Raw genomic sequence first — 504,144 nt, 5'->3', positions numbered from 1 at the left:
GCTACTCTTTGCAAAACTTGATTTTTTCAGCATTTGTCGTATTTACGACTGTAATGTACGATTCGTGCTGAAAAAAAAAACTTCTTTTTGCACCTTGTTGGATAAACTACTATTATCAATCCAAAAGAATTCAAAATGCTTTTTTTTATTCTGACTGTTGCCTTCGATCTAAAAATATTATGGAAACATAACAGCTAAAACTGTTTCATTTTACTCCATGTATCCCATTTTCTTTTTTTTATCGAAAAACTTCAAAACTGTATTTAAAATAATCTTAAATGCATTTAAGTACCACAAAAAGTTAATCTTCTCGCAATTTTTTAATTTTTTGATTCTTAGATATTTTGAAAACTGTTAATTGCAGTGGCAACACGTGTTTGAATGGTTACGATGTCCACTTTGTAAGCGGATGATCATGGGTTCATTTCCCATCTGCTACAACCTTCCATCGGATATGGGAGTAAAACGTCGATCCCGGCCTTGGTTGTTGTTAGGCCGTTAGGTCATTTCAGGTGCGGGAGTCGTCTCCCTGCTATCAAGACAAACAATACACCAAACCAAGCCTGCTTCGGTGGAATCGCTTTGACTCGCACGCACGAGTAGAAACAGGTTTGGGTGACCTCCCCATTCAAGCCTTCGGACTCCAAGGTTCAAGCAGAAACTTGCAATAGAGACCACAAAAGACCTGGGGGTCGTTAAAGTGGATGGTTTGATTTTGAATTTTTTATTGCAAAACAACAGCATTTTCAAATCCTTTTTTTTTAATAGTCAACTCTTGAAACTATGGCCCGACCTCCAGCCCCATCAATTTACTTGTACTTTTTGTTAGATGTTAATAAGTGTTTATAAATGTGGCGAATTTATTGATTATATTCTAAACACGTGAGTTGTTACTGTGCGATATCCGGTATGGTTTTACGAATCCTCGGTGGACTCTGTGGAAGAATTAGCCACTTCTGTTCCTGGGAAACCGACTCCTCGTGCACTGGACTTGTACCTTCTCCCCACTTTCTGCCGCACCTACCGGTTAATGTTGTGGTCTGGTGAACGCTGCTCAGGTTCAACTAATTTTCCGGCCGACCTGCCAGCTAATGAGCGTAGCTTTTGATTTTTTTTAAATAATTTTTACGGCTATCGCTGTCACTAAGGTTTGAAATGCCCAACAGTAAATATTTTCCTAAAAAGGTACAATATTTGCACGTAGCAGAGCACGTGTCATGTCACAGTTCCGTAAGTTTGGTATGAAATATGACCAGCAACAAGAGCACCAAAACTGTGCTGGTTTAGTGTTGACCAAAATGATTCTGAAGGAACACCTTTTGAGCATTCGATTTCTGTCGCCAAGCTTCATCAGAGCTAGTTTATTGATCGCGATTCACCTGATTCAGTACTACATCGAAAGTTTGTGGCACAAGTACTGTCCCGTGTTTGCCCGCCCGGTGGTGAAGATTGATGCTGGGAAGCTCCGAGGGCTGAGTCAACGGCTTTCCAATGGGAAACCGTATCACTTTTTCAAAGGCATTCCGTACGCTGAGCCTCCGGTTGGAGAGTTACGGTTTAAGCCACCTGTTGCGTTGGAGCGATTTGGCGAACCAATTCTGGATTGTTCCGTCCATCGAAGTTGGTGCATGCAGTTGACATTTCCCATGAACATCGTTATAGGATCGGAGGATGGACTGTTTCTGAACGTTTATACGCCGGAGCTACCTGGTGATCAAGTTGAATCCATGAAGAGACTTCCAGTGATGATTTACGTACATGGGGAGCTTTCCAAGAAGGAGCTGGCGATAGTTTCGTGTACAATCCACTACCGTTGCTTGAGGAAGGCGTAGTTGTCGTTACGCTGAACTATCGTCTCGGTCCTTTAGGGTTCCTGTGTTTGCCTGAAGCCGGAATCTACGGTAACATGGGACTGAAGGATCAGCGAATGGCATTCAGATGGGTACAGCAGAACATTTCTAATTTCGGTGGAGATCCGAACAATGTTACAGTATTTGGCGCAAGTGCAGGAAGTACATCCGTTCAGATGCATTACCAGTCGGAACAGTCCAGGTGAGGCCACTTCTGGGTTAGTGCAGGATTTCTGATCTCAAAAGTAACGTTTTAACTTCAGACAATATTTCCATCGAGTAATTGGGCAAAGTATTAGCGGTTTCACACATCCATACTTTCAAGTTCAACCAGAGGAGAAGGCTAAAAAGCTGGCAAAATTATTGGGATGTAAAGAAAGCTCCACTCAGGATTGTTACGGTATGTTCAGATCCAAACTTTAAAACGTATAGTTACACAAAACTAAATCTTCCAGAAACGCTCATGAAGGCTTCTGCTCGACGAATCGTTCGACTGCAAAACTTTGTCCACAACGAGGCGGAGAAATCCCAACCGTACAAGTTTTACTTCCGACCAGTTGTAGAGGTAAAACATGCCTTAGACGCCATAATCACCGATCGTCCGGAAGATATCGTCAAGCGATACGACACCATGACGATGCCCATCATGACCGGTGGCAATACGGCCGAGGGTTCCCTGACGGCCTTCATGTTGCGGGGTCGCATGAAGGAATTTGATCGCCATCCAGAACGGCTTATTTCACTTCTCCTTGACGATGCCGAGATTCCGGACCGTGTTGGGCTCGGGAAGCTCATCAAGCAGTTCTACTTTGGAAGGCGTAAAATTGACAAAAGCTCAATTCAACAACTTTGTGATCTCAGCACAGATGCTGACTTCTTGATCCATCAGGCAGTTACAGCAGAGTGGATCGCTCGGAATCAACCCAGAGTTAAGCACTACTACTATCTGTTCTCCTTCAGTGGCAGGTGGAGCTTGATGAAACATTTGCTCGGAGTGCCTCAAATTGTTGGAGCCTGCCACATCGAGGATGTTTTCTACATGTTCAAGTACTCATCGACAATCAAAAAAAGAAATCGCAAATAAATTTCCCATCTCTTCCCAACAGCTCCTACTTCCTGCCGGCAATCTCCGAAAACAGCGACGAAATGAAAATTAAAAAATCGTTCATTAAACTGTTTTCCAACTTTGCCAAGTACGACGATCCAACGGCGCAAGGATTTGAACACAGTCAGCTGAAATGGCAGCCGGTAAAAAGTTGTGACCAGCGCTCCGATGGCTTCGACATGGACTGCTTGCTGATCGATAAGAATCTCAAAATGGTGCGGAATCTTAACCGGGAACGCGTTGAGCTATGGCGAGGACTGTTCAAAAAGTATAAAAATGGGTATTTGTACGAGCAGGGAAAATCACTGCTGAATTGTTGATGATCTTTTATAAAATCTTTTAATGAATAAATATAAGTCTGGGTCCTGATTATTTCAGATTGATCCTTCTGAATTTAAACATGAATTAATTTATATTTTAAAATCAGCTTGAGATCAGGTATATTAGCCGATTGAGAGGGGGAGCGATGAAAAATTCTGTTGCGCGTTACATGGGTGGTGGGAGGATAGCTCATCTGTTACAATTTATTACCAAAATTTTACGTAATAAAAGATCGTTCCCTTTGTGTTTTCGTATCGGTAGCCAAAACTCACCACTATTCAAAGAAATTCATGTTTTGGAAGATGCGTTGAAACATCCTCTACCATCTGGAGCAAAATCTCGATTTTCTCAAAAGTTGATAGTAGCCGTTTCTTTAATTATGGGCAGTTTGTGAAAAAAGATACCGTAGACTGGGGTGAGATTGATAGCCCAGGGTAACATTGATAGAAATTTGATTTGGCCACTAATTTTGATACATCCAATATAACAATAACATTATTGCATATATGTTCGATAATAAGGTAGCCTTTAGTGCTAATATACTCAAAACTCTCAAATATGTTGAGCTATGAGTTGACGGTATTTTCATGGATTTAACGTAAATTTTCAGTTTTTACAGAAGCAAAAGTGTCAAAATGTTTAAAACATTTTGTGATACTACCTGTTTATTTTATTTTACTTTTAAAAAAGTTCATTATTCGAGTGATTGCATAGTCTTTCCTCAGTAACCCAGTTAACTCAATCCGAATTCTGAAACGGAATTTGTGTACGATTCTAATTAGATTCCGTTTCTGAATTCGGATTGATTTGACTGGGAAGGTGAGCAAGGCAATCAATTTAAAAAGCTTTCTACTTGTATTAAGCTGCGCCTGAATGTATGCAAACAAAATGCTAAAAAAGCGTTACTTACGTTTCTGTCATAAAAGCCATATATGAAGAACGCTTGGACTAACGAGGCTGATTCCATAAAGCTGCCTCAGCTGGATCTGTAGCAATTTTTACCCTTTTTTGTTCCGTCAAAATTATGTTTTAGCAACATTGCTCATAACTTTTGATAGCGTTATCAGATCTTCAATCGTGTGCAATTATTTTGATCAAAATCCAAACACCCGCACATACATTTGCTCAGAATTTGATTCTGAGTCGATATGTAAACATGAAGCTAGAAGGTCAAAGTAAGAAATTCGTTTGTCGAGTAATTTTAGAACCTTTCCTCATTGAGGTGAGGAAGGCAAAAGTACATAAATATCACTTAAGTGGTCCTAACTTGAGACTGGGTTGCCAGTACTTCAATATTTTGGACTCATTGGAATGGTTGGAATTCAGCTATTATAATATGACGGTAGCGATCCTAAACCAAAGTTTTTGATTGGCGGGCAAAATTTGAAGCCCGTAAGAGTTGCGGGCCAAACCACCCATAACACTACAAAAAAAAACCTCTATCAGTTGAAGTTTTTTGAAATTTCGAGTATTTGTTGGACATTTTCGTCTTTCAAATATTAGAAAAAAGGAAAAGTACAATTTTCCAACAGTTTTATTCAGATGCTGATAAACTTCAACTAGGAATTTGGTAGAAATTCATTCAAACAAAAAAACTGTTTTTTTTATTTTTGTATGGAATTTGAATCCCTTGGTCAAGGAGTGATTTAACTTTTTGCGGTTTAAGACATTTTTTTTTTGAAATTAAATATATCTTTATTGAACTTTCTTATAATAATTACATTTCATTTACATTCTAAGTGGTATGGCTACATGCTCTTAATCTTTGTTATATTTTTCGTTATCTTATTAACTGTTCACATTCATTTATTTACTTCAAATTGTTTTACATTTTTGCATTGAATCGAATACATTTGACTGATTCTTAGCGAAGCTACACCAAAATGTCACATTTTTAAATTTTCAATATGATTTTTAATATGAAAAAAATCATTTTTATTATGATGCAATGATTGCAATGTGCTTTAAATGCGTTTTCTCATCTTTAATGCCAAGAACATTGACCAAAAGTGGTCTGCAAGCCATTGTACGGGAGAGGAGTTTTTTCATAAATCTGCTCCTTTCGTTGTCCCGTCACGAAAAGAAAAGGCTGGCAAAAACTCAAATTTCATCAAATTCTTTCAGTTCAAGGAGCAAAAGATTCGTTTTTTAATTTGTGATAATGTGTAGAAGAGCAAAAGTTTTTAAAAATCAAACTGGCAAAACTGAAGCGATTTTTGTAGTGCCTTTTAAAAGTCCAGTTTTACGATGTTGTCCCGTCACGCTACATTTTTATTTCAGGGGAAGCACAGGTACTATATGGTCAGGGTTGCGAATGAGCGAGCGCTCACGGAAAGCGTGCTCGCTCCAGCTGGAGCGTGAGTTTTTATCAGGTAGCTCGTGCTCGCTCACGCTCACCGGAGCGTTTTGCGCTCACGTGAGCTGGTGAGCCAAAGTAGGTAGTTGTTTTTCCCTGTTGAAGCATCTGCCTGTTTGAAACGAAGTTTCTAGAACTATCTCAGCACAGGCAGCAAAAACAAACAAGAAAGTGGTCAAACAAACAAAAGTAAGCAATAAAATGGATGTAGTCGGCGAACCCAAATATACGTTCTATTTAAATTCAGAATTAGCCAAGGGGCAGAATGATTTACTCTTGAGTGTGCTAACAAAGAGCTAACTCATTCTTAATGTGAAAATCATTGACGTGAAGAGATGCACTGATATGTATAAAAAAATTGAATTAATTGACAAATGTTTATTTTAAGTTGTTAGAATCCGGAGTTTTGACTCAAGGTGGTTTTAAAAACACCAAAAAAATAAAATTTGTTTTATTGAACCTTTATAAAAAACAGCAGTGAGCTTTATAAAAGTTATAATCATCCCTCATATTCGGATCATTTTAGAGAATGTCCAAATTCAAAAAATCATTAATTGAATCTGTAATTGAATATTTTCAGAGGCTTGGTAGCGGAAGTGTTAGATATAATTTACTTGACGGAAGAGGAACCACCCTTTATGTGCTAAAACGTAACAATGACAATTTATATTATTTCATTCAAATGGATTATTTCAAACACTAGCAATTTGGAGGCTTTTTGTAAAAAGATAAATGTTTCAACAATTTTACCCTATTTTCTAGAATGAGAAAGATTAACTTAATAAAAATGATCATCCGTTTCCAAGCACTGAATGATTTATTAAATGGAATGACTTTTGTTTAATGGTTGCTCATTCTGATCCGCACGCTGGAATAGCCAACAAACTGTTTAGGTACATAAAACAGTTTAATTTTATATTTTAATCAACCAAGCATATAACATAGAATCGAACTTACCCCAGCATAAATCTTCTTGAATTATTTCATTGTTTTTAAGTTTTTCTAAGGATTAAGGTCCTTTTTGTTCACGCGCTCATATCCTTCCTTTGTTTCAACTGACATGCTGCGCCTTAAGTACAAAATCTAACTAAGATTGAAAAACAAAAAACTGTCTCAAAAGTAAAACGATTCGCGACACTTCCAAAGTGAGCGCTCCGTGAGCGAAAAATGAGCGCGAGCGCGAGCGTGGGGCAAACGCGAGCTGAAAAAATCGGAGCAAACGTGAGCGCGGGCAAACGTGAGCTAGCTCGCGCAGCGCTCCTCCTCACGAATGAGCGAAAAGTGAGCGCTCACGAGCGCGTGAGCGCGTGAGGAACGCAACACTGTATATGGTTCATTCTGCATGATATTTCTTTGTAGGAAAATCAATTATCTTTCCAAATATGTAATAACATTGGGGGGTTTCTTCTTTTATTTTGCCACTACAGCCAAAACGCTGAAAAAAACTTGATTTTTTTTTGAAAAGGAGCCGAAGAATCGGTCATTTGGGTAAAAAAAGAAAAAAAATAACTTTAACAACTAATCCTAACTTAAAACTAAAAAAAAAAAGTAAATTAATTGAAATATTCAAAATCAATAGAACGAGTAAACTACGAACTGTATTTTAAAATAAATCCTCCAAGCGTTCTTACTTGTTCCGCACGAGTTTTGCAACCACGCAGTGTCGTTGTCATCTCGATGAAAATGTTCAGAAGTTCTTGTGGTGAAAACAGGTCACTACTGCCTTCATCCGTTGATACTGTTTGGTTTTCCCTCGGTTACTGACTGAAGCCTGGAGGTGTTGTATGCTCTGCAACTGCTGATTCAACGGTAATGGCTGCAGATTTGGAACCACTCGAGTAGTTTTCCCTCGGTTACTGACTGAAGCCTGGAGGTGTTGTATGCTCTGCAACTGCTGATTCAACGGTAATGGCTGCAGATTTGGAACCACTCGAGTAGATCCTGCTCCTGGTGACGCCAAAGCAGGAAAATCCACGTCCGTGAAAGTTGGTGGTGTTTTGTGACGATTTGGTTGGTGCCTCGTCGTCGCTTGCTGCCGAATTTTCACAAACTCAGCACGTTTTGGGCAGCTTCGATTCTTGGTCGAATGGTCGCCGCCGCAATTGATGCATTTCGCTTCGATGTTCTCGTTGATTGTTTCGCAAGCTTCAGTTTTGTGCTCACCTCCGTAGGTTGCACAACGACTCTTGATGAAACAGTTCCTTCCACCGTGTCCAAACTGCAAGCAGTTCGAACACTGTGTCACGTCACGGTGCACTGGACGATAACGTTCCCAAGTCACGATGATGTTGAAAATTGCCCGAACTGCTTTCAGCTCAGACGGCGTTGTCGATCCTTTCTCGAGATGAACCAGGTACAGTTGATCACGATACTTGATGTCCTTGTTGTGTCTCGTCATCTTGAAGACTTCGATCACGTTCAACTTAAGAGCAGAGACGCATCGAGCTCTACAGGCTCAATAAAAACTCTTTACCTGCTCTGTATGGTAGAACAGAGGTATTCTAAATATTTTTATTTTTCAAGCAGAGGAAAACAGTAAAGAGTTTTTAGCTCTAAATGCTCTCTATGGAAATTGGCCATTTGATTCCTATTTCTGTTTTCCTTGCTTGAAAATAATTTAAAGGAAATGTTTTTTTAATTTAATTTCGATTGCTTTAAAAAAGAGCTAAACACTCTTCACTGTTTTCCTCTGCTTGAAAAATTAAAAACATATTTAGAATACAGGTAATAAAATGGCCAATTTCCATAGAGAGCATTTAGAGCTAAAAACTCTTCACTGATTTCCTTGCTTGTGAAATAAAGAAAAAATGTGGTTTGCTATTTAATTGAAACTTTCTAATGGTTATCTTCCTTAAAAAAAAATAAATAGTTTTTTTTCTGTTGAGATGTTAATTGATTTTCTTTTTATAAAATTTAAATAATTGTAAGAAGCTGTAGTTTTTATTTTTTTAACTTGCATATTTAAAATAGTTTTTATCTTAATTTGTTGAACATTTGTTTTGCCAAGACAAACAAAAAAATAGCTGTAAAATAATTTTATTGTTTCCAATATTAATTACTTACCGGTACCATAAAAAGAATATAATTTTATAAATTTGTATAATTTTATTTGGAATTTCTTTCAACCATCCAGACGAGAGCATTTATCATAAAAACTCTCTATGGACACTCTGCTATACTAGTTTTCACTTCAGACGATCTCTACCAAACATGCTTCATATTACCTGTGCCTACGACGCGGTCGCTTTGTGTTTGTCGCAAGCAGTATTTATTATAAAAATAGTTTTTATTTTTATTTCAGTATCTATTGAAGATAGAGCTTTGGTTTCTTCGAGAGAGTTGTTCATTTTTGGTAGTTAAGCAACTTTGTCGAAAACAAAAATATTCTATATCTTGTATCTTAGAAAATATATAGTTTTAACTTGTTTTGCACAACTAAAATCAATCAAATTGTAATGACGTCTAAGAGAATAATATAGAACCTTTTGGTACCAGCAACATTTTAGAACATGTCAACTTTCTAAAACTTATCGTTTTTGAGATATATGCAATTCAATATTATTTTTTCTGTTCGCTGCATACAGAGCTTAGCTCTGTTCTACCATACAGAGCAGGTAAAGAGTTTTTATTGAGCCTGTAGAGCTCGATGCGTCTCTGCTTAAGAGTTTTGAGCTCTTCTTTCAATACATTCACATCCATGTCATACAGGCCTCGGAGGACCTGTTTCATGGGGCGTTTACCTGGATCGTCATGGCTGTAGTATTCAATCTTTGTGTTGTTCAGGAAATCCCGAACGTAGTTGTAATCCTTTCTGGTAGGTAGCAGAATTTTGAGTCCATCAGCACACAAGCGAATGGAAGCTCGTAAAGCACCAGATTTGATAAAACCGGTCAGCCACTTTCGCACCGAATCCGATGACGATGTTTTCACAAAAATGGGTGGCCACTTTTCCCGTCGTTCAAATTCTTCCTTCTCGCTCACGTCCACAGGAAGGGTAGCGAACTGGTTTCCAGACAATTTTTGAGCGTTCTTGCTCAAACTGCCTGGCTTTGCAGGTAGCGCTTCGGCATTCTTTAGCTTCTTCAAATCTGCCGATCCTGCTGGTGAGGACCGCCTCTTTTTCTTGCCGTAAGGCATTTTTTGCACTTTTTAGCACGTTTTTGGTTTATGAGGGACACACGTCTGACTCGCTTCTCTGCTGATCGCAGACTCGCCGCGGTTGAAGACAATCTTTTTTAAACAAGTATTATGTATGGAAAACGGCGTTTAGTTGATTGCACTTGTATTTGATAAAAGTTTGAAAGGAGTGGATTTATGTTATTTTTGAACACAGACAGAAATTTGTTAGGAGTCCGATATGCGATGCCTTTCCGTCGGGTCGCAAGATTTTTCATGTTCCTTGTCGGCGTGTTTTTGTTTTTTTTCGCGGTCGTGTGTATGTGAAGGTGCGGCTCTGGTTGTCTCGATGACAGTTGAGCCAGTCCAATTTGCGATGCCTATTCGTCGAGTCGCAGGATTTTTCGCGTTCGTCGTCGGTGTGCAACAGCAACAAAACCTTATCATACCATTTCAGCTCGAACATCAATCAATTAATTAATTAATTAATTAATAATTCATTTGAAACTCGTTATAACATCTTAACTCAAAAGGTACACTGTTTAATTCTTGATTCTTTAATAACAAATGATCTTGATTAAGATTAAACCATTTCATTTGAAATTTAACAACCAATAAACGGGAAACCAATAAACGGGAAATGTCTCATCCGCGGCATCCATTGCTTGCCTTGAGGATAATATATAATACCTTTCAACAGACACAATGATTTTGGGTCGCATCATCATCTTCTATGATGAATCAAGACCAAACACCCTATCCTACTAACAAATTTTCAGGTTCTTGGAGCTTGTAGGTATAAGCACAGGGTAAACCAGCTGCCCTAGTAGCAACCTGCGCTAACTAACATTCCCGTCCCTTAAAACCGAGATCTACAAACTGACATGGCGGGCACCGTTGGTGGCCAATGACTGTAACCTATTCGCAACTGATCTAGTTTTAGCAATCATGGTGTTTTATCTTTTCGGCGCATTCATACCTGCTGTTGATAAGGGAAACACCACTAGATCGTCGAAGCCTATGATCAGTACACAGCAAAAAATCCGATGGTAAAATCGCATGCAAAAGCATGCACATCACCTTCGTCAAAATAAACACTTAATATTACACACTGCATGTACAATTTTTGCAAACACAAAAAAAAGTTGCAACCGACGGGATTCAAACCCAGCACCAACAGTTAGGACTGGCGCCTTAGCCCACTCGGCCATTAGACCGATGAAAAGCCGTAAGGATAAACGCATATATGAGCTTGACATTTCGGTCAAGTAAGTTTGCCATAGGGACGTGGCGTTACATCGTGCTGCCACCTGGGTTTTTTAAGTGCAAGAGTGTAAAAGTGCTGAGTCATCGTCTAAAAATAGACGGCGTCCTATCTCGCCCAGTAAAATGAAGTCGATAAAGTAGTCGGTTTCGATGAGAAAAAGTGGAAAACGTGGTCTAAAAATAGCGACGCCATCCCCCTATACTGATGGGTGTAAAATTACATAAAATTGCATAAAATAATGCAATATTTATTTTACACCCAGGCCTTTTACACGCAGCTGGATTACTAATTTTTTAGCTGTGTAGTGCTGAAAGGATATTACGGTTCTGTTCAGCAACGGAGGGCCAACCATGAGTGGTCTCTCATGCTCATGCTCATGGTCATTCTCATGCTCAACACAGACAGAAATTTGTTAAGTTTTTGATTCTGAATCGATAGGTGCACATGAAGGTGGGTCTACACATTCCGTGAAAAGAGCTTATAAAGCAGGCAAAATGTCATCATAATTTTAGATCGAAAGTTGTTGTTTTATTGACAAATTACCAATGGTCGTAAATCGACCGTCTACCCTATTCCCTTATCATCAAACTTTCCCACACTACTAGAATCATTTACTGCAACACTTACACGCTGTTTAAGAGCTCGCTCGGTAATCACTCGTCGACTAAGTTAGTCTGTTGCCGGCACTCGCGCTGTATAAAGTGGCTTAATTATACCGCATCGTTCGCTCCGGCCGTTAATTCACGGCGCAACTGAGCGTGTGTCGTAAAACGACGCGCTGAGTTTTTTATTATATCATGTTTGATTTTATCAAAGCGCTTACCGCGTTTTTTGCGGCCCTAGTCAAGGGGCTGGTGACGACCAAGTTGCTGAAGTTGTTTCCCCGCGGTGCGTCCAGTTGTACGCGTGCGCCAGGGCAAACTCCGAGGCGTCACAACAACACTGCCGGACGGGACGACGCCGTATCACTACTTCAAGGGCATTCCGTACGCAAAGCCACCCGTTGGGGAGCTTCGCTTTCGTGCTCCGGTACCAATTGATTCGTTTTACCACCCTATCGTGGACTGTCTCGTTGATAGAAGTGCGTGTTTGCAACCGCTGGTTGGGCGCTTTACATTCGGGAAGGAAGCTGGGCTGTTTTTGAATGTTTACACGCCAAGACTGCCGAACGGCGACGAAAAAGATGTCACGAAACTCCCGGTTATGGTGTGGATTCACGGGGGAGGCTTCATCAGCGGATCGGCGGACAGCTTTATCTACGATCCGATCTACCTCATCCAGGATGGAGTGGTGGTAGTTACCATGAATTATCGGCTGGGCCTTTTCGGATTTCTCAGTTTGCCCGAAGCAGGGATTGAGGGCAACGCAGGGCTTAAAGATCAGGTGAGCCTCGCGGTTGGGGATTTGAGGATTTTTTAAAAGAAGTGTGTATTTTTTGCAGCAACTGGCTTTCAAATGGGTAAAGGAAAATATTTCTAATTTTGGTGGTGAACCTGAAAACATTACAATATTTGGTGAGAGTGCTGGAAGCATGAGTGCATATTTGCACTATCTCTCTCAAAATTCCAGGTAGGTTTCAGCAGTAATTTTCTTATTCATTTCAGAATCTTCCCTTGATTAACATATTCGGCTTTAGTCAATTTTATTTAATTTCTATAAAAATTTAATCAAGCTAAAATGAGGTAATTTTCTTCTTTAAATATTAACATTCTTTTTAAGAGTATTTAAGATTTTATTTAAGAGTATTTAAAATGTTTATTTTCTTTTTTTTCTAAGTATTGAGTAAAACTTTAAACTAACAGCTAACATTAGACAAACTTAACCAAATTTCCATTGTTCAAATCTTATATTTTATTTTTCTCAGACCCGAATGACTCTTGAAAAACATCGTTTAGAGTTGCTTTGTAAATGATTCAGTTTTCATGATATTTCTCTATTTTGTAGGAAATACTTTCATCGCGTCATTTGCCAAAGTGGAGTAGCTTGCTCGGAATCTTTCTTCCAATCGGATGCCGCTGATAAGACTCGAAAGCTGGCTAAGGTCCTTGGATACAACGGTGACGACGACAACAGGGTTTTAGGTACATTTTGGAATAATTTAATTTATTTCCTTCAACTTATGTTTTCAATTCGTCAAAATTTAGAAACACTAACAAAAGCGCCAGCAAGTCTATTAATGAAGCATCGTCATGACGTTATGAGTGACCACGAGAAAAGCCTCGCATTGCAAATGATCTACCGGCCGGTGATAGAGCAAGAAGTTACTGAAACCAGCATCATAACCGAGACACCGGAAAAGATTCTCAAAGCTTTCGACACCATTCAGATGCCTCTAATCAATGGATGTACTAACAGTGAGGGCATTTTGGGGTTGCGAATGATTCTGAAGCGATTGGATGGTTTTAATCAAAACGTGGAACGTCTTGTACCACAATTGATGGGAGAGCTCTCACCGGATGACAAACAAAAAATTGGAAAAGAAATTCGTCGGTTTTATTTCGGAGATAAGAAAATCGATAAGCACGCTCTTAATGAAATGTGCGATTTGATGTCGGACAATATCTTCATCACCAACACTATGATCAACGCTGAGTGGTTGGCAAAATATCAGCCAAATGTTGAACATTACCACTATCGGTTTACCTACGATGGACGGCTGAGCTTTTGCAAGCGAATGTTTAATTTAAGTCAAGTGCCCGGAGCGTGCCACAGCGACGACATTTTTTACTTATTCAAGTATGTGTAACAGTTTAGATTCTACGAAAAGCATCCTCAAACTTTTTTTTTCTTATTTCTAGTTCTAAAATGCTACCAAATCTACCGGCAGATAGTGAGGAATATCGTATCAGAAGCATAATGATTCGATTGTGGACCAATTTCGCAAAATACGGTGACCCCACTCCCGTACGAGACGCCCATGATGGACTTCTTTCTTTCAGGTGGAAACCAATGGGGGTTTTCGAAAGCACTTCGAAGGAGTTCAATCTAGATTGTTTGGAAATCGATGTGAATCCAAAAATGCTTCGAAATCCCTGCGTGAACCGCATCCAGCTATGGCGAAGATACCTACAAACATTCAGGAAAGACTATTTATAATTTAGTGAAATTAGGTAATCATGAAAAACAAAGGAAAAATGATTTGATTCAAACGTAGGAAATGAAGTCAAGATTATAAGCTTTAGATATAAAATAATATAATCAAAAGATGATTCATGTGACCATGTGAATATGAAGAAATTCAGCATCAAATGATCTACGTAATTTCTAAATTGCCCATAAACTCTTGTTAATCTGGCGGTGTTAGTTTTGCTCTTTTATAAAAAAATATTGGTGTGAGATGTAAAAACAAGTGACTTCTCGAAGGTTAAAATTAATTGCAAAATTTGCTCCCCTGTCACAGCCAACTTTAATAGCAATTTTTCGTTGAGGTGTTCCAAGATGCGCGTATTTTTGTCACTAGCGCAAAATTTACCTCCTCAATCCCGATACAGACTCTTAAAGACTGTGAATGAATACATTGTGATAAATGACTCTACAGAAAAATTATCGGGTTGGATTCAGAGTAAGAGAAAAAATTATAAATTTGCAGAATCATTCTACTGAGCAATGCATGTTACATTCGGTTCAATCCGAAGAAGAAGCATCTCTCTTTCAGTTCGATACCGGCAGCGGCGGTGAGAAGTCGACGCGTGTTCAACATGTTCGAATTCATCAAAGCAGTCTATCGATTACTGGTCGGTACTACGAAGTATGCTTACCTGCAGCGAACCAAGAAAGTAGGCCACCTTTCTGATCGACCTACTGTGATCCTAAGTGAAGGCAAAGTGCGCGGAATTTCTGTAAATTTACCCAATGGAAAGCAATACCAGAGCTTTCAGGGGATTCCGTACGCAAGAGCGCCCGTTGGAAAGCTTCGGTTTGCCCCGCCGGTCCCGGTGGATAAATTTGACCCTGAAGAAGTAGATTGTGCGCGGGAATGTGAGCCCTGTACTCAGGTAGATTTGTACTTCCGGTGGCGTATTATTGGAGTAGAGGGACAACTTTGTTTGAACGTGTACACTCCAACGCTGCCATCAGACAAGAACACTAACCCCCAGCTTCCGGTTATGGTTTACATTCACGGAGGTGGCTTTGAGAGTGGTTCCGGAAGTACCTTCCTGCATGACCCCATACACTTGTTGCAAGAAGATGTGATAGTGGTTCTGATGAACTATCGACTGGGTCCGTTGGGATTTCTGAGCTTTCCCGAGATGGGAATTGCAGGAAATGCTGGGTTGAAAGATCAAGTAACAATTAAAATTATTAAGTTAAACTAAACTTAACCTCAAATATTTGTTTCAGCTGTTGGCCTTTAAGTGGGTTAAGAGGAACATTATTCGATTCGGCGGTGATCCCAACAACGTAACTCTCTTTGGACAGAGCGCGGGAAGTTGGTCTGTTTATCTGCATTATCTTTCGCCAAATTCCAGATATGATGGGGTACTTGATGCTTATTGTATACCATTCTTAAAGTGTGTGTGAATGAATTTCAGACAGTACTTTAATCGCGCGATCTGCCAGAGTGGTGTCGTTTGCACAGAGTCGTTCTTTCAAGTGGAACCCTCCACCAAAGCTCGCAAGTTGGCTAAGGCTTTTGGATATAGAGGAGACTCGGATTTGGGTGTTTTAGGTAAGTGCGATTATGTGGGTCACTTTAAAAAGATGATAGAGTAAACTATCGTATGTTTGGCAAGTTAAGCACTCGCTCCTAACTCCATCCAATTTGCTGATTTTCACTACTTCAACAATTTATTTTGAAAACTGTTGATAAAAACTAGCATTCTCACTTCTTAATGAGCTATTTATCATTTGAAAACGCTTTTTGATGCGTCGTCAGCGTGCTGATATGCCAACAACGGAGGGACAAAGAAATTTCATAGTTTTTCCCTATGTTGGAATCATTTGTTTTTTTTTTCTTTTTAATCGCAATCTGTTTCAGATACTCTTATGACTGCTCCTGCTCACCTGATCATGAAGCACCAGCGTAAAATGGCCAGTGACCAGGAAAGGAAACTAGCAATGAACTACGTCTTCAGACCGGTAATCGAAAAAGTGAAAACAACGGATAGCATAATTACCAAAACCCTGGAGATATTCTCAAAGATTTCGACTCCATTTGAATGCCTCTTATCACGGGTTGCAACACCGGCGAAGGATGTCTTTCGTTGTACTTTATGGAGCACAACGGTCAAATAGGTGTTTTTGACGAAGAAGTTGAGCGACTTGTACCATGCTTTCTGAAGGAAAATCCTAAACTAGATTACCGGGCAGTTGGTGGGCAAATTAAGCGGTTTTACTTTGGCGAGCAGCGCTTCACTAAACGCACGAAGCAGCAAATGTGTGACCTCATGTCGGACTGCACCTTCATTACCCCGGCGATGATTAACGTTAAGCTGCTGGCCCGATATCAACCCAACGTACGGCACTATCATTATCGGTTCACGTTCAGTGGCCGGTTTAATTTGTTCAAAGGGCTGTTTAACCAGAGCGCCATGGAAGGACCTAGCCACGGAGATGATAGTTTCTACATATTTGAGTGAGTCTAGTTTAATGCACCTTCTTCATTAAATACTAAATCTGTTATAACTTTTTTTTCTAAAACAAGCTCTCCATTGCTGCCCTCGGTTTCACCAGGAAGCAAGGAATTCAAAGTGCGAAACAACTTTATTCGATTGTGGACCAATTTTGCCAAATATGGATACCCAACTCCATCGGAACCTGTAACTGCAGAAGTTTGGCCTGAAGTGCGATTTGTGGGACCTGATGCTGATAAAGTCAATCTGGATTGTCTCCAGATTGATACGGAAACATCAGTCATTAGGAATCCCTCTGAGCATCGGACAGTCTTTTGGAGGAATCTGTTGCAAAAGTATAAGGAAGAACTTTGTTGAGCATAAATTTGCAGTAACTTAAGAACATAAGAATCTTATCAATGATGTACCAACACTTTCAGTGAATGCAAAGATTCAATATCGAAATTGAAAATTATTGAAAAATAAAAACACGTTGTAGGGCTAGTTATTTATTTAAATCCTAAAAAAAACTAAATTTTGGTTCTCAGATAATTTCATTAGATCACAAAAACATAACATTAACAAAACCAAAAATACCTTTTTGCCTTCCTCACGTTACTGAGGAAAGGCTATAAAATCACTCGAAAAATGAACTTCTCAATTAGACCTCCTAGACCCACCTTCATGTATACCTATCGACTCAGAATCAAATTCTGAGCAAATGTATGTGTGTGTGGTGGGATGTTGATCAAAAAATTGTCACTCGATTATCTCGACATTGGCTGAACCGATTTTATCCGTTTTGGCGTCATTCGATCCGTCTTGGGGTCCCATAAGTCGCTATTAAAAATTATGCAGTTTAGTTAAGTACTTCAAAAGTTATGCTAAAAAAACGATTTTAACAAAAGTCCGGAAGATTGTAAAAAGGGTGGTTTTTGTAAGAAAACCCGTCATGCTATACATTTTTAGAAAGGTATTTAAAAGACCTTTCCAACGCGTTCAAGACATTGAAGATCTGACAAATCTATCAAAAGTTATAAGCACTTAAGTGTTATTTGCGCACTTTTTCGAGGCCGGATCTCAGTTATTTTGATGGAAACGTTGTCCGGATCTCTCGTACGACCTATCGCTGGCTGGGTATTGAAAAGACCTTTCTAACGCGTCCAAAACATTGAAGATCTGACTACCCTATCAAAAGTTATAAGCACTTAAGTGTTATTTATACGCTTTTTGGAGGCCGGATCTCAGATATGTTGATGAAAACGTTGTCCGGATCTCTCATGCGACATATCGTTGAATAGGTATTCAAAAGAGCTTTCCAATGCGTCTAAAACATTGAAGATCTGACAACCCTATCAAAAGTTATAAGCACTTAAGTGTTATTTGCGCACTTTTTCGAGGCCGGATCTCAGTTATTTTGATGGAAACGTTGTCCGGATCTCTCATACGACCTATCGCAGGCTGGGTATTGAAAAGACCTTTCTAACGCGTCCAAAACATTGAAGATCTGACAACCCTATCAAAAGTTATAAGCACTTAAGTGTTATTTACGCACATTTGGATTTTGGATAGCACCCTTTAAATGTGAGGAAGGCACCAACCACCTAAGGGTGGATTAAGTATCGTTTTAGATAAGACTCACAATACGCTTTTTTTGCAAAAAATCTCTAAAAAACTTTTACTTTTATTTCGCTAAGGCTACATTTATTGCCTATCTGATTTTTACAATGATGAAAATCCCAGTATCAAATTAAACCTATTTTTTTGAAGTTGCGCATCTGCTGGTTTGACGTTGTACTGTGGAATTGTAGAAATAAATGTTATACATGAATTTTGTTTCAGACTCCGATATAAGAAGTGAGGAGGCAGAGGGGAGGTTATGTATTGGAATTTTTTTTGTCAATCTAACTACACGGTGTCAAAAAAGTTGGAACCCTTGGAAATAAAAAGTTGAAAATGCCTTTTTTTTAATTGTAACTTGCATCCGTTTCGGATCTTCCTTGTTAGAGGTGATTCTTGGCATCCTTCCGGATCGAATGCAACAAGAATCTCCCAAAATGGTTGAGTTTTTGCCGAGATACAGCCGGTTGAAGTTGCATTTCCAACTTTTTTGACCCCCCTTGGTGCTTCGCGTAAGTTTTGGCCCCGTTGGTGCTACAAGTGTTACCATATTTCTATGATTCTTTCAATAACTCATTCGTGGATAGATTGCATTTCTCGGGGCTAACCTCTGAAATCAAAGATTGGCCCATCGCTGGCTGAATTTCAAAATTGAACTCATTCTGACCCTCTAATCTCTTGAAGTTTGTGTTGGAAAAATCGTAAAAATGTATGGAGAAAATCAACTGTTTTTCTTTTTTACTTGTGGGAGGCGCCATAATTATCCAATTCGTACCATTTCTCAGATATAGATGCTTTTTTTAAATTTAAAAAACCTTTTCCTAGTACACAATATTTTTAGGATTTTTCGCTTAAAAGTTATTATTTACTTTCAAATGCCTCCCAACATTATTTAGCCGTTTATGTTTGATATCGTGATTTATACTCATTTCCTATTTTTGTTATTTTTTCATTGGATCACCATCGTGTTTTCCGGAAAATTTTACATAAGAATCATTGAATATCTCAAGCTAAACCAAACATGGTAGTGAAGCAGCTCTCCAAAAATGAAAACTTATGATTTCCTATACACAAATAGGCACGTGGCCTACGCTTCCGTTCCAGACCTACTTTCAGGAGTTTGCAATTCAATGCACAGGCACATGGCTCATAGAAAATCGTAAGTTTTGGTCGAATTTATTTAGACTCGTTCATTCGAAGTCGCGATTATCTGAAGCTTCGCTTATCCGTTCGATGCAAAGCTTTTTTTGGAACTTTGGATAATTGAATCATGAGCAAATAAATGTTTACAAATCGAAGAGGGCCAATTTGCATTGTTTTATTGAAAGAAGAATTAAAGAACGGTACTCAATTGTTCTTTAAGAGCGTGTTTTTCACCAATGTGTAACAGGTCGTATCGAGGTGCTCCGATTTGGATGAAACTAACTACCACTCCAATACTTCTAACTAACGTGAAATTTACCGAGGTATCCGGATATGAAAAAATTGAGACAAAAAAGTACCGCTATAAAATGTTTGTTGTAGAAAAAACGAAAAACTATGAGAAAAACTGCGATTGGCCGAAAAGTTAATACCCTAGGCTTATAGTCCATGAAATTGCCTATCTTTCGACATATGGGAGTATGGGTGTTGGAGGCTGTTGCAAAAAGATATTAAGGTTTAAAAAAAATACATTTTGAACAGTAATTTGCAAAAGCTATGAGAAAAAGTCATGCCGATCCTGGATGTCTATGGCCCAATTTGAAGTGCTTCAAAAGACCTTTCAAATGCATCTACGAGAGTTGGAATTGATGAAGTTTTACGGAAATGCGAGCAATTTTAAGATTTTTTAGGTTTTTTGGACCTCAAACTTCGAAGCCCGTTTTACCCCACTTCCCTTTTTTATAGAGGGCTCATATTTGGCATGAGTTCATCTCATGTATAGACAAACAAACGCTGAAAGCTTCATCCAAATTGGAGCACATCGATACGACCTCTAGAAGAAACCGAGCAAAATTTACAAATATTGCCTCTTAAATAAACTTATTTCAGTTTATTGAGTAGCCGTTCTTTAATCTTTAATCTTTAATAAAGAAAGCAAGATTGTGTAGGTGCCCAACTTAAGATAAGATTATTAAGATGAAGTTTAAAAATAAGCATTTGAAACTATCCCACATTCATCCCATTACAAATAGGTACACATTTCGAGGTATAACCAAGTTTAACAACAATTGATTGATGTTTCCCATTAGAAACGAGATTACATTTTTCATGCGTTTACAGTTTAGTTTGCTTTATGATTATCCAATGTGCACATGCAATGTGAAAAATTTCGAGTTTGATCCTTTTCGAAATTTTTTTCTTCGAGTTCTAACGGTTAATCAATGTGCGCTGCCGTCGATTATTTCATACACTTAACCTTATCGGCAACTGTGCCGACTACTCTGGAGCACAAAGTTCACGCCGCACGCCGCGATGACGATTAAAAGTTAAAACAACAAAGTACATTATACTACTGTGATGCAAGTAATTAAGTGTACCGGAGGGAGTTTCCATAATCAGTTTGAATTTGATGTTCGAGGCGTAACGTGTACTCTGTCGAGAATTACGTGGCAATGTGGTGGACAACTAGGGAGTATCTTGTTATCATCTTGAAATTAGCCTTATCATTCGTATCGCACGGTATCGGGAATGTACTAATTCGATTTTGGCCCGGTTTTGAGCGCCCTGTCGTGGAAGTGCGTCAGGGAAAGGTGCGAGGGTCACCAGTGAGCTTCGAATGGCAGAAAGTATCACTACTTCAAAGGAATTCCGTACGCAAAGCCACCGGTGGGTGAGCTACGTTTCCGGCCACCGGTTCCACTGGAGAAGTTCAATCAACCCGAGCTCAACTGCAGTTCTGATAAGGGAGACTTTGTGCAGCCGCACATTGTACTCAACTGGCCAGTCGTGGGTTCTGAAGACGGACTGTACTTGAACGTCTACACGCCCGGTCTACCGACAGAAGAAAATGCGGCCAAATATCCCGTCATGGTTTACATCCACGGAGGTGGACTTCGTTTCGGAACAGCTAGTTCGTTCATCTACGATCCCAAGCATATTGTGCAACGAAACGTGATAGTGGTCACCATGTTCTATCGACTTGGTCCGCTGGGATTCCTGTGTCTACCCAGCGTTGGTATCAATGGTAACATGGGCCTCAAAGATCAAGTGAGAATTTGCATAAATTGAGGCAAAAAATACTTTTGAATTAATGATTATTTTTGATCAGCGCCTAGCTCTCCAGTGGGTACAAGAAAATATCGCTAAATTTGGAGGTGATGCAGATAACGTTACACTATTTGGAGAGAGTGCAGGAAGTTGGTCGACTTATTTGCACTACCTGTCACCCAATTCTAGGTACATTATAAAATTATTAAAACTTCATTCAATTTTATAACCTTTACAATCGCAGGAAATACTTCCACCGCGTGATTTGCCAGAGTGGAGATGCGTGCACGGAATCGTCCTTCCAAATTGATCCAGAAGGAAAGGCAAGAAAGCTTGCTCAATTGCTGGGATGTTGGGGAAGCTCCGATCAGGAAGTTTTAGGTAAGACCAATAGAAATATCAATGTATGCGTGCATTGCGCATTCATCAAATTTGAATGTAGGTACTAGTGTGCGTATGGTCAAGCATGGAAAACTTTATGGAGAGCTGGAATAATTAGTAACATTTTTCAAGCATATTTTTTAGAAACATAACACCTCGATTCAAAATGCAATAACAAATCAGTGACATAGATTTAATTTATTACAATTCCAAATTTTTCATTGAAACTTCTGTAACGTACCCATCAACACTACACTATGAGTTAAACTCACACTTCAAAATGATCCAGCCCAGTGCGATCTATTTTAATAAGATTCCTACCATCGTATTAAATTTATGGCTCATAAACAGCCACTAAGTAAGGAGACTCGAAACGCTATAAGTGCTCACCTGTACGAGACGTATGTACCCACACAAAAAAAAATCGAATGTTACATCATTTATGATTAGGGTTAGTGAATTTTCACGATTTCGCGGACAGCGTGAAAATCGCGAAATTTGAAGATTTCCGTGAAATCCCGTGAAATTTATCAATTTTCTCAAATCAATTCATAAAAATAACAACATAATAAATATTTCATTCTTAAAGATCTTTAAAGTTAATTTTATTAGATTTGAATTGAAAAGCGTATGAACCATTTGAAGAATTGTTAACAAACAAATATTAACATGAAATTGATACAACATTTACTGAGAAGTGATTTATTTATTTATTTATTTTAGTCACACCGTCTTTGATACAAAAAATATCCACAGACTGAATTTAATCTATACCCTTAATTCTACTTTTAAAGCTAAGTTTGGACATTCCGTTGGTAAATTTGACACAGACAGAATTAAAACATTTACAACATTCATAAAAGGGTTAAAATAACTTCTCCAGCCATCGTTCGGGATTCTAAAGAGAACATCACCTCTCCGATTTCTCTCTGGAGCTTGCGGCGGAAGCAAAGCTATTAGTGCCTGGCAGTCCGAGTTTCCGTTCACTACGTCGAATAAGAAAATAAAAACCTGCTGCGAATACTTAAATGATGTTAACAAAAATCAGTCAAAGAAGAAAAATTATTCTCGATTTTTTTTATAAATTTTTTCTCTTTCAACCAATACTTGTAAAAATTGAATCAACAAGTATGTTGTAATTTTTTTTTAAAGATTGTACAGATTTTTTGAGTTGTATAAATTTACTTTTAGAAATCAATTAAAAGCAAACATTCATTTAAAAGTAACATTTCGTGAAAAAAGTTGTCTTTCCCATTCCTTCCGGTCCAGGAGGAGCAAAAAAAAAGATTGAAAAATTGATTCCATCAGAGAAGGAGAAGAAAAATATTGAGAAAATAGATTGCAATTTTCGTGGTACTGTAAACAATAGTTTATCAGTTTTTCTTAGGAAACCAGCTGAATTTTACATTTTTTTCATTCGCCGTTATAACCATTTTACTTTAATTTAATTTGAATTTTGAAAGATATAATTTTGAAATATGCTGAAAGATTCAAGCTTGGTTTATTCAAGATTAAAAAAATAGTTTTTTTTTTTAATTTTAAAAATTTCGTTACAGATTAAATTATTTTTGACTAGTGATTTTTATTTTAGTTTTTGAAAAGTGAGATGAAAACCTTTAAATTATTTTTACTGGGCAAATGTCGCAAAAAAAGTTATTTTAATTGTTAGATTGTTTTGTTAAATTTGGTTTTTATATGAAATTCAATAAATTGTAAAATGTTAAATTAGTAGCAAATCAGCGAAAACTGTTTAGCTATATTATTCGAACATTAAAAAAGCTGGTCAATAAATGACAATACGCATTTTTTTTTTTTCAAAATATTTATAGAGCCCATCCATAAACCAAGTGGATTTTTTAATTAATCAAATTATTTTTTGTGTCACGTTCAAATTAAGTTAAGATTTTTTTTAAGTTTATTGAAAAATAATATGTAAAAAAGCATAAAAAGTACTTTCTGCAAGTCTAACATAAAATTTTCATAGTTATTTTAATATTTTTCACGTTCCGCGAAATTTCTGTGAAATTTGGTGTTTTGCAATTTAGGTCCCCGTGAAATTTGCAATTTTTGAGCGTGAAAAATCACTAAGCTTTTTATGATGTAACACTTTTGCACGTCATTAAACATTGAAATTTAAATGCAATTTGATGTAAATTTGCAACAAATTATACGTAAAAACACGATTTTACGAGTTATTCAACCGTTTGCGTCGAATTTCAAGTTTTCATCAACTGAGTTTACATGTGATTCATTTTTTCCGTGTCGAGGAAATTGACATATTTTTTTCTGTGTAGAGTGTAATATAGTTCGATATTTTCCGTTCCTTTTAGGGCCCGACTCCCCAAAGTTTGGGATATTAGGATGTAACAGAATGGGCAAATTTTGTGAGCATTTCAGGACAAGGATCCTGATCAATAGTGCTCCAATTCAACTCAAATTTGGCTTGGAAGATCCTTACCCAAAATTATTAGACATATTTTTGTTTTTAGTAGAATAATACTTGCCGAAAAGATACGTCTCGTGACGATTTTCGTAGAGAGCCACATGTTTTATACATCATATTTCCGAAACGGTTGAACCAATTCTAGCTCGCCGCGTTGCAAAGACAGGTAATAAGTTGGGCATTCAATGAAAAATACTAAGACATTTTAAAAAAAATCTGGTTCACTTAGATCATATGAAAACTTTTTTTTTTGCTGATTTGAAGGTGTCGGAATCAAATACCTTACAGCAGAAAATATTGTTTAATGATTTCTTCATCGAAACTCCCCCGCATATTTCGCTGGAGACGCATGGTGCTTTATGTTCGAATTGAGCAACTCTCTACGAAATCGGCCGATTTCGACCATTTTTATTTTTTGTATTTTTTTATTTGACTCAAACTTTGTGGGGGCCTTCCCTATGACCAAATAAGCTATTTTGTGTCATTGGTTCACCCATACAAGTCTCCATACAATTTTGGCTGCTGTAACAGCTGTAACTTTTGAGTGAATTTTCTGATCAATTTGGTGTCTTCGGCAAAGTTGTAGGTATTGTTGAGGACAATTGAGAAAAAAATAGGTACACGGAAAAAAAAATTGCAGATTTTTTTATCAACTTTTTTTTCACTAAAACTCAATTTCCCAAAATACGTATTTTTTATATGTTTTAGGGGACTAAAATCCGCAACTTTTGAGCTATCGAGAAACATGGTCAAAAAATCTGCCGCCAAGTTATGAATTTTTGAAAAATAGTGATTTTTGTAAAAACATCCAAATTTCATGCAAAAACAAATTTGAAGTTATTTTTAATGCAAAATTGAATTTGCAATCGAAAACTACTCTTCAATTTTTTTGATAAAGGGCTTCGTTTTCAAGATATAGCCACCGAAAGTTTGATTTTAGCAAAATATTTACAGTTTTTTGATTTTTAAAAATAGTGACCATGAGCGACCATTTCTAAAAATATTTTTTTGAAAAGTTCAAAAAATTTGCTATAAAATTGTCTAAGAGACATTGAAGATTGGACCTCGGGTTGCTGAGATACAGCCGCTTTAAGAAAAAGAAACACAAAAATTGAAGTTTTCTAAGTCTCACCAAAACAACCCACCATTTTCTAATGACGATATCTCAGCAACTAATGGTCCGATTTTCAATGTTAAAACATGAAACATTCGTGAAATTTTCCGATCTTTTCGAAAAAAATATTTTGAAAAAAAAAATAAATCAAGACTGACATTTTTAATGGGCGAAATATTCATTGTTTGGCCCTTTGACCAAATTGATCAGAAAATTCACTCAAAAGTTACAGCTGTTTGAATATTTACATACCATTTTTGTATGGGCAGCAGCCAAAATTGTATGGAGACTTGTATGGGTGAACCAATGACACAAAATAGCTTATTTGGTCACAGGGAATGCCCCCACAAAGTTTGAGCCAAATCAAAAAATACAAATAAAATCCATTTCCGGTTTTGGTAGAGAATTGCTTAATTATGCAACAATATCTATTTTTTTAATATATTATCTGTAAATAACTCTAAGTTGTAAGTTGAAGGAAATTTAATTTTCTAAATAATTCTTAAGCAATGTTTCTTCTTTTACATTTTTGCGATTTTTCCCAAACAAAGTTCAACGCTTGACAGCGACCCCTAAACTATAACAGATTTGACCCAAAATTAGCCCAGAAACTTTGTTTATCTTTGGAATCCATCCAAGAGGTGTCTCTTTTTTGTCACACTACTGTATGCTCTAAGCTATATTCTAAAATAATGCAAAATATATTAACTCTCTTTCCAGACACTTTAATGAAAGCTCCTGCAAGAACGCTCGCAAAGCTGCAAAACGATGTCATCACCCCGGAAGAGAAGAGCTGCGCGATGCGCTTTATCTTCCGACCAGTAATCGAACAAAAACTCACCGAGGACAGCATCATTACGCAAACGCCAGAACAGTTGCTGAAATCGTTCGATACACTCCAAATGCCAATGATGTCGGGCGTTACAAGCGCCGAGGGAGTTCTTGCACTTAATTTGAACAAGTACTGTTTGGAGAAGTTTAGCAAATATGCCGAAGACTGGCTGGTTCCACGTTTTATGAGTTCCCCGGAGGGATTGGATCGACGGGCTATTGTTGAGGAAGTGAAACGGTTTTACTTGGGAGATAAGGATGTTTGCTGGGCGACGATCAATGAATCATGTGCTCTCTTGTCGGATTTTACTTTCGTTGGGACGTCCAACCTGAGTGCCGAATGGATCGCCAAGTATCAACCAAATGTGCGGCATTACCACTATTTGTTCAACTTTGTTGGACGAATGAACATAATGAAGCCCCTGTTTAATGTTGGTGCAGTAGACGGAGCATCCCACGGTGATGATAACTTTTACTTGTTCAGGTTTGTAATTGATGCTTTTTTAAGTTACACAGTGTAACGACTCAAATTTCAGCCCAAAGGTTCTCCCCGAATTGTCGGATGCTAGCGATGAGGCCAAAATGCGAAACATTTTCATCGATGTTTTCACCAACTTTGCCAAATTCAACGATCCTACTCCAGACGAAAGCACGCTAGGGTTCAAGTGGACACCGATTGCATCGACGCAACGTGACTCGGAATCGTTTGACATAGATTGTTTGGAGCTGAATGTACCACCCCGAATGGTTCGAAATCCTAGCCAAGAGAGGAAAGAGTTTTGGAGAGCTATGCTGAAGAAACACACTAACTTGTTGTAATTGAACCAATGTTTAAAAGTGTTTTTGTTATTCTTGAAAATCGACAGATTTATTTATATCACAACACATTTTACGTTTATGCTTCTTATCACTTTGTGAAATCTAAGAAACAAAATTTACATAAACTAACAATGTATAACGATCATTATAAATAGCACCAATAACCCACCGACAAATCGATACCCCATTAACTATTTAACGCTAGACCAGCCACGCAAAAATATCGTTTGCTGCACCAAACTAATGACAACAACATACCTACTTACCGGCGAATCGTTCACCGAGCATAGCGCTCACACAACGAGTAAGAAAATGAACCCACTAGCGTACAAATGGCTTTTCCCGGCACTTTACCATCACAGTCTTACAATCACTCACTGTACCGTGCAGTATAGAAATTTTCGCGTGCAACAAAGTTGAGGCTTATAAATTAGAGATTGCTTCGCAGAAAATTTGACTTTTTCATAAATATTTTGTTTGGGTTCGTAAAATTCATTTAATACCTATTTATTAAAATTCAACAAGGCGTCCAAAAAGGGGTGGGGATGGGCGGTTCTTTTATATTCTATCCAGTTACCCCATATCCCACTATTATGTGAATCTTTCAGTGCATTTAAACTATTCTTGTTATGCCAAGTTTCCATGCTACCACAAGTTACCTTTACCAAAAAAAACAGTCCAGATTCTAACTGAGCCAACCGCCAACCGTTAGCAACAGAACAAATGTTTCTTTATATAACTACAAACTGTTCGTTTTGATCAGTTTAGTTTAGATTGTAAAACGTGTTTGATGTGTTCTTCGACAAGTGAGCGCGCCGACTTGAACGATGTGGAAATCAGTTGTTTTGATTTTCAAAGTTAGTTTTTCTTTTATTTGGTTCAGCATCGGAAATTTTCTAATTCGATTCTGGCCTGGCATTACACGACCCGTAGTTGAAGTTCGCCAAGGAAAGGTGCGTGGGATTACGAGTACGCTACCTGGGGACGTAAAGTATCACTATTTTAAAGGGATTCCTTATGGGAAACCTCCCGTTGGGAAGCTTCGCTTCCAGTCTCCTGTTCCTCTGGAGAGGTTCAGCCAGCCGGTGCTCGATTGTAGCTACGACAGGCCGGACCTTATACAACCTGACGTTGTCATCAACAGGATAGTTTTTGGCTCCGAAGACGGACTCTACTTGAACGTTTTCACACCCGGATTGCCCAACGAAAATGATACCAAATATCCGGTGATGGTGTTCATTCATGGGGGTGGCTACCGCTATGGATCCCCAACTTCATTTTTGTACGAGCCCAAGTCCCTTGTGCGAAGGGGTGTTGTAGTGGTCAGCATGTCATACCGTCTTGGTCCGTTGGGATTTCTGAGTCTGCCCAGCGCGGGAATTAGTGGCAACATGGGACTCAAAGATCAACGCCTCGCCCTGCAATGGGTTCACGAAAACATAGGTCAGTTCAACGGGGATGCTGAAAATGTTACCCTTTTCGGGCAAAGTGCTGGCAGCTGGTCAACTTATCTGCACTACTTGTCGCCAAAATCACGGTAGGACTCTTCTCCGAGTAATGACGAAAATTTGCACGATTTAAGCAATGAATCATTACTATTTAGGAAATATTTCCAACGGGTAATTTGCTTAAGTGGCGATTCTTGCTCGGAAGCAGCATTCCAAGTTGATCCAGAGGGAAAAGCAAGGAAACTAGCACAACTACTGGGATATAGAGGAAACACTGACCAGGAAGTTTTGGGTAAGTTTTTGGAAGGTATCGAATCGATATGGTTCGAAAAAGTCGAATGAAATTTTGATGGTTTTATGTTAACATTGTGTGTGAACCAATGTGAACGGAATGAACGATGGTAGAGAAGACAAAAATAAGTGGTGCTCAGAAGTAACCATAGGCGTTAGACAGTTAAAAATTTAGTTCCGTTTCCATTTATTACCACCGCCTGATGTAGTAAATCACATGTAACGTTACGAAACATGCGTCGAACTGGATATGGTAATTACTGCATTGCATTAATAACTGGTAACATCATGTAATTAAGTGATGGAATGAAAACTAGAAAATGCTCCACTACAAGGTTTTTTTGTGTTGGTGACATCCATTAAAATGTTTTACTGATACAATACGGTATTTTAAAGATGATTGTAAGCTACATTTATGCTTTATTAATGACTTCACTCTTCACACTGATCTTATCTGATTATATGAATGTTCGATTATCCGATGAATCACACACATTATATATTATTAAAATGATTTTGGAATATGTACGACTTCCAATATTACGGTGGTGAAACTTAAAATAATAGTTAGGTTATTTAAAAGGCATTTAGACACAAAAATTCGTCTTATTTGTGGGTCGTTTAATACGAATGTGGTCACTTGAATGTATCTTAAATGGTCAGATAACACTATAGTGATCAAAATCTAGTACAACCAAATATTTTTTCTCAATATTCATCCATCACCCTGTTGACAAAAAAAAAAATATTGAATTTTCTATCTTGACAAATATAAAAAAATACATGGTTTTTGTTCATTTTAAGCAAAGACGGAAAAAATCTCAATAAACAATGTTTCATTTCATGTTATTCATTGGAATGTTTTAGCATAATATCAATTGAGATATGAATTACCCGTCATCAGGGGTGACATTGGGTCTGGGGTGAGATTGGGTCTTATAAAAATGCTGAAATTTGTCATATTTTCAGAAACACTCATGAAAGCATCGGCCAAGTCTCTGGTCAGACTCCAGTCCCGCGTGCAGAACCCGCTGGAAGATGGCGACCCTTTGCGAGTGTTTTTGTTCAAACCTGTTATCGAACATGAATCCGTCGAGGACAGTTTCATAACGCAAATGCCTGAACAAATTTTAAAGTGCTACGACTCCTTAGAAATGCCCATAATGTCGGGAAATGTGAGCAGTGAAGGATTGCTCGCCTTGCTACTGAACAGAAATAATTTGGATGATTACAACAAACACGTCGATTGGTTGGTACCTCGATTTATGGGATATTCTGCGAAATTGGACCGCAAAGCCGTTGGTGAGCAGATAAAGCGATTTTTTGTGGGCGATAGCAAGATCGGATGGAATACTGCAGATGAGACGAGTGATTTGATGACAGATTCAACGTTTGTTGGGTCTTCCAACTTGAGCGCTGAATGGATTGCGAAATATCAACCGAATGTGACGCATTACAAATATTTCTTCACCTTTGAAGGGCGTTTAAACCTTTTCAAAATTCTTTTCAATATGAGTGAGGTGCACGGCGTTGACCATGGTGATGATGTTTTCTATTTGTTTTCGTAAGTTTTGAACAAATTTTCACATATTACATCATATTAATATTGTTTTTTTTTTCAGCCCAAACTTTCTGCCAAAACTAGCAAAGGATAGTGTCGAAAACAAGATGCGTGAAATTTATATTACACTGTTGACCAACTTTGCCAAATTCAACGATCCAACCCCGGATGAGAGCAACCTTGGGTTCAAGTGGAATCCAGTAGCGCCAGTGCGTCGAGATTCGGATTCATTTGACTTTGACTGCTTAGAGGTTAACGTACCGTCTCGAATGGTCCGGAATCCTAACGAAGAAAGAAACGATTTTTGGAGGAATTTATTGAAGGTCAATACGGAGTTGTTATAAAAGTATAGGAAAACAAAATGTCGTTCCAGTTGAAAAAAATCCTACTAGTCCAAATTCGTTGTTGAAAATTTAGTAATGATCTAAAGTTTAATTTAGAATTTTATATTCGTTAATTTTCATCATTGTACCACAAATCGGCTATGATTGAACCTTAAACATACCAGTTTACTTACTTTGTCTAACTTATTTATTCCAATTTTGTATCATCTATATGCAAATAAATATCAGATGGCTTCTGTTCTTGTTAATTTTTAAAGTAACGTCAGAGAAAATGATTGAGAAATTTTTATCAGTTTCCAGGATTTAAGGATAAAAGTAAACAAAGACAATTGATAGCTTAAACATAAAGGAAATCTTTTATTGCTTTTAAAAATGTGTGCATTTACAATGACTTCATCACAGTTACTAAGTAAGGCATTCCACTTTAGACAGTTTGTACTAAACTTTTTTTGCAACTACACATGAGCCTTTCGCATGCGATACAGCATCAGACTGAGCACTGATTCGTTGATAAAATTTCCAATTTTGGAATAACAGCTTTCGGATAATCTACATTTGAACTTGAAATATCCCAAATCCTTACTGGACAGCTGTTTCAGCTTCGAGTCGTTGAGGTAACTTTTCCATTCGGACTCATCTTCTACCGTAGTTATCACCAATTGTTCATTGTGCTTGAGCTGTAGCAAATCTTCCAAAGCTTCTTTCTTTTTGTTACCATCTTCGTTTAGCTCATTGTAAACCCCAGTAACGGTTCCGTTGGCAAGTGTGGCTTCGTTTACTGTAATATCCGATACTTGAACGACATTGTAGAGCATCACCTTTTCGTCAAAAATAGCATTTTCGATGTACTCGTAGCCTTCAACATCCGTAAATTGCTTTTTAAAATCGTTCAGCTCTCCCAAACTATAGATTCGACGACAGATAATTTCTTTCTCCATATCTACGTTGAACTGGTAACCTGGAATCCCTGCGACTCGCCGAACAAAGTACATCAAACTATCGTAAGAGTTGAATGGCGTAAACTCTCCTAAACCTTCGACAACAGCTGATGCCATTTGCTTGAACAGTGATGATTCGAATTGAAGCAGAGGTATGAAAAGATATCGAATGCACATTTGACAAATCATCTCCACCACTGCCAGCTTTGGTAGACAGATATTGTATTCATCCTTTACGCCCAGTAACGAACCAATCACGGCCCAAAAATGAACCAGCCCTTCTCGATCCTCCTCACTGTCGTACTTAATCCCAAGCAAATGCGGACGAACCAACGCATATCCCATGAATCCAAACGTGGTCAAGGCGATCTCCGTTTGCGAAATTATCCCCGTTTTGCTCTTCTCCGATCGATTTGAAGCGTTCTTGTGCATTTTACGAACCCGATTCAGCGAAGCCCACGATCTGTGAAAAGGAAAAAACAATCAAGGTTACCCATTCATCCCGCAACTGTAGCGCTTATGCCTACTTGGATCCCGGTGAAAGATCAATCTCATACCACGACAGCATGTGCAGCGTGGTGGAAATGTAACGCTTCCGAGCCGTTTCAGGAGTACTAGATCGCCCGGTATTGTGCAAAATCGTCAATCCCTTTGGTTCGGCGAGCAGTGTGATGAGTCCGACAAAGTTTGACTGCATCATGCCGAAACGGTTATCGAAGAAGTATTTCTGGCCCCTACAAATAGTTCAAATAGTAAGTGATCTGATGAAAACAATCTAAAAGTCTCACCTTTTAAACTTTGCTTCATCGTACCACTGTGGAAGTTTGAGCTCAATATCTGCCCCGCTGCCACTGTCGCAAGGTATCCGGTTGCCTTCCGTTATCAGTTTTGTAAAGAGTATTTTTGCCGCTGAAAATATAATATGATTAGAAATTTAATTAGTACTAAGTAAACCATGTGACTTTCAAATTTGAATTTGAACTAAAATTGAATGCAACCTTGCATACAAGTTGTTCACATAAATGAACCTTTACAATTGCAAAACTTGCACACAAGTAGATAAGTGGGAAATCACGCTACATCGACCAGTTCAATTGCATGTGCAATGCACTTTAAGCGGAAGCAAACGTGAAGTTCAAGGTATAGAATTTATTCTTGATTACGTAGATGCAACGTGTGGGAACCGGTTTAAGGAACTAGCCAGCTAGTTATATGTAGGTCAACGGGAGAATGTTGCACAGGAAGATCAGCATGGTAGAGCTGTCCTCGAAAAAAAATAACAAAAATAGAATGAGAAACAAACGTTGTAACCAGATCAATCATTCTCTGGAAGGTTTTCCAATAATATATTTTCAAACTTGTAAAAGCCCCGCGAACCCATGTTACCCTAGACATCTTGGACATTAGCATTAGAACGAATGCACTTCCTCGTGTGTTATCGACTTTATAGCATGTCTGTGTTTATAGTGAGTGGTGGTTGACCCCCTGCAACACATGATGGAGAGCTAGAGAGTCTGATAACTTCCTTCTTCACAAACTGATGAATCAGCATGACAAATGATATAAATTCAAAATGATTAAGCACTTTTGTCACAAACAGCAAGAGAAAATAATAACTCGCCAGATATAATTTTTTTCTCCAAAAAGTGGAATTAAGGATATTTATCCGCGCTTTAAATTTATTTGTTCCTTTCCCTTATTTGCCTTCTTATGCTTTTTTTTTGATAAAATTCGGTAAAATATTAGATGAAATTGCTAATGCAGGTACAATTTAATCGAGTCAAGACAAATTTATAAAAATCTTTCGGGTTACCAGGTTGAACGAGACAATTAGCCAAGTGGTAACACTTCCGCCTGGTAAGCGGTAGATCACAACTGGTGTTTTTGAGAGCTCTAAAAGTGCCCCGATTATCACATTTTTCTGCGACATGACCCTGAATTGCTACATTCAAAAAACTGATTTTCGAAGGTTAGCTCAGATGCTTTCTCTAAATTTGGTCGTAGAAGGCGTAGATTACGAGATAAAATTTTGGTGTCTTTCACAATGATGCTTGAGACAAAGAAAAACATATCAAATAGTTCGCTTTACAGCATTGCCTTGGCGATGTCGATTGCGAGATTCCTACCCCAAACTAGGTGTCCGAAGGCTTGATTGTTGAGGCAATTGCAAAACCTCTTTTTACGCCTAAGCTTCTATCCATCCCGGGATTCGAACTGACGACCTTTGGATTGTGAGTTCAATTGCATACCAGCGACTCCACCGAGACGACTCCTACACCTGAATTGAGCTAACGACCTAAACTCTAAGTTAGACTGGGGCCAACATTTACTTCCCCGTCCGACGGAAGGCGTGATCAGACAAATCTCGATCTCGAAGGAGACAAAAATATTGTTAAAAGGTAGATTTTAACAATCATCCCAATAGTGAACCACCCTAATTTTCTAACAAACCAAAAGTTGTCCCGTCTCATTTACAACAAATCTTCTAAAGCTACCAATGCTCGCAATTTTTAAAATTTTTCGGAAAATTCTTTATTTTAACTTGCCGGGACTCGTGGTGTAGGGGTAAGCGTGGTTGCCTCTCACCCAATCGGCCTGGGTTCGATCTCAGAAGGTCCCGGTGGAATTTTTCGAGACGAGATTTGTCTGATCACGCCTTCCGTCGGACGTGGAAGTCGTCATCCATAAAGTATGTCACGCTAAAATAGACAAAAATTGCAGCAATGCAATTTCTAGGACTATCTCAACGTGTCTACACAAAAATGGCATGTCCTTTTTTTTGTTTCGGGATCCCGGAGCACAAATTTTGAAAATTTGAATTTAATTTTTTTTAAGGATCTGCAATTGCAATTAGATACTTTGTTTTATTTTGAATTCATTGCTTGAAATTTCCATTTTTTACCCTGTATTTTTTGTCACGAATTCACAATTAAAGCGCTTTCAAAAAGGTTTAACTAATCTGAAAAATAAAATAAAAATCATTTCAAAAATCAAAAGAGGAGAAAATCAACTCGCGAAAAAAAATTGAGACTAGAAAATTCCTAGTCGGAATTTTGACAGGTTGATTTTCATAAAGTATTCGCCTCCTTTTCTCTCCCACAGAAAACTGGTAGCTGTCAAACTAAGCCACACTGTTATAGTCACTCACAAAATGAACTTTGTGTTATTTGAGTTCATTTCCGACGTCACGATTTTCTCCTCTATTGTATGGTGCCAATCTAGAGCCCAGTCAAACGTTCAAAATTTTAGGGTTGTTTGCACCCCATAATGTGTTCCTTAAATACCTCATTATGGCGTGGTTTTGCTTAAAAGTTAAATAAAAGAAATATTTTTTGCAACTCTTTTTAGTTAGTTTTTTAGTTTTTTAGTTTCTACCCCGTTTGTTGGTCAAGGTCAAACTAAAAGGTGACGAACTGTCACTTTTTACACGGCGCTTATGAACACTATCAAAACAAACGTTTGGTAGTGTGTGTGAACTCTGTGTAAAAGGGGTGTCAAAATTAAAAGTGACCCCGTTCGTTTGACAACAGTTGGTGTCAAAACATCGGGGTTTGAGTGTATTCTTTGAATTCGTAAAAAATTACCACCATTAGTGAAAGTTATTTTCGACTTCAAAACGAGTCATAACTCGTAAATTCATTCTATTTCATTTTTATTAATAAGTTGTTTTGAAAAAAACATTATTGTAGTCATTAACCTAGGCTGAGACTTAGGAAACATTTTAACAGTTAACTAATTTAAAAAGAATAAGAGTATACGAAGGAGAACGAATTCAGTTCAACAATTTTAAAGATTTGGGTAAACAGATATTTCAATCAGCGCTCCAAATGACGGTATGCAAAATAATAACTTAATAGATAAAAAATTGGATAACACATGTTTTCAAAACTTTGATTACAATATTCAATAATCGTTTGAGAAAAACTAATTTTGTAGTGATAAGTGCAAGATAAGAAATAAAACATGAATTAAAAATATTCAATATTCGTTTCCTTTGAATTCTAAAAAGGCAATCATTCACACACTTCAGGCGGCATATTGCATTTTTTACACCACTAACAGGTTCGTCCCCCGCTGTGAGTTTCATCTTTTTCTCAGGAGATTTGCATCTAACGATTATATTGATGCACTTGCTGGATGTAATTAAATATTATTTTGAATAATAACTGCTCCCAACTCGATGAGACTGTATGAAATTTTAAATTCCTAAAGTGCATATTGATGAACACAGAACTGGTTAATACAAAAACTTCATATTGAAAACTATTACTAGATAAAAATGGCGTCGTAATATATAAACAATCTTAGTTGTTTCTTATAAAATCTTAGATTTCGAAGAATATTTTTTCGCTGATTTGACCAGAATAAATTATTGTTCAACAATTACAGCAGTTTAACATCACACGACACCTTCCTTTGTTTCACATTGTCTTTCGAAGAAACTTTTCCTTACTGCGCAGAATCTAGCTTCATTCATTGTAGTGAGGAATATTTTTAGAACCAAATACATAACATGTCAAATGCACTTTTACAATTTTCCTCAATAGTAGCCAAACTTTTCCTTTCCATTACCTTTCTCCACCTCGGTTAACTGAATCGGCTCCATAATTTCAGCTATTTTACTAGATATACTTTGTAATTGCTTTCGATTCGACGAATTCCACTATCAACTCATTAAATGTTACTATCAGCTCTTCGCAAAAAAAATAAAAATAAAACTGCGATGCTTTCAAAACAAAAACATGCACTAAATTTCACTTGTTCTGTATTTGGATGCTTTCTTATCACTGCAGCTCCAAGCGTAGTAAACGTTCCAGTAAGAATACAACAAAAAACAACTCCCCAATTACTCAAGAACCACTCCAAGCACATCCGATTCACAAGATGAGTAGAATCGTTCTGAGTGTGAGCGAACTGTGCTGTTGTGTACTCGGTGAAAAACAACAGCCGGCTTAATCATCACGATTAAGAACGGAAAAGTGCTAGAGCGTTTGAAAACACACTGGTTCATGTCGTGTCGTGCAGTTTGATGCATTCATCAGCTACGTTAGTAGGTACAGAGAAATTATGCAGTTCAAATTTACGTTGTCTATGGACGACTCCCCGCGATGAACGTTCTAAAGTGTGAATCGGTAAAACGGTTCCAATTAAACACTTATACCTGCAAACTGAAACGACATCGTAAAAACGAGCTTGTTTTGGCTGAATGAACACAGCACAGACTCGTTTTTCATCTGAAATAAGAGCTATGAACAAAATCGTCACGCGGAAACAATGCACGTACGGGATTGCATGTCGGTATCAACGAGCAATTTCATCTTATCATTGAAGCATTTAAGAGCTATTTACATTTTTAAACGCCTTGTTTGAAAAAAAAATCCAAGCTACACCTACTAAATTTTTCTCCGTTACATTTGTCAGTAGGCTGAAATCAACCAAACTTTTAGTTACTTTTACTGTGTGTGTTTAATGATCATATATCATATAACGATTTGTTCAATAGTTTGAAATTTCAATACTTCAATATACCAAAAAAGTAAACATCTGAAACTAGAAAAAGCTTCTTCGAAAGTGAGTGATAAAAAATTTCTTAATCGTTTTTGAACAAAAAAATTAACGAGCACATTTAGTTGCTTTGACCTAGTTAATTTTCTTGATGCAACTGGCAATCTTATTGTACACCCAACTTAGTGCGTCTAGTTTGCACCAGAGTGGAAAGCAATCTTATCAATTGGAACATCCTTGAGCCTTGTTGGTTGTTGCAAATCATTTTCCAGTCCAGTTGAGGGTGTAGCAAGTTTCAGTTAGTAAGTAAGTCACAATATCTTTATAAAAAAAGTTTCATGATTTAAGAGCATGGTAGTTAAAACAGCATCAGTTGGTTTTATTACGTGCTGAGCTGGTGATGAAACCTTCGACCTTCATTTTATGAGACAAACCCTTAATCCATAAAAAAAACGTGGAAGTAACTTTTTTTTCTCTTTACTATTACATAAAGTTGCTTACACAGTGTGTGAAGATCCAGCGTTCAAGGTTAAGCGAGTTTTATATCTAACTTTAATTGTAAAACCTTGTATGTACCTAATTCTATCCGAGGTTCAAGTGGAAAAGATAAAAGTTGGTCAACCGTCTTAGGAAGCAAAAAATCGACTCATCTACGTCATTGTCTTAGTCAGAATAGGGAGTTTAAAAATCTAAGCAAAAAGTAAACTCTTAAACGACATTGTGCAATCCTGTATTTTAAGAGAGATTGCTGTGATTTAAGCTAACGTTTGCTAATTCCAGTGCAGATTCCAGTCTGATGATGTTTAACCGTGGATATTTAATTATTGCAAGTCATTTTGTTTGCAAAGCATTTTGTTTGAATGAAATTTAATTTATTTATTTATCAAAGATCGATCTGAAATCAAATGTTGATGTAGATTCTAGACATTGTAGAGGTCTACATATAACGTCGGTTGTGCTTTGGGTCAAAGTGATTTTTTTACGGATTTTACAATTTTTCAGGTTCTTGTGAATGAAACTAAATTCTGTTAAAAGGGTTGTATAGGGGACATCTTAAGATGACTTCGCTGAAAAAATCTCGTTCCTAGAACAAATCCTGTTATTTTGACAGCTGTCCAAAGTGCCGCTCTAATCGGGTTCGTCCCATATGTTTTTTGAATTTTCTTGTTTTTTTTTTAAATTAAATTTGACTTTATTGAACTTTTTTTATAATAATTACATTTCATTTACATTTTTAGTGGTATGGCTAAATGCTCTTCATCTTTGTTATATTTTTCGTTTTATTATTAACTGTTCACATTCATTTATTTACTTCAAATTGTTTTACATTTTTGCATTGAATCGAATACATTTGGGTAAAAAAAGAAAAAAAATAACTTTAACAACTAATCCTAACTTAAAACTAAAATAAAAAATCCTTTGAATTATTCAAAATCAATAGAACGAGTAAACTACGAATTTCAAGACAAATCCTCCAAGCGTTCTTACTTGTTCCGCACGAGTTTTGCAACCACGCAGTGTTGTTGTCATCTCGATGAAAATGTTCAGAAGTTCTTGTGGTGAAAACAGGTCACTACTGCCTTCACCCGTTGATGTTGGTTGGTTTTCCCTCGGTTGCTGACTGAAGCCTGGAGGTTTTGTATTCTCTGCAACTCTTTGCCGCTGATTCAACGGCAATGGCTGCAGATTTGGAACCACTCGAGTAGATCCCGCTCCTGGTGACGCCAAAGCAGGATAATCCACGTCCGTGAATGCTGGTGGTGTTTTGCGGCGATTTGGTTGGTGCCTCGTCGTCGCTTGCTGCCGAATTTTTACAAACTCAGCTCGTTTTGGGCAGCTTCGATTCTTGGTAGAATGGTCGCCGCCGCAATTGAAGCATTTCGCTTCGATGTTCTCATTGATTGTTTCGCAAGCTTGAGTTTTGTGCTCATTTCCGCAGGTTGCACAACGACTCTTGGTGAAACAGTTCCTTCCACCATGTCCAAACCGCAAGCAGTTCGAACATTGCGTCACGTCACGGTGCACTGGACGATAACGTTCCCAAGTCACGATGATGTTGAAAATTGTCCGAACTGCTTTCAGCTCAGACGGCGTTGTCGATCCTTTCTCGAGATGAACCAGGTACAGTTGATCACGATACTTGATGTCCTTGTTGTGTCTCGTTATCTTGAAGACTTCGATCACGTTCAACTTAAGAGATTTGAGCTCTTCTTTCAGCACATTCACATCCATGTCGTACAGGCCTCGGAGGACCTGTTTCATGGGGCGTTTACCTGGATAGTCATGGCTGTAGTATTCGATTTTTGTGTTGTTCAAGAAATCCCGAACGTAGTTGTAATCCTTTCTGGTAGGTAGCAGAATTTTGATTCCATCAGCACACAACCAAATGGATGCTCGTAAAGCACCAGATTTGATAAATCCGGTCAGCCACTTTCGCACCGAATCCGATGACGATGTTTTCACAAAAATGAGTGGCAACTTTTCCCGTCGTTCAAATTCTTCCTTCTCGCTCACGTCCACAGGGAGGATAGCGAACTGGTTTTCAGACGAATTTTGAGCGTCCTTGCTCAAATTGCCTGGCTTTGTAGGTAGCGCATCGGCATTCTTTAGCTTCTTCAAATCTGCCGATCCTGCTGGTGAGGACCGCCTCTTTTTTTTGCCGTAAGGCATTTTTTGCACTGTTTAGCACTTTTTTGGTGTGTGAGGGACGCACGTCTGACTAACTTCTCTGCAGATCGCAGACTACGTTGTTCCGTCCCAGATGTAAAAACAGCAAGCCGAGAAAAACTCATGTCAAATTTGTCCCGCCCATAAGACTACGTGTTAGAATTTCACGAAAAAGTGGATTTTATTAGTTTTTCTGACTACATGATTTTGAACCGAACTGCATCATTACCTTAAAAATTACGAAATTACATATGGGACGGACTAGCTTCGAGCGGCAGTAAAGTTGAGGTACGTTTTTGGCCAAAAATGACCTCTCGAAAAATCATTTTGCTAATATTTTTGTTGGAATTGCTCGAAAACTACCCAAATGTTTGAAAATATCTACTTCAAACATAGTAGCATGTCAATACGATTCCCTCGAACAAAAAACACTGTTGGATGACTTGTTTTTACCATATCGTTGTATTTGAGCATCATTTTAGTTTCATTTGACCCAATGTCACCCCCCTCTAAGGGGTGAGATTGCGTCAATTTTCAAATTATTGGCATTTAAGGTAGTCCACCATATTTTGGGAAAATGTTAGTAAACTATCTAAGAACAAATCTACGTTGAATGATTTTCGATGCTATTTAAATTGTTTTTGTTATTAAGAAATTACGAGAGGTGTATCGATTTTTGACCCATAGTCACCCCTACTGACGGTACATTTCAGTAATCGATTTTTAAAATTGGAAATAAATATTTTCAAATGAAAGATGGAGTCAAACTTTTTGGTCGCTGCCTGACTGACTAACCTAACACTGACCTACAAAAATTGACAAAAATGACTGCGCAGGCTCAACTCGAGGGGAAACATAAACTTTAGGGTTCCCAGAAACACGTGCACTTTGATTTTTCGAATGGGTCGAATGGGTTTTCTCCAAAGTTTGTATGGAGAATCTCAAAATCAAAAATTGTATACAATATGTGGGAGTAACGAACAGCACTAACTCTCCAAAGAAACTTTTGAGAAAAACCATTCGGCACTGTCTAAATATTTTTGAAAATATCAAGGTGCTCGTTTTTATAGGGTACCCAACATCATGCTTCCTCTCGTGTTGGGGTTAGGTTAGGTTTTCAGCTTTTTGGTCTTGGCGGGAAAATTCGAAACAACGCTTATTTTTTCGTATCCAACGTTTCAACTCTCTATGGGATCTTCTTCAGGGTATTAACAATAATGTCGCTACCAAGACAATGTTGGCTACAATCTTTCTTAGTACGTATTTTAACAGCTATTATTTAGTCATGGGCTAACAAAAGTAAATTTCAGATTCAGAGACCCCATAGAGGGTAAATCAAAGGCTCGAGAAGCACCGAAATATTTGTAAATCTCCACTATGATTGCAGCCCTAATTTAAAAAAACGTTACTTAATCCACCCTTAGGTGGTTGGTGCCTTCCTCACATTTAAAGGGTGCTATCCAAAATAGACACAAAAGGGCGGTGTTTTTCAATGTTTTATCAATTTGACTCATTATTAATACCACTAGATTGGGTAGTGAGATCTTCATATTGCAAGGCGATCCGGACAACGTTTTCATCAAAATATCTGAGATACGGCCTAGAAAAAGTGCATAAGTAACACTTAAGTGCTTATAACTTATCAATGTCTTGGACGCGTTGGAAAGATCTTTTAAATACCTTTCTAAAAATGTATATCATGACGGGGTTTCTTACAAAAACCACCCTTTTTACGATCTTCCGAACTTAAGTCAAAATCGTTTTTTTTTTTTGCATAACTTTTGAAGTACTTAACTAAACTGCATAATTTTTAATAGCGACTTATAGGACCCCAAGACGGATCGAATAAGGCCAAAACGGACAAAATCAGTTTAGCCACACACACAGACATTTGCTCAGAATTTGATTCTGAGTCGATAGGTATACATGAAGGTGGGTCTAGGAGGTCTAATTGATAAGTTCATTTTTTGAGTGATTTTATAGCCTTTCCTCAGTAAGGTGAGGAAGGCAAAAATAAGTAACATTGTTTAATGACTTGTTTTGATCCTTTCTTTGAATTCGAGTATCATTTTAGTTTTATATGGCTCAATATGCGCCATCGCACAAAACTTGTGCGTGAATACAGTTTCAATCAATACAATACACAGTACAGAGCGGATTCACTCATTCGAATGGAACTTACTGGAACCACGAGCTCAGAAATCGTCAAACAATGGGGTTAAAATGTCAACAACTTTTAAATAAGAATACGTTCGCCTCGTGGCGCGGTGGTTAGCGGCTTCGGCTGCCGATCCCTAAGTTGCCATGGAGTGCGGGTTCGATTCCTGCCTTATCCTCCTGGTCTTCTATCGGATGGGGAAGTAAAACGTCGGTCCATTTGAGTAAAAGAGATTTTGGGTGACTCACCACACATAACCTAGAAATGAGCAGAAACTTGCAACATAGCCCACAAAGACAGTCGAACGTACAAGTATCAGGGTTAAAATGGAATAAATAATCATGTTTGCATTTAATTGTTTATATAAGCATTTATTTTAACTATCTGTTATTAAATTTTATATAATATCTTCTTTTCTTATATCTGGCTTGCTTCCAGCATCGTTTCCTTATTAGCGTTTCTAAACTGAAAAAAAATCATTTAGGAATTTTACAAAATGTACAATATCGACACCGAAGAAACTCAAACAAGTTTCTTGTTTCATGTTTTTTTTTGTTTTTTTGTTTTCATTTCTCTTAATTTTTTCATGTTTTGACTGCTACCGACGACTGATTCCTCCCCCAGCTGCCACGCACACACAGTTCTACGACTTTTTCTGTATGCCTTCTGGTCACCAGTTTCAGTCACGTGAATAATGTACATATGACAATATGGGTTCGTTTTGTTATTTTTTCTTTCTAAAAAGCAACTTGACAAAAAAATGGAAGATTCGATACCGAGCCTAGTGCGTTCGAATGATGTTTAAAAATGAAAGCAGTACATTTGACTTGATTTTGTTTTTCGAAAATGTTTTCAGGTTGTTGTTGTTGTTTCGAACCAAGTTAGGGTTAACAAAAAATCTTCATGATATTTCGTTTTCTTATTACTCGGCTACATATTAAAGTTCGTCTAAGCTTTGAAATTCTTCCGCTTTCGTCCGATATCACCGATATAGTTTTCTCTGTGCAGTTTTTTGTTGTAGCAGTGATGTAACTATTTTTTTTTGTATTTTTGTTTTATTTATTTGCTTGCCTACTGATGAAAGTTTTTTTTTTGTTATTTCTCTTAAGCGATGTAACACTACGTCTGCTTATTTGTTCTCGTTCGAATGAACTTTTTTTAGCCGTGACTAGTACGAACCACGGTCGATTCGCGAAACTCAAAAATGCGTTAATTTTTTACTTGTTTGACTAGAAAGGTGATTTGGTTTTTGGTATTATACAAGCAATTGGTTTGGTATGTTTCTGCGCACCTACACTCATGTTAGTTACATTTCATTTCGCATGTTCTCCAGATTTTTGTTATCTCAATAAAAAGTTGATAATACGCATCGACATAAAACTGTTTTAGGGAGGATTCTTTTCCTACCATTTTCACAATTTTCCGATCATCAAGTTCGTTATGTATATTTTTGATAATAAATATATACTTTAATAAAGTATTTAATGTTATTTATTATATTTATTATATAGTTTCAGACTTTTTGTAACATTTTTCATATTTTCTTATTTTTCCTTTTTCTTGATTTTATCAGAATTTGGTTGAAACAAAGAGCAATCAAATTTCTTAAATTTGATGTCATTGCAGATGATCTTATTTCGCTATTGTGTGGGAGTTTGTGTGATTTGATTGGTTGAACTATCTTCTTCAATTTTCTACTTTTCTTGATTTCTGATTTTGTTGTGTTTCTTGAGAATGTTATGTAACATAACTGATATTTGCTTTGGTTGGGATTTATCTATTATTTTTTTCAACAAGTTCTGATATCTACTGATTTTGTGTAGGAAAAAAGGATGCCTTTTTTATTTCTAGTCATGACCCGCTACGATTTTGTTGCAAAACTATAAATAATGCTTATATGTTGTAAAACGTAGCATCATTTCTTATGTAAGTATTGGTTTTCATCGATATTAATGGCTTGCCTTTTTGTATTCGAGACTATTCTGTATTTATTAATGTAAAATGTGCGTTATTTCACTTATCATGGTTTGTTTTATTAATAATGTCTGTTCTTTTCTGTTTGTGTCCGTTATATGTTTGGTTAAACGCAGGTTTTGTCGCAGCGGTTGTGTACATGATCTCTATTGATTGATATTTTCTTCGGCTGCCAAATGTTTGAAACAATGTTGATGGTGAAATAACTTTTTACCACTTTCACTTGTTTTCATCTGACACATTTCTCTATTTCGTTAGAACGGAATCATTATCTTTTTAAATACATCGCTAGCTGAGCAAAACGAGATGTGCAAAGTATAAAGGGATAGTTTTTAAGGGACACAGTTAGAAAAAAGTCTATGAGACTAAAACAAGTAATCTTTGTGAAATTGGCCAGTGAATCAAAATGCGAATATTTTTCCCACTGTAAATCACCATTTTAAAAAGGTGACTTATGCTATTATTTATTATTTTATCTCAAAGGAAATTTAAAAAAATAACACAATAAACTCTTGTTGTGTTCTAGTAGTACAAACCGCAGGTAGAAAGCTAATTAATTCGAAATCGTTTTGTCGAATGTAACATGCCTACAAGTTTTAAACTCAGCGCAAATCATTTGTCTGGAGAACAACTCGTATTTCTCTCATATTTTTTGCAATGCTTCCGTTTATTCAGGAGAAGCGTAGAGAATAAAACAAGAGAGTTGCTTTATTGATACTATCTTTGCCTTCGATGAGGAAAATCATTTTGTTTTCACGTTCCTAAACATGCGTGACAAATTTAAAAAAAAAATCATATTTTCAAATCTACTTTTAGGGAAAATGCTTAGGAGAAGTTTGTTGGGAATTAAAAAAGGAAATTAACTTTGCAATGTCACTCATTTCGCTCAACTAGACGGTCTTGAAAATAAAACCCCACATTGTGTCGCGTTACCTCGATTGCAATGCTCACAGACTAGTGTTAGTTTATATGATCTAGAGTTTTGTCAATAGTCAATGAAACACACAGGGCAGTGATTTTTGAGTATTTTGTTATCATTTATTATATGACTCGACGTTTTACGTTTGTTGTATTCTAGAGCCAAGACAAGACTAAAGTAAAATTGGTCTCATAAAAAATATGGAAAGTGAACTGGCTTAATCATAACGCAAATCATGTATGTTTTTCTCAACTAATTGTGTTTGGGAGAGCTTGTACTTTAAAAATATCTTCATGTGCAATTAATAAGATTTATCTATTTACGATAAAATAGATATAAAAAGAGTCCGGAAAAAACATTAAGCAATACAGTCATCCCTCATATTCGGAACAGTTTACAGATCGGCCAATGTTCAACAAATCATGGAAAATCAATAATCGAACATAACGATTTGCTTTTACCTTCATGAGCAGTTCTCTAGGATTTCGGTCATTCGATTTTTTTTGTATTTTTTAATCCGACTGAAACTTTTTGGTGCCTTCGGTATGCCCAAAGCCATTTTGCATCATTAGTTTGTCCATATAATTTTCCATACAAATTCGGCAGCTGTCCATACAAAAATGATGAAAATTCAAAAATCTGTATCTTTTGAAGGAATTTTTGATCGATTTGGTGTCTTCGGCAAAGTTGTAGGTATGGATACGGACTACACTGGAAAAAATAATACACGGTAAAAAAATTTGGTGATTTTTTATTTAACTTTTATCACTAAAACTTGATTTACAAAAAAACACTATTTTTAATTTTTTTATTTTTGATATGTTTTAAAGGCATAAAATGCCAACTTTTCAGAAATTTCAGGTTGTGCAAAAATCACTGACCGAGTTATGAATTTTTAATCAATACTGATTTTTCAAAAATCGAAATTTTGGTCGTAAAATTTTCAACTTCATTTTTCGATGTAAAATCAAATTTGCAATCAAAAGTACTTTACTAAAATTTTGATAAAGTGCACCGTTTTCAAGTTATAGCCATATTTAAGTGACTTTTTGAAAATAGTCGCAGTTTTTCATTTTTTTAAATTAGTGCACATGTTTGCCCAGTTTTGAAAAAAATATTTTTGAAAAGCTGAGAAAATTCTCTATATTTTGCTTATTTGGACTTTGTTGATACGACCTTTAGTTGCTGAGATATTGCAATGCAAAGGTTTAAAAACAGGAAAATTGATGTTTTCTAAGTTTCACCCAAACAACCCACCATTTTCTATCGTCAATATCTCAGCAACTAATGGTCCGATTTTCAATGTTAATATATGAAACAATTGTGAAATTTTTCGATCTTTTCGAAAAAAATATTTTTGGAATTTTCAAATCAAGACAAACATTTTAAAAGGGCGTAATATTGAATGTTTGGCCTTTGTGAAATGTTAGTCTTGATTTGAAAATTCCAAAAATATTTTTTTCGAAGAGATCGGAAAATTTCACAAATGTTTCATATATTAACATTGAAAATCGGACCATTAGTTGCTGAGATTGACGATAGAAAATGGTGGGTTGTTTGGGTGAAACTTAGAAAACATCAATTTTCCTGTTTTTAAACCTTTGCATTGCAATATCTCAGCAACTAAAGGTCGTATCAACATAGTCCGAATAAGCAAAATATAGAGAATTTTCTCAGCTTTTCAAAAATATTTTTTCAAAACTGGGCAAACATGTGCACTAATTTAAAAATGAAAACTGCGACTATTTTCAAAAAGTCACTTAAATATGGCTATAACTTGAAAACGGTGCACTTTATCAAAATTTTAGTAAAGTACTTTTGATTGCAAATTTGATTTTACATCGAAAATGAAGTTGAAAAATTTTACGACCAAAATTTCGATTTTTGAAAAATCAGTATTGATTAAAAATTCATAACTCGGTCAGTGATTTTTGCACAACCTGAAATTTCTGAAAAGTTGGCATTTTATGTCTTCTAAAACATATCAAAAATAAAAAAATTAAAAATAGTGTTTTTTGTAAATCAAGTTTTAGTGATAAAAGTTAAATAAAAAATCACCAAATTTTTTTACCGTGTATTATTTTTCCAGTGTAGTCCGTATCCATACCTACAACTTTGCCCAAGACACCAAATCGATCAAAAATTCCTTCAAAAGATACAGATTTTTGAATTTTCATACATCATTTTTGTATGGACAGCTGCCGAATTTGTATGGAAAATTATATGGACAAACTAATGATGCAAAATGGCTTCTTTGGGCATACCGAAGGCACCAAAAAAGTTTCAGCCGGATTAAAAAATACAAAAATTAAAATTGAAGAAAAAAGACCGATTTCGTAGAGAATTGCTCTCATGTGAAAGCTTTTCTTGCGATCTTTCGATTGATGTATAAACCGGCTGTATATGTTTACGTTTTGGATCATGTTTTTTAAAGAAAAACATTGACCAATGAAATCCACAAATTCGGAACACTTTTTTCTTACGATGTAAACACACTTTTAATCTCTCCAGGAGTACTTATTTTTACAAAAAATGACTTCGCACTCTGAAACCAATAAAACTCATGCTTAGTAATGTTTTATGAATGGTCTGAAACTTTTTTGTGAAAATATCAGTTAAATTCAGGTGTTCCACTATTGCGGAGGCACAATAACATCCCGCAATCATGGAACAGGGAATTTGAAGAGAGTGTTTTGCTGCTCTGGAAAAATAGTCTTGAAAGGAAGGTTTTTGTTTAAAAGTACGACTTTTACTAGTGAAATAGCAAGAGAATGTGCAAATAAAGGTCCTAAAAATAGTAGGGTCGACAGAAAAGTACCATTTGCATCCTATTGACAATTTACCACGGTGTTCCGAATATGTGGAATGACTGTACTTAATGTTCAGTTATAAACATATTTTAAAAAGAACCTTATTCGAAAAAGAATTTGCAACTCCAATATCGTATTCATAAAAATGCGCCATCAAATAAGGGCGATAAAAAAACAGCCTGCGTTCCAACCCAAAACGTACAACCACCTTAACTCTTTACACCAGCACTGATTTGTCGGTTGATTTTTGTTGATGAATTGATCGTTCTGCTGTAAGATTCTTTTTTACACCTTTTCACACTACTGTTACGAGAAATTTTTATCTATGCAACATCAAAACTTTCACTTTTACCTCGATTTCTAGCGTCCACTGTTGTCCAGCACATAATTCGTAAGAAAAGCCTTACCTGTGAGACATTCTAACCAGGCTAGAGTGAAAGGTGATCCTTATTTTCACACTTTTGTTTACGTTCATTGGAGCAGGTTTTCTTTTCTACACGTTACTGGTTTTAATGAGAAAATTCAGATATCATATTTTGCTTGCATCTGTCGTCAACTGAAAGTGATAAACAAAGGGAAAACTGTATTCTAAATACTTCCATTTAAATACATTCTAATCTGTCGTTATCTGCTTTTAATTATGCTATTCATTATACCTTTTTAAATATATATAATTCCCTATCTATATCTGCTTCCACATAACCTTACAGCACTTCCTAAAAAATCTATATTTTGCTTTCCTTTGGTTTTTAGTATTTATTCACGCGAGAACCGGTTCTTTCAACGTGTATAATGCGTCTAAATGAATTTTCTATGTTTGTTCTTCCGTTTTTTATTCTAACTCACCATTCAATAGCCCAATCGTCCGTTTACTTAACTCTTTGCCTTGTTGTTGTTGTGGTTGTTGTTGGTATTTGTTGTTGTTGCTGCTCTTCGTTTTCCTCTAGCAAAAAAGTTCAATTTTCGAAAGTTAACAATTGAAAAGATTTTTTTTTTGTTATTTTTCTCGCTACGTTCTGTTCTATTTTCTTCTCTCCTTATTTGTTATTCTCTAATGAAGCGAAATAGCGGCAGTGATCACACGTTTATATTGTCCAAATATCGGCTGGGATTTTTTTTTTGCTGTAGTGGATTATTGCACTTGATCATTGTTTTTTTTTTCATTTTAATCTTTTGCAGAGTTATTTATAAGTACTGTGTATGTGTATGTGGTCTAGGCGTCTCTGTGTAGCAAGAAGTGTTCTATGACGTTAACTCTTATTTACGGTTTTCAATTACGCGTGTTGCACTAATTTAAAAATAATCAAAACAAATGATTTTGTCAGCTAAAAGTAGTTGAAACCGTTGGTGTTTGTAAAAAGATAATAAAAAAAAGAAATTTATAGATATGCCAGACGTGGTCGTGACCAAAATTATAGCTTCGAGACACGAGACACATGTATATTAAAATATAAAATGAAATGTAGATTTAAAGCGAAATATCAGCATCAATAATTGTTTAGGTTCCATGCTAAGAAATAATCTTATTTTATCCCGAGAAAAAAAAGTGTAAAAGCTGTATTTTTTATCATTTATTCAATATTCTTTTTAGATCTAACCTAGAAACCAAAGGTCGCATGAACAAAGTACAAACAAATAAATCAAATGATTACCATGGATGAAAATCAATCGAAGATGGCTGTAACTCGAAACGTTGCACTGCAATCAGCGATGGAATCTAGATTACCTACTTTTTCAAAACAATCAATGCGCCATGGGATTTCTATGCACATGGACCTGAACCTCCTATGGACCTTTTGAAAATAAGCGAGGAATAATCTTTATTAAACAGATTTTCACAAAGATTCTCTAAGAGAAATTCGCCAAAGATTGTAATATGATGCATTTGTGCTGTTCGCTCCTTATTCATACTGCATGCAATTTGTGGATTGTATGCAAGAGCGACGAATCGCCCTTATCATCCATGCAAACTTTGGAGAAAAATATTTTGACACATGTTACAGGGGTTGCATCTCACCCAGTCGGCCTGGGTTCGATCCCAGAAGGTCCCGGTGGTGTTTTTCGAGACGAGATTAGCCTGATCACACCTTCTATCGGATGGGGGAGTAAAACGTCGGTCTATTTGCGTAAAAAAGGTTTTAAGTAACTTACCACACATAACCTTCGGACGCCTAGAAATGAGCAGAATCTTGCAAAAGAGCCCCCAAAAGACACGGTGGTCGTTAAAGTGGATTGCTTTGCTTTGCTATGTTACTGGGGACCCCAAAATCGTGCTTCCCAACAACAGCATGTTATTCTTCTGGAAACCGAATGTTGGCATATCAGCACTTTGACTTTCAATTAAAGATTTAAGTTTTTAACTGAGTAGTAAATTGCTTTACGAGTAGTGAGCAAGCAGTTTTTTTTAGCATTTTTCAAAATAAGTCGTTTTAAAAGTGAATATCGGATAATTGGATGGAAATAGGACCAACACCTCAATCTGCCAAACAAGGAGTGGACCGTATGGAAGAAAATGATCGGCAGCCATTTGGCAGAAAAGCAAAGCAAATGAAAAAAGTAATAATTAAATCAGGTTGAATAAGATATGTCATAATTTCAAATGCTACCTAACCAATAAACTGCAGAAATCTATCATACTGATAATAATTTTAAGTGATTGAAACGCAGCCTAGAAAGAGAGTATAAAAATGTTAAAACCGTAGCCACAGTTCAATCTCGCTCTTTCAGTCTGCCTTACTATAGTTTGTGTATGTGTTTGTGTGTGTGAGTTTGTGTATAAGTAACAACAAGTAGCGTCAAAAGCTTTAAACGTACATAAAATAAATAGAAAAAGGTAACAGAGCATCCGCGCCAACTTATCTTTCCCCTCCACCGTTTTGATACAGCAGTACCGCATTGTTTGCTCCCTCCCACATGTCTCTCTCGGTCGGTCACTCTGCTCGTGCTATTGTTTTCGTTTTCATCTATTACGAGTGCACAAATCATGAAAGCGCTCTAGCGTTGCCTTAGTGTTATATCGTAAGTAGAAGTAGTGTGTAGATTAATAGTAATAGTATTGCAACTCGAGACAACATTTCATACGATCACCACCACCATCGGTCGCTTCATTATCGACACCATCGCGATCGGTTCGGTCGTTCTCCGATGACGAGAGAAAGGCATCGAGAATGTGACGCTGCTTTCCGACAAGCTGTTTCCGGGTTTGTTGTAGTTGTAATAATAGTAATAATAATAATAGCAGTAGTGCATCACTATCACTGGTTTGAGTCCCGGATGTTCCGTCGACGACGTTCTGGTCGGATGACCTCCTCCATCAATCGCCTTCCGGTCCCTCTACAAAGTGTCCTCTAACTTCTAACGCCGACGCCAGCTGTAAGATGATGTGCGCTAGGGACGGGTGTTCGAGCAGTTCTGCCGCGGGTAGAGGGGGTTCGCATCGAGGCCGTTGATGCCGGCCCCGGAAGCCACGGTGCAACCTCAAGGTTACGTCGCAAAACACGAACCGCAGAATTAGGGTGCGCAGGAAGTCATCCCCGAAAAACTGTACATACGAAGAATCTAAACAGAAAGACAAAACAAATCAAACGAATGTCCTAATAAAACGGGTCTTATTGTTGTCCTAAATATTTTACCTATGTAACCTATTCCCTGCTCGATCTCGTCCATCCTACATCGGGTTACCAGCCGTGACGCTTCAGTTACGAACCGATCGACGTAGTTCTGACACCGTTCCCAGTGGTGGATTGGAACGTCTCCAACATTGCAAATATAGCACAAAGCCGTCATCGGGGAGTGCAGAAACAGGGTGAACAGGGATCCATGATGTTGAATGTCTACCGAAAAACAAAAGAATAAACCATGAGAGATCTGATCATTTGCGACCCGATTGCTTGCCCTTTTGAAGTTGTACTTACTCATGCCCTGAAAGTTTGCTGGGACGTCCTGTGGCGACATCAGTATCACCAGGGGCTGACCAAAGTACCTGAACAACAGTAGAAACAAGATTAAGTTACGGTAAGCTTAACTCAACCAAGTGAACTCATACCTTGGTATGTGCTGGAACACAAACGAATTGTCCGAATCGATTATTATAAACAGAGGTCTACGCGTGTACGGGTACAGATCACCCGGGTAGAGACAGTGCGGTTCCTTGTATCCGGCGCTGGACTTGCCCCGCACCGCAAGCCCTCCTTCGGTAGCATCTCGCTTCACGCTCGTCGCCAGTCCTCCCAGTTCGTAACCGTCTGAGAAAGAAGAAAACATCCAGCTCCCGTTGATGACCCCTTCCAAGAAACCCAAACATTCAGACTACTCACAATCTTGCGGGTGCTTCGTAGTCGAGAAGCACCCGTCGGCAGACATGTACAGCAGCAACGCTCCCCCTGGCGGAAGTTCCTTGAAGCCACTCGACAAAAACACCATCAGTTGACTGAGCGAAGGTTTGTAGAGCAGATACTTGTGGGGGTTATCTCGCATTCCTCGGCGGTCGCCGTTTTCCACGTAACCTGTAGAGTTGCAAAATGTGTAAAGCGGGTATTCTCTTTAAGGCTAACCTCTGGAGTCCTGAGTTCTAAACCTTAATCATTACCAACCCAACAACGTTGGCATTTCAGCCGAAAAACTTAAACGAAAAGATACCTTTGGATCCGGGCACTCCATACGGGGGCATCCGACTCGCGGCTGGACTAGCATCGTGTGGACCACCGTGCGCGAGCGGAAGTCCTGCCATCGGGTGCATCGACTCGGTTGGTTCCCTTTCCAGCGTTTGCAGCATTCTATAGAAGGAAAGAAATATGAAGACATTGAGTATAAGTTCCATCCGTAAAGTATTGCCAACGTAGCAAGTCAGCATGAGAAATACGAATCATTTGTCACTCATACAGCAGAGAACTTGCACACTCATCAGCTGCGTCACTCACACACTCATCGCCACATCCACTCACCTGAACATGTCCATCGTGAGCTCGGAGAACTTGGCCTGCTCGCAGGCGGAACCCACGATCAGTATCTCCTGCAGGCTGAGCGTCATGTGGGGCGTCCTCTCGCAGGGCGGCGTCGTCAGGGGGCTTAACCTAGAACCAGAACCGCTTTGGGTCAACACGGGTGGAGTCACTCTGTCCCACAGTGAAAGACGAATGGCCCGTGCTTTCGAATTATCCATGAACTCTGGCATGGCAGTGTATGACTGTGTGTGTGTGTGTTTTTGGATTTGTTTGAGTTATTTTTTGTGTGTGTGACACTCGGTGTTAATGTTTATGTTCATGAGTTGCTGTGAATGAGTTCTGCGTTCAGAATAATGAGTGCATGAACAGTGTGCGACAGAGAACGGGTGAATACTATGACAGAGCGGAACAAAAAGAGCTTTCTTCTGTGACTTACTCCGATAAAAAGCCGAATTTCATCGATTCTTTTAATATTTTGGTTTGATTGGGGATATAGAACAATCGTTACGGCTGTGCTTTAAATGTATTTCAGGAAAAGAGCTCAAACTGAAGACAACAGTTTGTACAAATTTGATAAAGATCAAATTTGTGAAATAAATATTTGTAACGAAATGAAAAACTGCTAAGCAAGGGAGATCATCTAAAACAGCCATTCGACATATGGTCATGCATCATATTGATATCACTAGTAAAATCTCTAAAAAACATGGAATATGTGTAGTTTTGTAAATGGATATAATTTTATAAGCTACTTTTTGATTGGAAACTCTTGATGTCTTCCGAATAAATGGTCTAACTAGTCGGTTGAGGTACTTTTAAAACCAAATAATCTGTATATACGTCATTGAAACCAGAAAATGTGACAAAAGTTTTTGGTTTGTACCAAAAATATTCCAAAAATAGGCACGTGAATATTTGAAAATCTGTACAGTCCAGCCTTAACTATCCGAAGGCCTTGGCAAAATTTCGCTTCTGATAATCGATGGCGGCCAAAATGACGATGATGAAATATTGAAAAATGTTTTTTTTTATTATTTTACGGGCAATAAACCATTCATTTTTGACTTATATGGATTCGCAGAACTCGTATTTGCTGTTTAAAGTGGGTTCTCTACCGACTCACACGATATCCGGAAAAGTTGCCCAGACCGCTCATCGATTTGCGTGAAACTCTGTCTTAAGGAGTAACTTTTATCCTTGATCACGAATCCGAGGTTCGTTTATTGATATCTTGTGACGGAGGGGCAGTACGACCCCTTTCATTTTTTCCATAACCATGTATCAGAGATGTTTTTTTGAAAAAAAACATCATAATCATAACTAAGGCTACCAACTCTTGCTGAGCAAAAATCCGCACACTTTGCCGATATGACACCATGGTGTAACAAAAACTGTCAATGAATTATTTAGATAAATTAAATTTAATATATTTGAGAATTAAAAATATAATACTGTGTCGTTTTTACAGCTAACAAATTTCACAAAATGCTATCAGAGTGCTTATGACTTGCACGTGAGCAATTCTCTACCAAAACCGGAAATGGATTTTATTTGTATTTTTTTATTTGGCTCAAACTTTGTGGGGGCCTTCCCTATGACCAAAGAAGCCATTTTGCATCATTAGTTTGTCCATATAAATTTCCATACAAATTTGGCAGCTGTTCATACAAAAATGGTACGTATATATTCGAAAATCTGTAACTTTTGAAGGAATTTTTGATCAATTTGGTGTCTTCGGCAAAGTTGTAGGTATTGTTAAGGACTATTTAGAAAAAATAGGTACACGGAAAAAATTCCCGATTTTTTTATTAACTTTTTTTTCACAAAAACTCAAATTCCCAAAATACGTATTTTTTGATTTTCGAGATTTTTTGATATGTTTTAGGGGACAAAAATCCGCATCTTTTGAGCTATAGAGAAACATGGTCATGGTCTGCCGCCGAGCTATGATTTTTTGAAAAACTGGTGATTTTTGGAAAAAATCGAAATTTCATACATAACATTTTTTTGACCTCATTTTTTTAATGCAAAATTGAATTTGCAATCGAAAAGTACTTTACAGATTTTTTGATAAAGGGCTCCGTTTTCAAGATATAGCCACCGAAAGTTTGATTTCAGCGAAATATTTGCAGTTTTTCGATTTTTAAAAATAGTGACCATGAGTGACCATTTCTAAAAATATTTTTTTTTGAAAAGTTCAAAAAATTTGCTATAAAATTGTCTAAGAGACATTGAAGATTGGACCTCTGGTTGTTGAGATACAGCGGCTTAAAGAAAAAGAAACACGAAAATTGAAGTTTTCTAAGTCTCACCCAAACAGCCCACCATTTTCTAATGACGATATCTCAGCATATAATGGTCCGATTTTCAATGTTAATACATGAAACATTCGTGAAATTTTCCGATCTTTTCGAAAAAAATATTTTGAAAAAATTAAATCAATACTAGCATTTTTAATGGGCATAATATTCAAAGTTTGGCCCTTTTAAAATGTTAATTTGTGAAAATTTCACAAATAATTCATGTATTAACATTGAAAATCGGACCATTAATTGCTGCGATATCGTCATTAGAAAATGGTGGGCTGTTTGGGTGAAACTTAGAAAACTTCAATTTTCGTGTTTCTTTTTCTTTAAGTCGCTGTATCTCAGCAACCAGAGGTCCAATCTTCAATGTCTTTTTGACAATTTTATAGCAAATTTTCTGAACTTTCAAAAAAAATATTTTTAGAAATGGTCAATCATGGTCACTATTTTTAAAAATTGAAAAACTGCAAATATTTCGCTAAAATCAAACTTTCGGTGGCTATATCTTGAAAACGGAGCCCTTTATCAAAAAATCTGTAAAGTACTTTTCGATTGCAAATTCAATTTTGCATTAAAAAATGAGGTCAAAAAAATTTTATGTATGAAATTTCGATTTTTCCAAAAATCACCAGTTTTTCAAAAAATCATAGCTCGGCAGCAGATTTTTTGACCATGTTTCTCTATAGCTCAAAAGATGCGGATTTTTGTCCCCTAAAACATATCAAAAAATCTCGAAAATCAAAAAATACGTATTTTGGGAATTTGAGTTTTTGTGAAAAAAAAAGTTAATAAAAAAATCGGGAAATTTTTTTTTCCGTGTGCCTATTTTTTTCTAAATAGTCCTTAACAATACCTACAACTTTGCCGAAGACACCAAATTGATCAAAAAATTCCTTCAAAAGTTACAGATTTTCGAATATTTACGTACCATTTTTTTATGAACAGCTGCCAAATTTGTATGGAAATTTATATGGACAAACTAATGATGCAAAATGGCTTCTTTGGTCATAGGGAAGGCCCCCACAAAGTTTGAGCCAAATCAAAAAATACAAAAGTATTCATAAAATAAACCGTGATTTGAATCAAATCATTATGTTCTTCTTTTTTTGTTAAACGTTTAAAAGTTTACGAAGTGTCAAGTTTGCTTATCGTTCTTAGTGTTTTCAGGAAAATTTTTCCAGATTTTTTTTGTTGAAAAGGTCTTAAAACATGTAAAACACAACAGTTTATAGGACCTTTAAAAAAACTCTAGATTTGTTAATTCAAATGTTCAAATGTTTTCACATGTTTTAGAAAGCCTTTGGACATGGATAAATATATTTAGTGAGGAATTTCTGAAAGAACAAATCTAGAGTTATTTTTAAAGGTCCTATCAACATATGAAATATCAACATAGTTCAAAAACTCTATAATTATTGATAATCAAGTTTGAATTGAGGAAACCCCAGAAAACTCTCCCCTTTTTTAAATCAAACTCACAGAAAAATAAAAATTTCTAGTTTAAAAAAAGCTTCGACCAAATCAAAAAAGCAATTTAATGATTAAAAAGTTGTGAAAATTCCGTACAAATCCGTATTATGCGTAAAATTCCCTACAAAAATTCCGGCCTGTTAAAAATCCGCGAAGAGGTTCGAAAATCCGTATGGTAAGGAAAAAATCCGTACAGTTGGTAGCCTTAATCATAACAAAAACGCCACTTTTGACACCTAGAAGATAAAATTTAAAAAAAATATGTTTTTGGAAATTAAGTGGTTACATACATGTAGAAAATCACAAAATTTCATATTGCAGAAAATTTATTGAAACCATTAACAAGATGATTTTTAATCACTTCTGAAACATTCATGAAGATATTCCATGATTAAACTGAGTTAGAGACGATTTTAGGCTCAACATTTTGCCGTGCGCAAAGCGGACTGTCAAACTTTCTGAGTGTTTTTCTCGAAAACACCGAGTTGATTTACGGGTGCCATGATATCTCGAGATCAAAAATCAAACCATCCACATTAACGACCCCCGGGTCTTTTGTGGTCTCTATTGCAAGTTTCTGCTCGAACCTAGGAGTCCGAAGGCTTGAATGGGGAGAGCACCGAAACCTCTTTCTACTCCAAGGAACCTTCCACCCCAGTGTTTGAACTGACGACCTTTGGATTGCGAGTCCAACCGCCGCCAGCGATTCCACCGGAGTAGGCTTGGTTTGGTGTGTCGTTTGTACTTATGGCATGGATACGACTCCTACACCTGGAATGACTTAACGGCCTAACAACAACCAAGGCCGGGACCGACATTTTACTTCCTCATCCGATGGAAGGTTGCAGCAGATGGGAATCGAACCCAGAATCATCCGCTTACAAAGCGGACAGCGTAACCATTCGGCCACGCACTGCTCACGATATCTCGAGATGGGATCAACCAAATTGGCTGAAATTTGGGGTAAAGACTACTAAGACATATCTCGTGTGCATGACGAAGCCCGATTTTGAAATTTTACTTTTTAAAAAAATACAAAAATCAAAAAACTGACGATTTTTTATATGAAAAACAGAAAAATATTTTTATCTTTTTTTAAAAATAAGTTTTTTGAAAATCGGCCTTCGTCATGCACACAGGACTGGTTTAACGAGTCTTCACCGAAATTTTGAGCCGATTTGGTCAAGGCAGTGTTGAGATATCGTGGCACCCGTTTTTAGAAACTTCCCACTTCAAATAGCTATATCTCGGCAATGATACAACCTAATGTCTTCAAATTTGTTTTGATAATAGATAAAAATGTATATTTTAATACCCTGAAAACAGATTTTAAATTAAATTAAGTGTGTACTCACACAAACCTCTGACATTTTTGTCGATTTACATGTATGTAACCCCTTAACTATTAAGAGCGAGTTTTTCACCAATGTGTAACAGGTTGTATCGAGGTGCTCCGATTTGGATGAAACTTTCAGCGTTTGTTTGTCTATACATGAGATAAACTCATGCCAAATATGAGCCCTCTACGACAAAGGGAAGTGGGGTAAAACGGGCTTCGAAGTTTGAGGTTTAAAAACCTTAAAAATCATAAAATTGCTCGCATTTCCGTAAAACTTCATCAATTCCAACAGATGCATTTGAAAGGACTTTTGAAGCACTTCAAAATGGGCCATAGACATCCAGGATCGGCTTGACTTTTTCTCATAGCTTTTGCAAATTACTGTTCAAAATTGATTTTTTTAAAACCTTAATATCTTTTAGCAACAGCCTCCAACACCCATACTCCCATAGGTCAAAAGATAGGTAATTTCATGGACTATAAGCCTACGGTATTAACTTTATGGCCAATCGCAGTTTTTCTTATAGTTTTTCGATTTTTCTACAATAAACATTTTACAACGTAAGTTTTTGCCCTGTAGGCCTCCATAGCGGCACTTTTTTGTCTCAATTTTGTCATATTCGGAATCCTCGGAAAATTTCACGTTAGTTAGAAGTAAGCCTATCATGGATGTCTATGGCCCATTTGAAGTGCTTCAAAAGACCTTTGAAATACATCTACGAGGGTTGGAATTGATGAAGTTTTACGGAAATGAGAGCAATTTTAAGATTTTTAAGGTTTTTTGGACCTCAAACATCGAAGCCCGTTGTACCCCACTTCCCTTTGTCGTAGAGGGCTCATATTTGGCATGAGTTCATCTCATGTATAGACAAACAAACACTGAAAGTTTCATCCAAATCGGAGCACCTCGATACGACCTCTAGAACAAACCGAGCAGAATTTACAAATACTGCCTCTTAAGTGGCAAAGGGTCAAATAAAACATGTGAGCAATTCTCTACGAAATCGGTCTTTTTTCTTCAATTTTAATTTTTGTATTTTTTAATCCGGCTGAAACTTTTTTGGTGCCTTCGGTATGCCCAAAGAAGCCATTTTTCATCATTAGTTTGTCCATATAATTTTCCATACAAATTTGGCAGCTGTCCATACAAAAATGATATGTGAAAATTCTAAAATCTGTATCTTTTGAAGGAATTTTTTGATCGATTTGGTGTCTTCGGCAAAGTTGTAGGTATGGATATGGACAACACTGTGAAAAAATGGTACACGGTAAAAAAAATTTGGTGATTTTTTTTATTTAACTTTTTATCACTAAAACTTGATTTGCAAAAAAACACTATTTTTATTTTTTTTTATTTTTTGATATGTTTTAGAGGACATAAAATACCAACTTTTCAGAAATTTCCAGGTTGTGCAAAAAATCATTGAGCGAGTTATGAATTTTTGAATCAATACTGATTTTTTCAAAAAATCGAAATATTGGTCGCAAAAACTTTTCAACTTCATTTTTCGATGTAAAATTTGCAATCAAAAAGTACTTTAGTGAAATTTTGATAAAGTGCACCGTTTTCATGTTAAATCCATTTTTAGGTGACTTTTTTGAAAATAGTCGCAGTTTTTCATTTTTTTAAATTAGTGCACATGTTTAAGAAACTTTTTTTTCGTGACGGCTTTTGCGGCACGCTCACTTTAACTGTTCTAGACTTTTATTTGAACGTGGCGGAAGTGGAACAAGTTTTTAAAGAAAATGATTCCAGAAAGCTTATTTTGTCGTTTTAAACCAAAACAAGGCAAAAACTGTATTTGTTTAAACTATTCGCCATTTTCAAAAGTTTGGCTAGATAATATCGAAGGCCGCCATCTTAGGCCCACTGCGCCCACAAAACGGGGTACGCTCAGTTTGTATGGGAGCTGTCAACATGCTCCCGGGCTGGATTTAACAAATCTTTCTTTTGTTTCGATAATTGTTTATATCATTCACAGCAAAAAAAAATCTGTGTAAAATCGCATGTATGTGAGAAAAAGCATGTAATATTGTATGAGAAAACGTGTACACAAAAAGCATGTACCGAAGAAAAAAAAATCAGGTCTGCTCACCCCAAAAACAACATTAATCCGGCGAGAGCCATATTCAGATTACCTAGTCCGCGCCCCAACCCACTCGGCTATCTCGCCGCTATGAAATAATCGGATCAATGCCAACGTAACAGTAGGTTTTCCGTACGTCGTATACTGCGTTAACTGCATACGATGTATGGGGAACCACCTACAGCTACAACTGTGAAGATTCATTTATTTTCATAGCGGCGAAATAGCCAAGTGGGTTGGGTGCGGACTTGGTAATCTGAATATGACTCTCGCCGGATTGATGATATTTTTGGGGTGAGCAGACCTGATTTTTTTCTTCAGAACATGCTTTTTGTGTATACGTTTTCTCCTACAATATTACATGCTTTTTCTCACAAAGGTGATGTGCATGCCTTTGCATGCGATTTTACCATCGGATTTTTTGCTGTGTTATTGACAACCGATACATCTTTCCATTAAAAATCACCTATTCATGCACTCTATGACACATCCACCTATATCATACCTATATCATCATGTTCAATCGCCACTATATGTACACATGATGCAGAAGATAATATATTGATCCTATTGTAAACATTAACCGCAGTGTCAAAGAATTTGGCACAATCCAATACCGATGCAAGGGACATTCACGATGTTTAAACAAGTAACCGACATGATCTCAAGTTTCGTTCTTGACCAATAACTGAGCTGTAAAAATCACCAGTTAGATATGGCGTTCGAATACGGCTAGAGCGTATATTATATCTGATCTTATTGACGAAACAATTAATTCATCGCTCACCAACCGGTGAAAAACGAATTTTGAGAATGATGGTTATTTTGTGTTTTATTATTAAATAGAGAATGAAGGAAAATTTATTTTTGCTGGACAGTTATGTGAAATTCCGAAAAAAGTTTAATAGGGGAAATATACCCATTTTAATCACTCTAAGCCGTTCGACCAATTCTCATCACTTTTGCCGTTTTCCGCTATTAAATCAACATTTTCAGATGTATCAACAATAGGGAGTTGCTTGCTCACTTTAATTTTAGCTATTTGTAACTTTGGAACAGTCAAAAACACTTTATGAAAGCTGTAATTCATGATCAAAGTGATGATAGGCCGATAATAGAAATAGGCTGAGAAAGGGTATAGTTCCCCTAATATGAATGAAAAGTGAATTTAAAATTTATTTAAAGTGTTGTGATAGGATTTAAGCGCGAATGTGTTAGTGTAACGATTCTAATGACAGTCAATGGCTAATGAGACTAATGAGAAAATGAATGAACGGGCCAATTTTCCACGTCTTAATCTTAAATTATAATACCTTATGCATCTAAAGTTGCACAAACAAAAACTCGGATTGCCGCACTTACAGTGCACAGTTTCAGCAGTCGTTGTCCTTGCTTGTACAGTTCTTAAAACTAAAATCCTTATAACTAATTTGCTTTGGGAGTACACATACGGCAGAAAATTAAAATCTGTACAAACTACAATCAAAATCTGGGATTGCCAATTGGTAAATTGGATCGAAACAAAATAAACACACGAGCGAATAGTTTCGAATAAATTAACTAAACTGGGGTGCTAAATGGGAACAAAAGATAGATATCAAATGCAAGTAGAGTTTTTTTTTAAGTGAAGTGTTCTGTAGTATAGATTGGAAGACATGTGAGTTTAAAGATTTAGCGAAAGCAAAGAAACAACAACCGAAATTTTAATTCATCAAGTTTTGATGTCAAAACAATACATGTTGACAAATTGCTTTGATAGAATATAAAAATCATAAGCAAAACCAAATCAGCTAACTAACACAAACAAACGAACAAAAAATACAGAGTATTTACAACGCAGCACAGAAGTTGGTATGTGTAGATACTACAAAAGTAAAGCAATTATTCTTATAAAGTGTGGAGTGTGGTGGAGGGTTGAATTTTGTTCCAAATCAATCGAAGCTGCCAATTCACAATACCTTGAACAAAGCCGAATGTTTCTTTTATCTCTGGGAAGTCCAACAAATTTTGAGTTAACTACTTGATACAAATTGTGAAATTACAAGCTGCTTCGTAAAGAAATTTTGATTAAGCCAATATGGGTTTGATTGTGAACATAACGTTGGTATTATTATCCGACAATTTGCAAGCTTAGAACGTAAATTTTTTTAAGCCGGTTTTTAATTCAACTATACAAGTAAACACATTTGAGTCGAAGTTAATTGTCATTTAAGATTTTCAAACAGGGATGCATCCCGAATCAAAACTGCAACTTGTGTTGTGCAAAAAAAACATCTTTTGAAAAAAGTTTGCAAATTGTTCAGATACAAAAAGTTTTCAAATAAATATAAATCACCGGAAGATATATTCTTAATCTTATTAAACCATCGCCATTTTTCATTTAAATGACTGTCATATCCAAAGTCAACAATTATAAAAAATTGCATTACATACAAATAGGTACTTCGAACCGTAAGAGCTAATTCCAGTGATAATCAGAAATCCTCAAACATTTTTTTCGCTTTCATAAAGATTTTTTTCATAAATTTTGACACAGGACTGTAAATAGTCCAATTATAACTCCAGAAAATATCACAAGTTCATTTCTTAAATTGAGTCATCCACAAATGACGTAGCATTTAAGGGAAAGGAGAAAATCTGAGGATGTGTGACGATCCGTTTCTTTTCTGACTTTAGTATGGAAAAATGGAGGGGAATGAAGATCAAAATCCTTTTGAAAAAAAACTATGTCATTTTTGGATGGCATCAAACACGAGATACGCTAGATGAGCCTAAGTGGCAAAAAACGACGAAATGGTCTACTTTTTCTACTTTTCGATACAAAGCCTGAGAAGTTTTACTTTTCAACACTGAAATGGGAGCTGAAAAGTTGAATTTTTCAGCACTCGTATCTAAAAATAATAATTTTCAATGCTCTGAATTGAACGGTGGATTTTTTAAACACATGGACCTTTGAATTCGAATTCTATTCAAAGTGTGTTTTCGAAATACAGTGAAACCTCTTTTTATGCGGTGCGTTACGTTTTACTAATTTGTCGATTTCTCTGGAACGACGCAATCTTTTAAAAACAATTTGAAGGTTTTGTTCCGATCTACAAAACGCTTATTGAAGCTTGCAAAAATATTGTATGGTTTTAGAGAAATCGACGAAATAAAAAGCGTAACGCCACCGCGTAAAAAGAGGTTTCTCTGTAGCAAAACGCGCCGTGCAGAAACAAATTTACTTTGTGCGACTCGTTGCATGAACTAAAATTTCAATTTAAAAAAAAAATATATATTTTTACAATGATCAGTCTTTGTCATTTACATAAAACCTCCTAAAAAGTACTTCTTAGGTCAAACTTCTGCAGCAATAAGAATTTGGTAGAAAAGTTTTTCAGGAAGTTATATGTTAATATGATGTTCCACATAAATTATTCATTGCTTAGAATTAGGACCATACATTTAACATGGTTTCACAATTTAATAATTTTTAATGATATATGTCTTCCAGTGATTTCATATTTTCATACTAAATCAGAAAAAAAATCAACACAAAGAAACTAAAAGAAACAGAGAACAATAATAATCGGAAGCACGGGCCTAATCTATACTACAAACTGCTCACTGGCAAACAACTAACCTGTGCGACAGTACGATCGGATTCGTGTCCGCGTGGAGCACGGCAACGGCGGCCTCCGCCTTGATGAATCCCTTGATCTCGTCCAGTACGAGCGACCACTCGAGTTGATCCTCGGGTTCGTAACTAAAAGAGAGAGAGCAAAAATGCAGTTTTGTGAGGCAACGGGGGACTTTAAGCGCATGAAAACCACGTGGCTTACGTTGACGTGTATTCCTGTATTTGTCGCTCCAATTCGATAACTAATTCTCTCACTAGCTTCATCTTTTTCAACAGTAAACAAACAACAATAAATCTGGCATAGTAACGCAGTTTCTTCACCATCAGATCCGGTCGATCCTCCTTGATTGCCCTGGAGTAGTACGCACGGCCTCTGATCGCCGCGTAGAACGAATATGCCTCATTCAGATAATTAGTTTCACTCGTTCTAAGACTGCAATTAAATAAATGAAAGTGACTTAGTTGTTCCTGCAAATAACCCCCTCTCATCCCCCAGTACTTACTAGTAATGATAATAGAGCTGACCAATTTTACTAGCTATTTCTCCGATTTGCCATCTTTTCAAACCATACTTTGAGTCTAGGACTAGTCTATGCTGCTGCTGAAACTTCCACAGCTTCGTGTACACGTCGAAGGTGCGCCCAAAGTAAGCCTGCCACTGCCGGTGTCCGTACTGGGGAAGGTCGCGCAGCCCGTTGAACAGCTTTAGATAACGGTTAAAGGTGATCATTATTTCAAAAGAAAGCTTTCAAACAAATGACATGAGCAAGCTCAAATTACCTGCTTAGACTTCTCCAACAGGTGGCAGAACTCCAGTACTATTTTCCTATCCTGCTCTTCTGTTGAGGCCATCTTAACCATGCCGTCAGATGTTCATTGGAAAGCTATCTGCGGGCATAAAACACAATAAATTAATGGGTGCAAAATTTGATAAACATAATCTACTCAGAGTAATTCACGCCGAGCGATTCAGAGTAAAATGAGACATGGTCTTGAATAACTTGTACACAATGTTGGTATGATATGTATTTTAGGAACTATTTCTGTCTTTCTCATAACAATTGACAATCTATGCTCTTACACTGGTAAGAATGACGAGGTATAAGACCATATTTTGATAATTATATCATTGAATATTCAGCAAAGCTTGTTTCAAAAATGTTCTCAAAATTTTAAAAGGCAAAAAAACTATTTTCAGAAAACATTTTCTGAGTTGTTTATCTTTGTCCGATACCGATTTAACAAAAAGGCGTCTGTTATGTGCTACGATTCTTATCGAAACTTCAAACAATTCAATAGCGATGTATGCGACCCTTAACCAGGTCAATTGCGATTTTTTTTTCCGATTTAAAGAGGTTTTATTTAACATAGTTCCGGTAGTTTACAATTTGTTTTTTCTTCTAGTTTCGAGATCCTGTGCTTTTTCGATGTTTATAATCGTCTAGATGTACAATCATTGGATGATCTTTAATTTCTTTATGTGTGGGGTTTGTTCAAATTTTAAAAGATGTTCAAAACGTTTTTAAAGTACTTTGCAAAAACTGCTTTGTTATTCCATCGAGCGTCGCGTATTTCTTTTTTGAATTTCTCTAGGCAGCCCATGCCATCTAATCCGTAATTCATTAGGTTAAATCTAATTGCTTCACAGACCAGCCACAGACCCGCATTCTTTTTGTAGCTTTTTGAATTAAACTGTAATGCTATCAATTCTTCAGGATCCCTGGTGTTTATTCTAATCCGAACGATTACAAGGTTTTTTATCCAGTTCCAAATCACAGTAGATTTATCGCATGATTTAATTCGATGAGTTATTGTGTCAAGATTACCACATAATATACAGTTTGGAGAATCTATTCCAGCTATTCCATGACGAAACATTTTACTTCTGGTTGGAATAAGTTCATTTAAAAGTGAGAAAAGGTATGTTTTTGTATCAGATGATATAAATTTTTTATCAAGATTTTCAAAAATTAAGTCCCATTGAAGATTTTGCATTTCTGTTTGCATACGTGGCTTGATATTCATTTGATCAATAAAATAATTATAAAATAATTTACTCGTGTTCAGCACTGTTCGAGGTTTTAATTCAATAGCAAGATTAATCCATTCTCGCGCATTTCTCGTTACAGCACGGTTGTTACTTTGCGCAATCATAAACTCATCAACCGAGGAACCAGAATTCGTTTTGAAAAATAAGATATTTTTAATAAATAAACTTTTACATTTTGCTTCTACGTCTTCCAATGCAAGACCTCCTTTATAAATCGGAAGGTACAATTCATTCTTTGCAACGCTATAAAAGTAACCTTGCCAAAGAAACTTAAAACATATTCTTCTTATCTCAGCTATATGTTTGTTATTTGGAGGAAAAATTTGAGCGATGTACCATAGTTTAGAAAGGACGTATGTATTTAAAATAAATGCTTTTTGAAAAAGGTTTAATTTACGACGATGATGTAGTGAAATTGTATGTTTAAGTTTGTTGATTAGGTCTTTATAATTTTCTGAAATTGTTGTGTCAAAATTACGATGGAATATTATGCCTAGAATTTTCAAATTATCAACTTCTTTTATCTGGTGTGGCCCTGAACTACAGTTGTTAAATCTCAGAAACTGAGATTTAACGGTGTTGATTTTGATTTTAGCATAAATGCTAAAGTAGTTAATCAGTTCTAGGGCCTTATCAAACTCATGATCGTTTCTAATGAGTAAGCTAATGTCATCTGCGTAAGCTATTACTCTTACAAAGCAATCGCCTATCAAACAACCTTTAACCGACTCAAAAAAGCATACGAATCAAAGGTTCAATGTATAAACAGAAAAGAGCCATACTCAATGGGCATCCTTGCCGAACTGAGCATTCAATTTTGAAAGAATCTGTAAAAAAAACCGTTGAATAAAACTTTAGACGTTGCATTTTGGTAGAGACGACTAATGCAGCGAATAAAACTATCAGGAAGTCCAAACTTTTTCAATATTTTCCACAGAACTTCATGATCCACGCTGTCAAAAGCTTTTTCCAGATCGATACTAAGTAAAAGATTTTTAAAATGTTTGGTCTGTTTTGATTTGATCAATATATTTCGCAATGTTCTAAGAACGTTAACACAGGATGTCTCTGAGATACAAGCTGACTGTCCAGGGCCAATCAATTTCTTCATCATGGGTTGTAATCTATTCCAAAGAATTTTAGTAAAGATTTTATAGTCAGTATTAAGCATGCTTATGGGTCTCCTATTGTTAAGGTCATGAGGATCACCTTTTTAGGGATGAGTGAAATTATTCCGGCTGAGAAATGTCCTGGTGGGTATTCGTTATTTACAAGATAACCATTAAATAAGTTCAACAGGTCTGTATTTAAAACATCAAAGAAAGTCTTATAAAAATCATAGTTTAATCCATCGGGTCCTGGTGAAGAATTATTAGAAGCATTGAAAATAGCATCTTTAAGTTCTTGTAATTCTATTGGTTTGGAAAGGGCATCCCGTTCGGCATCGTTCAGCGTCTTTGTGATATGCTCCAAAATATCATCATTATCTGATCCACTTTCAGCTCGTTTACAAAAAATGTTCTTAAAATGGTCAAAGATCATTGATTTTAGTTCTGATGTTTTTGAAGTAACTTTGTTATTTATACGTAGACTGATAAGCTTTGATGGCGTTGAATTTTTTATTCTAGATGTTATTTGATAAATACTTAGTTTCTCATTTTCAATTAAATTACTAGTTTGAAAAGTATAGCGATAAAATTGTAATTTATTTTGCTCTATTTCCATTAATTTTGATTTAACAATTTTCATTTCAGAACAAACATTCTCTCCTTCTTTTTGTTTTTCAAAAAGTTCATTGAGACAACGATAGTAAAAGCTTTTCTCTCGAATTGTTTGTTGATTACTTTCAAAGCTAATTTTTTTGAAGAAACTTTTTGATTTTGTTTTCATTACTTCATTCCACCAATAGCATAAGTTTATAAAAGAATTCCGATTTCTTAGTCCATTGTACATTGCCGTGAATTGCGTCAAAATATCATTGTCATTGAGAAAAAAGGAATTTAGTTTCCAGAAACCACGACCTATAAAAATATTAGGAGCATTGTCTTTTAAATTGAGTTTAACAAGTACACCATGGTGATCAGAAAAACTTAATGGTAACGTTTTAATACAAGATATTTGATTAATAAATTCATTCGATGCATAAAATCTGTCTAAGCGTGATTTGGATGTACCTCTAAAAAATGTAAAGTTAACTCGTGATTTCAATATGGTTTGTTCAACGTCTTTCAATTCTAGTCCAGAGATTAAATTTTGCAGTCCTTTGCAATAATTCTTAACAGCTCCATTCATGTCTTCAGCCAAAAGTATACAATTAAAATCACCAACTATGACATTTTCCTTGCCATGCGCAAGATGAATCAAAATGTCTTCATTAAATAACGTGTCTCTTTCCTTTTTCTGGTTGCTTCCACTATGTGCATAAATATTTATAAAGTTAATAGAGTCAACGCAAACGGATGATATTCTTCCGTTTTCATTTAAAATTATATCAGAATATTGTAAGTTATTTCGTAAAAGAATTCCAGTTCCCTTATTATTAGCGCTAATATTTACAATTGCTGTATGCGAATTCAGGAATGCAAAATTTTCAAATGATAGTTCTTGAATAAAAATAATGTCTAAGTCGTTGTTCCATATAAAATCTTTAAGTAGTGATTTCTTCACATCGGAATTGATAGCATTTAGATTAGCGGTAGCAATATTACGAACTAGTGGCATAAGTGGCTATTGAAATTCGAAAAAGTTTGATAAAATTGAAAGCTAATCATCGGAACTGGATTGTACGCACAATATTTTGAACATCTTTACCTCCTCTTTGTTTTTTTTTGCGTTTTTTTACCCACACACACACACACATACATTCGTCTTCTCTTACACAGTTGCAGATCATACCAACTACCATTCTCCTCCTTTTTCGCACGAACTATCCTCCTTCTCCATCATCACTTAATCTACTTGCGTGGTCGACCCCTTCCCTTCCCCCCCTTTCCCCCTTTCCCCCTTCCCCTCTTTCCCATTCTTCCCCCCGTTTTCCCCAGTACCTTCAGGCCGGATCAGGCTGCGAGAGCGAGAACGGTTCTCCAACTGCTCGAGTACGTTGCGTGAACTACTTCGGGGCTTACGATGCTTGTCGCCGCCGAGATCGGGCGATTCGTCAGCGCCGGATTCCTCCTCTCGCTCATCTTCATCGTCGTCGTCCATCTCGCTGCCGTCGCCTGCTTCTTCCGGCGTCGGCGAAATTCCGCGATCGGGATCGCGCGGTTGTATTGGTGGCTTGTTTTGTGGTGTCAGCGTGGTCATGTCGGTTGGTAGTGTGAGATCAGTTGCGTTGGCTGCGATCGCCCCTGCGACGATGGCACTGAACGATCCGGCTGGTGCCGAAGACTTCAAGCTCGCTATCTTCGGGCAGTTGACCTTGATGTGTCCTTCCAGTTTGCAATAGAAACATCTATTCTTCAAACCTTCATAGTACAAGCGTGCTTTGAAGTGACCGATGTAGAGGTTAGGCGGTATCTCCTTGGCGATCTCCATGTGGACGCCACGCACACCACTGTATACCGTGTAGCCGTATTCCGTTGGGTAGCGTTCCCGGACATGTTGCCGAATGGTTCCAAATTGGGACAGAACGGCCGAAATGTCTTTCTCTTCGATTTCTGGCGGCAAGTTAAAAATCCTCACGTACCTGAACAGCCGGCTGGCCACTTCCAGTTTCACCACGGCCACTTGGCCATCGCTATGCACGAAACGGTACTGCTCCTCTATTCTTCCGGTAAATTCCACGAAGGTCGGCTCATCCAAGAACTTAACGTAAAAACAGCGATCATTCTCGTCGCGGTAGATCGAGTGTACATCCGTGGCCGGAATCTTCAAAACGTTCGCTGTGAACCGTAGCACATCCACGTGGGCTGGAACTTTCGCTGCGTTTCCGAAAACCATTTTCAGCGTATTCTTACGGGTTTTGTCCATCTTTACTTTTCAGTAAATTCCTTTAGTTGAGGTTAAGGACACACGGCGTGTGCCGAACACAAAAGACTATTGTGTTGAAGAGTGCTCGTAGAAACGTGTGTTGTCGTATCAACGTCCGAGCGATAACTGACGATTCGTTTGATAAAAACGTTACTTAATCCACCTTTAGGTGGTTGGTGCCTTCCTCACATTTATAGAGTCGATTGCGTGTACGTACCGGTTGTTGCGTTTGAAATGGAATACGTAAACGATTCGAATTGAATTTCGTTTCAGAATTCCGATTGAGTTGACTGGGTAAGAGGTCCTAATAAAAATAAGTAATGAGTAAAAAAAATTAGACCTCCTAAAGAATTTTAGTCAACATTGTACATACACCGCCGTGGGGTAATAGATTGAGGTTATGTAAAGTCTGAGCATTTTTAAAACTGCTTGTAGTTTTAAAAAGGTAAGTTAGGTCTTGATTTTTTTTAATCCACAAGAATGGTCATTTCAGAACCTTTTTAAAAATATATAATATGGCAGGTTTTCATGCAAAAACCAACCCTTTTTTGCAAATTGTGAAATATATATGCAGCAGTTTTTTACGCATAACTTTTGATGTGCTTTACTACATCTTATCAATTTCAATAGGGACTTATGGGACACCAAGACGAATCGAATGAGGCCAATGCGGTCAAAATCGGTTCAGCCAGTGACGAGATATTCTAGTGACATTGATTCGGGACACATATCTACATACAGCCAAGCACACAGACATTTGCTCAGCTGATGATTCTGAGACGATATGTATAAATGAAAATAGGTCTAGGAGGTCTAATTAAAATGTTCATTTTTCGAGTGATTTTATACCCTTTCCTCAGTAAGGTGAGAAAGGCAAAAACGGTTCAGCCAGTGCTGAAAAAACTCAGTGACATTATTGGTAACACACATACACACAGACAGACAGACATTTGTTCAGTTTTCGATTCTGAGTCGATAGGTATACATGAAGGTCTAAGGTCTAAGAGCTTTTTGTGAAAAGTTCATATTTAGAGCAGGATTACAGCCTTACCTCAGTAAGGAAAGCAAAAGAATAAAAATTTAAATTACTAGCCATGGTTTCATTATTTGGATGCAAAAGTGATTTTGAATGCATTATACTCATATGCATTTCATCGCTTTTGAGTTAATTATGCAGTTTGGTTCAAAATCGTGACCTCTTTCAGAAAATCCTACAACATCCAGTACTTTGTTCCAGAAATCAGGAGGAAATTCAGTTTTTTCGCGAAAACTTAACACGTAGCCTTATGTGTGGGACAAACTTTTTCTCAGCATGCTGTTTTTGGATATGGGACATTTATGCGAACATGGGCAGTATACAACTGTGAAATTTAGAATTGTTTTGAAACATTTCTTTGTCCCTGATTTTTCTGATCAATTTTGAAGGGGGAGGAGGGGTGACAAAAATTTCAAAAATATTTGCAACGGCCTTATAAAATTGCCAAATAACAAAAATGATAATAAATAGGTCACTGTCGACTTTTTAGAATAACCTCGTCTGCGTTTATTTTGTTTTCGCATATTTTGCTTTAAAAATTAGCCAAACAGTCCAATCCAACGAAAACAGTTTCACCAAACACGTTTTAAATATTCATGATTCTGCAGTGGCGTATTACGGCAAAACATGCTTAGCATACAAATATTCAGTACTTGATGCAGAAATTAATAATCAAGAATGCATCAAATTGTGTAAGAATGAAATTGCAAAAAACAATCGACCTTTTTACTAACAAAAGTAATTTTGAACGTTGACTCGTTAACGTTGAGAGCCAATCTGACCTCTTGTTGCTTCATAAAAAATAAAGTTGCTTTGCTTGTAACACATTGTAATCAATTTTTAAAGTTCAAAACAACGAATAACAAAAAATATTAACAAGACCAGCAATCAGCACTGAAACTATTTGCGAAACAAAAAAAGAAACTGAATTCATTCCACAGAGTTTACCACCATAATATTGATTTCTATTTATGAACTGATTTCCATGTGTCGCGACTGCTATAAGGCACATTATGAACGCCACACATCTGCACTCGATATGTGTTTGTATAAATATATGGATATATGTTTTCATAAAAAACACACACAAACCCACCACTAGCGAAGAGGTCCTGTTTTCACACACAAAGAAACCCTTGCGCTACGTTACTATCCTCGCGATGTGGTTGTACGGAGCCCTCGGGAACTGCCAGCGAAAATCCGTGTCCGTTTTCCTCCTGAATATGGAAATCTCTTTTTTTTTTAGTTTATTTTTTTCACAATTTTTTTTTTTGCAATCTAGCACTGATTTAAGCGTGGTCGTATCCAAGCAGGCCATCACATATTTTTCCCATTAATGACAATCGCCACGACTACTTAGATTACACTTAATACAGATAAGAAAAATAAGAAGGATCATTTTTCATTCATTTTCTTCCTTAATGGCAAACATTGATCGTCACTCATTTTCCTTTTTCATGTTTTTTCCACAAAAATCCATCGACAGTATGTTTAATCTTTAGGGTTAATCCATATTCTGCTGAAAATTCACCACCAGCACGTGAAAATTCCCGCTGACCCACAAGCGAAAATCATTCATCCCCTAAATCGAAGCAGCAGTCGCAGTCAATCCCCGTATTGGGAGGAAAATTTTCACCCGCTGCGCGAGCCACGAAATGAAAATGAGAATTTTCACCACCAAATCACACTTACAGCGAATTAATTTCTACGCAAACGCATCCACTCGAACGTACGCCTAGCTTTAAAGGTAGTTTTAATTCGGTTAAACTAGTTTAAATAGTGTTTTTTTAATATGTTTTAAGGCAAAATCTATATTACTAGATTTGAGTGAAAAAACTCGAAAACATTATGGCGAAAAGTTTCCCGGGTCTGCCACCAGGCGTCGCAGCAGTTTCCATTTCAACCCCTAAGAAAAACATACACACCCAAAGGATGTGCTAACTCACACCACCAAAAAGCCAACCCACCACCCCTCCTGGAAAGGATATTGCTCTTGAGTAGCTTTTCAAAAGGGGGTTAGTTGTGGGAAAATATAAAAACAAAATTAAACAATCATATGGGAAATGTATACCTGCTTAAATATGATCAAACTACAAAAATTCAAACTCGCCCTTGCGAAATGTTACGCTCGCTTTTAGCGCATCGGCTTCTCAGAAACTACCGCCAGCATGCCACGCTTTCAAAACGCACGCACACTACCACCTAGTCTACGTGCGTGTATGTGTGTGAGTGAATGTGACGCGTGTTCCACACGCGTCTTCCCCATCAAAGTCCATTCATGTTTTGTAACTACGTGGACAACGTGAAAGGAGGTGGAAAGTGGGGTGTTGGGGGTGAGTTCAAAATTTTACTACAGCTTTTCGAATGACCTGCTTGCTACGACTCACTCACGACCAGGGACAAACGACACTGGTCCAAGTTGAAAAGATTTTTTTCTCGTTTGTAACGCGCGCGCTGCTTTTCGTAACGCTCATAGAACAATGTGTTCTTTTGTGTTGTTCCTTTTTTAAAGAAATTCAGAAAAAACGGCTTTCCGCAGACTAATAGGGACGCATTAGTATTCCATAATTTGCAAAAAAAAAATCAAACAGGCTAATATGTAGCGTGCGCTTTTTTAAAAGTCTAATTTTAAGATGTATTCTTCACTTTACAGCTTCATTTCGTGGGAAGCTCAGTAACAATATTGGCCAATTCACTTTAAATTTCTATAAAGATAAACAATTATCTTTCTTCAATAAACCAAATTTCATTTTATTTTTTGCTTTTTGAGTGCTTTTGAATACCCTCGCACAACTAGAAAGATTGACGAGATTATTGGCTAGAAATCAAGTATCCCCAAAGATCAAGTCTCCCCACTTTCCCCTATTTTTATGTGGTTGTTCTGTTTCCAGCATGAGCATGAGCATGAGAGACCACCCATGGTTGTCCTTCTCCGTTGCTGAACAGAACCGTAAAATCCTTTCAACACTACTGACCGATTCTTAGCACTTGTTTACCAAGCAGTATTTTTTTCAAGTTGAACTTTGGATGGTTCTGATAATTTTCCATGTTTTCCCACTATTTGAACCACACAAAAAACATATTTCCACACCAAAGTTCCTATTCTAAACATATATGTGAGCAGATGTTGTAAAATGTATAAACGCTGGGAATTTTTAATTTTTCCAACTGTTTTAAATAATAGCTCAAATTAATGGAAGGAATGCAGATATTTAATCAATCTAAACGGTATTTTATAGTAAAATGACTCTTTTATAAGCCCTCTTATTGACAGAAGCAGATTCTGTAGGTACACGCAGAAAAATGTTTTGTAGAATCAGCCTGTACGAGGTTTGAATCAACAAAATTTTTGTTGAATATAATCAACGCCAATTTTGCGTTGAAACAAACCTTGATTTTCTCAATTCCACAAAAGTCTTTTGTTGTTTCGAAAAAGCTGCTTTGACGTTTATCGTTGATTCAACAAAAATAACGATTTTCAAATCAACAAAACGTTTTGTTGATTCAAATATGCCTTATTTTTCTGCGTGTATAAAATTATACAGGACATTTGAAAAGGGGGTATAAAGAAGCGTTGTCCCGTCACGAAAAATGACAATAGTTTAATTTGCAATAGTTCGTGAAATCGGTTTTGCATCATATTTTGGATTCTCTTCGTACTCAAAAAAACCCTTTAAAATGCTTATTAGAAATCGAAAATTGGCCAAAAGGATCCAGAGTTACGGCTGACGCAAGTTTGCGTTGTCCCGTCACGCCAATTTTTTGGTCAAGGCACGAATTCAAAAAAAGATGCTCATTTCTCGTGTCTAGAAGCAAATCGTGTAACAGGCCAGTTTTTGATCGATCTAGACTAAATCGACCCTCCAGAATCCAAATTTGCCTGTTCATTTTCCTGAGTCTCAAAGGGAAGCGAGATATTCAAGATGGCGTCTAATATGGCGGCAGAATGGAAAAAAAACACCATAAAAGGATTTTTAAGTTCAATCAACTAGTCAAATTTAACTAATCTGGGGTCGAATATGAGCCATATAATACTCCAAAGTACTCAGAGAATGTGCAATCCAAGATGGCGGCCAAGATGGCGAACCTAGAATATTGGAAATTTTTATACAGAAATGTAACAGGCAGTCAACAGGTCAAATTTAATTAATTTGGGGATGCTGAACTCGAATATAATCCTTAGAATATTCTAAAGTCCTTAGAACAGTCTGTGCGGCATAATGCCAAATACGGTGACAACTAAATAAATAAGTACTCAGGGAATGCAATTCAATTTTCTAGCTTCGCCATCTTGGATTGCACATTCCCTGAGTACTTTGGAGTATTATATGGCTCATATTCGAGTTCAGCGACTCCAAGTTAGTTAAATTTGACTCGTTGATTTCCTGTTACAACCCTGAACAAAAAAAATCAAATTTTCTAGCTTCACCATATTGGCCGCCATTTTGGATTGCACATTCCCTGAGTACTTTGGAGTATTATATGGCTCATATTCGAGTTCAGCGACTCCAAGTTAGTTAAATTTGACTCGTTGATTTCCTGTTACAACCCTGAACAAAAAAAAATCAAATTTTCTAGCTTCGCCATATTGGCCGCCATCTTGGATTGCACATCCCTGAGTATTTTGGAATATTCTAGCTCATTCGAGTTCAGCAACCCTTTGTTAAATTAGACCTGTTCATTGCCGTTTACATTTCTTTATAAAATATCGAATATTCTAGCTTCGCCATATTGGCCGCCATTTTGGATTGCACATGCCCTGAATACTTTGGAGTATTCTAGGAGTCATGTTCGAGCTCAGCGACCCCAAATTGATTAAAGTTGACTAGTCAGTAGAGATTTTCACAATTGCTTCATTTCGTGACGGGACAACGCGAGCAAAACCCTCTTTTGCAAAATATCTGCGTTGTCCCGTCACGAAAAGAAGTACCTGTCAAATCAACAAAATTTGACGAAATTGGGTGATCCAGTAAGCAAAATCTTCGTTTTTCATTTTAGAAACAACTGTAAAAAAGAGTTTTTCCAAAAACTTACTAGGAGAGCAGAATTCTTCACTTTTGTGTATGAAAATCAAAATGATCCAATTGTCACGCTACATTTGTAACTCTCTTGACTCAAACTTTGTGTTTTTAAATGTTTGCTGGAGTGAATCTTATTGGAAATTTAATGTACTTTCCAAATTTGTATAAATATTGGTACCTTTTCTCACAGATTTTGAAGTTATCAGCAAAAAACTGAAAACATATGCGTACAAACGTTGTCCCGTCACGAAAGAATCGGTCTACTGATCATAGGCTTCGACTATCAAGTGGTATTTCCCTTATCAACAGCATGTATGAATGCGCTGAAAAGATAAAACACCATGATTTTCAGAACAAGATCAGTTGCGAATAGGTAACAGTCATTGGCCACCAACGGCGCCCGCCATGTCAGTTTGTAGATCTCGATTTTAAGGGACGGGAATGTTAGTTAGCGCAGGTTGCTACTAGGGCAGCTGATTTACTCTGTGCTTACACCCCACAAGCGCCAGGAACCTGACAATTGGTTAGTAGGATAGGGTGTTTGGTCAGGATTCATCATAGAAGATGATGATGCGACCCAAAATCATAGTGTTTGTTGAAAGGTATTATATTTTATTCTCAAGGCAAACAATCGGTTGCTGCGGATGAGACATTTCCCGTTTAACTGTTGTTAAATTTTTAAAGAAATGGTTTAATCTTAGACAGCCGGCTGTGGAAAGATAAAACCAAATAATATTTATTTATAAAATGAGGTGTTAAACGCAATGCTGCAATGATAGCGTAGTCTGATTTTTAATTATATAATCATTTAGTTCATGAATTTGTTACGGAATAGACGCGACGAACTCAATCATCAAGTGCCTTCCGATCTTCTTTCTGTTAGCTAGATAAGGTATTGATTTTCGTTGCCTCTCGAGCTACGATGCTATGGAGAGGGCTTAACACACAAACAACCGACTTCGAGCCCTCCGAGCTACGGAGCTATGGGAAGGTCTTTCCGACACAAAAAAGATTCGCGCACCACAACACGTTCTTGATGAATCAAAATAATTTCGTTACGCGATAAACCTAATTAACTCGGATCGTTTTTATCGAAAACTATATCACAATTCACGACAAAAATGCGAAACAAAAGGCACACACAAAAAAAAATCACTTTTCACTCCGAATATATTTTTACGACCACGCGCTCCCTTTGCCAATTATGCACTGATGACGCTGCATTTTCGGAGGGTAATCTTCTCCTCGCAGCGCACAATTCACGACAAAAATGCGAAACAAAAGGCACACATAAAAAAATACTTTTCACTCCGAATATTTGTTTACGACCACGCGCTCCCTTTGCCAATTATGCACTGATGACGCTGCATTTTCGGAGGGTAATCTTCTCCTCGCAGCGCACAATTCACGACAAAAATGCGAAACAAAAGGCACACATAAAAAAATACTTTTCACTCCGAATATTTGTTTACGACCACGCGCTCCCTTTGCCAATTATGCACTGATGACGCTGCATTTTCAGAGGGTAATCTTCTCCTCGCAGCGCACGATTCACGACAAAAATGCGAAACAAAAGGCACACACAAAAAAAATCACTTTTCACTCCGAATATTTTTTGCCAATTATGCATTCTTTTTATGTGGTTGTTCTGTTTCCGTTCTAAAAGGAATCAAATAGGTAAAAAGCTGTCCCAGATACATGCACATTTTTACGGGATTTGAACCGGCAAAAAATCACTCCAATCAACATAATTTTAAGCTTCTTTGCTAGGATTATTACAACCTGGAAGACCTATGGTTTGTATCTCTGAATAAATCAAATATGTTTGGCTTCACCACCAAAACTGTCAGCAAAGCTAAAATGGACCTAGAGGTGAGCATGGGCAAACTTAATTTGCTAATCAGTGCTCTGCAAACTTGTCGGCGATCTCAAATGGATCCGAGTTTACTCGAGGTCTTAATGAAAGGTTAGGCAGTTGCTTGTATGTTTCAAAGTTTATGAAAGTAAAAAAAAAAATTCCAAGAAGATGTATCTGCCTGCCTTTTGTCGTTGTATGTAAAAATTAACATAGGCCTAAATGAGGACTGTTGGGGCTCAAAAAGGCTGCTGCACACTCCTACCCCGTGTGCTCTCTTGCCCAGCGTTACTAACAATTTGAAAAACATTAAACGAACACAGTTCAAAATCCAGATGACGCTGTAAACGTTTCTCCTACCCACAGCTTGTAACGGTTTGAAATGGTTTCAACATATTTTGTTTTGTGTACGGTTCTGACATTCCCTTGTTGACATTTACTAATAAACTGTGTACAATCGTATAGTTTGATTCCACCTCGCATCAATATTAAAAGTTTTACTTGAATACTGTTTTTGTCATATAAATAATCGATTATCTTGCTGATCGGTTTTAGAATGCCTAAAGTTGTGTCGAGAAGTATCGTTTGCTCTGATTCCAAAGATCAGGAAGAATACAATGACACTGGTCCATTAAACATCTACTATTGTCTGTGCGGGCAGATGAGTTTGATTCTCGGTAAGTACCGATACCAGCCTACTTGATTTACATAGTTATTGATGGTTTAATACATTATAACTTTTACATTTCCTAGATTGCATCGTGGAGAAACTTCCCCTGCGTCAGCTGGACGGAGCTCGCGTTATCGATACGGCTAAGCACGCCAACAAAATCACCGCTGAACCGGGTGAAACCATTTTCATTCGACGCCCGGCTGGAATCGAGAAGCAGCATCGATTCAAGTGCAAGAAATGCTCCCTTCCGCTGTACTATCGACACTCTGCCGATACCCAGGTCACGTTCATCATTCGGCGGGCGCTGGTAAAGTCTAAGAGTGACACCCGGATTACGGAGATGTTCAAACCGGCCCTGTCGACGACAGCGACGGCGGCTTCGTCCTCCTCCTCGAGTGAACCGAAGAAGGTCATGGTCACAAAGCACACCAAAAACATGGGCAAATTCAGTTCTGTCACAGTTAGTACAATCGACGAGGAAGAGGATGAAATCGAGGCCCGCGAGGTGGCTGATAGTTATGCCAACAACGCACGAATTATCGAGAAGCAGCTTGAACGCAAAGGCGGAAAGTCCAACGAAACAGTCATCAAGGAGAAGTGTGAACCTCCACCGGGCAAAAAAGCGAGAGGAACCCTGCTTGATGTGTAACACTTTATCTAACTTTATATGAAAAATTCAATAAACATGAACAAGTTCTTCATAAGTATTTGCTTTTCTTTTGAATATTTCAACAAAAACTACACTTAGCAAATCAAAAAAGGGTTTTCCGTACCACTGCTAAAAAAAAGTCATGCTGACATTCCAGACGGCATTCTCAGCTGCGCAAAAATTTCAAAATTCGTGGCGTAAAATGTGTCGGATCATAGTCAAGTGTGTACGACCGCAAAAAGATCCGAGTTAGCCCTGGCGAGTTACTAGTGATTTCAAGATGACGTTTTGGTATGAAAATATTTGTTTCACAATTTTTAACGATCTATAGCAACCATTTAACCTTAACTGATTTGGCTCAGAGTCAGAAGGTATCCCTGATGTCGATTTTTGTATTGTCACCAATGCTGTTAATCGTTGAAATCAATGGCGTTTATATCATCGATGTCGTTGATCGTTGATTTAAACGTAATCGTAATCGCAGCCATCGTTGATTTAATCGTCAACGTCAACGGAGTCGTTGATTTAAACGGCGTTGATCAACGCGTTGATTATCGATAATCAACGCGTTGATCAACGGCGTTCTTTATAGTTTCTAGAGTTTTATGAGGAAAGAACGATTTTTTCATAAATGTTTTGATAGGGAAACAGTCTCAAATTGATGTGGCATGGTTGTTCGGGGATCCATGTGTACCAAGAGGACCGAAGTGACCGGATTTTAAACGTAATTTAAGCCCTAGCTAATTGCTGGTAACTTCCATCTCCACTTTGGTTCCCAAGTCCAATCAGGATTTTCTTATGTAAATGACACCGAGGACGGACAATTGGGAACCGAGAAATGGTCGGATTTTCACCGGAATTATTGTTCCGACGGGTTCAGTAAGAGCCTCGCGTGGCTAAATATCGACATAATTTGTTTTTCTATGATACAATACTGAATTGAGCACATGACCCATGTTCCAGAACTCAGATTAAGATTGGCCAAGGTGTCAAACTTCGTGACAGACCGGATTAGCCTACTGAAAATCTGTAACTGTAACAAAGTATTGCAAAGTTGTACGTATTAATAATGACACAAACATGGCTTGTCGAAAGGTTATTTTTAACGAACTTGAATGAACCTCGCTATTCACCCCGGAGTTTGTTGGGGGAACCGTCTTGAGTCAGGTAAACTGTTTTTCATCTATCGGTGATTTTTTCTCATTTTGAGTTTCCAAGGGTCCAATAAACCAAATTTCCAGTTTTTGCTTTTTAGGCGTTATTGAAACCGCCTTGAGTCAGGGGTATTATAAAACACCCAAAAAGCAAAAAACTGAAAATTTGGTTTATTGGACCGTTTCAAAAAAACTCCAGATATTAAGATGTAACAAAATGAGTCAATTTTGCGGGCATTTCAGGGCATGATCCCTAGGTGTACGGAGCCCGAATCTCAAATATGAGCTTGATTGGTTGCGAAAAGACCTGGTGCTTTGACTTTGAAGTTTAAATGGGATTAAACCCGTTAAATAGGTGCGTTTTGTTTTTTTTTTTGCCAGTTTTGCGAAAAGATTCGTCCACTAATTAAAATGTTTCAGAATTTATAATAACACCGCTGAAAACTAAAACATTTTCATTAATATCTTTCATCCTTTTCCTATTTTATTATTTATCTGAAAATATACTGAACTATTTTTCTGTGTAAGCCAAACTCACATTTCTTTGGCGAAAATCGTAAAAAAAATAATTTTGGTCCATCCTGACATTGCATGAACCACCACCTTTTTTTAAATCAGTTTTAAGGGCATTAAAATAAATATTTTCAACTACCAAATCTACTGACCAAATCGGCTCAAAATTTTAGTGAAGCCTCGTTAAACCGGTCCTGTGTGCATGACAAAGCCCGATTTTCAAAAAAAATATTTGAAAAAATGATAAAAATATTTCTGTGTTTTTCATATAAAAAATCGTCAGTTTTTGATTTTTGTATTTTTAAAAAATGCAAAATTTCAAAATCGGGCTTCGTCATGCACACGAAATATGTCTTGCAAGTCTTCACCTCAAATTTCAGCAAGTTTGGTCCATCCCATCTCGAGATATCATGGCACCCGTAAATCAACTCGGCGTTTAGAGAAAAACGCTCACAAAGTTTGACAGTTCGCTTTGCGCATGGCAAAATTTTGAGCGTAAATCATCTCTTACTCAGTTTAGTCATGGAATATCTTCATGAAACTTTCAGGAGTGATTGAAAATCATATTTTAAGTGGATTGAATAAATTTTCTGAAACATGAAATTTTGTGATTTTCTACATGTAGGTAACCCCTTAAGGCCCATGTCATCATGTGAATTATTGAATCGGAACACTGTAAATATAACACCACATCACATCATTCAGTATAATTCTGTATTATGTACAACTATTCGTTATTGTGTTTTTTTCTTCAAATAAAATAAGTTTCTAATCTAACTCAGGACTTTTAATTCGTCGAACACGAAATGATCGAAGTAGAGGAAATATACCCATTTAAATCACTCTAAGCCGTTCGATCAATTCTCATCACCTTTGCCGTTTTCCGCTATTGAATCATCATTTTCAGATGTGTCAAAAATGGCGAGTTGCTTGCTCACTTTTTTTAGCTATTTATTACTTTGGAACAGTCAAAAACACTTTATGAAAGCTGTAATTCATGTTCAAAGTGCCGATAATAGAAATAGACTAAAAAAGGGTATAGTTCCCCTAGCTGTATATGACAAGAAAGGAATGAACATCATAGAATTTTGAAAGTAGTAGCCATGAATGAATATATGTCTTCTTTGGTCCCCACAAAGTATTAGCCAAATCAAAAAAATACAAATAAAATCCATTTCCGGTTTTAATGGAGAATTTAAATGAACAAAAGTTGAAGTTCCGCCCGTGTGGATCAATCGGACCGCACCCTGGACTCACAATCCAGTGGTTGCTGGTTTGAATCCCACGGCGGGCGCTCTCAAATTCTAAGTGTAAATATGGGTATCCGGCGCCGTACTCAAACACTTAAGAGCCCAGGGAGGCGAAGTCCTTGTAGTTTAAAAGAAGACACTAGTGGTTGGTACTAGCGATAGTGGCCGACAGCTATAAAATCAACTTCGTTTTTAAGAGTTGAAGTCTTTTATTATACATTAACATACACTGAAAGCCCAACAATGGTAATTGCTACCATATTGTAGGGTTAAATTGAGAACACGCACCGACGTAGACGTCTTTGCTAAACACGCCGCGTACCTGAATTGAATGAATTACGTTGTCAATTTTACGAATTTTTCGATTTTTCGACATGCGCATAGTAATTTTAACCCTACAAAATAGAAAGGATGATCATAATTTCGTAATTACTAACATGTTGTTTTGAGGAAGCATGGTACAATTTACTATCCAGATTTTAAAGCGAAGATGGCGTTACGAATAGTGCACGCCCGAAATGTCAAAATCGCGCAGTTGTAAAAACATTACAAGAAAAGCGTGGCTGTCATGCCATGGCCCGTTTTTGTGATGTTGCTACCACTGCTTGATTTTGACATTTCAAGCGTGCACCATTCGTAACGCCATCTTCGCTTAAAAATCTGGATTTTTGCATTTACTTTTACTGAAAAGCCAGTGTTATTTTAACTAGTAGCATTTTCAGCGAATGTTTATAAAATTACCATGGTCGGGATTTCACTGTACACCAAAACTGCGTTGAACACCGTGAAATTTTACAGTGTTATTTTGGATTTTATTTTTACAATGTTGATAATCAGGTTATTCCGTGTCAACCATTCAAATAGACAAAACGTGGATCAGGTTTTATAATGCAAACAGTTGTCCAAAGTAATCAGACAAATAACATTTTCAAAAAATCAAAAATCAAATTATTCGCTCTAGAGCATCACACCTGGATTGAGCTAACGACCTAACCACTAGCGTGCCCAGCTCTTTGAGGAAGGTGGGGCAATAATATGAACGTTTTGAAAAAATACGTTATTTGTGGACACCCCCTGACCAAATTTAGAACAAATTTCTGAGGATGGTCGGGCAGTTGCCCCATGTTGCCCCACCCATGCACGCTAGTGGACCTAACCCTTTAGGTTAGACCGGGGCCAACATTTACTTCCCGTCCGACGGAAGGCGTGATCACACAAATCTCGTCTCGAAAAATGCCACCGGGACCAAGGGGTAGGACAGTGAGTAACTGAGTGACTCAATTTCACAAAGTTACTCAATGTTACTCAAAGTTACTCATTTTTTCTTCTGAGATTTTGTATACGCTGGTTACGGAATGTTTGAATGCCTGTTTTGACAGTTGGCTGTTTACTGTGTTTACAAAACAAAAAGCTTAGGATGCAGAAGAGGTAAATTATTGTTTGTGCAAGGTTCCGGAGATTATTACCCTTGCGGACAATCTCGGAATATCAATTCCGGTGGTCGACTGAGAGGCAAATGGTATCTGGTGAATGGTGCTGCATAAAGAAACCGGTTTCCATGCTAGTGCCGAAATTCTTTTACATCTTCAGCAGATTCTTGAGCAAGTTGTCCTTGTTTCATCAATTGACTTTTCAGAAACGCCAGCACCTCCCGATCGGACACGGACTGCTTGACAACCTGTTGCCTCATCTTCAGCAGACCCCGCCTATGTCGTCGAGGCGATCCCTACTCTCAACACTCAACGGCGGTGAACTTCTCCGGAAACAGCTTCATTATGCCAGGCAGAGGATGTGTGACTCCTTGACAAAATTGGAGGATTAAGGTCGTGGTCACAATTAAAGGGTGCAGCAGCACCGTTAGCTGTCCCAGCATCTGCTGTACTCGTGGCTGTACAGGTGTTGGAAGAAGGCTTCGCTCTTACAAACTTTCCCCACAACAAAAAAGCAAGAAAGGGCCACCGGAAACAAGATTGAAAAAAAATCAGTTTAAGATGCTGCCAAGTTCCCCGATTCAAAGCCGATATTCCGGATCATTCCGGGCAGATAAACTGGCCTTCGACGCGGAAGTTATTGCAGGGATGCTTCCGTCGGTGCGATTAACATTGAGTGCGACAAGAGGCAGTTCTAGAATTGTAGGCCAAGCTGCCATCAGCAGGCCGAGTGTTGACCTTTTGCTTGTTCCGTGTGACCCTAGCGCAGGCCATACCCGCTGCGACATCCGTAAAATGGTATGTTTGAAAATGGCCACGCACATCCCGTCGGAGGATTGCCAGCTGTCGTACACCATCCACCAGGTGATCACGTTCAAATCTTGCAAGTTCCTGGAGACTGACAGCGCAGCGAATCGCGTCGCAACCCTGAAGACCAGCAAGATCAACCTGGGCTACGAACCTCAGAGAAGGCGATCCGCATGGGAATGCTGAGCAAGGTCACCTCCGGAGAGCGACTGAACCCTTGCGGCGATGCCAACTGTGGAGCGAATGCCGTCTGCGTGCCGAACGGAGACGATTCGTATGACTTAAGTTCCAACTTACACCAATGATTGATACCCCACTAACCAATTATGAATCCTTCCAGTGCAACTGCGTCGTAATCGACGAATGCTCCGGCGTGAACATCTGCGACGAGAACGCCCAGTGTATCAACGAGCCTTCGAAGGTAACGGGTACCAGTGCGAGCGGGCGAGATCGTCGACCAGCTCGGTGATCGTGCCGACGCCACCGAGCACGTACTACGAGGTGGACACGCCACGGGAACCGGAACACCGGGAAGCGCCGCAGGAAGACGATCGGTGCGAAGTAAGGAGATACATGATCGTGACTTGTTTCACGCTTGCGAGTTTGTGGACTGCATCAACGGACGCTGTGAGTGCAAAATTGGCTACTCTGGAGATGGATTCGTGTGCGAGAACCCGTGCGATGCGGATCACGTGTGGAACGGTGAGACCTGCGTTCGACAAGGCTCCACTGAAGAGTGTAAGTTTGTCGTGGATTCTACCTGCTAGCTGTTACTATGAATCTTCTGTTTCAGACGAGATCGCGCCCTTCTGCACAGTTCAGGGTTGTACCTGTCCTACCGGATACGCCTTAATCGAGTACGCGTTTGACCAGATCTGCCGGTTGTTGGAGGCTCATCCGGAAGATCCGGATCTACCGTCGTGTGACGTCGAGAACAACTTTAGTCCTTCGGCAAACTGCGAGTGGGACGAGCATCAGTACCGGTACCAGTGCGTGTGGCCCGGTGGGTGAATTCTACGGATTTTTGTTTAAACAGCACTTTCAATCAAATGTTTATTTCAAATATATTTTAAAAACGTTTGTTTATTGGGATCTCCTTCAAAAGATTTATGAATAGAGTAATTTAATTGTTAAAACACTTATTTAATCTGCGAGTGAGTAATGCTGATGAACCGTCTGTGGTGTTTCGGCAGTGCCTTTTCGGCTTTCCTGTTGCTTGGACACGCAAGTGAACAGCGGGACAGAGAACAAAAAAGGTAGTTGAGAATACACCTCTTCCAGACATCTCGTAGACTTTCGCTTCACACTATCATACACCCGGGCTTGTGTTCAGCGATGTAACCAAACGGAACATTGAACACTTTTTGACGATCACCGTACGGACGTCCTAACAACACCAGTGGTTTGTTGTTCTTGATTTTATTCATCGCAGCTTCCGTCGTCAGTGGGTACTTGATGATATTGTAGGCATCTTAACCTTGGCGGTGGCATTAGCAGCCTATTTTACCTAAAGCCACCGTCGGAGCCTCTTTGCCAACAGCACCGTTTCCGGTAGCAGCAGTAGTCGGTCCCTTTTTGGCCGGTTCGGTATTTGGGGCAGTGGCCGGAGCCTTCTAGACTCCCACAGCAGCCGAACGCTTTTTAGCTGACATCTTCTCGGTGGCGACCGGTTTCTTCTCATCCGGGCCGGAAGCAGCAGCTGGCTAATTCTCCTTCTATTCGACCGGTTGGCCCACGGACTTTTCAGACAGTTCGTTTTGACCGTATTCGCCATTGCCATCTGAAACAAATCAACTTTATTCAACATAGTTATATTTATGGTGGGTCTCGTGGCGCAGGGGTAGCGGCTTCGGCTGCCGATCCCGATGATGCTATGAGACGCGGGTTCGATTCCCGCCTTATCCACTGAGCTTCTATCGGATGGTGAAGTAAAACGTCGGTCCCGGTTTCTCCTGTCTCGTCAGAGGCGCTGGAGCAGAAATCCCACGTTAGAGGAAGGCCATGCCCCGGGGGGCGTAGTGCCAATAGTTTCGTTTCGTTTCGTTTATATTTATGGTTGCGCTTCTTCCGAAAGAACCTACCTCATGGCACGGAATAAGAACCGTCGATTTTGTGTGTCGCAGAGAAATTTACGCTTCCACCACCAAGACTTTCGCTGTTTTTGTTTTTTTTTTTTTGCGAAATGTCAGTGTCAGCGTTGAAATGTCAATGTCAAAATTAGTTACGTCGTTCGTGAAAATCAAGGTGACGATTGAGAAATTCTGAAAAAGATGCGTGGCTCAATGTTACTCAATTCTATTCAAATTTTCTCAAAATCACTCACTGTCCTACCCCTTGACCGGGACCGTCTGGGATCGAACCCAATCCGACTGGGTGAGAGGCAACCACGCTTACTCCTACAACACGGTTCCCATAACATTTTCAATCCCCTTTAAAATAAGGTTTTGGCCTATTTACACATTTAATTTGAAGGATAATTTAGGCGTCATCCATAAAGTATGTCACGCTCTAGGGGGGGAGGAGGGTCTGAGCAAGTGTGACATTGCGTGTCATAAGTGTAGGAAAAGAGTTACCAAGGGGGGGAGGGGTGGGGGTTAATTTTGGCTGATTTAAGCGTGACGTACTTTATGGATGAAGCCTTAGCAGTGCATATTATTTTAAATATGCACTCTGATGATAAATAATATAAAATAAGAAAACAATCAGACAAAACTTGAATTGTTTCCCCTAAAATCAAAATATGTTATACTTTTTTTAAGGACTATGTTAATTCAACCGAGTTTTAATGACGATGTTTTCAAAGAATTTTATTTTTTCTTATGTGCATGTGTTTTGTATTCTCTCAAAATTTGGGCCAAATACTAGAAGGTTAAGTCCATTATACCACCAAATGAAATAAATGACCCATATATATTTAACCAAATAAGAATCCCAAAAAGATTCACTCAGCCTAGACTAGGCATTAATTTCTATTCAAGAAAAATATGTCTCAGGTTATCACCAAGTGCATTGGACACATGTTATCAAAAGTGATGCACGCGCCGCAGCTGCAGAAGAATTTCAGGTTAAAAATGAAAAAAATAATTTGAAAAATATGTAAAGCAAACAGCAGGCATTTGTCATATTTGTATAAATGATGTCCTTATAAATTCATTGGTCTCACGTGAATTAAAACGTGAATAGTCCAGAAAATGCCAAAATACAAATGTAAGCAACACGCCGTCATATCCCCCCATTATCTCAGCCAGACGGAGTCCAAGAATTCCTCGCAGCAACTAAACATGCCCCCAAGGGTTATCACGGGATGCATTGAAACAATAACATAGTACTACCTGATATCGAATCCTCGAAGGCACGCGCCTCATTATCACCTCCGAGGACCACCGTCGTCCGGGGGTATAAAAGCATGTTGCAACGATGCAGCAAACCATCAGTGCAGCTTCCTCACTAGAAGGTGGAGTAGTGCAACAGGATGAAGTGGGCTATAGCAGCAATCGCGGTTTCCCTGGCCGTCGTGGTCAGCGGATCGTACACACCTTCCCTCAAGACCGACATAACCTATGGTAAGTTTGGATCTTTGCTTAAATTTGAAGTGTTTTATTGTTTTTGTTTTTCTTACAGCTGACAAAGATTTCCTATTGAAGCAAAAATTCTTCTTTGAAATCCTGAGAAACATTCATCTGCCGCTGCAGTATGAGGAATACTTGCCGTACACCAAAGTTTGGGTCGAGGACAAGTCCCTGTACCTTAACTATGACATCGTGTACAAGTTCTTCAACTTCTACAAGCTAGGATACCTGGAGAAGGGCGAGATCTTCACCATCTACAACAAATTCCATTTGAAGCAGACCTACCTGCTGTTCACGTTCCTGTACAACTGCAAGGATTGGGACACACTGTACAAGAACATCATCTGGGCCCGCGAGAATGTCAACGAGGGCATGTTCATCTATGCCGTCACGCTAACCGTTTTGCATCGCACGGACCTGAAGGGAATCATCTTGCCGGCGATTTATGAGATCTACCCGTACTACTTCTTCAACACTGACATGATTCGTTCGGTCAACTACCGTAAAATGTATGACCCCAAGTTTGGATTCTACGGCAACGGAAAGTATAACGTGGTTTACTCGAATTACACTCTGACCTATCCCACGGAGTATAAGGTGTACGGTGACTTTAATCTGAACTACTACTACGAGGATGTCGGTCTTAACTCGTTCTATTACTACTTCATGATGGACTATCCGTTTTTCCTGGGTGGTGATGAATTTGGACTGTTCAAGGACCGTCGTGGAGAGATGTACTTCTACATGCACCAGCAGCTGTTAGCAAGATACAATCTGGAACGTTTCTCGAACTTCCTGCCGAAAATTGGAACCCTGACTTGGCGATTCCCACTTAAGTTTGGATACTTCTCGCTGCTAAGCTACTGGAATGGTATTCCGTTCAAGAATCGCGATGTCAATTACATGCTGCGCGACTACGACTACGTTAAGCTGGACTGGATCAAGGACTGGGAATTCCGCGTGCGCAAGATCATCGACCAAGGCTACTTCCTGCTCGACGACGGAACCAAGATCGACCTGCGCAAATGGGAAAACATCGACTATCTGGGCAACATCATAGTTGGTAACGTTGAAACCATGAACTATGGATACTTTGGATTCATCGAGACTCTGTCCCGTTTCGTGCTCTCCGGAGTTGACTTTGAAACCTTCAAGACCTGGCCCACTCTGATGATGCACTTCGAGACGACCCTTCGTGACCCAGTGTTCTACTCGTTGTGGGATCGCCTTCTGGACTTCTACTATCTATTCAAGAGCTACCTGCCATACTACACCTTCGATGATCTGAGCTTCAAGGGCGTCGTTATCAAGGATGTTGTCATTGACAAACTGCTCACGTACTTTGACTTCTTCGATGCTGATATTTCCAATGTTATCCCGATGACAAACGTCAACAAGTTCTGGGACTTATCCGTTATTGGACGCACCAAGCGACTGAACCACAAGCCATTTACCTATACTCTGGATGTGATGTCAGAGTTCAAGGGCAAGGGTGTTGTTCGTGTCTTCCTGGGACCGAAGTTTGACAAGTTCTTGGATCTCGAGTACTACAGAAAGTTCTTCGTTGAGATTGACCAATACCTGGTGGATCTGATCGTTGGAAAGAACACTTTCGTGCGCAACTCTCGCGACTTCTTCTGGAGTGTGAAAGATCGCACCATGTACACCGATCTGTACAAGAAAATTATGACCTCATTCGAAGGCAAGGACAAGTTCATTCTGGACATGTCCGAGGCACACTGTGGCTTCCCCGATCGTCTTATCTTGCCGAAGGGCTGGCCAAGTGGTCTTGCGATGCAGTTCTACTTCATCATCACCCCGTACATCACCACCACCACCACCGAAGGCGTCAAGGATCTGTCTTTCTTCGATAAGTACATCTCGTGCGGTGTTGGAACCGGACTTCGATACTTCGACACCCTGCCCATGGGCTTCCCCTTCGATCGCGAGATAGACTTCACCTACTGGTACACCAAGAATATGTTGTTCAAGGATGTGTTCATCTACCATACCGACGACATCAAGTACTGAGCTGAATAAAACGGCAACGAAACGCTACCATAGATTGTTACTTGTTACCCATATTGACAATGATTACGAATAAAAAGCACTAAGCATGGCAAAGCTTCAACAATGCTGTGTAAACAATTCATGGTTTATTTTATCACATCTTATAAATTTAACTTTAATTTTAATAGTCAGGACCCGGTGCCTGCAATTCCCGTTACAGTTTATATAAAATTTTATTAAGAATGTAACAGAAAAATCAGGCATCGGATCCAGACTGTTAATATGAATGCATTGTTTATAAACATCACTTGAGTTTGAAATTTAAGTTAGGACCAATTTGTATAAGGGCCATATGTGGACGCCTCAAAATGCCTACTTTGATCAAAATTGTTCAATTTTTATATCCTTCTGAAGTGATGCTATTTATTTGAGCTGCGAAAAGTAAAACTTTTCCAAACGTCGTCAGAGCATTATAAATATTTCCATACATTTCGTCACAAGAATAAGGCATGAATAGAAAATAAGTTTTTTACGTTTTTCTTTCAAAAATCATTTATTTTATTCAAAAATGTTTCTACAAATCGCCAAAACAGTACTGCTACACAATTGAGCGATTGTAGCTCTTAGATTTCTCAATATTCCTTCCTATTTCTATGAATTCTTCAGTACCTTCATACAGCATCCTAAGTTCAGCAAGGATTTCTCAATCAATTATAGTTTACACTTCCGCTTCTTTTATTTCAGTATTCTTTGTTTATTATTGGATCAAATCTCTCCTGGTTGTGATCATAATATATTGCTTGGAAATAATTATTCCAAATATTTAATTACACAAATTTAGTAACAAAACTGGCAAATAAAAACCAATGTAAGTAACGATTAGAGAAAGTAGAGCAATTCCAAACATATCACAAACTAAATAGACGTACCGAATATAAAGAAAACTCTTACTAACATAAATCACATATTGCATTTTCTCTTTAGTACGCTAACTCATTCTCGTTTCTTTTCGACACTTCTTGTGATTGAAAAAAAAACGCCTTTCTTACAAAAAAACTGCGTTCAAACGCTTAACATACCTTTCCTTTTACGTTGCAGTGCAATTATATGGTTTTCGTTTTCCTTTTCTGCTTATTTGTACAAATGACTAGTGTTCAATTAACGAACAAAATAAATAGCGACCTTTGCTTATAAGTGTGTCTGTGTTTATTATCTCCATAGCACAATCAACAATGTCTAAACATCAGTAGAAGCTGAACAGCAGCGCTTAAGTCGACTCAAGAACTTTGGGTCTTCTCCGCACGCCTATGCGTTTTGCTTTCTATCATAAGTTTAGCTATACTTGCAGAACTTAAGCAGAGTGGGCGATTCTCTCTTTGGCACAATTGCGTTTCGGTACTCTCTGTATTTTCTCTTTACTCTTTTGTTGCAGCAGTCAGATGCGCTCTTTTTGCCAGCATAATGGAGAGAGGAAGGAAAAGCATTGAAATTAAATTGTACCGAAGTGAGATTCGTTTTTTCTCTTTTGAATAATGTTTGCAACAGCAATTGTTTTCTACGAGTTTGGAACCAGATCTGACATTTTGTTGATTGAAATTTGTTGTTGTTTACACTTGCCTGTTTGATTATTGTGTTTTTTTTTATATATTTAGTGGTATTTTGCTGTTTTAAAATTATGCTTGAGTAAACAACTATAATGAAGAAAAACAAGTGGATGTGTATATTTGGAGGGAATGTGCTTTTTGTGTATAATGCTACAAGATAAGCAATTATAGATAATATTTAGGATAAGTATCTCTGAGAGTTTCCGAATGTGCAGACGTACAAAAAAAAAATCTAAACGTAGTTAAGTATTTGCTTTTGCCGATAGATAAATTGCTCGGTTCAAATTATTACAACCTAACAAAACTTACTCAAATAAATTAATATCATTTTTTTTAATCAAACATATCATAAGAATGATTTGAAAAGCAGTTTTGTGTTTCTTATCATGCAGTTTTAAATTTTTAAACCCAAAAATAGATCGTATAGCTTTTGCCTATTCACCAGTGATAAAACCAGTGAAAAAATATTTTAAAGAGTTATCACATCAGAAACACAATCGTCAAAATCACACCAACTGTTATATAATTAACACACGATTAAAATGTAGCAAGCTCAACACATCTCGAAAATAGTACGCATGTAGTTTTAATAATACAGTTTCTACTTAGAAAAATGTAGAACAATTTGCTGCTCGTATATAGCAGGTGGGGTTTCCGGGCGACGTATTATGTTTATATGTTGGTCAAGTATCATGCAAAACCGTTAACAAAAGTAGTTTACAAATATCCAAATTGAGAAGCGCGGCTGCAGATTTTGTTAAATATTTATTCCTTCTCGAATATAGCACCGCGTGTGGAGAAGCAATAATCAGCAAACTGTTTCTTCTATTTCTACTTAGTATAAATACTATGTTGTGATTAGTGTCCAAGCCGCTGACTCCGGTACGCATCGTGCTGTTGCTATCGTGCAGTTTTTAAATGCCTCTCTAAATACTGCACCAGTTATTTCAGGTGGTCAATCCCAGCCGGCAATGGTTCTTCCGGAATAAACGACCATTTTTCTGCTTTCGTTCGAATTGAAAAACACAGTGTTTTTTTTTCTTTATCTGACGTACATAAATGACTAGACAAGTGTGATGAAGTGGAACATTCCATTTTTTTCCTGTGCACAGTTAAGTCTACATTCTATATCACTATTATTTCTATTTTGATTGATGAATAGCTTTTCAAGTAGTTATTTTCTGCCTTTCTTCATACACTTTCTTAAATATTTTCGGATGTAAGTAAACGGCATGTAAGTTTTTCGGCAGCACCTTTTCCGTTTAGATCAATCAGATTTCATGTGCTGTGCTGTAAAAAGGGATTATGGAACAATAGTGAATACCAACTCAAAAGTTAAAAAAAATAAACCTAATCTTCACCAGCATCAAACTGTAATGGAATCATGGCAAGGAAAATTTTAATAACACGCAATTATTGTTTGTAATCTTCTAATCATTTTTAAACAATTTCTTAAAAAACAAAACTAGCTGCTCCAGTTTCATTTCATTTTGAAACTGTAATGTACCACATCTGTTACCCCCAACAAAATAAGATCGTTGAATGTGTAGCCCAAACACCCGACCCATGCTCACAATCTTTTTCCAATAAAAATAATGACAGTTAGAGAAAGTATAGGAAGATTGCGTTAAATCTGATATGTATAGTTTGAAGTAACGCTAACGAACTGGCAACAATTTGTCTTGTTTTTTTTCTTTTTTACCAATGGAGTCTTAAAGTGCTATGTCAATTTTTAGGTGCAACGGCAAAAAAAGACTCCTAAAATAATTTCCGATCACTTTTTTTACATACAAATGGAAAAAATTGCAACACAACATTTTTCGATGGATCAACCAAGGATCAACTATGGTCCCTTGGAACGATCTGTTAAATAAGATTATTTCAAGAGGGGGGGTTGAAGTTAATTGTGTACTAAAGCCCTATGCCAATTTTTATGTACAACGGTAAAAAAACACGATTAAAAACCATTTCTGATCACTTTTTTTTCATTTTAATGCAATTTTTTTTTTTTGGCAAGACAACATTTTTTCGATGGATTAACTATGGTCCCCTTGGAACGATCTGTCAAGTAGGAGCTTTTCTGTCAAGAAGGACCGCGAGGTTAATTTTTCAAAATTGATTTAAAAATCCATTTTAAGCTCTTTATGGTCGTACAAAGGGTCATTGTACTCAGAAAAATAAGCTTTATCGCTGTGAACAATAATATCAGCAATCTAAGCTTCATTTTAGGACCCAATTCTTCAAAATTGATTTAAAAATAAAAAAAAGTGCTAAATCGTTGTAAATAATGTGGTAACACCCCAATATCATCGGCGTACCCCTCGCTAGTGCGATGTTATTTAATACGAATTCTAATACTTTGAAATACAGATCACTTCCAGAGTGACCGTACGAAGCACTGAACACGCGTCTTCTTTTCTCCTCCATCCGAACACTTTTCTAACCTCATGGGTTAGCTCAGAGGCGAAGAGGAAAACCCCTTGGGGGTTGAATTGACAAACCTAATTTCTTCTGGAATGTGTTCATCGGACCCTGCCCACCAACCTGTCTCTATTCCGGGTGAATTCATGTTATCCCCAGACCTATTGCTATTTTAACCCGCTTGAGGCAAGCCAGTTTTCAACCAAATGAGCTGATATTTAAAAATGAGAGTCCATTTTCGTACTCACCCACTCGCTCCTCCAAATGTGTAAATCCCTTCCACTCTACTCGATGATCTGCAACACCACCGGATTATCGGAAGTCTCCTTGCAGAACGTGTTTGAGCGCTCCAGCTTTGATTCCACACGTGGAGGTTTGCCACCGGCACTGCTGTTATCCGAAGAGGATGTCGATGACGATGTTGTGATGGCATGATCCCCGTGCTGAACGGCGTGCACATTTGGAGCCGGTACCACCGAAACCGGAATCATAACCGTGTTCTTCACGGCACGACCCGCACCATGGTTACTGCTGTTGCTGTTGGACCGGTTAACGGAAGAAGACTTGCGTAACGCACTCTGGTGGCTGCCACCGGCGACCGGAATCGAGCTGTGTCGCATCGGTTTGGGAACGTCAACGGGCTTTGGTGCCGCTTCCAGTTTTGCCGTCCTGCGCAGATGAAGCGTCGTGTTGAACACCTTCCGCGGTCCGGAATTGGTGCTGGCCAGTGACGCCGACGAGCCGGACTTGGTAATGTCGCTGGCGGTCGATTTGTCTCTGGAAATGAGACTGGGCGATGAGGCGGCCGATTTGTTGCTCGAGTTCGTTGAGTTGGACTTGGTCTCGTGCGATCGGCGGGCCAGAATTTCTCGGGAGCGCTGCGAGAGGAAGCTCTTCTTGATGAAAGAAGACGAGGAGTTCGAGCCAACGCTGGCCGTCGATGCCGTGCGGTTGATTGCGGAGAACGGTTTGGCAGGGCCCAGTTTGGAACTGCTTGGGCCGCTGGGCTTGAGATTGTTTCTGGTTACCGCTGATGACGAAGTCTTGTTGGCCGCTAGAGAGTCGATTGATTTCGGTGCGTTTGGTCGGTCCTTGTAGATGACTGGATTCGACTTGGAGTAGGCATTTTGGGGCTTTTCGAGATTCGTGTCCTTTAGTTTGAAGTACTCCTGATAAATAAGTGATTCATGGGATAGAGTTGTGTTGCTAGTGGTTTTGATTGAGCTGGATTTTAGAGAGTCGGCCAGGGAGTCAATCGAGACGTCCATCTCGTTTATGGTTGGGCGAGTTTTGAGATTTTTCGCATTCTTCGCTGGGGAGGATAAACTGTCCAGCGAGATGTTAGATTCATGACCATGCTTAACTGTATTAGCTGAAATTAACAGAAAAATAAGAAGACATTTAAGGAAAATGGTCATTTGTCTTACCTAGCACACCTTTCTTGCGACTCGTAGCAGGACTAGAAGTTCTGGTGGAGCTGCCGCTAGAGGAAATGTTCTGCGCCTGTATGTTGCTTCCCGTATTTTTGGGTTTCTTCGGTTCCAGATATCGTGGCTTGACGTTGCTCAGCTTTGTCTTAAGATTATTCAACGGTTCGGGTTTGGCCACCTTTGAGCCCATGTCTTCCGATTGAGAGCGCTTGTGACTGCCCAAGTTGTTCTTACTAAGTAGTCCAACTTTTACGTTGGCCTTCATGGGCCTGTTGTTTTCCACGACTTGTGTTTTGGAAGCTGTCTTAGAGAGACGACCATTTTCAGCGTATTGTTGCTCCATGCGGATGTTACTTCGCTCGCTATTTTCGTGTAATTTTACCACCTTATGAGTATTGAGGGCACTGTTGAGATCATTGTGGTGGACGACCGTTTGCGTGTGTTGCGTCTGGGTCTTATTGTTAAAGTTATGATTATTTTGATTCTCAAAGGACCGCTTCGTGTGTGCTTGAATGGCCAGCCTCACCTGGCGCAAATCGTTAGTTCTCGAGTGAATCGACGACGATGAGCTCGTCTGGGAGGAATAAGAGTATCTCGACCGGGACTTGCGCTCCTCCGTTGGTTCCATCAGACATGCTAGTTTTTGGATCTTGTTCCGTAGCTCAATGTCCATCCGCTGCCAGGAGTTGACGCGCATGGCTCTGGCACATTGCCTGATTAAACACTGTTCCACAGCCGAAAGAATCGCATTCACCATCCCAACAAACTCATCGCACCAGTCCATCTCTTCCTCCTCACGACCGTACTCAATGTCCAGCTTGGTCTTCTTCTCGTAGATATTCATTATGTTCAAGTTATCACTCGATGACAGCGGCGTTGCGGTCATTGTCAACACCTTAGCCTGCAGTAGCTTGTGAAGCCTGGTCGCTCGAGGATAACTCTTGCACGCTTGATCCGGGCTCAAACTGGTCGCAGCCCGGAGCAAAATCGGCTCCACGTGAGATATGGCCCAGCTGTAATTGTGCCCCAGCGAGAGGAAGCTATCGCTAGCCAGCAACGATGCAAAGTGGTCCTGAATGTAGTCGTATGCGGCGTCCAGTATATCCCGCACTACATTATCAACTTCAACGGACCACTTGTACGGATGCAAGACCGTAAGTAGCTGTTCACTGTCAAGTATAGTGTTGAGAACCGTTTCGGAAGTCTGCGGAAAACGACAATAGATAGATCAAAATCCTTGACCAAAATTTAGTTTATACTCACCAGATGAGCCACAATTTGCTGCTTGCATCGATTTATGACATCCGGCGGTAGCTGCGAAAACTGCTTGTTGGACCAAATCTTCACATAGTGTCTGCAGACCCACTTCAAACATTTGCGATACAGTTCGTCCAAGCCGTGGTTCAAGGTCACCGGAAGCACTTGCAGCACACCATCCGTACAACCGGAACAAGGCTAGAAAAGAATCCATCAATGGTTATTTCGTTCGTATGATACAGACGTCACCCGTACCTTGTGGAAGTTGTGGCAATAGTTGGTCTTCAACGCATACGCCGTCACCTCCTTCAGGCCCTCGAGTCCCAGCAGGTCGGACAGCGCCGCCAACTCCATCAAACTGATGCCCTCCGGTGGATGTGACGCCCCCGAGTAGATGTGGCACAGCGCAAAGTGGACCGCGGCGTACGAATAACCAGGCAAGCTTATAACATTCCCTGCGTTCTGAATCCACCCACCAGCCAGAATAGCTGCAAAGTACTGACAGCGAGACCGCAGAATGCACTTGTGCGCACGCATCTTCTTCGATTCGGCCTCGATGGCCACGTCCGTGGCGATTTCCTGCAGGAACATTTTCAGCAGGTCCTCTCCGAGCCGTCGCGGCTGACGGCTGGAGATTGACGACTCGTCGATTGATTCTATGGAACAGAAAATGCTCGATTAGAGGATATTGTTAGCTGAGTTTCACAAGCCTTACCAACTCCAGACCGGCTAGAAGTGATGCTGGATGTGCAGGAAAAGTCCGACGTCATGAGGTCGTGTAGTTCGCTCCCTTACTAACCGAATTCATGCCAACGTCGGATGGTAAGCTGTTGCTAAAAGCTGGCAAAAGAAAAAGGATAGTTACAAATCCACGTTACAACTTGATCTTCTATGAACCTTACCTTTAGATAGGTGTGGAAACAGACGACTGAGACTTCGCGAGTTCTCGACGGAAGAAACCAGATTCATGAAATTGTTCCCCGTCGATCGAGACATGTTCCATGAGTGTCGTTCCATCGAAGTGGTCCCATTGGAGCCGTAGTAACCATGTTGTTGCTGTTGCTGCTGCTGATGCTGAGTTTGTTGCGTTGATCCGATGGTGTTGTACTTGTGGCTATCACCGAACAATCGCGCCACCCTACTGGACCCAGCCGAGCTAGACATGGGTGCGACCGAACTGCCCGAGCCGCTTCCGGTGTAGGAGTGTAGCTCGAACTTGCTGCTCGGCGCTGGCGGTTTGTCCATGTCGGACAACTTCACAAACGAGGACAAGCATTGCGATTCCTGGTTTTCCGATACGGTTTCCAGCAATTGCTTTTGCTTCTCGATGGTTGCGTGTAACGTTTCCATCGTGTGCTGTGACTTACGGCTGGATCCGTTCAGCACGTGCTTTGGGGAGTTCTCAACTGCTTCTACAATAGTTTCCATCTGTTTTCCGTTGCTGGCTGAAGGTAATTTCACCTCCTGACTAGGAACGGCCGATTCAGCAACCAGGAGTATCTCGTTTGGTTCATCTGCTGGATTGTTCTGGAATGTAACATCGTCCGTGTCCGTTGTGGTTGAAACCGGAGATGTATCTTCGTTCGACGATAGGATTCCATCCGTTACCGATCCTTGGCTGCTCTTGTCGAATGTCTCGTTAATCTTTGCGTCGCGGCGTTTCTTCCTGGTGGAAGCACTCATGCCATCCGGAGCAACCGCAGCAGCAGCAGCATCCTTTGGTGAGACCTTAGACTCGTTGCTCGATTGGGCCGAGTTGGAAGAGGCAGAATGATTGGAATAAGTACTTAGTTCGGACTTTGAACAGGTAAAGTCTTCGTACGGCGACACAGAAGAATCAATCGACATGCTCGACGTTTTGGAGAGAAGGGGAATCTTGTCGAGGATGTTCATGATGCCTTTATCGCTGGTCACACTGGTCGACCGCTGATACTCTCGGTTCATAATACGACGCTCGTGGAAGGTACCTTCGGTGCTGCTCGGGTTCCAGGAGTGCCGTTTGGACTCATTCTTGCTAACCGAGGACACGTTACTTCTTCTCACTATTGGCGAAGATTCCGACTCAATGAACATGTAACAGTTTTTCTTCTCATCAGCGTTCAGATTAGCCGGACGAGTAGGAACAGTTTGAGGAGTGGCGTTTACGTCATCTTCCTTGCTTTGAACAACTTGTGCGGTAGCTTTCCGATGAACTGAGGAAGGTTTTGGAGCGGATTCATTTCCAAAGTCAATGAACATGGAGAACATATTCTTCTTAGCGTCCTTTTCGACTGATTCTGCTCTAGACGAGTCGTTGGAAATGTTCTTTACAGGAGGCGTGCTTGGTTTCGTAAGCTTAGGAGTATTACTTCTCGAACTTTCACCATCCGATAGGTCGATGTAGAACCCAGTAGATTTTTTCATCAAATCCTGGTGGGTACGATTCTGCGCCCTATTGTTGACCACGATTGATTTCTGCTCTTCAGGAGTTTTGATGCTTCCCAAATCCACAAAGAATCCAAGCCCACTTCTGTTGTGCTCAATGGAAGACATCGCTGCGGACTTTTCGTCATCTGGGCAGTTCTTTAACTCGACAACCCACGACTTTGACGAGCTGCTGTGCTTCCGGCTGCGCTCCTCCGGCTTGAAGTCTTCCTCGAAGCTCATCCCTCCGGAAACAATCGGGCAGGTGTCCGTTCGTCGACGCACCACAGGACTTTCACACTGCTTTGGAGTAAAGTCCTCAATGGACGCACCGCCGGATACGATCGGAGCTGATTCGTCGTGTTTCTGCACCCGCTTGGGAATCTTGATGGGCGTCGAGTGAGACTCGCGATCAACGGAACTCTCGCGACTGTCCCCCGGCAGAAACTGATGGGCGATCGGAATGTGAGCGGCGGAATTCACGTGTACAATCGAGTTGAACGGAGTGTCCGGATAGTGGGCCGATTCATTTTCCGTATGGTTAGACAGGCGAGCTGAATAATCGGCCGATCCGGAGTTGTATCCGCTGGTGTTGATACCGCCGGTTGTTATAAATCTAGGTGGATTTTCCAACGGGAACGAACTGTACTCGTAATTCGGTTCGCTACTAGACGAGTAGACACTCGGCAGAGACATGTCACTATAGTTTTCGTCCGGAAACTGAACGCTTGGATCGATCACATGACCCGAATACTGTTGAATTGAATTTTGGAACAGAAACGTACCCTGCTTCCGTTCCGACTCTTGCCTGGCCGTCGCTTCTTCGCTGGTGTCAATTTCCTTTTCCGTTATGTTCAACTTTGTTGCCAGGAAGTCGCTATTAGGCATGGACGAATACTGATCTTTGACCTCGCTCGACAATAGCTGTCCATTAGTGCTCTTTAACTTTTCATCGTCACTCAGAATGGCCGACAGCGAAATCGAAGTCTTTTCCTGTTGTTGTCGCTGCATGTTGGCATCAACAAACGATGGATAAGGAACCTCATCCTCGTCGAACAGTGAAGAAGCATCTATGAAGCACGCCTTCGAAGTTCCCGGTTTACTTTGCAGCATAGCAGGAACCTCGACAGGTTCATCCGTCACCGGTTTCGAAGGGGAAAACGTTTCCCACGAATTGTTCTCCGACGACACCGAATTGGACTTCATTACCAAAATCTCCTGATTCTGGCGTTGCTTTTCCTCCTTCGTCGACGCCGATCGGGCCAACTCGTACTTCCCACGATGGGACTCACCGCCACCGTCCTGTATTTCGTACTCCTCATCCGGCTGACCACCCTCCACCAACAGCACCGTCAACTAACGCGCTGATCATCGCGCTGTTATCCCGCGTAATCTTCACCACGTTGCTCCACATCTCGTCGGTCGATTCGGGCGAATGGCAGTCCACAATTTCGTACGTCGATGCGGAGTCCGTCGAGATACGGTTTGACTCGTTGCGTGGTCCGTCGGCTGCCGAAGGATAACGGAGCACCGGCACGACGCCCTCCGAGTCTGGGGAATGCTGAGGTGTATCCTGTCCGTCGCCGTCCTCGTGATCATTACCGCCATCATCCGCGCTCAGCATGGATGGTGAGTAAATGTGGGGATGTGTGCCTTCCATTCGGCTTAAATTTGATTTTTAAATGTGCATTTTAGAAAGGAAGATCTTCACCATTGTGACAGAACATAAATGCTTCAGTTCAATTTTTTTTCAAGAATCATTGGAGCGATTTCTGTAATGAAAAAGAAAAAAGATATTTTGTACCAAATTAAAAATTTTGTAAAATGTAAAAACATACGAACAAAAAGAGATTCAGTTGAGTTGATTTGAAAGATCACAGTAAAAAAATGAATCCAACTTTTACCCCATTTTACCGTATTTCGATTAACAGCTTGTTATGTCTTCAAAACATCAATACTCATTTGCTATACTGCCGTTCTCACAAGATCCTCTGTAATTATTAAGTCAAATGTAATTACAAAAGCCGACTCGGTCCTAACCAGGTCCCAGTACCGAAAAGGACCTAATAAAAATAATTTTATGAAAAAAAAATACTGCCGTTCTACGCATAATTGTCCCATGTCATTTTATGGACGATTTTGACTTTTTGACATTTTTAAGTTTGGTTTGTCGTGTGAACTCCGTGTAAAAAGGGTGTCAAACTAAAAAGTGACCACCAATAAGTGAAAACTTATTGAGGACTTTCCATTGTTATTGTATTGAAATATTAAATATACTGATTAATCGCAATACACAAAAAAGTCGAAATATTAACTAATTATGCTCTTCAAATCGGTTGTTTTAATTTTATTCCTATCTCCTACATTTAAAGAAAACAAATAAATAATTAATGTTCTCTCAGCATCGATGTAAGAGTTTAAAATCAAGATTCCAATTACGCGTTAAATCAGTTATAACCTCGAATTTCGCTTAAATACTCAATAATTTAAAGGAAAATATAAACTTCTCTTTACTCTTAGGGTGGATTTTCATGGATTTTTCGATGACCGACATCGAAAGCGTCTTTCGATGCTCGTGGTCATATTTTGCCGAAAACTCATTTTTATCAATCAGGTTAAATCGCAAAATGGTTTGGATTGATATTTTATGGTAGTATAAGCACAAACAAACACATACCCATCGCCGGAAAGTTGCGAAAATGCGATTTTCCGACTTTTCATTTTCGATGCACGAGCATCTTTAGACGACCGACATCGAAAGCATACTCACGACCATGCTTTGCTAAAATGTCCGTGCATTGAAACTCGATGCTCGTTCAGTGCCTTTTTGCTACCTCAGCGGCACCCTAGACACAAACCTAAATAACGCTTTGAAACGCTTGGTACGGGATGGGAATGAAACTTGACGAAACAAATTCTATCTGTCAAACCAGACCTTGTCAACAATCAAAACAGCTGATTTTGCATGGTGAAATGGTGGACATTGTTTTGCAGGAGGAATCCGTCTTCCGGTGGTTAGATTTCGGAGTATTGTTTTACCGGAGGAATCCGTCCACCAGTGGTCGGATTTCAGGGCATTGTTTTGCAGGAGGAATCCGTTCACCAGTGGACGGATCGCCTGGCCAAGTTGACAAGAGGAACTTGTCCACCGGTGGTTGGATTTCGGTGCATTGTTTTGCAGGAGGAATCCGTCCACCGGTGGACGGATTTCAGGGCATTGTTTTGCAGGAGGAATCCGTCCACCGGTGGACGGATTGCCTGGCCAAGTTGACAAGAGGAACTTGTCTACCGGTAGAAGGATTTCGGGGCATTGTTTTGCAGGAGAAATCGATCCACCGGTGGATGGATTTCTGGACATTGTTTTGCAGGAGGAATCCCTCCACCGGTGGTTGGATTTCGGTGCATTGTTTTGCAGGAGGAATCCGTTCACCGGTGGACGGATTTCAGGGTTTTGTTTTGCAGGAGGACGGATTTCTGGGCGTTGTTTTGCAGGAAGATTCTGTGCACCGATGGACGGATTGCCTGGCCAAGTTGACAAAAGGAACTGGTCCACCGGTGGTTGGATTTCGGGGCATTGTTTTGCAGGAGGAATCCGTCCACCGGTGGCCGGATTTCTGGGCATTGTTTTGCAGGAGGGTGCCGTGCACCGTTGGAAAAAAATTAGGAAATTTAAGAAATTTAAGAAATTTTAGAAATTTAAGACAATTAAGAAATTTAAGAAATTTAAGAAATTTTAGAAATTTTGGAATTTAAGAAATTTAAGCAAAATTTAGGCAAGCAATCGGTGGCCGGATTTCTGGGCATTGTTTTGGAGGAGGATGCCGTGCACCGTTGGACGGATTGCTTGCCTAAATTTTGCTTAAATTTCTTAAATTCCAAAATTTCTAAAATTTCTAAAATTTCTAAAATTTCTAAAATTTCTAAAATTTCTAAAATTTCTAAAATTTCTAAAATTTCTAAAATTTCTAAAATTTCTAAAATTTCTAAAATTTCTAAAATTTCTAAAATTTCTAAAATTTCTAAAATTTCTAAAATTTCTAAAATTTCTAAAATTTCTAAAATTTCTAAAATTTCTAAAATTTCTAAAATTTCTAAAATTTCTAAAATTTCTAAAATTTCTAAAATTTCTAAAATTTTTAAAATTTCTAAAATTTTTAAAATTTCTAAAATTTCTAAAATTTCTAAAATTTCTAAAATTTCTAAAATTTCTAAAATTTCTAAAATTTCTAAAATTTCTAAAATTTCTAAAATTTCTAAAATTTCTAAAATTTCTAAAATTTCTAAAATTTCTAAAATTTTCTAAAATTTCTAAAATTTCTAAAATTTCTAAAATTTCTAAAATTTCTAAAATTTCTAAAATTTCTAAAATTTCTAAAATTTCTAAAATATCTAAAATTTCTAAAATTTCTAAAATTTCTAAAATTTCTAAAATTTCTAAAATTTCTAAAATTTCTAAAATTTCTAAAATTTCTAAAATTTCTAAAATTTCTAAAATTTCTAAAATTTCTAAAATTTCTAAAATTTCTAAAATTTCTAAAATTTCTAAAATTTCTAAAATTTCTAAAATTTCTAAAATTTCTAAAATTTCTAAAATTACTAAAATTACTAAAATTTCTTAAATTTATTAAATTTCTTAAATTTCTTAAATTTCTTAAATTTCTTAAATTTCTAAAATTTCTAAAATTTTTAAAATTTTTAAAATTTTTAAAATTTTTAAAATTTTTAAAATTTTTAAAATTTTTAAAATTTTTAAGATTTTTATAATTTTTATAATTTCTATAATTTCTAAAATTTCTATAATTTCTAAATTTTCAAAAATTTCTAAAATTTTGATTTTTTTTAAAAATTTCTAAAATTTCTTGAATTCTTTTAATTCCTTAAATTTCTTAATTCTTTTATTTTCTTTAATTTCTTAAATTTCCTCAATTTTCTAAATCACTTAATTATTTCTTTAATTTCTCATATTACTTGAATTATTTATTTCTTAAAATTTCTAAAAAAATTTAAATTACTTAATTTTTTTGAAATTCCTGAAATTTTTCCAATTTTTAGTCCACTCTATAGAGAATTTGCAGCTAAGCTAAAAGACACGTGTCGCCACCTATTAACAAATAGCGTAAACCTATGATTTATTTTTTGAAAAATATGTGTTTTTTCCTTCATAATCAACATTTTTATTAAACTTATGTCGGATTCTGATGAGAAAAAATATTTCCAACAATTTGGTGTACAACTTTCCAATATTTGTTTGATTTTTCTATGAGAAAACTGTAAATTTAGAAAAAGATAGTAATTTGGACTATTTGGTAAGAAAGTCTGTCAAAAATCAATAAAAATTGTTGAATATACGTAAACACATCTGTTATCAATTATTAAACTGTTTATTTCATTGATATAAACGGGGAAACTCATTTTTAGTGTTCCAAAACATGTTTTTTTTTAGAAAAAGTCACATATTTCTGCGCGCCCAAAAAAAAGATGTTCATTATTTTAAAGCAAAAATATTTTCTCGTCTTTTGCAACCAGTTTCATTAAGATTGATGCAGGGAACCATGAGAAATAAGCAATTTTGTTCTTCAATCCAGCAGAAAGAAATACGATTTTTGGCAAGTAACCTCATTTTGGCGCCACCTACATTTGAAACACAGTCGCGCTGCAAAACCTCAATTATCTCTCATCTATTTTGCATGATTTTTCGCAACGAACATGAGGCAAGAGGTTTTATTTAATTAAATTATGCGCTAGTCTAATCATGCGCCTTTTTGAAAAAGATTTATTGAACAACATCAGCTTATTTCAAAAGTTGTTCTGGAGTTCCGATCGCCACGCAATGCTGCTTTGTTTAGTTAAATTATGCGCTAGTCTAATCATACGCCTTTTTGAAAAAGATTTATTGAACAACATCAGCTTATTTCAAAAGTTGTTCTGCCACGCAATGCTGCTTTGTTTACGTTTGAATCTGTCATTTTCCATCCTTCGTTAACTTGCATGCAAGTGTTCCTTATTCCGGAAAGTCGATTTTGGGGTTGTGTCTAAGCTAAATGAAGTAACGCAAGCCACGAGCATCGAGTTGGTTCGATGCTCGTGCTCTCGATGTCGTTGCACAATCCATGAAAATCCAGCCTTACAGTTGGTAACTTGAGTTTAACAGGAGACATGTTAAAATTGTGTTTAACCAGCATTGCTTTTACATGAGAGAAAGGTTAGTTTAGTAATACTACAGTTAATTTAATCATGCACGGCTTCGTCGCGGGATCCTTGCGCACTTTAGATAGGTGTTTACTAACATTCCTCCACTTCCCCAAAGGATAACTTAGACCCGACAAGGACCCCCTTATGCCCTGGGTAGTTTGTTTGTTTATTTCTCAACAGGCACTTATTGCCCTAATGAACTTATAACATTCGTCTTAACACTGATAAAAACTTGGACTTTAACACATCGCGGGACAAACTGACGTCGAAAACAGAGGACACTTTATTGAAGGCTCGCTTCAGTCCGACGATAGCTCCGTTGGCGCTGCAATTGGTACGGCGGAAAGGGATCTGCATGATTGGCGTGTGGCGTAGCTGGCGGGCAGGTGCAGTCAATGTGATCTTTTCTCGGAGAGAGGGGCAATCAATCCTGTCGGTCAGAACATCCGAGACTGTCAGCGCACGGGCCAGGTCACGACGCAGCTGAAGAGTGTCGAGATGCATGAGCTGGCAGCGGTCTTCGTATGGCGGCAACTGCTGGGATTTCTCCAGGGCAGCAGTGTCAGGGTGTATCGGACAAACCTGCGTTGAATACTCTCTAGCTGATAAACGGCGTTGTTGTAGTGCGGAGTCCAAACCTACGAGCAATATTCAAGCGAGGACCGGACCAACGAGCAGAACAGCGTTTTCAAGCAGTGGATGTCGGTGAAATGGCGTGTCATACGGATCACCAGTCCGAGCTGACGGGATGCTTTGGCAGTGATGAAAGACACGTGTTGCTTGAAGGTCTAAACTGCTAAATCTGGCATTTGCCGGGATTTAGGACCATGTGGTTCACCTCACACCAATCAGGGTTGCCTGGGTTCGATCCCAGCAGGTCCCGGTGGCAAATTTTGAGACGAGATTTGTCTGCTCACGCATTTCGTCGGACGGGGAAGTAAATGTTAGCCCCGATCTTCTAACCTAGAGGTTAGGTCATTAGCTCAGTCCAGGTGTAGGAGTAGTCTCCCTGGGTCCTGTCTCGGTGGACAACAATCAAGCCTTCGAACATCTAGTTTCGAGTAGGAATCTCGAGAACGACAAGGCAATGCTGTAGAGCGAATAATTTGATTTTTGAGTAAAGACGATACTTCCAGAAGTTCACATTAAAGGGACCAATACCATAACTCAATGCATTTAACACACCTTGTAGACTACACACACTCTGAGTCTATAAATGGTAAAAATCAGCGTAAGAATGCATCTGACTCATCTGAAGCCTCTTAATGCAGTTGCACTACACACACACACGCTGCCCACACGATTTAATTTTCAATGAACGATCATTTAGCTTCATATTTATCATACAAACACACGTGCCTACACACCCCCTGTTTTGAGATTCATTGGCGCACGGTGTACGAGCAAACAACAAACGTTGTTGGACCCAGCCCAAAAAGCTCTCTTCCAAAAAAAAAGCGAAAAAAACAACAAACCTAACGAGAGAAATTGATGCGCGACACCAATATTAAAAGCGTGTAATTATTATGGATTTACCGGCCATCGCCACACATTACACCACCACAAGATCATCATAATTAATCATTGGCCAGGCGCCTCGCGACCTCTGCTGGCAACCACAACCTGCTGGCGATGATAATAATGATGGTGGCGGATCGCCGCCGATTAGTGGCCAACCCCGCGGAAGGGTACTAATCGATGGACACTAAACAACACCCACTAAATGTGTCGGTTCCAAATCTACACCTCGTTACTCTCGCTGCACCATGGGTTTGGGAAAAATCAAAGGAAATAAAAAAAGTCACCTCCTCGATTCGGTTCGAGTGGACAACGTGCGTGCCTCCGGTTGGCCCCTGGGCGCAAACTGAACAAGTCGCTGTTCGTTGATCGTTGTTTGATGGTGTGCCAACCCAACCGCCACTTGGCGGAATGAGCGAAGGCTTTCTATTTGGAACCTCCCAAAAGACTCTCGATTTGTTGTGTTTCAAAACATTTAACGAATTCACGCGAATCATAATTGATCGGAATGGTTGTGCGTTTTGGAAAGTATGGTACAATTTATACGAGGGAAACCTCAGAATAGATGTGACACGAAGCGACTACTAAGAAATTCTTTGTGATGCTTTATCTCAGAAACTAATTGCTTGCTTGAGAATATAAATTGTCGTAAATTTTCTCAACCGTTGAAAAATATTTTGTATTTTGTTGTTTTTATGCAACATCACTCTATATCAACATTTACAAAAGTTTCTGTATATCAATTTGAACGTCGATACAAGAAGATATAGAGTTCTGTGACTATGAACAGTTTACTTTATATTTTGATATAGAGTAGATTTAGTGTTAATTTTTAGTGTCCCGCGGTTACTTGGGAAGGCATTTTTGTATGAAATTTTCTGTTTTACCAACTTCTGACTTGGGTATCAATGGGTTAATCACAACCTATTTAACTCAAAATTGGCACAGACGCTTAAAATAAGCCTAAAACCCATGACCCAATATCACCCCAAAGCCAATGTAACATTTGATGACGGTACTTCATTAAACTTTGGAAATTATCTTAAATCAAGAAAACTCCGATTTACGCCCCCTCCTCTGAGATGTTACATTTCTCTGAATCAGTCTAAAAAATATATAATAATAATATATTTTTTAAATAACACACAGAGCTCACTTCTTCAAACGTTTTATTTCTAGATTAAATTTTCAAAACAACCATCCGTCATGGGTTTTCTATGCAGATAGGACCTTTTGAAAATTTAATCTAGATTTGATAGTAAGTGTTGTGATGTTCCCTTGTAAGAAGTGACAGTTCGTCACTTTTTAGTTTGACATTGTGTCAAAAGAAAAGTGACCAACCAAATCGCTAATAACTCGACAGGGTTAACTCGGGTCGTTTTGCGGTCTTGCAAAAAGTTGTTTGTCATAAAATTTTACATAAGAACAGCGCCGTACCTAGGGGTTGGCGCAGTTGGCGACCGCCAAGGGCGCCAGCCCTTGGGGGCGCCGAAAACGATGATTGTACAAATATGTCATGTTATTATAAAATCCTAGAAAGGTATTCAGAACAAAAGGGGCGCCAAATTTTAAAGTAGGACTACAAAATAACTCGATAATCTTGGTCGGAATATTACAAATATTACTTATAACACTTGGGGCGCCAAAATCAACTATTTCAATAATTGTACCAGAATTAAATTTAAAATTAAATTCTCTCAATTCATTTATCAAAGGGGGCGCTCAAGTGGCAAAAATTTCAGGGTTTTATAACAATTCTTTGAAATAGCTAGAGATTTTATATTTCAACTACAGTATATAAAATTCAATTTAAATTTCACCATTTTTCCCAGCATCAGGAACCATCAAGCTTTTTTATGTTTTGAAGTATTTTTTTATATAATCAGCTATTTAATTGAAATTTACACATTTCTATTGAAAATCTGAAATAAAAAGGAATAAGATATTTCAAGTTTAAAGAAAATGGCATTTGAGATATTTTTCTCGTTTTAAATGCAAACTTGTGCGTTGAAATTGGCCTACGTTTTCGAAATACTGAAGTGTTTAAATTGAATATTTCTAACACAAAAAATGCTTTGACTTTTGTTAAATTTCTAGCAAATTTTTTTTTTTCAACATAAAAATGTTGGTTTTTTAAGAGCACATAAATTGCTCTAAATATATTATATTCTGCTGCTTGTATTCAATTGCTTGTAGCAAGAGTGAAAAAGTAAAATTTGGGTGTCTTCGACAAAGTTGCATAGATTGGCATGTCCACCAACTTTTTAGTCGTAAAAGTAAAATATTATACAATTTCTTGTATAATTTTGATTTGCAGAAACACCATTATCGAGGACCCATTAGAATTTAAACCAAAGCAAAATTCCAACTCCAAAAACAGCAATATTTTTTGGGAAAACACAAAGTTCCACTTAATTTTGCTTCTAGGGTCAATAATTTGAAGAATGTTAGTAACATTTTCCTTTAAAATTTTTGTTTTGTTATGTTTTAATGGAATGGATAAAGTTGCTTATCTTTCACATACATTTTTTTTATTTCATGGATTCCATGTGTTGGGCTATCCAGTGAAATTTCGCCTAAATTTTCACATTTACACAAACGGTTCTAAAAACTTTGTGTGGGTGACTAAATATTCTCGAGATTTTAAATTTCCCGGGAATCGAGAGTTGAATTTGGAAATTTCCCGGGAATTCCCGGGACCTGGTAGTGTTTATAACTATGCCAATAGTGCCAGTAATGTATAAAGAAAAGTTATAAATGTGTTTCTTTTCAATGAATTCAGTTACGATTTATTCATGCTTATTTAATGAAACGTTAATTAGTAGCCTCATTATTTTTGGGAACTATGATCTACTTCTTGATTTTTTTCTGAATCTGCAATACAACTTGTTGTATGAACTTGTTATTAGATTTTTGTGAAATAACAAAATAGCTAATATATAATTTCCCAGTATCGGGATTTTTACAATATAATAAATAGCGACTCAAAACAACAATTTTAATATTTTTTTTCTTTTTTAAAACTGTAAATATGCATTGAAGAAATAGTGATCCGGAAAACCCGAATGTTCACATTTGGCGGACTTTACAAAGATTTCCAGAGTTTTTTTTCTAAGATATAATTTAATATTGAGGTTTAAGCGAAACACAAAATTACTCCATGACATCAAAAAAGGAAATTACCTTGATACAGCGAAATTAAAATAATAAGAATAAAAAAAATGGATTATAAGAATTGCTATGCTTGAAAGAGGATATGAAAATTATACTCTTAGAAATAACAAAAAAAAAATAGACTTTCTTCTTTTGGCTACCTGCTAAGTATGCTTTAAGGTTAATTTTGGGGTCCACATTATTTTAAGTTTTCCCAATTATAGTTATTGGAATTTTTAATAAGTTAAAATTCACACTTTCTGAATTAGAAGATAAGAGAAGCATTGGTTCATTCGAACTTGAACATCTTACACTGAATGTTCTGAACAATTTCGAATTTTCATTTTTTTTTTATTTGTTTATATAATTTTGCTTCGACCAAATTTCCCGGGAATCGAGAGGTCCAAAAATGGTCGATTTCCCAGGAATTCCCGCTCGTCACCCTCTATTTGAGTGTAATGGTTTTTATACAAAAATTTAAGAAACTTTAGATGTCGAAAAATAAACACAAAAAATTTCAATGTGTTAAAAAGGTAAAAACTAATTGCCTTTGTTTGAAGCTATGAATTTTCAAAAAACAAATTTTAGGAATTTTATATCAATCAAAAAACACAGTCACAGAGAAAAGAAATATTGTTTTCAAAAATAAATTGAAAAAAAAAATAGTTTCAAAAGGAATCCATCCAAAAACAAGTTTGAAAAGGAGTCCATTTTCTAATCAGTTAAACTATTTTTTTCAGGAATGCAGGAAAATGCTGATACAATGAAATTTAAGCTAGGTCAGACAAATTCTGTTTAAAACGATAAAACAACACTCTGCTATTTTCAGTCAACATTAATCCTAAAGCACCTTTTCGTTACAACCTATCTGTATTGGAAAGATATAAATCGATTGAAATGGTTTAAAAATAATAAATCATTAATTTGAATATTCTTCAAAGAATTAAATTGTGGTTGGATTTTTTAGCTGTTATATTTATTCAATCAATTACCATTATATTATTAAAACTCTTTGAAGCAATCGCTGAAAATTTAAGTAAACATATCAAAATGATGAAAAATTTGAAGGGGCGCCAAATTTATGCTTCGCCAAGGGACCCTAGGTACGGCTCTGCATAAGAATAACTCACTTGAATCTGTCTCCAATACACTTAACGCCACTATCTGGTGGAATTTTGAAATATTTGCCTTTCCCCACATATTTTTGCGAATTTTTCCATACAAACTTCAACGATCAACAGGGACCAATAAGCTACTTGGCTCAAAATTGGCACAGTTACTTAACAGGGGGTATCTCTTATGATTTTGAAAAAAAACTCAAGTTTTCTTGTCACCCTAATGCCCTAATGAAGAGTTAGGCAAAACAACTTTTTTGGTCAAAATAAAGACCCCAAAAAGTTTTGGGCTGTTCAAAATGTATTTAAATTTCATAGTGCATTTATCAAAATCAAACAAAATTCTTATTATAGTAAAAACGTATTCACTACAAAATCCTTTCCCTCAAAATAGAAATATTTCGAGCATCAGCAACTTTATCGTCGTCGTCGTCGTGCCATCTTGTCGCAAATGTTGGATTAATTTTATTTGAACGGAGGTCAATATTCATCGATACCATCATCTCTGGTTTCGTCTAAACAAGCGGGTGATGAAGAAAGGTGACGATGATACCGCCAACTAGCCAGCTAGCCGACAATGAAGCTAAACGTCCGCCGTCCATCGACCATGTCTCGAGGTCTCACAGCAGTAGCAGCATCAGCAAGCAGCGTATGTCGTAGGCATGTGAGCGACTCGATAAATTTTCAACATCCACCAAAAATACCCACCGTCCAACCAACCAATCGACAAACATTCAAGGTAATTCCGAGGCGCGAACACGACCCGACGCGGGGGAGAGCTCAATCACTGGCTGACTAAAAACAGTCGACTCTCTCGAGAGGGAGAGAAAGATCCAACCATGCGTGCAAATAAAAACACGTTGCCGGTGGATAATTATTTTTACTATACTGTCGTCATTATCTTCCTTTTCGATTCACGGCGGATGGCCATATTGTGGGTGAAGGTTGCCGATTTCGACAGTCACTTGAGATAGGTGTTGCGAATTGTTTTGTCTGATCGACAACAATTATCGTTTGAAAACATATCGATTTATTAAAAAAATACTGAGTCCCAGACTGAGAGTTTTAAAATCTCTTTTTATCATATAAAAAAACTTTCGGCGACTTTGACAGAACCTCGGACAAGGGATCAGTAAATGACATAATTATTAATTTTGATGATAATTTTCTTATTACTTGTAAAAATGAGAAAATCATCACGTCAATGAATGCATCAAAAACTCCTTCAAGATATTCGAAAAGGTTACAACTAGCAAATGCTGATTAATTCAAATTCAAATAATGTTCTACAAAGTTGTTCGGCAATCACAAATACCTACATATAAAAGAAACATTTCCAGTATATTTCGACGATCAACCAATTCTATTTACTTTTCAAAACAACTTTTCCAAGAAATCAACATGAGATGTTGTCTATAAATTCTATGAATTGCATTGAGACAGTCAAAATCACAGTTAGAAGGTTGTAATCAAAAACTACCTGTGTGGATCAATCGAATCGCTCACTGAACTTACAATCCAGAGGTCAATGGTTAAAAAATCCCGCGGCGAACGCAAAAAAATCTATGTGTTCATAGACCTAGGGGTAACTCTCCACCAACTCACACGATATCGGAAAATGTTGCCTTCTTCGATTTCCATGAAACATTGCTCAAGGAGTAATTCTGATCCCTCATTACGAATCCAATTGATTATTACACTATCTTGATATCTTTTCTGAATTTTCACTAAGACACGTTTTCCAGTGATTTGTTGCTCGCTTCACGGTGATAGGAATTTGATATCAAAGGGACTTGTTACGCGTACTTAAAATTTAAAAAAAGTGTTTTCAATAATAAAAATGTAAAAAAGTCGTTTAAAAATCGCTGCCATTTCCCGTTACTTAACTGTCAAAAATCGAGAGACGTGTCAATTTATGGGAAATTTATTGTACTTTTCGAATCTGCAGTAGCCCACAGAGGCAATTTTTTCATTTAGTATATAATTTTAATTTAAAAATTACGTGATTTCGTTCATTTTAATTTAGGTTTTTTTCGATTTGGATCAAACTTTGACCAAAGGAGCCATTTTGTGTCATTGGTTCACCCGTACAAGTCTCCAAACAATTATGGCAGCTGTTCATACTTAAATGATCGATATCGATATCGTGTTTTCTTGAGAACTATTCGGAAAATAATAAGTACACGGAAAAAATACCGATTTTGAATTTAACTTTTTTTTACAAAAAATCCAATTGAAAACAGCGAATAAAGAAAACACAAGAAAATTGAAGTTTTTAAAGTTTCATCTGACACTTCTCATGTTTTCTGATATCAATATCTCAGTCCATTTTTCAATACAGAAAAAATAATCATTTGTGACATTTTATGATGTTTTCGAAAACAATATTTTTTTCCTGGTACCTATTTTTTTCGGAAAAGCCTTCAACTACAACTTTGGGGCCATCCGTAAACCACATGGACACATTCGGGGGGTCCACGCTCCATACAAAAAAGTTTATTTGTTGTATAGACAATTTCCACAAGGAGTGAGGGGGTGGCGTTGAGATTTCCAAAAAATGACCACATCGTTTATGGATGGTCCCTTCGCTAGAAGCACCAAATCAAACAGAAAATCCCTTCAAAATTTACATCGTGTGATCTTTCAGTAAAGCCTACAACAGTACTTTGTTCTAGAAGTCAGGAGATTTTTAGTTTTTCCGCGAAAACTTAACACGTAGTCTTATTTGTGGGACAAACTTCAAATGCGTGTGAATACAAAGAGACGAGTTGTTCCTTTTAATTCCGCTATATATTTTTAATATCTTGACAGATACGTATTTCGTCTACTACTTGCAGACTTCATCAGTGTTCTGTTCTCGACTGAAGGTTCATCGCTGGTGTATCCATATTTGTAGTTACTGTAGGTACTACCTCCTCGTTCTTCTTTTGTGCCTGTATAGGTAACAGCTTAAACAGCCACGTTGAGCCGTTACCTGAATCCTTGTTGAGTAAACGTTTGTTGCCTGCCTTGAAGATTTCCAAACTTTCAGCGACAGCCAGCTTCGATGGGTTAGTGATGTGTCTTAAGATGACCGCGTCGCTAGTTGTGATGTTATGTTTTTCCTCGATGATGTGTTCGGTTACTGCTGACTTGAAATGGGGGACAAATCCTTTCCGTTTTTCCTCCATGGCAATTTTGACATATGTGTGTATATGCTCATCCAACCTGGTTTGCAGCAATCTCTTAGTTTGTCCAATGTAGCTCATATCACAGTGGCCGCAGGATACCTCGTAGATGCCGGGTTTGCCTAAAGTCGGTATGGGGTCTTTCGTTGAACCTAAGATGGATTCCAACTGGCTGTTTCTACTGCTGAACACTAAATCGATGCCAAATTTAGCCAGTTTTTGTCGTAATGGGCGTGTTATCCTGTAGTCGAATTCTACTGCTGCTCTTCGCAGTGGCTCTACTGATGGCGTAAGGGTTGTGAGTGAAGTTCTGTGCAGTTTTCTTTCCTTCTTATCGATGATTGCTTGGATAGTTGTTCTGCTGTAACGAATACGACAAGGAACTTCTTGAGAAACTCGGAAACAGGGAAAAATATTCACTACAACGAGGATACACGCTAATCGATATGGTCAAAAAAGTAGAGAACACCATCAAAGAATGTGCAGGCCTTTTGAAATCGGTTGGGAAAACTGCAAAATCGTTGAGAGTACCGAACCCAACTCTACCAAGGATTAAAGCACTACCTAAAGTGCATAAACCAGGCAACGAGATGCTAGAAATCATTTCAGCAGTGGATGCCCCAACCAGTCGGATCGCAAAGTGGCTTGTCGAGGAATTCAAGAGTATGCCAAAACCCTTCCCGAGCCGTTCGATCATCAGTTCGCAGGTGTTCACAAAGGAGCTCTTAGAGTCGGGACCGATAGCTGAGGATGAAATAATGGTTTCCTTCGACGTAACAGCACTGTTCCCAAGCATACCAGTAAAAAACGCAATAGGAACTCTACGGGATTGGCTGCAATCACAATACGAGGGAGAACCTTGGAGACAAAAAACGATCCAGTATATAACATTCGTCAAATTATGCATGGAACAGAGCTACTTCCAGTTCAGGGATTGCATCTACCAACAGAGGATGGGAGCATCGATGGGTAACCCACTGTCACCGTTCATGAGCGATGTTTATATGGCAGCTTTGGAACACGAACTACAAACCAAAAACCTACTACCAGAACGTTGGTGGAGATACGTAGATGACATCTTCTGCATCATCAAAAGGGACTCACTAACAACGGTACTGGACACCATAAACAGTGCACGCAGGAGCATCAAGTTCACTTACGAAATGGAAGTCGAAGGAAAGTTACCTTTCTTAGACATCCTGATCCTAAGAGAACCAGGTTGCCCATCTTCGTTTTCTTTCGAGATATACAGGAAGCCAACAAACACCAGAAGAACAATCCCAGCCACGTCAAACCATTCATTCCAACATAAGATGGCAGCATATCATTATTTTATACATAGGATGACAACTTTACCCCTCAGCGAAGCAGGAAAACAGAAAGAATTGGAGTACATATTTGAAACAGCGGAAATCAACGGTTACAGCAGAACAACTATCCAAGCAATCATCGATAAGAAGGAAAGAAAACTGCACAGAACTTCACTCACAACCCTTACGCCATCAGTAGAGCCACTGCGAAGAGCAGCAGTAGAATTCGACTACAGGATAACACGCCCATTACGACAAAAACTGGCTAAATTTGGCATCGATTTAGTGTTCAGCAGTAGAAACAGCCAGTTGGAATCCATCTTAGGTTCAACGAAAGACCCCATACCGACTTTAGGCAAACCCGGCATCTACGAGGTATCCTGCGGCCACTGTGATATGAGCTACATTGGACAAACTAAGAGATTGCTGCAAACCAGGTTGGATGAGCATATACACACATATGTCAAAATTGCCATGGAGGAAAAACGGAAAGGATTTGTCCCCCATTTCAAGTCAGCAGTAACCGAACACATCATCGAGGAAAAACATAACATCACAACTAGCGACGCGGTCATCTTAAGACACATCACTAACCCATCGAAGCTGGCTGTCGCTGAAAGTTTGGAAATCTTCAAGGCAGGCAACAAACGTTTACTCAACAAGGATTCAGGTAACGGCTCAACGTGGCTGTTTAAGCTGTTACCTATACAGGCACAAAAGAAGAACGAGGAGGTAGTACCTACAGTAACTACAAATATGGATACACCAGCGATGAACCTTCAGTCGAGAACAGAACACTGATGAAGTCTGCAAGTAGTAGACGAAATACGTATCTGTCAAGATATTAAAAATATATAGCGGAATTAAAAGGAACAACTCGTCTCTTTGTATTCACAGTAATGCATTCTGCTAAAACGCTCAACCAAACCACAATTCAAATGCGTTTTCTTCAGCTTGTTGTTTTTGCATATGGGACATTTATGCGAACATGGGCGCTACAACTTTTTCAACTGTGCTTTTGATTTTTTTTCTTTTTGAGTGTTCAGCAAATTTTGCATATGGACTTTTTCGATGTATGATTAAGTTCAAGTGTTAATGGAGCACCGGATTCGAGTGGTAGAAATGTCAGTTCTCCCATAAGGAATACATTGTAGAAAAAAAACAAAAACTGCTCGAATGGAAGTGCTCCATTGATAATGATTTTGGATGAGTTCGGGTTCCTAAGATATCACTAAAAACCATCATTCTGATCGAATGTAACGTTGCGTTTTATGACTGCGGACAGAGAGTAGCGGTCCCACCCATGGATGCTTTGTCAGACTCGCGGATCTTACAAGGCAGATTTTGATGATGTTGCTATAATCCTCTGCTCTGTGTGTTGTACGGCGAAGATGATGTCATCAATGTTGTCCGTTCTCGTCGCAAGTCGCCGGTCGGTTATGTTTTTTTTTTCTTTTTTTGCCTTTTTGCTTCTCCATCCACGGTAGGAGGTATTTGGCAATCGAATAGAAGGTGAGAAAACATGAGAAGAAGACAGACGGGCCATAGTAAAACAGGTTCCATCGATTGATGTTACCTTTCACTGCCTTGACTGACGAACTAGGAAGGTGCGATTCCGTATAGACACTTAATGAGGCCGAAATTATATGGTTTCGAGCAAGGGGTTAACATTTTTGGAATTTTGGGCACCCTCTCATCCTTGTAGAGTTCAAATCGATATGCCTTCATGTGTGTATATTCAGGTGAGCGTTGGCCACCGGAACTCGACTGGATATTGTATTCCGAGAAGCGAACGTTGAAAGAATTGAAAAACTCAGAATGGGCATCAAACTTTTCCCCATTGTTGAGCCGACAGAGCTTTTTTGTGTTGTTTCCTAGCGGCACATTTGACCAACGGCGATCGCCTCGATATCCATATTAGTTCATCTGTTGCCGTTTCCAAAACCAAAAACAAACTACCAGTCGTCTGCTGTTTGCCGCAGTTGATTGTGAACATGTGCTCGAGGTCATGTTAGCAGAACCATCTCGGCGAGTGGCCGCGTGCGTTAATTTATTCGACACACATGCACTTGATCGCGCTGCAGTGCAAGCAGCTAGTCATAAATAGTCGATCGCGAAAATGACGATCGAAAAATTGAAGGTGGCGATCGACAAACACGATTACATTTTAGTTGAAGAACATCGGGATATCCAAACGTTCATTACTATTTTTTAAAGTTTTTTTTTGTTTTTTTTTTTCAAAAAATGTGGATACACATATTTTAATTGAAACATTTGTTAATAGAACTTACTATCCATAAACCACGTGAACACTTTTATTAAATCTAAGACCCGTGGACAATTTCCATACAAAACGAATCATTTCTGTATGGAGCGTAGACAATCGCTGAGCATTATTTTAGGATTTAGGATATCGTAAGAACAATATGAAAACTAAAACCCCGTTAATTATGCGAATTCCTCACCCCATCGTCCCTACCCCTTTTTAAGGTTCATATCAATTCTGGAAAATATTTTAATCTTTAGAAATTTATATGGAAATGCCTTTGACTTGTAATTTCTTGATTTCAACCTTAGTTGAACTGGTAATCGCAATTTCAGAGCGTGTATACGAGCAGGTAACATACCTTATATGACACATTCCGCCGTGACGTTGCAACGCTTTGACTTTTCTATTTTCAGTATTTCGGCTGTAACTCAAAAATTACATTGAAAAGGTACATATGTTATTACAGATTCGGAAAGTACATTAAATTTCCTATAAGAAACAATGTTGAAACATTATTTTAAGCGAATATTCTATTTTTGAGAGGGAGATATGTAGCGTGACGTTGCAACGCGTGACTTTTTCTCAATCCTGACCCAATTCATGTTTCGCCATTAACTCTGCTCTGTTAAACGGCAAATTTGGAGTTCTTCTTCCATTTTCAGTGTAAAATTGGCCAACAAATCGAATGCAATCATTGGTTTTGCGAAAAAATTAAAACTCGATTTTTGAAGACCGCTTACATTTCGTGACGTTGCAACGCTCTGTTTTTGAAAACAGGGTTTTTCGTTGCGTTGCAACGTCACGAAATTATAGTTTCAAAATAAATCATAGTTTTTGTTAGGCTGAACAACTGTAGGTTAAGATTTGATTATAAGACATTAATAGACAGTACAAGGACATGTGAATTGATTGGCCTGCCCATGTTAGACCCCCCCCCCCATCCTCCTATTCTGCTTTCACAGTTGCAGTACGATTTACGAAGTTTTCCAAAGGGTTTTCAAAATATTTTTTTTTTGTATTATTCCATTATCACGAAGGAAAGCCCTGTAATTTGACTTACATAAGGGTGTGGGATAAAAAAAATCATTGCGTTGTATTAGAATGAACCCTCACGTAAATCAGTTTATCATAAAGGGGCCATCCAGTAACCACGTGATTACTTTTTTGAAAGTTTTAGAATTTTTCCTCGTTGTGAACATCGGTCTATTTTGATTTGTTCAACAAGTTTCATAAAATAGTTGCATCAAACTTAAATGACGGAATTTGTGAATGACCCATGTACAATTCTTCTGTAAATATGCTCGGAAACATTATATAACAAATATATAATATTTAGTACCCTTTTATCTTCAACAACCAACTACGCATACACCTTTTTTGCCATGTGACCAATATGATTTAAAATTTCGTGACGTTGCAACGCAAACTTAAACCTGTTGTAACTTTGGATCTAGACAACCAATTAAGCCGCTCTAGATTGCATTTGAAAGCTCTTTCCAAGTACAAAGAGCATCCGAAATATCAAAATGATTGAATGTTTAGTTTTTTGTTGACATAAACAAATGTCCCCTTTTCGTGACGTTGCAACGCAATAAAATGGTAAACTTACACTAGTTTGAAAAAATACTTAACTTAAGATTACCTGCAAACCCATGACATTTCCGTTTAGTACAACTAAAAACCTACAAAATGCAATCAAAAGAATATTTTTTGGATTTTATTTCGCTGAAAACCAGGAGTTTTTATAAAAATGTTTTAAAACGATGATTTTATCACGAATTGATGCATAACCTAACCAACTTGTACAAAATGATATTCAAATGATCAATTAATGAAAACCATGATTTTTGAAGCTTCAAGTAGTCTAGAATCGAGGAAAAATATCCAAATAGCTCATACACGCTTTTCAAAATTTCATCCTAAGGTGTACATTGCCGGAGAATGTGTCATATGTATTTATATTTATCGTATCGAAGAGAAATAACACTCTTATGCATATTTCACAGATACAATCTTAGACCGAAACACGACATTGAACAAATAATAACTTAAAACACTGGACAGTGGACATTAAATGGAAATTGACACTTTCCAATGGGGGTAATGCCATTTTCAATCTCAAACCATATCACTGTTTTCAATGTCAGGGTGCACCTGATTTAAGCTCTGTTTTTATTGAATGCCGTTTCAAAATAATTCAACAATCACTCGCCACGATTGAAATTGCATTTACGAGTCAGATTGCTCTGGTGATGGTCATTGAATATTTACGATTCTATTGAAATGTGGCAGCAGCGCTGATTCTGCAAACACCGTTTTTTTCCTATGATGCAATGTTCCTTTGTTACAAATTGACATTATCCGAGCTTCATCTGGAACCGCCAACCGGATCAAGTATCGGAACGAAATCACATTCCACCACGGGGGTACCACGGAATCGAATAGCCCACGGGCCTCGGGCAGTTGATTTTGCCAAACCACTAAACCACTTCGGTGAGGTGCACAAACACACAAGAAGTGAATAAAAAAAGGTGCAGGTGGTTATGTTACACATGACCAGTATGACAAAGAACTTTGCAAGATGATTGTTGAAATTTTCGATTAGAATGTCCGGTCCAAATTCCCCCCTTATAATAACCGTCCTATCGAACTAAGGGGACGGAAATTGCAAGTGGAGCTGAAATAGAAATCGAAGTGAAATCAATTTACTTTCCTTCACCACTCGAAAGTTACCAAGATGCGGGAATGTTTTTGCAAAGCTGTTGCAAGCAATTGGCGGCAGTAAAGGACATTTGAACAGCAGACATTAAAAACTACCCTTTACAGGGCTCTTAATGATTACGAGATAGTTATTCTAAATTTCCAGAAACAGATTTTCACAGTGGCACAAAAAAATGTGCATCGCAGTAATCTATTTATTACTTCCTGCCTAATAAGCAATATATTTTAACTGCTTAATTTCAGATAATGACCAAATGCAACTTTTTATGTCCAGTTTCAAAAATCATTAAGTTTGATACCCATATTGCCCCAACTATTACGGTCCGGCAAATGTCCCCCCATCGGAACATCCACGGGGCCTCCGGCCATTCCGGATTGTGGCCACTACTGCCAAAATGTCAAATTTCATGTCCAGTATCAAAATCCCTAAAGTTTGATACCCATATTACCCCAACTCTTATGGTTCCGCAAATGTTCCCTTATCGGAACATCCCCGAGGCCTCCGGCCACTCCGGATTGTGGTCACTACTGCCGAAATGTCAAATTTCATGTCCGGTAGCAAAAACCATAAAGTTTGATACCCATATTGCCCCAACTCTTACGGTCCAGCAAATGTCCCCCCATCGGAACATCCGCGGGGCCTCCGGCCACTCCGGATTGTGGCCACTACTGCCGAAATGTCAAATTTCATGTCCAGTAGCAAAAACCATAAAGTTTGATACCCATATTGCCCCAACTCTTACGGTCCAGCAAATGTCCCCTTATCGGAACATCCGCGGGGCCTCCGGCCACTCCGGATTGTGGCCACTACTGCCGAAATGTCAAATTTCATATCCAGTATCAAAAACCATAAAGTTTGATACCCATATTTCCCCAACTCTTACGGTCCAGCAAATGTCCCCCCATCGGAACATCCGCGAGGCCTCCGGCCACTCCGGATTGTGGCCACTACTGCCGAAATGTCAAATTTCATGTTCAGTATCAAATACCATAAAGTTTGGTACCCATATTGCCCCAACTCTTACGGTCCGGCAAATGTCCCCCCATCGGAACATCCCCGGGACCTCCGGACACTCCAGGTGGTGGCCACTACTGCCAAAATGTCAAATTTCATGTCCAGTATCAAAATCCCTAAAGTTTGATACCCATATTGCCCGAACTCTTATGGTTCCGCAAATGTCCCCTTATCGGAACATCCCCGAGGCCTCCGGCCACTCCGGATTGTGGTCACTACTGCCGAAATGTCAAATTTCATGTCCGGTAGCAAAAACCATAAAGTTTGATACCCATATTGCCCCAACTCTTACGGTTCGGCAAATGTCCACCCATCGGAACATCCGCGGGGCCTCCGGACACTCCGGATTGTGGCCACTACTGCCAAAATGTCAAATTTCATGTCCAGTATCAAAATCCCTAAAGTTTGATACCCATATTGCCCGAACTCTTATGGTTCCGCAAATGTCCCCTTATCGGAACATCCCCGAGGCCTCCGGCCACTCCGGATTGTGGTCACTACTGCCGAAATGTCAAATTTCATGTCCGGTAGCAAAAACCATAAAGTTTGATACCCATATTGCCCCAACTCTTACGGTTCGGCAAATGTCCACCCATCGGAACATCCGCGGGGCCTCCGGACACTCCGGATTGTGGCCACTACTGCCAAAATGTCAAATTTCATGTCCAGTATCAAAATCCCTAAAGTTTGATACCCATATTGCCCGAACTCTTATGGTTCCGCAAATGTCCCCTTATCGGAACATCCCCGAGGCCTCCGGCCACTCCGGATTGTGGTCACTACTGCCGAAATGTCAAATTTCATGTCCGGTAGCAAAAACCATAAAGTTTGATACCCATATTGCCCTAACTCTTACGGTTCAGCAAATGTCCCCCCATCGGAACATCCGCGGGGCCTCCGGCCACTCCGGATTGTGGCCACTACTGCCGAAATGTCAAATTTCATGTCCAGTAGCAAAAACCATAAAGTTTGATACCCATATTGCCCCAACTCTTACGGTCCAGCAAATGTCCCCTCATCGGAACATCCGCGGGGCCTCCGGCCACTCCGGATTGTGGCCACTACTGCCGAAATGTCAAATTTCGAATTTCATGTCCGGTATCAAAAACCATAAAGTTTGGTACCCATATTGCCCCAACTCTTACGGTCCAGCAAATGTCCCCTTGTCGGAACATCCCCGGGGCCTCCGGCCACTCCAGGTGGTGGCCACTACTGCCAAAATGTCAAATTTCATATCCAGTATCAAAAACCATAAAGTTTGATACCCATATTGCCCCAACTCTTACGGTTCGGCAAATGTCCCCCCATCGGAACATCCCCGGGGCCTCCGGCCACTCCGGATTGTGGTCACTACTGCCGAAACGTCAAATTTCATGTCCAGTATCAAAATCCCTAAAGTTTGATACCCATATTGCCCCAACTCTTATGGTTCCGCAAATGTCCCCTTATCGGAACATCCCTGGGGCCTTTGGCCACTCCAGGTGGTGGCCACTACTGCCGAAATGTCAAATTTCATATCCAGTATCAAAAACCATAAAGTTTGATACCCATATTGCCCCAACTCTTACGGTCCGGCAAATGTCCCCCCATCGGAACATCCGTGGGGCCTCCGGCCACTCCGGATTGTGGCCACTACTGCCGAAATGTCAAATTTCATATCCAGTAGCAAAAACCATAAAGTTTGATACCCATATTGCCCCAACTCTTACGGTCCGGCAAATGTCCCCCCATCGGAACATCCGCGGGGCCTCCGGCCACTCCGGATTGTGGTCACTACTGCCGAAATGTCAAATTTCATATCCAGTATCAAAAACCATAAAGTTTGATACCCATATTGCCCCAACTCTTATGGTTCCGCAAATGTCCCCTTATCGGAACATCCCTGGGGCCTTTGGCCACTCCAGGTGGTGGCCACTACTGCCGAAATGTCAAATTTCATATCTAGTATCAAAAACCATAAAGTTTGATACCCATATTGCCCCAACTCTTACGGTCCGGCAAATGTCCCCCCATCGGAACATCCGTGGGGCCTCCGGCCACTCCGGATTGTGGCCACTACTGCCGAAATGTCAAATTTCATATCCAGTAGCAAAAACCATAAAGTTTGATACCCATATTGCCCCAACTCTTACGGTCCAGCAAATGTCCCCCCATCGGAACATCCGCGGGGCCTCCGGCCACTCCGGATTGTGGCCACTACTGCCGAAATGTCAAATTTCGAATTTCATGTCCGGTATCAAAAACCATAAAGTTTGGTACCCATATTGCCCCAACTCTTACGGTCCAGCAAATGTCCCCTTGTCGGAACATCCCCGGGGCCTCCGGCCACTCCAGGTGGTGGCCACTACTGCCAAAATGTCAAATTTCATATCCAGTATCAAAAACCATAAAGTTTGATACCCATATTGCCCCAACTCTTACGGTTCGGCAAATGTCCCCCCATCGGAACATCCCCGGGGCCTCCGGCCACTCCGGATTGTGGTCACTACTGCCGAAACGTCAAATTTCATGTCCAGTATCAAAATCCCTAAAGTTTGATACCCATATTGCCCCAACTCTTATGGTTCCGCAAATGTCCCCTTATCGGAACATCCCTGGGGCCTTTGGCCACTCCAGGTGGTGGCCACTACTGCCGAAATGTCAAATTTCATATCCAGTATCAAAAACCATAAAGTTTGATACCCATATTGCCCCAACTCTTACGGTCCGGCAAATGTCCCCCCATCGGAACATCCGTGGGGCCTCCGGCCACTCCGGATTGTGGCCACTACTGCCGAAATGTCAAATTTCATATCCAGTATCAAAAACCATAAAGTTTGATACCCATATTGCCCCAACTCTTACGGTTCGGCAAATGTCCCCCCATCGGAACATCCCCGGGGCCTCCGGCCACTCCGGATTGTGGTCACTACTGCCGAAACGTCAAATTTCATGTCCAGTATCAAAATCCCTAAAGTTTGATACCCATATTGCCCCAACTCTTATGGTTCCGCAAATGTCCCCTTATCGGAACATCCCTGGGGCCTTGGCCACTCCAGGTGGTGGCCACTACTGCCGAAATGTCAAATTTCATATCCAGTATCAAAAACCATAAAGTTTGATACCCATATTGCCCCAACTCTTACGGTCCGGCAAATGTCCCCCCATCGGAACATCCGTGGGGCCTCCGGCCACTCCGGATTGTGGCCACTACTGCCGAAATGTCAAATTTCATATCCAGTAGCAAAAACCATAAAGTTTGATACCCATATTGCCCCAACTCTTACGGTCCGGCAAATGTCCCCCCATCGGAACATCCGCGGGGCCTCCGGCCACTCCAGTCCAGGTGGTGGCCAGTTCCAATGATCGACTCACGCGACCGGCATGTCTTAGCTGGTCCTTGCCTCCAAGCCATCTGCTCCCGGACCTCCAGGCCGTCTGCTACCGGGCCACCAGGCCATCTGCTTCTGATGTGTCCTCGTCGTCGTCCAGCAATAGAATGAATTTTCGGGACCGACCGAGCCGAGTTTTGTTGGCTCGTCGACGATCCGAAAATTATGAGGTGGAGTGGGGGAGATTTTAGATACATCAATCTCACGTCTCTCGATCGACTGATTGGGAAACGTTCGTTCATCCAACCAGCGTGCACCAAAAAGAGGGGAAATTTGCCGAGAGGGGAATTCGTCACGTAACGTTTTCGCTTCGCGAAAATTTTGGATTGACACCACGTATAGAAACCTTAGGACAAAGTTCTTTGTCAAAACGGAACACGGACACGAAACACGGCAGATTATGCCAATAACAACGGGAAAGGGGGAAAATCACTTGTCGAGGAGAGCAGAAAAAGAGAAAGACCCCGTATGATCCGACCAAATTACCGGAATTACCTTCGAGGTCGATATGAAACAATAGCAAAATTAAGCACCTTCCTCTTAGGGATACTTTAATCTACATGAGAGCACCGATATCACACCGATTGTAGGCAATTTTCACGATAATTTGCACCGCACACACAATTTTCTCTTCGCACCACGAAAGCCAGAAATCGATTATTTGGAAACGAAAAACTGTGACAGATTGTACGACTCTTCTGCGCGCAAGACATCGCAGTGCTGAAGGTCAGGCCGAAAATGGTTTACACTGGTGTTGGTAAAGGTCTGGTGAAACTGAGCTTACCATTTGAAAATGGCTTAAATAAAGCTACACTTTGTATTTACTACGATAGCCACATCGGCGCCATCATGTCACATCGACGGACCACTTTGAAGCATTCTGGGGGTCATATACGTGCTCAGCTCAGCTGGCCTTCCTATTCATCGCCATATTGGCTGCCATCTTGGTTATATCAGTTCCTTTGACGTTCGTGCGTCAAGATAGCGCACTCACGATGTTTGCTAGAATATGTATTCCATGCTTAACACGTAGACACTTTTTCATCGAAATCATCAACCTTTATTCAAGGACAATTGTCCATACAAGAAGGTAAGGGATTCATCGGGCTTGGAAAGATATCGGGGAAGAACTTCGAAGTACGCAGTTTGAAGAGACTGAAGAAACTCCAAAGGAGCAATATTAAAACAGCAAAGATTGAACACAAGAACCGACTATAGGACCAACTCCTTAAATTGCAAACATACGAATATTCCTCTCTATTTAAACTTGAAGTTATAGTTATGATATTTTGGAGGCCCTAGGCTCCTGAGCTCAAAGTTCACATGCAAAAGGATATGCAATCGTTCTTTTAATCCGTTATTTATAATCAGAGTGCTTTAAATGGGACCATCCATAACCGTGGATGGCGAGTTGGATCAACTGTGGTCTTAGCCTTACCCCCCAAAGGATAAAAAAAAATAACCGTGGACAATTATTCACACCAAAACAAATCTGGGTTAGATCGCCCCAGCAGCTGGACACCGAGTTGCGGCTGAGGACAAAAACAAAGGCCAGCAAAGCCAACCAAGACCCCTACACAATCCCCCTTCCCTTCCCACGCCTTGTCTTTTAACATCAACCCCTTCCCTTCGAACCCCGAGTAGGCCACGGGTAATCGGCTCCCCTCCCACTAACATTTACACACAAGATCCTCTGTTTAAGTAAAATGTAATTATAAAAGCCAACTCGGTCCCTACCAGGTCCCAGCACCGAAAAGGACCTAATAAAAATAATTTTACGGGAAAAAAACAAATCTGGGCATTCGCCAATCATGTTATTTGTTTATTGAACACTCCGGTATTTGTAATTTCGTCGTACCCCACATTAATTCAGTGCGGACGTTACGCATCGGCGGCCGTTACTGATCGTGTGGTCCGCACTAGAACCGCCCTGGCGAACCGAGGGCGGGCCGCCTGGGCGGTTGAAATTTGACCTTTGAAATTTTTCAATTTCGTCCGCCCTCCATCCGCCTTGGCGTGCCATGAGCGCATCGCCTGGGCGGTTCAAACTGATCGCTGAAATGTTTCAATATCGTTCGCCTTTCAATCGCCGCGGCGAGCCAAAGGCTGATTGCCGTGGCGGTTTGCATCTGAAGGAATTTATTTCGAATTTGACATTTCAGTCAGTGTTCAACGAGCTTCGGTGGGTGTTGTTATTTAATCGGCGGCTACTGATTTTCGTTGTTAAGTTTGTGTTGGGAGAAGTGTTGTGTTGTTTAGATTGTTTACTTATGTAAACCAACAGTTGAAAGTGCGTTTGAAATAGTGATTGAAGGTTGTTTTGCAAGAATAATCGTTATTGTTGATGTAATTTATGTGACACCCCTTATAAATATTGTTGGCAGATGTGCAATCATGTGGAATACTTAGAATTTGATATGTTTCATTGTTGTTATGATTTGATTTATTCATTTTTGTATGTTTGTATGGAAATTTGGCGTACATTTTGGTAAAAAGTATATCTTTCCCAGGGAAACCTCTTGAAGAGTATCGAGGTGGCATTTACAAAGCGGATTTTGTGCCAATGTTTACTCAATTAATGTTAATGTTTTTTTGTGTGAATGTTAACACTCCAAAGGTTGCGGGTTCAGTGCCAGCAGTGGAGGCAACTAGTGGTGCAGAAGCGATTTTTGTCTTTGTTTTGTTTGACGTTTTTTAGGTGTGCATGATGCAGGACGTGGGTAGGAAGTAATTTCAATAATTTTCAATTATCAGTTCAGCGGCAACAATATCATTTAAAATGTGTTTAATTTTTACAGCTTCCTGGATCATTTATAAATGAACTGCTTATATGTATTTATCTATTCTTCATTTGATTTATTTGAATGTTTATATCATTCCTATTCCTTGTCCTTTTTTCTACCATTCCTCCATACCATATATGATTAAATTTCATGAACTAACGACAGTTACTGAAATAGCAATGGAACCATCTGAAATTTTTTTCTTTAAAATATAATTATCTTTCTTCCAGCTTCCGGGAATCTTCTTCAATTATAATGCCTACATTTATCTATTCACTAGATGATTTATTTAAATGTTTATATCCTTCCTTATCCTATTCCTTTTCTTTCAGCAATGGAACCATCTGAAGCATTTGTCTGTTTAATTATATTTTTTTTTTGCAGCTTCCCGGAATCATCTTTAAAATTACTGCTTATTTGTATTTATCTTTTCACTGTAAGATTTATTTTTATATTCATATCTACCATTCCCCCATACAATATATGATCAAATTGAATGACAAGAAAGGGCATGGGGTGTAATCTACTAGGATACTTTCTTCGGATTAGCTGCGCTTGTGTTTGATTAGATTAGAGTATGAATTGTTAACATTCAATACGTTGACTGTTTATATGTAAGTATTAATAATACATGAACATTTTAAATAATTTAGTTTTTAAGAATTAGTTAAAGAATTATTTTTATTTGCAGGAAATGGAAAATCTTCGCAACAAGTTTGCTTATCAATATATTATTTTGTTTCTTTATTTTTTTCATCATTTCACCTCAGTGAACTAACAACGCACGTAAGATGTATTGAGAACAATTTTTTTTTGAAAATTATGTTTTTTTTCATATTTTTGTTTTATTTCTAAATTTTAGCACACAAGAATCTACAAAGATCTGCATTTCTATATAAGGCACTTTATGTTTTTTTCAGTTTTAGATGAACTTGAAAAAACACTATCAGAATCCTGAAGGAACCTGAACGGGTATTCTGCGTTGGCGGATGAAATATGTATGAAAGGCGAATCGAGGGCGGGCCAAGGCGGTTGGGGCTTTTGGGCGGATGAACTTTATATAGGGGCGGATCGGGGCGACCCGCTAGCGGACCATCTTACAGGGGCGGTTGTACCGTATATGAAAGGCGCATCAAGGGCGAGCCAAGGCGGTTGGGGCTTTTAGGGCGGATGAATTGTATATGGGGCGTATCAAGGGCGACCCGCTGGCGAACCAACCTACAGGGGCGGCTGAACCGTATATGAGAGGCGCATCAAGGGCGAGCCAAAGCGGTTGGGGCTTTTGGGCGGATGAACTTTATATAGGGGCGGATCAGGGCGACCCGCTGGCGGACCAACCTACAGGGGCGGCTGAACCGTATATGAGAGGCGCATCAAGGGCGAGCCAAGGCGGTTGGGGCTTTTTGGGCGGATGAATTTTATATGGGGGGCGTATCAAGGGCGACTCGCTGGCGAACCAACCTACAGGGGCGGCTGAACCGTATATGAAAGGCGCATCAAGGGCGAGTCAAGGCGGTTGGGGCTTTTTGGGCGGATGAATTTTATATGGGGGGCGTATCAAGGGCGACCCGCTGGCGAACCAACCTACAGGGGCGGCTGAACCGTATATGAGAGGCGCATCAAGGGCGAGCCAAAGCGGTTGGGGCTTTTTGGGCGGATGAATTTTATATGGGAGGCGTATCGAGGGCGACCCGCTGGCGAACCAACCTACAAGGGCGGCTGAACCGTATATGAAAGGCGCATCAAGGGCGAGCCAAGGCGGTTGGGGCTTTTGGGCGGATGAACTTTATATAGGGGCGGATCGGGGCGAGCCACTGGCGGACCATCTTACAGGGGCGGACGAACCGTATATGAAAGGCGGGTCGAGGGCGAGCCACGGCGGTTGGGGCTTTTTAGGCGGATGAACTTTCTATGGAAGGCGTATCGAGGGCGACCCGCTGGCGGACCATCCTATAGGGGCGGTTGAACCATACAAAACGGCGTATGTAGGGCGGATGAACGGCGGGTGAAACATTTCAAGGCAAACCTGGGCGACCCCGGGCGAGTCGCTGGCGGACCAACGTCACGATAAAAAAACTGATCGTGCGCCAAATTGTTGCAAATTTTATCCGCCTGCGGGTCGCCCGTGGTCCGCCAAATCAAACGCTGGCGGATCGCCAGAGCGGTTTGGCGGTCCGCCAGCGAACCGCCGGCGGGCTGCCCAGTCAATGTGGGACCTTGTGCACGCTTGGTGTACACGTTGCTGAACATTCCCCTGACAAATTTCTGATGACGTTTGATGTTTTGATTGCATGTCAACGCGTATCTTTTCTGGGTGGTTCGTGTAATTTCATCTTAATCTAAATTCTTCAAATAATTCAATTCCTTCAGGAATTTCAACTCAAACGTGTAAGTATAAACTAGTGCATACAATTCTTCGTTAGGTTTATTAGTTGATAATGCAAAAATATAAGAGGGTAGATCATAAAAATCCAAATTTCTCGATGTCAAATGACGTGTACATTTTGGAATGGCTCAGGCAAAGCCGGCATCGACCGGCCAACAGAATAAAAAGTTATTTAACCCCGACTTTGGATTAATGCCCAATATTTGCTATTAGCTTAATAGCTTTTAATATATTACATATCAGGAATTGTCCTTGTCTCGAGGAGACTGTAATAACATTAGCAAATTTTGTTATTGAGACTGTCCGATTTTAAAAACAACAGAGCTCAATAACAAGTATTGTACCTTTAATAACAGGATAAAAGCAAGCTTTGATATTGTAATAAAAAAATCAGTAATATCTCGGATTAGTTTTCAATAAACCGTAAGAGCCAATGGTAAACAAAGCCTTTTTGCCTCGGTATTCAACATTCTTACGGAAAAACAAATTCAAAAATGCCTAAGATTGTTCATCTACACGTCTTTCAAGTGCCCCAAACTAAAAATAAATGAAATTTTGTTGCAATTTGGAGAAATACGTATATTAGTGTCGAGGGTTACGGTGGCTCTTACGGCTTTTTGAAAACTCACCTTGGATATCATCTACCTACTTGTAATTACGGTCGACTCTCTGGCTGTCTATCTGATCGATATTGCTATCTTATATTGCTCCAGCTGTCAATTAATTTTTCAGTCCCATCAAGTAACATGCTTTGAGTTTTTGACATAACTGCCCATGTTCGCATAAATGTCCCATAACGCATTTCTGGAATTGTTTTTGAAAAGGTCCAATAAACCAAATTTCCAGTTTTTGCTTTTTGGGTGTTTTTGAAACCGCCTTGAGTCAGGGCTATTCAAAAACAAACAAACTGAAAATTTGGTTTATTGGACCTTTTAAAAAAAAATCCAGATTTGAAGTTTGTCCTATACATAAGGATACGTGTAAAGTTTTCGCGAAAAACTAGATATCCTCCTGATTTCTAGAACAAAGTAGTGAATGTTATAGGCTCTTTAGAAAGAGAACACAATTTTGAACCAAACTGCAGCAATAACTCGAAATCGATGAAAATGCACATGGGACATTTATGCGATCAGGGGCAGTTAAGCTATTAAAAATGTTAGAATAATTTGCATTGAGCCCAGAACACTTTCCTGTTCTTTTTCTGTTATTGGCTTTTATTTAATTAACTTATTCGACTTGTTACTACATAATTCTTATAATTCTAATAGCATATAATTTTCAAATTTAGCTGCACAAAATGATTTCTGACGTTCAACTTGCCGTATTTTGCAATGTTTTGGGAGTTTTCCTATTTCTTTTGGTAGTTGGATTTCACTACATAAATGCCAATATGGGAAGGTAAGCATCTGACTTCATTATTATACAATACTGGAATAAATGTACATATTTTTTTTTCTTTACCACTATTTAATAGGAGTACGGGATCGCTAAAGCATAAATAAATATTACATATAAATCCCCTTACTAAGATGAGGTCAAATCGAAAATTTGATTCGGTCTCACCCCAACCCAGGGGACATGAACTGGTAAGCAACCCCGCACCCTTACAAGTGCTTTTCGTTTGAAAAGCTTTTATTATAAAATAAGTAACCACTGTGGCGTGAATAAAAATTAATTCCAATAAATTCAAAGGGTTAACAATTATTTGTGGAAATCATGATGACATCTACTTAATTAATGTCCGAAAATTGTGCAAAAAAGCAACAGAACATATCATATCTATTTTACGAATTATCAAATTCAAAAATGTTTTTTTTATAGTTAATCTGATTGCTATCAAATGTTCTGTACTGAAAGACTGAAAATTCAATATTTTAGATAAACAAAATTTTAATTGGTGTCATAACTTATGTGAGTTCCTTCCTTCTTTTCTTTTATTAATGTTATTACCGCCTCGTGTTCAGCAGAACAGATTAACTTTATTTTATAAAAAAAAAGTAAATCTTTCCCAGTTTCCCAATTACAATAATCAGAGCCGGCATTTACAAAGCGGGTTAAATTGCGTTTTATTCAACTAATCGATGCCTCTGTGCTCTCTTGTACTAAGCTTGGAGGTTTTCCTTCCTAGTTAGCATAAGAGAGCACAGAGGCATCGTAATGTTACAGTCATCCAACTTATTCGGAACAACAACAATCTCAACACTTTTGTCGTAGTTTGTCAATAGGACGACCCTACTGCTTAAAGGATCTCCATGTGACCATTCTCATTGTTACGCGCAAAATAACCTAAGAGTGTAAGAAACGTTGTAGCGTTCTAAATTTGACAGCTAGTCTCTAGAATTTTCTTGTCGTCACTGCACGCTTACCAGGGGAACTCAAATTTGAGTGGATCCAATCAAAACGGCGCAAACCGTAGTCATACAAATTTGACATCGAGTACCCGAACTTAATTTTAACATGGTGAAGCCGATGTCAAATTTGACATGCGCTGGGTACCGGAAAAATCCTCCAGGAAAGCAGAAAAACGGTTCCGGGGGACGGTTAGCGGTTCGGAATGATACGGAAAAGAAAATTGTCGTTCTGTACTAGTTTTTTGTTGAATTTATTTGAATTTTAATGTTGATAAATTATCATTTTTAGCATTTGAGCCGAGGATCTTGTTTGGCGGAATTCGACGGAATTGATTACGGGTGGAAGAGGACTAGCGAGTGACACTTGAAGATATCGTTGATGAGGTCACGCGGAGTGTCGGTTCGGGCGATTAGCTGCAGGAAGTCTCTAAGAGAGTTTCTTTGGGAGGTTGATCGAGCGGAAAAACCTTCCACGGCAACTTGAATGAAATCTTTGATGTTGTAGAGGGAGGAACCGGGGACGGGTGCGTCCTGGGTGACGTGGCTACGTCGCCGGGCGAGGACGGTGTAAACGAAGGAAACGCAATCGGCGGGGTCTTGCACTTATGGTTCCATTAGGCGGAGTAGGCGACTCTGCGGGAGGTTGGGACCACCTCCGCGGTGGAAGGGTTCCTGATGGGCGATGGTCCGGGATTTTGAACATGACGTTTAGAATAGGATTTCTCGTAGAGTGGTCTTTCGCGCGTGCTCCACTGGAATCCTTGCTCGATGGAGTCTTTGACGGCGCCGAGCACGGCTTTGTTAGAGCTGGTGTTGTCCGGACCTGGAAGAACTCGCCGAGCTTGTTCTCGTTTCAACCGTATGCAAACCGATTCGTTCTCAATGTCCTCGACAAGGCTCTTCTCCAGCAGTTCCGCAATCATCATAATCTTGTTGTTTTTGTTGGGAGTCTCGGCGAAACACATGAGCGAACTCGTCTCGACGACACTCTCGCAAAAGGTCACCACCGATCCGGCCATCGGCCAATCTCGGAGTACATCTTGCGCAGGTCGTGCATCGTGCAGTCTAGGTAGAGTAGAACCTCGATCGGTTCGCTCGGCTTGGCTAATGGCAAGTGACATGTCGTATGTTACCAAACTTCAGCAGCACGGGAAGCAGCTTCACTGTAGTGGAGCTGGTGGATGAGTTGACGTGCAGAATCTACGGCATTAGCTGGAGAAGACAGATCTTGAACTCGCAGCCGACCTACGAACGTCCTACAGGTACGCTTGACCAGCACGTTCCGCCGAACTGGCAAGAAGCCCTTCTGCACAAGCTTCTGCCTGACCTATCTTCATAAAAAGCACTCGGCCCGGAAGTCAACCTTGGGTTCCTGGTCCCCCTTCGTCTTCGCCCCACCCGGATGGTCTTCCGCGGCATTGTTGTTCTGCTTCTGGCGGTCGTATAAACGCCACTGTCCTGCCGGATCCTCCCGCTCACTCAAGCGGCTGCACCTGCAGGGCCTATTATTGCAAGCCTGTCCACTACTCCACTCCGATCGGGACCTCGATCGGTCCGAACATCTTGACCAAGGCCGGGATGATCAAGTGCAGGTAGTCTTTCAAATTGTCGCCGATTTTTTGCAGCGCGGAGAGCAGCTTCGCCGTAACGACGTTTCTATGTGGAGTTGTTGTGCAGGGGAACGCGCAGAATCTGCTGTAATAACTGGCAAATGTGTATTAGCCGGGGGCATCGTGGCATCATCCTCAAGCCCAAGCACGGAGCGGGCGTTCTCTTGATCTCTTGAATCTGGAGATAGGTAACTCCGAGGGTAACTCATCTGTGGCGAGCAACGCGATCCGCCAAATGGCGGTCTCGCTAGCCGATTCCGATGACTTGCGCGTCATTCTTTCGGAAATTTTCTTCGTTACCGAGATAATTGTCAAATGCGTAAAGTGTTTGTAGCAGCGGCAAAGGGTATCTATTCACCCCCAAAAAATCTTTAACCTTTTCGGAGTACTTGAGCAGTTCAACGGCCAGCGCTTTGTACTCTTGAAGGCGTGCTACTTCAGGATTCTCTTGCCACGGTCGTAGCTATCGTTGATGTCGGGCGCGAAAGTTTAGAAGACTTGATCTTGATCTTTCGCAGGCCAACCTGCTTGACCATGCCCCACACGGACCACGTGCGATGCGATCAGCGTATCCTGGCTCGGATCACTGCTTGTACCTAGAATCAAGAAAAAACAACATTAAAATTACCTAACAAATCATTGTACCACCTACAGGAAGTTATCTGGTCATCGTGTCCATTGTGACCAGCAGCAAGTGTTTGATAACAAGGTACCAAACCTGTTCCGGCATGTAGGCGGAGTGGCCGAAAGACGGCCTACGTGGATCCTGCTCAGAATGTGCAGATGCCTTCCACCCGAAAAGTCCGGCGTCGGATATCACCTCCACGTCAGTGCGTCTCTGTTTGTACAGTGCCTGGTCCTGATCGTCACACCGATTGCTGAAACCCATCCGTTCTGTCGAGCACTTGATTAATGGTTTGGTTGGCATACGAGAACGCTTCGTTCCGATCCGAGTCGATCTCGCACCCGCGTCGCCGCCGGCAAACCATGATAATCTAGATACAAAATACAGCGCATTCCTGGGGGGCGCGGTTCCGGGTTCCGGGTCGAAGGGTTTGCCGGCAGGAACCGGTCGTAGCAGCACCATCTTCATGCGGCCGGATTCGAAGGCCGTCTGCGCGTTCGGATCGCACGTGTGGATGTTGGCGGGGATGACCGGAAAGTGAATCCGGAAATGATGCGCCCGAGATAGTCGCGGTTGTTTGGAAGCAGGGTGGTAGCTAGGCGAGCGAGCTTGTTCAAGGCTTGGATCGTAAAGTTCCGAAGGCCAGTGGTGACCGTTACCATCAGTGGATTCGCTTGGAACACCGTAACCGTAAGAAATCAGCTTTTCCTCCAAGTAGCCGTTCAACTCTCCGATCGGGTCGCGACGAGCTTCCGTGTTGTGCAGAATTCTGAACAGCTCACGTCGGTCCAGGTTGCTGTAATCCAACTCGAACCGGTTCAGCTCTGCACCCTCGTTCGCCTCGGAGAACCGCTTCAGCTCGGCCAAATTGTCATCGAACAGAGAAAGGCCGTAGATAAACAGACGCGGAGTGCTCAGCAGATTAAAGTTGGAGCAATTGCGCAGCTTCGTGGTACCGGACATTCGAATTGAGCTCCTCGCCGCAGTACATGGAGAAGACGCAGACCGGGCAAGGAATCAAGCTGTTGCTGAACTTGACTCCGCAGTGGCTGCAGGTTTCGTAGCACAGGTTGAAGTGAATCGCCGTCAGCAGCGGTTCCGCACGTCCCCCGGATTTAAGTCCTTTTCGGCGACCAGGATTCGCCGGTGATCAACCTTTATTCCCTTGGCCAGGAAGGGAATCTTCAGGTTGGTGTCCACATTAATGTCCATCCGCGGACCTTGAACCGTGCCCTTCGAACGGCCAGGAGCAATCTGCTGCTTGCAGTTCAACTCCCTGACCCGCAACTTCGGCATCAACTTTTCGGGATAATCATGCTTCATGGCCAGATCGATATTGTACAGTGCAAACGCGTACTCGCCCTGCTCGAAGTAAACCGCCGACCTTAAAATTCAAAAACAAACATCAAAACCTAACCTCAATCAAACCACACACGCCTCCCGTCTTACCGATTCCCGTATCCCGTGGCCAGCTGGTCCGTCTCCTTCTACGCGAAGCACCATACCAAAGCTTCCCCATACTTCCCGTCCAGATAGAGCCGGTTGCCAGTGTTGCGAAAGCGGGCCGCGTCGGCGTCGCACTTGCCTTGTTCCGGAACCAGCAGCAGATCCCGACGCTGGTCCATAAAGTCCTGGTACAGCGTAAAGTCGGCCCGGATTACCCCACGCTCGAGGAGCATTTCCTGCAGCAGGTCGATGGCACTGGTGGGTGGGTGGCGGAAGCAGATTCGGACTCATGGTTCGGTCAAGATTACTCCCTCTCAATCACAATCCGGCACGATTATAAACGGATTGACAGCCGTGGACCTCCAGTCCCAACCTTTAAGTTTTCTTAATATTCTTCCGGAGCGGGTCTTCGAGCAACTGTTACTCGTCGCGACTGTCCCATCCGCGGAACGACGGCAGAATACTAGTGGTCGAGTCAAGCAATAGTAAAGTTTGTCCATCGTTCAGCACCTTTTCCGGCTGCGCCAAGTTGCGAGAATTTGCAGGGCGGCAGATTGCACCTAACCGGAATGGTCATCCGGGACGTGAACTAGTGGGTTGATGATCCTCATGGTCCATGTTTTCCGCAAGATAGTTGATCGTTCCAAGAGCGGCCAGCGATACCATGAACGGGACCTCGATCGGTTCTACAAGCTTGACCGTGGCCGGGATTATCGAGGGAGCAAGTAGTCGTCCAGATTGTTGCCGAACTTTTGTGGCGAGTAGCTACAGCATTACAAAGCTGGTCTGGAGCTGTCGTGTAGAAGAACGCGCTGAATCTGCGGCCTGAACCTTCCGTGCTTTCCTGTTAGCCTCCACCGGCGACGCCGTCAGCGGTCGCTTTCAACTGCTTCCGGCGGTCCTTTTACCGGCGGACATTTCGATGGGTGATGGTTCCGGCGGGACGGTCGTCTTCCAGGAGGGCCATCGACGGGTATCAAGAGCTGAATATGGAGAAATAAAAATATAAAGAGATGGTAAAACTGCGACAACTTTTATTGCTTGTTGGCTTCCGATTCCTCTCGAGTATTAATCAGCTCGGTGCGCCATGCATGATGCTGTAAAACATAAAAATTAAGATATTTTAAATAAAAGATTCATTTTTACAAACTTACCAGAACACCCACTTTGAAAACGCTAAGTCCCCAGAACTGTCACTTTTTAAATTTCAGCAAAGTCACCGAGCAAAATGAAGTTCGGTTCAGTGATCTCAAATTTGCGAAACAAAATCAAAACAAACCCATCTTAAAATTGACATCGCTGAACCGAACTTCATTTTGCTTGAACGAACTTAAAAATTGAGTTCCCCCAGTAAGCGTGTGGCGGAAATAGTTAACGAAGAGGAGGAGAAGAAGAAATACAAGTAAAAAGCTACTCGCGCGGTAAAGACGTGTTTTTTTATTCCGCAATAAATCTAGTTTTTAATACAGTCCACGCGTTCCCTTTTCCACTGACCAATCCGAAGAACATTTGGTCCACGTCGAGCCGGATGTGGGATCAGTGGAATTGAAGGACAGTTTCTCGGTTCGTGCGCGAGTCGGGAAAGAATCGACGTGTTCCGCGACGGTTGCGACGGTCGTGGCGCGAGATTCCGCTTGCACGCGCTGCAGCGGATAGTGGTTCCGGAGACTGCGGTTACCGGACGGGAGTTTCTGCGCGGTCGAGTCCGACCGAAAGAAGATTCCGGGTGCTTGCGAGTGCCGGGGAAGTGAAGGTCGGTGTGCAGAAACGTGAAAGAGGCTGGACGGGCGAAAAGTGAAAGTGGAGGTCTAACCTCAAAATAGGAAGAGCCGGAACTTGCGAGTTCCTGAAAAGTGGAAAGACCTCGCTGGAAGATTCCGATACGGATTGAAGCGAGAAAAAGTGAGAAAAAGAAGTGCGATTTCGGGTGATGTTTTACGCTCTGGGCGCGTAAAGAAAGTGCTGTTCCTTCACCATCGACGCCATTTTCGACGCCAACGGGTGTGCTGAGTGCGCCGCTTAGTATTTGTGAGCAGAAAGAAGCGGCGGAAAGAAGAAGGGAGCGAGAAATGGCCGAAAGCATCGATGCGTTGGACCAGTGCTGCCAGGCAGCCAAGGCAAAAGTGGGTCGTATTCGGAAGGCGATTTTGGATGCAAAACAGGACCACAAAAAGTTTGCGTACAATGCTCTCAAATTGTATGCGAAGCAAGTCGACGCGGCCTACGATGAGTACAACAGCTTCACGAATCGCATCTACCTCGTCGATCCAAAGAAGAAGCAAGAATTTGAGACGAAGTTCATCGACTTCGAGGAACTCTACGAGTTTGTCCGGATCGCTCTGAGCGAGATGATGCAGCAGTACGAGGACGCCGAAAAGGCTGCGGCCGAGGTGGCTGCCTTTGAGAGGGAGAAACAACTGCTCGCGCTGAAATTCCGCAACGATACTGTCGCTGTTACTAACGTCCCAGCGAACCCTGTTCCGTACCAAATTCCACCTTCGTTGCTGTTGCAGCAGACGCCTTTGCCGACCTTTGACGGTCGGTACGACCAGTGGCACAAGTTCAAAGCAAGGTTTTGCGACATTGTGGATCGGTGCACGACGGATTCTCCAGCGACAAAACTCCATTATCTGGACAAGGCGTTGGTCGGAGATGCACAGGGAGTGATTGACGAGCAAACCCTCAACGACAATAACTACGAGGGCGCCTGGAGAATTCTAATCGAGCGGTACGAGAACATCCCAATGGTGGTCCATGGTCACGTCACGAAGCTTCTGAACCTGAAGCCGATGGCTAGGGAGTCATCGTTGGAACTACGGAGGCTGCTCGACGACTGCACGAAGCGTGTGGAATCGCTAGAGTTCCACAAACTAAAGATGGACAAGATGGCTGAGGCCATCGTGATCACGCTGCTGACCTCGAAGCTGGACCCGAGTACCCGACGCAGCTGGGAGGCATCGTGTGACTACGGAAAGCTGCCGGTGTTCAAGGACACGGTGGCATTTTTGCGAAAGCACTCACACGTGTTGGAGCGGTGTGAGCAAAGCAGTACGGTGACAAAACCAAAAGTGGCGGCCCTGAGGACCCAGACTCCAACCGTCACAAGTAAGGCGCACTCGGTGACGGTCTCGAAGACGAATGAAGGTTGTGCCGTGTGCGGAGCTACTCACTCGGTCGAAGCTTGTGGCGCATTCAAAAAGCTGATCGTCGAAGAACGATACTCGAAGGCAAAGCAGTTTGGATTGTGCTTCCTATGCCTGAATCGTGGCCATCGCACAAACACTTGCAAGAAAACCGATCTGTGCACAGCTTGCAAGAAGAAGCACCACGCGCTGCTGCATCCTGACGAGAAGAAACTCGATACGCCCGAAGCAGGACGGCGATCGGCGGAGGAGCAGGAGACGAGTTCCAGTTGCCCGAAACCACCGCTGACGGCGGCGAAGTGTTCGATCCCGAACGAACGAACGAAGAGTCTGCAGACGAAGCAGGTGTTGCTGGCGACGGCAGTTGTGTTGGCGTACGACTCCAGTGGCGCCGCGCACAAGTGTCGAGTGCTACTCGACTCCGGAGCGATGGCGAACTTCATGTCAACACGGATGGCGGAACTGCTGCGACTGCGAAAGGAGAGTGCTAACGTCCCGATAGACGGTGTGAACGGGATGAAGACCGTAGTGAAGTACAAAGTGAGTGCTAAAGTGGTATCCAGAACAACCAGTTTCGAGACGACGTTGGAGTACTTGATTGTCCCCCGAGTGACCGGCGCTTTACCAGCGATGAAGATCGATCCGAAGGGCTGGCAAATTCCCGAGTCGATGCTGCTGGCCGACCCCAAGTTCTACGAGCCAGCGCGGGTCGATATGCTCGTCGGCGCCGAGCTATTTTTTGACGTGCTCCGAGAAGGTAAACTAAAACTGGCCCCCAATCTACCTCTGCTTCAAGAAAGCCAACTTGGTTGGCTTGTCTCTGGACCTGTGGCCGAAACTGCGGATATCGGCACTGTGAAGGTGTGTCACGTTGGGGCACTGGACGATCCTGAGGAGCAACTGACCGAACTGCTGCGGCGGTTCTGGACCATCGACGAGCTCGGAGGTGACGTGTCACCTAAGCCTGAAGACACGTGTGAGTTGAACTTCCTGGAAACTCACCGCAGAACGAACGATGGTCGCTACGTGGTGAAATTGCCGTTCCGCGAGAACGTTGGGGAGCTCGGGAATCTCGAGAGCAAGCGATGCGGCGGTTCGTGGCGCTAGAGCGCCGCTTGGAGAAATACCCGGTGATGAAACAAATGTACGTCGACTTCATCAACGAGTATCTGGCACTGGGTCACTGCCGAGTGGTGCCAAGTGCCGAGCCAACGAACGCAGACGCCTACTACCTTCCGCACCATTGCGTGATTAAGCCGGACAGCTCCACAACTAAATTGCGAGTGGTATTTGACGCCTCAGCGAAGAGCAGCACAGATTTGTCGTTGAACGATGTGATGGAGATCGGACCCACGGTGCAGGACTCGTTGTTCAACATTCTCTTGAGATTTCGCTTGCACAAGTTCGTGTTCACCGCCGATGTCCCGAAAATGTACCGGCAGGTAATAGTCGACGAAGCTCACCGGAAGTATCAACGGATCCTGTGGAGGGACAACGCTGGTCAGCCGATCAAGGAATTGGAGTTGAACACAGTCACTTACGGGACAGCAGCAGCACCGTTCTTGGCGACTCGAGCGATTGTACAGCTGGCACGAGATGAGCAGAAAGATTTCCCGGTTGCGAGCAAGGTCGTCGAGGAGTGCTTCTACGTTGATGATGTGCTAACTGGGGCTGACTCACTTCCAGAAGCAAAGGAGCTTCAAAGAGATTTGATCGCGCTGTTGGAGAGAGGAGGGTTTCAGCTCCATAAATGGTGTGCTAACGACGAATCGCTGCTTGAGGATATCCCAGTTGACGCTCAGGAGCAACAGTTCAATCTCGACGATTGCAACGCCAGCGGCGTTGTAAAAACGCTCGGAATCTTGTGGGATCCAGTCGGAGATGAATTTATGTACCACGTTCAACCCTTCAACGGCTGCTCTGAAGTTCCGACGAAGCAAATGGTTTTGTCTGAAATGTCAAAACTTTTCGATCCCCACGGCCTGCTTGCACCAACCATTCTGATAGCGAAACTCCTGATGCAGCAACTTTGGCAAGCGAATGTGGGATGGAAGGACCCGATTCCGCAGGAGCAGCTTCGAACCTGGAACCGATTTCGATCTGAGATAAGCTGCCTGAACTCGCTGCGGATCAATCGGCGAATCACTGTTGACGATGCGGTTGATGTGGAGATGCACGGGTACGCCGACGCGTCCAAGGTGGCGTACGGGTGCTCGATATACCTGAAAAGCTTCAAGCGAGACGGAACGACGGAGATGCAGCTGATCTGCGGGAAGTCGCGTGTCGCGCCAATGAAGGAGCTGCAGCGGAATGAGAAGCAGGATGCAACGCCTGACGAGCAGACGATTCCGCGGCTTGAGCTGTGTGCTGCGTTGTTGCTAGCCGAAATCCTTGAAAAAGTGCGCGAAACCTTAGCAATACCTATCGAAAAGGTTAAGCTCTGGTCCGACTCGAAGATAGTGCTGTGTTGGTTGAAACGAATGAAGCCTGGTACGCCAGTGTTCGTGCAAAATCGTGTGAAGAAGATCCTGAAGCTGTTTCCTGCTCACATGTGGCACTACATCTCGACGCTGCACAACCCTGCGGATTTGGTGTCGCGTGGGGTCTTTCCGGCAGAATTGATCCACTGCGATGGTTGGTGGTTCGGTCCCGTTGAGCACGCTGAACCGTGGCAGCAGAACTGCGAAGCGGAATTGGAACCGGAAGAACACGGGGAACCTCTCCAGGTTGTCGCTGCAGTTCTACCCAACGAGCCGAAGAAACAGCTGGACCCATACGACGTGATTTTGGAACAAAGCGACTATCGCAGACTGCAGCGTGTTTTTGCGCACTTGACTCGCTTCATCTTCAACTGCCGATCGAAGCAGAACAAGGTTGCGCGTAGAACGGGACGACTTGGCGGCCGAGACTTCGGTGAGGCGCAACGAGCAATGGTGAGTGTTGTGCAGCAATTTGTCTACAAGGATGAGATCGATTGCATTCAGAAGAACCGTGCCGTCAAGGGAAAGCTGCGAAACCTGAACCCGATATACGACAAAGACGACAAGCTGCTCCGTGTCGGCGGTCGTATAAGAAATTCGGATCTGCCCAAGGACCAGAAACACCCAATGATCCTGCCGGAAAACAATCACTTCACGGAGATCCTTATCAAAGCTCTGCATAAGGAACATCTCCACGTTGGACTCAACGGACTGCTTGCGGTCATCCGACGACGGTTCTGGCCAGTAAACGCTAAACGAACCATCCACCGGGTCCTGAAAGGGTGCGTAGACTGCTTCCGGGTGAACCCAACGGACGTCCAGCAGTACATGGGTGACCTGCCGAGCTGCCGAGTGACCGCTTCCCAACCGTTTGCCAGGACTGGAATGGATTATGCCGGGCCGTTCTACGTCAAAGTGGGACGTATGAGATCGAAGGTGAAGGTGTACGTGTGTCTTTTGTATGCATGGCAATCAAAGCCGTACACCTAGAGTTGGTGGGCTCCCTGACGACGGAAGGATTCCTGGCAGCTCTACAGCGATTTGTGAACCGACGAGGGACGCCGTCCGAACTATATTCTGATAACGGAACAAACTTTCGAGGAGGAAATCGAGAGCTGTCAGAATTAGTCGAGTTGCTGCGATCCCAGATTCTGCAGAAGAAGGTGGATGCATTTTGCCAGCCGAGGGGAATCACCTGGAACTTTAACCCCCCCAAGGCACCCCACCAAGGAGGCATTTGGGAAGCGAACGTGAAGTGCATGAAGTCGCACCTGTGCAAGACCTTGACTGAGAGCTACCTGACCTTTGAAGAACTGAACACCCTGCTCATCCAGGTAGAAGGAATCCTCAACTCAAGGCCCCTTGTGCAGCTGACGGACGACCCTTTGACTACGAAGCACTGAGTCCCGGCCATTTTTTGGTTGGACGAGAATTGACCGCAGTGGCGGAGCCACTGTACGATGATTGGAAGGAGTCGAGTCTGTCCCGATACCAACTGGTTCAGAAACGTATGCAGCACTTTTGGAAGCGATGGTCAAGCGAATACGTCACTGGACTGCAGAAGCGGGGCAAATGGTACAAGGAACCTGCGCTACTTCGGAAGGGAATGCTAGTGCTCTTGAAGGAAGACAACGTGCCACCGAAGACTTGGAAGCTAGGCCGCATCATCGAAACACATCCAGGGAAGGACGGGATCGTACGTGTGATCACGGTGCGAACAGGCAACGGAGTCTACAAGCGGCCGACGACGCAGGTTGCGGTTCTACCCATAGACGACAACAGAGTCCCAGGAGTAGTGAGGCCTTGCCCCACCGGGGGGAGGATGTTACGCGCAAAATAACCTAAGAGTGTAAGAAACGTTGTAGCGTTCTAAATTTGACAGCTAGTCTCTAGAATTTTCTTGTCGTCACTGGCGGAAATAGTTAACGAAGAGGAGGAGAAGAAGAAATACAAGTAAAAAGCTACTCGCGCGGTAAAGACGTGTTTTTTTTTTATTCCGCAATAAATCTAGTTTTTAATACAGTCCACGCGTTCCCTTTTCCACTGACCAATCCGAAGAACACTCATGCTACTTCACTAGTATAAGTAGTTCTTTTAACACAATAATTCATTCCAAGACTTTTTTATCAAGCGCAAGTCTAAAGATTACATAAATGCACTGAATATTTAGTGTTTATCTCTAAACGATGTTTTAAATCTATTGTACTGCCGTTCTACGCATATTTGTCCGATGTCATTTTTGGACGATTCTTACCTTTTATCATTTTCAAGCTTAGTTTTACGTATACTTTCAGAAAACTTTTAAAATTTAGTACTTTGTTAAGAATATCATTGAAAACAACAACAAGTCTGTTTGTCCCATCATTAAACTTCTACGCATAATTGTCTCACCAAGTATTTTCTATCACGAAATCATTAGTTTTACAAAGCATTTGTAAGAAAGCTACAAATAATGGTGATAAAATGTATACCGGGGTGATTCGGGACATATAGGGCGAATAGGGACTCACGGGACAATCATGCGTAGAAACACAGAAATCGATTGAAAAATTTCAATAGCGTTTTTCTCAGTTGCCATTTTTTGAACATGGGACAATTATGCGTAGAACGGCAGTGATATCTTAAGGAAATATTAAAACACGATACTTAGCATGTTTATTTTGTTATATTCTTCTCGTCAATACATAAAATGTAAACTCTTTTAAAAATAGTTACAATTGTTACAATATAAAATAAATACATTAACACACACTTTGCACCATGGTTTCTTCTGTTGGAAATTTGCATCACTAGTTCCAGTGACGCTAGCTAATTTCAACCGCAATCCGGTCATATCCTAATACTCCACAGGCCTCAGGTAAGAGCTATCATTCGATGTCAGTTTTGTACTGCAATGAAAGCAAAGTGCAGAAGATTAGTCGAACTGAAGTTTGACATTGAATGTACATTGCTAATTGCTAACTTTAATGCATCCTTAAACGAAACAGCGAACATCGTCGTACCTTTGTAAATCGATAATGGCATCCAGATTAATCACAGGCTTATTGCTTTGTTCATTCTGCTCTAACAGCTCCTGTAATCTCACTTGTAGGCAGGAAAATGTGGGCCGTTCGATGGGCATTGCACTCCAGCACGAGAGCATTAGGGCGTACCTGGGCAGAAGGAAAAAGGGATTAGCAGGTTTGATGTTCCTTGATCATAGCAAAACCTCCTAATGGCATAATGATGATAGTCCATTTGACAGTGTCCTTTAAGCTGGAAATGAATCATGCTACATAATCACACAAAAGATTTATCGACAATATTGATATTGGTTCTAGAGCCATTGTAGTTTATTTCACCATACTAGTTGAATCGTCTCTAATCTTTCTACCAACTTACAATTCATCTGCACAACTCGACGGTTGCTCCATTCGATATCCACTTTTCAGTTTCGTAATAAGATTGCTTGTGGAAAGAAGCGGATAAGGATTGCCTCCCAACGTGCAAATTTCGTACAGCAGCACTCCGAAGGACCACACGTCACTCTGTGAATAAACATAAACCAAAAAATATATGCATAAATTTCTTTATAATAATGATCCTTTGTTATGTTAAGACTAACAAATAAAACATTGCATAACTGAAGGTGAAACATTATTATACCTGCGATGTATAAACCTGATGCGTCAACGACTCCAGTGCGAGCCATTTGATGGGCAATTTCCCCGTACCCGTTTTACGGTAAAGATTTTCCTGGTAAATATCTCTACTCAGTCTGAAATCATAGAACAAATAAATTTATTTAAAACCCCTTCTCCTCAAAGTTATTTACATTTGAGTAAAAAATCTTCTAATTAACTCACCCAAAGTCAGATATTTTGACTATTCTGTTGCTACAAACAAGCACATTTCTTGCTGCCAGATCACGATGTACTACTCTGTTCTTAGCAAGGAATTCCTGGAATAAGTGTATAAAATTTATTTATTTTTTTATCTGAAGTAACCAAGCATTTTTGAATTTTTTATTTTCCCTCTAAAATGAAAATTTCAGGCAGATGCTTTGCTCGTGGACTCGCTCTTAAACACTTGTTTCATTGAAATGTTAATACAGTGGCTTGCCATTTCAACTTTAATATATTTTTTTTTGCAATTCCGTCGTGAAACTATTTACTTTTCCTGTCATTCTTGAACGACGAAATAGCCTACTTTTCTGTACCAAAAATAACAGAATCGAATAGCAACACTTTTCAAAATAAATGCTGAAAAGTTCTACTTTTCAGCACTCAAACGGGTGCTGAAAAGTTGAACTTTTCAGCACTTGTTTTGAAAAGTAACACTTTTCAACATTTTTTTGATTTAAACGATTTATTGACAAAATACATGAAAATTTGACTTAAAATTTCACTTAGTGTGTGTTTTTTGGAATTGCAAAAAATGTTGTATGGAACTCGTTGCAAAACTTGATTTTTGCAGCACTCTTCGTATTTATCCAACTCGGTGAACCTCGTTGGATAAATGTACGACTCGTGCTGAAAAAATCCTCTTTTTGCAACTTGTTGCATAAACTACTATTTTAATTTTCTTGCCTTTTCCTCGACTTTGGCTAAAGTTGATGGACATTAACTTCAAAATATTAAAAAATATTTGCAACGGCCTTATTGTAATTTTTATGAAAATTTACTGTTCATTTTTTTAAAACAAACTCGTCCGATAATCCTTACCATACCAACCGCAACCTGGCGGGCAAATTCCAGCAACTCGCAGCTGGTGATGATAGCGTCATCAAGTTGTCTTTGCTTTTCGTTGCAGTGGGTGCTGTAGTAGCACTGATTTTCCACCAAATTTGCTAGTGGCGGTAGCGGCGGCGGCGCCATCGATTGCTGCGATTCGTCGAGTGCGTTGACATCGTTGCATTCACAACCGGTTACTTTGATGTTGCAGTGCATGGCTTTGGTGCAAAGGGATTGCTTTGCGTCGCTGGATGTTCCAATTATTTCCACCCTACACTTGCAGGCATTCGTACAACCATTAGTCAAGCTTTCCTCTAAATTGTTTAAATTGGCGTCTAAATGTGGAACCATGCCATTGCTAATATTATTCACGAGTGGGTAAAGTTTGTTTTCGATGATTTTTAGCTTCACTGAATCGCTTTCCTGGTCGGATAAGTTTTTATACGCGAGCGATTTTTTCTCGTTGGCGAAGGATGTATCAAAGTTGAAAACGTTTTCCGGCTTTTTGTTGTTATTTACTCCCGGCGATTGACACTTTTGCGATGTGTCCGAAGATAACGATTTAAATTTATCAGTGGGACTTTTCCGATCTCTAACACGTAGTAATTTGTGCCATTCACATCTGAGAAAAAAAGGTAAATTTTCTTTGTTGAAAAAGGTGGATTACAAAATAATATATATCCTAATGAGAATGATAATCTTACCGGAGATAGTTGAGCAAATTTCCATTACCACAATATTCAGTCAACAGCATCATTTCATTGATGTTTTTAGTGTAATGTCCAACGAGGCAAACTACATTTGGATGCACTCCAACTGATTTCATAACTTCAATCTCTCGGCGAAATTCTTTGATATCCTCTAGGCTTGGGCATTCTGTGTACAATAAAATATTTTTATTAAATCATCAAAAAACAATAAACCAATTTACCCTTCAACATTTTCACCGCAACCTGCTGGTACGTCTCAAGGGGCCTAATAAGGATGCCTTTTCGTACCAGACCAAAGGCACCTTCGCCCAAAATGTCCAGCAGCTCAATCTGGTCCATGCTAATCTCCATATCGTCTTCTATCGGAGCAATCAAATCACCAGGGAATGTCATTGGCTGCAAGATTTCCTTGATGCTCTTAACCTTGATCTCGAAATCGGAACTTGGATCAACCGGGGCCTTCTGCTCCAATTCCTATGGTGATTATAATAAAAAAGTTAACATTTTACAATATTTTCATTGAACAATATATATACCTTGAAATATTCGCAACGTTGCTCATATCTTTTCAGTTTCGCCCTGCGACGGCAAACAAGAGAAATTGAAATTTTCATCAAACCAATCATCAGTATTGGAGTTAGGATGATAACGGCTAATCTGCCCCCATTCCAGTGATCTGCAACAAAACATAAATATATTGTGAACCTGCTTTATTTTCTCCTCCTCCTCTAGTTGGTTGGCACGGTCCAAACTATTGAATGCATGTAATCCAACTAAAACAATTCTAAACATATTAGATAAAGGTATTTGTTCCTTCGTTCAATCCTATGTCAAACACAGGTAGGGACCAGGGGCGCCGACTAGTCCAAAATGTTGGGGGGGGCACGGTTCTTTTCCGAAATCGATAGGTCAGAGTGGCGATTAGATGTTAAAGTTTTCTGTATATCACGAATTTTAATAATTTTATTACGATTTTTTTATTATCCAGAATCCATTTTTTTTAAAAAAGATAATTTATTAAAATGTGATTGAGAATGTTAATTGGGGGGAATTTTTTTATATGTTTGAAAGGCGAATTCCTTCTCATTGGCATATTCTCACTTATTTTCTAGAAGTAACAGTCAATAATATAAATAATCAGATATTTAAAAATTCAACAATAAAATTTTCTTAAAATACAAAACAAAAGTAAAAGCAAAATTTAAAACTCCAGAAATTTTAAAATACAAATACACATTTAAAAAACATCAATTTTCCAAATCTGCAATTAAGAAAAAAAACAAAATCCAATATTCCAAAATAAAAAAAGTTTACAGAAACTTCTCGGGTTAAAAAAAACTCATGGCTAAAAAATGTTTAGAAATAAAAAAAATAATAAAAAAACCAGAAATTTCGAAATATCAATAAAATTCAATGTTTAAAAAAATCGAAAATTTCAAAATAATGATACATCAATCAATTTTAATAATTTAAGAATTTTAGAAATTTAAGAATTTAAGAATTTAAAAATTTAAGAATTTAAGAATTTAAGAATTTAAGAATTTAAGAATTTAAGAATTTAAGAATTTAAGAATTTAAGAATTTAAAATTTAAGAATTTAAAATTTAAAATTTAAGAATTTAAGAATTTAAGAATTTAAGAATTTAAGAATTTAAGAATTTAAGAATTTAAGAATTTAAGAATTTAAGAATTTAAGAATTTAAGAATTTAAGAATTTAAGAATTTAAGAATTTAAGAATTTAAGAATTTAAGAATTTAAGAATTTAAGAATTTAAGAATTTAAAATTTAAGAATTTAAGAATTTAAGAATTTAAAATTTAAGAATTTAAGAATTTAAGAATTTAAGAATTTAAGAATTTAAGAATTTAAGAATTTAAGAATTTAAGAATTTAAGAATTTAAGAATTTAAGAATTTAAGAATTTAAGAATTTAAGAATTTAAAATTTAAGAATTTAAGAATTTAAGAATTTAAGAATTTAAGAATTTAAGAATTTAAATTTAAGAATTTAAGAATTTAAGAATTTAAGAATTTAAGAATTTAAGAATTTAAGAATTTAAGAATTTAAGAATTTAAGAATTTAAGAATTTAAATTTAAGAATTTAAGAATTTAAGAATTTAAGAATTTAAGAATTTAAATTTAAGAATTTAAGAATTTAAGAATTTAAGAATTTAAGAATTTAAGAATTTAAGAATTTAAGAATTTAAGAATTTAAGAATTTAAGAATTTAAGAATTTAAGAATTTAAGAATTTAAGAATTTAAGAATTTAAGAATTTAAGAATTTAAGAATTTAAGAATTTAAGAATTTAAGAATTTAAGAATTTAAGAATTTAAGAATTTAAGAATTTAAGAATTTAAGAATTTAAGAATTTAAGAATTTAAGAATTTAAGAATTTAAGAATTTAAGAATTTAAGAATTTAAGAATTTAAGAATTTAAATTTAAGAATTTAAGAATTTAAGAATTTAAGAATTTAAGAATTTAAGAATTTAAGAATTTAAGAATTTAAGAATTTAAGAATTTAAGAATTTAAGAATTTAAGAATTTAAGAATTTAAGAATTTAAGAATTTAAGAATTTAAGAATTTAAGAATTTAAGAATTTAAAATTTAAGAATTTAAGAATTTAAGAATTTAAGAATTTAAGAATTTAAGAATTTAAGAATTTAAGAATTTAAATTTAAGAATTTAAGAATTTAAGAATTTAAGAATTTAAGAATTTAAGAATTTAAGAATTTAAGAATTTAAGAATTTAAGAATTTAAGAATTTAAGAATTTAAGAATTTAAGAATTTAAGAATTTAAAATTTAAGAATTTAAGAATTTAAGAATTTAAGAATTAAATTTAAGAATTTAAGAATTTAAGAATTTAAGAATTTAAGAATTTAAGAATTTAAGAATTTAAGAATTTAAGAATTTAAGAATTTAAGAATTTAAGAATTTAAGAATTTAAGAATTTAAGAATTTAAGAATTTAAGAATTTAAGAATTTAAGAATTTAAGAATTTAAGAATTTAAGAATTTAAGAATTTAAGAATTTAAGAATTTAAGAATTTAAGAATTTAAGAATTTAAGAATTTAAGAATTTAAGAATTTAAGAATTTAAGAATTTAAGAATTTAAGAATTTAAGAATTTAAGAATTTAAGAATTTAAGAATTTAAGAATTTAAGAATTTAAGAATTTAAGAATTTAAGAATTTAAGAATTTAAGAATTTAAGAATTTAAGAATTTAAGAATTTAAGAATTTAAGAATTTAAGAATTTAAGAATTTAAGAATTTAAGAATTTAAGAATTTAAGAATTTAAGAATTTAAGATTTAAGAATTTAAGAATTTAAGAATTTAAGAATTTAAGAATTTAAGAATTTAAGAATTTAAGAATTTAAGAATTTAAGAATTAAGAATTTAAGAATTTAAGAATTTAAGAATTTAAGAATTTAAGAATTTAAGAATTTAAGAATTTAAGAATTTAAGAATTTAAGAATTTAAGAATTTAAGAATTTAAGAATTTAAGAATTTAAGAATTTAAGAATTTAAGAATTTAAGAATTTAAGAATTTAAGAATTTAAGAATTTAAGAATTTAAGAATTTAAGAATTTAAGAATTTAAGAATTTAAGAATTTAAGAATTTAAGAATTTAAGAATTTAAGAATTTAAGAATTTAAGAATTTAAGAATTTAAGAATTTAAGAATTTAAGAATTTAAGAATTTAAGAATTTAAATTTAAGAATTTAAGAATTTAAGAATTTAAGAATTTAAGAATTTAAGAATTTAAGAATTTAAGAATTTAAGAATTTAAGAATTTAAAATTTAAGAATTTAAGAATTTAAGAATTTAAGAATTTAAGAATTTAAGAATTTAAGAATTTAAGAATTTAAGAATTTAAGAATTTAAGAATTTAAAATTTAAGAATTTAAGAATTTAAGAATTTAAGAATTTAAGAATTTAAGAATTTAAGAATTTAAGAATTTAAGAATTTAAGAATTTAAGAATTTAAGAATTTAAGAATTTAAGAATTTAAGAATTTAAGAATTTAAGAATTTAAGAATTTAAGAATTTAAGAATTTAAGAATTTAAGAATTTAAGAATTTAAGAATTTAAGAATTTAAGAATTTAAGAATTTAAGAATTTAAGAATTTAAGAATTTAAGAATTTAAGAATTTAAGAATTTAAGAATTTAAGAATTTAAGAATTTAAGAATTTAAGAATTTAAGAATTTAAGAATTTAAGAATTTAAGAATTTAAGAATTTAAGAATTTAAGAATTTAAGAATTTAAGAATTAAGAATTTAAAATTTAAGAATTTAAGAATTTAAGAATTTAAGAATTTAAGAATTTAAATTTAAGAATTTAAGAATTTAAGAATTTAAGAATTTAAGAATTTAAGAATTTAAGAATTTAAGAATTTAAGAATTTAAGAATTTAAGAATTTAAGAATTTAAGAATTTAAGAATTTAAGAATTTAAGAATTTAAGAATTTAAGAATTTAAGAATTTAAGAATTTAAGAATTTAAGAATTTAAAATTTAAAATTTAAGAATTTAAGAATTTAAGAATTTAAGAATTTAAGAATTTAAGAATTTAAGAATTTAAGAATTTAAGAATTTAAGAATTTAAGAATTTAAGAATTTAAGAATTTAAGAATTTAAGAATTTAAGAATTTAAGAATTTAAGAATTTAAGAATTTAAGAATTTAAGAATTTAAGAATTTAAGAATTTAAGAATTTAAGAATTTAAGAATTTAAGAATTTAAGAATTTAAGAATTTAAGAATTTAAGAATTTAAGAATTTAAGAATTTAAGAATTTAAGAATTTAAGAATTTAAGAATTTAAGAATTTAAGAATTTAAGAATTTAAGAATTTAAGAATTTAAGAATTTAAGAATTTAAGAATTTAAGAATTTAAGAATTTAAGAATTTAAGAATTTAAGAATTTAAGAATTTAAGAATTTAAGAATTTAAGAATTTAAGAATTTAAGAATTTAAGAATTTAAGAATTTAAGAATTTAAGAATTTAAGAATTTAAAATTTAAGAATTTAAGAATTTAAGAATTTAAGAATTTAAGAATTTAAGAATTTAAGAATTTAAGAATTTAAGATTTAAGAATTTAAGAATTTAAGAATTTAAGAATTTAAGAATTTAAGAATTTAAGAATTTAAGAATTTAAGAATTTAAGAATTTAAGAATTTAAGAATTTAAGAATTTAAGAATTTAAGAATTTAAGAATTTAAGAATTTAAGAATTTAAGAATTTAAGAATTTAAGAATTTAAGAATTTAAGAATTTAAGAATTTAAGAATTTAAGAATTTAAGAATTTAAGAATTTAAGAATTTAAGAATTTAAGAATTTAAGAATTTAAGAATTTAAGAATTTAAGAATTTAAGAATTTAAGAATTTAAGAATTTAAGAATTTAAGAATTTAAGAATTTAAGAATTTAAGAATTTAAGAATTTAAGAATTTAAGAATTTAAGAATTTAAGAATTTAAGAATTTAAGAATTTAAGAATTAAGAATTTAAGAATTTAAGAATTTAAGAATTTAAGAATTTAAGAATTTAAGAATTTAAGAATTTAAGAATTTAAGAATTTAAGAATTTAAGAATTTAAGAATTTAAGAATTTAAATTTAAGAATTTAAGAATTTAAGAATTTAAGAATTTAAGAATTTAAGAATTTAAGAATTTAAGAATTTAAGAAAATTTAAGAATTTAAGAATTTAAGAATTTAAGAATTTAAGAATTTAAGAATTTAAGAATTTAAGAATTTAAGAATTTAAGAATTTAAGAATTTAAGAATTTAAGAATTTAAAATTTAAGAATTTAAGAATTTAAGAATTTAAGAATTTAAGAATTTAAGAATTTAAGAATTTAAGAATTTAAGAATTTAAGAATTTAAGAATTTAAGAATTTAAGAATTTAAGAATTTAAGAATTTAAGAATTTAAGAATTTAAGAATTTAAGAATTTAAGAATTTAAGAATTTAAGAATTTAAATTTAAGAATTTAAGAATTTAAGAATTTAAGAATTTAAGAATTTAAGAATTTAAGAATTTAAGAATTTAAGAATTTAAATTTAAGAATTAAGAATTTAAGAATTTAAGAATTTAAGAATTTAAGAATTTAAGAATTTAAGAATTTAAGAATTTAAGAATTTAAGAATTTAAGAATTTAAGAATTTAAGAATTTAAGAATTTAAGAATTTAAGAATTTAAGAATTTAAGAATTTAAGAATTTAAGAATTTAAGAATTTAAGAATTTAAGAATTTAAGAATTTAAGAATTTAAGAATTTAAGAATTTAAGAATTTAAGAATTTAAGAATTTAAGAATTTAAGAATTTAAGAATTTAAGAATTTAAGAATTTAAGAATTTAAGAATTTAAGAATTTAAGAATTTAAGAATTTAAGAATTTAAGAATTTAAGAATTTAAGAATTTAAAATTTAAGAATTTAAGAATTTAAGAATTTAAGAATTTAAGAATTTAAGAATTTAAGAATTTAAGAATTTAAGAATTTAAGAATTTAAGAATTTAAGAATTTAAGAATTTAAGAATTTAAGAATTTAAGAATTTAAGAATTTAAGAATTTAAGAATTTAAGAATTTAAGAATTTAAGAATTTAAGAATTTAAGAATTTAAGAATTTAAGAATTTAAGAATTTAAATTTAAGAATTTAAGAATTTAAGAATTTAAGAATTTAAGAATTTAAGAATTTAAGAATTTAAGAATTTAAGAATTTAAGAATTTAAGAATTTAAGAATTTAAGAATTTAAGAATTTAAGAATTTAAGAATTTAAGAATTTAAGAATTTAAGAATTTAAGAATTTAAGAATTTAAGAATTTAAGAATTTAAGAATTTAAGAATTTAAGAATTTAAGAATTTAAGAATTTAAGAATTTAAGAATTTAAGAATTTAAGAATTTAAGAATTTAAGAATTTAAGAATTTAAGAATTTAAGAATTTAAGAATTTAAGAATTTAAGAATTTAAGAATTTAAGAATTTAAGAATTTAAGAATTTAAGAATTTAAGAATTTAAGAATTTAAGAATTTAAGAATTTAAGAATTTAAGAATTTAAGAATTTAAGAATTTAAGAATTTAAGAATTTAAGAATTTAAGAATTTAAGAATTTAAGAATTTAAGAATTTAAGAATTTAAGAATTTAAGAATTTAAGAATTTAAGAATTTAAGAATTTAAGAATTTAAGAATTTAAGAATTTAAGAATTTAAGAATTTAAGAATTTAAGAATTTAAGAATTTAAGAATTTAAGAATTTAAGAATTTAAGAATTTAAGAATTTAAGAATTTAAGAATTTAAGAATTTAAGAATTTAAGAATTTAAGAATTTAAGAATTTAAGAATTTAAGAATTTAAGAATTTAAGAATTTAAGAATTTAAGAATTTAAGAATTTAAGAATTTAAGAATTTAAGAATTTAAGAATTTAAGAATTTAAGAATTTAAGAATTTAAGAATTTAAGAATTTAAGAATTTAAGAATTTAAGAATTTAAGAATTTAAGAATTTAAGAATTTAAGAATTTAAGAATTTAAGAATTTAAATTTAAGAATTTAAGAATTTAAGAATTTAAGAATTTAAGAATTTAAGAATTTAAGAATTTAAGAATTTAAGAATTTAAGAATTTAAGAATTTAAGAATTTAAGAATTTAAGAATTTAAGAATTTAAGAATTTAAGAATTTAAGAATTTAAGAATTTAAGAATTTAAGAATTTAAGAATTTAAGAATTTAAGAATTTAAGAATTTAAGAATTTAAGAATTTAAGAATTTAAGAATTTAAGAATTTAAGAATTTAAGAATTTAAGAATTTAAGAATTTAAATTTAAGAATTTAAGAATTTAAGAATTTAAGAATTTAAGAATTTAAGAATTTAAGAATTTAAGAATTTAAGAATTTAAGAATTTAAGAATTTAAGAATTTAAGAATTTAAGAATTTAAGAATTTAAGAATTTAAGAATTTAAGAATTTAAGAATTTAAGAATTTAAGAATTTAAGAATTTAAGAATTTAAGAATTTAAGAATTTAAGAATTTAAGAATTTAAGAATTTAAGAATTTAAGAATTTAAGAATTTAAGAATTTAAGAATTTAAGAATTTAAGAATTTAAGAATTTAAGAATTTAAGAATTTAAGAATTTAAGAATTTAAGAATTTAAGAATTTAAGAATTTAAGAATTTAAGAATTTAAGAATTTAAGAATTTAAGAATTTAAGAATTTAAGAATTTAAGAATTTAAGAATTTAAGAATTTAAGAATTTAAGAATTTAAGAATTTAAGAATTTAAGAATTTAAGAATTTAAGAATTTAAGAATTTAAGAATTTAAGAATTTAAGAATTTAAGAATTTAAGAATTTAAGAATTTAAGAATTTAAGAATTTAAGAATTTAAGAATTTAAGAATTTAAGAATTTAAGAATTTAAGAATTTAAGAATTTAAGAATTTAAGAATTTAAGAATTTAAGAATTTAAGAATTTAAGAATTTAAGAATTTAAGAATTTAAGAATTTAAGAATTTAAGAATTTAAGAATTTAAGAATTTAAGAATTTAAGAATTTAAGAATTTAAGAATTTAAGAATTTAAGAATTTATGTTTTTTATTTTTAGTATTATTCTCTACTCCTGATTTTTCGGCATTTTTTTGAGGGTGCAGTTAAAATTTCTATAGCCTTTTATTTTTTTAAATCGAACATAAATTGCACTTGTGTTTTTTAAGATTATAATGTGGAATTGTCTCAGATTTGTTCAATTTGTCTGTTTCTCAGTAATGTAAGGTATGCACTTCGGAAGAAACCGGTCAAGAAAAATTTCAAATGGGAAGCAGCGGCAGCGCAAGTAAGTCAGAGAGGGTGAAGAAAAGCCCCAAGAAATCGCTCCCTCTCCTTTGTTCTGCTGTTCGTAAAGCTGTTTCTTGACCCCTTTCCTTCCGATCTGCAGACTAGCCTTAAAGCGGTGCGCTAGTTTTCAAAAATTTACTTTTTTTGAAACAATTGTATTTTTCGGCTAAAACGGTTAGCGGTTAACAAATGTATTTGAAATCTTTTCAATTCGTTTCTAAAATTACCCAAAAAATTATCGAATTTATCAGCATTTTTGTAAATGTTAAGCAGTCAACAAATGACCATTTTGAAAAGTGTTTCAGTTTATATTCGCTAAATCCTGATCTACAATGGCAAATCGCAGAATGTTGCGTTTGAAAACATGATGATTGTTTTCGCAAGAGTTTGCGTAAGTTTGATTGTAGATGAAGTGCTATGGTAAAAGTACATTGGTTTTGTTTTTAAAACAACATGCACAGATAGAAAACTTATGAGCAAATCCGTTAAATCTATGTTGACGACATCTCTCAAATCATTTACCGATGACTCTGTGCTCTTGTACTAAGCTTACTGATTTTCCTAGAGAGCACAGTGGTATAGATAAAATGTTGTCGACTTAGAATAAAAATGCATCTAAATCCAGAAAATTGTAAACGATTTTGTTCAAAAAATTTCAGCGATTTCGAAAACAACACATGTTTTTGAACTATTTTACGGATTCGCTATTACAAGAATTCTATCCGAGTGTACATAAAATGTTCCATTTAAGTTTTAGATATTATTTTCAATTATTTCTGTGGTTTTTTTATATTTGATATAAGAATATTTTTCTTCCAAAATTTCTGGGGGCACAATGTATGGGCTGCCCCCCCAGCCAAATTTTAGGGGGGGCAAAAAGTACCGTGCCCCCCCAGAGTCGGCGCCCCTGGGTAGGGTAAAGTATTTTTTCCCATGACCCGTGAAGAGGATCGGGGCCGCATTTACAAAAACGATTCAGTGCCTATTACTGAATTTAATGTTAACATGTTAAGGTTAATGTTAACATTCCATAGGTCGCCTTCCCTCAGGTGTCGTGATAAGGTACAGCTTGTGATGATACACTACCTTCCCTTTACTAAGCAATCGAATCCAGAAGGGAAAAGAGCACCGGTTGTGTTGGTCCGAGTCGGGATTTGAACCCCAATCTACAGCTCTATCAGGTGGGGTAAAGAATCTCCAACTACAATTTTATTTTCAGTATTTCTTTTAAAACCAACAGACAAATAGGAACCAATTGAGTTCTTCACCCTACATACGCATTTTCGTTTGCAAATCTCACCAGTTGAAACACGCCTCACGAACAGTGGCTTCATTAGAATTGTTGGTTTTGATTCTCGATTGTTGGCATAAGCAATAACGGTCACTTCATACTGCAGTCCCCCCATCGGAAATGTGTCTATCAGAAGGTTGGTTGAATCCTGTAAAAAAAGAAAAACTATAGATTTACTTTAAATATAACGATGGCAACATTGATTGCCAATTAAAAATCGTGGAATAGTAACGGCTGACTTGTACAAAGCTATTTACTCAAATGCTCAAGTTTTACGGGCTGAAATTCCCATTTAACTTCTAGGTAAAATTTTGGCTAGAGGCCCCCTAGTGGATTTTAATTTAACACTTCCACCACCAAGCCTCTAAATGATTTGAAGGTTCCGTTGTTGTTTCTCTACCTTGGTAATAACATTTAGCAACATTATAATCATTGAACAAACTTTTTCGAACAATCCAACTTTTCAGAAAGCTTTTTTTAAATCCTCGAAAGAAACAGCATTTGCGAGGTTTTGTCAATGTCTAAATTCATTCAAAAGCCCAAAACCAAGGGTAGCCCATTCTGCACCCATGGTCCAGTCTGCCCCCTGCCCCTATTAGTTTTGCATAAAATTAAAATTAAGATTTTGTTGTGTAAGCGTTAGAGGAGAGTGGGGAGACTTGATCCCCGGAGACACTTGATCCCAAGCCTGTATCTCGTCAGAATGTGGGTAAAAAAATAGCTTTGTTCTAGAAAGTTGTGCGAAATTGACTAAAACTCATTGCAGAGAACAAAAAAAATGTTTGGATTGAGTCACATATTTTTCTACAAAGCGCTGCAAAACCCTTCAAGAGATCTTTTTTCTTTGTTTTGATATGTATAGAAAACACTCAAAATTCATTCAAAACAATTTGTTTTATACACGAACTGTTTGATAAACTTATCAACTCCTAAACCTTTACGCATTTGACGTAAAATTTATCGTCATACTATTTTTATAATCAATTGTTTAAAAAAGTGCGTTTAGGGAGACTTGATCTCTGCATTTTTACAGTCACTGGAATCAGCCTCAAGATTAATTAATTGGGATGGGTTTCCGTACATAGTTTCCTGTAGTATAGTTGTGCATAACTTATTGCAGTTTGAACTATTTTTCAAATGTTTTGTAAACAATAAATACCAACTTTTGTGAACATGCCAAATTTTGATCTTTAAAAGAATATTTTAAGTTTTTATATATTTTACATACTAAACTTGATATATTTTGAACACAAACGTACAGGTTTCAATAAAATTTCTGTAACTTGTAAAAAAATAAAATGTTGGATGAATAAGAATTAAAGGGGGATCAAGTTTCCCCTAACATTTGGAAATTGCCGGTTTAGAATTTTTTTTAACACTTGGCAAGATTTAAAGAGCTCATCTGATGAAAAACCTCTATCAGTCAAACATAGTTGAATGTTTAAGCTTTCAATTCATGCAAAAAGTTCATTGTTTTGTGAGAAATTGACAGAGTTATGTGCAACACAAAAAAGAGGATCAAGTCTCCCCACTTTCCCCTATGCCTTGGCAATTACGGATCTCATTTTCAATGGTACGAAAACAACAATACAGTCCAAACTCGATTACACGAAGTCTCGGTTTTCCGAAGTTTCGATTATCCGAAGGTTTGTATGGAACTTCGGATAATCGAATCACGTACAAAAAAAAATCCGTATTTTTTATTTTCTTACTTTTAAAATCAAATTCGTGTTTTGCGACCCCATTTAATTCAAATTTCAATGGTTGATTGTCTATGTAATTCAAAAATGCATTTTTCAATATTTCATCACCGCCATTTTGGCCGCCATCTCGGAGTCATACTTAAGCTCAACAATAAAAAATAATACAACAATTTTTTTTCGAGATTCGATTATCAGAAGTTTTTTTGATTATCCGAAGTGAAATTTTGCCGGATAATCGAGTCTGGACTGTACAGTGAATATTCCTCTAAATTTAATTCAATTTTCAATTCAATTGGTGTTTATTAGAATTTAACAGTTCTGCTCCAGGATGTTACATTTGCAATTCAGAGATTTGGAGAACCTTTCAACTGAGATCAATTCATAAGCCTTTACAGGGAGGGTACATGTTTCTATGTTTAGATGTTGCTAGCTGCGTGCTCTTTTAGGGAAAATAAATTTTGAGAAAAAACCCTAGTTCCTCTAAATTTAAAGATCAAGGCTTTTCCTTCAAATTATCACACTAAACACTCTTATAAAATATTTTTTGCAATTCCGTCGTGAAACTACTTACTTTTCCTGTCATTCTTGAACGACGAAATAGCCTACTTTTCTGTACCAAAAATAACAGAATCGAATAGCAACACTTTTCAAAATAAATGCTGAAAAGTTCTACTTTTCAGCACTAAAATGAGTGCTGAAAAGTTGAACTTTTCAGCACTTGTTTCGAAAAGTAACACTTTTCAACATTTTTTTGATTTAAACGATTTATTGACAAAATACATGACAATTCGACTTAAAATTTCACTCAATGGGTGTTTTTCGAAATTGCAAAAAATGTTGTATGGAACTCGTTGCAAAACTTGATTTTTTCAGCACTCGTCGTATTTATCCAACTCGGTGAACCTCGTTGGATAAATGTACGACTCGTGCTGAAAAAATCCTCTTTTTGCAACTTGTTGCATAAACTACTATTTCGTGGCCTGTATCTCAGCAACAAAAGAATGGATCAAAAATGTTCCTAAAAGAAAGCAGTAAAAAAAATTCTCAACCATTCGATTTTTGGGAAATAAAATAGAATTGATTTTTTTTTATTGAAAACAGCTTCAATTTGAATAAAGTACTGTTAAATTACTAGCATTTTTTAATCTGAAATCAAAACAGATTTTGAAAATCTTTTAAATGTATATGTTGGGCAGTTTAAAAAATCTCTGTTTCAAAAACAATTCGTCCGTCATAAGAAATTTACATTTTAATTCCCGAATAAAAATTTAAAAAATATATATGGATGATATGCTACGAAATATGTTTGTAGAAATGAAAATTTAATTTACAAAATTGGAATGTAAAAAAAACTTATGCAAACGAATAATATCATGTATGAACACGAAGGGGTACCAGCAGCTTAAGTAACAGAAAAGGGGTACCGTAATCTGGGGCGAATCGGGAATTCAGTCTGAATAGGGACAGCAGTTTTTAGAGCACTCAAAGCTTTTAAATTTGGAAATGGATGTACACATTTTGTTGGTCTGAGTCTGTTCTAACCGAAACCAACCAGAAAAATCAAAATGTTGTGCTCCAACATGGTTAAAACTGATGTCCCAACTCGCCCCACGTGTCCCATTTGACCCCAGTTTACGGTACCTAGCCTAGAAAAGGTTGAGAACCGCGGGTATAGACTCTATACTCTTCCCAAATCCGTTGTAACCTAGTAACAGTTCAAAAGGACAAATCTGCGATTGTAATAGAGCTGCGACTTCGGATATCCGGATAATTTACATTTTTTTCTATATTAAATCAGATATCATCTTTTTAATCAAACCAAACCAAAAGAGATACACGAAAATCGTATCAGAACTAAAAAATATTTGGATTAAAAGATTTGATGAACCCAAAATAGATTTAAAAATAAAAATGTAACGGATTGGATAGTTTTTCGGGTAATAGTATTCGGCCATAAATCATGTGGTACAAAATAAGAGGTCTTTTGAAAACCTGTAAAATTATTTTGTTTCATCTTTATGTCACCCCACAGTCGTTTGACAAAGCTGGCTTGTATAAGTTAGTTCATTTTCTAATAGAATTATTAATTCTGAAAATTATCCAGATATCCGAAGTCCCAGCTCTAGATTGTAAACAAGCAGTCTATCCCCCTCTTACATGACGTGAAATGTCACTTGAGCAAAAGGGATATGCTGCTTGTTTACAATCGCAGATTCGCCCTATTGAACTTTTACTAGGGAAATAGTACTTTCCTCTCGTTTCTTTTCGAAGGGACTATCCGCTTGATCTTTAACTTCGGGCTAAAATTGTCCATGGCAACTAAAATCGGTTGATATGGCGCTTGAGTGAAAAATGTGGTTTTGCAACAAAAAAATAGTACAAAATTTGGCATTTTTCGGACCACCCTAACACGATGTAGGTCACCCTAATGGCCAATCAAAAAAATACGAGTCTAATTATTTTGGGCAAGGAACCCCCAGAAAAGTTTTGAGCCCGATCGGAGAATTTGTTTTCTGTTTATGCTCTTTTCAAATCGAACTGCTGCGTAGTTATTAGGATGTAACATAAATGACTGTTTGGTGGGCATTCCGGGGTTTGTTCCGGTGGGCATACTGAACGCAAATCCCAAATATGAGCTTGATTGGTCGTAACAGGAGCTGGCGCTCCGCCCTTCAATTTTAAATGGGATTTAACCCGTAAAAAAAGATTTGTTTCAAAAATGTCACTTTTTGAGGCATTTTGGTAACCAAATCTTTTTTGCCGGGGACGATTTTTCGAAAAAATGCCAAACTTTGAAGGTCTGTACCGAGCTCTACATTTAAAAATCACATTTAAAATTGAAGGGCGGAGCGTCAGCTCCTGTTACGTCCAATCAAGCTCATATTTGGGATTTGGGCTCAGTATGCCCACCGGAACAAACCCCTGAATGCCCGCCAAAAGTCATTTTTGTTACACTCTAGTAGTAATAATTATTAAAAATTATTTATTTAGTAGTTATATTTATAAAAAAATTATGAAAGTTTATCCTTTTTTAAAATCTCTAAAATGTAAAATAATGAAAACAAAATGCTGGATGGTACAGAGTATTTCCACAAATGGCCAAGAAACGGCGCCATAACTGGCTTTATTCTAAATATAAGCTCGTTTTGCTCAAAACTATAGTGCAACCGATTTCACCCACATATTTTAAAACTAGATTATCAATTTGAGCCAAAGCAAACGTAACTCAAAAATTATAAAAATAGTTCAATTCTCGTTGGTCGCAGGACCTACCCCACTAACATTCCGCGTGTCCGAGCTAGCTTCCGCTTCCAAGTCGTCCAGGTGGGCCAGGTTCAAATCGTACAGTTTGACGACGTAATAATCCGGCACGAAACGGGGCTTATCCCAGCTGATGTTGAACTGATAATTGTCCCCGGCCAGGTGGACCGCTTCAGCACGCACATTGGCCACGTTTTCCGGCGCTACAGGAGGTGGGGTGAATGTGGGGTAGGGTTGATTCATAAAAGAGAATACAAAACATTAGTTGGACACGTAGGGACGATGATAACACGTGAGACCCGTTCGTTATGAAATGAAACTGATACGAATGTGGGACGATTCATTTTGTGTGTGTGTGTGTGTGTGTGTGCAACCAACCAAACGGGACCACGCGGTCGCTTCTTACAAATTGAGTTGTTTCCATGTATTTTTAGCTCTCATTCTATACATGCAAATAACTCGCATAGGCATTTGAAGGTGTTAGCTCTGCCGAGCTTCGGTGACCCATTTCTACGCTGGCTAGCCGAGCGCGAGGTACTTCAGCTTTGTCGACAAGCCCCGCCCTGAAGAACGTTTGGACCAATCGGATTCAAACGTTATTTAGAACTTCCGAACCCTTGTCAAATGGACAAGGACCCAGCGCGTATATAGTTGATGGTGGTAACAGTATTCCTAATTCCAGTCATAGCTCACCAAGTCGCGATGGCCTAGTGGTTAGCATTTTGCTTACCCATCCAAAGGACGGGGGATCGAACCCCGACTCGAGCGACTTTGATTTTTCGTACATGTTCAGAGTTTCAAGATTTATATTTCCTATACTTTCTCGTTGGGAGCAGATGGGAATCGAACCCAGGACCATTCGCTTACAAAGCGAACACCGTAACCAGTCAGCCACGGCCGCTCCTATACGAATGTGGGACGATTCATTTTTTACCGCAAATTGCGCTGCTGTTGTGCCAGTCGATGCAGCTGGGCGTGTGGAACGTGTGCCACTGCAGTTCACTTTCCCGGACCGGATTCTTGGTATTCTTCGCCCGGACCGCTATCACGTACTCCGAGCTAAGCTTCAACGAGTGGATCGTATACCGATATAGCTCCTGTGGCTGAAAATCACACAAACACGTGACCCTTTGTTGGTTGAGCTAAATAAGTGTACATCATTTGGTGCAAACTAAATCCATACTCTGATGAGGTTGAACTGATCTTCATGTACATACCTGTTGCACGTCTATTGGTTTCAACTGGTAGTCTGGGGCATCGCTGACATAATGTAGAATCTCGTAGTGGCATGTCATATCTGAAATGGTATGTAGTATAATGGAATATGGAATAAGTAAAATAAGTTGCTTCAGGATTAATCCCATGCTGCTTAAAGTATCCATTGATACTTTTTATTGATATTGGCAAAGCTCAAAAAAAAAATAATTTGATGTAGTTTTTCAGTGAAAAATGCAAGTTTAAGTCACTTGAAAGGGGTTGGGTTGTCATTTGCAGGCAGTTTTCAATGTAATAAACTGATTTGTAGTATTTAATTCTATCAATAAATTACTCTTTATCAAATTAATTAGCAATGTCTCTTTCAGTTATGCTGGTCACTTAATACTCTTTGATGACAAAAATTGCCTGATTTTATTCTAATTCAATACACGTGGTACCACAATTCGCCAGCCAGATTTCGTGCCAAAATAAACTATTTGCATAATAATTTAATCAATGAAATTTACTCACCCACGGCGGGCCTCCACGCAATCACGGCGTCCAACAGGGAATCATTTTCGCGGCTTGTTTGATAATTAAGCACGTCAATGTTTGAAATCATACCGGGGGTGTAATCGCGCGGTAAGGTCCGGAATTGCTGCTGCTTTTTTACGTAGATATATTCGCGGTTTGAATTCAGCACTGTGGCCGTAATGTTGTACCGTTTGTTAGGGAATAAATTCTCTATTTTCAGCACCGATGAGTTGCTCTGGAATGGAAATGAAATATGGTTTATTAGACAATGATTTCGTCTACCACGCGGCAAAATTTCAACAATGGATTTGACAAATAACTTGAAACCGCAGGATTCATGTCAGGTGCCGAGTTATGCAGCACAGAGTGGAAATGCTCATGACGATGGTTGAATTGTGATGGACCGCTAATTAACCTGCACGATTCCAAAAATGTGGTTTAGAAATCCCTTGGTTAAAATCCCACCCTCGTAGCTTTCTCAAAAGCATCCGAAAATAGGTCAATTTAGAGTATTATCCCCGTTGGTGTACTGAGTCCGAATCAAAATCTTTTAAGTCTAATTGGGATTAAACCGTTAAAATCCTTGCGTTTTGGCTCTTGGCTAATCAAACTTGTTGAGGTTGTTTAGGAGCATGATGTAGAACGTCGAATTTTGACTTAAAAAATCCATTTTGATTTGAAAAAAAAAACTAAAAATGCGAATCTTACAATTGAATTTTTTTTGGCGAAACAACGCCACTGCGAACGATACTCAGTCCCATTCATTTTTTATCAATTTCCCATACCTACACTCAACAACCTCATTCGATATGATTCAAAATTGGTACATATAGGGAATCATCTCATATTCATATATCTGGCAGGTTATGGATTCTGTCCTGTTTCTATCTATTTCTATCCAATTTGCTGTTTCTAACTATATATTTTAACAAATTATTTTGCAAAGCTATTGACAGAAACTTTCCTACTCACTTTACACTGGGCTATTGCTTACTCGATTCCAGTTTAAAACACCTTTTGCTGTTCCCTTGCTTATTTTTCCCGATTAATAAAAATGAATTGGACAAAGAGTTAATTTTGCTATTGTCATGAATAATCAAATAAAGATTATACAAAAATATATATGCTTTTCATCCCCAAGCGTAATGCAACCCTGCTGTACGGTAGTTAAAACATATATGTATCAGTGACCACGTGGAAGCATGCACGTGTGTGAGCAACACACAAACGTCTGCTTTGTATATTTACCGAGTGCAACACCTCCTTTGCCGTGGTTGTAGTGAGACAATTCATTCAGATGAGTCGCTGTGTTTGTGAATGAATTCATACTACCCTCGGATGAATGATTGCCTGGCGATCTTACCTTTTGACGTCTACAACAGCCAGCATAAAATGGAAGATGTAGACATGTACGGCAGAGCGTTTCGTTTGTGATTAATCTTTCAATTTTTAGTTAAATTTCTGGACAATGCTTGATATTTGTCGAGTTTGCAATATTTCTGAGATGTGATGTTATGAATAATTTCCACTTGCTTAGTGAATTCATTTGGTGAAGTGCAATCGTAGCTCAAACAGTGAACTGATCTTTCTTCATTCCAATCCGTCCAGTTGTTTCTTTTGTGAAGTGCAAAATTATGTCTTGATCGGAAAAAACCAGTTGTGTCGCGTCGCAAAACTTCAAGATCAGGTATCTGAACAACGCACTCTCGACCACGATCACCGAATCATCAACACTTTCGCCCAGTCATCCTCCATTCATCCTCATTTATGATCACATCTCGGAAGAATCTCTAACTATCTGCATCTGAACTTCGCAACCTGACGCAATGGCCAGAATGTCTTCTTCGTCCAAGGGTAAATCTTCGGGCGGTCTGCGGATTCTGTGGATTCCGGGCAGAAAGAAGCACAATCGCAAGGGCGTTTACAACCCGACCAAGAGTGGCATCCCGCAGTACCAGGCCAATCAGCAACGTAAAACGGAACCCTGGTCGCTGGGAGGAACCATGAACCACACCAAGATTATCAACGCGTAAGTAAGCAGCGCTGGTTGGGGCAGGATAAATCAGGTCCAATTACTACCGAGTCACTTGTTTTCAAAAGGGGGCTAATTGGGGTTTTGGGACGTTTGGCTAACAAAAATATAGAAAAGATAAAAATTGAGTGCAATTCTTTGCATATTAATAAAATTAATCATCCTCAAACTTCAAATTTGAGTTACCTTAGTTAACCCCTTCTCCGTTGAACCCCTGGTGACTAGTCTGTGGCACGTTTTTGGTTGTGAGGCCATGTGGCGGTTGATGAAAAGCAGTGTCCAAAATTGCCAGGGCCACCCAATGCCAAAACTGCTTTGTGGTTTGTTTTTGGTAGGGGGACTTTGGTCTACCGCGCGCTGTTGGCTATCAAATCAAACAGTTGGTACAATTTTTGAAATAAATGTAATTACCGATATCATTCAAAAAAAAATATATTCAAAAAAAACATTGTGAGTCAATGTAATTTTCAAGCAAAAACTTGTTTAATTTGCTAGAAAGTGATTTCAATCACTAAAATTTACTTTTGTGGGTGCAAAATTTTTCAATGGCATTGATTAACATAACGATCTACTCTACACAACATACACACAAAGAGATTTTTATTTTTGAAATTTATTTTCCCCTGTAAAATATGGTAAATGCATCAACTACGGATAAACCTTGTTGGAGATATTATCCAGGACAAATGCAACAAGATTCATCGACATCGGTTAGAAATAGGCCGGTTTACACAAAAGGATGTAGGAAAAACAACTTTGTGGCGGTCATTCAGAAGCTTGTTCCGGTGGGCGATTTTTTAGGCACTTTGGGCGCTAATGCGTTTGTTTTCAACATCACTGGTGTATAGGCCAGATCGTTGCGCAAGTTTTGGTATAAATTACATTGATGTTTTGGACACTCTGGAGCTCTTTACAGACCTTCAAAGTCTGAACATTTTCGAAACATTGGCCCCAGCATAGTTATTAGGGTGGTCCAAATCCGGGTTTATTTGGGGCTACCCCCTGAAATCAAAGATTGACCTATCACTAGGCTAAATTCCAAATTTGAGCTCATTCTGACCACGGGAACCCCTCCCTCCATTCGCTTGAAGTTTGTATGGGAAAAATCGTCAAAATGTGTGGAGAAAAGCAACTGTTTTACTTTTTTACCTGTGGACTATCCGATTCTTATAACATATACCTAAGGTATACCAAATGTAGAACCATCATTAAATTTTGAACAACTTTCCCGAAGACACCATATTTTTGTTTTTCCAAGATTGACCTATCACTAGGCTAAATTCCAAATTTGAGCTCATTCTGACCACGGGAACCCCTCCCTCCAATCGCTTAAAGTTCATTAAATTTTGAACAACTTTCCCGAATACACCATATTTTTAGGATTTTTTCCCGCTCAGTTATTAACGCCCAAAACTGACCATTTTTGCGCGGCCAGCTGTAAGCTATAAGCTGTGCCCCGACCCCTCTTCGATTTGCGTGAAACTTTGTCCTAAGGGGTAACTTTTGTACCTGATCACGAATCCGAGGTCCGTTTTTTGATATCTCGTGACGGAGGGGCGGTACGAACTTTTTTTCGTTAAATCGCGATAACTCGTCATGTTTATAAGCAAACCCCTTATGTCTATATATCAAAATTTTTGAAATTGTCTGCTCTACAACTTTGTAGAACATTGTTACACTCTAAAAAATAACCCTGCAAAGTTAGAAAAAACACGAAATTTTAAAATGAAAAATTTTGTTCTAAATGAAAAAATGACCCTTCTGGGTCAATGTAGATTCGAAAAGTTCAATAAATTTCCCATAAAATGACATGTTCCAAAAAATTTTACAGTCTAGTAACGGAAAATGGGAGAATTTTTAAAACTTTTTTAGTGTTTTTTGCGATGAAAAATACGTTTTTTCGGAATTCTGAGTACGCCATCAAATCGGGCGTCTAATTTTACATAAAAGTTCCTGTGACACCAAATTTCTATCTCATCACCGTTTCAGGCTGCAAATTATTGAAAAACACCTCTTTTTTCGCATGTTCAAAAATGGAAGGGGTCGTACCGCCCCTCCGTCACGAGATATCAAAAAACGGACCTTGGATTCGTGATCAGGGACAAAAGTTACCCCTTAGGACAAAGTTTCACGCAAATCGAAGAGGGGTCGGGGCAACTTTTCCCGATTTCGTGTGAGTTGGTAGAGAATTACCCTTTTATAATTATTTCTCAACTTTTGTGTCTTTGTTTGTTTTAGGAAATTGCTGTCTAAAAAATAATATTAAAGTTGCATAAGAGTTGGTTTATAATAACAATTGCGGTTTTGAGTTGAAATATGTTTTATTTTCATTTATTTTTTTTGTGTTGTGAAAAATAGAAGATAGCTTTAAAAGCATACCTTTGTAACGTAACATTTGAACAAACCCTTATGATTAGCATCCCAAATTTTTACATGGACAAACAAACTGAAACCAATGATAAAACAGTGATATTTCGTAGGCAGATAAGATTTAATTATCGCTGCCCCAGAGCTAAACAGTTCAGATACCGAAACAGTTCCCAGTCAGTGGTCAGTTCGGCATAACAGTTCACTAAAGAAAACGAAATGTGAATTTCTTTGTAAAAGCAAGCGAATATTTTCCGACGTAGTCATGCATCGAAAGAACACAGGAAAAATTTAGCAAAGTTTTGTTATAAAATTTAAACCAAAGCTTATTTATTGAATCAAAATCATTTCGATGCGTTCCTGTTGTAAAGGTAACTTAAATCAAAGTTATCACAAATTTATAAATTCAATAAATTTGTATAAATGTGCTTTTTAAAGACAACCTATCATTATTTTGAAATGGAAAACAACGGAAGCAGTACAAAATAACAATAAAAGCTAAGTTTTGGTTCTCATTTGCGTGCCGCGAGACACAGTGGAATTTTAACCTTGAACCGCGCGGTCACACAGCTAGTCCAGCGATCGCAATTAATTCACTTTGTCGAATGATTCAAACGCATTGTCGACGACTAATTCCAAGCTCAAAGCTGGGTTGATTGACAGTGTGTGTGTGTGTGTGTGTGTGTGTGTGTGTGTGTGTGTGTGTGTGTGTGTGTGTGTGTGTGTGTGTGTGTGAGGTTGGCCGGTGGGAGAACTTGATTATGTTTTCGCACTTATTAGAGTGATCCAAAATTATTGTCAATCATGCATGCTTAAATTTCGATTATAAAATTAACTGAATAAGGGAGGATCTGGAATCACAATGAAAATTTGTTTTTAACCTCTCATTTTTGAATGTCGAGCAAAAGAGGTCACTCTAACGAACATATAAACTCACACCTAATGCTTCCCTCCCACTAAGCATTGACCACTGCACTATGGGGTTTCAGGCGGCCATAAATCGAAAAACCGACATACTCTAATTATTTTTTTGGTATTTTTTTCGAAAATAAACATTCTAACTAAGAAAAATCCGGAGTTTGAAAGTTGTAGGTTCAATATTCACTGAATTGCAGACCTTCAAAGGCGAAAATGGTAAGAAAAACATGTTTTTTGACAAAAATGATTATTTTTCATAGTTATACTGTGTAGCTGTTTATGTATTTTTCCTGCATCATTATATATATTCAGAAAGGTAATTGATTCAACTTTTCAATAACATTTTACAAAACACACTTTTATAGGCTAAAAAAATAATAAAAATCAAAAAGATGGATTTTTATTCAAAATTTAGTTTTTTCGACTTTGTTAATGGAGTACTTTTTTGTGTGCATTTGTGCGATCTGAAAATTTTGCAGCTTAAAATTTGAACCATGTCCTAACTTGTCTCCAATTTCAAAGTGCACTTATGTGCACTTTTGAGTTATGCCATTTTGAACATTTTGATTCATGCAAGAAAATTAATGATTTCGCGTATACGCTTGGTTAAAATCACATTATTTACCTGCGGAGGCAGAAATGACGTACCTGCTATGTATGTTTTGAAATTGATTTGATATTCATGACTTTGTTGGTACCGTAAACTGGGGTGACTTTGATAGCCCGGGGTGACTTTGATAGGTTTTCAAATGCCCGTCAAATTAATATTTAAACATTTTTGAGAATTTTGAGTATGTAAGCATTAAGGGAAAGCTTATTATCGAACATATATGCAAAATGTGACTGTTACATTGGATGTATCAAAAATAGTGGCCAAATCAAATTTCTATCAATGTCACCCCGGGCTATCAAAGTCACCCCAGTTTACGGTACTTAGGTACGTTTAATAAAATTAGAAATTCCTATTCTAAGTATTTTACAGAAACGATTCGTCGAATATTCATATCAGTTCGTTGTTGTGTTCTTTTGAAAGTATGGATAATAATACCGTAGTGTCCCTGTACGATATAACGAAGCACTATTCTGAAAACGTGAGAACTGCTTTCGAGTATATTCACGCAAAAAAATCAGGCCTATTTGAATCGACAAAATATTTTGTTGTTTTCACTTGACGATTTTTTGTTGAAACAGATCTCAAAACCAACTGAAACAACTCAACATTTTGAGTTGAATCTACTCTGTGTGTTTTGCCAAATCTTTTTGGAAATATCAACAAAAATATTGCGTTGATTCTACAATAATCGGCGTTGAATCAACTTAACTATGTTTTTTGATTTTAATTAAATTTAATGCTGTTTACACGTGCCCGCTATATGTCAAAATGTTAAGTTTTTCTTGAATTTGATTTGAGTGGACAAGTTTTGTTCCGTGCGAGAATTTCGTTCGTGTGTTTGATCCCGATCCCGTCGTTTTATACAATGCGAGAAGTCAGTGCGCTATTCGTGCCGATTTCACCTCCACCAGCTAGGCCACCTCATCATCAACAATTGATATGCGCAAGCTGCCATCTCTTGAAGTTAAAGATGTTTTGCAGATTCACGAAACTCCCCAACCACTCGACAGAACATGCTTGGTAAGCCGCTCTAGCATTTTACTTCAAATGACCCTTTTGATCCTCTACCATCCTTGCAGACTTCTGCGGAAAACAACGTAACCACGGTTTACCGGAACGCCAATGACAACATGGCTCATTCAACGCGGGAGGCAACTTTACAAACTCGTCGGTTCATCAGGAGGCGGCGGTGCCACCAGGTGCGGTTCAAAAGCAGCGAAACGGCACATGGGCCGAACAAGGTGCAACACATGGAGGACCACATCGAATTGTTTTCTATACGATAAAAAAAATGCAAATATTAATAAATAATGACTATTTTTATTCCTATTCAACATTTGTTAATTCAATTGAAAGACTAACCTTATTTTGAAAAAATAATCAGGGTTGTTTCAACAAAAAATCGACGTTGCTTCAACAAAAATCTGATTTGAACGAGCTTCTGTCAAATTTTGATCAACAAAAAAACCCGATTTGAAACAACAAAACATGAGAGTTGATTTAATGCAACAATTTTGTTGATTATATTCAACAAAATATTTTGTTGAATCAAACCTCGTACAGGCTGAATCTACAAAACATTTTTCTGCGTGTTTGTAAGAATTACAACATTGCAGAACCATCACATGATCAACTCAGGAAAAACCCACAGAGGAAAAACTACGCATGCTGTTCTGTAGCTTCAAAACGAGGTATACAAAAGCCCATAGAAGAAGTTCATATTTTAAGTAATCTAAAGACAATCGGTTACATAGTGATTTTGATTTAGAAGTATTTATCGTGGAAAACGTGAATTTTGCAAGTGGATCAACCAAAAACGTGGACGAGAATCCATACAATGTTCCATAAAATAAACCGTCTAAAATTCTAAAACACCGCAAAAATCAAATTTTAATTGGAGGGGATGGGGGTCTTCAAAGAGAGGTGGATTTAAACTCAAGAAAAGAGGAGGGAGATTGAACGTAAATCAGAAACTTTAACATAGCATAAACCGCCATTCCGTGCATCAAATAGACAGAGCAAGAATATTAAAATTCACCACTTTAATGCATGTGGCCTCAAATATATGAAAAAATCGAAAATTAAACTTTTTTTTGGAAAAATATCAAAATTCATTTGTTTTCATTATACACAAACACAAAAAAGTCACAAAAAAGCAAAAAAATATTTTTGGCCGCTCGCTTATATGGAAATACCCCATAGTGCACTGTGGAGCTCGGTGGCACAAACCAGAGGGGTATGGGGCACGGTTGGTGTTGGAATGTCACCCGAAGGTTCCCTCCCATCACTAATCAGTCGGCGTGATTTAGCTAATTGACTCACAACCTGCACCAATTTGACCGCGATTTTTGCACTGCTGTGGAATATTTGCATCTAGGAGATTCTTTTTCAGGGATCTGCACGACAACTTGGACGTGGGCATGGCTACAGCTTCCGGAGCGATGAGCCTTGCCGCGATGGCCTCCAACAGTAAAACGATAGTGGCGACCATGCCGGAGGGGGAATGCAGTGGTGCCAGCAGCTCGACCGTCGATCCAGCTACGGCAACGGCAGAAACGGCTTCCTGTAGTGGCGAGAGAATCGAGCTCGTCGTACTCAACGATCTGAACGGTGATATAAATAAGGTGAGTTTTGTCTACTGATTTTATAAATCAGCTGTTTGGTAACATAAAGAATAATGAACTAATTCGAATATTTTTGCTTTCCTGCTCCTGCTTTTCGGATTATAAAGTTTTATAAAATCAGTTGCACAAGAGTTCGTTTGCTCTTAAAAATTAATATTTAAAAATTTTATTTTTTGGTCATAAACTGCAATTTTGAACGCAAATAGCATTATATAAAACACTTATTTTACTTTTTAAAATATTTTTGACGTTTGTTAAATATACTGAAAATACATTGAAAATTTTTGGATTTATAATTAAACAAAAGAAATGTTTTTAAATAACTATGGTATCAAACTATTTTACCCAGAATCATGGAAAGAACGTCTCATGTATTGGGAAAGCTCTAAATGTCACTCGATGATTCAGTGGTCCTCAGCCAGTTTAATCAGTTTATAACTGTTGGAAGTCATTCACAAATACCGTAACAAAGATTATAATACAAAACAACAATAAAACATATGTGAAATTATATCATTAAATAGAAAGTTTTATTTATTTTTCAATGCGATGTTAAAATTAAACTGTAAAAATTTTATGCCTAACGCTGAGCTCCTTTGTTCAGTGGTTTAATTCTTTCGACAACTCCCTTTCTTCCTGCAATATTTAGAAGTAGTCCAAAACTTTTTTTAATTGTATAATTTCAAAATCCGAATTCTGTTGCAATATGTTTTATCAGCATTTTAATCTTCAGTTTTAAATAATTTATTTATTTATTTTTTCACATTTCAAAGCGAGACATTCCAACGGGCAACCAGTTCGACCAGCTGGAGCTGATAGACGAGTGCGACGAAAAGGATCGAAACTATTCAAACGCGGAATCGTCCTCTTCGCTGCTGTCCTCCAAGGACAACGATAGCCACAGACAAATGGACGACTACATGCACAACTCGGCCACACTGGCAATCGGAGAGGCTCGTCGGCGGCGGCGTCGCAACAGTTACAACAATTCCAAGAAAAACAGCTGTGAAAACCTCGATTCGATAGACCATTTGAACGATCAAAACGAGAGCGACGTGGACGATGCCGGAGATTCGGTTGACGCGGTCAAAATCAACGGTGCACGATCGGCTAACGAGCCCCGACTGGACACGTTCCGGGCCCAGCAAAAGAAGGGGAAGAACAAAAAGAAGGACAAGAAGAAAACCGTGCCCGATGAGGAGCTACGAAATAAGGACGACAAACTGGTCACGTGTTTGTACTATTCGCTCGTTTGCTGGGATTGCTCTATCTCATAAGAAGTTAAATACGAATTTAGCGTAAGATGCGCACAAGCAGCTATTTCTAAAAGACTACTACTTAACTGTTACACATTTGTTTTTTTTTACATAACCCGAATATATTTAAAACATACGGTACAGTATTAAACCAGCATATACTGATACTGAACTTTTACTTTGGGAAACAATAAAATAGCATTTTAAAAATTATTTAAAAAAAACACGCAATGAAATATTGTGATATTTTTGAAACATTTTTTTGTTACTAAGTTATATCACAGAGCTCCATTATTCTGAAACCTTTCTCAACCGATATCGCTTCGTACTGGGTATAGAAATTTTGCCCACTGAATGAAAGTATGCAATCATTCATACTGCAGACCATTCATTCATTCATTAACATACGCATACTCTCTCACACGTACAACGGCACTACACTCTGTTTGCTTATACCTCAGGCACTTTTTTTTCATGCTCAAAGCGTTCATTGAGTGAACAAAAGTACTGCACAAATACATGGGCACATTTTATCAGCCAGTGTATTGTACACAGTGTGCCTAAAAAATGTCTTGTGCATGATACTTCATAAATCATGATAAATAATAAAGAGCAATTCCAGCTCAAATCTTTCTGGTACTTTTGTACCGGAAAGCTCGTCCAATTTCCCATAAGTTTGCCTTTGACAACATTTCAATTGGATGTAAGGGCTTACAGATATAAGCTTAATTGCATTGCTAATAACTGAAAAAAGAATATTTTTTTCAGTGTGGTAGAAACCAGGACAGTAAATTTGCTTACGTAGATATAAAAACGATATAAATCAAAAAGCTATCAAAGGCAAACTTATGGGAAATTGGACGAGCTTTCCGGTGAAAATATTTACTAGACTGAAAAACCAAGTCTGTCATATAGAAATTGCCAAAAACCACCAAATAAAACGTTTTTTCAACATTTTTATTTTTTAACCGCTGTATCTTCCCAAGGCTTAGACATAGGATTATGGTCAATATGGAGACTTTTATGTAAAATTGTCTGGAAAATCGATCCTCTTTACTGGTTTTTGAAAATTTTGACGCTTAGACAACTTTCAAAACAACAGTTTTAGTAAATGATTTTTGTTTTTTTTTTTTTTTCAGAAGAGACATACCATACTGCATTTTTCGTCAGTCTTTTGGTAACATTTTAAACTATTTCTTCAAAAATTTTGAACGAAAAAATCGTGACATCACCTTTAAATTTAAGTTTTAGACTTAAAATTAAAAATCTCATAGATGTGGCGTGTATTTTTGTTTCAGTGTATTTTTTCAGAAAGCCCGTCCAATTTCCTACAAGTTTGTCTTTGACCACTTTTTGATACGACGCAACGGCTTCGAGATACAGTAATTTTTAAATTACAAAATACAAAAATATTTAAATACCTTACGCCCTCCTCAAATGTTATTTTCGAGTACTATTGGCTCCATATGCACAAAAATTGCTCATATAGGACTAGGACAACATGTCTACAAAGTTTCATTGAAATCGGAGAGGGTCGGGTACAAAAGTACCAGAAAAATTCCTGATTTGAGCAGGAATTGCTCTAAGTTAAAATGCTTTTTCTGGAGCAGTCTATGCGCTGGTGTCTAGATTATGCTCAATAATATGCAGTAAGTTTCTTTGGAACTTCATGTAACTACAACTACACAAAGCAATGCTTGTGTGACGGGCGTTTGCTGCAATTTGTGACGAAATGATTGGGAGAAACTAAAGAAAAGAGGCATTTTTAGAAAAAGTATTCTGGCATCACTGGTTTAGTTGACACGCTCCACTGTTAGTGTGTGTGGCAGGCCTTTCTTCTTTATTTGTCTTAGATTTTGATTCGTGTTTTCTTGCAAATAAATTGAAAAATAAAATAAATTCTGGAAATTAGGAACAGGTTTTTATTAGCGCAGTGACAACGGTGATTTTTATAAAGTTGAATCAAACCCAAACGAAACTTGTGTGTGAATGTGAATCGCTGATATGTTAAAGACCAAATAAATGATTCTAGAGCTTTAATTCAACAACAAAATTACCATAGGTCAAAGATAGAAGATTGGTTAAAAAAGTCATATTTCATCTAAACAAAATAATAATGGTATTTTATATGTTAAAATACTCAGTTTTTATATTTTTATAATTTTTATTGTAATCTCATATTTCCATAGTTATCCCTCTTTAAAGTAGCACTTCTTTTCCAACACGTGCAGTGCCTTATGTGAAGTCACTAGATTAATTTTGGTATTAAAATTAAAAGCAGTAACGTCAACAACTATTCTATGAAAAAAATGATATAACAAACTCCAAAATCTTTTTAAAATTCTTCAGCGTTTGTTTATCTATTCATTCCAACAACAATATAAAGATTGAGAGGTAAAAACTTTGCAAAGCTGGTAAAAATTTAAAAAAATAATCTACAAGAATGCGAGTACAACTTTCACTTTGTAAATTGTAAATTTTTGTTTTATTTTTGTCTGCTCTAAAACTTTTTTTTATTGTTACACTCAATGACCTCTACAAATTAAAAAAAAAATACGCAGAATCAAAAAAAAACATCTAACCATCACTTTAAAACCCCCAGATCTTTTGTGGTCTCTATTGCAAGTTTCTGCTCGAACCCTAAAGTCCAAAAACTTGAATGAGGAGTGCACCCAAACCTCTTTCTACTTCAAGCTAGACTTCAAGCAACCTTCCATCCCAGGGTTCGAACTGACGACCTTTGGATTGCGAGTAAAACCGTCGCCAGCGATTCCACCGGAGCAGGCTTGATTGGTGGTGTTGTTTGTCTTTATACCAACTGAGGCGCCGGGACCGACGTTTTACTTCCCCAGCTGGAACAGCTGGGAATCGAAAAAAAATCACGGGACTTTAAAATTCGTTCTCAATTTAAAAACAAAATATCATCCATGGTTATTGAAAATCATTTTGAATCATCCATCAAATGATGTCTATTGATTCTTGACTAACGAAACATGGCTTCAAAACTTATTTTTTCCAATTAATGAATATTGAATAGGGATAAGTGGCGCAAGAGGAACAATTGCTCGTGTGTGTGTTTCAGACAAATCCTCGGAGCCGTGGAGCAACTTTGTGGAAAACGTTAGGAATTAGCTATATCACAATTTCTCTTAAATTTCTAAAGACAAAGCAGACTCGATCATACGAAGTCCTCGGAGAATATCTTTTCGAATGATCGACTCACGAGATTTTTTTTTGAGGATTTTGCAAAGACTGGCAAATATTTATAAATAACTTTGATTTAAGCTGGTAACTCATTAATTATTTAGCAATTGATGGCAAAAAGGGTAATTAAAATTAATTTTCATAATTTTACTTGTTAAACGATTAATTTCATTGTTAGTAATCTATTCGGTATCTTTTCTTGATGTTGAGAGAAGATAGATAAATATTAATAAACAGACTTTTTATTCAATATATTATGATTGAAAGCGTTACGAGATTTTCAATTATGTTTTCGATTGATACCATACATTGCTAATTAAAAAAGTTTAATTGATAAAATCTCCAAAAAGCCGTTTGAAATATTTTTCAAAGTTTGTGTCGTTAAAAAACAACCTGATTAAATGTTGAAAAAGAGTAAAAAACTCAGAGAGCTTCAGTATTGTCTAATAAATAGAAGTGCAATCGTGAGTGCAATCAACTAAAATTAATTCAAAATTCAAAGTTCAGATTTTTTTAAACCATCTCTCAAGGAAACTCTACAAAACTTGTTTAAGGGACACACAATGAAATTTAAAAACAATAAATATCTCACAAACCCACCGTGGCTGAGGGCCTATCAAACCCGCATTTCTTTCGTGTACTCTCTTCACACCACATACCATCAAACACGATTTGCCTGTGCCAAAAGTGTTTCAAGGCAGACGAGCATCGCTGGCAGAGTTGTGTTTTGGTTGTGCTTTCGCTTTCGTGCTTTTGATGTCTGCTGCTTTCGACTTCAGTCCCACTACCTTGTCGGGTTGCTGGCTGTTGTTTGGTTGACGAGGACGAATGGCTGCCAGTCTCGGTCGTGCCGCAGCTTAGCCAGGATGATTGAATACACCGAGCGCTATTTCCGTGGCCTCGACCTGTGGTCGTTGGGGGTGGACGAAGCTTTCATCAACGCGACCGTACGTGGGTCCCAGAATTACTATCTCTATTCACTGTCCGATGAATGCGAGCGGGTAAGTGAAATTGGCAAAACAAGTGATACTTTAATTAGATCAACAATTAATTGGCTTCTCGCTCGCTCTATCTAGTGCCCCTACACTAGAGTGCAGGAAATCAAGGGTGGTGCCAATCCACCGGTGGTAAACAACGTGTTTAAACTGGGCATCGCTCGAAAGCTGAGCTTAAAAGTGCTTGACCGCAATGTCGGCAAATATGCGTTTGATAACGAGTATGTGGCGCGATTTGAGCATAAACTCGTTCTTATCAACTAAGTCCTCCGTTCTTCCAGATCTTTTGTATGTCAATTTAGTGACCAGAATTTGGGCGAATTTGGAGTGTATGATATTGGCATAGAAGAGGGTAACAGAGTGGCCTGCACACTTGAAACTGCCAAAGAACCGGTTAATATTTATTTACGTAAGTATAGCTAAAAATAAACATGTAACATAAACAATCTCATTCAAATGTCCTCGCCTCACGTTATCACCTGAAGCAGATAACAATCGAACATCAATCATCATCACATATTCATCCCAGAATTCCAATAAATGAGTTGGCAGGTTTAATTAGATAATTAAAAAACGCCTTAAGAATGACTCCATTAAATCAGTAACTACTCGCTGGAATGACTCCATGTGCAATTCAATTCAATCTCCAGCCTTCATAACGATCGCCCTGATTGCCGCTGCCCTGTACGTGCTGTTCAAACTGTTGCAACATGGTGTCCACTTGGTCCAACGATCTCGGACCCCCTCGGAACCGCAGCTCAGCCCGAACAGTCCGACCATCAGCGTACAGGCCACAGGCGTACCGCAGAAAACCCGCCTGCGAAGTTTAGACACGTTCCGAGGGATTGCGATCATGCTGATGATCTTTGTCAACAGCGGCGGTGGTGACTACTGGTGGATCGAACATGCGACCTGGAACGGACTTCACGTGGCCGATTTGGTTTTTCCCTGGTTCCTGTTCATCATGGGCGTGTGCATTCCCATTTCGCTGCGATCGCAACTTGGTAGAAACGTCCCGCGGTACGAGATTCTGAAGAATGTCGCTGTTGTAAGATCTCTTAGGCTTGTTGCTTGAAAACTAGACCCATTGAAGATTTACTGTTCATTTCAGAGATCTCTCAAGCTGTTTCTGATTGGATTGTGTCTCAACTCGATCAACGGTCCCACCGTGGCGGACCTTCGCCTTTTTGGAGTTTTACAACGATTCGGAGTGGCGTACTTTGTTGTCTCTGCCATCCACTTGTACTGCTATCAGGAAAATGATCAACTCCAACATCCACTGGCAAGAAGCCATGCGGACATTTTGCGACTCTGGAAGCACTGGGTTATCGTTGGCACTATCGTATTTGTATATCTTCTGGTGATATTTTTCGTTCCGGTACCAAATTGTCCAAGGTAACCTAAATTCATAGTTTATTGATACTCTTGACTTACATTCTTTATTTTCTAGCGGTTACTTTGGCCCCGGTGGCAAGCATCTAATGCTACTGTATCCCAACTGTACGGGTGGCATAACCGGATACATAGACCGACAAGTCCTCGGCATAAGACACCTGTATCAGCACCCTACGGCACGGTACATGTATGACGCGATGCCCTTTGATCCGGAAGGACCTTTCGGATGTCTACCGACAATATTCCAGGTATTCCTTGGTCTTCAGTGTGGCATTCTCATCCTAACCCACACCGACGTGACGAGCCGCGTTCGAAGGATGTTGTCTTGGGGAATCGTCCTCGGCCTGCTAGGTGGAATTCTGTGCGGTTTCAGCAAAAACGACGGATGGATTCCGGTCAACAAGAATCTCTGGTCCCTGTCGTACGTTATGGTTACAGCTTCACTTGCGTACTTCCTTCTGCTCATATGTTACGTACTGATTGACGTCAAGCGCTACTGGACCGGAAATCCGTTCCTGTATGCCGGAATGAATGCGATCATTTTGTACGTAGGTCACACCGTGTTCCATAAAATGTTACCGTGGCACTGGAGAATCGGCCACATGAATACTCACTTTATGTTAACGCTGGAGGCACTTTGGAATAGCGTGCTTTGGAACATAATTGCTTATTATTTGTACAAGAGGAAATTATTCTATAGTTTATAAATAATTTGTTATCCAAAACGAAAAATATATAATTATGATCTGAACGACTTTTTGAATTCTTTATCTTTTGTTTACAAACCTGAATGCATGGTAGATTGATAAATTTGTCATATTTTTGTTTATTTAATTATGTTTTCGTTTCATCGGAAACGTTTTCTTGAGACAATTACGATAACCATTTGTTATAATATCGATGCCTCTGTTCTCTCTTGTTCTAAGTGTGCCGGTTTTCCAATTTAGTTAGCATAAGAGAGCACAGAGGCATCGATTTATTGTGGCATATGTGCCAAATTTGAGCGAAATTTGTTGAGATTAACCCTTCAACATGTGGGCACGATTAGCAATCGATCCAGCCAGTTCATCTGCTATGCCGACGACATGGACATTGTCGGCAGAACGTTCGAGGAGGTGGTTCACCGAATTGAAGCGGGGAGCGGATAAGGTTGGATTGAAGGTAAATGTGGCGAAGACGAAGTATCTGCTGGCAGTAGGAACCGAGTCCCTTAGGACTCGCATTGGACCGAGCGTGACGATCGACGGGAACGAGTTCGAGGTCGTGGAGGAGTTTGTGTACCTCGGATCGTTGGTTACGTCGGACAACAACTGCAGCAGAGAAATTCGAAGGCACATCATCACCGGTAGTCGTGCCTACTATGGACTCCATAAGACCCTACGGTCTGGTCATCTTTCCCGACGTACAAAGTGAACCATGTACGAAACGCTGATAAGACCCATCGTCCTCTACGGGCACGAGACGTGGACGGTGCTCGAGGAGGAACTACAAGCGCTTGAAGTTTTCGACGATCTTTGGCGGCGTGCGTAAGAACAATGTATGGAGGAGAAGGATGAACAACGAACTGGCGCAACTCTACGGCAAGCCAGGTATTCGGAAGTTCGCCAAGGTTGGCCAAATTCGGTGGGCCGGACACGTCGCAAGAATGCTGGACGCGCTGGATGCGCGCTAACCGAACCAGACAATCAAGCCGGTGAAGTTGGTGTTTAATTCGGAACGCGGCGGAGAGGGCCACAACGTGCACGGTGGTTAAACCAAGGTGGAGGAAGAACTGGAAAGTGTGGGAGTTCCGAGTCGGAATTGGAGAGAAGCAGCCCAGAACCGAGTTAGATGGCAACACATCTGGAGACAGCTCATGACCCGCAGGTTGTCCGAACAGTAAACGTATAAGCAAAGGAACCCATTGGCAAAAAAACATTCCACTGAAAAATGTAAATTTCCGGAAATGCAAAAAATGTTGTAGAACATGATTTTCCCTTGTATTTATCCAATTTCGTAATTCTCGTTGGACAAATGTACGACTCGTGTTGAAAAAATCTTCTTTTTTCAAGTTTTAAGTTTACGTTTTTTTAACATGACTATACTGCCGTTCTACGCATAGTTGTCCCATGTCATTTTGGTCGATTCTGACTTGTTGTCTTTTTAGGTTTAGTTTGACGTTTACTTTTCGAAAAACTCATAAAATCTAGTACTTTGTTCGGAAACTCGTAGAAAACAACACCAAGTCTGTTTGTCCCATCACTGTACTTCTACGCATAATTGTCCCACTAAGTAATTTCTATCACGATACTACCAGTTTTACTACGTATTGTGTCTTATTTTCCTTTTGTATAGCAAAATGATTACAAATAAGTGTGATAAACTGCTAACTGGGATGATATGGGGAATAGGGACTCACGAGACAATTATCCGTAGAAACACAAAAACGGACGAAAAATTTCAATCGTGTTTTTCTCGGTTGCACTTTTTCGAACATGGGACAATTATGCGTAGAACGGCAGTTTAAAAGCTTGAAATTATTTTTTTTAATTTTTAATCAAGTCTGATTCAACGGAAATAAAGGTAATGGAAATACTTAAAAATATTGTTCATACAATATTAACAGTTTTTTATATGCTGACATGCCCAATTAAAATTATTCAGTATCCATGTTTTTATTTGATTTTCCGGGAAAATCAATAGCAGTATTGGATTCATTAGACTTGCTTTAGCCAAGTTACTCCAAAAAATGCTTCTGGATATGAATAATGAGTTCCTTGACAAATGAACATGACATTACATGGATATCCCTAATATAAGCTCGATTAGAGGAAATCGTAGAAAGAGATTTGGATGCTCTCCCCATTCAAGCCTTCGAACTCCACAAATGACCTGGGGGTCGTTAATGTGGATGGTTTGATTTTGTTTGGAGGAAAACTCGAGCAGTCCAAGCCAAATACATTTTCCATACGAGTATAAACTGAGTTTTTCTACGCGCCTCGCGCAGAAACGTTAAAATGACGGAAACGAGACTTGACTTTTATCATTACAATATGGTCAAAATAGGTTATCTCTCGAAATAACTCAATGTGTTGCAATGTCTGCAAATGTTGTTGAGCACTTTCCTAACACAGATAGGAATGTTATGTTCCTAGACTGAATTTTGAAAGGAAAACTATAGTTTACCAAAACCAACATTACTTTTTAATACCTGTCGATATTAACTGAACTATGTTAATAAACGGCATTTCGGTTATCACTACACAGCATAAAAACAGGTGTCAAAGTCGCATGCACATCACCTTTGTGAGAAAAGTTACTTAATATTACACACTGCATGTGCTGTTTTTCTAAGCAAAAACAAAAGTGGGACGAGATTCATAACCAGCACCAACAGTGGCGACTTGTGCCCTAGACCGCTCGGCTATCACACCGATGTAGTGTGAAAACAGGTGAAAAGGATAACCGCTTATAAAAGCCTGACTTGAGCCTGACATTTCGGTCAAGTAGGTTTCCCATACTGAAGGGCCATTATTGTAATGCTAATTAAAATTTGTCTTAAAGAAACAACCAGACAAAAATGGCAACTTTCTTTCAAACAATCGATGTGGCAATTATGTATAGCAAAATAACAATTTCTTGATGACTACTTAGCATTTATCCAAAGAAATCACTCACCATATACACGATCCTGTCACCCAGCTCTGATCCACTCTCCTGCACCTTAATGAGGTAAACGAACCGTGTCGAGTTGCTTTTCGCACGCACCGCATCACGATACTTTGCACTTGGGACACTTTTGTCAATGCTTCTGCGCACTTTGCCCGAAATGCGCTTTTGATCAGCGACATTTTTCTGCATGCTTTTTCCGCCGCCGCCACCAACAGATTGATGATTCCGGGAAATGCCATTCTGCTGGTCGGTTATCCCATTGGGGACTCCATAGTGCGATGATGTCGTATTTCCAACACGAACCTCAACCACCAGACTGGTGCTATCTCGACAAATTAATTTAATGTGGAAGGACAGCTTGACATTTTGCTCCAACATCGGGGTGCGTTCCAGAGCACCATCCTCCGAGCATAGCTTATAACACGATTCCAGTGACTGGAAAGAGAAAATGAGTAATCAGGTAATTATATTTGATACGAATGAGATCGTTAAAATATGCTTTCATGGGATTTTTGAATATTTTTAGCACACATAATCATTATTTTTCCTCTCAGAAACCAGACATTACGTGATTAATGCGAATTGTATGAAACGGATCCCAATATTGAGATCGATTAGCTGTCAATTCGAGTATCCCCAATTTCAAATGGGGTTTAACATGTACAATCGTTGTGTTTTATACACCCAGTATCCGAAGAAAAATATTAAATGGAATTTTCAGTTTATTTTTCTTATAGCTTACTTCTATTATTTTATGCTGTATCTCGATTGCTGCTTTAACCACGGTACCTGCAACATCGACTCAGAAAAAGTCTGTTGTATCTACTGAATGTTATTCTTCTACAATGTTTGCTATTATTTGATTATAAAAATAAATTTATTTCATCATTTCATGAATTCAATCTTTAAAAACATGACTTAAGACATTTGTTATGACAATTTAAAAAAGTTTTGATTGAAAATCTCCAAAATTTAAAAATAAACAATAGGGCGAAATCCGGGCTTCCTTGGGCCTACGCCCTGAAATCAAAGAAATATCCATCATTAGGCTAAATTCCAAATTTAGATTTTTTCTTTTTTTTTGTGTATGACCTCCAGCGATAAAAACGACACCTTTTGGCTGATAGGTCGAACATTTTATTAATTTATTCGTTGTTATAATGGCCCAACCATCAATCGCTGCTGGATTAACAATTAGAAATGTTTATAATATCTAAAACATGAATAATTAATTTGTATGAAACCAAAAAGGATCAAAATTTCGCTATTTCTCACTCCGTTGCAGCGCCACGGAGTGATCGACGTGGCAAATGAAAAATTCGACTTAAAATTCGTACTGCTCCAAAAAATCGATTTTTAAAGTTTGATGGTAAATATTTTCAGAACTTTGCATAATGGAGTTGAACTTTTTGAAGTAATCGGTTCGTATACTATCGCTAAACAAACGCTCCAAGTTTGAACTAATTTCGTTACACCAGTTGAAAGATACAGTAAACAAGGTAAACAAAAATCAGGAAAGCACATGCCACAAATGTGTCTTGAATCTAATCTAATCTAATCACAAATGCACATGCCACAAATGTGTCTTGAAAGTTAAAAATTTACAGCGTTTCACAAATGTGCACAGACTTACCATACAAACTTAAATAGAATTAAATAAATAATTTAAGTATATTTCAATAACAAAAGAGGCCATGCAACCTTTAAAAAATGTGTATCTACAAAAAATTTGTGAAAAACAACAAGAAAATTCCATATTTTTCAACATTGTATGGCGTGACGTGATAATAAATTGGTCAAAAGTGTGTATATCCCAGAAAAGGGAAGCAAATTTCCAAAACTGGGTTAAAGCAACTTGTAGAGTTGGTTAGTTTAACAAAACGTCATCATTGACTCATGTTTGACAAAAATGGTATACCGTTAACAGGGGTGACATTGGGATTGGGTCAATTGGATCAATAATGCTGAAATGTGTATGGCCCAAACAAACAAAAAGCCGAAAACAACAAGATTCGAAAAAAAGTTATTCGATTAGGCCCAAATTTGGTCTAGGGGTACCTTGTTTGGCAATTAGATTAGATTAGATTAGATTTCCATCCATTCAAATATTGAAATAAATTTATCTAAATTAAAAAATGGGAGTTTTGTGAAAGTTCTCATTGCTCACATTCCTCTTTGAGTTATTTGACATTTCAAATCCCTCTAAATACATGTATCTAAATCCCTTTAAAAACTCAACCAACCATAAAAATTACTTTTTTTGCCTTTTAGGTAGACTTTCAGGTATATCCAAATGACTCCACAAGCCATGTCCAAATTACCCCCATAGCATGTTCTAACAAAAAATTCAATTGTTGATGATAAAAATGGATAAAATGCACACTATTTATACGTACATATCTCAGGCATCGTCCAAGCAACCCCCTTAAACAAAATTTGTTCACTTTTTTGCCATATAATCCATGCAAACCCTTATTTACCAACCTTCAAATATTAGAACTTAAGGCATCTGGAAACTTTAACATATTATACCAAAATTACTTAACCTATTGTCCATACTCCTAGGCCATTACTAGTACTAGCCTTATCACTTAAATTGCCGTTTTAACTTTATATCCCAAGAAAAGGTGATTTTAAAGGGGTGTCCGAATTACCCCCACTGTCCACATTACCCCAAACTCCCCTATTTGTAAACTGAACACATAAATTTAGTTATAAAAAATGTTTAAGGATATTTTACAACACTTTTTAAAAGGAAATTAAATTATATGAAGAACTCAAAACAAGTAAAAGATTGAAGACAGTTGAATAGGAACGAAAGTAAGAATAAAAAAACAAAAACTAAACAAAATTAATGCATACAAAAAAAACCAAAAAAAAATTTTGCCGCAGAGACCCGGCCCAGGGTGACCACTCAAACTTCATTTTCAAATTCCCGACTTTTTCCCGACTTTTTTCCAGACTTTTCCAGAATGCTCAAAAAATAGGCATTTCTTATTTAAAGAATGATTTCAAACAAAAAACTTTCTATAAGATAAGTCAATATTAACCACCTAAAAAAAATCTCAATGAATTAAAAAAAAACCCAAATGTAGGTATTTTTTGTAAATAAAGAAACTAAACAATAACTAAAGAAAACTTCAAAAATGTAATTTTATTATTATGATTCAGAGTAGAAACACAAATAATTAGTTTTTGAAAAAATAATCAAAAGTTCAACAATACTTATAACTTCCATGGTATTTTTTAAATTGGCAAATGTATAGTTTTTGATATTTTTGTTTAGTTTCATAATCATTTTAAATCGAAGAATGAAAAAAAAGGATTTAGAAAAATTTCAAGGAATTCATAAAAGAAAATGTTTTTGCCAAGTTCCTTTTTAATTTTGTAATTATTGATATTGATTTTTTTAATCTTTTAAATTATTAATCAATTTATCGGTACACAGCTAAAAAAGTAGTAATCCAGCTGCGTGTAAAAGCCCTGGGTGTAAAATAAATATTGCATTATTTTATGCAATTTTATGTGATTTTACATCCTGAAATATGTAGCCCATTAGTATGGGAAACCTACTTGACCGAAATGTCAAGCTCATATATGCGTTTATCCATGCAGCTTTACATCGGTCTGATGGCAGAGTGGACTAAGGCGCCAGTCCATACTGTTGGTGCTGGGTTTGAATCCCGTCGGTTGCAACTTTTTTTTGTGTGTTGCAAAAATTGTACATGCAATGTGTAATATTAAGTGTTTATTTTGACGAAGGTGATGTGCATGCTTTTGCATGCGATTTTACCATCGGATTTTTTGCTGTGTATGGTATGCAGTATTTGACTGTTTTTTTTATGTTTTCCCACTTATTTTAAGCAAAATGTTTGAAGATACAATTTTTAAACAAATAAGCAATAACTCAAAATATCTTGGATTATTTTTTTTGCAATTTCAATATTTTCTTTATGTTTTCAAAACGTAAAAAAGTTTTTCAATTTTGGATTTTATTCGATATTTAAGTTTTCCGCAAACTGAAAATCAAGCTTTATCTATGGTAGGTAATTTACCCATACTCACAAAAAAAAGATCAAGGGCAACATTTGGAAAAAAAAACATATTTTAAATTACTTAATGAATTTAGTTGAACAATCACAAATATTTACCCAAAAAAACCATTGCCAAACTCAAGGTTAAATATTCAATTATGTGACAAATAGATAGATGTGAAATAGAATCATCATTCTAAGCTGGCCATTGGGCTCTATTATTATATTAGTTTTTCATTAACTTTACCTCTTGTTTTATGAACAAAAATTAATAGCGATCATTTGATTCATAAAAAAAGACTCAAATATTCATAAAGATTTTGAATGTCTTAACGTGAAGACTTCCATGATTGTCATGATTTGTCGTTCAAAGATATAAATTTTGCGTCGCTTTCAATATTGTGACAAAATTCTTTCAAAAAGTTGTTTAGAGTAGTGCCCTAAACATGCCGATTCCTTTTGGTAACAATTTTCCCATTCCTTGTAAAGTTATGGAAATCATCATTAATCAATGATTGCCAACTAGGACGTCAATGACTGTGCCACAAAATTATATAAATTTTGAAGCACAATTGATTTAGATCAAAAATTGTTTCAGTGGCTTCAAGAAGGCAACAACCGGCACATGCTGATTTCTTTTGGTGGAGAAATTCGTTAAATTGAATGTAATACAGAATATTTTATAGTGATGATCAATTTTCTTCGAAAATGACCAACGGCTTCACCTTAAACAGCTTTTCCATACTCAAATATATTGATATAGTGAAAAAAAATCGAAGAAAAAAAAACAAATTATTCGCTCTACAGCATTTCCTTGGCGTTCTCGATTGCGAGATTCCTACTCGAAACTAGGTGTCCGAAGGCTTGATTGTTGAGGCAATTGCAAACCTCTTTTTACACCTGAGCTTTCATCCACCCCGGGATACGAACTGATGACCTTTGGATTGTTAGTCCTACAGCCTATCAGCGACTCCACCGAGACAGGATCCAGGGAGACGACTCCTACACCTGGACTGAGCTAACGACCTAACCTTAAGGTTAGTCCGGTGCCAACATTTACTTCCCGTCCGACGGAAGGCGCGATCAGACAAATCTCGTCTCGAAAAATGCCACCGGGACCGTCTGAGATCGAACCCAGGCTGACTGGGTGAAAGGCAATCACGCGTACCCCTACACCACGGTTCCCGGCATAGTGAAATAGTGAAGAGAACCTTAAATTTAAAGTAAATTACTAGAGTAGAAATGAGTGAATTCAAATTGAAAATTGTTTTCTATGAATGGAATAATCTGTTCATCAACAAAAAAGTTCTATTTTGCCAGCAATTATGCAAGCTTTGTTGCAATTCCACAGTTCAGTGCAGCGGAAATAATTCTCTTTCTGGCATAGGAGCAGGGGGGCACAATGGCCCGCCTAAGTAAAATGTGTCAAACCCCATAGAAAAACATACAAATTTATGAATTTAGTGTAGTATAAGCCTTTGGGATGTTCCCTTCAATGTTGTACGCTTGGTTGATGATTTTGTTTTACTTAAAACTATTTATGATGCAGGTTCCAGGGTGCGGGGCAGAATTGTCCACTTTGGAAAACAAGCCATCTAAAGTAATACAACGTTGAAGGGTGATAAGAAATGACTTGATGTTATTTGACGACTTTTGTAAGATACTAGCCTAATAGTTGGTCTAAATCCATTCTGCCTCCCTGCCCTACATTTCATGAGAGAAAATATACTTCATAGTAGAAAAGCGTCATAGTATTGACATTAAATATCGTTTTTTACCTTTAGGGCATCATCCTCCGTCAGACATTCAGCAGCACACGAGCCTATTCGGTACAGGTGCTGATCTTCCTGTTCATTGTGCAACAATAGTTTATCACAGTTGATATTGTTGGAGAAAAACACGGTGATGCAAAGAACTTGCACATATTTCAGAATTATCACTTGCATTTTTTTTTCCTCCTTGGTTCACCCTTCTTCGTAAGAAAACTAATTCAGCCAACCAAAAAAAAAAAAATGCGTTTGAGATCTACTGCACCACGTGACACACCTTTGAGCACATGTCACTAACCATTAAGAAGAATCTTACAAAACGCACATGTAATGATTAAAAACGCCACTGAACGAAGCACGTAACGCAGCTTTGTACAACTGCTGCTGGTTTAATTACTGGTGAGTATGCCTTTTTCTGTTTCGACCTGGCACAAGCTACGCACTGCAAACGAGCTTGTAATTGATGTTTACCGAACCTGTCACTAACGAGAGCGCAAGATTATCCCTGGAAGATGATGTTGGTCAATGAAGTTGGTTTCTGCAAATTAAAAAAAGAAAAAATAATAGTTTTATACTAGGAAATGATATTTAATAACGTCCTATACAATAAAACTTCTAACATTCAACATATTAAACCAGACAGTTAGTATTTTATCTTCGTCGTCGGAAGCGTCGTTAATTGTCAATTATATTCAATCATTGAATAAACCGAGAAGTAAACAGTATATGAACACCGGTTACAGTTTTAAATCGAGTCATTTTCAATTATCACATTTGACTTTGTCATGCATTTAAGAATGAATAATATTCAATTATGCGACCGTCTGACAATTTTCAATACTGTTTTTGTGTGAAGAGTGAATAATACAATTTTAATAAATTTTGAAATAGAGATATATAATTATTGCAATAACATATTATTTTGCTTTTATGCGTACTCGTACTGTGACCTATTTTTGCATTATTTAAAAAAATATAAATCCTTTTGGTGGATTTGTCTTCCAAAACGAAGCAAAGAGCACAGCAGTGGATAAGATATCCTTTATCGATTCTGCATACAGATGAAATGTTTTCAACGCAATGCAATTTTTTCACACCTCGTTAACTTTTTGTTTAATATCAAGGTTGAATAATTATACGTATGGCTTGAAGGTTTTAGTTTTACCCTTCCATTCCAAAATTTGAAACTATAGGACATTGAATTGTCAATTTTCTGCAAACGAGTCAGTTTCTCAACCATACAAAATGACATTTTGAAATAAATTCGGTTGTGTCCAAAATCAACTCACAGTTTAAAATATTTGTGTTATGTTTTTTTATGTTTTTTCGAAGGGTCCTATAAACATATGAAACACAATAGCTTCTAGAACCTTACAAAAAAAAACTCTATAAATGGTTAAAATTTTCAAAAGTGAAACTCGATTCATTCAAACGAGGCAATTTGGAAACGCCTTCTTAGAAAACAAAATGAAAGTCTTTTTCATTTGAAAAAAAATCGTGAGGTTGAATCGGATTCGCGGTACATGACAATATTTTGAAACACACATTAAAATTTCGTAATAAACGTTTGTAACACAATTGTTATTTTGCACAACAATCGAGTTTGATGGTAGCTTTAGTTGTATATTCGCAACATCAATTTACGCTCTGATCTATTCAAAAGGTCAAATGGTTCTCAATTTCAGTCCTCAGAGTCAGAGCACCCAGTTTCAATGTTTCATTTGGTGGCAGTTATTGTTCACAAAACGATAAAGAGCACGGCACAGTATTATACGGAGAAAAACTAGAAGACATTCCAAGCCGGGTAAGATTTTGTTTTAGACTGTTGGTTCCTGGGCAAATTTGTCTAAAGATTCAAGTATTTTTCATTCAAAACGAAAAACACCTAAAATTTTACTATTTTTTGTCAGTTAGAAACAACAACACAAACCGTCATTTATTTTACACTTATGTCCAAAAACAACAAAGGGAACACACATGGCCACACAACAATAACTACTTAGTCAACTATTTAGTCCTCTAATATAACACATCACATTTCAAATCGATTTATAATTTTTCGCAAAAAATATACCCGCTCAACACAGAAGACAAAAAGAATAATTTACATAAAAAAGCTTACCTTGTGTTCCACTATTTTAAACAATGCGAGAGTATCCAATAATGTTTTGCGAAGATTTGTTTTCAAGAATTCTGATTGTAATGTTAGGTTACATTTAGCACGTTATTTTGCTTCCTTCAGTACACACTGTACCTTTCTTTGACTATCCATTTGATACTCTGAATATTTATTTCACCCCGATTAATTCAAAAATTTAAATTCAACTTTTGTTTGCGGTGATCGGCCTTGTTCCTTCACTATCCACACTGTTGTGTTGATTTGTTCACAGCACATATTTTCCGATTTGCTCTACAAATCTAAACACTGTTTCCACTCTGCCGAAAAAAGATATATTCAAAAATTGTAACGATTGGAGCGAGCACCACCAATTGTGCGAAGGGCCTGATCACATTACATAGTAGGCCATACACGGATGTTAGCGCGCACGACCAACTATATTTTTCAGACCGGCTACTTCGATTACACGCACGATACTGACTGCTTTGATTGGACATTGGTTCGATGGATGGCCTGCCGATAGGATATGGATGGATATATGGGCACATGTGTGTTCACTGCAAGTGACACACACAAATTAATCTTTGTCCAACACATGGACACACGGCGTGTTTAAAGGGATACTTTAGGAAAATTATGTTGGTGCTTTAAACCATACAAATGAATTTCTAGAAGTATCATATGTCGTTATTATGTTTTGAATACTTGCCCGAGATACTATGTGTGGACCGTTCTCTGAGCAAAATTGCTTTAAATCAACGAATTATATTAGGTTTGGCTTCAGAAATTCAAGGATTTCAAAGACTCTTCTGGTAACATATTTTCATTTCTAGATTAAATGTTCAAGAGGTTCTATCTGCATAGGAAACCCATTTGAAAGAACACTTTTTAAATTTTTAACTTTAAAAAAACATTAAATTCTTTAAAATTTAGTTTGTGGTATACAATTTGCTTGGTTTTCTTTTACAAAAATGCACATGTTAATGTTACAATTGGCACGTATCGGGACATGTTTTAACAATTTTTTTATTGATATCGGTTAGAAATGACAAAAAACATCAGAATTAATTAATTGATTTCCAACTTTAAAGCTTTTAAATACTCAAACTCAACTTGAAAAAAAAAAATTTCTCAAATATATTTGTTGTTACTTTTTTTGTATGTCATAACAAGGCAGTGATTATTTTTTTTTAATTGAGCATTTTATGAATTCGTTGTTTCTTCTTTTTCATTACATCCCCCCCTTTGACTTATTTTCAAGAGCTTCAGCGTGTTAAATAAGATTTTAAACGCAGAATCAGTTGATTAGATTTTTATTTCCATGAACATCCATTTTCATTTTGAAGTTTTTTGAAAAAAAAAATTTGCCCCATAAATTTTCAGGCATTTTTGAAAGGAGGAAAGGGACAGGGTAACATTAACTTTGAAAAATATTAGCAACGACCTTATGTTTGAACACATGTAAATATAAACAGATTTTTTTTTTCAAACATTTTTTTCTCAAAGAACCATTTCAGTCTACTTAAAAATATTACAGAACTGAATAGAAACAATCCGTTTCAAAATAAAATGTGACCTAAAACTCCTTAATAATTATACAAAATATTATTATCTGCTGGCATATCTTTCTCAATTCGCTATACTGCCGTTCTATGCATAATTGTCCCATGTTCGAAAATGAGCAACTGAGAAAAACGCGATTGAAATTTTTGGACCGTTTTTTGTGTTTCTACGCATAATTAGCCCTATATATCCCTAATCGCCCCAGTTAGCATAGTTAGTTAGTTGTCTTTATTCAGTTAGCATTTTAATACTGTTATTAGTAATCCTCTTGCTTTACAACAGGCACACAAAACAGAATGCGTCGTAAAACTTATGATCCCGCGATAGAAAATTCTTGGTAGGACAATTATGCGTAGAAGTGTAACGATGGAATAAACAGACTTGGTGTTGTTTTTCATGATTTTCCGAACAAAGTACTAGATTTTATGTGTTTTTCTTAGAGTATACCTTACAGTAAACTTGAAAATGCTAAAAAGTTAGAATCGTCAAAAAATTACATGGGACAATTATGCGTAGAATGGCAGTATAATATGTTCTAATTTATTAAAGAAACTCACCTATTCAAAAATTATTTTGATTTTAAAATATATATGAATGAAAATTTTAATAAATTTGTCAGGAGATGAAACAATTGCAATTTTTTAACTCAATCCCTTCAGAATTTTCTTGAAAAATAATTATTGCTAAAAAATTTAATCTATATTCCAAAAACTTGAAAAATTGCTTGTAAACTTTTGAATGACGTTTTTTTTTTCCTTGTGAATATGCCTTGAGAGACTTTAAATTACATATTTGACCAATATTCGACCCCCAATAAAATGTTCCGAACCAAATTTACCAGATTTCTAAATTTCTTTGAAATAACCTCAAAATCCAAGCTGGAAACCTCAATGCGATCGAAAAAAAAAATCATTTGTACAATTTGCCATGAAAATACAGCAACAGATTGACCGGATAGAAATTTGTGCATAAAACACTGCTATACTTAGAATATTTAATCAATAGGTTCCGAGCAATGTATTGCTGTGTTTTCATGACAAATTCCCGTTTCTAAAAATGTATAACATGACGGGTTTTGTTACAAAAAACACCCTTCTGTTACAACCTTTTTGCCTTCCTCACTGAGGTAAGGCTATAATCCTGCTCGAAAAATGAACTTTTGATAAACAGCTCGTAGACCTATATTCATGTATACCTTTCGACTCAGAATCGAAAACTGAACAAATGTCTGTGTGTGTGTGTGTGTATGTGTGTGCGTATTCCCCTTGATGCTCAAAATTCTTGCCAAGTTTTCTCGGCACTGACTGATCCGATTTGAGTCAAATAAGTTGCATTCGATCCGGTTTGGTGCCCCATACTGCACTATTGAATTGTTTGAAGATCCGATAAGTAGTTCAAAAGTTACGTATAAAAAAGTGTCAGAGTTGCGAATCGGATCTCACATAAATGCACGTAAACTATGTCCAGGCCCATCACCCGACCCATCGTTGGTTAGGTTATCAAAAGACCTTTCCAACGAGTCCAAAACATTGAAGTTCTGGCAACCCTGTCTCAAGTTATAACCACTTAAGTGATATTTAAGTACTTTTTTGAAGCCGGATCTCACTTAAATGTATGTAAACTATGTCCGGATCCATTATTCAACCCATCGTTGGATAGGTAATCGAAAGACCTTTCCAATGAGTCCAATACATTGAAGATCTGGCATTCCTGTCTCAAGTTATGACCACTTAAGTTATATTTATGTACTTTGTTGATGCCGGATCTCACTTAAATGCATGTAAACTATGTCCGGATCCATCTTCCAACCAATCGTTGGTTAGGTAATCAAAAGACCTTTCTAATGAGTCCAAAACATTGAAGATCTGACAACGCTTAGTCTCAAGTTATGACCGCTTAAGTGACATTTGTGTATTTCTTTATTGAGAAACAAGCCTTACCTGACAAACTTCGTTCTGCCGTTTTCGTTTGTTGACGTTTTTTACTTTTTTGCTTATTCAGCCTCCTGTGATCAAAACTTGATTTTAACCTTTCCCATACAATCTGCAAATTTTCCAGAATCGGTTCCAGAGTGCCCAAAGTTGTAGCTTTTTGGCGTAAGAACCTTCTTTGAACTTACGAACTTACGATACGAACCCAACGCAACAAAGAGCACCTCGATCGGACGTTCCGTGTTGAATTGATTCGCGTTGGAACAAAACCGTCGAAATTTTGTATATATATAGAAGATAGATAGAATTTGTGTCCAAACCCATCATATCACCAAATATTGGTAAAAAGTGAGGAAGGCAACAACCACATAGGTGGATTAAGTTAGTTTTTTAGCATAACTTTTAAAGTACTTTACAAAACCTCATAATATTAGCTAAGGTCTTGTGAGACCCCAAGACGGATCGAATGAGACCAGAACGGTCCAAATCGGTTCAGCCAGTCCTGAAATAATCGAGTGCATTTTTTCGGTGCACGCACAGGCATTTGCTCAGAATTTGATTCTTAGTCGCTATATCACGGTGTATTTTATCGAGACCTCAAAGATGAAAAATTCGGTATGTCTGATGTTTGGCACCGTGAAAGAAGGGCTCTTTCCCGACATTTTGCAGGCTATACCGAAATATTCCGTCGGGGGGTCTAGAGCAACTTTTTTTTTTGAAGATTATTTTTCGATTTTATGGGATGTTTGCAAACATGTTCAAGAAAGTCACAGAAAATCGATGCATTCATGTTGATATCACTCAAACTACTTATGCATATGCCTTGGGGACTCTAACCAACTATATTTTACCCATATTTGACCTCCACCGAAAAAAATCGAACCAAATTTATTACATTTCTAGCTTTCTTTGAAATTACTCAGAAATCCAAGCTGGAAACCCCGAAACGACCGAAAGTAAATCTTTTCTTTGTACCATTTGTCATGAAAATACAGCAACACATTGCCCGGATACGAATTTGAGCATTAAACAATGCAAAAAATGGATTATTTATTAAATAAGCTGTTTATTACCCAATAGGTTTCGATTTTTTTTCATTCCTCTGCCACATCACACTATTACATTTTAAAACATTTTAGAATCAATCACATTGTAGAGAACAGTTTTCTGAACAAGTTTAGTAAACACGTATCAGTTTTGGCTCAATATAAGCAGAGATATGAGATTAAAAATATCTTAGTAGGCAGTGCCCATCATGTGAAAGGTATATCTCTGCTTATATTGAACCAAAACTGATACTTTTTTATGGAACTTGTTCAGAAAACTGTTCTCTACAATGTGATTGATTCTAAAATGTTTTAAAATGAAATAATGTGATGTGGCAGAGGATTGAATAAAATATTTTTGGAACCTATGGGGTAATGAACAGCATATTTATTAAATAATCCATGTTTTGCATTGTTTAAAGCTCAATTTCGTATCCGGGAAATGTGTAAATTCATGACACATGGTACAAAGAAAAGATTTACTTTCGGTCGTATCGGAGTTTCCAGCTTGGATTTTGGGGTAATTTCAAAGAAAGCTAGAAATCTGGTAAATTTGGTTCGTTTTTTTTTTGGTGGAGGTCAAATATGGGTCAAATATATTTGGTTAGAGTCCCCAAGGCATATTCATAAGAAGTTTGAGTGATATTAACATGAATGCACCGATTTTCTGTGACTTTTTTGAACAAACACCTTATAATATCGAAAAATAATCTTCAAAAAAAAAAGTTGCTCTAGACCCCCCGACGAAATATTTCGGTATACCCCGCAAAATGTCGGTAAAGAGCCCTTCTTTCACGGTGCCAAATATCAGACATACCGATTTTTTATCTTTAGTTTGTTCTAAAAAACACACCGTGTATATATACGTGAAGGTGGGTCTAGGAGGTCAAATTAAGAAGTTCATTTCTCGAGTGGCCTTTCCTCATTAAGGTGAAGTAGGCAAAAACTCTAGAATTGTACAAAGAAAAGATTTTTGGGTTATTTCAGAGAAAGCTAGAAATCTGGTGAAATTTTTTTATCGAGGTAAAATATTGATCAAATATGTATAGATGGCATATTCATAAGAAATTTTATGGATATGTACATGCATCGATTTTCTTCGAATTTTGTGAAGAAAAATTCTATAAAAACGAAAAAATCGAAAAAAATGTTGTTTTAGACCCCCCGAAGAATTATTTTGACGGACCCCGAAAATGCTAGGAAACAGGCATTTTTTCATGGAGTTCCGACTTGCCGATTTTTTTTGTCTTGAGTTTGTTCTAGGAAACACGCCGTGTGTTGCATTACATGTTGTGTTTTCTTTCTGTATAAAAAAATGCAAATCATTCTTGTAATTGTAGAACTGTAGAATTGTGGTGCTGTAAAAATAATGGTATAAAATTACAAAAAAAAATCAACGAAATTCGAAATGAACATGTAGTTCCTAAATGGAAAAAACCCCTTCTGGGTTATTACAGATTCGAAAACTAGATTAAAGTTCACTTCTGATAACATGTTTCACTATTCATTAACAGATGAGTAACACAAGTTTGGCAGATTTTTTAAAAAACTCTCTGTTTTATTTTTTCAAGGATTTTGCCTTCCTCACTGAGGTAAGGCTATAATCCTGCTCGAAAAATGAACTTTTGAAAAACAGCTCGTAGACCTATATTCATGTATACCTATCGACTCAGAATCGAAAACTGAACAAATGTCTGTGTGTGTGTGTGTGTATGTGTGTGCGTATTCCCCTTGGTGCTCAAAATTCTTGCCAAGTTTTCTCGGCACTGGCTGATCCGATTTGAGTCAAATAAGTTGCATTCGATCCGGTTTGGTGCCCCATACTGCACTATTGAATTGTTTGAAGATCCGATAAGTAGTTCAAAAGCTACGTATAAAAGAGTATCAGAGTTGCGAATCGGATCACATAAATGCATGTAAACTATATCCAGACCACTCACTCGACCCATCGTTGGTTAGGTAATCGAAAGACCTTTCCAATGAGTCCAATACATTGAAGATCTGGCAACCCTGTCTCATGTTATGACCACTTAAGTGATATTTATGTACTTTTTTGAAGCCGGATCTCACTTAAATGTATGTAAACTATGTCCGGATCCATCATCCAAACCCATCGTTGGATAGGTAATCAAAAGACCTTTTCAATGAGTCCAATACATTAAAGATCTGGCAACCCTGTCTCGAGTTATGACCACTTAAGTGGTATTTATGTACTTTTTTGAAGCCGGATCTCACTTAAATGTATGTAAACTATGTCCGGATCCATCATCCAACCCATCGTTGGATAGGTAATCGAAAGACCTTTCCAATGAGTCCAGTACATTGAAGATCTGGCAACCCTGTCTCAAGTTATGACCACTTAAGTGATATTTATGTACTTTTTTGATGCCGGATCTCACTTAAATGTATGTAAACTATGTCCGGATCCATTATCCAACCCATCGTTGGATAGGTAATCAAAAGACCTTTCCAATGAGTCCAATACATTGAAGATCTGGCAACCCTGTCTCAAGTTTTGACCACTTAAGTGATATTTATGTACATTTTTGAAGCCGGATCTCACTTAAATGTATTTAAACTATGTCCGGATCCATTATCCAACCCATCGTTGGATAGGTAATCAAAAGACCTTTCCAATGAGTCCAATACATTGAAGATCTGGCAACCCTGTCTCAAGTTATGACCACTTAAGTGATATTTATGTACTTTTTTTTATGCCGGATCTCACTTAAATGCATGTAAACTATGTCCGGATCCATCTTCCGACCGATCGTTGGTTAGGTAATCAAAGACCTTTCTAATGAGTCCAAAACATTGAAGATCTGACAACGTTCAGTCTCAAGTTATGACCGCTTAAGTGACATTTTTGTTTTTTTTTATTGAGAAACAAGCCTTACCTGACAAAGTTTGTTCTGCCTTTTTTCGTTTGTTGACGTTATTGACTTTTTTGCTTATTCAGCCTCCTGTGATCAAAACTTAATTTTAACCTTTCCTATATAATCTGCAAATTTTCCGGAATAGAGGAGAAAAGCAAATCGCGACAAAATTTTGAGGCTAGGAATTTTGACAGGTATGATTTTCATAAAGTATTCGCCTCCTTTTCTTTCCCACAGAAAACTAGGGACAATATAGCTGTCAAACTAGGCCAAAATGTTAAAGTCACTCACAAAATGAACTTTGAGTGATTTGAGTTCATTTCTGACGTCACGATTTTCTCCTCTATCGGTTGTAACTTGTTTGCACTCACGAACTTACCATACGAACCCAACGCAACAAAGAGCACCTCGATCGGACGTTCCGTTTTGAATTGATTCGCGTTCGAACAAAACCGTCGAAATTTTGTATATATATAGAAGATAGATAGAATTTGTGTCCAAACTCATCATATCACCAAATGTTGGTAAAAAGTGGGGAAGGCAACACCCACATAGGTGGATTAAGTTAGTTTTTTTAGAGATGTTGATTTTGTCATCAAATGGGCATGGAATTCTAATTTATAGGAGTCGTACCGGAGTTAACCAAAGTTTTCCCGAATCGAAGATTTTTTTTGCCGCCTGACTTTAAGGATTTTCATTTAGAAAAGCATGCAATTTCACGTTTAAAAGCGTAAAATTGTCAGTGGGACCAAAATTTCACGCGTTCCGCAAAATCGTGAATAACTGATTTACCTACTATTGACCAATGAGACAAACAAGAGGCTCGTAGACGGGTTTATATTTATCGGTCTATTAAGCTCATGCTCAAGTACCATGCGTTTCCTTAAACGAGAAGCTTCTTGTGAGCTTTCAAGGAGACGCACGATACACTTTGATAAAACTTGGAAACGGCGTTTGTGATACATGAGCAAAAAAAAAACGCTTGTTTCTAGTTTATGCTTCTGTTTATTCTTTTAAATTATATTTTAAAAATATCACAATATAATAAAAATCCATTATCTCGTTTAATATAATTTGCAGTTATACTTTATAAGCTATTTTTTCTGACGTTACAGTAAATTACAAAGTAATTCACCTTCCATGATATCTCATTCGAAATACTTCTCCTGCCTTCCCGCTTACCTTACACAGCGACACGCGACGCGACTGCAACCGCGCTCTGATAGTTGTAATGGTTTTTCATTTTTGTATTGTTTTTTGTTCAGTTCATTTACACCAACATTTATATAGCAAATAGATAAAAACTCTACAGCGACTCTAGACGAAATGGCGACCCTGGTTGAAGTGTTTGTTTGTGTTTGTGGATTCTGGATGAGATTGGTGTGTGAGTTTACGAGTCGTTGCTGCTGGTACGGCTAAAGAGTGGATCGTCACGATCGATCGGTGGCGGTGAGGTGAGAACTTCCACATTTTTGGCCGGTCCCTGGGTCAGATAGCCTGCGGTGGTGTTGGGAGCGCCTGGAAGAAAATGGAAATGTTACAATGTCTTTTGAAGATCAGTGTTTGCTGGAACGAACCCGTCAAATAGCCCCGCACGTTTGTGTCGGTGATGAAGAGGTCGTGCTTTTGGTCCCGGTATTCGGCCCATACCGGGTTCTGGTTGAGGATGTGCGCGACCCGGTCGCCGTACGTCAGGTTGGATGTCATGGCTTTCAGGGCGGCCACGATCTGGGCCTTCACCATGGCCGGATTGCTGGTGGCCTCGATGCGGCTCTCGAGCAGGTTCAGCAGGTACGGAATCAGCTGGCACTCGAGGGCCTGCCGGATCAGCGAGTCCTTTGGGGAAAAGGAGGGTGGGCTTGAGTAAAGGTTTTTTCATCTAGATTAATAGCACTGTGAACTTACGTGTTGACACTTGAACAGTCTGCTCATCGTTTCGCAGGTTGTGGCCACAAGCTCGCGGTGGTTCTCCATGCAGGATTTGAGGGACAGAATGCAGTCGGTTTGGGAGATGGCACTCACGCAAATCTGAAGGCAAGACTTTATTAGTGTTTGTTTCGTCAACGTAAGGAAAACCTTACCTCAGACAGTGATAGCTGGTGCAGCACCGTAAGGGCGCTCTTTGGCTGAACCGATAGTTGGCGAAAGAATTTTGGAATGTGTCCCAGCACCGGAACCGAGTCCGCCAGGTTGGGCTGAGCGTTCAGCAGCAGAACCAGCGCCGTCGTGGAAATGTCCAGCACGTTCTTGTCGACCCCGTTGCGGCTGATGTTGTCCACGATAAAGTCCAACAGATCGGCGAGGAATTGCTTGGGTTTGCGCAGCGTCCAACCCGGGTTGGAAATGTACAGCCGCAGGTACACGCCGGACACGACCAGCTCGCTGGAGATGATCTCCGGCAGCACCTCGGGATCACGCCACTGCACTTTGGAGTTGCGCTTCTGCTGCGCGTAGAAACTGTCCGCCATGTCGTGCACGGCGTCCGACACGCTCGTTCGTATCCGATCGTTCCAGATCAGCTCCGGATGCTCGTGGGTGGACTCGTACATCTGGACCGCCACCGACGGCGAATCGATCATGGCATCTAGGAATACTGGCGGTAAATACTTGCACACGGTGATGCGAATCTTTGGTCCACTGAGCTTGTCGGCGTTCATCTTCGACAGCAGTTCCGCGCACATCTCCCGGATCTGCGGATTGTTCGAGTTGCCAAACAGATCCAGCAAGTAGATGACGGCCCCCTTCGAGTGACCCTCCTTGATCATCTTCGGCACGTTCAACAACCCAGAAAGTGTCTCCAGCACCTTCAGCTGCATATCGCGCAGGTCCTTGTCTCGCAGCGCCACCAAATACAGCCCAAAGATCTCGCACGCCGAAATCTCCGTCACGCACTCCTTGTTGCGCGACACCAGACAGACCACCTCCAGCGCCAGCGACTTCAGGACCTTGTCCCGATCGCACAGACTCGACGACAGGAACCCAAACAGCATCTCAAAGTGACCAATGCACTGAATCTCGACGTTGCTGTTGGACTTGATGACCGCTATCAGCGCCTTCAGCGCCATCACGATGTGGTTGATCGCGTTCGGATTGGACGCAAAGTCGTAAGTCTTGTTGTCACTACCGGCGCCGCCTTTCCCACCACTTAATTGACTTCGTTGCTTTGCTCGGCTGTACTCGCTCAGTACGGTACTGAAATCCTTTTGTTGCTGCTGCTGACCAGCATTGTTGTTGATAATGTTGTTGTTGTTATTGTTGTTCACTGGGACATTGCTCTTGGCGGGGACTAGAGGTTTCCAGGCCTTGGTAGGGATCAGGATGCCCTGGCTGTTGACGGAGGGTGGCGGAACGGTGGCCGCCACCGGTGACGCTGCCATCGGCGGAGGAATGGGTTTTACGTTTTTCGCCGACAGGTGATTGTAAGCTTGCTTAAGGAACTCCAGCAGATCAATCACGAACGTCTTCGGATTGATGATCGGGAACGTGGGCATTTCGTTGTAGATTCGGATGAAGATGCCGCCGATTTTAAGCTCGTCCCGGTGGGCATCGAACGAGAACGCTCGCACCAGCTCCAGGATGTCGGCCACGTCTTCGTACTGCTCCTTGGACGCGTTCGTGCGTTGAAACTCGAGAAAGTCCATCAGCTGGGCGCGGGTTCCGTTGTCCCAGATGAGGTACGGATTGCGCGTGTTCGAGTTGAGCAGCTTCAGCACTTCCGTGTCGGCATCCGTGACGAGCTTGTGCGCGACGAACGGCGTCAACAGACCGTCCAACATGGTTTTGACCGGGACGTTGGCCGCGGGTGCGCTGGATATTTTGTACTTCCGGTTGCTGAGTCCCTTCTCGGCTTCTGGCAGTTCGTCCGACTCGGATGCGACGGATTGCGTCTCGGGGGATGTCTTGTCCTGTCGAATGGTCGTCACCGACTGGATAAGGCTGGAATTGTTCTGGATGATGTTGGACGCGTTCTGCGTGTAGGGCTGAGTTTGCGACAGAGAGTTGCTCCGTGCGGCTACCTGCTGCTGGGGTGAATCACTTCTGGACGTGGGATTTGATTGGGCAATGGGTTTCACCACGGATTGCTTGGGATCGTCCAACAGGGTGATGTGATATCCGGCCAGAGCTACACATGCCAACAGCGACAGTTTGGCCAAGTTGTTGGACACTTGCTGCGTGTTGGACTTTTCTTCCGTGCTCACTCCACTCTCGTCCAGCGTGTAGTCGTAGTCGAACATGAAGATCATCAACGACCACAGCACACCATTCCGCACAAGATTGCACTGCAACTCGTAATTATTCGCAGCCAAACTCGTTACCAGGCTCACCGACAGCGAATGTTTGAAGTAAACAACCCGGCAGACGTCCACAATCAACTGCGGCAGTTCGAGGATCTTCTTGCGGCAGTTTTCAAACGAGCACGCCACCTCAAAGCACCGCGTAATGTTCGAAATGACCTCGTAGTGCAGCGAGTCCCGCTGGGAATCGACTCCCATGATCGAGACACAGCGCGAGTACGCTTCCAGCAGGGCTTCGATACCTTCCTCGCGACGCAGCTCTTCGGCGTTGAGGGCAGAACAGTGCACCGTGTGGTAGCACAGTTCCGAGGCGGCACTCAGCAGTGGCACGGTCTTCGAAAACAGTTGATCGTCCTTCGTCTCCAGCCGGATCGTTTTGATCAGCTGTGGATAGCCGGCGTACTTGTACGGTCTCAACACTTCGGCATACCGATCAAACAGGATGCTCTGCGCGCGCAGTATGAGCACAATGTTGTTCGGGTTGGGACCGTCGCTGCTGCTTCGTCGCGAACACAGGAACTCGTACGCCTGGTTGACCCGTTCGAACTTTTCCCTTCCCTTTGGATTTTTGTCCGGATGATACATCTGTGCGAGACGGTAGTAACTCTTACGTATCAGCGACTCATCCGGCTGAGGATGCTTTGCCAGATCGATGCCAAGATCTTGGTAGGCCTGCGTTACGGTCATTTGCGAGGGCTTCTTCTCGACCTCTTTACGCCACGCGTCCAACGTGTGCTTCAACAGTTGCACCGGATCCGGAATGGGCCAGTTCGGGAACTTCCGGATGTCGCACAAGTGCCGCAGGTAGAAGATGTGACAGAACAGCTCGTTCTCCAGCTGCGGATAGCTGATCACCGGAATGGCCAGGTACGGATACCGTGCCATTGTGTGACCCTTCAACTTTGGCGTGAAATCAGCAATATGAGCGGAAATCTTCTCGATCAACATGCGACGCATTTCCGAACTCCAGATCACCTCCGGCGTGTCAAACTCGCCCAGGAACGTTTCGGCAAACTTTTCCGCGCTGTGATTCTCCAGGAAGCAAACCATCGCCTCCGGCAGCAACTGACCGAGAATGCTCCGGTGCATGATCCCCGACTGGGAAGTCGTTTCTTCGCTGCGGAACGCCTGCTTCATGTGGGTCATTTTGAGGAACCGAGCGATAGGCAAAATGTTACTTCCGGTGTACATCAACATGAAGTAAAACACCCCGTCAAGTACACCTTGGACATTTCCGGATTGTCTTCCATGATTTGACACAGCAACGTCGCAACTCGCTCGAGCAAACCCGGATCGTGGGTCAAACAAACCTGCACGATGTGCGGCAAACAGATAAACTCCGACAATTTCCGGGACAACCGCGGCCCCGGAATAAGAACGGCCTCTCCATCGCGTGCTCGACTGGGGAAGAAGCTGGTGCACTTGATCAGAATATCCAGCACGTGCTGCGCCAGCTCCGTTTCGTTGTACAACGGCGACCCTTTCGCCATTAGACACCACTTTAGCTGCGGAATCTGCTGCAGCGATCGCCACCCGTCCATTCCCACGGCCCAGCAACGTGTGCGCGGCGTCAGCACTCCCTTCTGCCACAGATCCTTTAGCTCGGAGAACGTCACCGGACCGCACCGTTCCGGCTTTTCGTTTTCCCGCTCCACGTTGTAGTACCAGTCCTTCTCTTCGTGCATTTTCATGTTCGGCCCAGCCTCGATCACGTTCGTCTTGGTGTTGGGTATGGCACGGCCCGTGTGCAGGTGCGCCAGCGTCACCAGATCTACAAGGCAGTTGACGTGGTCTACCAGTGGACGGCAGTTTGATTTGTGGAGCACGAGGTTCTTCACCAGCCCGATCAGTGCGTCGCGGAGCGCTGGCGAAAGGCACTGAAAGCGGAATTGGACCTTAATTGACGTTCTTTTGAAACCCATTTCCAGAGTTACTCACCCGATCCAACATTTGCAGAATGTACGTCATATCGCTAAAATATCCAATCTCCTCGTAGTACCGTTTGTACACCTTGGCCAGCGCTTGCAGCGAAGTCACCGTCAGCTGATCGTCGTTTAACCGGTTCCGGCACAACACCCTTCGATACAACGCGTTGAACAGCTCAATGCTACAAAGAAAGCGATTAAATTGATGTCCATCAGCATAGAAACCACCTTCCTTACGGATTCTTCACCAGATTCTGCGGCCAGTCGTCCCGCTCCAGCAGCAGCCGGATGTAGTAGTCCCCGATCTTGATCTCGTCCGCCAGACACTGGTAGTGCACTTCAAACTCCTCGTAGTTCCACGCCACCAGCATGCTCCCAGCCAGATCCTTGTCCGCGTTAAACTGCCGGATTTCGTTCTCCAGTGCCGCCCGCAGCTCCTCGCGCGTTTTGAGATTCCAGATCAGGTTCGGCATCGCGTGGTTCTTGTTGAACTGGTAGAAAAATAGCGGCAGGTTGATCACCTCGTTGCCGGTTTTCTTTTTCTGGCGCCGGTTACGCAGCACGATCGGTCGGTTCTTCTGCGACTGCTGGATCTTTTCCTGGCGGTCGATCAGATTCAGGCCCCAGTGCTTGATGCCTTCGAGGTGCTTCTCGAGCAGATAGTTGAGTCGTTTGTTCTTGCTGGAATGTTGCACCGCGAGCTTCAGGTTGTCCCGGAAGTTCAGTTTGTCTTCCTCCACGTCCTCCTTGGGGACGGGATCTTCGCTCTCCAGGAACGACAGCAAACCGGCCGGCTAGAACAAAAATAAATACAAATTTATAATTCACTTTCTGAACGAAGCTTATCTATAGAGAAAGCTATCGATTTAGTGCTTAGAACTTTGTAATCTGGTCACTTTTACAGAATTATCTGGTTCTTCGATGACTCTTCGATGCGATGGGTCAACAAGTTCGACAGCCTAGCTCCGATTTTGCACGCTACCAGAAAGTGATACGACTCGATGTTGGTCCTTTGTACAATCGGACGTCCATCATGTCCGAGAAGTGATGACCGCCCACCAAAACGCGTCCAATTCGGGTGGCGCCACGTTGACGGCATCATTGCCTATGACAGGATGGAAGAAGGCTTCTCTTCCGACCTGCGCGTTTGTGTCTCCAATGACTATTTTCAGGTCGTGCTTTGGGCACTCTACCTGGCAGGTTCTTGCGTCTTTGCCACACTCAGTCAGGCACTCCACTCTAGACACTGACGGCAGAGGAACTGGGAGAGGATAAGCGTGATGCCGCGGTAGTTGCCTGTGTGACTGTGGAGCGTCCTCGCCAGTTTCTCTTCTCCATATTTGAAGAGCTCACCGAGTAACCTATCATTGCCAGCAACTCTGTTATTCTTCAGCTTCCTGATTTTCCTCTTTACCATCTCCAGATCAGGTGGCTGATCATCAGCTGCGGGCGCTCCAAGGTCGATAGCTCGGAAAGCTGCTCCATTTCTGCGCAGTCTCGGTCTATCTGCTGGTGCTTCTCAAGCTTGAAAACCAAAAAAAAAAATCAAACCATCCACATTAACGACCCCCGGGTCTTTTGTGGTCTCTATTGCAAGTTTCCCCAGTGTTTGAACTGACGACCTTTGGATTGTGAGTCCAACCGCCGCCAGCGATTCCACCGGAATAGGCTTGGTTTGGTGTGTTGTTTGTACTTATGGCATGGAGACGACTCCTACACCTGGAATGACTTAACGGCCTAACAACCAAGGCCGGGACCGACATTTTACTTCCTCATCCGATGGAAGGTTGCAGCTTGAAAACCGCGACCTGCCAATTCCGAGCCTGCCTGTATCGTTCCACGTTCCCTCTCTTCGCCTTACGCAGCTTCTTGTCGTAATCCGTTGGCACTCGTCGTCGTACTACTCATCTCGCCTTCGGCACTCTACAGAGGTCCTATCGATACGCTCGTAGAAAGCGTCATTAATTCTCAACACGCAAATCTGGTCATTGATCATCTTCCACTTGAAGACTCGGTTCTGTAGTAGATGTGGTACTTTAATGAGGTGTTGACGATGGGGTCCATCGCCATGAATTCTCGCTCTCTTTTACCGGGCCCAGAACTTCCAGGATGGCGACCACATACACGTTCAGTCTGTGCAGCCTCTTCAAGAGATCTTTGGACGTTTCAATCGCTTGCTCTGCTGCTGATTTATCCGTCATAAAGTTCTACTTTTGTTTTTCTGAGTTGGTGATTTCTTTGGTATGCCGCCTAACCAAGGTCTGTGAATGATGCAAAAAGTAAATATTTGAACGCAATACTTACGAAAATTCTCTTCAGCAGGTTCAGTGCTTCCTTGCTGTCGGTTATCCACAGTCCCACCAGATGTCGCGACAGCTGCCGATGGGTGGCCATGGTGGTGTCGTGCGACGGCGTGTACAGCGCCACCAGCAGGTGATGGCACAGTGCGGCCTCGTCGAGCGCTAACGTTTGCATTTGGTTGGAGATCGCCGTGTCGCCTTCCTCGATCAACGCCCGCATAACTAGCCCACTACCCTTGACGATGGCCAGCGACGGATGCTGGAACAGCTTGTACAGTGTCCGGCCACGGGTCGCCACCATCTCCAGCAGCATGTCAAACTGCTTCCCGTCGGTAGTTTCACTGTACGGAACGCACAGGGCAAACGTGAGAAAGTCCAGCATGGCCGACAGAACCAGCGCCCCCGAGCCGAGATTTACGTGCTTCGTCCACATGTCCAACAACTGCTCCAAAAAGCCCTTGGAGTGCAACAGCGACGATTTGTTCATTTGCTCTTGCTTGAGGTCGTACTCGGCGTGCATTGGATGCATCAGGGCGTTGATCATGTCGATCGAGGCGTACGTCACGGCCAGATTATTACGCTTCAGGGCGTGAACCACGCGCAGCCCGATGGCCTCCCGGAACCCCGGCTGGTTGGTGAAGGCCGCAAAGCCCACTTTACTGGCCAGCAATCGTCGCAGCACGTGGAAAGACGCCTCCAGATCAACGTTGTTGAGCTGGTTCAAGTCTTCCTTCCCGGCACCGACCAAGGCCTGCAACGCACCACCAATGAGTCGTTCTTTGTTTTCGGAAAACAAGCTCTGCAAGTAGATAGCAACAATTAGAAATAATTCAACCCAACAACAAATCAATCAACTCACCTCCTGCGTGACGCTGTAGTTCAGGCCGCTGTACGGAACGTTCGCGTTGAAGCGCTCGAGCACGTCGAACCGCTTCACCGGGTACTGGTAACAGTTGATGATGTACTTCAGCAGGATCGCCTCCGACTCCTCGTCCACGGGTGCCGTCAGCGGACCGACCCGCTTGCCACGCGGCGTTCTAGTGATGCGCACGTGCACGTCCTGGTTGCCACACGAACGCACCGAATCCAGCAACGTGGCCAGCAGCGAGTCACTGGAAGAAGCAGCAAAACTCTTCATTTCAAATAAACTAAGAAACTCTTATAACTCACCGATCATTCGTCAGATACGACCTCGTCAACCCGTTCTTGTACTCGATCGAGAATTTCTGAATATTATCATCGCACCGGATGAGGGCAAAAATTTCCCCCAGCGGACGCAACGTGCACACACTGTACGTCTGCGGATCGCGCTCCAAAATAGTCGTATCCGTGAGGCACAGAATCCTCCGCATCGGCTCCGAGTGACGGGGTGTAATTTTTTGCACCATAAACTCCGACAGCGAAGTCTGGTGCTGATCGCCACTAAATTTCCCGAACCGCTCCCGCTCGAACTGATCGATCGAGATCTGGTTCTTCAGCACCTTAATCTCAATCCCCAGGTTCTGCTGGGCGTTGGTCACAATCATCTGCACCACGTCAAGATGGTTCGCGACCCGGAACAGATGCAGCCGGCTGTGGCCACCGTACGCCAGCACGATCCCATTGCTGTAGTCCTGGATGCCGATGATGCCGTCGATGTCCTTGTAGTTGTAACTGGCCAGTACGGTGTTGGTTGTGGGGTCAAGTTGATCCAACGAACAGGGTGTCACTTCCAGCACCGTTGGCAGCGTCGTGCCCGACCAGTGGTGCTTGAAGGCGTCAAATTTCTGAAAAAACATCAGAGAAATTGAAGAATTTTTAAATTTTTAACTCAACAAGATTGCACAAATAAACAAAAGCAGCCAAATGTGTAAATATATAAGTTTGACAAGACATTTTTGAATATTTTTGCTTGTGTTATCGGTTTGATTCCAGCAGGTTTGAACCGTTTCTTAACTAAGAATGAGATCAAAGGATTTTTGCACCAAGTTGATTTTACTTAACGATTTTACAACTACATTATCCAGAACTGAGATATTGTGTAACTTGTTCGGACGCATTAAACATGTTATATAATTATATGTGATCAAATCACTGAAGTATCTTGATGAAACATTCAAAGATAGAGTAAGAATATAGATACTCAAATTTCAAATGCCAATATCTCAGAAACAGTGTTGTAAATGAGTGATAGGAAAAACACTCATTTGAAGATTCCTGCACCAAAACATCAGAAAGTATAGCAATCGTCACTATAACTTCTTAATCTCTTTCCCACAATCACGCACACTCGCCGAAGATTCTTTTATTTTTTCAAAAAAAACCACAATAAAGAACGCGAGGGGTATGTTCCATGTTTTTCCACTAATTTTATGCGTAAGGCCGATGCAAATATTTTTCGAAGTTTTTGTCCCACGGCTCTGGCCGGGGCCGAGATGCAAAAAAATAAAAAAAAATATTGAATCATTTGCATGGAAAAAGTGTTTTAAAATGCATTGTACACTAGTTCAGTTGTTTTGCAATCATTCATTTTCAAAAAAAAAATGAAAGATTCGACGAAAACTAAAATTTTTGCAAAAAAAAAAAACATAAACATCAAAAACTTTCAAAATTTTTTAGGATTTTCAAATTTAAAAAAAAAATATTTAATAAACATGCTAAAAGTGATTCTAAACGCAGGGAAACGCATTTTAAATTGATTTCAGCTCATTCGCAATTCGCAATTTTCAGTGTAAGAACGGGCATTGACCAATCTTATGCACTAGGTTCCCGATGAACATACACCTACATCTCACCAGTAGTAGTAGTCAACTGAGTCAGTACGAGCAACACGCTAGAACACGCTTTGAGTGTTCGTGCCAGGCATGCACACCTTCTTTTCCGGTTACGCATTTTAACTCGTCCGGGGGTGGTACATTACGTAGGGTTTGATGTTAGTATAAGCGCCTAACCATTTATAGTGTGCCTATCAACTTTCATTAAACCAAAAACTGTTTTATTTTTAGTTTGAATTCAAAAACTAGTTGTTATTTTACTGTGTATTGTTTTCTTCTGAAATCTTTCCTAGTGTTGAGTCGTGTTTATATGTTGCTATTTCTTTTGTCGCAAAAACATTAGGCAAATGATAAATAGACTTGATATTAGTAGTACATTAAGGAAAAGTATATTTTAAGGAAAAAAAAACACAAAGTTTGTTACAGCAGTATCAATTGATAAAAAAAAGAGAGGAAAAGCTTCGAGAGATAAGAGAATTAAAAGTTAGTAAAATCAAAATCAAATGATGGATATTAAATAGAAGAATCAGTGAAGAAGTGACAATCAATAGAGCAAAATAATAGGAGATAGGTGGTAAATGAGAATGATGAAAAGAGAAACCCCGTTGTGCGATGTTTCAGGTACATCCACAGCAGTTGACTCAACATACTGCGAATCAAAACAATACCGTCTACAATCACAAATTACTTCCCTTTCCCACATTGTCGCGCCCCTTTCTTTTAGCCGTCTCGACTCTGACCCGCGGTGGTCAAAGGTTTACGATCCGTTTCCACAGGCCACCAGCTAGGTCATCATGAAAACCAAGCCAACGTGGAGGTAAGAAAATAGGACACTCGCAAGGAACCAGAGCTATGCTGTTCTGATCAAGATAATTCGGATGATTTAACAGAACTACGGATGTAGTTAGTTACGCTCCTTCCAGGATGTTCCTTACGTGGACGTCAACCGAAGAGCACGCAACAAGGTCAGTGCCATTGCATGCTCTTAGGTATCAATCCTTGGCCTGCAATTTTCAGTGTAATTTATTCTAAAGAAATCTGCATTTTTCTTCTACACACTGTAAAATCAGCAATTATTTCATTGAAATACATTATTAAAGTTGCAATACAATCAAATAACATACAGATCGACCCGTGATCTTCATCAAACACGAAACGACACATCTTTGGCACCATTCAATTCGAAAAATATTAAGGAAATTTATCATTATTTGGAATGTTGAGGATTCAGTTCTAAATCTACCTAATTTGCAGATTTTCACATTGAAGCTTTTCCTATTATGCTATGTATTACTTGGTATAGTTTAAAAAACAACATTAGGTGACTGATAGATTTAATGATTTTTCCCTTATATCCCAATTTTGCAATATTTTCAATTTATAGTCCAAAAGCATGTTATTTGTATTTTTTTCGAATAGTAGAATGAATCGTCCCAAGTGTTAGTACACAAACATTCAACTAATGCGCCCTCGTGCAACTCTAAAGTCCGAATAAAACCTTCTTTTGTGTGTCTTTCAAAGCCAAAACAGAAAACAAAATTAATAAACAAGCCCCTTCGACCGCGCCGCAATCACTCACATTGGACCCGATCTGCCCCAGTTCGCTGCCGGTGGCGGTGGCGACGCTGCACGGCAAACATTCGGTGACCCTCGGTTGCAACAGCAGCGACGACACTAGGATCCTAATCCAACCGTTTAGCCTGACATTCAACGCGGGTGACGACAACGATGACGATAACCGGAAGGACTCAGTAGGACATTCTACATCATCCTGCAAGCAGAAACAGAGCCCAGAAGTGGGCGGGTTCAGTTAGACCGATCGGGAGTGGGGTGGGGGAGTGGATCGAAATGTGTGACTAATTTTGTTCCGGAATGCCAGGCTAAACGGTTGGAACTCTAGGGTCCGCCAAACGAACAGAAGGAGAGAAAAAAAGCGAAACGTAACGTGATGGTTGGCGATTACGCGCTTCCGGTACGTACCGTAATATGCTTTGGTTTGTCGGAAAATTCCTTGTAATACTTTAACAGTGAGGTGAGGATTTCACTGCGGTACTCCGACGAAAGCTTGATCGTGTCGACCTTTTTGTCCTTGCGCAGATTCAGCACAAACTCGTACGCGGTCTGAAAACGAGATTGTAGGTTTTAGTGAAGTTGACAGCTTTCAGATCAGACCAGCAACACTCACATTCCCCGACTTGTTGGGCAGCACGCTGACCACTTCGTTGTACTGCCACCGGTTGGTGAGATCGAACTTGTCCAGATTGTAGGTGGAAACGCCGGTGGAACCGATCGAGAAGATTCGCTTGTACTTGCCCTTCCACGAGTGTTTCGTCACCAGAAAGCACTCCAGATCGACATTTTCCCGAGCGCCCGACGCAGCCGAAGCCGCTGTCGCGGAGGCCATTTCAGCTGCTGATAATCAGGGCCACCGCCGCTGCTGAGTCATAAATGATGCCCCTCCGCCGTGCGCGTTAGCTAAGCTCGTATGTCGTTTTTACGGTCAATTTGCTATAGCTGATAGTGTTCGCTGCCTTCTCTGTCGATGCCGATTAGTGGTACAATTCTGCTGGTTTCTCTTACGCGATGATCATCGTCGAGCTCAGAGGCATTCCATGATGCTGTAAAAAAGAAATGAAAAAAAAAACATGGTTAAGCTAACCGCAAGAGAAGCCAATGCGGGAAGAAAAGTGCAACCGAATCAGTTTGACCGTCGACGACGTGAGAAGATAAAAAAGAAACATTTCCACAGAGCAAATCAACACAACTAAATAAAACGACCGACATGGCGTAAATACTATCGATGTGTTGTTTATATGGCCACACAATGCAAGTCTCTGTCCGTGGGACCAACCACAATTTCGCAAGCCATAATCAAACGATTGTTACAATAATATTGCACTTAACCCATAATCCCCAAAAAACCAATACAATTTGTTTTTATCCCAAAACTGATAACAAAAACAGCACTATCAAAACACAATCCAAGTAACCAGAGCACAAAACAGAGAATGCAAAAAAAAATCTGATTAGCAAAAGGGGAGTCAGCAGCAGCAGAAAAAAAAGCGAAGGAAAAATCTTCTCTGCCCGAGGAGAAAAAAAAATGTCCAAACGTCAAAGTGGTTGCAAAATTGCACTTTTTCCGCACAAAAACCACCCCCGAGTAGCAAATTTCAGCACCCACGAACGTAGAACCTCGTTGCCCACAAAGTGCGCATACTTTCAGAGCGAATCCTCACCGAAATTTAGCCAAATTTGCGAAATTTCTACGCGCACTAAAACGGGCTAATCTGGCGAAAATGAAAGAAGATTCCGAACTTTTCATGACGAGGCGGAGGAGCGATCGGAGTGTCGTCCTGTCAGTGTGTGTTTGTGCGGCAGATGACGTTTGGCTGTTATACGAAGTAGGGTACCTTCCTTTTGAAAAGAAAAGTTGAATTTCGTATAACAGTTTTTGTTTGCAGCAAGCAGATTACACGCTAACCAGTCGATCTCAATTTTGAGATGAACGTCGCAAACCGGCTAAAAGTGAAACCACTCAACGTTGAGATGAGCAACTCGATCTCAATTTGAGATCAGATATGCGATATCAATTTTGAGATGCGTTTAGGACCGGAAAAATCGCCGGGAAAGCAGAAAAACGGTTCTGGGAGAGCCCTTTTGGTGTTTATCAAGGAAGATCAATAGAGGAGAAAATCGTGACGTCAGAAATGAACCCAAATCACTCAAAGTTCATTTTGTGAGTGACTTTAACATTTTGGCCTAGTTTGACAGCTACATTGTCCCATGTTTTCTGTGGGAGAGAAAAGGAGGCGAATACTTTATGAAAATCGTACCTTTCAAAATTCCTAGCCTCAAAATTGTGTCGCGAGTTGCTTTTCTCCTCTATAAAACGAAGGTAACCCTGAATACATTTTCTTTATTTACAAGGTTTTATAGGGGTTTTCCTTGAGAAATTGTGGCAGTGCAAATGAGTTGGAGAGGTCTTCCGAACCTCCTTTGCGCGTCTTATTGTGTGTTTGGGCGACGTCGTACTCAGCCGGAACTTTGTGAGAGGGAGGGGAGGGGATCCAGCCTCCAGCAAGGATAACGCCGGAAATTCCTTCTAGGACCGTGTGTGTCACAGCACAGTAAACGCCTTCGTGGGTTGCAGAGTTTTACCGGCGCAGAAACGATCCCGGCAGGGCACTGCGAGGTGTTTGTGGCTGTAAGAAGTCGTGGTTGTCATTTTCGATAACTGTTCAGCACCAAATTTAAAAATAGGGGAAATCTACCCATTTTAATCCTAATAAGCGGTCGTGTTTGAATGATGCTGGATAATCTAGAGTCTCCCTTGAATTTTACTAAAACCAAGTACACCAACGAGTAGAGCAAGTTTTTGTGAACATTTCTGTTTATTTTAACTTTCACTAAAAGTTATTCTATTTCTTTACCAAGCATTTAACAAAAAAAATTCTCAAGGGTATTCTAATCGAGGCGAATGCATTGGGCCACGCCCATTTTTCTAATATCGGCTTAGTTCTTTTTTCTTCCAACACTCTGTCGAGTGTTGCCATTTGCGCTGACAGTTCAAACGAACACTCACGAAAAGTGGCATTTATAGGGAAAGTTTCCTGGCATCGCTGGCTGTGCTGCTGGTGGTGTTGACGGCCAGCCTTTGTTCTTTTTTGCCTTCGTCTCTCGCTCGGTTTTCTTTCAGCCTTCGATTGGAATGCAAAGTGAAAATTGAAACGTCAAACGACTTGGCGCGTTTGTTTTTTTGATGGCGCTTGCTAATTTATTACATTTTTCGGGATTATTCTTCAAGTGAGTGCCTTACTAATGATCAAAAGAACATGTTGTTGGTAGTTGGAAGCAATTTCATATCTTAAGCGCCGTGAAAAAGTAAGCGAAAGTGAAAAGTTAATTTTGGCGATATTCATTAAGCGTTTGAGGGATTCTCGTGTGTGTCACTGTGTGTGCCAACAAAATGATGAGAAGTGGTCTCGCAAAATACAAATTATGATCAAAAGTGCATTAAATGTGATCTTTTTGGCCAGTAAGTGGCATACATTTGCGTGCTTACTCGAGGCGGGGCTGTTGCTGGTAAGTTTATAGCCCAAATAGTATTTTTGGAGCTTTAATCGAGCATCAAACTCTCCATATGATGAAGATAGGTGTTTGATTGGAAAGGGTAGATTTCCCCTACTTACTGTTTGGAGATCCGGAATCAGACCATTTCGTTGAGGCGGCCGTGTGATTTTCGATGGTCGAAAACAACAGCCGCGAACGCGAGTACGCGATCTGCCGCGGTGAAAAAAATACCGCCAGGGATGGTTACCGAGGAGGAATCTGAAAATATAATCATAACCTTAAAACGATCCTTACAATAAAGGTTAAGGGATTGAAACTGGAACCAAAGTGGTTCCCTTAATATCCCAACAGCACTACTTTAATATTTTTCTCCGATCACTACGTACAATCCTACGTCTAGTGGAGATGGTTCTTAGGCCGGACGCGTAACCGGAATCTTGATAATTGTTGTTGTTATTGGACTTCGTAGCCTTGAATGAAAGATTAAACTGTTTTACCGAATAAACTTACTTAAACTTCGTATTTCCCGCTCCAGCCGAAAATTAATCGCTGGCCACCGTTTCCGTCACATTTACGGTTCTCTGCCCGATCCGATCTTTTTCGCTGCTTGTTTGTGTCACACTCCCCGCAAATGTCAAAACAGAATAAAAATAGATTTTCGCTAAGTCCAGAACTTGTCAAAAACGACTAAGTTCCATCGCAATAGTGAGTTCGCATTCTCCAACTCAAAATTGCGAATGTAAACAAAAGAAACTGATCTCAAAAATTGAGTTGGCAGAATTGATCTCGTTTTTGCGACATTTATCTCAATTATTGCGATCCCCTGGTTTGCGTGTAGTGCTGGATGGATACTTGGGTCTACACTCAAACCCCGATGGTTTGACACCAACTGTTGTCAAACGAACGGGGTCACTTTTTAGTTTGACACCCCTTTTACACGGAGTTCACACACACTACTGAACGTGTGTTTAGATAGTGTGTATGAGCGCCGTGTAAAAAGTGACAGTTCGTCACTTTTTAGTTTGACTTTGACCAACCAACGGGGTACAAACTAAAAAAGTGTCAAACGTAAAAGTGACCAACCACCGGGGGTTGAGTGTATAAGCTCTTGTGGGTGAAACCGTTATACAGCTCTAATCAAATTTGGGTATACTTTGGCGTTTACGCCAAAGCGACTGATAAATCTCAGTCGCGTCATAAATGAATGCTCTTGTAGTTGTTTTTTTTTTCTGCAAATTTGACAACTTCTCGTAAGAAAAACAAAAACTGTTGTTGGCGTTGTTGTGTCTCCGGTTTTTTTCACAAATCAATCAATTTTCATTTTGTAATTTGATCGCATTTGCTGTGAAAGCAAAATCCGCGGATCGTTCGTGCTCTCGGTGTGAAGCGGAGTGTGCTGAGAGGCAATCGGTAAACATGCAAAAGTACGAAAAGTTGGAGAAAATCGGCGAAGGAACGTACGGAACCGTGTTCAAAGGAAAGAACCGGGACACGCTCGAAATTGTGGCTCTCAAACGGGTTCGATTGGACGAGGACGACGAAGGGGTGCCCAGTTCGGCGCTGCGGGAAATTTGTCTGCTGAAGGTATTTAAGATGAGTATTTTTTTTTTTGTTGGATTGTGACCAAATTTTGTTTGCTCCGTAGGAGTTGAAACATAAAAACATTGTCCGGCTTTACGATGTGCTGCATTCGGACAAGAAACTGACCCTCGTTTTTGAGCACTGCGACCAGGACCTTAAAAAATATTTTGATAGTTTGAACGGCGAAATAGATCCGGATGTTGTGAAGAGCTTCATGTACCAGTTGCTTCGAGGTTTGGCCTTTTGCCACAGCCATAACGTTCTGCACCGTGATTTGAAGCCCCAGAATCTGCTAATCAACAAAAACGGCGAACTCAAGCTGGCCGATTTCGGGTTGGCCCGGGCTTTCGGCATTCCGGTCAAATGTTACTCGGCGGAAGTGGTCACACTTTGGTACCGACCGCCGGATGTTCTGTTCGGTGCCAAGCTGTATACGACCAGCATCGACATGTGGTCAGCGGGCTGCATCTTCGCCGAGCTTGCTAATGCCGGTCGGCCGCTTTTCCCAGGTTCGGACGTCGACGATCAGTTGAAGCGAATTTTCAAGTTGCTCGGAACGCCCACCGAAGACACCTGGCCGGGCATTACACAGTTGTCTGATTACAAACCATTCCCCTGTAAGTCTCGAATCGTCGCTCTTTCAACCATAAATAATCGAATTGATTCCCTCTTCCAGTGTACCCACCGACGACGTCCTGGAGCCAGCTGGTGCCCCGGCTCAACTCCAAGGGCCGCGACTTGCTGCAAAAGCTGCTCATCTGTCGACCTACGCTGAGACTGAGCGCGGAACAGGCGATGGCGCATCCGTACTTTACGGAAAACTGAAAGCGGTTATAGCTTGGTGGGCGCCAGCTGTCCCGTCCAGCGTGGCTACCCGGTTGACCGCGTGTCCTCTCAGTGTCTGCTTTTCCTTGAACCAACTTGTGTGATGTAATTTTAAGTTTATTTTTTGTTACTTATTGTGTTGATTGTTTTTTTTTTCTTTTTCGAATGCTAGTGAGTTTGCTTGAAAAAATCAATACCTCTAACTACAAAACCTATCAACGATGCCATAAATATGCATTTTCTCAAACACCCAGTTAATATTTTAAAAAAAATCTCAACCGTTTTCCCATTTGCTTTGGCCCATTTGTCAAAAGGATATACATGAGTCATTTCATAAACAGAAAAATTGCCCCTGTTCGCATAAATGTATTTAGCTTTTTTGAAAGTTCACATAATTTTAAACCAAAAAAAGTGATGAAAATGCATATGGGTCTTTTATGCGAACAGGGGCAGTAAAGTGGTTTCATTTATTGATCCGTAATTTAAAATGTCAATGAACACAGTAATATTTGAAAAAAAAAAGCAGTTGAGTTGACCATATTCTTTAAATATTTAATTAATAAAAGTAGAGAAAGACTTTCGAAAAACGTTTGCAAAAGCAACCTAGTGATGAAATACGACCACTTTCCCTCTTGAGTGTTGTGTAAATAAAGATAATGACACACACTCTGTCATCATAAATTATCTATGATATAGGATTAATGTAAGCTACTCATGTAACTTGTACCTAATAAAAATATTCAAAATAATCGTAAAAGTTGTGATATCTTCCCACGAAGAAATTTTCTCTTTGTTCCTCACTGCTCTCTCATCTTGCAGGATAACAATTATTTATCGGAATCCATTCTCCCATCCAACAATCGGACGTTTTCATGACATTCCTGATATAACAAAAACAACCTGGATCGGCCATGGCTGACTGGTTACGGTGTTCGCATTGTAAGCGAATGGCCCTGGGTTCGAATTCCCATTTGCTCCCAACGAGAAAGTATCCAGATTTTTAAGATGGTGTTACGAATGGTGCACGCCCGAAATGTCAAAATCGCACAGTGGTACCAACATGAGAAAAAAAGTTTGGCTGTCATGCCATGGCACACTTTTTTTTGTAATGTTGGTACCACTACGTGATTTTGACATTTCGGGCTTTTACCGTTCGTAACGCCATCTTTGCTTAAAAATCTGGACAGAAAATATAACTCTTAAAACTCTGAACATAAACGATAAATCAAAGTCGCTCGAGACGGGGTTTGATCCCCCGTCCTTTGGATTGGTAAGCTAAAAGGGTAACGACTAGGCCATCGCGACTTAGTGAGCTATAAATGGAATTAGGCGCTCTTAACCTTTTTATGCATTTTTTATTTTTGTTAATCTAAGGGAGCGTTCTTTTATTACGTAACGCGAAAAATCGGACTTGTAGACCCCCTCCCCCCCCCCCTCGTAACAAAATTTCCATACAATTTTTAAAAATTTTGTATGGAGCGTAACACGGCCTCCGACCCCCCCTCCCCCCCTACTGCGTTACGTAATAAAAGAACACTCCCTAAAACTAATGGTTTATCCATATTTTGACCCCATTTATAGCCTATTTTTCGCTTTATTTCGCTTATTTTGAAGTTGAAATACAGTACAGACTCGATTATCCGAAGGCCTCGGAAAAAATTCACTTCGGATAATCGAAACTTCGGATAATCGAAGCATAAAAAAAAATTTTTTTTCGTTGTCTAATTTTTGATTGTTGAGCATAGGTATAACCCCTAAACTACGCTTAAATCCAAGATGGTGGCCAAAATGGCGGTGATACAATATTGAAAAAAATGCATTTTATTTTTAAAAGGCAATCAACAACTCAAATTTGACTAAAAGGGGTCGAAGAACTCAAATTTTATGAAAAAAAAAAACAAGAAAATGAAACAATACGTTTTTTTTTGTTCGTGATTCGATTATTCGAAGTCTCATACAAACCTTCGGATAATCGAAACTTCGGATAATCGAAACTTCGGATAATCAAGTGTGGACTGTATAGAAATCCTGGCTTATAGGTATAATTTTTTTTTATTTTTTTTTTGTTTTTTTTTGTTTTTTTTGCGCACACAATTTTTTTTTATAAATATTTGTAGTGGACTAATAGAGTTATCTACGTGCGCATGTATTGCGTGTACGTACACGAAAAAGATTGAGGTTAAATTTTGTACCCTCCAGCAAATCAAATGGCGTGCTAGTGTGTGTGAGATCGGGCTTATATTATTATTATTTCACGAGGATATGACATATATGTTTTCTAAATAAAAATGTTGAACAATTTGGTTTTTTGATGGTTTTTGACAATTTCTATGTGACAGACTTGACTTTTCAGTCTCGTAAATATTTTTACCGGACTGTAACGTCACAAGGATTTAACTTAGGATAGTGGTTAACATGCAGGCCAACGATTGATACCTAAGAGCATGCAATGGCACTGATCATGTTGCGTGCTCTTCGGTTGACGTCCAGGTAAGGAACACGTACGACTCGTGCTGAAAAAATCCTCTTTTTGCAACTTGTTGCATAAACTACTATTACCGGACTATTAAGAAAACCGCTATTACTTCACGAGGATTTGACATAGGACAATGATCAATATGGAAACTTTTATGTAAAATTGTCTGGAAAATCGATTCCCGTATTCTGTTTTTGAAAATTTCGACGTTTAGAGCATGTTTTATGTTTGGGATTGATCGGCTACTCCGCCAAGGCAAAGTGAAACGCTGTTTATGCTGTGTCTGACGTCCAACAAAAAACCCAATTCATAATCTCACATTTGATATTTGTCGATATTTGTCATCTAACTTAAGAGGGAACAATGATGTTTACACCCAGATATGGATAGGCATTTTCGCAAGGAGCCTAAGCCCCACAAATAAAACAGCACCGTTAGATAGTTTATGACTTTAGTGGCTAAAACGCATTTATTTGTTCCGATTTTTTACATCACACATAAAATTACATACACATTAAGTTAAATATATATTTTTTACCTTTTTTGTTTGTTTTTTTCTTTCTTTCTTGTGTTTTTTCTCATTAAAGTGGTAATTTCTTGTGTGAATTCTAGGTTTGTTTTTGTTCTGACTGCATTATCCAGAGTGATGTTTTAATGTGTTTTTTCTTCTCATTTCTTACTTGTTTTGTGTGTATGTGTGTGTTCTGTAACTATGCAATCTTAATTATTTTATTTGTATCATTAAATTACTATTACTTGTTTGTTCAGTAATACGTAGCTAATGATCGCTTGTTTGTTTCACTTTTTGTGTATGTTTTTTTTCTTTTCTGTGTTAACAAATTGTATGCTTAAGGGGAACTGTGAATATGATTTGCTTGTTTTTTTGTTGTTTTTGCTGGTTTACCTTCTTACCTTAGTAAATGTAATGATGATGAATGTCTAAATTTGTTGCTTTTCTGCAGATTTAACCATATGGCTTTATGGCTTCTTTTTGTGTTTGTGTTTCATTAACTAGGATTTAGTATTTTTCCCCTTTTACCCCCTTAATTTAAATTCTTTCTGTATTTTCTTTAGTGCATCGACAACTTGGGTTTCACGATTTTGTTGTTTGTTTGTTCGCTTACGTCTTACGTTAGTTGTTTTTTTTTTTTCTCCTCTTTCTCTACATCAAGGATCATGTTTGTGTGACAATTTTTATTTGTTTTTGTTCCCTCTTTGGACAAATTCCAAACCAGGGTTGAGAAATGTTAGGGCCTGAATTTTAGTCGCGCGTTTTATGCCTTGTTTCGCGTCACTGACTGCAGAATAATTTCCGGATCTTTTTTTTTAGTTGTATGCTTGCGCGCCTACTTGGTTTGATTGGTTTAGTTTTTTACAATGTTGCTTTTTGTGTGTGTTTTATTGTTTGATCTCTTTGATTCGGAGACGACGTTTGATATATGTTTTTGTTGTTGTTCTGGAGGTTTGAAGTTTATATTAAGCTTTCTGTATGTATCTTTACAGTTTATTTTAGAGCTTCATTCAATAGTTTTGCTTTAATGACGTGCTTATTTAAACTACTGAACTATTTTCTTTTTTTTCCTACTTAGTTTTGTTTTCTTCAAAAATAGACTAATAATATTTTTTAAGCGGATATATTTCGTCGAATATATTCTAACTTTTTTGTTTGTTTCAATTAGTTTTAATAATAGCAGCTGTATTTTTTAAATTATGCTTTGAATGGTTGTTTTTAGCTAAATGCGCAAGATTTCCATCCCCATATTTGGTGATAATAGATCAAATTTTAGTGAACAGTGTTCTTGTTTTTTTCTTTCTTCTTTAAATAATGCTTAATCATAACGCAAAAAGCGTCACCAGAGACGTGACACGTCGTCGATTTTAGTTATGTGCTCCCTTATGGCTTTGGTCATGTGCTAAATTAAAAAAAAAACAAATTTGTCTCGTTGTACAAAAGAAAATTAAAATCGTCAAATCTAGAGGCTAAAAAGTTTTGATTGCGTCATTTGTGGATGTCGCAAATAGAGATTTTGGTTGTTGTTCAGCTGCGGGTGACTAGAATTTAAATTTGGGTTTGATAATAATTCTAATTCGTTTCGCGCAACAATTAGTGCGGAAGTAGGATGCTTTCTTTGCTCATTTTTGCGTCAGTGATTTAACTTTAAATCAAAGCGTAATGATTGGCTTGTCGCACGATGCTTTTTTCCGTTTGATTAGTGGAGAGAAAAAAAGTGATTGCAAAAAATGTTTTGAATACATATTTATAAGTATGCGATTTCAACCCTGCATTGAAAAGTTTAAAATCCTCCCGATCCTGGACTTAGTAGGCCATGTTGCTTGACAAACACACAATCATGGCCGGCTATGCTGGAGCATGGTTTGCTACCTTAAAAATTCAAAGCTGAAATCGCTCTCTAACACTTTCGCTACTTGTTGTACCTTGAATCAACACAACAGTTGGACGATTGTCAAAATTATCTCAAACCGGAACGTAAAGCTGATAGTTGTGTTTGTGTTCGTGTTTGTAGGTGTGCTTGTTTGTGTGATTCTCCAACGCAATGCAACAGTTTAGAAAAAATAGAGACTAACATCTTACCAGTTTTTGTCACTAACACATTAGTGTTTGTGTTCGTGTTTGTAGGTGTGCTTGTTTGTGTGATTCTCCAACGCAATGCAACAGTTTAGAAAAAATAGAGACTAACATCTTACCAGTTTTTGTCACTAACACATTAGTCATTTGTACGAAGTGTGTAATTTCCTCTTATAAAAATATTGGTTTTGGTCATTGGTGATTTCGTTAATTTTTCGGCGTTTCCTTTCTGGTTAGAAATCGCTCACGACAGGATGTAACTAAATGCTCACAGAACAATCCGAAAGACCACTGTTGGATATCGCTGGCAAATTTGCATGATTTTTCGAAAATAATATTTTCGTCTGAGAAAAAAATTTCAGCGTAAAATATCCCAAAAAATCACGCAATTTCCGCAGCATATCACGCATTTCTCACATGATTTTGGTTCTATTGAAAATCTGTCCTATATTTGATTATGGCGAGAAGGGCTTATTTTTCCGAGTGTGAGTAACGTACAAAATCTAGTGTACAAACATGCATCTTTTTTTCCTACAAAATTGGCACAAATGATGACAAAGAGTTTTGTTTTGTTCTCTTAATGTTTACTCCTTTCGCTCTACCAAGTATTGATCTCATTTTTCTAAACTGCATGTGAGTGCGAAAAAAATAAATAAAGGTAAACTAATTTAATCGGACACTTTTCCCTTCTCTTTTTCATGCCCAGAATCAAATTCGCGTAATTTTCAGCGAACGAAATGTTTCCTCGCTCACTCTCTTCCGCGAGAGAGAACAAAACCGCTTTGATTCTCTCACAGCAACGATGGAAGTATGCTGAAGAAAGAGGGCGAGAGAGGGGATATTTCAGCTTCTCTCACTGCGGAAGTTATTCAGTTGAGAGAAGAGGAAAAACTACGAAAATGCGATTCTGGCAGTTTTTTTTTACGAAATTAGGGAGTTTTGAAAGAAATGGGTAAGCGATCAAAGCAAGCTTTCATAGCTGTTTAAAACAAACCGTCGGATTTTTTTAGTTTATTTTGTAAGCAATAAAAGGTTGCTGCGATCACAATTTTCCATAAAAATAATTGAAATTCGAAATTCGAGAAAATTAATGTAGCATTGAAACTCAAAAGAAGACTTGTTTTGTACACGAAGGAATGCACAAAAAGCGATAATACTTTGCAGTTTTCTGCCGAACTGTTTTGGTCACATTTTCCGGCCAAAGCAGCAGTGTGTGCGGTCAGGAATGTTAGTGAGATGCTCAATCCTCCTGTTTTGTGCAATCGATTGCATTATTTATGATTTTTTTGCCAATGGAATAGCTGAAAGCAAATGTGAAATAAATAAACCCTAGAAATACAATTAAAGTTGTAAATAAATAAATAAGTGTGCGTTGTTTACAATTTTGAACGATTTGCTTACTTCACATTCGTTCTGTTTTTTTTTACATATTGTAAGCTCTTATCAAATAAAGTAGTTGTATTTACAATTCGGATGCATTTGCATGTGTGTGTAAACATAAAATTTCATGGCATGCTTTGTTCTTTTACGCTGTGAAGCTACGCGACTCGCACTTTGAGCTTTTTGATTTTGAAGGCTTCCCAGCCTTCTGCGATTTGGTTTGGTCACAACTAAAGCCTGGCTGTAAGCATATTTGTTGATTTTTGTTTAACTTAGTTTCTCCCAAATTGTCCTATATGAATACGCAATAAATAAACTTAGTTTGTAAACTTTAGAGCAAACAAAGAGACGATACATGTATGAGGGTATGAGAGCAGAGAGTGAAATGAATCTTTACGGTGTTTTGTGAACTGCTCCCTGAAATTACTTGAGCTTCGAAGCCTGAAATATTTCTGCGTAGCGTTCATGTGTCTGTTCATGTATTATTGTAATAAATGTAGTGTTTGAAAAAATAGTAAAATATGTACTATTCTTCTGTAATGAACACCGATTTTCTTGCTTGTCTCATCCTTTTCCTGCACACTTTTACCATACTTTTTTTTATTTCTCAATTTCTCACATTGTGGCGCTTTCTGTGTTCCGTTTCAATCCACCTTCATTCTAATATAAACTTTTCTACCGTTTTCCCTCTCGCATCTCTACATACTTTGTAGTCAAATTTGTAATAATTACTGTTGTCTCATTTTCCCCGTTAGAAAAAAATAGCATAAAGAGAGTGTACTGACAATAATCGTAGTGTATAAAAAAACGAAAAATAAAATAAAGCCATGGCCCAGCCACGGTCCCGCCTTAGTACAGGCCACAGCCCCGCAGATTGTTCGCGATGATCACATCGGTGACGGCATCGAACACAAACTGAATGTTGTTGGTGTCCGTTGCACACGTCATGTGACAGTAGATTTCCTTTGATGTGGACTTATTTTTAGCCTCGAACTGCGCCTGGATGTAGGCCGCTGCCTCTCCGTACTCTTGGCCACCTATTTGGAAAACCAAAATCAAGATAAAAGTTTCGTTTAGATTTATTCCGAGCGGGTTTTAGCTGCGCGCGCTTTCTTACCGGTGTACTCGGGGAAGCAGATTGTCAGCGGACTTTTCCGGATCTTCTCCTCGAACAGATCCTTCTTGTTCAAGAACAGAATGATTGAGGTATCCGTGAACCATTTGTTGTTGCAGATCGAGTCGAACAGCTTCAGCGACTCCTGCATACGGTTCTGTAATTATAAGGTTGAAAAGCATTTGTTAATTTTGCAATTTTCTTGAAATTTGAGCTCTAACTTAAAGTATTGGATAATCAAAGAAAATATTCTGAAGGTATGTAAATTGTTAGCTCCATGCCCTTTTAGAAAGTCAAAATCGATAAATCTATGTTTTGTTTTCGTGAATTAAATATTTTACTGAAAAGCAAGAAGGACAGCAAACAGGACGTTTTTTTGCATCATCTGTTTTGGCAGTTATTAATAATATTTATTTTTGGGGACCTAGCCATAAACCACGTGGACAGGTTGGGGGCGGGGGGTGTTGCGTGGTTGTCGACACTCCATACAAAAACTTTTTTTTTGTATAAAAATTGTCCACCATGGGTGGAAGGGGGAGGGAAGGGGAGTTTGAGATTACCAAAAAAAAAATGTCCACGGGGATTGTGGATGGTCTTTGGATGTTTTGCCATCCTCACCTTACTGAGGAAAGGCTATAAAATCACTCGAAAAATGAACTTTTTAATTTGACCTCGTAGACCCACTTTCACGTATACATATCGACTCGGCATCATGTCCTGAGCAAATGTATGTGTGGATGTGTGTAGGTGGGTTGACAAAAAAATTGTCACTCGATTATCTCCGGACTCGATTAACGGATTTTGACCGTATTAGTCTGATTCGATCCGTCTTAGGGTTCTATAGGTCTCTATTTAAAATCAGCATGCTTAGTTAAGCACCTCAAAAGTTATGCTAAAAACGATTTTGACGTATGTCCGGAAGATTGTAAAAAGGGTGGTTTTTGCAAGAAAACCTATCATGTTATACATTTTCAGAAAGGTATTAAAAGACCTTTCCAATGAGCCCAAATCATCGTGGATCTGACAACCAAATCAAAAATTATTAGCACTTATGTGTTATTCATACACATTTTGGAGGCCGGATTTCAGATATTGTCTGAATCTTCCATGCGAACTATCGTTGAATAGTGTTTTATCAGATCTTGCCGATGAGCCAGAATTATTGAAGGTCAGCGAACCCTATCAAAGTAATAAAGTTGATTTGTTAAACATGTTAAGGACTTTATGAATGTGAGGAAGGCACCAACCACCTAAAGGTGGATTAAGTAACGTTTTAATAATAAAACTGTAATTTTTTAGTTGTAACAAAAGAAGGCAAGAAATCATTTGGAATTACAGAGATTCAAACAAAAATCATTGTAATTTTCCGATAGCGTCGGAAATACAGTAATTTTTTTTTAAATTTAATTTTCGAATGAAGAATCAAATTTAATTTTCGCATGAAGAATCAAATTAAAATTTCAAATGTTAAATTTTTATGCCAGAAAAAGTGGTTGTCAAGCTTGACCAACTCTGCAAAAAATATTTAAAAAATATCTGAAAATTGTTCATGTTTATGTCTTTTGACGTTGGCTGAGGTCAAGAAGGGGAGGGACAAACAGTGAGTCAAATATTTGTCCGTACCCCCCCGTACGAAAAAAGGTTTGTGATATAAAAGTACATAAAATTCGACTAAATTACCATGTTTTATACTTCAATCGACGCGGCAGAATGTCCTCTTTAAGACACTGTCGTTGGATTTACAAAAAAAATACTTTGTCTAAAAAATACAAAAATAGTTTACTAAAAAAAGTTAAAAAAGAGGTCAAATAATTGTCCGTAAATTATCAAATTCCTTTAGCAAACCATTCTGACCCAGAACGGTACAGAAATTCTCAGCACGAAATGTGAAAATTTTAAATTTCAGACTAGGGACTTGTAATCGGGATGTAGTGGACGAAATTGGATGCTTCAAATTGTAAATTGGGTTTTTTGTTCTCTATCTGACCACCACAAAATTCCCTCGAGGGGTTAAACCGGTTCCGGAACAATCCGGATTGTTCAACGCTATTGTTCCGAAACAGTATGTTTGGTCGAAAAATGTCTATAAAAAAGATGAAAACAATGTTTATTTTAAACAAATATTGTTGAAACTTGTTCAATAGAAACTCTTACAACATAAAATAGCAATTTTATAAAAATAGTTGTTTTAAATAGTTTTGATAAGTTTTACTTAAAAAAAAACTAAATTTAAACCAATTTTTAATACAAACTAACTAAACAAAGTTATCAGAAGTTCAAAGTTGTCACCAAATGGCTAGAGCTACTAGTATTTGACACAGAAACAACATTTCATAAATGTATTCACTTAAATCGATCAGATTTTGTACTTTTATTAGGGGTACGGACAAATATTTGACTCTCTGTATACAAATTTAAATAAAAAGCAACCTTTTCACATTTCAACATGGTTAAAAAATAATCGTAGAACGAGTATTTTTCTTTTTTTTGTGGTGCGATACACTAAAAACTCACAACTTTTCAAAATATTTTTGAACGAGCTCAAACGTTTTTTAAATTTATGATTTACGCAGGCGATTGCAATGAAAAACATTTCAAATTAAAAAGAATGAATTCATTCGGTTTCGGTTCGGCATTCGGTTCAAGAAAAAAACCTTCAAAAGTCATTCGGTTGTGAAAATGTTTGAACAGAGCTTCGAACTGTTGATTCGCAAATTTGATTGGAAACTGAACTTAATTTCTTATAAAACATTCCGGCCATTACAAATATTTTTCAAAATTCATGTCACAATGCAATTTACAGCATTTTTTTCGTTGAAATGTTAAAACCATGGCAAGTTATTTCAGTGGTTGTCCTAGTTCCATACAAAAATACGTTTGTTTTGTATGGAAATTCTCCTCGAAGGTGGGGAGGGGTCTGAAATTTCAAAAAAGTGCCCACTTGGTTAATGGATGGTCCCTTCACCGTATTATTAGTTATTAGGAAAAGTTAGAATAGTAGAAAAAAAACGTATTGAATGAAAAATTTGTGTCGAATTTTTGCTAAACTTTTTTTTTCACAGTTTGTCAGTCGAATTCACGACATTTTCCCGAGGTGACCACCCTCTTAAATTTTTGCACGGAAAAAATCTTTGGGATATATGAGAATCGATTCAACAATCTTGACATCCTTCTGAAACAAAATCAACAACAATTTATTCAAATAATGAAATTGATGAAATTTATTCGAAACACAGCTCGCATTGCAGCTTGCGTAACAAATTTAACTAAACTTGACTTTATTAGCCTTGATCTTTTGAACATGACTCTACTGGCTAAAAAAACCAAAAACCGAATCACACTCATGCCTTAAAAAAGTAATTTAAACATTTCCCCATCGCAAAACTAAAACAATTGAATCGATTGTGTCAGTTTCCCCACCAAAAAAAAAGTACACTTTTCAGCACCCTCGTTGCTCACTACCATAAACCACCTTTAAAAGTGACCCGCGACAATGCCAAGCAAAATATCTATCTCTCTGTTTAATCAGCAGATCTTTGTACCAGTCACATTGTGATGACTGCATGCTGATGACGTCGACGACGGAGGTGAAGAAACTTCACGCTGGAAAATGCAAATTAGCACGCATGGAGATTTTAAACTAAGCGGCTCCTCCTCTCATTCAAGGTTCAGCCCAAAAAAGGTGATATCGCGTCGTCGTTTTAGCAAACTGTGAATTTACGTGCGCTGAAAGTTTTAGAGCACATACCTATTTTCGACTGTGATTTATGTTTCTTTCTGTTATCAGATTTAGACGGTGGGGGGAGCGATGAACCCTTTAACGAGGGCTGTGGAGTCGGAGTCGGATCCGGAGTCGGTGAAGCTGGGTCTTTTTATGAAGTCTGGTGTCGGAGTTGGAGTCGGAGTCGTAAAAACTCGAACAGCTGGAGTCGGAGTCGGACCGGAGTCGGCTAAATTTTATTAGCTGGAGTCGGAGCCGAAAATTTCTGATTACCCGGAGTTGGAGTCGGAGTCGCGCGCCTCCTTTCAAACACATAAAAAAAAAAAATAAAAAATCAAATAAATCCAAAATTCCGTGGTAAAATATTTTCTAGGTTACGGATATTTGAAAAGGACCCCTTAAACGTTCTTACCACGAAGATTTGTTTAAATACATTGATTTGTAATAATAAACTTCTTCAGCTTTGGCGTGATGTCCATGTACGTCTTAAAAATTTCAATGGAGCTTTAAAAAATAGTTTCGTTTAAAATTGTTATTTAAAAATACAAGGTGACTATGATAGTCACTGTGCTTCTTATAAATGTCAACTTAAAAGTGAGCAAATTGAATTTGTATGTTAAATCAATCATTAAGGCCAGCTTTCTTTTAATGGTCATTAAAAATAGCTATTTAATATTTTAGCTTTTAATCCACTTAATGATAATTTGAGGTTAAGTAAATAAATCCAAATTTACTTACCTAACTGTTCTTCTGAAAATGCCTTCAAAACTGGCGTTTTATTATTTCTGCTTCAATAACGTCTAAAACTTGTAAAACTAGAAACCGGTTTTTCCACTTAAGAGTTTTTAAATAATCCTATTTATCAATGTTTTCGAATTAATAGTAAACTAACTTTTGAAATATTTAAAAATATGTGGAGTCGGAGTCGGTTGGATCTGAAAGCCGGAGCCGGAGTCGGAGTCGGAGTTGACTAATCCCAGAAAGCCGGAGTCGGAGTCGGAGTCGAAGTCACTTGAAATATGACCCGACTCCGCAGCCCTGTAACATAATTTAATATTTTAAAAGCTAAAAATTCATCCCCAAATAGTGGGTGCATTGTTATTCGGCCGGCATTTTTCAAACATTTACCAAATTCAGTTTCATTAGCTGCCTTCCACGCGCTGAGCCAAAATTTTAACGCACACGCTACAGTGTTGTGTTTTGGCTGTCCGTGTGCCAGTCTATGGCTGATTGTTGCAAAATCTCAGGCTTTTTTTTTTGAAGCAAACTCTTGTTACTCCGCGGCGATCAAGTTTCAAGGCCACCTCGTTTTGGCCAGAAGCAGCCAGTCAGAGCAGCGGTTTGGCGGCGCTAATCCAACATGCAAACAATGCCACATTAGAGCGCACGAAGTGGTGCGAATGATTCAGTCAACGGTGTGGTCCTATACGGAGTTGTGGGGTATCGCGTTGTGGGGTAAATTCAGAGGAAAAAGTAAATTTTCATAATATAAAAATTTCAAGTTTAAAACATCATGAATCGTTCTAAATTTTGGCTAAGCATAAAAATCGGAACTGTTTTTTCGTGTTTCAAATTTCCATTCAAAGTAGCCTGCCCATGTTCGCATAAATGTCCCACATGCAAAAACAGCAAGCTGAGAAAAACACAAGGCAAGTTTGTCCCTCACATAAGGCTACGTGTTAGGTTTCGCTAAAAAAACTGGATTTCTCTAGATTTCAATAACTCTAAAGTGAAGAAAATGTAAATGAGATATTTATGCAAAAAGGATTATTAAGGGCAAGATCCTCTGTAAATACCCATAGCTTTAAGAACAATGTAATTACAAATGCCGACTCGGTCCTAACCAGGTCCCTGTACCGAAAAAGACCTAATAAAAAAAAAATTTACAAAAAAAAGGATTAGGCGAAAAGTTCAGCTAAATCAGTGCAGGGTTTGCAATTTTGTAAAACAAAATGACCTTTGTTTGAATTCAAACAGTGAGTTTAGCATAAAACTATAAAATTTCACGCTAGTATCATTTTTTAACATTCAACATCAGTTGAAAATAACAGACTGATTAGGTGACACTTAGAAAAAACTAATTATCATCGATTTGAATTGTTTGTACACTGAAAAATAAAAATAAAAATACCGAATTCCTAAATTCTAGGAATATCGGCTCCTTTCCTTATTAAGTAATCAAAAAAACCCGATTACTAAATAAGGAAAAGAGGCAAAATTCCTACACCCACCCCAGTCGCATGATTGTGATGCATGGCGGCATGAAAGTATATCAGAATCTGCATGAAATCTGTCCTCATGCATTTTTTGCGATATAGGAGTATGACATTTTTGCCCGTTACCGACAATTACCGACGGCTTTTTGGTTGTATTTCACAAAAAAAAAAACACTTAGTAGAACGAGGATTGAACCACCAACTTCTTGGTTATTGATCCGACACGCTACCACCGCGCCATGGACGCTTGATGAAAAGTGAGTGAAAGAGCACCAACATATGCTTCTCTTTGGAGTGTTGCTCGGGGACGGGCCAGCTTTATATGTGTTGGTGAGAACTGCAGATCGCTGAAATTTTTACACGCGGGCAAAAATGATCTACGGGCTTGCTGCAAAAAATGTTATAAAATATGACATTTTCTGCAGCAAATCCAATGTTGCAGATTTTGAGATATATTTTTCCTTTGGGTGTAGAATAAAGGAATTTGGTACTTTTTTTTTATTTCAGTGTAAGGCTGGAGGCTCAGAAACTAATTGTCCGATTTTCAAAATCTCAAAGAGAAAATCGCAGAACATTTTCTCAGCTTTCCAAAAATATATTTTCAAGAGGTGAATTTCACTCATAAAGTATTTTTTTAAACCGAAAACTGTTGAAATTTCTGATAATTAACTGTTTGGCCTTAAGGGTGATCCACGCGATGTTAGGGTGGTAAAAAATGGCAATTTTCAATTTTTTTATATTTTGCAAAATTTCCAAAGAATCCGATAAAATTATATTCAGACAAAGGCAGCATTTTAAGTTTACATACGTTCTTTTCAAATGTTAGGCTAGATTTTTGGAACTTTTAACTGCTTTCCATTAAAAACCTATCTAATGACCTTTCACGGCTAAAATCGGTTTAAATGGCGTAGCTAAAAATAGTAGTTTATGCAACAAGTTGCAATAAGAGGATTTTTTCAGCACGAGTCGTACATTTATCCAACGAGGTTCACCGAGTTGGATAAATACAAAGAGTGCTGAAAAAATCATGTTTTGCAACGAGTTCCATACAACATTTTTTGCAATTCTGAAAAACACCCTTTGGACAGAATTATAGGACAAATATACATGCATTGAGTCAATGAATCGTTCAAATCGAAAAAATGTTGAAAAGTATAACTTTTCCTAACAAGTGCTGAAAAGTTCAACTTTTCAGTATCCATTTCAGTACTGAAAAGTAGAATTTTTCAGCATTTGTTTTGAAAAGGGTTACTATTCGATTCTGTTATTTTTGGTACAGAAAAGTAGGCTGTTTCGTCGTTCAAGAATGACAGGAAAAGTAAGTAGTTTCACGATGGAATTGCAAAAATGTTTTTTTTTTATTTTTGAAGCAAACAATCGTACTTTACTTTATGGATAAAGCCACATACATTGAATCAATACGAAATATTTAGTTATACCACAGACAATACTTGGACTTCATCCATAAAGTACGTCACGCTAAAATCAGCCAAAATTTACCCTCCTCCCCCAGTCCCCCCTTTGTCTCGCTTTTCCTATACTTATAACATACAATGTCACGCTTGTTCAGACCTCCCCCTCCCCCTTAGAGCGTGACATACTTTAAGGATGACGCCTTATGGCCTATCTACAATCACTTAACTTAGAAAATTTCACTTAGCTTAGGAGTTTGAATCAATGGAAATGAATCTGATCTTCTACAATGAAAAGGAATAAAATTAGAAACTTGACGTATGGTTTGGAAAATTTCAAAATCTACGGTAAGTTGACGTTTCCATATCAAAGGTAAACAAACAACTGCATAGCAACGCGTATCGTACGTATATCAGCCCAGCAAATTTTCTAAGTTGATTGTGGATGACGGCCGTAAGTTGTGTACATTTTCTAAGTTTTACTTACATGTTCAAATCATGACATACTATAGTATACGTCAATAAATTCGCAACCCCAACAAACCCTAAGGTCTTTCTAATAATAATAAATACCCATGTCGCGCGCGCATTATTCCGCCTCATTTCGGCAGATCTTATATAACCTAAACCGCTCACTGCACGGTTTTCCGTATAATAGACTTTTTCACCATTCAAGGTATTAAATGGCCACTTTTAATGCAGCCCAAAAAAAAAAGAGGTCTGACGCATCGCGTCGCGTCAAGATTGTCACGTCTTCGGCCATGACAGGTCATAGGTTCGGTGCGACGCACTTACCGTGGTTTCGTCTTCGTGTAACACCTGATCGTACTCCGACATGGCCACGCAAAAGATGATGGCGGTGACATCCTCGAAGCAGTGGATCCATTTCTTTCTCTCGGACCGCTGGCCACCGACGTCAAACAGTCTGCGGGGAAGAACAGGAAATTTGAATTGTTTTAATGTTTGATCCAATCTGTAGCTTGCGAAACACTTACTTGAAGTTAAGGTTCTTGAAGGAGAAGTGCACCTCTACGATACCGGTTGTTTTGACACGTGTCCGTAGAATATCCTGCTCAGTAGGCTGATAATCTTTCGCTCCCAACCGGTCTAGGTCGTCAAGGAAGCTGTTGGAAAGAAATTAACAAAAACAGAATTTTAGTTTGATTCTTTAAGACAAAGTACACGCGTCAGAGGTTTTCTTACGCACAAAACCGGCCTTTGTGCAACCGCACATAAAACAAACATGATGCTCTATTAATTTCTTGTTCTTCTATAATTGGCAAACCGTCAGGCAGTTTGCTCGATAGGGACAAGAACCGCCGACGAGTGCCTCTAAACATTAGTTAATTTTTCGCAATGTGCGCTGACTGCATGGGTAATGTGCAACGCGCGACTTAGCATGTCATGGCTCACGCGGATTGGCCGAAGAAGACATGCTCGCGCAGCCTGCTATTCACGTAAATTTCATTTGCAATTGCATTCTGCTGCTGTTGCTGCTGTGCCACCGACTACTGCGATGCAACCAGCAAAGTGGACTGGCCAGCACTAAATTTGGTTAAGCCATTTCTTCGCGAAAACAATTTGCTGTGTTGTTGCGTATAAATTTATTAGCAACGATGGTGTACAGTCATAAACATGAATTTGAACCTCCCCCTCCCCCACGCTCAGATGTTGTTAATGTTGCTTGGTTTCGACACATAATGCCGCACGATTGAGCTGGTGGCGGCTCGGACAGACAGAAACAAAGTACACATTCTGGGCAACACCGCCGTTTGGAGGAGCCAACCTTTATTGGTCGTATAATTCAACCTTCTCTTAGGAAGGGTAGTAGCATCAGTGACAGTTTACGTCACTTTTCATATAAAATTGCTTTGGGGATGTTTTTATGTTTAGGCAAGGTCGAGATATTTTAGCACACTCTTATGAAACCGGTCAAGGTCTTTAAATGGTATACGTTTAGTTTATTTTTCTTTTATTCAAATTTTGCATTCAAAAAAGGATAAAAATAAAATCAAATTATTCGCTCTACATTGCCTTGGCGTTCTCGATTGCGGGATTTCTGCTCGAAGCTAGGTGTTCATAAGGCAATTGCAAAGCTCTTTTTACACCTAAGCATTCATCCACCCCGAGATTTGAACTGACGATCTTTGGATTGTGAGTCCAACTGCCTACTAGCGACTCCACCGAGACAGGACACAGGAAGACGACTCCTACACCTGGATTAAGCTAACGTTAGACCGGGGTAGAAATCTTGCTAAAATATAGTAAAATTATATATTACGTGAAACATGTAATTTTAAATAAAAAAAAAGTATTATTTTTTTGCTATACACTTATATAAAATACTTCTTTCAGGAAAAGCACCTCAGCAAGGAAGATTTTCCTGAAGAAAATTTCCTAGGTTTTGTTATTTGTTCTTTATTGATCTGACAACTGGTTGCTCACTAGGGTGACAATAAAAAAAATTGACATCAGGGATACACTCTGAGTCTTAGGCAAAAATAAGTATCTATGCCAATTTTGAGCCAAATCGGTTAAGATTTGGCTCAAAATTTTATCATTGAAGTTTATATAGGGAAAATCGCTCAAATGTATGGGGAAAAACATCGCTTCAGGAGCTTGACAGCAGGTGGCGCAGGTCTAGCCCAAAATTGTCGAAGTGTGAGATTATTGCCCGAAATATAAATTCCTACAATTTTGTCGAGTTCAAAACGACCCGAGCTGATCCTGATTTTGGTGATTTTTTTTAGTAAAGAAATTTTCTTTTATACTTCCTATGTACGCCTTAAATACTTTCAAGTATAAAAGCCGATTTCTTTTAATTGCAATGCTCATAACTCAACAGGATCAACCCGGATCGTTTTGCAACCTTGGACAAAAATGTAGGAAATTACATTTCCTACAAGAATCTCACACTTGGACATTTTTGGGCGAGACCTGCGCCACCTGCTGCCAAAATCCTGAAGCGATGTTTTTCCCCATACATTTTAGCGATTTTCCCCAAATAAACTTCAACGATAAAAAGCGATCCATTAACCTTAACCGATTTGGCTCAAAATTGGCACAGTTACTTGTTATTGCCTAAAGAATCGAGCCAGAGGGTATCTCTTGAAATTTTCCAAAATTTTCCATTTTTCTTATCACCTTATTGATCACCTCTTATATAAAATTTGACAAAAAATATCATCATGTAGGTTGAATTTCTAACATTTCTGAAAGTTTCATCAAAATATTTTATAATTTGAGCAAGGTAATTCATGAATTAAAATATTTGTACACAGAATATAAAGTTGAATTTTGGAATGTTGAAAATTTGGTAGATTAAATATCCTCCTTTTTGAGTATGAGATAAAAATTCACCAAAATCTGATGAAAATTCACCGGTTTCTGATGCCATATTATACATTTTTTTCACACAAAATCTGTCATCATTTCCTGATGAAAATTACCATAATTTTTTTCTGAGTATTATTTTGTATCTTTTTAATTGTTATAAATGAAATTTAAATTCTCCACCAACTCACACGAAATCGGGAAAAGTTGCCCCGACCCCTCTTCGATTTGCGTGAAACATTGTTGTAAGTGATAACATTTGTCCGGAACATCCGTCTCAGCAGGGTTATAGACTTCATCAAAAAAGCCGACACTAACTGCCTATCACCGTTCCATGGTGCTGGGTCAACCTGATTTTGCTATAAAAAAATGAGCCATACCCAAATATTCCTATGATTGTTCGCTGTGGTTTCAAGGCTCTACAAAAAAAAACAATGTTCTACAAAAATGTAGAGCAGACAAAAATTTTGATATCTAAACTTAAAGGGTTTGCTTGTAATCATCACTACACCCAAAGGAAAAATATATCTCGCAACATTGGATTTGCTGCAGAAAATGTCATATTTTATAACATTTTTTGCAGCAAGCCCGTAGATCATTTTTGCCCGCGTGTAAAAATGTCAGCGATCTGCAGTTCTCACCAACACATATAATGCTGGCCCGTCCCCGAGCAACACTCCAAAGAGAAGCATATGTTGGTTCTCTTTCACTCACTTTTCATCAAGCGTCCATGGCGCGGTGGTAGCGTGTCGGATCAATAACCAAGAAGTTGATGGTTCAATCCTCGTTCTGCTAAGCGTTTTTTTTTGTGAAATACAACCAAAAAGCCGTCGGTAATGTCGATAATTGTCGGTAACGGGCAAAAATGTCATACTCCTATATCGCAAAAAATGCATGAGGACAGATTTCATGCAAATTCTGATATACTTTCATGCCGCCATGCATCACAATCATGCGACTGCCAGTTGGGTGTAGTTAGGGACCATCCATAAACCACGTGGATACTTTAGGGGGGGGGGGGCGTATGGTGATTGTTCACGCTCCATACAAAAAAGTAGTTTTTTTTATGGACAATTGACCACGAGGGGGGGGGGGGGGTTGAGATTTCCAAAAAAAGTGTCCACTTGGTTTGTGGATGGCCCCTTATCGCGATTTTACGAAAAAAAAAAGATTTCAAAAAGTTGGTTGGTTCGATCATGTTTATGGCCGTTCATCGTCACCCACACGAATGACGAAACGCAAACGCAAACGCAAAAGGAACTTTTTCAAAAAAAAAAAATAAAATAAAATAAAAATCGTAAAATCGCGATAACTCGTGATGATTACAAGCAAACCCCTTACGTTTATTTATAATTTTTTTGTTGTAGTTGTCTGCTCTGCTTATTTATAGAACATTGTTACACTCTAAAAAATAAACTTGCAAAGTTAGAGGAACACGAAATTTTAAAATGATTTTTTTTCCAGATTAAATAAATACCCTTCTGAAGATTCGAAAAGTACATAAAATTTCCCTGACATGTTCCAATATTTTTTACAGTTGAGTAACGAAAAGTTTTGTGTTTTTTCGATGAAAAATACGTTCTTTTCGGATTTCAGGCGTCCAATCTTCTATATATATCACCCAACTGGCAGTCCCATGATTGTGATGCATGGCGGCATGAAAGTATATCAGAATCTGCATGAAATCTGTCCTCATGCATTTTTTGCGATATAGGAGTATGACATTTTTGCCCGTTACCGACAATTATCGGCATTACCGACGGCTTTTTGGTTGTATTTCACAAAAAAAAAACACTTAGCAGAACGAGGATTGAACCACCAACTTCTTGGTTATTGATCCGACACGCATCCACCGCGCCATGGACGCTTGATGAAAAGTGAGTGAAAGAGCACCAACATATGCTTCTCATTGGAGTGTTGCTCGGGGACGGGCCAGCATTATATGTGTTGGTGAGAACTGCAGATCGCTGAAATTTTCACACGCGGGCAAAAATGATCTACGGGCTTGATGCAAAAAATGTTATAAAATATGACATTTTCTGCAGCAAATCCAATGTTGCAGATTTTGAGATATATTTTTCCTTTGGGTGTAAAAATTTCGACGGTTTTGTTCGAACGCGAATCAATTCAACACGGAACGTCTGATCGAGGTGCTCTTTGTTGCGTTGGGTTCGTATAAGTTCAAGAAAGGTTCACCCAACTGGTAGTCGCATGATTGTGATGCATGGCGGCATGAAAGTATATCAGAATCTGCATGAAATCTGTCCTCATGCATTTTTTGCGATATAGGAGTATGACATTTTTGCCCGTTACCGACAATTATCGACATTACCGACGGCTTTTTGGTTGTGTTTCACAAAAAAAACACTTAGCAGAACGAGGATTGAACCACCAACTTCTTGGTTATTGATCCGACACGCATCCACCGCGCCATGGACGCTTGATGAAAAGTGAGTGAAAGAGCACCAACATATGCTTCTCTTTGGAGTGTTGCTCGGGGACGGGCCAGCTTTATATGTGTTGGTGAGAACTGCAGATCGCTGAAATTTTTACACGCGGGTAAAAATGATCTACGGGCTTGATGCAAAAAATGTTATAAAATATGACATTTTCTGCAGCAAATCCAATGTTGCAGATTTTGAGATATATTTTTCCTTTGGGTGTTCTTACGCAAAAAAGTTACAACTTTGGCCACTCTGGAACCGATTTCGTAAAATCTGCAGATTGTATGGGAAAAGTTAAGTAAAATCAAATTTTTATCACAGGAGGCTGAATAAGAAAAAAAGCCCAAAACATCAATAAATGAAAAGGCAGAACGAAGTTTGTCTGGTAAGGCTTGTTTTACATAAACTTCCCTTTGGCACCAAATTTCCATCTCATCACCATTTCAGACTGCAAATTATTGAAAATCACGTTTTGTTTCGCATGTTCAAATATTCAAAACCGCCCTTCCGTCACGATGTATAAAAAACGGAACTCGGCTTCGTGATCAGGGACAAAAGTTATCCCTTAGGACAAAGTTTAACGCAACTGCTGTGTAAGTTGGTCGAGAATGACCCATACAGTAATTGGTGACATTCAAACCAATGTATGCAACTAGACTGCATAAAAGAACTAAACTGCATAAATTCCTAAGAGGTTTCTAAACAATGTCTCGTCGCTTTGCGCAATTATTGTTCTCATGTCACAATGGACGAAAGCACGAAAAAAAAAGTTCAATGTCAAATTTGTTTTGATACTCAAATTCGAAATAAATTTAAAATTCATCGTCAACTGCTAACGTGACTTGCATGAATACCAAATTAGATCACTACGTCAAATCGGCAAACCCGAAATCTTCGGCTCCTAACGGTCAGTGGGTCAATACCAAAAATTTGCAAATTTTAATCGTTCCGCCGAATGTCGCTGCTGCTGCAGTGGCGCAAGTTTCTGTTTTCGAAAGCATACATTTTGTATTATATTGTTGCGAACTTTTGAAAATGCATCTGTTTAATGCCAACCAAGTCACGTGGAGGGTAGTTTTTTTTGGTGTTTTTCAATTTCGAAACCGTTATACATTGTTGATGAACCACGGTGCTTTCGGTGACGTTTGATTGATTTGGAAACTTTAAGAGTCAATAAATCATATGCTCTTTATATAATCGCGACATGCACAAGCAACAAGAGCGTTCTATCCCTCAGGGCAGGTGGCTCTTTATCGGGCTCTAAGTATAGGCTTATTCACACAAAACTGATGGCTTCATGAGCCGATTCTAAACGAGACAGCCTGGCTTAGTCAGGGCTCGGATTTCTTTACAATCTAGTATTATAATAAAAAATGAATTTGCCAACCAACCAACCCAACTGTTGCTTCACGATTCAGTTGGTGGTGGTGCTGGGGCCTGGCTGCCTTTTAGCCATGACCGATTGGTGAGAAAGGAACGAATGGGGTCTGCGAAATAGTCGCTCTACCAGTTTATTAGACCATTTGGTGCGGCCTGCCAAGCTGTTTGACATTATGAATTAGGTACTGCGGCATAAAGAGGCGAATGCTCCCAGTTTTGAAAGGTTGTCGGTTTCGTTGCATGCAGAATGTCAGCTTGTTGACTGGTTTAATTTGGGTTGAAATTATTGAGAAATTTTGGCAATCCCCATGGCTACTCGTGCTGAAACACTTCCCCCGGTTTAAACAATTATTTGTAGATTGTTTTGTAATTGTCTGAAATTCCAAGGTTATCCGGGACTTGTTCTACCTTTGCACCAAAAATTACACGCCTTTCACTTGAACCTGTGATTAAGCGCGCACGCTGCCCTTAAAAGTTCACAGAGTTCACAGTTTTCTTTTTGTCCTGACGACCAGAAGGACCTACGCTTAATATGTTTGGGCAGAAAATAAAAAGAAATTTTACATACACGTTCGTTGCATAATGCATTTTCACTGTTTATGAGCATTAAATGTGGGTCAATGACATGAATCCGCTTTTTTTGGGAGAGATTGGGGATTGAAGAAAAATCTGAAAAATGTTGTTATTTTTTTTTTGAGTGCTGGTCAACTTTTACTTAATTATTGGTTCCAAGTAGCAATGCATCAACATTTTGTAATTTTTGATAACATTTGCTTTCATTGAATCCCGGGTTTCTTTACATTGCACAAAATTACGTAAACACCAATTATGCGTTGACACCCTACTTGAACCAAGATATGCGTGAGAATTAAGGATAATCGTGTTTTGACAGCTGGATTGTACGAAAGGTTAAGCTTCCTTTCTTGGAATGATTTCACACCTTTTGAAAATCATTGCAACTTAACAGCTAAACATACCTAAATATATGCACAAAAACAAATATTCAAACAATGTTCAACTTTAAATCGTCCGTAATTGCAGCCCTTCTAATTGACTGCGCCACTGACAAATCGTTTAATCCATTCCTAGAAGCGTGGTCATAGAGAAAAACACACCAAACACGACCCAAAGACCCTTCTCTCTATATTGGAAAACCCACCAAGTGACTGCAAGGCATATTGCCTGTGTGATCCCATAGAGTGGGCTATTAACCAATCAACTACGGCAGCAATTGAGGTCATAATGTCTGCATATCTGCCCAGTCAGAGTTTCTCTCTCTCTCCCTCACAACCCACCATCTAAACACCTTTATCTCGCCAAGATTTCTGTGCAGACTGATGCAAGAGAGAGACCGAGTAAGTAATGGTAAGTGACATTTTATCTATAGGCCATTGTCGCCCACCGTTTGATATCTCCCAGACACTTGCACGGAGATGGTGCTGGTGTTGGTGTTTGCAGCATAGATGCAGCAGCATCAGGTGGTAAGTGATGTTGAGGCAAAACATATGCAAACCACTCCTTCAAAGGAAAAGCCCACACAGGTAAAAAGAGTTAAAAAACAAACCATGAATGAAAAGAGTCGCTCTAAATTGTATCGCGAGGCGCGATTTATTCACAGGTGAGCACTCTAAACCACTCGATAGATGCACCGAGACTTGATTTGTGAGGGTGGTACCGACAAAGATTGAATATCAAAATGCACATGAAATGTACGCAAACCGATTAAAAGTTTTATTTTAAACTTGAGTGTACGATTAGTTGTTTCCATATATATATTTTTTATATATTTTTCATATCACTTAAACATAAGTATTTGAACATTAGAAAATTGCTCGAAACTGTAATTAAAAACGGGGCAGCTTTCCATGTCTCAATTTTGACTGTCTCATACTTCCATAACTCGACTTCAATCCTGATATATTCAGCAAAAACTGTACAAATACAAATACTTGCCAAAGGGAATTTTAGTTGGGAGGTACACCCAAAACTGAGCAGCGCTAGTCCGAGAGGATAATGGCTTCGATACGAGAGAATAGTGGTACCATTTACGGACACAGAAAACACGGCTCGAGATTGACGAGAGAATTATTTTCTCGAGGATCATTTGTAAAAAAAAAGTTCATCCGTCAAAACAAAAAAAAACCAAAAGTGTCGACTACGGGAATCGAACCAGAGACCTTTGACATACTAACCCAATGACTTAACTGCCTCGGCCAGCACAGTTTGGTGAACAAGGTGTGGTCAGATGTCGATGTATGATAATTGTTGGAGATTTATTATTTCATTTAACGACTGAACTGATTTGTTACGGTGGTGTGAGTTGTTAGCATTGTTCTCTCGTTTTTGGCGCTGAGCCCCCAATAAATTTTGAGGGAACGATTCTCTCGACTCGGAATTTTGGGTGTAGTTTTGTCTGACTTGTTTACACGTTTACACAGTGGAAAATCGAAATCATATGGAAAAATTAATCTCTTGCGAGTGAACCACCACGAAATTGTATTCATTCGTTCATTGAAAAGCTCATCCAATTGAGTGGTTTATATCGGCAAATGAACATCTCTCATTCATTGATCCTTAATGGCCTATACGGTAAAGACACGGATTTGATATCTGTAAGGTTGTGAGTTCGATTCTCGATTTCAACACTTTTTTTAGGAGTGAACTTTTCTAAAAATGAACCCATTAGAATAACGCTCTCGCCATTTTCGGGATTTATCCTCTGCGTTCGTTCACAGTAGGTACCTTTACACTACAAGATTGTGCTCTCTGTGCTCTCTCTAATTGCTGCCCAACTGGTGGTGGATTTTTAATCTAATTTGCTTTTTTATTCGTTTATATGTTTACAGTGGTTTTTGACACGTTTACTTTGTTTATTTTTGAATAAATTTGTCAATGAGTTAGGTTTTTATGTTGTTCGAACAAAACATATATTTTTACAGTGAAAGGAGAAAAAAGACCCACATCCTGCATCAACACATCAAACATCGGTTAAATTTGATGTAGGGGAACTATTAGAGACCCTAAATAGGGAGACTAGTCTAAGCTGGCTAAATCAATCTGGCAACGTATGTTTTGAGCTTGCCAACACTGCCAAGTTTTGCTGGGCGTAAAGGCAAATGCTCGTTTGGATACGTCAAACTCGTGTCTGTTTGGGTACGTCAAATTCACTTCGACCAGTCTCCCTATTAAGGATCTCTAGGAACTATACCCTTTCTCAGCCTATTTCTATTATCGGCCTATCAGCACTTTGATCATGAATTACAGCTTATATAAAGTGTTTTTGACTGTTCCAAAGTAATAAATAGCTCAAATAAAAGTGAGCAAGCAACTCTCCATTGTTGAAACATCTGAAAATGTTGATTTAATAGCAGAAACGGCAAAAGTGATGAGAATTGGTCGAACGGCTTAGTGTGATTAAAATGGGTATATTTCCCCTAAAAATAGCAGTTTTCCTATAGAGGACCCGGATCCTATAGGAAGAGAGGGTCCATAACAGCATAAATGAAATTAATTGATTAAAACAATGTTCAAAAGATTTCAATTTGTATGGTTATAAAAAAGCGCTTAAAATAAAAAAAAAACTTGTGAAAAATACTCGTCGTTTACTAGGGTGTCCACTATTTATTAAAATACTCTATCCAAAAATGTTAAATTCAGTAAAATAAAAAAAATTAAGTTGTTGTGAAAATAATAAAATAAAAAATAAGGTTTGTTTTCCTTTTACGCATCGGTTTTGAAAAGTCCTAATCAAAAAATACGGGTAAAAGAAAAATAGAAAATTTTGGAAAATCGTAGGAGATACATCCTGGTTCGATTTTTTAGGTAAAAATGAGTAACTGTGCCAATTTGATTAAGCGTTAAGGGTCGCTTTTTATCGTTGAAGTTTGTATGGGAAAATTCAAAAATGTATGGGGAAAAGCAAAAATTTCAAAATTCCGCCAAAAGGTGGCGTTAAATGTGTCAGATCATTGTAAAGTGTGAGATACCTATGTAAAATTGTATGAAAAACAACTTTGTTGAAGCCCAAAATTTATATTTTTCTTGAAAAAACTTTTAAAATCGATTGTAAATTATTCATTTACCTTGAACAATTTTTAATGTTGGGACCATAAATCGATACAAAATGTATCTAACCGTTAATGGTCCATTATATAACTACTAACACCGTCTCAAAACAGCTAAGGGCCATCACATATATTCATGAACTGGACGAGGGAGTCGTGGATTACCTGGCCCTAGTCATCTGCATTACCGATCTACGTCTGTACAATTTCAGAAGAAATCGTTAGCCAGAGAAAGGTATTCGCTTCAAAGGTTCTTGAGATATATGGTGGTTACTAACCGAACCGTCTCAGTTGAAATATGCTATGGTCATGGCCAAGTCCCGCCAAGACGGGGGTTTAAATACATGCATACATACATGCATACATACATACATACATACATACATACATAACAAATCGATTTTGAATTGCTTCTTGATTTTTTGGGAACTTTTAAAAAAACCTTGGCGCATTCAATTTTAAATTATTCTTGCAATTGTGTTCATAAAACCTGAAAACCATAAAATGATTTTATCAATCTTACCACCCTATCCTCCACACTCGACTTGAAGTTCAGACACTGGCAGTGTTGTGGTCTTGAGCGTGTGCACCACAGTTAGAAGGAGCCGTTGCTGGAACAAGTCAAACAGCAAGTGCCATACAACCCCCACGACCGGGCCGGGACTCCACGCTGGACAGCTGATGGCTTGCAGCTCCGACCTTTATGACATAACAACCAATACGACGGGTGGTTGATAAAAAACAATCTGCTATTTCTTATTTTACACTCTCTCTCTCTCTATCTATCTCACGTGCGAGTTTGTTTTGCTAATAAGTGAGAGGGTTCTTCGTGGGTCAAGTCTCGAGACCCCCTGAAATGTGGGTCACGCGCCACGACTCTGGGCCTAAGGCCAATTTTGGCAATAGGCAGGTTGCCATTAACCCAACCGGATCAGTACTGGGTCATTAGCTGAGGAGTCTAGTGTGGGGTGGCGCCTGAAAATGGTTTATTATTCCTCACCTCTTGAAAACGCTCTGGAAAAGCCAAAAAAGGTTCGGTGGGCATGCCATCGGGCCATTAAAAGTGCCGCAGATTCATCATCATGCAGAGTACGAGACCGGTTAGCGGCTCTGGAGCACGAGTAGGCCTATTGCAAGTGTTTTGAAAATAGCCACAATTCACGAATCCGGCGTGATGATGCTGTAAATGCCGTTGAATAACTGCGGCGGCAGTGCTGCATTTGAAATTGAACCACTTAGGTGGAGACATTTTAAAAAATACTGCATCAATTTGTACCCAGGGTAGGGCAATAAAATGGTAATGAGTCGGGGTAAATGGCACCCTAAGGTAAGCCAAAATGTTTGAAGTCATCAGAGTTGAGCATTGCTAAACAAAGTCACCTAACACTAAACGTATCGAATCACCAGAAATCAGTCCTTCGACCTACCCTTCAAAAGAGACGACCGTTTAACGACCGTTCTTTGCCAAAGTGTGCGATTCCACACTAGGGTGGCTAGAAAAAAGGTCTAAGCGTCTGAGGATGCTCCAACATACATTGTTTGGTAGATCTCACAACATTCGATTTCTAATAGATTAACTATTTTCAGCAAAAAAAAAATAAAATAATAAAACTCTTTGAAATCATTTTGAAATAAAACTGTATTTTAACATTTTAATTAAATTTATGCAGACGATTCGAAATTCAGCACGTTTTAAGTACCTTATTTTGTCATAGTACGAATAACTAAGAAAAGATCCTTTTCTCGCATCACCCTAATGCCACGCTCAATACTGAAGGTAGGTAAATAGCATATTTGCACTCACTTTGAACTGGAGTGTGGAGCTTTGGTTTGATTCCGAGGAAAGGTCGTCGGATGTTTGCCCAAGACTATTTCGCCTCAAAGTAAGCGGAAATGCAAACATCAGATACCAGTGGAAGAAGGTTACTCAGCAGAATTGGTGGCAGTCGAAAATTTCGTGACGGGGTAATTTACGAGAGATAACCCTGGTCAGAGGGGCGATTGACCTTGACTCAAAACGTATCATCGTTTATTGGCAAGAAGGGATAACATTATTGATTATTGCCTTACATAAGGAACAAGACACGATTTTTACAATTAAGCTAATGATGCTAATTGAATTAGCATTTCTAGATATTCTGACAAAGAAAGTGTTCTTTGGGTGGCAAATTCGAAAAAAATCACACTTTGTATCTTTTGCAAAGAAACATAATTTTGGGCAGCAATAAACGTGTACTGATTAATAACGGCGCCCACCATCTCAGTATATAGATCCTGCTTTAACCAGTTCAACCCTGTTCGTCACTTACGTTTCTCACCGTCAGCGTTCCTTTCTAGGTGAGCTTTGAACTTTTTCTGTGGTGCGTGTTTCAAAATCCTCTTGGAAATACAAACAAACAATTATTTGGTTGCACATTTGCATCGTCGCTGCTGCGTGTGTTCAACTGTTAATGGCCGGTCAGACGGTCCTCCGCCGGGGGCAGTCGTGGAACATGCTAGAGTTGCCTGCCATGAGGGGGTGCCAATTATTACTACTTGGCTTGGACCCGTCTTCCATACATCGCTCCTACGCCGCCACCACCACCACTTTTGCCGAGTCTGACTGATCGACCGGATTGGGAAAGAGTTCATTGTGGTGGCCGTTGCTCACTACCAGCCAAATCAATACAATTTTCACTCATTTGTTGTGTGTGAATTTTGTTTTCTTCACCTGCCAATTTGCCGAAGACGTTTCACCTGGGCTTTTGTGTTGTGCGCCTCGCAGTTAAATGCGAAATCAAGTGGGCAAACACGACTGAAGAAATTGTCTCCCTGATCCTTCTACCACATTTTTTGTTTGTTTGAGTGATCAGCCAAGATCCTGAAGTGTTTGGGTACAGATGAAGGTTAAGTTGATGGTGACAAAACTTAACCTCCGGTCGTTACCCCAACCAATATCGTTAACTGTTATCGAGAGACCGCGGCTACATTTTTTTTGGTCTGTAAAAACAAGTTTTAGAATGCCCAACACTTCCTCAAATTATGTATAGCTTGATGTTGAGTGAACCTAAATTAAAGCAATCTTGTTTTTATAAACCGACTCTTGTGATCTTTTCAGCCTGATGGCAAGATTGTCAAATTGTATGTATGGGCCGCGATACTCACATTGGTTGGACCGTGGACCCCGCTATTTGGTCGCTTTACCCCTCTGACGCTAAATATAGGGTAAAAGAGCCAGCAAATGTGCAATTGAAAAAAAGTTTTTTTTTGTGAAAAAATATTTCAAATTGTGTTTTTGATGAATAATTTTGAATATGTTTTGTCGAAAAATAAATAACTAGAAAAAATAAAATATTATCCAGCATTTTGAGGACGAAATCAATCGTTCACATTTTTCAATGTTAACTTTATTAACATATTTTAGTGTTAAATGAGGTTAAATGTCAATATTCCAAGAAGATAATGTACAGCTTGTGACGATACACTACCTTTCCTTTACTTAGAAATCGTATCCAGAAGGAAAACGATCACCAGCTATGTTGGTCCGCACCGGGTTCTATCTTGAAAGTTATCACAGTAAGCATTGGCTGATGCACCGCAAACGTCAAACCATACAAATTTGCTGCCGGATCCGGAAGAGATCTGGAAAAAAGATCCGGCAGCAAAATGAAGTAATCTTGCTTGGTTTTGCCTAAGGTTACGTCCTATTGAAACATTTGTCTACAATCTATACTAATTTAACGTTTGCTGAGGGGTTTGGTTATGATTATGCTTGCAATAAACAATATTAAAACCCTCATGGTTGGAATAAACTCGGTTGTCACGGTGCTCTTAGCCCATAGTAAACATATCTGAAACATAATCTTCAAATTTCATTTTTCTTTTCGATTTAATAAGAAAACTTTTTTTTTTAATTCGACTGAATTCATTAACAGCTCGCTCCATCCTATTTGAAAAATTTCTCCACTTAAGACGATGATTTTGTTTACATTTCAGCTTACCGACTCTCGGTTTTGAGCCTTCTCGTTGAAGCCAACCACTCAAACAACATAAAATTCCTGCGTCATCGGTACTCTACCGAGCAGAAATGACAAAATATTAGACCTCTGAACAAATCGCGATCATCGCTGGTCGCCACCGACCGCGACGACGACTATTCGTTGCGATCATTGCAAACTTCAATCTCTCACCGAGAAGGCCGAATTCCTTATCGAATTTCAACTCTATTTACATACTTCACAACATAGACCACAACCCCACACAAACACACACCTTGTCGGTTTCCCCCGAGCAGCATAGACCCCCAAAGCCGCCTCGTGGGCACGCTACTATGAGCCGACTCAATCAGTCGCTGTTTGGCTGTCATGCGACCCCGTAGAAACCACCGTGCGCGATCGCGATCGTAGTATTTGTGTGCAAACAAACGAAGTTTGAAGCCTTTTTTCGAAAAATTAGGCGGGGATCGCGTTTTTTCGGCGATCGCCTACTGTAGAACGTCGCGAGTTTGAACGCGCGATCGTTCACCACGTGCGCGCTTCGTTGAGTCTTGGCATACCTTGATCGTCGCCGTCTTCGTCGGCGCGTGGTTTCAACTAGTGGTGGTAGCAGCAGCAGGCTCTGGTCTTTTTCGGACAGTCACGCGCGTGGCTCAACGACGACGATCGCGGCGCGGCTTTTGGCCGAACGGTTGAGCTTAAGGTTCTTTAATTATACTCGGTATTTGGCGGAGAGCAGATCGTTTTCCTACTTCGCTGCCGCTGCGAAGGCATCTTCTAAACCCAAGTGACAAGCGTTCTACGTGTGTGTGTGTGTGTGTGTTGTGTGTTCTCTCCGGTGGTGCTAAGTGATGCGCGATCGCGGTGCTCGACGGCCAGTGTTGATAGATCGCAGCGCTGTTCTGTAACCTTGAGCAATCTACTAGGTTCTACCTTTAGTATCTAGTCACGGCGCGATCCTCAACGGTTTCGCTACTTGAATAGTGTGTGCGCTGATTGAAGCAGCAACAGCAACGAAAAAAGTGAATTCATACACATCTGTCTGCTGAAAGTGAAGTTATACACGGATGAAATCGAATTCCAGCTAACTAGAAGGTGTGAATTGTTTGCACGGGGTGGTGATCGTTACGGAAGTGTTGTGTCACATGTGCTTTCGCGCTGGATAAGCTCAGTCGAGGCTGGTTTATCAACCTGGAAACGTCGTCATCCCCGGGAAGCGATCCGATCCGGGCATCCATTGTGAACCACAACACTCTTTTTCTGTTTTAATTTGAGGAAGTAAGTGAATCATTTGTTATATTATTGCTCCTCGTGGTGTGTGTCTTCAACCATGTAACCATTACTGCGCTCGCAGTCTTCGAGTGCCTCCTTCGTGTTTGAAGTCTCTATTCAAAGCAGATTGTGTGCGCTATTGGCAAGTTTTTTGTTGTTGCTCCTTCACTATTTACCAAAGAAACAACGTCCATTGAGACATTGAAGTCTATCGACAAAAACAGCAAACTCGCAAACGAAAAAGACACACAAAGTGTACTACTAAAAATTACATTAAACATACCGCAGAGTGAGAGAGCGAAAGTGAGCAAAGATACTAGACGCGATTGTTATGCAATTCGGATCTCGAATGCGGTGACTCTTCAAATTAAGGGGAAATCCTCCTATTTCCTCACACCATCAGTATATCAAACCCCCAACTTCAAAGCCTACTGAAAATCGCAACTGCTCCCCTAATTCAATTTACCAACGCAACCCGTTTGATGGTCGTGGTCATCGACGGTGAAGATCACGGGAAACGCCCCGGTGGCGGAGCAAACAGCAGACACAAGTGTGTTTATACGCCCGGTTTCACACACCAGAGACGGGGCGGCCAGACCAGACGAATTGACGGATTGCGCGCCGCCACACCGAAAACAGTGGTGGCTGTGGTCGCGGAAAAAAGCTTGTTTCAACGGCGGTGAACTTGATCTTTCTCGAACTTGGAGAGGACCTGGGGGCCGATTTTGGGTTTCCCTCTGTCTCTGGGTTATGGCTCTTTTGACGTAATTTTTGATGAAGTGATTGCTCATGTGAAGATTTACGAAGTCGTGTCTTTGGCATTGGGAAGTTGCTGTTACTTTGCTGAAACAACTAATCTGAAACCTAAAATTATAATCTTTTGTCTTTTCTATGCCTAAAATTTGGTATGACTTTAAAAATGCATTTGTTTGTTATATGAAATGAATAGACTTTTCAATACCGTCCAGGACCCACACACAACATTTAATTTCAAGAAAGGCGTTTAAAAAATTCACGAATGTTTTCGGTCTGTGGTAAAAATTTAAAACTTTGGAAAATTCAAAGCGACCCAATTTGACTTAGAGTTTAAATATGAATGTTAAGAAGGTATAAATTCTTGAGTTAACAATCGACTAAATAATTTAAAACAGTGGCGGTGATTGTTTGTTTATTTAGGGTTTTTTTGAACTGTCTAATTTCATAATATCTGGAGCAACATTTGAAAGGGGCGGTACGACATTGCTCTTACGGCCTTTCGTTCCATTTAAACGCGTGTAATGAAAGGCCGTAAGAGCAATGTCGTACCGCCCCTTTCAAATGTTGCTCTGGATATACGCAAGTTTTAAAATCAATTTTTAAATCCGTTTTTTTTCAGAAAATTTTGACTAAAAATAAAATTAAAATAGTATATTTATAGTTGCGTTAAGACGTAGTACTGCTTAAGAAATGTTAGAATTATAATTATTATTAATTTTTAATAAAGAGCATTTTTGAAAAAGCTTGAATAGAGACAATAGCATATTGCGGATCCCCAAGTGTAGTCAAAACACTACACTATGCTTCGTGAAGCATGTGAATGAAATTACAATTCTACATAAAAAGTACTGAACCAATTAAAGAAAAACTGTTAGAACAACGATACCTAAAATGAAGATGGCGAAATTTTTTTGGTTGAATAAAAAATAAAACATTTTTTCTGATCTTACCAATAAATCTGCTGGTTCTAGCAAAACGTTGAAACTGACAAAAGGTTACCAAGATAACACGTTTGATGGATCAAAAGTTTTTTTTAACTGGTTCGATCAAATGGTTTCTGTAAACCATTGGTTAAAGATTTTGCAAAATGAATAAACGAACAGAATGGTATGAAATGTTGGAGAAGAGTTCAAAGTAGCTCAAGAAGCAGTTGTCAACCAATTTGTACATTTTCCAAAAGTTAATAGACTATAATTAAGAAAACATTTATAAAAAGGGTTTTTAATACTCTAAAAATTTCTGGATTATCTCAATATAACTTAGTTCGAATCGAAAATGGACGGTTTTATCGGATTCTTTAGACATTTTCAACAAAAGCTAAAATTGGTTTCTAGGTTACAAGATTCAAGCATTATTCAAATAGAAATCAAAAATATCTTGAGATTTATAGGCATTTTCAGTAGAACAATTTTCTAAGTATATTTCTACAACATTGGTTTTTGATGGTAACAAAAATCGATATTTTTATGAAAAAAAAAAAATCAATTCTGATCAAACTTGGAACTTATTATTTATTTGACCGCAAATTTATGTAAATTTGATTAAAAGGTATTAAATAAATTAAGTTAAATGAGCATTGATTAATTGATTGATTAATTATAATGAAAATTATAATAAACCTCACTAATGATAAATTTGACGTAAATAATTCAATTTGCTCACTTTTAGGCTGAAATTTGTAAGAAACCAGTGACTATCAAAGTTACTGGGGTTTAAAAAAGAAACTACGTTTTTTAGCACAATTGAAAAACCGTTTTAGAGAAAACATGGTCGTTGTGTAACCCAGCCAAGTACAGGTTCAAAACATAAAAATAATGCAAAATGTCTTACCAATTCTAACATGTTTGAAAAATAGATTGAAATCGTACCAATATCAGCCCGGTTTACGGTTTCTTTTTCTATGAATGCATATGGTCAGAGAATAACCAAATGACCGATTCTTCGGCTCCTTTTCAAAAAAAATCCAAGTTTTTTTCAGCGTTTTGGCTGTAGTGGCAAAATAAAAGAAGAAACCCTCCAATGTTATAACATATTTGGAAAGATAATTGATTTTCCTACAAAGAAATATCATGCAGAATGAACAATATAGTTCCTGTGCTTCCCCTGAAATAAAAATGTAGCGTGACGGGACAACATCGTAAAACTGGACATTTAAATGGCACACTACAAAAATCACTACAGTTTTGCCTGTTTGATTTTTAAAAACTTTTACTCTTCTACACATTATCACAAATTAAAAAACGAATCTTTTGCTCCTTGAACTGAAAGAATTGGATGAAATTTGAGTTTTTGCCAGCCATTTGTTTTCGTGACGGGACAACGAAACGAGCAAATTTATGAAAAAACTCCTCTCCCGTACAATGGCTTGCAGACCACTTTTGGTCAATGTTCTTGGCTTTTAAGGTAAGAAAACGCATTTAAAGCACATTGCAATTATTGCATCATAATAAAAATGATTTTTTTCATATTAAAAATCATATTGAAAATTGAAAATTGTGACATTTTGGTGTAGCTTCTCTAAGAATCGGTCAAATAATCTATTATTGACTTGTGCAAAAATCAATCAGTTATTAACTTTTGACCGCCAAAGTGCTGCCATTTAAAAAATTAGGTGCTCGACTGAATTACATGTCGCTTACCTACATATTTTAGCGCAAGCTTGGTTTGGAATATCCAACAATTATGAGAATATTGTTTACATTACAATAGTTTTACAATTGTGAAAAAGTTGCTGATAAAATATCGAATCGAGTATGCAAAAGTCGTGCCATTTCAATTTTCTGGACAAAGTTAAATGCTTTTGAAATGCCGCCCCAGATCCTTCAAGATAGAAGTTATCCAACGTCAACAATTGTTTTTGGCTTATGATATATTCAGTCATCATAATAACATCGCCTTGAGTTTTTTTTCTTTTCTTAAAATTAAAATAATTCAATTGATTTTTTGTCAATATATAGCACTCGCATGTCTGCGATTTTGCTAACATTTATCGATCCGCTTTAATTTTTTTCGTTTCTTTTCGTATTAGCAATTTGTAAACAACACTGTTTTTGTTTTGCTTGTTTATAATGCTGTTTATTATTATCTTTATTATAAAGCTTTTCAGTCAATTGAAGGCTGTTTCGGCTATTATTATCACTTGATAGCACTGTTATGAAGTTGGATTCGAATCGGAGGAAAGGGGATAACCAGAACTGGTTTTATAAGAAAAATCTCAGTAATACACCTGATTATGATTAAGACAGCACTGCCACCAAGAAATCAGTGATCGCTGCACAAAGTTCTGCGTCCAACCTGCTCGTTTTTATTTTTTTTGTGAACCGGTTTTCAGAGAACACCTTAGAACCTAAATTCCAGTGCTGATGACCGGTTCAGCGCAGTGAGCGGCTTGCTCTGCAACTCTCGGAGATTGAAATTCAAGGTTATAATGCACATTTTTTTTTGGGTTCGATTTCGAAGAGAACAGAACGCCTTCAAGTCACCGAATCCGAATGAAGCATCCAAGTTCATGAAAGTTGTGCATCAAAAAATAAAAAAGACCTTTAAAAAACTGAAGGTTATTGCCTTTAAGCTTGGTGAGGGCTTGCCATCATGTGTTTGTGTGTTTGGCTAAATAATTTCATTATTCATGTTTTTTTTTTATCTCACCATATTGTAATTACATTGTAATTATTGTAGAAAATAAATAAGCCACCATAACAACAAGCTTGTAAAGCCTGATTTTTTTTATTAACAATGACAGTTCAATATCTGAAGGCATGTCTATTTATTTTTAATTTTCCTAAAGAACTAGATATTGATAAAAAAAACACTTCTTCTATCTGATCTTTCCATCCTAATATAGCAGCGTAACATTTGAGAATCTTAAAGTGTTTAAATGTTAAATATCTTTTTTCAATGATATGCTTTTTAAAAACGAATTGAAGCATTATTAAGTTACGTCTGTGTTACATTTTGTGATACTTTTTGCAGTAAGGAATTGTTATGAATAAAAATTACAAAAATAACTATTTTTGCCAAAAAAAAGTCGAATTAAAATTAAATAGTCTTAAAAATTTGTATAATGAAGACATATTTTCAATGATAGTATGATTTAATATCAATACGAGTTCTTAAAAGCGAATTCCTTTGGATTTTTTTGGAAACCGCCATAATAGCATGCATTTTTGTATCGATTCAAGTTGTATTCAAACGAGGAAACCCTGTCTTCTACACAAAACCAGTCTCTCTGAAGAAATCCGGTTTCTGTGCTATTTGCGTCATAGAAGTATCACATTCTGAGAATTCACACTGTATTTTTCCATCAAATCCCAACCATCTTTATTAGGTTAAACTTCATGGTTTGAAAGCTTTTTTTTATTCATTGGAAGCTAATTTTATGAACATTTTAATTCTCTGCTGTCCAGCTTCGCTTAAAATTTCACCTCGGATAAGCGAATCACATTTTTTTATTGGCTTATTTTTGACTATTTTTGACTAGCTTAAGTTTGCTCCTTAAACTACGTTAAACAAAATAGTAGAACAATTTAAACTTCAAGCCATAGTTTTAACATTTGACTGTTCTAAAATGCATTTTACACCTTCCCACCTACCAAAACCGGAAATGGATCTTATTTGTATTTTTTGATTTGGCTCAAACTTTGTGGGGGCCTTCCCTATGACCAAATAAACTATTTTGTGTGATTGGTTCATCCATACAAGTCTCCATACAATTTTGGCTGCCGTCCATACAAAAATGGAATGTAAATATTCAAACAGCTGTAACTTTTTAGTGAATTTTCTGATCAATTTGGTGTCTTCGGCAAAGTTGTAGGTATTGTTGAAGAAAAAAATATTTTTAAATTTTTTAAATCAAGACTAGCGCTTTAAATGGGCATAATATTCAATGTTTGTATTTTTTCGAAAAGATCGGAAAATTTCACGAATTTTTCATGTATTAACATTGAAAATCGGAACATTATTTGCTGAGATATGGTCATTAGAAAATGGTGGGTTATTTTTGTGAGATTAAAGGTAAGAACAAGATTGTCCGTCAGGCCTGAACGCAAACGAAAAATTTTGCGCCTGTCATCATAGCCTGCCAGTCATCGACCATTGAACAAAGCAACCCCTGCAGATTGTTAGACTGACAGTTGATGGAAAAATCGAACTGGCACAGCGTTCTGCGTTCACCGCTGCGTCGAACGGACAATCTTGTTCTCACCTTAAGAAAACTTCAATTTTCGTGTTTCTTTTTCTTAAAGCGGCTCTATCTCAGCAACCCGAGGTCCAATCTTCAATGTCTCTTAGACAATTTTAAAGCAAATTTTCTGAACTTTTCAAAAAAAAACTTATGGTCACTATTTTTAAAAATTGACAAACTGCAAATATTTCGCTAAAATCAAACTTTCGGTGGCTTTTGAAAACGGAGCCCTTTATCAAAAAATCTGTAAAGTACTTTTCGATTGCAAATTCAATTTTGCTTAAAAAATAATGTCAAACTTGTTTTTGCATGAAACTTCGATTTTTTTTCCAAAATCACTGTTTTTTCAAAAATTCATAACTCACTTCATAACTAAAAATCAAAAAATACGTATTTTGGGAAATTGAGTTTTAGTGAAAAAAAAGTTGACAAAAAAATCTGCCATTTTTTTCCGTATACCTATTTTTTTCTCATAAGTCCTCAACAATACCTACAACTTTGCCGAAGACACCAAATTGATCAGTATGGACAGCAGCCAAAATTGTATGGAGACTTGTATGGGTGAACCAATGAAGCAAAATAGCTTATTTGGTCATAGGGAAGGCCCTAAATAAAAAAAAAATACAAAAAATAAAAATGGTCGAAATCGGCCGATTTCGTAGAGAGTTGCTCAGGAACCATTTTTCAATTTTTTTTCTTTAAAAGTGTTCTGTAATTAGAGCGGAGGCTTTATGCGACCATCCGAAATGTACGTAATTTATGTGAAAATATCCCAGGAATACAGTAAAAATAACCACTTGCCCCGCAAAAATAATCTAGGGTCTATTTAACTCCAAATTCGCTATAAAAGCATTTTTAAATGTTAGGTCAGATTTTCAAAATCTGAAAATATTTTTATCAAAAAGATCAGACGATAAGAATGACTATTTGCCCTCGATAGTTTGGCACAATTATGTTGGTATCAATAATAAATAAATAAAAATTATGTAAACGGCAGTTTATTCTGTACCTGAGAAAATTGGCCGAAAACTGATTCTTGAAACCTTTTTTTATTTATTTTAATTTCTATGTCTTGACCAAGCCACGTAGCCCAGTGGTAACGCTTCCGCCTCGTATGCGGTAGATCGGGGTTCAAATCCCGGCTTCGATTGCTTAGTGAAGGGGTAAAGGGAAGGTAGTGTATCGTCACAAACTGGACCTTATCAAGCCACCTTAGGTAGACAACCTATGGAATGTTAACATTAACCTTATCATGTTAACATTAAGTTGTTTAATAAACCGTCACTGAATCCGCTTTGTAAATGCCGGCCCCGATACTCTCCACCGTTGTTCCCCTCAGGAACAGGGAAAGATTTACTTTTACTTATAATTTCTTTTTCAACGCACATGTGTCAAACTATCAAGTGCAAATAGTCATTCTTATATAAAATTGTCTGATATTTACGATGAAAATATTTTTCAGATTTTTTAAATCTGATCTTAACATTTGAAAACGACTAAGGATGCTTTTAAAGCGAAGTTGGGGTAAAATGGACCCTAGATTCCTGGGACATTTTCACATAAGTTACGTATATATTGGATGGCCGCATAAAGTCTCCGCTCTGAATACAGATTTTCAAAAAAAAAAAAAAGAAAAATGAGGAATTGGGGCAAAATGGAGTCTTATCTGTTTCGTGCGGTGGATGATCACCAATCGATTCCTCGGATTTTTTAACATAAGAGACACTAATTTTTGTACTAGGGAACCAGCGCGTTCAGTTCAGTCCGATTTCGCCCATCTACAGTTCTTTTTAATAGGTCTTATAAACATAAGAAACACAATTGCATTTGTGTAATAAACTTTTATTACCTTAAACACATTTGAAAAAATCAAGCCTGAACCGGTCAAAGATAAGTCAAATCACTTCTTGTTTTACAAATGGTCAATAATGAAACAGAACTCTGGTGGTAATATAAATTTATTGAAATTCGGGATTCTTTTAATGAAAACTTCCACCTAATAATAATATTGACCTTAATTTAAATTAATCCAATAAAAGTGAGGTTGGGTTTAGAGGGTTAAAGCTCTAAAAAGGTTAAATTTAGAATTTAAATTAGAACAGCTTTATATAATGCATTTCAGCTTACAAAATCATAAAGATGCCGAATCTGTAAATGTGAATTTTAAGATACCCATCGGCAACATTGAATATCTAATGATAGAAATCACTCAACAACTTCCGCTTAAATTTAAGGTGAAACTTGAATGAATCTTGACGACACACCCGAAAACTCTCGAATGTCCTCAAGTGAACCTTGGCTTGGAATCGTCACCGTCGTTACATGATTTGCATATTGCCGTCGTCACCATCTCAGTGATAGAGAGACCCTCTTAGAAACCAGTTTCATTTATTAGCTTTCCCATAGTGAACTCCAACCAAGCAGCGCACACCTGTATCATTGAATTCTTCACCAAACAGTCCCAGCTAACAAATCGTTTCTCCGTTTGTCCCCACAGGCAAAATCAAGATCCAAAGAATATGGTAGGACAAAGAATCGCAAACTCTTTACTCAAGAGATCAGCATTTTCGTCGGCCATCAATGTGCTACCAAACGAAGTGGCCGCGACACCAGCGGCCACGGCGACCCTCGCCGATCCCCAGCAGCTGGCCGAGCTCGGTGGCCACGTGAGACCGTACACGGAGGTTCCGGGTCCGAAGGAACTGCCCCTCATTGGCAACAGCTGGCGGTTCGCCCCGCTCATCGGTAAGTTCACTTTTCCTAAACAGCTCTTTGAACAGCCACGTGGCGTGAAATTAGTCAAAAATAGATGAGACAATGCAATGGGTATTATTTCCCACTGCAACCGGGTGGAATCTGTGTCAAGTTGAATTGTGTTGGCGTTTACATCATACTGTTGTTGTTGTTGTTGTTGTCGGCGTTGCAATGGATGATGATTGCAAGAAGCGCATCAAGCTAAGTAATTCGACACGCAGAAAACATAAATCAGCATTAAACCCTTTAAAGTGCACTTCACCTACAGGTAGAGTACGCCAAAATTACCCACAGTTGGCATAAATTGGCTCGAATTCGACGCAAAAGGTTGAAGGTCGTCGTGAGAAATCGAGACACCGGGTGGGATTACATCACCCGAAAAAAAAAGTTGAGTCAGGGCAGGGTTTTCTTTCACCGCGCCCTTTTTATTGGTTCACTTGCTGTGGTCCTGTGGTCAACGGGCAAGTGACGAAGTTGACCAACATTAAAAAGTGCAATACATCTCAATTCGACGCGCGCGCGTTGACACAGACAGACAGCTAGGCCCTGTGGTGACATTGCGCCCTACAGCGATTTTGTTGATGAAAAGTCATTTTGTCTCCTTTTGATAGGGAAAGAAAGACACATAAATCTTTTGACTGACTGCTCAGTTGTACGCGGAGTAATACGAACTGACATCATGTGCGCTACGTGAGGTGATGCGATGGTTGTCAATCTTAATTATGTCGATGCACCTTAAAAGATAACCATCAGATTCGCCAACAATTTCTCACAACAGTTCTCAAACGATTTTACGTGGGTATTTTTGATCAAAATCTGTCGATTAGCAAACAACGATTACTACACGAATAATAACGGTTCTCAACAAAGGTACCGGCTTACTTGAATAACATGGCATGGTTGAGAACCGAAGCCCTATAAGAATGTTACTCTTGATACTAAGGATTCTATTTAAAAGTAGTGAGACACACAAAATGGCATCGCAAAATAAACACAAATAATATTTTTGATTTCTGTTGTAGATCGAGATTTGCGTGAAAACTAGACAAATCGGAATGAGACGTTAAGAAAATTCTTTAAAATTTGCCTGGTATTTTCCAATGACCAATGATCTTAAAATTTCAGCTTCATTGTGATTTTCGGGGTGGCAGCATCATCATTTTCCCATAAAGTTTTTTATTTTTCGATTTGATTTAAATTTATTTAAAAAAATAAAATTAAAAAATTTGCCTCATAAACAAAAAATATGAATTTCTAATTAGGCTAGTTTTCAAAAAGAAACAAAAAGTAACCTCAGCTTAATTAAAAAAAAAAGAAGCAAAAACTATCATAAACAGTCGAATGTTTGCAAAATTAAAATGAACTAATGAAGAAATTTTTTTCCTTCAGTTTAACGCCATTTTTTTGAACTGTGGTCCTAAAGTTGGTCCTATGTTTAAAAAAATGCAAAACTCGTGGAAATAAATTGTATACTTTTTGAAATATTAACGGAATTGTTTTTATGTGATGGAGCGATGTGAAATGTCACGATATTTAAAATAAATAAAATATTTTCAGGGAGTTTAAAAGTCTCTTGGCGACAAATCCAATTACTGTTTATTTTTTTAACCGAAGAAATGTTGCTTTTCATCTTTAAAATTTCATTTGGCACACAAGATTTTTCTATTCAAAAGCAGTGGCCTATGCTAAGATGCAGTGTGGAAACCAGAAACAAGACGAAAAGCTTGATTTTAAAATTGATTAATTCTCCCCGCAAAACGAAAATGTTTTACCTGTAATTTTTTATTTTACTAAAACTTGCCTAATGAGTAAAAATTGAGAAAAAAAGCATATCTCAGCCACTACACGGAGAAAAAAGAGTTCCCAAAATCGTGAACAAGCGTTCATGAAAATGGGAACCACGAACAAAGTGTTCAAATTTCATGGTACGTTTTTCAAAATCGTACCATGGGATTTGAACAGGTTCGAGGTTCCCATTTTCATGAACGCTTGTTCACGATTTTGGGAACTCTTTTTTCTCCGTGTAATGATCCAATCAACAACGTTCAATGTTAAAACTTACACAGCAAAAAATCCGATGGAAAAATCGCATACAAAAGCATACACATCACCTACGTCACTTAATACTACCCACTGCATGGGGACTACCCATAAACCACGTAGACACATTTTTGATATCTCAGACCCACCGACATCCGACCCATTACATCCTCGAGATTCCCAGCACCAACATTATGGACTGGCGCCTTAACCCGCTCGGTCATCAGACCGATGAAGAATGGAAAGGATAAACGCATATATCGACGTCGTCGTGCTATCTTGTCGCACCCGCCATTTCGACGTTCCGAGAAAAACGCGATTTAATGTTTGACCTTGAATAAACAAAAACGAAAGCAAGCAATGTAAACAATGAAAAACATGGTCAACCAATTCTATGCATTGCCCCGAAGTTTGGTTGTATTTGGTTGCCGGAGTCCCGAGTTATAATTACAAATGTTGTCTCACTTGTACGTGCGTCAAACGCATCCTGACCTGAAATCCCTTTGGCCAATTGTCGCACTTACCAAAATTTTCATAGAGTGACAAGATAGCACGTCAAGATTGAAACTTCTTACATATGTAAAGTGACAAAAATCCGCGGAGCGTTTTTGGTTTTTATTGAATATCTCAGGATTGAAATCGGATTTTGGGGATCTGTGAAGGTCTTTTTGAGGCATTGTGAGCTACACAAAATGACGTTCTTAACTCAATTTGGCCCAAAATGCACGTACGACAAGTTAGCACTATGGCGACGATATGAGCTTGGCATTTCGGTCAAGTAGGTTTCCCATACTGATGGGCGTCATATTTCAGTATGTAATATTACATAAAAATTTATAAAATAATGCAAAATTTATTTTAAACCCAGGCCTTCTACACATTTTTTGCTGTGTATAGTAAATTGTCAGATCTAACATTTTTATTCCAAGAGATTGATAAGGACGGGCAATATTACTCAAAATAAGTTTTTTTTTCGAAAAACTTAAACTAAAAATGGCCTAAACTTGTAATTAATATCAAATTAATAATAAACAAAAATCATATCTTTTGCAAAAATAACTCGTCCGTCAAACACAACAGGTCAAAAGCTAGTCTTTTTTGTTCAGAATAAAAGTTAAGGTTAATCATTTTCGAAGAAAATTGATCATTACTCTAAATTGTCTAATTGTGTTTCAATTTTTTTATAATTTATGGTACAATCATTGACGTCCTACACACAAACAATATTTCCGAATGTTACATCATTAATGATGTAACTCTTTTGCACGTTATTAAACATTTAAATTCAAATGCAATTTGATGTAAATTTGGAACAAATTATACGTAAAAACATCATTTTACGTGTGATTCAATCGTTTACGTCGAATCTCAAGTTTACATCATATTTTTTTTCTGTGTAGTTGGCAATCATTGATTACTGGCGATTCTAATAAGTCAACAAGGAATGGGATAGTCGTTGCCAAAAGTATCAGCATGTGTAGAATAAAACTTGTCAAAATATTGAAAGCGACGCAAAATTTATATCATCAGTAATTTGCATTGTTTCCGATCTCTAGAATTTTAATAGGTTTTAAAACGAACATTGTTAGGGTTGATTTGAAAATTTTGCACCATTTGTAACGTCCTTTAAGTGCTTTTTTCTTTTATGTCGGAGGTCGTGATGGCTGTTACGACGTATTGCAAACTAACCCAAGGATTGTTCTTAGATTGACATAAAAAAATAAACTGACAGGTTTTGGTTCTAAGAAAATGCTGCAATGGGTTCATGTAAGTTTCGATAAGTAAACACCAAACTAGGGACATAATTGGTGCCTGATGATGTCAACGCTTTCAATAAATAAACAATATTGGGCCAACGCCTGCTTAGCATTATTATTCCAACTTCGTTAATAACTGACCTGGAAGTTTGGCCAAAATATTCCCCAGGGCCGCCACAGCCGAGATTGAAAGTGTAAGCATTGTCCGCGCGCGCTCACGCCAACAATGGACACGTTTTTGGGCGCAATCCTCCCGCGCGGCCTTTCGTCCCGTAACACGGTTGCTCAGACAAAAGGTAGCCGCTAATTTCGGTGACACCGTCACAAGATGAATGCCAAATGAAGTAAATTTTGGTTGTCTTCTTCTTGTTTAATTTTTGGAACCTTCCAGTGTCCAAACGATATGTTATGTAATGGCTTGTCGAAAAGTATCTTCCATTGCTGCCTTGCAGTCAGTGAGTGACTCTCATCAGCTTGTTTTTCTTTGTTTGGGTTTCTACTGGTGGCGGCGGCAGCACGGCTGGTTTTGACCCGTTGACCCACTTTAAATCAGCTGAGTTAAAAACAAATAGAGTGGACATTCACGTTTGGATTTCTGATTGAGACATGTCTAATGTTTGGGTGTGAATTTTTATCAAAAATGAGCAAAGCTAAACGAAAAAATCTAACATGCTTTAAGATACATATATACATTGATGACTACAAAGAGCAAATTAAATGGCTTCTTTAAAAAGCAACAAAACTTTAACAGCCGCATCTTCAAGATCAATCTTGAGCTTGCGTTTTTCACTCTCCGTTTCGTATGATCTTTTGATCGTTTTTATTGCCATTTTACTCTTTACTCGGCTTTTCAGTGAGCCCAGGCAGTAGAGAAAGGAGCAAAACATGAATGAATGTGTGTTAATAGAGGGTATGTTTCACCGATTAACGTGTTTTCTTTTCGGGGCTTGGTTTCAAGGCCGTCGGGTTGTGTAGCAAAAAGAAAAGAAAGATGCAATGGAACCTGTTCATAGATCTACTATAACTTGATCTGCAGCCTTGAATCGGTCTTTGGCTAGTCTATTGAAAATTGATTGTTTTCAGTAGCTTGAAATTTATAATGCAAGCTTATTGAATACACAGAAAAGATTTGTCGATACAAATCTAGCTTGTTTATAGACAAGCTAGATTGCCCTATAGAGAAACCAAAAACTAAGTATTTAAAAAGTTAAACATTCTTGCCTTCCGTAGAATTTAAAGGTCATTTTCCGAATGGACTCCTTGAACGTGAATCGGAACAATTAAATTCTGACTAAGTTCCGTTCACTCGCTCGAAGAAGAGCATAGTGAATGGGTGATAATTATCGCTTCGATCAACCCTCTCCTTGTCCAACATCCGTAAGCTTAGCGCGCCCAAAAATGACAAAGACATATACACTACAAACCAATGTCTCATCGAGTTGGGCGAACGTATCTCTCCCGCCTAATTATCAAGCTGCTGCACGTAAACGTGTGTCAGACACGGTGTCGAATACATCGTGCGGCCGCCACTTTATGCAAACCGCGTACCATGTTCATCACCCTGTAGCCTGGTTATTATCGGCTTACGACCGGCCGATGGCTAAGCACGTGCACTTAATGAGAACCATAACATTTAAAATTTGGTCACCGTGATCGGCCGGCGTCGTGGGTGGTACGTTAGGGTGATCGTTTCGGCAAGACTTTCACTCTTGACAATTTTTTTTATGAAAGTTCTGGGGAGGGGGCAAGATCACACCTTAACGCAGTGTTCAACATTGTTTGGGCTGCGTGTGTGTACTTTGTGCAGTAAATTACCTCTAATAGGATGTAAACACTGTCAAGGGACAGCACCCATCGGCGCCGCCGCGGCCGTTGTAACGTGCTTACGCGACGACTATTTACACGATGTACCTACGACGGGCTTTGATTTACTCTTTACGTGTTTGTACTATTTGCTGTGGACAGAGGGATTTGGGTTTGGCCGAGTTTTGTTTGCGTCCCCGCGTCAATTGTTGCCGCTCCAGCTCCAGACCTTGTGACGTGACGTGGAAAATGGCTGCAACACGGCGACGTAAGTTGTTAAATAATTTATTCATGAATATGATTGCTGCTCCACTTGGAGGTGGTGGTGGTGGCGCCCGGCCGAATCCAGACATACTGTCTCCAGCAGTCCGAAAGCGGTTGCCGCAATTGCAGTTCTTTCACCGTGTCCCGGCTGTGGTTCACTTTGGACGAACCAGTGGCAGTGGTAATGCAAAGGGGCACGATGAGTCATGAAGCGTCATGTCTCATAAACTGAGCGGTTATTTGTGGAAAATGCCGTGGGCCAAATAGCTGGAACCGTTTGAAGTAGTACTTAGCTCACTATTATTAGATGGCTGAAAAACGTTATGAGCCTAAAATATCAATATATTTTAGCTAGGGAAAATTTTATTTAATCATTCGATCTACTTTGAATTATTTTAAGCTGGACTAAAGTGGATCAAATTTGACTTTCGGCAACCATTACATTGCATTTGAAGGTAGTGGGACCATCCACAAACCACGTGGACACTTTTTTTGAATTCTCAATCCCCCCCCCCCCTTCGTGGACAATAATCCATACAAAAAATCTTCCTTGTATGGAGCGAGGACAATCACTACCCCCCCCCCCCCACGTGTCCACGTGGTCTATGGATGGTCCCTAGGTTCTAGCCAAAATCCCTAATATGAGCTCTATTGGATGAACACTCGAGCAAGTATGGAGAAGTTCACTATTTCAGTTTGACTTTTCGATTTTTGAGAACATAAGTCGTTTTTGCGCCTAAGCTGAAGTCTTATTTTTTACCCACAAAGGTGTTGCAGAGCTGCCGAACTAAGCTTTTCGACTTATTCTCATTTTGTTGATTGTCGCTATTTAAAAAAATATTTCCAGATACATCAACAATGGAAAGTTTTTTTACTCACTTTTACAGTCAAAACACTGTGAACCCGCTTCTTAAACTTTACAAAACAATTTTCATGTTTTTGGTTAAGAAAAATGCATGCAAAATATATGATTTTAAAGGAGACAAGTTGATAGGAAATTTTGTAAACATTTTTTTGTAAATATATTTTTAGACTTGGGCAACCATAAAATGTTCGCAAAAAATAAACTTTGCTTCGAAAACGTTGCACTTTATCAACATTTTTGTGAAATACTTTTGATTACAAAGCCGATGTATCAGATAAAATTAAGTAATTTTTTTACAATCATTTTTTCAAAGTTTTCCATCAATGATGATTGTTTAACAAAATTGGCAATGCCAAATATTTTTTTGCATGTTTTTTTGTACTCTTTTTTAAAGCTTTTGAATCCTCTAAAAAAATCATCAGGTATTCTGCTCTGCGCTTGCGGGGACTCTAAAATATCTAGACACAATTTTTGGATAGAAAGCTGACAAATTTTTATGGAAACTCGTATGAATGAACCAATGACACAAAATGCAATTTGTAACTTTTTGGGCACTATGCACTTTTTGTGATTAAAATTTTCGAATATTTTGGTAGCCCAGCTTCTAAATTTGTATGGAGATTAAATTTGGTATCTCATGATGTTCTGAGATACCTGTCCTCTGTACAGGCTGTCCCAGTTTAAATTGCCCATATTTTTTTGTCCCACCTGGATTTTTGGCTAATTTATGTTAGATCATTAAAATTTAAACCCGCAACATTTTGTAACAAATTTTAAATCAGAACGTTTTTGGAACAAATATGCCAATAAAGTGCTCAAAAACCTCGCTCATTTGCATGGACATAGCTGGGACAATTATACTTTTCTGAGCAAAACGTGTATGGCCGGTCGATAGAAGCTTAACACATCAATCCGTTTTTTTTTTCTATTCCAGGCCAGTACCGCATCGAGGACCTCGACAAGGTGATGTGCGATCTGCACCGGCACTTTGGCAAGATCGCCAAGGTGGGCGGACTGATCGGCCACCCGGACCTGCTGTTTGTGTTCGACGCCGACCTCATCCGGGACACGTTCAAAAAGGAGGAAGTCCAGCCGCACCGGCCGGCAATGCCCTCGCTGCGCAACTACAAGTCCAAACTACGGAAGGACTTTTTCGGCGACAACATGGGCCTGATTGGAGTGTGAGTGTGCTTATTGAGTGGGATTCTGTTATGAGGAATAATTGATTTTCTTTTCTTTTTTTAGTCATGGTGAAAAGTGGGACGCGTTCCGAGCTCAGGTTCAGCAGGTGATGCTGCAGCCGACGACGGCAAAAAAGTACATAGCACCTCTCGACGAAATCTCCACCGATTTTATGGCCAGGTACAATCCCGAACATCGAATCTACATCGCTCACTGTTAACATTCACAATCATCATCTCTGCATGCTCACACCCTGCCCCTCCCAACCGATTTGTTCGACACGGGTTAACCGTGTCGTTCCGGGATACCGAGGAGGCCAAACTGTCGATCCAAATGCCAGAACATGATTGACACGTTGGTTGGTACGATTGGCATTCTTTCCCATAACGCCACAGGGAGGCCATCGCACTGCTCGGAGGACGGTGGGTTATCAACGGATTTCCGTACCGTTTCCGTGGATGGCTGCCAAAGTGCCTGTCAACAGGGACACCATCGTCGTGCACCCCATTTTCATCAACATGCAAACACACACCCTTACAGCAATACAGCCTAGTGACAATTTCAACACCCCCCAAACCAACGGCGGTCAAACTTTGGTTTAATTAATCAACCACTTTTCTTTCTCCTTTCGTTCACTTCTCCCCCCTTCTCTGTTGAACGGCACCTTCCCCCTCCAGAATACACGAAATGCGGGACGAGAACAATGAACTGCCGGGAGATTTCCTCCACGAACTCTACAAGTGGGCACTCGAGTGTAAATAGCCGAAAACTGAAAGCGGATTCGCTTTTAAATTTGAAAAAAAGTTTTCCATTTTAACCGAGTCGTTTTTCCACCCTTTGAAACTGTAGCTATAGGACGTGTCGCGCTGGACACCCGACTGGGCTGTGTCTCCAAGGACGGTAACGAAGAGTCCAAACGGATCATCGACTCCATCAACGCCTTCTTCTGGACCGTGGCCGAGGTCGAGCTGCGGATGCCCATCTGGCGGATATATCAAACGAGCGCGTACAAGAAGTACATTGGCGCGCTGGACACATTCCGAGTGAGCGTTCTGAACCCTGTGTACAAGAACAAAAATGTAATGGTTCTTTTTTATCCCCGTAGCTTGTGTATGCGACACATCAACATTGCCATGGAAAAGATGAACAACAGCACGGAGGTCAAGAGCGAGGAGCACATCTCGATCGTTGAGCGGATTCTGCAAAAGACAAACAACCCCAAAATTGCGGCCGTCCTGGCGCTGGACCTGATCATGGTGGGGGTCGATACGGTAAGTTTGGGATACAAATTGTTCAGCTTTTCTATGTTTTGCCTTCATTGTTATAAATATTGTTAAAATTATTTTAGCTTAAGCTAAATGTTTTCTTTACAAACCTTTGAAATTTCAACTGAAACTTTCATTTTAAACTAAGAATACATATTCAAGTTACCGCTTGTATTTTTTTTCATTATTGACATAATCAAGATTTTTACTCCAAGTGGTAATCGATGCCTTTCTCATGGGAAATTTCCTTGTAAAAGTGACTCTGAACTTAAACAAAACTCTGACATTTCGAAAGAACCACTCAGACTGCATGATAATAAATATGCATACAGTCAACTCTCTGGTTGTCGATCATCTCGATCTCGATATTGCTCCATCCATCGATGATTTCTTCAGTCCCTTCAATAGTCTTCCTAGCTCGTTGAATACCTCCCTCGATGTATCCTTGAATTTCATTCGCTACAATTCCAATCGAGTTTCAATTTTGCTTCGTTCTGTAAACGGATGCTTCATTTCTTCGATGGTCCTTTCGATATTCATATCCAGAGATTCGACTGTACATTAGGGTGCCCAGAAAATGGGACTTTTTTCGAAACCTCGCTCCACAAGCGACAAATATGAGCAAAATCGGTCATCATTTACTCATTGATGCTCGAAGGTGAAGTTTATATGCGAAAAATCGCAAAGAAATATGGAAAACCCAATTTTCTTACGGTTTGTTCTTCACGACGCGCTAATTTTATTCAAATATTCCCAAAAGTGAGAATCCCATTATAAATTAAATACTCTTTCAACTTTGTAGAACATACCAATGCTGTAAAACTCGAACCTGAAAAGTTATTAGCAATTTGAAAAAGTAATTTTTGTATGAAACAGGTCTCAATGAGTTAATCTCAAACAATTTCGCTCCAAACTTGCACATATGCTTCAAATAACCCAAAACCCGTTTCCAACTCTTGTAGCAGGGGATCATTTTTTCTGGGAACCCTACAGTACATAAATCCCATAAATCGCTAAGACATTATTACAGTCCAGACTCAATTATCCTAGTCCTCGCAAAAAAATCACTCCGGGTAATAGAAAAAAGTGATCTTCAAATTTGTAATCCAAGATGGCGGTGATGAATTCATGAGAAGATGCAATTAATCAAAGCTTTGCCGGTCTGTTCCGGGTTCAAAACTAGATAACCTCTTTCTTGTTACAGCGGTAAATCCACAGATCTAAACTCCAGGGAGTCATTGAATGACCCAGGACATCCCAACATAATAGAAAACGCACTTATTGAATCTGTGTGGGTACCACGGATCATGGTAAAAACTGCTGACCTCTCGATTGTTACGGTGGAAGACCCATAGGTCTTAAATTCAGGGAAACGTAGCCTAGCGTACTCTCTGAAGCTATGTGGGTATGATCCGGGGTAAAAAATCGCTGACCTCTTGCTTGTTACGGTGTACCATGGTAGACCCACATATATTAACTCTAGAGAGTCTTTGGATGACCAAGAACATCTCAATAAATTGTTACAACTATGCTCCGTAGCCTTCCATACTCACTGAAGTCGTCTGGGAGGACCCGTTCTCAAAATCCTGAAACTTCTACTTGTTTTTAGATAAGTCTATTAATCAAAATTCCCGAAAGTTTCGGATGTCCTAAAACATTCGAGGTATTTCAAAACCATGCTATTTTTTGATATATTTGACCCATTTTGGAGAACCATTTCAATTTAGTTGGCCAAGTGTCAATTAAAAGTTGAGAGAAGTGTCTCGAATTTAAGCTCATAGTAATTCCAAAAGTACCGAGACTAAAATTAAATTAAGTGTCACTTTTAAAGTACTTTACTTAACATTAATATGGAATCCCAAGCCAAATGTTTTCCAAAAATATTTATTTGAATATGTGAAACAGTCTAATCGAAAAAAGTATCGCGATCAAAGTACATGTTGCAGGTTTGCGTCTTCGCTACGTAGCGTCACACTGATCGCTAGCTAGCTGGAGCTCCAACACAGCAAATAATGCTTCACGATCGCACTCACAAAATATGTTTACGATTCCCACCCCTTTTTCCGTTCTCGCATCCACCACCACGCTGCTTTACATTTTATTTTATTTGATTTCATGCTTGCTTGTTTTTTTTTTGTGTTTGCTGATTTGCACAGACATCTGTTGCGGCCACCTCGACAATCTACCAGCTGAGTCAGAACCCGGACAAGCAGGAAATTTTATTTAACGAAATCAAACGCAGTCTGCCAACGCCGGATACAAAGTTCACCATTTCGATGCTGGAAACGATGCCATATCTGCGGGCGTGTATCAAAGAGACACTCAGGTGGGTTTGGTTTGGTTGGCATTGTTGATTTAGGAGGGATTGAGAGTTGAACTCATTATAATTGCAGAATGTACCCGGTGGTGATTGGCAACGGGCGGAGCCTCCAGTCGGACGCGGTCATCGGAGGATATCACATTCCAAAGGGGGTGAGGGAAACCAAGGGTCAATGGTTGGAGGTATTTGTACTGACTTGCTCTATTATTCTAAACGCAGACCCACGTCATCTTCCCCCACCTGGTGGTGTCTAATCTGGAGGAGTACTTCCCGGAGCCGGATCGATTCCTGCCCGAGCGGTGGCTGAAGCGAGGTGAGCTGAAGGAGCACGCTGGGTGTCCCCACGCCGGTCAAAAGATCCATCCGTACGTGAGCTTGCCGTTCGGTTACGGCCGGCGGACGTGCATCGGACGACGATTCGCCGAATGCGAACTTCAGATTCTGTTGTCCAAGGTATAGGATAGAGGAGCGAATTTCCCCGGAGGGTTGTTTAATTTTCGTTATCTTTGTTACAGCTTTTCCGACGGTATCACGTCGAGTACAACTACGACAAGCTTACGTACAAGGTGAACCCCACGTACATTCCGGACAAACCACTCAAGTTTAAACTAACCGAGCGGAACAATTGACCGGGCGGCGGCACCACACGGAAGAGAAAATTTGTAATAGCTACCGTAGCATGTAAGGGTCTTCTTCGCATTCGGCACGGGTGTAAAGCTCGTGACGAAGGTTAAAGAATATTTATGTAAATAAAATGTACGAAATAAACGCGATAAGGTTGAATACAAAGATAAAGCAAAGAGAGCTTTGTGCGGTTGCCTGTGCCTTACTTCGGAGAACCGAGAAAACCTCTTTGCGTAAAATGGAAAATTTAGCAGGTTTTGTACTCACTATTTAGCGGAGTCGTTCAGCTGGTACTCGTTACTGCGGCAGAAGCATTCCTGCACACCATTGTCGGACCACAGTCTTTTCATCGCTAACAGCAAATCTTCCGAGAATGGCTCTGTGTCGTGCATCCGCTGCACCACGTCAAACACCATCTTTGCGTCACACTGAAATTGAAAATTATAGGTTAGCGAAGCCTTAAGAATCAATCAACCTCAATAAAACAAATAACCACAAGCTTGACGAGTCTATCCAGCCGGAAACTTGATAGCTCTATTTACAAGCTTCAACAGCTTCATTTGATCTCTCCGGCGGTGGCGACAACACACCATTCATTTTCGCGGTTTGAAATTGATTTGATTTCATTAGGCACACAACTGTCCCACATACAAAACCCAAGTGTGACACCACCGTAAGGTGTCACGTGCTACTCGACTTACCTCCCGCTCGTTATTTCCGAAGGCGATGCTCAGGTTGGGCATCGCTCGCAGTATTGCCACCAACGACTGGATTGTGTTGCTGTACACCACCGGCCGGTACTGTTTGAAGTCCTCTGACGTGAAGCCGCTTTCGTGAATGATTCTGAAAAAGGAAAAAAGAGGATAACGTTACAGTATGTGATAACCTTATTTGAACATTTCCGAAAAACTCCTGTATTATGTTAATATGTTTTAATATTTTAAACATATTCAATTTAAACGAAGCATCTATGCGGTAAATTTTACACAATATGCCTAGCCGCTTTGATGTTTTTTTTATGTTGCATTGCATTATTTTATTATATTCTTTATATTGTGATGCACTGCAAAGATAAGTATTCAACATTTTCATAATGATGGTAAAGTCGATTGAGATTATTAAAGAAGCGGAAAAATAAGTTATAAAATATAAAATTAATGTTTACTTTGAATCTTTACTGCAATTTTCCACGAAACCAGTATGATTGGAAAAAAAGTTATCCGATCAGGCTGAAAATTGGGGTGTAAATTCCTTGGCTGAAAATAATTAGACTAGAGCCGTATTGTTAAACCGATTTTGGCAGATCGTGGTAGATTTTCCACCTAAGCATCTACCACATTGATCACAAAAAACTGTGGTAGAAAACCTTTTTTAAGAAAAGTATCCACCGCGATCTACCGCGATCAATTTTTGAAAATTCTACGCCAACGAATTATTTCATAAAAATCTACCGCGGTGGATCAAAATCTGTTTAACAATACAACTTAGTATTTTTTTTAATTGGTCATTAGGGTGACCTGCGCCGTGTTAGGGTGATCCAACATAGCATTTCTCGAAGATTTTTGCAAAAACATTTTTTTTCTTAAAAAAAATCATAACTCCGCGCCACTTAAACCGATTTTAGCTGTATTGGACGCAAATGAAACGATAGGCCTTAAAGAAAAAATAGTTAAATGTTTCGAAAATCCAGCGATTGTCCACGCTCCATACAAAAAGATTTGTTTTGAATGGAAATTGTCTACGATGGGGAGAGGGGGGATCTAAGATTTCAAAAATGTGTTCACGTGGTTTATGGATGGTCCTTAAACAGAAATTAATAAAAAATACTCCTATGACATGAGAATTGATAGGGGAAATTTAATAAATAAAAATGTTCTCCCATTAATTGCGATGTATTGAAAATATTTTCCCAGCTCTAGCAATTTCCACGATCTATTCATGTGCTCAGAAAAGAACAAATCACAACAAAGAAAAAAAAACATGAATTCAATAACATGTTTACAACAAAGTCAGTGCCACAAAGGATCACACAACCCACTCAGCTACATACACGGAGTTGCGATAGGAAAATTGAAATAATTGTTTTCGGAAAACAAAGGGGAACGTTTTTTTTCCTCTCTATATTTTTATGTGTGATGGAAGGGCACTCACTCAACTAAATGGTGTGGCGTGGTGGGCTAAAGGACTCTGTCATGCCACAATAGGCAGTCCCCATTTCCCTCAGTTTTTTTTCCACCCCGGCAACAGCAAAAAAACGCGATGGGAAAAGTATACTCAAGCCGTTCCACACTATGTGTCTACTGTAGCGTTTCTGTGGTCTCTATAGGACTCTGCTGTTCAATATGAGGCAAATCAACCGCACTATACCACCTGTCGGGGAAAGAAGGGAGAGGGTGAAAAAGTCGAAAGGCTTTTAAAGAATATTAAAAAGTTATGAGTGATGCAAATGGCCTCCTTCAGGAGAAAGACACAGCACGGTGAAAGTGAAAAGCTGATAATTGAGTAGAAAATTCTGCAAAAGTGAGGGAGATTCATTTGAAAGGTTCTTGCTGAAATAATTCACGTACACGGAGAAAAAAGAGTTCCCAAAATCGTGAACAAGCGTTCATGAAAATGAGAACCACGAACAAAGTGTTCAAATTTCATGGTACGTTTTTCAAAATCGTACCATGGGATTTGAACACTTTGTTCGAGGTTCCCATTTTCATGAACGGTTGTTCACGATTTTGGGAACTCTTTTTTCTCCGTGTAGTTCACAGGGTGTGAAAATGACTTTAGACAGACACATATCTATCGTTTTAACTTTAATTTGACAGCAGTAGAAAAAATCATTCGAATCTATTTATATATATAAAAAATTTCGACGGTTTTGTTCGAACGCGAATCAGTTCAATACGGAGCGTCGGATCGAGGTGCTCTTTGTTGCGTTGGGTTCGTATACGTCCAAGGAAGGTTCTTACGCCAAAAAGTGACAACTTTGGCCACTCTGGAACCGATTCCGGAGCATCGGTAGATTGTATGGGAAAAGTTACGTCAAATCAAATTTTGATCACAGGAGGCTGAATAAGCAAACAAGCTCAGTACGTCAAAGTTCAAAAAAGGAGACAAGACGAAATTTGTCGGGTGTAGCATCTTTATAATAATAAAAGAAGGTTCTTAAAATGCAATTTAACAAAAACTAGGGAAAATTTGGTCAAAAAACCTAGTGAGATCGAAAACATCATTTTTAAAATGTTGAAAAAATGTCGCTTCCGTAACTAAGGCAAATACTAGAACCCAGCTACAAAGAAAAAGGTGAAAGCTAGAACATTCTGTTTGGTAGTCTAGCCATTAAAGTACTTTTTGCCTTTAATATCCTTATAAGCCTTCCTTGGAAAGGGCGTACACACAGAAGGGACATAAATTTCGCGCGAATTATTCTGGGATCGAACTTTTACAGCACCCCGTCAAACAGTCTCACTAGAATTCTGGCGCACCGGTGAAATCATACGCTCTGGGTGGAATGAGAATCACGCACCACCGTCTATCTAAGGTCGTAAACAATACGAAACGAGCGCTGCTGGTTTATTTCCTTGCATGTGAAGGTATAATACCGCGCCTAAATATATTAGGTGTCTTTTCAATATACCGTCAAGTGGAGGAGTTTGACAAAAGTACCTTTATGCTAAACATTGTCCAAATTCACCCTGAAGTATAGTTTACAAAGTAGCAAGTTTGCGTGTTTGCCAGGGTAGTGTTCTATACAAAACTCGGGTATTTCCGTTGGTCGATCCCATCAAAACTAGTCTAGGAAGGAAAAACGCCCAAATAACGCGTTGGCAACAACAGAAAGTCATTCACATGGGAGAGAGAGAGGGGCTTGAAACGCATACTTACTTCATCTGTTTTACGATTGTGCTTTTTCCAGATTCACCAGCGCCTGCAATGAGAAAACAAATGTCGAGAAATTGAGTCATCAACGTTAAGATCATTGGGTTGGGAGAGGAAACAGGAGAAGAGTTGTGGGCACGAGCGGAAATTGAGCGTGGAATCGGTACTTTAATTGGAGAGTTGTATCTCGATAAAGGTATTCAAATTGATAGGCCAAATGCCAATTGGCAGGCATTTGTTTATTTATGATTCATGATTCTTCTTTTTAAATATGAAAAGTTTTTTTATAACGCATGTCAAATTTTCCTTTCCATCGCAAGAAATAATAGCCTTTGACTTAGGTCCAACACTTCTTTAATACACTCAAACCCCAACTTTTGTCAAACGAACGGGGTCACTTTTTAGTTTGACACCCCTTTAACACGGAGTTCACACACACTACCAAACGTTTGTTTTGATAGTGTGCGTGAGCGCCGTGTAAAAAGTGTCAGTTTAGTTTGACTTTGACCAACCAGCGGGGTACTAACTAAAAAAGTGTCAAACGAAAAAGTGACCAACGATTGAGTGTACCATCAGTATTGGTGACATGTGGTCTCAGGGGTGAGGTAGAGTTAAGAGCGAGTTTTTCACCAATGTGTAACAGGTCGTATCGAGGTGCTCCGGTTTGGATGAAACTTTCAGCGTTTGTTTGTCTATACATGAGATGACCTCATGCCTAATATAAGCCCTCTACGACAAAGGGAAGTGGGGTAAAACGGGCATTGAAATTTGAGGTCCAAAAAACATGAAAATTTTTAAAATTGCTCCCATTTGCGTAAAACTTGATCAATTCCAACTCTCTTAGATGCATTCGAAAGGTCTTTTGAAGCACTTCAAAATGTGCCATAGACATCCAGGATTGGTTTAACTTTTTCTCATAGCTTTTGCAATTTAGTGTTAAAAATTGATTTTTTTAAAACCTTAATATCTTTTTGCAACAGCTTCCAACACCCATACTCCTGTATGTCAAAAGATAGGTAATTTCATGAACTATAAACCTATGGAAATAACTTTTTGGCCAATCGCAGTTTTTCTCATAGTTTTTCGATTTTTCTTTAACAAACATTTTACAACGTTAGTTTTTGCCCTGTAGGCACGTAAGTTAGAAGTATTGGAGTTGTAAATTTGATTGGAAAAAAATCTTTTATGAATGAATTGAAATATGTTTTAACAATTTGTCAGATTAGGGGTAAACAGATATTCGCCTACTTGATACAGCATTTAACGTATTGATCACAGGGTAAATAAGATCTATTTCTTTTTTCAAAAATGTTTTATTTAATAATTTTTTAAATCAAATTTACAACTCCAATACTTCTAACTTACGTGCAACTAACTTCATCCAAACCGGAGCACCTCGATACGACCTCTAGAACAAACCGAGCAATATTTACAAATACTGCCTCTTAAAGTGATTGTTTATGGTTATTGCAATTTCTCAGAATCTTTTCAATGAAACTTAATTCTTTTTAAAGGGTCTGGTTATGGACGTCATGCTGAAACTTTCCTAGAAAAAACACATTCCTAAAACGAATTCTGTCATATTGACAGATCGTCACTTGTGTGCTGTCTTGTGACACGTCCTTTCTTTTCAGCAGCACCTTTTAAAAATGATTTTTGTAATTTATTGAAATAAACTTATTGATTTAAAGACTCCAATTTGTATTTGAACTGATTTCAACAATGCAATTTCCATGATTATAATGCTAGAACGATTCCTAATCGAAAACGATGAAAAGTTTCAAAATAGGCTAAAACAGCTGTCCAAATTCACCCCATTTGTCCCGTTTCGCCCCAGATGACGGTATTTGACAAACTTTTAAGTTTTACTTTAACAGACAAACATTAACCCTTGAATTCCACAAATTCGGGAAACTATTTTCTTACAGATTAGGCTGGTACAAATATTTTTAAAAGTTTTTGTCAACCCCCCCCCCCCCTTCAAAATTGGCCCGAAAAATCAGGGGGCAAAAAAATATTTTTACAATAAACTTCAAAATTTCAATGAAAATTCAAGTGCAACCAACTGAAATCAAATTAAAATACATTCTCCTGCGTTTAAAATCATTTGTTTTTGCCCCCTCCCTTGACCTCGGCCAGGGCCGAGGGACAAAAACTTTTTTAAATATTTGCATCAGTCTTATTAAAAAAAAAACTTTGGTGCTCTCCAGGAGTGCTTATAACTTACAAAAAAAAAAATAACTTCAAGCGTAGGAAAAAGGGTCCAAAAAATAACCGCAATATGGTTTCTCACAAGCCATGGAATGTGATACACCAAAAGCTATGTTTTTCGCCGGTAGATCTGGATTTTCGAAATTCTTCCGCATTTATCCGGATGTTAGATAAATGGCCGGAAATCTTATCAAATATCATCATGTTATAAAACGTTTAATAGGCAATCGAAAGACCTTTCACACGAGTCTAAAAGATCGAATGTCTGGCAACCCTGTCTCCAGTTATGACAACTTAAGTGATATTTATGTACTTTTTTGCGGCCGGATCTCACTTAAATTATTTCTGCATTTTTTTTGAGGAAGGCACCAACCACATAGGTGGATTAAGTTAGTTATTTTTTATCTGTATAGACTAAAAAGTCGTTTTGATCCATTATTTGAGATGATACATATTCTAAATGCTGTTATTTCTCGGCATGACCTTAGAATGTGACAAGCTTTGGCTCTGATGGGGTCGCATGGTAGTTCAACTCTAGTTCAAGTTTTTCTTTTTTCCCTCCTTTCATTTTCATGGTTGTTAGCAAGTCCAAACATTGTTGTTGTTGTGCCAACAATTCACTCATCAATCAATCACAAATCACTCGAACGTGAGGTCCCTCTCCCCGGCGCGGTGGTAATGGCCGAGAGTGAATCATACAACAACAAATCCCATCGGTACGCTCAGAGTGTCCTGAAATTTGAGTTGGTTCAGATGGGTGGGTGGAGGTGGTCTGATCGCGGGTGGTGGGTATTAGTAATACTCCCCGAAAAGCGTTTTGTGTTATTCGAGCATCAAATCGATACCCGCACTCCTCCTCCTCCTCCCATCTCAGTGTAAATATCCGATTGACACACATTCGATCTCTCTGGCCGGGCCAGGCCAACCTAACCTAGCATTTTTTAGTCGGGCAACGACGTGTGCGTTCGTTCTGATTCCCGTGGTACGACTAACCATTGGAAACAGCCAACATCTTGGAGAATCAGTCTGCGCATGCATCCAAAAGTGGCAGAATAAACAGCCCCGAACTAAATTTAGCCGGTATGTTTAAAATATAATCCATGTACGTCCAGTTTAATAAAAAAATAAACAATTCTTACTTTTAACTTTTTAATAAATAAGACAAAGGTTATATGAATTGGCGCATGGCAGATTTTCTAAATAATTTCATATTTTTAAATTTGACGATAATGTTTTGCAGATTTTCCATTAGTTGTGCTTTTAAAATCCACCCATTGAAACATGATGTTTTATACAACACGATACAACATGTATTTAATTTTGTTACTATTTTCAAATTAACCTTGATTCTATCAACTGAGTGTAAAGTAAAAAGCCATCCATGTAACAAAAGTCTCTTGGTGCTCATCTCTGGACAAGATCACATGGCGACTAGCTGACGATACTGTTTTGCAAAATATATGTTCAGGATGTTCTGGATTGTCACCGCACCACTCCCACTAATCAGATTAGGATGGAAAAAAAAGCTGAGCGCTGGTCGAAATTGTAATAAATGGCTGCTGGCAAGTGGACGACGTCTGGTCGACGACTACCGAGCAAAAGTGGTTTTGCAAAACGAGCTTTCGTGTATTTTTAGATTCCAGAGCTCCCGTGTGCGGAGTGCCAAGCTGACCAAACCAGGGATTGTTGGTTGGTTCCCGTAGAAAGGATTTCCGCTGGAATATCCTTCACCCCACTGACTTGGGTGGTTGTTGCCAGGTTCGCGCAACAACAACAATAGTCTGTGCTTAAAAATGCATGACGTTCGCTCAATTTTGCACGGATCCGCTTCAGCAAACATTCTTGATGAGCGTGACGTCAATGTTGGGAGAAGAAATGGGTTTGTTTTTATTTATGACGTGCACAATCGGAAATCTTTTCCCCGCGATGGTTTTATTGTATACAGAGAAGCAATAAATATTTGCGCACCTTTTTGTGTGTGGAAATAAACTTCTTCTCGAAATCTAAGTCTAACGACGTCAATATAAGATAAATTGCTGTTTTTTTTTAACTTCCTTCCTAAAAAAACCATGCTACTCCACTAAATTATAGTGACTAAGTTGACTTTATAGCTGTCAGCCACCATTGCTAGTACCAACCACTAGTGTCTTCCGTTGTATCTACAAGGACTTCGCCACCCTGGGCTGCTAAGTTATTAAAGTATGGCACGGAGCGACGACGCCGAATACTCATATTTACACAACAAAATTTAAACCGTTAAAAACTAAATTATAGTGCGGATTTTGATTCAATGGAGACGCATGGTGTATTAGCGCAAAGCCAAGCAGAATGAACTGCATAAAATTTACTTGAAACTTAAATAGTCCGCCTAAGTAAAATGTACCAAAAACCGTACAAACCGTACAAATATATGAATCCAGTGTAGTAGGCTTATGCTTTGGAATGTTCTCTTCAATGAAAAAGACGACCAAATACCAGTGCTGAAACGTTCAACTTTTAAACACTGAAATGGGTGTATCGAAAAGTAATTATTTTAATATTTTTATTTGTTTTGATCGGTGCACATGGATGTTTGACATAAAATTCCATCTAAAAAGCGTTTTTCGAAATTGCAAAAAAAGAAGTAAGCTACTCGTTGCAAAACTTGATTTTCTCAGCATTCGTCGCACGACTCGTGCTGAAAAAATGTTCTTATTGCAACTTGTTGCATAAACTGCTATTGAAGCACTTACAAAAAAAATGTTTTTTCGACTAACTTTCCAGGGTAAAAATTAAATCTTTTTCCCAGTTCCTGGAGGGAGCACCCACTCCAGGGTGCGTGGCAGAATGGACCACCCTGCGGAGCAGAATGGGCCACCTTCAAAAATATGTCATTACGTCTAATACAACGTTGAAGGGTGATAAGAAATGGTTTAAGTAACCTTTGAAGTTTGATCACTTTTATGAAAATAGTCACTTAACAAAACAAACTTTTTTTTTTCAATGTTGAAATAAGGCATAATTTTTTTGCAAAAAAGCATCAAAACACTTCCACCACCAAGCCTCTAAATGATTTTAACCCTCTCCCGCCAATGGTTGCTCCAGAGCACCAAAACTTTGAACTCAAATATCTCGGAACTGTCACAACTTTTCATGGTGCTGCAAGTTGCAGGTGTTCATGTAGAATATATACTAACATCTTCCCACATTGCAAATTTGGTTAAGCACAAGAAAAGTTACAGAGCGAAATGTAAACAAAAATGGGCCAATTTTAGGGAATTAAATAAGACCAGTTTTCGAAAGCCCGTAAAAATTACCAAACACAAAACTTTATGAAACAAAAAATGTTCTGCTATCATTTGAACCTTGGACAAGAACCCCTGTGAATAACAATGTGAGTTTGGACCGATTTTGCATGTTTTTCGACCTTTTTTATTTGGTGCACCAGAGCACCACCTAAGCAACTAAATATTCAGGAGCACTTTTTTCAAAATTACAGAAAAAAAATCTTATTTTAATCAAAACAAATTTTATAAACGTTATGACTATTCAAAAACAAGACAAAACATTCTTATTAGACCGATAGTTTTATTATTTTTCTTATTTTTAATGAAAATTGATGTTTGTGAGTTTTGAATGAGCCAATCAAAGAAATCTGAAAATGCTGAGATTTTAAAATTGGTGTTTCATACTTCAGAAATATGGAATAAGTAGTTTTAAACACATTTCGAAGCATTTTCAAACAACTTAACCAATAGATTTGAAGACAACGAGTTCTTGTGATTTAAAAAAAGTTGCTCATCTTTCTGCTCTGGTGCACCATTCAAAATTCAACTTTTTTGCACCAATTCGATGTTTGTGGGTCAAAGTGCATTATTGTACCAAAATTTAACCATTTACTATTTTTACGATAAGCAAACAGCTCTGGGCGTTAGAGGGTTAAGGTTCCGTTGTTGTCTGATTACCTTCGTAATAGCTCCTGGTAACATTCTAAACATTGAACAAACTTTTTCAAACAATCTAACTTTCGTGAAAGCTTATTTAAGAACCATTTGCGTGGTTTTATCAATAAATGTACATTTTTGCTCATGATTCGAATAATACGATGAACTTTGTTGTTTATGTTTTAACCTTCCTTGGCATAATTATTATTGAATGTTTTCATCAACCTTTAGAGTCTTTAAATCCCTTCAAAAGAATAACAGTAATAAGCAAAGTTAGACATTAATGTAAACATGTAATGAATTCAATAATTAAAATCAGTGATCTTTTAAAGATAAAGTTTCTCAAGTTAGAAATACACAAAACAAATGTTATCCAAAAGTGCAAAAATAGTATTAAATTACCGAGCAGCAGTAGTTTGATATCCTTGGCCGCCTGGATGCCATCTTCCTTGAGGTTCCGTTCGATCAGGCGGCTCCGTGCTGCCGCCGCACGTTCCTCGGCCGACTGTGCGCACCCCATAATGCGGATTGCTTCCGTGCAGAACGTTTTGGATGCCTTGGTTGGTTCGGCCAAGCAGCTTGGCCGAAATCACAGATCAGGTGAAATTAAGCTGGGATCGCCGGGGGTCGTCCGTTTTGATAGGATTTTTTATCGGTTTTTTTTTTTCTTTCTGTTCTACCTTTTTCACTGCGTAAGTATCCTCGCTTCGTCAGTGGCTGCGGCTGGACTTTGATGGAGTCACTTTGGTCATCCAGTAACTTCACTCGCGCTACGCCCTTCTGAACCACGAGAAATGCTTTGAGCTAACTTCCTCTCGTGTCAGCACTACCGACAGTCACTTTGAGCAAAACACAACATCACTATGCTTTAGCCGAGCACATTTCGGGGGCATTCCTGGTTTTGGGGGAATCTGGCTTCCAATCTGGACAAAAACAACGTTTTTTTATGACTTTTATCATATATTCCGAGCAGTGTTGTCCGGAATCGATCTAATTTTATTACACTCAAGAACACCACTTCAACGACTTGCCAGGGAAAAAACAAACGAATTTCTCTTTGGGAACAAGTACATACTAACTTTTTGCCACATTAAAAATGGGGAGAGAATATGATGAAGGCCCAGATGTCATGCAAAGAAAGACACGGTCACAGTTGCACGAAACAGCCGAGTTCGTGATAGTCATTTTTTTTTCATAGAAAGACAAGGAAGACATGAAGAATTATTTGTATTTTAAGCATGGATTGGCTTGGCAACAAGTTTGCTGGTGCATAAGATCAATAAACTTATATGCTGGAACATCAACGCTTGACTTTATTAATGAATCACGTACCAACAACTTTTCATCGTTCTGTTTTCAATTTACACCATGTCAATGCCATTCCCGGGGGATAAAAAAAAGTAGAAGGCTAAATTGCATCGAGTAAATTTTGTATTCTACTGATGCGACTAATAAAACAAAGTCCATCACTTTTCTCTAGGGAAATAAAATCAAAATAATTTTTATGCTCTGCTGTCCGGCAGAAAAAAATGCAGAGCTTTTTTGCAAGTGTTGAGCGATAACGTGAAGTAGGACTATGCTATGACCAAAACTTTCGGTCATAAAGAGAGGGAAGACAAAAAAAAGCACTGGTGGCCGGTGGGCGATAGAAAGTTTACGAGCTTCAGTTGCTAAAAAGTTAGTTCGTAAAGTGCTGCAAAGTAATCAAGGTTACTATTATTGATTTGTGATAAAAAAAAACGCGAAAAGGGAGATTTTTCTTCAGAAACGATACGCAAATCTTAGGCTTAAATCTTTTCTTTTCCGAGCGATAAACGGTTCCAAAAAGAGGAAAAGTGATTTCCGGAAAATCTAGTCCGTATAATCTAAGATTACCACCCAGCCAAATAGACTGGAGAGCAGCAGCAGTTTTGACCTTGGGGAAGAACGTTGGAGTCACGGGCGATGATGGAGCATCAGCAAGTTGAGGGAGATGAGATAAAGTTGGGGTGTAGGTTGGTGGGACTGAGCTCCAAGCTCAGTCAAAGTTTCACAACCTTCCAAATGGTGCTGTTTCGCAGCATCGAAACAGCTGGAATAGAAGGGTGGCGGGGTGGGGAGAGGTGGAATTTTATCTTATTATAGAATCGGAGGCAAACTGTAATATAATCGTTCTCACTTTATCTCCCCTCATCTCGTTACGGTGGAGCGCAAATTTACAACCATGGCCCCACAATCAGGGCTCTTCCACAAATACCCTCGCATCTGCAAAAAAAGGCACGCACACTAATAAACAGCCTGAGAAAACCGCCCGCCCGCCAGTCAGTGTGGATAAACTAAACTGGCGAATAATGGGCGAAAAGCGTTCACACTGCCAATGGAGGGGAAGGGTGGTTGAAGGATGGGATGGAGCCACATGGTGCTTTTGGTTGTGTTGGTAACCACGTTTTTGTTGTTGTGTTGTTGCCCAGTGTGGATGAACTTTCGACACCAGAGAGAGAGAGAGAAAGACACCCACTGTGAGGGGTGTAAATTTGATACACTTGGCAAAAATAGACGCAGCCGTGTGCTTCCTAAGGTTTACTTCTCATTAGCAAAGGACGACTTGCCGTTTTCGTGTGAGTGTGTCTACGTGTATGGGTGGTGTAGGGTATTGGTGACATTCGTCGTATCCATAACATCGTAAATTCACCCATCTTTATTCGCTCATTAGGTACTCTCCGCATGCTTTGATAGCGAATATCAGAGAAGATTACACGAAATGATTCATCATAAGGTTGCGTGGCCGTGGGAGTTATGCTTATGAAATATTCAATTTGCCCCTTTTCATCAGAAAAGAAGATAATGAGGGAAAATTCCCAGGAAAATTTCTCTGAATTTATGCATTTTTGACTAGTTTTGGTTAAATGTAGAGCGTCCAATTTCTCGTCCCGGGAAAAAAAATCCCGGGAATTCCCGGGATTTCCCGGAAAAAATTATTTCCCGTTTCCCGGGAAATTTGTAAATTTCCCGGGAATTCCCGAAATACATTACGAAAGTATACATTTTCCTACCTTTTTGGCACCAATGATTTGAAATTATACATAAAATAATAATTAGAGAACCTGATTTGATTAAATTTATTTCAATCTACTAAAACTGATCATCTTGCCTGTAAATTTCATGTCAAGGTTTAATTCAGATAATTTTAATTTCTGAAGCATTCACAACTAGGAATATTGTTTGCTTCCATGTTGGGCAACAAAAATTGCGCTACTATGTAATGAATATCAACTAATTTATTTTTGACAACCAATTTTAACGAAATTTTTTGTATCATTTGAAATTAAGATATTCACTTCTTCCGGCCAAGATCAAAATTGAGATTTGTTTAACATTTTTGTTTACTTTGACCAAATTTGATGAAATTTGAATTTATATAATTAAATTTTTCAAAAAGGATGTTCGAGAAAAAATTGTTAACTGTTTGTTATAAATTCATGAAGGACGTGAGCTACCAAGAGCGTAAGCGGGATAAAAATGAATAAAATATCTTTTAATTTCAACCACTTTTACACCATGAAAATGATTTTAATATAATTAATTTTTTAGGTCATATAATCATATAACTAAAATCATATTATAAATGGAACCATGAAAAATAATTTAAAAAAAAAAACTTCGTATCGTATGGAATTAACCCAAAGAGTGCAACCATATTTGAAAAAAGTCGCTACAAATATTTTAAAACTTAGAGTTGTGATTTCATGAAGTATTGAGTTGAATAGCGCAATTTTTTAGATTTTGAAGACAAATTCAATGATCTATTTAATCACGAGTTGAAAATACATGTTCTGGAATAAATTATTTGCCAGGAAAAATACTAAAAATACTATTTTTTTTATTTGGTATGATTTGATAGACAGCATATAAAAATAGAAAATTTACATTTTTTCTCAAAGTTGCATTATTTTTTACATTAATTGATTAATTGATCCTCACACTCATTTTGACCATTAAAGTTGCTGTTCTACACAATTCTGTTGCGAAATATTAATCAGAAACAGGATTAGAATAATATTCGTTAAATTTCAAATTTCCCGTTTCCCGGGAATTTTGAAACCCCGGGAAATTGGACGCTCTAGTTAAATGGAAAGGTATTTTCTCACCTGAAAATTAAATTCCTCATTGGAAAGGCCTTTCTAATACCTTCCTAAATTCAATGATACTTTTTGCGCAAACCAGCTACTGCATTTTTTGCCCAGAATATCTTTTAAAAAAATCAATTCACGCAACCAATGGTGCTCCCAACAAATATTTATCTAAACCCAAAACTTTGAGCCAAAACTTTAGCGATGCCACCCTTTGCTTGTTCCTCTTCCTTGGAGTAGAAAGAGGTTTGAGTGCTATCTCCGTTCAAGCCTTCGAACTCCCAAGTTCGAGCAGAAACTTTGCAATTGACGCCACACAAGACCTGGGTGTCGTTTATGTGGATGGTTTGATTTCTTTTAAAAGTTTTATAGACGCCTAAAAGTTAAATTCACTGACAAGATTGAATAATTGCATGAAAACAAATAATTGCGCACCTTATTGAATTAAGTAAAATGGATTTAACTTGAATATTAAAACCTAACCTATAAAACAACTTTAAAACGCGAATTTTGTATTTTCAATATTTTATTGAATGCTGAAATCAATTATTTCTTTTGCATCTGCTTCTTATTTCGTGACGTTAAAACGCAGACTTTTACAAATACACAGACAAAAATCGTCAGGTTCGCCTTTTACACGTTTTTTTTTTTGGTAAAATTACTCAAAAAAGTGGTAATATTCAACAAACCGAATTTAAAACTTTCCAGAATTCATCATTTTTTTCTGTGTGGAGTGGGTTCATTGCGTGGTAACGTCAATTAAATTCTTTGCGAAAAAATTATCAATTTCGATCGACCTTGTTGCATTCGCCAGAGAATCAAGTTATGGAAAAATGGGTCCTGACCACAATTGCAAGTTTGTGCAAGCTGCCATTTGCGTCAATGAGAATGTAGCGGAAATTTTCATATGTTTGGCAGGATTAGGATAACTCCGTACAATTTGATGTTTGGCACTATTTAAACAAATTATTTTGCAAAACTTTTAATTGAAATTTGCTTGCTCACTTCTTTTTGAGCTATTTTTAACTTTGTCACGCCTTTTAGACGTTGATATGCCAACATTAGGTGCTGTACAAAAAAAAAGCCCAGTGGTAACGCTTCCGCCTCGTAAGTGGTAGATCGGGACCTCTTATATTCTTCATGGTTGTTACCCTCAGGAACAGGGAAAGATTTACTTTACTTAAATTGCGGCAATCATTGAAAAAAAAGAAAAAGAAAAGAAATGAAATTGCAGTTAATGAAAATTTTACAATGCGATGCTAATGTGAGCGATAAAATTATTCAAATTCCATAAAGTGTTTATTTTTGTACCAAATTCTGAAATTAAATATAATAATCAAATAACATTCATTAACTAAACATTAAAGTGGTAATATTATAGTTTGATAATGATTACCTTGTTGTAATTACGTTAAAGTATACAACAAATATGAGCGTTGGAAAAACATTTCCTGCAACCAAGAACCATACCGTAACAATCATCAAGATAGCATTTCGTTTTGTTTTTTTTTTTCAAAATGAAACACCTGCTGGCTACAAAAAAAGAACTTTCAATGCAGGATGCAAATTAGGCACGTGTTATGTGGTACCGTTCTCAACGGTGTATCCATTCACAACTTCCCGGTCCACAAACTGCTCTGTTCCAAGCAAGAGTCCCTACCAAAGAGACACGCACAACCACTCACGAAAGGTACACATTCCCAGCAGCCACCATCACCGCCACCAACACCACCTGGAGAGGTCAACTGGATGCTTATCGCACTACAACAGCCACCCTCGCTTGCGGGAAAGATTCCAACTTTGTGTGGCACTGCCACCAGCAACAACAGCATCCCAACCCCAAAATGGCTCCACAGAATCTCTTTTTCTAAACCAGAACAGAGAACCCATTACCGGAGCTTAGGACCGCGCAGTGTATTTTATCGCTCACATTAGCATCGTTTAGAGCAGCAGCACCGAGCAATCGGAGACCACCGACCGTCGGGGTGGAAAAGCTGATGATGTTTCGGCGTGATCTCCCTGTCCTGTTGAATGCTTAAGGTCATCTGCCTCCCACTCTCGCCCCAAAAATAAAAACAAGAAGCAGAAAACGGAAAATCCTCTGCTCCCCTTTTGGAGCGTGTATTGGTACGCAGCAGCGTTGTTTGTGTGGCTGTGTTGGTGACTGAATGGACCAACAAGGATACATTTCGGCGGAGCCAGATTTGTCCCGTGCTCGGAAAATAGCTCGCAAAGGACGAAGAACAAAAGCCGCAAGGCACAGAACACAGCTGCGTTGACAAACGTGAATCGAATTTAGATTGCATAAATTTAGGATAACATTTGCGGTTTTCCGATTGTGTACCGATCATTTGCAATTGAAATTGGGTTAAAAATGGATAGAGGAAAAGGTAAAAAAAAGCCTAACAGTTGCCCAAATTGGATGGCTGAAAACAGTGCCCAATGATTTCGTACTAACAATTACGACGAAATCAAATACCTAATAGTTCGAACTTTATTCTACTTTTAATTTAAATTTGTTATCCATTATTCAACTCTCTCTGATAGAAAAGCCCGTTTGCTTTTCAAGATAATGCTCTGATCATATTTCCATTTCATTTGTAAAATTTCAGCGGTAAGTATCTGGATAATGCTCGATAATCCGAGGTGTTCCTTGAAATTTACTAAAACCAAGCACATCAATCAGTAGAGCAGCTTTTTGTGAAAATTTCTGTTTAATTTGACTTTTAACAAAACTTATTCCTACATCCAAACGGTGGTCGCATGACTGTGATGCATGGTGACATGAAAGTATATCAGAATCTGCATGTAAACTGTCCTCATGCATTTTTTTTGCGATATAGGGGTATGACACTTTTGCCCTTTACCGACAATTATCGACATTACCAACGGCTTTTTTGTTGTATTTCACACAAAAAAAAACCCTTAACAGAACGAGAATTGAACCACCAACTTCTTGATTTTTGATCCGACACGCTACCACCACGCCATGGACGCTTGATGAAATGTAAGTGAAAGAGCACCAACATATTCTTCTCTTTGGAGTGTTGCTCGGGAACATGCCAGCATTATATGTGTTGGTGAGAACTGCAGATCGCTGACATGTTTACACGCGGGCAAAAATGATCTACGCGCTTGCTGCAAACAATGTTATAAAATGCGACATTTTCTGCAGAAAATCCACTGTTGCAGATTTTGAGATATATTTTTCCTTTGGGTGCAGCATTTTGCAAAAATATTTCCCAGGTCTATTCTGGTCTGACAGGAATCCACTAGAACCCACGTAATTACTACTGTATAGTGAAAATCTACAAGTTGGTTGAAAAAATGATCTTGTAATTTTTCGATCAACTAGCATTTCAATCCGAAATACTTGAGATTAAATATCCTACCTGGATGATAACCGATGGTTGAAGATGTAATTGGTACCCTATTTATTATAGTTGAAAAAGTTTTTATTCTGTTTATGTTTTTTTTTTTATTTCAAAGTAACTAATCGGAACCAATCAATGTTTTTAAGAAAGAAAAAACACTTTTAGTCCACTAAAAAAAGTAAAAAAAAAAAACAAATCAATCAGAATTTTTTTTTCTCACGATATAGATATTCGAATATTTGCAGAGCCCTTTCTATGGACAGACCTCTACTGAAGCTGGAGTCTTCGGTCCTCGAACCAGGGAAACCATATCTATGGGAAAGTGGCCTACCGTTTTTCAAGCAGAAGTGTATGCCATGCACGTGTATTATGAGAAATTATAGACACGCAAAAATCGGTATTTTCTCGGATAGCCAAGCTGCACTATTGGCATTAAAATCCTCTAAATGCGAATCCAAACTTGTTTGGGAGTGCGTCGCTTCCCTCAGGGAACTTGATTCTCGGCATAACAGAGTCATGCTGTTTTGGGTCCCAGGGCACTGTGGCATTGAAAGCAACGAAATGGCTGATGAACTTGCCAGACAAGGCTCATCAAACATCTTCGTGGGTCCCGAGCCGTTCCTTGGAATCTCGAAAAGTGCCGTGAAGCAAGAAATAACTAATTGGGGACAATCGCAAATCGCTTCAATCTGGGGCGAGATGCGAGGATTGAGACAAGCTAAAACTTTTATCACTCCAAGTCCTTCAATTGCCAGGAAACTTCTTGGCTTAAACCGTAGGGAACTACGAATACTCGCAGGGCTTCTAACTGGACATTGTCCTGCCAGATATCACCTGCACAAAATCGTCAAATTTTGTTTAACTGAGCTGGAAAGCTCGGCACATTTACTCTGCTTCTGCGGAGCACTTGTGTCTCGAAGCAGGGGTGCCAGGTTGCCAGACAAATCTGGCATTGCCAGATTTTTTGCGTGCTAATTTGAAAAAAATAATTTTCTATTTCTTCCACATATTGTTTTATTGACGTATTTTGTTTATTTTGTGAAGCTATAATGTATAAAAAGTGAAAATACACTGTTTTTGAACACAAAATTGCTTATTACTTTGAGAAAAGTGGCGTGCCAGATTTTTACCAGATTTTTTGCCAGATTTTTTTCTCTTCAGACCTGGTAACCCTGTCTCGAAGGCTGCGGTTCTTTGGATCGCACCTTCTTACGCCGTACGATGTATGGCACCACACCCATCCCAAGAAGGTCATGCAGTTCATCGACTGTATTGCGCCAAATTGGGATAAACCATGTCTGCAAAATAACCCCTCGGCTTCCGATCCAATGGATACGAGTAATTTGTAGTATGGACAGTAACCAGGGTACATCACAAAAGATAGCCTTCTCAGGTGGTCGCAGTGAATTTAACCCAATGCCCATTGGGCAACAAAAAAAATGGACAGACCTCAAATTTGTAGGAGGAACCAATGATGCAAAATGACTATTGACTCATCGAGTCATCGCGACGAAACCCCTCTTTTGAAAAATATCAACCAAAATATTTGTTTTTAAATATTGAAGCACATATGGGGGAAATTTTCGGTATTTTCGGCAGGTTAAGCACTTACTCCCAACTCCATCCAATTAGCTGCTTTTCACTATTATTTTGCAAAACTTTTAAGAGAAACTTGCTTGCTCACTTCTTTTGGAGCAATTAATCATTTATTTATTTATTTCAATTGAAAACGCTTTTAATAAGCTGTAAATGAATGTCAAAGTGCTGATATGGCAACATTAGAGGCACGCTGGAAGTAGATACTGTTCCCTTAGAAACAGTTTTTTTTTCAAAAACTTACTATCAGAACAAAGTTCTTAACCTTCGTGTGTCAGTATTGCCCAATTTTACGGAGATGTCCCGTCAGTCACTCTACATTTAATTTATATTAACAAATCAATCAGAAGTTTCCGAATTTGTAAAAAAAACTTATTAAAAAGTGATTTCCTCTCCAGTCGATGTTATTAGCAAAAAACAAAAAAATAATACTTTTACAATCGCTGTCCCGCCACAAAAGAAAGGGTAAGAAATTACCCCATGTTATCAATAAAACAAAATATTTTCTCTTATGTTGAAAACAAGGTAAAACTGTGATTTGAGTTTGAGTTCATTTTTTTAAATATCAAAACACAAAACAAAGCTACAGAAATGGTTCAACCATATTATATTAAATTATTTACAACAAATTAACAACTTTAAGCTTGAGAATGGATATTATCAAGTAAGATTAAACAAGATAACCTCACTTTTATTTAATGTTTTTCATGAAAACTAGAAATAAATTATGCTTAAAATTAACAAAACTTGAAAAACACCAATATTCCTTGATCAAACTTACTAATGTCGTGAATATATTCACCACCCTAGTTTCGATTAAGTAAACGGATGATGGATAAGAACTAGAGCTGGTTTGCAAAATAAAAGCACACCGCCCATCGAATCTCATTTCCACATTCCAGGTCTTGATCCATAAAAATCACATAATTTTTTGCGCATAATGCTTTCTTTACGAGACGACATCCAGTTGTCGACGACGACGGCAACGAAGTAGTGTGGAAAGGAAAAATCAATACGACTTGTGTGAGTAAGTGTGTACTTGTGCGTTCGTGTGTGCGAATCGAACAAGTAGGCTGAGAAAATCGAGGCAGGATCTGCGGCGAGAAGCAGCAAAGTGTGCGGTGAAAGTCAAGCATCAAGGAAAATCCTGCCGCAGCCGCCCTATCCACTACCACACACACACACACACACACATGTGCGCGCGGCCTACTAAGAGAGTTGACTGGCGCTTTTCCTTGTCGTTTTTCGTCTTTTTTCCCTGGCGCTGAAGGTTGAAGTGGTGTGTTTGTCGGCGGCGGCTCCCACAATGAGTCCTCCCACAAAAAATGGGCTGGGAAACACAATATGGCATGGAAAATCCTGTCAACAGCAGATTTCACAGTTTTTCCACACTTTCACCGCGAGCAACTTTTTAATCCGTTTGCACACTATCATATAACTACGATTTCACTGGGAGTGGAATTTTTCTCTGAATATCGTGCTTTTGGTCGCAACTTTTCGCCACCCCTTCGACACTTTTCCTTCTCACTTGGATTTTTTCTGCACAAACACTTGCTTGATATCCGGGCAAAATCGATTCACAGGTAAATGATTCTCATTTTCGCACTTTTCACCCCAAATTTTACATCAAACCTGCTGCAAATCGCCAAAACTCACGGTGCTTGCCCAATTCTGCTCGAAATTATTCACTTTCACCCGCAAACTAGCCCCAAAACGCCAAATTTTCCTTTGTCATGCAGATTTTTTCCCAATACCCAGTAGTCACGAGAGAAAACTAAAACAAAACTGGAGCCGCCCTAAAAAAGCTCGGTACTACTGAATGAGAAAATCGTTCCTTCGCAGCGTGCCGATGGCGAGCAAAACGCGAACCATATTGAGAAGAGCACCAATCGTGTTCTGAGAGAAAGAGAGAGAGGGATGAAAATTGAGGGAAGCTGAGAGAGAGTGAGAGGAAAAGCGAGAGAGGGTGGAAAACTGCTCGGGCAGTTATCTCAAACATTCAACTTGTCATTGAAACGGTGCGACATGCGTTCACAGCGCAAAGTTGGAAATAAGATTTTAATTGTATTTTTTGAATTGACTCAAACTCACATGGTACGTAAATCTGTATCATTTGGAGTAATTTTCTGATCGATTGGGCAAAGTTGTAGGAAAAACTGTTTTTTTTCTCATATCTCGACGGTAAAATTTTGTACTCACTCAAAAATTCAAAAAATAAAAAATAAAAAAATTGGGGAAAACAAAACAAATGATGTCATTTTGGCAGCTGTCTAAAGTTGAGGTACGTGTTTGGTCAAAAATAACCTCTCGAAAAATCTACTTTTTAATATTTGTGTTGTAATTGCTCCAAAAGTACCCAAATGTTTGAAAATCTCTACTTAAAAACATTGTAGCAGTAGCAAAGCATCATTTTAGTTTGATTTGACCCAATGTCACCCCCTCTAAGAGTTTAAATTGATGGTTCTAATTTTTCTATTCAGCAATTCCATTTGAAAAGAGCCTAAACCAAAAAAAAGTTCTCCGATCGGGCTCAAAATTTTTCTGGGGGTTCCTTGGCCAAAATAATTAGACCCGGATTTTTTTGTTTGGCCATTAGGGTGACCTACATCGTATTAGGGTGGTTCGAAAAATGTCAATTTTCGTATTTTTTTTTGCAAAAAAAAAACACTTTTTCAAAAAATCATACCTTTGCGTCATTCCATCCGATTTTAGCTGTCTTAGACGCAAAAGAAAGGTGATTAGTTTGGCTATTTGAGAAAAAAGTGACAAGTTTCAAAAATCTTGCTTAACATTTGAAAAAGTCGTATGAAAACTTAAAATTGCGATTTGACCGTGTCTAAACTAATCTAATCAGACCCTAGCATTGAAACATCACAAGCGTTAAAGCGGCCAGGCCTACTGCGTAAAGCCGTATAGCAGAGATGAATCGTAATTGGATTGAGTACGTGTCTGGACCAAAAGCCCATAACAAAATTTCACATAACAAATCAAATAATTGGCGATGTCGAACCGTACGTTTCCGAGATATGATTGTTTTTTAAATAAAAACGAAATCGGCAAAAACTCATTTTTTTCACTAAAATTGCGATAACCTTAAGATTTTAGCAATGACCTATACATGTTAGGGTACCAAAAGTTGCGTATTTTAATTACAAAAATTTTGGTGTCCTAACATGTATAGGTCAACGCTGAAATTTTTAAGTTGTCGCAGTTTTAGTGAAAAAAGTTTATTTTTTGCCGATTTCGTAATTTTCCTGTTTTTGCGCGTTGTGCGTCGAAAAACTCAGTATTTATTTCCAAAAAATCATATTTTTATATTTCATCAATTTTTTGATATGTTTTGTGAAATTTTCTGAGGAATCCGATAAAATTATCTTCAGACATATGCTCTTTGGTCAAAACATGGTCAAAACGCCATTTTAAGTTTTTATATGACTTTTTCAAATGTTTAGCAAGATTTTTGAAACTTCTTACTGTTTTTCTCAAATAGCCAAACTAATCACCTATCTTTTGCGTCTAAGACAGCTAAAATTGGATGAAATGGCGTTGAGATATGATTTTTTTAAAGCGGGTTTTTGCAAGAAATGACGAAAATTGCCATTATACGAACCACCCTAGCACGATGTAGAACACCCTAATGGCCAAACAAAAAATACGGGTCTAATTATTTTGGCCAAGGAACCCCCAGAAACATGTTGAGCCCGATCGGAGAGCTTTTTTTTCGGTTTAGGCTCATTTCAAATGGAATTGCTGGTTGACAAATGTAATTGTTTATGATTTTCTTCAGATTGTGACATCTAGATTAAACATTACCAACATAATTATTCCCATATGGCGCCACAGCTTCTACTTCATGGTAAAAACACGTTCGGAACCGCAGCTCCCAACAGTGTAAATTATTTCAAACGATGCTCTAGCCACCACAATCACACTCTCGACGCGCGTGGAAAATCGAAAGAAGATGATTTTATTGGAAAATGAGCGAAAATTGAAGTGAGCGAGAGGGACTTCGCTCTCGATGACGTGGAAATGCGAGAATGTGTTGTTCACCGTCTCTGAGAAGGTCATCTATTTTTCGTTTCCTTTCCAGAACCTCACCCTTTGACCATCTCAACAGACTGGCTTAGCTGCAGTTACCTTGCTGCACTCAGTCGGCGACAGCATGGTTGCAGACTGCTTGAAAACGATTTTTTTAAGAGAAGGGGCAGTTTGAATGCCATTCGAGTTTGCTGAAAACAAGTTTAGTTTATTATAAATTTATATTTTTAAATGGACTCAAAATAAAAACTATCTCGGTGATTTTTTTTATCGAATTCTATTTACTCTTACATTTCAGTAAAAAGTACCCAATTTAAATTTAAAATAATACTTAGATCGATAACCAAGTTTGAATGAATCTATTAACATCAAATTTTAAAACAGTTTCTTTCTGAGCTTGCTACAATGTATCTAATTTGTTCAAAGAGAGATAATGTTTGAATCATCGCTACATTATCCCACCTAAAAGTCTCCCACCACAGAGCGAATGAGAACGAACTCGATTCACGCTCACTTTCTACTTCATTCACGCCAGGACACAACTCGCTATTTCCTTCACGAAGTAACACCCCCCGAAGTGGGTTCATCCGCCAAGAGCGCATGTTCCAATAATTTGGCATTTATTTCGCCCAGTTCCCAATTTGACAGCCAGTAAGCTCCTTCGAAAGCTCCCCAACGAACCAATGTCGAGTGGGGCGAATTTCCCGACCATTTCCATCATTTCGTCATTGATTTGCTTCACAAACACACACTCGTAGACATCAGTAATTACACTGTTAATTATGCCAGTTGGTTGTTCCTGTCGGGTGGCCCTTTAACCGCTCGCTGGCTGACTGGTTGGCTGTTTCCGGTTCGTGAGACGGGGCCCGCAAACAATATATGCACGTGATACTTGTTAGTTTTTCTTCTTTTTTTTTGTTGCTTTGCGGTGAGTTGGGTATGTTTTGCATATATATATCGTGTAGCATTAAAGGAGGGAGACTCGGAGAATGCTTACGAGAGATCAAAGATTACAAGCGTAAGAACAATAAAGTCATTCATTCAAAAATTGCGACCATATGCTCACAAACATCAGCAGCACAGTTAACGTACTTTAAAGATGTCACAACATGCAAACCAATCTGATCAAATTGTGATGATGCAGCTGGTTGTTATTAATAATTGGGGTAATGAGTTCAAATCAAAGTGTTTTAGCGATCATTGGATTAATTTTCAGCCGAAAAGAGCATAATTGCATTGAATTTTGCTTGTTTTCTAAAACTTTTTGATGGGTACAAATTCTGTCTCCACTACAATTTGTTGTCGAATTAGTAATTAGTTGTTTCCAAAATCGTAGCTAATTTTCTCGATTTTGACGCAGTTTTTGTCAAAATCGACAAAAAATTTATAGACCTTCGGACCGTAGGACTTAACCATGTCAATTTTTTTGCAGGATGATGTATTAGGATAATGCATTGAAGTTTTGCATCATTTTCTGCATTGTTCTGTGAAAAAGTTATTGTTATATTGACCCGAAACCCAAATAGGAGGGTCGAGGTACCCCAACGAAATCCGGAATATCTCCGGTAAAAGTGGACCATATTTGTCCCCCAATATATAAATATAAAATATAGACAAATCTGGATCTTTTGCAACCGGAAGCATACAAATTGGTCAAATCTGTCAAAAGTTATGATATTTTTAAGAAAAAAATAGGGGTCAAATGACTACCCAAGCGTTTAAGTTCTAATGTTGTTCTCTGATCTCAGACCTGTTTTTTTTTTTTTTCAAACTTTAAAAATTTCCTAATTTCGAAGCGAATATTACCGGAATTGTTGTGAATTTTATCGATTTCGAATGAAATGTTTAAAAATCGACATAGTTATAAGGAATCATCGACGATTATAAGGAAAATATAAGCGATTAAGAAAACATCAAAACACATTTTTTACTGTGCACCTATCCCGGCTGGTAGATAATTAAAATCAAATTTATGAATTAAATACGATTGAAATAAACTAGCTTGAGCAGTACTCTTCTACAAATTTCGAATTTTTCACAAATTTCGAAGACAGTTTTAAAAGATTGTTAACTGTTACTACGAACACTTTGATAAATATGATCATTTCAAAGTGTCAAGACTTGGTTTGTATGGGATTTTGGATAATCGAATCAAGAACAAAAAAAAATCATATTTTATTGTTTTCTTACTTTCAACATCAAATTCGAGTTGTACGACCCAATTTTAGTCAATTGAATTTAAAAATTCAAAATTACTTTAGAGTAGTTTACGGATCATACCAAAACTCGACAGACAACGAATTTTTTTTCGTAATTCTGTTATCCAAAGTTAAATGTTGCAAAGGCCTTCGGATAATCGAGTCTGGACTGTATTATGTGTTTTTGAAACATAGTGCAAAACACTCTTCAAATTTACAAGCATTTTCAGTGAAACAAATGCATTTTAAATGTGAATATGTTTGATTCGTGCTTCGAATTTAGTTTAAAATGCAACATAAATCGATTATTTTATAAACTGTTTAAATTTTTTTCTAAAATAAATATTACCTTTAAATTTTATTTCTAGGAACTATATAAGCATCCTTAGTGATGGTACATTTGACGTAAAAATAAAGTTTGAACATCTTAATTCTGATTTTAACAAGAAAAACTATGACTATCAAAATCACTCCGGAATTAAAATAAATAATTTTAACGAAACTATTTTTTTAAACGTTTCTGAGAAAAACTTTTTTCAAAGTTAGTGCATGGACTTTGTGTGACCTACCCCAGTACATGTTTTATAAATAATTATCATGAGAAAAAACCTTACCAGTTGGAAAATATTTCAAAAATAAATTGAAATTCTATAAACGTCACCCTGGGTACGGTAATTGGAGCGTCCAATTTCCCGGGGTTACAAATTTCCCGGGAAACGGGAAATTTTCAGCCAATTTCTCGGGAATTCCCGGGAAATTTTAAATTTATTGAAAATTGTTTTAATTGATATTATGCAACAAAATTGTATAGGACATCAACATTAATGGTTGAAATAAGTGTGAAGATCAATTAACAGCTTGACTGCATGTTAAAAATCTTGCAACTACAAGAAAATGTATTTTAGTATTTTTTGATGAGAAATTTTAAACTCGAAATGAGAAAAAACATGCAGAAATTATGTTGTTCATGACAAATACTGGTTTCAGCTATGGGACCATCCATAAACCACGTGGACACCTTAGGGGGGGGAGGGTATTGCGATTGTCCACGGTCCATACAAAAAAGATTTTTTTTGTATGGACAATTGTCCACGAAGGGGGGTGGGGGGTTGAGATTTCCAAAAAAGTGTCCACGTGGTTTATGGATGGTCCCTATTGAATAAATGGTAAAGCTTTTTAGTGTTGGTTTTACTCCAAACAACCTTATGTTTTCAAATATTTGAAGCAAGTTTTGAATATATTTTTGCATTTTTTTGAGAACAAACAATAGAAAGTAATTTTTCAATGATCTTTTTTGTATTATCATGCAACATGATTTAAATTATACGATAAATTAACAAGATTCCACAAAAAGTCTTCTATTTTTCACATTAAACCCTCTAACACCTGTAGTTGCACCAGTGCTCCATAATTCTTTTACTTCAAATTGTAATTTCTTTAGTACTAGGTATTCAAGCAATTTAATTATTTTTTTTTGCACAAATTCGATTTTCATCTCATTTGATCATGGTGAACAAAAACGTAAAAAAATCTTAATTTTAATTTGGAGGTATTTGAAGGTAAAACAAATTACTGTTGTAATGAAATAACATCAATTTGTTAAAAGCTTACCTAATTGTAATAATTTAATACTCATTAAGCAAGATCTATTCCCAGTTGCTTCAAAAATTAATAATATATTATACATTCAATAAAACAAAACCATGTTGAGTTTGTTCATTTATTATTTTTTCAAAGCATTTTCAATAAACAGTTCAAAAAATTTAAGAAAATGGATACTTCTGCTTGAATTTCGGGAATTCCCGGGAAATTTACAAATTTCCCGAGAAACGGGAAATATTTTTTTTCGGGAAATCCCGGGACGGGAAATTGGACGCTCTAGGTAATATACATCACATTTTCACCACTAAATCGATGCCGGTGTGCTCCTTTGTACTAAGCTTGCTGGGATTTCTACGTAGATTGTACAAGTGAGCACACGGCCATCAAAATATAGAAAAAAATCAACTTTTCAGCACCCATTTTACATTTTAGCCCGTGTATCGAAAAGTTGTACATATCCATTCAGTAATTTTTGGTTTTTGGTAGCAGGCCTTTTCGTCGTTCAAGAATGACAGAAAAAGTAAGTAGTTTCACGAAGGTATTGCAAAAAATAGATTTTCCGAATCGAAAAAAACTGTATGCAACTCGTTACAAAAATCTCATCGTATTTATCCAACCTGCCAGAGCTTTTATAAATATATGCTTCGTGCTGAAAAACATCATTTTGCAACTTGTTAACATAAACTTAAAAAAAAAATATTTGCAACGTCCCTAAAAACAATAAAAGTTATTGGAATCGCAAAACATAAGAAACATCAGTTAAACCACTTGGGTTTCATTTCAGGATGTAAATCATGTTATATTCAATGATTTGTTCTCACAAAGTCGATGTGCATACTTTTGCTTGCGAATCTATTAGGATATAAATTAACACCGAAACTGTTTTCAACTTGCTTTTGATGGCAGAAGCAATATTCGCCACAAACGGAACTATTTTCATACATCACTCCGTCACTTCCTAGAATTTCCGTTTGCATTTTATTGCTGTTTGACCGCCCAAAAAGCACACAAGACCTGATTAGATTCGGAATACGAAATTATTAGCGATCTGCCGGTGTGCTTTACGCGTACAATCAATATTGTTGGCTAAATCTAGACAGATATAGACGACTCAAAGGAAGTTATTTCAATACTTGTAAAATAAAATTCTCATAAAACATATAAAATTGTTCATATTTTGAAACATTTAAAAACAAAAGTTGCAAAATAAAAGCTATTGTTCTTAAAAAAAACAAACCTTCAACATCTGAACTGATTCCAAAACCAAAATGGTATCAAATTTTATTCAACCTGTTGTGCATTTTTATCCCTCCAAGCTATTTTCCAGCCATTTGGTAGACCTTTTGGCACTCTGTCTCGTTGCAATGTTTCATTGTGTATGGCAGAATGTACCGTAGTTTCTCCTAACTTTGGCCTACATAAAGTTTTAAATAATGTTTAATTTAAGTATGACCAAAACATGTTGTTTAGTGTAGAGAACAATCTTGAAATAGTTTAATATGTCAAATGTGATTGAACCGTTTTTGGTTACATCACGGTTATTTGTTATTCCGGTGCTAAAGTATCACACATGTTAGATTGGCATCGCTCCATAAGCCATTTCGCCACCTGTTTGTTTTATATTCATTAAAGAAGAGTCAAATCTGGACACACCAGTTGCGAAAACCCACACGATCAGTCATGGCTTTAGGAAGATTTGGCATTGTATGTTTAGACAAAATAAAGAATTTAACTCCTAAAATACCAGAAAAAAGCAAATATATTGTATTATTTTGCAAAGCGCTAACATTATTATCAGTGTGACACCAAGCACACAAAACACACACATACACACCTACACTCACGCGTAAATCACACACAACTGTTTTGTGCGTTAAAGTAGCGATAACAAGCCGCGTGCATAAAATAAGGGAGGCAAATTATAATTAGATTGACCTTATCTAGTCGCTTCGATCATTATTGCGCTCCCGTTTCCTGCCATCCTCCTCCCTTCATTCTGGCCATCATCATGGCAGACTGGTGATAGTTTAGTGAGTCTGTTGCAGTGCACATCCTGTGAGCAGGGGGCGAGTTGGGAGGGAGCTCGAATGTGGGTTGTGTTTCGCACACTCCCCCCGCGCACGAATAGCCATGTTTGCCGTTCGAGGGCGTGTTACTGGAGGGACCACATGACACACAAATACACACACACATACACACGCAATCCACAGTCCACTGCAAACCAATTTCAGTGTTCCAGGAATGGTAAACATATATGCACTAATCTCAGTTAGGATTGTTTATTGTAGTTGAAATTAGAATACAAAGTGTGATTATTTTATATTTTGGAACTGATGACTTTGTTTTGGTTTCTGGCGCACTTCAGTAATTTTTTCTAGAAATCCAAAGGAAATCCATTTTTTGCGAAAACTTAACACGTAGCCACAAACTTAGCTGCGTTTTTCTCAGCTTTCTGTTTTGCATATGGAACATTTAAGCGAACATGAGCAGCGTACTTCTGAAAAATGTTTTTAGTATAAAATAAAAATTTTCAATCGAGAAGTTCTTTCCATTCCTTTTTGCATCATTTTCAAATTATAGTAATTTTAAGTTTAAATTAATTTTAAGCCTAATCTTTTCGAATAGCTGAAAAATTCTTAATATTTAGTTTTACTTTCAAAATCTTTTTTATATTTTGCAAGGTTGAATCTAAGTAACTTTTGCGGGCCAAACAATGTAATTTAGCCCTTTTACATTTCTTTTGCTTGAACTTTTTCTGAGATAAAGTTGAAAAGAGCATCAGAGCATGAGAGACCACCCGTGGTTGCCCCTTCGTTGCTGAACAGAACTGTAATATCTTTTCAGCACTACTGATCGTAGGCTTCGACGATCTAGTGGTGTTTCCTTATCAACATCTGTGGTTACAGTACGGAAATCCATCGAAACAATAAAGTATATCGAGAAATCAGAGATCGACAACCAGAAAGTCGACTCTAGAATAGAAAACTATTCGTTCAAAAATATTGTAATCTGTTAATATACCAGCTCAATTTCCAATTTGCACAGTACTCACCGAGCAGCAGCAGTTTGATATCCTTCGCCGCCTGGATGCCATCCTCTTTAAGGTTGCGTTCAATTTGCTTGGACCGTGCGACGGCCGCACGTTCCTCGGCAGACGATGCGCATCCCATGCTGATGACCTGCTGGTTTGTCGTTAGCTGCTGGCAGTGGCCGTTCCGAACCCGAGATGCTGTCGCGCGGCTGGTCCTGGATGCGTGACGCAACACACACCCTTCTTCCGTGCAATGCTCGTATCTGTGTGTTTCGATCCGTTTCGCGTTGTTTACACGTTTTGGTGATCTCTTATTTATTTATCAGTCTTTTTTCAGAGTTGTTCTGAATTTTTTTTCTCTCTCTTCCTTCAAGTGCGTTTGGCTTCTCTTTTTGCCGATCCCGGTGTATTTATGTTAAATACATCACTAAATAAACAGATGTTTTCCTTTATTCTTCTCCTTTCGTTTTAGCACTTGGTGATTACGAATTAACGCGAGAAGAGCTCCTTCTTGCTGTTGCGACGACGACCACGAGAGAGAACCAGAAAAATGAGATCAACTTTGTTGGCTTCAGGTTCGATCGGGAGTACTATCCCGGTGTGGGGCCGCAAGCGTTTTGAACGCAGAATCATCTTTTATTCAAATGAATATGAAATTTTTATGAAATGTTGGGATCCGATTTGGGTTGCTGGAACACATAAGGTCCGTCCTTAAGTGGGGGTTGACAATGAGTCAAAAAAGTACCCATCAATAGCAATTAAAACAATTAAATTTTGAACTAGACAAGTTTTCTTTCAACAGTATCAAAAAATATATAAATTAAATGTAATTTTGTGCTGCATTGGCACTTGTTATATTTATCGTGATATTCGTTTTATATGTTATAATTATCTTATTCTTTTTTCTTCCTTAAACGTTAATAAATAAAATATATTCTTTTTTTCTGAAATCTGTTTTTGTTAATGAATACATACAAGTATTTTTTTACCAGGCATTTTTTAATGGAAAAAGTTCGTTTTAATCGGTAAGGAAATTTTTTTATATAATAAGTAGAGGTGGGTAAAAAAAGAGCGAGCCGCTCAAAGAGCCGATTCACTAAAAAGAGCGAATGAACCATGGCTCACAAAAAAAGAACCGCGGTTCTTTTTTAAACTACAGTCTTTTGAAAGAACCGTTCCAAGATAGAATGATTTTTAAACTTGTTATACATATAATTTATTGAATTTCGAACAAATTGCATCACAAAATTTGTTTTAGAATTGAAAATGCAATGCAAGTTTTCAAACTTATTTTCAGTTTCCTACTTTTCTTTGAAATTCCAAAAGTAAATGATTTTCTAAACAAAACAAAAAAGCTTTTCTTTATATAACTGATCGTACATTAAAGTATGATCCAAATACAAATTTGGGCATTTTAGCTTGTAAAATATTACCAAAAATCTACTAAATAGCTGAAAGATTATGGAAAAAAAAATTCTCTTGCCTGATTTAATTTCAGTGTTTATAAACTTCATCGATTAAATCACAATTCAGAAAAGAGTTCGCAAAATCACACAATTCTTTAAAAAAAACCTTTTTATCAAAATTTTGAAAAAGAGCGAAAGAGCCGTTCAAAAGAGCGGCTCTTTTTAGTGAGCGAACGAAAATGAGCGGCTCCTAAAAAAGAGCGGTTTTGCCCACCTCTAATAATAAGTGGATTCAAGCGGTCAATGTTTGTCTACGAGATGTGCACTGTAAACCGGGGTGACATTGAAAGGATGAACTTTATTTCAAAATGAAAAAATACAAATTAATCAGTATGTATAGAATCAAACTGAGCTTGGTAGAGAAGTGTTCAAAGTACTACAACAAGTAGTAGACCACATTTTGAAACGAGTGAGTCAACTATTATTATAAAAAAACATTGAACATTGAAAAACACTTTTTAAGTTTATGCTTTTCTAATAATTTTTTTCGGTTTTCAGAATGAACTGGATTATCGGAATTTGTTTTGAGAATTTAACACTAAGAACAGCTGAAATTAGTTTCTAGGTTACATGCATTTTCAAATTCTCGACTCTTTCCATACCTTTCCGGAACGTCAAATAAAGGACACTGATTTAAAATTAAAAACATTTTATAAAAAAACACCATACACGGAAGACAGTCGGATCTCGGAATATTAACATGCGTTGATGAACAGTGTTCAAATTGCATGAAACGGTCCGCTTTTTTAGGATAAAAAAGGACCCGAAATTGTGAACAAGCGTTCAAGAAATTGACAATTTAAGTAAGTATAGAAACTTAACAATAAATTTCTAAATAGAATACTCGTTATTTGATTTAGAGAAAAAAAAAAACAAATCAATTCAATTTAAAATTCAATTTGTTTGTTTGCTTTTTGTTACTTGGTTTCAACTGGAAATGAAAACGGGATAGCAAAGACTTTATGTTTATGAATTTTATATTTTTTTCTTAATTTTGTTTTATTTAAGGATTGTATAAACATGATTAAAGTTCTTTGAAAGAATCAAGAATTAAAAACAAGAGTTTACCAAGTTCCCTTTATTTTTTTTTCAATTTTGATTTTTTATTGAGAGATCCAGTTTAATGTTTAATGTTTTTTCACTCGTTTTATAATTAATGTTTAAAAGGAACATATTCTTTAAACATAGTTGTACTAACGTGAACAAAAAGTGTGTGTTTTTTTTTCGTGATTTCAATAACTTTTCATGGTTTTAATACGTTCAAAAGTGTTTCCACATTAAATAAAGGCCGAAAGATGTTGGGATTTTATTACTCATGCTGAAATTTTAAAATTTTCTAGCAATGTCATGATCGTTGAAATTAGGCTCTATTTCAATATATTGTTTTATCCTTAGTTTGTTGTACAGTCATCCCACATATTCGGAACGGTTTCCAGATCGGCCAATGTTCAAAAAATCATAGCAAATCGATAATTGAACTTAATAATTCGCTTTTACCTTCATTTGAAAGCTTTTCTTGCGGTCTTTCTAATGTTGAATCGAACAACTGCAAATTTTAACGTTTACATCGAGTTTTTGAAGAAAAACTTTTATCCTTGAAATCCACAAATTCGGAACACTTTTTTCTTACGAATGTAAACAAATTTTGGGTCTCTCTAGCAGTACATATTTATTACCAAATAATGACTTCACAAACTGAAACCAATAAAACTCAAGCTAAGTGGTGTTTTATACATGTTTTGATAACATTTTTTGTAAAAATATCAGTTAAATTCAGGTGTTCCACAATTGTGGGAGGCACAATAACTTCCCACAATTATGAAACAGGCCATTTGGAGGCAGTGTTTTGCTGCTCTGGTCAAAATAGTCTTGAAATGAAGTTTTAGTTTAAAAAGTACTACTTTTACTAGTGAAATAGCAAGATAATGTCCAAATGAAGGTTCTAAAAATAGTAAGGTCGACAGAAAAGCTACTTTTGGCATGCTACTGACAAATTATCATAAAAGTGTTCCGAATTTGTGGGTGTTCCGAGTATGTGGGATGACTGTAGTGTAAAGTTAGATTTTAACTTTTGTTTGATAAACTAAGTTAGCAATAAATGAAATTCATTTTTTTTATAATATTTTTTATGAAAATTTATCTCAAATAAATGCCAATATAATCATCCAATATTTATTAGGACTATTACGCTGGACTCTGAAAATGTATACAGATGACAAATTATGTCCAGACAATGAAGGTCAGTATAACTGACATTCAGTGCCAGATCGGGTGATAGTTGCACTGGATGACAGTAGTCCTCAGTGCGGGTGTACCTAAACTCTTACTAAATACTGGTTAGGGAACATGTCTACACATTTCCATGTCAACATGATCTTTAAATCAGTTAGATTTTATATCAGAGTTCAAAACGCTGTTATTAAAACCAACAGTAACTGGTTGTTTACGTTAAGTCGGGGTACTGCCATCATCCAGTGTGTATACCATTAAATCACGATCGATGTGAGAAGGTTAAGCGGAGAACATTCTGCTTGTATTCTACTATCACAACCCCTCGGCTTGCAGTGTGCAGTGAGAGCATGATGCGGACTTCAATGAAAATGAAATCATTTCAACAAGGGCTCTAGCGGCGATTCACCGCTAGCTGGCTGCAGCAGTATTTGCGAAATTCTCACGACAATTAGTGTCGAAACAAACACAATTGATTGAATTATTCTCACGATTCAAATAGATCGGGGCCCTGTTCGGCGATCTTCCAGCTTGTGTAGCGCCCTGTTCGTCATTGATTGGATGCTGAGCTGTTATCAACGTGCAAACACACGAATATTGCTTCTTGGCCCTGGTCTTGTCTGTGTTGTCAAAACCGGATGCTGTGCATTGATTGTGGGAGGGAAATGTCCTCTGCCCCACCCATCGTTCCATAATGTTGCCACCACCACACACTACCACTACCACTAAAATTTCCAGCCTCCCATCGGAAAGATGATTCCGGATGTTCCGTTCAAACGCTGTACGCCGCCCCACTCGTAGATTCACCAATAGCTTGGACCAAAAATTACCACACTTTGCGAAGAAACTAAACTCGAATTCGGCAGTAAAGATTTCCACTTTTCCACTGGTGATTTCCACGACCACTCTCACACAAACAGTTTTTTCCGTTTTCCCGAGAAAAACGACAACGGTGTGGAGAAAAAAAAAGAAAGATGGGAGTCACACACCGTACCAAACTTGCTCGATTTTTATTTGAACTGTTGAACTGCTGCGTGTGCGGGAGGAGACCATCACCGTGTTCAGGAAGGGTTCGCTCGCACGCAGAGTAGGCCGTGGCCGTTGTTTCCCGGTAGCGTTCTCGCGGAATCTAGCTCTACACTGCACCACCAGCCTGCTCGGATCGCGACGGAACGGATTTCATTGATAAACGGCGCGACACACAGACACCAGGCAGAGTAACTTTTCACTGGAGATTTTCGCACAAAAGTGGGCGCCCGTCCCGTGCCGACCGAGATGCTTCTGCTTGCCTGCTGGAAAACTCACTACTCCTCACACTCGCACTTTTCTCCTACTCGGTTTGACTTTTTCCCCCTGATGTAGATAGCAGCAGCAGTAGCAGGGCAAGGTATCCGCGTATCTGACACCCAAAGCAAAGGGCGCACACACAACCACACACCGAGAGGGCAACATCGGCGCTCGATTGCACGCACACTGATGCACAGCGTTTGACATTTTGCTCAATGTTTTGGTGATGGTTCGTGGTTTGAAGTTTGTGCGGACGACAGAGCATTCGGTCATGTATGCTTACCTTCAGTGTGTATTTTTGAAATCGCCAGAACTTGTGCTGGAAAACGTGAAATCGCAGCAGCCGTTGGTCGCATTTCTTGAACGAAACTTCACTTTTCGTTTTTGTTTCCGTACATACAGCATCAAAAGTTAGTGGAGTTTCGCCCAAGGTATGTCGGGTCTTTGACGAATCCTGAAGCGGGGTTCTGCTCAATCAAAAAATAGTTATGTCGATTCTGAGTGATGAGTAGTCAATAGACAAATCCAGCGAAAGCTCAACGCTGCTTTTTGATGGTGAGCATGGTGAGAGATTTGACAGCTCCCATACTAAATGTCTCGATTTTCATACTTTTTGTTAATTTTCTTCTAAAATAAAACACTTAACATATGAAAACTATATATTTTTGGTGCCCAAAATTCCTGCTGAATCGAATGGTGTACTTATCTCAATTGCAAATTTTTGAACAGTTTTTATTTTAATAATATTCTAGACACATTTTGTGCACCTAATCAATCAATACTTTTATCATAAATAATCATTTTATTGCTTAAAAATTGAGTTTTCCTGAGCTCCCATATTCAAATACATGGAAGCTGTCATTTCTAACACCATTGGCCACCTAGCGGCCATTTCAAACTGGATACGTCTATAGCTTCGGCCTACGAAAACCAGTATTATGGCTCCTGAAGCGACAGTTTGATTTTGACGTCTTACGGAACAACTTTGACTGCGGTAATCTGCTCGAGAAAGTACACATCATGGTTCCACCAAGAGAATTTCGGAACTACAATGTAACTGAAATCGCACTTTGCTGAGTTCGTTTTCGTACTTTTTTCATGCGATTTTGTCAGTTCGACTGCGATTACACAAAAAAGTGTAATCGTAGTTGAACTGAAAAAATCGTATGAAAAAGTGCGAAAACGAACTCAGCAAAGTGCGATTTTTAGTTACAGTGTACCAGCTTCTCACCATTTCAAGATACACGACGAACCACGGACAATCAGGACATGTTATACGATGTTGAACCACCCGGAACACCTTTAGAAAGGAATGTTCAGTAATTGATAAGAAAGAGTAATAATTTAAGCTGACGGTATAAATGTTAACTTAAAAGTAAATATTTGGAGGTTTTCCACTGTTGACGGTACTCCGACTTCGCTATCACCGTTGTCCTTGCGGGTTCCAATCTAACACTTCTAGGCAGATCTCTAACGAATTGAATGGAATCACGAATGGAGTTCATCGGCTTGTTCAGTAATCAGTTTGAAACAGAAATTGAAACACAATTGTTTGATTTTAAAATTAAAACTTTTATTTCTTCTCATCTCTGTTTGCTTCATATTTTTTCTGCTTCATCATCGGATATTCACAGCAATTTCACAAAACTTATTCCTAAAATATATATATTTTTCGAACTTAATAGTATAATTAATTATCGTTATTCCATTACTTGTATTGTTTTGCTACATCATACGAGTGTCTGTGTGTGTACGTGTTGTGAATTCGCCCTAATGTTCAGTTAATGTTTAGATACGTGCCTACCGCTACAGTCTGCGCAACATTGTTATTACATAAAAGGGCTGCTGTTACGGATTCTCTCTTTGCCAACTTTAACCAGAGCTTGTGATTTGCTTTTTTATTATCAGATTTGCTTTTACTTATCTATAACTCTAGAAGTTCTGATTTCTAAGTCGAGTCGAGTTAAAGTGCACACGAAATCATGCAGCGCGACGACAAAAACTTGGCTTTGCGGATTCGATCGGTTCTAGGTGTGGCGGCTTATTGTTTACAAAGCTTGTTACAGACACGACAGTGCGGCCGAAAATGTGTGATTTTTGTTTTGTTTAATATTGCAACGACGGCACCAACGTTCGACCGGCTTTGGTAAGGATTAATTTTGAGGACTGATTTCTTTCGAGCAGTACCAAATTTTGCACGCCTGTTCGATGAAAAAGATGCATCTTGGAAGACACAATTCCCGGTTATCGAATATGGTCAAGTTCAAACAAATTAGACTTTTGTTTTGTGTGTGTCGGTTATTCACAAGATTTATTGTTGGGCTATTTTAACTTTAATTACATTGTTACTAAATCCAAAGGCGATGATCGAATGTGGACCGTCTTAACTTCAACTGCCTCTTCTTTCGTTCCAACAGGACAAGGGCAAAAGAACAAACAAGCTGACACATTTTCAGGAAACCTTACGGGCTACGAGAGAAAGTGAACGAAACCCGAGAAAAAACGAAACTAAACCTCGTCTAACAACTACACGCATCGATTTTCTGGCGCAACTTTAGTTTTTCATTGTAAATATATTATTTATAGATATCATATTAGATCGATTTTCACGTATCTTTGTCATCGTCTTATCACCTACCCTTAATTAGTTCTCTCTCTCACACATCTCATCATTCTTGCTATGTGTGTGTGTGTGTGTGCTTATGTGTGTTTTTTTCTTGTATCGTAATATTTTCCTGCTGCTTCCAATTCGTTTTCCTTGCATTAACTGCGCGTGTGTTTGTTTTTATTCAACATTATTTTATTCATTCTTTTTATTCAGTAATGTACGCATGTGTGTGTTCTCTTAATCTTCACTATAAATTCAAATAAACTCCAAAATTAACTAAAATAAAAACAAAAATAGCTTTAGCAGTAAAATATCAGGCAACCGATAATTGTAGTTACTATAAACACAGACGTGATCCATATGGTCTTTTCCTCTTTCATCGCCGACTGGGCTGGGCTCATCTCTACTCATACGGGATTCGGGAAGAAGGAAAGGACAGTGCCGTCGCTGCTCTTGCTGCTGCTAGGCGTCGTTGGAACTCATGATAATTATAATAAACTGGGGAGATGTGAAATCATCGCAAAAAAACGCACAGCAAAAAATAAATAAAATATACAATCAGTAACAATTAGATCGATTGAAGCGGGAAAGACGCAAAGCCCAAAAATGGGGAGGACGGGCCGTCGCCGGGCAGGGAACGTTTAGACGTTGAAGAAAGAGGACAGCGGGAGAATCAGCTGTAGTCAATGGTGCTGCTGCTGCGTGAGCACGTCCTCGACGCTGACGAACGCGCACGCGCCCAACGACGAGCTGGACATCAGACGGAGCAGTTCGCACGCGTGCGCTATGCACACCTCCAGCGGCGGTCGCCACGAGTAGCTCATGGATTCTGTGCGGAATAAAGAAAATGTTTGCATGAATGCGGGCCGGCTTTATATGAGAGGAAAGAGCGTTTACCTAATATGGCAGAGTTAAGGGCAGCACAAACAGATTCGCGACGTGACGGGCACAGCTGCCATCCGAGCGGGCTTGCCCATGGGTTAGAATACGCGAGTAAACTAAATGCATCCTGCAATGAAACGGAAGCAATCGTTTAGTCTGCGTAGACTTTTCTGTAGGATGAATGAACGAATTCAATAGCGATTGTCGTAAAACTGCAATATAATCCAGCTAATCAGTTGACCATTGACAAATGAGGAGTTCCTTCGTCATAAACTGCATTCTTTGCGTCAATTAGTCACTTACACTCCTCGTCGAACCGACATTTTTTCCAGCACTGTCTCACCTGCACTTTGATTTGTATTATTGCCCGTTTGTCAGTAGGAAAAGGCTTAAACACAGAGTAACCCAGAGTGACCAGTCCGAAGAAAAGTCATTTAATTTTTTCGCTCCATAAGGTTTCCTGGTTGCAGGCGTGCGATGTACCACAAAGTTGAACCAAAAATCAAGAGACAGTCTTAACTCTGTCTTACTCTGCGGCTTAAACCTCATTTAGAACTGATCGAGTTCAGTTATGCTTCGCCCAGTATTCAGCTTATTAGTCTTGAAATCTGATAATAATATTTTGTATTTTTGACAGGTTAGAGGTTCAGTCATCCATTTACCTATGGCAAAGCTATACCACTCCTATCAAAAAGGTAAATATTATGATCAGATTTCCAACCTATACCAGCACATCTTTAGCTCGCGGATCTCGAAGTGTATGGGGCCAATGCTGACACAGCCATTCCAACTCTGTTTTTGATTCCCAATTGTTGAGTCCTGTCGGTAAAGCAGATACCTTGTTGAGACCGGTTTATCCGGTGTTCCTGGTGAAGCGTCTTCCTTGCTTCCTTCACGCTTTTGGTGTAGTGGTTGGTCGTCTTCCCATCTGGCTCTGATTTCATTTCCTATCTGGGGGATCTGCTTGCCATCGAAAACCCCCTGGAAGTCCGGGTGGTCGCAAAGTCCTTGTCTCACATGGGCTACTACCCGGATTGTATCGCGCAAAAATACGATGTGCACAACACGGCAATCGAAAGCGTCACTCTTTGCTTGCTGCCTTAGGAAAAACTCGCCAATCTTCCATTTTATCCTACCCAAGATCACCTTGCAGACAACTTCCAGGGTTATTCACAGCAGCATTATTTAATTCTTGGGAAACTTCACCAAAATGCCCTTAATCCAATTGATCCGAAACGATCGTTCGACAAATCTGTTAGAATTTGCAATATTTGCCCTATTGATAAAGTCAAAGTAGTTATGCCGTGACATAACAGCAATGGCGTTGGAAAATGTAGTGTCGGATCACAGTTTCTTAGAGATTGACAAAGAAACATAGCACTTCCTCCATACAGAACTGGCTCTGTTAACTGCACAGAGAGCTAACCTACGGAAGCGGGAATAAAATATCATAAAATACACGATAGTTGTAATTCTGATGGTTGGATTGGTTGTTAAAATAACATATTCTGGAAATAACTTGCATAATAAATGACATAAGTGTTATTGATGTATCAAATCTGGTTATTATCTTGTCTATTAACGTTTAATCACGTCTTACTCGAGAGTATCAAATCAAATCAAACCATCCACATTAACGACCCCCGGTTTTTTTGTGGTCTCTATTGCAAGTTTCTGCTCGAACCTAGGAGTCCGAAGGCTTGAATGGGGAGAGCACCCAAACCTCTTTCTACTCCAAGGAACCTTCAACCTCAGTGTTTGAACTGACGACCTTCGGAATGCGAGTCCAACCGCCGACAGCGATTCCTCCGGAGTAGGTTTGGTTTGGTGTGTTGTTTGTACTTATGGCATGGAGACGACTCCTACACCTGGAATTACTTAACGGCCTAACAACCAAGGCCGGGACCGACATTTTACTTCCTCATCCGATGGAAGGTTGCAGCAGATGGGAATCGAACCCAGAATCATCCGCTTACAAAGCGAACAGCGTAACCATTCGGCCACGCACTGCCACCCTGTTAAAAACGGAATCGATGTAACACCTTATTATGTGGCCCACCTAAACCTTGCGGTTTCGTCAACGGATCCACAGGCGTGTATCGTTCTTTTAGCGACAAGACTCCGCCTCCCGGGTCTCCTAAGTGTGAAGGTATGGCACGAGGAGAGGGCACCGAAAACCTATATTTACACTAAGATATATTTACACTGTTATGTCGCGGCATAACTACTTTGACTTTCATTATAACAACTAATCCGATCAAGACAATAACTAATTTTGATATTGATGTTATAACTGCCTTCTCGGGAAGCTCTGCTGTACTGTGCTGTGAAGTCGAACGCACGATCCTCAGCATCCATCGTATCGGCTTGCTGGATCGGTAATCAATTGACCGCTTCTGTCCTTCATTGGAGTGCCTATATTGGTCCTGGCACCACCCAAGCTTCTCGAGATGTCATAGAAAAGGCACATGTTACCATTAATAACAACATTTTCTCCCTCGTAGACATGTGAATCCGTCCATTCTCTGGTCCCGCATACAAGAGCGTTTTACAGTCTTTTCCAGGTGTGCGTACTCTTGGTGGGTACGTGCCTACGTTACCCTCGTCCTTGCACAAACAATGACCGCTTTTGCTTGCTTCCTCTCCTCTATGTCCTCCCAGGTGACCGTGCATTCCAGATCCTAGTCTTCTTGATTGTTCGTAAATCTACTTTGGCGTTAGTTTCAACCTAGTCTCGGGATGGGACGGCCACACTTTACAAACCAACTTACCTCTAACATTTTCTGATTGGTTTCGTTCACTCCCTGCTCCTTCTCCAGCCGCTGGCTCATCTGGAACAGCTCCCGGCCAAACTCCAGCATCCGCTCGACGCCGGACCGTGCCGCCAGGGCGCTAGCCGACTTGCAGTTGGGCGACAGCGAAGAGTCCACGTCTGGCGAAACATACAAACGGTGCAACATGAGTACTTGATCAATTTTTGGTAATGCCCGATGTTCTTACCCATTTCTTCGTCCCGGGCGGCCCCATCCACCACCTCCTCGTCGTCGTCATCGTCGTCGTCGAGCGAATCGTTCAGAACCGTACTGTTGCCGTTCTTGTACCCGTTGGAGGAGCTATTCGTGGCAGCGTTGTTTGTATGGCCATTTTCCATCTCCACGTCGTTGGAGTAGTCGTCTTCGATACACGTGCCATTATTACTGAAAGGGGACATTGCTTAGCATTGCTTAGATCTCTGCTTGGCTGGTTGAAGTTCTTACCTAAGGACGTTACTTTTGCTAAGACCCTGATTGTCACCGCCGTCCGGGACCGCGTTCCCGTTCTGATAACTTTTCGTCGACTGTATCACCGATGTTTGCACTGGGCTCGTACGCGATGAACCTGAACCCTGTAATTGAGGCATGCAAAGCTAAGAAATCAGTTGGTAATTTGGTCTAGTGCAGCGAAAAGTGTGTGTCTCGCCGACGCAGAACACCAGTGTGCAAGCGATCGTTTATAACTTACAAGGTCGAAATCGGAGCCGTTCACCATTTCGATGAACTGTCTGCACTTGAGCATAAACAGCAGGTTTTGATTGGATTCCAGCAGACCCGGATATAAGCGTACGGTCTGCTCGATCGCCTGACCCATGCGTCCCGACAGTACTAGTTTGATTATTTCTGGAAGGAATGCGAAACCGTTAGAACAAGAAGTTAGTACTACAAAAAGATCTCGCCGTACTTTGTCGATTCTTTATCGACGCCATGTCCTCCTGCAGGGACTGGCCGGTGGTCCGGGCAAACGTGTCCGCCGTCGAGCTGTAACCGTGGTGCACCAGGTACGAGGAGACCATTTTGTGCAGAATCACAGTCCAGTCGCCCTGGTCGTCTGGCAGGGGGAAGTTATAGATGGTAGCTTTGGTCGCGGCTCGCAGCTCCTTCAGCATGTCTTCGATGTCAAACTTGAACGGCTCCTGGCCAAAGTTAGCGTCCACTACCTCGCCCGGCGTCTGCAGTCCCACTGTGGGATATAATCGGGGCTAAAAGAAAAAAAAGAGGCAAAACTGCAGATGAGTCCGTTGTTCCGGAATACGCCGTCACCGACCCACTCTTACCGGTAAATCTCTGAATGCTATTCCTAGATGGTGGCCATTTTTCGTGTAGAAACAGGTATTATCGACTAAGTTAACACCACAACCAATAATATCACCGGTGGTAAAGGTCGGCCCGTACGGTTGCCCGTTGCCGGAGGAGCAGAACGAGTTGCCGTCGTCCCCGTGGTACCCGTAGGACTGCTTGTCCCAGCCCGGTAATCGGTTCATTTTGAAGTGTGGGTGAGCGGTCAGGCCGATGCCCATGTAGCCATCGCGACCCTTGGAGATTATCTTCACCTCGAAGTAGTACAGACCGCATGCTGCCGGAATAGGGTACGGCGTGCGCACCGAGGCGGCGTCTGTGTGGGACTTGCCGACTCCTAGAATTAAAGGAAGGAAAGAAAGAAAAAAGAAATGTTACAAATGAATTTGAGAATTTGTCGACATCATCCACGATCCTCTGATTGATTTTGGGGACGCGAAGAATGTTCATGAACATTCGACCTGCAGAGCATCACGCCTCATTAACGACACGTTGTACCTAGTTGCAGCAATTGGCATTGGGCAACAACATAGGTAATGTTCGTTCACTTTCTTTGATGTGCTAAAGAAGCAATTCAAAAAGCGAAAGACAAAAAAAACATTTCATTTTTCACCTTCATTGCGTTAACCTGATGGTCGCGCGTCCTGTTGCACTGCGGTTACTTCACCACCCATGAGCAATTCTCTGGGAGATCGAAAACTTTGCATTCGTGTTTTTTGAATCTTACGTTTGTGCAAACATGACAAACATGACATGTGTTTTCCAGCGTTGTTTCCTTTGTTGTTTTTACTATTTAAAAAATTGTCAATACATTAATAAAATTGCTTATAATTTAAGAAAAAGTCTTTTGAATATCTATCCAACGAAGTGTCACATAAGGGCTTCGGACATCGGGCATTCGGACAAGGTATATAAATATCATATACTTCCTCTGTTCACAAATATCCTGTGTGCTTATATGCTTTTATAGAAAACTCTATAAAATCCCACTTTTACAAACCTATGAAGTAACCTTATGGGTGGCACAAATTTGCTATGCATGTTTACAAGCTTACTTTTTTTGTAAAATTAGGTTTCCGATTTCAATCAAAATTAGCCGATTTGAAAATTTTGAAAATATTGTTTTCGAAAAGATCGGAAAATTTCTCAAATATTTGATATTTTAACATTGAAAATCAGACCATTAGTTGCTGAGATATCGACATTGAAAAATGGTGGGCTGTTTGGGTGAGACTTAGAAAACATCAATTTTCCTGTTTTTAAACCTTTGCATTGCAATATCTCAGCAACTAAAGGTCGTATCAACAAAGTCCGAATAAGCAAAATATAGAGAATTTTCTCAGCTTTTCAAAAATATTTTTGTCAAAAGTGGGCAAACATGTGCACGAATTTAAAAAAATGAAAAACTTCGACTATTTTCAAAAAAATCACCAAAATATGGATTTAACTTGAAAACGGTGCACTTTATCAAAATTTCAGTAAATTACTTTTTGATTGCAAATTTGATTTTACATCGAAAAATGAAGTTGAAAAAATTTTGCGACCAAAATTTCGATTTTTTGAAAAAATCAGTATTGATTAAAAAATTCATAACTCGGTCAATGATTTTTTGCATAACCTGGAAATTTCTGAAAAGTTGGCATTGTATGTCTTCTAAAACATATAAAAAAAATTAAAATAGTGTTTTTTTTTTTTGCAAATCAAGTTTTAGTGATAAAAAGTTAAATAAAAAAATCAAATTTTTTTTTTATCGTGTATTATTTTTTCCCAGTGTAGTCCGTATCCATACCTACAACTTTGCCAAAGACACCAAATCGATCAAAAAATTCCTTCAAAAGATACAGACTGGATTTAGTCATGTATGTGTGATGATTGTCCAGCTCAGATTGCATAGAAATTGATTAAAGGGAATTAAAATCAATTCTACCCGAACAGGACAGGCAGCACCATGAAAGCCATCCATTGCCGGCCGCTCCCATCTCCACCATACACCGGGACAGGAATAAGGATTAGGAGCACAGGGAGTGTTGATGCTAAACTTACTTAGAAGCCAAATTTGTATGAAAAATTATATGGACAAACTAATTATGCAAAATGGCTTCTTTGGGCATACCGAAGGCATCAAAAAAGTTTCAGTCGAATTAAAAAATACAAAAATTATTTAAAATTGAAGAAAAAATACCGATTCCATAGAGAATTGCTCATATTCAAAAACACAAAAGAAAATGTGTGAACTTTAAAAAAAACTCCACAAATGAGGATGAGATAGAATTTTTACATTATTCCATAACCGAAATTGCAGAGAAATGCATTTATGTGATCGTTTTCATGCCTCTACGCTCTGATGCTACACTATTATATGGACTAAAACACTTATCCACTGTAGTGAGTATACTCATCGCTGCAAAGTTGGAGCCCTAACGTTTGCGAGGTGGTGGTGTTGATTCGTTACATGGTTTGTCAATACAGAGGAACGAATTTTCAAGTGTGTATGTGTGGTTATACCACAAACAGCTGACTGGCAGGTAGACTATACACCAAAAAAAAAAACTTTTTATATGAGACACTTGAGAAAATATGAATCACGAAAGAGTATTAACTGCAGATTAAAGGTGTATGATTCTTTTGAAATGTTAGATTGTGATAAGAACTTTTTTTGCCCTCATCTTGTTTAAATAAATCATCGCAAGTGCCTTAACTTGTTCTACACAACAATAGCATGTTGCTAAAGTGTAAACAGATAGCGGTTTCTACGACTCCAATGTCAGGTCGAAGTTAACAAGCGTTCCAACTGTTGAACAAAGTTAATAAGTTCGAATTCGCGAATAGCCAACCGACGCACACAAGGCGGCAGCGAGCAATCAAAAAGGCAAAGCACGTTAGGTCGACCCGCGGTCTGCGAAGTCTCGGCCTGATGCCGATAATGCCTTCCGCCATTATCGCTATCTCTGAGCTTGCCTATGGCCGTCCGTTGGTTGCTGCTGAGATGTGTACACAACATCAGCAAACTCCAAATTGCCAGCTAGCCGATTGGTGATGTAACTGTGAAAAGCGCTTGAAAACAACAGTCAACAAAGTTTGCACACACATGCCAGAACACGGCCAATCAAAACGAGACTCAATTTTTTACTAATCCAAAAAGTGGCTCGATTATGGTCAATTCGTTAGGCGAATCTTTGAATTTGATTGAAATCTATCAAGAACGACACGATTTTTTTTGTTTTATTGAATATATAATAAATCCGAAAATGGGTGGATACAGCTTCCTCACTTTAATAAATAAATTCGTTTTCGTTTTACGTAGCAAGGTGGGGGACGCGGCCTCAAGTCAGTCCAAGTCCGGTTTCTTGTGGAAAAAAGGGTAGTGGCCGAACTAGTATTGCATACAAAATGAACACCACCGGAAGATATAGGGGATCGGGAGGGGGAAGGTGAAAGAAAATTAGTGTAGGTGTGAGTAGTAAGAACTTGGATGACTTGAGCAGTTACGGTAATCTAAGTTTAACACTGAATAAAGGAAATCTGAAATTATGATCCAAAGTTAAAAGGCCCGGAGAAATTAAATTATGAGTTAATTAAATAAGAAAATGTAACTAATCGCAGATTTATACAAAGGAAACCTATGATGTATTCCAAATTTAAAGGAAATTAAAAAAAATACTGGAAAACAAAAGATGGAAACCAACTGTCTAGGGAATATAAATCTTGAGGACTTTTTTCTGGGCCCCGTCCTGTCGCGTCCGTCAGTAGTCTTGTCGTACATTACAACTAGAAGCAGATCTGCTAATGAAATAGTATACTCCGACCAGTTCAACTGATCATTTAAGTCCAATTATTCATTTACGGAAAACTAACTAACTTGAATCAACAACCTAAACAAAACTATCTGAAAGTAACTTGAATCTCAAATCCCCGAAATTATAATTGCAAAGCCAAACATTCCTTTACCTTGTTTTTAAACCTGACTTGCCGCTTCCAAAACCAATAAACATAAATGAACAGTTCATAATTTACAAGTTGAATACTCTTCATCAAGAAGACTATTTCGTGCCTTCCATTTCATTAGGGCACAGAAGCTCTGCAAACAAGAGTGTATCCCTATCATACCTAATATAAACTGTCAATTGAGTGAAAGAGATGAACTCCTGTTCACAAAACCCTTGTGTCCATTTGAAATGTTAGGCTCCATTTGATCGTCAAAACTCCTGTAAATCCTCGATTCGCAACAATGGTCGATACAACCATAATCCGAGAACCGTTAGTTCAACAGATTAACGAATTTTGTCCGATATCATTTCATTATTGATTGACCGAGACTCTATGGATGTTTTGACAATTCCGAATGGTTAGTATATCACTTAAATTATAATCAGAGATTCTGATAGCATGACTTAACTCGTTTACACAGAACTGTCGGCCTGGAATTATTAAACAATCTAAAGTTACAAAAAAACTAGCTATTCTGAGTGCCTTGCAAAAAACTTATTTTTTAAAATACTATTTTTTATATCCTAACCTAACACCCTCATTAAGATAAGAAAAAATCACGCTTCTGTTTTTGTGATTAATTAAATTATTTAATATAATCCCACAATGCCTAGAAGAGACCTCTCTTACTGTTGTGCGTAAGCGTTGCTTTGCTTTATGAATTTCTACCTAAGCTAACGATGTATCAAAAAGATTTAAACCTGTTCCTACTAGATTTTATAAACAAGAATATTGAGATTTTTTTTTTTTTTTGGGAGGGTGATCCAGCCGCACATCGTTGATGTTGAAACCTCTAAACTGGGCCCTCGTCCTGTCACGTCCGTCAGTAGTCTTGTCGTACATTACAACTAGAATCAGATCTGCCAATGAATTAGTACACTTCGACCAAATAAACACTGACGCTGTATGGATCTGACTCTAGAATAAATGCACAGTTGTGTGTTATTCATAAGTCCAAAATGTTCAATTATTCATATAAGTCCAAATATTCATTTGCGGATAACTACCTAACTTGAAATGAATACAAGATTTAAAGCAACCTATCCGAAAGCTACTCTTATCTCAAATCCCCGAAAATTTATTGAATAGCCAAAAATTCTAGTACGTTTCTTTTAAAACCTGTCTGGCTTCTTTTAAAAACAAAAAAAAAATAGATAAACCATTCTTATTTTACAAGTCGTGAATTGAAAAAGAAGCGACCATTTGATCGTCAGAATTCCAGTAGATCCTCGACTCGTAACAATGGTCGATACAATCATAATCCGACAACCGTTAGTTAAACCGATCAACGAATTTAGTCCGATATCATTTCACTATTGATTGATCGAGACTCTATGGAAATTTTGACAAATTAGAATGGTTTTTATGCTACTTGAATGAAAATCACCGATTCTGATAGAATTACTAAATTCCCTGTTAATAATTTTGTCCCTAAAAAACTAAAGGCAAAGTACAAAAAGTTGATATTTATAGTTAAAATCCTATATTCTACAAACACTATTTTTTTAAACCCGCATCCTAACCTGACACCCACATTAAGATAGGGAAAAATCACATATGTAGCGGTTCATTGTACAAATGTGATATTTCCACTATCAGAGAACCTCCTTGTCTCGATGACAGCTTACCGGCCATCGATTAAGCCCTGAGACTACGCCAAAGTGGGTTCTCGCAGCATGAAGTGGTGTCCATGTGTAAAAATGGAAGCTTCAGCAATATACTGAACACTTCGATTTTAATTCCACATCGAATCAAATCATACTCTTTGCCAAACAAGCATCAAACCTATGACACTCAATATGACAAAGCCCAGGGAGCTTCCTCACTTTAATAAATAAATTACCATAAAATACCAAAAATCGTTAGAAACTTAAGCTTTATTCTAAACTTCATGTTTTTCATGTTCTATGTCTACCAAAAGCATCAAACTAACATATCATAATATTTACTGAAAACTGCACTACTTTAATGTTCAGTGATTTTTTCGCAGAATTTCACTTAAAAATAGTATGAAGCTGTCAAACTATTCAGAAATTGCAAGAAGAAGATTTCTACAGAAGGAATCGCACCGAGATTTGTCAGCCCGAGCCGAACCTCGTATCCGACTAGGTTTACCGAGTTAGCTAAATACGTGCTGCAAAAAAGAACAAGTTTTGCAACGAGTTGCTTACAACATTTTATTGCAATTCCGAATTTAGTTTTATGTCAAAAAAATGAAATTACAGGCCACATTTGAATCAAAATAGTAGTTTATGCAACAAGTTGCAAAAAGAGGATTTTTTCAGCACGAGTCGTACATTTATCCAACGAAGTTCACCGAGTTGGATAAATACGAAGAGTGCTGAAAAAATCAAGTTTTGCAACGAGTTCCATACAACATTTTTTGCAATTCCAAAAAACACACACTGAGTGAAATTTTATGTCAAATTTTCATGTATTTTGTCAATAAATCGTTTAAATCAAAAAAATGTTGAAAAGTGTTACTTTTCAAAACAAGTGCTGAAAAGTTCAACTTTTCAGCACCCATTTCAGTGCTGAAAAGTTCAACTTTTCAGCATTTATTTTGAAAAGTGTTGCTATTCGATTCTGTTATTTTTGGTACAGAAAAGTAGGCTATTTCGTCGTTCAAGAATGACAGGAAAAGTAAGTAGTTTCACGACGGAATTGCAAAAAAGTATTTTAAAATTAATTACGTGGTTGGTGCCTTCCTCACACTCTTAAAGTGCATACAGTACACAGCCTCAAAAAGTGTATAAATAACACTTATTTTTATCTAAATATCTGAGATCCGGCCTCAAAAAAGTGTACTAAAACCAATTAAGTACGTATAACTTTTGATAGGGTTGTCAAATTTTCAATATTTTGGACTCTTTGGAAAGATCTTTTGATTACCCATCCAACGATAGGTCGCATGGAAAATCCGGACAACGTTTTCATCAAAATATCTGAGATCCAACCCCTAAAAAGTGTATAAATTACACTTAAGTGGTTATAACTTTTGATGGGGTTGTCAGATCTCCAACGTTGGAAAGGTCTGGTAAATACCTTTCTAAAAATGTATGGCATGACGGGGTTTCTTAAAAAAAAACACCCTTTTTACAATCTTCCGAAGTTAATCTAAAATCGTTTTTCAGCATAACTTTTGAAGTATTTTTCTAAACTTCATAATATTAATTAGGGTCTTGTGGGACCCCACGCCGGATCGAATGAGACCAAAACAGTCAAAATCGGTTCAGCCAGTCCGGAGATAATCGTGTGCGTATTTTTCAGCATAAACTTTTAAAAATGATGAAGTGTTTACCATTGTTATGTTTCCTTCAACAATGCAAATTTATAAATTTGTTTAAGCAACTGTGTACTAAGTTCATACTCGATCGGTTAAACTACGGTTTTAATTAACAAACAGTGCATTTTCGATTTTATTAATTTAATGCAGAACTGACATATTAAAAACTCGAAACATAATGATACTTTTTGTTTTAGTATGATTATTTTTTTAGGGGAGATGACAGTTATCATAAATCGGATCGTTTGGTACAGTACAGTCCAGACTCGATTATCTGAAGGCTCGGACAAAAATCACTTCGGATAATCCAATCACGATTTTTTTTTCGTTGTTTAATTTTTTACTGTTGAGCATAGGTATGACCCCTAAACTATGCTAAAATTATCTAGAATTTTTAAGTCCAAGATGGCGGCCAAAATGGCGGCGATGCAATATTGAAAAAATGCATTTTCTTTTTTAAAGGGCAATCAACAACTCAAATTTGACTAAAATGACGTCGTAGAACTCAAACTTTATGTTAAAAACAAGAAAATGAAAAAAAACACGATTTTTTTTGTTCGTGGTTCGATTATCCGAAGTCCCATACAAACCTTCGGATTATCAAACTTAGGATAATCGAAACTTCGAATAATCGAGGCCGCGCATCTCTTCTTCCTCTGGAGATTCTGTAAAAGGTGATCTGGTCTTAAAATCCACTCTGCGGTAAACACAACGCAACAACACAACGTAAGGCTGACCGCTTTAATTTACATAATACTTTTTCTGGTTTCTGACCGCGATTTGCTTTATAGTTTGGGAAGAAGATTGTTAAATCTCAATTTTTCAACACAGCAAAAAAATCCGATGGTAAAATCGCATGCAAAAGCATGCACATCACCTTCGTCAAAATAAACACTTAATATTACACACTGCATGTACAATTTTTGCAAACACAAAAAAAAAAAGTTGCAACCGACGGGCTTCAAACCCAGCACCAACAGTAAGGACTGGCGCCTTAGCCCACTCGGCCATCAGACCAATGAAAAGCTGGAAGGATAAACGCATATATGAGCTTGACATTTTGGTCAAGTAGGATTACCATACTGATGGGCTACATATTTCAGGGTGTAAAATCACATAAAATTGCATAAAATAATGCAATGCAATGCAATTAAGAATCAACTTCGTTTCGTTTTACGGAGCAAGGTGGGGGACGCGGCCTCAAGTCAGTCCAAGTCCGGTTTCTTGTGGAAAATAGGGTAGTGGCCGAACTAGTATTGCATACCAAATGAACACCACCGGAAGATATAGAGGATCAGGAGGGGAAGGTGAAAGAAAATTAGTGTAGGTGTGAGTAGTAAGAACTTGGATGACTTAAGCAGTTACGTTAATCTAAGTTTAACACTGAATAAAGGAAATCTGAAATTATGATTCAAAGTAAAAAGGCCCGGAAGAAATTGAATTATTAGTTAATTAAATGAGAAAATGTAAATAATCGGAGATTTATACAAAGGACACCTATGATGTATGTCAAATTTAAAGGAAATTTAAAAAAACTGGAAACCGAAAGATGAAAACTAACTTGTCTATGGAATATAAATCTTGATGCATTTTTTTCTGGGCCCCGTCCTGTCGCGTCTGTCAGTAGTCTTATCGTACATTACAACTAGAAGCAGATGTGCAAATGAAATAGTACACTTCGACCAGTTTAACCATTGATTAAAGTCCAATCTATTATTTACGGAAAACAAACATTTATCAACAACCTAAACTAAACTTTCTGAAAGAAACTTGAATCTCAAACTCCCAAATGCCAAACATTCCTTTACCTTGTTTTTAACCCAATAAACATAACTGAACAGTTCATACTTTACAAGTTGAACACTCGTTGTTAAGACGACTATTTCCGTAGTAACAGTTCAATAGGGCGAATCTGCATTTGTAAACAAGCAGTCTATCTCCTCTTACTTGACGTGAACTGTCACTTGAGCGAAAGGGATAGACTGTCTGTCCACAAATGCAGACGCGCTCCATTGAACTGTTATTACGGATTTCGTGCCTTCCATTTCATTAGGGCACAGAAGCTCTGCAAACAAGAGTGTATCCCTATCATACATTATGTAAACTATCATTTGAGTGAGAGAGATGCATCCCTGTTCACAAAAACCATGTGTCCCTTTGAAATGTTAGGCTCCATTTGATCGTCAAAACTCCAGTAGATCCTCGATTCGCAACAATGGTCGATACAACCATAATCCGAAAACCGTTAGTTCAACAGATTAACGAATTTTGTCCGATATCATTTCATTACTGATTGATCGAGACTCTATGGATTTTTTTGACTATTCCGAATGGTTAGCATACCACATAAATTGAAATCAGAGATTCTGAAAGCATTACTTAACTCACTTACACACAGATGGAGTCTGGAACTATTAAACAACCTAAAGTTACAAAAAAATACTAACTATTCTGAGTGCCTTGCAACAAAACTAATTCATCAAAATACCAAATCCTAACCTAACACCCACTTTGAAAAAACGAAAAAATCACAATGCCTAGAAGAGGCCTCTCTTACTGTTTTGTGTAAGCGTTGCTGTGCTTTATGAATTTCTACCTAAGCTAACGACGTATCAAAAAGATTAAAACCTGTTCAAAGCAGATTTTACAAACAAGAATATTGAGATGCAAATAAAAAAAATCAATATCTTGCAATTTTACATAGTACAATAGTTGTGATTTCTATCAACACAAGTATATAAATATAAAATAAATGTGTGATATATATCAACATCGGAAACCATCTTTGCAAATAGCCCTGAAACGACGGCAACGTGTGGCTCCATCTCCAGGGAATTAAGAATCAACTTGCAATTTAAAATAAACTCAGATTTGAACCAGTTTAAAATGTACTGAATTTTGCAGTTATCTTATCCATATTAATCGACTTTCTCAAAACAGTGACAGTCTAAGCTTCCTAGCAGAAGTTTCGTCCTCGTTCTTTTACCTCAATAATCGCTAATGCGTCAAAGAGAAAATCGGTTCTCCACGTCCGTGTCTGGCTTTGTTGTCTGCCCTCTCTACTTTTCCGCAGCAAATAACGGCAGACATAGACGACAAAACGGACTCAATCCTTCGAGACGTGTGTTGCAGTTTCCTCCCTCTTGAGACGTCAGGACAGGCTAATGACCTTTTTTGGGATGTGTTCTGGTAATTTTTGAAATGATGGGAAGAATTTCTTTGTTTAACTTGACGTTTTAAATAAATGTCATGAAGTAATTTAATTTTGTATCGTCCAGCAAATCGATCGGAACAAAACCCCCGACCGATTTGTCGAGGCCAAGGTTCTGTCTCGAGTCTCGATCGCACAGCACCGCTCTTCAACTTCAACTCCAACAGCACTATTAAAAGTTTCGTAAAGGAAAACAGTTTCTATTTCGTCAGCTGACCTTCCAACGCTATGGTTTTGAGCCGTTTTTACACATTGCTTGATTTTCCTCATCGTCGTCGTCGGCCAAGTCAAAGTCATTTGTTGTTGAGCACCCCTCCAAGTGGACTCCGTCGTCGTCGCGTCGGTTGTTGTTAGCGGGCAGGTTTGGCCGATTTGGCCTGCGTGGATTGCGCCTCAGCGCCCGTGCTTCTTTGTGAGCTCCGTCAGTCAGTCTGCTGTTCATAAACATACACACACGTTTGTAAGCCAACCAAAGCAAACGTTCAAACGCGGTCGCCTGGCTGCGAATGTAGGTCAACCTTTTGCAGTCAGCCAGTCAATATGTTGGCCACCGGTGAGCAGGCAGCGATATAACCCGATTTTTTTTAACAAAGTTAAATAAACTTGTAAAAAAGTGTTAGAGGAGGCACGAAACGATTATTGGAAAATGTTGAATCACTCATCGGTCTTATAAAACTTCGTGAGTTTATGATCCGGTACACGTGAATCGATTTTGTAGTTCACAATAAGTATCAAAGAATCTAATCAACCATCTCATCAACTCTTGCACTAATTATATAAAAAAAACGTTACTTAATCTACCCTAAGGTGGTTTGTGCCTTCCTCACATTTAGATGGTAATAAAGTTGTCAGATCTTTAATCTTTTGAACTCGTTGAAAAAGTCTTTTGATTAACTACCCTACGACAAGTCGCATGATAGATCCGGACAACGTTTTCATCGAAATATATGAGATCCGGCCTCCTAAAAGTTCATAAATAACGCTTAAGTGCTTCTAACTTTTGATAGAGTCGTCAGATCTTCAATCTTTGAACTCGTTGGAAAGGTATTTTAAACACCTGTATTTGTATAAAAAAAAATGTACAACATGACGGGGTTTCTTAAAAAACCACCCTTTTGACAATATTACAGACTGCAAAAATCGTTTTTTCAGCATAACAGAAGTACTTAACTAAACTTTATAATTTTCAATAAAGACGAATCGAATGAGACTAAAACGGTCCAAATCGGTTCAGGCAGTGCCGAAATAACCCAGTGAATTTTTTTATCAACTTCCCATCACACACACAGACATTTGCTCAAAATTTGATTCTGAGTCGAAATGTATTCATAAAGGTGGGTCTAGAAGGTCAAATTAAGAATTTCGTTTTTCGATTGAATTTATAGCCTTTCCTCAGTAAGGAAGGAAGGCAAAACGTTACTTACACAGTAAAAATTGTGAAAATTTGTGAAAAATGTGTAATTCTAGAAGGTTTAATATTACCTCTTCAATGATTTAATTATACCTCAATTTAGACTGAAAAAGTGACATTACACCAGAAAAGTAGTAATACTACACATTTTCTCTGACATAAAAGACCCTTTCCCAGATTTTTGACTGTGTAATCCACCCTTTCTATGGTTGATGCCTATACCTCACATTTATAGTTTTTTTTGTTAAATTTAAATTTGCAACCTACAAATCTAAAGTATTTTTTTTAAAAGGTCCTATAAACATATGAAACACAATAGCTTATGGGACCTTTTCAAAAGAAACTCTAGAAATGTTCTTTAGACATATATCTTCATATCTGGAGTTTTTTTTGAAAAGGTCCAATAAACCAAATTTTCAGTTTTTGCTTTATGGGTGTTTTTTAATATCCCTGACTCAAGTCGGCAAAAAAAAACTCCATTTATGTTCATAACTATCGATAGGGTTGTCCGATTTTCAATCTTTTGGACTCGTTGGACAGGTATTTTAAATACGCATCCAATAATGGGTCGCATGATTGATCCGGACATAATTTTTATCAAAATATCTGAGATCCAACTTCAAAAAAGTGATTAACTTTTAAGTGGTCATAAGTTTTGATAGGGTTTCGTGAAAATTGTTTTGCAGCATAACTTTTGAAGTACTTTACTAAACTTCATAATTTAAAAAAAATACACGCAAACACTTTTGCTCAGAATTTGATTCTGAGTCGACATGTCGACATGCATGTACAGGCTTGTGAAGGTGTCTAGAAAGTTGAACTAGCGAGGATGGCAAAAATAAAAAAAAAATATATTCCACAGCTCGTATTGCACAATGAACTCGAACAAACACTTCCGTGACTCTGGCCAATCCCAGCGCAAAGATTGTGGCCTAATTAGAACTCCAATTTGTAAAGGTATGACGACTCATTTAAAACGTAGAAAACCCACTTCAACCTTGTTCGGCAGCGCAGCGGTCCCTTCAATACATCAACAGCGATTCAAATAACACACACAAAAAACGCCCTCGCGTAGTGTGAGAAACGCGAATGCACACACATGTTTACACGAAAAACCACTCTTGTTTACTTGTGTCACATATGGATATGGCATTACAAAACATACAGTTGTCCATAATCTACGTAGTTTTGAACTCACCAGATATGGTTACTATATCAGAGCAAACTACAGTTTTTTTTGTTGGATTCGTAAATTAACGACTACTTCCTCGTTGCGTATGCGCGTAAAAGTACAGTGAATAATCTCTGGTGAAGAGCTTATTGAGGGCGTATGTGTGTGAAACGATTCGGATTTGTAAGCCCTGCATGGCAAGCCAGTTGTGTTTGTTGTTATTCCTGTTTTGTCTAACATTCAGCTGTTTATCTCGTCAAGATTGTCTCTTGTCAATATGACTCTCATATACACATGGGACAATTATACATAGCACGGAAATCTGGCAGGGTTCAAATCAGTAGCTTATATGATATAAGTCATGATGTCTGCCGCTTAATTCTTTAGAACAACCTTAAGAACTAAGAAAATGAAATTCGTGATTCGATTATCCGTAGTCCCATACAAACCTTCGGATAATCGAGGGTTGGATTGTCATTAAAATTACAAAAATACGGTACAACATTTTTCTTCGTTGTCTTATTTAGCTGAAAAGTGTTCTGGGGAAAAAAAGAGTTCGAGATGTTTTCCAAATATGACGGTGTTGAAATATTTAGAGAATTCATTTGGGAATGATTTTCAGACGAATAGTCAAACTTTAGATAATCGAGTCTCGACCGCATGTCCCTCACTGGAAAGGTATTCAAATACCTTCCAAAAACATACAGTGCAGGCTAGATTATCTGAAGTTCGATTATTCGAAGGTTTGTATGCGACTTCGGATCATCAAGATCAAAATCGAGTCTGGACTGCAACATGGAAATTAAGGATTAAAGGATATTCAACTGAATCATAGTCAGCATTATACTAGGGGAACAGCACCTAATTCCAGTGAGCCTCTAATGTTGGCAGCTAATTAAAAGCGTTTTCAACTGAAATCGAGTGATAAATAGCTCAATAAGAAGTGAGCAAGCAAGTTTCTATCAAAAGTTTTGCAAAATAAGTTGTTTAAATAGTGAAAATCAGCTAATTGGATGGAGTCAGGAGCAAGTGCTTAACCTGCCAAACATACGAGAATTTCCCCTATACCTTGTAATTCTTCTCAACCAAAGCAAAGACATAAAACGCATGTTTGAAACAAATCAACCACACATTCACAAAATAATACATCAGCAACGCCAGCAATGAGGAAGGCGTGCACGATCGCAAACGTCAAATACCAACGCAACGAACGATCCACATCGCACGCGACGAATGAATATATTGGTTTCCCTTTCGTATCAGCTGATTTGACGAACGACCAGCAACGGCCTGGAGGCGATCCACCAACACACAAACTGAAACACCACACCGAAGATGCGTTATTCCAAGTCTCATCGCTCCATGTGTGTATGGGCAATGCGTTTTTCCTTAAATGGTGTGGAAAATCCATTCCACTTCTCGCGCAATCCATTAACAGCGACGACGACGAGCAGCATGAGGAAGGAAAACTGAGCGACGAGAAAAATGAGGAAAATCTGACAAATGACACGAAGTATGTGTTGGTGTGTTGTGAATGAATGATATACACACACAATGCAATAATAATGCAATAAAAAGTTTGAAGCGTCAAAACCAAAGAATTTTGCAAAAATCATTGACTAATTGCTCAAATATTCTACCTGACGATTCAATTCTAGAGTACTTTTTCAAAAGGTCCTATGTGCAAAAACCTCAATCTGAGAAATTTGATGATAAAGTTTTGGTGCACATTTTTAAATCCCATTCAAACACGTTTGGGTATTTTTCGATTCTGAAAACGCCCAAATGTGTCTAGAGTAATGCTTTTCAAGTGTACATCTCGGGATTATATAAAAGACAAGATTACGCTTAGTTCTGACGCAATTTGGTTCATACAACCTGTGAGTGCACATAGGACACGTTTCATAGAACAATTTTTGCACATAAGACATTGGCATTGGACTATATTCATGTGGCATTGCACATAAAACTTTAACAAATAAAATTTAAATCTCGATTTAAACAAAAACTAAATTTTGTAATAATAATGTATTTCCAACCCTCTCGCAACGTGTAGGCATCAGCTGATGAAGAGCATGAAATATTTCAATGCCTCCAGCGCGTGAGAGGAGAGAGAAGCCGTTATTTACCAATGAGCGTTCTGTCAGATGGGTGGCGGGTAGGATAATTTACGATGCCAAATTAACCAATGCGCCAATATAAACAATCAATATTGTTTACTTTGGCGCATAGGATAATTTGACATGGTAAATTGTCTTATCCGCCTATCGAGCTGTGAGCGCACATAATACATTTTTTAATCTTTCGTTTTTGAAAGTTTTTGGCCCAAGTAGTGTAAACATATTATTTAACACTTATAAACAAGTGTTCCGATAGCCCCCCAGCAGCACTGCATGCGCACAACTTTTATGCCAAAGTGATTACCACGTCACGGATTATTACCATGTCCGATTATCACGTCACAGTCTCACGTACCCCCTCTCCCTTGTCACACTTGCGACAACTCTCCACCCCCTTAGAGCGTGACGTACTTTATGGATGACGCCTACGGCCTAACGAAGGATGCAAGATGTTGATTCTGGAGCGGCCCTGAGAACCTTGCTCTTCGCCAAAGAATTATTCCGATCTCAGGGGTTGGATCTCCGAACGGGTTCTACGGCTGTTGCTTGGCCGAGGGGTGAGGTCAGCTTGGGACTTGAAGAGCGCAAGTCGCACAAAACTGGAATCAATTGCGTTGATCGAGATGCTTATGCGGCGGTCCGAATCGCGCGCCTCGAAGTCATGTCCCCGAGCAAGTCCAGGATCTCATCCGAGTACTGGGTAAAGTGCTCGTATGAATCGAACGCCGCTAAACTGCCAGGGCCATGAACGAGTCGGTTAGGTTGCCGACTTGATACCGTTTGGGAGGAGTCTGGAAAAACGGAAAACATCGGGTCACAAAAAACAGGCACAGAAGAAAAACACTCGTAACGTGCTGTTGGCAGTTCATCAGTGGGACTTTGCCGGACAGCTCCAGATGCTGCAGGCAGGCAAATCATAGGACGAGTACGCCCAATGGACGTAATCCAGCATTGCATTGCAGACTGCACGATAAGAAAGGTAGAAACGAGTAGTCGTAGAAAGGACGAAAGGTAGTCGTGCGGAATATCCAAGATGGAAACATCCGAAAAGATCAACCACTGCAGGTTTTCGTGCTCTTAGACAGACAGATGGACTTTATCTGGTTGTGACGTAGTTCTTAAGCTGGCTGATGAGCAGCTATTAGGACCTGTCGAGCGCGAAGAGTCACAAGCGATTCTTCAGCGAGGTAAGATCGCTCAGATTAGCAGCCAATTCCTCCGTAAAACCAGTTCGTTTATGGCTGGCTGTGAGAAAAGATCATCACGACGACGAAGCCGCGACGCACTTGTCGTAGTGTCCATGCTGGAACTGAAAAACCACGGCGTAGTACTGACAGATCGTGCACGGCCGCCATTCGACCGCGTATTTCGTTACGGTGACGCTGCTCCAGCTGGACGATACCCTGCGTAGTCAGGAACAACACGTCGTGATCGGAGCGCTTCTGCAGAGCCTTTGTTACATACATGTAAATCGATAAAAAAAAAGTCAGAGGTTGGTGTGAGCACACACTTAATTTTATTAAAAAACTGTTATCAGGGCATTAAAATACACATTTTCATCTATTATCAAAACATATTTGAAGACATTTGGTTGTATCACTGCCGAAATATACACAGAAAAAAATATTCCTAATCATCTTTTAGTGGATTCAAAAAAAAATCTGTAATATGACATTTTGTGATTTTCTACATGTATGTAACCCCTTAACCGCCGCAACCTCTATGTTTCCGCCCACTCCGGTGGCCTCAGAAACACTAGTCTCAGCAGCTCGTGCATTTTTGGATTCTCGGACACGTTGTCCCAAGCGGCCCAGACGACCTGCATCTGCGTGCGTAATTATGAGTTTGCCGTTGGCGAAGTTGTTGATAGCCGATCCGCCCGGGTTCCGGCAATCTTAATGTACTCGACGTTCGTCTTGAGGTTCTCTGACAGACCATGACCACGAAGCGGATGGCGCGCTCTTTTTTAAGGTTTCTAGAAGCGTCCTCCGTACCACGTCCGCCGCCGCTTGGTTGGTCGTTGTCGGGGACCAGGTACCGTAAAGCAGTGCTGCGGGTGATGAAAAAGTAGTTTAAGGTTAAGGTTTATTAAATTTAACAGCATAACATTTCCTCCTGAAATGTGTTAACCGGTACCGTGGCCATCCGAAGTCGTCCCTGGCCAAAAGGTGGGATGTTTTCTGGCCTTCCGGATGTTTTTGGTCGGTTCCGTGGCCATCCGGATGGCTTCTCTGTGCAAGAGGGATGATGCTTTTGGCCATCCGGATGGCCACGGAACAGACAAAATCTATCCGGGCGGCCAAAAGCATCCTCCCTTTTGGACAGGGACACCTTCCAGATAGCCACGGAATCAAGAAAACCCATCCGGAAAGCCAAATAATGGCCACGGTACCGGCAAACCCAACCCGAAAGGCCAAACAAATATTCGCCCTCTTGCACAGGGACGCCTTTCGGAGCCGATCCCATGGTCCTGGAATCATCTTTGGGAATCACGGTAATTTTCCACCCTACTTACCGTATTTTTTTGTTGCCGCAATCCTTCGCCCTCCGACACTTTTCTTTAAAAACTCAGACAGTCCACAACAATGATCTGTCCGGGATCCTATCAACCAAAACAAAAAACATATTTTATGCTGTTTTATGAGTTGTTTTGGTATGTCATGCTGGGAGTCGTATCCGCCAGATTCGGGAGAGAGAGCTCATTGGTTAAATTTTGCTCTTCTCTTTTGCTGTGTCAGGCATTGAAACATTTCATACTCTCTTACAGCTGACGTCTACACGTTAACCGGAACCTAGGCAAACATTATTTTTAAAAAGATATATGGATATAAAAAAATCTATCATTACTTTCTAATTATTCAATAAAATGCGTACATACGTCGTTATTATATTAGCGTATGTGCATAATGATTGAAATATATTTAAAATTGTACATAGGTCGATTTGTTATTGTCGTATGTGCATCATTTTACTGAATGCACATAGGACACTGAGAGGTAAAACGACGTAAATTATTTTGTATGAAAATTTAAGAGAATGCTCATAGGTTATTTTGCATTTCGCTAATAATTTTAAAAATTAAATGCTTAAAAGAAATCGGGTTTGAGGATAGTGTAGTTTCGGATATGCAGAACGTCATGCATTGTATAACTCAGTTTGTTTACTTTTGGCGCATAGGACCTTTTGAAAAAGTACTCTAGAATTCAGTGTTCTCCAAATGGAGACGCAGGGCCTCCTACGAAACGCCTTTCAGGAACGAAGGTCGATCCCACAACAAACGGTGTGGGCCAAACGTCAAAACCTGCTGATTATTGTCAGAAAGAGAGAGAGAGAGAGAGCCAAACAGGTTCGCAACGCACAAACACCATCATACAATCAAACAAAACCACGATGTTCTGTCTCGCTTCCACTCATGGAAGGCCCGTCGTGGTGGGTTTTGTTATTGAGTTTGGAGTGCACTGCTCCGTCGTTGCTGTGTTTTTGCTGTTTTTGTTGTTGTTGCTGTTGCCCCTTCGACCATAGAGTTATCTACGTGCGCATGTATTGCGTGTACGTACACGAAAAAGATTGAGGTTAAATTTTGTACCGGCCAGCAAAACAAATGGCGTAGTAGTGTGCGTGAGATCGGGCTTAGATAACTCTATAGAGTTATCTAAGCCCGATCTCACGCACACTAGCTTACCATTTGTTTTTGCTGGCGACCACAAATTTTAACCTTAAAATCCATCGTGTACGTACACGCAATACATGCGCACGTAGATAACTCTATTTTGCACCGATGTGATAGGCCAAAGCATAGTAAAACATACAAATACAGACAGACAGCTAAACGAACGAGGAGGCGCACTGTACTGTAATTTGAGTGAGCTCCGCGCGAGTCGATGGAGAGCAAAATAAAGACACATCTTTTTGAACCAGTGCTGGCAGCACCAGTGTTTAAGTAAAAATAAAGATATTTTATACGTATTTGAACCAATAAAAGTTGGCTTCAAATATTGATTTCTTTTTTAAGAAAATTCTATTATAAATTTCATGTTTTTGTGGTTTGTGTGTGGTCCAATCCAATACCCGATGGCTGGCAGCGAAATTATGGGAAAATATAGTTTGTATCAGACTTGGGTCAAGCTGATACAACTAATCTCAGTACCGGGCATTAAGTGGTGTTAGCCCTCGCGCTTCCAACGACCTATTTTTTTTGATTTGATTTTATAAATTATTTTTTTGTTTCCATAATTTGGCCAACATCATTTTTAAAATTTTTACAAAATTTGATTAAATTGTCAAACTGTAGGCTTCCAGTCTTGTCTTTGGGGTTACTTTTGATTGTTCCATCGGTTGTCCATTGTAGTCGCGAATGTCGTCATCGGGTGTAGATGGTTCGTCGTCTTTATCTTATATTTTGACCAACCAACCAACGGGGTACAAACTAAAAAAGTGTCAAACGAAAAAGTGACCAACCACCGGGGGTTGAGTGTATATCAATTTACAGTCATAGAAATCTATGAAAATTGCGTGTTTTAGCATTTGGAGACTAACAAAATATGTTTAGGTTGATATTTTTACAACATATTAATTTAATAAAGTTTTTTGAAAGTCTGTGCACCTCAAAAAATATCTGACACAAGCTCAACTGTCTTTGAAACACAGACAAATCTGTGCATCTGGCATCCTTGGTGTGTAGGAATGTGGACAAAAAAAATGTCACTCGATTATCTCCGAATTAGCTTCACGAATTTTGTCCGTTTTGGTCTCATTCGATCCGTCTTGGGATCCCATAACTCTCTATTTAACATCAGCAAGTTTAGCTAAGTACTACAAAATTTATGCTAAAAAATACGAGTTCGACTAAAGTCCGGAGGATTGTAAAAAGGCCTAACTTACTTTACTTTTACTGCTCAGACAACCCCCGGGTCATGAGCTGTCTCCAGATGCGCTGCCACTGAACTCGGTCTTGGGCTGCTACTCTCCAAATCCGACTTGGAACTCCCACACTTCTCAGATCTTCCTCCACTTGTTCTAATCATCTTGCACATTTCGCCCCCCTCCGCTGCGTTCCAACCGGCTCTGAATTAAACACCAACTTCACCGGATTGATAGTCTGGTTCGGTTGGCATTCTCGCGACGTGTCCGGCCCACCGGATTTGGCCAGCCTTTGCGACTTTCCGAATGCTTGGCTTGCCATAGAGTTGCGCTAGCTCGTGGTTCATCCTTCTCATCCATGCATTGTTCTCACGTACACCGCCAAAGATCGTCCTTAGCACTCGTTGTTCGAAAACTTCAAGCGCTTGCAGGTCCTCCTCGAGCATCGTCCACGTCTCTTATCTTACCAGCGTTTCGTACATGGTACACTTTGCACGTCGGGAAAGGGTACCAGCCTGCACAGTCTTGTGGAGTCTGTAGTAGGCACGACTACCGGTGATGATGCGCCTCCGAATTTCCCTGCTGCAGTTGTTGTCCGACGTCACCAACGATCCAAGGTACACAAACTCCTCCACAACCTCGAACTCGTCACCGTCGATCGACACGCTCGGTCCTATGCCAGCAGATATTTCGTCTTCGCCATTTTCACCTTCAATTCAACCTTCTCCGCTTCCCGCTACACCGCCTCGAACGTTCTGCCGACAATGTCCATGTCGTCGGCATAGCAGATGCACTGGCTGGACCGGTTGATGATCGTGCCCCGCATGTTGAAGCCCGCCCGCCTCATAACACCATCAAGCCCATTGTTGAAACAGAGGCCGGAGATACCGTCGCCTTGTCGCAGTCCCTTCCGCGATTCGATCGGGTCGGACATCGCACCCGACATCTTCACGCTGCACCGTGCCCCGTCCATCGTTGATTTCACCATTCTGATCAGCTTCACGGGAAAGCCGTTCTCGTGCATGATCTTCCATAGCTCTTCGCGGTCGACCGAGTCGTACGCTGCTTTGAAATCGATGAACAGGTGGTGCGTCGGGATCTGGTACTCGCGACATTTTTGGAGGATTTGGCGTAGCAGGTGTACCTGTATATGGAGGTGTGCTGGAAGAAGGTACTACGTATGACCATGTTTCGGGAGGTAGAGAAATCGATGAGTCTTAAGCCGTTCTCGTTCGTCTGCTGGTGGGCGCTGAACCTCCCAATAACCGGTCCTAACTCTACCTGCCGTAAGCCGCCCCTAACATGGAGAACAGACGCTCAAAGAGGGGGGGCCTAACGAGCCCAAATCATTGAAGATGATAACCCTATTCAAATGTATAAGCACTTATAAGAGCGAGAGTCCACGAGCAAACGAGCACTAGCATCTGGCAAAAATATGAGCCCTTAGATCCCATTTTGTGGTGATAATTTTATCAAATTCGTGTTTCTGAGTCATTTTTACAATAGAAACATGCATAAAAATGTATTCTTGGAAACAAACTTGATTTTCAATAAATGTGAAAAGAAGATTTTTTTTACTTTAATTTTTAAAGGGTTGAAATGGATGAAAATAAACATTTTTTTATGAATTTGATAAAATTATCACCAAAAAAATTACAAAAGAAAAAATCTAGATTTTTTTTTAAGTATAGGACCTTTTCAAAAACAAACTCTAGGCTTTTTCTATTGACTTAACTGTTGTCTTTGATATGTTTATAGGACCTATTAAAAACTCTAGAAGTGTCTATTTGATGTGTTAAACTGATTAGCCTAAGCTTTTTTTAAGATTTTTAACCTTCAAATTGTGTTTCCAGAATTGCCGTTGATCTAGAGCGCTCATATTTTGACCAGATGTTAGTTTTATAAGTACAAACAACCCCTGAAAATAAAATTGGAGGGGTCCAAACGACGTCCCAGACAAAGGGGTGTAGGTCATAGATATTTTAATAAAAATATTGTCTGGATCTATCATGCGAACTAGCGCATTTGAAGACTAATAAAAAACGTTTTGGTTGATATTTTTACAATCCAAAACGCGTTTATTGTTTCGAGTAACAATAGAAAAATTTCTATCGCGGAGCACAAAGCCACGTCTGGTGCAAAAGCGACCAACGATCCATTTCAGAATGACATAGCTCCTTGCGGTCCAATTCCGAAACCGTCAATCCCCTAAGGCAAATCAGGAATCAGCGCGTAGTTAATATGAGAAGATGGCTTGTTTCAACACTACGGATCAATAATTCACTGCTAGAGTGTAATCTCCTAATGGCTGACTGCTTAGCGTCTCAGACCACCAATCCAATGGTGTGTCTTCGAATTCGACCTGATCAATTTTCGTTTTTGTTCATTTTCAAAGTTCGAATTCCTGATTTCACAATTTCAAAGGTACCGACCGGAAATTGATTCCTATACTTTCTGCTTGTAAGACAGAAGCCGCAACTATAAAGCCACTGAGCCGGTTTAACCGCAATTCCACGATTCATTTTTCAGTTTTGGGAAAATGGTTCCTGACCATTGGAGATATTTCGGGTTTCCGGAGGTGGTTTTATTTATTTTTTATTTTTTTTGCTTCAAAACATGATGTTTCGGTTAATTGCATGCTGCACTTTCATCACATGTAGAGATTATAAGTCAAAGAAAATTTGTAAAAGTTGGTTTAAGAAGCCTGTAACTATGTAGACTCTAATTATAACATCAATTTTTCCATTAAATTATTTTTTTTTTTAAATTACACTTGTATACACTCAATCCCCGGTGGTTGGTCACTTTTTCGTTTGACACTGTTTTAGTTTGTACCTCGTTGGTTGGTCAAAGTCAAACTAAAAATTGAGGAACTGGAACGATTTAAAGAAGACCATCTTCAACGATAAAAAGCCACCCTTAACCGATTTTGTTCAAAATCTCTTCGAGCGAATAATGATTGCCTGAAGAAAGGATCTCGGAGTATGCTTTGATCTCGTTTTTCCTGACTTGATCGCTGGTTGTGGCAGATACGAAAAAAATTTGAATGATTGGGATTAGTATTCAACTAGATGGATCTGATTACAATTTTCCCCATTTACCGCCAGCAGTCATGGGTTGTTACAATTACGACTGCACTCTTGACGAATGACAGCTAGTCGTGGCAATTTGAGAATAAAGACTGTTCGTCGGAATTTCAACGCTGCTAAGGGTGGATTTTCATGAATTTTTCGATGACCGACATCGAAAACGACTTACGATGCTCGTGGTCAAACTTTGCCAAAAACTTCAATTTTTCAATCAGATGAAGTCTGAAAATAAATTATATTAACGATAGAAAGCAACACAAGCAGTAAAAAACAAACAGCCATTGCTGGTATGTCGTGAAAATACGATTTTCCGACTTTTTATTTTCGATGCACAAGCATCTTGAAATGACCGACATCGAAAGCATACTCACGACCATGCTTTGCTAAAATGTCAGAGCATCGAAACGCGATGCTCATCTGCAGCGAAGTCATGCCACCACAGCACCAAGGACACAAACCTAAACTAACGCTTTGTAACTGTTGGGAACGGGTGGGAAATGAAACTTGACGATGTTTGACGAAACAAATTTTGAAGATCTGTCAAAGTAGGCCCTGTCAAATCAGCTGATTTTGCTTCTGTCAGAAAGTTTTCAAATCCATCTTTTCAATGTTTTTTTTTTTAGATCAAATAAAAATAGAATTAAAAGATGTGCAAATATGTAATTTAAAAACATAGATAATCATCTCCAAACCATTGGTAAGTGCCCAGACGTCGAGAAACAATCAATTTTTTTGTTTACCATTTTCATGTTTTGTTGCAGAAGTGGTCGCTTTAGCCGAATTTCCATTCAGAACATCGGCACCACTACCTTCGAGAGCCGATTCCGTTTCCTTTGGGTGAGTGATCTCCTTGGTGATCTCAAAATGCCGCAAGAAAGGCCAACACCGTCGGAGAAGCACCAGAAAGGAAGCGAAGCGCTCAAGCTGAGTTACTTTTGAGTTTCGGAAGCAGCTTTTGGGTCGAACAAAAGTCGATTCAAGATTGACAGCAACGGTAATAATACATTGGATTACGCTCAGTGACGAAATTCTGAGGCTGAAGGAGGAAGTAGTGTTTGCGAAGATGAAAAGAAAGAGGGACAAGAAAAAGAAGAACCGGAAACGTCACACCGGAAATGTTTCGACGATGACACTCATCGACGCTGGAGTGGGAGGAAGAAATAAAGAAGGCAAAAGTGTAATATGTTCGCAATTCGCAATTCGCAATTCGCAATTTTCAGTGTAAGAACGGGCCTTGACCGATCTTATGCACCAGGTTCCCGACGAACACGCACTGCCCTTACACCTACATCTCACCCTTGCTCTGAGTCAGTACGAGCAGCACGCTAGAACACGCTTTGAGTGTTCGTGCCAGGCATGCACACCTTCTTTTCCGGTTACGCATTTTAACTCGGCCGGGGGTGGTACATTACGTAGGGTTTGATGTAAGTATAAGCGCCTAACCATTTAAAGTGTGCCTATCAGCTTTCTTTAAAGCAAAAACTGTTTTATTTTTAGTTTGAATTCAAAAACTAGTTGTTATTTTACTGTGTATTGTTTTCTCCTGAAATCTTCCCTATTGTTGAGTCGTGTTTATCTGTTGCTATTTCTTTTGTCGCGGTGTTTTGTTACAATATTTTGGTCCTAAGCATCTTAGAAAAGTTTTTCAAAAGTACAATAGTAATATTTGTGTTAATCCTTTAATCATTCCATAAATTGAGCAAGGGCTCGAACCTCACTTGCTTAAGAAAAAGGTGAAGTTTCAAAACAATGGACAGTGAAGGAAACATTCTTTGTAAAGTATCAATAGTAAAAGGAAGATAGTAATTTATGAAGTAGATATAGAAATTAACAATAGTTAATAAAAAGAGGTAACAAACAAGCTTAGATTATTGTTATGATGGGCATTTTACAGGGAAGACGAGAAATTATTCAAATAGATACATAAAGAAAAGGCACATGATAAACAAAATTGACATCGCTGCCAAATTAAGGGAAAGCAGATAGTTTGTTACAGCAGCATCAATTGGTAAAATAGAGTGGAAAAGCGTTGAGAAATAAGAGAATCAAATACTTAAAATCGAAATCAAATGGAGGATAGTAAACAGAAGCCGTTTTAGAAAAACAGTGAAACAAAATAAACAGAAGATAGCTGTTAGTTGAAATGGAAAAAGAAACCCCGTTCTGCGATGTTCCAGGTACATCCACAGCAGTTGACTCAACATACTGCGAATCAAAACAATACCGTCTACAATCACAAATTACTTCCCTTTCCCACATTGTCGCGCCCTTTCTTTTAGCCGTCTCGACTCTGACCCGCGGTGGTCAAGGTTTACGATCCGTTTCCACAGGCCACCAGCTAGGTCATCATGAAAACCAAGCCAACGTGGAGGTAAGAAAATAGGACACTTGCAAGGAACCAGAGCTATACTGTTCTGATCAAAATAATTCGGATGATCTAACAGAACTACGGAAGTAGTTAGTTGCGCTCCTTCAGGATGTTCCTTACGTGGACGTCAACCGAAGAGCACGCAACAAGATCAGTGCCATTGCATGCTCTTAGGTATCAATCCTTGGCCTGCAAGGCAAAAGTGTAATATGTTGTAAAAATATACATTTAGAAAGATAAGTATGAGATAAACTAAAAAAAAAAACAATAAAATTGTAATTAGTTTCACTGAATTATTTGTATTGACAAAACAAGATCTGATCCCACTCACAGGAGAACTATCTTTTTTACACTTGGAAGAAATCAATGCTTTTTCGGCTGAATTCTTATTTTGCCATTCCCTTGTGAGTTATCTTGTGACACGTCGTATCTTTTTACAGCAGCAGATAGCACACAAGAGACAAATGGTAACTTTTGGTTTAATTTATCCTAGCCAGAATGCCTCGGTTTTTTTTTAAATTCTATTTCAAAACAATTTTTTTTTACAGAAAGACTCACAAATTTATACAAAATGGAAGCTTTTTTTGTTCTGATAGTTTTCAATTCAATGTTAAAAAGCCGGTAAGCGGGATTTGAACAACACAAAATTTTATAAATTTTAAAAATTTATAAAATTTTATAAAATTTATAATATTTATAAAATTTATAACATTTATAAAATTTATAAAATTTATAAAATTTATAAAATTTATAAAATTTATAAAATTTATAAAATTTATAAAATTTATAAAATTTATAAAATTTATAAAATTTATAAAATTTATAAAATTTATAAAATTTATAAAATTTATAAAATTTATAAAATTTATAAAATTTATAAAATTTATAAAAAATTTATTTTTAAAATTTATAAAATTTTGTGTTGTTCAAATCCCGCTTACCGGCTTTTTAACATTGAATTGAAAACTATCAGAACAAAAAAAGCTTCCATTTTGTATAAATTTGTGAGTCTTTCTGTAAAAAAAATTGTTTTGAATTAGAATTTAAAAAAAACCGAGGCATTCTGGCTAGGATAAATTAAACCAAAAGTTACCATTTGTCTCTTGTGTGCTATCTGCTGCTGTAAAAGATACGACGTGTCACAAGATAACTCACAAGGAATGGCAAAATAAGAATTCAGCCGAAAAGCATTGATTTCTTCCAAGTGTAAAAGATAGTTCTCCTGTGAGTGGGATCAGATCTTGTTTTGTCAATACAAATAATTCAGTGAAACTAATTACAATTTTATTGTTTTTTTTTTTAGTTTATCTCATACTTATCTTTCTAAATGTATATTTTTACAACATATTACACTTTTGCCTTGCAGGCCAAGGATTGATACCTAAGAGCATGCAATGGCACTGATCTTGTTGCGTGCTCTTCGGTTGACGTCCACGTAAGGAACATCCTGGAAGGAGCGCAACTAACTACTTCCGTAGTTCTGTTAGATCATCCGAATTATTTTGATCAGAACAGTATAGCTCTGGTTCCTTGCAAGTGTCCTATTTTCTTACCTCCACGTTGGCTTGGTTTTCATGATGACCTAGCTGGTGGCCTGTGGAAACGGATCGTAAACCTTTGACCACCGCGGGTCAGAGTCGAGACGGCTAAAAGAAAGGGGCGCGACAATGTGGGAAAGGGAAGTAATTTGTGATTGTAGACGGTATTGTTTTGATTCGCAGTATGTTGAGTCAACTGCTGTGGATGTACCTGGAACATCGCAGAACGGGGTTTCTCTTTTTTCCATTTCAACTAACAGCTATATTCTGTTTATTTTGTTTCACTGTTTTTCTAAAACGGCTTCTGTTTACTATCCTCCATTTGATTTCGATTTTAAGTATTTGATTCTCTTATTTCTCAACGCTTTTCCACTCTATTTTACCAATTGATGCTGCTGTAACAAACTATCTGCTTTCCCTTAATTTGGCAGCGATGTCAATTTTGTTTATCATGTGCCTTTTCTTTATGTATCTATTTGAATAATTTCTCGTCTTCCCTGTAAAATGCCCATCATAACAATAATCTAAGCTTGTTTGTTACCTCTTTTATTAACTATTGTTAATTTCTATATCTACTTCATAAATTACTATCTTCCTTTACTATTGATACTTTACAAAGAATGTTTCCTTCACTGTCCATTGTTTTGAAACTTCACCTTTTCTTAAGCAAGTGAGGTTCGAGCCCTTGCTCAATTTATGGAATGATTAAAGGATTAACACAAATATTACTATTGTACTTTTGAAAACTTTTCTAAGATGCTTAGGACCAAAATATTGTAACAAAACACCGCGACAAAAGAAATAGCAACAGATAAACACGACTCAACAATAGGGAAGATTTCAGGAGAAAACAATACACAGTAAAATAACAACTAGTTTTTGAATTCAAACTAAAATAAAACAGTTTTTGCTTTAAAGAAAGCTGATAGGCACACTTTAAATGGTTAGGCGCTTATACTTACATCAAACCCTACGTAATGTACCACCCCGGCCGAGTTAAAATGCGTAACCGGAAAAGAAGGTGTGCATGCCTGGCACGAACACTCAAAGCGTGTTCTAGCGTGCTGCTCGTACTGACTCAGAGCAAGGGTGAGATGTAGGTGTAAGGGCAGTGCGTGTTCGTCGGGAACCTGGTGCATAAGATCGGTCAAGGCCCGTTCTTACACTGAAAATTGCGAATTGCGAATTGCGAATTGCGAACATATTACACTTTTGCCTTCTTTATTTCTTCCTCCCACTCCAGCGTCGATGAGTGTCATCGTCGAAACATTTCCGGTGTGACGTTTCCGGTTCTTCTTTTTCTTGTCCCTCTTTCTTTTCATCTTCGCAAACACTACTTCCTCCTTCAGCCTCAGAATTTCGTCACTGAGCGTAATCCAATGTATTATTACCGTTGCTGTCAATCTTGAATCGACTTTTGTTCGACCCAAAAGCTGCTTCCGAAACTCAAAAGTAACTCAGCTTGAGCGCTTCGCTTCCCTTCTGGTGCTTCTCCGACGGTGTTGGCCTTTCTTGCGGCATTTTGAGATCACCAAGGAGATCACTCACCCAAAGGAAACGGAATCGGCTCTCGAAGGTAGTGGTGCCGATGTTCTGAATGGAAATTCGGCTAAAGCGACCACTTCTGCAACAAAACATGAAAATGGTAAACAAAAAAATTGATTGTTTCTCGACGTCTGGGCACTTACCAATGGTTTGGAGATGATTATCTATGTTTTTAAATTACATATTTGCACATCTTTTAATTCTATTTTTATTTGATCTAAAAAAACATTGAAAAGATGGATTTGAAAACTTTCTGACAGAAGCAAAATCAGCTGATTTGACAGGGCCTACTTTGACAGATCTTCAAAATTTGTTTCGTCAAACATCGTCAAGTTTCATTTCCCACCCGTTCCCAACAGTTACAAAGCGTTAGTTTAGGTTTGTGTCCTTGGTGCTGTGGTGGCATGACTTCGCTGCAGATGAGCATCGCGTTTCGATGCTCTGACATTTTAGCAAAGCATGGTCGTGAGTATGCTTTCGATGTCGGTCATTTCAAGATGCTTGTGCATCGAAAATAAAAAGTCGGAAAATCGTATTTTCACGACATACCAGCAATGGCTGTTTGTTTTTACTGCTTGTGTTGCTTTCTATCGTTAATATAATTTATTTTCAGACTTCATCTGATTGAAAAATTGAAGTTTTGGCAAAGTTTGACCACGAGCATCGTAAGTCGTTTTCGATGTCGGTCATCGAAAAATTCATGAAAATCCACCCTTAGCAGCGTTGAAATTCCGACGAACAGTCTTTATTCTCAAATTGCCACGACTAGCTGTCATTCGTCAAGAGTGCAGTCGTAATTGTAACAACCCATGACTGCTGGCGGTAAATGGGGAAAATTGTAATCAGATCCATCTAGTTGAATACTAATCCCAATCATTCAAATTTTTTTCGTATCTGCCACAACCAGCGATCAAGTCAGGAAAACGAGATCAAAGCATACCCGAGATCCTTTCTTCAGGCAATCATTATTCGCTCGAAGAGATTTTGAACAAAATCGGTTAAGGGTGGCTTTTTATCGTTGAAGATGGTCTTCTTTAAATCGTTCCAGTTCCTCAATTTTTAGTTTGACTTTGACCAACCAACGAGGTACAAACTAAAACAGTGTCAAACGAAAAAGTGACCAACCACCGGGGATTGAGTGTATACCAGTGTAATTTAAAAAAAAAACTTAATTTAATGGGAAAATTGAGTTTATAATAAGAGTCTACATAGTTACAGGCTTCTAAAACCAACTTTTACAAATTTTCTTTGATTTATAATCTCTACACTGCCCATGTTCGCATAAATGTCCCATATGCAAAAACAGCAAGCTGAGAAAAACGCATTTGAAGTTTGTCCCATACATAAGGCTACGTGTTAAGTTATAAAATTTATAAAATTTATAAAATTTATAAAATTTATAAAAATTATAAAATTTATAAAATTCATAAAATTTATAAAATTTATAAAATTTATAAAATTTATAAAATTTATAAAATTTATAAAATTTATAAAATTTAAAAAATTTATAAAATTTATAAAATTTATAAAATTTATAAAATTTATAAAATTTATAAAATTTATAAAATTTATAAAATTTATAAAATTTAAAAAATTTATAAAATTTATAAAATTTAAAAAATTTATAAAATTTATAAAATTTATAAAATTTATAAAATTTATAAAATTTATAAAATTTATAAAATTTATAAAATTTTTAAAATTTATAAAATTTATAAAATTTATAAAAAATTATAAAATCTTAAAATTTAAAAAAAATTACAAAAGTTACAAAATTACTTCAATTTCCTAAATTTCTTAAATATTTCTTAAATTTTTAAAATTTCTTAAATTTTTTAAATTTCTTAAATTTCTTAAATTTTTTAAATTTCTTAAATTTCTTAAATTTTTTAAATTTCTTAAATTTCTTATTTTTAAAAAATTTCTTTAATTTCTTTAATTTCTTAAATTTCTTAAATTTCTTAAATTTCTTAAATTTCTTAAATTTCGTAAAATATCTTAAATTTCTTAAATTTCTTAAATTTCTTAAATTTCTTAAATTACTTAAATTTCTTAAATTTCTTAAATTTCTTAAATTTCTTAAATTTCTTAAATTTCTTAAATTTCTTAAATTTCTTAAATTTCTTAAATTTCTTAAATTTCTTAAATTTCTTAAATTTCTTAAATTTCTTAAATTTCTTAAATTTTTTAAATTTCTTAAATTTCTAAATTTTTTAAAATTTCCTAAATCTCTTAAATTACGTAAATTTTCTTAAAATTCCAAATTTTTTATTATTTTTATTTTGACAAAGAACTTTGTCCTAAGGGCTCTATTCTGGTGAGGTGTCAATCCAGAAAAACGAAAAATGTCGCGCGTTACGAAAATGTTGCATGCTTGGTACTGCGGAAGGGGTCAGCAACGAATGAAGTGTGGCAACAATGGTGCAACATTCTCGCGTGACAGTTCCAAGAAAGCAGGAGACGAGGCAAAATTTGCACCATGTTGCCACATTTCATGCGGACTATATAAGCTAACAGATAGCCTGTGAACAGTTAGTTTTGACCGAAAATCCGTCAGAGACGGATCGACGGTGATAATTTTATTGCTCACACACACATACACACATTGAAAGACACAGGTTGAGCACCACCTTGGGAGGAATTCTGTTCTAAAGAACATTGTTAGAACGGTCACTCGGAAACCAGAATGATTCAAGGTAACGGGGTTGGGACCAAACTGGTAGGATATTGGCCACACCCGGAGTGGCCATGGCCCTGAGGGAAGGTTCTACCGGGGAACATTTATGGAACCATACGACTTTGGGCAATATGGGTATCAAAATTCATGGTTTTTGATAATGGTGATGAAAATGGCCATTTTGACTGGATTGGCCACACCCGGAGTGGCCATGGCCCTGAGGGAAGGTTCTACCGAGGGGACATTTATCGAACCATACGACTTGGGGCAATATGGGTATCAAAATTCATGATTTTTGATACTGGTGATTAAAATGGCAATTTTGACAGGATTGGCCACACCCGGAGTGGCCATGGCCCTGAGGGAAGGTTCTACCGGGGGGACATTTATTGAACCATACGACTTGGGGCAATATGGGTATCAAAATTCATGGTTTTTGATAATGGTAATGAAAATGGCCATTTTGACAAGATTGGCCACACCCGGAGTGGCCATGGCCCTGAGGGAAGGTTCTACCGGGGGACATTTATCGAACCATACGACTTGAGACAATATGGGTATCAAAATTCATGGTTTTTGATACTGGTGATGAAAATGGCCATTTTGACAGGATTGGCCACACCCGGAGTGGCCATGGCCCTGAGGGAAGGTTGTACCGGGGGGACATTTTTTGAACCATACGACTTGGGGCAATATGGGTATCAAAATTCATGGTTTTTGATACTGGTAATGAAAATGGCCATTTTGACAGGATTGGCCACACCCGGAGTGGCCATGGCCCTGAGGGAAGGTTCTACCGGGGGGACATTTATTGAACCATACGACTTGGGGCAATATGAGTATCAAAATTCATGGTTTTTGATACTGGTAATGAAAATGGCCATTTTGACAGGATTGGCCACACCCGGAGTGGCCATGGTCCTGAGGGAAGGTTCTACCGGGGATACATTTATCGAACCATACGACTTTGGGCAATATGGGTATCAAAATTCATGGTTTTTGATACTGGTGATGAAAATGGCCATTTTGACAGGATTGGCCACACCCGGAGTGGCTATGGCCCTGAGGGAAGGTTCTACCGGGGGACATTTATTGAACCATACGACTTGGGGCAATATGGGTATCAAAATTCATGGTTTTTGATACTGGTGATTAAAATTGCCATTTTGACAGGATTTGCCACACCCGGAGTGGCCATGGCCCTGAGGGAAGGTTCTACCGGTGCCATTGATTGAATAAATTTAATTAGAATTAATTATTCAGGATTAAATAAATAGGCAAAGAATTAAAAAATATAAATAAAAAAAGCATGATTTTTAGAGTTTTGTACAAAGTTCTTTGTCATATTGGTCATGTAGAACATAACCACCTGCACCTTTTTTTTTAAATTTTTAGTCCTTTCTTTTATCTTTTGTCTATTTTGCATGATTTTTCCCAACGAAAAATTTGAAATAGAATAAATCATATGCTTGAGTCGGAAACCAGCGATCAGCAAATAGCACTGAGCACTGATATCTGAGTCGCTAATTCAACAGTTCAATAATCACAGTTGGAATTATAAAAATGTTGACTGGCTTCGCATCTCGAATTCCACTGAAATTCCTTGAACATGAGGCATAAGTTTTACTAAATTAAATTATGCGCTAGTCTAGAGATCCTTAATAGGGAGACTGGCCGAAGTGAATTTGACGTACCCAAACAGACACGAGTTTGACGTATCCAAACGAGCATTTGCCTTTACGCCCAGCAAAACTTATCAGTGTTGCCAAGCTCAAAACATACGTTGCCAGATCGATTTAGCCAGCTTAGACCAGTCTCCCTATTTAGGGTCTCTACGCTAGTCTACTCATACGACCTTTTGAAAAAGATTTATTGAGCAACATCAGCTTATTTCAAAAGTTATACTGGATTCCGATCGCCACGCAATGCTGCTTTGTTTATGTTTGGAAATGTCATTTTCCACCCTTCGTTAACTTGCATGCAAGTGTTCCTAATTCTGGAAAGTGGATTTTGGGTTTGTGTCCAAGCTAAATGAAGTAACGCAAGCCACGAGCATCGAGTTGATTCGATGCTCGTGCTCTCGATGTCGTTGCATAATCCATGAAAATCCAGCCTAAGGAATCGAATCAGGGGGTGTTCCTGATGACGATTTTTTTTTATTGTCACCCTAGTTATTTTAAATAAATCGTTAGCATCCAACTGTTTCAAATATCAAGAGTAAATTTTTGAAACCTTTTGAAAATTTAATTGAGATTTTAGAATTTAGACACACAAAAACTGTGGTAGAAAAGTATTAACCTTGATAAATTGAAGAACATTAGTGCCTTTACATCCGCCGAAATGGCAACATTGTCCATCAACCAGCAGCAGCAGCAAACAGCAAAAGCAGACAATGATGGCTGGCTCGCTCATCGATGGTGTGGTGGCCTTCCACTACTGGGGAAGATTGCATGATTCTTCTGGCCGTTCAAAACGGCAGCGATTTTTCCGCAAAACACTGGGAAACTTAATATTTTGGTCAGACTGAATTTTTGGTGGTAAACTTGCTTAATATTTTTGTACTTGTATTTTTTTTAAATGCGTATTTTCAATTGCGTGTATTTACGCAGATTACTGCCTTAATGATTAGTCAGAGAGGAAGGATTGGTGCTCAATCAAGCGTTCATACTGTAATCGTGGGGGACAAATCGGAATAATTCCTAAAACGAGTCGATTTTTACACCGCGAACGTTGGGAGGAATCTTGAAACTAAATATAGAAGAGACTGCAGGATGATGCGACGTCATACAGAGATTTTGAGAGAAAGTAAACTTTAGTAAAATAAGAAAAGTGTGCATAAAAACCTTTGTAGTGAACACGTAAATTATTCTGGGTGAGTCCGATTGTGGTACACTTGTCCTGAGAGCTCCAGGAACGAGGCAACTGGTCCACGGCCTCGTTCACGTTCGGATACAGCAACTTGAGACGGTCCACCATCGTGGTTTGGCCACTGCCGGAAGTACCTCCCGGGCCAACAGCACCGGATGACGACGACGAGCTGTTTGACGAATTATTGTGTGAAGTCATTTTTCCCTTTAGTGAGCTATCAAAATACGAAACACCATCACTACACTTTGCATTCGCACTGCTGTCAGCCATTTGATGATGAAAAAGCAAAAGAGAACCAGTCCCGTCCCTCCCCTGCTCTGCGCCCCCACCTCCTGGCTCCGCTACTGCCTTCTCCTTCTCTTCTTCCAACCCCCTTTCCTGGCCTGCTGCCTTCGAGCTCTTCAACACTTTCCTTTGTTGAACCTTTTCCTTTTTCCACACACTCACACACCGTAGACCACCTTCTCGCTCACTCTCTCTCTCGTCTTCTCTCTGTCCAACACTCGCGAAAACTTTTCCTTTTGTTGCTCTTTCGCTCACTCTGCTCGTGTTACTGCTGCTGCACACACAGACACAGAGGAAAAATAATTGAAATGACGACGAAAAAATTATGACGACTTGAGCCTACTGCGATTGGCACATCTCCACGGTCCTTTCTTCAACACCTCCCGAACACGACGAAAACTCCAAATCACCACCAGCCAAGTTGGCCCACTTGGATCGATCAGCAGCCCCGCGACGAGCTTCTCCCGACGGTCAAAATCCAATTTTCCTCCTGCATTGAAGTTTTCTTCCCGTCTCTCCTTTGTGGTCGTCGTCGTCGTCGCACTCACACCACTTCTTTATCCACCTTTTTCTTCTGCGCTACTGAGGAGAGGCCTTTTCCACTGTTTACGCTGCAGCTGCTGCTGGTGATATTTCCTTCATGACAGTCGAACAGGAACTGCTGGCCGACTGGCTGAGCAAACTGTGACGGCGATCGACGATGAAGGTGGACAGCAAACACACACAACTGCAAAATTATTTTGTTTTTGACTTGCGGAGCAAGGTGATGTTGTTTTAAAGGTACTGATGACCCTTCGGTGTGGCGGTGTGTGAGAGGGATTTCACGCTGAATAAAATCCGTACCAAATTTTCAATACATAGAGTTTTTGTGGTTTAATAAAGTAAATCGAAATATTAATCCTTGCACTGTAACTTGGATTTGGCCCGCACTTTTCTCTCGCACTTTTGACAACAAAATTTCCAAAAACCAAGCAACCAGCAGATGTTTATTTACATTTTCAGTCGCAGTTTCCACCACACTGGACATTCGCACTTTAAAATTGCGATTGACAGGTGAGCAACATCGGCTCGCTTTGATTATTTTTTGAGAAAATTTAAATTTCCCAAGCCAGTTTGACAAGTCGCAATAGTGCGATCGATAGCAATAATTTAGTGCGAAGTCCAAGTTAGTGAGAATTGCGCAATAACAGCGCGTGTGTTTTTCATCTCGCAAAGCCACATCAAAGAGTAAACTGGAAACTGTCAGCCTGGAAAAAATGAGAGCCAGGATTGTCAGAACCCGTTTACACAAAAAAAAACGTTACTTAATCCACCGTTGGTGGTTAAAGTAAAAAATCTGGCAAAAAATCTGGGAAAAATCTGGCAAGCAACTTTTCTCAAAGTAATAAGTAATTTTTTGTTCAAAAACTGTGTATTTTAACTTTTTATACATTATAGCTTCACAAAATAAAAAAAAATACGTCAATAAAACAATGTGAGGAAGAAATAAAAAAATATTTTTTTCTAATTGGCGCTCAAAAAAACTGGCAATGCCAGATTTATCTGGCAATCTGGCACCCCTGGGTGGTTGGTGCCTTCCTCACAATTATGTACATATTTGTTTCTGTAGTAAGAATGTCAAACCTACAAATTTTATCTAAATTTTACTTCTTACAACATATCTACATGGAGTATGGGGTCTAGAATCCCAAAAATCATTGGACGTAATATTAGAACAACACCTACGGGGCTGTTTCATGAAAATTGTTCACTTTCAATAGTTATAATACTTTAAAGTTTTTGAAGCCTTAAGGCAGTAAAAAAATATATCTGTTCATTTTTCCCGGGAGTTTCAAATCTACAAAATTCCGTCAGCCAGATCTCCGGATAGATCCGAACAACTTTTTCATCAAAATATTTGAGATCCGGCCTCTGAAATGTGTACAAATGACACTAAAGTGCTCATAACTTTTGATAGAGTTATCAGATCTTTAATCTTTTGGGCTTGTTGGAAAGGTCTTTCAAATACCTTTCTATAAATGTACGGGTTTTCTTACAAAACCACCCTTTTACAATCTTTCAAACTTTAGCCAGAATCGTTTTTTTAGCATAACTTTTGAAATACTTAGCAAAACTTCATAATAGTTAATATAGATCTTGTGGGACCCTAAGACGGATCGAATGAGACCAGAACGGCACAAATCGGTTCAGCCCGAGGTTCAGCCAGTCCTGAGATAATCGAGTGCATTTTTTTCGGTGCACGGACTTACAGACATACACACGCACAGACATTTGCTCAGAATTTGATTCTGAGTCGATAGGTATACGTGAATGAAGGTCTACGAGGTCGAATTAAGAAGTTCATTTTTCGAGTGATTTTATAGCCTTTCCTCAGTGAGGTGAGGAAGGCAAAAATTGAACTCGTCCTCCCCTTCCCGCATCAATAAATCACTGAATTACGTTGCAGAGCATCAACCTAGGCATCAACCCGTTCCATTCGTCTCCTCATTTGATTTAAATAGTTTTTAATCGTGTTTTTCATCGTTGTACATAAAATTGACATAGCGCTTAGGATACTATTAGAGAAATGTCAAACTTTTTACGGGATAGCATTGAACTGTCAAATATCTACCACTTTGATCACACAAAAGTCTGTGGTATATTTAATACCTAGTATTAAAGAGAAAAGTAACTTTTTTTTGTGTGAAGCCTAAACGGGCTTTTTGCATTGTTTTGTTGGATATTTTCAAAATTTTACGAATGTTAAACCTTGTGTTAAACCACCTTGCGCTAGTCCCCCTTTTTAATTTTCACCGCACTGCCATGGTTTTCGAAGATTGAAGGTTCGAATTTCGAACAAACAAACTTCTGTCATCGCGTCTAAATTTCAATCGCGTTTGAAGAAGAATCTGTTGCAAAAAATAGTTTTTGTTAAATAATTCAGCTAAAGAGGGTTTTGTGAGATATAATTTTTCGTCAAAATCAGCATCATGAGTGCCAGAAACTCTGCGCTTGCCTCCTGACTGCAACATACACAGATTCGGAAAACGAGGACGAAAACAAATCGGATCGTGACTCGGACAACAACTCCGATGGGGAAAGCTCATCGTCACAGGTTCGTAATTTCCGCCTGGAGTAAATATTGCTTGTTCAAATTGCTGAATTGCATCTTTTTGTTTCAGGCTCGGGTCCGTTCGCGCCAGCAGACTCCGATGCGTGACCTTTCGGAGACATCTGTCACGCCTCCCCAAATCCAACAAGCACGTCGAAAGTGGCCACCACTTCCGGTTCGGCGGCCCCGAGTATAACAAATGAATCGTCCTCGTCGCGACACAAGGCCCTTCGACTGGTCAGTTACTTTGACGACACGGTGGTTTCCGACGAGGAAAATGCATCTCCGCCCCGTGACCAGGAGGAGGAACCGATGGATGTGACGGAGGCTGATGTGCCGTCCGTGGCTGCCGTCGAATCTCCGAAGAAAGTCGATCGAGCCAAGCTGTACGGGTTCAGTTTGCCACCGGAACCGAAGGGTAAATGTTCGATAGAGTTGCAGGAGAAGATTTCCAATTTGTACGAGAAGATGCGAAACTCCAACATGGACACAAACAAAATCATCCAGGAACGGAAGGAGTTCCGAAATCCGAGCATATACGAGAAGCTCATCCAGTTTTGTGACATAAACGAACTGGGCACCAACTATTCGCCCGATATTTTCGATCCGTTCCAGTGGGGCAAGGAGTCCTACTACGAAGAACTGGCCAAGGCCCAGAAGCTCGAGATGGAGAAGGTGGAAAAGGCTCGCAAAGAAAACGCCAAGACGGAAATACAGGTCGGAGTGAAAAAGATGGACTCGGACGACTCCAAGAAACGCAAGTCGAAGTGGGACCAGCCGGGAGTTTTGGGCGCAGCGCCGGGTGCCGTCGGAGCTGCGACGGCAGCTGCGTTGAAACCGGCCGGGATCATCACACAGACGCTGACGACGACGGCAACCGGTACGAAGGGAACCGTGATATCGGCGTTTGGTTCGTTGCCGAAAAAGCCCAAGGTTTGAAAAGGTGAGTTCGTGGCGGGAGTTTGTATGTGTGCCGGTATTTAGTTGTACGAATAAAAAGAATCATGTTCAAATTGAAATAGTTTCTTACGTCTATAAAAACTTAAAAGGAACGCCATCATTAAGTCAATTTTTCGCTTGCATTTTAGAAGGTGCCATGTCTCACACAACGATGGAACATAAACTCAGGATTCTCCACCCACGTCCAACCGCAAATTTTAACAGCCAAATTCAAAAAAATTCTGCGAGGAAAAACTAAACAACATTTCAACCAAAGAAAAAGTCATCCGCATGCTTGAGCACTGAGTTGAAAAACATCATCAAGAAAATTTGAATTGTCAAGCTATCTGAATCACAAATTTTCTTGCTAAAAACAGAAGAAGAATACAAACGTAAACACTCAAAAAGAAGACTCTATCCAGCCGTCCCGTCCCAGCTGTTAAAGTCACTCACAAAATGAACTTTGAGTGATTTGAGTTCATTTCTGACGTCACGATTTTCTCCTCTATTGGAGAGATCGGGTAACCAACCCCGGTGGAACTTTTGGTCCAGACGGATAAGTCAGCATCAGAGCAGGTTGCATCGCCAGGGAAACGATTGGAAACTGGAAACTTCAAACGTTCAAAGAACTCTCTAGCACGCACGGGTGGACACCTTCGCCGACACCTCATTCAAATACCACATCTACTTCAAATACCATTCTAACTTCATATTTGTGATTCTGGCTCAGTACACCCAACGGATCATGCCCTGAAATGCCAAAAAAGTAGACCAACAAAATTTCTGTGCAGGCCGAACTCGAGGCATGAAGTTTGGGGTCCCCAAAAACATGACACATATTGTGCACTTTGATTTTTTCTAAAATATTTAGACAGGGCTGAATAGTGCTGTTCGCTACCCCATAGAAATTTGACAGTTCTCAAAACCGATCGGTTTTGAAATGATCGGTTCGACGAAATGATAGACTAAATCGGTCCCTACAGAATCGGCCTACAACTAGACTGATTAAATCGGTTTTCGTATTGTTTACAAAGTGGACTTAGAGAAAATTTTGGTGGCAACTTGTTTTTTATATTATTTTATTAAGAGAGCAGTTATTTTGGGTATGTTTTATATAAAGTAGAACATTTATTGCTCTAGTTTAAGCAGTAAGTGGAGTTTATAGTAATCATGAAAGATTGCTATTTATTTTAGAAATTTTCATAATTGTGTAGGTGTTTCAATACAAAGCCAGGTTACAAAGGTTTTCATCATGATCCGGAAGATGGCCCATGCGGCCAAATAGCTTATGATGACACCACTGGTTCCTGCTACAGCTTTCCGGATTGCCGGAACATCAATCTTTGTTCGAGGGAGCGAAGAGATTTGAGGTTAGTTTTTTAGATTGATTGCAAAAACTTCCGGGGGCTACACATTGTGTAAATATGTATTGGAAGAGCCTGCGCATGTGAACTTGGCAGTAGGCTCATTCCGGTTGATCCGGCTGGCCGGATTCATCCACAACGCCGTTTAAATGCATCGATTAATCAAGCGATTTCGTCGGTTGCAGTCGGCCGATTTAGTCAACCGATTAGTCGGTCGATCCCTGTGTTAAGCTCCCATAAGAGTCGGTGAAACAAACGACCGATTAGTCGGTAGATTTAGTCGGTAGATTCAACAGACTGAAACCGACTAAATCGTTGAGAACGTCGGCTCAAATTTCTATGGGGTATTGCATGCAATTTTTTTCTTGTATGCAACATCGACAAACTGGAGAAAAACTATCTCAAACTTTATGCTTCCCCTTCGAGTCATTTTTGTCATTTTCTGTAGGTCAGTGTAATTAATAGACCTCTTAAGGGTGCACAGCAACGAAAGAAGTTGTTGTCTTCTTATTCTAAAATTGTCAAACTTACGGACCCAGTTTGACCCAATCCTGCAATAACGGAATTGTAAAATTAATCAAACTTTGTTGTAAATTACTTTGTAGACACTTTAGGACATTTTTTATCTTTTAAAACCATTGGAAAGAAGAACTCTTAAAATTTAAGAAAATTCTAAGGTTAAGGTTAAAGTTAGTGTTACTTGCTTAATGCGACTTTGCCAATGTTTTTAAAAAAATATTTTTTTCTAGGGTCAACTTTGGCTGTGTTTCTTCCTAACATCTCTTCTATATTACGTGAAAATAAGTATGCAGTATTCTTTGTGTTGTAGGACTAGACTATACTGTCGTTCTAGGCATAATTGTCCCATGTTCAAAAAAGTGCAACTGAGAAAAACGCGATTGAAATTTTTCGACCGATTTCTGTGTTTCTACCAGAGTTCCCAAATGAACCGGTTAGGCTAGGTTCACCTATAAACTTGGTTCGGCTTAAGCCTCAATTTGTGGTTCAATCCTGGTTCAGTGAACCATGAACCATGGCTTAAGCCAGGCTAACCAGGCTAATGAGAACCATAGGAATAATGCACTGTGTAACAAATATTAGAGTGTAGCAATGTTACAATGTAACATTCATTATACCGTAACATCCGTTACACCGTAATATGATTACACCGTAACATTGTTACACCACAACATTCGTTACACCGTAACATTGTTACACCGTAACATTTTACACAGTAACATTATTACACCGTAACATTGTTACACCATAACATTGTTACACTGTAACATTGTTACACCGTAACATTGTTACACCGTAACATTGCTACACCGTAACATTGTTACACCGTAACATTGTTACACCGTAACGTTGTTACACCGTAACATTCGTTACACCGTAGTTTGGTTACACCGTAACATTGTTATACCATAGCAGTGTTACTACGTAACATTGTTACACCGCACCATTCGTTACACCGTACCATTCGTTACACCGTAGTTTGGTTACACCGCAACATGGTTACACCGCAACATTCGTTGCATCGTAGTTACGGTATAACAATGTTACGGTGTAATCATATTACGGTGTAACAATGTTACGGTGTAACAATGTTACGGTGTAACAATGTTACGGTGTAACAATGTTACGGTGTAACAATGTTACGGTGTAACAATGTTACGGGTTAATGAATGTTGCGGTGTAACAATGTTACGGTGTAACGAATGTTGTGGTGTAATAATGTTACGGTGTAATCATACTACGGTGTAGCGAATGTTACGGTTTGAGCATACTACGGTGTAACAAAGCTTGCCGTTTAGCCTAACATTCTTTGATCAGGTTCAAGCCAGGTTCAAGCCAATGGTTCATTTTGGCTAGCCTCGCCTGGTTTGAACCAAATGAACCATGGCTCACGGCACTCAGTGAGCCTGAGCCGACGGTGCTTGCCGACGTGTGGTGTGAACCTGAACCAAAAAAATGAACCTAGCCTAGCCGATGGCTTAGGCTCGTGGGAACACTGGTTTCTACGCATAATTGTCCCGTGGGTTCCTATTCGCTCTATGTGTCCCTAATCGCCCCAGTTAGCAGTTTATCACCCTTATTTGTGATTCTCTTGCTAATGAGTGTTTCCGAACAAAATACCAAAATTTATGTGTTTTTCTTAAAGTACACATCGTCCAAAACTGACATGGGATAATTATGCGTAGAACGGCAGTATAATACTAAGCATTTTTTCACAATTTAAATGATAATGTAACGTTTTACAGTACAAATTGTGAAAAACAAGCAAAAGATTGAAAAATAATGAATCATTATGTAAGTTTAACTAAACAAGATAAATGCAAATTTAAATACTAAAAATGAAACAAGAAACATATAAAACAAGAGTAGTAAGGCTTTCCGCAGAACAAAAGATGCTCAAAATAACTTCCTGAATATGGTAAAAAATCAGAATTTTCGAAAAAATGGGCAGTAGAGGGTTAATGTACTTTTCAAAAGTCGGATATCACCCATCTTACTTACTCATTTTTTTGTCTTTGAGTTTGTGATTAAATTGAAAAATAAAAAAATAAACATAAACCTCGATAAATCAATATCCCACAAATTAGTTATTCCCAAACAATATTCAAGTTGCTTGCGCTTGTCGGGGTTGAGTACTCGCTCCCAAATTTCCAGATTTTTTTTACTTCCTAAATGATCAGAAATATGTGTTCCTGATTTTTTTCCTTTCTCATCCCAGATGCAGGAAGTCGTGTTAGAGATTTGGATGGTGATGTCATACAGGTGTGTGAATTTATGTTATAATTATCACAAATAAAAAAACTGCAATTTAAAAAAATAACTTTATTAACTTCATCTCTTTTCTGATACAGTGTTTTGCCTATTATTGCAAAGTGTAATTACGTACTAGTAAACTTTTTTTTTCTTTATTTCTTTAAAATCCTTTATTTTTAAACGTTGTGAGCAATTCCAGGCATATTCAAAGCAAATGCTTTATTGATGTGCTTCAGTTATTTTTGTATTGAGTTATTTATGATGCTTAAATACTAACAAGACAAATGTACAGCGAAAAATTAAATTAGATTCACATTGCTTGCTGTGCACTTGTGTGAATAAAACATTTAAACATTGCTATTCATTATAATTGACTACACGGTATAACTAAAGTTTAAAAATCTCTGCATAAGATTACCAACAACATGAAGCTAAAGTGCGCAAAGCGGATTTCATTGCGGAGTAACAGTTCTTAAAATTGTGTTTTGATGTTTTTTCCTTCTTACGTATACAAAATAACATTCATGATTTCTCACATCTTGAAAATTTGAAATAAGACAAGTTAAATTGGTTCCCTTTCTGCACTGACGAGTGCAACCGGAACGAATTCAAATTGTTTTATATCGAGCGGGAATTGGGCTATCAAATCCTATTGTTCGCCTTACGGGGTTGTATAAAATATAATCTCTGTCGCAATTATTCTTCTACGATAATCTTCTATTATCGATACGAGTTAATTCTACATATTTGGCAGGTACTTACGAAGCTAGGCGTTTCATAACAAACAAAAAAGTAAGGTAAACAAAAACAAAGAGTTAAATAAATAATGTGTAAAGTAACTAAATTGCACACCAAAAATTACGTCGCTCAATTTTTGGTTCTATAGCTGTGATTTAGCTATAACTATAACTAAGTGTTACAATGCAAAATTATGCTAACTATTGCTAGTCTAATCCGATAAGGGACAAAGGAAGGGAATCCTATTGTAGTCGAGACTTGTTAGTTTTTATTTTTACAGTGTGTGGTTTAACAACAAAATATCACTCGCTACAAAAGGGTCCGCTACCCTCAATATTTACCTAAATTGCACCTTAAATTATCGGATTGTTTGTTTATTGCACATCCGGCCGTTTAAAACTAGAGAATTAAACTACTTAGGTCTAAATTATTGCCACTGTTTGCGGTTCATATTGATAGCGTTTTCATTTTGCTATTCGTTCATTTTATCGAAACGAAAAAAGTTCGTTCATTGTTGTAAGTTTATTTTTTAATATTGCTGTGAATTTGTTCAGTTACGTTTTATTGCATCGTGCTATCACATCTCTTCCTCTGTTACCTAACTGTTTACTGATATTTCACAGTTTATTAGTTTTATTTTATCTATTTTGTAGCTTCTTAAATGTTTGCTTCAAATGTATTGTTTTACCAACTTTTATTTGTAAAAAGCGACAAAAAACCAATTGAGAAGATTTTTTTTTCGCAATTTTAAGCCAAATTCTTTAAACAGTATTTTTGAGTTCAACAAGAAAACAAAACAATTACAACGTATACACGAAAGGTAGAATCATAATTCATCAAGTGAATCGTCCATGTCGATAGTTTCCCATGTTTTTGTTGTACGAAAATGAGAGCACCTCTGAATATATTTAAAAAATCCCTTTTCGTATCTTCCGGATCTAAGCCGAAAATAAAGTTTGAATTGGGGTGATTCTGAAGGAGCTATTACACTACGAGAAACAAACGAACAAACTCGAACTTTTTCCAGTTTGCCTGCTATGTTTGTTTGCTTGCATTTCTGGAGTTTTTTTTTAAAGGTCCAACAAACCAAATTTCCAGTTTTTGCTTTTTGGGTGTTTTTTAAACCGCCTTGAGTCAGGGGTATCAAAAAACACCCAAAAAGCAAAAAATGGAAATTTGGTTTATTGGACCTTTTTTTTAAAAAAAAAACTCCAGATTTGTTTACAGAAACGTCAGCCTGCATAAATTTTACATTGCTTGCAACTTTACCACTTAAATTTTTTTTCGCTCTTTATTTTATTTGTCACAGTCCGATACCTCCTTGACTATGGGTCTTGAATAGTTTAAATAATTATAAACATTAAACATAAATCTTCTGTACTGCAAAATCATCTCAGTGGCGTATACATAATTTCACCATGAAACGATTTTTTTTCCAATAAAAAATAATTTATCTGTCCGGGTCCTTTGGTACGGTATGTCCACGCATTTTGTTTTTTAGATCAAGTTATTCGCTCTACAGCATTGCCTTGCCGTTATCGATTGTGAGATTCCTACTCGAAACTAGGTGCCCGAAAGCTTGATTGATGAGGCAATTGCAAACCTCTTTTTATACCTTAGCTTCCATCCACCCCAGGATTCGAACTGACGACCTTTGGATTGTTAGTCCAACTGCCTACCAGCGACTCCACCGAGACATGACCCAGGGAGACGACTCCTTCACCTGAACTGAGCTATCAACCTAACCCTTTAGGTTACTTCCCCATCCGACGGAAGGCGTGGTCAGACAAATTTCGTCTCGAAAAAAGGCCACCGGGACCGTCTGGGATCGAACCCAAGCCGACTGGGTGAGAGGCAACCAACGCTTACCCCTACACCACGAGTACCGGCGATTAAAGATTTTCAATCATGATTATTCATATATTGATCGAAAATCGATCGATTGAAAGAAGGATTTGTTTAAAAAAGGCGTCAAGGGTATTGGTCCTGCAAACTAACCCGAAAGATAAAAAAAATTTGTTTTCCAAAATTGTTCAAGGGATACCGATTTTTGTCATCTTATAGCTGTTCAAAAACCAAAATGTTCATGAATGGCATTTTGTGCTTATTTGTTTTTGTATGTTTAAAAACAAGATTTTTCGAAAAACTTGTAAAGGTAATGATTTGAAAGGTAAATTTGTGATAAATTGTAAAAAATAAGATATTAAAAAAAAACAAGCAACTCATTTATGTTAAGTTAAGTTAATTGTAACTTAAGAATCTTATTTCAAATACTTGGAAGCTAGTTAATCTATGAATTGCACAAAAATTATTTGATTGCACAAAACAACAAGTTGATTTATTAAATTAAATTTATCTTACAGATTATCCTAAACAAATAATCTCTGTATTTGTGTAATTTTAAATAAAGTATTTCTAGGTACTGCAACTCCATCTGTTTTGTTTTCTTTTTAACGTTATAAATGTACAGCACTATTCCTCATAGTCTTGTATTCTCTACTCAAATGTAATATTGCATCCTTTCTCAATTGCACGCTCGTTGGGAATCACTCCGTTTCTCTAGTGCGCCATCGCGGCCCGCACATTGCACGCCTCCGTCGGCCTCGTCCGGATGTTTTTGAAAAACACCGAGTGCGTCTCCACACTTTCCGCGCCCGACTCGCAAATGTCGTCGGTGGCGCAGCTCGTCCCATCATCGTCCTCCTCCTCCTCCTCTTGGTCGTTTTCCGAGATGCACGAGGCGTTGTCGCTGCTGGCAAAGTTTTCGTCGTCCGAGGAGTAAACCCGAACGCTGATGGCGTCCGCCGTGTTGAACAGGAAGTTCTCCTCGGGGAGAGGGATTTTGGAGGGGCGGGTTTGGTCGGTGGGGGCGGAGGTCGCGACTGGGGCTTTTCGATGGTGCGGGGCGGAGAGGGTTGCTTTTTGGACGGAATTGTGGTGGTGGGTGGAGGAGGGGGTGGTGGATTGGGCGGTGGGAGTGGCGGGGGAGGAGCACGAGGTCGGGTCAGTTGGCGGTCGGAACGGGCGCTGTTACTGCCGTCAGATGAGGTTGAGGTGTTGCTTTTGACGGTGCTCGTGATCACGTTGTTCTCTGGGATGGCGCAAATCTCGTACTTGTTCTCCTCCTGGATGGATTCGGAAGAATCGATCGACTTGGCGGTGAAGTTGAACCGTTCGTATAGCTTTTTGTTGTTCAGCCGGGATTCGTTCGAGTCGGCACTCATGTACCCACTGTCGTCCTTTACGCTTGATCGGGAGTTACTCCGGATCACCGTGATCTGCCGACTGGTCGAAGGCGGTCCCGAGCTTGATGATCCACCCATCCTCCCGTGATGGTGATGGTGCCGATGATGGTGATGATGCATTTTGTCCGTACTCTCGTAGGCTGCACTCGCATCGTCAATCAGCGAAGAAATCCCTTCGTCCTTATCCATGATATCCGACGATTCCGAGTTCTTCTCTCCGTCCGAGTCACTCTTACCATCGCCGGACTTGCCGTTGAACCGTGAAGTCGCTATTCCGATGAACTTCTTCCACGCGTTCTTGATATCTTTCGACTTTTTCACGCGATCGCGCAGACCCATCGCGATCTGCATACCATTCGTTGCCTGGTTGATCTCCACTCGGTAAACCTTAGTGGTCGTAATCGGATTCACCTCAAAGCTCGGCTTGTCCTCACCTTCGCCGCTTTCCTTCGAACTGACGCTTTGACCATTCTTGTTCAACGGAAAGTCATAATTCGACAGCGTCTTCGTCGACAGAACCTCGATCTTGTCGATATCCTCGATGAACTTGGCCCGGTTCGACACCTGAGCCTTCCCCGTTACATCGTATATCTTGCCGTCAACCTGTTCCATAAAGTTCCTCTCGTTCAGCTCTCCCAACGACATGTAATTCTTCAGCACACTCGACTCGTCTGGATCACCGCCAACCAACCGGAACCCAGCCTCCTTCTCCACAGATCCCGACCGATCGCGGCTTACCTTGTTCACCTGGCTGTAATTGGCGACCTTCTTCTGCCGCTTGCCTCCGTTCTGATCGTTGTCCGACACTCCCGTAAACTGCGTGGAGTCACTATCCGCGGTCGCACTATTCGTCGACTCGTAGCTCTCCAAGTTGCTCAGCGATGGCTTCGGCGCCGGACCGTTCGGTTGCTTCGTAAACTTGTCGTTGTTCCAGCAGGCCAAGTTCTTCGGTGAAATCCCGTAGTCCTCGACCTTCTTCAACTGCTGACGCGGTTGATCGTAGTGGTTCCGGTGCATCCCAGCGGATCCCACGTCGGCCGGAATCAAATCCGGTGGCATCAGCTTCGGCGCGATCACAGTGTTGTCGTTCGAGCGTTGCCGCTTCGAGTGTCGCAGCTCCAGCGTCAGCAGCTTGCCGGATTGCACGTCAAACTCCTCCAGACTCCGCATCTGGTTGTGGTTGATGTTTTTCAGGTTCTTCGACTCGTAAATTTCACGCAGACTGCCGAAGGAAGTCTCACGGAACGACTGGGAGTTTTTTAGCACAAAGTGATTGTTGAGATCCGCCGGAAGTGAGGTTAGGTTTGTCTCCTTGGTACTTAAACGGTCCTGTGCCCAAACGTTGCTCTTGTGTCTGCCCACGATGTTGCTGTGCTTCTTTGGCTTCCGGTCGAGCGTGTCCGGCTCGAACTGATCACTGTCGGTGGAGAGATCGCACTCTTCGGGACTGTGCTCTACCTCGATCGTGATGCTGCCCTGAAAGGGCGTATCGCACTTGATCTTGGGCCCTTTCTTGGACGAAACCTGGATGACGGTTTCTGCCAGCGAGTTCATCGGCAGGTCTTCGTAGTCGTCGGCCAGGCTGATGATTTCGCGTTCCTTTATGATCGTGTCCGAATCCTTCCTAAACCCCTCCACCCGATCGTAGATGGCGTTCCGGATTTCGACTTCTTCCTCTAGCGGAAGGGCCGTACTGTGCGATGGCGATGGTTGCGAGCTTAGATCGCTGCTGGTCGTTGTGGACGTGTTGAAGCTCACCTGGGTCTTCGATGTGACCCGCTCGAGACTGTCCGTTTCGTAGTCCACGATCAAGTAGTGCGGGGACTTGCGCGAGTAGATCGGCGAGTCCGGCTGGTACTTGTTGAAGGAGTTCTTGCCCGACCGGTTCCCGAGGGTGTTGTTGTCGTCCGAGTTGATAAAGTCATGAAAGAACTTTTCGTTTCGATACTTTTCCGTACGATCGATGCTGCTGAACCGGCTGTCACTGTCCTGCAGGTATTCGTTGATCGGAACTGGTTCACCTTGGCTGCGCCACGAATTTTTCCGCTGATCCATGGCGAGCGCTTCGTAGACCATATCCGGCATGTGGTTCAGGTTCCGCAGCTTTCCGGGACTCATGTTGGCAAACTGTTCCACCACTTCGAGTCTGGGGTCAGGACGGGTGTTAGATCGCTTCCTTCCCTGCTGATAATGCTGCTGCTGCTGATGGTGATGGTGGTGGTTCGCAGATCGCTGCTGCATCTTTGGAGTTGACTCGAACTGGGGATTGTTGAACAGCTCACTGCTGTACAGATCCCGCTTGTCGTAGATCTTGTTGGAATCCAGGTTCACCAGCGAGTTGTTGATGTTTCTCATGTAAATCTCCTGATTCTTGGAGTGGCTCGGGGAAGGATCGTACACGAAGCTGTTGTTCTTCATCAACGATCCGTCCTCGGCGCCGAATTTGGTCATCTTAACCACGTCGGACTTCAAACTGTGCGACACGATCTTCGGAGCCGAACTCGCGTCCGATCGGATGGATTTTGATCTTGAAGGAACTCGCGCAAGAGCCGATCGCTCCTTGACACTGTTTGCGATGATCGTTTCGTTGTCCGAAACGGACGAGCTGTCACTGTCCCTACCGTGGCGAGATCGCAATGACTTTGGCTGCTTCTTAATTTCCGGATTGATTGGCAGCGAATCGCAAGTCGAACGATCGTCCAACGACTTGAGCGATTCCGGATTTTCCGTTGCGGCCACATTTGGTCTTGCTCCATCCAACATGTCCGTTTCATTGACCGCTTCTCCGTGATTCGTAGAAACGTCCTCCAACCACTTGCGGATGCTGTTTTGCTTGTCACCACAGTTCTTACAATTGCTCGACGGAACCACCACGTCCGAGTTACCGGCCTTCTTTTCGCACCCGGGACAGCCCGAGCAGATGCTCTTCTTGGAGCTGTCCCTGCGCGAGCTGATCAAACTGCTGCGCCGACTTGGAGGAGCCGTCTGGGCCGCGGCGTAAGTCTCTGACCCGTGCGATCCATGCTGCAGCTCCTCGGGGATGATGTTCAACGAGGGCTGGAACCGCTTGGCGGTCATTTTGTACTTGGCGATCGTGATGACCTCGCGGATCTTGTTCAAGAACTCGATCGCGGCTGCCGGTGGGGACTGCAAGTAAGGGAGAGATGGGGGGTTAGAATTAATATGTTTAGGGGTTTTTAAGGTTAGGTCACGTACCACCAGCAGGTGCGGTTCAAAATAGGCCGGATTGAAGTACAGCTTTCGGCGCATGGTTCCGTTGACGATAGACTTCATACTTTCGAGCTTTTCGTCGTTGCTGATGTCTTCGACAATGGACACATTTTCCTCGGGCAGGCACTCGGTATCGGTTCCATTCTGGCCATTGCTCATACCGTCCTGGCCGTTCGGGCTCATCCGGCCGTGGTGGAGCTGCTGTTGCGGATGGAGATGTCCTCCATCCATGTCGGTATGCCCTAAGTAGTTTTTTGGCTGATGTACGTTGGCGGTTGTTTGCATCTGTAAAGCGAAATACACGATTGTTAGTTCAGCGGTTCCCAGCGATCCCCAGAATCCTCAAATCCTCCTTACCATCTTATCCCCATCAACGGTGAGCTCGTCCTCAAACTCCGACACCGAGTTCGAGTTGTCGCTGATGAAGCCCGAATTGTCGCTCAAGTTGGGGAAGTGCTTGAGCAGCGGGTTGTTCTTGACGATGCCCATCTCCTCCGCGTGCAGTCCCACATTCAGAGCGGTCGAAATGCCCCGGTGGCCAGCCCCGACGGTACCGACGGCAGCCCCACTCTGCCGCTGACTGCCGACGCCGACGCCACCCCGGCCGATGAAGCTGTTCCGGGTTTGGCCCCCGAACGGACTCACCTGGTGCGAGCCCAACCCGACGCCGAAGGTGACCTGGTCGTTCTGCTGGTACGACGAGTAGTCATTCTTGATCGTGTTGGCATCGTCATCGTCGTCCCCGTCGCTCCCGGTCCGCTTCCGCTTCTTCATGTGGATATAGAGAAAAACCGACGCGATGTAGATCAGGCCCAGGCAGAGGCTGCAGATGGCGATCACGACGTACTCCTTGGTGCTCAGGCCTGACTGGTGGTCGATGTGGGTTTCCGACGAGAAGCTCACCTCGGTGACGTCTAAGGGTTAGAAAATTTGAAGGTAAACTCATAGAAAACTCATAGAACGCACGTTAATTAGCTGTGTGCTAACCATCACAGTAAGCGCACTTTGTAATTCCTTCTGTCATCTCCCTCAACATCCTGCTCTGTCCTAAAATAAGACTGTTTCCAATATGGGCCACCAACCGGCCATTGTAAATGGATCCGTGCGGCCATCATTATTAGGATGCAGCAGCAGCAGCAGGGCAATAATGCTCACTCGCCATTGACCATCATCATTGATGGCCACCGGCACTCTCTATTGCGCGTGCTCGCGCGCAATGGGAATAGCGGGGCGTAATTAACGGTGGATCCCTACGTCTTGGCCGCAGGGGTGAAATGAGGTGTGTTCATAAAAATGTAAATCTTTTGTGAGCATGTGTGTGTGCATTTGGAGTTACATTGATGATCTGTACTTTTCTACCATTTCTAGTTTATGATGCGCTTCGACTGAATTCATCAGCAGGTGCGAGTAAAAGTTTTGCCATCAAGCTTAAACTATTCACTGTTACGCTAGTAATGCTCATTGCAAGATAGTTAAAAAGTATGTTTACAACCATTGACTTTTAAAAGGATGTAATACTTCGAATGCAATTCTCGATAGGTTTTGGTTTCGTTCCCTCCAAATCATGTTATGGATAAATTTCAATAAACATAATTTACGAAAATTTTTTGTAACGGCCATTTTTATTCAAAAAAAAAAAAAAAATCATCAATAATATCAGAAAAATATAAAACAGGTCTAAAAACTCCAGCCAATTTTAAAAATTAAATTCAATTTAAAGTATCAAATCTGGCTTAAATTTAGCTTTATATGTTAAAACAGTTCGGCAAACGATGCTCAAAGTTTCATTAGGGGAAGGTGGGGCAAGACGACCATATGGGGCAAGAGGAACAATCGCTCGTACGGCCGTAATTTTTACAATTTTGATTATTTCCAGTATGAGGAATTGTTGCTAGCAGTGCAATTAACTAATTCTACTACCACATAACCGCCAAAACGACGTAAACGCCACGGAGCATAAGATTTAATGAAGTTTTTTAAAAACCTTTGTTTTCTTATAATATTTGGAAAGTACAAAATAAGGCTTACGGTTCGTTTTAAGGCTCATTTTATCAAAATCCTATTTTTCCTAGATCAGTAGTGTTCCAACCAATGATTTGCACTTATTAGAAAGTATGATTTAACTTTTGGTTTTTTTGTTGAGAGCTTTTAGAAATCTTGTTCAGGTGGGGCAAGTGTACCATATGGATTTTTAGTATGGAAAAATACGAATTTCTGCAACAACATATTTTATTGGGAAATAAATACAAAAAAGTTCTTAAAAACTGATAAACAATTGTTTAGAATAAAGTTCCTACAAAATAAAGTGATACTATGAAAATTTACTATTTATCATCTAAGCAATAATTTGTTTTCGTAAAAACGATCAAATTTTTAGTAAAATATTATTATTAAACCTAAAAGTGAAAGAAACGTTTTAAATACATTCTAATCTGATGTTTCAAAGTGATAGCAGTTCACTTGTTAGCAAATTAACATGTTGTTTCATGCATCGTTCCTCTTGCCCCAACGGGTTGTTCGTCTTGCCCCACTAGTTGAGTAGAACGTACGGAAAATCAGAAATTTTAAAATCAATTTTTAACATTGAAAAACAGGATTTTTTCAAAATTTGTTCTGTCAAAGTCTTAGTCAAGACCTGAAATAAGGTGATTATGAAAAAATCCGACAGATGTTTTAACGTTTTAATGGGTTTTAACGAGGATTTCCTTAGCTTGTTACACTTGCCCCACTTTCCCCTATTGAAATCACGAACGTACTTCATTCTAAGGGAATTATTTCAATAAAAGCAAAAATTGTAAACAGTACACTAATACACCAGAGAAGCAAAGAATTGAGCATTTTGTACGGTTATGAAAACACAGAATACTGTTATTAAAATGGTTCGAAAAAAATCAAAATATCAAAAATATCATTGAATTATAATTTGTTTTGTTTTCTGCTTAAAACTATGAAATATAGTTTACCTAATTTAATGTTGAGATAATAAACGCGTAAACAAATTTCTAATAAATGCTCAGATTTTGGTGAGATTTTCATCAGGGACGCTTACTTTTGACGCCTACTTAAATTGAAAATTGAATATTCGAATTTTTTTACGACATTTTTCGATTTTTATATTTATTGCGCGTATCGCGTTTTCAGATTCATCGCAGCAACCGTGTTGATTTCCACTTCCATTGCTGTCAATTTATTAAGGTTAAGAACATAATGTTGGAATTCCGCCGGATGTAGTGGTTCCGTGGCCTTCGCAGCAGGCATGGCAATCCTCGGTCTCCGTACCGGGTCGGATGAACGCACTGTTGCTGGTGATGGCTTTGTCGGGTCGATGTGTCCCTCGTTGGTGAATTGGCGGCACTTGCACCCGCTATACGAGCCCACACCCGGACCAACGGATGCTAGGGATACCGATTTAACAAAAGCCACCACCAAGCCCGCTGCGAAGGCCATAGAACCGCCTCCTGTCCAGGAGACGAAATTGCACTAGAGACACTCTCTATTCAAATTCCAGAAGTTCTATATGTTGCATGACCAGTTTAAACTGATTTCTCAATGCGGTTACGGATGTGGCCACCGGAGATCTTGAAACCGGTTTTTTTTTACAATGACAAAAAACTTAAAACCCGTAGGCCGATGAAATCCTCGGCATGGCTTGGCTGAAATTTCGGCTTATTTTGTATGTAGAGCCGACCGTCAAATGTTCAGAACGATTCGTGATTTTTTTTTGCAAAACGGATCATGTTACTACGTCAATGGTGAAATGGAATCGATTTCGTGGACGGCGTGAAATTCGTGAACTTTATCAATTTTCGCATTTTTTTTTTCAAAATAATGACATTGTTGCGAACGGCGATTGACAGGCAGATCCGGGCACCGGTTTCGTGAACGGCGAAGCGAAGAAAAACTCCAAATTTGCGCACGTTACAAACTAAAATTATTTATTAGTTAATTACAGATAGTTTCACAAATACACAATATGCTTACGACTTCGGTGCGCCCGTACTACCGCTCGCTTCAAACAGTTGTTTATTTCTAATTCTACTTTGAGCAGTAGCACGGGCACCAGGACTATTAAAGTAAATTTTATTTGGTTACAATTGAAAAGCTTGATATGATCCATTTGAAAAATTGCTCAAATTTTTAACTTTTTTTAGAAACTAACTAAGTTATCTCAGCAATTAATGGTCTGATTTTCAATGTTAATATTTGAAATATTCGTGAAATTTTCCGATCTATTCGAAAAAAATATTTTGAATTTTTTTAAATCGAAACTAACATTTTAAAAGGGCCAAATATTGAATATTACGCCCATTTAAAATGCAAGTCTTGATTTAAAAAATTTCAAAATATTTTTTTCCAAAAGATCGGAAAATTTCACGAATGTTTCATGTATTAACATTGAAAATCGGACCATTAATTGCTGAGATATCGTCATTAGAAAATGGTGGGCTGATTGGGTGAGACTTAGAAAACTTCAATTTTCGTGTTTCTTTTTCTTTAAGCCGCTGTATTTCAGCAACCAAAGGTCCAATTTTCAATGTCTCTTAGACAATTTTATAGCAAATTTAAAAAAAAATAATATTTTTTGAAATGGTCACATAGGTCACTATTTTTTAAAATTGAAAAACTGCAAATATTTCGCTAAAATCAAACTTTCGGTGGCTATATCTTGAAAACGGAGCCCTTTATCAAAAAATCTGTAAAGTACTTTTCGATTGCAAATTCAATTTTGCATTAAAAAGTAATGTCAAACTTGTTTTTGCATAAAACTTCGATTTTTCCAAAAATCACTATTTTTTCAAAAATTCATAACTCGGCGGCAGATTTTTGACCATGTTTCTCTATGGCTCAAAAGTTGCGGATTTTGTCCCCTAAAACATATAAAAATACGTATTTTGGGAAATTGAGTTTTAGTGAAAAAAAAGTTGATAAAAAATCTGCAATTTTTTTCCGTGTACCTATTTTTTTCTCAAAAGTCCTCAACAATACCTACAACTTTGCCGAAGACACCAAATTGATCAGAAAATTCACTCAAAAGTTACAGCTGTTTGAAAATTTACATACCATTTTTGTATGGACAGCAGCCAAAATTGTATGGAGACTTGTATGGGTGAACCAATGACACAAAATAGCTTATTTGGTCATAGGGAAGGCCCCCACAAAGTTTGAGTCAAATAAAAAAATACAAGAAATAAAAATGGTCGAAATCGGTCGATTTCGTAGAGAGTTGCCCCCACAAAGTTTGAGCCAAATCAAAAAATACAAATAAAATCCATTTCCGGTTTTTGTAGAGAATTGCTTAACTGCTGTTTTGTTTTAAAGGTAATCAAGCTTTGTTTTATACAAATTAAAATGAAGGGTATTTTTTATCTTTAAAACCAACTTAAAAAAAAAACTAACTTAATCCACCTGTGTGGTTGATGCCTTCCTCACTTTTTACCAACAATGGGTAATATGAGTGGTTTGGACACATATTTCAGCTATTTTTTTAGGTCCAGAAAAATAAGTACACAGATATAACTTAACTTGTCATAACTCGAGACAGGGTTGCCAGATTTTCTATTATGTGGACTCGTTGGAAAGGTCTCTTGATTACCTAACCAACGATGGGTCGGATGATGGTTCCGGACATCGTTTACATACATTTAAGTGAGATCCGGCTTCAAAAAAGTACATAAATATCACTTAAGTGGTCATAACTCGAGGCAGGGTTGCCAGATCTTCAATTATGTGGACTCGTTGGAAAGATCTCTCGATTACCTAACCAATGATGGGTTGGATGATGGATCCGGACATCGTTTACATGCATTTAAGTGAGATCCGGCTTCAAAAAAGCACATAAATATCACTTAAGTGGTCATAACTCGAGACAGGGTTGCCAGATCTTCAATGTTGTGGACTCGTTGGAAAGGTTTCTCAATTACCTAACCAACGATGGGTCGGATGATGGATCCGGACATCGTTTACATGCATATAATTGAGATCCGGATATATGTGAAAACACATTTTTATACATAACTTTTGAACTACTTATCGAAACTTCAAACAATTCAATAGCGATGTATGGGACCCTAAACCAAGTCGAATGCAACTGGTTCGATCAAAATCGGTTTAGCCAGTGCTGAGAAAACTTGGCAAGATTTTTGAACACATACATACATACACACACACACAGACATTTGTTCAGTTTTCGATTCTGAGTCGATATGTATAAATGAAGGTGGGTCTTCGAGCTTTTAATAAAAAGTTCATTTTTAGAGCAGGATTATAGCCTTACCTCAGTGAGGAAGGCAAAATCAGATTTTTCTGAGTCCTGTTTTATTTTAACGATATTTGATTATTTAGGTGGATGATTCCTGTGAAAGTTAAACAATAGTACTTGTTTTTGTTTTTGTATTAATTTTGCTGAATTTAAAAAAAAAATTAATTTGGAATTGGGTGATGAAAACCTTTAAAAAAAAAATTAATTTGCTAAATGTTGCAAAAAATACAAATTATTCAACCCATTTTGGCTGGACAAAATTGTCAAATTTTGCTTTGATATGAAATTGAATAAAATGAAGCAAATCAGCGATAACTTAATAGCTTTATTAGTCGAATATTAAAACAACAGTTCAATAAATGAGAATACGCATGCCCTACACTTTGTTTTAAAATATATATTATATATAGAGCCCACCCATAAACCAGGAGGAATCTTTTTGGAAAATTAGGAGATTTTTTTTTGTGTCAGGTTCAAAATTATTGAAATAGTTTTTAGTTTATTTAAAAAATATATAATGAAGCATAAAAAGCAGTCTCTGTGATTTAAACATAAGATTTTCAGAGTTATTTAAACATTTTTCACGTTCCGCGAAATTTGCGTGAAATTTTGTGTTTTGAAATTGAGGTCCCCGTGAAATTTGCAATTTTCGAGCGTGACAACTAAGCCTAGTTATGTCTATCAAGATGTAAGAGTCGTCTCCCTGAAGTTAGTACAGACCAAGCCTGCTTCGGTAGAGTTTTTGGTTGGTAGTTAAAAATTTATTGGTGAAAATTAATATTCGAAAAATAAAACTTATTTATGAACTGGTCATGATTACTTTTTCAGGTTTGGCAATGTGAATTTTCAATGAGCTAATAATTAATTACTTCATTTTTGTAAGAACAATCCTTCTTTCCTCTTTTTTATGTTCAGAAACAACAACATATTTGGCTTTGATTTGAGACTTTGATCAAAAAGATACGTACAAATTTCCCAGCGTAAAAATGTCATCGATCCCCGAGCAAAATTTCACTTTCATCTCTCCTCCTCTTGCACGGTCTCGTCGGAAAAATCAATGGAAAAATGCTTTCATAATTTCTCAAATCCCACCCAGTGGGAAGATTAAACGCCAGACATAATACGGCCTTGTTACCTTACCTGCTAATCCCTTGAATGGTTGCCGCCGACGTCGCGTCGTCTTCCTCTCCGGGTCTGGCCGCCTGAGTTATGATTATGCTAATTGCACGTGAGAGACTCGGATCGAATGATGCCGCTGCGAAACGAAATCAAAACAAAACCAAAACAAGATGCCACGAGACGAAAGATGAGGGTTTTTTTCTTCTTACAATTTTTTCCCATGATAATTCATTCTTAAGTGGGGAAAGACAGCACTTTTACTACCGATCGTTTAAGTCACGTGGCTTTATTCGTCTTGTTAGTGCTTTGTGGTGTGATGACGGATTTGTTTCAACAACAGCTGCAATCACAACTTGTTTGATTTGCATTGTTTACAGTTACATTGTTAGTAGGTATTTTTTTGTTTTTTGATGTTACAATTTGTAGACTGTAGGACCTTAGTGAATATTATGAAGTTTTTTCAAGTACTTCAAAAGTTATGCTAAATAAGTCCGGAAGATTGTAAAAAGCGTGTTTTTTGTCATGTTATACATTTTAAGAAATGTATTGAAAAGACCTTTTAAACGAGTTTAAAACATTGAAATCTGACAAACCTATTAAAATTCATAAGTACTTAAGAGTTATTTAAATAATTTTCAAGACCGAATCTCAGATATTGTGATGAAACCGTTGTCCGGATCTGTCATGCGACCCACCAAAAGACCAACCAAAAGACCTTTGGGACTATCCATAAACCACGTGGACACTTTGAGAGGGGGAGGGGGTGGTGGGGGTTTGGATTGTCCACGCTCCATACAAAATAATATTTTTTTTGTATGGACAATTGTCCACGAGGGGTGGGGAGGTTGAGAAATCCAAAAAAGTATCCACGTGGTTTGTGAATGGTCCCTTTCCAACGTGTACAAAAGATTGAAGATCTGACAACCCTATCAAAAGTTATGAGCACTTAAATGTTAATTTAACACTTATCAGATGGGTAATCGGAAGACCGACACCCCAAAAGGTAGAAGATCTAAGATGTTAGTTTTTTTGATTGATCAATGTGAGGAAGGCTTCAACCAGCTTAGGGTGGATTAAGTAACGTTTTTATTTTGTTTTTATATCGTGATTCTTAGTTCTGTTGATTCCTTTTTTTATTTTGTTGTTGTTCTATTCTTTCGTTATGTCGTCTTGTTTATATGTTGTCCGGCTGATATGTTCTTGTGTGTTGTTGTCATGATAATGTTCTTTTTTTATGTTAAAATGTTTCGTATATTCTTTTATTTTCCAGTTGTCATTTATGTTTTTTTGCTTTTAGCTATTTTTTATAAAATCTTTTTTTTTCAATCTCAATGCATCAATGTATTGCACAATTCAAGTGTTTTCTTACACAAACACGCCGAAGTCATCTAGCTGCTTTTAGCCTTCCCTGCCAGTCACATAGTAAACCACCCTCTTATCAACTCGAGTTACATAGTCAGTGCCGCCACCACCGCGGGGTCTCTCAGCATTACACCGAGCGATGCCGACATCGGGGCCAACCGAAAACAAAAGTGACCTCGCCCGCCGTCGGACCCAGCCCAGAGGTGTGAAACTTTATTACAGTTTCCCAGTGCACCCTCCGCTGACCGCGCAACTCTTATTTTTTCATGAATTTTCATTAGGAAATTATTATCGCGCTGCTGGGGCTGCTAGGTCGGCTGTTACAAGTTTGGATGTTACGCAACAAAAGTGGCCCTCGTCGACATCATCATCATCTTCGCTGACCATCACTTTGGAAGAGCCTCGCAACTTTCTCCTCCATTAGGCGGAATGGGGAAGTATGAGTTATGATAGTGTATCACTTGTTGCATCCCGTGTAATTTATACTGCAGCATCAGCAGCCCTTCCGTCGTAAATGGAGTTATTACAACTAGCGTGTAGATGTTGAACAGACGGGTGACCAGTTTTCGATAACATAATTTGTTTTTTTTTATTGATTCTGGAAGTGAACCTACATATAAATCATATTTGAAGAGAAGTTTTTGTAACTTTTCAATTTTAATTTAAAACTATTTACAAATAGAAAAAAGGAACGTCAACTGAAGGAGCTATTAGACTACATAGCAAACAAACGAACAAACTCGCAAACAAACAAACTCTATGACAGTTTGGCAGTTTGCCTGCATTTGTTTGTACACCGAGAAATAAGAGTTCCAAAAATCGTGAACAAGCTTTCATGAAAATGGGAACCACGAACAAAGTGTTCAAATTCCATGGTACGTTTTTCAAAAACGTGTCTCCGTGTAGAATTGTCAGCCTGACTACAATTGGGTTTGTTTGTATCTTTTTCCATATGTGAAGCTTTTTAGTGCTCTGCAAAACTAGGTCCACATTGGTATTTAGTATTTTTATTCAATAGGTTGAAAACTCACAATAATTTATTTGAAGATTGTACATCAAACCTATGATCAGACCAATAGTTGCCAAGATATCGCCAGTTTCAATTTGTTGCAAAAAAAAAACACAAGAACATGTTTTTACCTTAAACATACATTCAATTGGTTTTTACATGAAAATGGTGATTTAAATCAAAAACAAATTTTAAATAATTTTCAAATTTGATTTTTTGATTTTTATTCAAAGTTTATTTTTAATATTTTTGGGAAAGTCACTTTTTGTCAAAAAAGTTCAAAAATGGCTAATTTTGCTGAAAACACCATGTCAACCATGCTTTGATAGAAACTTGCTTGCCTTGCCATCCGTTAAACTATACGCCGATACACAGAAAAAAGATGGTAATATTCATCAGGGAAGGGTGACAGATTTTGTGTCAAAAAAATGTATAATATCACATCAGAAACTGGTGAATTTATATCAGGTTAACACTTTTACATATTTTTTCAAGGTGAAATTACCCAAAAAAGAAGAAATATTCAACCAAACAAATTTTCAACCTTCCTAATTTTTTTTTTCTGTGTACGTTAAAGTGCTGATATGCCAACATAAGGTGCGCGATGGAAATATACGGCGTTTCCTTATTCCTTGGCAAAAGCACAGATTTTCGAATATTAACACAGAACTACAACTGTCCACAAAATGTTGCTGCTCAGGCTTAACTTAAGGGGAAGTATGAACTAAAGGGTCCCCAGAAATACGTGTACTTTTTGTTAGTTTTTGAAAATATTTAGAGAAAGGGCCGAATGGCATTATTTTATAAACCTTTTTGCACTCTTCGTCAAAGTTGTTCCCTGTCTTGAAATTCCAGCAAAATTGCGCAGCGTCATTCTTGTAAATTTTTGTAAATTTTTGTAGGTCAGTGTAATTTTCCTTAACACGTTCTTCTTTCCGTTTTTCTAGAAATGTTCCTGACCGTAAAAAAATTGGCACTATCAGCGATGTTTCTCAATAAAAGGCTTTGAAGATGGTCGCGTTCCAACATGGTTACGGTTTAAAATGTGCCAGTTATATCACGCTATTATTTTCTCTAGAACGAAAGATTACAATCTATTGGATGGTTGAGAGAATTTTATGATTTAGAAAAATTCTGTTGATTTGGCCATGACTATATAAACAACAACCAAGCTTTTGAAAAAAATAACAGAACTGAGCCAGTAGAACACAATGGCATTACATCAATAACTCATTTACAACTATTGCGCAACAAATTTGCCCTCAAATAATCTTCTCTGGATCATTCATTGAAAGTCTATCCGTGGATAATTAAGTCCCACCCATGATGGCTCATACCACATCATATGCACATGTTTGCAATTAACATCGAATTTTAAAAGTTTACTGTTTATTTTTACACCAAAAAGCATAAAAAAATCCAACGATCATTTCACAATTAAAAACCCCACACACGATGCCATCTCCATCTACAGCAGTGATGCTAGCGTCTAATACAAACATGTGGCTTAAACTGCTTCTTCTCACCTCCAGCATGCTCCACGTTTCTTCTTCTTCTTTACGATGTTTTAATGGTTTTACCTATTTGTTTTCAATATTTATTGTTATGTTTTACATAGTTATTAAGTAAGTTAGGAAGAGGATTTTTATGCTTTGCCATTTCCGCATCTACCACAAAACGATGAGCTGAGCTTTCAGAGCATCTTACCCTCAATCGACTTACTTATTTTCCCGCCTCATCAGCTCATCTGCCTGCCAGCCTGTCTGCCACTGCCAGTCAGTGATGCTACTTTTGTTTAACCGGAATAGATCCCATGGTCGTCGTCGTCGTGGTTTGGAAATGGAAATATTGATTCAATTTATGCGTTGGGCATCATCATCATCTCCAACCCACGCTGGTTTCAGGCTAAACATCAAACACATTCATTGTATTTTCGCTTCCTTTTAGCGCCTCTTCAAACCCACTTTGACCACCCAGACTCGCAGTCATTTCCGCCAAACTTCGTACGGAGGAGTAGGGGAAAGTGGGGCAAGTGTGACAAGCTAAGGAAATGATCGTTGTAACCCATTAAAAATGTTAAAAATCTGTCGGATTTTAAAATAATCATCTTATTCCAGGTCTTGACTAAGACTTTTATAGAACAAGTTTTCAAAAAATCCTGTTTTTTAATGCAAAAAAATGATTTTATTTTTTTTATTTTCCGTATGTTCTACTCAACTAGTGGGGCAAGACGAACAACCCGTTGGGGCAAGAGGAACAATGCATGAAACAACATGTTAATTTGCTATCAATTGAACTGTTAACACTTAGATACACCAGATTAGGATGTATTTGAAACGTTTCTTCAATTTTTAGATTAAATAATTTATTTTATTAAAAATTTGATCGTTTTTACGAAAAAGATTATTACTTAAATGAAAAAAAGGAAATTTTCATAATATCACTATATTTTGCATGGACATTTTTTTTAACAATTGTTTATTAGTTATTAAGTACGTTTATGTATTTATTTCCCAATCAAATATGTTGTTGCAGCAATTCGTATTTTTTTCCATACTAAAAATCCATATGGTACACTTGCCCCACCTGAACAAGATTTTTTAAAAGCTCTCAACAAATATAACCAAAAGTTAAATCATACTTTATAATAGGTGCAAGTCATTGGTAGGGACACTACTGATCTAGGAAAAATTGCATTTTGATAAAATGAGCCTTAAAACGAACCCAAAGCCTTATTTTGAACTTTCCAAATATTATAAGAAAACAAAGGTTTTGAAAAAACTTCATTAAATCTTATGCTCCGTGGCGTTTACGTCGTTTTGGCGGTTATGTGGTAGTAGAATCAGCTAATTGCATTGCTAGCAACAATTCCTCATACTAGAAATAATCAAAATTGTAAACATTACGGCCGTACGAGCGATTGTTCCTCTTGCCCCATATGGTCGTCTTGCCCCACCTTCCCCTATTGCGAATGCAGTGTCTTCGGGGAAATGAATTGATCGAAACTTTCCGTGGCTTGCATTAGTGGGCTAATGATAGGTTTACCGTCCTGTGATTAATTTTTAGGACTCTTATGGAAGGTTTTTTTTAGTATGAAGTATTGACTTTTAGTTAAAATAAAGAATCCTGTTTGCCTAATCAACAAAAAATGTGAATATCATTCAAAGTATTTCAAAAAATATATGTGGATTATTCCTTTGACCCATAATTGAAGCTAAAGTTTTATTTAAGCTTTATTGAGAACCTTTTTTTTATTTTTTGATAGAATAAAACAAAAAATGTACCTGTGCTCTGATCTTAATTACATGAAATAAACATTTTGTGTAAAAGTATATTACAGTCCAGACTGGATTATCCGAAGACCTGGCAAAAATTTCACTTCGGATAAAGCTTAAAGGCGATTTAAATGAGTAATTTCGTCAAAAATTTTATCGAACATTTCTAGAAGGAAGTTATAAAACGTTCAAATATAATTCAAGTAGAAAATGTTATAGATAGTAAAAATATAGGCTTTCCAAATTATTTAATTTTTATGGGCTGAGGCTCAAACTTAATTTGCACTAAAAAACCTCCAGTCTCGGGATTATAACTCATAACATTTGGTTTGAGTGACCAACATCTGATGACAGAACAAAATTTATTTAAATATTATTGAAATTTGAGCAATAACTGTTGAAAAAACCTTTGGCAACGGTTTATTGTTATAGTTGGACATTTAAAATTAAATTGTACCATTTTATCAAAGTTTGTGTTTTAATTTTAAGAAAAATATAAGTGTATTGAATTAAATAAAAAATTAAATCATTTTCGTGATATTTGTGAAAATATGTTTGTTTCAGCATTCACCCACAAAATGGCCAACCACCACCCCTCGACCTTGAACAGACTGTTAATTATAGACTTCTAATAAAGATTTTAGCTGCTGCCTTACCTGTTTTCAATGTTTGTTGAGCCATGCACAGTGTAGTAATATATAAATATGATTTTAATTTTGTATAGTTTTGTTGAAAATATTGTATTTTTTTCCACACTCACATTTGACCAGCCATTCAAAAATTATGAGCACCCCTGTATTAGAAGGAGGAGTTCCCGTGATCAGAATGAGCTCAAATTAAGAATTTAGCCTAGTTATGGGCCAATCGTTGATTTCAGGGGTTGGCTCCGAGGAAGCCCGGATTTGGACCACCCTATTATCTGTACAAATATATCTTTCCACGTTCCATGACAATCGCTGCGTTGTAATTTTTTTCAGTCTTCGTCGTATTTATACATTTTGATAAACCTCACTGACTTGTGCTGAAAAATTGATTCTTGTTGCAAAAACTTTTTTTTTAATAAATGGGTAATTCTCTACCAACTCGCACGAAATCGGGAAAAGTTGCCCCGACCCCTCTTCGATTTGCGTGAAACTTTGTCCTAAGGGGTAACTTTTGTCCCTGATCACGAATCCGAGGTCCGTTTTTTGATATCTCGTGACGGAGGGGCTGTACGACCCCTTCCATTTTTTAACATGCGAAAAAAGAGGTGTTTTCAATAATTTGCAGCCTCAAACGGTGATGAGATAGAAATTTGGTGTCAAAGAGACATTAATGTAAAATTAGACGCCCGATTTGATGGCGTACTCAGAACTTTGTAGAACATTGTTACACTCTAAAAAATAACCCTGCAAAGTTAGAAAAAACACGAAATTTTAAAATGAAAAATTTTGTTCTAAATGAAAAAATGACTCTTCTGGGTAGATTCGAAAAGAACATTAAACTTTCCTTAAAATGACATGTTCAAAAAAAAAAATGGGAGAATTTTTAAAACTTTTTAGTGTTTTTTTCGATGAAAAATACGTTTATTCGGAATTCTGAGTACGCCATCAAATCGGGCGTCTAATTTTACATAAATGCGTCTTTGACACCAAATTTCGATCTCATCACCGTTTCAGGCTGAAAATTATTGAAAAACACCTCTTTTTTCGCATGTTCAAAAATGGAAGGGGTCGTACCGCACTTCCGTCACGAGATATCAAAAAACGGACCTCGGATTCGTTATCAGGGACAAAAGTTACCCCTTAGGACAAAATTTCACGCAAATCGAAGAGGGGTCGGGGCGACTGCTGTGTGAGTTGGCGGAGAATTACCCAGATAGTAAATTTTAATATTTCAAGATTTTTTTTCGCTTTCTGGCAGTTTTTGAAATTGCAAAAAAAAAAGTTTATTTGACGGTCTGAAAAAACTCCGGATTTGCATCACTTTGTGCAGCTTATGAATAGATTTGTTTAGTCTTTTACATCATATAGTCAAAATTTAAAATACTTACTGGTGACATATTTGATCGGAGTTCCCACAACGCGGAAAGCCACACACGGCGTGAAGATGTTCTGATTTGGCACCATATCATCTGTAACGAGAGTAAAAAGAATCAATGGGTCAGCATGATTTAAAAGCAGCTCTTTTGTATCTCATTGTCTCGTTCTGAACACATGATTCATTGTTCAACATTACGGCAGCCCCTTTTAAGCAACATAAACCTGCCAATCAGGTGAGTTCAAAGGTTCACCCAGTCTTAAAACGAATCCGTCAATTACCACCATTCATTGAACTTTTGCACTGTCTGTGTTGCTGAGTTCGCAGTTTGACCCTTTTTGTGTGGGAGGGCACAAGAAGCTGTTCCGTTGAAGTAAAAGTCCATAAATAATCGCGCTAATAATAAACCAATTCAATTTATGAGGTATCAATTATGGACTTCCTCAAATTGAAAAACTGTAATTTATAGCAAAGATTTTAGGAGGAGCACAGTTTTAGACCGTTCTTCCTGGTCGAATTCCTCCTCGCAGGAAGGCCAAAGTGACGTGTGGCCGCCGGTTTTGTCTATAGAGATGGTGCCATGACTTCGGGGGCGTTTCGAAGATAAATTATAAATTGCCTCCCCGTCGAATGGATCACGATTGCGATGGAACGGAAGGACGCACGTGTGGAGCAAGCACGTCGATAATAAATAGAGCGAAATTAATACACCGCGCACTTCTGAAAACGACGGAAGGCACATTAATCCACATATTTAGATCTGGATAGTAAGGAAGAGAAGAGTTGTGTGACGCCCCGATTCTACTACCTGGTCAGTGCGAACCAACGGTCAAGGTGGAGAAATTGATTGCTTTTCAGAGAAGAAGGGAAGAAAACAACGCCTACAGGAGGCGGTAATAAATTTGCATGTGCAGATCTGCTGCTGCTGCGCGGTTGTGTCCTTTTCGACTCAGAATCGCCAAAGGAAATAGTTTTGCGAGAAGATTTAAACGCGATTCGGCGCCAGCCCACCATTTCATTGGGTCGACCCTTTTTACACCATCTATCCCGGTGGATCTGCGCCTAACAAGCGGATATTAGCCAACTTGGGATTCTGTGGAGAGGAAGGGCGCTGTAAAGTGGACAGTTAAAAATGGGAATGGTTTTAATTGTTGAATCAACGTTGATTTATATTTCTTATTGTTATTAAACCATCATCCCTATGAAAATCATCATTTTATTACAAGACTTTTGCATGTTATTGTTGCTTCAAACATATTTTGCAAACAAAACATTAAAAAAAGAATGTATTGACTTCTGTATAAAATTTGGTAAAACATGTGATAAACGTGATTACACATAATATGCCAAATTTAACGAAAGACTTAAATTTGATGAATACCTTGTATGCGTTTTGTGATATCACGAAGATTTACTGACCTTGGTTAATACTTTAGAGACCTAGAGAATATGATCGCTGAAATAATAGAGAACATTACCAATACAAACTTAACTCAAAATCAATTGAAAAATGCACTATGAAGAGAAAATTTCACAAATGCATATTTTTTTGCTTTTTAATTTATCGAAAGTTTACATAATATCGTAGATTGAAAATTAAGGCATGGTCACATTTTGTAACCCAAGGTCATGCCCCGTTAAAAAAAAAAACATTCTTAAAATCTTTATTTTAACTTTTTGATGAACATTATTGAAACTGGCAAAGAAGGACAGTTAGAAACATAAAAGTTTATGTCGCTCCCTCCTCTTCAAATTCAGCCGCTGGGCAAAACATTTTTTTTTTCAAAAACACTTCCAAATTTCAATGAAAAAAAATGCAACCAACTGAAAATAATTTAAAATGTATTGTCCTGTTTTGTTTGTTATTTTTAGCAGGATTGAACTGTTTAAAAAATATTTTGAGTAATCATTGAGTAAAAAATCATTGTTTTGGCATTCTACAATACAGAGTTACCAGGTTTGCTCACAGGATTTCTAAACACATTTCTAAACACACATCGGAAATGTTCAAGACACTTATATTTGTATGGAGATTTAAACCCCTTAGAGGGGGTGACATTGGGTCAAACGAAACTAAAATGATGCTCAAATACAAAGATATGGTAAAAACAAGTCATTCAACAGTGTTTCTTGTTCGCTGAAATCGTATTGACATGCTAAAATGTTTGAAGAAGAGATTTTCAAACATTTGTATACTTTTTCATCAATTCCAACAAAAAATTAAAAAAAAAAAAAGATTTTTCGATGGGTCATTTTGGGCCAAAAATGTACCTCAAATTTAGACAGCTACTAAAATGACAGGATTTGTCCTAGGAACAATTTTATTTCAGAAAAGTCATCTTAAGGTGTCCCTTGCACCCTTTTAACCGAATTCAGTTTCATTTAGAAGTACTTGAGAAATAGTAAAATCCGTAAAAAATACTTTGACCCAATCTCAACCCCCAGACCCAATGTCACCCCCACTGACTGTAGTACTAAATGGTCATTGTCATGCACACAACAGACGATATTTCTCATGAACAAAGCAAGACAAACTGCACGAATAATTTGACAGCGAGAACTGTCATCTACTTTCACAGCTCTCTCTGTCAAAAAATCGAGCAGTCTGTTGCGTGAACGCAAGAAAAGGTAAGCCAAAAAGCGATTTATCGCGGTTAACGCAGGTTAAAGCAAAATAAAGTGGAAAAGCGATGGAGAACGCTGAAAGGTTAGAACGGAGCTTTATCGCTTGGTCAACGCGGATGTGTCGTCCCCCTCGTATTACTATGTTCAGAAAATCGTTGAAAATAACAGCAAGTCTATTTGTTCCATAAGATATTTTGTTTAACGTAAAAAGCGATTCTGAATAAAAGTAAACTGGTAGCGTAATTCCAAGTATCGCTGGAACAACAATAAATCTAGCGGAAGTCGCTATTAAATTGTTCAATAGTGCATTTGGGTACATTCTAGGATGTTAGGATAAATGTATTTTATTTCGTCGTGTTTATGCTATCTTGACGCATCACTGCACCGGGTGGTAGAAGTGACAGTACTCACATAAGGAATACATCGTAGAAAAAAGCAATAATTGCTCGAATGGAAGAGGTCCATTATTCTTTCTATAATTTTCTTTTAGGTTAGAGGCGCAAAAATTGAAGGCGTCAATTTATCATTTCCAAACAAGGGTCCACCACTGCACTGCTGTCTAATGTGTATCGATTCTAGCGGTAATTAAAGCCCAATTTACGATCACCGATTAAATCGAAACTTTTCACGCTATTATACATAATCCGATGAGTCCAATCACGTGCTTATTGTTCGTAAGTCGACATAAGAGATTCTCCCAAGACGTGCTATGAACCCCTTTTATAGAAGCGTCTCTAAATTCCAACAGGCTACCACCCTTTTCTCTCTCTCATTTTATGATCAGCGACTCATTAGTCGGAAATTGTCTATCAATTTTACGATTAAATTTATTGGCTACTTGCGGGGCCTGCCGTATAGAACACGAGCTCAGCTTGTCCAATAAAATAACGTCTCCATTAGAGAATCTGACGAAGAGAACTCGCGGTTGAAAGGCGCGAAAACTTGTGTAAACCCCTAGCCGGTTCCGACGGCGAGACAATTGGCCACCTTCTTGCCCGCGATTAGGTCCATTTCAGCATCATCATTCGTCATTACTAGAGGCTGGTGGTTTTTCACGATTTCACGGAAGCCGCGCGTAATCCGTGAAATTTGGTCGTCACAAACTTGACCTTACATAATGTACATAAAGTACATCAAGTTTTTTTTATTGAATTTTATTTAAAATATTTATTTTATTGTTAATTTTCTGGAATAATTGATACCAAATGCTACAAAAGAACTACTATGAATAGAATTTTGCCTTTTAATAGAAACCATGAAATAATTACAATTCAGGATGTGTTTTGTTCTGGAGATTTTATTTTGGCAAATTATTCTGGTACAGTCCAGACTAAATTATCCGAAGTGTATTTTTTCCGAGGTCATTAAACGGAGATAGCTAAACCGTTAACTGAGCTGATGAAAATGACCCCTGTATCTTGAACTACTGCTCATTTTTTGCAGTAAATTTTCTGTACACATTTATCCTAAAATTTAACATTTTTGCGTTTGTTTCAAATATTTTTTAGAGTACCGTGAATTTGCCGTGAAATTTCAATGCTTTAAAATTGGTATTCCGCGGACTAGTCATTACACGCTAATGGTGGTGGATTTTTATCCCCAGCTCAATCCAGCCAGCCAGAATGAGTAAGTGAGTGAGTAAAGTGCCACTATCGTCAGCTATTTTCGTGTCCATCATTTTCTCAGACCTTGGGGGCCAGTCGCGTAACATCCAAAGAAAGGGGGGCTTTTCGCGGCGCGCGCGTGAATAATAGTCGCGAGTCAACAGTCGATTGAGGAGATAAAATGGATCATACAGCAGCCAGCCAGCCAGCTAGTCAACAGACCTTTTGAACAGTCATTCAACTGAGCAATAACAATCAGCTCTTTCTGTCTGTGGTCTAGACTTGGATCTTGGTGGAATGGGTGATGCTTTATGGGAGGCCGGCCAGACACCGTGGAGTAATTGTGAATGGCCAGGGTACGGACACTAATGTTTGACATACACGGCTGTTTGCGTCGTGTGAGCTGGTGTTTATGACCCATCTCTGGCACTTCCGTCTTCCCGCGTCTCGTCACCGAGTGTGTCTTTTGCGGTTGAACAAATGATGGCCGGTGGCGCTTCGTGGCTTTTCTGGAGGGTCCAATTTTGTTATAAAGGCTTCACACATAAATAGTTTGCAAGTGATAGCTATGAGATTGCTTTTTTACCACATGAATGAGATTTTTTTGAATGAAATTTAGATGTAGTGTGAGTGGCGACTGTAAAGTGTTGGTACTCGAAAAAAGCCCGATTTTTTTTGTTTTACTTTGAGCATGAGAGCATGAGTTGCTGAACAGAACCGTAATATCCTTTCAGCACTACTGATCTTAGGCCTCGACGATCTAATGGTGCTTCTCTTATCAAACGCGTGTATGAATACGCTGAAAAGATAAAACACTATGATAACTATAACTAGACCATTTGCGAATAGGTCATTGGCCACCACCGGTTCCCGCCATGTCAGTTTGTAGATCTTTTTTATAGTTACAAAAAATATATTATAGAGGAAATGCAATAGGGTAATTCTCTACCAACTCAAACGAAATCGGGAAAAGTTGCCCCGATCCCTCTTCGATTTATGTGAAACTTTGTCCTAAAGGGTAACTTTTGTCCCTGATCACGAATCCGAGGTCCGTTTTATGATATCTCGTGACGGAGGGCGGTACGACCCCTTCCATTTTTGAACATGCGAAAAAAGAGGTGTTTTTCAATAATTTTCAGCCTGTAAGGGTGATGAGCGGTAATTGATTGGAGGAGGTTATTGCGTAAAAAGAGGTTTTGGGTGTCTCACTACACATAACCTTCGGACGCCTAGAAATGATCAGAAACTTGCAACAGAGACCACAAAAGACCCGGGGACATAGTTTCAAAACTTTTTTTTTGTGAAATCGCGATAACTCGTGATGTTTATAAGCAATCCCCTTATGTTTACATATCAAAACTTTTGTAGTTATCTGTTCTACAACCTTGTACAACATTGTTACACTCTAAAAAATAGCCCTGCAAAGTTAGGAAAAACACGAAATTTAAAAATGAAAAATTTTGTTCTAAATGAAAAAATGACCCTTCCGGTTCAATATAGATTTGAAATAGTAGTTTATGCAACAAGTTGCAAAAAGAGGATTTTTCAGCACGAGTCGTACATTTATCCAACGAGGTTCACCGAGTTGGATAAATACGAAGAGTGCTGAAAAAATCAAGTTTTGCAACGAGTTCCATACAACATTTTTTGCAATTTCAAAAAACACACACTGAGTGAAATTTTATGTCAAATTGTCATGCATTTTATCAATAAATCGTTTAAATCAAAAAAATGTTGAAAAGTGTTACTTTTCGAAACAAGTGCTGAAAAGTTCAACTTTTCAGCACCCATTTGAGTGCTGAAAAGTAGAACTTTTCAGCATTTATTTTGAAAAGTGTTGCTATTCGATTCTGTTATTTTTGGTACAGAAAAGTAGGCTATTTCGTCGTACAAGAATGACAGGAAAAGTAAGTAGTTTCACGAAGGAATTGCTAAAAGTACATTAAATTTTTCTTAAAATTATATGTTCAAAATTTTTAATAGTTGAATAACGAAAAATGGAAGAGTTTCAAGGACAAAAGTTAACCCTTAGGGCAAAGTTTCGCGCAAATCGAAGAGGGGTCGGGGCAATGGAGCACTTCCATTTGAGCAGTTTTTGCTTTTTTCTACAATGTAGGTATTTCTTATGAAACGAACTGTCAAAAACTGCTCGACTGCGGGTGCTCCATTGTTGTGTGAGTTGGCGGAGAGTTACCCAATAAATATTTTCTAAAAGCTGAGGAAATTTCCAACGATGTTCTGTTTTGACTTTCTTCTTTTTTGTCCCTCTGATTCTGAGTCACAAGTCAAATAAATTTTTCCTTCTTTAAAGAAGGGAAAATTCTACTTTAAAGAGGAAATTTCACTTTTGTCAGTAGTTATCACAAGTCAAAGAACTTTTCCCAATACTACTTTTAAGGGAAAATTTCAACTTTTGTCAACATTTATCAAAAATCAAGAGTGTTTTCCTAGGGGCAGGACAACTTGGTCGATAGACTAATAATAGCTTATAATAGTTCGTTGATTGATTTATATTTCGTCAATACTTTAACGCAACCTTACCTGAGTTTGTGGATCCTTGAACCTTTGTCAGATAGAAATGTCAAATTGAACATAAACAGTTGTTTTCCCTTCTTTAAAGAAGAACAAATTTTATTTCGTCAGCAATTATCACGAAAAGGCGAAATCTTAACACTTACAAAACTGATCACTTTTTGAAATAAATAGTACATTACGTAATAAATAAACATTGCTGGGGAATGAGTTTCTAGGGAATAGACCATTCTGGGGAATGGATCATTCTGAGGAATGGAATTCTAGGGAATGGGATTCCGGGGAATGGGATTCCGGGGAATGGGATAGAACCACCAAGAGATTTAAATTTGCTCTAAAGACTTCCACCGAAAAAAATCTAAAAAATCGAAAAAATGAGGGTTTAAGGGTTAAGAGCCGGTGAAATTGATTTCGTAATTTAATCTTAAATATGGTGACGCTCCAGGGGGAGGGATGGGGCGGAATTGAGCAAGTATAGGTAATCCATCGAATGAGGAAGTAAAATGTCGGTCCAGGCCCGTTAAGTCATTCCAGGTGTAGGAGTCGTCTCCATGCCATAAGTACAAACAACACACCAAACCAAGCCTACTCCGGTGGAATCGCTGGCGGCGGTTGGACTCGCAATCCAAAGGTCGTCAGTTCAAACACTGGGGTGGAAGGTTCCTTGGAGTAAAAAGAGGTTTGGGTGCTCTCCCCATTCAAGCCTTCGGACTCCTAGGTTCGAGCAGAAACTTGCAATAGAGACCACAAAAGACCCGGGGGTCGTTAATGTGGATGGTTTGATTTTTTTTTGAGGTAAAGTGTGACAAAAGGGGAAGGAATGTTACTGTTGACCTAACGTATTATTAGCCCAATGTAAATTTTTATTTACAACGGTTAAAAAACACGAATAAAAACCATTTCTGATCACTTTTTTTCTTTTTAATAAAAAAAAAAAAAATTGACAAGACAACATTTTTTCGATGGATGAACTATAATCCCCTTGGAACGAGCTGTCAAGAAGGGCCGAGAAGAATTTTTTTGAAAATTGATTTAAAAATCCATTTTAAATCCTTTGCGGTCGTACAAAGGGTCATTGTACTTAGAAACATAAGCTTTATCGTTGTGAACAAAAATATCAGCAATATAAGTTTTATTTTAGGACCCAATTTCACCCAAGAGTAACCAAGTTTTAGAGATAGACCGTTCCTCCGTAAATCTAACATTATTTGAGGAACATTATTTTGTACTCACCCAACGTCCGCGTGCGGCCATCCTTGAGCACCAGCCGGGGTGTCATGTCGCGGCACATGAGATGCACCAGCACCAGCCGGCCCTGCATCCGTTGGCGCAGGTCCGGCTCGCCCAGCCACTGCAGGTAGATGCGGCCCTCGTCGCGGAACAACCGAAACGGAACGTCCGTGTCGATCGGATTCCGCAGCTCGGCCCAGCCGGCGTGGGTCAGGTACTGCGAGCCGGAAACGGCACACATGGGCATTTTTACACCTGCGGAGAAAAAAAAAAGTGAAAGATTGTAATGGATTGATATAACGAGAGGTTGGGGGACAGTCAATTAGAGAGGATAAAATCGAAATTCGTAAAGAAATCGAAATCGGGAGACGAACGTGAAAGTGGATTAATCGACTGATCCCGGGACCATGCTATCAACCAGATGACGATACTTCAATTAGTTGGTTCAGTAAAGACACAAGACTCAGACTTTCAACAAGATCATTCGCCCGATTTTTGGTCGTCATAATTTGGCAAGGTTTAGTATGGAGCGCTTTCTCCCGTGATTCGCAACCAATCCTTGATCTTATGGTGATCTTTTCCCGTTCTCCTTGAATCCTGTTTGGGTTGGGAGCTGTTTTTTTGTTTTTCTGTTGTGATAAAATCGAAATTTTATTGCTCTGATTTTCGACAGTGGGTACTTTTATGACCTTGCCTTGCTGATCTGGTTTTTTTAATGATTGTTGACTTAAGTGGTCTTTTTTTAACGTTTTGAACACAGTCCCAACATTAAGTTATTCGCAGAAAAAATTAATAACGAGCAGGGCAAATGTTCAAAGTTTTTCGAGACTAATTGATCCCTTTCATTTGGAAATACCCATTATCAAATTCCGTATCTCTGCACCTCTTCAGAATTCTTTCCAATAAAAAAAGCTTGCTCTCCCTATTGTTCACCTTCAAAACTAAACTAGGTCAATTACAAATTCCACCTAAATTGAGCCCGATGGACAATCGAATTATTGGGCCCTCCTCTTTTATGGTAGGTTGGCTAATTTTGATCGGAACAAAACATAACTGGCCTGCTCTGATGGGCGCGCGTTCAGTTCGATTGGTTTTTTCTTGATGTCCAATAGCCTGTCCCATTTTGAGGTCATGTCGAGGAATTTCAGGTGCTCACTTCTTAAATGATAGATTATGATGTTAGGAACAATGTTTTCTTAGACAAGAAAAAATAATAAAATACTTTCTCGCACCCCCTAGTCGATTTACTGAAAAAAGTCACTTTTTTGAACAAATTTTCTAAAATCGCTTGGAATCAATACAAAAACTATTTCGATCAGGTGTGTATTATCTTCAAACGATAGGTTTTTGTCCATAGATTAAGATGCACTATCAATATTGGACCAAAATTTAAGTTTTTGGACTCTCCCAGGCGGATTTGTGTCGAAAAAATCGCATTTTTTCGAAACTTTTTTCAGAAATGTTCATTTAATTTAGGGTAGCCTATTTTTCCCAGTGAAACCAATACATGCAGCTTGTAGGAAATTTCATGGCGAACATTTTTCCTTCTGAGAAAATGCAATTTCGACACTCCAGAGCCGAGATATTTGAGTTTTAGTGAGGAAAAAAGTGACAATTTTCAAAATTTCTCAGAATTCAGAAGCAAGGCCTACTAATTACACGATGTAGCAAGCATATGTAATGGTCAGGGTATGCTTTTTTATAGTAATTTTGGCCGCTGAATCCGAATCTGAAATCAAATTTCGTGTAAACAGTGATGTTTTGGAGCTACACCCTTTTGGAATGTTATTTGCGTGTTTAAGAGGCAGTTTTTGTAAATATTGATCGGTTTGTTTTAGAGGTCGTATCAAGGTGCTCCGATTTGGATGAAACTTTCAGCGTTTGTTTGTCTGTACATGAGATGAAGTCATGCCAAATATGAGCCCTCTACGACAAAGGGAAGTGGGGAAAAAATATAAAAAATCTTAAAATTAAATTGCTCGCATTTTAGTAAAACTTCATCAATTCCCACTCTCTTAGATGCATTCGAAAGGTCTTTTGAAGCACTTCAAAATGGGCCATAGACATCCAGGATTGGTTTAACTTTTTCTCATAGCTTTTGCAAATTACTGTTAAAATGGTTTTTTTTTTAAACCTCAATATCTTTTTGCAACAGCCTCCAACACCCATACTATTTTAGTTCAAAAGATAGGTAATTTCATGGACTATAAGCCTACGGTAATAACTTTTTGGCCAATCACAGTTTTTCTCATAGTTTTTCGATTTTTCTATAACAAACATTTTACAACGTTAGTTATTGTCCTGTAGGCATCCATAGCGGCACTTTTAAGTCTTAATTTTGTCATATTCGAAATCCTTGGAAAATTCAAACTTCAATGCCCGTTTTACCCCACTTCCCTTTGTCGTCGAGGTCTCATATTTCGCATGAGTACATCTCATGTATAGACAAACAAACGCTGAATGTTTCATCCAAATCGGAGCACCTCGATACGACCTCTAGAATAAACCGAGTAATATTTACAAAAACTGCCTCTTAAACACGCAAATAACATTCCAAAAGGGTGTAGCTCCAAAACATCACTGTTTACACGAAATTTGATTTCAGATTCGGATTCAGCGGCCAAAATTACTATAAAAAAGCATACCCTGACCATTGAGACATATGCTTGCTACATCGTGTAATTAGTAGGCCTTGCTTCTGAATTCTGAGAAATTTTGAAAATTGTCACTTTTTTCCTCACTAAAACTCAAATATCTCGGCTCTGGAGAGTCGAAATTGCATTTTCTCAGAGGGAAAAATGTTTGCCATGAAATTTCCTACAAGCTGCATGTATTGGTTTCACTGGGAAAAATAGGCTACCCTAAATTAAATGAACATTTCTGAAAAAAGTTTCGAAAAAATGCGATTTTTTCGACACAAATCCGCATGGGAGAGTCCAAAAACTTAAATTTTGGTCCAATATTGATAGTGCATCTTAATCTATGGACAAAAACCTATCGTTTGAAGATAATACACACCTGATCGAAACAGTTTTTGTATTGATTCCAAGCGATTTTAGAAAATTTGTTCAAAAAAGTGACTTTTTTCAGTAAATCGACTAAGGGGTGCGAGAAAGTATTTTATTATTTTTTCTTGTCTAAGAAAACATTGTTCCTAACATCATAATCTATCATTTAAGAAGTGAGCACCTAAAATTCCTCGACATGACCTCAAAATGGGACAGGCTAATGTCCAATTGTCTGGATTTTTATGACCATAAACGGGTTGGGAGCGCGTAAATGATACAGAAAAAAAGAGTTGATACAGAAAAAAAGAGTCACGTTTTCTGGGTGAAAAAGACACATGCTTGCTGGCAGCTTGAGACGATTTTTTTGTTTGAATAGGGTGAATAAACAAAAAAGATACCAAACTGGATCGTAAATTAGAAGCAACAGTTTGGAACGTGGCTCAAGCACATTCGGAATTTCTCCTCTCCAATTTGTTGACACAGCTGATGTTGGAATTTGCCTAACAGAAACAATAAGGTAAATCACACCTGTTTGTTGGTCAACAATGACATGATTTTGCACCTTGCTTCGAGCACGTACTCATCACCAGTGGAGATTTGCTTCTTTGGAGGCTATTCTGACGTGTTTTAGCATAAAGTTGTTAGTTAACTTATTGTCGCAAAGAAGATGTTTGCTTGGATTTGGTTACAATTTCCGAAAGGTCATATCCGTCTGTTTTACAATAACTGCGGTAATTTTTCAATGCATGTTTCAATGCAATTCTGCTTGGTTTTTAACAATTTGCGTTTTAATATAATAGACTAAAACGGCTATTTTGTAAAGTCAACCTCTAGAATAAAAGAAAAATCTATCAACATCAAATTCACAACAAAACGATCATCTTATGAGACTCAGAGGAATTCCATACTTTACAGTCCCGCAGGTGTGTGGTTGTTGGTACAAGCTCCCAAGAGGCCACCACCGGTCAGAGAGATCAGTTTCCGACATAAATTGGAGTCAAGTGTGATCGCCGGGGCCGGGTACCGTTTAGCTACATATATGGTGTTCCGAAGAACAGACCACCACACTGCCTAGCATATGGCACTAGACCACACTAATGATAATGGGTCGTGAGATCTATGAGCTTGTGGCCACGAGGATTTCTCGAGTTTCCATATTGGTGGACGCTGGTCAAAAGTGCAGCAGGCCTGAAGACATTTGTCCGTGCGGACTTCCAACGCCACCGATTCTTGCATGCCGTAAAGTCATTACAAAACTGTAGCAACATTCAGCGGCGGCTCATTACGGGGGAAATGAATGGAGTTGCACTCCTTAAGCGGTGTTCTCTCGGTTTACATGCGAGTTTGTGGGCAGTGATTGCATACAAGATTTTCTGTGTGGTATATGAGGATGCAATTGTTCTAATTTATTGAAACATTTGCTAGGATTGCACGGAGTCGATAAGCATAAACGTAGTTTGGAATTCGATCTGCAAATTCTTCTGCTAACCGGAGCTCACGGAGAGATTGGTCAAGGGAAATTCAGCAATCGATTTGTAACATGACTAATAATTTGGAAAAATCAGCTTCCATGCTGTCATGCTATCTTGTCGCACGTGCTTTTTTTAGTCAAAATGCCATTTTATGCAGCTTACCTTTTGACCTTTGCAGATGTCATTTTTAATATGATAGAAGTTTCAATCTTGTCGTGCCATCTTGACACAATCTGAGAATTGATGTAAGTGCGAAAACTGGACAAAGGGATCTCAGGGCAGAACGCGTTTGCCACACCTACATGCCCAACTATTGTAAACATTTGTAACTATAATTCGGGTCTTCGGCAACCAAATTCAACCAATCTAAGGAACAATGTACAAAATAGTCGACCAAACAAAGCGTATTTGTTATTGTTAACATTGTGTACCTCTTTTGATATTCAAGGTCAAAGATTAAAACGCGTAAAAAGCGACGTGTGGCAAGATAGAATCGACAGCGTCAAAATGCAACAAATTTCACAAAACAATTTTCAATTAGCCTCATTTGCACCCTAAAATTATCCGGTCAAACAAATCGTGCTGCTGCAAACAACGCGCCGCGATGACAGCCTACTTGATTGCCCCAGCAGTCATGGCTGTCATGCTTGATTCTTTCGACGACCGGCTGTGAAGTGAAGAACTCCTCTTCAAGACCGCTCGCTTGATCACTCCCTCTCGCAAGACGGGGGCGACTAATAAAATAATAACACTGCCACAGGTGGAGCCCGGGCTATAATGCTATAATGAAAAATAATAATATTGATAATAATGGTGATCATGCAATGCGGCCGGTCGCGCGCGCTTCGGCCAAGTTTTCAAGTGGCGGGAGAGAGGGGCTCCTCCATCTGATGGATGTGGCTCCGAGGGCTCATCCGTTCTTCACGTTCAATCCACGGAATCTCCAAGCCTCGCCCCGATGGGATGATGACGGGTTGCTTTGTCGTGTGTAATTTTATGGTTTTTCAAGTATTGACGTGTGCCTTCTAATCATAGCAGACTTTGGCGTGTCGAATAATTGAGACAAAAAAGATGTCGAGCGTCGGGCTCGGAACCGGCTCCAAAGTGTTGGCCACGGTAAACGTTTCCTGGAAAAGTGTATGTTTCGTGAATTTTAGCCTACATGAATGTTTCAATAGATGTCTAAACGCTAATTGAATCATGACAGCTTCATAAACATGGCTGTCGTAAATGTCGATTCAGCAGAATCAAGACATAAACATTGCTGTGACGATGAATGGGTTGCTTCGATTCCCCCCCTCTAATCGTGTCACGTGGCGCGATGCATCTTTCTTGAAGCAGAATTTCAGTGGGCGTGTAAAATAAAATATCGACAAGAGGTTCAATAAAATTCAGCGATAAAATTGATGGGCGTTGATCATCATCTGATACCCGCCGCAAGATTTATTTATTCTTTCTTGATTTTCCGCTAAGCTGCTTCCGTATCAGCAATAATTCAATTAAGTTTTTTCAACGCCCATCGACGTCCCGGTTGAACTTTGCATGCTACATAACAGTAAAGTAAACACTTTTGTCCACGAACCTGTACGCGTACAATGCCGATAATGTTGTTGAGCAGGTCATTAAGCCACTTCTAGGCTCAGTGCCACAGTTCAAAAGGCTTAATAGTGGTGCTGAAGTTGCGCATGGCTTAGCACAACAGGTACACGGGGTACAGAGCCAGGTTAAGTGTTTACATTTCGCTAAAGTGCAATCACCTTCGGTGCAGTGCAGAGCTCATCTGTATTTGTCAAAAGGGGTAAATCCATGCAAAATTAATGTCGGTGTTTGGAGAGAAAAATAACGTTTGCAGAAATGTGTGTGTATGTTTTTACGGGAACAAGATTGTGGAAGCAACATCTGTAAGGTTGAAAATGGATGTAGCGTTATCATACTATTGGTAGAATACGTTTTTTTGAACTCAACAAGTTGGTTGAAAATTGGAAAATTGAAAAAAGCAACACAGTCCACTAAAACCGCCACCCAGCAATAGAATTCACTGACAATGTACCTCGAATCATGTAAGGGATGAGGGGGTAGAATGCATTATGGAACAAAAAATATCATAAATTAAACCATTTCCCCCTAAGTTTTGAATCACATCTCTTCATTTGCAGTGTCACTTAAGTCGTGCCCCAGTCAAGTTTGTGACTATTGATGTGGATAGTCTCTTTAGATGCATAAATTACCTTAGCAGCGAGTGTGTGTGTGTTTTAAGGATGATCAAAAATAAAGTTTATCTTTTATACAATTGAAAAATTCATAGATTTTGTTAACCAAGAGCATTTATAAGATGTAGGGTTGAACAGCATTGTGCACTTCGAAGATAAATGTTTAGTAAGTTGTATTTTTAGTGAGATTTCTTGGACATGAAATATCCAAAATGACTTAATAAATAATAAAAAAATGACATCGAATTACAGAATTACAATCCTAATTATATCCTTAGTACATTTTCATTTCTAACACAAATATTTTTATTTTATTCTCAATTGAGGACTAAACAGGAAATTCATTTTACCGTGGTCAACTAAACTAAACGACATGCTGAACCGCAAACCGAAATTCGCTTAGTTTACTGGAATTCACTTGATTTTTTTTAAAGATCGGAATATTAAAATTATCTGCACGGGTAGAAATCAAATTATGATATTGTGTACTTCAGCCCTGTAACAATACATGGTTCATTCAATTGAGTAAACTTTTGGATTTGACCGATATGGACAAAATTTAAAGAGAACGTTCATCTATAAATAGTTGACAGAAATTCCAAGTTTGGTGCCGATTGGACCATCCTTTTTTCTTTGGCACCGCCCTCTTTTTTGACGATTTTCTAAATCACTTTTTATTCTTTTACTCATAACATTCTTTCTATTAGGCCATTTAACCCCATCGAGAATAAAAACTCTGAATTTCCTTTGCAAAACTGCCATGTACCAACGCATTGAATTGCAAACCCCTGAAAGTTGGCCTGGAGCGCAAGCGTATTTTTGTATAGGCAATTCAGAGTTTTTATTTTTGAAGGACTGTTTTTCGGCAATGGTTTGGTTTAGTTTGAGATATGCATTGATTCTTATGTAAAATTGTCTGAAAAACACGATTGTGAACAAACAAAAGAAAATGAAATTATGGAATGGGTGAAAATCACGTTTAAACCATAAACGGCAAAGAAACAGTAGGCTTTTGAGGGTTGATATTTTATTTTTAATTAATTCCGTGGACAATTTCTAATCGATGAAAGTCGAGTCCAAATTGGTGAAGTGACTTTGGATGACCCGTTAGGGTGGAATCTAGTGATATGGGAAGTTTGAAAATGATAAAAATCCAATCAGCAACACATTTGTTGGGTCCTTTTTAAGGGTCTCAAAAACTCCCCAAAACTTCGTAGCGATTGGTTAAGCCCACAATTGGCGCAAAGCAAATGAAATTTGTATGGAAATTACTATGGGGAAACTTGCTATTTCACATATTTGAACTTACAAAATTCATGTTTTATTATTTTATGAAACTAACACCATAGAGGTCACATGAACTTTAGCCCGGGATGTCCTAAACAACTTTCTCGAAGACAGTTGTTTGGGACCCTAACAGGGACTCAAAAAATGTGTTGCTGAAAAAATCAGTTTTCGATTCTACCCTAACCCATATGCGAGTAAAGTTGAATCAACTTAAGAAGATAAATGTGGCTTACTAGAAAGTTCAGCTTAACTCATTTCAAAATTTTAATTTGAGGACAAGTTTCCAGCAGAACTAAAACCTTGCTTTTGGAGTTTTTCAATGTTGTTATTGTTATTGTTTAGTTTAAGAACACCCCCAGTATGAGACTCCAGTATTTAGCCGCGGCCCCCAACTTAAAAGAAATACTCTCATAAACACCTGTCACCACGCGGTTCCCGGACTATGCTGTCACTGCAGCACTGTGGTCAAGAGATGGAGAGTCAAAGATCAGACCGCCCGGTTGAACTTTTCTGCATCGTTCGTTCCTCCTCGGAAGCCTCGCTGGTCACATGCACTTGAGAACTACTCACAGAAATTTGCAAACATTTTGCTCTCTTCAGCCCTTCTTGGTCAAATGCAGTTGCCACCGTGCATCACAGTAGGCCATGTGGTCATCCCTGTCCACGGTGGTGGCCTACCGTGTGTTGTGCACGGTGTATAATTGTTTGGCGGTAAATTACACTTAAGTGCTACTCCATCGAACAAAGAGAAAAGTGCCACTTGGTCAAATCGAACGTTTTGTTTGGCAAACGCCACTTACCGGGAAAGCCGATTTCCTTGCTCGGGTAGACGATCTGGCCACGGTGGGGCAGGAACACGAACGGAATCTTCTCCGAGGTGGACCCACTGACGAACGGTGCCAGGGTGCATTCTGCAATGGGAGAAAGAAAACGAAACGGAAATGATGGTGAGAATTTGTGGGATAAAAACAAGTTGGCTAGAATAAAACTACTTTCCCCATGGTATTATAGCTTCGCCTAGTAAAAACAATTCAGTTTGATGATTTAATTTGCAATCTGATGCAGTTTTTGCCGCTGCTGAAACGGTAATGAAATTTATCGCCCGGGCTACTGTTCTTGTTGAAAAGCAGGCATAAAAAATCCGGATCGCCTCTCCCCTTGTCAGCACGGTTCGGCTAATGAGCAATTTCTAGATCATCTGGAACAGCACCCGTATTTGCTTCGCACCAGCAGCCCTGTCCAGCAGCTTACGATCGCCACTAATTTTCTCAACGCTCTCTGCGGTTAAATTAATCCAACGTTCACGGACCATGCTTCCTTCGATCGCACCGGACCAAAACAGAGCAGCACAGGTTCACGCGGTCGGTCGGGTAAGGTCCCAAAGTCCGAATCAGAAGAGGGAAAATGCTCAAAACAATCTCGAGTTCTTCGCAGCATCCCACCACCCCATAGGGAGGAGGCAACGCCTGCTTTGTTGTCCAATTCGCTCCCACTGTGAGTGGTGAGTTTGGCAAGTTCAACAGCAGATCAGGTGCCAAAGCCCACTTTGATGGTGTTTGGATTGGGTAGTTTTTCACACGTTTATTAAAGCGTTTATTACGAAAAACACACCGCGATAGAATGCTATGGACGGGGATAGTGTTTTCGGACTCTCGTCAGAAAGGTAGTTTCCTGTCCCGCCGTCACAATAGATGTTTTGCAGAAATTTCATGATTGTAGGTACGTGAGAGTGCTGATTTGTTTGGACGCGAAAGGCTCTTGATCTAGACAGATTGGGTCACGATTGATGAACGGAGTTGCGTTTAGCAAAGGTGTTTATGTTGTTAACGTTGAGATGAGTTTTAATTATTATTATTATTATTATTATTATCCGATTTACAACGTTAAAACATGAAACAGTTGTGAATTTTCCGATCTTTCCGAAAAAAATATTTTCAAAAATTTTAAATCAAGACTAACATATAAAATGGGCATAATATTGAATGTTTGGCCCGTTTGAAATGTTAGTCTTGATTTAAAATTTTTGAAAATATTTTTTTCGGAAAGATCGGAAAATTTCACAACTGTTTCATGTTTTAACATTGTAAATCGGACCTATAGTTGCTGAGATATCGCCATTAGAAAATGGTGGGTTGTTTGGGTGAGACTTAGAAAACATGAATTTTCCTGTTTTTTAACGTTTGCATGCCAATATCTCAGCAACTATGGGTCGTATCAACACAGTTCAATAAAGCAAAATATAGAGAATTTTCTCAGCTTTTCAAAAATATTTTTTTCAAAGGTGGGCAAACATGGGCACTAATTTAAAAAAATGAAAAACTGCGACTATTTTCAAAAAAGTTACCTAAAAATGGTTATAACTTGAAAACGGTGCAGTTTATCAAAAATTCACTAAAGTTCTTATTGATTGCAAATTCGATTTTTGCGACCAATATTTCGATTTTTTGAAAAAAACTGTATTGATTCAAAAAATCATAACTCGGTCAAAGGTTTTTTGCCCATTCTGGAAATTGCTGAAAAGTTGGCATGTTATGTCCTCTAAAACATATTAAAAAAAAATAAAATAAAAATAAAAATAGTGTTTTTTTGCAAATCAAGTTTTAGTGACAAAAAGTTAAATTAAAAATCACCAAAAAATTTTTTACCGTGTATCATTTTTTTTCAGTGTAGTCCATATCCATACCTACAACTTTGCCGAAGACACCAAATCGATCAAAAAATTCCTTCAAAAGATACAGATTTTTGAATTTTCACATATCATTTTTGTATGGACAGCTGCCAAATTTGTATGGAAAATTATATGGACAAACTAATGATGCAAAATGGCTTCTTTGGGCATACCGAAGGCACCGAAAAAGTTTCAGCCGGATTAAAAAATACAAAAATTAAAATTAAAGAAAAAAGACCGATTCCGTAGAGAACTGCTCTACTTTCTCTTTTCCTCGTTCTCGCAGATTCGCCGAAGATTCTTTTGTTTTCTCAGAAAACCGCCATGAAAGAACGCGGGATTGGGAACTGGTCTCGGATGATGTTCTGTTAAACTGCGTTGACAAATTTTGTTTTGTGGTGGCAATTCTTTTTGCTGAGAATTTCACGATGGATTGAAGGGTAGTGAAAATTTGGAGATGAGATGACATGCGCATGATAATTGTTGTTGCTGAGAATTAAAAGTTTGATATTCTTACAACCCAGATGATTTGGGTGATTTTAATGTTTAATATTCTACTTTTTGGAGTACCTTGATTTAATTCAATTCAATTAACTATTAACTATTTCATATTAAACTTAGCTGCTTTTGCAAATTATATTTCATGGTTTATTTACCATAATTTTCATGTCGGCACCATTCAAAACTGTGAATACTTGGGACACAGAAGTTTGAGTTTTGTGAATAGATGATTTCGTAGCATTTATATCCGAAATTTATATATTTATTTGCTGAGAAGTTCCCCGAATTCCCAGGAAAATTGTTAAAAAAATCCGTTATTCTGGGATTTTTCATTCTTTACAAAATAAAATAGATTTGCGTAAACACAGTTCATGAACTAGGATTCAGATCTGATAATGATGTTTTCACACCTTTGCAGTATTTTTTTTGCCAGCAAAAATCATGTTAAAGTTTTCGGAACCATACCGGGAGAAACCGCGGCCCATCACGACTGGGGCGTAACCACCGATCACCCGGTGTGACCATGGGTGCTGCTACCGCACCGAATAGCATGCCAAAGTGGGTCACATTTGTTGTGCGCACTTTTCCTTGTGCGGCGCAGAGTCTGCTACTGCTGCAGTTTACATTTAATTTTCGGCCACAACAATGGAAACTATGTGGCTAACCCACCTCCACCATAGGCGATGACGTCGACTCAACGGCCGGCCGAGTGAAAGCTCACGAAATTGAATTGATCGTGTACTCTGTGAGGCTCGTATGTAAACATACCTCGAAAACGGTAACTCACATGTGGTGCGTGGATTTGATCTATTTTTGCTAGTTTTTTTTGTTGCTAGATTGCCGGATCTACGTTATGTACCGTACTTCGGTGGCCGGCGTCAACACTATTAACACAGATAAATTTGGTCAGGTACCGAGAGAGCATCGACGATCTGCCATCTATCGGCGTCATGATTTTACCAATAGCCAGGTTGATAAATCGATGTGCCATATGGTCCACAACACAACACTTTTTCATACTAACGATGCGCCACTCCACGCCAAAATAGAGTGAGCGAGAGCTCTGCCGCGGTCACCACGGGACGCGATCCGGGCCAACATTCCATTATTCTGTTTCCTTTTGCGGCCACGCCAGAGCCAGAGCTCAAAAACCATAAGGTGCTAGACGAAACAGAGAACTCTCCGCGAGGCCTAGCGGTATCTCAAAGCTGTATTCATTAAAGCGAAAAAATCATTTCTCCTCAGTTTCGCGACTTAAGCCTCTTCCTAAGCCCCTGTTGCTGCTGCAACACTTTCAACAACAAATTTCTCAGATCATAATAACAAAGCGCTCGAGCAATGTAAGCTCTTCACAACTGAGTCTCGGAGAGTCCGCGCGCCAGCAGGTGTGACGTCATTTACGGTTAAACTTTCTTCCCATGGCAATTGTTGTGATGACTCTCAACAAAAACATACTCCCAGCCTTGTTGTAGTTGTTGTTGCTCTGGAGCATAGCGCCAGGTGCTGAACGCTGGAGAACTTTATGGGGCATTATGCAATCAGACCTGCCTGCAGTTGAAGAACGTTTCCGGGGAGCGAGCGAACTTAACTGTGTCAGATTAGTTTCGCTAAATTTTACGAACGTGATGCATTTCCGCGGAAGAGACGATTGGGTCCTAAAATGAAGCCTAAATTGCTGATTTTATTGTTCAAAACGATAAAGTTCATTTTTCTGAGTACAGTAACCTTTGGTACGATCGCAAAGGATTTAAAATTGTTTTTTATATCAATTTTAGAACAAAAAAAAAAAAAAAAATCGTGGATCTTCTTGACAGAAAAGGTCCAGCTCGTTCCAAGGGGACCATAGTTGATCAATCGAAGATTTTTTGTCTTAGTAATCTATTTTTTGCATTAAAATAAATAAAATCAGAAATGGGTTTTAATCAAGTTTTTTTTTACCGTTGTACATAAAAATTTACAGATAACTTTAGGACTCTATTGTAGCTAAGACTGATTTTGATGTGATTTTTTTTGTAATCTACAGTTTTAAAGAAAACTTTGTTTAGAGTTTTATTTTTAAATTTAAGGTATTCCGGAGTTTCGTACAAATTTGCGATCAAAAAGTGGGTCGGGATTGATTTAGCTAGTGGTATAATAAGGATATTATCCCCAACATTGCCATGGCATCCCTGGATCATTACCAGCGATGGAATAATGATCATCTAAAGAAAATCTTTGGATGTTCATCAAGAGAAAAAATCCGAATGGAGCATGGCTCTCCTCTCTCGCGCACGAGAGATCGGTAAAAAGAATCTAAAAAAAATCATCATCTTGATTATTCGGCGGAACATCTTTTTCACTACTGCACTTGCAAGTGTAACGTCACACGTCGAAAAATGACCTGTCACATTTTGTAGATGGGCAATGTGTGTAAACAAAGTGAAAAAATATTATTGAGTGGTACTGACAAGGAAATTCACAGAAAATCATCGGCAGATTGATTTTCTTGGAGAATTTCGGGAGCGATTTTCTCTTGCGTGATTTGCCTCCTCTCTCTTTCGCGGGTGAAAAAGGTTCGCAAGCGAAATTGTTTTTTCGCGATTATTCCATCCCTGATCATCACTATACTAGATAGAGATACCCCAAACGTAAACAATCAATTTCTGCTTACGGTTGCAAAGAATGGTTTTATTTCAACGCTGCTGAGAAGTGGTTATTTTCAACTAGAGCACATCAGCAAGTAACAGTGCAATCTTCCTTTGAGTCACACAGAAAAAAATCCTGACCCTGTTAAGGCTGTAAAAGGCATCATTCCAGATCGGCCATTTGGCGGTCATGTTTGTGTTAGAAAAACATTCAAATCTTGATTCAGAATGATTCAATAAAAAAAATTGTGATGTTTGTAGAAGCATTTTATATATAGTGATTATTTTTCAGTAAAATTTACTATTTGTGGACCCTAATTTCAAAACCATCATTGACAGTCATTGCCCCAAAAGTGAAATACACCATCTACCACCTTAAGCTGCTCAGAGGAACACGACTGACAATAACCAATAGGGTGGGTACGTTTTTCAAAAAAAAAAAAAAAAAATCTCCGATCAAGTTTTAGTATGGTTCCCCTTGTAGTGCATGCCCATAGGGACTCTCATGCAAAATATCAGCTCATTTGGTTGTAAACTGGCTTCGCGCATCAGGGTTAAAGTTTACATGGAATTTACTATGGGAAATTGGAACTTTTTGTTCAAACGTTCCTACAGGTCCTAGAAAATCACGCGCCAACTTCTGGTATGGTCAGGCCTAAGGGGAATGGTCTGGAGAACACTTTTCCCGAAGAGAGCATACGGATTCGTTGTACCTAGAGCTGGCGCATCAGTGAACAATCCGATGTCTCCGGAATCAACGGTTTTCCCTGAAAAAGCATCACATTTTCCTTAGCATGCTATGAAAGCTTGATGCACACCGCGACGCCATATGTCAGGTGGCTGCCACGTGGTTGAAATATTAGTAATAAAACACAAATTTGCTATGCTAAGATTCTGAATTCGACTAAATAATATCTGGATTGCTCGAAATGTTCATTTTCTAGGTAAAAGAAGGTTTGCAATTGAATATTCCAGCTATTTCTCACCCACGTGGCAGCCATTCCACTCGGATATGATTGTCAATGGAGGTTCTGAATTCATAGTCCAGAAATAGTAAATTGAAATGAAAAACCAATCACTTTATGTGAAATACTTCTACAAACAACACAAAGAAACCCATTTTTGATTGATGTATTCATGAATCAAGATTTGAATGTTTTTCTAAAACAAACATGGCCGCCAACTGGCCGATCAGGCATGAGGCCTTTCAGAGCCTTAAAATCTTGCCTAATTGTCGGAGCTCTCCACCGCTACAGGCAACACTGTACGAATCTCTCTTTTTGAAATCAATTATTTTGTAATCATAGTTTTTAATGTTAAAAAATAATTGGTAGCAATTCTTTCAATAAAATGTTCAAATTAGTTTTAAACATCTATCGCTATATTAATTATATCAGAAATTTGGCATAAGTGAGTATTTTCGTCAAATTTCTCAGTTGTCTATTTTTCAACCAAGATGGCGGTCAATCACATTCAATCAGATCACGCGTTTAGTGCCATATTTATGCACTGCTAATTTGCCGCGTTAAAAGCTTTTTCAGGAGCTTGTCGTTTAAAGTAAGCTTTTTGCATGCCTAATAACATTTGTAAGCTCAAACACCCTTGGTTTTAAAGAAGCATGCGATAAAACCGTTTGACATGACATTGCCATTGGATTTTCAAGACTCTATTAAAACTTTCATAAAACCTTATTGAAAGCCATTTAGCTTTTATTATCATAAGGTTTTATGTCCGAGGCATAAAACCCTGTTAGAATCTATTAATTAGCTCTTGCTTTTTGGTTGCGATGAATGCCCATTTTTTTTAAATTTTGAACCCCCTCGTTCGTGTTCTTACAAAAATCACATCAATAAATCGGAAAATCAAGAAAATTGGAGGAAATCAAAAACATATGAAAGTTGCAGATATCTACAAAAAAGTCTAGAAATAATTTGATGTTCGTGTTTTTTCTTTTCACATAGTGATGGGATTATTTACTAACTAAAATCACTTCGAAAAGAAATGTCCAATTTAGCGAAATAACCAAAAATATGTTAAGGATTATCTCTATCTGCACTGAAAGGGTTAAATTTTTAAATCCCAACCTGTCACAACCAAAGCTCATTCGCTATTCGACATCATTATATTCATATTTGCTCACATAGATGTACAGATTCAAGTGTCAGCATAGCCTCCCACATGCTCCAGGAATGGAAGAAAGGTAGTAAAATGCCATATAAAGATATTCCGAGTTTACGCCATGGCAAATGTTCCACCCACTACCATAAGTAGCATTCGACAAGATTTGTCCACGTGCTCGCGCGCTCTCCCAAAAGAAATCTCGCGCAGTAGGCTTTGCATCCCCGCCGGGATGCAAACTGCTGTTGTGGCCTACTTTTCCAGAAGCTTCCCGCACGTGTGGGGGCCCTCACTCTATCGCGACCACATTTGCGTCAATCAATTAACCCGATACACTTTTATCGCACGTAGCATAATTATCTGCCCCATTAGCCTCGTCGTGCTGTCAATGTTGGCAAGGGGTCGAGATTTGCATACAGACAGCCCTTATGCTCAATCGGGCAAGCGGCTGAACAACGGGACAAGGTAATTCAATTTTGTGCCCCGTGAGCTTACTCCAGAACACGTTCCTCGTGGGCCGCTCGCCTGGCCTACTGCCATCGAGCATGTTCCGAAGTTGCTCGCGTTCCGCGGATTATTACATTTTCCCATTTTCCACATGATTATACATTCTAATGCAAACATAGGATGTGGAGGACGCCGAGGTCTCTCTGATGATGGGCATGGAAAAACGATCGTTTAAATAATGATCTCTCAGCGGGCGGCCCAGCAGTGCCAACGGTTTTTCCTTCGCGACAAGACGTGCCAGTTTTCATCCGGAAGAATCTGGGTCCTTGGACTGAGCATTCCTTACTACCCCTCCTCCACTTCTCGCATCTCCCTGGCACTTGATGACACTTATTTACGCCACCTGTGCCCGCCCAGCCGCGTTGTTATTAGCCATTATGCACATTTGTGGCGTTCGGAACCGCTTCGGAACTGGCCAAGATCAGCGACATGGACAAAGAGGACGGTGCGATTATTAGCGACACAAGTAGAGTACACCGTCTTCAAGAGGGACGCGCAAAAAGTGGCAACCAAATAAAATTGTCATTTTACACGCATCATTTTCCAATAAACATTTCCACCGTGGCGGGAACAAAAAACACAAAGTCGTGAACCGACCGGTCGATCTAGGTAAGCTTTGGTGTCTGCGACGATTTACAGCCCAATTGTTTGCTCTGACCAGTTGACTCTTTAGGCCTACTATGCAGTAGAGTGGTTCATCTTGTGTTGTTGAAAAATATTCAAAATTGGACTAAAACAAAATAAACAAATGTAATCATATCATTGAAAGAAGTAGTTACAATCCCCAATAATGCCTTTAGAAACGAAAACGAAAAAAACACGAAATACGCTGAATAACATTAACATTTGTGTGAACCACCCTAGCTAATGCGCGCGTACACTCATGTAGTCCGATCGGGCCCGATTATCCGCCCAGAAGTAGGCGGTGTGTTTGACTATCGTGCGAAATGTTAGCCAACGATTGCTTGTCAATGAGCCATAAAGATGGCTATTTAGTGCAAATAAAGCCTACACATTTACGGTTAGAGCCACCTCAGTGCGACTGCATTGTAGGAAGAGTTTAGCTGATGCATTTTAAATCGGAAAAAAATCATGTAAAAAAACATAAAAATAGGCTACACTTAAGACCATTTTTGCATAGTCATTGTTATTTTTTTCCTTTTTGGAAAGCATCTCATTACTATTCAAAATGAGATCCTGTTTAAACCTTTCATAAGCTTGTGAAACTGTGTACACGTATATGCCGAATCCTTTCTTAACTTTACAATGTCTGTTGACTCGAACAAAACATCCAATTTAAGAACAAATAAATCTGAGCAAATAAAATTCCCAAATCAAACAATCTAACACAATAAAATCCATTGGCAAAAACCCTCCTTTGTCTGCGTAACGCAAGCCTGACTACTTGGATTCATCGATAATCGAGAGCAGTGAAAAATTTGCTTCGCTTCCATAAAAGCCGATACCCGATCCAAGTAACCCAAACCAAGGAACCAATTTCCAGAGATCAACAAGGTGAGTCTGGACAATTGAATTAGAATAAGTGTGGTTTCGGAACTGGTTCACAGCGCAACACCTCATCCTTCTTCTCCTCCTCCTACTCCCTGGATCAGCCACGGTGGCCATTACAACTAAAGTTGGTCTTCGTAACGGAATCCAACTCTGGGGAAGACTGTTGGCATATCGGGGCTTACAACGCACGGTTGATCGGCCGCGGCGCACAAGGCGATAATTGAGATGGTTTTAGATTTGGCTTCACTTCAATGCTAATTTGAAGCTACTTAAGTGCAGTGTGCTTATAAAGCAGCGCTTCCATATCAGGCCTGGCCATTTATCACGTTCGAGCAATTGAACAATAAAGGAAGCAAAGTGTTGCGAGCGCGAGATACGATTTAAGCTTGGGCAGGAGCTCGACTCAAGTGTTGAGGATTCAAAAGTGCTACATATTTGCATAAATCCGTAAAAAGTTGACCGCAGCAAACAGTTGGGTAAATTTATGTTGATCTAGATCTTGAGCAAAACAATTTGTACTTGTTAGCTCATTGTTATAGTTTGAGAGTTTCAAGTTCTTGAAGTGGTGCTTTGATGTGTGGTTAATTTTACGAAGGAGACCAACACAGTTAACAGATTAAGCACTGAGAAAAAAAAAACTCAGATTGAGAGTAAAAAGATACTTTTTTCGCAACGACTGTCAAATTTCAGTTTTCTTCATATTTGGCTGTTCAGTCCGTCAAATAAAATTAAGAGGCAGTATTTGTAGATTCTGCTCGGTTTGTTCTAGAGGTCGTATCGAGTTGCTCCGAAACTTTCAGCGTTTGTTTATCTATGCATGAGATGAACTCATGCCAAATAAGAGCCCTCTACGACAAAGGGAAGTGGGGTAAAACGGGCATTGAAATTTGAGGTCCAAAACACATGAAAATTCTTAAAATTGCTCGCATTTCCGTAAAACTTCATCAATTCCAACTCTCTTAGATGCATTCGAAAGCCCTTCAAAATGTGCTATAGACATCCAGGATTGGTTTGACTTTTTCTCATAGCTTTTGCAAATTACTGTTAAAAATTGATTTTTTTAAAACCTTAATAACTTTTGGCAACAGCCTCCAACACCCAAGGTCAAAAGTTAGGGAATTTCATGGACTATAAGCCTACGGTATTAACTTTTTGGCCAATCGCAGTTTTTCTCATAGTTTTTCGATTTTTCTAGAACAAATATTTTACATCGTTAGTTTTTGCTCTGTAGGCCTCCATAGCGGCACTTTTTGGTCTCAATTTTGACATATTCGGAATCCTCAGAAAATTTTACATTAGATTGAGGTGTTGGAATTTTGAATTTGATTGGAAAAAATGCCATTTAGAATTAATTAAAATATTATTTAGAATTTTGTCGGATTAGGGGTAAACAAGTTTTCGCCTACTTGATACAGCATTTGACGTATTGATCATAGGGTAAATAAGATCTATTTCTTTTTCAATAATGTTTTATTTAATTATTTTTAAATCAAAATTACAACTCCAATACTTCTAACTTACGTGAAATTGACCGAGGATTCCGAATATGACAAAATTGAGACCAAAAGTGCCGTCTTCTTGGCCTACAGGGCAAAACTAACGTTGTAAAATGTTTGTTCTAGAAAAATCGAAAAACTATGAGAAAAACTGCAATTGGCCAAAAGTTAATACCGTAGGCTTATAGTCCATGAAATTCCTAACTTTGACTTATGGGAGTATGGGTGTTGGAGGCTGTTGCCAAAAGTTATTAAGGTTTTAAAAAAATCAATTTTTAACAGTAATTTGCAAAAGCTATGAGAAAAAGTCAAACCAATCCTGGATGTCTATAGCACATTTTGAAGGGCTTTCGAATGCATCTAAGAGAGTTGGAATTGATGAAGTTTTACGGAAATGCGAGCAATTTTAAGAATTTTCATGTGTTTTGGACCTCAAACTTCAATGCCCGTTTTACCCCACTTCCCTTTGTCGTAGAGGGCTCATATTTGGCATGAGTTCATCTCATGCATAGACAAACAAACGCTGAAAATTTCATCCAAATCGGTGCACCTCGATACGACCTGTTTCACATCGGTGAAAAACTCGCTCTTAACGGTTGTTAATTTTATTCGATGGACTGAACAGCCAAATAATAAGTAAAAAGGTACAATGAACGGACTTAGAACATCAGATTAAATCTCAAATAAGTTTTGGCATAAAAAAATACAAAAAGTTTCTATTTTTGAAACAGCTATTTTTCAAATGCATGTGTCGTAAAAAATGAATCAGCACTAGGATGCCCAGAATATGGGACTTTTTTTTTCAAAACCTCGCTCCACAAGCCGAATATTGTTCCTTGAGTTATTTTAGGACTCCGGGCCAAATATGAGCAAAATTGGTCAACATTTACCTATTGATAATCGGAGGTGAAGTTTGTATGGAAAAAATCGAAATGTATGAAAAACCTAATTTCCTTAGGGTTTGGTCACGGTGCGCTACTTCCATCCAAATATTCCCTTAAAGTGAGATGACGAGTGAAGAAATTTTTGTTACATTTTTGTAAAACATATCAAAGCTGTAAAACATGATTCTAAAAAGTTATCAACGATTTAAAAATGCATCAATTTTTTCACTGATTTCAGGCTCAACCAATTTCGCTCAAAATTGGCACAGTTACTTAAAAAAACCCAAAAAGGTACTGGTGGTTATGTTACACATGACAAATATGACAAGGAACTTTGCACAAAGCTTTTTACATGTTTTCCTTTATTTGTTTTTATTTTCTTGCTTTTATCATCAAATTCGGATTCTGCGGTTTAGTCCCAAAAAATCAACAAAAATCAAATTATCCACTTATACCACCCCCAGGTCTTCTATGGTATTGCAAGTTTCTGCAAGAATAGTCCCATTTTAGTAAAATTTGAATGGCCTTGAAAATTACCGAATGTGTTTTCTCAATGTTTTATCACCGCCGTATTGTCCGCCATGTTGGTTTATAAAATTTCTTAACCACTTTAGTGTATTTTATTGGTCATGCCAATGTCATACTTTAGCTCGACAATGCAAAATCAGACAATTATTTTTTTTTTCGTGATTCGATTATCCGATTATCACTTTCATTTTTGATGTCCAATATTCAAAAACATAAAGTTTGATTGATAGATATTGCCAAAACTCGTATGGTTCGGTAAAAATGGCTATTTTCATGTCCAGTAGCAAAAACCATAAATTTTGAATTAACTTTTAATAAATAAACCTGTTTTTCTTACATAATCTTCGAATGATTTACAAATATATGGCATGTCTTTTGATTTTTGTGTGTTTATGCTACGGAATTTAATGCGTCAAATTGTTTTAAATCGAATTTGCTACGTTTTTGTTGTCATTAGTTAATTGATTTGAATTGAGTGAGGAAATAATTAATAAGGCGTTTTTGTTTTCGGAGGAATGTTCTTTAATGTTTTGTATTTTTCAGTGTTTTCTGTTAGTGTTATTGGTTTTTCCTACAATGAAAATAACTATTTTCATAAAAAAAATCATACGCTCCGAACAAACCTTAATGAGATTTGATTTTAAGTGCTGAGCTCATTCCAGGTGTAATGGCTCTCAAGCTTAAACAATCTGGCACGTGCTCGTTAAACACTTTAATAAACCATTTCTGGAGGGTAGCTCTCAACGGAACGGGTTCTTCCTGCTGGTAGTGGCCAATAAATTTGAAGGCGCACACACTTTCGATGGTTGAGTGCACTTGTCCAACGGCTTGCATTCCATCTAATTCGGCTGCCTTACACATGTCACTCTTCTTCAAAAATGTTTTTTTAAACCTTAGTCAGGTCGTAATTCCGTACGAGCCGGTAAGGTACGCGTTGTATTTATCTAGGTTTAGCTTCCGAAATGAATAGGCTAGTAAAAAGGGGATATAATTAAGCCTTATACACTTAATGCTTAGGGGGCAGTCTAGAGCCACGAGTTAAAAGCCGAAACCTCCAGCTTAACAATAAAGGTTGTTTTACGATTACTTGCACACGTGTGTTGTACATTGAATTAGAAGGAGGGAAGAAAAAGAAAAAAAAACTGGGAAACAAGGTAAAGGGAGTTGTCAGAGAGATCTTCTTTTCCCAAATTTAACGATCTATGAAGTCAAATTTGATGATGGCGGCTCGGCGGCCTAGAGAAAAGAACTTAATCCCGTGGGGAGAGCGCGCAAGGCGTTTCGCGCGTTTGCGCCAACAGCAGCACCGGTCAGGTAGATTAACGGAACCTGTGTGTATACGATTCTCAATGGGATACATCATCATCATCAGCTGCTACAACTGCTGCCGTTGATGACGATTGAACCACACACACAGACGCATATGGTGGGTTTTTAATGTGCAAAACAGTTTAAATTGAGAGATTTTCGTGTTTTGCACGCACCTCGGAATTATAACTCCATTCAGCAGAACCAATCCGAAATGGTTGTCTGACCCACAAACCTTCCGGGAGGAGATCTTTTGGGGGGGCTGCCAAGATCTATGGCCTGGAGTTTACTCGCATTATGGAGGCTTCCTGGTATTTGTTTAGAATGAGTGGGGTGCAGAGATCTGAACAAAACACTTCAAGTTTTTGTGACCAAGTCGTTATGAAAGGGAAACTTCTTTTTAGGAATTGACTAAACAGTTGCTTGATTGCCGGATTTCCGCCTGAGTTTTTTTGTTGCTCCAAATCTTTTTGCCAACGTAATTCAAATCAACATTGTAGACCAAACTACCAAACTGCTTCTCAAACAGTGGATTTGATTATAATCATCCAATCCAGGTGTGCAATCGACCCCGATAATGATATGCATGTCGACCCGATTGATTAGTAGTTTTCTACGCAAACATGATCCATTTCATGCATTCTTTCTTCGCTAACTCTAGCCAGTCGTCGTCAGTAGCACGCGAGTAGACACACTTTAACGCGATTCTATCCCTAGGCGCTCCTCCAGCTCTTTTCAACGACGGAGCCTGCAGGCAACTAAAGGAGATTCAATGAAGGAAAACACGCGAGATTGGATGCCACTGTTTGATTGACTGGCAGTTGGCCCGGATGTGGCTATCAAGCTGATACAGGACTGCCCGTAGAAAAGGTTTTAGATTTGTTCTGCCTGTATCACGATAATCTTGTTCAACACGAATATTTGAAGAACTCCTATCAAACTGTGATATTAGGTCAATCAGCCAATGATATATGCTTGTTTGATCGTTTTCTGAAAAATACTGAACTGATACTTTTAAATACAAACAAAAAAATCATATAATTTGCATAACCAAAACAGAAGACCAATGTAAGAGTTTGTGGATTTCTGAGGTCTATGTTTTTTTCTCTCAAAATTTTCACGTAAAACATTTTTATTTTTAATGAGTCGATACACCAGTTGACTTTAAAATCTCTTGATGAGCTTACAAATATAGTATAAAGTGAATCATTGTTGATTTCATATGAATGTTTGAACAGTGGTTTCAAAATTGAATGGAAAATTGATTTTCCAAAAAGGTGCAATTTTAGAGCTTTGGTGTTTTGGGAATATTTTTTTCGGGGCAACTTTTACCTTGGTTGGACATTTGAGTGCAAGATATTGAAAATATTTAAATTTAATTAAAGACATGTGATATTCGTAGCAAATTCAGGAGACTTTTTCTTTCAACTTGAATCATCTGAACTTCCCAAGTTCGCATAAAAGTCCCATATGCAAACACAGCAAGCTTAGAAAAACGCATTTGAAGTTTGTACCATACATAAGGCTACGTGTTAAGAGCGAGTTTTTCACCAATGTGTAACAGGTCGTATCGAGGTGCTCCGATTTGAATGAAACTTTCAGCGTTTGTTTGTCTATACATGAGATGAACTCATGCCAAATATGAGCCCTCTACGACAAAGGGAAGTGGGGTAAAACGAGCTTCGAAGTTTGAGGTCCAAAAAACATAAAAAATCTTAAAATTGCTCGCATTTCCGTAAAGCTTCATCAATTCCAACTCTCGTAGATGTATTTGAAAGGTCTTTTGAAGCACTTCAAAATGGGCCATAGACATCCAGGATCGGCTTGACTTTTTCTCAAAGCTTTTGCAAATTACTGTTAAAAATTGATGTTTTTAAAACCTTTATATCTTTTTTCAACCTTAATATCTTGATTTAAAAAATAATTAAATAAAACATTTTTGAAAATAGAAATAAATCTTATTTACCCTGTGATCAATACGTCAAATGCTGTATCAAGTAGGCGAAAACCTGTTTTATCCATAATCCAACAAATTGTTAAAAAATATTTTTATTCATTCAAAATGGATTTTATTCCAATCCATTTTACAACTCCAATACTTCGAACAAAAATGACAAAATTGAGAACAAAAAGCGCCACTATGGATGCCTACAGGACAGGGCAAAAACTAACGTTGTAAAACATCTCACAATTATGGAACAGGCAATTTGGAGGTAGTGTTTTGCAGCTCTGAATAGAATAGCCTCGAAATGCAGTTTTTTGTTCAAAAAGAACAACTTTTGCTAGTGAAATAGCAAGAGAATTTCCTAATAAAGGTCTCAAAAATGCTATTGACAAATCAACACAAAAGTGAATATGTGGGATGACTGTAGCTATTTTAAAAAGCTTTTGTAAAACTCCCAAAACTTGTTGCTACTTGGGCTCAGCAGTATCAAACTATAGTTTGTTATGTTTTCCAAACAAGTTAAAATCAACATTTTATAGAAGGTAATAATTACTTAAAGGGGCATTTATTTAAAACGTTGCATTTTTTCGAAATAACTGTAGATATTTTTTTTGCTGTTCCGTTTTGAAAACTCTTACTTTTTCTACCATTTTATTAAAACGGCATCACCAAAATAAAAATTAACTTGATCCACCTATGTGGTTGGAGCCTTCCTCACTTTTTACCAACAATGGGTAATATGAGTGGTTTGGACACATACTTCAGCTATATTTTTAGATCCAGAAAAATAAGTACACAGATATAACTTGAGTGGTAATAACTCGATACAGGGTTGCCAGTTCTTCAATGTTTTGGACTCGTTAGAAAGGTCTTTCAATTACCTAACCAACGATATGTCGGATGATGGATCCGGACATCGTTTACATACATTTAAGGGAGATACGGCATCGAAAAAGTATAAATATATCACTTAAGAGGTCATAACTCGAGACAGGGTTGCCAGATCTTCAATGTTGTGGACTCGTTGGAAAGGCCTTTCAATTACCTAACCAACGATGGATCGGATGATGGATCCGGACATCGTTTACATACATTTAAGTGAGATCCGGCATCGAAAAAGTACAAATATATCGATTAAGAGGTCATAACTCGAGACAGGGTTGCCATATCTTCAATGTTGTGGACTCGTTGGAATGTTCTTTCAATTACCTAACCAACGATATGTCGGATGATGGATCCGGACATCGTTTATATACATTTAAGTGAGATCCGGCATCAAAAAAGTACAAATATATCACTTAAGTGGTCATAACTCGAGACAGGGTTGCCAGATCTTCAATGTTGTGGACTCGTTAGAAAGGTCTTTCAATTACCTAATCAACGATTGGTCAGATGATGGATCCGGACATCGTTTACATACATTTAAGTGAGATCCGGCATCGAAAAAGTACAAATATATCACTTAAGAGGTCATAACTCGAGACAGGGTTGCCAGATCTTCAATGTTGTGGACTCATTGGAAAGGTCTTTCAATTACCTAACCAACGATAGGTCGGATGATGGATCCGGACATCGTTTACATACATTTAAGTGAGATCCGGCATCAAAAAAGTACAAATATATCACTTAAGTGGTCATAACTCGAGACAGGGTTGCCAGATCTTCAATGTTGTGGACTCGTTGGAAAGGTCTTTCAATTACCTAACCAACGATAGGTCGGATGATGGATCCGGACATCGTTTACATACATTTAAGTGAGATCCGGATATATGTGAAAACACATTTTTATACATAACTTTTGAACTAGTTATCGAAACTTCAAACAATTCAATAGCGATGTATGAGACCCTAAACCAAGTAGAATGCAACTGGTTTGGTCAAAATCGGTTCAGGCAGTTCTGAGAAAACTCAGTGAGAATTTTGGTCACATACATACATACACACACACATACACACACACACACACACACACACACACATACACACACACAGACATTTGTTCAGTTTTCGATTCTGAGTCGATATGTATACATGAAGGTGGGTCTTCGAGCTTTTAATAAAATGTTCATTTTTAGAGCAGGATTATAGCCTTACCTCAGAGAGGAAGGCAAAATGTCGAAAAGTTTTTCGTTGCCCTTATTCGAGTGCTGAAAAATTTACTATTTCATATTTCGTCTCAGTACAGAAAATTCGATATTTTCTAAATTGTATTTATTTATTGTTGCAAAAAGAAGATTTATTCAGCACGAGTTGTACATTAACCCAACGAGGTTCACGGAAACACCTTTTGAACGGAATTGTAAGTCTGATGTCTATGTATTTAGTCAATTCACCGTTTAAATCAAAACAATGTTGAAATACTGTTTTAAAAACAAGTGCTGAAATTTTCAACTTTTCAGCATCCATTTTAGTGCTGTAATGTAGAACTTTCCAGCATTTGTTGTTGTCTATTCAATTTTTTTGATTTTGGAAGAGAAAAGTAGGCTGTTTCATCGTTCGAGAGTGACAAGAAAAGTTCGTAGTTTCACGACTTACTTTTCCTGTCATTCTTGAACGACGAAATAGCCTACTTTTCTGTACCAAAAATAACAGAATCGAATAGCTACACTTTTCAAAATAAATGCTGAAAAGTTCTACTTTACAGCACTCAAAGTAAAAAAGTAACAACTTTTCAACATTTTTTTGATTTAAACGATTTATTTACAAAAAAAAAAAATGAAAATTTGACATAAAATTTCATTCAGTGTGTGTTTTTTGGAATTGCAAAAAATGTTGTAAGGAACTCGTTGCAAAACATTATTTTTTAAGCACTCTTCGTATTTTTCCAACTCGATGAACCTCGTTGGATAAATGTACGACTCGTGCTGAAAAATTCTCTTTTTGCAACTTGTTGCATAAACTACTATTTGTTTCCAAAAATCATAATCATACGGTTACAGATTTTGCATCGCATTTTAAAATAAAATTCCACAGAGTTAAAAAAAGTTAGATATTGAAAAGACAAGAGAAATTTTCGATATGTTTTCAAGGTTTTTGTGATCAATTGTGATTTCTGAGGTTTTCTCCAAATGCATGCTATCAAGTCAACTTTTGAGTCATTGATGGCACTCTATTATGATATTATTCTCGTAAACAACCTGTTTCCTGATTGCGATATCAAATCAAATGTGAATTGTTTCTTTCCACAGAGCTAGTTGGCTTTCAATACAAAATTAATCCACTTGGAGTTGAACAAAAGTTCAAATCAAGCTTCCTATACAGACATCGAAGAGATGGAATTTGTCGCCACGGTGATAATTAAAAAAGGTTTTACTTCAATAAAGAGAGCATTTTTATGCAAAGCTGCTGCTGCCAACGACAACGTGCTGCCGCCGCCGCCACTTTTGTGCTGGCCTGGTGGCAGAACAAGTCATTTCGGAAGGGCATAAAAGTGACTCTTTGGAAAACACGTTCTCGGTAGCCGCGGCGACACTGCCCTGCTGGTCATTAAACTGGTAATGTGTTCTTTAGCTGTACATGTCATTATATGGAATAAAATGCTGTAAATGTGAAAATTATGATGAATGCAACATGCATTCTTAGCTGTCGTTGCCAAATCCATTGGAATCCGTTAGCATAATTTTGGCAGTTTTGAAAACTTGTGGAAACTAAAGACGGCTTTATTAAAAAAGTTTTCGTTTTCGTTTCGTGTTCTGAGAGAACAATTTGTTAGTTCTAAAAAGACATCAATTGATAAATAGCGAACCCTTTCAAGTCATCAGATTCAATATTTGAAATCGTTTTCTATGAGGAGAGGATTATCTTCTGATAAAAAGTGTGTTATTTATGTGCAAAGAGTATCTTGCAGTTCTTTATAAATTTATTACACTTGCGATAAATTGTTGTCCATTATCTCACCGATGCGGATGACCAACATACCATTTTATGAAGAAGGTGAGCAGCACTAATGTTGGCTAGTTAATGTTTCGCACCAATGCAACCCGCGCGCTGATGGCCGTGGATTATCTACACTTCGCCTTAAGTATGAATTATTTGCACGCGGTTGAGCCAAGTTAATCGAAAGCGCAGGGCTGCGTTCACACATTTCAAACGGGACTGGGAGCCGAGGGGATTGGGAATGGCTGAGGCGCCGATAAATTCTCACTTGTCATTTGGTCAGATAATTTATTAATTGAGATAATATAGCAAAGCATTATCCTACCCTTTTTGGTTCTCCTTGGGACCACTGGCCAGATTGACCTCCGGTGCAAAAGGCTTATTGTCTAAAATTGTTCACACGAAGTTTTTACTCAGTTCCCAAAAAGAAGTATTATAAATATTATAAAATCTCTTCAATTTTGAAATTATCACAGTATTCATCCTAAAATTATTTTAAAACTATTATTTATAGTAGAGACATGTTTACAAAATCCTTCTGTTTTGTCTACTTTTTACTGAAACTGAGTGTAAGGTTAGAAGAGATAAGAGTAGAACCAAACTTGACTGAGTGGGCACTTGACCGGAAGGTTCCTCTCCGTAGACATTCAAATAGAGTTATGAATAATGAGCCCTCTCCAGAGCTCTCCCCTAATCGGTTATCATTGGCGGATTAAGTGTGTAAGCATGTAACGCGCTCGCAGAATGGCTCAAAGCCAAACGGATTGCTGCTTCTTGGGGCTGGAAATATGATTCAGTAACTATTCTTCGCCGCCGGGTTTGTCTCGTAAATTTCCGCGCGATTGTGCAGCACGCTGCGTCGTTTTGCTTTCTTCTACAGTTACTTATGACTTGGAGGGGTTCGCTTCTTGGAAAGATAAATCCCATATTTCTAATGGACGCGCTTGCTGAGCAGGTGTGTTGGCTTGGCTTAAAATTACCCGTCCAGCTGTGCTAAGCAAGTCCCCACAGACTGGACAAACTGAAGGGAAAAATGGCTCTATTAGTTGGCATTCAAATTGACTGACACTATTTAAAAACCGCTTCAAGTTGTTTGGGGTCGTAAATTGGTGGCATTTTCTGAGCAGAGATGGTTAAGAGCAGGTTGAGTATTTACCTGCAATCGCCAATGAACATCTGAAGTTGCTCTTTGTGGGAAAATGAGTTGCCGATGGCTTTCATATTGATTCCAGAAATCTCGCTTACTTTTTTAAAAGGTCCTATGTACATTGGTTGTTCAATGGCGCATTGGTTGTTTTGAAAAAGTAATCTAGAAATAATCTCATTCCATGTTTTTTTTTTATTTTGTTGATTGATGAATCAAACAAATTCGATCCGTAGGGGAAGGTGGGGCAAGACGACCATATGAGAAACAATCGCTCGTACGGCCGTAATTTTTACACTTTTGATTATTTCCAGTATGAGGAATTGATGCTAGCAATGCAATTAGCTGATTCTACTACCAAATAACCGCCAAAGCGACGTAAACACCACAGGGCATAAAATTCAATGAAAAAAAAAAACGAAGTTGACTTTATAGCTGTCGGCCACCATTGCTAGTACCAACCACTAGTGTCTTCCTTTTATCTACAAGGACTTCGCCGCCCTGGGCTCCTAAGTGTATGAAAGTATGGCACGGAGCGACGGCGCCGAATACCCATTTTTACACAAAGAATTTTAGAGCGCCCGCCGCGGGATTCGAACCGGCGACCTCTGGATTGTGAGTCCTGTGCGCGGTCCGTTTGATCCACACGGGTGGGACTTTTGATTCAATGAATTTTTTGTCAAAACCTTAGTATTTTGCCTTCCTCACTGAGGTAAGGCTATAATCCTGCTCTAAAAATGAACTTCGTATAAAAACGTCGTAGACCCACCTTCATGTATACATATCGACTCAGAATCGAAAACTGAACAAATGTCTGTGTGTATGTGTGTGTGTATGTGTGTGTGTATGTGTGTGTGTATGTATGTATGTGACCAACAAACTAGCTCATGTTTCTCGGCACTGGCTGAACCGATTTGACCCGAACTTGTTGCATTCGACTTGGTTTAGGGTCCCATAGATCGAGTTTTATACAGATTGAAGTTTCGATAAGTAGTTCAAAAGTTATGTATAAAAATGTGTTTTCACATATATTTGGATCTTACTTAACTGTATGTAAACTATGTCCGGGTCTATCATCCGACCCATCGTTGGTTAGGTTATCAAAAGACCTTTCCAACGAGTCCAAAACATTGAAGATCTGGCAACCCTGTCTCGAGATATGGCCACTTAAGTGATATTGATGTACTTTTTTGAAGCCGGATCTCACTTAAATGTATGTAAACTATGTCCGGGTCCATCATCCGACCCATCGTTGGTTAGATTATCAAAAGACCTTTCCAACGAGTCTAAAACATTGAAGATCTAGCAACCCTGTCTCGAGATATGGCCCCTTAAGTGATATTGATGTACTTTTTTGAAGCCGGATCTCACTTAATTGTTTGTAAACTATGTCCGGCTCCACTATCCGACCCAAAGTTGGTTAAGTTATCAAAATACCTTTCCAACGAGTCTAAAACATTGAAGATCTGGCAACCCTGTCTCGAGATATGGCCTCTTAAGTGATATTGATGTACTTTTTTGAAGCCGGATCTCACTTAAATGTATGTAAACTATGTCCGGGTCCATCATCCGACCCATCGTTGGTTAGATTATCAAAAGACCTTTCCAACGAGTCTAAAACATTGAAGATCTGGCAATCCTGTCTCGAGATATGGCCCCTTAAGTGATATTGATGTACTTTTTTGAAGCCGGATCTCACTTAAATGTATGTAAACTATGTTCGGCTCCACTATCCGACTCATTGTTGGTTAGGTTATCAAAAGACCTTTCCAACGAGTGCAAAACATTGAAGATCTGGCAACCCTGTCTCGAGATATGGCCACTTAAGTGATATTGATGTACTTTTTTGAAGCCGGATCTAAAAAATAGATGAAACTTGTGTACAGCCATTGTTGTGAGGAAGGCTCCAACCACATAGGTGGATTAAGTTAGTTTTTTTATAAGTTTTGGAAAGTCCAAAATAAGGCTTAGGGTTCGTTTTAAGGCTCATTTCATCAAAACACTATTTTTTCTAGATCAGTAGTGTCTCTATCAACGACTTGCACCTATTATAAAGTATGATTTAACTTTTCGTTATTTTTGTTGAGAGCTTTTAAAAAATCTTGTTCAGGTGGGGCAAGTTTACCATATGGATGTTTAGTATGGAAACAATTACGAATTTTTATTGGGAAATAAATATATAAACGTACTCAAAATCTAGAGGTGGGCAAAAAAGAGCGAACGAACCATGGCTCACAAAAAAAGAGCCGCGGTTCTTTTTGAAACTCTGGTCTTTTTAAAAATCCGTTCCAAGATGGAATCATTTTTAAACTTTTGTCTATTTTAAAATTTGTTTATTCATTGGAAACGTGATTTTAAAATTCAACGCTTATAAATTTTGACAAATTTGTCAGAGCTATGTACCGAAGTACACATTTGTAAGTAAATCTTTCCCAATTCCTGCGGGGAACACCCTTGAAGAGTATCGGGGCCGGCATTTACAAAGTGGATTCAGTGGCAGTTTCATTCTCAACTTAATGTTAACATGTTAAGGTTAATGTTAACATTCCATAGGTCGCCTCCCTAAGGTGTCGTGATAAGGTCCAGTTTGTGACGATACACTACCGCCCCTTTACTAAGCAACCGATTCCAGAAGGGAAAAAATCACCAGTTGTGTTGGTCCGAGCCGGGATTTGAACCCCGATCTACCGCTTACGAGTACAAATTTGAGTAATTCAAAATGCTTCAATGGGAAAATTTTGCCTAAAAAATAACAAATAACCATATCCTAACTCCTCTTGTCCGATTTGACTTTGGCATTTATATACTTTTTAATTAAATAAGAATGTAGAAAAGAGTTTAAATTACATTTTTTCATGATAAAAATTTATTCATTTTAGCAGAAATAAGCGCAATTTTGTAAAATTAAGAGCATGTTCTCCAAAACTTTAGATTTAACTTAGGGTGCTTTTCCCATCCAATTATTCGAACGATTAGATATATGATTTTGAAGCGAATCTTCTTGTTTTTAGATTTTTTTAAAAGATAATGTCTAATAAAGTCTAATAAAAAACATCAAAAATCACAATTTTTTGAAAAAGAGCGAAATAACCGTTCAAAAGAGCGGCTAATTTTTAAGAGCGAGCGAAAATGAGCGGCTCCTAAAAAAGAGCGGTTTTGTCCACCTCTATCAAAAACTGATAAAAAATTGTTAAAAAAATCTACACCGTAACCTGGGGTGAATCGGGACTACAGTCTGAATAGGGACAGCCGTTTTTAGAGCACTTAAAGCTTTTAAATTTGGAAATGGATGTACACATTTTGTTGGCCTGAGTCTGTTCTAACCGAAACCAACCAGAAAAATCAAAATACTGTGCTCCAACATGGTTAAAACTGCTGACCCAATTCGCCCCATGTGTCCCGATTGACCCCAGTTTACGGTACATAAAAAAGTGATATTAACAATCAAATTTATAGTAAAATATTATTATTTAATCTAAAAATTAAAGAAACGTTTCAAATACATTCTAATCCGATGTATCTATGTGATAACAGTTCAATTGTTAGCAAATTAACATGTTGTTTCATGTATTGATCCTCTTGCCCCAACGGATTGTTCGTCTTGCCCCACTAATTGAGTAGAACGTACGGAAAATCAAAATTTTTAAAATATTTTTTTTTTCATTAAAAACAGGATTTTTAAAAAAACATGTTCTATCAAAGTCTTAGTCAAGACCTGGAATAAGATGATTATAAAAAATCCGACAGATTTTTTAACGTTTTTAACGGGTTATAACGAGCATTTCCTTAGCATGTTACACATTCCCCTATCTTTTTTTGCCATTATCGTGACCTACGCCGTGTTATGGTGGTCCAAAAAGTGACTATTTTTGTCGATTTGCGCAAATAAATATCTTTTTTTTAAGTTCTCAATTCCGAGCCGTTTCAACCGATTTGAACTCGCCACGTTTCTTTCAACAAATTTATTGGAAATTAGACGAGCCTTCCGGTAAAAATATTTGCGAAACAGAAAATGAAGTTTCACATAAAGAAATTGGCGAAAAATTGCCAAAACCTTTGTTTTTTCAACATTTTTACTTTTAAACCGCTGTATCTTCACAAGGATTGGACTTGGGACTATGGTCAATATGGAGACATTTATGTAAAATTGTCTGGAGAATTGATTCTGGCGATTGGTTTTAGAAAATTTGGACGTTCAGACCACCATGTTTTAGTAAATGATTTTTGTGTGTTTTCAGGAGTGTTGCTCTATTATGCATTTTCAATTAGTTGTTTTTTTTGTAACATCTAAGGCAATTTTTGAGTCAAATTTGGATGATGGGGCAGCGCGCACGCGTTACAGGATTATTCGTGTTTCGAGCGTCATTTTTTCATTTGTTCAGTGATTGGTGTTTTTTGTGCTTTAATTAAGATAACTTTTTTTAGTTTTTTTTTTATAATTTTCACGATGAAAAACTCATTTCTATAGAATCGTTTATCGAAAGACACGCTGAAATTTTGGATAGACCACTAGCGCACTTTTTATTTAATTTTTTGATTCGAATCTGAGTAGCGTCATTCTTTTATAATCGTTGATTGGAAGGCACGCTGCTGGTTTAGTTCACTTAAGTTATTGTTTTAATTTCATTCCAATCGGTTACCCTGTTTTCTTTTCGTTTATATTTGTTGATCATAATAATGTATTCCAACTGGCAGTTTTAGTATTAACTCATCAAACTATCAATTTTATGAAGAGTAAAGTGTCTTTTATTTACTATTTTTGAAATTTGCTCGCGTTATCTGAATTTAAAAAAAAAACAGTAAAAATATACTGGTAACTCCAACAGATAGCACTACTGCTTGGTTGGCACACGTTCGATTAAAAAACTTTTTAAATAATCATTTATTTATCTTTCCGCAGTCGGTTGCCTAAGATTTGAAATGTTCAATCGATAAACATGGTCACATCACTGCCACTCGTGAATCCTGATCTCATACCCATCTATTAGCCCCCTCAAAACTCATGTGATACTTTGTCGCAGTCGATTGGGCGGTCTCTATCACTCAAGTATCGGACTAACATTCCCATCCACTTCCCCGTGACCCTACCACTGGTTGTGAACGGCTTTAGCCCTTCTCAAATGTGATTCTGGAGTGCAACTGGATCCATATTGAGGCGGCTGAAAAAAATGTATATTAGTGTTTTTAGCTTAAAACATTGGCTACCATGTTTACAAACTAGATGTTTGTTTTATGCACACTGAAAAACGATATTTTTTATAAAAATTTCATGAAAAAACATGAGATTTTCATGGATAAAACAAGTTTGATTTTACATCCATAAATGATTTTTGGAGTATCGGGTGAATTTTTCGTTGCTTTCAAAAGCCGTTTTTCCTCTAAAACATATCCATAAAGTTTGTCATAATCGAGTTTTTGTAATAAAAAAATTATTTAAAAATTGCTATTTTTCCGAAGACACCAAATCGATCAAAAAATCTCTTCTTCAGATTTAGATGTTCAATATTTGCAGTGAGGGTGACATTAGGTCAAGGTGTTTTCTACGAATTTTGCAATTTCTTAAGTTGTTTTCAATGAATCTTAATTCTATATAAAGTTTTATGTAGCGGACATCTTAAGGTAACTTCACTAAAAAATATCGTTCCCAGAACAAATCCTGTCATTTTGGCAGCTGTCAATATTTGAGGTACGTTTTTGCCAAAAAATGCTCGAAAAGTATCGAAATGTTCAAAAATCTTGACTCTCAACATCGTAGCATTTCGATATGATTGTGAGGTGTATCGTTACGGTAGCACTTTTCTATGGACAGCCCCAAACATAAGGAATCGATGGACAAAGTTTGATCCAAATGAAAAAAATAAAACAGATTTTTTTGGGAAATTGAAGACTGGGAAGGATAACCCTTTGTCATCGTTGAATTAATAATTTTCTAAGACCATTCCATTTAACGAACCAATTGAGATAAATTCTCTTGTGAAACATTCCATTACGAAAACTACCTCACACCGTAATTTTTCAACAAATGATGATTGGAAAAAGTAGTTACAAGAAATCATACTGCGCACACCTGTTGCTTTTTGCTGGTTCTGCTTTTTTTTGCTGCTGCAGTTGCTGAACCAGAACCAAACAAAAACTCGTCCAACTAAAAAGCACAAGTGCACAGCAGCCTCAAGCTGATGTGCGCTGCGCACTCAGAAGCTTTAATGATGATGATGCGCATCAATCGGCCCTCATTTCATTCTGCGGTGGCATTCTGCAAACAGTCACCACCCAGCCACGATTAGCCAGCGGGCTAGAACCTGAAAAACTAGCCATTCAACTTTAACCATTATTTGCTCTCATATTTATTTGAACACATTTAAACGGCGTGGTCGCACAACGTCGACGCAACCTGGAAAGATCAATTACACACCCTATGCTATTGCTTCTGACAGCCTGTTGGTTGATGATGATCCAAAGATTACGTGATTTAAAATTTTCATACTTTTGTTCCTTTTTCGATGTAAACGCGTGTTGGTAAAAACCTTGTTTTTTAATCAACGCCACGTAATTCATGGACGCGCCCCTTGAATGGTTGGTGAACTGGGTCTATCCACACCCCCAACTGACCAACACGTTCTGCTTTGATACCAACTTGCAACTGCTCTGTGCGGTGATGACCATCATGAGATGAGATGTGGTGAAGATACCACCTACGAACACGAGTGCCATAATGTGGTGCGCGTTCATTCATAACTCTTCATGGACCACGGCGCGCCCATCAGCCATTATCATCATCATCAGAGCGGTTTGTGGCAGGTTGAGAGCTGTGGTTTGGGTAGAACTAGATCAGATGACCGGTGGTCTGGAAAGCACTTTCAGAAGAGCGAATTGCAATGTTCCAGGTAATGCGATTTTATAGTTGGTCTGGGTTTTTCCGCCTCATCCATTAAGGAAAATTTGAAATCAATTTGAGGTTGGACACCGCTAATTGGAAAACTGGAAAACGTTCACAGTGTTAGCAAGTTTTCCAGCTGTTAAGTGATTACAAAGTGTGAATGTTGTTCTGTAACGAAATCGACGTTAACAGCTTCTGTAGTGACTCTATTAAACGTGTCCGGGAGAGGGCATCGAATGCCTATTTTCACACATAGGGTAGGGTAGTCATCAATGAGACACTTTTGGTTTTCAACTTTCAAAGATTTTTCTCATTTTTTCATCAGCATGTTTTAATGAGCTTTTGTTGCATTTTCTTTCTTTTAATGTGTTCTAACATTGACCAAAATATGAGATCGATCCGACATCTACAGCCAGAGTTATTCAACTGTCTCATTGTAGACGCACTTGGCAGGAACAATGAGACGGCTGGGGAACAATGAGACACACTACGAAAATCAAGATTTTTCTAGTAAAACATCATGTTTTTGTATTGTTCCATTGCAGATAACTTGCCTTGAACATTTTAGAGCAATTTTGCCAACATGAAACTTTGATTAACAAAAGTTATACTAAAAAGTATTTAAATTTTGTAAAATTCGTATATTTATACCAAATAACTTTGTATTTTTGATTAAATGAAGTTAAAACTCTATAAATATGCCAAAAATCACTTTTAATTCATGTTTTGAAAGATTTCCATAGATATTGAAAAGTTTAATGAAGAAAAATCAAAGTGTCTCATTGTTACCCATGAGCTGAAATGATTGGGGAACAATGAGACAGTCCTGGAAACTGGGTATATTCTAAATTTTGGCCAAACCAAATGAAAGGACATTGTAGCCCAACTCAATCCCTATGGAACGTCGAAAGAAATTTGAAGAAATATTAGTTTTGGTGTTAATGGCAGCCTACGAGCGAAAAAGTAATTTTTGTCTATAATTTACTTTTACACCCCAGAATCAAACATTTATGAATGACTTTTCAAGGGGAGCGTCCATAACCAAAGCCACTATAATGGCAGACGTGTATCCAGTAGACACACCTTTCCCCCAAATATGAGCCTGATTGGTTGAAACTACGACTTGTGAGAGCCATTTTATCATTGTTCCCCGTGTCTCATTGATGACTACTCTACCCTACACACTTTTTTGCGTCCTTCTCAGTATTAAAATCAGCGAACTCAGGATTTTCATTTAAATGCACGACTCAATGGTTAAGTAGCTCAATTTTTATTGTCAAAGGCGTCCATAAAGTGTGTCACGCTAAAATTTGCCAACAACATGGACTCAATCAAAACATAAAAAAAAACTTTTTGTTATATAGAGCGTTTGAGTCACTTTCGCAAAACTTTCTAGAACATAACATATTTTTTTACCCACACGCAAAAAAGATGCAGGCTAGGGATCAAGTGTCCCTGGGGATTAAGTTTTTTCAATCTCCCCTATCCACTGAAAAATGTCCAGAGGATGTTACTAGACTACTTTTTTCAAAACAAGCAATGCGCCATGGGTTTCCTTTGTACATAGGACCCCTCCTTCAATTATAGCTCGAAATAACCAGGGGGCAAAAATATTTTTTTCAAAAATCTTTTAAATTACAGCGAACTTAGGTGTGGAATCAACTGAAAACAATTTAAAATGCATAATCCAGCGTTAAAGAATGATTAGGCATGATTGAAAGAGTTGAAAAATAATTAAGTTTGTAACGTCATGATTCGAATTCCCGGACGCTTCGAAACCCGGACACTTCAACTTGTTTTATCAATTATTTGGATATAAGTTCGCATTATTAATGTCAAAACTGTGTTATTTGATTAATTCTAACACCAACTTTCATTTCAAGTTTGTTTGAACGCTGTAGTTAATGCCAAAACAATTAAATAAAATAAAATTATAAGTTTACCAAAAATGTGAAACATTTCAACGGAAATATTTCATAGTCATCCGAAACACAGGGAAAGCAAAGCAGAAATTTATGTTTTTGATTTCCTTAAATTCTAGCAAATTTTTATATAAACTATCGATTGTTTTGATGTTAACAGCTTATTTGAGGCTGGCTTAAAGAATGCCATTCACTAACATTTCAGTCCAAATTTGTGCGATTCATAAGCAAAATCGAGTGTCCGGAATTCGAAGCAAAAGTGTCCGAATTTAGAATCAGCTTTTAACACTGTCCGGGATTCGAAGCACAACAAGTCATTTTAATTTTCAAATTCTGATGAAAAATTGTTAGAAAAGACATATTTTGCATGCATTCTCTTAAAACTGACTGTTGATATTTCTACATTTCCAACTTATTACATGATTTTTTGCCAGCTATAACAAAAATAATATGGTACTAAGTGTCCGGATTTCGAATCATGACGTTATTAAATAAGTTTTGTGGAATTTTTAAGCACAGTACCGCAAAAAGTTTTTGTTTTCGCAAACAAAATTGTTTCTGTCAATACCTTAAATTTTTGAAAACAAGTGATGCATTTAACAACATCTTTTTCGTCAAATATTACTGCCCATGATCGCATAAATGTCCCATATGCATTTTCGTCACCTTTGAGTTTTTGATGCAGTTTGGTTCAAAATCGTGTGCTCTTTCAAAAGAGCCTATAACATCCAGTACTTTGTTCTAGAAATCAGGAGGAAATCCAGTTTTTTCGTGAAAACTTAACACGTAGCCTTATGTGTGGGACAAACTTGTTTAGCGTTTTTCTCAGCTTGCTTTTTTTGCATATGGGACATTTATGCGAACATGGGCAGTATACTAATAACTATGTATAATAACTAATTTTTGAATAATTAATTTAAAAGGGCAATTTTAGGATTAATGCACTTTAGGAAAAAAATATTTTTGAAGATTCTTTGTTTTTCTACTAATTTTCGGTAAAAGCTTAACTGTAATAATTTTGTGATACTTTTTGCTTCACAATTTCAACGGTTGGACATTTTTTATTAAAAGCGAGTTTTTTAGACCACCCTATTTTGAATAACATATTTCTTTCTGCATGAAAAACATAATAAAACACATTGAAAAATATTTGCAGCGACTTTGATTGCTATCAAAAGCATTTATTTTCTATTTCGATTAATTTCCGGGAACCGTGGTGTAGGGGTAAGCGTGGTTGCCTCTCACCCAGTCGGCTTGAGTTCAATCCCAGACGGTCCTGGTGGCATTTTTCGAGACGACCAACGCCTTCCGTCGGACGAGGAAGTAAATGTTGGCCCCGGTCTAACCTAGAGGGTTAGGTCGTTAGCTCAATCCAGGTGTAGGAGTCGTCTCCCTGAGCCCTGCCTCAGTGGAGTCGCTGGTAGGCAGTTGGACTCACAATCCAAAGGTCGTCAGTTCGAATCCCGGGGGGATGGGAAGCTAAAGTGTAAAAAGAGGTTTGTAATTGCCTCAACAATCAAGCCTTCGGACACTTGGTTTTGAGTAGGAATCACGCAATCGAGAACGCCAAGGCAATGCTGTAGAGCCAATAATTTGATTTGATTTTGCTTAATTTTTGTTTTCAAAGCGTCATTTAAAAAATTATGAACAATCATTTTCAAATCGGACTGTTTCATTTTGACACTAAATTGAATCAGAATGAAAAACATTGTACATTTTAAGATAAAATTGAAAACAGTATAACCTTAGTAATTTCTAATAAATTCCATAGATTAAAAAAAACACTTTGTGATGTTTTATGAAGAGCCTTAACCATTGAACAATTTTCAACGTTGAACTTTGGTATTCCTCAAAAAAAAAAAAAGAATTTTCGACCTTAATAAGTTTACAAAGTTTATAAGTATTCTGATTTAGGGTAGTTCATTGCAATTGCATACAACCCGAAAATTTCATGCAATATGAACAAGAAGCGAATCACCCTAATTCTCATCAATCATGATGCCATGTTGCCTTGACTTACATCAAACGAGATAAATGTCATTGATCTTTTACTGAGCCGAAGATTTTCATTTGTATTGCATAGCACGGTCAACAACCGGATAGATAACCATCAAATTGCTCAATTGCATATCGTTTAGTATGCGCTGTAAACTGCGCGTGTTTAAAGTTATTACCGGCATATCCAAGGCATAATCTGACTAGCAACAATGTAATGCAAAGTCACCATAAATTAATAAAAAACCAAACCGGCACGCGTTTGATTCCTATCCACGCGATGTACTCTAGTTTCAATACGCTCGAACAAGAGATTACATTGTAAGGTGGGCAAATCTCGTTCCATAAAAGTGTACCACCCGACAGCAGTCGGCAGCGCCCTTTCGGAACTTAAGGCCCATCAAGAAATGGATTACCACCATCCTACGGGTTTTGTGGAAGACAGACGGACGTTCTTTTTTATTGATCGTAATCGAAGGTGGTGTTATTTACGGTCAAGTTCAGCAACGCCTAATGCAAATGATCCCCACACGCTGCTGTGGTATAAAAAGTCTTACCTCGTACGTCGTCCACGCAGATGCCAAGATCTTCGCGGTAAGTGGCCAGATGCGGTAGACACTGGCACTTACACTCGGTTTCCGATTCGGCGGTCAGCATGTCTGTCCGGAAGAGGAGGAAAGGTTCGAAATTGGTGAGTTAGGTTGGTGGGCAATTTGTGGCTAAAACACTTACCTATTTCTTTGATACTATTTTGCCCGGCGATGGGAGTTATACCAATCGATAGACCAGCTGTGCCGCTCGATAAACCAACGCAGGTATCTGTATCACATTTTTCATTTTCTGAAAAAAGAGAATATGAAATTAGTAGGTGCTGCACTGCTGTACTTTTCTACAGATATTAACTGAAAATTTGCAATTCGATGGTATTTAAAAATGTATCAATATACTGGAAATATCAAAAAGTTGTAAAAAAAAGCAAAGCAAAATCAACATAACATAACTCAAAAAAGTAATAATTGCCCAAGGCCAATGCATTTCACATTATCAACAATATCAAGCATAATCTCGTTTATCGGATAAATTGCTGGAGAATGAACAGGTCAAACTATTTGGAATTCAGTAATTACATGGCCTCGTTTTGGCAGACTAGGGTGTATCTTTTGTGATTTCTTAAAGATAGTATTTCAGTTTTTTCCCATCTTCTACTTGAAATTTATAATAACCCAAAAAACAAGCTGTATTAGTTAAATAATCTTAAATAGGAACAACTGGCCACCCTAGTGATCACATCGTGTAAAATCCAATGTTCATCTGCTCTCACGCACCTTGGACTCGATTCGACAACTGCTAGCATATTGTGGATAGATGAGCAGCATTTAAATTGAATAAATTAAAATTACATAGAACTAGCATGTGGCTGATGAGCACGCAGACAAAAGCCCAATTTACCCTCGAACGATAAATAATCGAATTCCATCCCTGCCTTGGCGTCAGTCGGGGGGCCACTCGTCATCATCACCATCATCATCAGAAGCCAATTGTTACCTCATTTGTCAAATCACGCGCCAAGGTTTGTCTTTTCCCGGCAGGAAACCCCCGCGCGGTCTTCGGACTACCGACTTTACGACCTTTTCGACAACTCAGATGCCATCGTAAAACAATCACCTCGGCAGAGATGCGATGGCCTCAAAGTCGGAAGCGCCGCCGCCCGAGATGATGACCGGGACCGGACAAAGGTGAAATGTCCTCAACCCGTGGCTCATCCAAGTTGGCCATGGTTGACGAATTTCGGAGTAAAAAATTTATGCTAATTACATTTCTTCTGTGGCCCTGGGTTGAGTGCTACTGGAAATTGGTGGCTGATGGCCTTTTGTCCGACCGACAGACCGAACGACCGGTTGACAGACTTATGTGGAAAAATAATTAAACCTTATGGACGGATAAAAAAACAGCCGCGATGAGCGTGAACTGACGACGCGCTCGCGAGTGATTTATCGTGACGATAAACTCTGCTCTAAATGCAAATTTTTCGCGATGACATTGTCGGAGATTGCGACCTGGACGTGCGCGGTCTTTTCGTCGATCGATGGACCCAAGCAGGCTGTGAAGGTTCGGTCGTTTTGATGCGGTTACTTGATACGCGGCGGACAATTATTATGACAAAGTTAAGTGAATATTTTGAGATTGTGGATAAGTAACAAGCTTGGGAACAATACAAATTATAGGTTTATTTGCATTTAAAATTCCGTATTTAACCGAACTTTTAAAATCATTACTTGTTTCGGTTTTGCCTTCCTCACTGAGGTAAGGCTTTAATCCTGCTCTAAAAATGAACTTTTTATTGAAACTCAGAGACACACCTTCATGTATACTTATCGACTCAGAATCGAAAACTGAACAATTTTGATCAAACCGGTTGCATTCGACTTGGTTTAGGGTCCCATACATCGCAATTCCATCGGAATTGAACCCAGGCCTTACTGGGATGAGAGGCTAACCACTGCGCCACTGGACCCGGCGACAAAACAAAACTTGTGACATGCGAAGTCCGACATCTCATCGGTAACTCATAGAAAATGCTTCCCCGAATCCGATGCATTCGACATTTTTTTTGTCAACGCGGACTTAGCAGAATTAGGTAAAAAAATTAACATGCAAAATCGAACCTACTGATCTAGAAAAAATGCCATTTTGAAAAAAAAGAGCATCAAAACGAACCCTAAGCCTTATTTTGTGCTTTACAATTTCGATAAAAAAACAAAGCATTTGAACAAACACCTTTCAAACCCATACTTTGAGGAGCTGTTTAGGACCCCAAAAGGAACTGATAAAGTGCTGTGCTCACTAAAATTGGACAACTTTATTTTTTCCTTACAACTTACTTGAAATATCAAAATTGTAAGAATAACGATCGTACGAGCGATTGTTCCTCTTGCCCCACTTTCAAACACAAACTAATTTCTCATCAAAATGATCGTGCTTATCGTGAATGACGTGTTATTCAAATTAGAAAATTTGGAAAATATGTTTCATAAATGTATTTTGATACACCTATTTTAAAAGCAAAGAAATCTTTTGTTTTCAGAATTATGCTAATTTACCTAATTGTTGATTATTCCCGTTCTCGTAATTTTTCGGTTTTTATTTTATAAAAGCTTTCAAATGTTTTATATGCGGTTTTCGAGGATTGAATTAAAACTCGCCGTGTTGCGTTTTCAACCATTAAGAATGACTAAACTGTTGATATTTGAAATTCGAAGGGATTCACTTCTGTTTGCCCATGGTCCTACACATTTTTGTCATGTTCTAAGAGTCAAGTCTGAATTCAAATCTGGGCCATAAAATCAAGTGGAGTTTGTGTGTTAGAATCCATTAGAAACTCACCAAATGCATAAAACAGATCACCGCCGTGTTGCCGCGTGAGGTTGGCGATCCTGGCCGAATCGACAACCCCGCCAACACGTGTGTGGCCGGGGGTTCGCGGCGCCCCGTAGTTCGAGATGGTGCCTTTGGCCGCCGGGGTCGGGGCAGCCGCCGCCTGGCACAGGGCCACACCGGTGCCACCAGGTAGCGGCGGTCCGGCGGCCAACAGCAGCTGCACCAGGCCGACGACCAGCATCGTCGGCAGCACCGAGAAACCGCGCCGTCGGCGATGCCACCGGGTCAGCGGAGAACAGGTCAACCGTGGTGCCCGGAACCATCGCGAGGATTTGCGAGTGCTGCCGTGCCGTAAAGTGGGTGCTGACGACGGTCGTGGGTCCACGTCAGAGGACGCTAATTGGGGCGTTAATATGTTATAATTATTCTTCTTGAAGTATCGTGGCAAGACCAACGATTTCAGCATTTTGATCGTCAATTTTCGGTCTTTTGGGTCTTCTGGCTCCTCCTCTGGCTGGCATGGCGCAGGGAGACGGCTCTCGTCGGACGATACGATTGAAGCTGTCGTCTTTGGCTCATCTGGCGTCAGGTTGTTCGTGTTTTGCTACTGGTGGTGGCGCTCGTGGAGCCACCTTAGCCATTATTTCGTACGATCTGTCTGTCGGTGACCATCGGGCGAGAAGAACCTGTAAATGCGAAAGAAAAGAAGAGAACAAATGTTAGCACGGGTAAATTAACCTTTTCTCAAAATGAATGCTCAATAGACCCGAAATTAGGCCTTGGCGTGTTTGAATAAATTTTCTTTTATTCAAATAGTAATTTTTGAAGTTTCCGATAATTATGTTGTAAACAATTTGATTAATGATTATTGCGGTGCATCTGTGCTGAGAAGTTCTCTGCAATTTATTTTTTTGTATGTTGTAATGTTCATTCAATTCTCTGTGGAACAGTGGAACCTCTTTTTACGCGGTGCGTTACGTTTTTCTAATTTGTTGATTTCTCTGGAACGACACAACATTTTTGCAATCTTTTAAAAGCAATTTGTAGGTTTTGTTCAGTTCTACAAAAAGCTTTTTAAAGCTTGCAAAAATATTGCATGGTTTAAAAGAAATCTACGAAACAAAAGCGTAACGACACCGTGTATAAAATACCAACGATTTTTTTAAATTTCAACATAATAACGTTGAAGGTCGTTGAACAGATAGATTTAACTTATTTGGCAGTTTTGGGTTCACAGGGTGACAATTGTGTAAAATTTTCAGCCACATGGCGTGAAATCTTTGATCTAATGTTTATAAAAAATATCAATAAAAAAGCTTACAAAAATACCGATTTTCTAGAGAAATTCTCAGCTACCAATCCATCGCGGCAATTATACATTGTTAATCCACACGCACAAAACAGATCATCTTCGGTCCTCAACTCTGAACTTGTGTGTAATTTGTCAGATTAGTCTTTCTTCTGGTTTGAAAAATGAGCGACCTGCTGCGGGCCAATATTTATGCGCCGATGGGACGGTGGTGCGTGTGAACAGAAGTTTCTTCTCTTCCATTCACCACGGCGCGACGACGACGGCGACGGAGTGGATGGTTAACCGATAATAATTATTATCGGGTCGCGGCAAATGGTCGTTAAATTGAATGGCTGATGTCATGCTCAATGACCTGGAGATCAGCGATACTGTAATGATTCAATTTGAGTTTGTTCTTGGCTCCGTTCTTGGAGTTGGATTTGCTGTATTCTCAAAAAAATCTAAATAATGTCATTTCACCCTTTAATAAGAGCGTACACCGCCTAATGATTATCGAGCATAATCACTTCACCAGGGCGATTAAGTTGCCTTGGGGTAGTAAATTTATTCATGTGCAAGCAATTCAATCAACCCTCCGACATGCAGTAATTCGGACTCAAAACATGGCTTCTGGGTAAGATCAATCAGCATCAAGCAATGGAAGCAGCAGTTTGGTGGCAAAACCCATAAATATTTACGATTCTGATGGCGGGGCCAGACCCGCTCGCTCTCGGATTACATATGCAAATTGGAAGGTGGTGCTCCAGTTTATATTTAACACACTCGCACGCCCAGGTGGGAAACGGTGAGAAACCGCGAAATTGGGTCTCAGAGATCCGGGCAAATTGAAACATTTTGTTGGGATGTTGGGCGGTTTGGTTCGAAATGACCAATTAAAGGAATCGTTTATAACCCTTGGGAGAGTTTGCTGACTTGGTCGAAATTTTGTGAACAGGTTCTCAGGTGCAAAAACAGATAAATAGAACTTAACTCAAATATTATTATTATTATATCAGCAAAAAATATAAAACATTATTCAAGTCAATTTATTTTATTACTAAATTATCAATTGACAATTACGTATTTTTTATAACCTAATAAAGTTTTGGAGTTCTTTTCAACTATGATTTGTACTATTATTTATTTTGGTGTATTTGGATATTCTTTTTCATTGGGACAAATATATTTTTCCATTTTGTCAATTCTAATTCATATCAATGTCACTGACTTTTATCAAGTTTATTTTTGGTGCTTTTTGAAACTGATAAAAATAGTCAAAAAACTATAAAAATGTAGGCATAAAATTTTGAACATTCTTCAAATAATTTCAATTTATGTCATTCTGTTTCATTCACATCCGTTGCATTTTTTTATTGAATTGATATATTCATATCTTAGAAATATTCTCATATATATCTTGCAATCTATGGTCTTATTTTCCACTCGATGACCAGAAACACCTCGCTCATTGTCGATCAAATCGCTTGATTCGTCAGGCCGCAACAAATCGTGAGCGACATTAATTCGCAACGACTAATCGCTTCACACAACTATTTTATTCTTTCATGAATTGAATTAAAGTATTTTCATAAATTGAATTACAGTTCAGACTTGATTATTTGAAGCCTCGATTGTAAGTAAAAAAGTAAATCTTTCCCAGTTCCTGAGGGGAACACCCTTGAAGAGTATCGGGGCCGGCATTTACAAAGCGGATTCAGTGGCAGTTTTATTCTCAACTTAATGTTAACATGTTAAGGTTAATGTTAACATTCCATAGGTCGCCTCCCTAAGGTGTCGTGATAAGGTCCAGTTTGTGACGATACACTACCTTCCCTTTACTAAGCAATCGATTCCAGAAGGGAAAAGATCACCAGTTGTGTTAGTCCGAGCCGGGATTTGAACCCCGATCTACCGCTTACGAGGCGGAAGCGTTACCACTGGGCTACGTGGCTCGGTCTCGGTCTCGGTCAAGCCTCGATTGTCCGAAGGTCAATTATCTGAAGTTTGTTTATCCGAAGCCGCCATATTAGATTACATATTGTTACATTAGAGCATGTTTGAAGTCAAATGTGTGCAGCGGCTCTGAAAAATTCATTTTTTTTTCGGGGTATGATTATCTGAAGATTTGGCATTATCCGGAATGAAATTTTTACAAGGACTTCGGATAATCGTGTCTGGGCTGTATAAAATTGTTGACGCATTTAATTTCCTGTAATTTACATGTAAGACCTGAGAGATTCCAATCTAAGTTAAAGAAGAAGTTCAATTGAATGAAAAATTGTTCTATTAATTTGACACCTCTGAGATTTTGGAAAAAAAGGATTTCCTAAAAGGGATGCATGCCTTTTATTCGAATTCATATGATTCAAAAATAGATACCAAATAGAAAGAAAATTTGAAACTTGTTATTCAAGGTGACACGGGACATCAGTTCTTGGACAACTTTCTGAACTCGACAGATTACTTGCTATCTTGTTATTTATCGTCTACGCTAAACATAACTTGTTTAAATTAAGGCGTAATCCTCAAAGATGCTTCCACAAACTTGAGTCGTCGTATCAATATGGCGATGCCTTCCCTTTTCACCTTAAGCCAAATGTTCCAATTAATCAAACGTGAATCCATGTTCCACTTTCAAATGTAAACATCTGCCATTTTTTGCCATAAATGTTTTACTACCAAAAGGCTAAACACCACAAATTCCTGCGATCAATTGCCAATCTTTCGACGCCACCGGGTCATAAAACTTTTGCAAATTCATATCGACGGATTAACGACCGTTGACTGGACTGGTTTAAACATCCTGATCCGGCAAAATGAAACCTGCCAAAATTCGGTGGATTGATGTTTCTCGTTTAATGACTGAGAAATATCAATAAAATCCTCTAGGCTTGAAATCGTGAAATGAAAGTAAGTATGAGAAAGTGTAGCGTATTAAAAGTCATGATGATCGTTAAAAATGTATTGAGCCTGATTTCATAAGTAAAATCGAACGAATGCTAGAGGCCTTTTGATGTAATCGTTCCCTTCAATTTGTAAATCATGTTGAGAAATATACACTAGCCGGAATATCGCCTTTTGACTCTATTTGATAACAAATTAGATTAAACAAGATTAAACTTGTATTCAGCCCAGACGATTAGTTTTGATGAATATTGATGTTCTTTTCCTCATAGCAAAGAGGGAGTCGTCGTCGGGGTGTTCCTTTCCATCGCAGTACAAATTAAGATCCGTTTATCGATACGTGTAAACTTGTTCGGGCACACCTACCCAAATTTTTTCACCTCATTCTGGTTGGCTTATCAGATATGGAGGGAGGAAGAAATTCGGCATGGAAATACCTGTTCGGACAACGCGGTCTCGCGTGTTTCAGTTTCGAAGCAGCCGGCCACGATTGGTTGATCTTCGACAGATGATGAAGGCTTATGACAACCGATGATTAAATGGAAACCCAAACTGAAACATGCCAAAAGTAAGCGCGATAACTCGGAGAAGAGCCTTGGAGGTAAGTTTCACTTTGGCCAACGAGAAGAGTGGAGGTGCTGATGCACTGAGAGTGAATCTGATTACAGGTGTGATGGTTAAGTGAAATATTTTTTTGGTGCCTTCTAGTTGAAACAATTGGTCATTAATTTTTATGGTTATGAATTTTCGTACTCATTAAACATCGATCCCTCAGACGATTGGGCGGAGCAAACAGGATTCGTGACTATAAAAAGGACAGATGAAGAGATAACGGCTGTTTGTGTTTTTGATTGAAAGTACTTGAAAGAAATAAAAAGGAGTTAAAAAGTTATGTAATAAAATTTAAATTGGAAAACATAACAAAAAAAAATTCATATCACTCAAGATTGCAAACGTGGCTATTTGTCAAAGTCCAAACAGATCTCAAAGTGACATTGACCGATGACAATCGCATAAACATGTTGTTCCACATGCACGAATAACAAGTATCACCTTAATAAAATGCAGGCCCTATTCAGCTGTCATTTTCCTACATCATCAGAGGGCTTTTGTTAATTTGATTTGGTTAACCGCGGCGGATTTTCTTGAAATAATTCGAACTGTCAAAAATCCACCAAAGCATCTACCGGTGGATACTTTTCTACCACAGATTTTTGTGCGATCAATGTGGTAGATGCTTTGGTGGATTTTTGACAGTTCGAATTATTTCAAGAAAATCCACCGCGGTTAACCAAATCAAATTAACAAAAGCCCTCAGATATTTGACATTGGTGCATCTATTTGTTCAAAGCTGCCCTTTTACATCAGAAATTATGTATTGTTTAACTTTCAGGCGCGTTTTCCTGATCGCAGCAGGCGGCGCTGATAACGCTTGGGCGAAAACTGGTCCCACAGGAAATTGTTTACGCAAATCCAAGCAACCCTCGCTTGACGATGCAACGGTGATCATCGTGGTAGCCAATGAATGAAATTAACGCCCCATGTAACCATGGTGATTACGGCAAGTGAAAATGACCGTCGCTTGTGGGGACTTTGTTTGAAGACGTGTATTTATTACAAAATTAAATGATGCATTCCCGATCGAGGTTGACCGCCGCTGGCTACTCGCATAAATAGAGCTAATCAAGCTTGAGTTAGGGGGGGCCACGCTACTTAAAACGTGCGCATTGCATGTGGTGCGCAATTTGTGGCAATTAAAAGTTATCACAACAAGTCTTCGTCGTCAAAGTGGACCGATAAGGCCGGACTGATGTCCGCGTTGGAACGCGAAGTAGTAGGCTTCGACGCGAAACCAGTTCACCTCGATGGACTGGCTGGCGGTAGGCAGGATGAGTTATTGCGCCTAGGTCCAGCTTCCCTAAACAGTAGGCGATGACAGCACGCGGCGTGGTCGATCTTCGTCGTTGCGACGCTGTCGATCAGTTTTCGCGGGAAAAAAACGTACATGAAAAATTAATTTATGAAGGAATGCACTTCTTGCCATACGGGTGCATCTTCCCGCAGGTTTCGAGCATGTTCGAGACTTGATCGTCATCCAGACTGCGGAGGTCGGTTAGGCTAGGCCAGATACGTGTTTGCGTGGATTTAATCTAGTTTTTATGCTCTCCAATATGAGCCCGTAAGACGAGATGCGTCTGCTTCGCTCCTTTCTAGAAGAGACTCGCTCTGGTCAGTGCCATGTAGAGCAGCGATCCAACGTCCAAGGGCTTTAGCGGAGCTGAATCGAATCTGGTGCTAAAAAGGAAGGCACAGCGATGATAGGCGGCTTCAAGTGGCCCCTAATAGAATCAACGGGCACATTTCGTGATGAAATATAGAATCGTAATATGGTAAATTCAATTACTTTTATAGACATACCGTTACGAAAAGCATTAGAATAAACGGCCAAACGTTGCACGTGCTCGCCAATCTCGGTGCAATAAAAATACACTCTTATGAGGCAATTGGATATTCCTAAGAAGTTTTAGTTTATGAGTCAGTTTTTGAATATAATGCTGTACATTATCTTTTTTCGAATAGGAGCCGTTTGCACAAAAAAGGGTCCTTTTCGGGAGCTAATAACTTTTCAGCAAGCTTCCCTGCACCGTGCGGTACACGCGGTTCGCTTGTACCTCGGGTTTGCTTTGCGCCTGCATTGTTCGGTTTACACCCGTACCCGACTCACACGAACCGAGGGTATTTTGGTACATCGTACCAGCGCACCACGACACTCTCGGTTCGCCGCATCGGTTTTGTGTCTGGCACTCACCCATGGCATGAACCCGGTATATGAGCCAAGGTGCTTCACTCGTTACAAGCCGAGGTAACGTCATGATTCGAAATCCGGACACTTAGTAGCATATCATTTTTGTGATAGCTGGCAAAAAATCATGTAATAAGTTGGAAATGTGGAAATATCATCAGGATGTAGTATAAACAGTCAGTTTCAAGAAAATGCATGCAAAATATGTCTTTTCTAACAATATTTCATCTGAATTTTAAAATTAAAATGACGTGTTGTGCTTCGAATCCCGGACACTGATAAAAGCTGATTCGAAATCCGGACACTTTTGCTTCGAATTCCGGACACTCGATTTTACTTATGAATCGTACAAATTTGGACTGAAATGTTAGTGAATGGCATTCTTTAGGTCTCAAATAAGCTGTTAACATCAAAACAATCGATAGTTTATATAAAAATTAGCTAGAATTTGAGGAAATCGAAACCATAAATTTCTGCTTTGCCTCCGGTGCTTCGAACGCCTATGAAATATTTCAAGTGAAATGTTTCGCATTTTTGGTAAACTTATAATTTTATTGTATTTAATTGTTTTGGCATTAACTACAGCGTTCAAACAAACTTTAAATGAAAGTTGATGTTGTAATTCATCATATAACACAGTTTTGTCATTCATAATGCGAACATATATCCAAATAATTGATAAAACAAGATGAAGTGTCCGGATTTCGAAGCGTCCGGGAATTCGAATCATGACGTTACGTGTCGTGGTACGCGCTGGCGGTACAAAACGGGTTCAATACCACGACACGTACCACGGCACACTGGGTTCATGCCATGGGTGAGTGCCAGACACAAAACCGATGGGGCGAGCCGAGAGTGTCGTGGTGCGCTGGTACGATGTACCAAGATACCAATACACAAATGGGTTCAGGCACGTACCGAAGCTAGAAAACCAAACCCACGGTGTGCGTTGGCACTGGCGCATGGGAAGCTTGCTTTTCAGCAAAAAATCCTTATAATATGGAGTCAGCTGGAAAGTTGTTCATAATTTAATGAAGGTTCTACATCTGAGAATTGATAAAAATTTGATGACTATTGTGCCCTCTACAGGTAAAAAAATGAAACAGTTGCTTTTCTCCATACATTTTGACGATTTTGCCCATACAAACTCAATCTGTTATTTCAGGAGATAGCCCCAAAAAGCCCGGATTTGGACAACCCTTATGGTTATCTTTCAAATTCGAAATAGTCTAGAGATCCCCAAATGTTAAAAAAAATCATAGAAATCGATAACACTGACCTACAAAAAAATTCAACAATGACTGCGCAGGCACAACTCGAGGGTAAGCATGAAGTTTGGGGTCCCAAGAAACACGTTCACTTTGATTTTTTTCAAAAATATTTAGACAGGGCCGAATGGTTTTTCTCCAAAGTTCGCTACTCCCACATATTGCATGCAATTTTTTGGTTGTATATAACAGTGACGAACCACCCTAATTCTCCATATAAAGTTTGGAGGAAACCCATTCGGCTCTGTACAAATATTTTTGAAAAATTCAAAGTGCACGTGTTTCTGGGGATCCCAAAGTTCCTCTCGAGTTGAGCCTGCGCATATATTTTGTAGGTCGGTGTAATTGAAAACAATTATTTACTTTTACCTTAATTGAACATTTTCTTGTGATCTTTGGAATGATGTTTCGATGAACAGCAAGTTTTTACGTTTTGTTTCAAGTTTTTGAAGAAAAACATTGACCCTTATAATCTGCTAATTCGGAACACATTTTGCTCACAGATATGAGCAAACTTTGGTTCTCTTCGCTCTTTTGTGTACCATTTTCTTCTAATCAACTACAACCTACAACTTTTCTGCAGATACCAAACCGATTAGAATTTGTTTTCAAAAGATACAGTTTATGAAAGTTTGAGGCAAACTAATAAATGAAAAAATGCACGAATTTTGCCGATAACGTAAGGAATTGTTCAGCCTTATAGTGCTTTATGAATTGCTTGATTTTTGTTTGTTGTGAAAACATAAGTTCAATGAATATGTTTCACAAATATGGGAGCTACAATTACATCCCACAATTATGGAACAGGAAATTTAAAAATAGTGTTTTGGTGCGCTAAACAAAATAAGATGCAGTATTAGCGTGGTTCACGTTTCTATGAAAAAGACAAAAGTTGTTATTTTTTCTTGCATCAACCGGAATTTCGTTCTTTTATGTCCCCAGAAGCACTCCTGAAAATTTGAGCCCATTTGGTAAGGTCTAGGAGCTCCAGTTTTAATTTGAAATTTATATGGGATTTTGATTTATTTTCCATGGGAAACTATCTTTTTTTACATTGTATTAGGATTTTTTTTATAAATCGATGAAATGACTTGATTCTTATAGTAGGAGATAGGTTTTGAACTGGGGAACAACTTTGTAGAACATACCAACATGCTAGGAAGTGACCCTTTAAAGATACAGATACTTTTAGATGGTGGCTTTTGAAGGGGCTTTACTGTGTGGGGTGAAACGGGTTAGCTGGCGTAAGTTCAAGATATCTTTGGTTTTAATCGATGGTGCTTTGACTTTTCTAGTCATATTTACAAAGTTATTTTTAGAACATTTATTTATAGACAAGCATGGGCTACGGTTTTGGCCAGCAGTGTTTTGTAAGTTTTCAACGATAGCAAAATCTTTTCCTTGGACAATCTGGCCACCGGTGTTGTTCCAGGTTATCAAATGGATGATGAGACAGTTCGGACACCGGCACTGTTCCGGGTTGGCGGTTTGCTGTTTGTCAAATATGTTTTACAAGAATTGGTGGACAGTTTCGACACCGGCATTGTTCCGGGTTGGCGGTTGGCGGGTTATCACGTGTGGAACATCGTTCGATTGCGTCTCGGACTCTTAAGCAGCACGTGAACGACGCAACGATGACTTCCCAGAAGACGACCGCTCACTCCGGATCGGTAAGAGTTAGTTCCACTATAGCTGCCAAAGTGTATATCCATTACATTACCCGCAGATATCACAACTCTCTGAGCCGGACCGACCATTAGCGCTCTGTAGAGGTGGACCAGGTGAAGAGCACGAGGCCATACACAAAAAATCAGCACGTCGCAAATCCCGACAACATCCAACGAGTACTTCGGGAAGGTCAAAGCGGAGAACAACGAGAACCTCGCCCTGTATGAAGCGCCGAGAACGACGTTTCTGAACACCGCCAGCTGGATCGGACGCACGACGTAGGTGAAGGTATTTAGGAACAAGCTGGCAGACAATAATTAAGACCCTGTCTCAGGTGAGCAAGAGCGTTCAGACGCACACGGAGACACACCGGCTATGCACCCTAGGACGACTCCGATCTAGATCGGACGCGCGAGAGTGGAGACGGCAGGAAAGACGAATCGCACGCCAGAAATCAACCGTAAGCGAGTCAGCAGCAAATGACGCCTATCTCTGACCAAGTTTTCCTCATTCTCAAAAGTTAAAGGTCACCACCGCAAACACGGGTACAAGTGAAACACGGCCCATTATCAAGGTCAAGCAGACATGGAAACAAGATGTATGTTCGCTGAACCACGCGGAGTCTCACCGATACCAATAAATTGCCCAACTCAGACAACAAGAGCGGTACACGGATAATTACAGGAGTAACTGAAGCTAGAAAAAACGCCCCATGGACCGAACGGGGTAAGATCAAACTAAGTTCGAGTGAGAACATTGAGAGCTAACTACATCTGTTTCCGTAGGTTTGGTGTTCCTGTCCCTGAGCGCGAGGACGGATCAATCGTGCACAGGTTGAGCTGATTGGCTGGTGGATTCGACTAGAGCGCTTCATTCGCTCCAAGCATCTGGTAGAGCAGGGCCATGCGCGCTGATGAAGTGCTCGAAAATTGGGCGCATCACGTGGACGCAGAGCGGAGTGCGTGCCAACACCGTACGCGCAACAATATCCTACGCGTCGGGCGGACGCAAAGCTTCGTGCGCGGCAACACCGTACATCAGAGACATGCGAGGTTGAAGTAGGAGTTTTGAATCTATTTTCAACCTTTTCAACAGCTGTTAAAATGAGTTATTGCGTTGATTGTTTTAATTATTTGTTATAAAAAACTGAAATACACAAACAATCGAAACAGTGTTGTTTACTTTAGGTTCTGTCCCGAAATGCAATTCCCAATCTGATACTAACCCCTGATTAAATCGACTCCCAAACTATATCCTTCAATCCCGACCAATTTCGTAAGCGTGACCAGCCCCTCCCCGTCCTCCCATCTTTTCAAACTTCTTAACTGATCGAAAGACAACTGTGTCGATCCCCTAACAAGAACAGTCTTTAATAACCCGTCAACCGCCAACCCGGAACAATGCCGGTGTCGAAACTGTCCACCAATTCTTGTAAAACATATTTGACAAACAGCAAACCGCCAACCCGGAACAGTGCCGGTGTCCGAACTGTCTCATCATCCATTTGATAACCTGGAACAACACCGGTGGCTAGATTGTCCAAGGAAAAGATTTTGCTATCGTTGAAAACTTACAAAACACTGCTGGCCAAAACCGTAGCCCATGCTTGTCTATAAATAAATGTTCTAAAAATAACTTTGTAAATATGACTAGAAAAAGTCAAAGCACCATCGATTAAAAACCAAAGATATCTTGAACTTACGCCAGCTAACCCGTTTCACCCCACACAGTAAAGCCCCTTCAAAAGCCACCATCTAAAAGTATCTGTATCTTTAAAGGGTCACTTCCTAGCATGTTGGTATGTTCTACAAAGTTGTTCCCCAGTTCAAAACCTATCTCCTACTATAAGAATCAAGTCATTTCATCGATTTATAAAAAAAAATCCTAATACAATGTAAAAAAAGATAGTTTCCCATGGAAAATAAATCAAAATCCCATATAAATTTCAAGTTAAAACTGGAACTCCTAGACCTTACCAAATGGGCTCAAATTTTCAGGAGTGCTTCTGGGGACATAAAAGAACGAAATTCCGGTTGATGCAAGAAAAAATAACAACTTTTGTCTTTTTCATAGAAACGTGAACCACGCTAATGCAGTATTTTGTTTGAAAAAAAACTGCTTTTACTAGTGAGATAGCAAGTAAATTGTCTAGCCAAGCATCTAAAAATAGTAGGGTCGAGAAAAAAATTCTTCCGATAGACAAATTGCCACAAAAGTGTTCCGAGTTTGTGAGTGTTCTGAATACGTGAGATGACTATACATCAAATATCAATTACGCCTTTTTGCCACCCAGGATTTAGTTCGAGCATGTGAACCACGCAAGTCGAGATTTCCTTTGCAGAAGCCGCCGCAGATTGGTTCAAATTGGTTTTGCTCAATTATTGCATTTCCACCCCAACGCGTAGCAGAAATAATTCAATTGAGCCCTTTTCGCACCATTTCCAATAAATTTGTTACCCAGCTAGTGCCGATCACCTCGCACTGATAACGGACTCTCGTCGAAGACGATTAAATGTGAACTGAGAGAAGCTCCCTTCCATCCTCTACTGACCAATTAGGAGCAATTATTATTAATCGTGAGGCATTTCCCTTGCAATTTTTATCATTTGCCTTAAATCAATACCAGACCCTTCAACCAACTTTGGACTATCCTGTGCGCGCGTGTGTGTGTGAGTAGTCCAGCTAGATGAGTCTATTGATGAAAATGGCTTGCAAAAATGTTGTTTATTTTTTCCCCTACAACTCGTTCCAGTCAAACGAACGCGCCAAACCGTGCGATCTTCCTGCCACCATTCGGGAACGTTCAGTGACCAGTTACGGAAGAAGTGGCAGGGAGCTCGCGCGCACGTAAAAAATAGAAGGCTGCTTTTATTGAGTTTACTGAAAGATTATAATACAATCTCGATAAGTGTAAAACAGAAGTGAGACTCTCTGATGGCGGGCGTTTTTCTCTCCACCACGTGTGTGTATCGTACGTGTTGTTTCAGGTTGGATACTTCGTGGCAAGTACCCGGCAATGCAGGTAATTATTCTTCATATATAAACTCTGGACTTGTGGACTTGCTAGACTCCAAAAGGTCCGCGGGGACCTCAATATCTGGGGACCAGCATCAGCAGCAGCAGCAACGGGACAGTAGTCGGGATGCGTTCCAATATCATTTTTTGAATTAAATATACTTTATTGAATCTTTCTTATAATAATTACATTTGGTTTACATAATAAGTGGTCAGCTGTGGCTCTTCAGCTTTAGTTTGCTTTTCGTGATTTAAACACTGTTTATTTTCATAACTTTAAAAGTATATGATTTAACATTTTTGTAACACTAGGTACAATGAGGAAAAAAATGTCAAGAAAACATAACCTAACCTAAAACTAACTTAAACTTACCATAAACTAAACCAATCCTTGAATCAAGGGGTATTCAGATATAGCACATTTTTCCCTGAATTTCAAACATTTTTCTTGAATCTTCTGATCCAACATTTTTACTTCTGCTAATTCATGAACCTCACTTGATCTTGTCCAGCCAGGAACATTCAAAACCATTTTGAGTACCTTGTTTTGGACACGCTGGAGCTTCAATTTATGAGTTCTAGCGCAACACTCCCAAACAGGTACTGCATACTCAATAACGGGGTAAATTATTTGTTTGTAAACTGCTAACTTATTTTTCAAAGATAGCTTTGATTTTCTGTTAATTAAAGGATACAAACACCTGATGAGAATGCTGCACTTGTTCAATATTTTGTCTACATGCTGCCGAAACAAAGTTTCGAGTCAAGTATGAGACCTAAATAGACAACTTCCTTTGACCAGGGTATCGAAACATCATTCATTTTAATCAAAACATCATCCTTTGGGACAAATCTGGCCGATTTGGAAAGTGGAAAAATGATGGTTTGAGTTTTGGCTGCATTTATGCGAATTTTCCAGTCGCCAAAGTATTCGGAAAGAACGTCAAGACCCTTCTGAAGACGGCCAACTAAATATCTGGTTATTTTACCCTTATAAATAACGGCAGTGTCATCAGCAAAAAGTGACAACACACCATTACCAGGAAGAGTAGGCAAATCAGATGTAAAAATATTGTACAGAAGTGGGCCAAGAATACTTCCTTGGGGAACCCCAGCATCAATGTTGAATAATCCAGAAGCAATCCCATTCAGAAAAACCCTGAACGATCTCTCCGAAAGATAGTGCTGGATAATTTTGATAAGATACATTGGAAAACCGTATAAATACAGTTTATGTATCAAACCATCATGCCAAACATTGTCAAAAGCCTTCTCAACATCCAACAAAGCCATAGCAGTTGATTTAGACTCAAGCTTGTTCTGCTTGATGATTTTAGTTACTCTCGTAAGCTGATGAGCAGTATTATGTCCCTTTCGGAAGCCAAACTGCTCATTCAAAATTATATTATTATCGTTGGTAAAATCCAAAAGCCTTGAATAGATGACCTTCTCAAAGAGTTTGGACAGACTACTCAAAAGACTAATGGGACGATAACTTGTTGGCGATGTTGGATCTTTTGAGGCTTCAAAATTGGTATGACTTTGCCCAGTTTCCAATTGGTAGGGAAGTAACCAAGTTGCAAACATTTATTGAAAATATTGGCTAGATGTTGAAAGAACTGATCACTCTGTTTTTTCAACACTAGATTAAAAATGTTATCAAAGCCAGGAGCTTTCATATTTTTCATTTGTTTAACTGCAACTTTGACTTCCTCACCAGAAACATGGGAATCTGCAGGAAATTCAAAGGTAGAGTCATTGATTGTTGAAATACTATTGGCAACTGATGTTTCTTTACGGCTGGTCATGGAAGCGCCAAGATTATGTGAACTAACAAAATGAAGCCCAAGTGCATTTGCCTTTTCCTCGGATGTAATCAAAGGAGAATCCTCAACAATAAGAGGAGGAATAGGCTTTGGTTTGTTTTTAAGAACTTTTGAAAGTTTCCAAAATGGTTTTGAATAATTCCCAAGCTGGCTTACATGTTTTGAAAATTCTTGATTTCTGATATTGTCAAGTCGGTCTTGTATGATTTTGTTCAAATTGTTCACTGAAATCTTTTGTCATAGTCCCCAGTCCGTTGATATTGTCTCCTATAAACATTCCTAAGTCTAATCAAGTGTTTAGTATCTACGTCAATATCAGTTACCTTAAAATTAACAGGAACCTCCCGAACGTTGGCAGCCTCTGCTTGGTTGATAGCCTGCTGGATCACCTCCAGCGAACGATCAATATCGGCAGAAGTTTCCGGGTGTTGATCATAGTCGATGTTGCTGTCTACCACTTGCTGAAACTGCTGCCAGTCAACGTTGTGGTAATCTTTCCGGGTTGGTTGCCGCTGCGGAGTAACGGAAGCTCCAACCTCCACAACCACCGGATAGTGATCAGAACTCAACTCTTCAAACACCTCAGGATGAGCCACGTTCTCAGCCATATTGGTAATGAAGAAGTCGATGATTGAGTGATTCCCAGACCGAGCCACCCTCGTTGGACGATCCGGACTCACAACGTTGTAGTATCCGTTTTGCAGATCGTTGTGCAGAATCACTCCGTTCCGATTCCTCCTGCTGTTGCCCCAAACTTCATGCTTCGCGTTGAGGTCACCAGCGATGATGTACTTTGCGCTCCGCCGTGTCAGCTTCTGGATATCGCTCTTCAGTTTTGCTGCTGAACCATCTCTGGCATTCACCTGACGTGGGCAGTATGCAGCAATGAAGAGTACTGGGCCAACCGAAGTGGGAATTTCCACCCCAACGGCCTCGATGATGTCCAGCTTAAAGTGTGGCAGCCGGCGTGGCTTGAGATCACGATGAACAGCGACAAGCACACCTCCTCCTCCAGAGGTGGTCCTATCGAGCTGCGTCGCGATCTTGTAGTTTTGCAGATAAACTTTTTCACCGGGCTTCAGATGAGTTTCCGTGATGGCAGCTACGTCGATCTCCTTCTCGCGAAGAAAATCCACCAGCTCTAAGTTCTTCCTCCTAATGGAGCAAGCGTTCCAATTCAGCAGCTTGAGGGACCTACGATCCATACTGGATGACGAACGAGGTCAGCACTTCAATCTGCTGGGTCTTGGTTTTGCATCCACGCAGTGCAGCGGACATCTGTTTGAAAATATTGAGGAGTTCGGTTGAGGTGTAAAGATCATTACCATTTTCCTCAACTGCTGGTTCTTGGGTTGGTCTTGGCTCCTGGCTGAAGCCCGGTGGTGGCGGTCTCGGCTCCTGGCTGGAACCCGGCCGTGGATGATTCATCTCAGCTCTCTTCCTGGGATCCAACGGCAACGGTGCCAAGTTCGGGACCTGGCGTCGCGGTTGAAGAGGTGGAAATTTTGCTCCACCAGGGCTGGAGGAGTTCTACGACGCTGAGGCTGATTCTTCGTCGATGCTTGCTGCCGAATTTTCACGAACTCAGCTCTCTTGGGGCACTTTCGGTCGGTTGACGAGTGCTCACCGTTGCAGTTGAGGCACTTCACCAGCGAATCTTGGATGCACTGGGATGTGATGTGCGCATCGGTACCACATTTGGCGCAACGACGCTTCAGGTGGCAGTTCTTACCTCCGTGCCCGAAGCCCAGGCAGTTGAAGCATTGTGTGACGTCACGATGCACTGGTCGGTATCGCTCCCACGACACGATAATGTTGAAAACCGCTCGGATTGCCTTCAGCTCAGGAAGCGTCGTCGATCCCTTAGCCAAATGCAGCAGGTAGAGCTGGTCACGGTACTTGATGTCTTTGTTGCGTCGGCTCATTTTGTGCACGGCCAACACATCCAGTTTCAAAACTTTTAGCTCGGCAGCTAATTCCTCCACTGGCATGTCGTACAGACCTCTGACGACGATTTTGTACGGCTTATCCATGACGACATCATGGGTAAAGTACTCCGCCTCGTTTTCGGTCAAGTAATCCTTGACCAGTTGATAGTGCTGCCTGGATTGCACCAGCACCTTAAATCCGTCCTGACACAGACGAATGTTGCCTAGGACTTTCCCAGACTTGATGAGTTCAACCAGCCCCGCTCGAAAGTCGATCGTTGCTGCTGATTGCCGCACATAAAAAGGAGGCAGTTTCTCCTTTCGCTGTTTCACTTCATTCTCCTTTGCTTCCGCTACCTGGTCCTCGTCAGGCAGTCCAGCAAACTTGTTGTTCTTCAATAGCTGCTCCTCGTGCGACGAAGAGTTCTCCTCCTCCTCATCCATCGGTACAGTACCGTCGCTCTTTTTCGTCTTTTTGCTGTTCGATGTCACTTCCAAAAGCACCTTCCTTTTGGAAATCCCGGTTTTTGGCCATCAGTTGAGGCCTCAACCTTCCTTTTGGAAATTCCCACTTTTTTGCCTGCTTGAGCCGCAGGTAGGGCAATATTGCCGGCGTTTTGCGCCGGGACGCGACGAGTCATGTTGATTCAGACAACCTTCACCAACGAATGCTCGGATAACAATGAGTTCCAATATCAAGATAGTCCGATCTCAAACAATTACCTCTGCATGATATCATCTCTAACGTACTTTCTGGTGGGCTTTAAATCTGAGCCTCCACGAAGAGAGTGAACGTCGGGATGAGCTAATCTATTGGCAATCGGCCCATTTGGCTCCCGACTGGCAACCGGGCTCTCGATATAATGCTGAACAAGTGCGTTTGAATGGGGAAGTTTTCTAGAAGAATGGGTCGATTGTGAATGCTACCGAGTCGGCCAAAAGCTTCCAGTCAAAACTGGGATGAAGGGGTTTTCGAACTGGTTTCAAAAGTTCCGGTTGCTGGAATGCTGTGAAAAGGTCTTAATTTATAGTAGCTCAATCTTTAGGCAAGTTGCAGCACACTTCTGAAGGTCAACTCCTTCAACGAATCTATTGAAGAACTGGATTTAGCTATGAATACAGTCTTCGACAGTCTCGATTATCTAAAGTTCGATTATCCTCTCCTTTTTCGTGAAATCAAATTCAAGTTCAGCAATCCAAAATCAGTCAAATTTGCAAACTGCTGCATTGCTAAATGAGCATTCAAAATATCTCAACTTCGCCATATTGGCCGCCATCTTGGATTACTTGTTCTCAGAGCACTTTTATGCATTTTTGGGGTCATGACTAAACTTAATAAACCAACATATCGTTTTATTTCATTCATAATGTTCGATCATCAGAAGTTTATTTTTTGTGTGCGCTAGTGTGATATCGCCTGGAATGCTACTGATTCAACGTTCTTTGCTTGTACCAGCCCTATGATTTGTAACAGCTAAAATAACCAATTCAATCAGTGCAACGGGATATCCTGAAGCATGCAAAATGCTCACAAGATTTAATTACAAACGACAACTCCCAGACGATTACCTCGGAACCAATCAGACAAACTCCGTCCCTCAACATATTTTCTTTCCTCGCGTGGAGCTTCATCCCGTTTTGTTCGTCATCAAATGCTACAACTTAAACCCAAGAGCCAATAATTAAGAGCAGCATTCAACGCGAATCTAATCAAAATTGCACTGCACTGTTTCTGCCAAGCCATCGTCAGAGTTACCGGTTGACAGAGGAAATTGATTACATTATCACTCGAGACCATTCCAGGGTGGTAAAGTGGATAAACGACGACGACGACGATGAGCGGGACGATAAGCACGTGTACAATCAGCCGATAAAAGCCGGGTAATTGAGCGATCCGAGACCTATTATTTGATCGATTTATAATCACTGCACCCAGTCGCGGTGGAAGAGAACTGGGATGATGAGTCGATGATTACGGACAATTAAGGTTAAGTAAGAAGGGACTTTGTATGTTGTGATGCGTTGGCCTGATTCTACGATGTAGAGGGATGATTCGAAATAATTAGCCCAGTTGTTTGAAAATAAAGCATCATCAGAAAAAAATAGTCATAAAATCTAATTTACGAAAAAAATACATAGTAGAATGCTTAATCGATAATACGAAACCATTTGCTTGTCATTGTGGCTTGGATGGCACCTTGGTTCAGCGAGTTGGATAAATACGACGTGTGATGAAAAAAATCAAGTTTTGCAATGAGTTCCATACAACATTTTTTTGCAATACCGCAAAAATGTTGAAAAGAATTACATTTTTAAACAAGTGCAAAACAAACAAGTGAAAAGTTTAACTTTTCAGCATCCATTTCAGTACTGAAAATTAAAACTTTTCAGCATTTATTTTGAAAATTGATACTATTTGATTCTGTTATTTTTGGTACAGAAAAGTAGGCGTTTTCGTTGTTCAAAAATTTCAGGAAAAGTAAAAAGTTTCACAACGGAATTGCAAAAAGGTATTTTTCAGATTTTTCTGAATAGAAAAACTACATGTTTTTTTACACAATTTCAATTTTGTTGTTGCCAAAAGTTGTCTGTTGTGTGCTATCTTGTGGCAACGGCCATTTAGTACTTTTCGAGAAAATCGATTTTTAAAGTTTGATGTTAAATATTTTTAAAACAAGATAGCACACAACAGACGAAGTGTAAAAATTGAAATATTTTCTTTTTACTTTAGAACAATTCCGAGTATCAAAAAGAGGGTAACAGCACGTGTCGAGCACCTAATGTTGGCATATCAGCGTTTTGGTGTTCGATGACAGCTTCTAAAAGCGTTTTCAACTTAAATCATGCACTGAAATAGCTCAGGTAAGTAGAAAGTGAACAAGCAAATTACCCCGAACCAAAATTCTGGCTACACTTCTGAGTGAAAGGTTTTTTGCGAGTTGTTTTCTGGTCTGTAAAACCGCAACTTAATTGTTTTATTGTATCATTTAATATAAAAGTATTAGTCACAGCTGAAAGGGTCTCCCAAAACTCTGTTCAGACCCTTAAAAAGTATGTGTTTGTTGATAAAGTAAATTAATTAATTGCAATGAATTGGATGGAAAATTAATTCAATTGAAACATTTGTTACAAATAATGCAACATTTGCTTTTTGAATTTAATTGAGAATCTGGAATGCATCAGTTTCAAATGTCGAAGAAAAAAGAATGAATCCTGAATATAAGTAATCAGCCATTACCTAAGCTGCGAAGCAAAACGCAAGTCCCATAAATATTCTCGAACGACCATTATTTCATGTCTCCTGGGGGATTTTCAAAGATTATCTCATCCCACAAAGCCCCACTTTCCACCGATGACGTCCGCATGGCATCATCTCCCTTGGTTACGGAGGCTTTCCGGATACCCCTCGCAAGGAAGTATCGCTCATGAGCGGCGTGGCGGTGACCAATCAAACACATTATGTAAATTAAATTATCCCTCCTACAAATATGGCCAACTGCAGGAGCATTCCCTGATCCATCTAGTATCCGTGGGGAATCAACCCACCAAAGCGAGAGAGAGGAAGGCAGAAAGATGCTTACTCAGTAGCCTACTGCGCGTGCACTTATCAGAGGCTGCTTGGATGATGACTTGGCTTCGCGAACGGTGGAAGTAATAAATTATGGGTTGCTTCGATTTTATTGTTCAGTCTTATCTAGGACTACTTTGCCATGGGCTACTTTATCGTAAGTGGCTGATTCGAGGTTCATTGGTGGAGTCGGTGTACTTATGTCAGGTTCACGCCTTTGGTACAGGGGTTTTGAAATGTTGTTATTAAATTTGTGAGTTAGGTTGGTCATGTTATCTAAATCAAAAATTCCCCAGTCAACTTTTTCTACTCGAATGCCTCTTTTATAGTCTTGGGATGTTTCCTGCCAAACCAGTCGACGTTTAATATTCGTCGAATGCACCTTTTCCTTATCCCCTATGCCATGCTGCAATCTCTGATGGATTGGCCCTGGACCGCGCGGGGACGCAAGAAAACTAGAATTGCAACTCCCTTCTCTAAACTCTCTGATCATGTGGACTCTTCGGAGCAATGATTACGATCGGTTATCCGGAAAGGCAGTGTCTTTTTTCCTCGATATGATGGAAAACAGGTTACAGAATAGAATAACTTGTTAATTGTCATCGAGTGGCGGCTGGCGACTTAACAGTACAAGTCGTACTGGGTTTGGAGAGAGTCCGGAGTTGCGTGATTGGCTTTTATCGCGATGATCGCGCGCTCAGACTTCTGTTGGATTTGTCTTAAAAGGAGCGCGCGCAGTCTCAGTCCGGGTTTAATAATGGCATTCTGGTGACGGGACTCCCTCGGGCGACTGCAAATGAAGACGCTTGCTGGGGGATATTTGACTCTGGGAAGGTTGACACTGACTGGTGACACGATGATTGCTATCTAGGAATGTGAGTGCAGATAGTAAATATAGTGACTCTGTTTCGAGATGATTTGTTTTTATCGACCGGGGATGTTCTTCTTGAACAAACAACTGGTTGGATCGAACCAGAAAGAAGGGGATTCAACGTTCAAACAATTTAATAAAAGATTTTTATCTAGGAGACTCTGCTAATCTAAATCCACATAAAGTAAAACATTAAAGGCTATATTTCTTTTTTTTCTTAATTTTGTTCATTTGATGATGATTTAATATTCAGATCAACCTTGGGTCATACAAAAATGCGGAATACAAATTTCATATGCCTAATCAAATCACATCGCTTCGTTTGGAGACGGTGATTTTAGCGGATTGCAGACTGGATTTCGCCATGTATATGTTATGATTTTCCAAATCAAGTCCTTTGCTAGCCGCTCCCATCTAAACCGCGCACTAGAGAGACAAGGAAAGGGATTTGGAAGACGGGAAGTCCTAATGTTCCACTTTTTCAAGGGGACAAGAGAAAATCTCAACGGTGTCCTCAAATTTATTTTGCTCGGAGTTGGACGGTTTTTAGGAAGGTATAAGGTCTAGAATACGCTCTAAGAAAGCGTTGCGACCAATGGCATAATGTATTCGAGGGCCATAGTTTTACTCTCAAGACAAGCAATCGGATGCTGTGAGGCAATTCCCGTTTGACTATTTTTGGCTTTAATTACTATTCTCAAGGCTTTTTCCTGAATCTGCTGTCGAGATATTCCCCTTTATTTTTAACTCAAGGGATAACCTAATAAAAATAGAAAAACCACCAAAATGGATAAAATCATATATTGTATACCTAATACTAGGCCCAATATAAAAGCATACTCCTTATTTGTAAACAGCAGATAAATTTTATTCTCAGGAATCGAAAAGCAACAAATCCGCTCCGCTTAGAACAATCCCCTGAGAACTGCAGATTCTCTCTGCATTCCAGGTGCTTATCATTCCGCGGCACTAAATTATAGCCTCGGCCTTGTTCGTGCTTGCTCACTCCAGCAGTCAAACTCCTGCCACGCCATCTCAAACTCGGTGGACATCTGAGGCCTAAAATATAGACATCTCGCGTCGAAACCAGGACGCCTGTCGCCGCCGTTTGTCTTCCGTGTACATTTCCTGCCCTGGATGCATGCACAAACCCACCTAGAACCGGCGCGATTTCCAATCTAGGCTCTGTGGATTCCAGTTTTTCCAATCCCCTCGGAGCGATTTCGGTCTCCAACTGGGACCTCTTTCTCACACATGCTATGCATCACAATCCGGGATGAAAAATGGCCATCATTCGGTTTTATTCGCCGTTCGGATGGCACAACGGCCAGAGTGTGTGTTACACTTGAAGGCATCGTTTCCAGTTTGATGATGGTACTACTTTTTCTTCACGCTGGCGCGAAAGATGTCCTAGAGAGAGAGAGAGAGGGGCCAAGACTAAGTGTTATTGTGTGTGTGCGTACATCGAGAAGGGAATTTATCACAAACATTTATGTTGCAACTCATTGGACGACCTGTGGAGGACTGACCACGCCAAATGGCCACGAATCTGCGTTCTCTTTCTCTGCTGGACATCCTGAACATGTCGCTCCGGATTAAATATATGAGATTGGAGCAGTTGGCAGTTTCTGGGTTGGAATGGCATGCAACTATTTGCATGCAGTGTCATCGTAAACAGTGAAAAACTACCAAGGTGGACACATAACCTTGGTGGGATGTTAGACAAGACGATTAGTTTGGAAATTTGAGATGAAACTTGAATTCCTGTTTGAAATATTTGGTTGAAATAATAAAAACTAAAACCTTTGAAAAATAAGCATAAAACAGAAACGAAGCCGGTTCTTAGAAAGCAATTGTTGGGAATAAAAGACTCGATCGATCGGAACAGCGACGAACCCGTTTCTCCCGACCATAAGCTTCGTTAAATCTCCGCAAGGCGGCATCGCATGTACCACCATCCGGCTCAATAAAATCGCAGTTATAATAGCTATTTCTGTAATGTCTCTGGTTATTAATTTTGCTTAATCAAATCGCAACTTTTTGCTCCCACCGCCATCCACTGTCCTCATGTTTTAGAGTCCAGCTAGCTCCGATGATGTGCAACGTGTTTTGAACGAAACAAGTTTCATCCACAGCGTTCAGTTTTTCGCCCCGATTCAGATAGCATACAGCCTAGCTATAGACCAACCTGTGCCGGAGACATCAGATAACAGTCACTCGATGATGGTGGAAGTGAATGCCCACACGCGCCTCTCTTTCCCCTCTGAATCATAGATATGGTCTGAACCTGAACCTGGAAGGAGACGCGCGACGCATCTTCGATTTGTGTTATTTGCGCTCATCCACGACCGGGCAAACGGGCTGAACCAGTACCTCTTCCAAGTACCGCTTCGCCTCAACAAGTTCAATGCTTTCATAATGCGTACGATCGATTATCGTATTTTATTGGCCTGGTCAACTCCGGTTTGACACATGCTGTGTGAGCGCAGGGACAAAGTTGTTAGTGTGTCTGGTCTGGAGGAAAGATGGTTCGTGATCCTTTTTATCAACCCTGCGAAGAGCATCTCTGCCGCGGAGATCGCTATCATAATGGTGTGATGCACTCAACGAGTTTGCAATTAGTGAAATATCGCGGAAATAGTCGCGAACGGTACCGTTAGCTCCTGATGTGGACAGTTGGGAAAAGTAGTTCACTAAGGGGAGCTTATCATTTCGTCAGCTGTGTGCTATCTTGCGACAACGACCATTTAGTACTTTTCGAGAAAATCGATTTTTAAAGTTTGATGATAAATATTTTCAAAACTATGAATGATAGAGCCAAACTTTTTGAAGCAATCGTATACTATCGCTTAACAAACGCTCCAAGTTTCAACTAATTTGGTTACGGTTACACCAGTTAAAAGATACACACTTAAATCAATAGTTTAACCGAATTAATCAGTATATTTTCAAAAACAAAAGATTGCATTGCCTTCAGAAAGTGTGTATTAACATAAATTTGTGAAAAACAAGACAAATTGTTCACATTTTCCAACATCATCATGATAAATTGGTTTATGTCACAAGTGTGTATTGCGATATCCGGGAAACGGAAGCGAGTTTCCAAAATCGGGTGAAAGCATCTTGTAGTGTTTGTTAAGTATAGTAAAACGTCATTTAACACATTTTCGACCAAAATGGTCTATGTCACAAGATAGCACACAGCTGACGATTTGAAGAGTTTTATTGAACGTTACTCAATTCACTTGTAGAAAATTGTTGCCTTTTTAACATTTATATTACATCGATATCTCTCATCTCAAAAGTGTTCCCAGATTACGAAAAATTACGATTATGAAAATTTTCAATTACATTGCCACGGTATTTTTTTTTTTCAATGATTTTAAAAAGCTCACAAAATTGATTTGGATGGAAAAACTAATGATAAAAACATGGAGGTTACCTTGACAAAATTTATTCAAATAAAAATAATGGAACCCTCATCTTTGGCGAATTGGGACACATGAACGAATTGGGACAGCTGTTTAAGAGCCTTAATACTGCACAACATTTAGATATTTTTCGTATTGAATCGACACAGAACAACAAAAACTGTGGACCATCTTCCAAAAATCATGTCCCTATTCAGTCTGTAGTCCTAATTCGCCCATTTGACGGAAGATAAAAGTCGTAGTAGAGAAATAATCAATTTCAGGAATTCAGCCAATTCCTTTGAAATATTGAAAGTTTGAAGTTTGTCATTTAAAAATTATTGCAAGTTTTTCATAATTTTACGAATGTTTTCAGCATTTCCTTAGTGATGGTCAAAATCAATTTAAAAGAAAAGGCTACACATGAACCGATATTCATCAAGCCAGGTCACGCTTATCGTGAACCTCTTTCACATTCTCAGCCGGTAGTTTCGACAAAAAGATTCCTTCCCCCAACAATTACCGACCCGACACGTATGGCTAAATTAAACAATAAATTGAGTGATTTATGATAATTGAGTAATGATTATTCTTTGATAGTTTGTTCCATGTCTTTACCAGGCGTCCCACCTCCTCCTCCCACCCCTCCCCGTCTCAACCCAGTAGGCGGCGACGCAACTACAAGCCATAAACAGTTATCCCGACACCACCGGGAGCACCACCGATCCAAGCAGGCTTCTTTGCGCCGCCCGAGCTTCCCACTTGAAATTACCCACTTTGGAGGCCGCGCCGCGCCGTGGCCTACTGCGCTGCGGCTCCCTGGAAGTAGCAGACGAACCCGTTTCAATCACTGCTGCCGCGACCGTCGATCGTCGATCCGCAGACCAATTATCCCTGCTGGGAGGACGTCCATAAAGTACGTAGTCTATGGCTTGCGTTGGTCTATTTTCAATTGGTTGGTCCATTTTTATCGTTTCCGACGGGAAGATTAGATGGGCAAATTAGGTTGCATTATTGTAGAGTGAGAGTGGTAGCGTTTTGACCATGTTGACCCTTAATGTGCGCTAAAAGATCCGCAAACGATCGGCTTGTTATAATAACAATTATATGTTTAGGATTTTATTACGTAGAAAGCATCAGTGCCGCAGCTGCCGGTCGATAAGCTGTTGAAATATTGACGATTGCGCCTGATGATCCTCGCCAATCGGAACCGACTGGCAGACATTTGTCGTAAAATGGCCGGGGCAGTTCATTTGTACTCGTAAAATGTTAATAGTGTCGTACGGTTTTATGAACTGTGAGCCGTAGCAATAGTAAGGTTTATTCGGTCTGCCTGCAATTTTTAGAGACCATCGAGAGAACCGTTTGATCTTGAAATTAGCCAGTTTAGTGCCACCGGTAATCGTGGAATTTATTATCGATGATCCTAGCAAAAGAGCCTTTTTGAGTTTAAAAAGAAGCAACTCTTAAGTTGGTAGATTTTTCACGTTTAGAGGCGCTATACTTCCCAATTGTTTTTCTTCCCTCCACTTCTTGGGTTAATTAAAACATCAGGTCTAACAGGTGGTTGGATTTTTTTTTCGTTTGTGAGTTACCTGACTTGTTCCGTGCGATACACATATCCCACTTGTACACATGGGAGTCTCAAAAGCACCTCTTGAAGCAGAACAAAGCGAAACATAGCAAATTGCCTGTTTTTGTGGGTTTCTCAAAATATGGAACGAAGAAAAAAAAAACCGCCGTGTGCCAGTGAAAGCTCATAGCGGTACCGCGGCTGATTCTTGGCATCTTTTTTCCTACTTTTGAACAGTTTCGGTCGAAAATTTGCCACTTAGTGTGCTGATACCTGTATCAAGATCAGGAGAGCCATTTTCAAAGGTCAAGCAGCTCGGTCAACGGCCGCGTTCAAAATATTGGAAATTTGTTCGTAAAAATTGATTGGTCACGTAATCGAACCCGCGTGTGTGCGCAATAAAATGCAGATTTTGACGGTCTGTTGATTCAACCTGCTCTAACTATTCGATTGAATCGAATCGTAGTGAGGATGCAAATTTGCCTCTAATCACCAGCACCTCGCCATCGTGGCGATAATCATTCGGATTGCGCGTTGCAATTGATTGGAAAATTTCTGCACGTCAGTGAAAGTTGGCGTCCAACTGCTGGGAGCACTGCCGTTTTACGTCTTTGATTTGTGGCATTTTAATTTTATTAGTCGGTTGGTGAAACTATTGATCTTTTGGAAAGTCTAAGGAAGTCTTTACGGTACTACTTACACAGAAAAAAATCATGGTAATATTACATCTGGGAAGGGTTACATCTTTTATGTCAGAAAAAAAAGTGTAATTTTACCTCTGGAAATGTGTAATTTTACCACATTTCTGGTGTAATGTCACATTTTCAGTCTAAATTGAGGTAAAATTACATCATAAAAGAGGTAATATTCAACCTTCCAAAATTACAGCTTTCAAATTTACATTATTGTTTTCTGTGTAGTTGACATTGAAAAATATATATATATATATATATAAATATATCGACGCCAACATTTCAAAAAGCATCATGTACAAACCATGCGTTTTGAGAAAAACGCATTTGAAAGTTGAGCATTCATTTTCAATTCCCATTTTAATATAAAAGCAAAATAAGATGTTCTAATAATAACAAACGATGAAAAACGTTGCTTTCATTGATACTTGATCATCCAAATTCAATAAAACATTATTTCCGTCGTTTTATTTAAGAAAAACTAACTTAATCCACCTATGTGGTTGATGCCTTCCTCACTTTTACCAAAAATGGGTATATGAGTGGTTTCATCATTTTTTAGATCCAGAAAAAAAGAACACAATGTATAACTTATGTGGTAATAACTCGAGACAGGGTTGCCAGATCTTCAATGTCTTGGACTCATTGAAAAGGCCTTTCAATTACCTAACCAACGATGGGTCGGATGATGGATCCGGACATAGTTTACATACATTTAAGTGAGATCCGGCTTCAAAAAAGTACATAAATATCACTTAAGTGGTCATAACTCGAGACAGGGTTGCCAGATCTTCAATGTCTTGGACTCATTGGAAAGGCCTTTCAATTACCTAACCAACGATGGTTCGGATGATGGATCCAGACATAGTTTACATACATTTAAGTGAGATCCGGCTTCAAAAAAGTACATAAATATCACTTAAGTGGTCATAACTCGAGACAGGGTTGCCAGATCTTCAATGTCTTGGACTCATTGGAAAGGCCTTACAATTACCTAACCAACGATGGGTCGGATGATGGATCCGGGTATAGTTTACATACATTTAAGTGAGATCCGGCTTCAAAAAAGTACATAAATATCACTTAAGTGGTCATAACTCGAGACAGGGTTGCCAGATCTTCAATGTCTTGGACTCATTGGAAAGGCCTTACAATTACCTAACCAACGATGGGTCGGATGATGGATCCGGACATAGTTTACATACATTTAAGTGAGATCCGGCTTCAAAAAAGTATATAAATATCACTTAAGTGGTCATAACTCGAGACAGGGTTGCCAGATCTTCAATGTCTTGGACTCATTGGAAAGGCCTTTCAATTACCTAACCAACGATGGGTCGGATGATGGATCCGGACATAGTTTACATACATTTAAGTGAGATCCGGCTTCAAAAAAGTACATAAATATCACTTAAGTGGTCATAACTCGAGACAGGGTTGCCAGATCTTCAATGTCTTGGACTCATTGGAAAGGCCTTACAATTACCTAACCAACGATGGGTCGGATGATGGATCCGGACATAGTTTACATACATTTAAGTGAGATCCGGCTTCAAAAAAGTACATAAATATCACTTAAGTGGTCATAACTCGAGACAGGGTTGCCAGATCTTCAATGTCTTGAACTCATTGGAAAAGCCTTTCAATTACCTAACCAACGATGGGTCGGATGATGGATCCGGACATAGTTTACATACATTTAAGTGAGATCCGGCTTCAAAAAAGTACATAAATATCACTTAAGTGGTCATAACTCGAGACAGGGTTGCCAGATCTTCAATGTCTTGGACTTATTGGAAAGGCCTTACAATTACCTAACCAACGATGGGTCGGATGATGGATCCGGACATAGTTTACATACATTTAAGTGAGATCCGGCTTCAAAAAAGTACATAAATATCACTTAAGTGGTCATAACTCGAGACAGGGTTGCCAGATCTTCAATGTCTTGGACTCATTGGAAAGGCCTTTCAACTACCTAACCAACGATGGGTCGGATGATGGATCCGGACATCGTTTACATGCATATAATTGAGATCCGGGTATTTGTGGAAACACATTTTTATACATAACTTTTGAACTACTTATCGAAACTTCAAACAATTCAATAGCGATGTATGGGACCCTAAACCAAGTCGAATGCAACTGGTTCGATCAAAATCGGTTCAGCCAGTGCTGAGAAAACTCAGTGAGAATTTTGGTCACATACATACATACACACACATACACACACACATACACACACACATACACACACACATACACACACACAGACATTTGTTCAGTTTTCGATTCTGAGTCGATATGTATACATGAAGGTAGGTCTAGGAGCTTTTAATAGAAAGTTCATTTTTAGAGCAGGATTATAGCCTTACCTCAGTGAGGAAGGCAAAACAAACATAACTTCTTTTGAAATCACCAACGTCTATATCACCCTGCTGTCATTGAGGGGGACGCTTTGTTATGATTCGTTTTTCTTCGCCGAATGTACATGGCGCTTTGTTCATGATGCTTTTTTTTCGTCATGAGGTTTACGTAGTCTTTTGTTTGGCAGGTTGACAGGGCTATAAAAAACAGGGACTGCTGATGGCAGAGATTTTGTTTATGTTACTTTATTTAAAATCATGATTAAACAGACTTTACTGAAGTAACTTTTGCTCATTTTTGGTGGAGAGATAGCTTATTAGGAGTACTTTTAGAATATGCAATAACCCAGAAAGTGTCAAAATGTACATGATGCCTTTTGAAATGTTACCGGCGATATATTATTGAAAAACAATCGAATCAAGTATCTCAAGTTCAAGCGTCCTTATATTATTGTTATTTAAACATGTCCAAACATGCTCAATGTTATTAGCAAAGCAGGAAAATGCGTTTCAAACTGTTTTTAGTAAATTTGACAATTGGATAATGTTTATCCCTGATCATGAATCCAAGCTCCATTTTTCGATAAACCGTGACGGAGGAGCGGTACGACCCCTTTCATTTTTATGGATTTTAACCAAGACACGTTTTTCAGTGATTTGTAGTTAGAAACCATGAAGAGATAGAAATTTGGTGTCAAAGGACTTTTGTGTAAAATTGTACCGAAGCGCCCATTTTGGACAGACAGGAGCGAGATCGGTTGAAGGCACAAGATGCAGAACGCCTAATTTGTCGGCTTACTCAATTCTTTAAAAAAAACTATGTTTTATCAAAAATGTAAAAAAATAGTTTTGAGACCCGTTACACATCTAACATAAATCGTGAGACATGTCATTTTATGTGAAATTTAATGCACTTTTAAAAAGAGACCATACCAAATAAACCAGAAGGGTTTTTATTATTTTGAAAAAAAAAAAATTCATTGCAAAATAAGTTTTTTATAGCTTTTCAGGGTAATTTTTTAGAGTGTTACATTATTTTACTTAGTTGCAGAGCAGAATTTTTGGTAATGCAAACATCTTCACGAGTTTTCAGAATTTCACATAAAAGTTTTTGAAAATGTAATGATTGTGAATACCAGTTTTTAGAAGTTTTAACACCTTAAACTTAATCGTGTGCTTTTGAATGCTTTTTTTTCTAAAATTTCAGCTAATTTTGCAGAAGAATAACCTTTTAAATACCAAATTTTGGTATTCCTGGGCCCTTTTAAAATTTATCTTGAGGATTATGCAAAAGCAAATTCAAGGTATTGTTTTGATATTGTAAAATTGCAGAATTTGTCAAAGGTCCAACACCACATTTTTGTATGCTTTTGGTATTACAGTATTTTATCAAATTCCTCTGAATCTATGGGAAAATTTTGACCAATTTTGACAAAATAATTGATTTTACGCAAAAATGATGTCTCAAAGCAAATGCTTTCATTGAAAATCGGAAAATTTAAACTTGATTTTAAACATTTTTGATATACCCCCTAAAGAAATGACTTGAAAACCCGCTCTGTGGCTTAATGGTTACGGCTTCTGCCTCACAAGCAGAAGGTTCAGGGATCAAATCCCGGCCGGTACCTTTGAAATTTGGAATCAGGAATTTGAACTTTGAATATGAATCAAAAACGAAAATGGGTAATTCTCCGCCAACTCACACAGCAGTTGCCCCGACCCCTCTTAGATTTGCGTGAAGCTTTTGTCCCTGATCACGAATCCTAGGTCCGTTTTTTGATATCTCGTGACGGAGAGGCGGTACGACCCCTTCCATTTTTGAACATGCGAAAAAAGAGGTGTCAAAGGGACTTTTATGTAAAATTAGATGTCCGATTTGATGGCGTACTCAGAATTCCGAAAAAACGTATTTTTCATCGAAAAAAAAAAAACACACTAAAAACCTTTTAAAAATTCTCCCATTTTCCGTTACTCGACTGTAAAAATTTTTGGAACATGTAATTTTATGGGAAATTCAATGTACTTTTCGAATCTACATTGACCCAGAAGGGCTCTGTCATTCTGAAACGGGTCGTTGGAAGCAGCGCGAGGGCTATCACCACCTAATACCCGGGACTGAGTTAAGTTGTATCAGCATTCGGCATATACAAAGTCTGATACAAACTATACTTTCCCATAATATCGCTACCGGTTAGCGGGTATTGGATTGGATTTTTCGATCTTGTTATTTTCTCAGAAGCTTCAAGAACTTCAAGCACAGGCCGTTCATCAATGACAAATGCTTTCGATGTGGTGAAGAATATCACTAAGAACAACATGGAATCATCAGGTGAGTAGATTTGGCTGTTGCATATGGATTATTTCCGTTTTTCACTAACTGCAACTGCTTCACTAGAAATGGTATGAAAATACTAAATTTTGGTATTACTTGTGCAAATACCAGCGACCATGGTATTTTACCATCTATTACTGGGCAACCAAGGGCACATTTTGGTCCCTGTTATTTGCCCAAGTTATACCAAAATTTGGTGTTCTCATGTTAATTACCCCTGCTCGGGTGCTCTACAACATTGTAGAAAATTTTTACACTCTTAAAAATAACCCTGCAAAGTTAAAAAACAAGTAATATTAAAATGAAAAAATACCCGTCTAGGTTTTTCAGATTTGAAAAGTAAATTAAATTTCCCATAAAATGACACGTCTCACGAGTTTTGACAGTTGAGTAACTGTTAATGGCCAACTATTGTTTAACTTCTTTGATGAAAAATATGTTTTTTTTTCGGATTTTCGAATACGCCTCGTACAATTTAATCAAAATTACCCCTTAGAGCAAAGCTTCACGAAAATCGAAGAGGGGTCGGGGAAACTGCTATGTGAGTTGTGGCGGAGAATTACCCATAATTGACGCCTGGTCGTAAATCAATGATTAATAGTGATTTTCATGAAATGAGTAATTATGTTCATTTAATATTGTCAGGGAAGCAAAGTTCATACCTTTAAACGAAAAATCAAAATGATGCAAGTCGTTAAACTTGTTGTATGTTTCTACTTGTAACAATTTGCTAGCTACTCATGCCAAGGGGCAGTAAAGTAGACAATAAAATTGATTTATTGTTTCACGTATCGAATTCGCATGTCCTCGTCGTTAAGTGAGATTCTCTTACAAACTCTGGAGAAGCGAAAGAACATTTTGTACTTCCACTTTAATGGTTTGTTTGTACGCGCGATATCCAATTACCGGTCATCGATGAACGATTGGCCAGGGTTAGTGTGTAGGCTGGTGCCATGACCGTAAGTGAAACGGTCCTGGGGTAAGGGTCACATGGTGGGATGTCCCTCGTTAATTTCTCAATTTATGAACAACGGAGGCGCGATTTATGGACGCGAAGACGACTCTATTAATAGACTCGCCATCGGCTATCGGCGGTGAAAGGAGCTTGAAATGTGCACATCATGAATACTTACTGTTAGGCTGAGCAACCCTCTGAAGGTTCAATTTCCAGGGTTTTTACAATCTGAAAGTGAAACAAACGGAAATTAATTAGCATACTGTTTACAAGCTTTTTTAATTGCCGTGTTCAGCAATTGATCGTAAATGCATTTCAACGAAGATTCATCACTACTTTTCTCAATCAGCATCGTTTCTATGGAAAAGATTCACCCTGACCGATCGCACACATTTTCGGCACTATCTTTAGTGACCCACATACGGCGGCGGCGGCGGCAATTAAAACCATGCAAAAAATGTGATTTTCAATACACGATAGGAAATTATGCATTCATGCGTCGTTGAAAGCGTTTCCTACTACTGCTTTGTTTTTCGAACGATCGGTGAGTGCACAATTATTGGGGAGAAAATGCTCATACGCGAGGAATTATCGGCGCTTTTTGTCGGAACGCAATTGTGCGAAAGTGATTTGCGTTGTTAGATGGAAGTTTTATGATTTTATGGACTTTACAAACTCGAGGTTATTTTTTCAGGTTCGTCGTTAAGAGAAAAAAACATTCTCGCTTCAAAAATAAATGATAAAAGATAAATTACTTCTTCATAACTCGTAATACACCATAATTATTTACACATTATGTACAGAACTGATTCCAACCGAGGGCTTCCTGTATCATCAACCTTGTATAATGCAAAGGTAGCGAATAAAGTTCGCGGCAAATCTCAGCGCACACCACACAAGAAGAGGTCCGTTTCATTACCAGCATTACAAAACACGTCGGCAGGCAATCGGCGGCAAGAAAAGCGCATTCTTTTTCGCGCCTGTACACGGATAGAAATCCGGTCCGCAATACCGAAACCAAATTGTGTTGAAATCGATAACATCGTTTGTTTTCGATTTCGTTTCAAATGTTTTCAAAAACGACAACATTTTCATCACTTTCGAAACATTTTGTTTTCGAAAGCGCCCCTCGCTTTCCTCAAAGTTTTTTCGATCGTAACAACTGTCAAACGCAACCAAAACCGCAACCGAATTCCTAACCTGCGACAGTTTGTTTATGTTTTGTTTTTTTTCGAGTGTTGGCCAAAACGAGGTGCGCTTTGGAACCGGTGGTGAAGGTACCTGCACTGCCCGGGCAATGTCGGTGCCGAAGCTAGCGGCGTTGAGTTCCGCAGAGCCCGGCCCCTAGTAAGCTCACTCTTAAGGCAAAGTGGACACGGACTGCGGAATCAAAAGAGGACGGATTCGGACCTCGCACTACGAGGAGCGTCCAATACCGTTAAATCGTGTTTCCAAAAAGTGTGGTAAGTTTGAAAGATTCTAGCTTCCTAAAATCTCACAATTTAATCATCCTTTTCCCTCAATAAACAGCGACGCTGCCTTTTTCCAGATGCCTTTGACCACGAATCTGACCATTGCCCAGGGGCATCCTTGAGAAGGCGTACCACGGAATGATTTTTCGTAGTGACAAAGAACAGACTGCCACCGTCGAAAGCAACGAGATTTGAACAGGCGACGGGGACAAAACAAACCAAGCTGCGAGCGCCTCCTCCTCCTCCTCCTCCTCCTCCTCCTCCTCCTCCTCTCCTCCTCCTCCTCCTCCTCCTCCTCCTCCTCCTCCTCCTCCTCCCTCCTCCTCCTCCTCCTCCTCCCTCCTCCTCCTCCTCCTCCTCCTCCTCCTCCTCCTCCTCCTCCTCCTCCTCCTCCTCCTCCTCCTCCTCCTCCTCCTCCTCCTCCTCCTCCTCCTCCTCTAAAATTCTAAAATTCTAAAATTCTAAAATTCTAAAATTCTAAAATTCTAAAATTCTAAAATTCTAAAATTCTAAAATTCTAAAATTCTAAAATTCTAAAATTCTAAAATTCTAAAATTCTAAAATTCTAAAATTCTAAAATTCTAAAATTCTAAAATTCTAAAATTCTAAAATTCTAAAATTCTAAAATTCTGAAATTCTAAAATTCTAAAATTCTAAAATTCTAAAATTCTAAAATTCTAAAATTCTAAAATTGTAAAATTCTAAAATTGTAAAATTCTAAAATTGTAAAATTCTAAAATTCTAAAATTCTAAAATTCTAAAATTCTAAAATTCTAGAATTCTAAAATTCTAAAATTCTAAAATTCTAAAATTCTAAAATTCTAAAATTCTAAAATTCTAAAATTCTAAAATTCTAAAATTCTAAAATTCTAAAATTCTAAAATTCTAAAATTCTAAAATTCTACATTCTAAAATTCTTAAATTCTTAAATGCTTAAATTCTTAAATTCTAAAATTCTAAAATTCTAAAATTCTAAAATTCTAAAATTCTAAAATTCTAAAAATCTAAAATTCTGAAATTCTGAAATTCTAAAATTCTAAAATTTTTAAATTCTAAAATTCTAAAATTAAAAATACCCAAATTCTCAAATTCCCAAATTCCCAAATTCTCAAATTCCCAAATTCCTAAATTCCTAAATTCATAAATTCCTAAATTCCCAAATTTCCTAATTCCCAAATTCTTAAATTCCCAAATTCTCAAATTCTTAAACTCCCGAATTCCCAAATTCTCAAATTCCCATATTCCCAAATTAACAAATTCACTTATTCCCAAATTCCCCATTTCCCGAATTCTTAAATTCCCAAATTCCAAAATTTCCAAATCACAAATTCACAAATTTCCAAATTCCATATTTCTAAATTTCCCAAAATTCCCAAAATCCCAAATTCACAAATTCTGAAGTTCCCAACTTCACAAATTAACAAATTCACTAATTCCCAAATTCCCCAATGCCCAAATTTTTAAATTCCCAAATTCTTAAATTTCCAGATTTCCAAATTCCCAAATTCTCAATTTTCCAAATTCACAAATTCCCAAATTCACAAATTCTTAAATTCCCAAATTCCCAAATTAATAAATTCCTAAATTCCCAAATTCCCCAATTCCCAAATTCCTAAATTCCCCAATTCCCAAATTCCCAAATTCCTGAATTCCTAAATTCCTAAATTCTCAAATTCCTAAATTCTCAAATTCACAAATTCCCAATATCTTGAATTCCCAAATTTCTAAATTCCTAAATTCTCAAATTCCTAAATTCTCAAATTCCCAAATTCCCAATTTCTTAAATTCCCAAATTCAAAAATTCTTAAATTCCTAAATTCCCAAATGCACAAATTCCCAAATTCCTAAATTCTTGAATTCCTAAATTCCCAAATTCTCAAATTTCAAAATCCCAAATTTCCAAATTCACAGATTCCCAAATTCCCAAATTCTTAAATTCCCAAAATCCCAAATTCACAAATTTCCAAATTTTTAGATTCCCAAATTCCTAAATTCCTCATTTCCTGAATTCCTAAATTTCTAAATTCCTAAATTCCTAAATTCCTTAATTCCCGAATTCTCAAATTTCCAAATTCTCAAATTCCCAAAATCCCAAATTCCTTCATTCTCAAATTCCAAAATTCCCAAATTCTCTATTTCTTAAATTCCTATGTTCCTAAATCCTAAATTCCTGAATTCCTAAATTCCTAAATTTATAATTTCCTTAATTACTAAATTCCAAATTCCTAAATTTTTAAATTCCTAAATTCTCAAATTCTTTAATTCCCAAATTCTCAAATCCCCAAATTCCCAAATTCACATATTCCCAAATTCTCAAATTCCCAAATTCTTAAATTCCCAAATTCCCAAATTAACAAATTCACTAATTCCCAAATTCCCCAATTCCCAAAATTTCAAATTCCCAAATTCTTAAATTCCCAGATTCCCAAATTCCCAAATTCTTAAATTCCCAAATTCCCAAATTAACAAATTCCCAAATTTTTCAATTCCCAAATTCCTAAATTCCCAAATTCTCAAATTTTCAAATTCCTAAATTTCCAAATCCACAAATTCACAAATTTCCAAATTTCCAAATTCCCAAATTCCTTAATTCCTAAATTCCTTATTTCCCAAATTCCCAAATTCTCAAATTCCCAAATTAACAAATTCCCAAATTCCCCATTTCTCCAATTCACAAATTCCTAAATTCCCAAATTCCTAAATTTTCAAATTCCTAAATTTCCAAATCCACAAATTCACAAATTTTCTCAAATTCCTAAATTCCTAAATTCCTATATTCCTAAATTCCTGAATTCCTAAATTCCTAAATTCCTAAATTCATGAATTCCTTAATTCTTAATATCCTTTATTCCTAAATTCCTAAATTGCTAAATTCTCAAATTCCTAAATTCCTAAATTCCTTAATTCCTAAATTCCTAAATTCTTAAATTCCTAAATTCTTAAATTCCTAAATTCCCAAATTCCCAAATTACCAAATTCCCAAATTCCCAAATTCCTTAATTCCTTAATTCCTAAATCTCAAAATCCCACATTATCAGGTTCTTGAATTTCTAAGTTTTCTTATTTCGATATTCCCAAATTTCTAAAATAACATAATACCAAGTTCCTAAAATCACAAATTCCCTAATTTTGATTCGGGATTCCCAGATTCAGAAAATCCCATATTCCCAAAAACTCCACATTCTTCAATCCCCAGATCCCCATGTTTCCTGATTGTAAAAACACTAATTTCTTGTATTTCCATATTCCAAACAAACCCCCCCCCACACACACACACACACACACACACACACACACACACACACACACACAAAGATTAGTTTATTAATGAATGATGTATTTTTTGCTTCAATAAATAAAAAAAACGAATCAACTGTTTTACTGATCCAAAAGAAATATCCAACGGTCAATTCAAAAACCGATTAAACCGTTCGGGATGGCTGCGTGCTTTTTGTTTTGCCAGACGTCACCAACCGTGACGACTCAAAATCGACAACATTGTTCTCGATATTGTTGCAAATGTTACCGGACGACTGGTCGACAACATACTGAAACGAATTTCAGAACGAATCGAGAACAATGTTGTCGATTTCCCGGACAGGATTTCTATCCGTGTAGCTTTTTAATCCGTTACCGCTCGAAAACTCGCGCGCAATAAAACTGCTTATCTAGGTTCGTGGTCAAAGTGCCGATAGCTGGACGGACGGCCACCTGCGCTGATCATTGCCCATGATCAAGGTCAGGTTCCGTTGGCGGTGAGAAGAAAAAAAGAGGACGCTAATCACACTTGCTGTCGCGCAAGGAATCGCGTCCACCTGCAAGCAAAATTCTTCCCTTCGGCGTGTTTGATTTCCATTTAAATGACTCAAACAGCAGGGTCTTTGCGGGAATGTTCCGCTGCCCTTCGGAATGGTCGTTCAGGAATCGCTTCGGGGGTTGTTGACGATTGGCGCGAGAACTAATGACCGGCCACCACGTTACGCAATTGGCCACGACTCAGGGAGGAACAATTTGATGTCCGGACTCGTTGATGTCCCTCAAGAAACATAAAAAACTTAAAAAGCTGGTATCTATCCGGTTGAGTGACACTCTCGTACCGGCAAAACAGGAGGTTCATTCCATTCGTGCTGATAATTATTATTACAAATTTAAGTCATTAATAAAAGCGGCAATTGCAAATATGCAGACAAATGAGGAAAACGGTATAAAACGGGTTTGTCTGATGGTCTGGGGTCCCATTATTGCATAGACAAACCAGCACTTCGAGGAATGCCGGGTGCACCGGGAGGATCCTACGCAGTGAGTACATTACGGCACACCACCGCCACGGCTTTTTCATGTTCCTAATCGAGGACCAGTTTTCCGGCTTTTCAACATGTTCCAGTTAATATAGCAGTAAATTCTTGTTCTAGTCCGTAAAATAAATCAAACCTTTTAGCGCGTGCTTTGTAGTAATCGGAGAAGACCTAGATACGGTCCAGAAAGGGAACGAACGAAGGACAGTACTTTAAAGTGTTTTCCTTGCGGAAGAAATAGTGTTTTAACGAGATGACCCAGATGAGAAACGACTTTCAGGCTTAACAAACTAAAATTTAAAATAGAACAAGAGCTTGTGAGACCACCTAAGGAAATAAGATAATGTCACCAGCCGTGTGTGAATGCAGATCTCGGATTAAGTAGAAAACAATATTTCTTTGCTTTAAATTATGTTTCATACACGAATTGCTCGGTGAGAATTTGGGAATTAAGAATTTGGGAACTTGTGAATTTGGGAATTTGTGAATTTGGGAATCTAAGAATTTGGGAATTTGAGAATTTGGGAACTGGGGAATTTTTGAATTTAGAAATTAGAGAATTTGTTAATTTGGGAATTCGGGAATTTGGTAATATGGGAATTTAAGAATTTGCGAATTTTGGGAATTTGAGAATTTGGAAATTTGAGAATTTAGGAATTTGGGAATTCGGGAATTTGGGAGTTTGGGAATTCGGGTATTTGGGAATTTTAGAATTTGGTTATTTGGGAATTTAAGAATTTGGGAACATGGGAATATAAGAATTTGGGATTTTGAGAGTTTGGGAATAAAAGAATTTGGGAATTGAGGAATTTGTTAATTTGGGAATTTGTGAATTTAAGAATTTGGAAATTTGGGAATTTGGGTTCCTGTGAATTTGTGAATTTGGGAATTTAAGAATTTGGGAATTTGGGAATTTAGGAATTTAAGAATTAAGGAATTTGGGAATTTAAGAATTTGGGAATTTGTGATCTTGGGAATTTGAGAATTTTAGAATTTAGGAATTTAAGAATTTAGGAATTTGGGAATTCGGGAATTTGGGAGTTTGGGAATTCGGGTATTTGTGAATTTGGAAATTAGTGAATTTGTAAATTTGAGAATTCGGGAATTTGGTAATATGGGAATTTAAGAATTTGGGAATTTTGGGAATTTGAGAATTTGGGAATTTGAGAATTTAGGAAATTAGGAATTTAGGAATTTGGGAATTCGGGAATTTGGGAGTTTGGGAATTCGGGTATTATGGAATTTGGGAATTTTAGAATTTAAGAATTTGAGAATATGGGAATATAAGAATTGGGAATTTGATAATTTGGGAATTAAAGAATTTGGAAATTTGGGAATTGAGGAATTTGTTAACTTGGGAATTTAGGAATTTAAGAATTTGGGAATTTGGGAATTTGTGAACCTGGTAATTTGAGAATTTGAGAATTTAGGAATTTAGGAATTTGGGAATTCGGGAATTTGGGAGATTGGGAATTCGGGTATTTGGGAATTTGGAAATTAGTGAATTTGTTAATTTGAGAATTCGGGAATTTGGTAATATGGGAATTTAAGAATTTGGGAATTTTGGGAATTTGAGAATTTGGGAATTTGAGAATTTAGGAATTAAGGAATTTAGGAATTTGATAATTCGGGAATTTGGAAGTTTGGGAATTTGGGTATTTGGGAATTTGGGAATTCAGGAATTTAGGAATTAAGGAATTTGGGAATTTGGGAATTGGGGAATTTGTGAACTTGGGAATTTGAGAATTTGAGAATTAAGGAGTTTAGGAATTTGGGAATTCGGGAATTTGGGATTTTGGGAATTCGAGCATTTGGGAATTTGGAAATTAGTGAATTTGTAAATTTGAGGATTCGGGAATTTGGTAAAATGGGAATTTAAGAATTTGAGAATTTGAGAATTTGGGAATTTGAGCATTTAGGAATTTAGGAATTTAGGAATTTGAGAATTCGGGAATTTGGGAGTTTGGGAATTCGGGTATTTGGGAATTTGGGAATTTAGGAATTTAGGAATTTACGAAATTAAGGAATTAAGGATTCTTTAAATTTATAAATTTTAGAATTTTAAAATTTTAAAATTTTAAAATTTTAGAATTTTAAAATTTTAAAATTTTAGAAGTTTAGAAGTTTAGAATTTTAGAATTTTAGAATTTTAGAATTTTAGAATTTAAAATTTTAGAATTTTAGAATTTTAGAATTTTCGAATTTTCGAATTTTCGAATTTAAGATTTTAAGAATTTAAGAATTTAAGAATTTAAGAATTTAAGAATTTAAGAATTTAAGAATTTAAGAATTTAAGAATTTAAGAATTTAAGAATTTAAGAATTTAAGAATTTAAGAATTTTAGAATTTTAGAATTTTAGAATTTTAGAATTTTAGAATTTTAGAATTTTAGAATTTTAGAATTTTAGAATTTTAGAATTTTAGAATTTTAGAATTTTAGAATTTTAGAATTTTAGAATTTTAGAATTTTAGAATTTTAGAATTTTAGAATTTTAGAATTTTAGAATTTTAGAATTTTAGAATTTTAGAATTTTAGAATTTTAGAATTTTGGAATTTTAAAATATTTCTAATGTCGAATTTGAGAATTTGAAAATTTTAGAATGTTTGAATTTAACAATTTTAGGATTTCAGTATTTTAAAATTTTTGAATTGTTGTATTTTAGAATTTTAGAAGTTAAGAATTTTGGATTTATAGAATTATATAATTCTTGAGGTTTATAATTTTAGAATTCGAGGATTTTTAAATTTTTTGAATAATTGAAATTTACAATTTTAGAATTTAAGAATTTTAAAATTGTAATTTTTTAGAATCGTGGTATTTTATAATTCAAAATTTTACTATTTTAAAGTTTCAGAAATTCATAATTTTAGAATTTCAGAATTTAAGAATCATATAATTATGAAGTTTATAAGTTTTGAATTTGAGAATTTTAAATTTTAGAACCTTAGAATTTCACAGTTTTACAATTTTAAAATTTCAGAAATTAACAATTTTAGAATATCCGAAAAAAAATAAATAAAAAAAATAAATTTCAGGATTTTAGAATTTTTGAACTATATATTTTTTAAGTTTATTCTTTCAGAATCAGTGCAAATGCACTTATGTCGACTGTTTCAGAATTTCAAAAATTAAAAATTTATAATTTCAGGATTTTATAATTTTTGAATTAATATTCTGAAATTCTAAAATTATAAACTTCAAAAATAATAGTTTATAATTTAAGAATTTGAGAATTTTTAAATTTTAGCATGTTAGAATTTCAGAATTTTACAATTTTATAATTTCAAAATTTTACAATTTACTTATTACAGAATTTTGAAATTTTAGAATTTACGATTTTCAGAAATTTAAAATTTTGGAGTGTCAGAGTTTTAGAATTTTGAAATGTTAGAACTGTAGATTTTTTTTTATAAAAAATTTAAAAACTCTCTAATTCTAGAGTTTAAGATTTTTAGGTTTTGAAATTTTAGTTTATGTTTAGAATATTTGGAACTTAGAATATTTGAATATAAAATTTTGATAGTATAGATTTGAAAATTTAAGAAATTTTAGAATTCTTGAATTAAAAAACTTCAAAGTTCTAGAATTAAAGATTTTTAAGATTAGAAAATTTCAGTGTTTTAAGATTTGTTGTTTGTGTTGTTTAAAAAAATGACAGTATTATCGAATTTTAGAAATTTAGAATCTAAGAATTTAAAATTTTGGAATTATGGATTATGGTTTAGAGTTTTGTGGTGGTAGAGTGTAGCAAAGTGTGTGTGTGTGTGTGTGGATATACAGCGCCTTCTGCACGACCGACCGAAGCTTGACCAAGATGTACGGATGATGTTGGCCGGGCCGCTTTCCTTGCCGAGGTGGCTGAAGATCCAGTGGAAAAGGTCGGCGACGCAGTCTGTGGTGGAATAAAGGTCGATTAGATCGATTGGTTATGAATTTTGGGTATTGGTTGATGAGGAGGAGGAGGAGGAGGAGGAGGAGGAGGAGGAGGAGGAGGAGGAGGAGGAGGAGGAGGAGGAGGAGGAGGAGGAGGAGGAGGAGGAGGAGGAGGAGGAGGAGGAGGAGGAGGAGGAGGAGGAGGAGGAGGAGGAGGAGGAGGAGGAGGAGGAGGAGGAGGAGGAGGAGGAGGAGGAGGAGGAGGAGGAGGAGGAGGAGGAGGAGGAGGAGGAGGAGGAGGAGGAGGAGGAGGAGGAGGAGGAGGAGGAGGAGGAGGAGGAGGAGGAGGAGGAGGAGGAGGAGGAGGAGGAGGAGGAGGAGGAGGACGCACCACTTTGGCCACAGGCGGGAGTGCGGAGCTGCTGCTGCTGTGAGGAGGGCGTTGGCGAGATGAGGCTATGTGGATGGTCCCCGAGGTCCCGTTCTACTCGGCGTTGGCCGTTCAGTTGGATGAAGAGGTGCTGACCAGGTTGGAGGAGCTGACCGGCGATCTCCTTGCGCTTCGAATAGGTGATGCACTCGGACAAACGACTGCTCGAAAACCGCCGACGAGATGACGCTCCGCGTGTCGTCCCCAAATTCGCTCGGTGGTTCCTCCCCAGCAGGCGTTACCGGAGGAACCTTCGGAGTTCCAGCCTTGCCCCCGCTCCCTCCCACAAACGGATTCTGGTCGTCCAACAGTGGCAACTGATTGCACAAAAAGTTCCTCGGCCGTTCGTCCATCTGCGTCGTCTTGCTGCTGATCTTGTCCGAGAACCCGGAGCTGATTGTTTCCGCCTACGAAAAGTCCATCGGCGTGCGCAGCTCAATCTTCCGCCGCGTCGTGCCCTCGTTATTGCCCTGGCCGTCTTCTTGCTGTTGATCCGACGCCCACCCTGCTGTTGATTTGACGACTGCTGCGTCTGGCCTTGGCCTTGCTGCTGCTGCTGCTGCGGCGGGGTCACTCCGGTGGAGATGGAGGACGCCTTGCCGATTTCGACAAAAAAAAACACAAACTGCCACGATCGCTCGGTTGACGTTTTGATTAATTTAGGCTGCGTTTTGACAGTTGTTACGCTCGGGGAAATCGTAGGGGACGGTTGCCAATTTTGAGAACAAAATGTTTCAAAATCGAAGAGAATGTTGTCGATTTTGAAAACATTGTCGATCAAATCGAAAACAATCGTAGTTTTCGATTTTATCGCAACTTGTTTTCGGTTATGCGGACCGGATTTCTATCCGTGTACAAAACACACTTGAGACATAGACCAATTTATCATCAAAATGGCTGTGCACACTTGTGACTCGTCATACATGTTGTTGGAAAATGTGAAAAATACGTCTTGTTTTTCACAAATTTATGTTGATACACACTTTCTAAAGGCAATGCAATCTTTTGTTTTTGAAAATATACTGATTAAGTCAGTTAATTGATTGATTTAAGCCAATTTTAGTTTGTATGGGAATTATGTGCACACTTGTGACACGTAGAACAATTTTACTTTCGAAACACACTTTTGACACGTGCTTTTGAGATTTTTGTTTGCATAATTTGCAACATGTTTAAAAGTTTTTTAGATATTTTTTGAACTCTGCCATTTTCGTTACTTAACAGAAATTTTTTTTTGGAACATGTTATTTTAAGAGAAATTTAATGTACTTTTCGTTTCAACATTAACCCAGAAAAGTCATTTTTCATTTAGAAAACTATTTTTCATTTTAAAATTTCGTGTTTTTTCGTTTTAAAAAACACGTGTTGTAAATTGCAATCATTTTTATGTCTTATGACAAATCTTGATAATCAAGAAACTTCATTATAACTAGAATCGACATTAAATGGGCTCTGGAATGTCTTAGAAAAGATCGTTCATTTTTGAACAGCAAACACAAATTGAAACATTGTGACTAAACAGCAATTTCACGCTGTTTGTTGGATTGGTATTGGTTTTTATTCAAAATAAAAAAAAAAGTTATTGCATTTTATAGAATAATACGATTAGTAGACCAGTTTACACATTTTATTGTGATCAATTGAAATTATGATTTTTTTAAATAAATATGTAGGTAAATCAATTTCACATATTTTTTTCAACCTGATTCAATCTTAAAGCAATCGTTTTCCCTCATCTGCACAAATTTTCCCACTGCATTGACTCAGTTCGTCGACCTTGAGAGAGATATTTGCGAGGCTCAGCCAAAGGTTTTGCAGACGCAGCCGCTTTTCCACCTCGCTCTTTTGCCATACATTTCTGCAGCATCACTGCGAGCAGATCAACATCCAATACCAACTCAGGCCAGACGTGGCTGCTGCGGCGGGGCCAGATATCATAAAACGGTTCACGTGCTTCCGATATTGTTGGAAGTTTGCACTGTAAAATTTGTTTTGAAATGGTGTATGCATTTTTTTTAATTTAACCGATAATACCAGAATTTCCAAAATTTTTATATAAATTAACAAATAATAATATAAAATGACGATATTTTTTATAGGAGAATTAATCACAAAATTTCACTGTGTATCGCGAAAAAAGGAAATCCAGTGGAGTGGGGGTGTTGACGAAGGGCTCCTCCGGTTTCGCGCTCAATCGGCAGTGGAAATAAAGTTCAATAAACGGAAAATCGATTGAAAAGTGGGCTTCATTTAAACAAATTAACTCTCATCCGATCAGAATGCGGATGAAAGCAGAGCTGAAGAAGCGGTGAACCGGGTTATGAACCTTCCACCGGACCCGGCAGTGCCAATCGGTTCTACGCGGAAGTGCAGAATGACGACCTACGTCACCGTGGTGAATGGTGACCATCGACGTTGAACGGGGGTGACCTGCAGTATTTGAATTGTTGCTATTGTAACCCGGAAATAGCTGGAAAATTGTTTTTTTTTGTGTTTCTTCCAAAAAGTACGAACATTAAAAGTATTTAATTTTACGCTCTTAAAAAGAAGAGAAGCAGTTCACGGCTTGTTTCTGAAGTAGAGGAGCTCATGTAATGCATGCTCTTTTATTATGAATTAATTTTCTGCATAAATCATCACGCACTTTGCTATACAATGACACTTGCACAATCCGTCCGATATCTCTGCCGAGTTTTCACTTTCGTTTTTCCTTCAATTCAAACCAAACCACCCCGCACAATCGAAAAGCGCTTTAACTTTTGATTTCATTTTCCAAATGCCGCCCACGCAAACCGCGCCGCCGCGGGCAGAAGCGTGCAAGCTTTATCACTTCTTTGAGCCGACCACCCCTCGAGATCCAGGTCACACGATAGTTTGAAAATTCATCCATAATTAAGAGCACGCGTGGGAGTCGTGCAACTGACGCCGCCACCGGTTGGCGATTTATGGGTGCAAAAGTGCATCGTTCCACCATGCGCAATGATCACCGATGATGGTGGCGATGCACAATTGCGCGGTTTGGTTGCGCTTTCGGACGGTGTGGCACTTTCCTTTGTGCAATTTGCACTGGATAATTTACCAAAATTTTACTCAGATTTGTTCAGAATTAATGCAAATTAATGAAACTCTTCTTATCTCATTTGTTTCAATTTTGCTATAATTCTCTTTTATACATTTCATGGATTAACTTTTTTCGTTTTGTAGAAAAATTTAAATATTTAGTATGGTAGTGAATGTCCTAATACAAAATATAGATTGAGCCTATTTAAAAAAGAAAATCTTTTTGAGACTACATGTCTTTAAAACAGGCCTGTGAAGTTGGAGTCGGCAAAATCAGAGGAGCTGGAGTCAGAGTTTCCAAAACTACACAAGCCTGAGTTGAAGTTTTCAAATTTTCCCCAATTTTGTATGGAGGTTGTTGTTGGTGTCGGAGTTGGAGTAGGAGCCGCTTAATCTACAGAAACCGCAGTTGGAGTCGAATTCAAGACACACATGTCAATTGTACACAAATTTATTCCGTTTGCAATAAAAACGCATTGATCTTAAAATTTTAAGTCGATTTTTCCTGTCCCTTAAAATTGAAATCTACAAACTGACATGGCGGGCGCCGTTGATGGCCAATGACTGTTACCAATTCGCAACTGATCTAGTTTTAGCAATCATGAATTTTTATCTTTTCGGCGCATTCATACTTGCTCTTGAGAAGGAAATTTCAAAGGAATTTTGCTGTGTGCAAAAGAAAGGTGATTAGTCTGGCTTCAAAAAATAGTTTCGAGTTCAAAAACCTAGCCTTAGACACATTTGAAACAGTCGTATGATCTTTTAAATGCCGTTTTGAAGGTGTCTGAACTAAAGAGCCTATGTCTGAAAATATTTTTATAGAATTTCTCGGGAAATTTTACAGAATCGCTCGTGTGCTATCTTGTGACACGTCTGCTGTAAAAAAATAGGACGTGTTATAAGGTAGCACACAAGCGATATATTTTTGATTACATGTTTGCAAATTCGTGCACTAATTTCAAAAGTTTATTCTGAAGATTTATTTCTGTGTGTCTTTGTATTGCATAACACGACTTTTAATTAAATTTTGAAGAATAAATACGACTCCTTGGCTAATCGAATTAGTCACAATCATCGAGCACAAAATTTAACCGATTATTGCCCAAGCCACAATGAGCCCGGCGATGGCTCGATTCGGACCACTGGCCATGGGACCACAAAAACCACCTGCGAACTTAAACCTGCGCCGTTGACTTCTCAATTACTTAAGTGGCCACGTGCAGTGACGACGCCGGCCAGTTAGTGGTTAACCAACATCGTACGACACGGTTCAAAAGTCACCTCTCTTTCTTCATCGGTCTTCAGAAGAAGATCACACAGCCAGTCGATCGGTGGATTGAAAGGTATGAAGAATCGATTAGCGGCTATTTCTATTTGATGATCATCGACCGTGGTGGTGAAGCGAGATGTGTGTGGGGCAAAGTCAACGTGCTTTTTTGCGATGATTCGATTAGCACGCTTCTTCATTCACTCAACCGCCACCCCTCGCGGCAAAGGGTTAGCCAGTGTGGCGATTCTTGTCGATCGTAGTTGAGTCAGACCAAGTCAGCCAGGTGGTGGAAAATTGGCGAGCGGAACGAAACCGATGAGAAAGAGGTAAAAAATCATGGGAAATAATTTGCACTGCCTAGGCTGAACTGTTTAGAATCGATTCGAACATTTCCCCCCTTTCCTTTCGTTTGCTTGGAAAAACACCTTTCTAATAAAGCACACCTGCGAGATCCTTGAGCCACCCAAGCATGTTTTGTGTTTAGTTTTATCTTTCTACACACTTTGGTTTTTGGGCCGAAATCTGTACTTAAAAAAACATTATTGAATATTAGCATTATCAGTTAATTTAGTATAGGAGCAATTCTCTACGAAATCGGTCTTTTTTCTTAAATTTTAATTTTTGTATTTTTTAATCCGACTGAAACTTTTTTGGTGCCTTCGGTATGCCCAAAGAAGCCATTTTGCATCATTAGTTTGTCCATATAATTTTCCATACAAATTTGGCAGCTGTTCATACAAAAAAGATATGTGAAAATTCAAAAATCTGTATCTTTTGAAGGAATTTTTTGATCGATTTGGTGTCTTCGGCAAAGTTGTAGGTATGGATATGGACTAGACTAAAAAAAATGATGCACGGTAAAATTTTTTTTGGAGATTTTTTATTTAACTTTTTGTCACTAAAACATGATTTGCAAAAAAACACAATTTTTAATTTTTTTTTATTTTTTGATATGTTTTTTGCCACCTTTTCAGAAATTTCTAGAATGTGCAAAAAATCTTTGAGCGAGTTATGAATTTTTGAATCAATACTGATTTTTCAAAAAATTGAAAAATTGGTCGCAAAAATTTTTCAACTTCATTTTTCGATGTAAAATCAAATTTGCAATCAAAAAGTACTTGAGTGAAATTTTGATAAAGTGCACCGTTTTCAAGTTAAATCCATTTTTAGGTGACTTTTTTGAAAATAGTCGCAGTTTTTCATTTTTTAAAATTAGTGCACATGTTTGCCCACTTTTGAAAAAAAAAAATATTTTTGAAAAGCTGAGAAAATTCTCTATATTTTGCATTTTTGAACTTTGTTGATACGACCCTTAGTTGCTGAGATATTGCCATGCAAAGGCTTAAAAACAGGAAAATTGATGTTTTCTAGGTCCAACCCAAACAACACACCATTTTCCATTATCGATATCTTAGCAACTAATGGTCCGATTTTCAATGTTAAAATATGAAACAATCGTGAAATTTTCCGATCTTTTCGAAAAAAATATTTTCAAAATTTTTAAACCAAGAATAACATTTTAAAAGGGCGTAATATTGAATGTTTGGCCCTTTTGAAATGTTAGTTCTGGTTTAAAAATTTTGAAAATATTTTTTTCGAAAAGATCGGAAAATTTCACGAATGTTTCATATTTCATTATTGAAAATTTGACCATTAGTTGCTGTGATATCGACATAAGAAAATGGTGTGTTGTTTGGGTGGGACTTAGAAAACATCAATTTTCCTGTTTTTAAACCTTTGCATGGCAATATCTCAGCAACTAAGGGTCGTATCAACAAAGTTCAGAAATAAAAAATATAGAGAATTTTCTCAGCTTTTCAATTTTTTTTCCAAAGTGGGCAAACATGTGCACTTATTTAAAAAAATGAAAAACTGCGACTATTTTCAAAAAAGTCACCTAAAAATGGATTTAACTTGAAAACGGTGCACTTTATCAAAATTTCAATAAAGTACTTTTTGATTGCAAATTTGATTTTACATCGAAAAATGAAGTTGAAAAATTTTTGCGACCTTTTTTTCGATTTTTTGAAAAAAAAAACAGTATTGATTCAAAAATTCATAACTCGCTCAAAGAAACATATCAAAAAATTAAAAAAAAAAAAATAAAATAGTGTTTTTTTGCAAATCAAGTTTTAGTGACAAAAAGTTAAATAAAAAATCACCAAATTTTTTTTACCGTGCATCATTTTTTTAGTGTAGTCCATATCCATACCTAGAACTTTGCCGAAGACACCAAATTGATCAAAAAAATCCTTCAAAAGATATAGATTTTTGAATTTTCATACATCATTTTTGTATGGCCAGCTGCCAAATTTGTATGGAAAATTATATGGACAAACTAATGATGCAAAATGGCTTCTTTGGGCATACCGAAGGCACCAAAAAAGTTTCAGTCGGACCGGATTAAAAAATACAAAAAAATCGAATGACCGAAATCTGAGAGAATTGCTCATAGCCTGAAAAACTACATAGATCAAAATCAAAGATCAGATAACAGAACGATGCAAAAACTTGACTGGATTTAAATATTGATTCTTGGAACCCAACTTTTCGTCTAGTAATTCGACAGTAATATTTACACCCAAAATTCAGAGTCGAGATAATCGTTCTCTCAAAATTTATTGAGGGCTCAGTGCCAAAATCGATAGAATAATGGTACCAACTCACACCATCATAACAAATGAGTTCATTCGTTAGTTGAATCAATAAATCTCCAACAAGTGTCATACATCAACTTCTGACTTCTCCTTGGACACCAAGCTGTGGTGGCCGAGGCAGCTAAGTCATTGGGTTGGTTTGTCAAAGGTCTCTGGTTCGATTCCCGTTGTCGACACTTTAGGTTTTTTGTTTGACGGATGAACTTTTTTTTGCAAATGAACCTCGAGAGAATAGTTCTATCGCCCATCTCGAGCTGTGTTCTCTGCGTCCGTGAATGGTACCACTATTCTCTCGACTCGAGATCATCATTCTCTCGGACTAGCGCTGCCAGTTTTGGGTGTACCTTTATTGACAGTCGTGGCAGAGCCGAAGGTAAAAGGTTATTAGGTATACCGCCACTACTGTCAATAAAGGTTAACATTTTTATCGGATTACAAGACGAAAAATAGAGAATCAACGAAACTTTCGGCATACAAAAATAAACGAACGTCAAACTTCCTTCAATGTATCGATTTGCAAAAGAAAAAGAATATGCAAGCCATGAGAAAGAGAAAACAAGAAATCCTACCCATGGGACCCTCGAGAAAGAGATTCTTTGAGAAAGAGAGGCATCGAAGAAAAGCGAGCAGTTTGAAGGAACTGAAGAAACCATCGACATGTGGAGGAATATTGAGATAGCGTAGATCGAGAACCAGAGAGTTGACTGTAATTTTAACAATCTATTTTTTACTAAAAAGGAACAAAATTACATCACGAAAAAGACTTCCGTTGGTTCTCAGTCAGTAAAACGCGTGTAGAAAGTCATTGACCAATGAACTGCTCCGCCCAACCGTGTACTTGCATTAATCGCTCCAACTAGTGTGTGCATTCGGATAATAGCGCAAAAAAAAAAGATTGTCCACAATTCATCAAACGCCAAAGTACCGTTAGAAATCTGCGCTAAACAGGTAACAAGCCCCGCTCCGTGTTGATAATGTGTATAGAAAAACGTTCTGCGACATAATATAGATTCCATCGCCGCCGCTCGCATCGTGATGGACATCATGCACTTCCGGTTTTCACAGTTGCCTGCGTTCCGGTAGTGTGACGTCGCGGAGGTTAATGCCCCCTTTCCTGATGTCGTGAAAACGGCAAGAATTTCAATTGAACCGTTCGGCAAGAGAGAGGCGAGGGGCGTCCAGGAACATAACCTATTTCTGATCCAGTTCCCAGAGGTGCAGTTCTACCGCAGCAGCCTACTCGGATGGCATAATGGCACTTGCATCACAACAGCCCAGAGCAGCAGCTGATGCATCACACGCATGGCAAGCTTTGTTAAGCCAGATCATAATTAGTGCCCCGTGTTGCACTTGCCTCCTTTGATTGGAACGGACGTCCCCGGTGGCAACAATTTTTGCTTTATGTGATCCATGCCCCTTACCTAGCTGATAGTAGATAGTTTTTCGCTGATAACAATCTTTCTAGCTCGGTAATAACCGGGTGGTTTGTGGTGCCACCGTTGACGAATGGCTCGAAGACCTGTTCAGAATGGTCGCCGTTAGCGGTTATCAATTGGATGAACACTGAACAGGTTTACTTTTCATGCCGAAGGTTATAAAAATTATGCATAAAATTGGATATAATTGACAAGAACCATTCTACTTTAATCTTAACGGAGCATAATTGTCAACCTTGATTTATTTGAGTTTCAAGAGAGAATACATTGTTTTATACAAATATTACGCTAAAACTATTTATAGACTCATATGCCACATTTCGGTATGTGATGAAATGTGCCTTGGTGCGATCATTGACACCTGTGGTGGGTGCTCCTGGTGTTGTTGGTGGTGGTACAGCTGAGGTACTGGAAAGCACACCTGGGTTTGGTTGGTGGGGTACCCAATCCCCATTATAGAATCATCCAGCGCGGAGAGAAAACCGCCGCGGCACGGTTGGCTGATCACCAGTACCAGTCATCAGTTGTTGGAAGTGAGTTTATATAGATTCATTTGGTCATCGTGCTCTATGCTGCTTGCTGAGCAGAGCGTTGATTGCTGATTGTCAGCCACTGGTGGTATGGTGTGGACCGAACCGAGCTTAATTAGAAGCATCTACTGGAAAATAGAGACTCGAAATAGGGTGGGATGGAGTGCTCACTTGGGGTGATTTGGATTTTTCAGAGCAATACTAATAATAAATTTAAGATTGCAGCAATTTTGGAGTGCAATTGACTTATTTCACGAGGTTTTGTGGTGTTTTGGAAATTTTAATGAATTTAAACTAGAAAAAAGTGAAGTATTATCATTTTTACCTTTCTCAAAGCTATAATCTGGCTCTAATTTTGAACTTCTCAGACCCTAATCTAATCTTATTATGAACTTTTAATCAAAAAGCGCATGAAGATTGCTTACATTTTCACTGAGAATTAGAAAAAATTGTACAAAAGTATGTCGTCTTGTGTATGTATGTCTGAATAAGACCAACATTATTTATGAGTTTACTCAAAACTTGTTCTATCGCTTTTTATAGTTTTAATACAGTTTGATTGGTTTTAAACATTAAATTTCATTTTCATTATGATTCAATAATTGCAATGTGCTTTAAATGCGTTTTCTTACTTCAAACGCCAAAAATATTGACCAAATAAGTTCTGCAAGCCATTGAATGGCCGTCACGCCAAGAAATGGCTGCACAGTAAAAAATAATGTAAATTTTTAAGCTGCAATTTTGGAAGGTTGAATATTACCTCTTTAATGATGTAATTTTACCTCAATTTAGACAGTGGAAAAATTGCACATTTCCAGAGGTAAAATTTCACATTTTTTCTGACATAAAAAATGTACCCCTTCCCAGATGATTTTTCTTTTCTTGGGGAACAAACTCAAATTTTAACCACTTCGTTCAGTTCAAAAAGCAAGAGATTCGTTTTTCAATTTGTGATAATGTGTAGAAGAGCAAAAGTGTTAAAAATCAAACTTGCAAAACTGTAGCAATTGTTTTGGTGTGCCTTTTTATAAGTCTAGTTTTTCGATGTTGTCCACTTCATTTTCATTTCAGGGGAAGCATAATTACGATATCGTTCATGCTAAATGAAATGGTCTCGTGGCGCAGGGGTAGCGGCTTCGGCTGCCGATCCCGATGATGCTATGAGACGCGGGTTCGATTCCCGCCTTATCCACTGAGCTTCTATCGGATGGTGAAGTAAAACGTCGGTCCCGGTTTCTCCTGTCTCGTCAGAGGCGCTGGAGCAGAAATCCCACGTTAGAGGAAGGCCATGCCCCGGGGGGCGTAGTTGCCAATAGTTTCGTTTTTTTTTTCATGCTAAATGATTTTACTTTGAAGGAAAATTAATTATTTTTCCAAAATTACCATAACATTGGGGGATTTCTTCTTTTATTGTAAAAATTGGAATTCAGATTTATTGGAGCCGTAGAATCGATCAAATGTGTGTGTTTCATAAAATTGATTGCTTTTTTATATTTTTCCTAACCCAGTAGTGCATAAACCACGTGGTATAGAGTACTGTTAGGCTAGTTTCAAATTTTAAATTATGAGGCCACTCATACAAAATAGACATCACAATTTAGGATAAAAAACCATACAAAAATGCTGAAATTTGTATGACTCAATTTCACCCCCCAGACCCAATGTCACCCCTGTTGAATCTTACTGATATGAAGTTGAATTCTAAAGTTTTTTTTTTTCAAAGGACCTGTATAGAACATATCTCGGGTGAGTTTTCAAAAAGCCGTAAGAGCCACTGTGACCTCCAACACTAATTTTCGTGTTTCTCCAAAATGAAACAAAATTTCATTTATTTTTTGTTATGGGCACTTGAAGGACAAGTTGATGAACAATCTCATGCATTTTTGAAATTGGTTTTTCGTAAGTTTGCCAAATACCGATGCAAAAAGGACTTTGTTTACCAATGGCTCTTACGGCCTTTTGAAAATTAATCCGAGATATATAGAACATATATATGAAACACAATAGCTTATAAAACCTTTTTTTCAACTCTAGAATTGTAGATGTTTTATTAAACTCACTAAATGACATTATTCGACCGACAGGTTAGCAAAACAGATTTTTGAATATGAGAAAACTTTAATGCTGTTTTTGACATGTTCATATGGAGCATTAAATCAGCGTTTAATTTCAGATTCACTGTGATTAAGCTTTTGGAAGCCAAAAATCAAGCTTACACCTGTTATGGCTTAATGTGATTGCCACTCAACATGTGAGCTGTCAATTTATGAACTCTTCCCTTGCTCTGCTAAAAGTATTTGCATATTTACGGCATAGATGTTAGAATCTACCCGCAACATAGATTCATCAAATAACTCATTTTCTGGCCACATCGTAAAGTTCGTTATACATCACACATGGTTGTGTGTGCCTTATGGATACTCCTAGACCTTAGGGAATGGACGCAATCTCTCTTCTTCATCATTACCGTACGGGGGGCGGCGGCCGAAAGATTGTTTATAAAATTTAATTTAATTCTTTTGTGCACTACTCCGTTTCAGATTTCGCCGGGCGTCCCCCTTGCAAGGACCGACCAGCCAGTGTGTGTACCGGTCAAGCCATCCATCTCCGCCGGGGCGCTGCTGCGCGCACGTGCTATAATTCATTTTTCACATGGTTGCGCATAAAAAATAACCACCACTACACTAGACGAACGGGGGGAGAGATAATTATAACAGTAGGAACCACGGCATGACCATACAAGAGAAATGCGTTCCTCCCTTCCCCTTCTTCCTGCGTCCAACTTTTCCACTTTGGCCACAATTCATAACACTTCAAAAAGCACATATTCCACCCCTGGGTCCTCTTCCGCACTGATCACCTCACTCTAACTACTCGTCTGTTCTCATTACGGCCGTACATTTCAATTCTTCCACGTTCTGTTTCGCTCTGGTCGGTTTTACTTTGGCCCTGGACGAGATCATGTATAATGCATTATCTAATCGCTGGCGAAGGAGGTGTCCCCTCGACTCAGCTGGTCGGATCTCGGTGCAGAACATAACCCTGAAGCTCCTGGAGCCATTCGTGGGATCTACAAGTACAGCAAAAGCCCAATAGTTTGTCACTACCAATCTTCATATTAAGAGTGTCCAACCATCGAAGCTCTACTGTAGTGGAAGACCCCAAAAGCAAGGCTTCTGTGTTGCTGATTTCAACGCAGACTGCTTCGGTTGTCGTACACTCAAGAAGGGGTGGCTCGGGGGGAGACCCTGCCCATGTGAAGATACTGTTTCAACCGCAGAAAAAGTGCTTATGATGAATATGAATCATGTTTAAATTAATTATGAAAACAACAAGTGTGTGTAAAGAAAGAAGTGCACCCGAAGGCGCGCGCGTGCCCTTCGAGGCGTGAAGTTTGGCAAATAATGCCCCCTCTGCTCCTACTCTCGTTGGTGTTTGTTCCGAGAAAGAGGAAAGGAGGCATATTGATAGCTGTGGCGTCTGAGGACAGGTGAAAACGAAGAAATGGACATGTATGAGGGGTTCTGGAGCTGACGATTGACGAAGATTTGTATTTTTTTAAAGTTGCACCGGAACAATAGCAAGAGTACATGGTCACGAGGCAAGCACATGAAATGTTGGTTAAGGTTAAGATCAAGGTGAGTTTTTGAGGGATTGTGGGTTTTTTTGCAGGTTGCGTGTAGGAAATAAATCTCAAGGTAATCTGACCACGCTATGTTTAACAGTTTTAACATTGAATTCATATAAACATGTCATGTCCACACACATGCCAAGATCAATTCTCTTGCTAGTACGCCATAGGTCCTAAGCGCCATTACCGTTTTTGGTCGGTTTCAGATCAATTTACGAATATTCAACCTTTAAAATGCTTTAAATAGTATATCTGCACGACCTTTAAATGCTCTGAACAACAAAATGGTGAAAATTCAGTTTGTTTTAAAGAGAAAAGCAATTCAACGCCGAAGGTCGTGGGGGCTGATGAGTCCTATTTTCCAATTATTGTTAGTTTGAAGCGTATTTTTGTTTTGCTTTCCATACGTTCTGTAAAAATATGCAAACATAAAAAAAGTAAAAAATAAGGAGAGAATGCTTTATTTAGCTACATTTTTTGATGATTTGGATGCAACTTTTTGTATTTGTGTTTGATAAAACGATCATTAAGGTGATTGTCAACCTTTTCCATTTTGTCCCCACTTGGTATATTTTCGAGAACTTCTTCATTGCTCAAAAATAAAAATATAAACAAATATTTCATCCACAAGTATGCACGTATCATTAGTATTCAATTAAAAGCGAGATATGCACTTGGGTTTCGTCCATAAAGTACGTCACACTAAAATCAGCGAAAATCCCTCCCCCTCCCTCATGCAATGTCATGGTTGCTCAGATTCCCTCCTCCACCTCCTCCCTAGAGCGTGAGGGTATTGAATATGAACAATTTGAGGATTTTTAGGAAAACATACTTAGGTAAGCGACCAGACATTGTCATCGTTTGATTGATGGTAGGCAATTGGCAACTTTGCTTCTTTAGTGATATTGACAGTGTTGCAAATGAGTGATAGAAAAAACTATCATTTGATGATTCCTGCATCAAAATGTAGAGAGTATAGCGACCACCACCAAATCATTAAACATTCTAGCAGGGCTGGTTCTGCTAGAATCCTGCTAGAACGGTGGGCCATTTCTGCTAGAATGCTGTAAGAATATCCAGCTCTGTGAAAACTCTGCTAGAATCCTGCTAGAACGTTGCGACTGGAGAAGAGCATTCCCTTTTTATCACTACTTTTCGTTTCCTCATGCACGCACACTCGGCGAAGATTCTTTTGTTTACTCAGGAAACTGCAATGAAAGAACGCGAGAGGGGGATTGGGAATCGACCACGCCCTACGTCCCGTTAAACTGCGTTAGCAAATTTTGTTATGTGGCGCCTTTTGTGGCTACGCTCTGTTGATGGGGGATGATTGTGTATGTGGGAGTGAAATACAAAAAGAGAATGCTGATAATCTCGAGAAAGAGTGAGGAGACGAACGGGCAGTGAAAGTTGGAAGATGAATTTCAGGAAATGATGATTGCAGTCGCTGATAACTTAAAGTTTGTTATTTTTGCTGTTATTTCTGGCTAAAATACAAGATCTTGTAAAAATTTTGGTCATCTGCCTATTAATGACAATACACCGAAAAAAAAGTTAAATTTTGGAATGTTGAAAATTTGGTAGGTTGAATATTACCTCTTTTTTTTAGTAATATTACATAAAAATGTGTAAAAATGTGAACCTGATTCATCAAAAACTGATGAAAATTCACCATTTCTAAGAATAAATTCATCATTTTATAGACACAGAACCTGTCACCATTTCCTGATGAATATTACCATCATTTTTTATCTGTGTAGAATAAACCACTAAATGATCAGATCGATCCTCGAAACTTTTTGCCAAACGGATCACGCTAACTACCCACTTATCAATTTCCACATGAACGCAGTAAACAATATTCAATAACGTTCAGGCTCCAATCAGGTGAACCTTCTCGATCTTTTTACTTCAAAAATTTTCGATAGACGAGATTCAGTATCGTTTTAATGTGGGGGCAACATCAACAACACAAATACTGCGAGTTTGGGGCAAACATCCAACAAAACTTACAGTTAGCCGATTTCACTCCCCAAATCCGTAATGTTGCGGAAAGAGCACGATGTGAAGCAAAAACATGCTGCCAGAGGCCACCATCGACCAGCTACCAGGAAGGTAATGAGTTGAAGAAATCATTCAGATCAGCAAATGTTAGTTTTTAGTTTGGTAAGGCGAAGTAGTAGTTGTGGCTAACAGTGTTTGAAATAATCGTTCTCATGGGTGCGCGATGAACCAGGGCGGTTGATTTTGCTGCAGCTGATCGATCTGCTGGAGAAGATGAATCGAATGGGAAAAATAGCTCGCTTAATTTAGATTTAGTTCAGTTCACACACTTATGGCGGGGGGTTAGCTCAGTCAAAATATATAGGGGAGAGTGGGGAGACTTGATCCCCTTTTTTTGTGTCGCACATAACTCTGTCAATTTTTCACAAAACTATGATCTTTTTGCATGAATTGAAAGCTTAAACATTCAACTATGTTTGGCTGATAAGGGTACTTCATCAGATAAACTCTTCGAATCATGCCAAGCGTTTTAAAAAAATATTTTAAACCGGCATTTTCAAAATGTTGTGGGTAACTTGATCCCCCTTTCAACATTTTGAAGAAATCTTAAGCAAAATGTTTCTTATTCATCCAAACTTTTAATTTTCTATAAGTTACAGCAATTTCACATTAAACCTGTACGTTTGTGTTCAAAATATAACAAGTTTAGCATGCAAAATATTTAAAAACATAAAATTTTCTTTTTAGACCAAAATTGAGCATGTTTACAAAAGCTGGTAATTTTTGTTTACAAAACTTTTGAAAAATGGTTCAATTTGCAGTAAGTTATATAAAACTATACTAAAGAAAACTATGTACGAAAACCCAGCCCAATTATTTAATCTTGAGGCTGATTCCAGTGACTGTAAAAATTCAGGGATCAAGTCTCACTAAACGCACTTTTTTAAACAATTGATTGTAAAAATAGTATGACGATAAATTTAAAGTCAAATGCGTAAGGGTTTTGGAGTTGATATGTTTATCAAACAATTCATGTATAAAAAATATTTTTTTGAATAATTTTTGAGTGTTTTCTATACTTATCAAAACAAAGAAAAAAGATCTCTTGGAAGTTTTTTGCAGCACTTCTTAGAAAAATGTGTGTAACTCAATCTAAATATTTTTTAATTTTTTTCTTTGTTTTCTACCATGAGTTTTAGTCAATTTCGCACAACTTTCTAGAACAAAGCTAATTGTTTTACCCACATGCTGACGAGATACAGGCTTGGGATCAAGTGTCCCCGGGGATCAAGTCTCCCCACTCTCCCCTACGAGATGAAATCTCAGCTTCAGGTAAGGCACCACCTCGATCCAACAGCAACATTATGACGAGGAAAGCGAATCGAGAGCAGCAGCAGCAGCACATCTCGCGCTTAAATGAAACGCTTGATGCCGTAATGATGTTTATTGAAAATTTGCAAAGAAAGTGTAATTCGATACATCTGCATCGTTTCGTGTATGCGCGCACTTGCGGTTGATTTTGTCTTGCACAGTTTGAGAAATGAAGTCAATGTCGACTGGTTTCCCACCGTCATTTGACTGACTGAGTTTTGAAAAAATGGAAACCAAACAAAAAAAAAAGTAATGAAAAAATCAAAACTAAAATCTAATCAAATATTATCTAAAAATCTCCCTTCATCAAAAAGTGAAAATTTGGTTGATTTATGCTCGACAGACCACCAGCAGCGAAAAATCGAAAGTAATGGAGAGTACACAGGATGATGATCAAATCGGGCAATTCGAGCTGAGAGCGTCACTTTCGATTGTTCGCAGGCAGGCAAAGCGACTCACTGCAAAATGAAATTGATAATTAGATGGAAAATTGTCACGTGATAAATGGACGGTATCGCGCAAAGTTTCCCAAAGTGTGACGCCGTCGACAATGAAAGTTTTTTTTTCTTGTTTTATGCCTAATGCTCCGTAATGATCAATCTTCATTAAAGGTCTTCGGCTTTGAAGTGATACGAGTTGTTTAATTTTTTTCATCTGAAATGAAGTTCCCAGCCCGCGTGGAAGGCAAAAATGAATGAATTTCTCAGCGTGTGAAGACTTTTATTCATAGATAAGTTATTCAACGATGGGCGGATCACCGTTCAATGGGTGCAAACGATGTGGAAAATTGAAAACAAGTCAACAACATGACGGTGGCAAAATGATGAGTGATTGATCTTTTGTATGATACGTCGTAACACAACGCGATGGATCTTTTGGAGGCCTGCTAGCAAGTTGCAGTCAGAACGCCCTCTATTTTGTTCAACATTTTTAACTTATAACTCAACTTAACTATCATTTTTAATTAATTGAATGTTCAAAGTACTAAATACCGAGATTTCAAAACTAAGTGAGATTTTCAATGTATTTTTTGTACAAATAATCATATTCTTTTAATAGATCCATTACCAGGTGTAATGAAGTTGGATGGTTTGAATAATTCAATCATCTCATTAGCAACATTGTACCTCACATGCTCTAGAGAGCAATAAACATCAATCAATTCCAAACATCGCAAACATCACCCAATCAAATTGGTCGTCGATGTGTGCCGAGAAAAAAAGATTCCCCGACAAATTTCACAGACAGTTTCACTTGTAAACAAGTATGTAAAAATCGGAAAGCTAACACCTTGTTGCGCGCATCGATTAATTCACCACCCACACACCAGATGCTGCTGCCTCAAAGCATCTTCTCAATCTCTTTCTCTTTCCCCAACACCTTCACCAAAATTGGCGCGGCGGCATTGACTGACTGACTGTGCGCGTAGGAAAATTGTTTCATTTTCTTTCTATCACAAATTCATGAATCTGCCTCATCTGAGTTGATTAGCGCCAACTCATGCTGCACACCAACACACCCGCTGGCATCACTGCATTCAGTGCTGCCAGCTTTGCAAATCAGCCGTCGGATCGGACCGAACTTGAATTGTGCAACATTTAGAGCGAAGAAAATTACTTCATTATATTTTAATAATTATAAGCTTATCTCGAGCTGGCTGGAGTCAGTGTTGATAGAAACAAAAAAGTTTCATCTGTATTCAAAGGGAGGGAGGGTGGGGTGAATCGGTGAAAAATGAAAAATGATTGATTTTTTTTATAAATTTTAAAGTCCTCATTCAAAAGTTTGTGTGAAGATTTATTTGAAATATTTTACATCCAGTGCATGCATTAAAAAGTGATTGTTTGTTTGCAAAAGGATTTAGCAACTTTCATAAAAATTTAACATATTATATAGTTAACAAGTTAAAACCCGACAAACTTCGTCTTGTCTTTTAAACTTGTTTCTTTATTCAGCCTCTTGATGATTTTTGATTTTACGCAACACAGCAAAAAATCCGATGGTAAAATCACATGCAAAAGCGTGCACATTACTTTCGTCAAAATTAACACTTAATGTACATTTTTTGCAAACACAAATAAAGTTGCAACCGACGAGATTCAAACCCAGCACCAACAGTAAGGACTGGCGCCTTAGCCCACTCGGCCATCAGACCGTTGAAAAGCTGTAAGGATCAGTTTGACATTTCGGTCAAGTAGGTTTCCCATACTGATGGGCTACATCTTTCAGGGCGTAAAATTACATAAAACTGCATAAAATAATGCAATATTTATTTTACACCCAGCACTTTTACACGGAGCTGGATTACTACTTTTTTAGCTGTGAACTTTTCCCATTCAATCTACAGATTTTCCGGAATCGGTTCCATAGTGGCCAAAGTTGTCACTTTTTGGCGTAAGAACCTTCCTTGGACTCAACGCAACAAATACCGTCTGATTTTTTCGGATGGATCTTAAAGGAGGGAAGGGGGTGCAAAAACTTGAAACAAAATTTTAAATTGAAATCATTCCTTCACTACATACTAAAATAAACTTGTAAATTTACACAAATTGAGGTGAATATTAAACGGGGGGCTAAACTCAAAAACTAAGTTAGCTCATTTCTTTTGAATGTGTTTTTAGTGAAATTTTCCAAAAATATGTTTTTTAATTTTATTTTGAGTACCAGAAACTTAAAAATACTTTTTCTTCATTTTTGGAACAACCATTGAATTTCCTACAAAGCTGGGCTTAGCAAGGCTTTTGATTTAATTTTATCAGTAATTTTTCTCGGTGACGTGTAAAAGTTTTGGAATTTTGCTTTTTACTGGCTATGTTTAGCTTTGCGAAGGCACAAATCATAATCTGATTGAAAGTAAATACAGTTAAAAAGTTTCAACAAGCTCTAAAGTCTTCAGATTGTTGCTCATTTTACTCCAAACAAAGTGTAAAATAAACCAAACACTTGAAAGATGAACGGATTTAAAATTTTGAGTTGGATTTATTTTTTAGCTGCTTTACTCTAAGATTGAAGTTTATACATTGCAGTTTAAAACCGTAATTTATTTAGTTGTTTCGGAACCCCTGCCTCCTGTTTTCATTGGATACCTTCGTTGATTACCACACAACCAGCAGTGCTATGATGACGAGGGTGTTCAAGCAAATCTTCCGAAAAGGAAAGGACGGAAATGAATCCCCAGCAGGGAGGGGATGAAAAACCGACACCTCAATCAGTTAAACAAACTTTACTTTTCCATTCAATGAATCGACAACTGAACCTCCGGAAACCCCGACCACCGTCAGAACGAACGGTCCGCGCTGATGAATTTCTTCCCAGGGGACGAACCAGCTAATCGACTTCTTACAAGAGTCCGACGGGCGTTTCCCGGGGCACCACCCTTTCGAATAGGGGAGCGCATGCTGCGAAGTGTCCGCTTGTCACACGGTGCCGTTTCCTCTCTCAGTACACTCAGTTGTTGGAAAATGTTCAGTTGACTTTTAAGTAGGAGAGAGCGCTTTTTGGCATCAATAGTTTCAAACAATTATTTAAGAAGTTGAATGATTTTGAATATTTTTCAAAATTTCAAATGTGTTTCTCACCTCAACTGAGTATAACTTGTATTAAACGAACGTCCGCCCCCTTTTCGATTGCCGGTTGCTTACTATGCTTCAGAAGTGGAAGGGAAACGATTTCAGCAAATCATTGACCAGTAATGACACGGCAGTTCTGAATTAGCTGGTAGCAACTTAGTTAAGCCTATAGAGTCTAGGGCTCTTACCCATCAGGGTGTATGGAATGTGGTAACGACGAAAGGACAGCATGGGGTTCAAGCGGGACAAAAAATGCGTTTTACCAGTACTAATTAATTTTACCTCTTTCAATTAGTCGCAAATAGAGTTGTCGTCGTCGTTGACGTCGTTGCGAGGAGGGAATTCTTGTTCCAGTGTTAAAACTAACTAATGAACTGTGAAGCTGGGAATCCGATAAGCCAACGAGCTGGCAGAACCGGATCTGCTGAAGATTAGTTAGTTGCGGGTGGAACACGGAGAACATGCTGGTCGTAAAGCTACGCAGGGAGCTGAACGAATGGAGCAGCGACGAACCTGGCGCACGAATTTAGTGTCCTCTTTGCATCACGCGTGTTTGGAATGTGGTAAGGTATGCTAATTCAGATCCGGGTGATTGCTGTACAAATGGAGTAATTATTTCAACGTGGCCTCGTTAATACTTTTCGCAGTTTAGCACTCGCAATTAAGTAAGCCAAACTGCCGCAAAAACTAGACCTTTTCCAACTGTTATAACACGATGACAGCTCCCTGCTCAACAGTTGCAAAATTTCTATACAATTTGAACAATTGATTCTCAAGAAGCCCGCTGACCCATGACCAACCAAGATAAAACAGCGCCAATCAAACCAATGAAGAAATCGTGTTTGGACAGGCACCCATAAAGACCAACTCTCAACTCAATCATGTCAAATCGGCCGAATATCAATAGCCGGATCCCGCGTTCGCGGCTGACAGCATGATTATTAGCGCGCCACCGCCGTCAACAACAACAACAACACAACGGGTCATCGTATCAAACACGGGTGCTGAAGGACGACTACACACGAAGTAGAGCTGCCGAGAGATGAAAGAGGCCAGATATGCAAAGAAGATGGGGTGCGGAATAAGTGCCACAGATATTCGTCGTAGACGACGACCGCTTTCTTTACGCAAATTTTCGCGCTTCTTCGTGCGCGGCTTTGGCGGACTAGACCGATAGTACAGATTGGGGGTGAATATTGGGCACTGGACATTAACATGAATTAGGAACGAATTATGCAAAATAACTGTTTTGTGGCATTTTTCGATATTTACTTTTTTGAAAAAGTTTAATTTTTGACATTTTAAATTCGTCGAGATATCGTTCGTCAAAATATGCACGCTCACAGAAAAAAAAGAAAAAAAAACATCACTTCACGTGTACGAGAAACATGTAAAATTGCAATCTCTTCAAATGTTGCTGTTGAATATTGCGTTGTCATGTAAAATTACACGAGTGCGTTGTACAATGCAATGCAATGCATATGACACTCGTGTAATTTTACATGTCTTGAGCAACACAGCAAGTAATCTGATGGTAAAATCACATGCAAAAGCATGCACATCGAAAACGAAACTATGAAACTATTGGCACTACGCCCCCCGGGGCATGGCCTTCCTCTAACGTGGGATTTCTGCTCCAGCGCCTCTGACGAGACAGGAGAAACCGGGACCGACGTTTTACTTCACCATCCGATAGAAGCTCAGTGGATAAGGCGGGAATCGAACCCGCGTCTCATAGCATCATCGGGATCGGCAGCCGAAGCCGCTACCCCTGCGCCACGAGACCCAGCATGCACATCATCTTCGTCAAAAAACTTAATATTACACACTGCATGTACAATTTTATGTAAACATAAAAAAAAGATGCAACCGACGAGATTCAAACCCAACAGTAAGGACTGGCGCCTTAGCCCACTCGGCCATCAGGCCGAAGAAAAGCTGTAAGGATAAACGCATATATAATCTTGACATTTCGGCAAGTAGGTTTCCCATACTGAAGGGCTACATATTTTAGGGCGTAAAATTACATAAATTACTTTTACATGCAGCTGGATTACTACTTTTTTAACTGTGCAACAGTAAGGGATGGCGCCTTAGCCCGCTCGGCCATCAGATTTATTTTACACCCAGCTGAAAAACTATTTTTTCCTGTGAACATTTGAAAGCAACATTTGAAGAGAGTATTGGAGTTGAAAATTGATTTCCAAAATAATTAAATAAAACATTTTTGAAAAAAAATATATCTTGTTTACTTTGAGGTTTACAATTCGATCATATTTTACTCCATCAGCTGTACACCCACGTGCATAAATACCTGCGCAAAGAATAAAAAAAATCCCTATTCCCTCCCCAAGCACCGGGAATTTGTAGCGGGTGTAGGGACACTTCGTATAGACGCCCTTGCTCCCATCACGTCACTAAAGGTATGGAGCGACGAGAAATTAATAAACATGTCCCCTCAGTCGAACCATCAGAAGAGAATGTTGAATGTTAGTGTATAAGTGAAAGATTTTTTTGTTTCATAACAAGAACGGGCTCACCAAATTATGTTTCTTCAACACCAGCTTCATCTTCAGAATCAAGTGTGGTCCGATTTGATGAAATTGAGATCCTTCGACAAACTTGAAACAGCAAAACGTTGATCGTTGATACGAATTTCCGCCGAGTTTGAAAACGTCACCGACGGACCCCTAATCACCTTTCACCCATAATCAAACAAAATATTTTGATTCATTCTAAATAGCCTTTTCCAAACGAATTTAAAATTTTAATACGTCAAACTTACGTTGAATTTCCGAGGGTTATGAAAAAGGGCAAAAAAAAAATGTTGTAAAAGGTGTATTATAGAAAAAATGCAAAACTATGAGAAAAGTTTAATTATTCATGAATTTTTGACCAATTAGTTTGTATACTAATCGCCTGTAGAATCTACAACAACTATCAGCTTATGGAGTTTGTGATAGAGAAAATAACAAATTGAAATCATTCCGATTTTCAATATTACTTCGTGGTGTGGTAATCAAAATGATAGTTGAAATGGTTTGTTATGAGAAAGTTATTTAGTTGAGTTTTAAAAACTGACTTGAAACAAACTTATAAAACTTCAATTCCAATGATAGTCTTTGTTGGAGTTGAGTTCTTTAACTCAGTGCTATATGACAATGCTTGCAGCAGCCTTATTATTGACGCCCCGCGCCATGTCTTGCCGTGAAAAAAACAACAAGTCGTCGAAGTCGAGTTTCACGATAATCACAGGTTGGTAGCGCAATGTTTTTTTTTTAATCAAATTTCTAATTATTTTCAAATGAATCATTATTAAAGAATTGGCATTAAAAATATAAATAAACAAGCAGTTAAATCTAGTTAATCATAATTTCTAGTCTCATAATTTTCCCAGACTTTCTATCAGTGTTTCAAAAGTCACACCTGTCTGCTCAAAATGTTGGCGAAATTTCTTTTCGATAATTTTCCCCTAACTCAGTCTGGCCGATATACATATAAAATGGGGCGCGACGACAAATGGACGAACGGCACCACACTGGACAGCAGGTACCTCTCCGTTCAGCGGTGCTGAACACCGTTTGCCGGACGGACCAGATGCTGCGGCAGGAGTGGTGTTAGCGTGGACACACAGAAATAAAGCTGTGAAGAAGAAAAATGCCAGCAGATAAGACAGAGTGTGCTGGAAAAAACGTCTCTCTGTAATTATGGCAATCGAAGTATTTAAAACGGGTGGAACTTTTTAACGTTCTGCAATTATCTGCTAGCCAACGTAGGAATTATCTAGTTTCTAAGCTTGGGATGAGACAGGAGGCAGGGTGAGTTAAACAAACGCTTCTGGTAGGTGAGTGGTTTAGCGAGCGAGTTTATGCTAAACTTTTTGATTGCTGGTTTTACGATCAAACAGAAGTGACCATTAATTTAATTTAATATTGATTTCAAACTGTTGTGAAATAGATTTGTCATATTATTTATTATATTTTCAGTACCAATATTAAGTCCTAATCGTTTTTGGGTTAAATAACAATTCTTTATAGAGGTCAAATGTGAATATTAAATACTGTCCATTAGGACTAATTTCATACATAAATAACCTCTCATCCTGTTCCACTGTCCACCAATGCGACACCGAAAACAGTGATTTCTTCTAGTTGGATAACCTGATACGCTAACGAGTGACCATCAATTTAATTGATTGTGAGGCCATCGACAAATGGATATAGCATCGTACGGTAAGCTTCTTTCTTTGAGGTTGTGCGGCATCTTTCCGCGAAATTTTGCCTCAAAACTAGAGTGTAGCTAATCCAAAATATTCATCGCCATTTTTTCCAGGATTATGGTTTCCCTTTTTTGCATTTTCGGGATCGTATCATGCAAATGTGGTGTGACTTATTTATTGCAAAAAAAAAATTAACATCGGACTCACGTGTTTGAACTTTCCACAACGAAAGTATTCTACATAACATGCATAAATAGGTCTGAGCCAAAACCCACACCTGATTGGTACTCATTAATAGGAACCAACTGATAACCATTTATTGTAATTTCGGCAAAGGTTTCGTATTTCCAAAATTTAAATCTGCACAGCGGGAAATTATGGTGCCTGTCAAATGCTGAATTAATTAGGCATAAATGCAGCAGTTACGAATATATTATCATCACGTGCTTTTTTGCTGCCAAACGAAAGAAAGATGAGCGAGCGAGAAAGACAGTTTTACAGGAGTCGACAATATTATTCATAATCACTGGCAATTTAGAAACAAACATATTTTATTCGTGTTTCATAACGCGAAGCTAATGCGTTTGATTGGCTACGGTTAATCAAGTTATAATTCGCTCAACTTTTCGTGAGAACTTGGCTATTCTTGGAAAATTGTTGCATTGGTTCTTAGAAGTGCAGTGTTTGTTTGATTTTTGAAGTGGAACGTACGATGCCAGTTTACGAATTATTCCGAGTTGTATTATTTGAATTTTGAGTGCTGGTTAGTATGGTAAGAAAGGCTGTTATGTATGTCTTCATTTTGTTGTTCAAACTATTCTTTCTATTAAAGGTTGAGATTGAGTTTGCACTTGTGAATATAATTTAAGTACTATCAATGTAGAAAAATATATTCAAATATGAAACATTTTTTTGAAAAAAACTTATAAAACTGGTCTGAGAAATTGAAAAATTCTTTAAAATGATCATATTAAGCCGAGGATGCTCGCTTGAAGCGATTTTATTTAATTCCTAGTTCCTCTTTTATTCTCTTAAAATCATACCTCGGAGCCATAAGGTAGGAACTAGGCCATTTTTTGATTTATGCAACTCCAAGGAAACCAATGAAATTTTTTTCATATTATGGCCTTCAGGCATAAGCAAGGCTACCAACTCTTGCTGAGCAAAAATCCTTACACTTTGCCGATATGACACCATAGTACAGTAGTTGTTCGGTAACTGGGCTGAGAACGCAGCCCAATCACCGAAAGTTGCTCGTTAACTGGGCTGAACAAAAAATAACGAGGGGACCACCGATGCATAATATTTTCCAGATGAAATATAAAAATAAAAGTTACTCAAATTTATTTACAATGCTTACATTTCTTATTTCTTTAATTGTAACTTGAAACTAAACAAAAGTTCGAAAAAAGTTTTTTTTTTGTTTATTGAATATGATTTTAGCATCCATTAAACCCTCGGTCATTTTGGTTTGTTTTGGTTTTTTGACGTCTACTTTTTAACTGGGCTACCGTCCAGTTATCAAGCGCCCAGTTAAAAAACAGCTCAGTGAAAAAACGCCCAGTTACCGAAAAACTACTGTATAAGAAAAACTGTCAAGGATTTAAAATTAAATAAATTTGAGAATTACAAATATAAAACTGTGTCGTTTTTACAGCTAACAACTTTCACAAAATTCTATCAGAGGGCTTATGACTTGCACGTTTAAAAGTATTCATAAAATAAACCGTGATTTGTTTCAAATCATTATGGTACTCATTTTTTTGTAAAACGTTTAAAAGTTTACGAAATGTCAAGTTTGCTTTTACGAATGATAACTTTTCATTGAAATGGTCCTATAACATGTGAAACACAACAGTTTATAGGACCTTTAAAAAAACTCTAGATTTGTTGATTTATTTGTTTTCACAAGTTTTAGAAAGCCTTTGGATCTTTTAATGGATAAATATTTTAGTAAGGAATGTCCAAAAGAACAATCCTAGAGTGTTTTTTTTAAGGTTCTATTAACATATAAAAGAAAAAATAAATAAATAATCAAGTTTGAATTGAGAAAAACGCACAGTTAAATTAAAATGTCTAGTTAACAAAAGCTTTGACCAAATCAAAAAAGCAATTCAATGTTCAAAATTTTTTTAAATTCCATACAAATCCGTATTATGCGTGAAATATCCTACAAAAATTCCCGCCTGTTAAAAATCCGCGAAGAGGGTCGAAAATCCGTATGGTAAGGAAAAAATCCGTACAGTTGGTAGCCTTAGGCATAAGCTTTATACGAACTGTACTTTTTCTGTTCACTTGAATGTCCCGTATTCATTTTCATTACTTTTGAGTTATGGATACAGTTTGGTTCAAAATCGTGTGATCCTCCAAAAAAAAATGCAGTGCTTTGGTTTAGAAACTCGGAAGATATCAAGTTTAACAGTGTGTGTGGGACAAACTTGCCCAACTTTTTTCTCAGCTTGCTGTTTTTACCTATGGGACATTTATGCGATCATGGGCTGTGTATAAGTGCACTGCAAAATTTGTAAACTTCAAAGCCTGGTGTGTCTTTTCTAGTTTAGCCAAACTTGAAATTATTTATGTTTCTTACGGAAACAATTTTCCACTAACATTTCAAACCTTATGGGCTATCTACAATCACTCAATTTAGAAAAGCTTTGTTAAATAGAATAGATAAGTTGTATGGACAAAGTACGTAACTAAGTGCCGTTATCTACAATCAACTTGCAAAACTAGCTGGGATGTTATACGTTGCTATGCAGTTGTTCGTTCAACTTTGATATGGAAATGTCAACTTATCGTAGATTTTGCTAACCATTCGTCATGTCACTCATTTGCATACTTTTCCATAGAGGTTTCTACGTGTGCATGTATTGCGTGTACGTACACAAAAAAGATTGAGGTTAAATTTTGTCCGGCCAGCAAAATCAGATGGTGCGCTAGTGTGCGTACGCGAAACGTCATAAAGCTCTATTGTAGAAGAACAGAATCTTTTACATTGCTTCAAAAGCCTACGCTAAGAACATTATTTTAATTAAAGTGATAGTAGATTGTCCCGCCCGTGTGGATCAATCGGACCGCGCACTGGACTCACAATCCAGAGGTTGCCGGTTCGAATCCCGCGGCGGGCGCTCTAAAAGTCTTTGTGTAAATATGGGTATTCGGCGCCGTCGCTCCGTGCCATACTTTCATACACTTAGGAGCCCAGGGCGGCGAAGTCCTTTTAGATAAAAGGAAGACACTAGTGGTTGGTACTAGTAACGGTGGCCGACAGCTATAAAGTCAACTTCGTTCGATAGTAGATTGGCCATTATTTCCAAAATTATAAAGCAAAATTAATCAATTAACACTTGTAGCACCAACGCGGTCAAAACATACGCGAAGCACCAAGGGGGCAAAAAAGTTGGAAATGCAACTTCAACCGGCTGTATCTCGGAGAAAACTCAACCGATTTGGATGATTCTTGTTACATTTGATCCGGAAGGATGTCAAGAATCACCTCCAACTAGGTAGATCCAAAACAGATGGGTCAATGAAAAAGTCATTTCAAACTTTTTTTTTCTAATGGTTTAAAGAGCCGGTGAACCCCGTTGGGGCTACAAGTGTTAAAACAGTAAACTTTCACGATGTATCCTTGAGTTCGTTCTATTTACTCTGAAATATTACGTGTTTTCCGATCTTTGCTCTTATTTTTGTTATAAATTGTCAATGTTTCCAAATTGAATGGGGAACTATACCCTTTTTCAGCCTATTTCTATTATAGGCCTATCAGCACTTGGATCATGAATTACAGCGTTCATAAAGTGTTTCAACTGGTCCAAAGTAATAAATAGGTCAAATAAAAGTGAGCAAGAAACGCTACATTATTGATACATCTGAAATGTTGACGGCAAAAATGATGAGAATTGGTCCAACGGCTTAAAGTGTTTAAAATAGGTATATTTCCCCTAGAAATAAAATAATAATAATATAGAGACTTAAAACATTTTTTAATGGTTTTATGTTTATACGTTTAGAAGCAAAAAAAAATTTGTTAACATAAATAGTTTGACAAAATTTTGAATTTTCAATCACCATAGTTATTTCATTTAATTCAATAAAAAGTTCCATTATCTAATGCTCGATTCGATTATTTTTAAAATGATTCAGAAGAAATCAAGGGATGTAATTTTTTTTTTCTCTAAGTGGAAAATACTAATAATCCTCAATATTTTGGCAAAAAATCAAAGGTTTTAAAAAGTATTTTTTCAGCCGATTTTTTTAAACAATAGTTCGAAGGACATTTAAAAAAAACTTAGATGAATTTCATTCATCAAACTGTTGTTAACCGTCTTAGGCATCTTTTATTTCCTATTTATGCTCCATCTTCACCCCCCCCCCCCACCCAACTTTTTTGAAAATTTATGCCTTAGATCGGAAAATCCATTAATTTTTTAGGGAAAGAAAGGGTTGTTTACAAAATTGTATTTAGCCTATTAAAAAAATTATTCAGTCAAAAGCCTGAAAAAATCTGATGTAATTAAATAAAAATTGAACTTCTTGTACAGCATGAGAAAAAATTTTGAAATATATATTTGAATGTCAATTCTGTTTCGTTAAAATATTTGCTCAAATATTTTTAACCTAAGGCATGAATGATAACTTTTATTCTTTACAAACTTTGAAAAATATTTGCATTTTTTTATAATTTTTGCTTGAGTCGTACGGTATGATATTAATGATATTTAAATTAAAAAAAAATCTCGCTCGTCACCACGTCATCAAACTCCAAAAACTTAAAAACAAAACACTAAACTTACCCAATCAAACGCCCTCGTTTGGACAACTCAGGAAAAAAGCACAATTTAACACTCGAAGTAGTTCAATTTACCGAACACTGACCAACTGGGCTCGAATTGCTCTCCTCAACACGTGGTGGGGCCTCACTTGCAATGTTTTCCAATAAAGTTGCTACTCTGCTGCTTCCTCATGGGGTTTTCCGTCACAAATTAGCTTCGATCACACTTCATTTGCTTCAGACTCATTTGCTCTTCAGACCGCAACACAGCAAGTGCCTGCTCGAAAACCGCACAGTGCGATAATTGAATTAGCCACTCAAACACCCCCCTGAGGCCATCCGTTTGTTTTCAAATGTAAATTCACTTGTTCATTATTCTTTTCACGGAGACCTCACTTGCGATGATCGTTACGTCTCTCTTTTATCAATCTAATCACACTTTATTTGCTTTCTTTTTCGTTGACATTTTCTTTTTACCCTCGCGATGGCAGAGCGAAACGCTCCAAGGTGATGGGAAAATAAAAGGTAAATCGCTTAGAAGCACTGAAGAACCGCCCCAAACAAAAGACGACGAACCTCCTCGACGCAGACATAGGGTTAAGCCACCAACCTCAACGGTGAATGGCAAACGGCGCTGGAACAATACAAGTGGCAAACTGCCGGCGGCTGATCGGCAGTCTGTTTTTCACACGAGCTGTTCTATATTTTACTTATGCATTCGCTTTTCACTTTCTTCCAGGCCTGCACGGGCGAAGATCTTGTCACTTTCGTTGGCGAATTTCGTGAGAGAGAGCACTTTGAACTTGTTTGCCCTTTGCCGAACAACACACTTGACACTTTTAATGTAAGTACTCAACGCCACGTTCAAAATTTTGCACTCATTTTTCCCCCACCAAAGTGTCCTTGCAGCACGAGAAAATCAAAGGAAAACTCAAAAAGACTTGGGCGCACGCGCGCGCTCAAAGAAACGAACCCGCACAGCAGCAAAAAAGAAAAAAATCAAAGATCACGCACGAACAAGAAGAATGTTGAAGAAGTCACCACCGAGCACGAGCACGACGAGGACGAAGAAAAGTCCGTCAAGGCCGCTGGTCAAACGGCGAATGCGCCGAACATCTTGGCATGATGATACCGAGAGTGTTGTGTTGCCTCGGCGGCGTCGATCGCCCACCGAAGAAGAGCAGCAAAGAGAAGAAAGAAAGGAGGAAAATAAACTGATTTCTTCAGCGGAGCATAGAGGAGAACTCGACGGTGTGCGCGAGCCCCCTTTTCTTCGGTAGTTCCGCTTTTGGGTGGATGTTCGCCGCCTGGGGGAGCTCTCAAAGTGGAGTTGAGCTCTCAAACTCGACTCAAGAGAGTGAGTGCTAGAGAAAGATTTTAGCTCTCAAATTTCAATCTTTAGAAGCACGTGCTTTGTTTGGTACTCACAAATGCCGGTAGGGTTCATTTCTTGAGTTTTGAGCCGACAGTGTTGATTTTTTAGGTTGTTATTTGGTTAAAATCTTTGACTATATATTATAATGGTTAAATTTAAGCAACAATCCTGAATATGAACTAACTTCAGGAGTAAATCACTTTTGAACAAATTGAATATTCTCGTTTTCGTCATTTTCTAGTTTTTGCCCGTGGCGCGTCAAAAATTGTTGAAAAAAACAGTTTTTATTTTCAAAAAATCAGATCACGGGAAAGTAGAGGTCGACTTTTCAATTTTTTACAAGTTTTGTGAAATTACACGAGGAAGTCGATTAACATATTTTTTTGATATAGATTTTTTGGTTCAGACAAGGTCAAAATGCAATTTCAAGTTTTCATACAACTTTTTCAAGTGATTGGCTTAATTGTTGCGACAAGAAACTTTTTGTTCTTGAAACTAATCACATTTATTTACATTCAAGATAGTAATAATGGCGCAATGTTTTGATTTTTTGAAAAAGGTGTTTTTTGCGAAAATTGACGAACATTACCAATTTTGGGACTACTTCAGCACGGCGGTTTGTGGCTAAACGAAAAAAAAATCATATTTTTGCCAAGGAACCCTCAGAATTTTGTTTAACCCTTTCGGAGAACTTTTTTTTCGGTTTAATCTCTTTTCAAATGGAATTGGAATTTAAACAATATTTTTTCCATACAAACCAGTTATAAAAAATGAAAAAATAATCTTTGATGTAGGTACTTCTAGCTTTTTATTTAAAATGCTTTTCTTCATAATGGCACTTACGTCCAAAAATAATCAATTTTCCATGATAATAATAAAAATTATTGAATTTATTTAAAAAGATGCACAAGAATTAACCAATAGATTTCATGCTGGTTAATTTTGATCTTCAGTTCACAAACTATTTTTTTAACATATTCCAATTGTCAACTGTAAAAAATCGGACAATATATTTTTCTTAAGATTTTTAGTCAAGATTTGATTATCCGAAGTTCGAGAGTCGTGTGGTGCTCGTGGGGGAAATCGGTTGAAAAATCGACGCGCGAGAATCCGCGAGAAAGTAATGAAGTTTCTTGAATTTATTGATAGGAGGCTTCGCGTCGTCGTGTATATATTGTCTTTCTGTTGTTGAGCCGGTTGTTCGCGGTCCGGATTGGGTAAATTCGTGGTTAAGTTTGTTGCAAAGAAGTCATGCGCGAAGAATTTCATTAAATCGATTGAAACAGTTCGGTGTATCAGCACTATTTGATGTTTACATGATAACGAATAACACGTTGCTAAAAATTTCATTTTGTTTTGAAAGTCCTTCCTTTAGCATCGTGGCTCGGATGGCACGCCGACGGTAAAAAGTAAAAATTACGGGATTGAGTATATAATTAAGTCTTTCTCATAGCGTCGAAGCTCGGAAGGCAACGATTATGTTTCACTTTCTGGTCATATCATCTAACAATAATGAATCCGGATCTATTCTAAATTGTACGTTACCGAATAATGCGTTGTGTGTGTGTGTGTGTCCAATCCAATACCCGCTAACCGGTAGCGAAATTATGGGAAAGTATAATTTGTATCAGACTTTGTATATGCCGAATGCTGATACAATTTATCTCAGTCCCGGGTATTAGGTGGTGATAGCCCTCGCGCTGCTTCCAACGACCCATTTCAGAATGACAGAGCTCCTTGCGGTCCAATTCCGAGGTCGCTGGGCATTGTTCGGCCCCGCCTAAACATAGAAGCAAGCATCTGAAGGAAACTCGATCTATATTTAGACTTCCGATCCCCTCAGGCAAATCAGGGATCAGCGCGTATTTAATATGAGAAGATAACATGTTTCAACACTACGGATCAATTCACTGCTAGAGTGTAAACCTTCTGATGGCCGACTGCTAAGCGTCCCAGACCACCAATCCAGAGGTGTGAGTTCGAATCCCACCTGATACATTTTCGTTTTTGTTCATATTCAAAGTTCAAATTCATGATTCCAAGTTTCAAAGGTACCGACCGAGATTTGATCCCTGAACCTTCTGCTTGTGAGACAGAAGCCATAACCATTAAGCCACGGAGCCAGTTTGTACGTTACCGAATAATGCGTTAGTTCAAATTTCATTTCGTTTTGAAAGCCCATCCCAAAGCATCGTTACTCGGATGGCACGCCGGCGGTAAGAAGTAAAAAAACGCGAATGATAAGCCCTTCTCATAGGGGGATGGCGTCGCTATTTTTAGATCACGTTTTCCACTTTTTCTCATCGAAACCGACTACTTTATCGACTTCATTTTGCTGGGCGAGATAGGACGCCGTCTATTTTTAGACGATGACTCAGCACTTTTCCACTCTTGCGCTTAAAAAAACCAGGTGGCAGCACGATGTAACGCCACGTCCCTATAGCGTCGTAGCTCATAAGGCAACGATTATGGTTCACATTCTGGTCATATCATCTACCAAGATGAATCCTGACCTTCCCTTCCTTCCCCTACTAACACAATTCCCCCACTTCCCGTGATGCTTGAAGGAGATGCTGTGGATTCAACGGTCTCATGCGGTGTCAACAGGTATAGAGCGACAAACTCTGTGTCTGATGAGTCTGCAACTTCAACTATCGGACTAACATTCCTACCTTTGTTGAACTGCATCTCTTTGGGGGGGCGCCGGTATTGACTTAAAGCAGAGATCTTCAGGGGGTTTTTCAAAATAGTTCATTCATTTTAAATAAGATCACATTCTGTCTCAACCAAACTTGTCTTATTTCTCAGCCGCAATATCACTGCAATAAAGTAGCTCTGTTACTTTTCTACCAGCATCCCCCGTCCGGATAGGTACCGTTCGACGGACATCATCCCAGAGAGCAACATCGCGTCGATCCAATCACTACGATTTTCACGTCAATAAAATCACATTCGGAAAAGTTGAACGCCTTTGAAAGCGACTAACTTCCACGCCAACTAGATTGCATAAGATCGGCATCGTCACACGGCCAGAAAAAAAAACAACCTGAAAGAAGCATCTCAGCAGCTGCTGCAGGCGTCGTCGCCTACTTGTCCAAGAAGAGGCGGATAAGCCAGTGCGCGCGCTCCTAATGAAAAGACATTGAAAAATCCAATCAACGATCGCAGAAGAAGATCATCCCATAAATTACACCTGATTACGGCCGCCGAGCGACTACAGTTTGGCTCCGTGCACGCTTCAAAAGTAACTCTGCGCAAAGTGGGTCCACACCGCGCTAAATTGAATCGTGGAGCTATTCCGACGACGACGACATCGGCTTCAGTAGACGACGTTGATGGTTCTTCTAAATGGAACTCGAGCATGTCAGGTGTTTGCGATTGTGAAGGATCTCTTCAAGTGTCGAAAGCGTAAGCACAAGCTGAGAACAAAAAGAGGTTTGGAATAAACCTGAAGAAAAAAACATTTCTCACCCAGTATGGTACTCATTGAGTTCGGATGAGTGATCAGACTATCTCTTTCTATGAATGAATCGTTGATTAAAGTGAGTTCATGTTGGAAAATAAATAAGTGTAATTTATTGAACTAAATGCAAAACCATGATTTTTTTCAGAATTGCATCAAATTTTGAATCAATCAATCGTATAATACATTCAACAAATATTCACCAAGCATAGCATAATTGTGATATAATACATCAATCCTTGAAGAGTCTAGGAACGCATCAATCCTTTACTCATATTGTATAATTCCAGTAAATTTAGTTGTTTTCAAATTAATTTTAAAAATCATTCTATTCTATTATAAATAAGCATTGAAAAATAAACTTTTATGAACTTGAAAAAAATCTTTTTAAATACAAGAGAGCATTGCAAAGCACAATGTGCAACTTAATAACCAACAAAGCTCTGTCGTCACTGCCAATGAAGTTTATCTCCAAAACTATGCAATGGTGTTGTTTTTCGCATTTTTTTCTCTTTAGTAATTTTGAATGATAACAAGTTGCATTGAAGTCTAAAGAAGATGAAGAAAAACGCTGTCTGGAAATGTCTCTCCCCAGACTCATAATTTATTGAGATTAGTCATTGTTTTTACCCCCTCAGCAAAGGAAGAAGCGAAACAAAAACCACCCCAATTTGAAAGTTAAAAAACAGAAGAGATGCAACTTATGAAAACTTGTCTCCCATCAAACCACATACACACAATCTTATTCCGAGAGGGGTTTGTGTCGTAGACAAATGGCAAAAATTCAGCCTGGCATGTGAGCGATGAGCTCAATGGCATCAGCATCCACAGTTTCAAAAGGATTTTCTCACCCACCATCACCGGTATGGCAGCCCTTACGCCACGTTCTTCACAGCTAATGAAATATTTATAATGTTTTCAATTTCTTCAATTGTGTTGTCGGTTGTCTC

General features: G+C 38.4%; 23 protein-coding genes and 3 long non-coding RNA genes across 43 annotated transcripts; 15 read left to right on the top strand and 11 right to left on the bottom strand.

Annotated features, from left to right (window-relative positions):
- Positions 1 to 1,298: 1,298 nt before the first annotated feature.
- LOC6030782 (venom carboxylesterase-6) lies at positions 1,299 to 3,275 on the top strand. Its single transcript, XM_038261091.1, is given in 6 exon segments — positions 1,299 to 1,758; positions 1,761 to 2,052; positions 2,114 to 2,250; positions 2,306 to 2,668; positions 2,717 to 2,897; positions 2,957 to 3,275. Coding segments are annotated over 6 exon segments (1,752 nt in total).
- An 8,613-nt stretch (positions 3,276 to 11,888) lies between these two features.
- Positions 11,889 to 27,004, top strand: LOC6030783. Its single transcript, XM_001841665.2, is given in 13 exon segments — positions 11,889 to 12,398; positions 12,457 to 12,584; positions 12,960 to 13,096; positions 13,160 to 13,751; positions 13,814 to 14,108; positions 15,576 to 15,684; positions 15,994 to 16,094; positions 20,740 to 20,946; positions 20,948 to 21,376; positions 21,438 to 21,565; positions 21,621 to 21,757; positions 26,035 to 26,629; positions 26,682 to 27,004. Coding segments are annotated over 13 exon segments (3,321 nt in total). The 5' UTR covers positions 11,889 to 12,218; the 3' UTR covers positions 26,965 to 27,004.
- LOC6030831 (esterase B1) lies at positions 14,107 to 16,302 on the top strand. The gene is made up of 5 exons (XM_038260829.1): positions 14,107 to 14,577; positions 14,651 to 15,301; positions 15,357 to 15,484; positions 15,548 to 15,684; positions 15,994 to 16,302. The coding sequence occupies exons 1-5, from the start codon at positions 14,542 to 14,544 to the stop codon at positions 16,248 to 16,250; spliced, it is 1,209 nt and encodes a 402-aa protein (XP_038116757.1). The 5' UTR covers positions 14,107 to 14,541; the 3' UTR covers positions 16,251 to 16,302.
- A 710-nt stretch (positions 27,005 to 27,714) lies between the features above and the next one.
- On the top strand, positions 27,715 to 30,845 carry LOC6030801 (venom carboxylesterase-6). Its single transcript, XM_038260819.1, has 4 exons — positions 27,715 to 28,501; positions 28,568 to 28,704; positions 29,673 to 30,267; positions 30,326 to 30,845. Exons 1-4 carry the CDS (start codon positions 27,792 to 27,794, stop codon positions 30,606 to 30,608), a joined length of 1,725 nt encoding a protein of 574 aa, XP_038116747.1. The 5' UTR covers positions 27,715 to 27,791; the 3' UTR covers positions 30,609 to 30,845.
- A 207-nt stretch (positions 30,846 to 31,052) lies between these two features.
- LOC6030814 lies at positions 31,053 to 36,473 on the bottom strand. The gene is made up of 4 exons (XM_038260828.1): positions 36,119 to 36,473; positions 32,335 to 32,455; positions 32,074 to 32,280; positions 31,053 to 32,009 (listed from the first exon to the last, which is right to left on the bottom strand). Exons 1-4 carry the CDS (start codon positions 36,150 to 36,152, stop codon positions 31,064 to 31,066), a joined length of 1,308 nt encoding a protein of 435 aa, XP_038116756.1. The 5' UTR covers positions 36,153 to 36,473; the 3' UTR covers positions 31,053 to 31,063.
- A 12,092-nt stretch (positions 36,474 to 48,565) lies between these two features.
- LOC6030838 (protein SCAI) lies at positions 48,566 to 72,254 on the bottom strand. 3 transcript variants are annotated; one of them, XM_038263368.1, is made up of 12 exons: positions 72,091 to 72,254; positions 64,124 to 64,231; positions 63,847 to 64,046; positions 63,546 to 63,776; positions 63,347 to 63,469; positions 52,523 to 52,666; positions 52,218 to 52,354; positions 51,896 to 52,084; positions 51,625 to 51,823; positions 51,494 to 51,561; positions 51,212 to 51,412; positions 48,566 to 51,137 (listed from the first exon to the last, which is right to left on the bottom strand). In XM_038263368.1, the coding sequence occupies exons 2-12, from the start codon at positions 64,202 to 64,204 to the stop codon at positions 50,893 to 50,895; spliced, it is 1,818 nt and encodes a 605-aa protein (XP_038119296.1). In that variant the 5' UTR covers positions 64,205 to 64,231; positions 72,091 to 72,254; the 3' UTR covers positions 48,566 to 50,892. The 3 variants fall into 3 exon arrangements, with proteins under 3 accessions (XP_038119296.1, XP_038119297.1, XP_038119295.1); XM_038263369.1 differs by having other exon boundaries at positions 50,893 to 51,137; positions 52,523 to 52,651; XM_038263367.1 differs by lacking the exon at positions 72,091 to 72,254 and adding an exon at positions 71,495 to 72,048 and having other exon boundaries at positions 50,893 to 51,137.
- A 5,450-nt stretch (positions 72,255 to 77,704) lies between these two features.
- Positions 77,705 to 78,654, top strand: LOC6030841 (UPF0428 protein CG16865). Its single transcript, XM_001841673.2, has 2 exons — positions 77,705 to 77,951; positions 78,028 to 78,654. The coding sequence occupies exons 1-2, from the start codon at positions 77,831 to 77,833 to the stop codon at positions 78,594 to 78,596; spliced, it is 690 nt and encodes a 229-aa protein (XP_001841725.1). The 5' UTR covers positions 77,705 to 77,830; the 3' UTR covers positions 78,597 to 78,654.
- A 6,500-nt stretch (positions 78,655 to 85,154) lies between these two features.
- LOC119770723 lies at positions 85,155 to 85,984 on the bottom strand. Its single transcript, XR_005278965.1, has 2 exons — positions 85,832 to 85,984; positions 85,155 to 85,530 (listed from the first exon to the last, which is right to left on the bottom strand). It is a non-coding gene; the product is annotated as an uncharacterized LOC119770723 (long non-coding RNA).
- A 1,178-nt stretch (positions 85,985 to 87,162) lies between these two features.
- Positions 87,163 to 89,464, top strand: LOC6030842 (hexamerin-1.1). Its single transcript, XM_038264990.1, has 2 exons — positions 87,163 to 87,313; positions 87,372 to 89,464. The coding sequence occupies exons 1-2, from the start codon at positions 87,223 to 87,225 to the stop codon at positions 89,348 to 89,350; spliced, it is 2,070 nt and encodes a 689-aa protein (XP_038120918.1). The 5' UTR covers positions 87,163 to 87,222; the 3' UTR covers positions 89,351 to 89,464.
- A 595-nt stretch (positions 89,465 to 90,059) lies between these two features.
- LOC6030843 lies at positions 90,060 to 124,965 on the bottom strand. Its single transcript, XM_001841675.2, is given in 10 exon segments — positions 90,060 to 92,223; positions 93,603 to 94,726; positions 94,782 to 95,988; positions 96,048 to 96,239; positions 96,297 to 96,697; positions 96,757 to 96,834; positions 96,837 to 96,881; positions 96,944 to 99,783; positions 99,785 to 100,216; positions 124,771 to 124,965. Coding segments are annotated over 8 exon segments (6,171 nt in total). The 5' UTR covers positions 100,105 to 100,216; positions 124,771 to 124,965; the 3' UTR covers positions 90,060 to 92,223; positions 93,603 to 93,638.
- Positions 124,966 to 129,323: 4,358 nt separating this feature from the next.
- LOC119770730 (dolichyl-diphosphooligosaccharide--protein glycosyltransferase subunit 4) lies at positions 129,324 to 131,129 on the top strand. The gene is made up of 3 exons (XM_038266133.1): positions 129,324 to 129,446; positions 130,733 to 130,842; positions 130,919 to 131,129. Exons 2-3 carry the CDS (start codon positions 130,742 to 130,744, stop codon positions 130,944 to 130,946), a joined length of 129 nt encoding a protein of 42 aa, XP_038122061.1. The 5' UTR covers positions 129,324 to 129,446; positions 130,733 to 130,741; the 3' UTR covers positions 130,947 to 131,129.
- Positions 131,130 to 132,409: 1,280 nt separating this feature from the next.
- LOC6033638 (116 kDa U5 small nuclear ribonucleoprotein component) lies at positions 132,410 to 132,916 on the bottom strand. Its single transcript, XM_038261090.1, has one exon. The coding sequence runs from the start codon at positions 132,914 to 132,916 to the stop codon at positions 132,410 to 132,412; it is 507 nt and encodes a 168-aa protein (XP_038117018.1).
- A 4,629-nt stretch (positions 132,917 to 137,545) lies between these two features.
- Positions 137,546 to 139,726, top strand: LOC119769184. Its single transcript, XM_038261089.1, has one exon. The coding sequence runs from the start codon at positions 137,546 to 137,548 to the stop codon at positions 139,724 to 139,726; it is 2,181 nt and encodes a 726-aa protein (XP_038117017.1).
- Positions 139,727 to 140,574: 848 nt separating this feature from the next.
- LOC119769183 lies at positions 140,575 to 142,502 on the top strand. Its single transcript, XM_038261088.1, has 2 exons — positions 140,575 to 142,021; positions 142,090 to 142,502. The coding sequence occupies exons 1-2, from the start codon at positions 140,575 to 140,577 to the stop codon at positions 142,500 to 142,502; spliced, it is 1,860 nt and encodes a 619-aa protein (XP_038117016.1).
- Positions 142,503 to 143,745: 1,243 nt separating this feature from the next.
- Positions 143,746 to 190,787, bottom strand: LOC6030844 (tyrosine-protein kinase receptor torso). Of its 6 annotated transcripts, none has more exons than XM_038259252.1 (19): positions 190,680 to 190,784; positions 190,318 to 190,475; positions 188,494 to 188,733; positions 188,205 to 188,411; positions 182,399 to 182,827; positions 163,335 to 163,572; positions 162,824 to 162,903; positions 162,541 to 162,709; positions 161,619 to 161,809; positions 156,652 to 156,790; positions 147,058 to 147,197; positions 146,743 to 146,995; positions 146,516 to 146,687; positions 145,803 to 146,433; positions 144,945 to 145,039; positions 144,745 to 144,856; positions 144,481 to 144,626; positions 144,102 to 144,251; positions 143,746 to 143,987 (listed from the first exon to the last, which is right to left on the bottom strand). In XM_038259252.1, the coding sequence occupies exons 4-19, from the start codon at positions 188,370 to 188,372 to the stop codon at positions 143,936 to 143,938; spliced, it is 3,165 nt and encodes a 1,054-aa protein (XP_038115180.1). In that variant the 5' UTR covers positions 188,373 to 188,411; positions 188,494 to 188,733; positions 190,318 to 190,475; positions 190,680 to 190,784; the 3' UTR covers positions 143,746 to 143,935. The 6 variants fall into 6 exon arrangements, with proteins under 6 accessions (XP_038115180.1, XP_038115181.1, XP_038115182.1 ...); XM_038259253.1 differs by having other exon boundaries at positions 188,521 to 188,733; XM_038259254.1 differs by having other exon boundaries at positions 188,672 to 188,733.
- Positions 144,182 to 144,726, top strand: LOC119768688. Its single transcript, XR_005278150.1, has 2 exons — positions 144,182 to 144,279; positions 144,344 to 144,726. It is a non-coding gene; the product is annotated as an uncharacterized LOC119768688 (long non-coding RNA).
- LOC6030846 lies at positions 164,682 to 173,383 on the top strand. Its single transcript, XM_038259256.1, has 4 exons — positions 164,682 to 165,024; positions 165,172 to 165,366; positions 171,660 to 171,891; positions 172,665 to 173,383. Exons 2-4 carry the CDS (start codon positions 165,173 to 165,175, stop codon positions 173,166 to 173,168), a joined length of 930 nt encoding a protein of 309 aa, XP_038115184.1. The 5' UTR covers positions 164,682 to 165,024; position 165,172; the 3' UTR covers positions 173,169 to 173,383.
- On the top strand, positions 176,999 to 179,504 carry LOC6030847 (heparan-alpha-glucosaminide N-acetyltransferase). Its single transcript, XM_038259255.1, has 6 exons — positions 176,999 to 177,352; positions 177,428 to 177,567; positions 177,628 to 177,755; positions 177,997 to 178,394; positions 178,458 to 178,741; positions 178,797 to 179,504. The coding sequence occupies exons 1-6, from the start codon at positions 177,218 to 177,220 to the stop codon at positions 179,446 to 179,448; spliced, it is 1,737 nt and encodes a 578-aa protein (XP_038115183.1). The 5' UTR covers positions 176,999 to 177,217; the 3' UTR covers positions 179,449 to 179,504.
- A 7,928-nt stretch (positions 190,788 to 198,715) lies between the features above and the next one.
- LOC6030849 (dnaJ homolog subfamily C member 13) lies at positions 198,716 to 212,367 on the bottom strand. The gene is given in 13 exon segments (XM_038258850.1): positions 198,716 to 199,248; positions 199,308 to 199,566; positions 199,636 to 199,758; positions 199,812 to 203,233; positions 203,236 to 203,902; positions 203,964 to 204,132; positions 204,188 to 204,744; positions 206,255 to 207,049; positions 207,110 to 207,362; positions 207,421 to 208,016; positions 210,984 to 211,124; positions 211,189 to 211,621; positions 212,240 to 212,367. Coding segments are annotated over 12 exon segments (7,329 nt in total). The 5' UTR covers positions 211,408 to 211,621; positions 212,240 to 212,367; the 3' UTR covers positions 198,716 to 199,120.
- Positions 212,368 to 215,310: 2,943 nt separating this feature from the next.
- On the top strand, positions 215,311 to 217,236 carry LOC6030852 (cyclin-dependent kinase 5 homolog). Its single transcript, XM_001841683.2, has 3 exons — positions 215,311 to 215,657; positions 215,719 to 216,271; positions 216,331 to 217,236. The coding sequence occupies exons 1-3, from the start codon at positions 215,490 to 215,492 to the stop codon at positions 216,477 to 216,479; spliced, it is 870 nt and encodes a 289-aa protein (XP_001841735.1). The 5' UTR covers positions 215,311 to 215,489; the 3' UTR covers positions 216,480 to 217,236.
- Positions 217,237 to 219,389: 2,153 nt separating this feature from the next.
- On the bottom strand, positions 219,390 to 303,712 carry LOC6030853 (G protein alpha o subunit). Of its 10 annotated transcripts, none has more exons than XM_038265244.1 (9): positions 303,142 to 303,712; positions 298,638 to 299,130; positions 272,541 to 272,583; positions 269,366 to 269,507; positions 268,932 to 269,092; positions 232,381 to 232,509; positions 232,181 to 232,310; positions 224,040 to 224,193; positions 219,390 to 223,959 (listed from the first exon to the last, which is right to left on the bottom strand). In XM_038265244.1, the coding sequence occupies exons 2-9, from the start codon at positions 298,753 to 298,755 to the stop codon at positions 223,772 to 223,774; spliced, it is 1,065 nt and encodes a 354-aa protein (XP_038121172.1). In that variant the 5' UTR covers positions 298,756 to 299,130; positions 303,142 to 303,712; the 3' UTR covers positions 219,390 to 223,771. The 10 variants fall into 10 exon arrangements, with proteins under 10 accessions (XP_038121172.1, XP_038121176.1, XP_038121177.1 ...); XM_038265248.1 differs by having other exon boundaries at positions 298,638 to 299,043; XM_038265249.1 differs by having other exon boundaries at positions 303,301 to 303,712.
- On the top strand, positions 247,199 to 268,840 carry LOC6030854 (probable cytochrome P450 49a1). Its single transcript, XM_038265240.1, has 10 exons — positions 247,199 to 247,858; positions 256,288 to 256,535; positions 264,208 to 264,454; positions 264,519 to 264,635; positions 265,133 to 265,209; positions 265,305 to 265,726; positions 267,877 to 268,046; positions 268,114 to 268,192; positions 268,260 to 268,493; positions 268,556 to 268,840. The coding sequence occupies exons 2-10, from the start codon at positions 256,310 to 256,312 to the stop codon at positions 268,667 to 268,669; spliced, it is 1,686 nt and encodes a 561-aa protein (XP_038121168.1). The 5' UTR covers positions 247,199 to 247,858; positions 256,288 to 256,309; the 3' UTR covers positions 268,670 to 268,840.
- A 1,437-nt stretch (positions 303,713 to 305,149) lies between the features above and the next one.
- Positions 305,150 to 346,300, bottom strand: LOC6030855 (ran-binding protein 9). Of its 2 annotated transcripts, none has more exons than XM_038258637.1 (9): positions 345,307 to 346,300; positions 311,179 to 311,537; positions 310,806 to 311,103; positions 310,590 to 310,744; positions 310,346 to 310,494; positions 310,089 to 310,285; positions 309,860 to 310,020; positions 307,104 to 307,215; positions 305,150 to 307,035 (listed from the first exon to the last, which is right to left on the bottom strand). In XM_038258637.1, the coding sequence occupies exons 1-9, from the start codon at positions 345,599 to 345,601 to the stop codon at positions 306,890 to 306,892; spliced, it is 1,872 nt and encodes a 623-aa protein (XP_038114565.1). In that variant the 5' UTR covers positions 345,602 to 346,300; the 3' UTR covers positions 305,150 to 306,889. The 2 variants fall into 2 exon arrangements, with proteins under 2 accessions (XP_038114565.1, XP_001841738.2); XM_001841686.2 differs by having other exon boundaries at positions 310,346 to 310,473.
- Positions 328,031 to 329,602, bottom strand: LOC119768585. The gene is made up of 2 exons (XR_005278082.1): positions 328,902 to 329,602; positions 328,031 to 328,436 (listed from the first exon to the last, which is right to left on the bottom strand). It is a non-coding gene; the product is annotated as an uncharacterized LOC119768585 (long non-coding RNA).
- Positions 346,301 to 348,457: 2,157 nt separating the features above from the next.
- Positions 348,458 to 349,726, top strand: LOC6030857 (SAP30-binding protein). The gene is given in 4 exon segments (XM_001841687.2): positions 348,458 to 348,610; positions 348,613 to 348,710; positions 348,778 to 348,867; positions 348,870 to 349,726. Coding segments are annotated over 4 exon segments (990 nt in total). The 5' UTR covers positions 348,458 to 348,585; the 3' UTR covers positions 349,647 to 349,726.
- A 7,167-nt stretch (positions 349,727 to 356,893) lies between these two features.
- On the bottom strand, positions 356,894 to 499,437 carry LOC6030859. Its single transcript, XM_038264496.1, is given in 12 exon segments — positions 356,894 to 357,370; positions 357,373 to 360,912; positions 360,982 to 361,281; positions 361,354 to 361,910; positions 376,053 to 376,133; positions 384,034 to 384,285; positions 392,808 to 392,918; positions 424,470 to 424,571; positions 424,645 to 424,752; positions 427,297 to 427,976; positions 459,939 to 459,988; positions 498,379 to 499,437. Coding segments are annotated over 10 exon segments (5,802 nt in total). The 5' UTR covers positions 427,757 to 427,976; positions 459,939 to 459,988; positions 498,379 to 499,437; the 3' UTR covers positions 356,894 to 357,079.
- Between the last annotated feature and the right edge of the window lie 4,707 nt (positions 499,438 to 504,144).

This window comes from Culex quinquefasciatus, chromosome 3 (assembly GCF_015732765.1).
Source record: "Culex quinquefasciatus strain JHB chromosome 3, VPISU_Cqui_1.0_pri_paternal, whole genome shotgun sequence".
NCBI classification, from domain to species: domain Eukaryota; kingdom Metazoa; phylum Arthropoda; class Insecta; order Diptera; family Culicidae; genus Culex; species Culex quinquefasciatus.
The sequence above is the reverse complement of the archived record's forward strand: the minus strand, read 5'-3'. Positions and strand labels throughout refer to the sequence as shown.

Coding starts and splice junctions, on each gene's coding strand:
- LOC6030831 (XM_038260829.1), top strand. CDS start 14,542: ATGACTCTACAGAAAAATTATCGGGTTGGATTCAGA. Junction 15,302..15,356: donor ATGCTGGGTTGAAAGATCAA/GTAACAATTAAA, acceptor TATTTGTTTCAG/CTGTTGGCCTTTAAGTGGGT. Junction 15,485..15,547: donor TATCTTTCGCCAAATTCCAG/ATATGATGGGGT, acceptor AATGAATTTCAG/ACAGTACTTTAATCGCGCGA.
- LOC6030801 (XM_038260819.1), top strand. CDS start 27,792: ATGTGGAAATCAGTTGTTTTGATTTTCAAAGTTAGTTTTTCTTTTATT. Junction 28,502..28,567: donor TACTTGTCGCCAAAATCACG/GTAGGACTCTTC, acceptor ATTACTATTTAG/GAAATATTTCCAACGGGTAA. Junction 28,705..29,672: donor CACTGACCAGGAAGTTTTGG/GTAAGTTTTTGG, acceptor TCATATTTTCAG/AAACACTCATGAAAGCATCG.
- LOC6030814 (XM_038260828.1), bottom strand. CDS start 36,152: ATGGAGCCGATTCAGTTAACCGAGGTGGAGAAAG. Junction 32,281..32,334: donor GATGAAGCAAAGTTTAAAAG/GTGAGACTTTTA, acceptor AACTATTTGTAG/GGGCCAGAAATACTTCTTCG. Junction 32,010..32,073: donor GATCTTTCACCGGGATCCAA/GTAGGCATAAGC, acceptor TCCTTTTCACAG/ATCGTGGGCTTCGCTGAATC.
- LOC6030838 (XM_038263368.1), bottom strand. CDS start 64,204: ATGGTTAAGATGGCCTCAACAGAAGAGCAGGATAGGAAAATAGTACTG. Junction 64,047..64,123: donor TGTTGGAGAAGTCTAAGCAG/GTAATTTGAGCT, acceptor CGTTATCTAAAG/CTGTTCAACGGGCTGCGCGA. Junction 51,824..51,895: donor TACGAAGCACCCGCAAGATT/GTGAGTAGTCTG, acceptor CTTCTTTCTCAG/ACGGTTACGAACTGGGAGGA.
- LOC6030841 (XM_001841673.2), top strand. CDS start 77,831: ATGCCTAAAGTTGTGTCGAGAAGTATCGTTTGCTCTGATTCCAAAGAT. Junction 77,952..78,027: donor GCAGATGAGTTTGATTCTCG/GTAAGTACCGAT, acceptor TACATTTCCTAG/ATTGCATCGTGGAGAAACTT.
- LOC6030842 (XM_038264990.1), top strand. CDS start 87,223: ATGAAGTGGGCTATAGCAGCAATCGCGGTTTCCCTGGCCGTCGTGGTC. Junction 87,314..87,371: donor CAAGACCGACATAACCTATG/GTAAGTTTGGAT, acceptor TTTTTCTTACAG/CTGACAAAGATTTCCTATTG.
- LOC119770730 (XM_038266133.1), top strand. CDS start 130,742: ATGATTTCTGACGTTCAACTTGCCGTATTTTGCAATGTTTTGGGAGTT. Junction 130,843..130,918: donor ATAAATGCCAATATGGGAAG/GTAAGCATCTGA, acceptor ACTATTTAATAG/GAGTACGGGATCGCTAAAGC.
- LOC6033638 (XM_038261090.1), bottom strand. CDS start 132,916: ATGTCACTTGCCATTAGCCAAGCCGAGCGAACCGATCGAGGTTCTACT.
- LOC119769184 (XM_038261089.1), top strand. CDS start 137,546: ATGGCCGAAAGCATCGATGCGTTGGACCAGTGCTGCCAGGCAGCCAAG.
- LOC119769183 (XM_038261088.1), top strand. CDS start 140,575: ATGTCAAAACTTTTCGATCCCCACGGCCTGCTTGCACCAACCATTCTG. Junction 142,022..142,089: donor GTTCTACGTCAAAGTGGGAC/GTATGAGATCGA, acceptor CCGTACACCTAG/AGTTGGTGGGCTCCCTGACG.
- LOC6030846 (XM_038259256.1), top strand. CDS start 165,173: ATGTCTTCTTCGTCCAAGGGTAAATCTTCGGGCGGTCTGCGGATTCTG. Junction 165,367..171,659: donor CACACCAAGATTATCAACGC/GTAAGTAAGCAG, acceptor ATTCTTTTTCAG/GGATCTGCACGACAACTTGG. Junction 171,892..172,664: donor TGAACGGTGATATAAATAAG/GTGAGTTTTGTC, acceptor CACATTTCAAAG/CGAGACATTCCAACGGGCAA.
- LOC6030847 (XM_038259255.1), top strand. CDS start 177,218: ATGATTGAATACACCGAGCGCTATTTCCGTGGCCTCGACCTGTGGTCG. Junction 177,353..177,427: donor TGTCCGATGAATGCGAGCGG/GTAAGTGAAATT, acceptor CGCTCTATCTAG/TGCCCCTACACTAGAGTGCA. Junction 177,756..177,996: donor ACCGGTTAATATTTATTTAC/GTAAGTATAGCT, acceptor TTCAATCTCCAG/CCTTCATAACGATCGCCCTG.
- LOC6030844 (XM_038259249.1), bottom strand. CDS start 188,372: ATGCAAGTGATAATTCTGAAATATGTGCAAGTTCTTTGCATCACCGTG. Junction 145,040..145,802: donor GCCAGGTTGCGGTTGGTATG/GTAAGGATTATC, acceptor CACTTATTCCAG/GAATTCCTTGCTAAGAACAG. Junction 144,627..144,744: donor ATCAGGTTTATACATCGCAG/GTATAATAATGT, acceptor GTTTATTCACAG/AGTGACGTGTGGTCCTTCGG.
- LOC6030852 (XM_001841683.2), top strand. CDS start 215,490: ATGCAAAAGTACGAAAAGTTGGAGAAAATCGGCGAAGGAACGTACGGA. Junction 215,658..215,718: donor GGGAAATTTGTCTGCTGAAG/GTATTTAAGATG, acceptor TTTGCTCCGTAG/GAGTTGAAACATAAAAACAT. Junction 216,272..216,330: donor TGATTACAAACCATTCCCCT/GTAAGTCTCGAA, acceptor TCCCTCTTCCAG/TGTACCCACCGACGACGTCC.
- LOC6030854 (XM_038265240.1), top strand. CDS start 256,310: ATGGTAGGACAAAGAATCGCAAACTCTTTACTCAAGAGATCAGCATTT. Junction 264,455..264,518: donor AACATGGGCCTGATTGGAGT/GTGAGTGTGCTT, acceptor TTCTTTTTTTAG/TCATGGTGAAAAGTGGGACG. Junction 268,047..268,113: donor TGTATCAAAGAGACACTCAG/GTGGGTTTGGTT, acceptor TTATAATTGCAG/AATGTACCCGGTGGTGATTG.
- LOC6030853 (XM_038265244.1), bottom strand. CDS start 298,755: ATGGGATGCGCATCGTCTGCCGAGGAACGTGCGGCCGTCGCACGGTCC. Junction 272,584..298,637: donor TATCAAACTGCTGCTGCTCG/GTGAGTACTGTG, acceptor TTCTCATTGCAG/GCGCTGGTGAATCTGGAAAA. Junction 269,093..269,365: donor TCGGAAATAACGAGCGGGAG/GTAAGTCGAGTA, acceptor TTTCAATTTCAG/TGTGACGCAAAGATGGTGTT.
- LOC6030855 (XM_038258637.1), bottom strand. CDS start 345,601: ATGGCTGACAGCAGTGCGAATGCAAAGTGTAGTGATGGTGTTTCGTAT. Junction 311,538..345,306: donor TTTACGTGTTCACTACAAAG/GTTTTTATGCAC, acceptor CTTTAATTCTAG/GAGTCGGCAAGTCCCACACA. Junction 311,104..311,178: donor TAGCATTCAGAGATTTACCG/GTAAGAGTGGGT, acceptor TTTTTCTTTTAG/CCCCGATTATATCCCACAGT.